The 576,716-nt window shown below is 43.8% G+C and overlaps 2 protein-coding genes and 1 long non-coding RNA gene across 10 annotated transcripts in view; 2 read left to right on the forward strand and 1 right to left on the reverse strand.

The window, feature by feature from the left end:
• Positions 1-28,899: 28,899 nt before the first annotated feature.
• On the reverse strand, positions 28,900-377,915 carry RBM26 (RNA binding motif protein 26). Of its 7 annotated transcripts, none has more exons than XM_029603050.1 (24): positions 377,375-377,915; positions 334,396-334,514; positions 300,702-300,838; positions 286,152-286,240; positions 285,250-285,473; positions 275,352-275,612; positions 239,578-239,817; positions 234,627-234,764; positions 232,065-232,205; positions 230,736-230,852; positions 207,378-207,489; positions 181,595-181,754; positions 168,832-168,996; positions 157,456-157,584; positions 156,864-157,019; positions 151,374-151,445; positions 124,393-124,521; positions 95,387-95,461; positions 90,812-90,979; positions 89,828-89,932; positions 74,491-74,700; positions 49,442-49,528; positions 45,578-45,691; positions 28,900-29,742 (listed from the first exon to the last, which is right to left on the reverse strand). In XM_029603050.1, exons 1-24 carry the CDS (start codon positions 377,431-377,433, stop codon positions 29,653-29,655), a joined length of 3,297 nt encoding a protein of 1,098 aa, XP_029458910.1. In that variant the 5' UTR covers positions 377,434-377,915; the 3' UTR covers positions 28,900-29,652. The 7 variants fall into 7 exon arrangements, 6 of the variants coding, with proteins under 6 accessions (XP_029458910.1, XP_029458911.1, XP_029458912.1 ...); XR_003856971.1 differs by lacking the exon at positions 28,900-29,742 and adding an exon at positions 50,506-50,996 and having other exon boundaries at positions 45,640-45,691; XM_029603051.1 differs by lacking the exon at positions 230,736-230,852.
• A 177-nt stretch (positions 377,916-378,092) lies between these two features.
• Positions 378,093-425,519, forward strand: LOC115092292. Of its 2 annotated transcripts, none has more exons than XR_003856972.1 (3): positions 378,093-378,190; positions 411,468-411,501; positions 422,248-425,519. It is a non-coding gene; the product is annotated as an uncharacterized LOC115092292 (long non-coding RNA). The 2 variants fall into 2 exon arrangements; XR_003856973.1 differs by lacking the exon at positions 378,093-378,190 and adding an exon at positions 378,336-378,439.
• Positions 425,520-508,385: 82,866 nt separating this feature from the next.
• The window catches only part of NDFIP2 (Nedd4 family interacting protein 2), a 254,226-nt gene continuing 185,895 nt past the window's right edge, over positions 508,386-576,716 (forward strand). Inside the window, exons 1-2 of the mRNA XM_029603057.1 lie at positions 508,386-508,835; positions 576,070-576,238. Coding sequence (XP_029458917.1) covers positions 508,800-508,835; positions 576,070-576,238 — 205 coding nt within the window. The 5' untranslated portion in view covers positions 508,386-508,799. The remainder of the gene's footprint in view (positions 508,836-576,069; positions 576,239-576,716) is intronic.

Below are 576,716 nucleotides of genomic sequence, written 5' to 3' on the forward strand. Positions count from 1 at the left end.
TTAGTCATTACCCCTGAAGTGAATGACAAAGTTTTGGAAGTGCTGACCTGGCCAACAGCTGACAAAGATTTCACTACTCTCAGCGATCGATAGGTGATTTTAATACACGTCAATGTCCTAACTCTAAAAATTCTTTGTCAGCATTAAATGCCAATAGCATATCTTTGATTACAGAATGATCACTATCCAATTTGTTTGGAGGAGAATAAACCAAATACATGCCCCAATATTAAATCACCTATCAATCGCTGAGAGTAGTGAAATCTTTACGTACAATGGAGGCATTGGGGTGGGAACAACTAATTCATGTCCACCCACAAGATCATGAAAAAGATATATCTATTTTTCATAGTTTCCAAGTCAAGTGTGATAGAGTTCCTTGTCTGATCACTTCTTTATTAATGCTAGTTCCATGATAGAAAATGTTCTTACAAAAGCTAAGGAGGAAATAATAGGAATGTTAAAATGATTTCAGGTAGATGAAGAATCCTTACGAGAGGTATGGTTGCCTAATTTAAATGAGACCAGACCAAAAGACGTAGATGAAGCTAAATTTTGCTGGCAGTATACTTTAAAATTAGCTTCCGAGCACGTAGCACCAATGAAAAGTAAAAAAGTAAATTGAAATTCTCAGGCCCAGTGAGTCTTCTCCGAGCTAGTCCCACTTACACCAATACTGAGGCAGCTTGAGTGTTGGTGGAGAAAAACACATTCTGACAATAAGGAATTATTTTCCTTAAAACTGGACAAGTATAGATCAAATGTTGATAAACAGAAACAACTACATCTAGCGAATAGAATTCAGGATGCTCAAAATAAACCAAGAGAACTATTTTATGTAGTACGGACATTGGCTGAGCAAAATCACAGATTGAAGAATAGATTACAAGACCACATAAGTCTTGATATGATAGGACAATTTTTTTTATTGACAAAATGACAGCTCGCTCTTCTGCCAATTTAAATATTCTTGACTTGATAGCAGAATATGACCCTCCCATTTGAGAATGTTTCAGTGAGGTAACCACTGATGAAATAATTGAAGTCATAGGGAATACCTAAAACTAACTTTTATCCATTAAACATCATTGAAATGTCTTAGGAACAATATTGTTGAGATTACTTACCTGATAATCTCCTTTTCCTTACTGTAGACAGATGGACTCAGAACGAATGGGTATAGTATCCACGTGCTAGCAGTTGGAGACGGAACTGACGTCAGCACGGGGTATATATACCCCCACAGGAAGCGTAGCAACTTAGTAATCTTCCTTGCAAAAGCTATTATGGATGTGTGTACTGACGCTCAGTGAAAAGTGAAAACAGGATTCCCCTGACCGATTGATAGTAGCTGGAGACCGCCAGCATTCCCAACCGGAAGGCGTTGACAGCTGGTAGAGTGTACGCTCTTATGTAAACAATGACATGGCTTACCTTGAATCGGTGAAACCCATGTACACAGGCAGCTGGGCGGGATGCTGAATCCATCTGTCTACACTAAGGAAAAGGAGATTATCAGGTAAGTAATCTCAACATTTCCTGGCGTGTAGCCAGATGGACTCAGAACGAATGGGATGTACAAAAGCTTTACTCCCAGCCTGGGCGGGAGGCTGCCTGAGGACCATGTAGGACAGCCCTCGCAAATGCTGAGTCCTCCCTAGCCTGGACATCCAGACGGTAGAACCTGGAGAAGGAATGGAGGGAGGACCATGTCGCCGCTTTACATATTTCTGCAGGCGACAGCATCCTGGATTCCGCCCAGGATGCCGCTTGTGCTCTGGTAGAATGAGCCTTAACTTGTAGAGGCGGAGACTTCCCAGCCTCCACGTAAGCTGCTCTGATAACTTCTTTAATCCAGCGGGCGATGGTGGGCCGCGAGGCCGCTTCACCTTGCTTCTTCCCGCTGTGCAGGACGAACAGATGGTCTGTCTTTCGTAGTTCTTGTGTCACTTCCAGATATCTGGGCAGCAATCTGCCAATGTCTAGATGGCGTAATAAACGCCCTTCTTCAGATTTCTTCAAACCCGCCATGGTAGGCAAGGATATGGTTTGGTTAAGATGAAACTGTGAAACCACTTTTGGTAGAAAGGAGGGAACAGTGCGAAGATGGATAGCCTCCGGAGTGATTCTGAGAAATGGATCACGGCAGGACAGTGCTTGTAGCTCTGAGATGCGGCGTGCTGAACATACAGCCAGCAAGAACACCAGCTTTAAGGTTAGAGACCGGAGAGACAGGCCCCGAAGGGGTCTGAAGGTGGATCCCGCGAGGAAATCCAAAACAAGGTTAAGGTTCCATAAGGGCACTGGCTAGTTCAGTGGCGGACGAATATGCTTGACTCCTTGCAGGAAGCGAGAAACATCTGGGTGCTTGGCAATGGTCTTGCCATCCCTCCTGGGACCATAGCAAGATAGCGCAGCCACCTGAACCTTGATGGAGCTGAGGGAGAGACCCTTCTGAAGTCCATCTTGCAGGAAATCCAACACAATAGGGATTGTGGTCGCATGTGGATTGGTGCCATGAGTGTCGAACCATGCTTCAAATATTCTCCAGATCCTTACGTAGCTGAGGGATGTGGAAAACTTGCGAGTTCGGAGGAGTGTATCTATCACGGGCTCCGAGTAACCTCTTTTCTTCAGTCTAGCCCTCTCAATGGCCAGACCGTAAGAGAGAATTGAGCTGGATCCTCGTGGAGGATGGGACCTTGATGTAGAAGATCCCGGAGAGGGGGCAGGGGAAGAGGCTCCCCTGCCAGAAGTCTTCTCATGTCCGCGTACCAGGGTCTTCTTGGCCAGTCTGGTGCCACTAGAAGAACTAGGCCCCGGTGTTTCTGAATCTTGTGGATGATGGCGCCCAGCAGAGGCCACGGAGGAAAGGCGTATAGCAGAGTCCCTGGAGGCCACGGCTGAACCAGGGCATCGATTCCGTGGGAGAACGGATCGCGCTTGCGGCTGAAGTATCTGGGTACTTCAGCATTGGACTTGTCCGCCAGTAAATCCATGTCCGGGATCCCCCAGTGATCCACAATTATCTGGAAGGCTGTGGGTGTCAGCTGCCACTCTCCCGGATTTAGACGTTCTCTGCTGAGGAGGTCTGCCGTGGTGTTGTCCTTCCCGGCAATGTGGACGGCGGAGATGTCCTGAAGATTCGTCTCTGCCCAAACCATCAGTGGGGTGATCTCCAGAGATCGCTTGTCGGCTTCTGGTTCCGCCCTGACGGTTGATGTATGCCACCGTGGTGGCGTTGTCGGACATCACTCTGACTGCTCTGTTCTTCAGCTTGTGAGCAAATCGAAGGCATGCCAATAGGACTGCCCGAGCCTCTAGACGGTTGATGTTCCACGCTGACTCTTCTCCGCACCACCGCCCTTGTGCGGTGAGTCCTTCGCAGTGTGCTCCCCAGCCACTCAGGCTGGCATCTGTGGTGAGCAGGGTCCATGGGGGGGAGGACATCCTCGACCCCTTGCTCATGTGGCTGGACTGCAGCCACCAACGTAACTGTGTCCAGACTCTGGCAGGCAGAGGTAGGTGCGTGGAATAGTTCCGTAGACGAGGGCTCCAGCGAGAGAGCAGGGAGTGTTGTAGAGGTCGCATATGGGCCCTTGCCCAGGGTACCACTTCCAGGGTGGATGCCATGAGACCAAGAACCTGAGGATAATCCCAAGCTATGGGCCGACTGGCTCCCATCAAGTACTGGATACGTGTCTGAAGTTTCAAACTTCTCTTGGTAGTGAGACTGACTGTGTCTGCCTGCGTGTCGAACTGTACTCCCAGGTATTCCAGTGACTGGGAAGGCTGTAGGCAACTCTTGCTGAGGTTGATTACCCAGCCCAAGCTTTCAGAAGGGCATTCACCCTGTCGGTCGTCCGATAACTCTCCTCTCGTGATTTCGCCCTGATCAGCCAATCGTCTAAGTAGGGATGGACCAGAATTCCTTCCCGCCTGAGGGCCGCTGCTACCACGACAACCACCTTGGTGAAGGTCCGCGGTGACGTGGCCAATCCGAAGGGCAGAGCCCGGAATTGGAAGTGGCGACGCAGAACCTTGAAGCGTAGGTAGCGCTGATGATCCGGATGGATCGGGATATGCAGGTAGGCTTCCGACAAGTCTAATGCAGGTAGGCTTCCGACAAGTCTAATGCAGTCTTGACGTAGCGCAGAGTTTCCATGCAAAACCTCGGGACCCGTAAGTATCGATTGACGGACTTGAGGTCCAGTACGGGCCGAAAGGTGCCACCTTTCTTGGGTACCATGAAATAAATGGAATAGTGTCCAGAATTCACTTCCCAGGCAGGTACTGGGATGATGGCTTTCAAGGACAGGAGCCTCGCCAAGGTAGCTTCCAACGCTGTCTTCTTGTGCATGGCACATAATGATTCCACAAACTTGCCCGGAGGGAGATGATGAAAGTCCAGATAATATCCCTCTCGGATAATGGCGAGGACCCACTGGTCCGACGTGATCTCGACCCATCTGGGGTAGAAGAGGGTTAACCTGCCCCCTATGGCTCCGTCCCCCAGATGAATCGGCGGATTCTCATTGGGAGGCGCGGCCGGGACCTGAGCCCGGGCCTGCTCCCCTCTTGCGCTGCTTGGTCTGAAAGGACTGATTCCTGGCCTGAGGACATGGTGCCTGGTAGCGACTCCTGTAAGGAACAAAGCGCTGTGACCTCCTGCCCCTGGAGGGCCTTGGAAAGGCGCGCTGGCCCCTTCTGAACCGATCTTCCGGCAGTCTAGGCACTGGAGAGGCACCCCATGTACTGGCCAGTTTATCCAGGTCGCTGCCAAATAGGAAAGAGCCCTTAAAGGGCAATCTGGTGAGACGTGTCTTTGAAGGCGCATCAGCCGACCATCTCCGGATCCAGAGCTGCCTCCTGGCGGCTACGGAGGAAGAGATCCCCTTAGCTGTTGTCCTGACCAGGTCTGATGCAGCATCCGTGAGGAAGGAAAGAGCTGACTCCATGTCCGCTGCTGGAGCGTTGTTCCTAACCTGTGACAAACAGGCACGTGTCACCACTGTGCAGCAGGTCGCAATCCGCAAAGATAGAGCTGCCACCTCAAAGATCTGCTTCAGAATGGCGTCTCGTCGCCGGTCATGAGGCTCCTTGAGGGCCGTCCCCCCGTCGACTGGGATGGTAGTGCGCTTGACCACAGCGCTAATCAAGGCGTCCACCTGGGGGCACGCCAACAGGTCCTGTATAGCCGGTGCCAATGGGTACATTCCCGTCACGGCCCAGCCCCCATTGAAGGAAGCCTATGGTGCTGCCCATTCTAAATCTATCAGTTGTTGTGCTGCCTGCAAGAATGGAAAATGGCGGGCTGTAGGACCAAGACCTTCCAGCAGGGGGTTCTGCGCAGAGAGTACCGTAGCGCTGGGACCTGTAATATCCAACTCCGCCAGACACTGAGACACCAGTGTCGGAGAGATCCTCCTTGGGGAAGAACCGCCTCATGGTTCTATATGGCTCAATCCCTGGGGGAAGTTCCCCCTCGTCCGGGAGGTCGGACTCATCTGGTGAAACCTCCTCGTCTGACTGATCTGGACTGTCCAGCGGCGGGAGGACCCGCTCACGATAAGGGCGTGAGGGTCCAGGAGCAGGAGCCGCCACCGCAGCGGCAGCCGCAGCAGCCGCCGCAGTCGCAGCCACCGCAGAAACCGCAGGAACAGCAGGAACAGCAGGAACCGCAGGGCCTGGACGAGAAGCCGTTTGCATCTGTACAAAGGCATGAATCTCCTTAAAGAGATCCACCCAGGAAATGGAAGCAGCCTCTAATCGCCGGGGTACAAGATCCCCCGGGATTCCCGAGTGGTCGAGACTGCCCGCTAAATCCGGGGTAACCCCTGGGGAACTGTCGGCAAATCGTGGCTGAGACGGGTCCTGGCCCGAGGGTCCCACGGCCTCTTCACATTGGGCACATAGGGAGTCTGGCTCTTCACTGTGTGTGGCCCGAAGCTGGCATGCAGAGCAGAGGTCGAGGGCTTTAATGCCGGAGGCAGGCGGCGCACCCGCTGAAGACGCAGAGGCGTTTTGATCCATAGTATGCGCTGAATGAAAAACGGCCACAATATACACTTAATACAATAGGTGCTTAATACTATGCGGCAGTAATAGGCGCTCAATACACAGGCGCTCAATAATATGCGACAGCAATATATGCGTAGTAGCACAGGCGCTCAATAATACGCGGCAGCAATCTACGCTTAATAGAACAGGCGCTCAATACAATGCGGCAGCAATAGGCGCTCAATACAACAAGCGCCCAATAATATGCGGCAGCAATATACGCTTAATAGAACAGGCGCTCAATAATATGCGACAGCAATATACGCTGGATAGAACAGGCGCTCAATATTATGCGGCAGCAATAGGCGCTCAATATAACAGGCGCTCCTTAATATGCTGCTTAAGAACGCTAAAAGATATATCATACGCTCTCAGCAAAAGGTGATCATGAATACACGGTCAATGGCACTCAATAAGCTCTTAGCAATATGCAAGTAGCAATAATGGCATTCAGTATGCTCTCAGCAAGTAGGCGGTTTAGCAACACACGCTCAATAGTTAGGCCATATGCACCCAGTGATATGCAGCATTCAGTATGCTCTCCACCGTTAGGCGGTCAACAGCACTCAATGGCATTCAATATGCGTGAAGTAATATACAGGCAGCAACATGATCTTAATAGCATTCAATAAGCTCTCAGCAATATGTGGGTGGCAATACCTCACAGGAAGAAGGCAATATACGCACAAGGAGGAATAAACCTGCGCCCATTACCGGCGCCCTACCTGAACGAGGCCCACAAAATGGCGCCCTCCTTGGCGTGCCACGCCGCCGATCCTCTGTTCCTTCGGAGACCCGAAACATGAGATGTACGCCTCACCTGAACCTTGGCGCTTCTCGGCTGGAACCCAGGCGGTCTCCGGCTGCGGGGAGAGCGGGGAAACACCTTCACCATCGCGATTGAGGATATGCACCCGCTACCTCGTCCACGCCGGGACCGAGGTGCCTCGTATGCCTCACCCGAACCTCGCCCGGGGGCTATGTCCCTGCCGTGCTTCAGCCGGACCGAGGACTTAACCTCCGGGGGGGATCATGGAAATCACCCCGGGCAACTCTACTGGGGGAGTGACCTTCGGGTATCACCGCAGGAGTGCGGGGCTCGATATTTTTGTAGAAAGTAGAATCTAGAATTATAAGAAAAGAGAAAAATTAAAGTAGTCTTGGAAAGCACGCTCAACTAGCGTGCAGGCACTCCAAACTGCTTTGGAGACGGAAATTACTGAGTTGCTACGCTTCCTGTGGGGATATATATACCCCTGTGCTGACGTCAGATCCGTCTCCAACTGCTAGCACGCGGATACTATCCCATTCGTTCTGAGTCCATCTGGCTACACGCCAGGAAAGTACAGGTTTCTACCTTTCCTGGCCTCGGCGCTTATCGGTCATGTGCCGGGCGGTCTCCAGCTGCGGGGGGAGAGTGGAATACCTTCACCGCTGCGCTCGAATCTGCACCCGCTGCCTTTCAGCCATCCTGGGGGCTAAGTCCACGCTGGGATCGGCCGGCGGACAAAGGCTCGCCTCTGAGGGACATCGAAAATCACCTCAGGAAAGTCTCGACTGGGGGAGGGACCGTTAGGTCTCACCGCAGGAGAAGCGGGGCTCTCTTCTTAAAGGTAAATTTTCTTTCTTCTTTCTTGTAAATGTTACACTATTCTCGTTTGGGATAGTGTCCGCATCTGCTATGGAGACGGAGAAATACTGAAGAGCTAAGCATGCTGTACGGGTATATGTAGGCTGACGTCAACTTTGAAATCTGACTCTGTCTCCCATCTGCTATCAGGAAAGCACAATACCCATTAGTCCTGAGTCCATCTGGCTACATGCTAGGAAAACAAAATTATAAAAAGAGAAAAATGTCTCACACTCCCTTCCTCTTGCCAATATACCCCCTATTAGGAAAACAGAACATACCAAGCTGCTATAGATCCCTATACAGAAACTACATGCTAGCTAGCAGAATATCCCACCTCAGTCATACATGCAGAACCCTCAACAAGTGCAAAATAAAGTGACCATAAATTATAAATAGCAGCACACAGACAGAAACTGATTTGGAAATTTCAACAAGCCAAACTCTGTAGGCAGTGTAACAATGAGAAAACAAACATTACCATGCCTTATAAAAATTCAAACAAAATTAATAAATATAAAAAAAATGAGTAATATTAAAAAAAATGCAAATAAAAAGAATATTTCAAAATAGTTGACTAATAGAGCATCCAATAATTAAAAATTCATACATAAAATTTTTACAATTTCCTAAACACTAATAAAATATTTCAAAACAGCAGACATATCAAACATTGCCCAATAATTAAAACTTAAAAGGATTAAAAACTCCCTGCTCTCCATACCTGGGAATTTTTTGTTTCCAGTGACCTTGAGATTGTCATAAATTAGTTGGGGTGGGAGAGGGAGCACAACATTTCTCCTTGCTCTCTCTCCCACATGCAATCACACAACACATGCTCTCTCACATACAATCACACACAACATACACATGCTTTCTCTCTCCCACATGCAGTCACATACACACCCCGGATCTCACCCACCCACACCCAGTCATCCATCCACTCTCCCCACATACACAGACTCACACTCACAGGGCCTAAAAGCCTCTTCTTCAGTTGCGAGCGAGATGGGGCCCACTGGGTCTTCCCTCTCTCTCTGGTGACTGTGAGATGGGTTACATAGCAGTCTTTTGGGCCTCTCAATCTTTAGTTGCCAGGTCTGCTGGCAGCAACCAGGTCCTTCCTCACTCTTCTGCCACCATGGGATGGACTCCACAGCAGCCTGCCAGGCCTCTCAGTCTTCAGCTGCCAGTGGGATGAGGTCTGTCAATGGCTGCCAAGTGCTCTCTCTCTCTGGCTCCATGGTAGCTAATGGATTGTGGGGTAGGCGGCAGCAGGGGTTGTGTTTAACTAAATGTCATCTCCTGCTGCTCTGCAGTGGTCTTATGGTAAGAGCTGCAAGACTGACCCCGTGGCAGCAAATGACGTTTGGTTAAATACGACTCCTGCTGCCAGCGTAAGGAGTGTGTGTATGTGTGTGTGACGGGGGCCGCATGGGAGATGATGGGGGTGGTATTGCCACCTTGTACCGATGGCTATGTGGCTTGGGGCTGCCTGCTTTTATCAGTAGCAGCGGGGCTGGAGTGTCTGCTAAGCTACTATTAAGTGCTGTGTCACTAAAAACGGTCTCACATGCCATTTCATAGGTTGCCAACCCCTTCCCTAAATATACTCAATCAGGATCTACTGAAAAGCACTTTCAAATACTATAACATACAGTGGCTAGTCTGTTACTGGATGAAAACTGGTCCGTTCATACTATGCCTTTGTTATCCAAGTTACATTGGCTGCCAATTGAACAATGAATTGTGTTTAAATACTTTAGACAATGTTTAAAGTATATCTTACCTTGGTTAAGTCATGTCACCCTTCAAGGCCTCAGATACAAACCCCCTCTGGGGATAGGGAAATACCTACAAGAACCTGAATATAGTCTGCTTTGAAGTGCCTGAAAAGTAGAATATAAATCAAATAAATATTGTACTGGGATTACTAAGAATCTAGATAATTTTCTTGGAAGATTATGTTTCACCAAAGCAATTGTGTTCTTCACCACAGGCACTATTGGTTGTGCCAAGGTTCAATCAAGCCAAGCTTTCACTCGCTCAGCATAGGGCATTCAATTATTATGCACCTTGGTTATGAACTCTATTCCATTAGATCTATGAACTGAATTTCCTATCTTTAAAAAAAACCCAATCATGGCGTTTTGTAGAAACTTTTGTTTGGTGAGCAATTTAGTTGGGGAGGAAAATTGCAGTTAGGAGAAATTTCTTACCTGATAATTTTCTTTCCATGAATCCTGCTAAACCAGTCCAGTCTGAACAGGTGGGTTATGTCTCCCTACCAGCAGGAGGAGGAGGCAGACATCACCACCACTATGTATAAATGGTGCAGTATAGAGAAACTCCAGCATACCTTCGATAAAGTACTTAAAAAACAAACAAACTGCATTAAACATTCGCAAAGTACACATCTCAAACATGCTGGGAGAGATCACCCCAAAACCTCGTCTTTTTAAACCAAATACTCTGGAATGGCGGATAGGCAAAGCAAAAAGAACACATGTTCTGACCAGTATGCTGTATAATACATACCTACATACAGAAGTGGCAGTATCCACCACTACAGAGGAAAAATAGAAAAAGAGGCCCAAATTTCTCAGTAAGGTCCTGGACTGGTGTAGCATGATTCATGGAAAGAAAATTAGTAGGTAGGAACATTTCTCCTTCCATTTCACCCTGCTACACCAGTCCAGTCCAAACAGGTGGAAAGTACCAAAATCCCATTATTATGGGTAGGAAGAAGTAAGGTCCGCTTTAAGAGCATCAGCTCCAAAGATTGCATTCCCCTTGGCGAGTACATCCAGATGGTAATGCTTAACAAAAGAATGCAAGGAGGGCCAGATAGCCACCCTACAACTGTCTTCAGGCATGATTGCAACAGTCAATGGGCAAAAAGAAGAGTGTGTGTCCTTGCAGAGTGGACGTGGATAAGCTCTGGAGCCTGTCGATACTTAAGCAAATATGCCGAAGAAATCGTGAACTTGACCCAACAAGCTAGAGTATCCTTAGAGGCCGCTTTTCCCTTAAGAGGACTGCCAGATAAGAGAAAACTGCCTGTCAGACCTATGGAATGAAGAAGTCACTTCTAAGTACTGAATGAGAACCTGGCAAACATCCAAGAACTTCAGTAACCAGTTAACACCCTAACAGTCTTCTTTAGTAAAAGCAGTCAGGGTGACTTGACTGATCTAAATGAAATGCTGAGACCACCTTCGGCAAAAAGGAAGTGACAGGCTGAAAAGAGACAATCAGAAGCGATCAGCAAAAAAGGGATCCCTGCAAGATAAAGCTTGGATCTGTGAGACATGATGCACAAAACTATTTGCCACCAAAAATACCATCTTTAAAGAGAAATCCTGTAATGAAGCCTGTTTAGCAGTTCAAAAGGCATAGAGATCACAGCCTTCAAGACCAAGATAAAATCTCACTGAGGAACTAAGACCTAAAATTCAGCCACAGTCTCTTAACTTCTTAATGCTGTTGAAAAGGAGAAAGTCGTAACCTGAACTTTCAAGGAAATTCAGGGCTACTTCCTTCTCCAACCTTACCTGGAAAAAGGACAAAATGCAAAGAATATCAGTGAGCAAGGGAGAAACTGAGCAACTCCTACAAAAAACCATAAAAAATGTACCAAATCCAGAAGCAGGCCAAAGAAGTGGAAGCCTTCCTGGCCTTCAGCAAAGTGGAAATCACTGAAGGAACACAGTCTTTCTTCCTTAAATGTGACCTTTCAAGAGCCAGGCCATAAAACAGAACACAGCTGGATCTTCCATGACTACAGATCTTTCTATCTGAAAGCCCCGAGCATCTGGCAGACCCAGAGAAAGGACGAGCCAAAGTTTCATTAAATGTACACACCAAGGTCATTGAGGCCAATCTGGAGATACAAGGATTACTCAATCGCCTATCGTCTCGCTTCTTCACAGAATCTGGCTGACTAGAGGCCAAAGAGGTAAGACATACAGAAATCCCTCCCTTGGCCAACGTTAACCAGAGCAAAAGCCTTCAGCACCAGACTCCCTGTGATGACTGAAGAACCAAGGAACCCTGGCATTCTTGTGAGTGGCCATCAGATCTATGAGAGAACCATGCGATGAAACACATCCTGTCTAAACTCCCATTCACCAAGATCCTGAAGATTCCCGCTCAGGAAGTCTGCCTGTACATTTTTCTGACTGCAAAATGAGCTGCTGATAGAAATGCCAGATGCATCTCAGCTCAGGGAAAGAGAAGATTCATTTCCTCTGAGACTCCATGACTTCTGCCCCCTTGCCTGCTCACATTTCTTACTGTGGTCATTGTCAGATAAATCTGACTGCTTTCTCCGAATCAAAAGAAAAACATATCAAACAGCCAACCTGACTGCCTGGTTTCTAGCTGGTTGATGGATCAGGACACTCCCAGAGGAGATCAGAGACCCGGAGCCAACTGATCCAGACAGTGAAGCCCACGCATCTGGACAGACTCATCTTTGTCATTACTAGGACCTAAGTGGGGGATATCTAGGTTGATCCCCACCCCCCCCCAACAACAGGTGTCAAGGGTCCATCCACCACTAGAGGCTCTCCCTTATTCACTCTGGCAGAGGGAGTAACACAATCGTAATCCTGGGATTGAGGAGACCAACACAACAGGAGAGCAAACTGCCGAGGTCTCATATAGGCTCTTGACCAAGAGTCTAGATCCAGAGCAGCTGCCATAGAACCCAGCAGCTGAAGATAATTCCAGGCCCTCGGGCTTACCAAACCACTGAAATTCCATAACTGACAAAGGAATATGTACATTTGAGCAGCTAAACCAGGGTATAGAGAGACAAAAAGAAAACTATCAATTTTTTTTTATTCCAAGATGAAAAAGAAGCAGCCTAATATGGTTGACACTCAGGAAATAACAAAAAGACTTTCTATAATAAGAACCTGTAAGCATAAGAGAGCTGCAACCTGCACCTTCAAGAAATAAGAGCCAAATTCACATTCAAACTAATGAAGCAGAAACGGTTAGCCTCTAAAAGAGTAATCATCACTGTGTGAGAAAAAACCCTCTCTCCTCCAGATTCGCCTTTTCAAGGGCCAAGCCATAAAACAAAATCAACCATCATGAGCCTTCTGTATTTCAAATGCTGGAAAGTCGCCTACCAAAAATTCTGCGGCCAAGGAGGAACTACAGGAATTACCAGACTTAATTGTTTCAATAATCTGCCTATCAAGGCCAAGAAGAAAATGCATACAGGAACATTTTTGTCAGATAGCTCTGGATCAGAGCATTGCTTCAGGAAGTGACATAGCCTCTCAACCAGCTGAAAAATTGCTGCATTTTCACAATCAGGAATCAGGGCTATTTTCAGAACTCCCCATATATTTTCAACTTGATTGAAAGCTACCTGCAACAGGGATCCTGAGGACTATTTGATTCTCTTCCCTGTCCAGTCTGCTTAAACCTTCAGTGGAGACCTGAAATTTCAGGAGAATCAATCTAAACATTTTTGCTGTCCATCAAAAGACAATCTTGAGACCTCGGACTGCCATTGTACCCGAACTAAGTGCTCCAGATAGGGTACTCCCTTGTGGTAACTTGGGTGATAGCAGCTTAGGAAAAAGGCAGGAAACAAAAGGGGGGGAGGGGGGAGCTGTTTCCTTACATGCACTTATTTACAGTGAAAGCTACAACAGAAAGCAAATGCAGTTCACCTTGCGGTTCTGATAGCCCTCAACATCAAACATAACATGTTTTCTCATAGGATGGCTTCCTCTCTGCTCCTTGGGGCCTCTCTAATCCTTCTGGGCCTGACTCCTTATAGTGTGGGGAGAAGAGCCTCCCTTCACCCAAAACCCCTTGTGGGGCTGAACCTTAAGGAGGACTGGGCTAGAAAGATGTGGCTGGTCTCTTAAGGTGGTTTGAGGGAGTTTCCTGTGCATTGCTCAACATCTCTATACTATCAGACTGGTATGTGCTGAAATAATCAGGCTGGAGATCCAAGCTTATCCTGAAGGACTCCGAAGGGGTTAATAAACATGTGGATAATGGTGAATCGGTGAATGCAGTGTATTTGAATATTTAAAAGGCATTTGACAAAGTGTCCCATGAGAGACTCCTAAGAAAATTAAAAGTCACAGAATAGGAGGTAATGCCCTATTGTTGACTGCAAACTGGTTAAAAGACAGGAAGCAGAGAGAAGGATTAAATGGTCAGTTTTCACAGTGGAGAAGGGTAAACCGTGGAGTGCCTCAGGATTTGTATTGCAATTGGTACATTTTAATATATTTATAAATGATCCTGAAAGAGGAATAAGTAGTGAAGTAATCAAATCTGGAGGCAATACAACATTATTCCAAGTTGTTAAATCACAAGCGGATTGTGAAAAATTGCAGAAGGATCTTGCGAGACTGGAAGAATAGCATTTAAATGACAGATGAAATTTAATATGGACAAGTACAAAGTGATACCCACATTGTAGATACAACATGTTAGGTTCCATATTAGGAGAGTTTCCATCTAGGAAAAGGACTTGAGCACCATAATAGACAATACTTTGAAATCCTCGGTTCAGTATGTGGTGACGGTAAAAAAAAAGCAAACAATGTTAGGAATTATTAGAAAAGGAACAGAGAATAGAACGGCATATGTCACAATGTCTCTGTATCACTCCATGGTGAGGCTACACTTAGAATACTGTGTGCAGTTCTGGTAACCACATTTAAAAAAAAAGATATAGTTGCATTGGAAAAAGTACAGAGAAGGGCAACCAAAATGATAAAAGGGATGAAATGGCTCCCCTACAAGGAAAGGCTACAGAGCTTGGACTGCTCAGCATGGAGAAGAGACAACTGAGGGGGGATATGAGAGAGCTTTATAAAATCATGAGTGGAATGGAACAAGTAAAATGTAAATCAGGTATGTATTATTTCAAAATGCATAATGACTAGGGTGCACTCCATGAAGTTGACAAGTGGCACATTCAAAACAAATCAGAGAAAATTCTTTCACACTCAGTGCACAATTAAGCTCTGAATTCATTACCGGAAGATGTGGTTAAGGCAGTTAGCATAGCTGGCTTTAAAAAAAGGTTTGGAAAAGTTCCTGGAAAAATCAATAAACTGCTATTAAACTAAATAAACTTAAATAGCCACCACTTAACACTGTGCGATAGCAGCAGTGAATCTATTTACTATTTGGGATCTTGCAGGTATTTGTGACCTGGACTGGCCACTATTATAAACAGGGTACTGGTCTTGATGGACCCTCGGTCTGATCCAGTATGGCAAATTCTTATGTTATGAAACCTATAGCCCTAAAAAAAAACCACACCCTGAGACTGAAGAGCAAAGACTTGAAGCAGCCCCATGAGCTTTCCTGCCCAGGATACTAGGTCTCCTGCAATTGCCATTGAGCAAAGACTTTGACAAGGAATCTGTGGCCTAATTTCAAAGCTAATTGTGTCTCCAAGCCACAACAGCTGAAGCCACAGACCTGGAGGAAGTGCAGAGGTGGTCATAGAGTGCATGTGTCAGGAAAGCTGCCACAGACTCCATTCATGCTGCGTTCTTACTTCCTGGGAGCTGACGTATCCAACATAAAAGAGCTCAAATCACAAAGCCATGACAAATAGAAATCTGTACTTCCAGCACTGAAAAAGTGAATAGGTGGTTCAAAGGAAGTTCAATTTCCCTGGCCTGCTGATCTCTGAGGGAAGTACTACTCTCCATTGGAATAGTAGCATGCTTTGTCACAGCAGTGACAAACACATCTACCCTGGGAAATTGAACTGCATCTGAAGGAAGGGAATACAATTTTAGGAGACTCTTCACCTCCTTGGGCCCACTCTCTAGGAGCCTCCACTCCATCAGAATGGAGGCTCCCAGAGCTTCCACTACATCAGAATGGAGGGAGAAAGCATTGGGAGGATTTGCGGACTCCCTAGATGATAGGATCCCAAACCGGAGCCATCTTAACCTTGGAGTCTGCTATCCTGAGGCAAGACACTATCTGATCAACCAGGGCAGAAATCTCCTCCCAACAAAATAAACTGATAACAGAGCCAACCTCTGAGGGCACCTTCTCTTCTTCCATGGATGCGCAGCTGATTGAGACCAGAACCTCCTCAGGTTCCTCAACCAAACCTGGTAGAAGACAACCCACTGTCCCTCTAGGACATCTTTTATTTGTATTTTCTATACCGGCATTCACGGAGTTCGTATCATGTCGTATCATGTCGACATCTTAAGATGTCGACATCTTAAGAGGGACTAGCCCCTCAGGAGAGACCTATAGGCCCAGAGGCAGAAGTGTTTTTTCCCCTCAAGCTTCTCTATGGCACAGAATGCTAGTTGAAGGAAATTAAGAAAAATCACCAAATTCCCCAGCTTTCTCCAGGGAAATCGAGGTCTGAGGATCCTCCACAGGTTCCAAGTTTGGAGGCCCACCAAAATCCTGTGCTGATTCAAACCATGGCTGCTGCATATTTAAAACACTGTGGAAGCCTGACACAAAATGGCAGATGCTCTTGCCAAAACCACCACCCCCGAATATTCAGCCAGAGCTAGTGTGTGAATACTCCAGGAGAAGCGGAGGAGGGATAGCAACAGAAGGGTCAGTGGATGCAGGAGAGCATTCCTCAGGAACTTCACTATCCCACAAGGATGTGGAGTACACAGTCCCCTTTGCTGATGCAGCCCCTCCTGTAACTTCATGTCCCGCAGTGGTGGCTGCATTCTGATCTGGCCATGCCATCCCGAATGGCCACACCCTGGCATGGCTTCGATGAAGACCAAATGTTCATTTTTTTGTTTTGTTTTAAGAAGATTTAGTGCTGTGTAAATCGTTGTGGGATGATAAGGTAGTATAAGTAATCAAGTTTAAATAAATAAAATAAATTATTTTTTTGAATCAGGGCTAACAAAGGGTGTGACAACTTATGCAATCAAGACTTTTATTCTTAATTACTTTTGGAATATTTCTATAATTGTTCTTTCACAATTAAAGTGTAGTGTATATTGTGTAGATCAGTGAAAAATACTCCTACTTTAATGCATTTTGATTTGTATTTGTTAGCAGAATAAGAAAAATGTAAAAGGGTGTGAAGACTTTTACAAGGCACTGCATTTATACATTTATAGATTTGACAGTTGTGCTTTTGATGCTCATAAAAATAAAATAAACTTCTGTTACATCTTTTAAATTAAAAGAAACCAATTTGCCAAGAAAAAAATATTAACAGCCAAGGAAATAGAACATTCTGAAGTAGAAAAATGATTACCTATGATTTTTCATATGTGCAACAAAATGTAGTTACTTATACTTCTCTCTACAGTTGGTAATACTTCTCTTGTAACTTTTTGAAAACCACTCTTCTATGAAACTCTGGAAAATCCAACTATCAGACAGCTGAGAATAAAAACAAAAATTAAAATATCAACTTTGCAATAGAAGCTCCAATATCTTGAATTTATTTTTCCCCTAAGTGCTTTGAAAGGATTACATACTACCAAATGGCAAGCACAATAAAAAAAAAGAAAAAGTTCAGCTGCTTTCTTGGAAAGAATGAACCATTAACCCAATTGCTTAGGGAAAAAAGTCTCTCTTGCTGATTTGAATTATATTCTTTCATGCAAGAGTATTTTAGCTAGAATTTTTTCAACTAGTTGAAAAATCTGCTGATAGTTATGTATGGTGTTACTAAGTATTATGTACCTTTTTTTTTTGAATAGTCAATTTGACAAAATGTTACTGGAAAGTCAGCTGTTCTATAGGAGCCGGTATTCAGTCAGCAGAGAGCCGGATAAGTAGGACTAATCCAGCTCTCTGCTGACTGAATATTGGTCAGTGGCCGCTGAATATCCGGTTATATTTCGCGGCTACTAATAGAAGAAACTGGTCAATTTGTGGGCAGGCAATGGGCAGATCGGGGCAGTGCTCCATAGTCGGATATTCAGCCTTAGATGGATAATTTATCCGCCTAAGTTAGACCTGCTCAAAAGCAGGCCTAAACTTAGACAGCAGTTTTTATTCAGCAGCATAGCTGTCTGTTGAATATTCCATCTAAGTTAGCTGCAGATACATGAATAAAGTGAGGCATCTAGTATAGAAATCATGGAGTGTGCAAAATATCACAATTGTGCACTATATGCTTTCTATAGGGAGTGTTATGCTTCTCTCTTCCTCCTCCAAGAAACCAGATTTCACTTTGCAGAGCAAAACTACAACCGGGTTAGTAAATCTGCTTTATTAATGCCATATAAAATTGTAAGTTTGAACAAGCGCCTTCATTTTACCAGTAAATTACTCTGCAACAGTTTTGGTCCCTTCAAACTTTAAAAAGAAAAATTGAAATTTAAAATAGCTGGTCTGTACTAGCTCGAGAACCTCGTGGTGCAATGGCTGCTGTTAATCACTACTGTAAATCCACCTGGCTTGCTATGCCAACTTGTAGCTTTCTGCAATCAGAGAGCTAGAAGACATTGAAAATGAGACATACTGAGTACAAATCATGAGGGTCTACAGCCCAAATCTTAGAAAAATCTTTTTTGGCATATATTGGCCTGCTTATATTTTACAAGAAAAAATTTTACCTGTTAATTTTCTTTCTAGGAGTCCTGCTACACAAGTCCAGTTCCGACAGGTGAATTAAGTCCCTCTACCAGCAGATGAAAGCAGAGCACACTGATTTCTCCAATCACATCATGCTACATCATGGTGCAGAACAGGAAAAATCCATTATCACTATAACAGGGGTGGACAACTCAAGTCCTCAAGAGTCACAAACAGGCCTGGTTTTGAGAATATCCACAATGAATATGCATAAGAGAGATGTGCATGCATTGCCTCCATTGTATGTAAATCTCTCATGCATATTCAATTTGAATGTCCTAAAAACTTGGCCTGTTTGTGGCTTTCATGGACCAGAATTGGCCACCCTGCTCTACAACAAAGGAAGGAATCAACTACAATACAGAAGAGAACATTAATAAATAAAATTCTCAAGTAAGCATACAAGAATTCTTCTTGACTTCGTCTGCCTGTCTCAGAATACTAAAAACAAGGGATCAAACAGGGAAAAAACTGTATATCATACCAAAACTGCGTATAAGAGCTTCAGAAAGATATACAAATACAGAGTCTTGAGTTGCACACTCCACACGGTCCCAAAGAGACCCAACTTCCCAGGAGTATTCAGAAATGGTGCAGCAGGACTCCTGGAAAGAAAATTAACAGGTTAAATTTCTTCTTCCATTTCGTGCTGCTACACTAGTCCAGTCCCGATAGATAGGCAGTACAAAAGCCCCACTATTTTGAGAGGAAGGAAGTTAGGCCCGTCTTGAGAACACTAGTCCCATAGGCAGCGTCCCGATTAGCAGAGATGTCTAATCAATACTATCTAGTAAAAGAATGCAAAGAGGAGCAAACATCCGCCTTATAGATATGCTCTAGTGCAAAATGCTACCACTTTTGTCCATCAAATGAGCCCAAATTAACTTGGTAGCCCTATGCCCCTTAAGCAAGCATGCAAAGGAAATGGTGTCCTGAATCTACTGAGGAATCATGCTCTTGGATGCTGCTTCTCATGCTCTTGGATGCTGCTTCCCCCTTATGTGGCCTTCCCAAACAGTACAAACAATTGATTAGTCCTTCTTAATGAGACTGAAACCTCAAGGTGCTGGGGAAGAAATGGCACATGACCAAAAACTGCAAAGACCCATTTTTGCCTTGACACTCTGACTTCAAAAAAGCCAGAAGGATAACATGCTGATTCAGATGAAATGGAGACAAAACCTTTTGCAAGAAGGAGGGCACATTGAATGGAAGGACAAAAAATTGAAGCCAACAACCAGAAAAGGATCCCTTCAAGACAAGATTGGTTCTCAGAAATTTTCTGCACTGAGCAAACAGCCACCAAGCAAACTGTCTTGAGAGAAGATCTGCTTCAGTGGTTTAAAGGGGGAGGTGGGGGTAAATGAGAGCCTTAAGGACCACATTGAGATCCTACTAAGGAACCAAAGGCTGAAACAGACTCCTCTCAAAACATGAACATTCTTGACTCCTCTCAAAACACGAACATTCGGATGAGCCACTATCAATACTCCACAAATCTTTCCCCTTTTAACAAGATAGAGCCTCAATCTGAACTTTGAGGGAACCCTGAGCTGACCATTTGTTCAGTCCTTGATGGAGGAAAGCCAAAATGCTAGGGACATCGAGCGCCAGGGTGATAACAGCTGGTCCCTATAGAACTCTTCAAGGATGCACCAGACCATGATGTAAGCTAAAGAAGTAGAACTCTTCCGAGCCCTCAAAAGAGCAGAGATCACTGGGGTAGATTTTCAAAAAACGCGAATAGGCGTACTTTTGCTGGCGCATCAGGCGCCAGCAAAAGTACGCTGGATTTTAGTAGATACGCGCGGGGCCGCGCGTATCCACTAAAATCCTGGATCGGCGCGCGCAAGGCTATGAATTCTGTATAGCCGGCGCGCGCCGAGCCGCGCTGCCTACCCCCGTTCCCTCCAAGGCCGCTCCGAAATCGGAGCGGCCTTGGAGGGAATCCTCTAACGCCCTCCCCTCATCTTTCCCTCCCTTCCTCTATCTAACCCACCCGCCCGGCCCTGTCTACACCCCCCCTTACCTTTCTCCGGGGATTTACGCCTCCCGGAGGGAGAAGTAAATCCCCGCGCGCCAGCGGGCCTCCTGCGCGCCGGGCCGCGACCTGGGGGCGGGTACGGAGGGCGCGGCCACGCCCCCGGACCGCCCCGGGCCGTAGTCACGCCCCTGTACCCGCCCCCAAAACGCTGCCGACACGCCCCCGAAACGCAACGACGACCGGGCCCACCCCCGACACGCCCCCCTCGGAGAACCCCGGGACTTACGCGAGTCCCGGGGCTCTGCGCGCGCAGGTAGGCCTATGTAAAATAGGCTCACCGGCGAGCAGGGCTCTGAAAATCCGCCCCACTGAGAGCGAATAGCTGCTTTTCCTCAAGCATGCTCTTTTCAAGAGCCAAGCCATAAAAGAGAGAGGTCGTTCATGACAATTGGGCCTTGAACCAACAAGCCTCTGGAACCCAGGAGATGAAGAGGAAGATTACTCTGCAGGCTCATCAGATCCATATGCCAAGGCCTTTTCGGCCAATTTGGAGCTACTAGAATCACCTGACTGCACTCTGCCTCTATTTGGTGTAGAATCCTGAACATCAAAGATCAGGGAGAAAACACATATAGAAGTGCCCCTTGCAGCTATGGATGCACTAAGGCATCTATTCCCTGGGAACCAAACTCCCTGCAACGAATGAAAAACAGAGAAACCTTGACATTCTTGCAAGTTGTCATCAGATCTATGTGATGCACTCTCCATTCTGGCATGATAAGCTGAAAAACCTCCTGACTGAGCTCCCATTCTCCAGGACTGAGGCAATTTCTGCTTAGGAAGTCTACCTGCATATTGTCCTGCCCAGCAATGAATGCCACTGATAAGAGCTGCAGATGTTCCTCTGCCCAGGAAAAAAGATGATTTGTCTCTTCTGACACCTCCAGACTCCTGGTGCTGCCCGGTCTGTTCACATATGCCACTGCTGTTGTGCTGTCGGAAAGGACCCCGACTGCCTTCTCTCAAATCAATAGCAGAAAATGCAACAGGGCTAACTGAATGACCCAAATTTCCAACTGGTTGATGGACCAGGTCAATTCCACGAGAGACCAGACACTCTGCATCAGCTGTCTAAGCAATGAGCCCCACCCCCAACCAGTCATGCTTGCATTAACTGTGACCAGCACCTATGTTGGCATGGACAGACTGACACCCCATAACAGATTCTGAAGCACTATTTACCACCGGAAGCCCTGATTCATCATGACTGGAAAAGAAAGATGAAGGTCATAACCATAGGACTGGGGTGACCAATGAGATAGAAGAGACCACTGAAGAGATCTCAAATAAGCCCTGGTCCAAGGCATTAGATCTAGGTTGCTGCCATAGAGCCCAAGGAGCTGTAGATAGTTCCAAACCCTTGGTGCTGGAAAATCCAGAAAACCATGATTTTGGAGAATCAGCTTATTTACTTTCTCCAATATCAGGACGAATCAGTCCTCCTTGGTATCGAAGCAAACCCCCAGATACTTAAATGAAAGAGGGAACCAGACTGCTCTTTGCAAAATTAATCACGTAGTCTATTTTCTAAAACTTGGACCACTCTATCAGATGCCTAAATATCTTCTTGATAAGACTTGGCCCTGATCAGCTAATCTTCCAGGTAAGGATGAACCCTGATCCCTTGTCCCTGCAGTGATGCTGCCACCACCATCAACACGACCTTGGTGAACACTTGCGGTGCCCATGGCTAGTCTGAAAGGAAATGCCTGGAACTGAAAATGCTCCAGAAGGATACAAAAGTGCAGATACTTTTGGTCTTCCTGAGAGATGGGAATATGGAAGCAAGCCTCTGATAGATTCAGAGAAGCTAGAAACTTGCCCTAACCACTAAAAGCACAGAATAAAGTGTCTCCCATCCAAACATGAGAAACCCGAAGGTTGGAATTTACCCTTTTCATATCCAAAATGGGTCCGAATGAACTATCTTTTTGGGGGACTACAAAATAGACGGGAGTAAAGCCTTCGCCCCTTTTCCAGGGGCGGAACTGGCACCACTGCCTTCAATAGTTAGTCATGTCAGAGTCTCCAGCACTGCCCTCTGTACAGGGAAGAGATAAAGGGAGAGATGATAGAAGCATTGGAAATAGGGGATAGAAATTCCAAGGAATAGCCAAGATGGATAAATTCCAGCACCCACTGATCTATGGTGATATGCATCCACTCCTAGTAAAAGGAGATGTAGTGTATTTGGATTTTCAGAAGGCGTTTGACAGACTCCCTCATGAGAGGCTTCTAAGAAAACTAAAAAGTCATGGGATAGGAGGCAATGTCTTTTCGTGGATTACAAACTGGTTAAAAGACAGTTTGGACAGTTTTCTCAGTAGAAAAGGGCAAACAGTGGAGGGCCTCAGGGATCTGTACTTGGACCGGTGCTTTTCAATATATTTATAAATGATCTGGAAAGCAATATGACAAGTGAGGTTATCAGATTTGCAGATGATACAAAATTATTCAGAGCAGTTAAATCACAAGCGGGTTGTGATACATTGCAGGAGGACCTTGCAAGACTGGAAGATTGGGCATCCAAATGGCAGATGAAATTTAATGTGGACAAAGGCAAGGTATTGCATATAGGGAAAAATAACCCTTGATGTAGTTCCAAGATGTTAGGTTCCATATTAGGTGCTACCACCCAGGAAAAAGATCTAGGCAACATAGTGGATAATACATTGAAATCGGCTCAGTGTGCTGCAGCAGTTAAAAAAGCAAACAGAATGTTAGGAATTATAAGGAAGGGAATGGTTAACAAAACGGAAAATGTCATAATGCCTTGAGTACTGTGTACAGTTCTGGTCACCATATCTAAAAAAAGATATAGCTGCACTGGAGAAGGTACAGAGAAGGGCGACCAAAATTATTTATAAGTTTTATAGACCGTCATTCGGAATATACCATCATCATGGTTTACATAAATAAATTATTTTAAAAGTTTAATGAAATAAAAAAAAAATACAATCTTAATCAATAAAACAGTTATCACAAAATAAAACAAAATACAATAGAAATAAAATCAATACAATAAATCAAAATCAATCATAGTAAAAGACAAACAGTAAAATCAAATAAATCTAAAACTTGATTTTGCCGTATCTGGCCTGCATCGATATTCTATCTAATCATCGAGTTTCTCCCTCAAAGCCTTGCAAAATAACCAAGTTTTACCTCCTTCTTAAAAGATTTCAAATTTTGCTGGAGTCTTAACTTTTCAGGTAGTGTATTCCAGATTTTTGGTCCGGCTAGGGAGATTGCTCTATCTATGACATGTGAGAGACGGGCTGATTGTACTAGAAGAATTGATAACAGCCCTATATTACTAGATCTTAGTTGTCTTTGTTGTACATGTAGTCTGATGGCTGCATTAAACCATTCTATTGGTTCTCCATAGATTATTTTGTGTATAATACATAACACTTTATACTCAATCCAGTAGATGATTGGTAGCCAATGTAAGGAAAACAGTACGGGGATGATATCGTATTTCTTTGTATTAGTTAAAATCCTGGCTGCTGCATTTTGGAGGACTTGTAGTGGATGGATAGTTGATTGTGGGAGGCATAACAGTAAAGCATTTCAGAGTCAGTATTTGAAAAAAGTAGAGCTTGAAGTACAGTTCTAAAGTTATTTTGATCCAGTAATGGTTTTAGTCTTTTTAGTGTGTAATTTCTAATAGCCTTCTTTTAACTTATTAAATGTGTGCTTTTTTAAATTAAGTTCGGAGTCTATGGTGACTCCTAGGTCTCATGTATTGTTTCCGATTTTGAGGTTGATGTGATTATCTATGAGAGTTATGGTCGGTAACTTGTCAATGCAAGTTTTTCTATCCAAATAGATGATTTCAGTTTTTCCTATATTCAGTATCAGTTTCATATTTGTCAATAGTTTTTAAATTAAAGATACATAACTATCAGTTTAATAGTTTCTTCAATAGTGGAATTTATAGGAATTAAAATTTGGATATCTGCGTATACATAATGTAGAAGTCCTAGACCACTTAAGAAATGGCAAATTGGGGTCATGTACACATTAAACAAGGTGGCAGATAGGGAGGATCCTTGAAGGACTCCGTATTCAATTCTTTTTTTATCTGAAAGTGTATTTGTTATTTTAACTTGGAAATATCTGTTGTTAATGTCAAGGAGAACCATTTGATTGTTGAATCAGCCAATCCTATTTCAGATAATCTTTCTATAAGTATTTCGTGATTCACTGTGTCAAAAGCTGCCGTGAGGTCTAACAATATGAGAAAGTATTTTTGTCCGCTATCGAAACCCCTAAGAGTTGTATCATTAAGTGCAAGAAATAACGTTTTGGTGCTGTGGTGCTTTCTGAAGCCGAATTGTGATGGGAATAAAATATTTATTGGATTTGAGATGCTTGGTTAGTTGTTTTTGTACTACTTTTTCTAATATTTTTGCTAAGAACGATACATTTGAAATTGTGTGGTAATTGTTTAGAATAGACTTAATTACGGCACTTTTAAGTATTTGAGGGTAGTGACCTTCTTGCAACGAATGATTATTTGAGCTATGGGCTTAGAAATCAAATGAGCAGTTGTTTTTAGTGCCGAAACGGGGATTTTATCAAGGGGATGCATTGCAGGATTAAAGTTTTTGATCAGATTTTCTTTTTCAAAGGATGAAGCCTCATTAAAGCTGGACCATTTTGCATATTCGCTGATGCCCATAGTAATCCTGTCTGATGTGTTATGTAGTCCCGTAAATTATCTATTTTTTGTTTAAAGAAATCGGCGATTTCTATACATTTTGATTCTGGTGGAGAATCACTGTCATCAGACGGATTTCTGATGAGATTCTGAACTGTTGTAAATAGCATCCTAGGATTGTGCAAATAATTTTTCATTTTATTATTAAAGAACTTTTTTTTTGTCTCATTAATGGTTTTCTTATATTGGGCCAGTAAATTTCTATATGCTGCCAAATTCGGGATTGTTGGATTTTTCTTCCAGGTTTTTTCCTTTTTTCACAGAGTTTTCTTTTGTTAATTTCGTTTCTTTATTGTACCATTGTTTATGTTCCTTTCTTTTAATATTTTTAGATAGCAATTTCAAGGGAGTTAGTTTGTCAGCTGTAGTATTAGAAAAGTGCAGCCATGATGCAGTGACATTTTCACAATTCAATTGATTGAAGTTACTTAGATTTTGTTCTATTTCCACTGAGAGATCCTTAATATTTATCAGGGGATGATAAGAGAAAAATTTGTGATGATTGGTTGTAGTTGATGAACTTGTTTTTGTTGAAAATGAAGATTGAATTAAATAATGATCCGACCAGGGTACTTTAGTATATTTCATTGAGAGCGGGTACTCTGTTTTGAAATTAATAAACATTAAATCAAGGGAATGGCCTGCTTTATGTGTGGGACCTGAAGTGATTAATTCAAACCCTAAGGCGGACAGTGATTCTAAATGATAAAGGGGATGGAACAGCTCCCCTATGAGGAAAGGCTGAAGAGGTTAGGACTGTTCAAGCTTGGAGAAGAGACAGCTTAGAGGGGATATGATAGAGGTCTTTAAAATCATGAGAGGTAGATGTGAATCGGTTATTTACACTTTTGGATAATAGAAGGACTAGGGGGCACGCCATGAAGTTTGCAAGTAGCACATTTAAGATTAATCGGAGAAAATTCTTTTTCACTCAGCGCACAATTAAGCTTTGGAATTTGTTGCCAGAGGATGTGGTTAGTGCAGTTAGTATAGCTGGGTTTAAAAAAGATTTGGATAAGTTCTTGGAGAAGAAGTCCATTAACTGTTATTAATCAAGTTGACTTAGAGAATGGCCTCTGGCCATAAAACCACCACAAATCAAAATCTGAACAGCCAAAGACGCAGAAGTAAATGTGTTTCAAAGGACTCTCGATTTTCCTATCTTGAGGATGTTTCACTGAAGTACTACCCTCAGCAGGGACAGTGGTATGCCAAGTGACAGCTGTGACTAAAGCATCCATTTGTGGAATCTGAAACAAATGCGTGACTCTGGAAGAAGAGGATACAGCTTCAGAAGGGCCTTATCCCCCTTAAGACCTGACTCAGGAGTTTTACACTCCGTCAACACCATCTCCTCTACCTCCAAGTGCAAAGGGAAGGACTTGGTGGACTTGTGCACTCCCTTAATAATAGGATCCCATACAGGTTCCTCCAGAACAGAGAATTTCTCTATCCTGAGGCAGGAGATTATTTGATCGATCAAGGCCACAATCTCCTCCTCATGAAAAATCCAAATGACTGAGTCATCCTCTGTATCACAGACAACCTTGCCTTCCTCTAGACTTAAAGATACTGCTTATGGAATCAATAGGATGCTCCAGGTCTAATCCACATTCAGCCCAGGCAGGGACTGGAGCCACACTATGTCTTGACAGACTCCAATGCTAAGGCAGGCTTTTCCTCAGTCCTTTGAATAGTGCAAAAGGCCTGGTGTAAAACCTAAAATATTTAGGAGAGAACTCTGCAGTCCCACTACTCTGACCTAGAATGGACAAAAGAGATGAGGAATGTGCTGGGATCAAAGCCAAAGGAGACTCTCCCTCCATTACAGAGACCCCTGCTGGAGCTGAGAATAGGAAATGGCTGTGGGTGCTTGGTTGAAGATGGCTGAGGCTCTCACCCAAACTGTGGCCTCAGCCACATTAGACCATGGCAGCCCCGATGCATCCTCAGTCAAAGAAAGCTGCTTCAAGCACAGGGAAGGGGTGGGGGAGACTTGGTGATTTCCCCCTCAGGCGATGCAGACTAAACTCAATGACCTCATGGCTAACATGAAGTCCCTGCAGCCACTGGCCCTTCCTGTGCTTGTCCATGCTGCCAACAAAAAACCCTCCCTGGCTTACTCACAAAGAAAACAGAGGCCCTAGAGCCCCCCTCTGACAACAGTTACCAACTCTGCAGGCAGTCAGCAAAGAAATCCTCTCCCAGCAGGCCCAATGCTTCTAAGAGAGTCCGGTTTTTTTTTTTGTTTAACGTTCAGCTCCTAAGCTCTAAGAAGCAGGGTAGAAGGATAAAGAGAAGAAACAGGTGGGGGAGGGGGCAGGAGGAACAGAAGAGGGGGAGAAAACAGGAGGATTCTTCAAGGAGCCAAAGCAATAAAAGAAAAACTGAAGAATGTTCTCTCCCCTTTATGCCTGTTTTCACCCAAGGAGGAGCAAACCCCCCCCCCCCCCCCAAGTTTCCTCTGGGACTGGGAACCCCTGTTTCCTGGGATCGCAATGACTGGCACACAAGCAACCTTGCCTGGAACAGCATTTAAAAATAAACAAACAAAAAACAAGTCCTGCTTCATCACCAGTTCATCCTACCATCTGCTGGAACAGAGTATACTGGAATTTTTATGTGCTGCACCATAGTAGTATGTCACTGGAGAAAGTGTGCTCTGCCTCCATCTGCTGGTAGGATGACACAACCCAACTGTTGGAACAGGACTGGTGTAGCAGAACAAACTGGAAGTAAAATTTTAACGCAGCTAAACTCAGTGCAGAATAAAGGCATGGCACATTCTAATACAATAAAAACATGAAAGTAGGTAATGTGAAGTACCACTCTAAGGATGGTTAATTCCCTGCTCAATACAAAAACAGGAAAGTGTAAGGTTCTGAACTACAAATCCAAAAACAAATTGCTTTACACTAAAAAAATTTTTTACGCTATCATACATTAATACAAAGTTCACAGGATATAACTATAAGGAGGAAAAAGACCTCAGAACCTCAGTGCAAGTTCTATCCAGAACATATACACATGTTCCAGGTAAACCAATCATTGGTCTTAAAAAAACCTACCTTTTTCCTCCTTATAGTTATATCCTGTGAACTTTGTATTAATGTATGATGGCATAAAAAAAAAATTTTTTTTTTTAGTATAAAGCAATTTGGTTTTGGATTTGTAATTCCCTGCTCAAACAACAAATGTTCTATATGAGAACCAACAGACAAAATAAAAAGCAACATTTACTCATTTTTCCTTGCTTTTTTCAAGCTATAAAATCAATAGAAATTCATACAGCAGCCTCAAAATATATTTCTATCTTGTAACATATAACCAGTTCACAAGGCATGCCAGTGTAATATTATTCCTTTCAAGTAAACAACTGTCAATAGGATATATGCTTAGGTCAAGGTCAGTGTTGGTTATCCCCATGAATTTCCATACAATAACTCAAGAATGCTCACCAACCCACATCCCTTCGACCCAAAAAAATGTTTATAACACTAATTCAGCATATTATACTTACCAGCTTTTGTTTTATTGAGGTATTGCATAATTAATTCACCTTTTTAACAGGAGCAGTCTTCATGGCCCGTTTTCCTCTACAGAGCCAAAGGGCAAGAAGATAAAAGTACTTCTTATCAAAGATTGAGATATTTAAAATATCAAACATATGTACAAGAAATGCAAGAAAATTAATAGCTTTAAAATGTTAAACAGTTAGAAAATGGTTCTCAATAGCAATTCTAAATACTAAAAGAATATTCTAAATATAAGGATTGGTAATAGTATAAAAACAATTATTTCAAAATATTTGTCAGAACAGTGATATAGCTCTTTTTGTGAACATGGGGAGGGGTGGCCATCTGGAATGGTCATTGTATATATTTTTTTTTCTTTTTTGTTTTGCTCTTTATAAAGAAACATTTCTTTTTTTTTTTTGGTTATTGGGTTTTTTCATGTTTTTTTTCTTTTAGACCATTCCGTTTCTTTATTTTTTTTTTAACATCTTAAAGTCATAAGGACTTATATGTAAAGCAGTCATACATTGTTTCATTAAAACCTATATGTAAAATACATACACAAATTGAACAAAAGGCTAATACATAGTAAAGCCTAAGCATACTACTATGCAGTATAATGTATATACAGAACTTTGTATTGAAACCTGTTTAGGACTATATTATCTATGTATGTCTGGAAACATTCAGAAAGATTTCAATTGCAAACTCTCATTCCATATTATGGAACAAAACAAAACTCCAGGCTGTGTTAGAACTCTGGTCACTTTCATGTGATCAGGTCATTAAATTACAAAGGAAACAAAGAATTCTTTTAACGCTCCATAGAAGTATATAATAAAATCATTGCAAATATGTCTATCATGATGCATTTAGCAATCATTTACTGAAACATAACTCATACAATCTTTCCAAGTACAGCAAAAGAAGGCTTTCCACAGTCTTTAGTCCATTTCTGAAATCCAATCTTCAATCACATTTTCTCCAAATTATTCTTAGTACAATATATGCAAAAGTACATTGGGTAATACTAATGCAAGACTGGTGGAGTTCTAGCATTTGCAGATCTCTGATCATTCAAAAGAAGTCATCTTCGCCAAGAGCGTGACTCGTTATCCTCTTCCTCTTCATCGTCATCTTGCAGTAATGAATCATCCACAATGGATTCTTCCTGAAACTTATACAAAAAAAGTGTTACTTTAATTTTTCCATCAATTAGATTGAAGGCAAATTATAAATCACTATATTATGTAATACAGTTTGACATATAACTGCTACAGGAGTGAAAAATATAGCACTGAAAATATTAGAAGTTTGTAAGTGTAAAATATTCACAAGCCAGAACCAAGATAGAAAGATGCTCAGCTATGACAATTCAGAATTCTTGCTTCAGAATCTTTTAAAACTTTTATCGAACATTCCACCATAACCACACCAAGTGCTTATCATGACATTCTATAACTGGGATTCGTAATGTTATCTTGAAGCAAAAGCATAGGTTCCAAGATAGGAGGCGAGAGGAAGAGGTTTGATCCTTAAAATAAAAAATTTGGAAAGTCTAACAACTTTGAGTTAAGGTATGACCTCCTTCTAGTGCTAGGTAACCTAATTACATATTGTAAAACTACTGTGCAATGTGTCACGAGATCTAATTTTAGCAAAAAAAAAAAAAAAAGAGTGAAATTAACTCAAAGTTTAACGCTATACAACACTAGACATGGGTAACCACTCATGCTTTTGATAAGAATAACCTAGTTGAATGTTTTATTAAAACCCCTCAAGCAGTTTAACATCAGTATATGCATGAAAATTATATTTAATGGGGCCAAGATGGTAGTGATCTTAGAGGACATGGTTTTTGGAGCTCTGCTTCTGCTTACCTATTTCTTCGGTCTCATAATGTTGCATACTAAACGGAAGGGCAAACTTAAGGAGCCATCCCCAGTGGAACCTAGCAGAAGATTACTGGGTTCCTTGCTCCTGCATTTATTTATTTATTTATGTATTTGAGTTTTTTCTATACCGGCATTCGCAATGGAATCGCATCATGCCGGTTTACAAATAACAAGGTGTGCCAAAAGGAAAAATAACAACAACATTAACAGGTGCTAAAAGAAAAAGTAGCAGTTACAATAAAACAGGGACGTAATACAACTTGGAACGGTGAAGAGGTGATAGTAATTTAACAGAGAAAAAGAAAAAATGCCAAAAAATGCCAAACCTGGCAAAGTTTTTGATTACCCTGTTGGGTGGTCAGAGTTGATTAAGGTGAATTAAGGTTCAGTTGGAGTCTGGAAAGGCTTTCATCAAATGTCTGAGTGTGAGGTCCATAATGGCAAATGTTTCATCAAATGTCTGAGTGTGAGGTCCATAATTCATCAAATGTTTGAGTGTGAGGTCCATAATGGCAAGCACTGGAGAGCAGGTAGAGGCACAGGGAGATGAGACATCTTTGAGCCCTGGAATGCTGATAGCCCTTTCTGTCACATTATTTAGTCCTGGTGAGAGAAGCCTTGCCTCTGAAGGACACACAGGGAGTCAGATGCTGCTGAGAGATCATGGAGGCTCAATTCAGGCTGGTAATGGATTGGAAGGCATATTTGTCCCTGGCTTCGACACCTATGCATGGCGGGAAAGTTGTTGGTGTCAGAAGTATGCAGTTGGACTCCAGCGATAAAGGAATGGTGACGATTATCCATCAAGACAATTTAGATAAACCTGTAATTATTACCTTAGACTCTGTTTGGACTGCCTTGGTATATCTGGAAAAATCTCTCTTCTTTAATAACTATGACTTCTGATATATATCAGTGGATCAAGGTTACTGAGGTATCTATAGCCTCCCAAAAAGAAATGAAGTTCTTGATGAGCGGGCTACTGAAATTCAGAATACACAATCGAGTTTTCTTCAAAGGGGCCTGGAGAATCTAGAGAACTCTATTAGATATTTAAATCTTTGAGTCCTGAACTTTCCTATTGTGGATTTTGTGTCACCTCTGGATCAATTTAACAACTATATTATGGAAATATTGAAGAATCCCTCTGAGGCAATACCCTCTATTGGCTAAAGTCTATTTTTTTCCTATTAATAAGAAAGGGAGATCAGTTGGCTCAACTTTAAAAATGTGACCAAGGCTTACAGTCTAGTCCTGATATAATTTTTTTTTCTTTGGAACAGTCAGGGAAAGCAGAAATGATTAATAGAGGCATGCTCTTGGTCTCTTATTTTTCCACAAGACCAGTAGGCACTGAATCCACACTTAACATACAATTATGGAAGTTGTGGAACCTAGATTTGTGAGAAAAATAAATTATATTGTATTATGAACAGAAAATAAGGATTTATCCCGATACTACCAGGATGACTCAAACCCATAGTAAAAAGTAGAGATGTGAATCGGAACCAGAATCGGTTCGGATTTCAGTTCCGATACACATCTCTAGTAAAAAGTGTCTTTCTATGCAAAAAAGAAGCTTTGGCCCTTGGTGCACAGTTTATAGTTTGTCATCCCTGCAAGTGCATTTTGAAAATACATGGTACTAGGTATGTTTTTTTTTGAGCCATCTCAATTGAGATTTTTTCTGGACCATCAAAAAGCTGGTAATGATTAGTGCTGGCTCAGTTAGGCTGTGGTATTAGAATGTGTATGATGCAGGTCTTCTGAATTTTCTTTTCTTAGTTCCATGCTTGGAGCTTCATCACTGAATCCCCTTCTCCCCTTTTTTCTTTATATATGTGAGGTTCACTGGGTCTCTTTTTTTTCCCCCTTATGTTATGGATTTTCTCTGCTTGCTTTGTTGCAAATTTTGGTATCATTTGCTAAAGCAAACCTTTCCCGATAGTCCTTTAGCAAATGATACCAAAATTTGCAGCAAGGTAGACACCCAAGAAGGTGTGGAAAAAATAAGGATGGTTCAAATGAAGATTGAGGAATGGTCTAGAATCTGGCAATTAAGAAACTACAGACCGGTTAGCCTGACTTCAGTGCCAGGAAAAATAGTGGAAAGTGTTCTAAACATCAAAATCACAGAACATATAGAAAGACATGGTTTAATGGAACAAAGTCAGCATGGCTTTACCCAGGGCAAGTCTTGCCTCACAAATCTGCTTCACTTTTTTGAAGGAGTTAATAAACATGTGGATAAAGGTGAACCGGTAGATATAGTATACTTGGATTTTCAGAAGGCGTTTGACAAAGTTCCTCATGAGAGGCTTCTAGGAAAAGTAAAAAGTCATGGGATAGGTGGCGATGTCCTTTCGTGGATTGCAAACTGGCTAAAAGACAGGAAACAGAGAGTAGGATTAAATGGGCAATTTTCTCAGTGGAAGGGAGTGGACAGTGGAGTGCCTCAGGGATCTGTATTGGGACCCTTACTGTTCAATATATTTATAAATGATCTGGAAAGAAATACGACGAGTGAGATAATCAAATTTGCAGATGACACAAAATTGTGCAGAGTAGTTAAATCACAAGCAGATTGTGATAAATTGCAGGAAGACCTTGTGAGACTGGAAAATTGGGCATCCAAATGGCAGATGAAATTTAATGTGGAAAAGTGCAAGGTGATGCATATAGGGAAAAATAACCCATGCTATAATTACACGATGTTGGGTTCCATATTAGGTGCTACAACCCAAGAAAGAGATCTAGGTGTCATAGTGGATAACACATTGAAATCGTCGGTTCAGTGTGCTGCGGCAGTCAAAAAAGCAAACAGAATGTTGGGAATTATTAGAAAAGGAATGATGAATAAAACGGAAAATGTCATAATGCCTCTGTATCGCTCCATGGTGAGACCGCACCTTGAATACTGTGTACAATTCTGGTCGCCGCATCTCAAAAAAGATATAATTGCGATGGAGAAGGTACAGAGAAGGGCTACCAAAATGATAAGGGGAATGGAACAACTCCCCTATGAGGAAAGACTAAAGAGATTAGGACTTTTCAGCTTGGAGAAGAGACGACTGAGGGGGGATATGATAGAGGTGTTTAAAATCATGAGAGGTCTAGAACGGGTAGATGTGAATCGGTTATTTACTCTTTCAGATAGTAGAAGGACTAGGGGACACTCCATGAAGTTAGCATGGGGCACATTTAAAACTAATCGGAGAAAGTTCTTTTTTACTCAACGCACAATTAAACTCTGGAATTTGTTGCCAGAGAATGTGGTTCGTGCAGGTAGTATAGCTGTGTTTAAAAAAGGATTGGATAAGTTCTTGGAGGAGAAGTCCATTACCTGCTATTAGGTTCACTTAGAGAATAGCCACTGCCATTAGCAATGGTTACATGGAATAGACTTAGTTTTTGGGTACTTGCCAGGTTCTTATGGCCTGGATTGGCCACTGTTGGAAACAGGATGCTGGGCTTGATGGACCCTTGGTCTGACCCAGTATGGCATTTTCTTATGTTCTTATGTTCTTATGTCATGCATTTGGATTGTAAAGCAAAATTGCTTACCTTGTAATAGGTGTTATCCCAGGACAGCAGGATGTAATCCTTACATATGGGTGACGTCACTGAATGGAGCCCAGGCGGGAAAGCTTTCTGTCAAAGTTTCTAGAAACTTTTGACTGGCCCTGTGAGGCCACTGAGCATGCCCAGCATGCTATGATATTCTCTGCCACAGGTGTCTCTCTTCAGTCTGTTATACAGCATAAAGCGTTAGCAAAAATAAAATAATAATAAAGGTATGAGGCCCAACTCTGACTGAGAGGTCTAGCAGTGTGGGAAACCATACTTGTCGAGGCCAATGTGGGGCTATGAGTATCATGGTCCCCTTGTCTTGTTGTAGCTTCACTAGAGTTTTGGTTATGAGCGGTACTGGAGGATACGCTTATAGTAGTCCGGAGTTCCAAGGGCGAGCAAAGGCGTCCTTGGCTGGCTGATTGTTCTGTTTGTGTAGAGAACAGAACTTGTCCACTTTGTGATTCAGATGTGACGCAAAGAGGTCTATTGTTGGTTGACCCCAACGTTGCTACTGCAGGATCCAGGGACCATTCGTGTGGTTGGAATTGACGACTGAGTCGATCCGCCACTATATTGTGTATGCCTGCCAGATAAGTGGCTCGTAGGAACATGGAGTGATTCAGGGCCCAGCCCCAAATCTGTGCTGCTTCTTGACATAAGAACATAAGAAGGAGATATGAGCCCGTACCTCCCTGTTTGTTGATGTACCACATGGCTACTGTGTTGTCTGTTTGGATGAAAACAGTCTTGTGTGAAAGGCAGTCCTGGAACGCATGCAGTGCATAACGTATCACTCGAAGCTCCAGAAAATTGATTTGAAATGTTGCTTCGAGTTTTGTCCAAGTCCCTTGAGTGTGGAGATTGTCTACATGAGTTCCCCATCCTAAGGTGGATGCATCTGTAGTTAAAGTAATCTCTGGGACTGGTTGTTGGAAAGGTAGGCCTTTGCACAGGTTGTCCGTGTTGGTCCACCAAAGTAGAGATGATCTTAGTTGGTTGGTCACTTGAATTGGATAGTGGAATGGCTGAATGGCTTGGATCCATTGTGACCTTAAAGTCCATTGGATAACTCGCATGGCTAGCCTTGCCAAAGGAGTAACATGAACTGTGGAGGCCATGTGACCTAGCAGTATCAGAAACTGCTAGGTCTGCTGATGAGCTGTGGTTTGTGTCCGTAAGGAAATGGACCTTGCTAGTAGAATGAGGGCCTCTGCCCGTTCTATAGGTAGAACGGCCTTTGCTAGATTTGTGTTCAACTCTGCTCCTATGAATTGAAGTAGATGAGTTGGAGTGAGATGGGATTTTTGATAATTGATGAGAAACCTCATGGAGTGAAGTAGAGCAATTGTCCGGTTGAGAGAAGTAATTGCTCCTTTTTGAGATGGACTCTTTATGAGCCAGTCGTCTAGATATGGAAAAACATGGTCACCTTCCTTGTGCAAGTGTCCTGCTATTACTGCTAGACATTTGGTGAAGACTCTGGGAGCAGACGCCAGTCCAAATGGTAGAACTCTGTATTGGAAATGTTGATGGCCTACTGTGAAGCGCAGGTATTTGCGATGAGGAGGGTAAATTGGAATGTGAGCATAAGCATCTTGAAGATCCAGAGAACAAAGCCAATCCCTTGCTTGAAGAAGTGGAAGCATGGTGCCTAGAGAAACCATTCTTAATTTTTCTCTCTTTAGAAATTTGTTGAGATTTCTGAGGTCTAGGATAGGACGTAGGCCTCCGGTTTTCTTTGGAATGAGGAAATATCTGGAGTAGAATCCTCTGCCCTTCTGTGTCCGGGGCACTGGTTGAATGGCCTTGGATCTCAGAAGGGTGGATAATTCTGTTTGTAATTGTTGAAGTTGAGAGTTTTGTTGTTGGCAGGATGTTGGTGGAAACTCTGGAGGAATGGACGTGAAATTTAGTTTGTAACCTCGGGCGACTATGGAAAGAACCCATTGATCTGAGGTTATGGTTTGCCAATTTGTGTGAAAAAGGGATATTCTGCCTCCCACTGGAAGATTTGGCTTGGGATTGCAAGGTTGAATCTGTTCTCTGGTGTAGTCCTCAAAAGCCTGTTGCAGGCCCTGTCTGTGCAGGAGGTTGTGGACGGGCAGGTCTGGACTGTCTGGCTTGAGATCGCTGTGTTGGCCTGGTAGATCTACCCCTAGTTGTTGGTTGGTAGTACCTGCGTGGCCTGTAGTAAGAACGTCTCACATCTCTACGTGGAGGACGACGAGAAGGTTGATTAGCAGGTTCTTGAGGGGTTTGAGACAGTTGTTTGAGTGTCTCAGTGTGATCTTTGAGTTGTTGTACAGCCTCTTGAATTTTATCTCCGAAGAGATTGTCACCAAGACAGGGAAAGTCAACAAGCTTATCTTGTACCTCAAGCCTGAGGTCAGATGCCTTGAGCCAGGCCCACCGGCAAGCAGTTATTCCTGCTGCTGCTGCTGTTCTTGAAGCAGTTTCGAAGTTATCATAAACTGCTCTCCCTTCGTGTTTTCCTGCCTCAAAGACCTTTTGATATGATTGCTTGAGCAGGCTCTTGGAATTGAGTGGGTAAGGAAGTGATGAATTGTTCCATCTCTTTCCAGAGATTTCTCTGTTGTTGAGTGATATAGAGTTGATATGCAGAGATTTTTGTGCTCAGCATGGAACTCTGGTAGATCTTCTTACCCATTGTGTCCAGGAACCGGTGCTCCCTGCCTGGTGGGATGGAGGAATGTGGGCGCACACGTTTAGATTTCTTCTGCGCTGATTCCACAACGACAGACTGATGGGGCAATTGTTGTTTGTGGTACCCTGGGGTTGGTTGAACTATGTAGGTGGTTTCTGCTCTTTTGTTTACTGCAGGTATAGAAGCTGGGTGCTCCCAGATTCTCTTCTGAAGATCCAGTAAGACTTCATGTACAGGTACGGCTAGTACCTGTTTGGGTGTATCCACAAACTGTAATACTTCAAGAGTTTGTGCTCTTGTGTCCTCCTCAGCGGTCAACTTAAATGGAATGGAATCAGACATAGTTTGTATAAAGGATGAGAAGGAAAGATCTTCTGGGGGTGACTTCTTTCTTCGGTCAGGAGAAGAAGGATTGGACATGAACTCTGAGGAAAATTGAGAGGGTTCATCATCCCAGGAGTCTTCTGAATCTTCTCTGTAAGTTGTTTGAGTTGCTGATGCTGGTGGGACATGAAGCCCTGAAGGTCCAGGTTGTGGATCATCGATGAAAATATCAGTAGATGTTGTTCTTGGTGTGATAGGTAGTAAGTTGTCGATGACATTCTGGTACCTTTGTAGGAGGCGACGGTAAAATGCCTCATCCTGTACTTCTAGTGGTTGATCAGGTGGTGGCAGGGATGCTGTCGTTGGGATCATCGATGGAATTTGAGATAACATCGATGTAGATTGTGTTTGTAGCCTCGGTGTGGTGGTTATGAAACCCGTCGAGGATCTTGGAAGGAAAGATATTGTTGTCATCGGTGTTATCACCGGCATCGATGTTGAAGGAAAAAACATCGGCATCGATACTGATGGTGGAGGTATCGGCATCGATGTCAGAGTCATCGGCGTCGATGCTGGGGGTATCGGCATCGACCCGGAGGTCGGCATCGACAGGCCTGTCGGAACTTGTTGCTCCTGTAGAGCTTGTAAAACAGCTTGTCTAATAAGTGTAGACAATTCTGGCTGTGGTATGAGTGAAGACACCGATGGTGTATGCGGTGGCGGTGCTGCGATGTCCATCGATGACGTCGTAGGTATCGGTGACGGCGAAGGCCCAACCAACGGCGTGTCTTGATTTTTAGGCCGCTTCGGCATCGACTCGTCCTGGGACACCGATGCGGACGATGATCGATGTCGATGGCGATGTTTGGTTTTAGAACGCTCTGCCGACTTTGTGGAGATCACAGACGATGGCGAGGACGGACGATCACCGGACCCATCCGGACGCGGTTTTTTGAGTAAAACCCTTTTTGTTGCTCCAGCCGGAGACGACCTCGGTGCTTTTGAGGGAGAAGGGATTAGCTGAAGAGAAAATAGGTGTTCCATCTTCTCTTGCCTGGCTTTTCGTCCCTTGACAGTCATCTCTGCACATTTGGTGCATGTATTGACATCGTGTTGTTCCCCGAGGCACAGTACACATTCCAAATGCGGATCGGTGATAGACATATTTCGGTTGCAGACCGGGCATTTTTTGAAACCGGTCGCCATTTTCTATTGACAGCCGTTGATGAACAAGCGTGTGTGTGTGTGTGTGAGAAAAATTTTCGTCCGAAAATTTTTTAAAATACAGTACTCACCAGCCGGCGAGGTAGAGATTTTCCTGTGACAGAGAATATTTTAATAAGTGACTTTTCAGTCGAGAGATTCCCAAACGGTAGGGCTATCGGTCCGCGGTGCGAACGGCAGTGCGGAAAAGTGAAGACCGAAGAGAGACACCTGTGGCAGAGAATATCATAGCATGCTGGGCATGCTCAGTGGCCTCACAGGGCCAGTCAAAAGTTTATAGAAACTTTGACAGAAAGCTTTCCCGCCTGGGCTCCGTTCAGTGACATCACCCATATGTGAGGACTAGCATCCTGCTTGTCCTGGGATAAAGGAATGACATCCCATTCTTTGACTAAGGTGGAGTTCTAGCCTGTTGAGGAGAGTGATCTGATGAGAGGTATAGAAATTTCTCCTGACCAGAGGCAGAAACTCCAGAACCAAAAAGAATCCCTCAAGATTCTTCTGACTCAGACTGAAATTATAAATAGAGCAGATGTCTAGGGAGGCACAGACCTAATAGACCTTCAGAATGTGTTTAAGTAGGCTGAGTTAGCCTTAGAACCAATCTATGCTGGGCAATTATTTATTAATTGCCTGGTGCCAGGCTCTAGATGACGTGTAAAATTTATAAACATAATATTTAAAACAAACACCAAAACAGGCATACAAAAGCTTCAAAACAAGCTAAATCATTTAACAGAAATAGACATCAAAAGAAAAGTAGTAATAAGACTGCTTTTCTCCTAGAAACTGTTGGTTATGACTCAGTGCACATAGCAATGAAGCTGAGTCACAGCATCAATATCATTGCTTAATCACTTATAACATGAGATATAGAAACATGATGGTAGCACTGTCTCTTAAAAAGCAAATGTTGCTTACCTGTAACAGGTGTTCTCACAGGACAGCAGGATGTTAGTCCTCACATATGGGTGGACATCAGAGGATGGAGCCCAATGACGGAACACTTTTGTCAAAGTTTCCAGAACTTTGACTGGCCCCTACTGGGCATGCCCAGCATGGCACTAACCCTGCAGCCAGCAGGAATCCCCCTTCAGTCTTGTTAAAAAGCTACAGGTAGTGCCAAAAATAAAATAAGAAAACGTTACGAACCCAACACCACGGAGCGGCGGGCGGGTTTCGTGAGGACTAACATCCTGCTGTCCTGTGAGAACACCTGTTACAGGTAAGCTACATTTGCTTTCTCATAGGACAAGCAAGATGGTAGTCCGCACATATGGGTGAGTACCGAGCTGAGGATGTCCGACCATGCACCAAATGTACCCAAAGACATGCCACAGGCACAACAACTGGGGTGGAATTTGGTAGAGGGCATCCTGAACCTCACCGGGCAGGCGGAAGGGTGTTGGTACGTCACATTGTAAATAGGTTGCGCAAGACAGACTGGCCGAAGATGGAATCTAGTCTTCCGGCTTTGTCCAAGCAATAGTGGGCTGTAAAGGTATGGAGAGAACTCCAGGTGGCAGCCTTGCAAATGTCAGGAAGTGGCACCGATCAGAGGTGTGCTACTGAAGTTGCCATGGCTTTCACAGAGTGTGCCTTAACACGGTCTTGAAGTGGAATGCCTGCTTGCTGATAGCAAAAGGATATGCAGTCCGCTAACCAGGAGGAGAGAGTCTACTTACCCACAGGCTGCCCCAATTTGATGGAATGGAAAGAGACAAACAATTGAGTGCTTTTCCTGTGGGCAGCTGTACGGTCTAGGTAGAACGCTAGAGCCCGTTTACAGTCAAGGGTATGCAGAGCCTGCTCTCCTGGATTGGAATGGGGCCTGGGAAAAAAGGTAGGTAGTATGATGGATTGATTTAGATGAAAATCCGAAACTACCTTAGGTAAGAATTTAGGGTGAGTGCGGAGTACTGCCCGGTCCTGCATAAGTTTAGTGTAAGGCGGATAGTTAACTAGAGCCTGTAATTCACCAACTCTGCGAGCCGAAGTGATTGCCAGAAGGAAAATCACTTTCCATATGAGATAGTGAAGATCACAGGAGTGAAGAAGCTCGAATGGTGGTTTCATAAGCCGACCCAAAACCAGGTTGAGGTCCCAAGAAGGGGCCGGAGGACGCAGAGGAGGGCTTGAGGTGAAGCAAGCCTTTCAGAAAACGTGCTACAAGGGGATGTACTGATATAGGAACATCCCCAATCCCTTTAGGGAAGGCGGCTACCGCACTGACATGCATTCTGATGGAAGGAGTTTTTAGACCTGACTCTGACAAGTGCCAGAGATAGTCCAGAAACTTCGGGATTGGACAGGTAAAGGGGTCAAGGGAGCTGAGAAGAGCACCATGACGTAAACCTGTTCCATTTTGAAGAGTAAGATTTTCTCGTGGAAGGCTTCCGTGAAGCCATCAGGACACGGGAAACTGGTTCAGAAAGGTTAAGTGGCTGAAGGATTAACCTTTCAACATCCATGCCGTCAGGGACAAGGCTTGAAGATTGGGGCCACCCTGTCATTTTGAGTGATCAGAAGCGGGTCCTTTCCTAAAGGAATGTGCCTGTGGATGGAGAGATCCTGAAATATTGGAAACCACACTTGGCGTGGCCAGTGAGGTGTTATCAGGATTATGGTTCCCTTGTTCTGACGTAACTTCACGAGAGTCTTCGAGAGAAGAGGAATTGGAGGGAATGCATAGAGCAGACCGGTTGTCCATGAGAGGGAGAATGCGTCTCTTGGCTGAGAGTGTTTGCTACGAGTGAGAGAGCAGAAGTTCTCTACTTTGCGGTTTTGAGGAGACGCAAAGAGGTCTATTTGAGGATAACCCCATTGTTGGAAGATGGAGTTCGCTACCGAGGGGTTGAGACACCACTCGTGCGGTTGAAAGGTGCAACTCAGCTTGTCTGCCAACACATTGTCCACTCCCGGCAAATAGGTGGCTCTGAGATACATCGAGTGGGAGAGGGCTTCCACCCATATCTGTGCAGCTTCCTGACACAGAAGGTAGGAGCCCGGCCCTCCCTGCTTGTTGATGTACCACATGGCCACATGGTTGTCCGTCTGGATCAGGATAACTTGATTGGAGAGGCGAACCTGAAAGACCCTGTGAGCATATCTGATTGCTCGAAGCTCCAGGAAATTTATTTGGTGTTTGCTTCCTCTGGAGACCAAGATCCTTGTGTCTGCAGCTCTGCTACGTGGGCTCCCCATCTGAGGTTGGAAGCATCGGTGGTGAGAGTTATTTGAGGGTCTGGAGCCTGAAAGGGCAAGCCTTGGAGGAGATTGATCTGATTTGTCCACCAGGCAAGAGACTGATGGAGTGAGTCGGTTACATGGACAATGGTCGACAGGGGCTGAATGCTTTGAGTCCATTGTGACCTTAGAGTCCACTGCATGAGTCTAATGGCCAAGTGGACCATTGGTGTGACCTGGACTGAGGACGCCATGTGTCCCAGGAGGATGAGAAAGTGGCGTGCAGTCGTGGAGTGCTGAGACTGCAGCTGGCGTGCGAGAGACACGAGAGTGAGAGCTCACTGTTGAGGGAGAAAGGCCTTTGCCTGCAAGATGTCCTAGTCTGCCCCAATGAACGATAAGGTTTGAGATGGGACTATGTAGGATTTGTCATAGCTGACAAGAAATCCCAGTAAATTAGAGTGTGCAAGGTAAGGTGCAGGAATGACAGGGCAGCTTGCTGAGTGGGAGCCCTGATTAACCAATCGTCTAGATAGGGGTAGATGTGGACACCTTGGGTTCTGAGGAAGGCTGCAACCACTACGAGACATTTTGTGAAGACTTGTGGTGCAAACTCGAGGCCGAAGGGAAGCATTCGGTATTGGTAGTGCTTGGGGCCTACTAGGAACCTGAGGTATTTGCGATGAGATGGGGTTATCGTAATATGAGTGTATGCGTCCTGGGGGTCGAGAGAGCAGAGCCAGTCTCCTCTTTGCAGAAGAGGAAGAAGCGAGCCCAAGGTTACCATCTTGAACTTCTCTCGCTGGAGGTACTTGTTGAGAGCACGTAGGTCCAGAATTGGACGGACGCCTCCCGATTTTTTTGGGGATTAGAAAGTAGCGGGAATAGAACCCTAGTCCGTGCTGAGAGCACGGTACTGGTTCTATTGCCTTAGACTGGAGGAGGAGGGAGATCTCCTGTTCCAGAAGGATGGAGTGGATCAGAAGTTCTCCACATCGGTAGAGGTGGGAAGTCCGGTGGAATGGAGAGGAAGTTCAGATGATAACCCTGAGTGATGACTGCCAGACTCACTGGTCTGAGGTGATTGAGTGCCACCTGATGTTGAAATGGCATAATCGACCTCCCACAGGTATGTGAGGCAAGGGAAGCTGGCTGCTGCTCTCTATGCAGAAGTCAAAAACCGGAGGCAGGACCTGGTTGAGGAGCTGCTTGCGGTTTTTGTTTTCATATCTGATGAAACTGAGCTTTTTGAAATGGTCTCGTAGAACGAGCTCTAGCTGGTGGCGGATAGGATTTCTTCGGGCGGAAGAATGACTTCTTGGAGTCCTTACGGAAGGACTGTTTCGAGGAGTACTCAGAAGGCATCAAAGAGAGCTGTCTTAGGGTCTCATGAGGGTCCTTGAGTTCCGCCACCGTCCGTTGAATCTGTTCGCCAAACAGATTATCTCCTACAAGGGCAGCTTGGATAACCTGTCTTGTACCTCAGGGTGAAGGTCAGAAGACTTGAGCCAGGCCCACCTTTTTGCTGAAATAGCAGCAGCAGATACCCTAGTGGCAGTGTCAAAGATATCATAAGATGATCTGACCTCATGCTTGACTGCCTCAAACCCCTTGTTTACTAGGGTTTGGAGCTGATCTTGAAATTGCTGAGGCAGGGAATCTGTCAAGTCTTGTATCGGCTTAAATATGACCCTATTATATTGGGTCATATAGAGCTGATAAGCGGCAATTTGAGAGATGAGCATTGATCCCTGGAAGACACAGCGACCAATGGCATCTAGAAACTTCTGTTCCTTGCCAGGGGGAAAAGAAGTATGAGGTTTTGATCTCCTTGCTCTTTTCTGTGCAGATTCTACCACTACAGATTGGTGATCCAATTGAGGTTTCTGAAAACCCGGAGCTGACTGCACCAAATAGGTAGTGTCAGCTTTACTGTGGACTGGAGCAATGGAGCTAGGGTGTTCTTGGTTCTTTTTGAGGAGATCCAGAAGAACCTGGTGGATAGGGATGGAGGTTATTTCCTTGGGAGCATCCAGGAATTGTAGCAACTCCATCATTTGATGTCTATCGTCCTGTTCAGTCTGTAATTAGAAGGGAACCAATTCAGACATCTCCTTCACAAAATTTATAAAGGAAAGTTCCTCTGGAGGAGAACGCTTTCTACTTTCAGAGGGTGAAGGTGGTGAAGGCAAATCATCCGTGTCTGGTGAGGAATCATCAGTCCAGGTATCATAGGTATCAGCATCCGCCCCTCTAGGAAGGATGGTGGGATACCTGAAGGTCCTGGTCTAGGCTCCGAAGGAATCAAAGGAATAATTGGAGGTAGCGATGAAGGCATCGAAGGCACTGGCGCAGGCATTGAGGGCATCGATGGATGACTCGGTGGCGCCGATGGGCATATCGGCACCGATGGACGTATCGGCATCGATGGCTGAGGCAGAACTCCCGATGGAGGGATGCGGAACGGTGTTTCTCCTCCCGATAACAGAGTAAGCGGGGAGGGCACCAGAGCCATCGGTGACAACGCGGCAATGAGCGCTTCCATCCTGGAGAGCAGCGGTGCCAACGCTGCCGGAATCGGTCGGTGGTCAGTTCCACAATCGGTACCGGTGTCGGTGCCAGAGGAACCTGGAGTCGTTGCATCGCCTTGTCGATGGCCTCCGGAACCATCCGGTCCAGTTCTTCTTGGAGACTTGGAGCAAGCAGCCCCGGCTCCGGGACAGAAGAAGGTGGCAGAGGCATAGCCGGAGGGACCACCATTAAAGGCGGCGTTGCGGCTCCTGATACCGTCGGGTGAGGGTTGCCTCGGTGACCTGTTCGCCGAAAAGGTCGGTGCCTTTTCTGGATGGGGTTTCTTTGACGGCGGCTCGGACGATGGCGAGGTCAACGATTTCGCTCCCTCGATGGTCCGAGACTTTCGATGGCAATGTTTCTCTCTACGATCCCCTCGGTCCTGAGGGGGAGTAGAGGGTGTCGAAGGCCGAGATGTAGTCGATGCCGGCCGGTCACCGGCCGGTGGACGATACTGGCGCGAAGTTGACGGTACCGGTTCTGACAACATCAATGCAATGGACGGAGTCGGGGTTTGAGCACGGAAGAGAAGTTCCATCTTCTCCATTCTGGCCTTGCGACCTTTTGGTGTCATTAGGGCACATTTGGTGCAGGTCAGGACATCGTGCTCATATCCGAGTCACATTACACAGACTTTGTGGGGGTCTGTGATGGACATGGTGCGATTACAGTCTGGGCACCGACGGAACCCAGACGCCATGGCCATGAAAAAATCGAGCTGCAGTACGGTCGACGGCCAGTAGGCCGTGAGGGCCAAACTCGACGGTAATAGACGGAAAACGGGTAAAAAACTTATCGGAGTATCGTGGCTTGGAAAAGTTAAAGGAGGGACCCCTGTGGGGTATATTTATTTCTAGTAATTACGTGAGGAAAATTCCTGTCAGGAATCTCTGCAGAGCTCCTTAACCGCGTGGCTACTGCTGTGCAGAAAAAAGAAGACGAAAGGGGGACCCCTGCTGGCTGCAGGGTTAGTGCCATGCTGGGCATGCCCAGTAGGGGCCAGTTAAAGTTCTGGAAACTTTGACAAAAGTGTTCCGTGATTGGGCTCCATCCTCTGATGTCACCCATATGTGAGGACTACCATCCTGCTTGTCTTGTGAGAAAGAATGTTACTTTTGTCTTTCAGTGGAAATCTTATGACACTGTAGAGAGAAAATGACTTGCAAAGGAAGCAGTAACACCATACAAGTCAATAGCATTTTGGTTTTTCTACTTATATTTCACAGGGTATAAGTGGAAAATAACATTTAAATATAAATTATAAGATTATTTTCATAAAAACATTTTTCTATAAATATTGAAACAAATTTGAGATCGTAAATATTCACCACTCATGATTTTGTCTTTCTTGCAATCTTTATTACTGGACTAATCACTTCTGGCAGGTTCTATAGAGCTGTATATTGTACTGGTTTTTGAAATATACAATGAAGTATTCTTAAAACCAAAAAAGTTTTCTTAAAACCAAAACATGTATTGAAACTTGCTATTATCAGACAAACGATATACATGAAAAAGCTATATACTTATTCTGGATGATGCTCTTTAATGCTGATTTTAATAAATCCACTTACTTCCTCTTCATCTTGATCAACTTCTTCCATTTCAACAGTTGATATATTAGTTGCTGGTTTATTCCATGCTAACTTGAGATCCTGACCTTTGAACCGAGCTCCATGAATGGCAGCCTGTAAAAGTTGCATATCAAAATTAGAGAACTTATTTTTAATGGAAATACTCAAAAGAAAAAAAAAATAATTTTTATCTGTGCTTCCATCAAGTAGTAGTTTGAGGGAATGGATACATATCCAGTGGATGTAGAGGCTTATTCATTTAATGGATTCCAGTTTTGTATTTTTGGATATGTATATGCTCTGTCCTCAAATTATTTTTGACCATGAAAGGTATGGAGTAAAGTGTGTTGCGTGGAAATACACTCATTTAATTGCATACAAGTCTGACAGTTTGACACAAAAAAATGCGAAAAATGTTTAAGGAGGTATAGATTTTCAGTAGCTACTGTTTATGAATGTATTCATACAGATAAAGAAAAATATAAAAGGCAATTTTTAAAACTGGCAGATGAAAATTTTACCAACTACAATTTTAACTCATTTCTAGTCAAGGTTGATAGGTAAAACTTTTTACACTAATAGTTCAAGTGTTCAAAACTAAATCTGAAAATCCAAAATGCTTAACTTTAAAGATGGAGAAGAATGGACCCCCAAAATGTATTATTCCAACTACAGAGTAGTTATTGTAAAGTTATAAAATCAGATTGTCAACTGTTTATAAGTAAAGAGTACTTAAAAAAAAAAAAAAAAAAAAAAAAAAAGACAGCATGGAATTACCGTATTTTTCGCTCCATAAGACGCACTTTTTTCCCCCCAACAGTGGGGGAAAATGTCTGTGCGTCTTATGGAGCAAATATAAAAAAAATAAAAATAAAAAAATAACTACAACCCCCCACCTTCCTGACCCCCCCCCCAAGACTTGCCAAAAGTCCCTGGGGGTCCAGCGAGGGTCCCGGAGCGATCTCCTGCTCTTGGGCTGTCAGCTGCCTATTACCCCCCATTGTGTTTATAAACATGCAAACATATAAGTAACCTTTGAAATATATTTAGTAGCTGATTTATAATTCTCTGGTAACAAATGGCAAACAAGCCATTTCTTAGAAAATAATGCTTAAATGTACCAAAATCTTAATTACAGTGGTAGACACTATCATATTAAAAGTGTTTAGGAACAGGAATGACTCCTTTGACATTGTGGGAGACATACTATTCTAGTTACTGTATCATTACTCAATTTCTTCAGTTATGTTTGTCAAACACCCAAAGAAAGAAAACATGTTTCACTACCATACTTTAAGCTTACCAACTGCAAACCCCCCCCACTCAATACATACATACACATTATCAAATGAAAAGATTCAACTATACATAAAACAAAAATAAAACTCTGTGATTATAACTTGGGTGTTTGGGAAAATGATTCACTTCTTCTAAAATCTTCTGTAACTGAATGCAGTACTATGAACTTATGGGATATTCATGCTTCTCCAAGTATCAGATGCATAAAGTGCCTGCTTTGGAAATAGTATGCTCAAATTAAAGTAACATGAACTAGCATAAATCAGTGTTAGCAATATACCGAAATAACCATCACAGTCACAAAAGATTTATAGTACAATCTTAAAGTACAGCATAATGTGAAATGTAGAAACAATTACATGTTCAATGACATCTGAACATGAATTGTGTGATATTGAAGTCCCCAGGTATAAATTTTAAATCTGTACATATAAATTTATGATAAATTTAAGAGATTCCATGCTCATTAAAATGCAGCTCAGGAGTTTTTAGTGCATGGTCTCTTCACGCTACCCAACAAGAATTTTTAAACTATATATATATGTATATCCATATATATCTATATGTGACATTTAGGTTCAGAAATCATTTGTAATCTTTAAAAAAATATATATATTACTGCTTCAAAAAAAATCTAACATTTTACAACAAGGGAATCCTCTTCCTTACAGGATAACAATGCATAAAGCTGTAAAAATGTTTATTTCACCTGGAAAAATAGAAAATTAGATCCATTTCTTCCAAACAAATTAGAAGCTCACATGACAATATATATGCTTTCACATGTTGATGTTTATTTTAATTGGATTACTTAAAATTAATGCATAGATTTGTATCAATTTAATATTGACTTTTTTTCATGATTATCAGATATGTATTCCCAAACAGTGGCTCGTGTCCCCAAATGGGTCACAGAACCTTAGATGGGAGTCACAAGTGCCTCAAATGGCAGTGCGTTTCATATACCAACAGCATCAGTATTAGTAGGAAAATTAGCATAGGACCTGTGAGCCAGCATGCATTCGCAGGCTCTGCAGGGGCCCTGCCCTCACATAACTTTCTGTGGTAAAAGGAAGCTCTGAATAAGTTTAGATCAGGGTCGGTGCAGGGCCTGTGAGCTTGCTGACTTTTATTTCTAATGCTGTTGTTGCCTGCAGATCACCTTCAAGCTCACTACCAGCCATGAGGGGAAGGGAGAGGAGTATGCATTGGTCAGTGAAGATTACCATTGCTCCTCTTCCACAACTGAACCTATGCAAGAGAAAAACGTTACTCCTGTCATCGGATTGACCTCTCTTCCCACAAGTTGTCATCCACTGCTGGCCCAAGACCCTAAAAAAAATGCTGTTGCTGACCTTGGCCAGGGGAATATTTTGAGTAGGGGCTCTTTTAAGAGTGAGAACAAATGCAGGAGGGGTTTTCAGAAGGGAGATCAGCTGGAGAGGATTTGGCTACAAGGGTGGGAAGAGAATTTGCTCTGGAGGGTGAGAATGGGTGATGACTAATGATTGACTGGAGAGTAAGAGGATCTGGATCAGTTGGGTAGATGTGAGAAAAGGATTAGAAGAGAAGAGGTGAGAGGGGGGAATGAGAGGATGAAGTGACAGGCAGGAGATGATAGAAGATCAGTTAGGGGTTATAAAAAGGGCTTAGAAGTGAGGGGAATAAACTGAGGGGATGCAGAATGGCTGAGGGGACAGAGAGGGTATAGGCTGGGGAGGTGAGAATAGCTAGTAGAGAGATGATCAACTAGAGGGATAGAGATTGATAGATGGGGTCTGCTGGAGGGAAGGAGGTTAAGAGGGGGGGGTCTTCTGGAAGGGATGGAGATTGAGAGAAAGGAATGTCTGGAAAGGGTGGAGGTTGATAGAGAGGATTAGCTAGTATGTAAGGAGGGCAATGATGTAATGATTGTGGGAGGAGGACTGCTATCTTGCTAGTTTGCTTTGTCGCCTGGGGTCATTTCAAGAGAATGGCCTCTGCTATTACTGGCATCAGTAGCATGGGATCTTCTTAGTGTTTGGGTACTTGCCAGGTTCTTGTGGCCTGGTTTGGCCTCTATTGGAAATAGGATGCTGGGCTTGATGGACCCTTGGCCTAACCCAGCATGGCAATTTCTTATGTTCTTATGATCATATTGGCTAAAACTTTGGGAAGCTCTGCACTAGGTTGTGTGTGTAATGAATCTGCTTCCATTATCAATCACAAGTTATAGGAATGTATTCAATAGCAGTAAACATGTGTACAGAAAAGCTGCATCAAGACAAATTAGGAATTTTGTTTTTAACTTAACTTTCTTTAAATAAAAAGAAAGAAAGAAAGAAAAGACTGGGCAAAAGAAAGTTTCTTTTAAAAAGGGGCACAGATTACAAAAATGAGAACATAAGCCAGGAATATTTTTTTCTTTTGTAGTTCACTTACCACTACATTCTAGCACTGCTTAACCTAAATGAGGTGCATTGATATGAAAACTAAATATTTGAACATGATGTGTATCCTTAACTTTAGAAATTAATAACAAGAATGAATTAAAAAATACTTTATCCATATTAAATACAAACTTACAGCTTCAGCTTGTGCTCTGGTCTTGAACGTAATTACTGCATGAAGAGAAGAATCATCAATCTGGCAATCTTCAATTTCACCAAATTGCTTTCATTATGAAAAGGAAAAAATATATATTACTGATGAACACAGTTCTTCACCATAACACGACTGTGCTAAACTGAAGGGTAAAGATAAATTACACTAGCATAATAACCAAATGCCAAACTGATCGATCTTAACTGACTGCAGTTCTAACACTCCCCCTCCTCTGTCTTAAACACATGCAAAGGAATGTGCAAATGCCTTCCAGCATATGTAAGCAGATATCAATACCGTTAGAGTTCAAGACTCCAATTAATGTGATTATTAATCTTTTACTGTCCAACAACTGTAACAAGCTTTGAATTGTGCTACATTAAAACAGTTATTCCATGTATAAGAAACTACATTTTCTGCACAGAACACTTATTGAACTAGTTTTGGTTTCCTGGGCATTAAAAAAAAAAAATACTGCATACTGTCTGATAGAAGCAGCAAAGTATGTAATGCTGAAAGACCTTATAGATCTAAAACAGTACTACTAGCTAGTTTCATCAAAATATCAACTTTTCTATTTCTTGGTTCTATTCTTTCCACTATTTACATTAATTTGGATTCTAAATTGCTGTGTATCCAAAACTATTATAGACTTTATACTTAATATAATTTATAATGAAAGCCCTTTATTATGCCATTTTACCTTAAGAAATCTGTGCTTCAGAAGCCACGTTTCAGCTGTTATATTAAGAAATTAAGGTAGGAACAGGAGCATCTACTTAGAGACCCTGAGAGTCAATTTTGAATGCTAACTCCGATTACACCATCTATCAAGTAAACCAATAAATAAATATGCCTGAAGACAAATGCCATTGCCCAAGGTAATCATGAAAGTGGTTCCTTTTTAGGGCCAACACTGCCTGTCATATCTGTCAATAGTAAGGCACTTACTTTCGTCAAATATCAACTACCCAGCAAAATGGGAACCAAAAATGTGGGTCTTCAAGAGTTACATAATGGTCCAACCATCAAACAACCATGTATACCTGGGATAAAATTACGTAGTGACTGGAAGACCTCATGAAAAAGACAAGCAGTGCAATCTTTGTAAAATCAGAGCTTCCCACTGAAACAAATGATTAAAAACAATGACATTCTGCATGTAAAAAATAGAGAAATTTCAATAATTTCAGTCTATAAACCACCCAATAAGAAATTTAAATTCACAGAACATATAAATAAACCTCAAATTGTCATTGATGACTAGCAGCCACAGTAACAACTGGGGATACAAAACTAACAGTGTAGAAGGAAATTGGAAGAAGCAAATCAGTTGAGCCTAATTCATGACCCAAGCTCTTAATACTGGAAACAATGATATAACCTTGACCTCTATTAGAAACACTGAGGCATTAAAAGCCACAAGATACTCATGGACCAATTCCGCATTCCATCTGTGCTCTACAGCAATCAAAACTTATCCAGTTGAAGATGCTTCAACTTCAAGAGCACTAACTGGCCGAATTTTGCAGCACACCTGAATAGAACAATGAGAGACAAGAAATCTAATTAAGAAAACTGTAAACAGATTGTTAAATTGGTAATACACACTGTTAGATGACAAATCCCATGAGGCTGCAGAACAATCTATATACCAGATCTCATGCCCATGTGACCACCATACATGACAATTTATCTGAATGTATGAAATCAATCCATTTGCAGAAAGTACCATTGCAATATTAGTGCATGCAAGTCATGGCAAAAACTTAACACACATATATGACCCATTATAGCAAAAAAACCCAAAAGCTGATTACTTGTAACAAGTGTTCTCCAAGGTTAGTAGGATTTAGGTCCTCACATGTGGGTGATGTCACCTCAGGGAGCCTGAGCTGGTAAAGTTTGCTTTATACCTCAGGGGTGGCCAATTCCGGTCTCCAAGAGCCACAAACAGACCTGGTCTTCAGGATATCTACAATGAATATGCATGAGAGATACATGCATTCAATGGAGGCAAGTGCATGCAAATTTCTCACATGCATATTCATGATGGATATCCTGAAAACCAGGCCTGTTTCTGGCTCTTGAAGACCAGAACTGGCCATCCCTGTCATAGCTAATAGAAGCTTTGGTATGCTTTATTAAACATGTGCATGCCTTCCCACATCACAGACATTGAGTGGGGCCCCCTTCAGTACTTAATATAGCTCAAAGCATATAAGAACCCACTCAAAAGGAGATGGGTGCGTTTTGTGAAGACTTACATCCTGCTTTTCTTGGAGAAGACTCATTACAGGGAAAAAAAAAAGTTCACATTCTCAAAAAAAAAAAAAAAAAGAAGTTCTCACATGTGAGCAACCCCTAGCTACAGACTGCCCTTAATGAAAAAAGGAGAAACAAATGCAACCATAAAACATTGCCAATGGGTAAAACTATATTTGTTGGCAAATATAGTCCCTACTCCCTCCAAAAGATCTCACAGCCCACCAAGAGTCCTCATAACATCTCAAACAACATACTTCAACACTAACATTCAGCTAAGTTAAAGACAATGTTAAGAAATTTATCAAAGTTTGTTAATCAATGTTTATAATGTTACAACTGTTAAATCAATACATAGTTGTGTTATTAACGTTACAATGTAAAGATAATATGACCGCCGTCACATTATCACAAAAGTTATCATGTAAACCGATGTGATACCTATGTTTAATGTTGGTATACAAAAACAAATAAATAAATAAATAAAATAAAAATAAAAATATAGCTTTCTATTTATTTTTCTCTAAGAGGCAGTCTGGAAACATTAATAACAGGGCCTAGCAGAGATGGATTTGGATTCTAAATCTCAAATATACTCAGCAGGACAAACTGCCAAAATCACTGCCAAGCTAGGAGTCTTAATTTAACCACTAAATAGATATAAATATGTGCAGCTCTGCAAATCTCTTCAATGGAGACTGATTTCAGGTTGGCCAATACCGTTGCCATGGTCATGAGCCTTGACATGGCCATCCAGAATCAGACCTGCTTGGGCATAACAGAAAGAAGCAAAGTTGCTTACCTGTCCACATGTACCATGACAGCTGGCTTCTCCCCAGCACTGACTAAAATCCTATCTAGGTGATGAATGAGGTCCTCCACCTTCACACCAGGTAGGCATCTCACCAGATGATCCTCACGCCCACAAACCAACCAGCTATTTACACTCCTAATATTCGAATAACCAACTAAAATGGCCAAACTAACCCTTCCCTCCTGGGTGGTAGCCCTGAGAGACACATCATTGGTGCAAGAGGACAATGTATCACCTGGAGAGCAGGTCCTTGCTACAAGATTTGTTTCTTGCTGCACCAGATTGATCTCTGAGGAGGAAGATCTCCTGGTCAAACGCAGCACCGGGGTTGCCAGACTGGAATTGGGACTTGGCTACTATGTCCCTGAAGGTCTCATCTATATACTACCTGTCTGCTTCAGTTCCTCCAGGTCTGCCACTCTAGCCTCCAGAGATCGGACTTGTTCTCTGAGAGACAGGAGCTCTTTGCACTGAGTGCACACATACAACCTCTTAACGTCTGGTAAAAAATCATACATTTGACATTCGAAGCAAATGACTGGAAGGAACCCCTCTTGTTGCTGGACTGCCTGCCTTCATCTTAATTTTGTTCAGTTCCTAGTTAAGTCTAGGTTGTTAGAGGAGCAGGAATGTGTACAATTACAGTCCTTTAAATATATTTGTGTATTTACTATTTATCTGGTAATGAGCTAAAAGGGGATGATTAAACTCTTGATAAGGCCTGTGACAATCTTGAGTTTAAGTTAAACGGCTGATTTATTTGTTTATTTTTGTTTGTTTATTGAGCCAAGATAAAAAACAAACAAAAATAACGGTCTAATACATAGCAATGCTAACCAATGTCATGACAAAAAAATATCCCAAGAATTAACAATTAGGCGCAATTCATTTTGCAGTAGTAACATGTACCCCATCACTCATACACTACTGACATACCTCATTCACACCACCACCCAGCCTGGAAGCAAGAGGGAGAAGCCCATCTCAAAGACAAGTTAAAAAAAAAAAAAAAAAGCAACAAATAGGCTACATGTTCAGTTTCTGCGAGGCTTTGTCATAAAATGAAAAATAACCTCTCCGGACTACAAAGGCTTTTTTGGGAAGGGAATCTTTCTGTCGTATTTTCTCAACTTGTGCCATGCCCTGTTTCAGATTTCCAATGCTTGAACTCTGGGACATCACTAGATTTCCAGCATAACAGCACCGCCTTCTTTTCAAGTAGCAAGGCTGTTGTTAGAAACCGGATACCCCCTTGTGGAAGCCGCATATTCCGGTCGGGGATGTGCAGATATTGTAGTTTCCCGACCAAGGAACCCCAGCCCCCAAAATATCATCTAAGAAATCAGTTACCTCATCCCAGAAGCTGTGAAATTTGAAACAGCCAATAAACATATGGCATAGAGTGCCAGCGTGGGAGTTACATTTGAGACAAGAATCAGAAGCCCAGAGCCGCATCTTAACCCCCAAAACCCTTGTGACATATACCCTGTGTATCAATTTAAACGGGATTGCTCGCATATCCGCAGCTAGGAGATATTTATGAATCAGTGTAAAAGCCATGGTCATACTGTCCACCTCAAGAGTCTCCCCCAGATTTGCACTCCACTGCGCCACCAAACGCGCCAAGTGGGAAGAGGGCAAGTGAGCTTTAAAGTGGGAGGCCCATATAGCGATTTTATTAAATTTGGGAGTAGTATCTAGAAAACTATCTTCCTCATCCATAAGAGTCAACTGAGACAACTCTCCAGCACACAAACTGACCCCATTATGGCGGGCCGGTAAAAGGCAGATTTTTTTTTTTTTTATTGAAACCATCTTCTGCCTATAAATCAAAGGATGAGCTAGGGATGGGTGGGAGAGGGAAGGAAGGGAGGAAAACACAAAAATACACAAATTCCTGTCTTTTACCCGCTTCTGACTAGCTATTTAATACACATACACAAACTCCTGGTTTTGGTAAGAAAGGTAATGGTGGTGGGGGCTGCTTGAGAACAGTGATCATAACATTCAAATCTGAATGAACGACTGGAAGGGGGACAATAAGTAAATCCACAGCTCTAGCACTAAACTTTCAAGAGAGAAACTTTGATAAAATGAGAAAAACTGAAAAGGTGCAGCTACAAAGGTTAAGAGTGTTCAACAGGCATGGACATGGTTAGAAAATACCATCTTAGAAGCGCAGTCCATATGCATTCCACGCATTAAGAAAGGTAGAAGGAAGGCCAAATGATTGCTGGTATGGTTATAAGGTGAAGTGAAAAAGCTTATTTTAGCCAAAAGATCTGCCTTCAAAAATTAGAAGGATCCATCTGAAGAAAATAGGAAAAAGCATAAGATTTGGCAAGTTAAATGTAAAACACTGATAAGACAGGCTAAAACAGAATTTGAAAAGAAGTTGGCCATGGAGGCAAAAACTCATAATAAAATCTTTTTAAAATATATCTTGACGCAGGAAGCCTGCGAGGGAGTCGGTTGGACTGTTAGATGATCGAGGGGTTAAAGGGGCATTTAGGGAAGATAAGATCATTGCAGAAAGACTAAATTAATTCTTTCCTTTGGAGTTTATTGATGAGGATGTTGGGGAGATACCCGACCTAAAGATTATTTTCAAGGGTGATGATTCAGATGAACTGAACTAACTCACGGTGAAACTGGAAGATGTAGTAGACCAGGCTGACAAACTAGAGAGTAGCAAATCACCTGAACCAGATGGTATGCTGAAAGAACTCAAAAATGAAACTTCAGACCTATTACAATTAATTTGTAACCTACCATTAAAATCAACCGTTTACCTGAAGACTGGAAGGTGGCTAATGTAACCTCGATATATAAAAAGGGTTCTAGAGGTGATCTGGGAAACTACAGACCGGTGAACCTGACTTTGGTGCCAGGAAAATTCGAGGAAACTGTTATAAAGTCACAGTACATTTCAATAGACATGATTTAATGGGACTCAGCTAGCATGGATTTATCCAAGGGAAGTCTTGCCTCACAAATCTGCTACATTTTTTTGAAGGGGTAAATAAGCATGTGGATAATGCTGAACCAGTAAATGTGGTATATTTGGATTTTCAGAAGACGTTCGACAAAGTCCCTCATGAGAGACTTCTAAGAAAACTAAAAAGTCATGGGATAGGAGGAGATACCCCTTTTGTGAATTGCAACCTGGTTAAAAGACAGATAGGATTAAATGGTCTGTTTTCACAGTAGAAAAAGGTAAACCGTGGTATGCCTCAAGGATTTGTATTTGGACCACTGCTTTTTAATATATTTATAAATTTTCTGGAAAGAGATACGACGAGTGAAGTGGTCAAATCTGTAGATGATACAAAATTATTCAGAGTAGTTAAATCATAAGCAGATTGTGATAAATTGCAGAAGAACTTTGCGAGACTGGAAGATTGGGCGTCCATACAGCAGATGAAATATATTGTGGACAAATGCAAGGTGATGCATATAGGAAAAAATAACCCACGCTGTAGCTACACGATGTTAGTTTCCATTTTAGGAGTTATCACCCAGGAAAAAAATCTGGGCATCATAGTTGATATTACATTGAAATCATCGGCTCTAATGTGGCAGTCAAAAAAACAAGCAGAATATTAGGAATTATTAGGAAGGGAATGGCAGATAAAACGGAAGATGTCATAATGCCTCTATATCGCTCAATAGTTAGATCACACCTTGAATACTGTGTGCAATTCTGGTCGCTGCATCTCAAAAAAGATATAGTTGCACTGGAAAAAGTACAGAGAAGGGCAACAGAATGAATAAAGGACATGGAATGACCTCCTCATGAGGGAAGGTTAAAGATGTTATGGCTGTTTAGCTTGGAGATGAGGGGGTGTATGATAGAGGTCTAACAAAATCATGTAGAGACTTGAATGGGTAAATATGAAATGGTTATTTACTCTTTTAGATAATACAAGACTAGGGGCACTCCATTAAGTTACCAAGTAGCACATTTAAAACAGACTGGAGAAATTATTTTTCATTCATCGCACAATTAACCTCTGGAATTCGTTGCCAAAGGATATGGTTAAGGCAACTAGTGTAGCTAGGTTTAAAAAAGGTTTGGATAAATTCCTGGAGAAGTCCATAAATTGCTATTAATGGGGAATAACCACTGCTTGCTGCCGGCATTAGTAGCATGGGGATCTATTTAATGTCTGGGTTCTTGCCAGGTACCTGTAATTTGGATTGGCCACTGTTGGGGTCAGGATGCTGGGCTTGATGGATCCTTGGTCTAACCTAGTATGGCATGCCTTATGTTCTTACGTTGATTGATTACAATATCATACAAATGAAATCAAGTTAAAAATATAGGCAACAAAAAAATTATAAAAAAACTAATATAAAATGCTATCACTATAAATTGAGTTCTGAAAAGGAGGTTGAATTACAATAAAACAGCAGAACCCTATCGAGCCTAAAATAACAAAGATTTAGTCAATGTAAACTGGCCTAAACTATACAAAATACAGAAATTAAGAATGGGAAAATCTTACTAATTTGGGTAGGACTTCTGAAAAAGGAAGGATTTTAAAGATTGCCTAAATTTAAGATAATCCTTCAAGCTGGATAGTTAAGATTTCTTCAGGCTGGAAGCCAAGTAAGAGAAGCTAATTTCACTTGGGGCCTCTAGCATTATCTCCCGAGGTGATCGCAAAATAAGGTTTTTGTTGAGCTAATCAAAGAAACTGACCTAGATGATGAGGAACAATAAGACTGGCAAGATATATAGAAGTACTCCATCGCAGAGCCTTAAAAGCTAGGTATTGTATCTTAAACTGTATCTGAAGCACAACTGGAAGCCAATGTAGTTCTTGCAGAATGAGGTGACATGATGGCATTTCTGTTTACCAAAAATGAGTTTAGCTGCTGTGTTTGAACCAAATTAAGCCTTGTTTAGTGTAATATAAGGTCATTAAGTAGGGCACTGCAGCAATTGAGGCGTCTAAGAATAAACAAATGTGTCAGGGTTTTAAGACTGAGATCAAGAAATGACCTAAGCTGATGAAGGAACCATAGAAAAAATATGAGGTTAGTACAGCATTAGAGATTTGTGCTGAAAAATTGAGTGAAAAGTCAAAACATATCCCTAATGTGGTGATTGTTTCTTTCATTTGAATGGGATTTCCTACTATAGAGGGGGAAGGGAGATGATTTTGAATATTTTACCTGGTGAACCACATAGATTTAGATTTTAAAGGATTTAATTTTAGCATTTATGATTTTAACCAGGTGGCTACTTCAGTTAAATGATCATTGAACTTTGCTATGGGTTCTGTAATAGGGGTGTTCAAGCAGCTATTATTTGGATGTCGTCTGCATAAAAGAAACTAGAACAGGGGTGGCCAACGCCAGTCCTCAAAAGCCACAACCAGGCCAGATTTTTAGGATATCCTCAATGAATATGCATGAGAAAGAATTATATACCAAGGAGGCAGTACATGCAAATATCTCATACATATTCATTGTGGATATCCTGAAAACCAGGCCTATTTGTGGCTTTTGAGAACCAGAGCTGGCCATCCATGAACTAGAAAATCCAAGGCTTTGTATGAGGGTTGAAAGAGGAGCTAAATAGAAGTTTAAAAGAATCAGACAACACTGAGCCCTGTGGAACATCATACTTAAGGCAGCTCTTTTGAGAAGTTGAATTCCAGTTGACTTGATCTCTTATTCTCTAAGAAAAACTTTAGCCAGTCAAGTAGCAGATTAGATATGCCAGTTGCAAACAATTTATTCAGTAAAAGCTGATGATCCACTATGTCAAATGCAGCACTCATGTCTAAACTGACTAAGAGTACTGCAAAATCTTTGGCAAGATGTAAAGCAATTTCTGAGGCAAGAGCTTGGTGCTAAAACCTTTCCTGCAGCCTGATTGCTTTGGGTGTAACACTAATATCTTTTCCAGAAAACACACTAGCTGGACTTATACTGCCTTTTCTATAATTTTTGATAAGACAGGCAAATTAGAAATTGGATAGTCAACAGGTATATCGAGATCTAAATATGATTTCTTTAAAACAAAGTGAACTCTTGCTCTCTTGAGGATATCAGGTAGTGAACCAATCTCAAGACTCTGTTTACAATAACCACCAGCAAAGTCTGGATATTTTATGAATTTGAAAGGTTGTGGGTCCTGGCTAGAAGAAGGGACATTCATTTGTCTTAAAATAAGTTGAAGACTGGCTGATGTGATTTTATTAAACGATGAAAGCAGCACAAAAATCAGTTATAACCAATGGGTAGCATCATCCAACAGTACTGACATGGACCCAGCTCTCAGACCTCGGAAGTATTTTGGAGCATGCATGAAAGTTCAAGTACATGGTCACTGCTTTGCAAGACCCTATGTTTCTTCCAGAGATTAAGCTGAATAATCAACTTTCCAATGAAGCAAAGTAATATTTATATGGCTGCTTTATCCTTCTGTCTACAGAAAACCCCCTTTTGCTTTCTCCATGGATAATGGAGAAATTACTTACCTGATAATTTCGTTTCCCTCAGTGTAAACAGATGGACTCAGGACCAATGGGTATAGTGTACTCCTGATAGCAGTTGGAGACGGATCAGATTTCAATCTGATGTCAGCCCTAGTACATATACCCCTGCAGGAAGTGCAGCTCTTCAGTATTCTCCTCGAAAAGCCTTGTGGATGTATGTATGACTGACTAATTTGAATAACTTGATTAACTTTATAACTTGGAAAACTTGATTCATGTTATAACTTGGAAAACTTGATTAATTTGAACTGGTTGAATTGGCTATAGCTGGAGACTGCCAGTGCCCTCAAACGAGAAACGTCGACACCCAGTAGGGTGGGTGTCCTAGATGAAGGAAAGCATGGCTTACCCGTGAATCACTCACTCCTGGGGATGTCCCCCGAGATTTCCATGAGTAACGTCAGCCGTGGGTGGGATGTTGAGTCCATCTGTCTACACTAAGGAAAACGAAATTATCAGGTAAGTAATTTCTCCATTTCCTAGCATGTAGCAGATGGACTCAGGATCAATGGGATGTATAAAAGCTACTCCCGAACCGGGTGGGAGGCTGCCCGTGACCCACTTAGTACTGCCCTTGCAAATGCTGTGTCCTCCCGAGCCTGAAGATCCAGGCAGTAAAACCTGGAGAAGGTGTGGATGGAGGACCATGTCGCCGCCCTGCAGATCTCAGCAGGTGACAGCATCTTGTTTTCCGCCCAGGACACTGCCTGGGTTCTAGTAGAATGGGCCTTGACTTGTAAAGGCGGCGGTTTGCTTGCTTCTATGTAGGCTGCCTTGATGACTTCTTTGATCTAGCGGGCTATGGTTGCTCGCGAGGCCACTTCCCCTTGCTTCTTCCTGCTGTGAAGGACAAATAGATGGTCCATCTTTCGTATGGATTCCGACCTTTCCAGGTATCAGACTAGGAGTCTGCTGACGTCTTCCGTATCTTTATGTTCATCTGGCGATGGTAGCGAGATGGTTTGGTTGAGAGGGAAGTGAGACACCACTTTGGGGAGGAACGACGGAACTGTGCATAACTGGATGGTTCCCGGGGTGAGTCTGAGGAACGGCTCCCGGCAGGACAGTGCTTGTAGCTCGGATATACGACGGGCTGAACAGACTGCCAGCAGGAAGGCTGTCTTCAATGTTAATAGTCGGAGAGACAGGCCACGGAGAGGTCTGAAGGAGGTTCCTGCTAGGAAATCTAGGATCAGGTTGAGGTTCCAAAGAGGCACCGGCCACTTTAGGGATGGTCGGATGTGCTTGACTCCTTTCAGGAAGTGGGAAACATCCGGGTGAGAGGCTATGCTGCCGCTCTCGCTCTTGTTTCCGTAGCATGACAATGTGGCCACCTGTACCTTGATGGAGTTGAGGGAAAGTCCCTTCTGTAGGCCGTTCTGTAGGAACTCCAAAATCGCAGGAATTTTGACTGAGTGTGGTAGGATGTCGTGGTCCTCGCACCAGGCTTCGAATACTCTCCAAATCCTTATGTATGTTAGGGATGTGGAGAACTTGCGTGCTCAGAGTATGGTGTCAATTACTGCCCCCGAGTATCTTCTCCTCCTCAGCCAAGTCCTCTCAATGGCCAGACCGCAAGTGAGAATCGAGCTGGATCCTCGTGGAGGATCGGTCCCCTGTTGGAGAAGGTCTCTGTGTGGAGGTAGCAGCAGGGGGTTCTCTGCCAGCAGTCTTTGCATTCTGCGTACCACGGTCTTCTTGGCCAGTCCGGGGCCACTAGAAGTACTGGTCCCCTGTTGTGTTCTATCTTGTGGATGATCGCGCCCAATAGGGGCCACAGCGGGAAGGCATATAACAGAGTCTCCTGTGGCCACGTCTGTACCAGCGTATCGATTCCCTGTGACTGGGGTTCCCGCCTGCGGCTGAAGAAACTGGGTACTTGGGCGTTGGACTGGTTTGCCAGGAGGTCCATGGTTGGTGTTCCCCAACGGTTTACTATCAATTGGAATGCTGAGGTTGACGATTTTCATTCTCCTGGATCTAGACTTTCTCTGCTGAGGTAGTCCGCCGCAACATTGTCTTTCCCGGCAATGTGGACGGCCGAGATCTCTTGAAGATTCACTTCAGCCCATGACATTAGGAGGTCTATTTCCAGAGATACCTGTTGGCTTCTGGTTCCTCCCTGACGAATGATGTAGGCCACTGTTGTGGCGTTGTCCGACATTACTCTGACCGCTTTGCCTCGGAGTCTGTGACCGAACCTTAGGCAGGCTAGTCTGACTGCCCGGGCTTCTAGGCAATTGATGTTCCATCCCGACTCTTCTTTGTTCCATTGCCCTTGGGCGGTTAAGCTCCTGGCAGTGTGCTCCCCATCCTCGTAGGCTGGCATCCGTAGTGAGTAGGATCCAGGTTGGGGAGGATAGTCTCGTTCCCTGGTTCAGACTGGCTTCTTGTAGCCACCATCGTAGTTGGGCCCAAACTCTGTTCGGGAGCTGAAGCCATACAGTGTAGTTCTGGGACAGTGGATTCCATCGTGATAGTAGTGAGCGTTGTAGGGGTCTCTTGTGAGCTCGTGCTCATGGACTATTTCCAGTGTGGATGCCATGAGGCTGAGAACTTGTAGGTAATCCCATGCTGTGGGGCAAAGTTCACTCAACAGGATTCGTAACTGGGTCATCAGGTTTGATCTCCTTGTCAGTGTCATGATGACCTTGTCTTGTTTGGTGTCGAACCAGACTCCCAAGTATTCTAGAGATTGGGAAGGCTGCAGGCAGCTCTTGTTTGTGTTGACCACCCACCCGAGGCTCTCCAGTAGAGTTTTGACTCTGTTGGTTGCCTAGTGGCTTTCCTCTGGGGATTTCGCTCTGATCAGCCAATCGTCTAGATAAGGGTACACTCAGATTCCTTCCTTCCTCAGTGTTGCTGCCACCACCACTATGATCTTGGTGAATGTCCAGGGTGCAGTGGCTAACCCAAAAGGTAGTGCCCAGAACTGGTAGTGACGGTCTAGGATCGAGAAGCATAGAAAACGCTGATGCTCTTGATGGTTTGGATTGTGTAGGTAGGCTTCCGACAGATCCAGAGAGGTAAGAAACTCTTCCGGTTGTATCGCCCTTATTACCGAGCGTAGGGTTTCCATGAGGAAGCGAGGAATCTTCAGGTGACGGCTGAGGTCCAGGATAGGTCTGAACGTTCCTTCCTTCTTGGGAACGATAAAATAGATGGAATAATGGCCAGTATTTATTTGTTGTGGAGGCACTAGTGTTATAGCCTCTAAGGCTAGTAATCTGGTCAGTGTAGCTTTCACTGCCGTCCTCTTGGAGGGGCCGTGGTAGGGAGATTCCACAAACTTGTCCGGAGGGAAGTGGTGGAAATCCAGGTAATATCCCTCTCGAATGATGGATAGAACCCACTTGTCCAAAGTTATCTCGACCCATCTTTGGTAGAGAAGAGGGCCAGTCTGCCCCCTATGGCTTCTTCCTTTGGATGGGTTGGCTGATTTTCATTGTGGGGTGTGGCTGGGGCCTGGGCCTGAGCTGGCTCCCCTTTTATTGTGCTTGTTCCAAAAGGACTGGCTCCAGCCTGCAGGGCGGGCCGCTTGATATGAGCTTCTATATAGGTTGAAGCGCTGTGATCCTCTGCCCCTGGAGGTCCGGGGAAAGGATCGCTGGTTTCTCTTATTCCTGTCCTCCGGTAGCCTCGGCAGTGGGGACTCGCCCCATTTGTTGGCTAGTTTCTCTAGTTCGCTTCCGAACAGGAATGTTCCCTTGAAAGGCATCCTTGTGAGTCTCGTTTTGGAGGATGCGTCAGCTGACCAGTTTCGGAGCCAGATCTGTCTTCTGGCTGCCACAGTGGATGAGACTCCTCTAGTTGCTGTGGGTACCAGATCCGAAGTGGCGTCCGCGAGGAATGGTACAGCTGGTTCCAGGGCTTCCCCAGGAGTGTTGTTCCTGGTCTGTGCTAAGCAGGCGCGTATCACCACGGCACAGCAGGCCACGTTCTGTAAAGACATAGCGGAGACGACAAAGGACTGTTTGAGGATAGATTCCACACGTCTGTCTTGAGCATCCTTGAGTGCTGCTCCTCCCTCCACCGGGATAGTAGTGCGCTTCGAGACCGCACAGACCATGGCATCCACTTTGGAACATGCCAGGAGATCTTTGGCGGCTGGGTCCAGAGGATACATGGCTGCCAGAGCCCGGCCCCCCTTTTAACGTGGTTTCTGGGGCATCCCATTCCAGGTCATTAGTTGCTGGATGGCTTGTAATAGTGGGAAATGGCGGGAGGTCTGGCGGAGTCCCTCCAAGAGTGGGTTCGTCTTAGGTTCCCCCGAGGCACTTGTGCCTGGGATGGCAAGCTCTTTTAAGCTGTGTGTGACCAGGTCTGGAAGCTCATCCTTGGTGAAGAAGCGTCTCATGGTTCGATGGGGTTCTGTCCCTGAAGGGAGTTCCCCTTCCTCCAGGGGTTCTGACTCCTCATCTGAGATGGCCGTGTCCCCCAAGGTGGGGCTTCAGGACGGTGGGATCACTTCCCTGGGCATAGATGGTCCCGGCATGTTGAGGTCCTCTGGTGGAGCCTGAAGCCGCATTATAGGAGGTCCCGGTTGCATGTGGACGAAGGTATGCAGACCTTTCCACCCAGGAAATAGATGCTGGGTCTAGACTGGGGGGCGCTGTGTCCCTGGGGAGCCCCGTTTGAGGGGAGGTCCCGCTGTGTAATGCTAGGTCCGGTGTACTGCTTGAGAGGCTGGGGTCCAATGTGGCACTGGTCTCGGCTGGCGCCCTATGCGTCTCCTCGAGCTTCGGAGACCGGAGACTTTTAAATAGATTTCTACCTTACCTTGTCTTGGCGCTTCCCGGTTTCGTTCCAGGCGGTCTCCGGCTGCGGGGGGGGGGGAGGGAAAATACCTTCATCGCCGCGCTTGAGGTTGCACCCGCTGCCTCTCAGTCTCACCCGATGTCGGGGGCTAGGTCCCCGCCGAGGGTCGGCCGCTGGACCTAGGCTTACCTCCGAGGGATCGCGAAAATCACCTCGGAAAATTTCGACTGGGGGAGGGACCCAATGTGTGTCACCGCAGGAGAGCGGGGCTCTTCTGTAGAGGTAAGATTTTCTTCTTAATTTGGTTTTCTTTGGTAAGATTACTCTAACGCTGTGCTAGCATGCATAGAGTCCCTAACTGCTATGCTTTCCTTCATCTAGGACACCCACCCTACTGGGTGTCGACGTTTCTCGTTTGAGGGCACTGGCGGTCTCCAGCTATAGCCAATTCAACCAGTTCAAATTAATCAAGTTTTCCAAGTTATAACATGAATCAAGTTTTCCAAGTTATAAAGTTAATCAAGTTATTCAAATTAGTCAGTCATACATACATCCACAAGGCTTTTCGAGGAGAATACTGAAGAGCTGCACTTCCTGCAGAGGTATATGTACTAGGGTTGACATCAGATTGAAATCTGATCCGTCTCCAACTGCTATCAGGAGTACACTATACCCACTGGGCCTGAGTCCATCTGCTACACACTAGGAAAGCAGTATTAAATTAGTCATATCCAGTGTGAGTTGCAAGCTGGTCCTCACCCAGTGAGAGTAAACAACTGGTGAGCAGGCTGCACAGAACTGCTTGGCCGGGATATTAGAGCTGAAATGTCTCTTCATGAAATACTATTCAAACAGGAATGGGACATGAAGGTGTGACTAGAAGACCAAATAGCAACTTCAATAGAAGCAGTCCTCAATGAACCACTAAGGGTGCCATGGTTTGATATGATAAGCCTTGACGGAGTCTGTAATCTGTAATTTAGCCAGAATATAGTATTATTCTATATAGTCTGCTAGGCAATTAGAAAGAATTCTTTTGGCTACTGCCCTTCCCAAACTGTTGGGATCAAAGGACATGAACAATTGAGAAAATGGATGGCCATGTTGAGTCCGCTACAAGTCATATGCTAGGACTCACTCACAGTCCAAGGAGTGAAGAGTGCATTCTCCTTTGTGTGCATGCAGTTTTAGAAAGAATTAGAAAAGGTACAGAGAAGGGTGATCAAAATGATAAAGGGGGATGAAACAATTCTCCTATTAGGAAAGGCTAAAGTGGTTAGGACACTTCAGTTTGGAGAAAAGATGGCTGAGGAGAGATATGACAGAGATCTATAAAATAATGAGTGGAGTGGAATTAGTAAATGTGAATTGGTTGTTTACTGATAGTAACATAGTATTGATGGTAGAAAAAGAGCAAATGGTTCCATCAAGTTGCCCAGCAAATTTCTTATGGAAGTAACTGCTGCTCCCTGCAGGTTACCCCCATGTTTCAGTTAAGGGTAGTAACTGCCACTCCATGCAGGTTACTTACCACAAGCCTTACACTCTTTCAAAAAATATAAAGACTAGGGGACACACAATGAATCCCACAGAGGATTCAAAAACCCAGGAAAAAATGGTTTATAATGGGTTCTGGCAGAACAAGACATTGACAAACACACACCCAATTTCCCTAACTATGCAGCAGCCTTTCCATCAACACCCACTCCCGCAGATATGTCAGACATCCGGGATTCAGAAGCCCAGTAATAATTGGATAAATATGGGCTCTGGCAGAATAAGGCCCATGATGAAGAGACACCCACACTCCCCAATGTTGCCCCTATATAATGCCTTTTCTGCATTGGAAAATGAAGAAATCTCAGCAATAGAATTTGAAGTGATGCCCAAAAGAGAAGACACCCAGTTTACCCAGAAGTCCTTCAATGGAATCAAATGTCATAAAAGAAAGTTTCTTCTGCTGGGAGACTCGATCAGAGGAATCAATTTGGGAGCACATTTTGATGGCAACAACAGTTAAATACCTTCCAGGATCCTCAGCAAGTAGAAATGCAAACTAGATAGTCAAAGCCATTGTAGAAGAAAGTAGGAATTTTCATGTCAATGTTATCATCTATCTGGGGACCAACAACCTTGATAGAAATGGTATCCATTAAGTACAGAAAGATTTCCAAAATCTAGGGAAGTAGATAAGACACATGGCAAAGACTACTACCTTTTCAGAATTATTACCTGTTCAAGGAAAGGGAAAAGAAAGGCTATGCAGTATAGATAATTTAAATCCCTGGCTGAAAACTTGGTGTACAGAAAGTGGTTTTGGATACATGGGAGGCTAGGACTGTGCATGGAACAGTAAAAGGGTATATCGTAAGGATGCTCTACATTTGTCTGTAGCAGAAAGAAGGATGCTAAGTGAGAAATTCATATCATATATTATCAGACATTTAAACTAGAGAATCAGGGTGGCAGGAAGTGGTCAATGAAATTGGCATGTCAACCCCCCCCCCCCACCACCAAATAATACAGGAAGTGGGAGCAGAAAATAAAATCAATCAGATAAAAAAAAGGCAGTAAAGGTGACTAGGACGTACAGCAAATTAAGAGAGAAAAATTGGAAAGCTATGACCACAAATGCTCGTAGTTTGGGCAATAAAATCCCAGACCTGTAGGCTCTAATGGTGGAGGCAGACTTAGACATTGTTCCTGTTATGAAGACATGATTCTCATGATTGGGATACAGCCATTCCAGGCTATAACTTTTTAAGGAAGGACAGAAAGGCCAGAAAAGGGGGAGGAGTAGCTCTTTATGTCAAAAACAATAACCAAGCAACTTGTCACAACTGAGGGTCCAGCCAGAACTGGGGGACTCCCATGGGAGCAGTCCAGGACTTCAGGGTAAGACAAGGGAGCTCTTCTGCCTGTACTAGCTACCTCCCCTGCAGGTTGAACTCTTGAGTTCTGGTGGCCAGCAGGACTTAGGCTGAAGCTGGAATTGAGGTGCAGACTGTGCAGGACCGGAGACAAACAAGACTGGGGTCTAAGGCAAGGGCTGGATACAAGGACAGGGCTAGACCAGACAAAGTGGATGAAGAGAGGACTAGACAGAACAGAGAATGACTAACACAGATGCCCAATAGCAGCAGGCTAGGTAAAGTACCTGAAAAGGATACAAGGCAAAGCTAGAGCAGAGGCAGGCAGCAAGATGGCAGGGCTGGAATCACCCCAAGGCAGGCTGTCATGATAGACTGGGGTTCCTCCTGGAGCAGCACAGCTGGCTGGAGATGCTCCAGGAGCGGCTCGCCTGGTGTGGCTGAGGGTCCTCCTCCCGGAGCGGCACGGCCAGACTGGACCCCTCCTGGTGCAGCATGGCTGGACTGTAACTCTCCTTGGGTGGCATAGCTGACTTGGACTCTTCCAAGGGTGGCTTGACTGTTGTGGCTGGCTGGGGCTCCTACTGTTGTGGTATGGCTGGATTGGACCCCACCTAGGGCAGCTTGGCTGACTTGAGCTCTTCCCAGAGCGACATGGCCAGACTAGACCCCTCCCAGGGCGGCATGTCTAACTTAGATCCTTCGTGGGGCGGCATGGTTGCAGCTGGTATGGTAGCACTCACATCCTAGACTGGATTGTTCAGAGCAGGATTTGGAACAAAATTAAAGACTGGAACATGGTTAGAGTTCTCTTCAGAGAGTAAAGGCAGACTCTGGGTACTGAATACCAGATCCTTCTCAGGCAAAGGGATCTTTGCAGAAAAGTGAGGCTGAAAATATGATATGGAGAGTATCACTGGATTCTGTTTAAAGATGAAATCTGTTTTAAAATTAAGCTCTGGGCAGATAATTATTTTGGCTGACTGAGACACTGCTATAAGATTAGAACTGGAAGCAACCTGCATTAATGGAGTAATCTTTAAAGCATCATTCACATAGACTTAGTTAGAGCAAGATTACCCAGCCTAATGGTGGGAAGTGTACAGGCTGCTTTCTGTGGGGCTAGAGTTCTAGTTAATTAGCTTGATTAGCTTCAGTTGAAGTTTCAGGTTGCAGGGCATGGCTTTTAGTATTTGTCAACAGAGTGGAAAACCCAGAGGCAGATGAGCTGGATCTTACCAATTCCTCTTGCTCAGATTCTGGTTTTAAAGGTAAATTGACCTTAGCTGGAGATGAAATAAAGATGGGTGTAGCTATTAACCTGGTAGAATCAAGGTGTTAGAAGAAGCAGAAACACAAGGATCTTTCATTGAAACAGATACTTCTGGAACTGACAAGGATCTTTCATTGAAACAGGTACCTCTGGGACTGAATGGTAATACTTTCCTTTTTTAAGCTGTCATGTTTTTCTTCCACCGATTTCTGCAAAGAGATAGTGCCTTCAGAAAAGGTAAGCGCAAGTGTCTTAGAGGCAGAGTGAAACTACTTTTTCTTTGTACTGGTACTATGGATTAACTTTAGTGCAACATAGAAGGTCTTATGAAAATGTTTAATTGAAACCAAGATGGAATCAGGTCTCAGCTGCAGGACTTCCTTTTTGCTTCTACTGAGAACAGGAATACCAGTTATTTAATATAGAATATATCTTTTTAACTTGACTGCAGGGTTTCTCTCTCTCTCTGTATTCTCTTGAAATATATTTTCTTCAGAAGGAATTAAGACAGGTAAGTTTAACAATTGATCATGATTTTCTTTTTTCAATGTCTGGTGCTGCAGATTAACTACAGGTTGATCCAGGGATCTCTGTGAGTGCATGTTAAGTGAAACCAATGTGGAAAAAGGCTTTTCTTGCAAGGCAACAAAAACAGGAGTCCTCATACATAGAAGGTACCTTTACTCCTTGATTGTCGCATTTCTCTTTCATTGCTTTCGGAGGAGGGAGGTTATCTTTGAGGAACATGGAGTGATTATAAAGCAGATTCAACAGAATCTTGTCTAAACACAGACTTAACTGGCTTGGTTTTAGCTTCTCATCATGGAGAAAGGAGACATCAGAAGTTAACACAGATAGCAGCTTAGCTTGAAAGTTACAAGGACCTATCTTTCAGAAGTCAGTTGTGCCATGACTGGATCATGTGCTTTAAAGTTGGTTTAGTAGTAGCACAGTGAAAACAGGTTACTTCAAAGCAGCTGTTTTCTACATGGCATTTTTCACATCTCCAAAAGGTGGTTGTAGGATTAAGAAGACTGCAGTGACAACATACCCATTCAAATGGTAGACTCATGCTTTGGTAACCTCGGCATTCCCTGTAACAAGGGAAGTAAGGCAGTGCTCTAGAGGTTGAACTTTTGCAGCAATAGGTATTTGGTTAGAAATTAGTTTAGATACCATACAATAAAGACAATACTCTAGAGACATGGAATTCACACATTTGCACCCCCTGCATTCCCATAATTCAGGATTGGGAAATTTACACATGACATGATGTGAAACCTGAGGGGCAATGACTTTGACATTATGAGCACAGCCAGTACAGAGCTTAGGGCTCAAAAGGATTAAAAGAATTTTCACTGGAGTTACCAGGCAGGCAAGGAGTCCTGGGCCCACTCCTATAAGGTTGGTTTGGCCTTGTCATTCTTGTCACAACCAAGGGTTCAGCCAGAGCTGGGGGACCCCCATGGAAGCAGTCCAGGACTTCAGGGCAAGACAGAGCGGATCTTCTGACTGTACCAGCAGCCACCCCACAAGTTGAGCCCTAGGGATCTGGTGGCCGGCAGGACTTAGGCTGTGCAAGGCTGGAGACTGAAACAAACCTAGGGGGTCTGAGGCAAGGGCTGAATACCAGGACAGGACTAGAACAGACAAGAAGGACGAAGACAAGACTAGACAGAACAGAACTTGGAACACAGATGCCCAAAGGCAGCAGGGCTAGGTACAGGCTTGAAAAGGCCACAAAGCAGGGCCAAGCAGAAGAAATGAGAGGCCACAAGGCAAGACTAGAGCAGAAGGCTGAGAGGCCACAGAGTAATATACGGAAGAAAGGGGCCAAGTCGGGATCCAAGTAGACTCAATGATAAAGGCACTGGACTTTGCAAGAGGCAGGGTTAAGTAGGCCCTGCTGAGTCATGGAACCATGGAGAGACTGACTAGAGCAAGATCAGATGTAGCTCCAAGGGGACCTCTGGTGGCAGGGAGACTGCATCCTAACAAAACTGAACTGCAAAGGACATGGGGAAGAGAACCAGCATTATCTGCCATCCTAAACAAAAAAGATGGTGCATCCATTTTTTACTGGTGTGGTCTGCAGGCCTCTGACTCAAATGCAACAACTGAAGAGAGATCTGGTCTAAAACATCCAAAAGGTGGGAAAGAAAGGAGAAGTAGCGCTCGTTGGAGATTTTAATGTACCGGATGTAGACTGGAGAATCCCTTCTGCAGAATCTATGAGAAGCAGAGAGATTGTGGATGCTCTTCAAGGGACTCTGCTCAAACAAATGGTAATGGAACCCACAAAGGAGGGTGTGATACTTGTCTTGACGCTCACTAATGAGGATAATGTCTCTAATGTCAGAGGGGTGCCCACCTAGTACCAGTTATCATCAAACGCTATGGTTTGATATCACAAATACAGAGAAGTACATGAAGACCATAGTTTTGCAGTAAGATTGATAGACTCCATATTTTAAATGCATGAATTGTAATATTAATGCACTTTTAGAGATTTCCTGACACCAGAAGGGAAAAAAAGAGAAAAATAGCATACTATACTACAAAAAGTACTCTGTAAACATTTATAAAATGACAGCCTTTTATATGACAGCAGGCTGGGTATAAATGGAGATAATTTTTAACATAAGAAATTCCATACTGGGTCAGACTAAGGGTCCATCAAGCCTGGTATTCTGTTTCCAACAGTGGCCAATCCAAGTCACAAGTACCTGGCAATTACCCAAATATTAGATAGATCACAAGCTACTACTGATTATTATTTACCGTAATAGTAGTTTATGGATTTTTCCTCTAGGAACTTATCCAAACCTTTTTTAAAACCAATTAACACTAACAGCTGAAACCTCATCCTCTGGCAATGAATTCCATAGTTTAACTATGCACTGAGTGAAAAAGAATTTTCTTCGATTTGTTTTAAATAAGCTTCATGAAGTTTTAAATAACTTCATGGAGTGCCCCCTGGTCCTTCTATTATCGGAAAGTACCGTATTTTTCGCTCCATAAAACGCACCTGACCATAAGATGCACCTAGGATTCAGAGGGGGAAAATTAAAAAAAAAAATGTTGTGCTAAACCAGCTCTGTCCCTGGGCATCTGTGCATCTTATGGAGCAAATTAGGGGAGTGCATATTTTTTTTCTCCCTATTTTGTTTTCGGGTCTGGAGAGGGCCATTTCGGTCCATTCCCCAGATCAGAAAACTTTTATCTTTCTCTTTCTGTAGGAAACCGCCCCCTCCCCCTGCAAAAAAAACCCCCATCCCAACCCTTTAAATTAATTAACAACCCTCACCCAAGACCTGCCAAACGTCCCTGGTGATCCAGCGGGGGTCCAAGAAAATGGAGTTGCTGAATCCAGCACTACGTGTCCAAACCACGACACTGCCACAAATAGAAATCTGGACTGCCAGAGTCAAAGAAAAAAAGTTTGAGGAAGCTTAGTCTTCCTATTTTGAGGATCTTTAAGGGAGGTGCTGCCCTCCATTAGGATAATAGTAAGTCTAGTAACAGCAGTAACCCAAGGCATCCACCCAAGTCTGAAACAGCTGCTGGACCGCATTGGAAAGCAGGTACAATTTGAGAAGACCCTTAACCCCTTTAAGATCACTTTTAGAGGTCTCCCATTCAGCTAGAACCATGTTCTCTACTTCAAAATTTAAGGAGAAATCTTTTGTGTGCTTATGGATCTCTTAATGATAGGATCCCAAACAGGTGCCTCCTCAACCTTCTCATCCGCTATCCAGAGACAGGCAGCCACTTGATTGATGAGCGTAGAAATCTTTTCCCTTTAAAAAAATCCTTATCACAGACTCATCCTCCATATCTGCAGGCAGCTCAGCTTCCTCCAGGGAAGCCCCGCTTATGGAATCAGGCCCAGCCTGAAAATCCTCAGGAACCTCAACCCAATCCAAAATGGAGAGATGCACTGCCCCATAGGACATTTAAAGGGAACAGGAGGCACAGTGAGGGGGAAAAATATTTCTGAGAGGATCCACGCTCCCCTTCAGGCTTCTGAATGCAATGGAAAGCTTGAAGGAGGAAATAAAACAATTCAGGGGAATCTCTTCAGAATGCAGTGCTTGATTCCCAGGAGTTCGATAGAGAGAGGTTTCTATGGGTATCAGAACCGGGGACCCAGCAGAACCCAAACTACACCAAGAAGAACGAGGAAGAGATACTGAGGGACACGCGGGAGAAGAATCAACGTGGCTACCATTCCTGCCTGAAACCTTCTCTAACATGGGAGTCACTTCAAAAATAGCCCCTGAAATTGTCCCTGCTGAAACTGACACAGTAGCTCCCAAATCATCATCAGCAGCAGTCTCCCCTAGCACTTCTCTGGTGCAACTGGAAGCTACAAAGTCCCTGCCGTGGCAGCAGCATAGTGACGTTGGCAGGCCCCACAACGGCCACCTCTGAATGCTCCATGCAACCCTCCTGCCAAAAGAACCTCACAGCTGACTACTTCCCTTAACCCTTGCAGGCACTTACAGACAGATGAGTCAGTCTGTTGCTCCCCTGCCCTGGAAGCAGGCCTTCTGCAGGAAGGACTGTGTAGATGGCTGCTCTTTTTTCTTAAGCGACCACTGAGCAGCACAGAGGGAAGAGGGGTGGGGGCAGAGAGAAGGATCATCTCAAGTTAGGAAGAAGAAAAAAAGATCACAATGCCTTTTTTCTTCAAAGAGAAAAATAACCCCCCCTACAGGGATATACCAAGTCCTCTCTGGGATTGGGAACCCCAAATAGGAGCGCTCGCACTGCTGGTATAACCAGTGGCCTGGCCTAATGCCTGTGTCAAAGCTTTTCCAGATTCTGTTGCACCACCAGCAAGTCTACTGGAGACAGAGAATACTGAATCTTTCTGTGGTGGTGATATCACAAGAAAAGACAGTATTGTTCTGCCTCCATCTGTGGCAAAGGGAAATATCCCACCTGTAGCAGGATTAAATGGAAAGGCTGATTTGTATCAACAAGCTCCTGGTAGTATATGTTGATATTTACTGTATTTTATTATTTTATGTTATAACACTGTTTTAAGTTTTTGTACTCTGCCTAGAACAGTTTTACTACTATAAGCAGAATAAACCTCCGTAATTAAAATAAACAAATGCAGAGAGGTGCGCTAGCTTAACTCATGTTTTCTTAGTGCTGGAAATTTTATTGTTGAAATGGAGAATAGTTTCCAGCACAAGTGTTAGTCTATGGGCAGGAGCAAGAATTCTGGCGCTAGGACCAGTAGTTGATATTTTATGTGTAAAAGACATGATTTGTGCATAAAAAGCATGATCTATGCACACAAAAAAATGATTTCTGTCTGCATAAATTATATTTTATGCCCAGAAAACATGGTTTGTGCACATAAACCACGTTTCCTGCTCATAAAGGGGTGAATTTTAAAAGCATTGCTAATGTTAAAATGATTATATACGCGACTATGTGGGTCATGCATGAGCAACGCAGATTTTAAAAGCCACTAAGTTAAGCGTGTACATGTGCAGGTTTGAGCTTAAAAAAAGTGAGTGGAAAAGGAGAGGGGCATGGGGCTAACAGTTACATGCATAAATCCCTATTTTAAAACTGGAGGTCACAGCTTGTGGTGGCTTGTTAGCCGCATATATTTACTGCTGCTCCTGATGGGGAGTAAGAAGGCAGAAGTCACGTTTTAGGCCTAATATGACAGGGTGAAGGGTCCGGGTCAACTGGGGAAGAACAGGACAAAGAACCAGAGGGGTCTGGATGACCTTGAGATTGACTGAGCAAACTGGTGCAATAATTGGAAAAACTGGGAATGATGTTTGCACAAGTTTGTTTTAAAATCCGCTTAACTAAGAACATTAAAGCTGACAAAGACCTAAGGAAGATATGCAAAATACATGTACGCTAATAACCGCTTAAAATCATACACGTTTGATTTAAAATTCCAGTGTATATCTATTCACGCCCACATGCGAGTGTATGGGCAGGCGCATGCTCATTTTACAATTAGCCTGAAAATATGATTATGCACATGAATCATGTTTATCTGTACACTAAGCCTTTCCTTTACATATATTTTCTGATGTATGCATTTTTTTTAAACTCCTGATGCATCAGTATACCTTTAGCTTACTGCATTGAGGAGTTAAAAAAAAACAAATCCAAAAACAAAAACCAAACATTAGGTTGTGTGTTCAGCTCACAAGTTTTAATGCTCAACTAATCACATGAGCCTCTAAACCCATTCATGTTCCCACTCACTTATTAGGTTTACAAGAAAGAATGTGTTTAAATGATCAGCAAGAAGTACTCATTCTCATATAACTGACAAATTTTTTGTCTTGTCTACTTGAATTGCTTTTCTCCTTTACTTTATCAGCATATTGTTATGCTGTTGAATTTGCAAAGCTGTATTTATTCTATGATGCATTGACCATAATAATAAAGTTAATATTAACTAAAGCAGTTATTTCATTAAGTATTGTCATAGCAATCCTTTAGGAATAAGTTTTCCAGTGTCACCAAAGGTATCACTGAATATCACTTACCGCAAAGTGAGGCAGAAGGTCTTCTCGGTCACTTTCCGTGAACGAAGAGATCTCTAATGCTCTAGGCCGGTGATCTACCACTGCATGAACAGGGACTCCGCGACCTCGACCACTTAAACCCCTTCCCCTGCTTCTACCACGCAGAACACCCCGTCCTCTAGCATGACTTCCTCTGCCTCGACTAGGAGAAAGAATGCCTCGTTTTGCAGCCTAAGACATGGAATGAAAAAAGAAATAAAGAAAGAACACAACGTTTAATGATTTCTTTAAGATGTCTTTCTCCTCACGCCCATCCATTCACAACCGAGGTTTTAGGATTTATTAAAATCGCATGTGAAATGAATTTATTAGTGTTCCAAACTTTTACATCATCTTTCCTTGCTCTCACAGCACTCGGTACACACAAAATCAATTTGAAGATTAATTTGTGGAAAATATTCAGGTTTTACGTATATAAAATATTCAGCATAGCTCAGAAAGTAATATTTTGAGCAAGTAAGAGAAACATCTATAGATGCTCCATTAGTGTCCTCCAATGTGCCCAAAAACTTTATCACAAACACCTATTCATCCAGATGTCTCCCTTTTGTTTATCTTGTCTTGAGCTATCAGACCCCAAACAAAACTGTCAAGTCTGGGCTGGAATGCGGCTATCATTATAAACAGCAGGATTGATTTTGAAACTTCTGACACTTTCCTGTTATGGAAAATATATAAATGCTAGCGAGGACAAATTCTATCCTATAAAATAAAAAACAAAAATAAAACAAGCTTCCCCCCCCCCCCTTTTCTTTTTTTTTTTTTGCAACACTGACTAAAGTGTTGGATTCATATTTAAAAACCAAAAAAAAACAAACAAAAAAACGTTCAGCAAGTTTGATTACCTGTAAACCAGATTCTCAGCAGACAGAAGGATAAACTGGCCACAACACGTAGGTGATATCATCCAATGGCACTGAATAGACCCAGCTCTCACAGGTCAGTAAAACATTTACTGGGCATGCATAACAGTCTTCATGCAGGTGCTGCCTTATAAGCCCCTCAGTCTCTTCCAGAGCTTAAGCTTTAGTAAGGCAGTTAACTCTCCAAGGAGGCAGGCAGGCTAATTCATTCTGCTATCTACAGAGAATCCTGTTTATGGGTAAGCAAACTTGTTTTCTCTGTTGACAAACAGGCACAAATTAGCCATAAAGTGTGGGGAGGAATTCCATGCTGAAAGCTGCAGTGTAGAGCAAGTACTTAAACAAGCAACCCAAACCCCCACTAGTGGTTGAAAAGGCTGCACAAAACTGCTTGTCCCAAGTTACTTGTTCCTTAGAGACATTTTGTCGAGATACTAGTGGGCCATGAAGGTGTGAGCTGACAATCAAGTAGCAGCTTTACAGATGTCTTACTGTAAGTAGCGAACCACAGAAGTAGCCACAGCTCTTACCTAATCAGCCCTGACATAATATGGAATCTGAAAGCCAGCCAGTACACAACAGTGTGCGATACAGACAGCTAGCTAATTAAAAAGAGATCTTTGGGCAACTACCTAATCCAGTCTACTGGGATCAAAAGATAGGTGCAGCTGATAAGCGTGATGAGGCTGAGACTTCTCAGCTAATACACCAGGCCTTTCTTGTAGTCCAAGGAATGAAGAACTCTTTCTCCTCTGGGTGCATGCAGTCTCAGAAAGAAAATAGGCAACACAATAGTTTGGTTGATGAGATACCACTTTCGGATGGAACTCAGAGTGAGTACTGAGAACCACTGCAAGAACAGTGAACACGAAACAAAAGCCTGTAATTTGCTTACTTTTGTGCTGAAGTAATGGCAACAAGGATCAATACTTTGCAGGTGAAAAACTTCAAGTCCATAGACTCGAGAGGACTGAAAGATGGTTTAATGAATCGAGTAAGGACCTTGCTGAGGTCTCCAGGCACTGGAGATTTGCTGAAGAGATGCCTGAAATGCCATAACCTTTCATGAACTTTGATATTAATGGGTGAATGGAGCTCCTTCCACCTGCTTATGACTCACTGCAGTGGAACTTAGATAAAACAAATCTCAATGAACTTTGAAGATGTACTAGGGCAAATTGACAAACTAAGGAGTAGCAGATCACCTGGACCAGATGTAGTCCTGGGAGAATTCTGCACTACTGCGGAGTGCAGAATCCCCCCCTGCGCAGAGTTGCCAAATTCTGTGCAGAAAATGGCAGAGGAGACCCTGGCATGCTGTGAACAGTGTGTGTGCCATTCACAGCAAAGATGAAGGCCCCGGTGTAAGTGAGTGTGTGTAGAGAGGTATGTATATGTGTGGGGGGGTGTGAGAGAGAGGAAGGGAGAGAAGGGAAGGGAGAGGGAGTAGGGGAGGGGGAGGTGAGAACAGGGGAGGGGTTGAGAGAGTAGGTGGAAGGGGTTAGAACAGAGGTGCAGGGGTGACAGAGTAGGGGGGGAGGGGTTGAGAGGAGATGGGGTGAGAGGGGGAGCAGGAGGAGGGGATGAGAGCAGGAGGTGAGCATGAGACTGCAAGAGAGAGCAGGGAGGGGGAGGGATTGTGAGTGACAGCAGGGGGGGGTGAGAGAGCAGGGGGTGCTTGAGTGTGGGTGCCAGAGAGAGGGAGCCTATATGAGGAGATTGTGAAGGAGTATGTACGTGTGAGATTGGGAGCTGGTGTGTATGAAAAAGGGATCATGTGTATGTGAGGGTGTTAGTCTGTGTGAAGGGGTGTGTGAGAGAGACACATAGGTAGCCTGTGTGAGGGTGTATGTGAGAGAGAGAAAGGGAGCTTGTGTAGGTGTATATGTAAGAGAGGGACCCTGAATGAGGGGATGTCTGTGCACGAGTGAGAGGGAGCATGTGTGCGAGAGAGAGGGGGACAGGGGGAGCCTGTGTGAGGGGCAGTGATGAGGACAGGGTCAAACTCTGGGAGTGGCGATAGAGTGGAAGTGGTTGAGCTTAGAGGTGGAGGGGAGACCTACTGGCAGGTGGGGGAGTTGGGGCCTGAGAGGGCAAAGTGGCCAAGAGAATAGGGAGAGCAAGTGGAAGGGACACTTTTACAGTGAATTTCTAGGGAAATTCTGCTCAAAATATTTAAAAATTCTGCATCTTTAACTAATAACTTTTTCTGTATTAATTTAATTTCTTTCAAAATTTTGCAAGCAAAAGTCATGAGGAATAGAATAATGTATTTAATACTGGTACCCCGCCACGCGTTGCAGTGGCAGAGTCAGGTTCTTTTCCCTCCCTTCCCCTTGCTCATTTACCTCAGTCACTCACCCCCCCCCCCCCCCCTTCCCTCCCCTGTCCCCACTCCAACTCTCTCCCCTCACACTCACCTCTCCCCTCATTCTCCCTCCCCTCACTGTCACCTCCCCCCGCCTACTGCCTACCCTTCAGATCAGAAAACCTTTGTCTTTCTATTTCTGTGGGCCGAATTCAAATTTATTTTATTTATTTATTTTTTAAAACTTTTTTTTACTCTTCGGGACCTCCGACTTAATATCGCCATGATATTAAGTCGGGGGGTGCACAGAAAAGCAGTTTTTTCTAATTTCTGAAAGTAAAATGTGCGGCTTGGCTGCACATTTTACTTTCTGTATCCCGCGCGCATACCTAATAGGGCCATCAACATGCATTTGCATGTTGAGGGCCCTATTAGGTGCCGCGGGTTGGACGCGCGTTTTCCTCCCCTTACTGAATAAGGGGTAAGGGAAAACGTGCGTCCAAGAGCAGGCTGACAGTGCGCTCCATCGGAGCGCACTGTACTGTATAGGCCTGACACTGAGCTGACTTCTTTCTCTTGCACTTGTATATAGAGAGAACTGGTCCTTGGTGATGGGATCATTTCTTGTCCTTTCCCCCTTTATTTTAAAATTTCAAAAAGACTGGCAGGTCCTTCAGTGCTTCCCTAGCTCTTCTGGCCATATGAATAGTCTCCTGTGTCTGCATTGCCTGTTCCATGGAGGTTGGCGTGCCACGTAAAATTTTGGTTAATATAGATGTGCGTTGCGCTTCAAAAGGTTGCAAAACACTGCACTAGTGGAATTGAAAAGCAAAGCAAGTAGGGGTGCAGCTCTTAGTAATGGGATTATTATTCTTGAGTTAATTCAAGAGAGATTCACAGTTAATTGTTAACTATTATGCCACAAAGCAGTCTTGCAAGAGCTTCATTTCTTTAACAAGTGCTAGAATCCAATGAATTTGGTTATTCATATTGTTCCATGGAAAGAACTGAGCTAAAAACCCTGAGATCCTGTATAATCTCCCTGTCCTTCACTGTCAGGTTGATGCAATATCAGTGTGTATTAAACAGGCATTCATGATTGAGCGCCCACTCCCTTAACACTCACAGATCCACCTCTCCCAGGCACCTGATTTAATAAAAGGAGGCACTAGGGGAAATTGTGTGCCCCTAGCGACTCCTCGGCAGTGGGCGCCCAGGAAAGGTGGCGGTCAGGTTAGGAGAATGGATGCTCAATTTTATGAGTGTATGTTTTCCTAACCTGTGGCATACTTTTTTTTTTTTTTTTTTAAATTCTATTTCAGTCAGAGGAAACGAAAAAAAGGGAAAAAAACAAACAATATTTTCTGCTTTTCTGTAATTTTTTCGGGCTCCTCAAGAATTAATGCCTGCTCTGGGCAGGCGTTAATTTTTGCAGGCTAAAATGTGCAAGTTGGGCACACATTTTTTTTTTTAAATCAGGGGGAATAGGTAATAGCCTCATCACTATGAATTTACATGTGATGAGTGCTATTACCTACGCACCCGATTGGATGCACGTTTTTGACGCGCTAATTGCCATTTTGCATTGGGGGTTATGGATGCGCGTCCAATCGTGTGTTAAGCTATGCGCTCTGGCCAGTTTTAGGCACAAATATGGTGCTATGTTATTAAACTGATATTATTTCCAGAAAATACAAGAGGTAAGAAAAGATATTTTTATCAGGGTATTCAGTTATTAAAGAAACAAGTCTTTCTTTCTGAGATCAGATAGACTCTTCTCTTTGCTCCTACCCTTGCAGACCAGAAAAATGCACTGTAAAACTGGTTTTCGCAGTGTCTCAAGAGAAGGTGATGGAAGATGATCATGGTGCAGGGCAGCTCATTGTAAACATAAAACAAATACTGTTAAGTGCCTTTCATTGTCAAATCAACACACTAGGCAGACACAAAATGGATGACAAACACATGCACATGTACAAAAACTGAACTTCTTTACCAGCTTGCTTTAGAATAAACAGTTTTAGATAATTCTGGAACAGTATTTTATTTTTACTCCAACTTCTTTCCCATTTATGCACTGGGACATGTATTATTTCTTTTTACTCTATTAATATTAGGCATATCAACAAACTAGAACGAAAATGATTTTGGTGGCAAAGCAGCAGCAATCACTCATTTAAAAAACAGTTTAGCATTTTAACAAAAATGGAAACGCACAAACCTTCATGGAAACTTTTACTGTAATTAGTGAGAAGCAGAGCACAGAGCAGATAGGACATAGCAATAAATCTACAGAAATGCAGCGGGGATCCTGATGGTCTCTGACTGCCTCTCTCCGGTTAGTTCAGCTATTGCTACCACATTTTGGCCATAAATAAACCTCCTCCTGGGGACCTCAAGACACATACTGGATGCAGTGTATATTTTGATTTTTCTTTATTTTTCATGCTTGTGTGATCACTTTAGCAAAATTATTTTTCAATAAATCTACTTCCTTTATGCTTAATTTGATGCCTCAATCACATCTCTACGACAATAGTAAATATCTACACAAACATAAGTTTCATATTAAAATATTCCTAGGAGTGTGGTAATTCTCTCATAACAGACTTTATTCAATAAAGATTCTTCTTCATAAGCACAGAATGGGAAAACATTCTCCTTGAACAGGGCCTAGAGTTTCTTAGTATATGACCACAGCACCACCTCTAGATAAATCAAGGAAATTCACAGCTTTCTATAATAGCTATTTTAACCACTATACTATCAAAAGGGCACACTATATAGAAACCCTCCCACACATCCATTGGTTTTTGGGTTTTTTTAAGTCCTTCCAAAGTATCATTGTTGAAATATACAAAACTAAAGGCAATATTTCCTCTTTAGAGCAAATGGGCAAACAAACATTTATTTTATGCAAATACTGTCTCCCAAATTCTCTGAACACCACCACATAATCCATTTGTTATGATGTTATTTGCTTTAACCTCTTTAGAGTCAAGATGTTTGCAATGCCATGCCAGCAGGAACTGTGTGATTTTTTATATTTAAAATCATTGGCTGGGCTCTGCAGCTCAAGCTGTAACATAGGAAATATTTGGATTTGGACCCCTGTCTACTGGAGCTAGCTGGGCCTGGGCACACCATAGAGGTAATGAATTCTGGACCAGGGAGGGAAGGAAAATGATCAATGCTATTGGCAGCCTCTACTGCAGAGCTTCCCAAACTGTGGGTCGGGGCCCCAAATGGAGTCACAAGTACCTCAAATGGCAGTACTCTTCAGGCACCAGTAGCAGCAGCATTAGTGGTGAAAAGTCAGCTTGGGGCCTGTGAGCCAGCACAAAGAAGGTTTAAGGCTGCTGTAGGGTCCATGAGCTCTCACTACCTCATAGGCCTCATGCTAATTTTCATTAGTATTGTTGCTGCCACTTGTAGATCACTGTCTGATTTGGAATCAGCCATAAGAGGAGGGGAGAGCTGTGAGCATGGACAGTTGAGATAGTCACTGCTCTGCTCTTCTCTTCTCACCCACCACTGAACCTATCCAAAAGAAAAATGTTGTCCCTGTCCTCAACCTGACCTCTGCTGGCCAGAGGGATGTTTGGAGAAAGTGTTATTTGAAGGGAGAGATGAGATATATGAAAGGTTTGAGGTGGGGCAGATTTGTGAAGGGTGGAAAAGGGGGATGTAAGAGAAGGTTGGGAGTGAGAGGGAATCAACTTTGGGAGATGTGAGAAAAGTGTTAGAGGGGATGAGTGAGGAGGAGATGAGGAATGAGATGAAAGAGAGGGAATGATAAGATCAGACGGGGGTTATAAGAGGGGCTTGGGGTAAGAGGCTCAGCTGGGAGTTGCAAAAAGAGCTGGAGGAGTTGGGTTAGGAGAGCAGCGGAAGTTGAGAGGGGACCAGCTGAAGTGCAGAGTAGGAGGGGAACTGCACCCCTGCTAATTTGTTTTTCTCATCCTCTGGGGTCATGTGAATTTTCAAGTGCTAAAATGAGGTCACGGCTAAAGGTTTGGGAAGCCCTGGTCTACTAGTGGCACTGAGAGTCTGTGGTTGGCAATTGGAGCATCGCCATATGGACATAACTATTTTGGAAATTGAGGGGGGAAGCAGAAACTGCTTAAGACAATCAGGGAGAAAAGATCATCTTTCATGTGTACCTAATTCCAGGGCTCGGCTAAACCCCAGACATCAAACACCATGGTGATCAAATATTTAGGACTGACGCATACAATACTAGGATCAGCAATGTCAGCAGCCTGAAGAAGTGGAGGTATTGTCATTAGCCTGCGCAGACCAATGGGAAAAGTTGCATTCCTTACGATATTTGCTTTGAATACTGTGACACATAGGTCAGCAGGTGTTTGAAAATTCAGAAGACCATTAGGCCACACATTATCTATGTGTATGCTGGGTCCCAAACTTAAGACGTGCCATGCAATGAGCATAAATAGCAATAAGGCATGCTACTCAAGTTTAAAATAAACATAAGAACATAAGAAGTGCCATGCTAGTTCGAGCCCAGCATCCTCTCTCCAACAGTAGACAATCTGGGTCACTTAGAAGTACACAGATCACCTCCTTGTTGCTCATTACCAGCTGAAGGTGGCTACAATTCCCATGCCTGCCTAGCTAATAAATGTTTATCAACCTACTCTCTAGAAACGTGACCAAACCATTTCTAAACCTAGCTATTAACTTTGACTACGTTCCAGCTTAAATGAATGCCGAATGAAAAAATCCTTTACCAAATGTATTTTATGGAGCGTCCCCAAATCCTAGTACTATCTAAAAGGATAAACAACAGTTCCCTATTTAGCTGTTCGATACCACTTGTTATTTCATAAACCTCTATCATATCCCCTCTGTTGTCTCTTCTCCAAGCTGAAAGGCTTTAAACCTGTTTAAACCATTCTAAGGGAACCGTTCCAACTCTTTTGTCATTTTTGTTGCCAGTCTCTGTACCTTGTCTAGTTCTATTATATCCTTTGTTATGATTTCAAACACAATTCCAAAATTAAAAGCAAAAAACCCTTCTTATCCAAAATACAGATTTACAATTATTTGAAATAAGATAACAGTGTCCTTCTATATCCTCTATAAGGGAAGCTGACATAAAGCAAGAAAAGAAAAATTCTTAAGAAAAATAGAGGCAAATGGCTGACACTATACTGTAGGAATAGAAATAAAAATCTAAACCTCCAAACTAACAGAAATTGAGCTTAGATTTGAAATTTGTCCCATTAAAATTAGGTAATGGATGCGAGAGTCTAGTGGTTAAGATGTAGATTGGATAATAGCTGTTTTGTATTGCCCCTAGGTGTAATTATGTAAGAACCCTACTCTTATAATTGACTTTACATCATCATTATTATGTAATAAGATATTAGTTATGGGGGATTTTAATATCCATAAAGACTGGTGTTTAAAATCATGAGAGGTCTAGAACGGGTAAATGTGAATTGGTTATTTACTCTTTCGGATAATAGAAAGACTAGGGGGCACTCCATGAAATTAGCTTGTGGCACATTTAAAACTAATCGTAGAAAGTTCTTTTTTCACTCAACGCACAATTAAACTCTGGAATTTTGTTGCCAGAGGATGTGGTTAGTGCAGTTAGTGTAGCTGTGTTTAAAAAAGGATTGGATAAGTTCTTGGAGGAGAAGTACATTACCTGCTATTAATTAAGTTGACTTAGAAAATAGCCACTGCTATTACTAGCAACAGTAACATGGGATAGACTTAGTTTTTGGGTACTTGCCAGGTTCTGATGGCCTGGATTGTCCACTGTTGGAAACAGAATGCTGGGCTTGATGGACCCTTGGTCTGACCCAGTATGGCATGTTCTTATGTAAACCCGTTTCTAGTTTTACTGATTTCCAGGAGAGCCTTCTTAGTCAATTTGGTACAATTGATTTTAACTATGACACATAAAAGTGGACATATTTTAGATCAGTTAATTCTGTCAAGTTGGTATCATGCTTTATTTATTTATTTAAGGGGTTTTTTTTTTGTACTGTTAACCCTTTGCACATCGTATGGGTTTACATAGAACTGTAAGATAAAGAACGTTTACATGGAACGGAGGGTAACATAAGATAAGGTAAAAACAAATGGTTAACATGAGTTTAAAACATTTGGAAGGAGTAATAAAACATTTAACACATTAAAACTAGGTATAACTAGAGTAGTTATTATTCCACAGGTATAAACAGAATAGAATGTTATCCCACAGTGGGATACAAATAATATTTACATGCGAGAAGAAATGAGGGCGAGACTAAGGGGAGTGGGGAAGGGGGGAGGGAGGAGGGTGGATATATACAGTGCATTAGGTGAACGTCTGTCTGAACAGCCATGTTTTTAATTTTTTTTTAAATTTCTGAGTACATGGTTCCATGTGGAGGTCAGGCGGCATTGAGTTCCAGTTTGTGGGGCCTGCTATCGATAGGGCTCGATCTTTTGTAGAGGAAAGGTGGGTGAGTTTAGGGGACGGTATGTGCAGAGATCCTTTATAGGCAGATCTGGTGGGCCTGTTGGATGAGTGGAAGTGGATTGAGTTGTTGAGCAATTGAAAGTCTTGGTTGAATAAGGTCTTATGTATGAGGGAGAGGGTTTTGTAGAGAATTCTGCAGGAAATGGGGAGCCAATGAAGGTCTCTTAGGATGGGTATAATGTGGTCGTTCTTACGTGTATTTGTGATTGATGATCTTGAGATACATTGATCACTGATTGATGATCTTGAGCTACAACCGGTATTATGGTTGGACCATTTAATTATATAATTTTCTTTTTGATTGTCTGATAATAGAAATCATGCTTTGTCTCTGGCATCCCAAATATTTAGGAAGCCTATTGATCCCAACAATTTAAGGAAGACTGGATCAAGGAATCCATTCCTTTTGAAAACGGTATAGTTACAATTGTTACAGATGCTGTTGTTCAGGCTTTAGTTAAGATTACTGATGTAGTCTCACCGTTACAAAGTAAAGTTGTCAAGAGTTCAAGGCCTTGAATTCCTTAACACTTTGAACATGCATCTACAGTTCACAGCACAGTATGATCAGCGATCCATTGCTTTTTTGGATATTTTGATCCAGCGAGATGGGGGAAATATTAGAACCACGTTATATAGGAAAGATACAGACCGCAACAATTATTTACACTATTCGAGTTACCATCCCATGAGATTAAAAAATGGCCTACCAATTTCCCAATTTCTGAGACTGTGGTGGATCTGTTCTACCGTAGAGGAATTTCGTGCACAATCATCTATTTTGTCTGTAAGATTTGCCCAGAGGGGCTATCCTAGATCTATTAACAAAAAAACGTTCAAAAGGGCTTTATATGCAAATAGACCTTTATTGTTACAATACCAACAACGCCCGTATTCTCAACATCTGACATGTACATTAAAATATTCTAGACAAATCAGTGCAGTAGTGAACATCGTCTGGTCCCATTGGCAAGTTTTAGCTCTCCATTCGGCATTCCAAACAGGCCCCAGATTTGCATTTTTTAGGGGCCAAAATATTTGAGACTTGGTAGTGAAATCCACCTTTGTTTCTACATGGAGGACCCCGGAAGGGGGGCCATCAGAAATGTGGTCATTGCGATATGTGCGCTCTTGCCCTCACGGGCGATCAGTGGCAGGTGCCGAATTCAGATGGGGTCATCAAATTGAACACGCTCACTACTTGCGATTCGGAATGTGTGATCTATGTCATTCAATGTCCATGTAAACTTCTATATGTAGGACGGACCAAGAGGGAGATCAGAACAAGATTGATAGAACACAGGAGCTGCATAAAAACTTCTAAACTTACAGCTCCGCTAGTGCAGCATTGTGTTCAATTACACTATACGTTTACAGATTTACAGTGGTTGATTTTAGAACAAGTACATGTTGGCCCACGGGGGGGAGACATCCAACTGCTCCTGAACAAGCGTGAACACTATTGGATCTACTCTTTGCATACAACAGATCCACTGGGATTAAATGAAAAGATCAATTGGTATTCTTTAATCTAAAAATGTGAAATAGTTTAGGTGGGAACATGTCAATAAGAGTCTGGGATAATTATTTGTGTGGTAAAGAGGACTTAATGGAAGACTTTTGAAGAGGGACCGTATGATACAGGACTTTCATTGCTTGCAGAAGAGGACCTGACGGAGGACTGCGGCAGTGTGTTTGACTTCATTGTATTGGATTGTCAATGCATATAGAAGAGGACTTGATGGAGGACGGCGCTAGTGTGGTCGAAATTATGAAAAGGAGTCCATCATGTTAGATCGTTGTATTCTATTCGCAGATTCTTTTAATAAATAGGGTTGGTTTCATAGAGGTACTGCATTGAAATCTGGGAAATATACCTAAGGGCTGTTAGTGAGTTTCTATATAGCCGGACTGGTGCGAAGTTGGCTACAATGAGTAGATAAATCAGACGTGATAGGAGACTTTTCATCAATGATGTCATTTCCGGTCGTAAGGAGTTTAAAGGAAGCTCTCTGGGGAACCGCCATGTTAGGAGTGAACGTGTCTCGAGATAGACCGCGTATAATTAAAAAGAATACAGAAGCCAGACATGTGAAGTGCTGAATCAAAGAGGATGGTCTTGGATGGTTGCTATGTCGATACAGAAGTGAATCCCCTGAGGCAGGACTTTGTCCGAAACACAATTGTGTTGGGATTGGAACTCCTAATGGATGAGTATTTAAGTTCTTCTTGTATCTGAATTTTTGAAATATAGCAAACTGTGAGCCAAAGTTGGTGTTAAAAATTTGGATTTTCAGCAGCACGTTGGGGACAAAAATTTTATTAAATGGACAAAAAATCTTTAAAAAATATATATAAAAGTTGTTGTAATTAAAAGCAAGGTGACCCTATACCGCACTAGAGTCTGTGGTTAATCACAAACCCTTAGAGTAAGGGGCCTACATATGCAATCTTGCGTTTGGCTATATGATTGTGCTAAATTGATATTGACCAGTTTAACCACTTTTCTAGAGAAATAAGTCACAGGTGCCTCAGCCTTGCTCTTGATCTTCCTGTTCTTTCTCTCCCCCCCCCCCCCCCCCCAAACTTAAAGAAACACACACACACACAGACCAGGAAAGGGGCCAGGAAAGGAAAAAAGACCAAAATACATCCCTGCTTCTGGAAGGAGGCTGAGCGTTCCAGGGACCAAGAAGAGGTGAAGGAACCAGGACCCCTGGCTTTCATGCGCCCCCCCCCCCCCCCCCCGACTACAAGGGCCAAGCCAGAACAGTGATCACCAAACCTCCGCTAGCCCTGTACATGTGTGAATGTTGATGCCGTGCCCTGGGCCTATAGCACAGGCCAGGGAAACTGAGTAACTTGAGTTTGAATTTGTCTAATGAAAGAGAGCGAGTTTCTGTATGTGAGGAATTTTGATGTGGCTTAAGCAAGTTATGACATGACAGACAAACTAAAGCCGTTCCTTCTCTGCTTCTCACTAATTGTAGGTGGAGCTACAACTCTTGTGGCTTGGCCTATATGGAAGCGGAGGCCTAGAAGGGAACTGTGGAACCCTCCCCAATACAGGAAAAGAGGAAGGGCACCTTTGCTCACTCTCTACATCTGGCAGCATGCATCCTTTGCAAAGTATTATCAAGGGCTGTATCAGACATAGTTCTCTTTTGAATGCACTGTCTAGGAAAGGCTGGGGCTTACACCAGGGGCTGGGGCGGGGAAGAACAGTTCTGAAGAGCTCTCCTTCACCTTCCCTCAACCAGAGCTCTGAGGAGGTAACTGTGCCTCACCTCCTGATATAAACAGGAGCTACTGTTATGGTCCTCTGTATTAAAAAAACAAAACATGTTTGTGCACCCCCTGAATTAGGGGGATACAATCCATCTTACTTTTTCTGTTACTTGAGTAGCCAAAAGGTTTTGCCCAATTTCCTGTGGAGGATGCTTATTTCTTCAAGTTGTACCTACATTTTTGAATCGGCAATTCAGTAAACTGCTCTTAACTGACCTACAAATTCTGCAAATTGTGTTACTACTGCCTCTGTTCATTTTATCACACAAAAAGGATATGACAGCAGATAATGGCTGTTAGGCCCATCAGCTTCTCATTTTTCTTAGACTTCTCTACAACAAAAAATATATTATCTAGCCTCATATCTTCTGCATTTAGATCTATGTCTGATGATTTTACATAATCATTCTTTTCACTTTCTTCACCTATTGTCTCTGCCCTTACTTTCACATTTTAATTCTGAGTTTTTCCTATCATTTTAATGCTTTTCCCCTACAAAGGGATTTACTGATCTAATATAGTGACAGAAAAAAAATCACAAAAGGGTCCAGTCCCTGCCCAGATGATGTCATCTTTGGCTATCGTTAAGACAAGGCTCATTGCAGGAGAAAGCTGACCCATGGAGTCCAGGAGGTGCAAACAGAGAAGGTGAGATGGGGAGTTTGTGCATCTGTACTCCCCTCCAGCCAGACTAAGTCCCCATTAGAGTTCTTCTGGGATGAGTGAGGACCTGCATTATTATAATGGGTTTGGAGACTTTCTCAGCCTTATGGGGCAAGGGGACTCAGGTCCGGGCTTTAAAGATGGGTTATAAATGAATAATAAATATGAATTGTTGATATTTGTGTGTATTTTTTTTATCATACTTTATATTAATTGTGTTAAGGAAGGCATCTTTTTAACTTCTTCTGGCTCCTTTGTGAAATGGAGGGGTTTGCTTAAGTTAGGAGAAGATATTTCCCTCTGCCACTATCTCCCTTCATGTCCCCCTATTGGTCACTGTAGCATTCAGCAGAAGGCAGGGACATTGTGACTTCTGTCATAGTCCCCTTCATTAGTAAATTTTGCCTCAGTTACTTAACAGAATTTAAAATTGTGACAGTTCATTAAAGGGCTTAATTAGAAGAGCCCTGTTCATAGATCACAGATGCAGGAACACACAGATGCAAGAGCCTAAGGGCAAACACATGCATTTGTAAGACCTCCTCTCAGAGTGCCAGCACTCAGAATGTATACATAGGTCTAAAGAATAGGGTTAATGAGATTATACAATAAAAGCCAGTCTAGGAACTCTGATAAGAATATTTATAGAGAGAAATAAAGCATCTTGTTAATAAAGCAAAGAATCTCAAACAAAAAAAATGTTATATTCCAAATCTAAACTAACCCTTAAAAACAAAAGGTCTTCACTCTGCCAAATTCCTAGACTCAATATATGGCCCAATATTTAGATATATTCTGCTGGTGGCATGATGAAAAAGATTCAGATCAGCTCAGGAACACTGGGATCTGTCCACCACCGATTTATTCGGATCCATTGCACACCTCTGAATTTTGCAATATGAACACTATGGGGCGGATTTTCAGAGCCCTGCTCGCGTAAATCCGCCCAAAACCGGGCGGATTTACGCGAGCAGGGCCCTGCGCGCCGGTGAGCCTATTTTACATAGGCTCACCAGCGCGCGCAGAACCCCGGGACTCGCGTAAGTCCCGGGGTTTTCGGAGTGGGCGTGTCGGGAGGCGTGTCGGGGGCGGGGCCGGAGCGCGCGGCGTTGCGGGGGCGTGTCGGCAGCGTTTTGGGGGCGGGTACGGGGGCGTGGCTACGCCCTCCGTACCCGCCCCCAGGTCGCGGCCCGGCGCAGGAGGCCCGCTGGCGCGCGGGGATTTACGCCTCCCTCTGGGAGGCGTAAATCCCCCGACAAAGGTAGGATGGGGGTTTAGACAGGGCCGGGCGGGTGGGTTAGGTAGGGGAAGGGAGGGGAAGGTGAGGGGAGGGCAAAGGAAAGTTCCCTTCTAGGCCGCTCCGATTTCGGAGCGGCCTAGGAGGGAACGGGGGTAGGCTGCGCGGCTCGGCGCGCGCAGGCTATACAAAATCGATAGCCTTGCGCGCGCCGATCCAGGATTTTAGCCGATACGCGCGACTACGCGCGTATCTACTAAAATCCAGCGTACTTTTGTTTGCACCTGGAGCTCAAACAAAAGTAGGCTGTTCGCGCTCGTCTGAAAATCTACCCCTATATTGATAGTCATTTGTTGAAGATAAAGATTTCAGCAATACTGAAACGGCTCTAAGGCACACCTACTATTTATCTACATAAATAGAGAGACAGTCCAACTTACTTCAAGCTGTAACTCTGTGTACTTTCGTCTTAGCTCAGCAACATCTTCACCAGCCTGAATCTTCTTATATAAATCCAACTCTGTGTCTAGCAACTCTTTCTGCATCTAAGACGTTGTCAAAGTAAATACAATTAGTTCATTTAAATAGCGGTCTTCAATTTTTAACAAATAAGAAATTTTCTAAATATTCCACATTTTTACAACCTCTTAGGACACGTGAGATGTCCAATCATGAATAAGATTAAGTAAAAACTGATGAAAAAGTGCTGCTCTGTAACGAATGGCTTTCAACCCCACATCCCCACTTCCTACTACCCGTACAGCAAGCTGAATAAGAAAGAGGTAAGAGCATCCATGAGCAAAAAGTCTTTACTAAAGGGTGTTAAGAGTTAAAAGTACCCAAGAATGGAAAACATTTGAAATCAGGATCATCATACATTTTGAAACAAACACAAGGAATTAATATGGGCACTGGCTTTCTCACCCATTATCAAATACAGGCCCTTTCAATTGCAAAGTTTAATTGTCATCATTTCTAGCATTCTCTCCTCCCACCTTTCCCTTACTGAATCCTAAGACTTACATGACTCTATACCAGGGGTTGCCAACTCTAGTCCTTGAGAGCCACAAGCAGGCAAGGTTTTCAGGATACCCACAATGAATATGCATGAGGTAGATTTGCATGCACAGCTTCCACTGAATGGAAATGTATCTCATGCATTTTCAAAGTGGATATCCTGAAAATCTGGCCTGTTTGTGGCTCTCAAGGACTAGAATTGGCTATCCCTGCTCAATACTATTTAAACCCAGTGTAACTGTGCCGTTTCTTCACTGACCTAATAAAGGGAGGATAACTCTCAAAAGGTCATCCCAGATGTATTAATTTAGCCCAATAAAAAAGGTATCACCTACAAACTTGCTTGTTGATCCTTAATTCCACTGGTTAAAACCAAATGAATTTAATATTGGAAATGAATGGTATACCTGAGCTTTAGTTTTCACGCTTTTAGGTAAAACACTTCCTGACGAAATTGCTTTCAATTCATCCTTTAGCTTAGTAATGCTGTTGGACAAAGTTTCCAAAGTCTTCATGATTTCTGCTTTGTCTTCAGATTTCATTGCCTTATTTTTCTCCAGCCTTGATATAAGGATCTACAAATGGTAAAAAAAATAATTAAAAAAAAATTACACAAATGAAATGTGTGCAAAATTATATATCCTGAATGGAAAATTTAAGAAAATATTAAATAAAGTTGCTTATCTATAACCAGGATTCTTCGGGGACAGCAGGAAATAGCCACACAAGTGGGGTAATGTCATCCGATGACGACAGCTCGGAGCAGCTTTCTCAGAGCTCAGGACGAGAAATCTTTCTTAGCATAGTTAAGAGTTCCCGTGCATCGGTCCTATGTGAGAGTCTCTTCAGTCTTTTCCTAGATAAGCCTTGACTCAACAGGAAGGAAGGTGGGATTGTGTGGCTTACACGTTCTGCTGTCCTCGCAGACCCTGTTACAGGTAAACCAATTCGCCATCTCCATAGACAAACAGGATAATATCAGCCACACAAGTGGGGACTCCCAAGCTGAGGGCTGCATGAAAGTGATGTCTTAGTGAACATATACAACCCAGAAAATATGGAAGGTGGGAGCGCTGAAACTGTTACTTGAACAAATTCTTTAGTATTGCCTGACCAAATGCACACTGCAAAGGCAGAGTAAAAACGACACACACATGTAGATAAATACAAAAAAAAAGAATGTGTGGCAACAAAATACAGTACTGTTCACTACATATCTCTAGGGTTATTTATTTCAAAGCGAACAAGGGAGAGCACTTATATTACAATGTACAATCGTTATCCAAGGAAGACCCAACACGGCTGTGTTTCATATCAAGGCTGCATCAGGGGGACCAATAGGTGTTCACATCAAGCTGGCCGTACATCACAAGTGTAAACATACTGAGCCACAGCCACCAAACGGACTGTCAAACTTTAGTTTCCAAAATCCATAGTGCAAATATAAGCCTTGAGGCTGAGATTAATAGCATAAAGCCTTCATACAGGAGAACCTCAGAGGAAGACAGAGTGAGCAGTAGAAAACTTTCACATTCAGGCTTCAGAAGCTCAATTACCAGTATCCGGCTGATGCGTCAGGGAAGGACATAAAGAGAATCCCACGCCGGACCTGCACACAACTTGTTATTCCAGTTGTAACTAATATTTTGAAAAGGCGGCAGATATACAGCACAAAGTCAGATGCTGTGTAGACAGCGTTACTTGTGGCCCTCCACAAACAGTCTAACTTCAGTTAGTCAGCCAGAGTGACTCACTGCTCTCTTGATTAACAAATGTTGGTACCTATTCAAACCAAATCACACTACCTCAACACCTTTCCAAGGTGAGTAACTGAACTGAACTGTTCAACCTTTTTACTTGGTGTACACTGCTCCTAGCTTATTTCTAGCTTCTGGCTACTTTTTGGGGGGGTTTTTTGTGGTTTTGTTTTTTTAAATACACTCAGTTCTGCTTACTAGCTGCCTTACAGACTTTTAAAAATAAACACACTACCTACTGCTTACTAGCTGCCTTATTGACTGACTATTTAAAAATATAAACAGTCTAACTTGTTTATTCACTGCCTTACTGACTATTAAAAGCACAAACACACTAAATAATATTCCCAAATAGTTAACTTTGCCCCAATACTTTAAAAAAAGACAATGTCCCTAGCAAAAACGTACTGATTCCTTTCAGTCACCAGCAAGGTGATCCTCTCCTCTCAGTGCTCCCACTGGAGCACTGAGAGGAGAGGATCATAGGTGGAACGCACCTCGTGTTTGCCTGCTTCCAGACCCAGTGAGGCAATGCCGGCAAATGCTTCCTGCTGCTGCTGGGGAAGGCCCTCCACAAAATCCTGGACTCTTTTCCAGAGGCTACGGTTATACTGCGTCAGGTAAAGTTAGTAAGCCGCAATGCGGGCGACCAGCATGGTGCACCTTGGAAGATCTTTCCTATGGCGTCGAGTTCCCTATGCTCACATCCCGGAGGAGTGGAGGCATGGGTGCGGGAACGCCGGGCCCATCTTTCAAGGCAGATTCCACTACCACCAACTGGTGGGGGAGCTGCTTCCTCTCGAATCCCAGGGCCTGTTGCACCAAGTAGGTGGCATCGGCCTTTTTGTTAACTGGGGAGTCGGAGATAGGATGTTCCCACATAAGGAGGAAAAGTTTCTTAAAAATATCGTGGATCAGAACTGCCAAGATCTCCTTAGGAGCGTCAAACTGGAGAACTTCCAGCATTTTGTGACATGCGTCCTCCTCCATGAGTTGCTGAAAGAGGATCGCCTCAGCCATGGTCCTGAGAGCTCCGCAAACGACAGGTCCTCTGGCTTCGGAGTACTCTGAGGACGAGTCTGTAGAGTCATCACTTCAAAGGTCATAGGGACCCTCTTCCTCACTTGGGCCTGGGAGCCAAGAGCTGCAAGGGGCATCAAGCCTGGGCTCCGACGGATCCCCTGGCATCACGGGGGTCATTGGCTGTGGTAAGCTGGAGGCGCCCGGCAGCAGCTCGGGGAACTGGGGGCGAGAACACCCAGTCCCGGAGGCCTCATCCTCCTCAGAGGACCCGAGGATCGGAATTGCTCCAGTGAAGGGCATCAGTGGCCGGTGGGGCATCGAAGGCCCCTCGGGCACCAGCTGCATTGGTAGAGTGCCAAGAAGGACATCTAGATGCTCTAGCAGGGGCGCCAACATTGATGGCGGAGGCTCAGGCATCGGTATGGGGGCCGATGGCACTGGCAGCTCGATGCTTTGCAGCACTTTGAGCATTGCCGATTGCACCCTGTGGTCCAGCTCCTCCTGGAAGTCCTGAGTGGTCAGGACTGATGGAGGGGGACGAGGCGTCGCCGGCTCATTCTCAGGTCCCCCTCGCTTCCAATGCTCAGCCTGGTCTTTCCCCGGCATTGAGGAGGTCGATGACCCCAAGGTCTGGGGGAAGGGAGAGACCACAGAAGATCTATCTCCTTCTCCCCGATCCTTGGGGGTGCTAGCTAGAGGGGTCGCGAGAGGGAGGGACAGACATGGCTCCCCGCAATCCTTGGGCATCGAAGAGACGGACGCAGGAGATTCTCCATTTTGTCAAGGTGCACACGACGCCCCTTGGGTGACATCTGATCACACAGATGGCACCCACGGACATCGTGCAAGGCCCCCAGGCAGAGGATGCAAACCTCATGCAGATTCGTGATGGACATGGTCCACGGGCACTGGGAGCACCAATGAAAACCAGTCGACACCATGAAAAAGGCCCGGCGTGCGGTCAATGGGCAACGGGGGAGGGGGTGGAGAGTCGGGAATTGACTGCAAGATTGAGGAAAAAGGCTGGAAAAGGACCTACCAAACCAGGAGGGCACCGACCGCGAAGGGGAATCCAACGAGGAATTGAAGGCAACTCGAAAAAAAAATCGAGGAAAAGAATTGAAAAGTTGGAGCTCCACGGACCGCGAGGCAACTGCACCGTGGAAAAGAAGAGACTGAAGGGGGATCTCGCGTGGATACACGGATAGTAGCAGGCAGAGAATGCTCAGTCTGCTGGCCAAAGTTTCTAAAAACTTTGACAAAAGTTTTCCATGCTGGACTCCATCGGATGATGACACCCACATGTGAGGATTACCATCCTGCTTGTCCTAAGAGAAAAACAAATACACAGACAACCCTCCATTTCTTGTTAGCTGCTTCCTACCAACAATCTTCTCATCCTCCTGTCTTTGCTTGTTCATTTTTACTTCCTCTATATCATGTCCTATTTCCACCTGCGCTTCCTGCCTCAATGCAATTTCTTGCATCATTTTTCATCTCTAGATTCATAAGATCAGTTTGTCATTTTTCATGTAGTCTGTATTAAGGAATGCTTCTATTTTTCCCTTAGTATGATCCTTTTGACGTTTATGAATATGGGTGGAAATACATTTAGAAAAAGTTTTCCATACTTTTTTTTTTTTTTTTATAGTTTTCCACACTTCTTGTTGTTACTATTTTGAGTAATGTTTGTAAGGGTTTTTTTTAATTATTTTGCTCTATTTAGGCACATATCCTGCAATAGGGCACAAGCACATGTTGTCAACTCAGTCCCTATATACATCCATACACATCTAACAACCAGACAAGGAAGGACAATCTGGCTTACATTCGGCACAACATCTGTCCAAGCCAGTTTAGTTACCAATTTTACTGAGATTGAAATCAGTTCTAAACATGTTCTGTTGTGTTACACATTTATTATCCCACTTGTTTAGTTTTTTTGTTTTTTTTTTTTATTTTTCTGAATTTTAGGAACCAGTTGTCAAATTTTAGGAGCCTGGCCAGGTGACCAGATCCCTGGGATTTTTTCAGCCATGTATGTAAAGAATACTGAGATTAAAGTTATTACCACATGAAGATAGAATGAGGCATCTTCAATATACTGATTTGTTTTCAGTATTTACAGATACCTAAATTTTTCCAGATGACAAAGATTTAGCCCTAGAAAAACTAAAACAGAAAATTTTGTTTTCATTTCACCTTTTGTGTTTCAATGTGCTTTTCTAAAATTTCCTGCTTCTTTTTTCTTACATCTTGCTGTAGTCTTAGAGCTTCCTGCAGAATAAAAAAAAATGTATGGTCACCACCATTGTTTATTTGATTATTTACTAAACAGACTAGAACTAATGAAGTAATACACTTGCTAGAAGTAAGCTAAGTGTCAAAACTTGACAAATACTGCCAAAATAGAAAACTGATGTCAAGAAGTGGAGGAATAGCCTAGCAGCAGGCTTTAAATCAGGGGAGCCAGGGTAAGTCACTTCACCCTCCACTGCCTCAGGTATAAACAGATTGTTCGCCCTCTGGGGATAGGGAAATACCTGAAGTACCTGAATGTAATTTGCTTTGAAGTGCCTGAAAGGCAGAATATAAAATAAATAAGAAGCTGGGTCAATGACAGCATGTGCATTAGTAATCAACTTGGTAATTATTTGTCCACTGTGAAATTTGTTAACAGCCAGGTTAATTTCCCATCACATAAATACAGAATGGCTATACTGTGTAACATGGCATAATACAAGAGAGAGTACCTCACCTGATTTTCACAACACCCACAGACAGAGCAATGTAATATTCATATAGAGCAAATGCAGTCTTACATATTAGCAGATATGAATAATTTTACATTTAAACATTTGTGCCAGACTAGTGCTTTTAGTAGGCACAGTAACATGAGTAAGAATTCACAATGTAACCTACTTAACCAATCAAATTGTACTTTCAGTTGTCATCCAAGAAATTTTCTTGAGATTACACCACACATCAGTGAAGTACTTGACTGACCACTGCAGTGCATTGTAGGACAAAATAATTAATAATATGATATATGAACAAACGGGCTTAACAGGCTGAGAAACAGTATGAGTTTAGAGATAATCAATACAACCAAACCTATTTATGCTATAAATAAATATATCTAGACATCTACATATATCAACATATCTCATAGTACATGTAACATAACATTGACTATTTATGAAAATGCCATAAGCCAAGTAATCAGTTTATTAATCAGGATTGATTATATACCAGTTTATGCATATCATACCAATAATGCATACATTTCTTTATTCGACCAGACAAAGCAAATAAGTATTTTGTTAGGAACCCAACATGGCAGCTAAATATTCCTTTAGTGTGGGTTTGATGAGTTTATATATTCAAATAAAACCAGAAGGTGGCTCATGACGTACAGTCATGGACAGGAACAATGCTAGGGAGGGGTCTTTGGATGTTATTAGCTAGTTGTTCATTAGTTTAAGTAACTGTTTGACAGTACATTTGTCCTTAGTTACTATCTTCAAATTGGTTGTTTTACACATAACACGAGAGGAATGAACCTCACTCTTAAGCCAGGTTGCGTTATATAGGTATACTATCGCCCCCCAACCAAAATGATGACACGGACAGTGAAATGCTAAGAGAAATTAGGGAAGCTAACCAAATTGGTAGTGCAGTATAAATGGGAGATTTCAATTACTTCCAAACAAACAAAGCAAAGGCTGCACTACAGAATAATCAAAAACACAAAGTGCAGAACATAGAACTTTTAGTCCTGATCACGAGTAAGTTCCAATAAGTTCATAAAGAAATAAATTCAAATAAATTTTTATTGCGGCAACTCCACTGCATCAGTTCAATAAAGCACACATTTTACAAGGTGCCCCAACACGGAACCGTGTTTCGCCAAAGGCTGCATCGGGGGGACCAACAGGAGTTCAGTCAAATCTGCAATGTTAGAATAGTTTAAAAATCAGGACAACAAATAATGGACTAATACCGATATATAATTAAAACAGTGAAATAGAACATACCTTGGTGCAGTATTCAAAAAGTAACAGGGAGTGCATTTACCCTTAGCATAACCAGGCATTTTAAAGGCAGAATTTAGGCGCCAAAAAACAGGTGATGAAATCACCATTCTCGTGGGAACCAATCATCGGTTCCCAGGATTAATGCGCGCCGAATGAGGAAACTGACAGACAAACCAATATAAAAGTGTATGTAATTATGAAAATAGATGCCACTCAATTTCCCGATTTAGTCCTTTTGGGGAAACGGTATCCAACGTAAAAATCCACTTTTGTTCTTGACGTCCCAAAAATTCTAAATAATTGCCACCCCGAGTCGGTTTCGAGACCACTTCGATCACGGTAAACCACAGGTCAGAAATCGTGTGCGAGGAACTTAACCAGTGTGCTACCAGGGGTTCTTGCTCTCGGGACGTTCGAATATTTGAACAATGTTCAAAAATACGAGTTTTAATTTTGCGTGAAGTTTTTCCAACATAAAGAAAAGGACACGGGCATTTGATGACATAAATAACACCCTGTGATGTACAATCAGAGTTAGATTTGAAATGGAAAGATTTTTGAGTGATTGGATGTTGGAATGATGAAAGAGTCTCTGTATGGGGACAAGCTATACAGTGGCCACAAGGTCGATGTGCACAATCTCCCAGAGGGGACGTGTCCACCATCTCCTGATGCGCATGCACCAGTTTATCCCTTAAATTATGCCCTCTCCGAAAGGTAAACCTCAAAGAACCCTGAAACATTTGATGTAGAGATAAGGACTGCCAGTGTGTGCGAACAATTTTGGTGACCTTCCGACTTAGAGGAGAAAAAGGGAGTATGCAATTATTGGATGGCTCTGATGAAGAAGACTGGGGTAAAAAAAGTAAATCTCGATTTACATACAAAGCCCGTTTGAATGCTTGCCGGATGACTGTAGTAGGATAACCTCTTGCCAAAAAACGAGCAGTCATAATTTGTGCTTGTTTCAGAAATTCTTCACGAGTGGAACAAAGACGCCTTAATCGTAAAAACTGCCCAGTAGGGATATTCTTACGGAGATTTCTTGGATGGCAACTATCAAAGGCTAATAGGGTGTTTCTATCTGTAGTTTTCCTAAAGATAGTGGTGTGGAAAGTGTTATCTTTAACAAAAACTAGAATGTCCAAAAAAGCAATCGATGATGGATCTATGACAAAATTAAACTGAAGATGTTGGTTAAGGGAGTTTAGCCAATCTAGAAACATTAAGAATTGAACGTCGGTGCCCTGCCAAATGATAAAAATGTCATCTATGAAACGGACCCATAATGCTAAGTGTGTGGACCAATGTGAAGGGTAAATATAAGTGTCCTCAAATTTAGACACATCAGGAGATGGTGGACACGTCCCCTCTGGGAGATTGTGCACATCGACCTTGTGGCCACTGTATAGCTTGTCCCCATACAGAGACTCTTTCATCATTCCAACATCCAATCACTCAAAAATCTTTCCATTTCAAATCTAACTCTGATTGTACATCACAGGGTGTTATTTATGTCATCAAATGCCCGTGTCCTTTTCTTTATGTTGGAAAAACTTCACGCAAAATTAAAACTCGTATTTTTGAACATTGTTCAAATATTCGAACGTCCCGAGAGCAAGAACCCCTGGTAGCACACTGGTTAAGTTCCTCGCACACGATTTCTGACCTGTGGTTTACCGTGATCGAAGTGGTCTCGAAACCGACTCGGGGTGGCAATTATTTAGAATTTTTGGGACGTCAAGAACAAAAGTGGATTTTTACGTTGGATACCGTTTCCCCAAAAGGACTAAATCGGGAAATTGAGTGGCATCTATTTTCATAATTACATACACTTTTATATTGGTTTGTCTGTCAGTTTCCTCATTCGGCGCGCATTAATCCTGGGAACCGATGATTGGTTCCCGCGAGAATGGTGATTTCATCACCTGTTTTTTGGCGCCTAAATTCTGCCTTTAAAATGCCTGGTTATGCTAAGGGTAAATGCACTCCCTGTTACTTTTTGAATACTGCACCAAGGTATGTTCTATTTCACTGTTTTAATTATATATCGGTATTAGTCCATTATTTGTTGTCCTGATTTTTAAACTATTCTAACATTGCAGATTTGACTGAACTCCTGTTGGTCCCCCCGATGCAGCCTTTGGCGAAACACGGTTCCGTGTTGGGGCACCTTGTAAAATGTGTGCTTTATTGAACTGATGCAGTGGAGTTGCCGCAATAAAAATTTATTTGAATTTATTTCTTTATGAACTTATTGGAACTTACTCGTGATCAGGACTAAAAGTTCTATGTTCTGCACTTTGTGTTTTTGAGATTTCAATTACTCCAATATTGACTGGGTAAATCTAACATCTGAACATGCTCTTAGATAAAAGTTCCTGGATGAAATAAATGACAGTTCCTGGATGGAATAAATGACAGTTCAGGAACCAACAAAAGAGGAAGTAATTTTAGATCTAATTCTCAGTGAAGCGCAGAATTTGGTGAGAGAGGTAACAGTGGTGGGGCCGCTTGGCAATAGTGATCATAATATGATTAAATTTGAATTAATGACTGGAAGGGGGACAGTAAGTAAATCCAGGGCTCTAGCACTAAACCTTCAAAAGGGAAACTTTGAGAAAATGAGAAAAATAGTTACAAAAAAAAAAAAGAAAAGTGCACCTACTACTCTTGGGGAAATTCTGTGCAAAAGAATTTTAAATTCTGCGCATAAAAATATTAATTCTGTGCACAAAAACTTAAAATTCTGCAGAGTTTTAATATGGGCATCCAGCACCTCATTCGTTCACAACCACTCTTATTCAAACAAATAATTCTCTTAACACAATATTTTGGACAAAAACAAGGCCGCAGCTTTAATAACAAGTGACCCGAGCCATATAGCACAATAACAATAACAACATGAATTTTAGCAATGCAAACCACCCTCCACCAACTATCCGCCACCTTCCGGTAGGATAGCTTGACCAACCTTCTCTGCTTGCTCGCAGGGCCCGTCACACACCGAGGATAAGACTCCCGCCACTCTCATGCAAGGAGCCACCCCCGGGTGGACCCCCGCTGCCGACCTGCAGGGGGTCGGGCCAATCAGCTCCCGCCACCTTCCGGCCAGGAGCCGAACCCCCAACAACAGCCCCCGGTTGTCAATCATCGCTTGTTTATTACTAAAATCCATTTTAACATAACCATAAATAGCTGTTCAGGCTCGGGCCAACCGCCGCCCCCCAGCTGCGACAACCGTAACCCCCTACCTTCCCCTCCAAAGCAATGACTACGAAAGGGAGGGCGGGAGGGTCAAACGACGTGCCTACCCCCTCGGCTCGATCGCGCCCCAGTGCCTCCCCCCTCGCCTCGGCCCCGAACTAACTACGATTCGAAAATTCCCCAGCCAATCCCTGACCACCACGATTCCCTCGGGCTCCCGTGTCCAATCCCGGACCTCCACGCGTCCCTCTGCGCACACCTACTCATTCCCCCTCCACCCCCCCTTCTTCTAGTCGTCCCTCGCTCCCTCACGCCCCTACGTAAACGCGCGCCAGATTACGTTCTCCCCCCCCCCCCCCCCTTCCTTCCCCGCATCCTGCATCACGAATGGGCCTGGGCCCACATTAATTCCGACCGTCCGGACACAAGGTCCGTCCGGTCTTCCAATATTGGTCAAAATAACACAATTTACATGACTGTCCTTAAGTAATTACATTTTAAATTAATACAGAAAAAAGTTATTACTTAAAGATGTAGAATTTTAAATATTTTGAGCAGAATTTCCCTATAAATTCACTGTAAGAGTGTCCCTTCCACTCTCTCTCCCTACTCCCCTGGCCACTTTACCCTCTCAGGCCCCAACTCCTCCACCTGCCAGTATCTCTCCCCTCCATCTCTAGGCTCAACCCTTTCCACTCTCTCCCCACTCCCAAAGTTTGACCCCATTCTCAGTCCTGTCCCTCCCTCTCTCACACACATGCTCCCTTTCTCTAGTACACATACACACTTCCCTCATATAGGCTCCCTCACTCTCTCGCACACACACATCCCCTCATACAGGGTTCCTCTCTCTTGCATGCTCACTCTCAAGCTCCCTTTCTTTCTCACGCATACACCCTCACACAGGCTTACCTATGTCTCTCGCTCTCACGCACTCCTTCACATAGGCTCTCTCACACATATACAATCCCTTCACACAGGCCAGCGCCCTCACATACACAGGATCCCTTTTTCATACATCACAATGAAAAATACCCTTCAACAGGATACCCCAATGAAGAAGACCCTACAACAGGATATTGTTAGGATATCCATACATCTGACTCTCACCCTCCTTAGCGTTTTCTGCTACTCCCTTAACCTCTGGCCACCTCCTTTGTAACTCATGACCCACCCCTCTCTCCCACCCTCTGTACGCCCTCCTTTGTATTTTCCCTCACCCTCCTCTTCTCTCCCACACCCTTCTACCTACGCTAGGCTGTTTCCTCACCGACCCACCTTTTTGAATATCTGAATTTCTCAGCTCAACACGGCTGTTTTACACTTTCTCAGGATAACCTTTAGTTTAAGGTTATTGTTTTTTGCTAGTATCATGTCCCCTACATCATAATTGCTCTCTTTAAGATATATTTATTATTAAAGTTGTCTAAGAAACCCTCTTTCATTCTCCGATATTATATACTTATATATCCCTTGTATATTGTTTCATAGAGCTTGTTACGTAGACCTTGTTACATAGACCTTTGTATATTGTTTCCTAGAGCTTTTAATTTCACATATACCTCTTGTATATTTGTTTTCCACTTTACTTTTACTGTTCGATGTAAGGGTTATGCCCACAAGTTATTAGTTGTATGTAAACCGATACGATGTGCAAACGGCTATCGGTATATAAGAAACTCCAAATAAATAAATAAATAAAATCCACACCAGCTCCCAATCTCTCTCACACATACATACTTCTTCACAATCTCCTCATATAAGCTCCCTCTCTCTGGCACCCACATTCAAACATCCCCCTTATCTCTTTCACACCCCCCCCCCTGCTTATCCTCCCTGGTCTCACTCACACTCCCCTGCTTTCTCCCACCCTCCTGCTCAGCCCCCTGCTCTTTCTCACTCCCTCCTTCCTCCAAATCTCTCCCCCTCCTCTCTCTCATATCCCCTCCCCACCCCACCCACTCCCCTTCCATACACACACCTCTCTACATACATTCATGCTCACCGAGGCACACGGAGGCCTTCATGTTTGCCATAAATAGTGCGCACGCTCCGTTTGCGGCATGCCAGGGCCTTCAGATTCACCACTATGGGACGCCAGGGACCTTCATCTTCAGTGCGACTGGCGCGCCGGGGGCCTTCATCTTCGCCACAGTGTGCTCCATTCATGGCATGCTGGGGTCTCTGCCATTTTCTGCGCAGAATTTGACAATTCTGTGCAGGGGGGGAATTCTGAGCAAATTCAGCGCTCCGCAATAGCGCAGAATTCCCCCAGGACTAACCAACAAAGGTTAAGAGTGTGCAACAGCTGTGAACATTGTTAAGAAAATACCATCTTAGAAGCGCAATCCAGATGATTTCCACGCATTAAGAAAAGTGGAAGGAAGGTCTAACTATTACCGGCATGGCTAAAGTGGGGTGAAAGACTATTTTATCCAAACGTTCTTCATTCAAAAATCAGAAGGATCCATCAGAAGAAAATAGGATAAGAACATAAGAAAATGTCATACTGGGTCAGACCAAGGGTCCATCAAGCCCAGCATCCTGTTTCCAACAGTGGCCAATCCAGGACCCAAGAACCTGGCAAGTACCCAAAAACTAAGTCTATTCCATGTTATCATTGCTAATGGCAGTGGCTATTCTCTAAGTGAACTTAACAGCAGGTAATGACTTCTCCTCCAAGAACGTATCCAATCCTTTTTTAAACACAGCTATACTAACTGCACTAACCACATCCTCTGGCAACAAAATTCCAGAGTTTAATTGTGCTTTGAGTAAAAAAGAACTTTCTCCGATTAGTTTTAAATGTGCCACATGCTAACTTCATGGAGTGCCCCCTAGTCTTTCTACTATCCGAAAGAGTAAATAACCGATTCACATCTACCCGTTCTAGACCTCTCATGATTTTAAACACCTCTATCATATCCCCCCTCAGTCGTCTCTTCTCCAAGCTGATAAAGCATAAGCATTGGTAAGTTAAATGTAAGACATTGATAAGACAGGCTAACAGAGAATCTGAAAAGAAGTTGGCTGTAGAGGCAAAAAGTCATAATAAAAACTTTTAAAAATATATCTGAAGCAGAAAGCTCTCGAGGGAGTCATTGGACTGTTAGATGATTGAGGGGTTAAAGGGGCAGTTAGGAAAGAAACACTAAACAAATTCTTTGCTTTGGTGTTTACTGAAGAGGATTTTGGGGAGATACTCGTTCCAGAGACGGTTCTCAAGGGTGACAATTCAGATGAACTGAACCAAATCATGGTGAACCTGGAAGATATGGTAGGCCAGATTGACAAACTGAAGAGTAGTAAATCACCTGAACCGGATGGTATAAATCCAAGGGTTCTTAAAGAAGAAAAATGAAATTTCAGACCTATTCAATTAATTTGTAGCCTATCATTAAAATCATCCATTGTATCTGAAGGCTGGATGGTGGCAAATGTAACCCTGATATTTAAAAGGGGCTCCAGGGGGTGATCCGGAAGACCAGAGACCGGTGAGCCTGAGCTTCAGTGCCGGGAAAAATCATGGAAACTGTTATAAACAATAAAATTACAAAACATTTAGATAGACATGGTTTAATGGTTTAAACTAGAACAAAGGGGAAAGCAGACAGTCGCTCAGCAGCGCACGGTTTGGAGGGAGGTATCTTCAAAAGATACTAATGAAGCATTAGAGTTACAGCATCCCACAGGTTCCAATAATAAGAAAAGTAGCCCAAGTGCCTATAATTAAAAACTCACCTGAGCTAAGATTCCAATTTATCCCTGTCAACTGAAAAGCTGAATGTAAATACAAACAAAAAACACTTTGAAATGTTTGTTTGCTAATGCCAGAAGTCTAAGAAGGAAGATGGGAGAATTAGAGTGTATAGCAGTGAAAGATGACGGACTTAATTGGCATCTCAGAGACAAGGTGGAAAGAGGATAACCAAAGGGATAGTGCTATACCAGGATACAAATTATATCACAATGACAGAGAGGAGCATCTTGGTGGCGGGGTGGCGCTTTATGTCCGGGATGGCATACAGTTCAACAGGATAAAGATCCTGCATGAGACTAAATGCACAATCAAATCTTTAGGGTAGAAATCTCCTGTGTGTTGGGGAAGAGTATTGTGATAGGAGTATACTACTGCCCATTTGGCCAAAATGATGAGATGGACAGTGAAATGCTAAGAGAAATTAGCGGAGCTAACCAAACTGGTAGTGCAGTAATAAAGTAGAGTTGCTTACCTGTAACAGGTGTTCTCCTACGACAGCAGATGGGCGACATCATCAGATGGAGCCCGGCATGGGAAACTTTGACTGGCACACTGAGCATGCTCAGCATGCCACTATCCACGTGGCTCGCGGGGTCCCTCTTCAGTCTCGTATCTTAACGAAAAAAGACGAGCGAAAAAAAAAACAATGGAGAACCCCCAAATCCGCAGGGTGTTCTAGGAGAACACCTGTTACAGGTAAGCAACTCTGCTTTCTCCTATGATAAGCAGGATTGTAGTCCTCACAGATGACTGAATACCAAGCTACTAGCTGCTTCCAGGTAAAACAGGACCAACAGCACTTAACCACCTGCCAATGAGCACAAAAGAAGTGCTGAGGAGGCAGCAAGAACCAGATACTGGGCCTTAGGTAGGGAAAGTTGGGTTCTTATGCTTGGAATAGATTACGAAGGACAGACTGGCTAAAGGTACTGTCATGTCGACAATCCTTTTCTAAACAGTAAAGGGTGGCAAACGTGTGTAGGGAGCTCCACGTCGCAGCCTTGCAGATTTCAGCAATAGGGACTGCACAAAAGTGTGCCACTGACACTGCCATGGCTCTGAGAGCACCCTGACACGGCTTCCGAGCAAAAGGCCCGCCTGCTTGTAGCAGAAGGATATACAGTTCGCAAACCAGTTGGTCAGGGTCTGCTTGCCCACCACGACGCCAAGCCTGTTTTTATCAAAAGGAGAAAAAGCTGCATAGACTGCCTGTGGGCTGACATGTGCTCAAGATAAAAGGCAAGAGCATGCTTGCAGTCCAGGCTGTGCACAGCCCATTCACCCTGGTGGGAATGGGGCCTCGGAAAGAAGGTGGGCAAAACTATGGACTGATTGAGAGGGAAATTAGGCAGGGTGAGTGCGTAGAACACCCTGTCATGAAAAAAAACTTCATTTAGAGCGGATGCCTCACTTACACCTGAAGCTCACTGACCCTGCGAGCAGAGGTGACCGCAACCATGAAAATTAATTTCTAGGCGAGATGTTTAACCTCACAGGAGTGCATAGGCTCGAAAGGAGACTGCATGAGCCATGCTAGTACCACGTTGAGGTCCCAGGACACAATAGGAGGACGCAGAGGGGGCTTTAGTTGTAACAGGCCCCACGTGAAGTGGCCCACCAAGGGCTGCACAGAAATGGGTGTGCCATTTATCCCCTGGTGATAAGCACTGATAGCACTCAGGTGAACTCTGATCGAGGTGGTCTGTAGCCCAGGCTCTGAGAGGGACCACAAATAGTCCAATAGTCACTAGTGGGGCATGAGAAAGGGTCTAGGCCTTTCACCTCACATCAGACGGAGAACCTCTTTCGCTTCAACCGGTAAGACTCCCTGGTGGAAAGCTTTCGGGAAGCCACCAGTACCTGCGATACTATATCACAGAGGTCGAGGGACTGCAAAAGAATACCCTTTCAACATTCAGGCAGTGAGGGCCAGCAACCAGAGGTTTGGGTGGCGCAATCTGCCCTGATCCTGCGTGATCAGGTTGGGGGAGGTGCCCAGATGTATGGGCTCCCGTATCAATAGGTCGTGCAGGACCGGGAACCAGACTTGTCACGGCCGGTATGGAGCAACCAGAATCATAGTACCCTTGTCCTGCTGGAGCTTCACAAGAGTCTTCCCCACCAGCGGGAGGGGAGGATATGCATACAGTAAGCCCTTGCCCCAAGGCTGGGCAAAGGCATCTGAGGCTGGTTCCCCATACTCCCTCTGTACAGGGAGCAGAAGTGGATCACTTTGTAATTCAGGGTGAAGGCAAAAAGATCCACGTCCGGAATGCCTCACAGGCGGAAGATTCTGTCCGCAACTGTCAGGTTGAGCAACCACTCATGGGGGTGGAATGTCCGACTCAGGCAATCCGCCACCACATTCTCCGTCCCTGCAAGGTAAACTGCTCGCAAGAGCTTGTCCTTGGACACGGCCCAGGCTCAAATCTGTACCGCCTCCTGGCTAAGCAGGAAGGAGTCTGTGCCTCTTCCTGCTTGTTTATGTACCACATCGAGACTTGGTTGTTGGTCTGGATGAAAACCACTTTGTGGGCCGGGTGATCCTGGTACACCGAGAGGGCGTACCTGATCGCTCGCAGTTCCAGGAAATATATTTGACAACTCTACTCCTGCTCTGACCACATGCCTTGAATGTGGACATTGCCCACATGTACTCCCCAGCCCAAGGTGGAGGCATCGATGGTCAGTAACACCTGGGGGTATGGCGCTTGGAAGGGGCCTCTCCAAGATGGCCAGTTCTTCCCACCAGGCGACAGAATCTTGAAGAAGCGAGGTGAGCTGTACTGGCACCGAGAGGTTCTGGGTGGCTTGGAGCCACTGAGAGCGTAGTGTCCACTGCACCATCCGCATGGCTAGTCAGGCTAGCGGAGTGACATGAACCGATGCTGCCATGTGACCCAGGCAAGCAGAGCAGTACCCAGGCAGTACCCAGGTACTGGAAATGACTGTGGCCCACTACAAAGTTGAGATACATCTTGTGAGGTGGGAATATTGTTATGTAAGCATAAGCATCCTTCAAATCGAAAGAGCAGAACCAATCTCCTTTCTGAAGTTGAGAAATCAGGGTACCCAAGGAGACCATTTTGAAGCATTCTCACCACAAGAACCTGTTTAAGGCTTTGAGGTCGAGAATGGGCCGAAGACTGCCTGTTTTCTTTGGTATCAGAAAATATCTCACGTAGAACCCCTGGCCCTGTTGAGAGCAGAGCACGGGTTCTACTGTTCCGGCCTTTAACAAGGCCGAGAGCTCTAACTCGAGAGTTTCCTGATGCCCCAACAGTTCCCACATTGGCGCTGGCAGAGAATCCCCCTGGACTGTCCTGAAATTCAGGCGATGGCCAAAACCTAGTGGTTGGTGGTAATAGGAGGCCAGCGGTCTGCAACAGACATAGCCGGCCTCCGACCAGTGGGGTAGGGAGTCTGTGGGTACCGCAAGTTGTCATCCACTCTCTTGCCGCCAGTCAAAAGCCCACAGCAGGACTGGACTGTGGGGCTGGCTGGGGCCTGGGAGCACACTGTTGGCGAGGCTGGCCTCCTATGACACCTAGATCTCTTTCCTGGGTTGTAACTCCTGAAAAGGACTGGAAGGCTCATCTGCATACTGCTCCCAGCATCCCCTGGAAGAGGAGTCCAGAGGTCACCGCAAGCGATCCAGTGATTGAATTCCACAGTCCCAGCTTCCAGAGGCCCCACACCCTTTGCAGTAGAAGAGGACCGGAATCTCAAACCCTTCAATTAACTGAGGGAAGATCAATTTAATGGTGGTTAAAGAGGATTGGTAAGTCTAGCTTTGGGAAATCTTTGGACTTATCAAAGTTTGGTGAAAGGTGAAATAGAGAGATACATTCTTTAGAATTTGTGTGTGTCTGAGGTAATAAGCATGCCAGATATAATTAATTCTAGTGTCTGTCTTTCCCACTCAACTCAATCCTTGATTTTTAGTCAAGAGACACTTTCTCATTAAAAGTCAATCAGGGTCTTATCTAAATCATACTATTGTACCAGCCCTTATTGAAAGTTTAATCATCCCCTTTGTAGGACCCTAGCTGATTGATTAGTAAATACTCCTGTAATTTTAAAGTACGCTAATTCCAACTCCCTTAGTATCCTAAACTTAACTAGGAACTCAATAAAACTAAGATGAAGGCAGCAGTCCAGCAGCAAGAGGGGGGCTTTCCAGTATTTTGCATTGAATTTCACATTATGATTTTCTACCCGCCGGTGACAGATTGTATGTGTGCACTCTGTGCAAAGAGCTCCTGGCTCTCAGGGAACGAGTCTAATCTCTGGAGGCTAGAGTAGCAGACTTGGAGGAGCTGAGGCAGACAGAGAGGTACATTGATGAGACCTTCAGAGACATAGCAGCCAAGTCCCACATCCAGTCTGGCAGCCCCAGTGCTGCTTGGATCAGAAAGGTCTCCCAGTAGGAGAACATCACCCTGGTGTAGCAGGAAGTGATTCTGTAGCAAGGGCTTGCTCTCCAGGTGATGTATTGTCCTCTCGCACTGAGGACAAGTCTCCCAGGGCTACTGCCCAGGAGGGAAGGGTTAGGCCGGCCATCATAGTTGGTGATTTAATTATTAGAAATGTAGATTACAGGGTGGCTGGTGGATGTGAGGACTGCCTGGTAACTTGCCTGCCTGGTGCGAAGGTGGCAGACCTCACGCGTCACCTAGATAGGATTATAGGCAGTGTTGGGGAGGAGCCGGCTGTCGTGGTACATGTGGGCAACAAAGACATAGGAAAATGTGGAAGAGAGGTTCTAGAAGCCAAATTTAGGATTTTAGGTAGAAAGCTGAAATCCAGAACCTCCAGGGTGGCATTCTCTAAAATGCTTCCTGTTACACGTACAGGTACCCAGAAGCAGGCAGAGCTCCAGAGTTTCAATGCGTGGATGAGACGATGGTGCAGGGAAGAGGGATTCAGTTTTGTAAGGAACTGGGGAAACTTTTGGGGAAGGGGGAAGACTTTTCCGAAAGAATGGGCTCCACCTTAACCAGAGTGGAACCAAGCTGCTGCCACTAACTTTCAAAAATGAGATACAGCAGCTTTTAAACTAGAATAAGGGGGAAAGCCGACAGTCACTCAGCAATGCATGGTTCGGAGAAATGTATCCTTGAAGGATACTAATGAAACAGGAGAGTTAGGGTATTCCAACAGAGAGGTTCCAATAAAAGCAAACGTAGTCCATGTGCCTATATGTAAAAAATCACCGAAGCTAATGATTTCCAAATTATCCCTAACAACTGAAAAGCAGGTTGGTAATACAAACAAAAAACACACTTTGAAATGTCTGTATGCCAATGCCAGAAGTCTAAGAAGTAAGATGGGAGAGTTAGAGTGTAAATCAGTAAATGATGGGATTGACATAATTGGCATCACAGAGACTTGGTGGAAGGAGGATAACCAATGGGACAGTGCTATATCAGGGTACAAATTATATCACAATGACAGAGTGGATCAACTTGGTGGGGGTGTGGCACTTTATGTCCGGGAGGGTATAGAGTCCAACAGGATCAAGATCATACAAGAGACTAAATGCTCAGTAGAATCTATATGGATAGAAATTCTCATGTGTGTTGGGTAAGAGTATAGTGACAGGAGTATACTACCATCCCCCTGGACAAAACGGTGGATGATGAAATGCTAAGAGGAATCAGGGAAGCTAACCAATTTGACAGTGCAATAATAATGGGAGATTTCAATTACTGTTTATAATAAATCACATTGTATCAATAAAGTTTTTTGCAATTTTTGTGTAGCATTATTATTGAAAGACAATCATTTTATCATACTTTTTATATGTATATATATTGGACCTTCATACTACCCACGGTTTGCAAGAATGTTATTTTTAATTTTTACCACTACGGGTCTTTTTAATCAGTGGTCCACTACGGATGAATTATTTATATTTCAATTTTAAGAATTTTTCTTTGGTTTTAAACTGTTTTTATAAAAATGTGGAGAAATGTACTTCCCTTAGCTGGCGCTATCGTGCTTCAGAGTCCAACGTCCGGAGTTTGAAATGCCAGTCCGAAGTGTCCATGTTTCGCGGGCTGCTGCTTCAGGGACTGCACAATAAAGTTCAGTATGCAAAAATTCTCCGGATACAAGCTTAACAGGAATGTCCTGATTTTTCTTCCACATAACTTGTACAGGAGGTCCAATTTATTTTTTTCGGAACCTGCCACCATTTTCTTTTTATCGGTGTTTCTTATGTGGAAGAAAAATCGGGACATTCCTGTTAAGCTTGTATCTGGAAAATTTTTGAGTACTGAACTGTATTGTGCAGTCCCTGAAGCAGCAGCCCGCGAAACCTGGACACGTCAGACTGGCATTTCAAACTCCAGACGTTGGACTCTGAAGCACGATAGCACCAGCTAAGGGAAGTACATTTCTCCACATTTTTTAAAAACAGTTTAAAACCAAAGAAAAATTCTTAAAATTGAAATATAAATAATTCATCCGTAGTGAACCAATGATTAAAAAGACCCGTAGTGGTAAAAATTACAAGTAACATACTTGCAAACTGCGGGTAGTATGAAGGTCCAATATATATATATATATACATATAAAAGTATGATAAAATGATTGTCTTTCAATAATAACACTACACCAAAATTGCAAAAAATGTTATTGATACAACGTGATTTATTATAAACTTATCTTGCTTCACTGTACATTGGACATCTTGATACAGGTACATTTAGATTTCAATTACCCCAATATTGATTGGGTAATTGTAACATCAGGACTTGCTAGAGACAAAGTTCCTGGATGTAATAAATGATTGCTTTATGGAGCAATTGGTTCAGGAACCAACAAGAAAGGGAGCTATTTTAGATTTAATTATTAGTAGAATGCAGGATTTGGTGAGAGAAGTAACGGTGGTGGGGCCCCTTGGCAATAGTGATCATAACATGATCAAATTTATACTTAATAACTGGAAGGGGGACAATAAGTAAATCTACAGCTCTAACACTAAACTTTCAAAAGGGAAACTTTGATAACATGAGGAAAATAGTTAGAAAAAAACTGAAAGGTGCAGCTGCAAAGGTTAAAAGTGTTCAACAGGCATGGATATTGTTTAAAAATACAATCCTAGAGGCGCAGTCCAGATGTATTCCATGCATTAAGAAAGCTGGAAGGAAGGCAAAACGATTACTGTCATGGTTAAAAGGTGAGGTGAGAGAGGCAATTATTTTTTTTTACACTTATTTTTATGCCATGCTATCTGCTACGCCATAAAAACTAAACTATATAAAGACTCATCAGTGTGATAAGAAAATTAAATGCAGGCAACAGAGGGTTAAGAATTTATTTGTGATGTGGCATTTCACAATATTTCCTGGAAACCCCAGAGGAACAAAAAATCTCTTCACATGATTATGTGTTTGGGTCCATCTGTTCATGTATTTCATTTTATCAAATTTAAAAAGATTACTAGTTACAGAGCAATTGTACAGCAGAGTTGCTTACCTCCAACATTCTCAAAAGACAGCAGGATGTCTGCCCTCACAAGTAGGTGACATCAATCAATGAAGCATAGGCAGTCAAAGTTCTGGGCTATTTAGCATGTGCAGGCTGACATGACAACACACATCCACATGGAGGCCCCTCAGTCTACACTTTTTTTTTTTTTTAGTTTATACTTGGAAAAGCCAACTCCAAGGGGAGATGGATGAGTTTTGTGAGGACTGACATCCTGCCGTCCTTGGGGAACACAGGGTAAGCAACTATGCTTCTTTGAGGACAAACAGGATGGTAGCCCCCACAAGTGGGGAACCACTAGCTACAAACTGCCTTGAATGAAAAAAGGGGAAACAAAACACGGCCAATGAGCACGATAACTGATTTTTTTGTTGGCAATAGGCCTTTTTTCTTCTATATTTTCCTAAAAGGGGCAGTCTGAAACAAAAAGCAAGCCCTAGGAGGGACTGAGTTGGGCTTTACATCTCAAAGAGATTCTGTAGGACAGACTGGCTGAACCTACTTTCTCATTAGGAGTCCCTGTCCAAAATAAGATGTTAATATGTGGAAGGAGCTCCATGTCACAGTTTTACAGATCTTCATAGAGACAGAGACCTTAGGCAGGCTATTGACACTGCCATACCTGACACCGTAATCCTTGACATGACCTCCCTATTAATACTACTACCTCCTCAATTCAGAACAAAATGCAATCTGCCAGCCAAGTGAACAAACTATGTACGGCAAACTATGTATGGCAATGGCAATCTCCAGTTTGTTGATATCTAAAGAAAGAAAAAGCTGGGTGGAATTTCTATGGACTTCAGACTGTCCCAAGTAGAAGGCCAAGGTTTTCATACAATCAAACTGTGCAGAAAAGTGGCCTGGGGAAAAAATTCTAGAAGGACAAATGACTGGGCAGGATGAAATTCCAACAAAACCTTAGGCAGAAGCTTAGCATGGATATGCAGAATCACCCTATCAAGATAAAATTTAGCATAAGATGGATAAGTTACTAGAGCCCGAGACTCACTGACCCTGCACACTGAAGTCACTGCCAACATATGACGCTTAAAGTACTTCTGGTTGCAGGAGCACAGTGGCTCAAAGGGAGCTTTCATCAGCTCAGTAATTACCATGTTGAGGTCCCAAGACCCAGCAGGAGGCCTGATGGGAGACTTCAAATGAAAAATGCCCCCATGAATCAGACAACCAAAGCCTGTACAGAGATAATCTACCATTTACATGTTGGTGATAGGCACCAGCTGCACTGAGATGAACTTTTATGGAGTTGGACTTGAAATCAGACTTAGACAAACAAATGTAAAAAATAAGTAGCTTTTGTGAGGAACAGGAAAAAAGGATCAAACTTCCTCGATTTGAATCCATAGGACTGTCTCATTGACTTCTTCTTTAAAGCTAACAGAACACAAGAGACATCTTCTGAAAGATCCTTCACAACATCCAGGCTCTAAGAGCCAGGGACCCGACAATGGGATGGTGAACCGCCCTCCATCCTGCATGAAGAAAGTTGGGGAATTGTTTAAAAAAAAAAAAAACCAACATCCTAGAAGCACAATCCAGGTGTATTCCACACATTAACAAAGGTGGAAGGAAGACAAACCGGTTAAAAGGTGGGATGGTTAAAAGGTGGGATGAAAGAGGCTATTTTAGCCAAATAATCTTCAGCCAGCTTCTCCCCAGCACTGTCTAAAATCCTGTCTACGTGATGCGTGATGTTCGCCACCTTCGCACTAGGTAGGCATGTTACCAGGCAATCCTTACGCCCACCAGCCACCCGGCTGTCTACATTCCTAATAACTGAATCACCAACTATGACAGCCGACCTAACCCTTTCCTCCTGGGCAGTAGCCCTGGTAGACACATTCTCGGTGCTTGGATATCTGTTTGCATTGGCACCAATGCATTCAATGCTTGGGCACATATGCTCCAAAACAACTTGTTAAAGGACCACCAAATTCTCCTATCCAATTCCTCCTCAAAGATTTCCAATTAAAACAAATATTAGGAGACAGGAGGGGAGGCCACATCTTCTTGGGAAGCCAGAGGTGTATTAATGGACCTGGACCCCTGGAGACTGCTGCACTTCCCAGAAATGCATCAAAGAAGAGCTTCAGGGAATTCACAAGCACAGCCAGAATGTCCCCATTTCCAGTCCTTGGTAAAGCCTCAACTGGAATATTGTGTTCAGTTCTGGAGATTGAAACTCAAAAGGGGCAGAGTCAGGATGGAGGCAGTCCAGAAAAGGGAGACAAAAATGATGGGGGGGGGGGGGGGGGGTATCCATCAAATGACTTACGAGGAGAGGCTGAAGGACCTAAATATGTATACCCTGGAAGAGAGGAGGTGCAGTGGAGATATGATACAGACTTTCAGATACCTAAAAGGTTTTAAGGATGCACATTTGACAAACTTCTCTGTTGGAAAAAAATCAGTAATGAAACTCCAGGGAGGATGACGCAAAACCAATGTCAGGAAATATTTCTTCGCAGATAGGTTGGTGGATGCCTGGAATGCCCTTCCAGAGGAGGTGGTGATGACAAAAATGGTAAAGGATTTCAAAGGGGCATGGGATAAACACATTGGAGCCCTAAAGACTAGAGGATGAAAGTGGAAAAAAAAAAGAATGCACGGGAATAACTTGCTGGTGTAACGGTTACTACTCTTAACCAACAAGCCTTCATACTGCTGATGCAACTCATTATTCCTCTCTGCTTTAACGGCAAGGGGAAAAGAGGAAAAGGGGAATTAGTGTCAGACACCAACCAATGACATGAATTTTACGGTCTGGGAAAACAAATAAGCATGAGGGTAACTTGCTGATGCAGCTGTTACTACCCTTAATCAATAAGCCATATACTTCAAAGGCAAGAGATAACGGGGAATTGGACCTTGACAGCAACCAACAAGGGCACCAGACACTGATGGTGCATTGACATCAGGATGATATCGAGGACTGGAAATGGAGAAATAACTTACCTGATAATTTCGTTTTCCTTAGTGTAGAAAAATGGACTCAGGACAAATGGATATTGTGCTCTTCTGCTTGCAGATGGCAGACGGAGTCAGATTTCAAAGCTGACGTCACTCTAGATATACCCCTGCAGTAACCTCAGCTCTTCAGTATTCTCTTCGAAAAGCCATTGTGGATATATCTTTGCTTAAATAACTTGATTAAACTTGAGTAAAACTTGAACTGGTTCAACTAATTTCCAAACTGGAGACCGCCAGTGCACTCAAACAGTTAACGGCGACACCGGACAAACTGTGGGTGTCTTGAACTAGGGGTAGGCCACGGCTTACCCGTATTTGCTTAGTCTCGAGGTTTGTTATCCGAGGTTCTCCTTTTTCGGGGCAGCCGTGGGCGGGATGCCGAGTCCATCTGTCTACACTAAGGAAAACGAAATTATCAGGTAAGTTAGTTCTCCATTTCCTAGCATGTAGCCAGATGGACTCAGGATCAATGGGATGTACAAAAGCTACTCCTGGATAGGGCAGGAGGCTGCCCGTGGCCCATGTAATACTGCCTTTGCGAAGGCTGCGTCTTCCCGGGCCTGAACATCCAAGCGGTAGAAATTGGAGAAGGTGTGTATGGAGGACCACGTCGCTGCCCGACAGATCTTGGTGGGCGACAGCAGCTTGGTTTCTGCCCAGGAGACTGCCGTTGCCCTCGTAGAATGAGCCTTAACCTGTAGAGGTAAGGGCTTTCCTGCCTCTATGTAGGCTGCCTTGATTACTTCTTTGAGCCAGCGGGCTATGGTCGCCTGCGAGGCCGCTTCTCCTTTATTCCCACTGTGAAGAACGAATAAGCGATCTGTTTTGTGCACCAGTTCCGATCTTTCCAGGTATCGCACCAGGAGTCTGCAGACATTCAGGTGGCGAAGAAGGGGTGAGTCTTCCGAGTTCTTTTGTTCATACGGAGCTGGTAGCTAGATGGTTTGGTTCAAGTGAAACTCGGAAACCACTTTCAGAAGGAAGAAGGGGACAGTGCGCAGTTGTATGGTTCCAGGCATGAACCTAAGGAATGGTTTCCCACAGGATAGTCCCTGTAGTTCAGAGATGTGACGAGCTGAACATATTGCCACCAGGAATGCCGTTTTCAATGTTAAGAGGCGTAGGGACAGACCGCGTGTTGGTCTGAAGGAAGCCCCAGCTAGGAAGTCTAATGCTAGATTGAGATTCCATAGAGGCACTGGCCACTTTAGGGGTGGTCGGAGTTGTTTAACCCCTTTCAGGAAGCGGGACAAGTCTGAATGGGTTGATAGCCGGATACCGTCCACTTCTGCTCTGAAGCAGACCAGTGCAGCTACTTGGACCTTGAGGGAGTTGAATGACGATCCCTTAATACCGTCCTGTAGGAACTCCAGAATCATGGGAATCTTGGCTGTCCGGAGGCGTAGGGACAGACCGCTTGTTGGTCTGAAGGAAGCCTCAGCTAGGAAGTCTAATGCTAGATTGAGATTCCATAGAGGCACAAGCCACTTTAGGGGTGGTCGGAGTTGTTTAACCCCTTTCAAGAAGCGGGACAATCACTGCAACACAGAGCTCAAAATACTGTGGAAGTGTTTGATTCCCAGTTAAAAGAGTTCCAATGTACTGTACAAAGTTTTACTGATGATTTGAAGCAGCAGAAACTCAAAAGGTTTTTAAGGAATGAGCAGAACTACAAAAAAGGCTCTATTTTTGGATGAATCCACAACAGTAAGAAAAGCTTTGATACGGGATCTGATGACTCATCGGGAGATGAGTTGATACAGCAGGAAGATAAGAAGAATTCTGGTAGGGACATGATCGAATAGGCTCCTTTTTTAAATGCTTGGCAGGATCGGAAGGTCAAGTTTCAGATGTCCAACTCAGAGAACCAGGGCGGACAGAACTATTAGAAACGTTTGACACGCTCATACACGAAAGGACAGATATGCAGGGATCAGCAGTGATTAACTTGTCACAGAAGGTCCTGAAAGATCATCATGTTAGTATTTTAATTAAAGGATTGTTCTTTGTCCCTACTCTCTATTTTGATCATTTTGAAGTTCATAAATCGTTTGAGAAATGCATCAGATCTTTGCATCTGAAACAATTTTTTGGCAATAGGGAAGCACTAGACCCTTTAGATGATTCGGTAATTTATACGTAGTCTAAGTGGTGCCCACCTGGTAGTAGTGACCCAACTATACAGACATTTTCAAAATTGGTATACAGGGATCTCAATAAAGTATGTCAAAAACCAGTGAGAGTTCCCAGTAATTTGTCGAGAGAAGAGCACCTTGCACTGAAGGATTTACAGAATGATACTAATATTGTAGTGAAGGCAGCTGACAAAGGTGGAGCTGTAGTTATACTGGATAAGCAGTTTTATAGGGAAGAAGCAATTAGACAGTTGTCAGGTAAAGCTCAGTTGCTTACCTGTAACAGGTATTCTCCTAGGACAGCAGGATGTTAGTCCTCACATGTGGGTGACATCATCTGATGGAGCCCGACATGGGAAACTTTGACTGGCAGACTGAGCATGCCCAGCCTGCTGCTTTCCGCCCATCCATGCAAGGTCCCCCTTCAGTCTCATAATATAACAAAATATACAAGTGAGAAAAAATTACACAACAAACCAAAGGTGAACCCAACATACTGGGGAGGCAGGCAGGATTCCTGAGGACTAACATCCTGCTGTCCTAGGAGAACACCTGTTACAGGTAAGCAACTGCGCTTTTTCTCCTAGGACAAGCAGGATGGTAGTCCTCACATGTGGGTGATTACAGAGCTCCAGACTGCCCCATTCGACCAGATAGACCCACAGTAGCCGAACAAAGTGCCACCAGGCACATCACAACTGCGGCGTTATGGGGAAAAACAGGGGGCGGCCTGGTCCCACAGAGAGCCCGATAAGAGATAGTTGGGTTCAGGACTAGAATAAGTTGCATAGGACAGACTGGCCAAAAGTGCTGTCCTGGCGACTATCCCTGTCAAGGCAGTAGTGAGCAGCGAACGTCTGGAGAATACTCCAGGTCGCAGCTCTACAAATTTCAGCGGGAGGGTTCGCACGCAGATGGGCCACTGACGCTGCCATAGCCTGCACAGAGTGAGCTTTCACCCTGCCAGCCAGCTGAAGGCCTGCCTGCTCGTAGCAGAAAGCGATGCAATCCGCTAGCCAGTTGGATAAAGTCTGCTTCTCCACCACTGCTCCCAGTCTATTGGAGTCAAATGACACGAAGAGCTGGGAGGACTGCCTATGGGCCGCTGTCCGATCTAGATAGAAAGCGAGCATTCGCTTGCAGACCAAGGTGAGAAGAGCATGTTCCCTCGGGTGGGAATGAGGCCGTGGGAAGAACATGGGAAGAATGATTTATTGGTTGATGTGGAAAGCAGTCACCACCTTAGGCAGAAGTTTTGGATGTATACGCAGTACCACATGATCATGGAATAATTTTGTGTAGGGAGCGTATGTGACCAGAGCCTGGATCTCACTGACCCTGCGAGCGGAAGTGATCGCCACCAGGAACATGACTTTCCAGGTGAGGAACTTCAGGTCACAGGACTTGAGAGACTTGAACGGATGCCAAATTAGTCTCACCAGGACCATGTTGAGATCCCACAGAGTTGCTGGCGGTCAAAGCGAGGGCTTTAGCTGAACAAGTCCCCGCATGAAGCATCCGACAAGAGGCTGGACCGAAGTGGGTGCACCGGCGACACCCTGGTGGTAGGCACTGAGGTTTACGCGGACCAAGCTGGTTTGAAGGCCAGACTCGGACAGATGCCAGAGATAATCGAGCAGGCGGGGGAGCGGACATGAGAATGGATCCAGTCTGAGGCCACCGCACCCATATGGAAAAACGCTTTTGCTTTGAACTATAGGATTTCCAGGTGGAAGATTTCCGGGACTCAATCAAGACCCTGGAGATACCATCCGTGAGCACCAAAGGCTGGAGGATCATGCACTCAGCATCCACGCCGTGAGGGCCAGGGCCCAGAGGTTCAGGTGGCACAGGGTGCTCTGATTCTGTGATATGAGGTTGGGAGCTGTCCCCAGAGAAACCGGTGCGCTCACTGACAGGTCAAGAGGGTGCCACCAGGATTATGGTCCCCCTGTCCTCTTGCAGTTTCGTCAAGTCCTTGAGAGGAGCAGGATAGGGGGGTACGCATACATGAGACCCTGTCCACAGTGAAGGGAAAAAACAAAAACAAGACCGATGCCTTATTCAAATAGAATGGAACATGCCTGACTCTGGCCAAAGTTTCACTTTATGGCTACATCAGGGGCTCTTCAAATTAGGTAACATCTAAAGTATATACTTTAGTGCAATATGTATTTCTCTGGGAGTATCCACTGATTTAATATGTCAGAATGACTTTTAAAACATATCTTGTTCAGTAGTCCTCAAGGAGTGTTGGAGTCCATGAGTGAGGATGTTGTATTATGCTCATTGCTATGGCACTTTTCAATGAGAAGAACTCTGTAGCCAAATCAAACGGTCTTTATATCCACAATTAAGAGCGCTGTATTGTGCTGCATGCGATGGTGCTTTTCAGCGACAGGACTTCTGTACCTTCAGATTTCCTTTAAAAATAAAAACCATCTCATTAAGCAGAATGGAGAAGGCATCGCAGGCCAGATGGCCTTTTCCCGGAATCAGGGAGCAGAATGTGCTCACCTTGTGATTGTGGGGAGAGGCGAACAAGTCCATGTCCAGCGTGCCCCAGCAACAGAACAAGTCGGCTGCCACCGCAGGGTTCAGGGACCACTCGTGTGGCTAGAAGGACCGGCTGAGGTGGTCCGCCAGTATGTTCAGGTGACCCGGCAGGTAGGTGGCCCATAGATACATCCCTCTGGAAAGGGCCCAATCCCAGACCTGCATCGCCTCCTGGCAGAGGAGAGAGTATGTTCCGCCCTGCTTGTTGATGAACCACATATCCACCTGGTTGTCCGTTCTGATAAGGACAATCCTGGAGGACAACCTGTCCTGGAAAGCCCACAAGGTGTACCGGATCACCCAAAGCTCCATGAAGTTTATCTGGCAGCGGGCTTCGGCTGCAACCCAGCGACCCTGGATATGCAGGCCGTCCGTGTGAGCCCCCCTCCCCCACTCCTGAGGTGAGGCATCGGTTGTGAGGGTCATCTGGGGTGGCACAGGCTGAAATGGGAGCCCAGTTTCCAAATTGGGAAGGGCTTCCCACCAGATCAGGGAGAGGCGGAGAAGGTCTGTGACTGTAACCGGCGCCTCCAGAACCTGGGATGCCTGCGGCCATTGGGATTGCAAGGTCCACTGATGGTTCCTCATGTGAAGGCAGGCCATGGGGGTCACATGGACTGAGGCCGCCATATGACCCAGCAGGCGGAGCAGTAGAAGGGTCGGCATCCTCTTTCTGTTGCGAATGAGGGCAGCCAGAGAGGAGGCTTGGGTAGGAAAGCCTTTGCTTGTGCCGTGTCCAACCTGGTGCCGATAAAGTCTAGCCGTGGAGATGGACAGAGATGCGACTTGGGCCAGGGCATTCAAGGCCCCGGAGTGGGAGTCACTTTGGATCAGCCAATCATCTAGGTATGGAAAGATATGGACCGAGCGATGCCTGAGGTAGGCAGCCACCACCACCAAACATTTGGTGAAGACGCATGGGGCTGCCAGCCCAAAGGGCAGCACTTTGTACTGAAAATGTGCCTTCCCAACAAAATTGATTTATTAAACACTGAATCTGCACTTTCTTCCTGGGACTCTATCACTGAAGATATTGCTAACAAAATCTGCCCGCTAGCTACAAAAACTATAAACCCAGCCCACAACAGCAAAAAAACCATGGTACTCTCCTGAATTTAAAAAAAACTGAAAAACAACCTAAGAAACAAAGAAAGACACTGGCAAAAACACCCTTCACACACACTACATGCCTCATACAATGCCTCCAATGCATACCTATAGGACCTCCATCCAAAAAACAAAATGGGACTTCTATGCCCTTAAAATTCATGACTTCCAGTAAAATGCAAAGCCCTCTTCTCCATTATATCTGACCTCACTAAAACCTACCCTACGTACATATCTGACACAGACTCCAAAAGCAAATGTAATGACCTTGCCCTTTTCTTTCCAAAACAAAATCTCTACCTTTACAGTAAACTTTCCCTCGGACACCTCTAATGCCAACTTCCTCCCTATAAACACAGCCGCCAGCCTTGACTCCTTCGAAACAACATATTTGTCCGAAATAGAAACCCTATTAAAGAAAATCAAACCCTCCTCTCACCCATCTGACACCATCCCTACCAAACTCCTACTATCCATTCCCAACATAATAGCGAAACCCATTTTTGAGATAATCAACTGTTCTCTCAAACAAGGTAGCATCCCCTCCACCCTAAAACAAGCAGTTGTCAAACCCATACTCAAGAAACCCAATCTCGACCCCACAGATCTCTCCAATTTTAAACCCATCTCAAACCTGCCTTTTCTAGCCAAAATTACAGAAAAAATAGTCACCTCCGTCTCTCCGAATACCTAGACAACCACAAAATATTATCCCCATCCCAATTTGGCTTCCATAAATTCCTCAGTACAGAAACACTCCTAATATTACTAACAGACACCATACTTAAAGGTATGGTCAATAGTTACTCCTACCTCCTGGCAATGCTCGACATATCATCTGCATTAGATACCATCAGCCACAAAATTCTTTTAAAACTCCTCTCTGACATTGGCATAACAGGAACAGCATTACTCTGGCTTAAATCCTACCTTGAAAACAGACACTTCAAGGTCAAGCTGGGTAACAACGAATCTGATCCTATTAACCTTACCCGTGGTGTTCCCCAAGGTTCCTCATTATCCTCTACCCTCTTCAACATCTACATGTTACCCCTCTGCAAACTCCTATCTAACCTAGGCATCACTCATTACATATATGCGGACGACGTCCAAATACTCATCCCTATTACTGACTCTCTACCTAAGGCCCTAAAGACCTGGGACAAATGCCTCACCACAATCAACCAACTCCTCACAAACATGAACCTAGCGGTTAACCCTGCCAAAATAGAACTCCTCATCATATCCCCCAACGCCCATACTTACTCCAACACTTCACCCCCCCCTCAAATCCTTTTCAATACACGCACGAAACCTAGGTGTTACCATCGACAACCAATTGAACTTAAAATCATTCATTAAATCCACCTTAAAAGAATGCTCTTTCAAACTACATGTATTAAAGAAACTAAGACCTCTCCTACATGTCACTGATTTTCAAACTGTTCTCCAGACCATCATTTTCTCCAAAATTGACTATTGTAACTCCCTCCTCCTAGGCCTCCCAGCCTCTACCTTCAAACCTCTACAATTGTTACAGAATGCTACAGCTAGAATTCTCACCAACACACGCAAGAAGGACCACATTACTCCCATTCTAAGAGATCTCCACTGGCTCCCTATTGCCTTAGGCTTTTGTATTGAATTCTCATCTCTTATACACAAGACACTAGCCAACGAAAGAATACAATGGCTACACGACTCACTCCGCTTCCATACTTCCATACATCCAACAGACCCACCAGATCCACCTATCAAGGAACCCTCCACACACCCTCCTCCAAACTCACACACCTCTCCTCTGCAAGGGATAGAGCATTCTCGATATCAGGTCCCTCAATTTGGAACGCAATGCCCCCCGACCTCTGCTTAGAACCATGCACACAGACATTAAAAAAAACATTTAAAACATGGCTCTTCAAACAGGCCTTCGACTAACACCCCTCTACTTATTCTCTCCTGTGAATCCATGTTAAATATCTTGACCATACTCTAGCACTACCTATCAACTTGTACATAGTTTTACTCATACATGTTAATTATAGACTCTCGCCATATTATAAACTTGTACTTAGTTTTTAAATATATTTCTGTTATCTCCATATGTTACCAATTGTTCAACGTAATTGTTATGCTATACTATATAAGCGCAATGTTCCTTGTAAACCGATACGATGTGGAAACGGCTATCGGCATATGAAAGCTATTAAATAAATAAATAAATAAATAAATAAATAATAAACGAACAAACAAACAAATAAATAAATGCCGTTGAGTTCCCTGTGTTCGCACCCCGGAGGGGCAGAAGCATGTGTCTGGGAACGTTTAGCCTTCTTGAGTGCGGACTCCACAACCGCCGACTGGTGGGGGAGGTGCCGCCGTTCAAAGCCCATGGCCTGTTGCACCAGATAGGTAGCATCAATGAACTGGAGGACCTCCAGCACCTTATGACGGGTATCCTCCTCTGACAGGTGCTGGAAGGGGATGGCCTCTGCCATCGCCCTTACGAAGCTGGCAAACGACAGGTCTTTGGGCGGAGACCGACGCCGTTCCTAATTTGTCTGCTGAGATATATTTTTCCTCATTGGTTGTTTTTTTTGGATTATATATACACGAGGTAGCTTGCCACAGTTTGGTTTGATATAAAAGAAGAGAACATAAAAAGAAGAGAACATTTATAAAATTAAACCAATAATTCTTATTATATTTTCTATAATTTGAGCCAGTCTCCCAAACTGCTCTCTAACCTACCCCTTGAAGCAATTACAATGACATTGCAAGAGTATTCAACTCCATGACAAACTCAACAGGTGAAGGAAGGACTACTAGAGAAAAAATAAGATTTCTCTAAGCAAGCAATAAGTCCCATACTGGAAAAAAGCCTTCACTTAAGGGTGTTAGTATTATGATTTCAAATTATACATCTTATGGAAGAACTCCAATCTAGCTGACCAATTGAGTAGACTTTGCTTAAGTGCTTCTTTAAATAGGTTGGTATGCACAACATTCTGAAAGAACATGAAAGCAACCAATACATTGCACATGGGAAAAATGGGCTTAAGTCAAAGACTTCAGCATGATTCCAGCTATTATTCATGAGGTAATCAGTTGCTAGATCTACTATGGTTACCCAATCAAAGGGAAAATCTCTAGGAATGAAAGGACAGTATTATAAAGAATCAAAACAGAAATAAGGAAGTAAAGAACAGTAGAATAATTCTTATGAGGTGTACTTTCTCCTCAAAACATTTATTTCTTAGCAAGTCTGTCTTAGCAGGCAATTATAATAAGATACTGTCACCTGTTGGCCAGTCGTGGAACTTCAATTGAAGTGATTTCTCCTCAATTTTCAGTGAGACCCATAAGTTTTCTAGGAAAATATTATCCTGGGTTCTAAATTTTATCCTATCCATCCTGAAAATTTGGATGCTGTAGTTTGAAACTTTTAGGATATAATATGTATATAAGAAAAGGTGTTTTATCCCAATTTTTGGCAAGATGCCTAAGTGTTCTGGGACAACATTACTCTAGTTTCTAGGTTTTAAACATCTGTCCTAAAAAGGTGGTTGCTGTAGGTTGAATATATGCACAAGCAATGTGAAAAGAAGCATTGGGGGGAGGGGGGGGACTGCACCCCAAAATAGAAAAAGTACAATTTAACATGCTTGTTTCTCAGACACAGAATGAGAAAAAAGTTTTAGTAAATCAGTCTAAAATTAGCTTTTAAAAATCATGAACCTTAACATTTCTAAAGAAATCTGTGGTTCAATCTTTACTAATAAAAAAACTTATTTTAAATTTTTCTATACTGCCTAGTCAGTAGAGTCAAGGCAGTTTACATCTACTTTATCAGTGGTGAAAGGCCTCTGGAATCAGTAGTTCAAAGTAATATCTAATAAAAGTTTAACAGTTTACCTGTTTTTTTTTCTGAGCATCAGTGTTATCCAACAGAGTGGCTGATAATATAGGTAAAGATTTCTGTAATGCCTTCAAAGCTGCAGGGTTGTACACGGTTTTTGTCAGTCCTGTAGAAGTGGATAACACCTATACAAGGGAAACCGGAAAGACAACTTATTTTTTTCAAAGAAAGAACTTAAAATTGGTAATAAGCTAACAATCTCAGATTTGTAGTGGTATTCCAGTTGTTACAAATTTCACATACATGTTTATTCATGGATGGCACCGAAGAGTGATAGCATCAAATTCAAAAACACAAGTTCAGCACAGCTGGAATTCTGCCTGCTTGTGTGTATGGTGGTAATTTAATACAGTATGCCACAACAGAATCACAAAAAGTTTTACAACCATGAAATGTAAGAAACACCCCTCTGCAGCAGATGTTATAGAAACAGAATAACTGCTTTTAAAGAGGTACCAGAGGAAAGAAAAACATTTTAAGAGTCGAGTTGTATTGAATTAATTTTCTAACATTGGATAAAGATTGAGTAGAAGTGTCACAACAAGACCCAAGAACTCACAGATCTAGTCATGAATAAGTGGTCAATGATGGATCCCCAGAATACAAAACATTCCCTTGCTAAAAACCATATCAAACATTTAAAAGGCCAATCATCCACTTCCTCCCTGGCAGTCAGATCCATAGTAGTGATTGTAGGTTGACAACATGGAAACACACAGGAACATGCTTCCAGTCTCTAGGTATTTGTGCACATCATGAAGGAAAAGCAACCAAGGGACAGGAAACACAAATTAACCATGCCCAGACCCTGCTGATTTACATTTTTTCAGTTTCTTGAAACACAGTAGGGTATTCCAAGAAACTAAAAAAGGATAGTCAGAGAGGTGCCTGGTGATATGGGAAATGGGAGAGCTGGGGAAAGACCTAAGGGAAAGGAGGGAAGAGAAGAAGAATACAGGGACAAAGAGAGATGAAGAGGATCCTGATGAAGGAGGAGGAGATGCAGTGTAACAGATGGACAAGAACCACAGTGGGTAGGGTAATTTTCTTCCAGGTCACTAACAATGAACCTTTTTGAACTTTAGCTATTTTTTTCTTTTTAATGGAGTGGAAGGTGGAAATTGTCCATTGCCCCAACCAGATAGCTTTATTTATTTATTCTTTTAAGGACGATCAGTAATGGTCAAAATTATTTTCTATCTATAACCAGACAAAAAAAACCAAACAAACCAGGATTATTTACTTCCTTCTTTTGCTTGAGCAGGACATAGGACAAGCTCTAGAGCAGGGATGAGCAAGCTAGGGGGCAGAGCCCCCCGGGGGGGGCGGGGGGGGGGGGGGGAGGTTGAACAATCCTGAAGGGCGCCCAATCAAGGAAGAAAGAAATGGCTACACTGTGGTCTCGTTCCCATGGAGGTACTGCAAGATCAGGAGGGAGAAAGCTGCCAGAACAGAGTGACATTAAAATCATGTCTCTTTCAATGGGCAAGGGAGAGGAGCTGCTTCTGTTGTGGCGGGAACTGGGAGAAGCAGCTTACAGCTTGCTCTGTGGCAGAACTGGACCTGAGAGCAGCCATTGTGTTGTTCCACAGCCCAGGAAGACCTACCTAGCCTCAGGACTCATCCCAGGAGAGGATCCTGCTGTTACCAGGTCCCTACCCAGAGAAAGATCACAATTGTTGCCCATTGGAGAAAAAGACGTGGTGATGTAGACAAGGGGAATGGGCAAAGAGGCTAGAGAATTAGGAAATGGAAGTGGAAGGGAGAGAGGGAGAAGATGGAGGACAGAGGAAGAAAAACAAAAAGTGAAAAAAAATAAAAAGTTAAGAAAACCTAAATATGAGAAAATAAAAAAGATGAGCAAACAGAAAAAAATTGGAACTAGTGAAAACAGTAATAAAGCAAAGAAAAAGTTGGGCAGCTCCTAAAAAATTTTGGCTCACTCAATTTTTTGAAACCTTTCTTGCTCTTAGCATTGAAATGTGTGGCATAGACTGTGTGTTTCTGATATGTTTTAGTCTGTCTCTGTGTATGATGTGGTATGTCTGGGTTATCTGTCTAGGTGTGGTATACATGCCTATGCCTATCTGTTTGTTGGGTTTCTGTCTCTCTGTGGAGTGACTGTATCCCTATCTCTGTCTGGGTATGGGGTAACTGACTGTGCACAGGGTTTCTGTATCTGTCTGTCTGTTTTGCTCTCTGCATGCCTGGTATGGGATGTCTGCCTCTTTATGCCCATGTTTATAGATGAGCTTACTCTTTTCAGCAACTTAAAGAGATACGAAATTAAGGCTTTCAGCCACTGGTTGGCACTGTGGCTGCCTGGTGAATATATCTTTCATGTATATATGTATGCGTGTATGCATATATACAGTACATTGCAACCCAGCTTGGGGGGCCCCAACCAATCACATGAATGGAAGGGGGGCCACAGCTCAAAAAGTCTGCTCACCCCTACTCTAGAGGATGGAACTGAAGAACTAGGGTAACCTATTGTAAATTTTGGTGAAACATTTCTGCACTGGGGTAAACTGCTTGGAGTGGCAATTACAACCAGTCAGTAGTGCATTCAGGGGATCCACCTGAGCATATCTTTACCTTTTATCTTTATTAGAATTTAATTGCTTAACACAGTGGTCTAAGCAATGTACAGACTAAAACACTCATAAATCATAATATAAAACAAAATCTTACAAAAAAAAATATATATATGAGTAAACATAAAATCTTAAAAATGTAAAACGAAAAACAAGAACAGTTCAAGTAATTCTAAAAGTTATGAGTAAGGTCTTCAGCAATGCTTTGAATGTTTTAAAACAGTAAACATATGGTTTAGCTATTTGACTATTTACATGACTTCAATGAAGTTTGATCAAGTTCACTTATGATGGCAGTAGGGCAAGGGCAGTCTAATCTTTTGCTTCTATGGCCAGGGCAGGCCCTCTGTGTACTGCAAGAAGGAATGAATAAATAAAGTGAGTGGGAGGTCTGGCCATCACCTGCTTTTATGGATTGGATAGGGCCACCCTACCCTTAGGGTAAACTGCACTGAGTAGCAGTCAGAGTCTTAAAGAACTTGCTGGGTAGACTGGATGGACAGTTTTGGGCTTTATCTGTAGATATCTATTAAATTATTATATTATTGAAAAGCAGGCTATCTAGATGTCTTAGTTATTAAACTGGATTTTGTAATTTAAATAAAAATAGAATGTTCAATATAAAGACTGCTATACATATGAAACCTGTTTATAAATTAATTGAATTTTAATAAACTGAGAAATGTGATGGAAGAAAACCACCATATAGCTTATGTTGTCTGCCCATCCAAACCAAATGCTCAGCTCTGCAATCCCTATCTCTCGCTTACAAATCTCCTATGCTTGTCTGAAGCCCTCATTAATTCAGATACTGTCTTTGTCTCCACCAACTCTCTCCACTGAAAGATTGTTTTATGTATCCACTACCCCCCTTCTGTACATAAATATTTCTTTACATTACTCCTGAGTCTTATCACCTTTCTTCCTCTTTTCATGACCCTTCAATCCAGGGCATCCTTTCAATGAAAGAGGACTGCCTTCTGTGCATTCATACTTTGGAGGTGTTTAAACATCTAACATATCTCACCTATCCTGCCTTTCCTAGGGTATACAAATTTAATCTTTAAGACTGTTCCTATATGCTTTATAACAAAGACCACTGACCATTTTAGACCATTTTAATAGTCACCTTCTAGAGTGATTCTATCCCATTCATATCATTTTGAAGGTATGGTCTCCAGAACTGTACACAGTATTTCAAATGAGGTCTCACCAAAGACCTCTACAGGGACAATATCACTTCCTTTTTTCTGCTGATTATTCCTCTCCCTATGTACCCAAGCATCTTTCTGACTTTTATGCATTCTCCATCTGTTTGGCCACCTTGAGATAATCAGATATGATCACCCCCAGATCCCGTTCTTGTTTCATGCTTAAAAGAATTTCATTGCCATACTGTACCACTCCTTTGGGTTTCTGCAAATAGAAAGATTATTGGGTATTTTTATTCAAATTATGGCATTAAACCTTCAGGTAAAATTAATATTGAACTCAAAAGAGATTTTGCACAAAAACTTGGGGCCAGATCAAAGGTCTTAGTTCTCAACTGGCTTTTAACCCTTCTAGGCTATATTCAAGTAGAGAGTAACAATCAGCTGTCAAACAGGAATTTATAGTTTTTGGCATAATGAGAACATTTAATGAAAAGGGTTTTGTTTTATTTTAACCAGCCAGGAGTATATGGTACTATTTATGACGCCACATAAAAGCATATGAAAATAACTTTAAAATTTGTTGAGTAGAACTTCTGCTCAGGCAGTGCCACAAGCCACGGCTGTAAATAGATTTTTAGTTCTACACTGCTTTGGATATGAATTCATAGACTCCATACCAAACAAATCCACTGACCAAACTACACAAAACAATCCCAAGATAGAAATTGAGACTCTGCTACTTAAATGATGTGAAATTAAAAATTGCAGTATGACTTTGTAAAAAAATAAATAATTGTCTATTAGATTTTTACTTTCTAATACACTGGGATGCCCTAGTGAACGGTGCATTTATTTAGAAAACAGTTTTGAGAATCTATTTTTACAAATTTTATATACTAACCTTTAGAATTTTAATTCAATCATCTTTTAGCACAACATTTTCACTTGTTTTAGCACAACTTTGAAACCTAAAAGCATTAGCATCAGTTATCAAGCCACTTAACTATGGTAATTTTTATAAACATTTCATAGCCCAATCACCTTTCTTAAATATTCATACAGTCACTCATCTGTCTACATTGCTGCATCTGATGCTTACAGCAAGAGCTCAGGAAATGGAAGGAATAGCTTGTTAAAGAATAGAAGTCTGCTCTGACAAGGGGTCCCCAAAATTAGTCCTTGAGGGTTTTGTGGATTGTCACAATGAGTGTGTTAGATCTATCTGTATACATTGCTTCCACTGTATGCAAAATAGATCTTGTGCATATTCATTGTAGAAATCCTGAAAACCTAACTGGGTTGCGGCCTTTGAAGAACAAGTTTGTAATCCCAGCTTTAAACTGAGGAATTTAATTTAAACTAAAACCTTGACAACTTGTGTAGACTAATAGCTTAGTAGCAGTGCTAAAGGTCTTCTGCTCCCAAGATCACCTGGGAAACTTCAAAAGCATGATAGTGCTGAAGAGCAATACCTAGTGGCTGGATTCAGGGCCCATGATTTCAGGATTCAGGAGGGAGCCCTACTGTATGGTCTCCAGCCTAGAACAATCACTTTAATAACTAGCTAAATACATTTGGGTGGGGCAAGTGGGGAAGAATATAAAATAGGGGAAAAATCCCTAGGTAGATGTTCATGAAGGCTTATGGCATCAGGATCCCAGCCCTAGTTGCAACTGAGCTGGAAGCCCAAAGGAGGAGTGAACTATAGGGCAATAAACAAAAACCCTGTCAATTGATATTGCTGCTCACAATTTTGAAACCTGGGCTAATTCAACTGTTTTTCTGTGTATTCTACAATGTGCTGAATAATGCAGGAAAGTACACATACATAATTGGTTTTGTAATAAGACATGTTCCACTGGCCTTTTCATTAAAATGGTAGATGACAACAGAAAAAGGCCATCTGGCCCATTCAGTTTGCCCAGATATTCTCTCAGTACTGCTAAGAACACTGTATGCCCCAACTCCAGTCACAGACTGCAAGATTTCTCCCTATGCAAGATAAACTTTCTGGTCTTCCTCCTTTGTACTCCATCATCCTGAATGGTAGAGTATTTAAGATCCACATTTAGGACTCTCCAACACACACTTCTCAGAGATATAAAAGGCAGCTTCTTCCAGGGCCATTTTGTCAGTGCTTTGTGGTGTTAGGAAAGCTCTGGACTATGAGGTTTTTAGATGTTGGAGTTGGTGGTTGTTTAATTGCAATTGCTAAGTGGTGTCTTTTGTGCGGTTTGTTTTTCCCTTGCTGTTTCTTTTTGTTATCTGTGATATTGAGTGAATCTTTAGAGTGTATTTGATATTTTGTTGGTCTGCACCATTTTGTCCACTTTTGTGTTTAGGTTCTTAAAGAGTGGAGAGCATATTCATGGCTGTGGAGGGAATAGAGGGGTTGTAATGGGGGTGGTGGTATAATTATGACATTAGGGATCCACAGTGTTTATCCCATGCCCCTTTGAATCCGTTGATTGTTTTCTTCTTCACCACCTCCTCTGGAAGAACATTTCAAGCATCTACCACCCTCTCCATGAAGAAATATTTCCTGATGATGGTTGTGAGTCGTCTCCCCAGAGTTTCATTTCATGATACCTAGTTCTACTGTTTCCTTTCCAATGGAAAACCTTCAAAGTTTGTGCATTATTAAAAACTTTCAGATATATACTATTCTTGCTGGTTATTTTTATTGTGTTCACCCCTTCTTTATTTTCCTACTCCAAGTTAAGGCTTCCTTGTTATAATGTAACTCCGTATCTCTTGTTGATTGGTTAATTTTATATTCTGCTTAGTTCATTGTAAACCGAGTTGATTTGATTTGTATCAAGAAAGTCGGTATATAAAAGCCTCAATATAAATAAATATACATACACATATATAAATATACACACTGGCTCCCTATCACCTCAAGAATACAATTTAAGACTCTTACTCTCATACACAAAGCCATCCACAATCCAAACATGCTCTGGTTCACAGACACGCTACATATCCGTCCCACCACGCGACCTACCAGAACGCCATATATAGCAACTATACACACGCCCTCTCCCAAACTCTTTCAACTCACAGCCACCAAACAACGCTCCCTATCATTAGCTGGACCTCCCCTTTGGAACACAATGCCTACCCAGCTACGCCTTGAGACTTGCCCTAAGAAATTCAGACAGAAACTTAAGACTTGGCTATTCACACACGCCTACGCATAATACCTACACCACTCCACTTCCCCACCCCACACCCTCGCCCTCCCTTCTCCTCCCTTTCTCCACCCCTCCTGGTCCCCTCCCTACATATTTGTATAGAATGCTCTGCTTATCCCTCACCCTGTTATATCCCCCCTCTCTTCCTCCTTCTCACCCCCTCTTCTCTTCTGTATATTTACCCCCCTCCTACCTCTTCAGCCCTTAGCCCCCTTCCCCGCTGCACATTGATTGTATATAATTTTGTTTTTATGCATCTAACCTTGTTCTGCATTTATTGCCTGTTCACCATTTCCTCTGTCTACCCTACCCCTTCCCCCTTCTTCCCTTTTCCTCCCCTTAGTTCTATTATCAGTTACACTGTAAAGCCTCGTTGGCTGATTTCTTGTTGTATGGAAACAGACGTGATGTTTTCTTAACGAATGTCGGTATATAAAAAACGTTAAATAAATATATACATTATACATATATTTATTTATTTACTTATTTTATATACCGACATTCAATCGAGATATCACATCGGTTTCCAGATAACTAAAAGAATAGGGCGAGATCAGCCCTATTTTACATTATAACATGGTAATAATTATAACAGTTATAACAGATATAACAGAAGTACATGGAACAATAGATTATAGTATATAACATATATACAAATATATAGTATATAACATATGTACATAAATGACTTGTTGATAAAAATAATTTGGGATTAATGATAGAAGGAAGGGTTGTGAGGAGGGAGGAAGGGAGTGAGGAGAGGGATGGGTGGGAGGGATGGGTGGGAGGAAGGGAGCATTTGTGGTCATAGCTTTCCATCAGCTCTTCCTAGTCACCTTTTCTGAACTGACTGATTTTGTAACACTCTCTTCCCACTTCCTATATTTCTTGGGTGTGACCTACCAATTTCACTGGCCACTTCCTGCCACCCTCTCTCTCTGGTTTAAATGTCTGATAACGTATGATCTGAATTTCTCACTTAGCATCCTCTTTCCAGCCATGGAAAAATATAGGCCATTCCTACCATATAACCTTTTACTGCTCCATACATAGCTCCAGCCTCCAATGTATCCAAAACTACTTTTATTACACCAGGTTTTGAGCCAAGAATTGAAATTAACTATATGGTATATATAGCCTTTCCTTTTCCATGAATGGGTAATTCTTCCGAAAAGGCAATAATCTCTGCCATGTGTCTAATCTTCTTCCCTAGATTTTGGATGTCATTCTGTACTTTAGGATACCATTTCTAGTGAGGTCACTGATCACCATAATTGATCTTCCATAATTACTTTGACTATCTGGTAGGTATTTCTAATGGTTGAGGATCCTGGAAGGCATTTAACTATTGTCCCCCATCAAAGTGAGTTCCCAAACTGGTTCCTCTGATGACAGTTTCCCAGCATAAGCTTTCTGACATTTGATCCTGTTGGAGAGTTTCTGGGTGTGTTGGGTGATTACATCATTCTTTTGCTCGGCTTCTTCATTTTTCATATATGGTGGAATGCTATGTACTTTTATCACCATGAAGCAGAATTACTGCTTTCAGTAATCACCACCAGAAAGCTTACAATATTATAACTGTTTAGTCAACACTTTCTAAACCCACTCCAGAGAGCTTACACGTATTGCAGGATAGTATGCACTTTTGGCAACATCCACCAGAGAGCTTACAGTTTAACTTTAGATAATGCTTTGACTTACATTTCTGACTTTCCCAGCAGCCAGCCTTCGCCACATTTCCCTTCTGTTCCAGCATCAACTGCACAAGGTTGGAATCATCTTGGCAGCATCTGGAAAACTTGGAGACAGCACTGAGGATCTCCATTTGCATGTTGCACACAACTTGCACATTTGGGGAGTGGAAATGCTTTCTGTTACAGTATACTATGCTCGTGCAATACCTCTGTCTAATGTGTAAACTGTATCAACATTCCAGAGGAAACTCGGCGATGTAGAATGCCAAAGAAATTTTTTATTTTTATTGTGTATACAACATTCTTGATACATACAATGTCTGCATCCGAGCTTTATATGGGACTCTTATGCATCTATGATTGATTAAAATCCAACCAATACATACATTTCTTAACCATTAAACATACACACATACTACATTCACACCATTCATTCATAAAATACTTAATACATATGTATTCATATAAATTTATACATACATTTCCTATTGTGTCTCCTATTCACCAAACAATGTTCACTAAAAAACCCACTGACATGATTTACAATACTCCGACGAGATTTCTCGTTTCGCCTGCTTTATCAGGCTTCCTCAGGGAAACTCAATAAATTAAACACTGAGGTGTTAATATATTAATGTTCATAATATTTAGCAATTTGCTTCTTGGATGCTGTAATCATTGGTTTTCAGTATATCATTAAATTATTGGTGTTCCTCCCGATGATGATCTATCACATATTGAAATCACATCTTCACGGGATTATATCATGCGCCTCTCAATGGTGTACATAAAATCCCCACACAACCTCGGACAAAATCGAATAAAAAATGTTTTCTTTTTTATACACCTACTATATATTACCAACGTCTGGCATAAGTCTCACAATTTTTTGTTCCAGTTTCTGAAATGCGCCTCAATAACGAAAATTTGTAGCAATATCGAGCATGTCATATTTAAATGCCTCTCCGTTTCAAGAGACTCATTGGTCTTAAACTCCAATCTTGAAAATTCTAGTTTGAGCTACATATCCAAATCCTTGCCACGTCCTTACCGGCTTCAATACCACTTCACAACCTTCCAAATAACAACCAATCGCTACAAATTTTCGTTATTGAGGCGCATTTCAGATACTGGAGCAAAAAATTGTGAGACATATGCCAGACGTTGGTAATATATAGTAGGTGTATAAAAAAGAAAACATTTTTTATTCGATTTTGTCCGAGATTGTGTGGGGATTTTATGTACACCATTGAGAGGCGCATGATATAATCCCATGAAGACGTGATTTCAATATGTGATAGATCATCATCGGGAGGAACACCAATAATTTAATGATATACTGAAAACCAATGATTTCAGCATCCAAGAAGCAAATTGCTAAATATTATGAACATTAATATATTAACACCACAGTGTTTAATTTATTGAGTTTCCCTGAGGAAGCCTGATAAAGCAGGAGAAACGAGAAATCTCGTTGGAGTATTGTAAATCATGTCAGTGGGTTTTTTAGTGAACATTGTTTGGTGAATAGGAGACAATAGGAAATGTATGTATAAATTTATATGAATACATATGTATTAAGTATTTTATGAATGAATGGTCTGAATGTAGTATGTGTGTATGTTTAATGGTTAAGAAATGTATGTATTGGTTGGATTTTAATCAATCATAGATGCATAAGAGTCCCATATAAAGCTTGGACGCAGACATTGTATGTATAGAGAATGTTGTATACACAATAAAAATAAAATATTTCTTTGGCATTCTACATTGCCGAGTTTCCTCTGGAATGTTGATACAGTTCTGTTATAGTATGACATTTCTCTACTGTGTGTGGTGGTGGTGGGGGGGGGGGGGGGGGGTTTGAGTGACATAGGTGTAATCCATTGCACCTACATTCGGCATGCCAGCTATATCGAAAAAAAGTGAGCTTCATATCCTACCATTCTGCAATCTCTATGGGTACCTGATATACTTCCTGACCCGTTTCATCATAGTACCTGGCTGACATGCCTTGAAAATGTGACTGGTTCAGCCCTGCCACTATAGCCACTGTATTCTAGAAAGAGCCAATGGCAAGAAAATGCAAGGTATTGAGAAACATGATCAAGCCCAGAACTGGCATGTCCATGATCGGTTAGAGAATCAATAACATCTTGTTTCTTCACAAAGAGAAAGGATTGCCATGGTGCTCATCTGTCTCCGGTAATACCAGCAGCGTTTTCCTCAATTGAAATATCCATTGCCTGCATGCCCTTCTGTGAATGACTTGAACCAGAACAGCCTGTTCCTCTCGGATTCTCCTTTCTTCTTCGGCAATGAAGCATCATCCCTCTCTCTCTCCTTTGTTCTAAAGCTTCTGACGCTCTAATTCTTCAGTTCACTCAAATCATCAAATGTACCAAATCATTAAAAAAAAAAAGTATGTAATCCATGTTTGCAACAAAGAAGCACCTACAAATAGCAACACAACAGACTAAAATGGCCACCAGAAATAATATTTAAGTTATTTAAGTTTTACTTGTGCCCCGACTCTGTCATTAAATTTCCCACGTCAAAAAATGCCTCCATGCTAATGTGGCTCTCTGTATTGCCCTGGAATAGCTAATATCTTCATTTACATGTGATCTGCATGCACTCATGATAAGCATATTGTGGGTTTTCTTTGTCACTAAAACCCATTTTATATGCCCGAGTAAGGTTAGCAACAAAAAACCTGCGTTGAAACTGGAGTAAAAAACCTGAAGTAGGTTCAGTGTAGCTTATTACATTGGCCTCAGTGCTTGCAAAGGTCACTTGTTTACTCTGAGAAGGTGCAAGTTGGTTCTGTGATAACAAATCACTGGTGTAACCCAGATAGGACTTTAAGAATTACTGGGATGGAGATGGCTGTAATGGCACAGGTGAGTAACAATGACATAAAAGTTACAGGATGGAAGCTCTAGAGGCTAAATTTAGGCTTTTAGATAGGATGTTGAAATACAGACCCACTAGGGCTGCATTCTTAGAAATGTTCCCTGTTTAATGTGCAGGACCCCAGGGGCAGACTGAGCTCCTGAGTCTCAAACCATAGATGAGATGATGGTGCAGGAAAGAGGGCTTTAGATTTGTTGGAAATTAAGGAACATTCTAGGAATGGGGGAGCCTGTTCTGACAGGATGAGCTCTATCTGAACAAGGGTGGAACTTGGCTGATGGCACTAATATTTAAAAGGAGATAGAGGAGGTTTTTTTTAAACAAGACCACTGGGGAAAGCTGACAGTCACTCATTATTTGGAGGGAAGTATCTTACAATGATACTGAAAAAACAGGGAAGTTAGACTATCCCAGTCAAGAGATTGTGGTGAAGTAACCCAGACAGATTTAAATAATTATACACAGATATGACTGAATCCAAAGTCACTGTATAATCTGCTAATAAGAATGTTCTGAATACAAATAAACACACACTTTATAAGGTCTGCATGCAATTACCATAAGTTTGAAAAATATAGGAGTGTTAGAATGTATGCCATTAAATGAGGATACAACTGTAACAGGCAACTGAGGACCCAGCACATCCAAAAAACATTTAAAAAAGCCTAAACACATTTTTATTCCACAAACTCTATTCTAACTATCTGACACCTGATCATCCCAGCACTCAACAGAACTCGCAAGCATAATCCTCCTCCTTCATGCTCTCCTGATGTACCCTCCTTTTCTACCCCTCCCTGCTCACTCCCGTGATCCGTTAAGTTCTTTGAAAATGTTCTCCGCAATATTCTGTTATTCAACGACTAAGAAAATATGTTGATTGTTCACAAAACCCTACTGTTCCCAACTACTATGTTAACTCCATTTGATTGTAAGATAATTGCAAATGTTGAATGATAATTGCAGATTTGAAAACCATTATGATGGCTCTACCGAATAACGGTATATAAAACCCTACAAATAAATAAATAAATAAATAAATAAATCTCAGAGATGTAGTGAAAGGAGGATAACCAATGGAACACTGATACCAGGGTATAAATTATATTTACACAACAGAGCAAATTAAATTGGTGGAAGTGTGGCACTGAATGTAAATGATGGCACAGAGTCAAGTAGAATAAAAGTCTTGTAAGAAACAAAATGCACTGTGGAATCTTTATGGATACAAATTGTGTGTGTGATAGGTAAGGGTATAGCAGTGGGTGTATATTACCATCCACTTGGCAAAATGAAGAAACAGACTGTGAAATGCTAGTATACTTTAAAAAGGCAAACAAAATTGGCATCAATAATGGAAGATTTCAATGACCCCACTATTGGTATCATGTCTCTCCTCAGTGTTACTTAGTGAAACTGCCAATTAGGTGTATTTCATAACACTATAACAACAAAAACCACCCAATATTCATTGGGAATTTTTCTTTTTTTTATATATATATTTAATCCAGACCTCATATATTGGTTAGAGGGGCTTAAAACTTAATAGCCCACAATAAAATTGATTAGGAATTTACCACATTATTGTTTGTATTGCGGTCTTTCCATTTCCATTTATAATCATAGGTCTCGATTATATTTTTTGAACTCAGTGAATCATACTTATTAAAACTACTCAAACAGTGAAGCACACTTATCTTGAAGTCGATTGATCAGAAACGCTTGTAAGAGTGATCATTACTCATAATGCCCGACACGGCTCGTGTTTCTTATACTGCTTCATCAGGGGCACAGGTTCAACGTAGACAATTTTTTAGACTGTCACTCTGTTACATGCTCTCAGCGTTTTTCCCAAAATGGATCCTCCTGATGAAGCAGTATAAGAAACACAAGCCGTGTTGGGCATTATGAGTAATGATCACTCTTACAAGCGTTTCTGATCACTCGACTTCAAGATTAAGTGTGCTTCACTGTTTGAGTAGTTTTAATAAGTATGATTCACTGAGTTCAAAAAATATAATCGAGACCTATGATTATAAATGGAAATGGAAAGAACGCAATACAAACAATAATGTGGTAAATTCCTAATCAATTTTATTGTGGGCTATTAAGTTTTAAGCCCCTCTAACCAATATATGAGGTCTGGATTAAATATATATATAAAAAAAAGAAAAATTCCCAATGAATATTGGGTGGCTTTTATTGTTATAATGTCTCTCCTCAGGACACACTAGAAAGGTAACATTTCTAGATAAATGTCTGCTTCCTAGAACCAATGAGAAGAGGGGCTACTTTAGATCTAGTTTTTTGTGGAACAAAGGACCTGATGTAAGGAGTTACTTTGATGAGACTTAGCAATAGCGATCACAATACAATCAAATTTGACAATCACTTGACGGAGGACTTTAAGTAAAACTACTGTGGCAATATATAACTTTAAAAATGGATGCTACGATAAAATGCGGAAAGAGGTTGGAAAGAAACTAAAAGGAGCCATTGCTAAAATTAAAAATTTGCATTAGATGTGGACACTATTTAAAAAAAAAGCTTCTTGAAAGATCAAATAAAATTTATTCTATGCATTAAAAAAGGTTGAAGGCCAAAGTACTGATAAGCATGATTAAAGGAAGAGATGAAAAAGATGGTTAAAGCCAAAAGGGATCTTTTAAAAAATGAAAAGCAGATCCTAATGAAGAAAATGGGCAAGAGCATAAATACTGGCAAGCTAGATGTAACAGTAGTGAGCGTGGCCAAGAAATAATTTGAGAAGAAACTTGTCAGAGATAAAAACAAATTTGTCTTTTTCAGTAAATTTATTTATTTATTATTTGTTTATTATTTATTTATTTAGCACTTTTCTATACCGACCTTCATGAAAAAAATTCACATCAAATCGATTTACATATAACAGGGGGATAACATTGATCAACCATTTAACAAGAAGCGAAAGTTACATATAACAAGGAGGTAGAATTTGGTGTGGCTAGGGTAGCCTGAGGTAAAGGACAGAATATCTGAATAAATGAAACAAAGGCATAAAATATAACGTTTAAGCTAGGCGAGGCACCTAGTCAGGAAGGTGGAGTCTTGTCTGGTCAGGTACTGAAGGTTTTGAGAGTTAAGGGAAGGCTTGGAGGAAAAGCCAGGTCTTAAGTTTTTTCTGAAAGGTTAGAGGGCAGGGTTCTAGCCTGAGGTCAGTGGGCATGTTATTCCAAATGGCCGGGCCCGCTGTAGAGAATGCTCGTTCTTTGGTGGAGGATAGACGTGTGGATTTTGTAGGGGGAACTTGCAGGGTGCCTTTATACGCTTCTCTGATGGGTCTTGAGGAGGAGTATGATTTGAGTGGGATCTGGAGGTCTAGTTGTTGCTGATTGAAGCAAAAAGCCTGAAAGGGAGTTAGTTAGGCCAATAGATGACAGATGAACAAAAGGCAAGCTTAGGGAACACAAGAATTAATTCTTTGTCTCGGTCTTCACTGAGAAGGATGTTGGGAACACAGCCACAACAAAACATTTATTGATAACAATGACTGAGTAACTAAAGCAAATATCTGTGATAATAGAAGATGTAATAGATCAATTAAATTCAAGACTACAAATCACCAGAATCAGTGGTATTAATCCCAGAGATCTGAAATATCTCAAACATGAAACTGCAGACCTATTAGTAATCATCTGTAACCAGTCATTTTAAAAAGCCAGTTTCTGTAGACACCAATTTTTAAAAAAGGTTCCAGGTGTGATACGGGAAACTGTAGACTGGTGAGCCTGACATAAGTGTCAGACAAAATGGTAGAAATTATTCTTAAAAAAAAAAAAAAAGAAGAAGAAGAAAACTACTGGCCATATAGACAGATATGGCTTAATGGGGAAGAGTCAACATGGTTTTAGTAAAGGAAAATCTTGCCATACAAGTTTTTTTCAAGGTATAAACAAACAAGTAAATAAAGGTAAGCCAGCTATTATAATGCATTTAGATTTTCAGAAAGCACCTGAAATAGTCCCCAATAAGAGAGAATCCTCAGAAAATTATAAAGTCATGGGAAGTGAGGCAATGTCCTATTGTGGCTTAACAACTGTTTAAAAGACAGGAAACAGGAAAACTAAATGGAGAAATTACTTACCTGATAATTTTGTTTTCCTTAGTGTAGACAGATGGACTCAGGACCAATGGGTATAGTGTACTCCTGATAGCAGTTGGGAAACGGAGTCAGATTTCAAGCTGATGTAAGCCTACATACACCAGTGCAGGAAGCTTAGCTCTTCAGTATTCTTCTCGAAAAGCAATTGTGGATATGTGTGTTTTAATAACTTGATTAACTTGGCTAACTTGATTAACTAGGACTGGTTCAACTGATTTCCAAATTGGAGACTGCCAGTGCACTCAACCGAAAAACGCCGACACCCGGCAACTATGGGTGTCTTGAACTAGGGATAATACCTGGCTTACCCGTGCTTGTCTTGTTCTCGGGGATTGCACCCGAGGTTTCCTGATTTTGGGGCAGCCATGAGCAGGATGCTGAGTCCATCTGTCTACACTAAGAAAAACAAAATTATCAGATAAGTAATTTCTCCATTTCCCAACGTGTAGCAGATGGACTCAGGACCAATGGGATGTACAAAAGCTACTCCCGAACCGGGTGGGAGGCTGCCCGTGGCCCACTTATTATTGCCCTTGCAAATGTGTCCTCCCGGGCTTGGACATCCAGGCAGTAGAACCTAGAGAAGGTATGTATGGAGGACCACGTCGCCGCCAGACAGATCTCGGCAGGTGACAGCATCTTGGTTTCTGCCCAGGACACTGCTTGGGCCCTTGTGGAATGGGCCTTGACTTGTAGAGGTGGAAGGCTTCCCTGCCTCTACGTAGGCCACCTTGATTACTTCTTTGATCCAGCGGGCTATGGGGGTCATTTATCAAAATGCGCTAAGGCGTTTTTGCATGTGTTAAGAGCTTATTGCATGCGAAAAGCCCTGTTAACGCACGCGATAAGCGATTAACGCATGCGAAAACGCCTTTAATGCATGCGATTGCACCATATCGTATGGTGTGATGCAAATTCAAAAAAGAGGAGGAGTTAATAGCAGGAGTGAGCTGGGTTTACCAGTTTGCAAAGTCCTATTGCATGGACTTAATGCCGATTTTAGCTACACCTTTTTCAGTAGCGTTACCCCGTGCGATAGCTTGCGTTACGGGATGTTAAGGTGTTAGCGCATTTCGTGATGTCTCCTGACAGGAGTGTTTTAGTAGGTGTGAAGTTCCCGGAGCACCAGACTAAGAGAGAGAGAGGGAGAGGGGGACTAGCCATAATGTCCTCTCCCTAGATAGGTATTTGTATCTCTATGGGAGGCCCACCTAGTAACTCGAGGTGAGGTTTAGGTATTAGTGTAGGGGGTTAGGGGCCACTTTGACATTCAACGTGAGACGTACGAACAGAACAGTGGTCTCTTGTGAAGATTTGATGACCTACGGAGAGAGGAAACTCAACCAAAGATGAGACTGGTGCAATGTTCTCTCCACCTAGCTTGATGGACTCTCTACCTGGGTAACATCAAGCTAGGTGGAGAGAACACTGCACAAATCTCATCTTTGGGTGAGTTTCCTCACTCCGAAGGTCATCAAATCTTCACAAGAGACCACTGTTCTGTTCGTACGTCTCACGTTGAATGTCAAAGTGGCCCCTAACCCCCTACACTAATACGTAAACCTCACCTCGAGTTACTAGGTGGGCCTCCCATAAGGATATAAATACCTATCTAGGGAGAGGACATTATGGCTAGTCTCTCTCTCATGGTCCCCCAGTGCTTGTATGCAGAAAATACAACAGGTCTGGCATGTATTGCAAAGTGTGAAAACATTATCGCAATTTGCACTAACTTAGTTCTTCGCATAGGTATTAGCGCAGATTGCGATAAACTGTCTATTTGCATAAAACACGTCCCTTTTGCTATTGCATGTGATACTTATCGCATTTTGATAAATCCAGGCCGATGGTTGCCCGCGAGGCCGCTTCCCCTTGTTTCTGCCCACTGTGAAGGACAAATAGGTGGTCAGTCTTTCGTACGGATTTCGATCTTTCCAGGTATCGGAATAGGAGTCTGCCGACGTTTAGGTGGTGAAGACGGAGTGAGTCTTCCGCGTCCTTATGTTCGTCTGGAGATGGTAGAGATATGGTTTGGTTTAGATGAAATTGAGAAACCACCTTCGGAAGAAAAGAGGTGGCCGTGCATAGTTGTATGGATCCCGGTGTGAACCTGAGGAACGGTTCTCTACAGGATAGGGCTTGAAGCTCGGAGATGCGACAGGCTGAACATATTGCCACTAGGAATGCAGTCTTCAAGGTCAGTAGCCGTAGTGACAGACCGCGAGTAGGTCTGAAGGAAGCTCCCACTAAGAAGTCTAGTACTAGATTGAGATTCCATAGGGGCACCGGCCACTTTAAGGGTGGTCGGATTTGTTTGACCCCTCTCAAGAAGTGGGAAACATCTGGATGGGTTGATAGACTGATGCCATCCACTTTGGCTCTGAAGCAGGCCAGCGCGGCCACCTGAACCTTGAGGGAGTTGAGACACAACCCCTTCTTCAAGCCGTTCTGCAGAAATTCCAGGATCATGGGGATTTTGTCCATCTGCGGAAGTATCTTGCAGTCCTCACACCAGGCTTCGAATAGTCTCCATATTAGTATGTAAGCTGGAGACGTGGAAAACTTGTGTGCTCGGAGCAAGGTGTCAATCACTGCCTTAGAGTATCCGCTCTTCTTCAGGCGAGTCCTCTCAATGGCCAGACCGTAAGAGAGAATAGAGTTGGGACTTCATGGAGGATCGGTCCTTGCCGGAGAAGGTCCCTGTGTGGAGGTAGGCACAGAGGGTTTCCCGCAAGAAGTCTTCGCATGTCTGCATAACATGGCCTTTTTGGCCAGTCAGGGGCCACTAGAAGTACAAGCCCCCTGTGGTGTTCTATCTTGCGGATGATCCCGCCCAGTAGTGGCCATGAAGGAAAGGCGTACAGCAGGACTTCCTGTGGCCAGGTCTAGACGAGGGCGTCGATTCCCCGGGATTGCGGTTCTTGTCTGCGGCTGAAGAAATTGGGAACTTGGGCATTGGACTGGGTTGCCAGGAGATCCATGGCTGAGGCTCCCCAGCAGTTTACTATCAACTGGAAGGCTGTGGTCAACAGCATCCATTCCCCTAGATCTAGGCTCTTCTGCTGAGGTAGTCCGCAGTGGCGTTGTCTTTTCCCGCGATGTGGGCAGCTGAAATCCCTTGCAAGTTTGCTTCCACCCACGCCATTAGGAGATCTATTTCCAGGGACACCTGTTGGCTTCTGGTTCCTCCCTGGCGGTTGATGTAGGCAAATGTTGTGATGTTGTCCGACATGACTCAGAGATTCGCCCCGGAGTCTGTGACTGAATTGCAGGCAGGCAAGTCTGACAGCTAGAACTTCCAGTCGGTTTATGTTCCATCTCGACTCTTCCTTGTCCCATTGCCCCTGGGCTGTCAGTTCCTGTCAGTGGGTGCCCCACCCTCGCAGGCTCAAATCCGTGGTGACCAAGATCCAGATCGGTGGGGATAGTCTTAATCCCTTGCTCAGATGGTCTTCCTTTAGCCACCACTGGAGCTGGGTCTGAACCTCTGCCGGTAGCTGGAGGCGAATGGAGTAGTTCTGGGACATCGGGTTCCATCGTGACAGTAGGGAACGATGCAGTGGACGCATGTGGGCCCTTGCCCATGGGACGATTTCTAGGGTTGATGTCATGAGACCGAGAACTTGGAGGTAGTCCCATAGCTTGGGGCGAGCATAGTTCAACAGTTTTCGCAATTGGTCCATCAGTTTCCTTCTCCTTGTAGGGGGAAAAACAACCCTGTCTTGTTTGGGGTCGAACCAGACTCCCAGGTACTCTAGCGATTGGGAGGGCTGCAGGCAGCTCTTGGCTGTGTTAATGACCCACCCGAGATTCTGCAATAGATTCTTGACTCTGGTGTTCGCCTGGTAAATTTCCTCTGGAGATTTTGCCCTGATCAGCCAATTGTCCAGATACGGATGTACAAGGATTCCTTCTTTCCTCAGTGTTGCCGCCACTACCACCATAATTTTGGTGCGCGTTCGAGGAGCAGTAGCTAGTCCGAAGGGAAGCAACTGGAACTGGTAATGGTGGTCCAGTATCGCGAAGCCTATCGTAGTGGACCAGGATGTGGAGATAGGCTTCAGATAGATCCAGTGAAGTCAGGAATTCTCCCAGTTGTACTGCCCTTATGACCGAGCAAAGGGGTTTCCATGTGGAACTGCAGTACCCTCAGGTAGTGATTGACGGTCTTGAGGTCCAGGATGGGCCGGAACGTTCCCTCCTTCTTGGGGATGATAAAATAAGATGGAATAATGACCAGTATTTTGTTGGTGCGTGGGAACCGAGGTTATCGCCTTTAGGCGCAGTAGTTTTGTCAGTGTGGTTTCCACTGCCGTCCTCTTGGAGAGGGACTGGCACGGTGGTCTCACAAATTTGTCTGGAGGGATGCTGTGGAAGTCCAGATAGTATCCCTCTCGAACGATATTTAGGACCCGTTTGTCCGACGTTATCTTGACCCATCTTTGGTAGAAGAGGGTAAGTCTGCCCCCTATGGCTTCTTCCTGTGGATGGGTCTGTTGATTCTCATTGAGGGGTGCGGCCAGGACCTGTACCTGAGCCAGCTCCCCTCTTTTTATGTCTGTTCCGAAAGGACTGGGACCTGCCTTTGGGGCGAGGTGCTTGGTATGTGTTTGTGTACGGTCTAAAATGCTGGGCTCCTCTGCCCTTGGTTCCCTCCCCCTGTCGAGAATTCCTGAGGTGATTTCCGAGATCTCTCAGAGGTAAGCCTCGGTCCGGTAGCCGGTTCTCGGCATGGACTTAGCCCCCCAGAGTGGCTAAGAGGTTTCTTTTGTTCCTGTCCTCCGGTAAGCGAGGTACTGGGGATTCGCATCATTTGTTGGCTAACTTCTCCAGTTCACTTCCGAATAGGAGGGATCCTTTAAAAGGCATTCTCGTTAGTTTTGTCTTGGAGGTCATGTCGGCTGACCAATTTCGGAGCCATAGTTGCCTTCTGGCTGCCATTATGGATGAGACACCGCTGGCTGAAGTGAGCAACAGGTCAGAGGTCGCATCCGTGAGGAAAGATATCGCCTGTTCTAATGATTCAGCGGAAGTGGTTGCGTCCCTGAAGAGGAGCAAGCAGGTATGTGTCACAACGGCACAGCAGGAAGCGATCTGTAGGGTCATTGCTGCGACATCAAATGACTGTTTAAGGATGGATTCCTGACGTCTGTCCTGGGCATCTTTGAGTGCAGCTCCTCCTTAGACTGGGATGGTAATGCGCTTTGCGATAGCGCAGACCATGGCGTCAACTTTTGGGAACTCTAGGAGTTCTTTGGCAGTGGGTTCCAGGGGGTATAGGACTTCTAGGGCCCGTCCTCCTTTAAAGCTGGCTTCCGGGGCACTCCATTCCAGGTCAATCAGTTGTTGTACGGCCTGCAGCATTGGGAAATAGCAAGAGGCCTGACGGAGACCAACCAAAACTGGGTTCGTCTTTGGCTCTGCTGTGGTACTTGCGCTAGGAATGGCCAGTGTCTTCAGACTCAGAGACATGAGATCTGGTAATTCATCTTTGGAAAAGAATCACATCATGGTTCGGTATGGTTCCATCCCTGGAGGGATTTCCCCTTCCTCCAGGGAGTCAGGTTCTTCCCCCGAGGTGTCTGTGTCCCCTAGGGGGGATGCTTTTGACAAGCTGGGGCACACCTCGGGGGGTCCGAGAGGGGCTTGGAAGGTCCTGTGCTTCTGGTGGAGACTGTTGCTGTGTCTCAGGCGGTACCGATTGCGCCTGGACAAAGGTTTGCAGCCCTTTGAAGAATTCCACCCAGGAAAAGGTCCCTGGGTCCATATTGAATCCGGTGGAGTTCCCAGAGGTGCCCATCTGAGGAGGGGCCGAGTCGGAGATACAGAGGTCCCGGGTACTGTCATTGGTGGAGCCAGATCCCTCTACTGGCTGAGGGGGGCCTAGCTTCAGTTCCCCCTGAGTCTCTTCGCACTGCAGGCATAGGGCAGAGGCTACGTCGGGTTGTGCAGCTCTCAGGTGGCAGGCTGAGCAAAGGGCTAGTCCCTTGCTTTCTTGGCTGGCGGTGCCATGATTTCTGGGCGTGGAGTGGCTCAAAACATCTGTGATTGTAGATGCGCGCGCCGGGAGACTTAGTGGTGCGCCAACAATGTGCGTGCAGGCCACTATTTGTGTGCTTACCGGGGATGCGCGCGCTGCTGTGCGAACAGGCCTATCTGTGCGCCTAGCACCATTGTGCATACCGTTATGCGCGTCGCTGTGCGCACGGCACAGATGCGCGCGCACACCGCTGTGTGCACAAGTCGTTTCTGCACCCAGCTCGCCACTGAGCTCATGGCTCAGTTGTACGGACAATACGGCGACCGGGGGGGGGGATGGCGCCGACAACCACACGGGCAAGATGGTGACACACCGCCCCCCCCCCCCCCCCGAGGGTCTCCACATGTGAGGACCCTCGCACCGGATCGGGGTCTAGCCCGACGGGGCTGCTCAACACGATTAAACAGACGCCGGAAGTACGATCTGTGCGGCTAACCGTGCCTCGCAGACCGGAGACTTTAAGAAAGTTTTCTACCTTACCTTGTCTCGGCGCTTCCCGGTCTCGTGCCGGGCGGTCTCTGGCTGCGGGGGGAGAGGGAAAATACCTTCACCGCCGAGCTCGGTATCGCACCCGCTGCCTCTCAACCACTTTGGCGGCTAAGTCCATGCCGAGAACCGGCTACCGGACCGAGGCTTACCTCTGAGGGATCTCAGAAATCACCTCAGGAATTCTCGACTGGGGGAGGAACCCTTAGGTATCACTGCAGGAGAGTGGGGCTCGTCTTGTAGAGGTAAGATTTCTTTCTTCTTTGGTTTGGATTTTCTAACACTGTGCAAGTGAGTGTAGTGTCCCTAACTGCTTAGGAGACTGAGAAATATTGAAGAGCTAAGCTTCCTGCATGGGTATATGTAGGCTGACGTCAGCTTGAAATCTGACTCTGTCTCCCAACTGCTATCAGGAGTACACTATACCCATTGGTCCTGAGTCCATCTGCTACACGCTAGGAAAAGGTCAGTTTTTCATATGTAGAAAGATTAGTCAAATACCACAGGGTATTTGACTAATGATGTTTAACATATTCATAAATTATCTGGAAAAGGCAATGAGTGAGGTGATAAAATTTGCAGATGACAAATTATTCAAAGTAGTAAAAATAGCAGCAGAATATAAGCAACTTTAGAAGGACCTTGTGAATAAAGGAGACAAAGGATCCCAAAGGCAGATGAAATCTGATATAGAAAAGTGCAAAATGATACACATGGGGAAAAATAACCCCAGGAAAAGGTCTGTGGATGAAATAGCTAATCTATGAAGAAGCTACACAGGAAAAGGCTCTTCCATTTGGAAAAGAGACAGCTGAAAGGGGACATAAAAGTTTATAAAATCATGAGTGGGGTAGAAAAGGAAAATAAAGTATGGTTATTTACCATTTCAAATAATAGTAAAACAAGGGGACACTCCATCAAACTAACCACCAATAAATTTAAAACAAATCTTAAGCACTTTTTCACAATCAAGCTGTAGAATCTGTTGCCAGAATACATGGTTAAAGTGATTGGAATAGTGGGGTTTAAAAGAGGTTTGGACAAGTTTCTGGAGGAAACGTCACCTTAATCAATGGAATTCAGTTGACCACCTACCTAGACATTAGAGACACTTTCTCCATTTGTAATTATTAAGTCCAGTATTAATTCATCCCATTGTGGATTCCATGACACTTTGTCTAAGGAGAGCCCCTCTACTCCTAACTGATTCCCAGATACGACGCTCCAATCTACATCTAGCAGATTAAAATCTTCCACCAGCAATGTTTCCTTCTTCATTCCAATCTGGTGCATCTTTGACTAGATCACAATCCAACTCTTCTGTCTGTGCTGGTAGATCTGTAGAGGTCACTCCAATGTGGATGAAAGTGCTATTATATCTTTCTAAGGCAACTCAAAGTGCCTCCTCCTTTCCAGCTTCCTTAATATTACTTGTATGTAAAGTGCTACTCCTCCCCCTTTTCTACCTAAAACATTACAGCTAATATTCTAGTTATGGCACTCACTGGACCATGTTTCTGTGATGGACACAATATGTAGATATATCTTAACCATTAGAGCTTGCAAGTCTGGAACTCTATTACTTAAGACTTACGAGCCTTCCAGGTATTCCTCCTTATCACATTCTCCTCTCTATTTATGCCTATCCATCTTGTTTCCTGTGTTCTTTACATGTAGTCCTATGAGACATATATTTGTGTTTTTCACCACAAACTTTGCTGGAGTGACAACTAGATTTATTTCTGTCCGCCATTCAGATCACCTAGTTAAATTCATCAATTATCAGAATTGTCAGTCAACATCCTGGTTCCCATCTCAGACAGATGCAAATTATCTCTAGAGTACAATCTTTTCTCCTTCCAAATAATGCTCCAGCACTCAACACATTCAGTATCCCCTTCTTTGCACTAGCTCTTCAAACATGTATTAAAAACTCTGGTGTGACATCACCTATCTTTTCTCTTACTATATGCAAGAATTTCTGAAAATGCTACTGTTCTTGCCTACAATCTAAGATTATCCCCTAATATATTTTAACCCCCCTCTTTCCTATATGACATAGCTGTTAGCCAGGTAATTTGTGCTTAAGTGTACAATGGCATCAATCTCCTTTTCCCTTCTTCTTCGCCAGTAATCCTATCAGGCCGATACAGTATAGTGCGCTCCAGCGGAGCACACTGTTAACCCACGATTGGACGCGCGTTTTCGACACTCTAGCTTTACCCCTTATTCAGTAAGGGGTAATAGCGCGTCAAAAACGCGCGTCCAACCCCCCGAACCTAATAGTGCCCGCAACATACAAATGCATGTTGATGGCCCTATTAGGTATTCCCGCGCGATTCAGAAAGCAAAATGTGCAGCCAAGCCTCACATTTTACTTTCAGAAATTAGCGCCTACCCAAAGGTAGGTGTTAATTTCTCCGGGTACCGGGAAAGTGCACAGAAAAGCAGTTTTTACTTTTCTGTGCACCCTCCGACTTAATATCATGGCGATATTAGGTCGGAGGTCCCAAAAGTTTAAAGGTTTTAAAAAAAAAAAAAATAAATTTGAAATCTGCCCGCAGCTTGAAAACTGGATGCTCAATTTTGCTGGCGTCCAGTTTCCGAACCCGTGGCTGTCAGCGGGTTTGAGAACCGAAGTTGGTAAAATTGAGCATCGGCTGTCAAACCCGCTGACAGCCGCCGCTCCTGTCCAAAAAGAGGGGCTAGGGACGCGCTAGTGTCCCTAGCCCCTCTTTTTGCCACGGGCCCTCATTTGAATACAGAATCACGCGCACAGGAGAGTGGCCTGTGCGCGCGCCGGGAGAGTGGGCATTTGCTCAGCCCATATGTGACTGCCATCCTGACTAGCTGAAGAACTAGGTAGGCATTTGATCTTTTTGCCCCTCTCCTAGCGTGCCCTGTCAAGTCCTCTGATGATCGCATCCCCCACCAGAAAGGCTGTTGTGGGACCTTCTGTCATTATGCTTAGGTTCACTTTTATGGTAATCTCCTTAGTTTTCAGTCCATCTCCGATACCTATATAGGAACATCTGCTATGCTAATGCCATGAAAATGCTTTTTCATATCATATGAAAGGGACATAATACATAAGTCTGGTCCTATCAGCATCCACAGAAATACTAATCCTTTGTGGGAATGGGGACAAACATGCTAGAGATAGGATACAAGAAGGGAGGACCCTTTCATTCTGGCCAGTTCTATCTTGGAATCTAGACAATCATGAGATAAAACTCAATCGCTGATGTGATATTTTCAGTTCTATCTTGGGCCAAGCAAACTGCATCCTTAGTCCAGAAATGAGGATACAAATTAGGGCAATTTTGAAGGGTCTTTTTCTTTATGCCTTGAAGCTAAGGATGCAGGTGATATAAAAGTATAGACAGGAATTTTAAAATATTAATCTAGATTTTAACAGTAATTACTATATGTGATTCTGGAACAATCACTTTTCTTACAGTAATCCTTGTCATATCTTATTAAGATAAGCTTAACAGCCTATTTTGAACTTAAAGGAAAACAATTCACAAAAAACTATACACCCTATATATGCAAAATCTATGAACACATTTAAGATAAACATAATTGTAAATATACAATAAAAGGAAAACACTGCTTCAGAATTACGTATATAGGAAGTCATATTTACAAAATTTATAATTTGTGAATAACGACATTAAGTGCAGAAAATGAATCTACTCAAATAAACATTTTCTGTCTTTTTGTCTGTAAAGCTCAAACAAGTACAGTACTATATTTCACCATCTTAGGCAAATCAAAAGATCTGCATAACACAGATATATAGTGACTACATATCTCCATCTTTGAAAGGGACAGGTTGAGCCAGTCCTGCTATTCTCCACATTGCATGAAGATGTAGTCCTGTTTAAGTATATATGTACTCTTTCCCATTATTTGAAATTATTTGAAATTATTATTACATATGTACAGTGTAATTCAATGTTATATATGTAAACCGTTGTGATTTACCTCTGGAACGACGGTATATAGAAAGCATAAATAAATAAATACTGCATGGACAGTCTTTTGATCAAGAAGGGATATTTTTGCCTAAAGCAGTATCTGCACATGATCAACTGCATTTTGCACTGACAAGAAGAAAATCAGAAGATAATCTGAAAGTGTGTTACTGTGGCTGAAGCTTAAGGAAACTTACTTAATGATGAAAGTACTCATGAAAAATGTCCACTATGAACTATTTGAAAAGTAATTTAAATACGGTGATGGACTGCAGTAATTGGTTTAATTTTAATGATTTAATTACTGAATATAATAAACATTGGAATAAAAAATAAAAATTGAAGATTTAGGGGCGGATTTTAAAAAGCATTTACATGCGTAAATCTGGGTTTTACGCATGTAAATGCACTTTACTCGAGTAAGTGGGCTTTTGAAAATTGCTACAATATATGCCATTGAATCGTCCATAGGATTTATTCGCATAAGTGCACTTTACGTGAGTAAATGGCTTTTGAAAATTGCTACAATAGTAGTTACATTTATGCGCGTAACTCCTTTGAAAATTACCCCTTAATGAATTGCAACTTGTTATTTTTGAGGGGAATGTAATCCCATAAATTTATATTTGGGAGTTCACCATTTGCACACGAGTTTGAGATGACCTAAGTAAATCAGTATACAATGTACAAATAAAGCAATCTAAACAAAATAATTCACTGGAGAAAAACAGTAAAAACAGGATAAATTTAAATTATTCAATATTCTTACTTTTTCAGTTGTTGCAGTAGCTGGTTTAGACACAAAACCCAATCTTTCCTTCACAGATAGTTTAGTTACATTCTAAAAATAAGTCACACAAAAAATAAATGTTTCTCCAAGAACATGCAGTACCATATGATGAATAAAACATTCAAGCAAACTTTTATACATGCATGTTCTGTACATAATTCACAAATAAAAACACAAATATATTTAGGTACACACATATTCACTCTGCTTCATGTAATACTTGTTACGTGCCCCATCCGCGGCCATCCTGCGTGCGGGGGCCTGCTCACCTTAATGGTTCCACAGCGGGTCCCAGGATGACCTCCCTCGCGGTAGTTGCCAGTCCTGCCAGGCCCCAGCATCCCGCAGCTGTGGTCGCCGGGCCTTCCACTGCAAGCCAGGCCTCACGCCGAGGCTCGGCGTCCTCAGCCATGTTAGCTATGCCCATACACGCGCGGACCGCCCGGACTCATGTAGGGCCAAGGGCGGGTCCTAGCTCCGCAGCGCCCTGATTGATCCCTCGATATAAGCAAGTTCCTGTCTTTGCTTCCTTGCCTTGGCAATCGGGTCGGTTTGTTCTAAGATTCCCTCTGCGCTTGTTCCTGTTCTTGCCTGTTCCTAGTCTCGTTCCAGGATCCTTCTGTTCCAGTTCTGTTCCTGACTTCTTCCTGCATCCTAGTTCCTGTGTCCTGCTTGTTCCTGTGTTCGTCTGCCTGTCTACCCAGGTAGTACCCCCGGACTGTCTTACTGGTACTGACCTCAGCTTGTTCCTGATCTGCCTGCCTGCCTGCCACCTGCCTCAAAGACTTCAGCTTGTTCCTGACCTACCTGCCTGCCGCCTGCCTCAAGACCTCAGCCTGCCTTTGACCTCGTCTGACTTCCGGTACCTGACCCCTGCTTTGCTGACCATTCCTTGGACTGACCCCTGGATCCTGACCCCTGCTTTGCTGACCATTCCTCGGACTGACCTCTGGATCTTGACCTTTGCCTGTCTGACCTCATCTCCAGATTCTGGCTCTGTTCCTGTCTCCGTGGGCACGCTGGACTTTCATTCTCTCAGGAGACCCTGCGAGGCCCACCTAAGTCCAAACGGCCCGGGTCCCTACAGGCTCCTCCCGGGGGGGACGGGGGGGGACGGGACCTCGGGCTTCCAGTGGTGAAGCTCTACACAGCCTCTGTCTCCTCCAGTGCTCCGCCCCCCCCCCCCCCCCCCCCCGAGGGCAGTTACCTCCTGTTCCCTTTCAGAAGGCGTTCCATCACTGTCCCAGGACAAGGGTCCACCCCCAAGCGCAACAATACTTAAATCACCAGATGAGATCCAGGTTATGAGAGTCACTGAAGCAAGCCAAACTAAGGAATCAATAACTTCAGTCTATAAAAAATGAAGACTATCCCCCTTATATCCAAATGCAAGCAAAAGCTAGGTCACCATATATTTCTTTCAAGTGGATAGTGTGCCTCCAGCCTATTTTTCATTTAATACAGTATTTATTTATTTATTTATTTATGTTTTTTATATACCGGTCTTCTTACATAATATGCAAATCAAATCGGTTTACAGAGAACTGTTGAAAAGCTTGCTTGAGGGCAATTACATATAACGAAGAACTTTTTGAACAAACAGATAAATAGAACTTTTTAAACAAACAGGTAAATAGAGAAATATATTAGACAAAAACACTGTGTTTTAAATGTCTAAATATCTTAGTGTTTTAAATAGAGCTTTTAAATAGCCTTTATCAAGAAGAAAAAAATAAATAAATAGCCAAAAAGACAATGTCTAATTCAAACATGGTATTAGGAATTATTCCTATTCCTAAATGTATAGATGTCTTGCTGGAAAAAGAAGTCATTGGAAAACTAACTTCCGCTTGAGTGCATCGAATGACCCATTGTGGGAATGAAAATGAAGAGGAGGGGAGGAGGGTGGAGCTGGAGTTATGCATTTTAGAGCGAGGCAGATACAAAAATAACAGGTTGAAAGCTGCTTGTTAGTGGTAAGGGAAATGCTTGACTGAATAGCCAAGTTTTCAGTTTTTTCTTGAATGACTGGTGGGAAGAGTCTTGTCTTAGTTCTGGTAGAAGTGAATTCCAAAGAGAAGGACTTGCGGTGGAAAAAGCTCTATTCCTTAGCGGAGTTTTGGCTTGAGGGATAACCAGGGTGTCTTGGTAGGCTTTTCTGATTGGTCTTGTTGATTTGATGGTGCGTAGTTGATGGGTAAGATCGATAGGAGCTATATTGTTTATGGATTTGTGAATGAGGGTCATGACTTTGTAGAAGACTCTAAATTTAATTGGAAGCCAGTGGAGATTGTAGAGAATGGGCGTGATTTGGTCTCTTTTATTAGAATTGGTCAAGACCCTAGCTGCTGAATTTAGAACCATCTGGAGGGGCTTGATTGTAGAGGCTGGTAGACCAAGTAGCAACGCGTTGCAGTAGTCCATTTTGGTGAGAATAATTGATTGTAGGACGAGGCGGAAGTCGTGGGCGTGTAGTAAGGGTTTTAACCTTTTCAGAACTTGTAATTTGAAATAGCATTCTTTGGTTGTATTGTTTACAAATCTTTTTAGGCTCAGTTGATTGTCAAGAAGAACGCCTAAGTCTCTTACATAGGATGTATTTTTGAGGCTGTTTAGAATGGGTGTAAGTGGATTGTGATCGGTGATGTCTTTTTGTGGTTGATCAATTATAATAGATGGGATCTCTCTGTGGATGAAGTTTTCTTCCTGGGAGATGATGAGGTATTCTGTTTTGTCCTTGTTGATGACTAAATTGAGTTTGGTGAGGAGTGCACTAATTTCTTGAAAGCATTGTTCCCAGAAGATTAGAGACAGTTGAAGGGATTTCCTAATAGGGATGAGGATTTGTATGTCATCCGCGTAAACCATGTGTTTGAGTTTCAGTTTGGAAAGGAGGAAGCAGAGAGGTAGAAGATAAATGTTGAAAAGGGTTGGGGAAAGAGATGAACCTTGTGGAACTCCCATGTTTGAGCTGATTGCCTGTGATTCTTTGTTGTTGATTTTTACCTTGAAAGATCTATTGTTGAGAAATGAACGGAACCAGTCTAGGGCGAAGCCTGAAATACCAATTGCAGTTAATCGGTCAAGTAAGATAGAATGGTTGACCGTATCGAAGGCTGCAGAAAGGTCTAGGAGAATGAGGAGATGAGGTTGTCTTTTTTCTGAGCTTAGGAGAACAGAGTCCATGAGGGAAATCAGCAGAGATTCTGTGTTTCGTGTTTTTCGAAATCCGTATTGCACTGGAGCCAGAATTTTGTGTTCTTCAAGGTAATCAGTAAGCTGTTTATTTACTATTTTTTCCAAGATCTTTGAGATAAAGGGAAGGTTAGCGATGGGACGGAAATTCGCTGGTTCCTCTGTAGACAGATTCGGTTTTTTTAGGAGAGGTTTCAATATAGCTTGTTTGAGGGAGTCGGGAACGTGACCTTGATTTAGTGAGCAGTTTATGATTTCTGCGATGGGTTTCGCTATGGAGTTTGGTATTGATATGAGAATGTTTGAAGGGATGGTATCAAGTGGGTGCGAAGAGGGTTTGAGTTTCTTAAGAATATTCATAACTTCAAGTGAAGAGGTATTCTCGAAGGAATTTAGTGATGAGGAGGTCTCGTAGGATTCTAATCTGGTGTTCTGTTGAGATGTTTTAATCTGAGATAGGGTGATGGTTGAGTTGGGCATTTGAAATTTTTTGGTAAGTTTGATGATTTTTTCATCGAAGAAAGATGCGAGTTTGTTGGCTTTGGAAAGAGCCTGGTCGTCAGGAAAAGATAGAGGAGGTGGTTTAGTGAGGGCGGAGACGTATGAAAAGAGAGCTTTGGAATCAAATATGAAGTGGTGTATTTTTTTGGCATAAAAGTCTTTCTTTGTTTTGAAGATGTGTTCCTGTACTTGTTGAATGTAGATTTGTAGATTGCTTGATTCTTGGTAGTGGGATTTCTGCGCCAGATATGTTCTTTGTTTCTAAGTTCTAGCTTGATAGCCTTTAGTTCGGGTGTAAACCAGGGTTTTCTGTTTTCTTGAGATTTGTGAATCACCTTGGTGGTTAGAGGGCATGTTTGGTCAGCGACTTTGTTGGTGATAGCATGCCAAGATGTGATGGCTGAATTCGCATTGGAGAGGTTGAGCTGTAGTAGTTCTTTATCAAGAGAGTTGGAGATGGTTTCTGTTGAGCATGGTTTCCTGAAGTTGATTTTGGATTTGTGGGGAGAGGGTGGTGGAAGTTCTGCTGTCTTAAGGACCGTTGTGATGATAAAGTGGTCTGACCAGGGTACGGGCGTGCAAATTGGAGGGGATGATGGAGCAATGCCTACGTTCACGAAGATTAGATCCAAAATGTGTCCAGCTTTATGGGTAGGGTTATCTATGATTTGTTTGAAACCCATTTGTTTAAGAGCAGAAAGGAAGATTTCACAGTTGGAGGAGCGTTTGTTCGAGTCAACATGTAGATTAAAGTCTCCCATAATTAAAGCAGTGGAGTCATAATTGATGTGTTTAGATATGAATTCTATAGTTGGGGATGGGTCGGCCTCTAATTTTCCTGGGGGTGCGTATATGAGGCATATTTGTAGTTGTTTGGATTTAAAGCAAGCCCCTTCCAGGTTTGAACTTGAAAGGGATTTTTGCAGAGTTATTTTTAGGTCTTTCTTTGCGGCTAAAAGCAGGCCGCCTCCTCTTTTCTTCGGTCTGGGGATCGAGAATATATCATAGTTTTGGGTAGGAAGTTGATTTAGAAGAACTGAGTCTGAGGGTTTTAACCAGGTCTCTGTAATGGCACAGATATCTGGTTTGGTCTCTGTGAGGTGGTCATTAAGGATATGGGATTTTTTTGAGAGGGACTGGGCATTGAAGAGGGTCAGTGAAAATAATGAAAGGCCTAGTAGTTGTGTGACTGGTGAGATAGTAATAGGGATAAGTCTCTTCTGCTGTAAGGGATGGATTTTTGGGGGGTTTACTTTGTATTTGGGGTGTTTACTGATGATGGGGATGGTATAGATGTGCATTTTCTGTGGGAAAAGCAATCTATCAAACTTGGAAAAAGAATAATGATAGACCCAAGGCTAAGTAGAGAGGGCAAGGGGTTCCAGTTGAGTAAATTCAAGGCTGCCCTCAGGGGCTGCACTAAGGGGCGCACAAAGGGGCCAGCCCCTTTGTTGCACTCCTTCGGCGCGCGGCGCCGGGCGGGTTAGTAAATTTAAAGTTCCCCCTGCTTGCCTGTGATTGGCTGGTTAGGAACGTTTCGTCTATTGGTTCTCGTTTGTAGGCCGGCTTTCGGGTGGAGGCGCGGCTGAGACGGCTGAGAAGGTCCGGCGATCGGCGGCAGCCCCGTTGTGGGAAGGCGTGTTGGTAAGTGGCCTTATCCCGACGGGACTGAGGCGCCGATTGCGCAGGCCAAACACCGCCGCGATCGAGGAGGTGAGGAGAGAAAGAAATGGCGCCGGGCGGGTTAGTAAATTTAAAGTTCCCCCTGCTTGCCTGTGATTGGCTGGTTAGGAACGTTTCGTCTATTGGTTCTCGCTTGTAGGCCGGCTTTCGGGTGGAGGCGCGGCTGAGACGGCTGAGAAGGTCCGGCGATCGGCGGCAGCCCCGTTGTGGGAAGGCGTGTTGGTAAGTGGCCTTACCCCGACGGGACTGAGGCGCCGATTGCGCAGGCCAAACACCACCGCGATCGAGGAGGTGAGGAGAGAAAGTAATTAAACCATTGGCTCGAGAGATGTCAGAGGATCAAATCTCTAACAGTTGAAAGGTTTGATAAATTAGCACAATTCAGTACCATAGAACTACTCAAAGATTTGCTGGACAGAGTTTTACTTTTTTTTATATCACTTCATATCTTAACTCTGCCAGCTAAGTTTTAACCTCATCCCCCCTAATAGTTTTATAGTAAAGCAACAGTATTTTAGGACTCTGAAGGTTAGGTCTACTTCATTTAAAAGGATAGTTCTATTTTATGATGTCAACGAATCTGTTATGACATTTGTTTCAAGCTTCCACTATCTAATGTATTTCTCATGACAATGAAACATTACACACACAGAAGTCCACTGTTATAAATGTATATAAATACCTGAGCAACTTCTGCACCAGCATTTTGAGCCTCCGCAGGTTCAACATTATTTGAAGGTACTGGCCCTAAACGCTCCTTCACAGACTGTTTCACCAAGGCTAAGGTGGGTTGCTGAATAGATTGTACAACCTTTAAAAAGTACAAAATACTGAATTTTTATCCAAAACACATTTAAAGGAAAACATACTGATTTCAGAAAATAATTTCTGTATTTAGTAATGAATTACATTTCTCCCTCCATCTTTAGAGACAAATTTTATATGCTTAATGCTCAAATTGTTCATCACTAATTTGTTCTTTTTGAATGCACTGTGAATATTTATTAAATTGTTTTTGGATCTGGGGAGAATAGCTAACAGCCTCATCAACATGCATTTGAATGTGATGAGCGCTATTAGTTACGCGGTGGGGTTCAGATGTGCTAATCCGAGCTTAAGGGGTTGTGGACATGCATCCAAAACGTGCATCCAACCATGGGTTAAACAGTGTGCTTGGCTGAGCGCACTGTATTCAATCGGCCCCTTAGTGCTGACATGTATGGAGCCTAGGCAGCGAAGACAGAGATCATGCAGATCAAGCTGGACATCCTGTGCCTACATGTAAAACAGAGTATGAAAGGGGTGGGAAGCGGTTTGTACCCAATCTAGAATTTTTCTTTGACACTGCTGTTTCAGGTAAAAGACCAAAAGAAAAAATTTTGGGGGGGGCAGCTCAAACGAGAATACTGAAGAAATAAAAATGCCAATAAGAAACAGCAAAAACACAAAAAATATGGCTGGAGCTGAGAGGGCAAAAATATATTTTTTTTTTCACTTCAACGGAAGAAAAAGGTCGGAGGAGGCTAGCACTGTGGCTGTGCATGCTCAGAAAGACTTTAGGTTTTTCTGAGCTCTGGAGATGGTGTATTCTATATCGGCAACATGCGATGACATCACCCATTTGTGTGGCTGAATTCATCCTGTTTATCCACAGAGAACAGATAAGCAAATTGGAGACATTTTCTTTTCACTCAACACAATTTGTTGCGAGACAACATGGCAAGGAATCTACCACAGCTAGGCTTAAATGGGGTTTGGCCAAGTTCCTAGAGAAAAAGTCCATAATTATTAGCCAGATATATTTGTGAAAGCCACCGCTAATCCCTGGGAGTTAGCAACAAGAAATGAATCTACACTTTGACCTGCTGTTTACTTCCTAGTTACCCAGATTGGCCATTGTCAAAAGATAATAAGTAGAGCTCGATGAACCTTTAGTTGGTTACTTACTTACTGTATTTGATATTCCACCTTTTATACTAAATCAAGGCAGCAGACAAAATATCATCACATTGATTTGACCCATCTCATGGTCTTCTGAGCATTCTTTTATAAAACTGAGCTACAAATCTGAACCACCGATACCAAATTCTGAAAATAGGGTATGAGTTACAATTTAAAAGGTTCTGCAGTGTGGACCTTAGATCCTATACAATAGACCATTGAAAGTTTTATGTGAAAGGGAGGTTCAAGCAAAATCCTGTTGCTCAATGATTAGAAAATTAAAGAAAATTAGTTTTTTTTTTGTTCAATATTTTTATTCAGATTTTCAGAGAATACAATCGCAGAGGTTACCAGAACATATAGCCATCAGTCATACCGAATAGTGATAGTAAGAATCTTTCTCAAAATCAGTGTAGGAAATGTATGAAAATATACTTTGGAAAGGAAAATTGGTTCTTACCTGCTAATTTTCATTCCTGTAATACATCAGATCAGTCCAGACAAGCGGGTTTTATTCATCCCTACCAGCAGATGGAGGTAGAGAACAAAACTTTGGGCACTGCCACATATACGAGAGTGCCACTTGAAGTCCCTCAGTATTAATCGATACCCAAGCCAAGATAAGAAAAATAAAGAGCGAACGAGGCTCCCAACATGGATACCCCTGACCAACTAGATTACCATACAGAAAACGCTAAACCTAGAAATTGAAGCCAAAAAATGGCAAATCTGCTTTGCAAATAAATACAGCAGTAGACCAAGCAGTCTTTCGGCAGAGATCCTCAGGGCGGGCCTCTGGACTGATCTGTGGTATTACAAGAACGAAAATTAGCAGGTAAGAACCAATTTTCCTTTCCTGAACATTCCCAGATCAGTCCAGACAAGCGGGATGTACCAAAGCCCTCTTACACTGCGCGGGAACCCGAAAGACCCGCTCGAAGAACACTCTCTCCAAAAGGGGGCCGCCTCCGGGGCCCGCACATCCAAACGGTAATACTTGGTAAAAGTTTGCAATGAAGACCACACCGCGGCTCTACAGACCTCTTGGGGAGACACCAGCTGACACTCAGCCCAGGAAGGCGCCCACTGGAACCGCTCTTCCTTTTGATACATAAACTGCAGAAATCGTCTCTTTCAACCAATGAGACAAAGAAGCCTTAGACGCCTTTTCGCCCTTTTTTGCTCCCCCGAACAGGACGAAAAAATGATCAGAACGATGAAAAGTGTTAGTAACGTTCACGTAACGTTATACCATCCGTCTCACATCCAAAAGGTGAAGTTCTCATCCCATCGAGGGTTCCCAAGCCCAATCCGGAAACCCAGGCAACTCCACTGATTGGTTTACATGAAAAACTGACACCACCTTATGAAGAAACGAAGGTACCGTACGCAAGCACACCGTATCGGATGATATCCGGAGAAACAGATCACGTCACGAAAGCACCTGCAATTCCGAAATCCTTCTAGCCGAATAGATAGCTACCAAAAAGACTGTCTTCAGAGTCAGGATCTTCAAAGATACCTGATTCAGAGGCTCGAACGGCTCCTCGCAAAGGACCCGTAGCACGAGATTAAGATTCCATTCCGGACAAATGCGATGCAGAGGTGGACGGAGATGTTTGATTCCTCGTAGAAAACGCACCACATCTGGATGGGATGCCAAGGCCTTCCCCTGGACTCTCCCTCTGAGACAACCCAAAGTGGAAACCTGGACCCGAAGGGAACTATGGGCTAATCCTTTGGATAAACCTACCTGCAAAAAAGACAAAATATGGGACACCGACACCTGAAGAGGGTCCAATCCCTGTTGTCCACACCAGGTCTCAAACACCTTACATACTCTGGAATAGGCTAAAGAGGTAGCAGGGCATCTAGCTTGGAGCAGCGTGGTAATTAATGGTTCCGAATACCCCCTCATGCGCAATTGCCTCCTCTCGAAAGCCAGACCGCGAGACAAAAGCGATCCTCCCGACCGGATATATAGGACTCTGACCCAGGAGATCCAGTAAATGGGTCAGGCCTAGCTGTCCGTCCACTGCCAGCCGCACCAGATCCGCGAACCACGGATGGAGAGGCCATTCCAGAGCCACCAGAATCACTGACCCCGTGTGGCCCTCTACACGCCTGAGTACCTTTGCTATCAGCAGCCTCGGAGGAAAGACGTACAAGAGGACTCCGGTCAGCCACGGACATTTGAGGGCATCGAGCTCCACCGCCCCGGAATTCCTCTGGCGGCGGTGGGTGTCTAATGATCTGAAGTCGGCGAAACAATGTGACAAGACGATAGCTAAAGCCAGAAGAATGCTGGGCTGCATAGAGAGAGGAATATCGAGTAAGAAAAGGGAAGTGATTATCCCCTTGTACTGGTCCTTGGTGAGGCCTCACCTGGAGTACTGTGTACAGTTCTGGAGACTGTATCTCCAAAGAGACAGAGACAAGATGGAGGCGGTCCAGAGAAGGGCGACCAAAAAGATGGAGGGTCTTCATTGAATGACTTTTGAGGAGACATTGAAGAATCTAAATATATACACCCTGGAGGAAAGGAGGAGCAGAGGTGATACGATACAGACTTTCAGATACTTGAAAGGTTTTAATGATCCAAAGACAACGACAAACCTTTTCCGCCTGAAAAAAAAATCAACAGAACCAGGGGTCACGATTTGAAGCTCCAGGGAAGAAGATTCAGAACCAATGTCAGGACATATTTCTTCTCGGAGAGGGTGGTGGATACCTGGAATGCCCTTCCAGAGGAAGTGGTGAAGACCAGAACTGTGAAGGACTTCAAAGGGGCGTGGGATAAACACTGTGGATCCATAAAGTCTAGAGGACGTGAATGAAGAGTGGGTGGCTCACGGGAATGACAGCTACTACCTGGAGATAATACCCTTATTCAATAATCACACACACAGTTAATGCGACTCCAACATTGCTCTAAGCTTCAACGGCAAGAGGAAATGTGGAAAAAAGGATTTGCATTCACAAAAAAGCGGGGAGTAGCTTGCTTGTTACGGCGGTTACTACCCCAGACCAAATAAGCCTGATACTTCACTTTCAATGCATATCCAGCATAGCTCTCTGCTTCAACGGCAGGGAGACCGATACTTCACGCATATCCAGCATGGCTCTCTGCTTCAACGGCAAGGGAGAAAGACCGATACTTCACGCATATCCAGCATGGCTCTCTGCTTCAACGGCTGGGGAGAAAGACCGATACTTCATGCATATCCAGCATAGCTCTCTGCTTCAACGGTAGGGGGAATGAAGAAACGTGGATCTATATACAGACAACAACCAACAAGCACTGAATAACATAATCTAGGTAACAAATAAGCATGGGTGTAGCTTGCTTATTGCGGCGGTTACTACCCCTAACTAATTAAGCTAGATATTTCACTTAGATGCAGTTCCAACACTGCTCTCTACATTAATGGTGGGGGTGGAAGGGAAATAGAACCAAAAGGTTAATAAGAACCAAGAGAAACAGATAAGTATGAGAAAAGAAAAGGTGCGAGCCTTGCTGGGCAGACTGGATGGGCCGTTTGGTCTTCTTCTGCCATCATTTCTATGATTCTATATTGATATTATACTGTATCTGAAAATGCAAAATTTAAAATTTAAAAAAAAAAAAAAAAAAAAAAAATTCCAGGACCTATCCTCGTTTTACCTCCAGGACTCACTGATCCGACGTGATATCAACCCATCTCTGATAAGAGATCTGTCCCCCTATTTCTTGTTCCTGAAGGTGGGTCAACAAACCTTCATTGGGAAAGCTTGGGAGGATCCACCGCCTGAGCCCACTCCTCTCTTGGGCTGTCAGGGACAAAAGGACCGAGACCTACCAAAAGGCCGAGTCTTCTGAAAGGCCGAGTCCTCTGAAAGGCCAACCCTCTGTAGCGACGAAAGCGCTTTGAACCCTGGCGACAACCTCTCATATCAGAAGGGTGCTGCAACTGCTTCTTATCCTCCAGCAACCAAAGAACTGTAGATTCGCCCCACTTATTGGCCAATTTCTTCAACTCGCTCCCAAACAAGAGCGAGCCTTTAAATGGCATTTTGGTAAGATTATTTATTTGTTTGTTTTTCAATACTGACATTTGATCAAGATATCACATCGGTTTACATGAAACTGATAGGGCAAATAAGACATGGGCTGGTTATTTTTACAGAATCACTTAGAAACTTAACATGGAGCTATTATTTTTACAAAGTACCATAGTAACTTAGTGTCTGGAGGACTTAGACAAGATAACTTGATTGAAATTAAACTTAAACATTATAACTTAATTTAGCTTAAACTTAGAATTAAAGAGATTAACAGAAAGGTGCGAATATAAATTGAGAGAAAATGAAGAAAATGCTGAGACATTTGTAAATTACTTATATTACATTTGTAATAACATCGAGAGTGAGAGACAGTCTGGATATAATGGCCGTAGGGGAGCCCTTTAATAGCAGAGCTTCGAGCTTAATGATATTGTTTCTGTCTGGGAATATTCATTTAGATTCGAGTGGTGGGTTGATGGAGATCCGGTGGTTGTGGTTGGGGGTTAGGTCTCTGGAGGAAAGGCTTTCTGGAAGAGCCATGTTTTCAGATGTTTTTTGAAGATTTGAGACGAGGGTTCGGTTCTGAGTTGTGGTGGTAGAGTGTTCCATAGGGTGGGTCCAGCTACTGATAGGGCGTGTTTCCTGACTGAGGATAAGTGTACTGCTTTCGGGGGGGACGGGGGGGGGAGGGACAGAGAGGAGCCCGGATTTGGTGGAACGGAGTCTCCTTTGTGGGGTGCAGAGGTGGAGGGATGAGTTTAGCCAGTCCATCTTGTCATTGTTCAGTTTTTTGTAGATAAGTGTTAGGGTTTTGTATTGAATTCTGTAGTTGATGTGTAGCCAGTGTAGGTCCTTGAGGATGGGTGAGATGTGGTTGGTTCTTTTGCTGTTTGTGAGGGATCTTGCAGCAGTGTTTTGGTGCAGCTGCATTGGTCTGAGTGTGGAAGCTGGGAGGCCGAGGAGGAGAGTGTTGCAGTAGTCGAGCTTAGAGAAGAGTAGAGATTGGAGGATGGTTCAATAATCTTGGGAAAGGAGGAGCGGTTTGAGTCGTTTTAGGATCTGTAGTTTGAAGAATCCGTCTTTTATCACAGTGTTTATGTGTTGTTTGAGGCTTAGTTCGTTGTCAAGTACTACGCCAAGGTTTTTTACTGAGGGGATGAGCTGGGTCTCCATGTGGGTTGGAGCGAAGTCTAGGGACAGAGGTGTGGTGTGGTTGTTTGTTAGGTATAAGATTTCAGTCTTGTTTTGGTTGAGAGAGAGAGAGAATTGTGAGAGTAGCCGAGTTATTTTAATTCATAGTTTGACCCAGATTTTTAGTGTGGTTTCAAGGGTTTTATTTAGGGAGAGAAGGATTTGTAGGTCATCCGCATAGACATAGTATGAGAGGTCTAATTCTGACAGGAACTTGCAGAGGGGAAGGAGATATATGTTGAAGAGGGTGGATGAAAGGGATGAGCCTTGCGGGATGCCGTGTGGGAGGGGTGTTTGGGAGGATTCTGTTGTATTTATTCTTGTTTTGAATGTTCTGTCTGTGAGATATGATTTGAACCATTTGAGTATGGTATCTCATAGCCCGATTTCTTTCAGTCTGTTTAATAGTGTCAAATGTGGAGGAGATGTCTAGGAGTATCAGTAGGTAAGACTGGCCACAGTCGGATCCTCGTAGGATTGTGTTGGAGAGGGTGAGAAGAAGTGTTTCCGTGCTGAATAGTTTTCTGAAGCCGTGTTGTGCTTGTAGTAGGATGTTGTGATTTTCTAGGTAGTCAGAGAGTTGGTTGTTAACAATTTTTTCTAAAATCTTGGCTATGAAAGGGAGGTTGGAAATGGGTCTGTAGTTTGCTGGATCAGATTTGTCAAGGTGGTGTTTTTTAAAGATGGGTTTGACTATTGCACATTCGAGTTTGTCGGGGAAAATGCCATGATCGAGAGATAGGTTGATTATGTCAGCGATGGGTATGGCGATGAGATTGGGGACAAGCTTCAGGAATTTGATGGAGATGGGTGGCAGTGTTTATCTTTTGGATGATGGTTTCAATTTCAGTGGATGCAACGGGTTCAAATTGTGTCCATGTAGTACTGGGTATGAATGGAGAATTTGGAGGTTCCATGCTGACGGGGGGGATTTTTGCAATAAGATTGGAGACTTTGTCCTTGAAGAAATGTGCTAGTTCTTTGCAGGCGACAGTTGGGATGTCGTTTGAAGTTGCGTTCTGATTTGGATTAGTTAGGTCTGTGACATAGGCAAATAGGGTCCTGGGGTTGAATTGACAGTCATGGATTTTCTTTGTGTAGAAATCACGCTTCGCTTTGTCGAGGTCAGCTGTGAAGATGTGGAGTATTGTTCTGTATTTGTCTTTTAGTTCTGGTGTTTGCATTCTTCTCCATTTTTTCGGCTTGTCTTAGTATTCGTTTTATGTTTTTTAATTCGGGGGTGTACCAGGGGGCCTTGTGTTTGGTGGATGTTTTAATTTCTTTTCTTAAGATTGGGCATTTGATCTTGGCTATTTCGGAGTTGATGGAGATCCATGAGTTTGTTGCGGAGTTGGCATTGTTCTTATTTAGGCTTTTTAACGTGTCTGGTAGCATTTCAATAAGGTCATCGCTGGAGCAAGGTTTGATGAAGTCAATGTACTTGTTGGGGGTGTCTGACCTCATGTGAGGGCATTGTAGTTGGAGTTTTGTTTGTATAAATTTGTGATCAGACCAGGGTATAGAGGTGGCTGTGGGAGAGCTGTTGGAAATTTTTTTGTTGATATTAGGTCCAGGGTATGACCAGAGTTTTGGGTAGGGGCGTTGATTATTTATTTAAATCCAATTGCAGACATGGTGTTGAGAAGGAGCTCGCAGGTCGGAGAGAGGGGTGTTGTGTCTAGGTGGAGACTGAAGTCTCCTAGGATGATTGTGGGTATGTCCATGTTAATGTTGGTGGATATGGCTTCAATTAGTGGAGATAGGTTGCGTGGAGTAGTCCTGGGGGGGGGGGGTGGCATAAAGGAGGAGGATTTGGAGGGTTTTGGATTTGAATAGGCTTGTTTCTAAGGGTGGGGGGGAATCGAGCAGTTGGGTTGAAAATTTGCATTTTTTTTTTAGTGCTAGGAAGAGCAGACCGCCGCCTTTTCTTTTCGGTCTGGGTATGGAATAGATGTTGTAGATTGCTTTGGGGAGTTGGTTCAGGAGTACTGCGTCAGTGTTTTTGAGCCAAGATTCAGTGATACAGAGAACATCTGGTCGATTGTCTAATAATAGGTTGTGGAGAATAGGAATTTTCTTGGTGATGGATTGGGCGCTGATTAAGAATAGGGTGAGGACAGTGAGGGCGGACCAATGGGTGTTGGAGTTAATGGGGATAGAGGTGAGTAGTCTTGAGTGGGATGTGCAGTGCCTGTGGGTCCTGTTGGGATTGTTGGTGTGAGGTAGTTTGGGAATGGGGTGTATCTCTGCCATGTTGGGGTTGTTTGTATGTGGAGGTGCCATGTCAGGTAAAGGGCACCCTGAGTAGGGGGTGAGGCGGGGGGGTCAGAATTGTGGAGGGCAAGGGAGTAGGTCTTGTGGGCAAGTGAGTTTGTATTGGTTCTTGGGAGGGGGGGGGAGGGGGAGAGGGAAAGTTGGTGGAAGGGCACAAAGGTGTGGCACAAAGGGGCGCACACTAAGGGGCAGGCCCCTTTGTCGCACTCCTTCGACACGCGACGCCAGGCGTCTGGTGTTAGCCCTTAAAGGGCTCGGGTCACGCTGCCGACGGTGGGCGGAGCTTACCGCTGTTCAGTGGTGGTCGTGCCGGGCCGGGCGAGCAGAGTCGCTAAGCCCTTCAAGGCTATGTCAACCGACCAATTCCGCAACCATAGTTGACGCCTGGCTGCCACCAATGAAAACACTCCTCCGGCCGAGGCACGGACCAAACCGCAGCCTGCATCAGCTAAAAAGGCAGCAACAGGTTCCATCAACGCTCTGGAATTCACTCTAGAATCATCAACTTCCCGAGAGAGGAGCAGAAAACATCATGCCACTAGGGCACAGCAAGAAGCTATTTGTAAAGTCAACACCACTGCTTCAAAGGCTTAAGGATAGCCTCAATCCTCCGATCATGCACATCCTTCAGGGCTGTTCCTCCCTCTGCTTAGAGACCGCACAGACCAGTGATTCCACTTTGGGAAAACGCAAACGCTCTCTCACTGCTGGAACCAGGGGGTACAGGCCTTCCAACGTCCAACCCCCTTTGAAAGTTGCCACTGGAAAGCCCCATTCAAGATCAATCAATTCCTGAATGGCGTCCAAAACAGGGAAAAAACAAGAGGCTTTATGCAAGGAAACCAAAATGAAATTCTTCTTTGATTCAGATATGGAATCCGCATGAGGAACACCCAACATCTTTAAGGTCTGAGAAATCAGGGCTGGCAGCTCATCCTATAAGGTTGCAGTCCCAGAGGAATTTCCCCATTTTCCATGGAATCAGGATCCGCCTCAACATCAGTGCCATCTGGGTTCCTGTCGGAATTACCCACAGTGACCCTAGGCATGCTTGGTGCTTAAACATAGGACCGGAAGAGGGAGGGACCACTGGCTGAGGGTCTACCCTGACAGGAGTAGCTGAAGGTGAGGACTGCGCCTTAAGAAAGGATTACAAATCCTGAAAAAACTTCACCCAAGAAAAGACAGCTGGATCCAGGCCAAACCCAGAAGGAACTGGAGCGGGGCCCACTGAACTGATATCTGCCTCAGAGGAACCAGTCAAGGAAGTTCCAAGATCCGGCATATCTCCAGACAGATCCTTAACCAGACCATCATCAGGCTGGGAGAATCCAGGCTTAGCAGAATCAGAGGAAGACAACTCTCCTTGATCCTCTAAACAGCGCTGAGACAGTAGAGGACCTGTCACGCTGAGATGCCCAAATATGACAGGCAACACAGAGAGAAAAGTTGCTCACCGGCACCATCAGAGCATAGGCAATGGAGAATGTGCATCTAGCCGGCTCGCGCTGAAAAAATTTCAAGCGCACAAAATTTGTGCACACATAAATTAGACGCCTCAAAAGTAAGCACTGCAAAAAGGCACACACACAAGCTATGCGCCAAAGCCTAAGCACACCACCAACACTTAAGTTGTGTGCGCAAAAGGTGCACCCAAAACTGAGCGCACTGCGCACACCAGCCTCCTGTAGAGGGCAGCAAAGCACACACAAACGCCACCACGACCTACCACGTGCCACGCAGGCAAAATGCCTAACTGGAGGGCCTAGCCCACCGGGGCCTCTCAACTCGCCAGGCTTCCCAGTTCCCCTAACCTCTACGGGAGCGGGAAAGAACGTAGGAACGGCACGCCGAGCATGAACACTGGAGGATGTCCTGTCTCTGTCTTTATGTTTTGTTTTTTTTAAATGTACCCAAGTTTAGCCTTACCCGCTGAGTACAGAGACGGTCTCTGGCTGCGGGGGGAGAGGGCATGTGCCACCATCGCTGCGCTCAGCCTACTGCACCTGCTGCCTTTAAGGTGTACAATCAGTTAAGTCCACACCGGGAAACTCAGCTACCGGATCAAGGTGCATATCTGAGGGACCACTGAAATCACCTTAGGAATTCTCAAATGGGGGAGGGAACATCTGGTTTCAGCACAGGAGAGCGGGGCTTTCCTTATTCAATTTTTAATTCTCCTTTCAAAATCTGAAGCAATCCCTATAGGGAGATGCACATCCACCATCTGCTGGAGATGGAAAATACTGGCAGGCTGGTGTCACTGCAGGAGTATATACACTGTGATGTCAGCTTGCTCCGTCTCCATCTGCTGGCAGGGGAGCATAACCCACTGGTCCTGATTCCATCTGTCTACACCCTAGGAAACAGGGAATAGATCTTCCCATTAAGATCTGTTGGGTCCATCTTCCAAGCAACCCAGACTGACCACTGTTGAAAACGAATGCTGGATTTGGACTATTGGTCTGATACAGTATAGCATTTTATATGTTAACTTTTTTCAAGTATTGCAAATGAATTATTTAAATGTATAGTATGCATCCTGTCTAAATGCCTAGTTTAAGAGATGGAAAATCTAAATATTTAGCAGATATTTAGTAAACATTACCTTTTGCGTTGTAGTTTGCATTGGTGGTGCAGTGCCTTCTCGATGCCAGTAGACTTTAATAAAGCGATTATTTAGTACTGCCTCTGTGCTTGAAATGGCTTTCTTTGCTTCCTCATGTGTTGCAAATTGGATAAGGGCCCCTTCTGGATCTCCATTATAGGCAACCTAAAATAAAATATACATGTAATAGCTTGCTAAAAATTTCATATATCAGAACTAAGCAAAATGTTGTACTTCGCTATCATAGCATGCTACAACTGAATGACAACTCTCTCTTCCATAGCAATGGTTAACACAAAAAACTTGTCAACATTAACTTTCTATGTGATAGGGATGACCAGGGATCTTAATAGATACTAGCAAAATACTTTTACTACTATCTTATAGACAAAATAAGGTGATTTAGGGATAGCCTCTCTTTTCTATGTTGCATCCCTTCCAAAACATAAAAAAATCTAGATAACCACAGGGAAAAAAATTAAGTAATTTTAGTCAATTACTTCCAGAACGTTATAACAACAAAAATACATTTTGCCTGCAATGCAAACTAATTTCATCTTATTGTGCCAAACAAAAAATATCATTTATTCTTTTATATACTTTCCTCCTGTTTAAAACAAACCTATGCAGAATCTCTGGGTATAAAAGGGTGGAATTTTAGATAATTTTTTTTACTAGGCGCACAAGATGGCGCCATTGCTAAGTCTGCTATACATCATTCAAAGAATTCCAACTGGATTTAAACAGGGAAGACAGTAAGAACAGCTATGGATGCACCACAGATTTAATATATGTTTACAATGCATAAAGCAAAAAGCATACTTGATTACAAGGAAAAAAAATCAAAAGAAATGCATTAATAAGGCAGAATAGAATGCAATTATTTGTTTCCATTTGAAATTCTACCTTGTCCTAGGAAAGGCACAAGGCAGATGAACCACAGATCCATTAAACATGATATCCTTTAAATCATGAGTGACAAATTATCCTAAGATGATGTATCAAAGTTCTCAAGACCACATAGATCTTATTTTAACATGTCACTATCTTCAAAGAATCCAATATTCTACGTGATCACTACTATCATTAACTCTGTCTTCCAAAATCATTTGGAAGTACCGGTATTAACTGACAATTAGGATAAATTCTCTTGTGATTCATTAAAGCAACAATACTCAAATATTTATTCCTTTTGAGGACCACAAAGAAACTTAAATAACTTGCTAATATATTTACCTACTTTTCTATATACATAGAAGTGTCAGATATATGTGGATTAGAGGGATTATACAAAATATAACAGTAGAATGTTTCTACCAACTACACAGAAAAGAGCCAGAAGCTCAACAGAATTCACAGTAGACTATACAAATTAGAAAAGGGTTTTTTTCTCCCCCCAAATACAAGTCTCCTTGGCAGCAGGTTCCCACCTAAATGCCCATCCTTTATTTGTTTCAAGACAAAGGGAACAGTGACTTCCAATCTGAAATTAAGTTGCAGGACAGCCTACTATCTTGAGTGTTTTCACTTAAATGAACAGATGAAGACAGGGTACATGTTGGTAATGAAAACAGATTGCTAAGGACACTTATTAATGAGGAAAATGATCTGGAGAAAGGAACGATGAGTGAGGTGACCAAATTTGCAGCTGACACAAAACTTTGAGATGTCAAAATGGCAGAGGATTGTGAAGAACCACAGAATGACCTTGTGAGACTAAGACTGGGCTTCTAAGTGGCAGATGTAATGTAACATGGACAAGTGCAAAGTAATGTATATAGGGAAATTAATCCCAAGTAGAAGTACACGATGCTGGGTTCAGTTGAGAGACTTGAAAGTGGGGTTGAGTTCTCTGCAGGTAATATTTATTTATTTATTTCTTTATTTCTTTATTTAAAGTTTTTATATACCGACATTCAAAGATATCACATCGGTTCACAGTGTAACACGAACAGACGCCTGGGGTAGCGTTTTTACATCGAACAGAATTCAGTTATAACACGGCAACAAGATAGTAATTGAGGGAAGGGGAAATATAAGGAAAGATTTGAGTATAGAATTGAACGTTATGAACAATATATACAAACATATACATTATGAGCTGGGGATTATAAGGGGATTATGAGGGGAGATTTGAATATAGAACTGAACGTTAAGAACAATATATACAAATATATACATTATGAGCAAATAAGATATATTGGGCAGTATTTGATATGAGATGGGGGGGGGGGGGGGGAGGAGAGGAGGGTGGAGCGTTGGAAAGGGCATGGAGGGCTTAGGTGTATGCTTTAGTGAAAAGCCAGGTCTTAAGCTTCCGTTTGAAGGTTTTTAGACATAAAGAATGAAAAGCCCATTCTTTATGTATATGAGACCTTGGAAAGAATATGGGTAGCGCAACTGCCTGGTTGATGAACAGATACCACTTTTGGAAGCAACTTATGGATGAGTGTGTAGAACAATTCTGTTACGAAAAAAATGGCAGGTATGGAATAAAAAAAACAATGGGGCAGATTTTCAAAGGGTTACGAGCTAACCCCGAAAACCTGCTACTGCGCGCGCCGAGCCTATTTTGCATAGGCTCGGTGGCGCGTGAAAGCCCAGGGACGCACGTATGTCCCGGGGCTTTGAGCTCCTGGGAATCCATCTCTGCGGTAGCTTAGAGGAAGACAGAGGGGCTCATGAGACAGTGGCTGAATGCTGGGTCCCACGTGCATGCTCAAAAAGACTTTTGAGCTCCAAGAGCTGGGTCCATCAGATGAGGTCACCCACTGTAGGGGCTAATTTATTCCTGCCTGTTAACAGAGAAACATAATTCTCCTATCCCTTTGGTGGGGGCCTTGTAGGAAGAGACCTGTAAGTTAGAGACATGTCCTCTATATGAAACCACTACAGAACACAGTAACTGATAGCAGAAGGCATGCAAACATAGGTATCTAAGATGAACACAAAGGTGAAAATCCACCATAAAAGTAAATTTGTGTATAGTGACAGAAAATACTAAGACAGAAAATACAAGACAAGCACATGTATCACCATTTTTAAATCTGAAATTTATAAGAAGGAATGCGGTAGACAAGTATAACAAATGCATTCCTTGCAATAGAAGTAATATAGGCTTCCATATTTAGCTTTGAATAGAGAATGATTCCATATTCTGAACAAGTGCCTTTAAGAGAAGACAAAGACCCAGGGCCAGTGCAAGGTGATTAGGCACCCTAGGCACTTCTGCCTTGCGACACCACCCTGCTCCCAGTCACAGCCCCGACCTCCTACTTCCAGTGGCACATGCTGCCGCTCCCCCAACCCCTGCGCCGCCCCCCAAATTTAAATAAAATAACCCCTCCACCTTCCTGATTCCCCCCACCCCCCAAGGACTCATTAAAAACCCCTGGTGGTCCAGTGGGGGGGCACGGGAGCAATCTGCCGCTCCTAGGCTGTCAGCTTCTACTAACCAAAATGGCACCAGTGGCCTTTAGCCATTATCATGTGACAGGGGCTACTGGTGCCATTGGACGGCAATGGCACGTTAGGGGCAATGGATGACCGGCAAGAGAACAGGAATGAAAAACTAGAATAAACCATATTAAGTTTATGTGTAACGTTTCTGCATGGGGGAAGGGGTAATATGCTTGGAGCAGAAGTTACTATACTTAACACAAAGCATGGGGGGGGGGAGGTGGAAGAACATGCACAGAGTGGCTGTACTGCCTTTAACAGAAGGTATGGGAGTAACTGAACAGAGTGGCAGTGACTATGATAAGCAACTAAGTGAGTAGACTTGATGGACCATTAGTCTTTGACTGCCGTCAATTACTATGTTAAGAAACCACACCCACTATTCCAAGACAGCTTCAGGAGTCATTTCCTCCATGAACTGTCTGCTCTCCTGCTTTTATTTCTCTTCATTAGCCTTTGATCTTACAGTCTGTTTGCTGTTCCTGCTCTGGCAATTTTTTCTTGGTCCCCACAGCCACATCTCCTGTCTGGTCTCCCAAGCAGAGGAAAGGGATACCAAAAACACTGCAGGAATAGAGTACTGACATCCCCAGGGCACTCACCCCTTTGGTGCTCCAAGATCTTTTCCCTTGTCTTCAGACAGTTCCAGTCTTAAAGGCTGCTGAGGATATTGTCTGTGGCCAGAATTTGTGGTGTCTTTTTAAGAACGGCCTCAGAGGCTATAGTGGCTGCCGGGCCCATGACACTGAGAACACAGTGCCTTTTAAGACTTTTTATGGGTTGTGTTCTTAATGATAGATAGAATCAACTTTTTGCAAGTGCCTGCAGCAAAACTATTCTAGCAGCAGGGAGCCAAGGTAATAGATCCCTCTGCTGATCAGCCTGACTGGCGAAAGGCAGCTGAAAGCCTTGAAGTACCAAATCACTGTAGTATTTATTTGAAATCTTGTATTCTGTAGCTTCCAATCAAATAGTTTTCAGTGCTGAGTACATATAAAACAATCATATTAAAACAAAATAAAAACATAAGACAAAAAAGTGAAATATGCAAAAATATATGAAAATGCTCTGACATGTTTTCTCAACCTGGTACTTTTTATAGTGGGAACCACATACAGCCTTTGACCTTCGGAACGTAGGGCATGGACAGAAGTGTACTACTTAATCAAGCCATGAGCAACACAAGAATCCACTAGCAACTTATGCATGATGGTTATTTTAAACCTGGCCCTGTATATTATTGGTAGCCAATGTAGTTCCTTTAGAACAAGCTGTATATGATCACTTTTGTTCAGGCCCATAAGCAGCCACACAGAGGCATATTGTATCAATTGGCAATTACTCAAGAGGGGGCAAGGAAACGTGGCAGCAAGTACAATGGAAGTATGCAAAACTTCCCACTGTGACTCTCATTGTAAACAAGGTTTATCAACCACAGCTCCACAGACTGGTAAACATGCTGCTGCAAACCAGCACCAGTCTGAGGACCAGTGATTCAGAAACACCGATTTAAGCTTTACTTGTTTACCTTCATCCACTGATTTACAATCTGAAGACAATCATTTAAAACTTTCACTGATTAAAATCAACATCCAAAAAGTAAGAAAAGCCTCATGTCACCCAAGAAAAGGCAGAATTGCAACCTTTACTTCCTAATAATCTTGTCCAATGGTTACAAATAGATGTTAAACAGTAGAGGAGACAGAACAGAACCTTGTAGAATGCCATATGATAGCAACCAAGTTTACAAACAGTTACCATCTATCCACAACCCGATAAATAGTAATAATAATAATAATATTTCAGAACAGCAGTTTAGTTTCTTTCTTGATTTCCTGCAAATCCAACAAGAGATCAATGAGGTTTACAATTAAACAAATGCATTTTACATGAATATAAAAGCAAAAAAACTAAAAATATTCACAAAATTTGCTTCAATTCCTCTAAAAAAGAATATATAACTTTCTGAACCTATAACTGTACTGTTTCCGGTGTACTGTTTCCGGTGGAGCGCACTGTTGACCCGCGATTGGACGCGCATTTTGGACGCGTTAGCTTTACCCCTTATTCAGTAAGGGGTAATAGCGTGTCCAAAACGCGTGTCCAACCCCCTCGAACCTAATAGCGCCCACAACATGCAAATGCATGTTGATGGCCCTATCAGGTATTCTCGCGCAATTCAGAAAGCAAAATGTGCAGCCAAGCCGCACATTTTGCTTTCAGAAATTACCGCCTACCTAATTTTCGGAAGTCCCGAAAGTTAAAAAAAAGTAAAAATAAATAAACAAATAAATAAATAAATTTGAAATAGGCCCGTGGCTCGAAAACCGGACACCCAATTTTGCCGGCGTCCGGTTTCCAAACCCGTGGCTGTCAGCGGGCTCGAGAACAGACGCCGGCAAAATTAAGCGTCGGCTGTCAAACCCGCTGACAGCCGCTGCTGTCCGAAAAGAGACACTAGGGATGTGCTAATGTCCCTAGCACCTCTTTTTACCGCCGGGCCTAATTTAAATAAATTTATTTACTGTATCGCGCGCTCTCCTGCGATTTTACTGTATCGGCCCGCAACAATTTTAAAAATGTTTCACTATTTAGGACCACCTAAGCCTGATTCTTGAAGCAATATTAATAAACTAGAGTGATCAAGAGTATCAAATGAAACCAACAAATATAGGAGAATAGTGTCACCATCTTTATCCATTTCCAGACAGAATCAACCACTAAAGAATCTAAAGTCTTCTATTTCCTGGGAGAAATCCTGACTGGAAAATGTTCAACAGGTCCTGGTCAACTAAAATTAGTCTGCATCTGATGGGCAACATTTCTTTCAATCAACTTGCACAAAAAAGTCAAACCTGATATGGGTCTATAATTCTTGTAACCAAGTGAAGATTTCTTCAGAATCTGCCAGATTACTGCTTTTTTTTTTTTTTACTGACTTCTCTGACAGGCATCAACTATCCCTGTAGCACAGCCCAATATAACTTCACAAGCTAATTTGATTAGCCAGAATAGGCAAGGGTCAGTGGGAAAAGTAAAGTGTTTGGTTCACACCAACGCACCATAGCAAGTTCTTGGAGGAGAAGTCCATTAACTGCTATTAATCAAGTTTACTTAGAGAATAGACACTGCTATTAATTGCATCAGTAGAATGGGATCTTCTTGGTGCTTGGGTAATTCCAGGATCTTGTGGCCTGGTTTGGCCTCTGTTGGAAACAGGATATTGGGCTTGATGGATCCTTGGTCTGACTCTGCATGGCAATTTCTTATATTCCCATGTTCTTATGGTCAGAGCCCCTGGGCAGGATGCCAGTGTGCACGGTCTGAACCCAGAACAGTTGGCCACCCTCTAATATTCAGATGCTGTAACTGATTTTAATGCTAGTTTACAGATTACTAATAGTACGTCTGCATTTTCATTTTTCAGTTCTTTCAGCACTCTGAGATGGATAGCATCTGGTCCAGGTAATTGCTACTCTTTAGTTTGTCTACTTGCTAGGCTCACTGAGATTTGCTTTAGTTCCTGTGAATCATTACCTTTAAATATCAGCAGGATTAAGTTTTTGAAATGGAGAAAGGGCAATAGAGGAATGCTCAGGGATTACTTCTGGGACTAGTCTTGTTTAACTTACTCATTAACGATCTGGAAAAAGGGACAAGGAGTGAAGTGATCAGATCTGTAGATGACAAAATTATTCTAAGTAGTTAAAACATAAGCAGCCTATGAAAAACTGCAGGATTATCTTGTGAAACTGGGGAACTGGGTATCTAAATGGTAGATGAAATTTAATGTAGACAACTATGAAGTGATGCACCTAGGGAAAAACATTAAGTATATGCACACAATGCTACATTTCATATTAAGAGTTACCACACAGGAAAAGGACCTTAAAGTCACTATAGACAATACACTGAAATCTTCAGCTTAGGATGCAGAAGCAGTCAGAAAGAAAGAAAAGAATGTTAGGAATTATTTGAAAAGGAATAAAAACACAACTGCGACAATCATGTCGTCTGTCTGGAGCTATGGTGTGACATCTTGAGTAATGCATGCAGTTATGGCTACCCCATCTCCAACAATATAAAGTAGAACTAGCAAAGGTACAGAGGATGACAAAAATGATAAAGTGTGGAACAGCTCTTCTATGAAGAAATGCTTAAATTAGGGCTCTTCAAGCTTGAAGACGAGAAGAAAGGGAATATGGTAAAGATGTATAAAATCATGAGTGAAATGGAAAAAGCTAATAAGCAATGGTTATTCAGCCTTTTAAACAGTATTAGAGCTGGGGGCAACTTCATAAAACTGGTGGCATATTTAAAACCACTACCACTCCCTTGAATTCTCTCCTTTTCGGGTCATTTCAATGTCAATTTTACTGGATACACCACCCAGCAGTTTTGGCTCTGCAACAAGCCATATAAGAGAAGGGGAAACCCAGCTGCTGCCATCACCCTGGAGCCTTGTGGTGTGGCTGGGAAGCAGAGTAGGGAGGATTGTGGCCTGCTGGATCACTGGTAAGAACTACTTAAGAAGCAGAGCTGTGGAAATGGAAGGAAATAGGAGGAGAAGGATAGAAGAAAAAAGATTGAGTGGGTTTGGGGAAGCAGAAGAGGATTATGGAGTGAGGATATATGAATGGCATGGAGGGAAGGACTGGAAAAAAAAAGGTATGCAGAAGGGGAATGAAGGCATAATTCTTATAATTTTTAAACTATTTTATAAGGAACCTGTGATACTTCTGAACCAAACATTTTGTCAGAACAGCAAAACATCTTGGGATTATGACATTTTGCTGCAATACTTTTCAGGACTAAATATGTATGTGATAGAAAGGCTCATTTGACTACAGACAGCCTTCTGCTTATGTCTTCAGTGAACAGAGTATTTGCAAAGCTAGTCAACAATCTAAAATTGCCTTTCTGTATGCATTCCAGTCTGCAGAAACTTAGGAACAAGTGTTGGATGAAACTTTAACATTCAAGACTGTTCGAAAGAAAAGCTGTGAATCAACATATATATATATAATTCAGTCTTTAAAAAGCCAAAACCAAGGCTTGCTTAAAAAAAAAAAGGCAGAAAAGGTAAAAAAGGAAGAAAAGGAAGAAAACTCTCACCACCTCCCTGCACTTTTGTGAGCATCTAAAAGGATCTGAAATCTGTGCTGAACAGAGACAAAATACCATATCTGACTCTTCTGAAAGCTGAACAGCTACCTAATTGTCCTGAAAGAGAACAAGCGTCTCTGAATACTAAGGAAGTGATAGGTGTAACATTTTGCCAGTCGTGGGATGTCCTGTGACAGGAAGCACTTATCCCCAAGATGCCATCTGCTCTCCTATGCGACATGGACCCTGCTAATGGACGCCACTCTTGGCCTGCCTTAGGCACGCATGAATCGGGCCTCATCTTAAAGGTCTGCGATGGAAAAGATGGAGCGGCACCTGCTGATGTCAGTGCCACCAGGAGATATAAGCCTGACTTGCATTCCTGCCAGTGCCTCAGCAACAGGTCGTCCTATGTTGCAGTATGTGTTGCTATTCGCTGTACCCCTGCCTTGCCGCCTTCCTTATCTTGCCTCATCACCTCTTTGCCTTGCTGTACCCTATTCCTGCCTTGCCTTGTCTGCCCTCCCTGGTATTGTCTGGTCTGTCCATCTCTTGCTTGCTTCCTGGTACTGACCTCTGCTCTGGACCTTGATCACTCTCCTGCCTGTCACCTGGTACTGATATCTGCTTCGAACCTTGACCATTCTCTTGCCTGCCACCTGCCCTTGACTTTGGCCTGCACTTGGACCCAGCTTCTTCACTGTCAGCCCTGACCACTGCTCTTGGGACTCTAGCCTAAGTCCTGCCGGCCCCTGGAACACAAAGGGGGAAAGGGGCTGGTAAAGGTGAAGCCCAGCTCAAGGCCCTATAGGGTGTGTCCATCAGCTGTCTGTGTGGGCCTGGGTAGGGTCACCTATCAGGCTGATTCAACCACACCACAGCCCAAGGGCTCACTAACTTTGACAATAGGGATTGTAGAGATGAGCTATGTGGATGGGTCAACTAAATATGCCATATGGTCTTTTTCTGCTATTATTTTTCTATGTAAGATGCTTCAGAACTCAATGTTTGCTGTCTTAAGGTTTGAGAACTATCCGAACTAAACTTGAAGATAGTTTAGCTTATAAAGCACAGACACTGGCTAATTCAACCTGCTGGTATACATTTAAAGCTTATGAGAACATACCAATAAGTATTTTGTTATACCCAACAAATGCCAAATCTGTATCTTTTTGGAAACTTTGATAAATGTGCTTAGTTGATTAAATAATACAAATATTTAACTCTAGAGAAACAACCCTTACATTAAAGAAAGGATCTGAGTAAACAGACATTTTCTCAAAAATATGTACATTTTGTTACAGATGTATAAAAAGCAAGAATATATTGGGGAAAAAAGAGGGGAGGGGGGGGGAAGTTATCTGCTATGACTAGCTAAAAACTTTCATCTTCATACTCAAACCACCTGTACTGCTAACACACTTCATACAACTGCATCTTAAGCTCCCATTTGCCTTAGCCAGCATCAGTGGCCATTACTCCATTGCTAGATCTATTGGAATTAAGGTCCATCCTGGCCTGAGTCTGCTCCTTTCTCCAGTTGCTCATTTAAAGTCACAGAATCCATTTTATTTCACTAGTTAAAGTCTCTCAAAAACCAATTCATGACCTATTTCTATTTTCCTTTCAGACCACTATTTGTGTCTGTCTTGTAAACTGGCATCTTGAAAGCAGAGAAAGACATGTTTCTATATTTCCCCTCATTATTTCATATTTTTCTTGAAGCTTTTACCATTGCTTTTCTGTTTTTCACTTGGTTGCAGCTCCATCACTGCTCTCTACATTAATGGTGGGGGTGGAAGGGAAATAGAACCAAAGAGCTAAGAGAAACAGATAAGTATGAGAAAAAAATGTGAAGCTTGCTGGGCAGACTGGATGGGCCGTTTGGTCTTCTTCTGCCGTCATTTCTATGTTTCTATGTTTCTATGTTTTTAATGTTTATCTTAAACTCAGTCTATACAAAACCAATATTTCCTTCTGTACTTCTAACTCTTGCCCGTTATTTTTCATTTAAAGCTCCCAACTATGAAAACCCTTTCACTTAGCCAGCAAGCCTCTCAGCCACTATTTTCTGATGTCACCATCTACATAAAAATGGTTGAATTAGCATTTTTCTCCATGTTACCATTTATCCAAAACATGTGTGAACTGTTCTATTTTACCATATTAATTAGCTGTCCAAAACCTAACTTTTTTACCAAATTATTAAAACCCCATCTTTATATCTATTTTAATCTACTTTTTTTCAGTAGCCTTTTCATTTATTTCATCAAATGTATTACTTACCAACCTATCACAACTTTATACATATTTACAACATACTCTGTTTCATAGTTTCATTCATTTTTAGTCATCCAGATTTGCAAATATTGTACCTGCTCCATGCTTACCATTGGTTTCCTCTCCATTACAAAGATCAGTTTAAATGCATGCTTTTCTGGGGTAGATTTTTCAAGATTCTGCAGCAAGGGTTAGAACATTCTGTGGCAGATTCTTCAAATGCTTGCAGCAATAATGTGACAATTTTGCATATTAAATGCATTTTTAATTGTATAAAATTGTTATTTTCTAACATTTGTGTCCAGTTAATTTATTTGGTTCTTTATTAAAGGAAAAGGGATCTTGCTGATTGAGGCTGGGGAGGAAAGAGGGCAAGGGATCTGGAATGCAGAGAGGTGATCTCAAAGAAAGAAAATGAAGGACATCTAAGGCTGGAGGAGTTGGGGAAGGAGGATGAGAGATTCAGGGAGGACAGGAAAAAGAAATGAGAAGGAAGCAGGATCAAGAATAAGAGGGAGAATTGGAGACAGGGAGGCAGGAAGAAAGAACTGAGGATGGAGAGGATGAGGAGATTGGGGATGGGGAGGAGGAAGGAGGAAAGATCAGGGATGGGGGTAAGGGTAAGAACAGCAGGAGGGAAGGGAGGTATTGAGAACCAGAGAGAGGAAAAGAAAGCATCCCTTCCCTGGCTCCAACCCTGCTTCTTCTCACATCTCAACCCCTGATCCCTATCCTCTCTCACTCTTCCCACCCATATTCTCTCCTTTCCTCTTTCCATCAACAGTTCTTTTATTGTCCCCATCACACCTGCCCATGCACAAACCTATCCATCCTTTCCCAGCATCTCTCACAAAACCCGATTCCTTAGTTCCCTTATCACACTATCTCCCTCCCCCAGCACCTACATCACACAGCCCCTTTCCTATAGCCCCTCCAACCTCTTTGTTACCTCATTACGTTTCATACAATCCCCCTCTGTTTTCTTTTATCCCCTACAGACTCTCCCATTTCACAGAAGCCCCCATTACAGTCCTATTCCCTTTCCCTTATTCCCCAAGCCTCTCCAATGTCAGAAACACCCCCCCCCCCCCCATTACCTCTCTCTTATCCCCCTCTCCCCATGGCCAATCTTTCCCCCACCCTGCCAGCGCTGATCAGGCTGCAAGGAGACACAGGAGAGCACAAACACATTGGGCCACGTCCTCATCATCCTCAGCCAGCTGGCCGAACTCCTGTGGGACACTGTTCAACCAACAGCTGATGATATCCTCCTCCTAACCATGTGATGAATGTATGGTGGTAGAAGGGCAGCAACCAAGAATCACAAAGTTATTTGGCAGCAGTGGCGGCAGCTGAAATGCCATGGTGGGACAGCAGCTCTTCATCTTCACTGGACTGGACCCAGCATTCCCTGTTGCCCATGGCAATTTCGTGGAGACAAACAAATTCTAAAGGATTAGTCCTTCCCACGGCATCGCTTATAGTATTACTATTCTCCATGGTCTTTTGCTATATTACCTTTAGCCTTTGATTACTTTATATCCATCCACTCATGCATTCAATACAATTCTCACTTCTCTGGGAATAATCCCATCTCTTTTCTTTTCACTTTATCAGTCTTGGTTATAGAACCATCCTTTACAAATATCTGTTTTGCTCTTTCCCACACTAATTTTAAAACTTCTCCACAATCATCTCTAACCTGCCATTCTTTCCTTGATCCCTGTTTTCCCACGTGTATCTAGTATTCCCAGCAAATGACATGTAGATTGATGTAATATTAATTCATTTTGCTTTATCACCATATATAATTGTAAACTAAAAGCACTTCACTAATCAATCAGCACATTTCATAACCTTAACTAAAACTGAATCAATACTTGTACAAGGTAACAGGAATCCATTATGCGATTCTTACCTGCAAATTCACCAATGTACCAAATCTGCTGAAGTGTTCATTAAGCTTGCTAATGTTATTTAGTTCTGGAGGGATTCTTCTCAATTCAAGCTTGGTATTCTCATTTCCAAATGGAACCTTCTTCTGGAAACCTGGACTATTCGTTCTGTTAAAATTCTGCCTGTACAATAAGACCACAATTTACAGCTATTTACAAGTTTTCTATATGCCATGTTTTGTTTTATTTTACAATTAGTTATATTTTATATTTAAAATATCTTACCTTAATTTTGCAACAAGAGAATTTTACAGTTTTAACCCAAAATGTATTTCTGCCTACCTACACTCATCTCAAATCCTAATTTAAGCAATAATGAAATTATACCATCTCATCCCATAATCTTAAAAAGGAATAATTCCACACTAATGACCTCAGGGTTTTGTTTTTTTTAATTTAATATGTAAAGTCGGTGCAGAAATATGGGATCAGCTAGAAAACAATTCCCTGGCTAGAAGTGTTATTATATTGGCTAAGCAAGATAGAAGGGTTTCTGTATGATGCCACAGCCCCAGTGCAGGTCAATTCCAATTGAGATGGAAACCCAAATGAACAGGTAGAAACTGTAAGGCTCAAAAAAAAAATTAATATTAAGGAGGAGTCATGTCAATTAATTTTGGTCTCTAGACAAAAAATATTTAGGTTTGCAAAATATCTACTATCATCAAATCAGATATTAAGAAGATATTTAGTTAAAAAAAAATAAATAAAAGATAATAATAATCCAAGGTTTATGACAGAAGAAAGTAAGAGTACACAGGAAGAGTAGCCATATCAGACACTCAATGCTATTCATTAATTCACAGGCATGCCCACAATCACTTATGAACCTTTAATTAACCTCCAGCTGGCCCTATTTATTCCTGCTCCAGGTTATTGTAAATCCAGAGTGTGGATTTCCTATGTGCATGATTGTTATGCTTTTAAAACTTTTATATTCCAAGAAAAATAGGAAAGCTAGTTGTAGCCATCCATTTTATTTGAGTCTACTAGATTCCACCTACAGAAACATGGTATTGTATTCTCTCTATTTTTAACCACAACTTAAAGATTCTGATGAAAAGGCTACTTTTAAAGGGCCGCTACTTTCCAGAAGATCACAGCATTCGCTATTTTAAAAACTTTATACAATACTCCAAAGCCTACATGAACTTAACAATATTCATATATAAGCATTTATAAACTTCTCCCGATTAAATAATCTACTCAAAGAGGTATAGAATTTATTTATTTATTTATTTAAAAGTTTTTATATACCACACAAAGGATAAATATATATCCGTCTAGGCGGTTTACAAAGTGGTCAGGCACATACATAATTTAAGAACAAAAACACAAACAATTTTAAAACAAAAGTTAAATACAATGCATGAAATCATGAAAATTATTACAGATGAAACGCTTGAGTAAATAAGTGTGTTTTCAGTAATGTTTTAAAATCTCTGCGGTTAGAAGTCAAACGGATACAGTCTGGTAAAGCATTCCATAATGTCGGGCCTGCAACTGAAAAGGCGCGTTTACGGATTAGTGACAAACTAACAGATTTCACAGTGGGAATTTCTAGTAAACATTTATCAAAGGAACGTAGCTGTCTGGAGGGTTTATAAATTCGTAACAGTGAGCATAACCAGATTGAATCATTATTATATATTAAGTTGTGTATAGTGGATAAGATTTTATATACTATGCGGTATGATACTGGAAGCCAATGTAATTGTTGCAAAATCGGAGAAATGTGTTCGTTTCGTCGGATATTGTATAACATACGAGCTGTTGCGTTTTGGGCTAGTTGAAGTGGGTGAATTGTAGATTGAGGTAGGCCAAGATATAAAGCATTGCAATAATCTAATGAAGATAAGACGAGTGTTTGGGTGATCATGCGAAAATCGTTTGGGAGAAGTAATGGTTTTAGTTGCTTTAGTATGTAAATTTTGAAAAAAGACTTTTTTACAATTTCAGATATATTGTTTGTCAATGATAGTTTGGAATCAAGAATTACCCCTAAGTTTTTTGCATGTGTTTTTATGGAAATGATTTGGTTGTCAAAGGTAAATGTTGGTGGGGGTTTGTGAATTGAATCTGGAATGGTGGATAGATAGATTAATTCAGTTTTGTTTGTATTTAGTTTTAACCTATTATGAGAGAGCCAAGTTTTGATTGTAGATAAATATAATTGCAGTAAGGAGAAAGTTTTAGAGCAAGAGTCAGTGAAGGGTATAATAAACTGAATATCATCAGCGTAAATTTTAAAGTTTAAGTTTAATCCGTCCAGCAGTTTGCATAAAGGTAACAGGTATAGGTTGAATAGAAGAGCTGATAAAGCTGAGCCTTGGGGTACTCCTGTAGAGGTGGAGTACCAGTCTGAAGACTGTTTATTTGTCATGGTTTTTTGTTGACGATTTGATATAAATGACATAAACCATTGCAAAGAGGGACCTGAAATGCCTATTTGAGTTAGATTGGTAATGAGAATGTCATGATTTATTGTATCAAATGCGGCGGAAATATCGATTAGTACAAGTAAGTAATTTGTATTAGCGTCAAATCCTCGAATTATGGTGTCAAAAGATGATATGAGTAAAGATTCGGTACTATGACCTTTTCTAAAACCGTGTTGATTAGTGTGTAAAATGTTGTTTTCTTCAATATAGTCAGATATTTGGTGTAGTACTACTGATTCAATGGAACTTAATTCCTTTTGAAATTCGTGCGCTGGAAGATGTTAAAAAATTTAAGATGGCATTTAAAAATTATTTGCTCACTCGTGCATTTAATATTGTATAATCACAATGTTACTGTTTACGATATGACTGTGAAATTATGGAGTGTTAACTGTCGAATGTCCCCATTCAATATACCTCAGATAGGTAATTTAGTGAATCTCTTGGGATATGTTGTTGATGTCAGTTTGAAATAATCAACGATGGTTTCCATGAAACCTATATTTATGAGTGTCATTTTTATGTTTTGTTTTTATTACTATGTATGTTCAGATTTTATTATGTATGTTTATTTTGTATATCGCCTAGGCCTTTTTGTGTTAGGCGATTAATAAATTTTGAAATTGAAATTGAAATAAAGCGATAGGGCGATAGTTGGTGACATCTGCAGGGTCATGGTTTTTCTTTTTTGGAATGGGTATGATAGCAGTTTGTTTTAAAGAATCTGGAAATATACCTTGTTGTAATGAAGCATTTACTATATTTGTAATGATGGGGGCGAGTGGGTTTTTTAATTCTTTAAGTAAGAAACCTGAACATGGATTAAAAGGACTATTTGAGGGTTTGGATTTAGTAAGTATTTTAATGATGGTATTATCAATTACTGGTGAAAATTCAGAGAAAGCACAAGCAAGTTGAGGGGTACTGTTTCTTGGAATTGGCAAAAGTTTAAATTCATATGATATGTCCTCAGTTTTTTTCTTGAAAAATGAAGCAATATTGTTGCAAAAGTCATCGGAAATATCTGATGGTAAGTTAGATTGTATCGTCGTTAGGTTCTTTACTATAGAGAAAAGAGTTTTTGGGTTGCCGTTTGCTTGTTTTATTTTGATGGAGTAAAAGGATTTTTTGGTCTGTATTATTTCTTTCTTATATTTTTGTAGAAATGCGTAATATTCTTGTTTACGTGCGGGTAGAATCACAGTAAAATGCATCACTTAAGAAATCATAAAAGAACACAGAGGTCAATATTCAGTAAGCTGGTGAGTGGCAAAGTTACGAATTAAGTACTGCATGATTTTTGAAAATTTAAATTCTTGGATTCTGTGAGTTTACATAAAACTTTATATATATCTCTCTGAAAGGGACTTTTTCTCCTTATGGTGGCAGTAAAAGCCTAAAATTTGGCACTGATGAATTTTGAGATCTCAGTGCTGGTTGTCTGAGGAATTTTCCCTTTCTTGCAGATTGCGCTCAGTTTGCTTGAGTACTTTGTATTTTATAAAAATCTGAAATCTTTGTACCGTTTTTTGGGGTTTTTTTGCATATATTTGAATAATTACAGCCATTAATCTAATCTCAATGAAGGACAGGACAGTGAAGTATCCAGAATTCAGCATCTTGCAGGATGCAAGGTAACATGGCTTTACTAGAAGAAGATCATGTTAAACAAATCTGATCAATGTCTTCAATTGGGTGACTAGAAAACTGGATCAAATGTATATTCTGAATGTGGTTATACTTATTTATTTAAAATTTACATACTACCAACAGCAAAGCCAGAGGCACTATACAAAAAAAATACATAATTTTCAACACAAATAAAAACAAAATAATTACTATCATAATTTATACACAGTCTGATTTCAAAGCCCAATCATTGCTCAATCAAAAGCTTGCCTAAAAAGATGAGTCTTTTAAGCCTCACTTTAAACGTTTTAGTACAGATCATTAGATGTAGTTCTTGAAGAAGTGAATTACAAAGATCTGGAGCCGCCACCAAAAAGGCCCACTCTTTTGGCTCTGTGAGTTGAGCCTGACGTACTGTCAAAATAGGTAACAGCAGTACTGTGAGAAACCGTAACACTTGAGATGGATTATAAATGTGCAACTTTTAAATGAAACGGAAGCCAATGAAAATCTGAGTATTGGAGAAAGCAGAGTTACTTACCTGTAACAGGTGTTCTCCAAGGACAGCAGGATGTTAGTCCTCACACATGGGTGACATCAGATGGAGCCCAGCCTGGAAAACATTTTGTCAGTTTCTAGAAACTTTGACTAGCACACTGAGTATGCCCAGAATGCTGCTAACCACATATCCACATGGTGTCTCTCTTCGGACTTATAACACACAGTTCACGAAAAATTAAAATAACAGACAGAGAGAAACCCAACTTCGTGGGGTGGCAGATGGGTTTCGTGAGGACTAGCATCCTGTTGTCCTTGGAGAACACCTGTTACAGGTAAGCAACTCTGCTTTCTCCAAGGACAAGCAGGATGGCAGTCCTCACACATGGGTGATTAAGTAGCTTAAGGCCGCTCCCACCATGTGCAGCAGAGAACAGGTGCCAACATGCACGACGACTAGTGCTGCAGTAATCAGAGGAGCAGGCCTGCACCCAAGTACTAGGCCCACGGAGTTTTCATGACTGGAAGAGATTATGGAGGATGAACTGTCCAAAACGACTGTCCTGCCGGCCATCCTTGTCTAGGCAATAATGTGAGACGAATATGTGGAGGGAACTCCAGGTCACCGCTCTGCAAATCTCGTAATGGGAACAGCACGCAAATGAGCCCACGAGACTGACATAGCCCATATGGAGTAAGCCTTGACGTGACAGTCAAGCTGTAAGCCCGCCTGTGCATAGCAGAAGGCAATGCAGTCCACAAGCCAATGGGATACGGTCTGCTTAGAGACAGCAACCCCTAATCTGTTTTTGTCGAAAGAGATAAAAAGTTGAGTGGAGAGGTGGTGAGGCCCCATCCCTGCCAAGTAAAAGGCCAGCGAACTATTGCAATCTAGTGTGTGCAGAGCCCACTCACCTTGGTGAGCATGAGGCCTTGGGGAAAAAAGAAGGCAAGACAATGGACTGGTTGAGCTGGAACTTTGAAATCACCTTCGGAAGGAACTTTGGGTACGTCCACAAGACCACTTTGTCATGACAGAATTTTGTATAAGGTGGGTATAACACCAGAGTTTGCAGTTCATTGACCCTGGAAGCTGATGTAACCATGACCAAGAAGATAACTTTCCAGGAAAGGTACTTCAGGTCGCAAGATCGCTATGGTTCAAACTGAGATTTCATGAGTTGCAACAGGACGATGTTGAGATCCCAGGAAACCGCTGGAGGGTGAGTGGGGGGGCTTTAGTTGTAATAAGCCCCTCATAATCCGCCCCACAAATGGATGAAAAGAGATCGTGATAACATCAGTACCCCTATGGTATGCTCCAAGGGCACTCAGGTGAACCCTCACCGATGTGTTCTGCAGGCCAGATTCGGAGAGGAACAACAGATAGTCTAAGATCACTGGTGGGGAGCAAGAAAAGGGGCCCAGACTGCATCCCTCGCACCAAGTTGAAAACCCTCTTCCACTTCAGATTGTAAGATTTTCTGGCAGAGAAATTTCTGAATTCCAGAATAACAAGCGATACCCCTTCCAAAACGCCAAGGGCCTGCACAGTCACCTGGTCAACATCCAAGCCGTGAGAGTCAGGGTTGGAGGTTGGGGTGACTAAGCCTGCCCCGGTCCTGGGTGAATAGGTCTGGAACCATCCCCAACTGGATCTGGGAGACACGAGGCCAGGTCCCATAGTGTTGGAAACCAGACCTGATGGGGCCAAAAGGGGGCGATGGGGGACATGGAACCCTGATTCTGCTGAAGCTTCTGGAGTGTTTTCAAGATGAGAAGAAGGGGAGGTTAAGCGTACAGGAGCCCTGTGCCCCAGTGAATCAATAAAGCATCTACCATCAATCCACTGCTCCTCCAGCCTAGGGAGCTCTCCAAGGAGGCAGAGGTCTATATCTGGGATCCCCCATGAGCAAAAGATCCGGTTCACTACCTCTTGACTAAGGGACAACTCGTGAGGTTGGAAGGCACAGCTCAAGGAGTTGTCCACCCCTGGGAGGTACACTGCCCTGAAATGGATGCTGTTGTCGATGGCCCATGACCAAATGTGGACTGCCTCCTGACGGAGTGTGAAGTACCCTGTTCCCCCCTCTGTTTGTTTAGATACTACATAACTACCTGATTGGCAGTCTGAACAAGAACCATCTTGTTCAGGAGCTGCTCTTGGAACACCTGTAGGGCATATCCAACTGCTCTCAACTCCAATAAGTTGATCTGGGACTGAAATTCCTGCGTGGACCAAAGCCCCTGGGTGTGGAGGCCCGCAACAAGCGCTCCCCACCCTGTCCGAGACGCATCTGTGGTGAGGGTAGCCTGGGATTGTGGGATCCAAAAGGAGATTCCCTGCTCCAGATTTGAGGGGGTCGCCCACCACTGGAGGGACTGTCATAACAGTGTGGTGTTTAGGACCAGAGCACACGTCTTGGGTAGCCTGACACCATTGAGAATGCAACGTCCACTGCGCTCTGCGCATGTGCAGTCGAGCAAAGGGAGTAACATGCACAGTCGCTGCCATGTGGTTCAGCAAGCGGAAAAACTGGTGTGCTGAGACATGGGAGCAATCGGAGACCACTCGAGCGAGAGCCGCGATGGTCTCCGCCCTGTCCCGAGGCAGAAAAGCCTTCGCATGGACAGTGTCCAGTTGAGCCCCAATGAAGTCCAGTTGCAAGGATGCTTGGAGATGGGATTTTGGATAGTTGATCAGAAATCCCAGAGTTTCCAAGATTTGGACCATGATATACAAGGCACTCTTGCCCATCTAGAGTTGCTCTTAATAAGCCAATCGTCGAGGTACGGAAAAACATGAATCACCTGCCTCCGAAGATAGGCTCAGACTACTGCCAGACACTTGGTGAAGACACAGGGTGCAGACACCAGGCCAAAGGGCAGAACGCAATACTGATAGTGATTCCCATCAACTAGAAATCGCAGGTTCTGCTGATCCACCTGAAAGATGGGGATATGGACGTACACGACTTTTAAATTGAGGGAGCAGAGCCAGTCTCCCGCTTTGAGAAGGGGAATCAAGGTGCCCAATGAGACTATTTTGACCTTTTCCTTTATAAAAAAAATGGTTTAAGGCCCACATGTCCAGAATGGGCCGGGGGCCACATGTTTCCTTGGGAATCAGAAAATACCTTGAGTAGAACCCCTCGCCCTGCTGACAGGGTGAAATGGGTTCAACAGTTCGAGCCAGTACGAAGGCAGAGAGCTCAACTCGAAGTATCTGTAAATCTCCTGTTGCTCTCCACCAGGGACACAGAGGTAAACGGGGTGGAACTCTCTGGAAATGCAGCCTGTAACCCTGATGCATGATAGACAGGACCCAGAGGTCCAATGTAATCAAGGTCCATCGATCTGCAAAAAACTGGAGCTGACCCCCGACCGGGGAGTCTGTGCCCTGCGGAGAGGACTGGCTCATGCTCCCTGGCCCCCAGTTAAAACCCTGTGGTGGGATTCTGTGGTGGAATTACAGTTGTCTGAGGCATTCGAGGTTGTCTTAGCCCCACTCTGGGAGGAAGTCGTTGAGGCCTAGACTGCAGTGCTAACGGGTAGTATTTGTGTGGCTGGTAAAAAGGCCTGTTCGAGTATTGCCAAGGGGGGCTTCCTAGGCAGTTGTGTGTCAGAAGTACTAGCTGACAATTGCTGAAGGGTCTCCTGATAGTCCTTCAGTTGTGCTACCACCTCCTTACTTCTGTCTTCAAACAGATTTCCCCCAGTACATGGCAAATCATCCAATCAGTTCTGGTCTTCAAGGCTTAGATTTGAGGCATGTAGCCACACCATCCGCCGAGCCCAGATACCCACCACAGCGGTTCTCATAGCTGTCTCAAAGACGTCATAAGCAGAGCGGACTTCGTGCTTATCGCACTTAAGGCCTTGAGGTACAATTTTATGGAAATCCTCCTAGAATTGTTGTGTTAGGCATTCACTAAACTCAAGGGTCTGTTTCTACAGGTTCTGGTAGTACTGACCCATATATAATTGGTAGCAAGCAATTTGGGTAGACACTGCACCCTGAAAAATCAGGTGTCTAAAGGCATCAAGGGCTCTATGCTCCCGCCCTGGGGGAGGGGGGGGAATTAGAGGCATGGGTGCGGATCCTCTTTGCCTTCTTCAAGGCTGATTCTACCACCACAGACTGATGAGGAAGCTGTCGGGTGCTCAAAACCAGTAGTAGGCTGGACCAGGTAAAAATTGCATCTGTCTTACGGTTCATTGGCAGCACAGAGATGGGTGCTCCCAAAGGCGGACCACCAGCTCTTTGTAGACGTCATGGACCGGCACCACCACTACCTCTTTCGGGGCATCCATGAATTGCAGAATCTCAAGCAACCTGTACCTAGTTGTCTTGCTCTGTTAAAAGCTGGAAAGACACAGATTCTGCCATGGCCTTTACAAATCCCCCGAAGGAGAGATCCTCCGGGGGAGATTTCCACCACTCCACCGCTGCAGAGGGCTCTGAAGGCAGATCTTCCGATTCCTCAGTGGAGGACATGGATGCCTCCCCTTCCCAGGGGTCATAAGGGGCCTCCCCCTTCACTGTGTCCCTCTAGGGATGCAGGGGGGTTGAACACCAGTTGCGCCAGAAGCGCAGGCCTCGTAGGCACTGAAGAAGGAACCAAGGGCATCGGTGGGCCTCAAGGCCGTAAAAGCACCGACAGGTCCAACGGTATCGGGGAAGGGGGGGGGGGGAGTCGGGGGCACTGAAGGCACCAATCCTGATGGCCCTGGAGAAACTGGGAGGTGGTGGAATGCCATGCATCCCCGAGATGCCACCGAATCCGATGGTCCTTCCTCCCCTGAGGAGTCACTCCCTGAGAAGGGGACTGGTAGCAGAGGCAGCGATGCTCCCTTCCGCCGCAAAGGGGCTTGGAGCATCGGTGCCAGCTGCACCAGTAGAAAACCAAGCAGCATATCGAGCCATTCCAATAAAGGCGCAAGCACCAATGGCAGTCCCAGTGGAACCGAAGGCTCGAAGCCCTGCAGGGGCCCGGCCGACCGCCAACCGCACGCGCCTCTCTAATGCCTCCTCAAAGGCAGCAGAGGACAAAATGGCTTCAGGAGGCGGCAGCGGAATGGGACATCCTCCAGAGCACTGGGGGGCACCAAGCCTTCCACCGGTGTTGGTAGAGACCACCTAGAGACTTCAGAAGGGTCGGAGGGAATCGCTTCCTCTGCCCAAGACAGCTTCGGAGAAGCTTGGAAGACTATGACCGATGTCAATGTTTCTTCGATCTTTCTTGATGGTCACCACGTTCTTTGCCCTGAACCAATCGCGAAGAACCCGACCGGGAACAAGACAATAAAGACCGCGGTCGGTCCCCAGCTCCTAACTTGGGGCTGAGGAACGGTTGTGGAGGTGACCCCAACAGGGTTGAGACCGGAACCTCCTACCCGAGTGGGGTAGAGATCCCAGAAGCAGATAACAGATCCGATCTTTTGTACTCGAAAAAAATTTCCATCTTATCAAGATGTGCCTGACGACCTTTAGGTGTCATCTGGGCACAGAGGTCACAACCGTGGACATCGTAGGACGCCCCCAGGCAGAGAACGCAGACCTCGCGGGGATCTGTGATGGACATAGTCCGGGGGCACTGGATGCACCAGAAAAAGCCGATCAACACCATCACAAAAAGTTCACGGTGTATGGTTGATGGCTGGCGGACACCGGTTAATGAAGCCGTCTGCAATAGACTGCGAAAGTTCGATGGACTTACTAGATCGTAGACAGAGGATCTGAAAAAAAATACGAGGGACCCTACACGATGCAGGAAGAGAAAAAAATGCAAAAATTGCAAAAACTGCAAAAAGAAGTGAGAGCTCCATGACCATGAGACAACAGCTTCGCGGAAAGGAAGAGACTGAAGGGGGACCCTGCATGGAAGCCTGGGGTTAGCGGCATGCTGGGCATGCTCAGTGTGCCAGTCAAAGTTTCTAGAAACTTTCACAAAAGTGTTCCAGGCCAGGCTCCAACTGATGATGTCACCCATGTGTGAGGACTACCATCCTGCTTATCCTTGTAGAAAAGTGAACCTTTATAGAGTGTCCAGTAATAAGTCTGGCCACAAAATTCAGTCGCATATCTAAGGCTCTCAGAGCTGAATCTGGAAGTCCAACGTTAACATATTAGAATAGTCTAATAATGGCAAAATTAAGACATTTACAGAGTGAAAATCCACAAATGACAATAGTAGGTTAAGGCTATATAACAGGTGCAGTTTAAAGAAAACTGATCAAATGACAGAAGTCAATGTCTTATACAGACAGAGCACCAAGAGATCAAGTGCTATGCCAGAGGTATTCCTGCCTACACAGTGAATGTTTTAACATCCTGAACCCAACATCCTTAACCCAAACAAAAACCAAGGCTCCTTCTTCAGTTGAAGTGAATCAAAAGGTTTTAAGAGCACGATCCTGTCAAAAGAAGCCAAAGCGATATCCCAAAGAAAAACTACAGAGTTGCCATTAGTTGGCACATATTCTTCCAATTCAGATAAAGATAAACTAAAATGATCAATGTCAAAATAGCCCTCTCTCAAATTATTAGATTTAACTAAAGATGATTTATCCAAAAAATACAGCATGGATACCTTAAAAAATGATCAGACCATGGCACATCTCTGATGTTAATACTGAAAGTCCAAGTATCCATTAACAAAGCATTAAAGATGAGATCTAATATGCGGCCAAGTTTGAGAGTCATCTGGGAGAGAATTTGTGCCTACCTAACGTGGCCATGCTCCCCAAGATATATTCAAAATTAGTGGACAGTGGCAGAGCATCAACATGCAAATTAAAGTTACCTACAATAAGCATGATATTTAAGTTGGTCTTAGATCACAATTTCTCAAAAAAGGAGAGCAATCAGCATTTAACAAAGTGGGAGGAGAATAGACCAAACAAATACTGAACTCATTTGAAGATAATACTTACATTTCATGACAAGAACGAACACCAAGATTGTCACTTGAAAACTGCCAACAAGCACTATAAACAATCGAAAACACTCCCAATCCCCCATAGCAGCAAGTATGGGGGATCAAAGCATAACCAGGACATAGTCAGTTCAGTGATGATATGTAGGAATCAAGCACCAATTTTCTTATTATTCATAAAAAAAAAATCAAGTGTTTTGGCCAACAGCAAGTCATGCAGGAAAGGGTTTTTTCTTCTAAATGATTGCCCATTAATTAACACAACTAGAATATAACATAAAAATAAGATTTGCATACTGGGTCAGACCAGAGGTCCATCAAGTCCAGTATCTTGTTTCCAACAGTGAACAATCCAGGTTACAAGCACCTGGCTTGATCCCAAAAGGTCAACAGATTTCATGCTGCTTATCCCAGGGATAAGCAGATTTCCCCAAGTCCACCTTAATAATAGTATACGGATTTTCTTTCAAGAACTTGTCTAAACCTTTTTTAAAGCCAGGCATACTAACATCTTTCATCACATCCTCTGGCAACAAATTCCAAAATGTAATTATGCATAGAGTACAAAAATATTTTCTATTTGTCTTAAATGTATCTCCTAGGCAATGGAAATCAGGCAGAGCACAGCTGTGGTGGAACAAGGCAGTGAACAGGTAGTGTCAGCCAATGGAAGGAGGCAGAGGTAGCTCTCAGACAGGCAACCCTCAGCAGAAGTTAAGAGTCACTTAAAACCTCTATTAGAACCAAAAGTCTTCAGGACTGTCCCTCAGTCTGTCCTAACGTTTGGCCTACTGCAATTCTCTTTTGATTGCTTTACCTGCCTATTCTACCCATCATTTACAAATACAAAATTCTGCAGCTCAGCTTTTCATCAGAATCTCCACTTGTGAGCATTTCACTCCAGTGTTACAGTCTCTTCACTGGCTCCCCATTACATATTGAACACAATATAAGCTGGCTGTCACCATTCACAACCTATTAAATAACTTTTCTTCACCTTGGATAGCAGCCAAATTAAAATTGTATACACCTTCATAAACTTTGAGATCGTCAGATCAAGGACTCTTAAATGTTCTATTCCCCAGACTTGTCCAGCTGGATGAAATCAGGAGGTGCGCTTTTTCATCAGCAGGCCCTATCCTCTGGAATTTGTTACTGGCCGAGATATGGCTATGGGAGATCCAAAATCTTTCAGGAAAGCACTGAAGACATTTCTCTTTCAAAACACTGGAAGGGCAGACATCAAATATTTAAATAAATAAATAAAATGTTATAATCTCTATTGCCAAGTGGCCCATGTGTTTCACTAAGGATATGTTTAAAATAGATCCCCCCCCCCCCCTCCCATTATACCAGCTTCTCCATTAAGCTGATATTTATTTCATTTAGAAATTTTACCTCCTTAGCATGTCCTGATATCTAACCTAGTCAGTACTGGGAAAATTGAAATCACCCATTATTACTGCGTTGCTATTTTTATTAGCTTCCATATTTTCTACTAGCATTTCATCATCCACTTGTTCATTCTAGCCAGGTGTATGGTAGTACACCACCACTGTTATTCTATTCCCCTTCTCACATGGAATTTCTTTCCATAAAGATTCTACAATGCATCCTGTTTCCTGCAGAACTTTTATCTTGATTGACAACACCCTCTTTAATATAGTGCCACCCCTCCACCAATTTGATCCTTCTATCATTTCAGTATTGTTTGTATCCTGGTATCGGTGGTCCATTAGTTAAATTTCTTCCACCAGGTCTCAGATGCCAAAAATAATATCTCTCTCTTCATTAAGTGTTTTTTTTTTGTTTTGGAAAATAGCCACTGCTATTACTAGAAACAGTAGCATGGAATAGACTTAGTTTTTGGGTACTTGCCAGGTTCTTATGGCCTGGATTGTCCCTGATTAGACATGACATTTATCCAATAAAGGATCTACAATGAGATTAAAATCTCCTCCCACAATTACAGTACCCTCTAACCTAGGGAGTAATTTCTGGATGATATGGCAGAAAAAAAGTGGTCATATTGATTAGGCGCATATAAGTTGCAGAAAACAACAGGAACCAGCTATGGAACTTTCCATTATTATATATCTCCCTTGGGGATCCGATATATTTGAGTGGCTTGAAGGGGAACTTTTTTTATGTACTAAAATCGCTACTCCAGCTGATCTGGAGGTGGCTGAGGCATAAAACAATTGCTCCACCCAGTCCCTTTGAAGCTTGGCATGTTCTTTATCGTCCAAATGTGTTTCCTGTAGGAAAGCTATGTCCACACCTTGCTTCTTCAGTGAGTGTAGAATTTTTTCACGCTTGTGGATTCCACATACATTCCAAGAGACTAATTTCAAAGCATTCTTACTCTGCATGATAAGCTACACTAATTAACCAATAGAAGATGTTGGATAACTTAATTGAGATGTGAACAGTCCCTGAGCTAGAGTAGTCACCTATGCCATTTAGAAGGTGCCTACAATAAACAGCGTCTTCTGCACATTAGATAACCCTCCCTCCCCCATCCCACCCGCCCCATTAACCAAATAAGTAGCCAGTCGGCTCGAGATCACTAACATGCCTTTACCTTCTAACCCCCTGCATCTACCTCCTCCCCCTCCCTCCCTCATGAATCTTTTGTGCTAGGAGATTTCTGCAATTAAGAAAAACAAGACCTGTATTTTGTCCACATGAAAAACATTCACAATTCTGAATCTAAAATCTGGTCTCTGTCACGGTATTGTGCAATGGATTATTTGGCTTTGAGGTCCTTCTAAATGTGTTCAACAACAGCAGGCGAGCTCCTGAAAGATTCATGCTGCTCCTATTTTATCCAAGCCGAAGGGCCTGTGTTCCAGGTACAGACCTCAGAGAATCTCTGTTTGGACCTGGTTCCTATCCTATACTGTTACACCCTTAGCTGCTGGCCAGGTTGTCAGTCTAGGATCCATCCTCTTCCTGACCCTGATCGATGTACGCCATATAGTTTGTAGGGTAGACTCCGATTCCAAGAGAGATATCTCTGTAACAGATCTCTGTGTTCGTGGATCCAGTAGACTTGCTAAGAGCAAATAAAGATGTAAAGATGTGTAGAAGCACAATAACTATGAGGTAAGAAGTTAAGCTTCCATGGTCGTGCCTGGTTGTTCCGCTTCCAAGCAGGAGAGCAAAGACGCTTCCCTCGGTCGTTGACTGACACCAGTGCGGTCCATTTGGCAGGTTAATCCGGAGTTTTGCTGGATATAACAGCATGAATTTCACTCCCAGCTTATGGAGCAGATTGCAGTAGAGGGAGAATTCTCTCTGTAGGGTCGAGAGTCACACAGAGTAATCTTGGAACACGAGAATGGCCTTGTGATAATGAAGCAGTTTCTTCCCTGCCCGAATCGCCCGCAAAACTTCCGTTTTTTTGTGTAAAATCTAGAAATTTAGCGATAACTCGGGATCTCTCTCTACCCTGCAGGGGCCCAGATGATGTACACTTTCCACTCTCAGTGGCCCACATGTCACTTCCAAGTTCAGAGATTCAGCTAGCCATGTTTCTAAAAAACTTAAAAGATTTGCATCTGAGAGCGACTCAGGCAGGCCAATAAATTGAAGATTGTTCCGGTTTCCAGGTCTTCCAGCCTGTCTTCTTGCTTGTTTAGAGTAGCTTGTAACTGCGACACCAGGGATTCTAGGGCTGCAACCACGTCTTCATGCGCTCCTACCCGTGTTTGACAGTCTCAAATCTTTTGTCAAAGGCAGCGACTATCATTCACCTCGGAGAGTTTCACTATTATTTTCTGGAACTCAGGCTCCAGGGCTCCCACCATCGCTGCCTTCAGCTCCATGATCATTGCTCCAGTGAGCGAAGTGGCCTCCGGAGCTTGACTCACCGCCGCCATCTTGTCATCCGCCGGACACACCTACTCTTTTTCTCTCTCTTTTTCCCGTCGCATGGTCTGGAGACATACCCGGGAATGCCTTCACGTGTAGCCTGGTGTTTCACTGGCAGTCGCTAGTTGAAAACCGGACCTTAGAGGCAGCAATGGAGCAGATGTGGTTATCGGTAGGGACAGAGCAGCAAAATCGCATCCTGCTCTGTTCAAGGTATCACGTGATCTCAGCAATTTTATTTTAATTAAAGCACCCCTGTGCTAATATATCAGTAATATGAGACCAGGATAAAACTGTACTGCCAGTCAAACACAAAAGTGCTAGCAATAAATTTAACAGACAAAGATCATACCCAACATATTGTGGGCTAAAGAATGAGGATCCTTACTGTCACGGTATGTAGAAAATAAAATCATTTGGAGTGTGATTCTTGCCTGCTTCTATCTGGGGTGCGATTTCCAACTATGAGCTGAGAATTGTGTGGCTAAGGAATATGTAAGCCAGGTACTTGCTGAACACAAACATCTATATTTATCTCAGTCAAGTACGTGGTTTTCTTGAGAAACCCTGCCTTCTTCAATGTCTTATTCCTAAATTAAATATGAAGGATTATGGAGTTCAGAGATTTACATGTGCAATTCTATCAATTGTCAAATTACATAATGAAACCTACCCTCTGCTTTTAAAATTTTCAAGAGCACAGAAATCTCATCTTCCCTGTCATACAAAGCTAAATATGAAACATCTGTATTCAGTTTAGCTAAAAGCATTACTGTATTTCATGTCTCCTGTTTAACATAAAACTACTGTAAGCAACATCATCAGAAGACCACCTACCATATGCTGTGCAACACTGAAAGTAAACAAGTAGTAATACTCGCATCAATTAAATATTAATTTCACGTCTGAAATTCATTAAGCTGCCTTCTTGCAAGCCTGAAAAGTCATGTTTGAAATAAGTCACAAAATGTTATGTATTGGAACTGATCCATTTTGGATAACCTTTCACAAACGTATCACAATAGAGTTCAAGCAGAAAAGTGTGTGTTCATGTGTAACCCTGTTTTAGTACAGGATATTGCAGAAGAGTTTCTGAAATACTGTTAACATTAAAGCAAACAAAGGCCTTCTGATGAAGTGAATAACTTGTCTGGTTCTATAGACTGGGACAGATTTTATAAATCTGCGCACACGCGTACTTTTGTTCGCGCACCAGGCGCGAACAAGGGTATGCGGGATTTCAATAGATACGCGCGTATCCATTAAAATCCGGGGTCGGCACGCACAAGGCTGCCCAAAATCGGCAGCCTGCGCACGCCGAGCCGCACAGCCTGCCTCCATTCCCTCCGAGGCCGCTCCGAAATTGGAGCGGCCTCGGAGGGAACTTTCTTTCCACCCCCCCCCCCCCCCCCCGCACCTTCCCTTCCCCTACCTAACCCACCCCCCCGGCCCTATCTAAACAACCCCCCCCCCCCCACCTTTGTCGGCAAAGTTACGCCTGCTGGAAGCAGGCGTAACTTTGCATGCGCCGGGCCGGCTGCCGCACTCCATGTTCCAGTCCAGGAGCTGGTCCGGAGGCCACGGCCATGCCCCCGGAACGCCCCCGGGCCGAAACCACGCCTGCGGCGCCGCCCCCGAAATGCCACGTCACTCGAGACACGCCCCTGAAACGCCGCGTCACTCGCGACACGCCCCCGACACGCCCCTCCATGCAAGCCCCGGGACTTGCGCGCGCAGGGGGGGTTTGGGGTAGGTTTTCAGGGGGTACACGCATACCCTTTTGAAAATCTACCCCACTCTGCTCCCAGAACTTCTGGCCTATCGGTGGCTCTACTATTTCACTGCATCTCCCCAGCCACCAGCCCCATCTTGACCAGAAGCCCCTTCTAGGGACCAAAGGTTATAGGAATATCACCCCAAGTTCACTTATGTCTCGGTCACATCCTAACAGGTATTGAAATTTGCCACAGAGGAAATTCAAATTGTATTTAGTGGATAGTAAGAGATTATCAAAACTGTTTCATAAAACACCAAAACAGTCTAGCTTTGTGGTTAAAATACCCCTATAAAAGATGTTTTCACTGCACCCACGTATTTCAAAAGCTAAACTATTGTACCTTGCTAAACAGGGTAGGAAGTTCACAAATTTATTCTGAAAATCTGATATACCACAGTGTAACTTGCTACAAAAAATATCCCAGACTTCATTTGAAGAATCAGACCTGTTTGGTTTTGCCAACATTTGTTACAAAGAGGGACTACTGCATCTGAACTTTACTACATTATAGAAGCAGTAATAATTAGAATTGTTCAATAAAGCCAGCAAAGGAACAAGATGAAAAGTAGCATCTTACCTTCAAATTTTGAGTGATTTTTAATCCACTTTGTGGTACTTCTAAAAATTATGCTGTTTTGTGAGCCTTTTGTCTAGAAGAGATACAGTGCTAATCAACTCTAACCCTAAAGGCTAGAGTTGGAAATTAAGAAAAGGATGCATGGGGGCTAACCACCATGGAGCAGCAGCTGGTACCTCTAACAGATGGCATGGGGATTACTACCTTAATTATCTTACATGATTTTGACGCAACTGCAGCATCACTCTCCACTTACAGCAGGGGGAGAAGGGAAATGGATTCAGACGACAATCAGCGTTGGGCCCTCACTTTTATGGTCTAGGGTACTGATACGCAGACATTATGAAAAAACTAAGGATTGTTTCTGTGGCCAAGTCCAAAAGCAAATCACATTCAAGCAGCAGCACCGTATGAATTATCAGAAAGGCTACTCACTCTGTAAAAATGTTGCTGGCAGTAATTTTGTTGTGGGTTTGACAATTGCTTGGTTTTAATTTTTAATACACTACCCTCAACATAAGGCATGGAGATAACTTGCATGGAGCGGCAGTTACCATAAGAAGCTTGATGGGCAGATTGGATGACAATTTGGTCTTTTTCTGCCATCATTACTATGTAACCTGCTCTTTCCTTCCCGTTTCTTCTGCCTTCTTCTTGTGACCATCCTGAGTGCTCACCCTCCTGCTCACTCTTCTGCTCTGCTTGTTCCCACCCATAGACACTTCCCTAATACCTTTCCTTCTGTCTTGTCCCTCCTGAGTCCATTTCCATGATCTTTCCCTCATATCCTTTGTCCATGGCCCCTTACTGAGTGCTGCACCAGCCTCCCATGGCCCATTCCCAAGTGCCTTCCCCTCTTCATTGGCTCCTTTCCTGAGTGTCATGCCTTCTGTCCTCTTCCTTTTGTAGCCTCCTTCCCTATTCCTCTCCCTCCTCCCTCTCCTCATGGCCTCATCCCAAGTATTTTTTATTTTTATTTTTTATTTTTTTAATTAAGATTACCCATTTTATTGAATAAGAAATTCACCTAAGGCAGGGTACAGAATATTTGAAAGGTAAGAAACAGTTTGAAGAAGGACTAAACTTGAAATTTTTATTTATTTTTGATTAGATTTTTAAATTCTGCTTTTTGGCACTTCAAAGCAGATTACATTCAGGTACTGTAAGTATTTCCCTACATTCATGGAAAATACTTATAGTACCAGTACTGTAAGTATTTCCCTATCCCCAGAGAGCTTACAATCTAAGTTTGTACCTGAGGCAATGGAGGGTAAAGTGACTTGCCCATGCTCACAAGGAGCGACAGTGGGACTTGAAACCCTGGTCTCCCTAGTTTGTAGTCCATTGCTCTAACTAGGCTACTCCTCCATGCCCCACTTAGTCAATAAGACTAAGAATACACCAATAGATCCCTGGAAATGGGAGTGGTGCCATGGGATTGGAGAAGAGCGGAGTTGGTCCCACTTCACAAGAGTAGTAGCAGAGAGGAGGGTGGAAACTACAGGCCGGTTAGTCTCACCTCAGTGATGGGAAAATTAATGGAGACTCTGCTGAAGGAAAGGATAGTGAACTATCTACAATCTGGTGGGTTGCTGGACCTGAGGCAGCATGGATTCACTAGGAGAAGGTCCTGTCAGACAATCTGACTGACTTTTTTGATTGGGAGACTAGAGAATTGGATCAAGGAAGAGCACTTGAGATCTACTTGGAGTTCAGCAAAGCTTTTGATATGGTCATGCATAGGTGGCGGCTTATGAATAAAATGAGAAGCCTGGGGGTTAGCACCAAGGTGGTGGCGAGGATTACAAACTGGTTGATTGATAGAAGACAGCATGTAATGCTAAATGGAACCTACTCTGAAGAGAGATTGGTGTTAAATGCCCCAGGAATCCGTGTTGGTAACAGTTCTGTTCAATATCTTTGTGAATGACATTGCAGAAGGGATAGTAGTTTATAGTTATAGTTTATTGCTTTTCTATACTGTTGCATCAGCAAAGCCTTCAGAACGGTGTACAATTAAATTAAAGGAAAATACAATCAACTCATAAAAAGAGAGCTAACAGCTAATAAAACTAAAAGATAAAGGATAGGAAATATAAATTAGCTGTTAAAAATACATAGTAAAAGTAATATTCAAAATATCAAGGTAAAGTTTGTCTATTTGCGGATGATACTAAGATCTGCAACAGAGTGGACATGCCTAAAGAAGCAGCAAGAATGACAAGAACATAAGAACATAAGAAATTGCCATGCTGGGACAGACCAAGGGTCCATCAAGCCCAGCATCCTGTTTCCAACAGAGGCCAAAAACCAGGCCACAAGAACCTGGCAATTTAAGAATTTAAGAAAGCTAGAAGAGTGGTTGAAGATCTGGCAGCTGGGATTCAATGCCATGATGTGCAAAGTCATGCATCTGGGGTGCGGTAATCCAAAAGAACTGTATGTGATGGGGGAAGAAAGACTGATGTGTATGGACCAAGAGAGGGATCATGGGGTAATAGTGTCTGGTGAACTGAAGATGGCAAAACAATGTGACAAGGTGATAACTAAAGCTAGAAGAATGCTGGGCTGTATAGAGAGAGGAATAATCAGTAAGAAAAAGGAGGTTAAAATGCCTTTGTACAGATCCTTGTGAGACCTCATCTGGAGTACTGTGTTCAGTTCTGGAGTCTGTATTTCAAGTATAGAAACATGATGGAGGCAGCCCAAAGAAGGGCAACCAAAATGGTGTGGGTTTTTTGGTTTATGTTGTTTTTTTTTTTTTAATCAGAAGACCTATGATGAGAGGCTGAAGGATCTGAATATGTATATCCTGGAAGCGAGGCGGTGCAGGGGGAGATAAGATACAGTCCTTCAGATACCTGAAAGGTTTTAATGATGCACGAACTTCGAACCTTTTCCACTGGAAAGAAAACAATAGAACTAGAGGGTCACGAAATGAAACTCATGGGGGGGACTCAGAACCAACGTCAAGAAATATTTCTTCACAGAAAATGTGGAGGATGCATGGAATGCCCTTCCGAAGGAGGTGATGAAGATGAAAACAGTGAAAGAATTCAAAGGGGCATGGGATAAACACTGTGGATCCCTAAAAACTACATGATGTAATTGAAGAAATGAGTGCATGGGGTAACTTGCTGGTGCTGTCAGAAAATATCTTAATATTTTGTGCTTTATTGATAATTACTTATATTTAGTGAAGTCAGTAATCAATTAGCCATAAAGAAACATGTTAGCATTTAATACCCATAAGCCTTTACTTTTAAAAGCCATGACATCAGTCATGGCTGTGCTGAAAAAGCTCCAGCACATAGCTTTCACCTTTCCCCTACTTAAAACCTCAAGATTTCACCTTTGTCCCACTTTCAGACTTTGAGAGTACAGTTGTTTACCACTTTCTCTTATCTCAAGTAAGAAAGCACCTGCATTTTATGACATTGAGCATCCTAACGCAGGTGTCATGATTGACCACCCTAAAAACAGATGGCCAGCCAATTAAGCGTGAATCTTGTGACAGAAGGGAGTGAAAAAGATTTTCTCTTAGAACTACAAAAGAAATCCAATTAAAAATCAAAAATGGGCGAAGCTATAAACAGAATAAGAATAAATCCTATATTTTACTGTTCTGATATGAAAAATTGATTGAACCATAGTCAAGGTCTTCTTCAAAGGCTAAAATATAGATGTGTTGATGGAAGTGTAACAGCGACCCTGGATCAAAGGGTCTTAAGTGTATAAAACAGTGGCAGTTTGAGGGAGAGGGAGAGGTGCTACTTAGACTTTCTTCGCACGTGATTGAGAGAGACACAGAGCGGGGTGCTTCAGATAATTGGTAAATATAATTTTTTATTCAAGTATATGAGAACCTTTAAATTGCTATTGTTTCTACATTGGCAGATGTATTAGAAATGTATTAATTTCTAAAAAGATGACATTAATAGACATTTATCTGATATTAATAATTTCAATTACTTTTTTAATGGCTCTTGCATTGATTGTAGGATATACTCTGGTAAAGTTAAGATTTGAACATAAAAGTGTTTCTTAGTCATTTAGAGATATTTATTCATGCCTTTCTTTATCTGAAATAAAATATTTTTACAAAAAACTGACTGGTTTATTTATGCATGATGTGCTGCAAGAATTAATGGTTAATAAAAAATTTCTGTGGTAGATTCGAACACACCTCTGAAAGTAAACTTTTTGTCTCAAGGCAGAAAGGGTAGGGAAATAGAAGTGGAAGTGGGATATTTTATCAAGGCAGGATTCCCTGGTTTTAAATTCTGCTAAGGGTAGAAGCCTCAATACTTCCATTCAAAATTTACCACAGTGCAGCGATTACTACCTTAAGCAGAAGACATGGAGATTACGTCCCTTAGCCAATAAGCCTTGATGCTTTTAATGCAACTGCAACATTGCTCCTCCCTTAGACAGCTAGAAGACTGAAACGAAGAATAGCGTTCAGGAGTGTAACTTGCTGGTACAGCTGTTACTATCTTTATCAGGTGCTCCCCGCTAAGATGGCGGGAGGGAAGAGAGGAACTGGATTCAGACAATGACCAAGGACCCCGACTTCTACAGTCTGGGATACAGATACACAGATATAAGGGATAAAGGACAGGACTGCTTCTACAGCAAATCCTAAAGGAAATGAAGAAAACATGATGCAACAGTTACTATCCTTTGCAGAAAGCATGGAGATTACTATCCTAAACCGATAAGCCTTGATGCTTTAAATTTATTTATTTATTTATTTATTTATTTAATAGCTCTTCTATACAGTTAAGTTAGATAACCATCACAACAGTTTATAGCAATGAAAAAAGTAAATGGTATAGATTACAATTAATCATGTGCCATCATAGTGCGGTAACAATTCACTTCAATAAACTATGTGTGTACATTAAGCTTGTCTGTAGGGAGCATATTAGGCGGAATGAATTTAACCTTAAAGTGCATTTGTAGGTTACAATTAACAATTTCTAGTTTGGTGCGTCCTAATCAATCAACTGTTTTTTTTCCTTCTCTTTATCTTTATAAAAAGCTTGTTTAAATAGCCAGGTTTTCAGATTGGATTTGAATATTTTGAAGTTTCTCTGCAGCCTTATTTCGAGTGGCATGGTGTTCCATAGCATGGGGCCAGCCAGTGATAGTGCTCTCTCCCTAACTTGCGTGAGGTGTGCTGTTTTGACAGAGGGGACAGTTAGTAGAGTCTTATTAGCAGATCTTAGGTTTCTTTGTGGGACATGTACGTGCAGAGCAGTCTTAAGCCAGTCAGCTTTTTCATCGTGGATTAGTTTATGTATTATGCATAAAGCCTTATATTGAATTCTTTGTTCAATTGGGAGCCAGTGTAAATCGGCGAGCGTTCCTGTAATGTGATCATTCTTTTATTTTGCCAGTCAAAATTCTAGCAGCTGAATTTTGTAATATTTGTAGTGGCCTAATTGTGGATTGTGGTAGTCCTAAAAGTAGGGAGTTGCAGTAGTCTGTACTTGCGAATATCATTGCCTGCAAAACTGTGTGGAAATTGTTTAGTGTTAGTAGAGGTTTAAGTCGTCTCAGGATCATTAGTTTCGCATATCCTTTCTTTATTTTCAATGAGATGTGTTGTTTCATGTTTAGCTCAGGGTCAATTATTACTCCTAGATTTCGTACTTTAGTGCTAGCTCAACGGTTTGGTTATTTTTAGTTGTGAGTGTTGGTTGGATGTGGTGTATGTTTTTACGGTCAAGGTGTAGGAATTCCGTTTTGTCGATGTTTATTACCAGTTCCATCTGATTTAAGAGCTGTTTAATTATCTCAAGATACATATTAGCAAGTTTCATTGTTTCTTCAATGGTGTTTACAATTGGTAGCAGTAGCTGTATATCGTCTGCGTATAAGTAGTGTATAATTCCAAGTCCTGCTAGTAGGTGACATACCGGGAGGAGATAAATGTTAAAGAGTGTTGCCGACAGGGCCGATCCCTGTGGGACACCAGTTAGCAGTGTGACTTTGTCTGAAAGTGTATTTTTAATTTGTACTTGGAAACATCTGTTTTTAAGGTATGACTCAAACCATTTTATTGTTTTATTAGCGAGACCTATTTCTTTCAGTCTATTGAGTAGTATTTTGTGATTTACTGTGTCGAATGCTGCGGAGAGATCTAATAGAACTAGAATGTAGTGTGTTCCAGTATCAAATCCTCTTAAGATATTATCTGATAAAGCTGATAGAGTTTCAGTGTAGTGTTTGCGAAACCCATGTTGCGCTGGGTAAAATATATTAGTACATTCAATATGGTTTGACAATTGTTGTTGTACTGTTTTTTCAATTAGTTTGGCTAGTAGGGGTAAGTTAGAGACTGGTCTATAGTTATTGAGAACTAGTGGGTCAAGGTTCTTCTTTTTAATTATTGGTTTGATAATGGCTCCTTTCAAGGTATCTGGCATTACTCCTTCATCAAGTGAGAGGTTGATGATTTTAGTTAGGGTTGGGGCTATTGTGTTGGTGAGTTTTTTTAGTTCAGTAATGGGAATGGTGTCAATTACGTGGGTGGCAGGGTTCATTTGATTTATCATTTTCTCGACTTCGTCTTGTGATACTTCTTCAAATTCTGACCAGTTACTAACATCTTTAGTGGGCATTTTAAATGCAACAAACATTGCTCCCCACTTCAACAGCAGGGGAAAAGGGGATCTGGATTCAGACAACCACCAAGAGGGCCATGACTTCTACAGTCTGGGGTACTGAAACACAGACATAAGGGAAAATGCACAGGACTGCTTCTATGGCAAAGTCCATAAGCATATCAAGCAACACTGTCTGAATTTTCAAGAAAGCTCATCATCCAGATGAAATATTTATGGGTATCCTAAGTTTTGGGGATAACTGCACTGAGCGACAGTTACTACCCTTAAGAGAAATAGGGGAGTAACCTGCACAGAGTGGCAGTTACTACGTTAAGCTTGCTGTGCAGACTGAAAGGCCAATTTGGTCCTTTTCTGCCATCAATTCTGTTTCTATGTTTATGTTGCTACTTCTCAGTAAAATCAACACAAGACTAATAAGATAAGAATACAAATAGCTCAGAATAATAGATTGCAGCAGAATTTTCAAAGTACTCAAATGCAAACATCTCAGTAAAACAACAGGTTGTAGCAGCACATTTAAGGCATCCCTACAAAGTGCCCAGCAGTTTAGAGCACTCCTTTCTACACTCCTTAAGGCCCTTTCCAATTGCTGTCACTCCTATGCTCTCCTTCTTGCCCTTTCCTCCCTGTGACCTTTCTCCACCTGAGTGCTAATCCCATTATGGTCCCGTCCCTTCCTTCCTTCCCTCCATGCCCTTCCCCACCCCTACCATTGCTATATTGCTCCCTCAATGCAACTTTTCCCCTTCACTATCAAGCCAACAGGGCAGCCATGGTACATGTAGCAGTGGCCAGAAATGCTCCTCGGAATCATCACCCTGCTTAGTGCTGCCTCTGGGGTGGAGCAGCAGCTGTTGAAGGAAATGATGGAAGCGCATTTCCCCTCCTCTTCTCAGCACAGCTTTAGATTCCTTGTAGTGGCAATCATCCACACTCATACTTGCCTCTTTTCTGTACCAGTTTGGTCTTCCTGAGATTGCAATCTTCCTTTCATCAGCATAGGATCATGCAGTGGGATTAGGCAGCAGGAGCCTTAGAGCAGAGCTCCTCAGAGGTTAGATCAGCCTGCTTTATTTCTCAGCAGTTACACTTTAATTGCTTCTCTTCTGGTAGACCCCCTGTAATGGTCTCATGGACCCTTAGGGATCCAAAGACCCCAGGTTGGGAACTAATGTTTCAGGAGGCAGGGGACAGTGTTTTTACTAAAACCAAAAACATAATATATACAATTTCACAATCAAAACTATCCCACACTTCAATATTTCTATCAGCAAAGATCGTTCAATTAAAAAAATCCAACAATGCATGTAAAGATATTTACTGTTAAGTGCAGAAAATAAATCCCCACAAAATTTTATTTTTATTATCCACTTACTTGTCAAACCAAGCCTTCTTTGGAGGTGCTCCAGTTTCCCCAGATCCAATTGTTCTTTTCCGTGACTCTGAATCCACTACTATCCTCACACTGTTATTATTAGTTGGTTTCTCTGTGCAAAACAAGATCATTTTAATAAAATATTTGTCTGCTTCTCAAACATTACAGGAGTGGGTGGGATGGTTCTTTTTGTCACAATATTGTTTGTATATGGATCTATATTAGTATGGTAAGCACTTTAAAAAAAAAAAAAAAAACACACCTCGCTCTCCTGCATATCAGTGACAAGTGGATTCTTCAGAGCAGAAAACAGTATACTGCCCTCTCCTGCCTCCAAGTCTCTCCTCCTCTTACCCAATCTGTCTCCACCACTACTGCTCTTTTTCTGATTGCTTTACATTTGCTGAAGCAAGAGTTGGACTCCTGGGCAAAGTGAACAAAATACCAGCCCTAGCTACCTTTAAAAACAGCAGCTTAAAGATTACAAGGAAAATATTTTTTAAACCTTTTTCTACCCCATATAATAAGATATATAAGTACACACACACACACCCTATATACACACACACACACACACATATATATATATATATATATATATACCGTATATATGTGTGTGTGTGTATATTATGTATATGGGGTTCCTTTGAAGCATTGTTACTTTGAAGCTCCAAGTCAGTGCTGCTTTTTAATCTAGACTGTCACTTTTTCTAGTGTATTGCTTATGTTTGTTAGACTTACAACGTTGGATTTACTTTGTTTGATCTTTTGCTAAGCTTAGCCACTTAGTGGTTTGTGTTCTTGAATTAGGGGTTTTAATTCAGACCTCAAAATGACATATATGAAACTTTGAAACATTTTGTCATAGAAATATTTTTTTGTGATTACTTCTGTCTTTATTGCATTGGAACAGTTTCTTCATGTATACTGGTCAGTAACCACATCTACTAGTTCACCTTAATCCACATGACATGTTTATTCAACTCTTGAAAAAAATGTAGGACATTTGTGAGGCAAGACTTCCCTTGGGTAAATCCATGTTGGCTGTGCCCCATCAAACCATATCTATCTAAATGTTCTGTGGTTTTATTCTTTATAAAAGCTTCCACGATTTTTCCCAGCACTGAAGTCAAACTCACCGAGCTATAGTTTCCCGGATCATCCCTGGAGCCCTTTTTAAATATCTGGATTAAATTGGCCACCTTCCAGTCTTCAGGTACAATAGATGATTTCAATGATAGGTTACAAATTAATTATACTAGGTCTGAAATTTAATTTTTGAGTTCTTTCATCCAGTCCATGTGATTTATTACTCTTCAGTTTGTCAATCTGGCCTACCATATCTTCCAGGTTCACCATGATTTTACTCAGTTCATCTGAATCATCACCCTTGAAAACCATCTCCGGAACAGGTATCTCCCCAAAATCCTCTTCAGTAAACACTGAAGCAAAGAATTTGTTAGTCTTTCCTCAATGGCCTTATCTTCCCTAAGTGCCCCTTTAACCCCTTGATCATCTAATGATCCAACCGACTCCCTCGCAGGCTTTCTGCTTCAGATATATTTTTTAAAGTTTTTATTATGAGTTTTTGCCTCTTTGGCAAACTTCTTTTCAAATTCTCTCTTCACCTGTCTTACATTTAACTTGCCAATGCTTATGCTTTATCCTATTTTCTTCTGATGGATCCTTCTTCCAATTTTTGAATGATGATCCTTTGGCTAAAATAGCCTCTTTCACCTCACTTTCTACCCATGCTGGCAAACGTTTGACCTTCATTCCACTTTTCTTAATGCATGGAATACATTGTTTTGTTTTGTTTTTTTTAACAATGTCCATAACTGTTGCACATTCTTAACCTTTGTAGTTGCACGTTTGAGGGGTTTTTTTTTTGTTTTTTTTTTTTTAACTATTTTTCTCATTTTATCAAAGTTTCCTTCTGAAACTTTAGTGCTAGAGCCATGGATTTACTTACTGTCCCTCTTCCAGTCATTAATTCAAATTTGATCAAATTATGATCACTATTGCCAAGTGGCCTCACCACAATTACCTCTCTCACCAAATGCTGCACTCCACTGAGAATTAGATCTAATATTGCTCCCTCTCTTGTTGGCTCCTGAACTAATTGCTCCATAAAACTGTCATTTATTCTATCCAGGAACTTTCTCTCTCTAGCATGTCAATCAATACTGGGGTAATTGAAATCTCTCATTATTACTGCACTACCAATTTGGTTATATTATCTAATTTCTCTTAGCATTGCACTGTCGGTCTCATCATTTTGGTCAGGTGGATGCTAGTATACTCCTATCGCTATACTATTCCCCAACACACATGGGATTTTTACCCATAAAGATTTAATTGTGAATTTAGTCTCTTCAAGGATCTTTATCCTATTGGACTCTACGCCATCCCGCACATAAAGCATCACCCCACCACCAAGATGCTCCTTTTCATCACTGCAATATAATTTGCATCCTGGTATAGCACTGTCCCATTGGTTGTCCTCCTTCCACCATGTCTCTGAGATGCCAATTAAGTCTATGTCATCATTCACTGCTATACATTCTAATTCTCGCATCTTACTTCTTAGACTTCTGGCATTAGCATACAAACATTTCAAAGTGTGCTTTTTCTTTCTATTAACATTCTGCTTTTCAGTTGACAGGGATAAATTGCAATCTTTCAGGTCAGGTGAGTCTTTAATTACAGGCACATGGACTACTTTTCTTATTACTGGAACCTGTTGGGATGCCCTAACTCTAATGCTTCTTTAGTATCTTGAGCTGAGCAACTGTCTGCTTTCCCTTTTGATTTAGCTGTGCTATCTCTTTTTTAAAGGTTAGTGCCAGCAACCTGGTTCTACCTTTGTTAAGGTGGAGCCCATCTCTTCAGAAAAAACTCCCCCTTCTCCAAAAGGTTCCCCAGCTCCTTACAAAACTGAATCACTCTTCCTCGCACCATTATCTCATCCACGCATTGAGACTCCGGAGTTCTGCCTGCTACTGGGGATCTGCGCATGGAACAGGGAACATTTCAGAGAATGCTATCTTGGAGGTCCTGGGTTTCAACTTTCTACTTAAGAGCCTATATTCCTGGATTTTGCCTGCCCTCTAACTATTTAATCCAAACACACAAACTCCTGGTTTTTGCCTGCTCTCTGACTAGCTATTTAATACAAAACACATAAACACACAAGAATATACCCCAACAGTTTACGTCTCCCCAAAACTTTTAAGTTCTAAAATTTCTCCAAGCAGTATTTACAGATTCTTTTCAGCCATGAGCAAGGTGATCCTCTCCTCTCAGTGCTCCCACTGTGGTATTGCCGGGCATTAACCTGACCACCTGACCCAGCAGCCAAGGTGCAAATTCCAAAAGAGCTAATAGAAATCCAATCAATTGATAGACTATTTGACTTCTCAGAACTCTACTGTCCTTACACCAGCTTGTCCCAAACAATGTGCTCTCCAGCCTATTAAATTGGCAGCTCTCACCACTTATCAAGGCTAGGATCTCTAGATCTGTCAGGTCTGAATTTCTGCAATTTAATCAATATTGCAAACAACCTGAATGATTCTGGTACCAGAAGCCTTATGGAATTGTTCCAATTCCACCTGGGGGGTATTTTTGGTGTTTTTATTTTATTTTATTTTTTTTTTAAGAGGTATCATGAGTGCCCTTGTCCAAGGTACCAGGCCAGTGTCCCTGCCATGGAACCTAGAATTTGAAGCTAAACCACAGAGTCAGATTCTCTGCAAAAAATAATGCAAGAACTTGATGACCCAACTTTCAGATTCTTTGCTGTGTTAGCTTTAGCTATGCATGGCCTAGAAACATACTCAACCTTACTCCCAGATAAACCAGAGTTTGGAATGGGTGCAGACTGCTTTGGAAGAAGTTGACTATACAACCCAATTCATGAAAAATTGAAGCATGCACTATGTGACCAGTCCACTTTCCTATAATAACTTTGTCCTTTCCATCAGTCGTCCATTTAGAGATGAACCAAAATCCCTTCCTAGTGCAAAGCCACTGCAACAACCATCATCTCTGAAAAGATCCTCTACCGACCATGCTCCCTTAAAGGAGCTTCAGAAGGCATCCCACTCCAGATCAAGCAAAACCTTCAGAATCCTATAAAAGGAGAGGATTTTTCAGATCTTTTAACACTGACCATGAGGGGGTCCTCAGTAAGTTGGAAGGGTCCCTTTCTATACCCACAGCAATAGTCAGAGCACGCACAAACAGAATTAAGAAGACAATTCTTCCATATGAAAAAGGAGGATGGCAGTACTATCCTCCCCTTCTGGAAGGAAGTCTCCTCCACTCCTGGAATTCCACTAAGCAGTCAAGAAATTCCTCAAACTGGAGAAACTCTTCCTCCTGGGCAGTTATTTAATCATTTATTTAATGTGTACCCATGAGAGATCAAAAAAATCAATTTGCCTACATATTAGGGTCATGTGCCTGGTAAGTGAAGGCCCAAGATGGCTTCACAGTAGCTGGGAGCATTGCAAATGCCCTCAAGCAGAACCCTGTGGTTTGTGCCTTGTTGGAGAGACTACAGGAAGACTTCACTAAAGCTGGGAGCGCCAGAGATGCCCCTGGGCCAAAACCCTGTAGCTTGTGCCCTGGTTGGAAAGGCCACACAGAATGACTTCACTGGAAATGACTCCGGACAGAATTCTGTCCCATAGATAAAAGGTGTAGTGGGTAGAGTCTGCCTGGTCAGAAGTTGGAATATTCTCTCTGAGCTACAAAGTAGCTTGCTGCCAACATTTAAATTACAGACAAAAAACAGGAAATCTGCCAGAACACAGGAGGAGAAGCAATAGAAAAAATGCAGACTGAAGTGAAGACAAAGTAATCACACCTGACCATAGTCTGTGGCAGCAGAAAAAGGAAGGCCTTCACTCTCCTCCAGACTCTCGCAGCAAAATGACTGCTGTTCCCATGACTGAAAGCAGGAACCAATCGAAGAAGAAAATAGTCACAACTGCAGCCTCTTTGGAAAAGCGTTACTCATTGTTGCTGAACTGTCCCCCGAGTTTTGCTACAAATAGGGAAAAGTTAAGTCCTCCTTCTGCTTACAGCTTCTTCAGGCCAGAATATGTGCAGAGAATTGTTTTCTTTCTGCACTCTCCCAGGGTTGCCAAGAACACTGCACTTATTTAAAAATATTTATATTCTGCCTATATCATCATGCTAGGTGGATTGCAATTAAAATAAAATGCAATCAAAATAAATCACAAAACTATATACATGGGAAAATATTAAAATAAACAGTAAAATCTTCAATATTACTTATCTAGAACCAGCTAAAAAGACTTCTTGAAAAAAGTCCCTTAATCTTTTTATGGAACACTTAAATCCTACTGGGTTCTCAACTCATCTGGTAATATAGTCAATAAAGACAGGAGTGGAGGAATAGCCTAATGGTTACAGCAGCAGGCAAGGACCCAGGAGACCAGCATTCAGGTCCCACTGTTGCTCCTTGTGATCTTGGGCAAGTCACATTAGCCTCCATTGCCTCAGGTACAAACTTAGATTGTAAGCCCTCTGGGGATAGAGAAATAACTACAGTACCTGAATGTAATCTGCTTTGAAGTGCTAAAAAAAAAAAAAAGTGTGAAAAGCAGAATATAAGAATCTAAATAAAAAATATATATATTAGATAAGGCTTGATTATGTGTTTCTTATAAATGAGCCAATCTAACACTAGGTATTTCAAATACTGTATTTTTCACTCCATACGACATACTTTTTTCCCCCCAAAAGTGGGGGGAAAATGTCTGTGCGTCTTATGGAGCGAATATAAAAAAAAAATTTAACTACAACCCCCCCACCCTCCTGACCCCCCCCCCCCAAGACTTGCCAAAAGTCCCTGGTGGTTCGGGGGGGGGGGGGGGGGCCGGTAGCAATCATCTGCTCTTGGGCCGTCGGCTGCCAGTAATCAAAATGGCGCAGACAGCCATTTGCCCTTTACTATGTGACAAGGGCTACCGGTGCCATTAGTCGGCCCCTGTCACATGGTAGGAGCTCTCTCTCGCTACTCCTCCTCCTGCATCTTCGAAAGATCGAGGGAATGGTGATCGGTCCCCCATACTATCACCAGTTTCCAGGATATCAGGCTTCCTTGGCGCTGGGGAAAGATCGGGCCGAGCACTGTGGAAGATCTCGCAAGCATCGACACCAGTTGCCGTCGACGTGCGGCTCCAGTTCCAGTGTGGGACTGGCGGCTGCCAAACTGCCACTGAAGTGAACCCGTGCTTTGGAGGCCCTATCCTCTGATGTACCCGGGAGTCCCAGGTATTCCCCACCGATATCAGTGCCGGGCACAGTGCCTCCTCGGAGAACCGAGGAAGAGCCAGTGATGCCTCGTCCCCCCTCCCTCAGTCCTGGCCTCACCGGATTTTCAGGAGCAGTTGGCCCACAGGATGAAGACCACGGTGCTCAGAGGTCTGCGGAGCATCAAGCCACCCCCACCACTGGACCCCATGCCACTGCCGGAGCCTCAGCCATATATTCTGGCGCCTCTGCTCGAGCGTCTAGGTGCCCTCCCGACGCAACCGGTGCCTGAGGGACATTCGGTTCCCCAGCAGCCACCGATGCCCCCCTCGAGAGCGATCCCTATCATTGTATCCTCCATGGAGGAAGATGCAGCCAGTGTTGCATTCCCGAGGCCTCTGTTCCTCAAGCATTTGCCTGGACCCTCTGGCCTCCCGTGGCCCTCGGTCCCCCATTACCAGGGGAACCGATGATTCACGCAGGGCCCTCTCTGTCTCCGAAGCCGTCGGGGCCCAGGGCTAGGATCCTCCATGAGTCTTGCCCATGCTGTGATGGCCTTAGTGAGGAAGAAGGCCCATATGACCCGTGGAGGGACGGTTCCTCTGAGTCTTCTTCTGAATTCTCAGACGACTCCTCTCCAAGCCTTCCCCACTGGAAGAAAGGCATGCCCCCCCCCCCCCCCCCTTACAGAGGATCTCTCCTTTGTTGGGTTCGTCAGGGGCATGGTCGAGGCTATTTCCTTCCAGCACCGGATCCCCCAGTAGGAGGTAGGCTGATCAACTTCATCCACCACTGGGGGGGCCATCACTTTGGACCAATGAGTCCTTACCATTGTCCGTCAGGGGTACCGGCTCAATTTCAGCCGGCTCCCAGACAACTCTCCCCCATGTCCGTCGTGATGTTCGACTGCCCAGCAGGTCATACTTCAGACAGAACTCTGCCCTTCTCACAGCAAGAGTGGTGGAGCCTGTTCCTCGCCCTCAGTGGGGCCGAGGGTTCTATTCGAGGTATTTCCTCATACTGAAGAGAAACTGAGGCTTGCACCCCATTCTCGACCTTAGGGCATTGAACAAATTTCTCTTAAAAGAAAAGTTCAAGATGGTTTCTTTGGGCCCTCTGACTGGCTGTGCTCCCTCGATCTCAAGGAAGCTTACACTCACATAGCAATCTTCCCCAGTCACAGAAAATATCTCCGTTTCATGATGGGGAAGACTCACTACCAGTACAAGGTGCTGCCTTTTGGGTTGGCCTCAGCCCCTCATGTGTTCACCAAATGCTTAGCGGTGGTGGTTGCGTACCTCAGGCATCGTACAGTGCACGTCTTCCCATACCTAGATGACTTGTTGATGAAGAGCGACTCCCGCACACAGCCAATGAGTGCTTTTAGCCCTGACAGTGCAGACTCTGCAATCCTTCGAGTTTGTGATCAACTACCCGAAGTCTCATCTCTGCCAGTCTCCTCAGCTGGTCTTTATAGGAGCCAGGCTGGACATGGCGCAGGCAAAAGTGTTTCTGCCCCGCGATCGGGCTCTTGCCCTCACCTCGTTGGCAACCTTCGTGCACAGCAGCTGGGGTGACTGCCCGCCTTCTGCTCCATTTGTTGGGCCACATGGCGGCTTCTGTCCATGTTACCCCTCTCTCCCACTCGTGCATGCAGAGGCAACAATGGATCTTGCGGTCACAGTAGCAATAGACCTTGAGACCTGTCTCTCAGTCACGGAACCTCTGAGGGCATCTCTGTCCTGATGGGAAAACCTCTCCAATTTGGAGCGGAAAATTCCTTTCCAGGCTGCCCCACCTCAAGTGGTCCTCACTACCGATGCCTCTTCTTAGGGCTGCAGAGCCCCTGTGGATGGCCTCCACTCGCAGGATCTCTGGACTGCTCACAAAACCCACTGTCAAATAAATGTTTTGGAGCTTCGGGTGATCTGTTATGCCCTCTGGGCGTTCAGGGACCGGTTGTGGCACAAGGAAGTCCTGATCCGGATGCACAACCAAGTTGCAATGTGGTATATCAACAGGGAGGCACGGGGTCATTCCTTCTCTGACACGAGGTGTGCAGGTGTGGTCCTGGGCTCTGTCACAGGGGATTTTGCTGCGAGCGACATACCTGCCTGGAACTCTGAATGTACTGGCAGACCGGCTGCATTGCTCTTTTCAGACACACAAGTGGCCCCTAAAGGAGGTGGCAGCCAGAATTTTTCATTAGTGGAGAACCCCAGATATGGATCTTTTCGCCTCCCTGTAAAACTGCAAGGTGAGCAGCTCTGCTCCCTTTCACCAGGGGGGGTGGACATCTGGCCTGCAATGCATTCTCCCTTCACTGGGGGAAGGGTCTGCTGTTCGCATATCCTCCTCTCCCGCTTCTCTTGAAGACCCTACTGAAGCTTCATCAGGACGGAGGGACAGTGGCGCCTTATTGGCCCCAACAGATCTGGTTCCCTCTCCTTTGGGATCTGTTGATCAGGGACCCCATTCGGCTGGGGACCGTGCCTGATCTGATAGCTCAGAACCAGGGTACCCTGCGCCAACCGAACCTTCAGGCGTTAGCCCTAACAGCTTGGATGTTGAGCACTTAGTTCTTCAGCCCCTGGACCTCTTGGACAATGTCTCCTGGGTACTGGTGGCTTCTAGAAAGCCTTCTACCAGGAAGACTTATAGTTTGAAATGGAGAAGATTCTCCACCTGGCGTGTGGGGCATGACTTGGATCCATTGACATGCCCCCTTCCCAAACTGCTGGACTACTTGTGGCACCTTTCAGAGTCTGGGCTTCAAACCAGCTCAGTCAGGGTCCATCTGGGTGGTACACCCATATCGGTGTAGTCTTTAGTGGGTCGCTTTATGAGGGATCTGCTCCAGTTGAAGCCTCCTCTTTGGCCTCCTGTTGCGTCTTAGGACCTCAACATTGTCCTGGCACGGCTCATGCGTCCTCCCTTTGAGCCGCTGCACTCCTGTGACCCGAAGTTCCTCATCTGGAAAGTTAGATTCCTAGTAGCGATTACTTCAGCTCGTAGAGTCAGTGAGCTTCAGGCCTTGGTTATTTACCCACCATACACAAAAGTTTTTCATGATCATGTGGTCTTGCATACCCACCCTAAGTTCCCACCTAAGGTGGTGAATGATTTCCACATTAATCAGTCGATTGTTTTACCCACAGGTTATGGTGAAAGTGGGGTATAATAATCCTGAGTAGAGAAGTCGGTTATGGTGAAATTCAATGGAAGATTAAGTAATTGATGTACTCAAAAAAGTATAAATATAAGATAAGTGGGCGCTGAGTAGTGGTGATATACACAAAAAAAGATAGTTCTGAGCTACCTTGGCTAGATCTGGCCAGACAGACTTGTGTACCCAGTATTCCAGCCCATCTGGAATACTGGGCACATTAGGATTGTGTTGATAAAAAACAGAGTAACACACCAGTTAGGTTTTCCCTGCTGAGGAAGTCTGCCGCGGTGTTGTCCCTTCTGGCAATGTGGACGGCGGAGATGTCCTGGAGATTCGCCTCTGCCCAAGCCATCAGCGGGGCTATCTCTAGGGACACCTGTTGGCTTCTGGTTCCTCCCTGTCGGTTGATGTATGCCACCGTGGTGGCATTGTCGGACATCACTCTGACTGCTCTGTTCCTCAGTCTGTGGGCAAATCGCAGGCATGCTAATCGGACTGCCCGTGCCTCTAGACGGTTGATGTTCCACCCCGACTCTTCTCTGTTCCATCGCCCTTGGGCGGTGAGCTCTTCGCAGTGTGCTCCCCATCCGCTCAGGCTGGCATCTGTGGTGAGCAGAGTCCACGTGGGGGAGGACATCTTCGACCCCCTGCTCGTGTGGTGGGACTGCAACCACTACCGTAGCTGGGTCCGCAGTCTGGCTGGTAGAGGTAGATGCACGGAGTAATTCCGGAAGCGTGGGCTCCATCGAGAAAGGAGGGAGCGTTGTAGTGGTCTCATATGGGCCCGCGCCCAGGGTACCACTTCCAGGGTGGATGCCATGAGACCGAGAACCTGCAGATAGTCCCAAGCTATGGGCCGGCTGCCTGCCATCAAAGACCGTAGACGCGTCTGGAGTTTTAACCTTCTCTTGGTAGTGAGGCTGACTTTGTCTGCCTGGGTGTCGAACTGGACTCCCAGGTATTCCAGTGATTGGGAAGGCTGTAGGCAGCTCTTGTTTAGGTTGACTACCCATCCCAGGCTTTCCAGCAGGGAGATCACTCTGTTGGTTGCCCGATGGCTCTCCTCTCAGGATTTCGCCCGGATCAGCCAATCGTCTAGGTAGGGATGGACAAGGATTCCTTCCCGTCTGAGCACCGCTGCCACCGCTACGATCACCTTGGTGAAGGTCCGCGGCGCCGTGGCTAACCCGAAGGGCAAAGCCCGGAATTGGAAGTGTCGTCCCAGAACCTTGAAGCATAGGTAGTGCTGATGATCCCGATGGATCGGATATGCAGGTAGGCTTCCGACAAGTCTAAGGCCGTGAGGAATTCTCCTGGCTGTACCGCGGTCTTGACTGAGCGCAGAGTTTCCATGCGAAACCTCGGGACCCTTAAGTATCGGTTGACTGACTTGAGGTCCAATAAGGGCCGGAAAGTGCCCTCTTTCTTGGGTACCATGAAATAAATGGAATAGTGCCCAGAATCCATTTCCCATGCAGGTACTGGGATTATGGCTTTCAAGGACAGGAGCCTCGCCAGGGTAGCTTCCAATGTTGCCTTCTTGTGGATTGGACACGGAGATTCCACAAACCTGTCCGGAGGGATATGATGGAAATCCAGATAATACCCCTCTCGGATGATGGCGAGGACCCACTGGTCCGACGTAATCTCGACCCATCTGGGGTAGAAGAGGGTTAACCTGCCCCCCTATGGCTTCGTCCCCCGGATGGATCGGCTGATTCTCATTGTGGGGTGCGGCCGGGACCCGTACCTGAGCCGGCTCCCCTCTTGTGCTGCTTGGTCCGAAAGGACTGGTTACTGGCCTGAGGACGAGGTGCCTGGTAGCGACTCCTATAGGGAGTGAAGCGTTGGGAGCTTCTACCTCTGGAGGGCCTCGGAAAGGTGCGCTGGTTCCTCTTGGACCTGTCTTCCGGCAGTCGAGGTACTGGAGAGGCACCCCATGTGCTGACCAGTTTATCTAGGTCGCTGCCGAACAGAAGAGACCCCTTGAACAGCATTCTAGTGAGACGTGTCTTAGAAGGAGCGTCGGCTGACCAGTTCCGTATCTAGAGCTGCCTCCTGGTTGCTACTGAGGATGAGACCCCCTTGGCTGTCGTACGGACTAGGTCGGAGGCAGCATCCGTAAGGAACGAGAGAGCTGACTCCATGTCTGCCGCCGGCGCATTGTTCCTGACCTGTGACAAACAGGAACGCGTTACCACTGTGCAGCAGGTGGCGATTCGCAGAGACAGAGCTGCCACCTCAAAGGATTGTTTCAGGATGGCGTCCAGGCGTCGGTCATGAGCCTCCTTGAGGGCCGCCCCCCCCTCCACTGGAATGGTAGTGCGCTTGACCACAGCGCTAACCAAGGCGTCTACCTTAGGGCACGCCAGCATATCCTTGCTTGCCGTGTCCAGGGGGTACATGCCGGACAGGGCACGACCCCCTTTGAATGAGGCCTCCGGCGCATTCCACTCCAAATCGATCAGCTGTTGCGCCGCTTGCAGGAAGGGGAAATGGCGGGCTGTGGGACGAAAACCCTCCAGCAGGGGGTTCTGCGTAGATGCCTCCATGGTGCTGGGGCCTGGAACAGCCAACTCCGTCAGGCACTGAGAGACCAGGTCGGAGAGATCCTCCTTGGGAAAGAACCGCCTCATAGTTCGATATGGCTCTATCCCCGAGGGAAGTTCCCCCTCCTCGGGGGGTTTGGACTCGTCCTCTGAGACATCAGGGTCCGCAGGAGCCGGACTGCCCGGAGACGGGTGCCTGCGGTAAGGGCGAGAGGGTCCGGGGACAGGGTCAGCCGGGGCAGCAGGGCCTGGACGGGAAGCTGACTGCATCTGTACAAAGGCGTGGATCCCCTTAAATAAATCCACCCAGGAAATGGAAGCGGTCTCTAGCCGTCGGGGTACCAGGTCCCCCGGGATTCCTGGCTGTTCGAGACTGCCCGCTAGATCTGGGGTGGGCCCTGGGGAACTGTCGGTAAACCTCGGTTGAGACTGGTCCTGGCCCGAGGCTCCCACGGCCTCCTCACATTGGGCACAAAGGGAGTCTGGCTCCTCGCTCTGCGTGGCTCTAAGCTGGCACGCTGAGCACAGGCCAAGGGCTTTCACGCCGGAAGCAGGAGGTGCCACCTCTGGAGACGCCGGGGCGTTTAGGTGTTCCATTGCGTCTTGCGAATGCAGGGCACCAGTGTTTATGCTGTCAACGATATGCGTTCAATAATAATATGAGCCCACTAATAACATGCGCTCAATAATATGCGCTCAGCAATATGCGCTCAATAATATGCGTACAGCAATATGCGCTAAATAATAAACAATATGCGCTCAATAATATGCGTTCAATAAACAATATGCGCTCAATAATATGCGTACAGCAATATGCGCTCAATAATAAACAATATGTGCTTAATAATATACGCTTAGCAATCTATATGCTGCGTTGTGCACCTAACAACAGGCGCCTATCCATGGGCACTCAATACCTGAACAAGGCAGACAAAATGGCAACCTCCACGGCATGCCGCATACAGGCAACGCCGCCGATCCTCGTACCTCGGAGACCAAAAGTAAAAGATGTACGCCTTACCTGATCCTCGGCGCTTCCCGGCTGTAACCGGGCAGTCTCCGGCTGTGGGGGGAGAGGGGAAATACCTTCACCGCCGCGCTTGAGGAAATGCACCCGCTGCCTCTAAGCCGCCGAACTCGTCTCGCTCGGGGCTAAGTCCACGCCGGGACCGAGGCGCCACTCAGCCAGGCCCGAGCCCTTCTCGCTCGGGGGCTAGATCCCTGCCGCGATTCGGCCACCGGACCGAGGCGTAGACCTCCGAGGGATCGCGGAAATCACCCCGGGAAACTCAACTGGGGGAGGGACCCGAAGGTATCACCGCAGGAGTGCGGGGCTCGTCTTCTGAGAAATTTGGAAAGTAGAAAGTAGAAAGTAGATTTGGAAAACACGCTCAGCGAGCGTGCAGGCGCTCCAAACTGCTTTGGAGACGGAAATTACTGAGCTGCTTCACTTCCTGTGGGGGTATATGTACTCGTGCTGACGTCAGATCCGCCTCCAACTGCTAGCACGAGCACACTATACCCACTTGTTCTGAGTCCATCTGGCTACATGCCAGGAAATATACTATTTTGAGAGCCTTGCTCCCTCATGCCTACCTGGCTTGCCCCTGATATACCACTTTGAGGCTTTTGCAGCTGTTATCCCTACTGCTCTTCCCCAGATGTATCATTTTGGGTGTCTTCTGCCACTATGTCTAGCTGCCATGCACCAGATATACCACTTTGGAGTCTTGCTGCCTCTCTGCCTAATTACCAAGCACCAGAAATACCACCATGATGGTCTTGCTGCTAACTATGTCTACCTGCCATGCCACTTATATACCACTTTAGGGGTCTTGCTGCCATGCCCCAGATGTATTACCTTGGGAGTCTTAGTGCTGCTCTTCCTAGCTGCTATGCCCTAGTTGTATCACCTTGGAGGTCATGCCGCCTCTCTTCTTGGCTGCCATACCCCGGATTCTATACCTTGTGGATTTTGATGCTTTCTTGTTTGCTGCTTGGATCCCAAGCTAGTTCTGCCACACTACTTCTTTATAATGAGGTATTTGGCCCCAAAATAAATTGAATAAAGAAAAAGAGAAAAATTCTCTTTTCTGATTCTAACACAGAGTAACAGTAAATGATGGCATAAAAAGACAAGTGGCCCATTCAGTCTGCCCAGGAAATTTATTTTTATTTTAGCCTTATCCTTCATCTCCATCATTTAGCCACTAGGATCCCCTGTGGTTATTCCAAGCCACTCTCCAATTTACAGAGAAAGATGATCCCAGAAGGAGAAATACATCACTAGAAGCTCAGTGAGAATCTGGAAGGGAACAAAATGTTACCAGAAAGCACAAAGGATGCTTACTCCTGTTCTGGCTGGGGAAAAAAGTGGAGGAATAAATGCATCTCAGAGATTTAAAAAAAAAAAAAAAAAAAAAAAAAAGCAAAGAAATTCAGCAGGAAATTCAGCTGAGAAATCTCAAGAGTATAAGCAAAGTGCCAGTAATTTCACACACAGGGCAAGAGCAAAGAAATTCTGTAAACTCTGAAAGCACAGCAAAGATTTAATACTGAAGACATTCAATATATACACACAGACTATAGCAAAACCCTCAGGGGCTGATGCAATATCATGCACGTAAATATGGGTGCCCAAACTGGGCGCCTGTTTTTTCAAAGTACGCAATGCAATATTCTGAGTTGCCACACTAGGGATAAATTGTGCATCCCTAGCACTTAAAAGTATCGGGTGACCAGAAGATGGGGCTGTGCTCGGGTTAGGAAAACAGACCCTCAATACGAGCGTCCCATTTTCTCCCACAGCAGATAAATTACCAGCATAATATATACACATACCATATTTTTTGCTCCATAAGACACACCTGACCATAAGACGCACCTAGGATTCAGAGGGGAAAAATTAAAAAAAAAAATAATAATAATAATGGTGTGCTAAACTGGCTCTGTTCCCAGATGTCTGTGCGTCATATGGAGCAAATTAGGGGAGTGCATAAAATTTTTTTTGTCCCCATTTCGTTTTCAGGTTTGGGGAGGGCCATTTCGGTCCACTCCCCAGATCAGAAAACCTTTATCGTTCTCTTTCTGTGGGAAAAAAAAACAAAACAAACCCCCCCCCCCCATCCCAACCCTTTAAATTTAATTAACTACAATCCCCCACCCCCCTGACCCCCCCCCCCCCCCCAACAAGACCTGCCAAAAGTCCCTGGTGGTCCAGCGGGGGTCCGGGAGCGATCTCCTGCACTTGGGCCATCGGCTGCCAGTAATCAAAATGGCACCGATGGCCCTTTGCCCTTACTATGTCACAGGGGCCGACCAATGGCACCGGTAGCCTCTGTGACGAAGTAAGGGCAAAGGGTCGTCGGCGCCATTTTGATTACTGGCAGCCGACGGCTTAAGTGCAGGAGATCGCTCCCGGACCCCCGCTGGACCACCAGGGACTTTTGGCGGGTCTTGGGGGGGGGGGGGGGGGGTCAGGAGGGTGGGGGGTTGTAGTTAGTTTTTGTTTTTTTATATTCGCTCCATAAGACGCACAGACATTTTCTCCCCACTTTTGGGAGGAAAAAGTGTGTCTTATGGAGCGAAAAATACGGTAATACACATGGCCTGGAGCATGTATTTTGTGTGCCCAAAAAAATGTCTTTTTTCATCAAGCCTTTAATTTTTAAAATAATTTTTAGTCATCACAAGGAGCAGATCTTAGTATTGCGATGATACTAAGTAGAAGGAACCACAGAAAAGAAATATTTTAGTTTTTTTAGTTGAGCCCTTGATGCATGGCAAGACTTTACACCAGCTCTGGGGATGGTATTAAATTTTACGAATTAAAAAGTGTGCGCTAGGTGCATGGTGATTTTTTGCATTGGGGGTAACAGCTAATAGCCTCATCTACATGGCACTTACATGTGATGAGGGCTATTAGCTACGCGTTTGTTTGGATGTTCATTTTGGATTGCTAATCCCCTTACTGCATCGGATGTTAATCTAGCATGTTCAAAACACACTTCCAACTGCGGCGGGTTAAACTCTGCACTAGATAGCGTGCACTTATTGCATCGGCCTATCAGTCAGAAGGAAAAAATTCAGGCACAATAGAAAACATGTACAGGAGAGAATGTGGGAAAAGTTTCATTACTAAGAGAGAAATAATGCAACACCAGAAAAACAGAGAGACACTATTCAGCTACAGAATATTGGAAAAGCTTTCTTGATAAAACAAGTTCATAAATTACCAGGAAAACCACAGTGATAAGAGTCCATTGCATGTTTTGATTGTGAAAAGTTTCAAATGGAAAGCAAATTTCACAAGAAACCAAAAATTCCACACACAGCTAGATCAATTTCAAGTAGGGAATGAAATCAAAGCCTATGTCACAAAAATGATACTGTTGACAGATCATTCTCTTGTAATAAATCTGACAAGTGCTTCAACAGGAAGACAGACATCGCCCATGCCACTCTGCCTTGCTGCTATACCCTTTTATCTTCCACATTAGAAGACATTTTTCCACTCAGCATTGCTGCCATACCCCAATTTTGCACCTTGAGGGTTTTGCTGTTACTCTGCCTTGGTGTCATACCCCAGACTCTACATCTTGGGGTGTTCTTTTTACTGTGGGTGCCACTTTGCATCTCTCATGGTATCTTGCTGTGCTAATACCAATCTTTGTGCTTTGTTCCCCCTTCTTGGTGACTTGGGATGCTGATGCCACTCTTGGTACCATTTTGCCTCTTGTGCTACCTTTGAAGGTTCATTCCATTGTTGTTGTTGCCTTCTTTTGAAGTGAGTGCTCTTACCACTCTGCTGCTTTTCTCCTCTCACTGCTGATACCCCTTTGCATTTTTACAGTGCTTTAGGCTATTCATGCCACTTCACCACACTCTAGGTGCCTTGGAATTCTTCTTTCCTTCTGATCATGTCTTCCAAGTTTCATTGTAACTGATGAAAAAAAAAAATTTGGAGCCCAAAATAGGATCAATCTTTCTTCCATTGACTTTAAAAGGAAATGAATGAAAGAAATAAAACAAATTATTGTTTTTTGTTTGAAACAAACCAAACAAATGGAGCTTATCTACAAAACAAATTATGAACCAAAACAAATTTAGCCCCTGCATCCCTATTAGACATGTTCAATTTGATGAGATTAAAGTCTAGGGAAAAAAAACAATGGAAAGACAATTGACTGATTAACTTGGAAATTCACCACCACTTTAGGAAGAAACTTGGAATGAGAGTGCAGCACAACTGTATAATGATGAAAGTTCGGATAAAGTGGATAATCCCATAAAACAGGCCCCACTAGGCCTGCAGCTCAGAAATTCTATGGACCAAAAATATGACTTTCCAGTACAGTTGCCTAAGATCAGAGTAGTTCAGAGACAAAATTATTGCTTTTATCAGTTGACTGAGATCACAACACACAGCTAAATGCTTGATGGAAGGCTTCAACTGAAGCAAGCTCTATGTGAATCTGACAACTAGAGACTGTATAGAGAGATAAGGTGGCCTGGCTTCAGTCTCTATGACAGAGCATAGGTTTTGAGTATCTGTTCTATCAGCACAAAATCTGCATGCTTGAGGCATCAAGAGAGAACCTCGAGAATCTCCATTACTGCTTTAAAGATAATATAAAAACCATTGATGCAGAAGAAACATCCTCTTAGGTAACCAAAGGCAACATAGTGATGCAGTGTCACAGACCACTGGAGAACACAGCAGCTTAGTCACCAGAAGTGAGGCTGAACTCACCTCTGGGATGGAGCCATATATAAGTGGATAAGGCAATGGCCTCAATATCATTGATCTCAGCCTTGAGCACAGGAAAAAGCAGAGTTGCTTACCTGTAACAGGAGTCTGAAGACAACCGGATCCATCCATTGGAATCCAGCCCAGAACTTTTATGTCAAAGTTTCTAGAACTTTGGCTGTGCCTCACTGGGCATGCCCAGCATTTAATTATACTATATGTCCATGCGGAAGTCCCTACAGTCTTGGTCCTTAGCATTATAATGAGAAGCTAACTTCAAGGAGAGATGGGTGGGTTATATTAGGACTGACATTCTGCTGTCCCGAAGAACACCTGTTAAAATTAAGCAACTCTGCTTTCTCTGAGGATGTGTGGGGAATCCCTAGCTATAGACTACCCAGAATTTAAAAAAGTAAGCAAGTGCCTACAAGCACAACAAACTATTTTTGCTGGCAATAAGCCTTTTTTCCATTTTATAAAACTTATCTATGAAGGGCCGCTTGGAACAAAACAACCAATCCTGGGAGGGAATGGAGTTGGGTTCTATACCTCAAGCAAAGTCCACAAGACAAATTGACCAAGTCTACTTTTGTGACCAATATCCTGTCCAAACAGTAGTGAGAAGTGAATATTATTGAGAACTCCACATTGCAGCCTTCTAGATCTCCTCCACAGTGACTCAGCAATGCTGCCATGGCCTACCACATTCAACCCTGACAGGCATAACAAAAAGAGATGCAATCTGCTAACCAATTGGATACATTGTGATATCAAAAGAAAAAAAAGCTGGGTAGACTTTCTATAGGCTTCAGACTCCTCTAGGTTGAATACCAAAGCTCTCTTTCAGTCCAAAATGTACAATGCTTGTTTCACCTTTGTGGACATGTGACCTGGGAAAAAATGTTGGAAAGATGATTGACTAGTTAAGATGGAATTCTGATACCAACTTAGGCAGGAACTTAGCTTGGGAACACAGAACCACCCTATTATGATGAAATTTGGTATAAGGTAGATAAATAACTAGTGTGTAGAGGTCACTGACCCTGTGGGCTGAAGTGACTACTACCAAAAATATGCAGTCATGAGGGGCCTGCTGGAAAGAGTGCTCCATTCTCAGATGCTTCCAGGAAAAAGGATGGCAGGTCTGGAGTGGCTGAGAAGAGCTGAAGTGTTGCACAATGTTTATGTATCTGTGCTACTGTTTCCTTAACCCTATCTTTGAAGAGATTCTCTTCAGTACATGGAACATCTGCAAGTCTTTCCTGGACTTCAGGTTGGAAGTCTGAGGTCTGCAAATCTGCAGGCACCAATTCTCACCACAGAGACTTTTGATGCCATTTTGAAAAAATCAAAGGTAGAGCATACTATGTGCTTTCCACATGACATTTCCTTTTCCACCAGTGATTGGAGCATGTCCTGTTGCTTTTGAGGAAGGTGCTCAACCATCCCTTGCACTTACTTCAGCAAGTCTCGCAAGCACTGGTCCATGAAGAATTGGTAGGAGGTTATGCAGGCATTTAGCATAGCCCCCTTAAACACTCTCCTCCCAAGAGTGTCAAAGCCTTCTGGATGAGATAAATCACATCTACCTTCTTGTTTACAGAATCCACAGAGAGGAGGTACTCCTACATTATCATCTGCACCAACTAAAGGATTTGTGAACTGGAACTGTAATGATTGCCTTAGAGGGCTCCATGAACTGAAGGATGTCCAGCATCTTATTTCTGGTTTCATCCTCCATCAACAAAGTAAAGGGAATGACATCTGCCATTAACCTTAAACCCAATGAAGGAGAGGTCTTCAGGAGGGGGCTTCCTTCTCTCTGTGGGAGGAGAAGGGTCAGTGAAGATCTGTCAATCCCTCTTCATCAGAGTTCAGATCTTGACTGGTGGTGAAGACCCCAACTGTGCCCGTCCAGCAGACAAGGCCTCAGAGAGGAATATACTACTCTGCTTGGGCCTAGAACCTGAGGAACTCTGGTGTATCAGGGTAGCTTCATCTCTTGAAAGACTGGAGATTACCATTGGGGTGGCCACCAACTATACAGATTTTCCTCTGGGAATCGGCATCAGAACTGATACAAGGCAGCCAGACAGGTGAAGGGACTCTAGTATCGACCCAACTTCAGCCCAAGCTAGTGCTGGTGGCCTTGAGGCCAATGCATTGAGGCCTTGCAGTGCCTTGTCCAAGGCCTGCTATATCTCTTTGTCCAGCTCCTCTCCTCAAAGATACCTGATGCCAATACTGACTGACAAGAAGGAAGGGTGGCCACATCTTCCTGGAATCCAAGACATGTATTGGTGGCTGACATTCGGATCCCTGAAGACTGGTGTGGCTCCTGGGCCTTTGATGAGGATAAGCTCTTTTCTCCACAAGACCGCTTTAGTGGGGGTTTCTGAGCCACCGCCGGATCGTCCCCACTCCCTGTATCGCATACCAGTGGAGATCAATATTGATGCCAGAATGAAAAAAGTGAAACTGAACACCTTCTTTGAGCAGGAATAAGCAGCAATTACTTGTCTCTAGGGATCTTCATTTTCAGTTTTTATTTTTCCAAAAACGTAAGAACAAAGATATTTACCTGGAAAAATGACAAGACTTTTTTCCCCTGATTTCTTCCATTTTTGCTCTTGTAATTCCAAGGAAAAATAAAATAAAAACTGAAAACAAAGGTCCCTACTGATGCCTGACAGCGAAGGAGTGTAATGCACTCTCAATGTCAATGCATTGCCATCGTCCGGTGCAGCTCCTGTATCCTTTAATGTTGGCACATACAATACATTGAAGAGCTTCTCCATCAGTTTTAGCTGGGACCATCATCCTTTTGAGGTCACTGTTATACACAGGCAACTTCTTCAGACAAGATGTGATGTCCCTGGCAGAGGAAACAATATAGCGAGTCATAATAGACATAATCCTGGCATATCAAGGGTATAGGTAGAAGCCACTGATCTGCTCGTGCATGACCAGCCAGAACCAAGGGAAGCAAAACTGAACTCGATGACCAAGAGGCAGTCAATGCCCACCGGGCTCAGATGGTGCATGGACCAGGTACAAAAACAGAATGGAAACTAAGAAAAAAAGACTAAAAAGCCTGCTCAAGGAACTACAAGGAGACGAAACAAGACCATGGGGCCCTATGACAAACTATCCTGTAAAATTTTCCCCAAAATAAAAATACAAGGGGCAGAAGAGGAACAGTGACCGTTGGACTCTGCATAAAAGGAGAGAATGATTGGGACTCCAACTGGACAGGTGGTATAGTGGCATGCTGGGCATGCCCAGTGAGGCACAAATTATAGAAACTTTGACATAAAAATTCCAGCCTGTGCACCATCAGATGTCATATACATATGAGTACTACCATCCTGCTTGTTCTCTGAAAATTGTTTCCATTCTGGTGCTTCCACATGACATTTAATGTCCTATTTCCTCAAGGTTGAACTCAATGTAGAAAACAGAAGGCAATTCCAGGCTTTGAGTGCCACAAGTCAATCAGGATTTTGAGATATACTGAATATGCATGAGATGCATATGTATGCATTGCTTCCACTATATGCAAATTCATCTCATGCAAATTCAGTGTGAATATACTGAAAACCCAACTGGCTGTAAAGCACTTGAGGACTAGAGTTGCTTACTCCGATGTAGCAAAATCCATCTCCCTTATTGAATGGGAGGATCAGGATGGTTCCCTTCTCCTGGACCTCCTCTGTGGTCTTGGTTCCAAGGATACTAACTGATCCCTCAATGATAAACCAGCAGCAGAGATGCAGTTCTAGGGTCCTTACTACTTGCCAAAAAATCTGTCTAGGAAGATATTAGAGTGTGAGGAGATTCAAACACAAGGCAAAAGATTATTTTGCCTGAAGAACATCACAAAACAGAGACAAAGATGGTCAAGTTCACAGATGAAAAAAAAAAAGACTGGGAGGTGGGGGGAAGCAGCAGCAGATGCAAAGCAAGTAATTCACATGCCTAATACAGCCTTCCAGGCTACTTCATAACTGTAGAAGGATCATGCCATTTTGGCACTGTCAGATGGCATTTACTTGTGTGATTAATTCTGTTTGGCATCAAGAGAATATTCCAGCTCTCCAGTGAAACTGCAACCAATGTAATCAGCAGGAACCCCTCTACACAAGAAAGAATAAATTTCTTCGTGGCTTCCCCGCCTGTTACTTGCAACAAAATACATGGCTTAGCAAAAAAATAAAAATAAAAAACCACTGCCATCTCACTTTTCTACCTAAGGCAGCTCTTCTCTCTCAGCAGAGGCCTATTCCAGCCCATTGAGCCCGGGCCCTGCAAACACGTACAGCAAAGCCTTTCTTGTCAGATATATAATCTAGGATTTGTTGAAGCAGTATGAAAAAAAAATGAAGGATCAAAATTTTCACTAAGGACATATCACACAACATATTCTAAGAAAAGCATAAAATGTTATATATTATTTTATCTTATCTGTTATTAGGAATTGTAATGTGTTATATTTTAGTTTTAGAATTTTAGCCCGACAGCTAATTTATTTATTTTTCCGTGCTTTATCTTTTTAATTATTTTAGCTGTCTCTTGATTTTATTGTATTATTGTATTTCCTTGTTAATTGCAAACCGTTGTGAAGGCCTTGCCGATGTGATGGTGTAGAAAAACAATAAAACCGTAAATGCCATTTGAGTCACCACCTTTCTCTTGGTTGACCTCACCCTCCTAAAGTAACATTTCAGTACACTTTCTTTATGGCTCACACCACTGCCTTGTCTAAGTTTTACTACATTGGATCTATCTCCTGTTTTCTGCTTATCAGTACCTCACAGTCCCATCAACTACTGTTCTCTTATATATTAGATCCCCAATGCATGATTACATATTTTTGCATTAGAATTTTAATTGTAGTCTCGTGACCACACTTCAAAATGTTACAACTAAATCTAAGAAAATATTTGCGATGGTGGTCTAAGTTTTCTTGTGTCCTGCCACCATCCTATGTCACCAGGGTAACATTTTCAGGAAAACATTTTCAGAGCCATGTAAAATAAAATTCTTCTCAGCTTTATTTATAGTTATCATTAATTTCACTTTATTTGTTATCCCCTCTAGCCTCTCTCATCCTCTTCCCTCCTTCCTCTGCAACCTTGGCTCCTCCAAGTTGGACCTTAGTCAACAGCAGCTATTTCTTTCAACTGACCTCAGTGTTACTTCTACATCCAGAAGCCAGCTTCTGCTACAGCAGTGCTTCTATACCCAGTTGCAACAGCTTATCTCCATGGCAGGCCATGGTGCTGCTCTCTACACCACTAGCACCTCTTCAGCTCTATTAATGGTAGGCATTGAATTTTCCATCATTTCCCAGCACTTGACACAGCATAAAAAAACATCACGGGGGCTCATGCAGTCGGCATGCTTCAGACCCTAAGATTCAAAATTAATAGCACGAGAGCTCTCTATGGAATACTATATTCAGAGAATTTAAGTCAATTTTGCAGTATTTCAAAAGAAAATTTTTCAAACATACTCAAGTCCAATATGTAGCATAAACATCTTGCAAGCCAAGAAAAATAAAGGGAGAACATGAAAAACCAAAAAAAAATTTAACACCGCACCTTCAAAAGGATATAAACCAGTTGGAGTCAAGTCAGTCCAAAGGGTGGCTATTAAAATGATCAATGCTCTTTGTTCTAAGGCATATGGGGATATCCAAAGATCTAAACATGTATACCCTAGAGGAAAGGCAAGATAGGGGAGAGATGATAGAGACATTTAAACATTTCAAAGATTTCCAGGCAAAGTAGGCAAATGTCTTTCAAAAGAAAGGAGGATCTAGAACAAAGGGTCATAGGCTGAGGGTGAAAGGGGATAGAGTCAGGAGTAATCTTAGGAAATATGTTTTTAACAGACAGGATAGTAGATACATGGAACGGCCTCCCAGTGGAGACAAAAACAATATATGAATTCAAGAAAGCATGGAATAAATACAGGGGATCTCTGAGGCAGTGAAAAATTGGACAGATGGGGAGACAAGACAGGCCATATGGACTATTTCTGATGTTATGTTTCTATGTTAAATTTCCCAAGAAGCTATGAAATTGCTCCTGTCAAAACAGACTTTTCTGTTTCATACTATAATGGTTTAATGTTATTTCTCCTAGCAATGATATATCATACAAGGATATTTATGTTAACAGAAATATCATGTGTTATCAGAACTGAGAAAGCATCACATGAAATGGAGAAATATTACGACTGCTGGGATTACATAACTATGATAAAGAGCACTGCGCTTCTGTTAGACGTCTCCCCTTTCTCAAGTCAATGCTCTGCTTCAGGGGGAAACCAGCATACCAAAAATGTGAGATATTTAAGGAAAAACACTAGTTACTAAATACCCAAAATACTGACACAGGCTTCAAAGCAAACACCACATGAAAAACAGGAAGAAAACCAAGCATTCGTCCTGGTTCAGGGAGCCCAAAGCCTGAACGAGTTTTTCCCGAAATTTCAGGAAAAATTCGTTTTTGGGTTTTATGCACACTAAACCGAAATTCGGGTCCCCCGAATTTAAAAGGCCCGAACCCCAGAAACACAAAATTTCCCGCGGCGGGCCGAAAACGAAGCCCGAATCAAAAGGTTCGGTCTTCACACATCTCTAATATATTCTATGTTGCTTTTGCCACCATTGAATCCTACAGAGCAGGGGCTTGTGTTGCTGAACATATCTAAATGAGGTAGTGTGGGGTCTGACATGTGGGTGGGCACTTTTGACTTGTGCTATTACTTCTTGATGAAAAAAGCAAACCAAATCAGCGCATGAATATAAGGTGCAAGAAAAATAATTTACATAGTCTGCATAAATCCCATCATGTTATATTTAGGCAGAGAAAAGGAAAAACAGGAAAATGATAACACCAAGCAAAAGTAATCTTACACAGTACCTCTTGGTGGTAAATCCATATCTCCTGATGTAAGTCCTATCAAGTTGGACCTCTGAGCATGAACTCTGTGCCTATATAAGGGCCTTGAAGTATTTGTTATACTTGGCGCTTCAGGATTATAGCCATCTGTGTCGTACGTTTCTAGCAGTAAAGAAATTAAAAATAAAAATATAAGCTGACTGGTTTGTGCATCTTCGAAAAACAAAACAATTAACAGAAAAATAAAAAGCATTCACTCGAACTCCTGTAGAGCTGGGAAATATATCAAAAAATTTTAATAAAACTGAGTAGAAAGGGTTATTTATTTATTTAACGGTTTACATTGGAACTGAAGGTGGAAATTACATCAAACAGGTACAAGGGATGGGACTACAGAAACAAAAGGGGAAGTAGCCGAAACTGGCAAGCAAGAGCAACATCCTATGTAAAACTAACAAGTAAAAAATGGAGCGTAACTTTATACATGGGTTCAGATCAAGTGCTGATGCAACAAAGGGTTGAAAGCAGGGGATCTAGTCTGGATAAGCCTGTTTGAAGAGCCAAGTTTTTAATTTATTTTTGAATTTGATGGAACAAGGCTCAAGTTGGAGGTTTGTGGGCAGTGAGTTCCATTCGGGTGGGACCAGCAATGGAGAGGGCTCGATCCCTCGTGGAGGTGAGGTGTGCCTCCTTGAGAGACGGCACGTGAAGTGTTCCTTAGAGAGTGTGAGGCAGAACGGCTCATCAAGCCAGTTGGAGTTGTGTCTGTAGATGGATTTGTGAATAATAGTAAGGGTTTTATAGAGGATGCGTAAAGGGATCGGGAGCCAATGAAGGTCTTTAAGAATGGGGGTGTTGTGGTCATATTTACGAGCATTTGTGATGGTTCTCGCTATCGCATTCTGGAGCATTTGAAGCGGTTTTATGGTGGAATAGGGGACACCTAGGAGAAGGCAGTTGCAGTAATCCATTTTCGGTGAGAGGGTGGCCTGAATGACGGTACGGAAATCATGGGTATGGAGTAGGGGTTTTAGTTTTTTCATAACATTGAGCTTAAAGAAACCTTCCTTGATGATTGTGTTGATGTATTTTTTTAGGTTCAATTGCTGGTCAATCAGGACACCGAGGTCTCGTACAAAGTGCTGAGCGGAGATGGAACTATATGCCGGGTCATTTGCAAGGGAAGGTTTGGGGAGTTGGTGTTGGGATATGAAGAGCAGTTCTGTTTTGGTGGTGTTTAAGGCGAGGTGGAGATTTGTGAAGGGTGTTGATGGATACAAGGCAATTCTCCCAGAGTTTTAGAGATTCGGAGATAGTCATGAATTGGTATAATGATCTGGACGTCACAGGCATATAGGTAGAATTTGAGGCCAAGGTCAGATAGGAGCTGGCAGAGAGGTGTGAGGTAAATACTGAATAGGGTGGATGAGAGTGAGGAACCTTGAGTAACTCCTTGGGAGAGGGCGTAATGAGTGGATTCAGCATTGCCATTAAATACACACAAATGTTAGTGGTATACTACCAAATGAAAATGTAAACATACATTTGGAGAAAATACTCAACCTCTAGGTAAGTACTTTTGCTGGATGTCGGATCACTATGGTAACAATTTACCAGCCTACTAGTAGTGAATCGCAAAATGAACACAATTATCTCTAAGGAATGATTTTATATCTTCCTCACTATTTATAAACTAACAATAAAATTCTCAACTTCAATCTTATGATAACTTCTGACAGCAGGGCTAAAGTAGTAATTTTTAATAGACATGAAATGTTTTGATGGCAAGGAGAACTGGATCACACTCTAAAATTAGGATGCAGCCATGATCCTGGGAATCACAGAATCTGACAATAACTAGTTTCCTCATCACATGCTTGTGTTTCTCCTCCTTACCCCATACCTAAATGTCCCCCTTGTCTTCACTATCTCCCTCCTTCCCTTCTAGTCATCTCCCCTTCATTATTTATCTGCCTCTAACATAAATGCATAGTCTCCTGTTGTAATCCTTCTTTCTCCACTGCTGCCTCTCCCTCTGCTCTATCCCACCGCTCTCTTCATCCCATCTCTCCACCGCTATCAAACACTTCCTCCAATCACTGACCTTCCTTATCCAGTCCCCTCTCCTTCACAGCTAGCCTCTTCTGACTTCCTTGATAACTGTTCCAGTTTCATTTCTCTAATCAATTCCCTTGCTCCCTTCTCCCCATTTATTTCCATGGGCCCCTTCTTCCTTTTTCGATCTAATCTTCTCCTTCCCTCCTTTTTCCTCATTTTCATTCCTTCTGCCATTAAATGCTCTTTATAAATATGCCTGCCTGTTGCTAAAATCACATAAATAGGACTCATCAACATATAAGCATATACTGGAGAAAATCTGCGGTCCAATAAATTTGCAAACACCTGTGGCTCTACCTTGAAAATGGTGATGTCAGGCCATGCTAAATTATATTCTAGAATAAAAGTATTCAAATTATTCCCATTTAATGAACAAAACTGTTAGCATACATTACATCAGAACTAGAAAATAAGCAGATACTATAAATTGATAGTTATTTCTGATCACAAACTAGAGTTCTGTACCTGGGGTAAAGAGAGGGGGTGGTCCAGGAGGAGGGTGATGAATGCCTGAAGTTACCACAGTGGGAACAGAGCTAGTTGCAGAATTTGGGGGAGCATCCATTCCAGAGGGCTGTAAAGGTGGAAGTGGAGGTGGTGGTCCTATGAAAAGCAAAAGATGAAAACATGGCAATTCAATTTTAAAAAGTTAGAGTAATATTTATTTATCAAAATACTGTCAAAATTGGTGAAACAGGAATTTCATTTATTCATGCTTTCTGGTGTTCTCAGGCTTTCAAATAAAAAATTCAGTATTTACAGACCATGTACCAGATTCACAATAGCTAACACTGGCACCTCTAACTACAGCATAACAGAAGATATCTGAACTAATGCAACAAAAATGAAACGGCAGCAATTCAAGAATGAACTTAGCAAGTATGGCAAATCTGGGTACTCTTTTTTGCATAATGAACTGCTCTTCCACAGCTGTAACAAAATAGCAGCAATTGTCATACATATTTTTGAACAACCCTGACAATAGTGCTTTAAGTGTGAACATTCTACAAAGATAGTGGTTTCATTTTAAAGCAAAAACAAGCAACTAATTCCCATCTTTACCATTTCTACTGATTTAAAACAATTTATTTTTCAGGATTTAACAACATTACAGTTGGGCTTTTAGTGGTTTTGGGTCCGAAAAATAGGCATTTCGATGCATATCTTTACAACCATTTGTTTTTAAATGTCAAAATAACTGGCAGGGCTAAAAATTTGTAGGGGTAATGGCCAGGAATGCAGTTCTGGCACTTCTGTTCAAGCTTAAGAGGCAGAGCAGTAGGGGTGTTCTCTTGCCCATCCCCTCCAGCCAGCCTGCAAGGAAGAGAAGAAGTGGGGGCGGAGGGGGGCTGGTTAGAGCACACAGAGAAAAGTGCTGCCACTCTGCTTCCTAATCCAGCCCTTCCCCTCATTTCCCCCTCCACCTCTCCTCCTGTACTGCAGGGAACAGAGGCAAAGGGATGATATTGAAGCACTCTCTGCAGAACAAAGAACTGTCAATTCAACCCTCTCCTTGATGAATGGCACTGCTGCTCACAACTTTCAAACTTGTGCTAATGCATGTCCATTACTGAGGGCTTAATTTCTGGCAAAACAACCCAGAACAGCGTTCTGCCATCTTTTTTCTGGGACTCGAGAAAGCAGAACAGAGCCAGCAGTGTAAAACAATTCTGATTCTCCTGCAGAAATGGACAGAGCCAGCAATTGCATGGATCATTTATGGCCCTCCAGCCCTTGGAGGAAGTAGGGCATAACAGAGCTGCTTACCACATGGTTTTGATTTTTGTGCAATTTCTCAGCACAATTTAGGAAGCTGTGAGGAAGAACAGCCAAATTCAAAAAGACACGAGGTGAATGCCTGTTAGCCCTATTCCTTCTGCCACTGTTGGGGTGCTTACTTCCTGCTCATCACACTGTCATCCCAAGCTCTGCCGCCTCTGTTGCTGGTACTAGGTGCTGACGTCAGATTGAAATCTGATCCGTCTCCAACTGCTAGCACGAGTACACTATACCCATTGGTCCTGAGTCCATCTGCTACACGCTAGGAAATGCATGTTGATTGCCCTATTAGGTATTCCCGCGTGATACAGTAAGTAAAATGTGCAGCCAAGCCGCACATTTTACTTTAAGAAATTAGCGCCTACCCAAAGGTAGGAGTTAATTTCTGCCAGCGCCGGGGAAGTGCACAGAAAAGCAGTTTTTACTGCTTTTCTGTGCACCCTCCAACTTAATATCATGGCAATAAAGTTGGAGGCCCCCAAAGTTAAAAAAAAGTTTAAAATTTAAAAAAAAAAAATTTGAAATGGGCCCGCGGCTCGAAAACCGGATGCTTAATTTTGCCGGCGTCCGGTTTCCGAACCCGTGGCTGTCAGCAGGTTCGAGAACAGACGCCGGCAAAATTGAGTGTCGGCTGTGAAACCCGCTGATAGCCGTCGCTCCTGTCCAAAAAAAGGTGCTAGGGACGCGCTAGTGTCCCTAGCACCTCTTTTTGCTGCGGGCCCTAATTTAAATAAATTAATTTAGTGAATCGCGCAACTTTTACTATATCGGCCCGATAGTAAATAAGCTCAGAACCCACAAGTCTTGTTATAAAGCATGGTTGTACGAGCAGCGTTTAACAACTCAGAATAACATTCTAGCGACTCCCTCTGGAAAATAATTCAGATTAGATAAAGAAGTATTTATTTTTATAATTTTAACTTTTTTAAACGTCATCAGTAGTTAGGATGCTTTTATTAATTTAATGTATTTTATTATTTTGTAATTTTATAGATAGAGTATTATCAGGATTCTTAATCATTTTATAGGGTTTATTCATATATTTATTTTTTAGGGATAAGTATTAAAGGCTTATCCCCAAATTTTGATGTAAACAGACGTGAAGTACATACAATGTTCGGAATATAAAAATGCCTAAACAAAATAAAGCAGAATTGATGGCTATAAATAAATTTACTTTGGAACCTAGACTTCTGTTTTCTTAAAGCAAAGCACAACCAAGATCTTTACCCGCAGCTTTGCCCCAATTTCCAAAGTGAAAGAAGATGCCTACTACCTGCACCTATTTACACCTGCTTATTTTTCCTATGAAAAAAAAGTATGCATGCAAGTATAAGCTCCTCTCCAACCCCATCCCTGAGAATGCCTCTTCTTAGTGCAGGTACAGTTATATCTGTAATGGCACTACATGCAAGAGTTTGCCACTCACACAGAGAGGGCAATTTTCCAAAAGCCCATTTCCACAACTTTATGCAGAAATGGCTTTGAAAACTACCCTCAGTGTTGTTAGTCTCCAGCCCCATATAACACACTGACTTTCAGAGCTGCAGTACTTCACAAAACAAACTACACAGTTTTTAAACATGGTGGGCATAGCACTAAATATCAAATATCAAGTTTCACAGCTTCCTGTCAGTGCTTTCACACACACTCTCCATAGACTTCTCATCAACCTCTTAAAACTCCATATAACAGAACCAATGACTAATTACAGACAGCTGAATAGCTCAGTGCTTACAACATAATATATCAACACATCAGAATGCTATTAAGGCCATCCTGTACCAAAAACCAATGTATATCCTCTCTGGACTTGGATACCACACATGAAGTCAGTATGGCAACTGTCTGCTCCAAGATGCTGTCCTCCATAAGGACACCAGAAAGCTATTCGGCACTTGGTGTGTGCAGCCAAACAAAATTTCAGATTGTTTTGATTCATTATTCTTGTTCCACTTTTCTTTTTTTGTTGTTGTTTTTAGTGTGCACTAATTACACTAAAAACAAAACTGAAAAAAATTAAAAAATTGCTGCACATCCCGACTGGACATGCTTAGAGTCATGTGAATGCTGCAGGAAGTCCATGATATCCAGCTGCATATCTTAGGTTAGGGCTTCCCAAACTAGGGGTCACAAAAACCTTCAATTAGGGTCACAAGGTCATCAAATGTCAGTACTCTTTAGGCACCACCAGCAGCTGCATTAGTAGAAGGCAGCAGAGAGGGGTCTGTGAGCCAGCAGTGCTTGCAGGCCTTGCAGGGGGTCCTGCCCTTGCAAGAGTTTCAGTGGGAACAGGAAGCTCGGCATGAGGAGGATTTGGGGCCACTGCAGGGCTCTGTGAGCTTGCACTGGCTTGCAGGCCTTGTGCTGACTTTCATTATTAATGTTGTTGCCACTTGCAGATCACTGTTGGGCTTGGGAACAGCCACGAGAGGAAGGGAGGGCTGAGTGTATATAGGCCGGTAAAGATTGCCATGGCTCTTCTCTCTGCTCACCACCACTGAACCTACCAAAGAGGAAAATGTCTGTCATCAGCCTGCCCTCTCTTCTCACCAGTTGTCATCCACCTTTGATTTGCAGCCCAGAGGAAAGTGTTGTCACTAGCCTTTACTCAGAAGGATGTTTAGAGAAGGGGCTGTTTGAAGAGAGAAATCAAATGGAGGAGGGGGCTTTGATCAGCTGGTGGGGGATTGGTGGGTGGGGGGTGAGATACAAGTAATTAAAGGTAATTGACTGGAGTATGTAAGAGGATCTTGGAAGTGAGAGGGGATCAGCTGGGAAGAAGTGAGAGAAGGGTTGAAGAGGTGAGGATGGGAGATGATAGTGGAAAGTGGATGAGAGGGAGGAGATAATAGAGGATTAGATGGAGGTTATAAGATGAGAATGAGAGAGGATCAGCTAGGGGGATGAGAAAAAAGCTGAAGTGGGGTGAGAAGAAGAGATGGGCTGAAGAGATGGGAAGAGTTGGATGGTGTAAAAGGAGGTGATCCTCTGGAGGGAATGGAAGTTGAGAGAAAGGATGAACTAGAAAGGATAAGGCTGAGAGAGAGGAAGAATCAGCTGGAGTGTGATAAGAGAGAGTGAAGTGATTGTTGGAGGGGATATGCATCTTTACTATTTAGTTTTGGTCACCCTCTAGAGTCATGTGAATTTTCAAGAGCTAAAATGGGATCACATTGGCTAAACATTTGGGAAGCCTTGCCTTAAGCTAACAGTAGTATCTAATTTCCAGATTATAATAGTCCGTTAAACTCCTTATAATTATTAACAAGAAGTAAAATAAGAGGATTTTGGTTTGTTGGGATAAAAACACAATACATAACCAAGCTGTGGAATCTGTTGCCAGAGGCCATGATCAAGGCAACTAGCAAAGTCGGGTTTAAGAGAGGTTTGGACATTGTCCTTGAGGAAAAGTCCATAAAATGTTATTAGGTAGACTACAGAAAGCTATTGCTATTTCTGGGAGTGAGTAACAAGAAATAGATCTACTTTTTGGGATATATCAGTCACTTGTGATCCAGACAATCCACTATTGGAGACAGGATGCTGGACTTGATCTAACTCTACATGGCACATATTCGTATGTACTCTTGTGAAATTTACATTAAAAGTAGAAATACAGAAGTCACTTACTTACCTGTCACAGGAGGAAGACTGGGTGGCAAAGGTCCTGGAGGTGGCACAGGTGGTCTAAGATTCACAGGTGGAGGCGTTAAAATGGGTGGAGGAGGAGGGAGCCCAGGAGGAGGTGGTCCTTCAACAACAGGGGGTTGTGCAGGGAAAGGAAGAATACCAGGAAGATTCACATCTTCTACAACTACAGGGTCACTGCCATGATCAAATGGACACATATCACCTCTCATACAGAATCCTTGCTCTGAAAAACAAAACAGTTAATTACTAGATATTTACTAAAATCAAAACAGATAGAACTTAAAGTGTCTAGTTTTCCAAGTTTAGAGCTAAATATACATTAAAATGAAAAAAGTTTCATTTGGGAAAGTGGATAAAGACAAGTGCAACCCAAGGAACTGACAGAGTGTATCTCTGTCCAGATAAATCACTTTATTTATTTAGATTTTTATATTCCACTTTTCACACGTTTTTCAGCACTTCAAAGTTGATTACATTCAGGTACTGTAGATATTTCCCTATCCCCAGAGGGCTTCCAATCTAAGGACTTTCTACCTGGGTAACATCAAGCTAGGTGTAGAGAACACTGCACAAATCTCATCTTTGGGTGAGTTTCCTCACTCCGAAGGTCATCAAATCTTCACAAGGGAGCACTGTTCTGTTCGTACGTCTCACTTTGAATGTCAAAGTGGCCCCTAACCCCTACATTAATACCTAAACCTCACCTCAAGTGACTAGGTGGGCCTCCTATAGACATATAAATACCTATCTAGTATGAGGGCATTATGGCTAGTCTCTCTCTCTCTCTCAGTGGTTGCAGGAGGGCCCCGATAGCTAGGCTGACTCTCCAGGAGCTTAAAAATGGTACACCCAGTGGTTGTATGCAGGAAATACAACAATTCTGGCACTTATCTCAAAGTGCGAAAAAGTTATCGCAATTTTCGCTACCTTAGCATTTCGCATAGGTATTAGCGCACTTTGCGATAAATGCCTATTACCATAAAACACGCCCCTTTTCCTATCGCATGTGATATTTAGTGCACTTTGATAAATCCAGGCCTAAGTTTGTTGCTGAGGCAATTACTTGCATAACAATGTAGGGGTAAGGACAAGTAAAGCCTCAATAGATGGCCTCAAGCATGGCATTATCTTTATCTCCCGCACCTCTTCTCCTGCTACATAAAACACAAAGAAAAAGAACACCTGATATTTAGAAAATCCTTATGGTTGCTCTTTGCATGTAAATGTTATGTAACAAAAAAAAAGACTGAAAAATATGTAATATAATGTCAATACAACAAAGAGCAATATTAAATACATCAACTTTTTCTGGAAAGGTTCCCCGACTCTGAAATTATATTCCAATAGAATTGGGACCACAGAGCAAAACTTGGCTTTTTATTCAATTTGCATGAAGCCTTCCCTATGCCTTTTATTTATATTTAAACTTTAAAGATATTGCTTAGTCAATCAGTAAAGCTATTAGGAAGGACATTAAGGCAGGACCTAGTTTGTGCTTTATGAAGTGGGTCTGTAAAGGTATCATTAACCATCTTACGATGCTAAACACTATTTCAGGAATATATAAATGCTAAATCTGTTTACCTAAAAGGCTTTAAGGGAAATTCCTACTGATCTTAGAAATGTATAAAATTGTGGACATGATCAACTAGTCCTTTGCATATGTACCTACTGGGCTATAATTTTTCATATTTTGGTTAGTTTAGTTGTGTTTTTATTTTTTGTTTTTATTTAATTTATGCATGCTGTGTTTTACTCAACTTTATTTATATCATCAGTATTGTAGACATTTATATTATCTACATTGATGAGGTAATTTTACCGGGAAAAGCAGGCTACAAGCTTTTAAACTAAACATTTCAGAAACTTACATACTAGTCTGTCCACTCATACAGCTAGTTGGAGGACTACAATGCCAGAAGCATAGTGTACATACAATAAATAAGAACAAGTCAAGCTGACACCCTATTGCTAAATTTACAGAAAAAAGCCTGTACATGATCATGACACATTATATAGTTGCTCTGCAATCTATGGATCATTCTTTAAACATAGCTGACAAACGTATTTTAAAAATCCTCAAAAGTTTTCACTGGTAGTTGTCAGTGGTAATATGTTGACACAATGGAATGAAACTACCTATTAAAAAAAATGTAATCCAAAGAGGCTATATATGTTATGTGAAGGGAGGCCTTGAGAGGCCTTCGCTATCTGTTATGTGCATGCAGGCTTTGGCTAGATGTAGCAAGAGATGCCATGAGCAGCTGCTGCATGAGAATAGGAGATGTGTGCCCTTGGACCTCGGTGAACCCAGAGAGGAGCTCCAGGGAAACACCGAGGCTGGTGAGACAGATCGTGTCTGGGTCGAAACCAAGCCCAGGCCCCTGCCGACCTGCATACCTCAGTGAGACCAACCACCCTTGGTTGATCTCTGAGTGGTCCTCCAATTACTCCAAGCCCTTTCGGACCTGCCACTGGGAACGGCAATGGCAGCAGGCCAGACAGGAGAAAAGGGTGGACGAAGGCTCTGGAACATGAAGACTCAGACGAGAAGCTTGAGCACGAAGACTCAGGATGAAGGTTCAGGAACAAAGTCAAGTACTGGATTGAGGCTACAATGCAGCGAGCCCTACACAGCCCACCTACACGGGCTGGTCACGGACCACAATTGAGAGCGAAACGGACTCCAGACGAATACGTGAAAGTAGAAGCTGGAACATGGCGAAGATTCCATAGAAGCCTGTATCAAGGCGCGCCCTACACAGCTGCCCATGGCTGGTCACGGACCACACTGGAATGGCACAGGTTCAGTCAGAGTCTTAGGCATGGACAGAGCAGCCACCAGAACATCCGAGGGCCGAGATGATTTCCAGGGTAAGGGACCAAGACGAGACTTGGCTTCGAGCATAGGGTAGGGGACCAAGACGAGACTTTGCTTTAGACAAGAAACATGGGACCAAGATGAGACTTGGCTTCAAGTGAAGATGACCCTCCAGAGACTAGTGCTGCGAACAAGAAGGCAGGCCCAATACACGAGTTGACACGCCAGAGAAGGTAGCAATGAGGAACCAAGGGTCCAGGAAGCAGAAGCAGAGACGAGGCATCAGGAAGGAACATCAGGAGGACCATGAAACATCAGGAAGACAAGGGATAATCAAGAAGAGACCAGGAACATGAAGAACAATGAGGAATCCCACGAAGAACAGGAAATACCAGCAGGAGTGAAGACGAGAAGTCCTTGAGACGAACTAACTGCTTGCCAAGGCAACTAAGGACTGGAAGCTGGGCCCTATATAGGGCTGAAGATCAGGAGACGCCCTAGGAGGAGTCCAAGTGGGGCCCATGGCATTTCCAGCCATGGCCCTTTAAATCAGTGAAGGAGGCACGGCCCGCGCCTTAGGAGACAGGAAGCAGGAAGTTATACAGAACCATGGCCAGCGGCCATGCTGCCGGAGCAGTGCAGGGAGAAGCCGGGCCTCTGCACAGGCTCCGATGTCAGCAGCCTGCAGTTCAAATAGATACTAGAAAGACTGTCTCCAGAGTCAGATCCTTCAGAGAAGCATGCTTGAGAGGTTGAATAACGAAATCACCAGAGCCTTGAGAACCAAATTAAGGTCACACTTGGGACTCACTGTTTGGGAGGGGGAGGGAGATGAAGGTGCATGAGAAGCAAGAGAGACCTCCTTGGACTCTACCTCTAACAGGAGTTCGCAGTCACTTGAACCTTCAAAGAATTTAATACTAGACCTTAGTCTAAATCCTGCTGCAAAAAGGCCAAAATGATAGAAATATCCACCTTCCACAGATACTGACCATTCCTTACAGCACAGTTCAAATAGACTCCAGACCCGAAAGTAAGCCAGCAAAGTGGAAGTCTTGCATGCCTTCAAAAGAGCTCAAATCAGAGGAGGAATAACTTTTCCTGCATAGGCGCTATCTCTCAAAACCCAGACCGTTATGAAAATGGAGACAGGCTCTCCATGAGAATCAGACCAACAGTCCCTTCAGTTACTGGGAACCAAAGGGATAGATCAATCTGTAACCTTATCAGATCCACATACAAAGGCCTTCTCAGCCAATCCAATGCTACTATAATGATTGAAACACTCATCTTCTCTATCTTTCCTAAAATCCCCCATATCTGAGGACATGGATGGAACACAAAGGAGCACTCCTTTTAGCCATGGGTGAACTACATACTGCTGGGGGAATTCTGGGCATAAAAATGTAAAGTTCTGCATACTTTATATTGATCAAAATAGCAATATACAACACAGTCTGAGTGATTAATTTAAAATGTTATACAGAAGAGTTATTACTCAAAGATGCAGACTTTTAAATATTTTTAGCAGAATTTCCCTAGAAGTGCACTATGTAAGAGTGCCCTTTCCGTCTCTCCCCCTATTCTTCTGGCTGTATCCCTTTCACTCTGCCCTGTCAGGCCCCCAACTCCTCCACCTTCCACTGTCTATCCCCACACCCCCTTCTAGGCTCAACCCCCCCCCCCCCCCCCCCCCAGTCACCCTCTGTCTCTCACACATACACCCCCTTCACACAGATTCCCTCTCTCTTACGCTTATCCCACACAAACAGGCGTCCTCCCTCTTGCACACACACACACCCCCTTTCTCACACCCCCCTCCTTGCACAGACTCCCTTTCTCACACCCCCCTCCTTGCACAGACTCCCTTTCTCACACCCCCCCTCCTTGCACAGACTCCCTTTCTCACACCTCCCTCCTTGCACAGACTCCCTTTCTCACACCTCCCTCTTGCACAGACTCCCTTTCTCACACACCCAAACAGGCTCTCTCACACACACCAGCTCCCAATCTCTCACTCATATAACACAATTTCTCCTCACATACACACTCCGTTACACAGGCTTCCTCTCTCTCACGCGCACACACCCTTACACACAAGCCCCCTCTCTCTCTCATACACAATTGCCCTTGCACAGAGGCTCCCCTTCTCACATACACACAATCTCTCATACAACAGCTTCCAATCTCTCACTCATACTGGCTCCCAATCTCTCTCACATACACATTGCCTCACATTCATGCACCCTCACAAAGGATCCCTCTACCCCACATGCCTTCACACAGGTCACCTTTCTCTCTCATACACATATCCGTGCATACAGGCTCTGTCTCCCTCACACATAAGCACCCTCACTCACACTCTTCTCTCTCTCCCATAGGCTCACATTCTTAGCTGTCCATTCTGGCCAGTCTCCATCTTCGGCCACAGGCAACATGGACTCGGACTGCAGCTCTCCCAAGCCACTCTGCTCTGTGTCTAGAAAATTCCAGGGAAAAATCTCCTGAAGACATTTTGGAAGCAAAAATAATCACTACAGATATTTCAAAAACCAGGATTAACACAGTGGAACCCACCAAAACTCCCTTGCAATCAGAGGAAAGAGAGGCAGAAATGCAGGATGCATCCAAAATAGTGGATATTCCCGCCAAAACAGCCAACTCAAAAGAAACAGAAGGCTGACATTCAATGTGCAAATCTACAACAGGACCTGCAAATGTCTCCGAGCAGCTGGCCTCAAACTGTTCCACCAAACCTTCTCAGTTCCCAGGCAAGCTGCATAAACAGAGCCAGACGAAGAGGCAGAGTGTAGGCTTCCACAGCTAAGGTCCAATATGAGACCAGGCCACAAACAGCAACTGTAGAGAATTAAATTGTCAGTGCTAAAAGGACCCTCCCAGATACCACCAATAGGCCTTCTATCCTCAAAGTTCCTTTGCTTATGTCACAGGATGTGTGCTCTTCTAGCTGTGGCATGATTAACGCAGTCTCACAGGCAAACTTGCTAGGCCTATGCAGACAGCTGGAGCATCCACTGATAAGCTTCACCTATACCAACCCCGTTCCCTGCAGGTTGAATCCTTGGGTTTGGGGGCCGGCAGGACTTAGGCAAGGATCCCAGGAACATTCGAGCAAAGTCGGAGACTGGCCAAGGTCAGGCATGGGACAGGAATCCAAAGGAAGAGGCAAGGCTGGGCCAGAGCCAAGGCAGGACGATGGCAACACACACACTGCTGACTATGCAAGAGGACCTGTTGCTGAGGCGCTGGCAGGGAGCAGGGCAGGGGTTTAAATCCCCCACCATGCCAATGTCATTGACTCCAGGAGCATTCTCGCTGCAGGACCCATGTAATATACACAGCGATGCGTGCCTAGGGCCAAAGGCACCGGAAGGGGCTCGGCATTATGGCAACATGCTTGTTCCAGAGATCTTCGTGACATCCATGGGTGTTTGCGGCCAGCCCAACATTAAAGATTCTCTCTTTTTTGAGGACACTTTTTTTTATTTTAAGGTAGGGGGGGGGAGGAAAGTAAGCTTAAAAAGATCCTTCCAAGGGCAATCAAGCCTACCCTCTCAGGTTCTACCAAAACCCCTCTGGGATCGGGAACATTCTAACAGGACTCACTATCCTGCAAAAACTGGAATCTGGCTCAAGTTTGACAAGTTTTTTAAAAAAAATAAAACTGCCTAAAGAACAAACTGGACAGAAAAACCCCACTTAAGAAGAAATCCTGAATCACCACCAGAACTTCTTACCGCCTGCTAGAGATACTGGCTTTGTCTGGTCTGCACCACATGTACATAGAGGTGATGTCATTGAAAGATTTCAGTCTTTGCCTCCATCTGCTGGTAGGGGAGATAAACCCATCTATCTGGATTGGTATAGCAATATGACAAGGAAGACAAATTCTGGAAATCTGCTTTGAATTCAAACAAAAACCCATTTGGTAATGAGAGTAGGAAGCCTTACATAAGTTTGCTCACAATGGCAATACCTGCAGCCCTGCTTCTGTTGTAGCAGTGGATAAGGTCTGAAGCATACTGTGGTAATCCATCAAAATTTAAACTCATTCTTTGACTTTATCTCTGAAGAAATTACCACCAGTATAAGCAACTTTTAATTTGAAACCTACAGAAAATGGCAGAATTTGCCTAGGAAAAACCTACAGGGGCCTCTGAAAAGAATGAATCAGTGTCCAATGATATTGGTAAACAGAAAAACTGAAAGGAGCTGCAAGGCCGCAGAAACATAGGAACTGCCACACGAGTAGTGAAGACATTGCAGCCTTTCCAGAAAGTTATTGCTATTCAGCACTAAGTACAATCATGTCACTCACTTGTATGACTGGGTGAACCCACATTAAGAGAATTTCTACTACCTCGTACAACAATCAGTAGCAAGTTTATCTACACTCAAGAAGAGCAGTAGACCAACAGCAATAAAAGTGATATGACTTCCTTCCCAAGATGATCTTCTTCTCCAGTCCAACCACTTCCCCAGCTAAAATGATTTAATAGAAATAAAACATAGGTTTGAAAGATTAAACACAAAACCTTTTTAGAAAACAGCATGTCACATTTCAGGAAGGTAAGCCCAAGGACCACTGTCGGATTGGTGTAGCCTAGTTTATGTGGACATGGACTAGGCCCAAACTTGCAGCCGCCTTCGTTTCTCAGACTACCATCAGGACGGCCACAGTCTAGGTGGTACCAAAACCAGACTAAGGTCTGGGCTAGCAGAATTCAAGCAGAGATGAAAATCAGGCTAAGATCAGGGCTGATAGAGTTCAGGCAGATACAAGATGAAAGGCTGGAGGTCAGGGTGTGTAGCAAGCGAAGCATCAAAGGGCCAGGCTGGATCAGCAACAAGAAGTCAGATCTAAGGGCAAGGAAAGGCAGAGCAAGCAGGAACCAGAACAGGTGAGGAATCAAGAGCACAGAAAGGTGGGTCAATGGCAAGAGCAAGCAAACAGGTAGGAAGAAGAGCAGGAACTGGAGAGGGGACCAGGAGCAACAACACAGTTTAAAAATACAATCCTAGAGACGCAGTCCATATGTATTCCACGCATTAAGAAAGGTGGAAAGAAGGCAAAACGATTACCACCATGGTTAAAAGGTGAGGTGAAAAAGGCTATTTTGGCCAAAAAAAATCCTTCAAAAACTGGAAGAAGGATCCATCTGAAGAAAATAGGATAAAACATAAGCATTGTCAAGTTAAGTGTAAAACATTGATAAGACAGGCAAATAGATAATTTGAAATGAAGTTGGCCACAGAGGCAAAAACACACAATAAAATCTGTTTTAAAAATATCCAAAGCAAGAAACCTGTGAGGGAATCGGTTGGACCATTAGATGATCGAGGGGCTAAAGGGGCTCTTAGGGAAGAAAAGGCCATTGCAGAAAAACTAAATGAATTCTTTGCTTCCGTGTTTACTAATGAGGATATTGGGGAGATGCCAGTTCTGGAGATGGTTTTCAGGGGTGTTGAGTCAGAGGAACTGAACCAAATCACTGTGAACCTGGAAGATGTAGTAGGCCAGTTTGACAAACTGAAGAGTAGCGAATCACCTGGACCGGATAGTATGCATCTTAGGGTAGTGAAGGAACTAAAAAATGAAATTTCTGATCTATTAGTTAAAATTTGTAACCTATCATTTATTTATTTATTTATTTTTAATTTTTATATACCGATGTTCCTGTAAATAATACATATCGCACCGGTTTACAAGGAACTGAATTAAAATTTTAAAATTATCATTAAAATCATTCATTGTACCTGAAGACTGGAGGGTGGCCAATATAACCCCAACATTTAAAAAGGGCTCCAGGAGTGACCTGAGTAACTATAGACCAGTGAGCCTGATTTCTGTGCAGGGAAAAATAGTGGAAACTATTCTCAAGGTCAAAATCTTAGAGCACATAGAAAGACATGGTTTAATGGAAAACAGTCAACATGAATTTACCTAACAAATCTGCTTCATTTCTTTGAGAGGGGTTAATAAACATGTGGATAAAGGTGAACCGGTAGATATAGTGTATTTGGATTTTCAGAAGCCTCATGAGAGGCTTCTAAGAAAACTAAAAAGTCATGGGATAGGAGGCGATGACTTTCGTGGATTACAAACTGGTTAAAAGACAGGAAACAGAGTAGGATTAAATGGTCAATTTTCTCAGTGGAAAAGGGTAAACAGTAGAGTGCCTCAGCTCAGGGGTCTGTACTTGGACCGGTGCTTTTCAATATAAATATATATATATATATATATATATAAATGATCAGGAAAGGAATACGACGAGTGAGGTTATCAAATTTGCAGATGATACAAAATTATTCTGAATAGTTAAATCACAAGCGAATTGTGATACATTACAGGAGGATCTTGCAAGACTGGAATATATAAAAAAAGAACTTCACTGGCGTAAAAATCCAACAGCTTCTAACCTCTCGACATTCAAGTCCACGATGCACCTATACAGAACATCCATCCTCCAAGCAAAAAGAGATTTCTACTCACAAAAAATACACCACTTCATCTTTGACCCCAGAGCGCTCTTCTCACTTATCTCATCCCTCACGAAACCGCCATCGACAGACATACCAGATGATAAAGCGGCAAGTAAAGCAGAAGAACTTGCAATTTACTTCAAGAATAAGATCCCAAACCTACTAATGCAGTCCAAGAACAACAACAATTTTACACCAGTCACACCACATATTACCTCCCCATCACAAAAGACATGCCTGAGAGAATTCGAAATGACTGCCTCTTTAGAGATAGAAAATATCCTAAAAAAAATCAAACCCTCCTCACATCCTCAGGATACCATTCCCATCAATCTCCTCATCTCATGCGCTAAAACCATATCCAAACCCATTGCACAAATCATCAACTGCTCCCTATCCCAAGGGCTAGTCCCAGACTCTCTCAAATGGCAATCATAAAGCCACTCCTGAAAAAAACCCAACCTCTCACCAGATATACCTTCCAACTTTCGCCCAATAGCTAATCTACCGTTCATCGCTAAAATCCTAGAACGAGTAGCAAATAAACAACTCACAGAATACCTAAATGATAACAACATTCTCTCTCCAGCCCAGTTTGGTTTCCGCCAATCTAGAAGCACAGAAACCCTCCTAATCTCCTTAACGGATTCCATATTACTGAATCTTGAAAAAAGATGTCCTTGTCTACTCATCTTACTAGACCTATCAGCAGCATTTGATACGGTCAATCATAACACATTAATAGATCGTCTGTCAGACATTGGAATTAGAGATACAGCTCTCAACTGGTTCAAATCGTTCCTTAAGAACAGACAATATAAAGTCAAGGTCAACAAGGAAGAATCTCAACCAATCACCTGCGACTTGGGAGTCCCTCAGGGATCATCACTCTCACCAACCTTATTCAATATATACCTCCTACCACTCTGCCAACTCCTGCTCAACCTCAAACTCATCCACTACTTATACGCAGACGATGTACAGATTCTAATCCCCATCACCGAATCACTCCAAAAAACTCTGGATTTCTGGAACACATGCCAACAAGCCATCAATAACTTACTCACAAGCCTAAATCTTATCCTCAATCAAAACAAAACAGAATACCTACTCATTTCTCAAGATGGAACCTACTCACTTCCCAGCACCAACTTATCCACCCAAATAACTTTTTCACCACAAGTCAGAAATCTAGGAGTTATACTTGATCACCAAATGAATTACAGAGCGCTCATCAATAACATAGTAAAGGACGGATTCTTCAAATTACAAGTCTTAAAAAGACTCAGACCACTACTCCATTTTCAAGATTTCCGATTGGTTCTACAAGCGATCATACTCACGAAAATAGATTACTGCAACTCTCTTCTAGTAGGCCTACCAGCAAACGCCTTAAAACCATTACAGATGTTGCAAAACGCTTCGGCAAGGATCCTAACCAAGACCAACAAAAGAGACCACATCTCACCCATTTTAAAAAGCCTACACTGGCTGCCCGTCAATTTCAGAATACTCTTCAAAGTGCTCTCATCAATACACAAAGCACTACACAACCTAGCCCCACTCATGCTCAAAACCCCTCTCCAACTCCACACCTCTACTAGACCAGTGAGACATGCCTACCGAAACAATCTCCAGATACCACCAATGAAATCAGCTTTAAGTAAAAGAGCATTCTCCACAGCTGGTCCGAAACTCTGGAATACGCTCCCGCCGGAACTCAAATCAGTGCAATGCCCCATTATTTTCAAAAAAAGGCTTAAAACTTGGCTCTTCCACCAAGCTTTTCCATAACATCAGACAGCGCAAGCTTCTCTGCCAAGGTCCCCCTTTAAATCATCTTCTATCAAACCATAAGAGAACTATATAAGAACATCAGCTATTGTCAACAACCTATAAGAGAACTACACAAGAACTAGACAAGTTCAATTCTAAAAACTCTTTGAACCCCTATTCAATACCCCATAGAACAACACAAAGAACTCCATAGATCATCACAAAGAATTCCCCAAAGAATTCTTCAACTTTAACTCCTTGGCAGCCCAAAAGTACAAAATGCAATTCCCAACCTCCTGACAGTCTTAAAAGCTATAATCAACCCCACACAGAAGTTATCTGCCTCTGCCTATATTAGGCTATGTATATTGTATTTCTTTGTTTAACCCCATATATTCATTTCCAAGTTATTCTTCCTGTTCTCTGTAAGACATTTGCTTGTCACTGTTATTGTTCAAAATGTAAACCGAATTGATCAATAATTCTGTTATTGGAAAGTCGGTATAGAAAAAACTTTAAATAAATAAATAAATAAAATAAATATTGGGCATCCAAATGGCAGATGAAATTTAATGTGGACAAGTGCAAGGTGTTGCATATAGGGAAAAATAACCCTTGCTGTAGTTACACGATGTTAGGATCCATATTAGGAGCTACCACCCAGGAAAAAAATCTAGACATCACAGTGGATAATACTTCAAAATCGTCGGCTCAGTGTGCTGCAGCAGTCAAAAAAGCAAACAGAATGTTAGGAATTATTAGGAAGGGAATGGTTAATAAAATGGAAAAATGTCATAATTCCTCTGTATGCTCCATGGTGAGACCGCACCTTGAATACCATATACAATTCTTGACGCCGCATTTCAAAAAAGATATAGTTGCAATGGAGAAGGTACAGAGAAGGGCAACCAAAATGATAAAGGGGATGGAACAGTTCCACTATGAGGAAAGACTGAAGAGGTTAGGGCTGTTCAGCTTGGAGAAGAGACGGCTGAGGGGGGATATGATAGAGGTCTTGAAGATCATGAGAGGTCTTGAACGAGTAGATGTAAATTGGTTATTTACACTTTCAAATAATAGAAGGACTAGGGGGTATTCCATGAAGTTAGCAAGCATCACATTTAAGACTAATCAGAGAAAATTATTTTTCACTCAGCGCACAAGCTCTGGAATTTGTTGGCAGAAGATGTGGTTAGTGCAGTTAGTGTAGCTGGGTTCAAAAAAGGTTTGGATAAGTTCTTGGAGGAGAAGTCTATTAACTGCTATAATCAAGTTTACTTATGGAATAGCCACTGCTATTAATTGCATCAGTAGCATGGGATTTTCTTAGTGTTTGGGTAATTGCCAGGTTCTTGTGGCCTGGTTTGGCCTCTGTTGGAAACAGGATGCTGGGCTTGATGGACCCTTGGTCTGACCCAGCATGGCAATTTCTTATGTTCTTAACACCTAGGCAGAGGGATCCCCGACGGACATGTTGCTGAAGTGCTGGCTAGGTGCACTGAACTTCTTTATATCTCAAGGCAGTGATGATATCATCAGCCAGCACCACAGTAAGTCCAAGATGCAAGGCCTATAAAAGTTCGGGTATTGCAGTCTGCCTCCTAATCAGAGCCACTAGATGCAGCATAACGCAAGGAGCTATGTCGGAAGAGCCTGGAGTCAGAGGGCACTGCTGGGGAGGTAAGGGGCATTGGAGAACAACTGAAGAGTACAGAACTCCAAGCATAAGATAAATCTGTATATGCTGGGTTCTCTTCATGCATATTCAATGTGGATACCCTAAAATCCTGATTGGCTGCGGTACCCATGTCAGTTCGAGAAAGCCCTTTCCTATAGAATGGGAACAGCAACAGTCTGTAGAACCCTGCTTCCAAAAGCTGCATCCATTGAAGCCTATTTATATATTCTGTGATGTTCATTTAAGTATGATATAAACCCTATGTGGCCACTTTACACCTTTCTCCTACTGAAGCATATGCTTTCTTCCTGCATAAGGAGAAGCTGCTCTAGTTGAGAGTGTTCTGATAAGATTAGAAGTTGTCTTATAAAAGCCAGTAACAGATCAACAAATTCAACTAGAAATAAACGTGGAAAGCACTTCTAATCTTTCCGTATATTGCAAATAATTGTTTAGACCTCCTGATCTTTTGCAGATCAGACCTCAAGGCCCTAGAAGAATGAAATTTCACCATTTTTTAGATAAGAGGGCTTCAAACATAGCAGAGTAAAAACAAGATTTTTACTAATGTAAAAAAAAAAAAAAAAAAAGGTAACTTTTGCAAATAAACTAAGAACCATGCTCAATACAATCTTGCCTAGAATAAAAGAATAAGAAATGAGTCATGAAGGGTATTATGCTTGCTCTCCAAGCTGAGAAAATATCAAACACACACACTAGAATGTAATAAAAAGTCAATAGCAAGGGCTCTTGTACATTTAAATTCTAAGACTACAGTGCACTATACACTTAAAAGTGATATTTGGATAGGATGCCCCATCGCAGGTCCAGAGTGAGTCCATCTGTTATTTGTCATCTCCTTCTTGTGCATTGTTTATGATGCATTGCTCTTTTTAATCATGGTATGTTTTGCTTTGTTTTTTAATTTTCTCTGTTCGTTTGCTTTTTAATCTTGCTTTTCTGGTTTTATCTCTGTCTTCAGTTTTATCTGTTATCTCTGGCACTGATCAATATGGAGATCTGGCCAATCAACCTCACACTTCCAATAAGGTTCATTACTCATGTCTTATATGCATGCCTTTAACATATTGGTTCCTCCACCCTTTACACTATCCCATTGTCTTACTATCAACTAAATCTTAGCTTGCTCAACTCTAAGTATACTTATATTAAATATATACTCTCTACCTTTAAATTCTGTATTTTATTTGCTACTGAAACATGGTTAAAAAATAATGGTGACCACCGTCTTATACAAGCTTCTTCACCTGGTCATACTTTTCTTTACAAATGTAGACTGGGGGGGGGGGGGGGGGGGCTTTGCAGTACTCTATTCCAAAAACTTATGATTCAAAGCGATTGAATTGGGGTCCTTGATCAATTCTCTTCTGTTTAAAACTCACTCCTCAACTAAATTATCTTTTCTTTAAATCACAGAACATATAGAAAGACATGGTTTAATGGAACAAAGTCAGCATGGCTTTACCCAAGGCAAGTCTTGCCTCACAAATCTGCTTCACTTTTTTGAAGGAGTTAATAAACATGTGGTTAAAGGTGAACCGGTAGATGTAGTGTACTTGGATTTTCAGAAGGCGTTTGACAAAGTTTCTCATGAGAGGCTTCTAGGAAAAGTTAAAAGTCATGGGATAGGTGGCGATGTCCTTTCGTGGATTACAAACTGGCTAAAAGACAGGAAACAGAGAGTAGGATTTTCTCAGTGGAAGGAAGTGGGCAGTGGAGTGCCTCAGGGATCTGTATTGGGACCCTTACTTTTCAATATATTTATAAATGATCTGGAAAGAAATACGAGTGAGGTAATCAAATTTGCAGATGATACAAAATTGTTCAGAGTACTTAAATCACAAGTAGATTGTGATAAATTGCAGGAAGACCTTGTGAGACTGGAAAATTGGGCATCGAAATGCATATAGGGAAAAATAACCCATGCTATAGTTACACAATGTTAGGTTCCATATTAGGTGCTACCACCCAAGAAAGAGATCTAGGCATCATAGTAGATAACACATTGAAATAGTCTGTTCAGTGTGCTGCAGCAGTCAAAAAAGCAAATAGAATGTTGGGAATTATTAGAAAGGGAATGGTGAATAAAATGAAAAATGTCAAAATGCCTCTGTATCGCTCCATGGTGAGACTGCACCTTGAATACTGTGTACAATTCTGGTCGCCGCATCTCAAAAAAGATATAATTGCGATGGAGAAGATACAGAGAAGGGCAACCAAAATGATAAGGGGAATGGAACAGCTCCCCTATGAGGAAAGACTAAAGAGGTTAGGACTTTTCAGCTTGGAGAAGAGACGGCTGAGGGGGGATATGATAGAGGTGTTTAAAATCATGAGAGGTCTACAACAGGTAGATGTTAATCGGTTATTTACTCTTTCAGATAATAGAAAGACTAGGGGGCCCTCCATGAAGTTAGCATGTGGCACATTTAAAACTAACCGGAGAAAGTTCTTTTTCACTCAACGCACAATTAAACTCTGGAATTTGTTGCCAGAAGATGTGGTTAGTGCAGTTAGTATAGCTGTGTTCACAACAGGATTGGAGAAGTTCTTGGAGGAGAAGTCCATTACCTGCTATTGAGTTGACTTAGAAAATAGCCACTGCTATTACTAGCAACAATAACATTGAATAGACAATTTTTGGGTACTTGCCAGGTTCTTACGGCCTAGATTGGCCACTGTTGGAAACAGGATGCTGGGCTTGATGGACCGGACCCTTGGTCTAACCCAATATGGAATGTTCTTATGTTCTTAACCTATAACTCCTGATCCAACCTTTTCCTCCATCTTAAAACAGTGGAACTTATTGCTGATATTTCTACACATCACCAAAACCTGACTATTCTGGGTGACTGATATCCATGCTGATAATCCCATGTGGACTAAGATACTTTTCTTGCCTTAACTTCTAACTTGATCAATGAGCCACAATTGTCCCACAAAAGAAACAGACTATTCTCTGGACCTCGGTTTTTTCTTCTAGGACATATTAGTGGGAGATCTAATTCTTTTCATCTACTTTTCTTGCACTGATCATTCTTTCATTTCATCTTAACCATTAACCACCTAGATTGTCTCAGGCTAAGAAAATTATTCATTCCAGGTCTCTTACACAGGCTGACAAATCTATTTTCTACTTTTCTTTGAACTTGCCTCTTTTCCTGATGACTGAGGTTTTATCTCCTGACCACCAGGTAAATTCCTGGAAATATATCTTAAATAATACTATGACATAGTAGTCCCCATAACTTAGCACATAATATACCATCACTCCCCCCAGTCCTGGTTTCATCCTGATCTGAGAACTTTAAAAAGCCAAGTTCATCATTTTGAACAAAGTTTGGTAAGTCCCAAAACGTTAGAAAATAAGAACAAAAGGGCAGCAGCAAATATTATCAATCCAAACTACTCTACTGCGAGTAAATATATTTTTCTGACAAGATCAAGTTAGCAGAGAATCATCCAGACAATTCAAAACTACTGGCAAAAGGGATGCTAGCAGGCCAAGCCAACAAAGGCAGCCTGATCCTTTGTCCTGCTTTCCGGGACTTTGTTTTAGTATCTCAATTTTTGGTCTGGTAACTTTTCACTGAACGGAGATTTCCCTTGCATTTAGTATTCACATAGATGCCATAGTGAAGTCCACTTGCTGCGGGGAATTGACTTCAGGCTGTAGGTCACTGGGAAGTAGACAGTGAGAAGTAGACATCGGGAAGTAGACAGGCATGGAGCACTGCAGCAGATGTAAATGCTGGCACCACTGAGTTCAGAGAGCTGAGTGGGTGGTTAAGGGCCTAGGTGGCACTTGTTCCCACTTGGGAAAGAGAGCTTTTGAAAGAGCATTATATGAATTACTGCCACTGCTACCTGGAAAAAGAAGTGCTGTAGAGGAGGTGCCGGATGCAAACTTGCAGGTTCTTCTGCGCGTCATATGTGTGCTGGTAAGGAGCAGCTCTGCAGACATGCAGCAGGAGTAAACGCTGAGCTGGAGTAAAGCTGCATGCAGATCGCACAAGCACAGTGGAGAGCAGCTTTGTTCAATGTTGTGAATGTTGCTAATCTGCATACCACTCTACTGGTTAAGGAAAGGCAGGAGCTTTGCTCCAAGATGAGAATGCTGTGGAGCTGTTGTGAGTAGAAATCTTTCACTTTTTGCAGCCTGAGGAAGCTTCTTGTTGGAGAACTGGCACATACTCCAGAAATGAGAAATTAGTTCTTACCTTAAAATCTAAGATAGTCAGATGAATCCAGAACAGTAGGTTATGCATCTCTACCAGAAAATGGAGTCAGAGCAAAGCTGACATCACAGTACATATACTCCTGCAGGCACTTGAGCTTGCCAGTATTCTCTTCAAAAGTCAACTGTGGTCAGACTAGCAAAAACTTGATCAATACAGATGACAGTTTCAGTACTCAGCCAACAGGAAACACTGAGCTCAGACAAAGAATATATCAGCACTAGTCTAGGGACTGCATTAACACTTAACAATAACCCTGGAACCCGGAGCCACGTAGGATGACCATAGCACAATCATTCAGCAGCCGAGGGTGGGAAGCTGGATTAATCTATCCTAAAGAAAAGGAAATTATCAGGTAAGTATAATTTCTCATTTCTTAGTTTCTAGTCAGATGAATCGAGAACCAATGGGATGTACCCAAGCTACTCCTGAATAGAACAGGAGGCTGCCCACGGTCCAGTCAAAACTGCACATGTAACTCCACTACTTTGTATATAATTACCCTTAAGTTATTATTTTTATTTTCTCCAAGTTCTATTTATCCTGTTCATTGTAAGACATTATTCTAAATACTGTCAATCTATTGTTGTAATGTAAACCGAAGTGATTAGTAACTTTGTTACCAGAACTTCGGTATATAAAACTGTTAAATAAATAAATTAAATAAATGTAAAGGCTGCGTCCTCTCGGGCCTGGTTATCCAGATAATAATAGATGGAAAAGGTGTGCAAGGACCACCATGTCACAGCTCGGCAAATGTCAATGAGAAATAACTTCCGCCCATAACACTGCCTGAGCCATAGTGGAATGAGCCCTAACCTGACTAGGAAATGGCTGTTCAACATCCCCATACACGGCCGTGACCACCTCCTTAATCCAGCATGCTACTGTAGCCCGCAAAGTCGGCTCGCCCTTTTTACAACCACCTTGGAGGACGAATAGGAGACGTGTCTTCAGGAAAGGTTTAGAAACCTCCAGATACCTCATGATATGTCTCTTGACAACCAAAGGAAACAACAAGCAATATCCCTCCGCATCTCTTTCTCTATCCAGAGACAGCAGGAAAATGGACTGATTCAAGTGAAAATCTGAGACTACTTTTGGAAAAAATGAAAGAACAGTATGCAGCTATATTGACCCTGGAATCACTCAGAGGAACGGCTCCCAGCAAGACAAGGCCTGCAGCTCAGAAATTTGACGCACAGAACAAATCGCCACAAGAAATACCGTTTTCAAGATCAGTAACCCCAAGGAAGGGTTATACATCAGTTTAAACATAGGGCCTACTAAGAAATCAAAAAAAGGATTAAGACACCACAAAGGCACTGGTAACTGCAAGGAAGGACTAAGATGTTTCACTCCTTTCAAGAAACGGGCCACATTTGGATAAGCTGACAAGGGAGTACCATTCACCTGACCCTTGAAAAAGGCAAGTGCTGCTATTTGTACCTTTATGGAATTAAGGGCCAATGCTTTATTAGGTCCATCCTGCAAAAATTCCAAAATGAGTGGAAACTTAACCGAACAGGGAGGAACACCTCGATCTTCACACCAAGACTCAAATACTTGCCAAACCTGCACATAGGCTAAGAAGGTGAAGAACTCTCACTTGTAGCTTGGTAGCAAACACTACAGTAGAATATCCATGCTTCAGAAAGCAAGCCCTCTCAAAGACCATACCATAAGACAAAATAGAGTCAGATCTTTGTGAAAAACAGGTTCCTGTCGCAACAGATTCCTGTGCACGGGAAACCTGAAAAGGGAGGGGGGGGTGGAGTCTACCAGAAACCTTTGCAGATCCACATATTATTGTCTCGTGGGCCAATATGGTGCCACCAGAAGCACCATCCCTCTGTGACCCTCGACACGCCAAACCATTCTGCCCAACATGGGCCACGGGGCAAAGGCATACAGCACCTTGTCCTCAGGTCATTCCTGCACGAGAGCATTGATACCCAAGGACTTCGGACCTCTCCTGTGACTAAAGAATCAAGAAACCTTCGCATTGCAAGCAGACGCCAGCAGGTCTAGAAACGGAAGGCCCCCAGCGATTCACTATCAGCTGAAACGCCTCATCTGACAATACCCATTTCTCCTGGGTCCAGACTCTCCCTGCTGAGAAAGTCTGCTCTCAACGCACAATAAGTTTTCACTCAACGCACAATAAAGCTCTGGAATTTGTTGCCAAAGGATGTGGTTAGTGCAGTTAGTGTAGCTGGGTTCAAAAAAGATTTGGATAAGTTCTTGGAGGAGAAGTCCATTAACGGCTATTAATCACATTTACCTAGGGAATAGCCACTGCTATTAATTGCATCAGTAGCATGGGATCTTCTTAGTGTTTGGGTACTTGCCAGGTTCTTGTGGCCTGGTTTGGCCTCTGTTGGAAACAGGATGCTGGGCTTGATGGACCCTTGGTCTGACCCAGCATGGTAATTTCTTATGTTCTTATGTCTTTTCCTGCAATGTGCGAGGCCGAGATCTCCTGAAGATGCACTTCTGGCCCATTCCATAAGTTGTTCTATCTACTGCAACACTTGCTAACTCTTGGTTCCTCCCTACCAACCGATTTAAGCCAGTGTCATTGCATTGTCAGACATTATCTAGACAGCTCAACCCTGCAACCTGCCACTGAACTGCATGCCAACTGGACTGCCCAGGCTTCCAGCTGATTGATGTTCTAGAGAGACTCTTCTAGACTCCAGCTTCCTGACAGTAAGCTCCCCAACCCTGGAAGTTCGCATCTGTCGTGAGTACAAACCAGTCTAGTGAATTTAGGAAGACTACCTTTCTTAAGATGATCCGCTTGTAATCATCACTGGAGTTGAGAGCAGACCTCCATCGGCAGATGCAGCCGAATCGAATAGTCCTGAGACTGTGGGCTCCAATGAGACAGCAGGGAATGCTGAAGAGAACGCATATGCACCATCGCCGATGGCACCACTTCCACGGTTGCCACCAAACTAAGTACCTGCAGATAGGACCACACTGTCAAGCAGATAGCAACTGATACAGACTTTCAGGTACTTGAAAAGTTTTAATGATCCAAAGTTAACGACAAACCTTTTCCGTTGGAAAAAAATCAGCAGAACCAGGGGTCATGATTTAAAACTCCAGGGAGGAAGATTCAGAACCAATGTCAGGAAGTATTTCTTCACAGTGAGGGTGCTGGATGCCTGGAATGCCCTTCCGGAGGAAGTGATGAAGCCCAGAACTGTGAAGGACTTCAAAGGGGTGTGGGATAAACACTGTGAATCCATAAAGTCTAGAGGATGTGAATGAAGTGTGGGTGGCTCGCGGGAATGATGGCTACTACCTGGAGATAATACCCTTATTCAATAAACATACACACGGTTAATACGACTCCAACATTGCTCTAAGCTTCAACGGCAAGAGGTAATGTGGAAAAAATGGATTTCCATTCACAAAAAAAAAAAAAAAAGCGGGGAGTAGCTTGCTTGTTACGGCGGTTACTACCCCAAACCAAATAAGCCTGACACTTCACTGCTCTCTACATTAATGGCGGGGGTGGAAGGGAAATAGAAACAAAAGGTTACTAAGGGCCAAGAGTAACAGATAAGTATGAGAAAAAAAAAAAGGTGTGTGTGAAAGATTGCTGGGCAGACTGGATGGGCCATTTGGTCTTCTTCTGCCATCTTTTCTATGTTAAGCCCCAATTACTGGCCAGTATCTTCAACTCACTCCCAAACAAGAACGAGCCTTTAAAGGTCAATTTTTTAAGGTTAGCCTTGGAGGTTGCATCAGCTGACCAATTTCTCAGCCATAACAAATGCCTGGACGCTATTATCAAACCACTCATCTGGCTAAGATTAGACCAAATCGCAGCCCTTATCTGCCAAATGACAGCTGCTGGCTCCATAACTGCCCTGGAATGCACTCCAGATTCATCAACCTCCTAAGAGAGAAGTAAACAAGAGGGAGCCACCAGGGAACAAGAAACTATCTGAAAGGTCATTGCCACTGTTTCAAATGCTTGCTTAAGTATGGCCTCAATCCTTATCGTGCACATCCTTCAAGGCTACTCCTCCCTCCACGAAGACAGCAGTCCACTTGGAGACAGTACAGCAAGCGCGTCCACTTTCGGAAAACACAAACGCTCTCTCACCACTGAATCCAGGGGATACAGGCCTTCCAAAACCCAACACCCTTTGAAATTCGACACCAGGACGCCCCACTCAAGTTCAATCAATTCTTGAAGAGCCTCCATAACAAGGAAAAAAACAAGAGGCTTTATGAAAAGAAAACAAAATGGGATTTTTCTTTGGCTCAGACATGGAATCTACCCCAGGAACCCCCAGCATCTTTAATGTCTGGGAAATCAGAGCCCGTAGCTCATCTCTATGAAAGAACCACAACATAGTCCTATACGGTTCCAGGCCCTGAGGAATTTCCCCATTCTCTAGAGAGTAAGGATCGGCCACATCATCCGTGCCATCCAGATTCCTACTGGAAGGACCTGCTGCCGATCTAGGTGTTCTTCAACGCTTAACAGTACTATCGAACAAGTGAGAGGTCACCACCTGCAACTCTGACCTGGCAGGATTGGACGGGGTTGACTGCACCTGAAGAAGGGATTGCAATCCTTGAAAAAATTCTACCCAAGAAAAGGCAAAAGATCCATGCCAAAACCAGAAGGCACCTATGCTGTGCCCACTGAGCTACCCCCCGCTAACAAGCCAGTTAACGGAGTTCTAAGGTCAGGCACCCCTCCTGACATGTTTTTACTCAGACAGTCATCAGGATGGGAAGAAGCAGGCTTAGCAAAACTAGAGGAAGATAATTCTCCCTGAGCCCTCAATTAGCACTGGCACAAGTTAGAGGGCACACTAGGCTAAGATGCCCGAATATGACAGGCAGTGCAGAGGAAAAGGCACTTAGGTTTCTTAGCTACAGGCGCAATCAGTCTGTCAGTGCACTTAACTGGCAACTGAAGGTGTGCGCCCTGCTGAATTCACGCTGTAAAATATAAGCGACCAAAGTTTAGGTATCCCAACGCTATGCATCACAAAGCTAGGCGTCCCTAACTTAAGCGCAAATGCAGCCCAAATTCTGCGCACAGGCAAGCGCGCCTTACACGGAAGCTGCTATCGCCTGGACGCACAAGCAAGCATATGACTAAACATCCAAAAACTGGACACACAACCTGGACGCACAGCCAGATGCACTTGCATGAACAGACAGTCCTGAAGAGGGCAGCCTAACACACATGAAAAGGCACGCAAAAACATCACCACAGCCTACCATGCGGCACACAGTAAAAAGTGAAAGACCGGGGCCTAGCCCAAATGGGCTGCTCAACCCGCCAGGCTGCCCACTTCCCTAAACTTCCCTTAGGGGCAGGAACAAACATCGAACCAGCACGGAGACCGGAGGAAGCCCTACAAAAAATGTTTTTTGAGGGTTTTAAGCCTTATCTGAGCTCAGCCTTTCCTGGCTAAGTACAGAGACAGTCTCCGGCTGCAGGGGGGAGGCATATACCATCACCACCATGCTTCAGCTTCCTGCACCCACTGCCTTTCAGCTGTTTTAACAGCTAAGTCCACGCTGGCTGAGAAAACCAGCTACCGGACCAAGCCACTCATCTGAGGGACCATGGAAATCACCTCAGGAATTCTCAACTGAGGGAGGGACCATTTAGTAATTCCGTAGGAGGGCAGAACAAATTAAATTTCCTTTTATTTTTCTTTCTAAAACTTGAAGCAATCCCCAATAGGGAGATGCATGTCCACCATCTGCTGGAGACAGAGAATACTGGTAGGCTGTCACTGCAGGAGTATATATACTGTGATGTCAGCTTTGCTCTGTCTCCATCTGCTGGTAAAGGTGCATAACCCATTGGTTCTGGATTCATCTGTCTAGATGCTAAAAAACTATTTTTTTTTTCTCTCTCTATGAAAAGTAAGATTGGAGCATATCTTTTTGCAAAGGTGCCTCTGATTTTTTCACCAATTTCTTATTTTTCACTTCTGTTTCTGCATCCTGTTTGGAATTTTTGGACTATAATGTTTTGAATGATGTATTCTCATCTCTGTTCAGTGATCTCTTCACTACAGATATTGATTCCGCTGATTTTTTATTGGCTTATTATGTATTTTCTTCTCTGGCTCCAACAAAGCAGAAGCCCTAATATGCTGTGACTCTTTTCGAAGTTTAACAGAGGAGCTAGTGACGGCTCAACTATAAGGACTCATCCTCCAAAAGGCTAATGGTTAAGGCAACTTTGGGATTTACGTCTACTCCTGATATCACAGTGGCAGAATCTGTTATCTCTCACCTGGTCATGGAAATTAAGTTGCTTAGTTCTGATGTGAATAATGCTATCAATGACCTTAAACTTGAAATTAAAGCCTGAAGAAGAGGGTAATTCAGAAAGCAGAGTTGCTTCCCTGTAATAGGTGTTCAGCTTGGAGAAGAGACAACTGAGGGGGGATATGATAGAGGTGTTTAAAATCAAGAGAGGTCTAGAACGGGTAGATGTGAATTGGTTATTTACTCTTTCGGTTAGTAGAAAGACTAGGGGGCACTCCATGAAGTTAGCATGGGGCACATTTAAAACTAATCGGAGAAAGTTATTTTTTACTCAACGCACAATTAAACTCTGGAATTTGTTACCAGAGGATGTGGTCAGTGCAGTTAGTATAGCTGTGTTTAAAAAAGGATTGGATAAGTTCTTGGAGGAGAAGTCCATTACCTGCTATTAAGTTCACTTAGAGAATAGCCACTGACATTAGCAATGGTAACATGGAATAGACTTAGTTTTTGAGTACTTGCCAGGTTCTTATGGCCTGGATTGGCCACTGTTGGAAACAGGATGCTGGGCTTGATGGACCCTTGGTCTGACCCAGTATGACATTTTCTTATGTTCTCACAGGACAGCAGGATGTTAGTCCTCACATATGGGTGACATCATCAGGATGGAGCCCAATCACGGAACACTTGTCAAAGTTTCCAGAACTTTGACTGGCACCTACTGGGCATGCCCAGCACAGCATCAACCCTGCAGCCAGCAGGGGTCCCCTTCAGTCTCGTCTTACAGTAAAAGTACATGCGAAAAATAAAATAATAAATCGTAAGCGAACCCAACTCCATGGGGTGGCGGGCGGGTTTTGTGAGGACTAACATCCTGCTGTCCTGTGAGAACACCTGTTACAGGTAAGCAACTCTGCTTTCTCACAGGACAAGCAGGATGGTAGTCCTCACATATGGGTGAGTACCGAGCTGAGGATGCCCGAGCAATGCACCAAATGTACCCAAAGACGTGCAACAGGCACAACAACCTGAACCCTAACGGGTTGGCGGAAGGATGTTGGAACCTCAGTTCGCAAATAAGTTGCGAAGTACAGACTGGCCGAAGATGGAATCTTGTCTGCCAGCCTTGTCTAATGTTTTGTTCTTTAAAGGATTAATCTATGACCACAATAATGGGCTGAGAAGGTATGGAAAGAGCTCCAGGTAGCAGCCTTACAGATGTCAGCAAGCAGCACCGAGCATAGGTGCGCTACTGATGTTGCCATGGCCCTGACAGAGTGTGCTTTAACACGGTCTTGTAGCGGAATGCCTGCCTGTTGGTAACAAAAGGAAATACAGACCGCTAACCAAGAGGAGAATCTGCTTACCCACAGGTTTGCCCAATTTGATGGGATCAAAAGAAACAAACAATTGGGTGACTTTCCTGTGGGCAGCTGTACGCTCTAGATAAAAAGTTAGAGCACGTTTACAGTCAAGGGTATGCAGAGCCCGTTCTCCTGGGTTTGAGTGGGGCCTGGGAAAGAAAGTGGGTAGTATAATGGATTGATTGATATGAAACTCTGATACCTTAGGCAAAAATTTAGGGTGAGTGCGGAGTACTACCTGTCATGCAGATGTTTGGTGTAAGGTGGGTAGGTGACTAAGGCCTGTAACTCACTAACTCTGCGAGCCGATGTGATTGCCAACAGAAAAATCACTTTCCAAGTGAGATAGTGGAGATCACAGGATTGGATAGGCTTAAACGGCGGTTTCATGAGCTTTCCCAAAACCATGTTGAGGTCCCAAGAAGGAGCCAGAGGGCGCAGTGGAGGTTTAAGGAGAAGCAATCTCTTCAAAAAGCGTGTGACAAGGGGTTGTACTGAAATGTGTACATCCCCCACACCTTTATGGAAGGCGGCTACCGCACTGACATGTACCCTGATAGAAGAAGTTTTGAGGCCTGACTCTGACAGATGCCACAGATAGTCCAGAAGTTTCAATGTGGGATAAGTGAAAGGATCGATGGACATGGAAGTACACCATCCCGTAAAACTGTTCCATTTATAATGATAAGACTGCCTCGTGGAAGGCTTTCGTGAAGCTACTAGGACACGGGAAACCGGCTCTGAAAGGTTAAGAGGTTGAAGTATTAACCTTTCAACATCCAGGCAGTCAGGGAGAGGGTCTGGAGGTTGGGATGATGAAGGCAGCCGTTGTTTTGAGTGATCAGAAGCGGGTCCTTCGTCAGAGGAATGTACCGGTGTATCAATAGGTCATGGAGAATTGGAAACCAGACCTGGCGTGGCCAATGAGGGGCTATGAGAATCATTAGACCCCTGTCCCCTTCGCAACTTCACGAGAGTCTTTGAAATGAGTGGAAGTGGAGGGTATGCATAAAGGAGACCGCTGGCCCACGAGAGGGAGAAAGCATCTCTGGGCTGGCGGTTTGGCTGCGAGTGAGAGAGCAGAAGCTCCCTACTTTGCGGTTGTGAATTGACACAAAGAGGTCTATGTGAGGGTAACCCCAACATTGGAATATTGAGTCCGCTACAGTGGGGTTGACTCAGCTTGTCCGCCAACACATTGTCCACTCCCGGCAAATAGGTGGCCCTGAGGTACATCGAATGGGAAAGGGCCTCCGCCCATATCTATGCAGCTTCCTGACACAGGAGGTAGGAGCCCGTTCCTCCTTGCTTGTTGATGTACCACATGCCACCTGGCTGTCAGTTTGAATCAGGATGACCTGGCTGGAGAGGTGATCCTGAAAAGACCTGAGAGCATATCTGATTGCACAAAGCTCCAGGAAATTTATATGGTGTTTGGCTTCCTCTGGAGACCAGATCCCCTGAATTTGCAGATTTCCAACATGTGCTTCCAGCCGAGGTTGGAGGGATCTGTTGTCAAGGTTATTTGAGGTTCTGGAATCTGAAATGGGAGGCCTTGTACCAGATTGGATTGGTTTGCCCACCAAGCTAGCGATAGATGGAGCTGTTTGATGATGCAGATTGTGGAGGACATTGGCTGAGAAGACTGAGTCCCCTGCGATCTTAGAGTCCACTGTATGACTCTCATGGCGAGGCAAGCCATGGGAGTGACATGCACTGTGGAGGCCATATGACCCAATAATATCAGGAAGTGACGTGCAATTGAATGTTGTCGAGACTGCAGTCGAAGGGCCAGAGAAGCGAGAGTGAGAGCTCGATCATGAGGTAGGAAAGCTTTCACTCTTAGAGTGTCCAAGTCGGCCCCTATGAACGATAGAGTTTGCGAAGGAACTAGTCTGGATTTTTGATAGTTTATGAGAAAACCCAGGGAGATCAGGGAATGTAAAGTGAGGCGAAGGGACGTCAGTGCGCCTTGCCAAGAGGGAGCCCTGATCAACCAATCGTCCAGATAGGGGTAGACGTGGACACTCTGACTTCTGAGATAGGCCGCTACCACCACAAGGCACTTGGTGAAGACGCGTAGGGCAGATGCTAGGCAGAAAGGTAACAAACAATATTGGAAGTGTTTTCGGCCTACCTGGAATCGAAGGAATCTGCGATGTGACGTAGTAATTGAAATGTGCATGTAGGTGTCCTGAAGATCTAGAGAGCAGAGCCAGTCCCCCCTTTGAAGAAGGGGAAGTAGAGAACCCAAGGTCACCATCTTGAACGTTTCTCTTTGTAGGTATTTGTTCAGAGTGCGAAGATCCAATATTGGCAGCTTGCCACCTGACTATTTTGGTATCAGGAAATACCTAGAATAGAACCCCTGCCCCTGTTCTGAGAGGGGCACTGGTTCTATTGCTCGGGACTGAAGGAGGAGGGAGACCTCCTGCTCCAAGAGTGGTGAATGGTCGGATGTTCCCGTCAGCCAAGGCGGGGAATCCGGTGGGAAAGAGAGGAAGTTGAGGTGGTAACCTTTGGACACCACTGCAAGTACCCACTGATCTGTGGTGACTGTGTGCCATAGGCTGGAGAAGTGGCACAACCGGCCGCCGACTGGAATGGTCGGAAGTGGAAGCTGGGTACTGCTCTCTAGAAACGAGTCAAAAACCTGCCGCTGGACCTGGTTGAGTGGCTGGCTGTGACTTCTGCCTTCTAGGCTGCATGGAAGGCCGACCCCTGGAAGCTGGGGGATAGCATCTCCTCTGCCGCTAGAATTGTCTCTTAGAATCCCTCTTAAAAGATCTTTTGGATGAAGAAGAGGGATCAGAAGGCATTAAGGAGAGCTGGCGCAGAGTCTCTTGGTGGTCCTTGAGCTGCGCCACTGCTTCTTGAATTTTTTCACCGAAAAGATTATTCCCCGCACAGGGCAAATCAGCCAATCTGTCTTGTACCTCTGGTCTGAAGATTTCAGCCAGGCCCATCTCCTTGTACTGATACCGGCTGTCGACACCCTGGAAGCGGTGTCAAAGATGTCATACACTGATCGTACTTCATGCTTGCCAGCATCTAAGCCCTTTTGTGCTAGGCCATGAAGTTGGTCCTGGAATTGTAGAGGTAAGGCTTCAGCAAAGTCTTGAATCTTCGTGAACAAGGCCCTATTATACTGGGTCATGTAGAGTTGGTAGGATGCAATGCGAGAGATGAGCATTGATCCATGGAATACCCGTCTTCCAAATGCATCCAGGAACTTCTGATCTTTCCCTGGTGGAATGGATGATTGAGGTTTGGAGCGTCTGGCTCTCTTCTGGGCTGACTCTACAACCACCGAGTGATGATCCATCTGAGTTCTTTGAATGCCAGGGGCTGACTGAACTAAGTAGGTGGCATCTGCTTTTCTGTTAACAGGTGCCACAGAACCAGGGTGCTCCCAGTTTCTCTTCAAAAGGATGTCATGAATAGGGATGGACATGATTTCCTTTGGAGAATCGAGAAATTGTAGAAGCTCTAGCATCTGGTGTCTAGAGTCCTCTTCTGTCTGAAGCTGGAATGGGACTGTTTCAGACATCTCCTTTACAAAATGAATAAAAGACAGGTCCTCTGGAGGAGAACGCTTCCTTTAATCAGGAAGGGAGGACTGGGAAGGTAGATCATCAGAATCCTGGGACAAATCGTCGGTCCAAGGATTATAAGGGTCATCACCAGCTCCCAAATGTTCTTCAGAAGGAAGTAACGGGGTTATTCCTGAAGGCCCTGGCCTGGGCATCGATGGTCCCGAGGGAGGAATCGAAGGCATCGATGAAGGCATCGAGGGCATTGAGGGAGGCACAGATGGAATCGGTGACATCGATGGATGTGTCAGTGGCAGCACTCCCGATGGTGGAATGAAGAGCGGTGTTTCTTCATCTTCCTCCGATGACAAGGGAATTGGTGAGGAAGGAGTAGGGGTACCTCTGATCCACCGGAAGGGCACAGATTATCTTGCCCATTCTAGCCAATAGCAGTGCCAGTGCCATGGGCATCGAATCGGTGACCGGAGGAGGAACCAGTACAGATGGAAGTTGGAAGCCCTGGAGTGCTTTGCCGATGGCCTCTTGGATCATCCGATCCAATTCCTCACGGAAACCTGGGGCATGAATACCCGGTTCCGGAGTGGGAGGAGGCACTGGCATAGCCAGAGGGTCCACCGGTGAAGGTGGAATCGCGGATCCCGGCACCTGTCCAGGTGGGAACGCCTCAGTGATCCAGAGACAGAAGAGGTCAAAGCCTTTTCTGTACGGGGCTTCTTTGTCGGAGGCTCAGACGTCGATTTCGAGGGTTTAGCGGTATCGATGGCCTGAGCTTTACGATGACGGTGTCGATGTTTTTCTCGATGTTCCCCCCGGTGTTTTTCCAGAGGAGGAACAAAGGGGGTCGAACCCGTGGAGTCGCCGAAGCCCGTCGGACAGCAGCGGATTTCCGGTATCGATGGAGTCAGGGTTTTTGGCCGAAAGAGAAGACCCATCTTATCGAGTCGAGCCTTGTGACCTTTTGATGTCATTTGAGCACATTTGGTGCAAGTAAGGACATCGTGGCCGGACCCTAAGCACATCACATAGACCGTGTGAGGGTCAGTGATGGACATTGTTCTAGTGCAGTCGGGGCATGGACGGAAACCAGACGCCATGGCTTTGACAAAATTTGATGGCCGCGAGGGAAAAATTCGACTGGAATCAACCGCAAACGGGCAAAAAACTTACCGTTCGACCACGGACCACATTTTTTAAAATTTTTCAAACAAAGTTTGAAAAGCTCCTTAACCCGATTGGCTACTGCTGTGCGGAAAAAAGAAGACTGAAGGGGGCCCCCTGCTGGCTGCAGGGTTGATGCTATGCTGGGCATGCCCAGTAGGTGCCAGTCAAAGTTCTGGAAACTTTGACAAAAGTGTTCCGTGATTGGGCTCCATCCTGATGATGTCACCCATATGTGAGGACTACCATCCTGCTTGTCCTGTGAGAATGAGAAATATATTGGAGAACAGATTGACTCAACAGCTTATTTTAACAAGTAAATGAAAGGTTTGGAAAAATTGATCGAGGTGGTAAAGGAGCACCAGAGGATTGCAACGTAAAGTCCTCAATGTTCCTGAGTTGTACAGAAATGAAGATACCACTAAATTGATTAATGGTATCATCCAGTCCTGCATACCAGGCTTTGAGGTTCATTCAATTAAGTTCACCAGATCACACAGGGCTGGTAATCCTCTATCTGGCTCCCAAGGTGGTATGTGCATGAACTACTCTGAGGATAAACAAGCTCTCATTAGCCTTGCCAGAAAAAGTGATGGACTGGAATATAAAAGAGCAGGGTTCAAAAATTTTAAAGACCTGTCCCAGGTTTAGATCCATTACAGTTGTCCTGAGACACAAAAGAATATGCTACCGATGGTTTTTTCCTTTTCTCTGCAATTTTCCTGGGATGGTAGTGATTATAAATTCACTGACCTGGAGACATGCATGAAGTTTTTGAAGCACTTAATGAAAGGTCAAAATTCAGAAGAGGCTCTTTTACTCCAACAAAAGCTGAATGGTTGGAGATGTCTCCTAGAAGGAGAAGTCATTAAGTACAGAGGAAAAAGCTACTGTTCTCTTTGGAGCACTCGACAGAGATATCAACTGACACCCAACTGAACATAAATATTGATAAGCTTCAGTTTCTTGTTTTTCTATTGCCCTGTTTCTGACTCTGGTGTTCTTTTTGCTCTCTCTTTACTCTAAACTGTTACTCTTTTTTTTTTTTTTTTTTGGAGGATGCGGATCCCTTAAGTATGATTGTGGCCGAGCGTTGAACTCAGTGAATTCTTCTCTCTGATGTACTTTTTCTGTCTCCTCTTATCTTTCTCCTCTTGTTTTTCTATGTAATGTGTGTTATTTTTGGAAGGGGAGGCAGACTTTTCTGAGATTTTTCATTTGATCTTATAGATTTTTTTCCAAGGAGCATAAGCAGATTCTCTTTTCTTCCTTTATTTATTTATTTGTTTATTTATTTATAAACTTTTATATACCGAAGTATTGGCACAGGCCTTCACTCCGGTTTACATTTTTAACATTACACATTAAATTCAGCGGAACAACAACAGCAGGTTTACAATTATAAATTAGATATACGAAAAATTCAGAGGATCAACTTAAACATGAATTAGCAAAAGAACTTGGGGATAATAATAAATTAAGGTGTGATATACTGAAAACTTAGCACGTAATAGAGTATGATAGAATCATCGCGGAGTGCGTTGATAGGAGGGGATAATAGGTTGGAAGATAATTTTAGGGGAGATGAAAAGAGTGGTTGGGTACGGTGTGGGGGTGGGGGGGATTAATGGATAGAGGGGGGAGGTGTGGGAGGTGTGGGAATGCAGGGGGTTGTCATTTTTTATGTTTTAGCCTATCCCGTCTTTATATGCTTGTTTGAAGAGCCAGGTTTTGAGCAGTTTTTTGAACAGTTTGGAATTGTTTTGAAGTCTGAGACTGGAAGGTAGAGTGTTCCAGAGGTGGGGTCCTGCTATCGAGAAGGCTCTTTTTCTGGTGGAGGTTAGTTTGGCTGTGGTGACTGGTGGGATTTCTAGTCGTGCTTTATTGGTCGATCTTGTGTTGTGTTAATTGTAGTGAATTTGTATTAGGGAGTTGAGGCAGTCATGGTCAGGATCTATTCCTTTGGCACAGCTCACTTCTCTCCTTGTTTACACTGTATCTTTTTCTGAGTAGGTATCTATTCCTAGGTTACCTCTTGGTGCAACAGTATACAAGTTTGGGAGGGTTGGTTATCCTTCCCATCCTTGGGTACCAGGCTGTTGGTTGGTTCCTCGTGCTGGTCTTGTAGCCTTGGATTCTAGGGTTTGATGGGTGTAGTTTCTTGTAGGTGGGTTTTCTCTGTTTTCTTCTTTGTTCACTGAACCATGGCCAGCTGCACAATCTGTTATGTTTATTTGCTGAGTAAATTTGTCCCACATGTGGTTACTATATATACTGTACCACTGTCTCATCTTTTTGAATTTTCATACTGTTCGTTGAATGTAAAGTAACATCTCCCCTACCAAAAGCGGTCTGCTTCTTAGGGAAGCTGCTAGGAAAAACTAATTTATTTTATTCAGGGCAGGTATTTTAAGAAAAACAGGAAGTTCTGACATAGGAGTAAATATATTTCATCTTCTTACTTTATTTCTGATATTGTTAAGAAAGGGGGAGTGGATATACTTTTTGCCAGATGCTTGCCCTTTATAGTAAGCAAAATGTGGAAGGACCAAAAGGAATATTAGCATTTTATTAAAGTTAAGGTGACATATTCTGTAACACTGGCCTTTGCTTACACCCCAAATATTGATCCATTTTATTTTATTACAGATTGCTCTGTTGAGCTTTTTGCTTTTTCAGAGGGGAAGTGTTTGTTGGGGATGGGGGAGGGAGACTTTAATTTGATTCTCTCTCCCTCATCCTGTTTCCAAGAATTTGTGATATAAGGCTCAGCTGTTTCAGTGGCTACTTGCCGAGTATGGCTTGAACAGACACCTGAAGATATTTGTATCCCAGTAAAGGGACTATTCTTTCTTCTCTGTCACTCATAACTCATACTCGTTGATAAGAGGGAATTGGGGTGCTATGCTCTGCAGAGGTGGGAGTATTAAATAGTCCAATCATGCGTCATTACTTTGCAATTCTTTTAGATATCATGGATCTCTTTTCGCACAGCTGGAAGTTGGATGACTGCTTGCTGAAAGATGAGCAAGCATACTCCTCTATCACGGAAGCCATCAAGGAATTCTTTGACCTTAATGAAATTGTGTGGTATCAGGAAATACTTTGTGGGAGGCAGCTTAAGGCCACTAACCAAAGGAAACTGATGGCTTTGATGTTACAAGAAAGGGTTCCTTTCGCATTTTAGCAGCTCCTGCTCAACTCAAGGAGCCAGACGAGGCTCTATGGGAAGAGGAACAGCTGCGGCTTTTTAAAGACTTACACAGTTCCTCCATCTTCCAGGCTCTGGATTTTAAGAGTCTGTGGTAACATCCAGCCGCAGTGGTAGCAGTCAGTGGTCAGGCCCAAGAAACAGGTAACATGTGAGGGCCATCAGTAATAGATATTAATTTACAACACATGTAGTACTTGATGCCACTGAGGGAAGCCTTCTTGGAGCCAGATATGTATATATATATTTTTAGGTAGCACTTAAAAGTACTGCTTTAGGGGCTGCTGATGCGAGACAACACAGTTTTAGTGAAAAAAAATTGACACAAATGAAGATACTGAAAGATATAATCAAAGAAAAAAAGAGAAGGGTACACACATCCACAATTTAGCCTGGATGAAAAAAAAAGACTGAGGACTCACAAGGCAACTCTTGCACATATTCAGCAGAGCAAAAGCTCTATCAGCTGAGACAGAAGTGTCCATTCAGCACCATCAGATGTCACTAGTGATTTGGCTAGTACAGCCCTGCTTGCTTACGGAGAATATCATCATTTACTAAGTGGCAATGGCCTAACTCTAAGAAACTATGTCTCAGGAAATGAAAAACGCAAAAGAGAAAATACATTAAATGTCTATAATGATAAAAATACAAGGAAGAAAATTGTTTGTATGATTTTAATAAAACAGAATATTAAATAACATTTTCTATAAATCAGTAGGCAAAAACATGCAACAAATGTGAAGGAAGCAGGGAAAAATAAAGCAGACATTCTGCATCCAGATACATAGAATATTGAAAAAAATGCACCCATAACTTTCAAAACCTCATAAAAGGGATTCAGATCATTTAAGTAAATTTACACAACACTGAAAACTTAATATTAAGGTATCTGGCATACAACACAGATGCAGAGAATATTATCACAGACATGTTAATATGCTCAGCATCATGTGATAAATTTAGTCCCTTGTATCATCTCACTGAACATTAGCCAATTGCAACAGAACGCCTTTCAAAGTGACTGACATCACAATCAAGCAGTTTACACCAGCTGTCAAATCTAAGTGTACTGGGAAACCTTGATTTAACCTTGACTTTAAGGCTTACTCATAAGTTTTTAAAACAGGTAATTTTATCATCTTTAAAATTTACCATTCTGTAGCACACAAATCAGAGTTGGACAAATATTTTAAAAATTCATGCACCAGCACAATTTTTAGGAACCAGAGCAAAAAAAAAATATAAAACTACAAAGTTCTACCTGTATCAGATACTCTCTGAAGACAGCAGTCCACTAGTCGCACATGTGGGGGCTGACCTCTTCAGACACCACCTTCACAAAACCCATTTCCAGAATTTTCCATGAAAACATCAGGATCCCACTCTGCATGCATTCATGCAAGTTCCTAGATTCCGCAATTGCATAGTGAACCTTATTTCTGAAATTAAGCTGATGAGCTCAACTCCAAAAAGGGAGAAGGGAAGGTTTCTTAGACTAGTGAACAGCTGCTGCAAAAGAACATCTGCTACAAGTAAGCAACTTCACTTTCTCTAAAAGTAAGCAGTTCACCATAGTCAAAAAGAGGAATACTTAGATAAATGTCATCTTCTAACAAAAACGAAGCAAACACGCAATAGCTCCCACCAACAAGGTGAAGCAATACTGTTTGGAGGGTTCAATTTTTTATTTTTTTATTTTTTTTAAATCCTAAAGAATGGACCCTGGGAGACAGGAGTTGACCTCTAACTCTGAGAGCTTAAAGAATAGTCTATCTAAACTTGTTGCGATGTTGAGAGCAAGTACCTGAACAAGAACAGGATGAAAATGTATGAATGACAAACAGGCATGCTACATGAGCACAAGGACAAAAACTGCTGTGTATGCACAGAAGGATCCCTAAGTTTATCCTAGAAAATTCTGGAAACGTGTTGCATGTTGCGCTAGCCAATGTTGCCATCCCCATGAGTGCAGCTACAATGTACTGCTTGCCTTCAGATTATTTTTCATTGTCGCATTCTGTTTGGGGGTGAAACATTTACTTTTTTTTTTTTTTTTATTTAGGCTTGGGATTTTTGTATAGTTTTCAGACTTTTCTGTGTTTTGTTCTTTTGGAGTTCTTATATTTTCAAAGTTTTTTGTCTTTTTTGCTCTTTTCATTTTTTTTATTTAAGGTCTATTTTAATTATTTTATTTTTTTCTCTCTCCTACTCTAAACTTCCTAGGATTGGTATCACTTCCAGTAAGAAGCAGCAGCTCTTCCTGTCAAGCCTGGAACAGTGGCAGATATTTTTTAGGTGTCTGGGAATTGTCCATGTTGCTTTGTATTTTTCTTTTTTTTTTTTTTTTTTTTTATTTACCTCTACCAGCATTTTCCTCTCCCCACATCCCCCCCCCCCCACTCACTCTGCAGCCCCTCCTTCTCATCTCCATTAACATTATCTTAACTTTAAGCAATCTAGCTGGTGTGCTGCTCCTCCCGGCTGAAGACAGGCTGTGCTTGCATGCCTTCCTCCCAGTGCAGGCTGGGACTCAGAGCATATGCTCTCAACATGGCCAGACTACAGAGCCACATCCTTAATGTGGCTCCCAGCAGGCACTAGCAAATTTTAGTCCCATTGCCCAAAATCTTTCTATCCCCAGTTAAGATAAAACAAGCCTGGAAGATTTTACTTTGTTTTAAAAGGATTATTCAAATATCAAGTTTTCCATGTTCTCCAGTTGAAAGTTCCCTTTCAATTTTGCATAAACACAACTATACAAATTTGGCAGCTTAATCTCTTACCTAGGCAATATGCATATAAAAGCAATTAAAATAACAATTTTTATGGACAAATATAACTGAAGAATCAATATACATAATTCACTTAGATACAGGTTTAGTGAGGTCTGTCTGAGATCACCTGGGGATATATATCCACGAGACTCCAGCACCTGTGTAATCTGGAAGCAGGCTTAAGTATTGGCCTCCAGTCATTAAGCTGAAAGACTGAAGCAAATCAGTGTAGCACAGGATAGCAGCCCTTGCATGTCAACAGATGGAGAGAGCAGCAGGATGGAAGACAACACCAATGGAAGCACCATAAAAACATCCATTCCTCCATAAATGCTAGGTGGGTGTCTGCTAGTATTAGTATCTACTGCTTTCAAGTTTCTCAACTTACCATCATAGTCTCTGCAGCGTTTCTTTGGTGGTGGTGGTCTTCCATATGTGCTATGGTCCACCTGGTCTTCATGGAAATCAGACCAGTTTTCAGTAGTACTGTTACCATGATGTGAAGGAGCAATAACTGTAATAGTGCTACTCAGTGTAGGTACAGGATAATGGGAAGAAGAAATGTTTGACAAAGAAGATGCTGCAGTGTAACTGTTTTCTAAAGGATCAGTTCTATCCAAATCATATTTTGGTTTTCCAGAATCCCTTTCTGCAAAATAAAAATAAATTTTAGACATACAGTATTTCAAACTAAACAGACTTGAGAGCCTCCTGAAAACTTTCTTATTTAGACAAGCGTTTATGTAGAAGTTTTATAGCAGGCTTTTTGATTACACTGGTCTACAGTCAAAATGTTTCTGAAATGAATGTAGTCAAACTTTACTAAATCTGGGTCACTGAGAACTAAAATGATGCTTAAAATTGTTGATTGGCTTTAGTTTTCAAGATATGGTACTGGGTCAGTATATATGACCTTTGACTTGGGAATTGAGAAGAAGAATAAGTGACTTAAGAAGGGAAAGGATCTCAAATTAAACTAGAAATGACTGTTGAATGAAGGAAGATTTTGTTACCACCCTTACTCAAGCTGGGTATGATGAAGAATTTTGTCAAGCCCATGAACAAAACTAAAGCAGCCTTCAACTACCTTGGTAGTACATTTCCAAGGTTAAATGAAGCTAAGAAAAAGGAAGGTATTTTTGTTGGCCCTCAAATTTGTGAACTTCTTTGAATGATGCATTTAAACGTGCATTTTGTGGCAAGGAGAACAGCGTGGAAAGCTTTCCAGTTGCCAAAACTTTTCTATGAAACAAGGCAGACAACTATAAGGAATTGGTGGAAAACCACCTCAAGGCATCCAAAAGCCTTGCCTACACCATGTCACTAAAGATACATTTTTTGCACTCTTTTCCACCAAACTGTGGAGCAGTTAGTGGTAAGCATGGCAAGTGATTTCACAAGGGCATTACAGCAATGGAAAAACAATATAAGGGCAAATGAAGGGCATAAATGCTTGCAGACTATTGCTGGACAGCAACAAGAGATGCTCCATTTAGTGAATACAAGAGACAAGCCAAGTAGCCACTGAATAAGGACTAAACTACATACATATTTATTTTATTTATTTTATTTAACACTTTTCTATACCGACCTTCATGGTTAAAAGACCATATCAGATCAGTTTACATCGAATTGGGGGACTGAACCAAAGACAATAGTTTAAACAGGAAAAACAAAGTTACATTCAACAAGGAGAGTAAACTTGGAGGCATAGACTGCTGGAAGAAAAAAGGCCTAGGAACGTAGTAAACAAGTATAAACGATTGGTGAGTCAGGGGAGGATCTTATTGGAAACACATAACAGTTTTTGGCCTTTTGTTTCATAGTACATTTTTTTCTCTAATCCTTCCGCTGATTTAATTTTTCAATTAGGGAGAAAGCAGCGTTGCTGAACTGTAACAGGTGTTCGAGGACAGCAGGATGTTAGTCCTCACACATGGGTGACATCAGATGGAGTCCCAACATGGAAAACTTATGTCAAGGTTGCTAGAACTTTGACTTGCCACACTGAACATGTCCAGCATGCCCTATACCATCCGTCCATGTGAGGTCACTCTTCAGTTTTATAACACAGAATTAGACATAAATCAAAAAAACAGGAAAAATCCAACTCCACACAGGTTTCTTGAGGACTAACATCCTGCTGTCCTCAGAGAGCACCTTGACAAGTAAGCAACTCTGCTTTCTCAGAGGACAAGCAGAATGGTACTCCTCATACATGGATGAATCCCTAGCTACAGGCTGTCCCCCCAACATAAAAGGGGACCAACAAACACCTAACCAGGTGCCAACAGGCACAACAACAATGGTGTTCTTGGTAACAAGTGGGGAAGACAGCCTGAACCAAAACAATGAGCCTTAGACAGGAGAGAGTTGGTTTTTACACCTCAAACACATTCTAAAGGACAGAGTGGTCAAACCGATTGCATCGGTCATCCCCATCCAAGCAATAGTGAGATGTGAATGTGTGGAAAGACACCATGTCACAGCTTTGCAGATCTCCTCCATGGGAACTGCTTGCCAGCGGGCCATTAACACTGCCATGGCTCTGACAGAATGAGCCTGACATGATACCCAAGATACAGTCTCGCCTGGGCATAACTAAAAGAGATGAAATCTGTTAGCCAATTTGATGGCATCTGTTCGGCAACAGCAATGCCCAACCTATTTCTATAAAAAGAAACAAAAAGATGGGTGGACTGTATATTAGCTTCTATCCGCTCTAGAAAGAAAGCTAAGGCTTGCTTGCAGTCTAAACTGTGCAGGGCTCGTTCATCATAGTGCAAATGGAAAGAATTTGGCAAGACTATGGACTGGTTAAGATGGAAATCAGTCACCACCTTAGGCAGGAACTTAGGATACCTACGCAAGACTACCCTGTCATGATAAAACAGTTTAAGGTGGATAATTTACTAAAGCCAGGAGCTTGCTGACTGCCACCAAAAATATGACCTTCCAGGTCAAAGGTGTGTAGCAGCTCAAAAGGAGCTCTCATCAGCTGAGCTAACACCAAGCTGAGGTTCCAAGATACAACGGGAGGTCTTGGGGGAAGCTTCAACTGAAGCAGGCCCCGCATGAAACATACAACTGTAGACTGTTCAGAGATAGGCGTACCATCTACACCGTGGTGGTATGCACTAACTGCACTAAGATGAACTCTGACGGAATTGGTTTTTAAGCCAGCTTCCGAAAGGTACAGAAGGTAATCAAGCAGTTTTTGTGTGGGGCAGGAGAACGGATCTAGGGTCTTCTACTCACACCACACATAAAACCTCCTCCACTAGGACTTTCTAGTAGAAGACTTTCTAGAAGCCACCAGGATGTGAGACAAATCTTCAGCAACATCAAGCGGCTGCATGATTAACCTCTCAAAATCCAGGCTGTGAGCGACAGGGCCTGGAGATTGGGATGCCACAGCCTGCCTCAATCTTGCATGATGAGATCTGGGGAAGTCCCCAGACTGATTGGTTTCTGGATGGACAACTCCCATAGGAGTGGAAACCAGACCTGTTTCGGCCAATAAGGGGCTATGGGGATCATAGTCCCTCTGGCCTTGCTCAGCTTCAGGAGCCTTTGCTATTAAAAGGGAATCGGAGGATATGCGTACAGAAGACCCTTGCCCCAATGAAGGGCCAGGGCATCCAAGGCTGCTTTGCTGTCTGACCTGGACAGGGAGCAGAACCAAGGTACCTTCCCTGTTGCAGGGGAATACAAACAGTTCTAAGTCCAAGCTCCCCCAGAGGCAGAATATCCAATTTGCCACCCCTACTCCAGGGACCACTCTTGGGGTCTGAAGGCTCGACAGCTTACTACGTTCTCCATCCTGGCCAGGTATATGGCCCTCAGCATCATCCCTTGAGACAGGGCCCACAACCAGATCTGGACCACTTCCTGACACAGGAGGTACAATCCCGTGCCTCCCTGCTTGTTGACAAACCACATGGCTACATGGTTGTCAGTCTGGATCAGGACAATTTTGATGAACAGCTGATTTCTGAACACCCGTAGAGTATACCTGATCGCCCGGAGCTCCAGGAAGTCAATTTGACAAATACGTTCCTGAGCAGACCACAGGCCCTGGGTGCCAAGCCCATCCACATGAGCTTCCCACCCCTGGGTGGTTGCATCCGTGGATAGCACAATTTGAGTAGGGAGACTCCGAAAGGAAATCCCCCATTCCAGATTGGAAAGTACCCGCCACCAAGACAAAGCGTCCCTAAGAGAAGGGTTGACTCAGATGCAATCCTGGAGGCTCCAATTGGCTTGGCGCCACTGTCACCTCATTGGGCTCTACATGCATGTGTAAGCGTGCCATGGGACTGACAGACAGTTGCGGCCATTTGGCCCAACAGCCTCAACATAGCCAGGCTGATACCTACTGGCTCTGTTGAACCTCTGCCGCAATTGTCACAAAGGCAACGGCCCTCTGGAGAGGCAGAAAGGCCTTCACCTGAGTCATGTCTAGCAGGGTTCCGATGAAGTACAATAGAGGTGACGGACTGAGATGGGACTTTGGGTAGCTGCGAACGAACCCTAGTGACTCAAACACCAGAACAGTAAAGCACATGGACCTGGCAGCTCACGCCTGAGACGCGCTCTTGACAAGCCAATTGTCCAGATATGGGAAAACATGCACTCCCAGTCTGTGGAGGTGCACCAACACCATGGTCAGAAGACCCGTGGGGCGGACACAAACCTGAACAGTAACACCTGGTACTGGAAGTGCTTTTTTCCTACCACATATCAGATACAACCTGTGAACTGAGAAAATCTCGATGTGGGTGTATGCATCCTTTAGGTCAAGGGAGCATAGCCACGCCCCTTTTTGCAAGAGGGGAAGAGGGGGAACAAAGTGCCCAGGGAAAGCATCTTGAACTTTTCTTTTTTAGAAACTTGTTCAAGGCCCTCAGGTCTAGGATGGGATAGAGTCCTCCTGCTTTCTTTGGAATCAGGAAGTACTTGGTGTAGAATCCCCACCCTCTGACTTGGTGGTATGGGTTCGACCACTCTGGCCGTTAAGAGGAAGGAGAGCTCCATTTGTATTGCCCTCCTGATGTGCTACAGGCCACCAATATGGGCTCGGATGGCAATTTGGCAGGACGCCCAACAGATTCAATTTGTACCCTTGACGGACAATGGACAGAACCCAGTGATCCGAGGTTACACTGGGCCACTGGTTCGCAAAAATCCGCAGCCTGTCCCTGACTGGAGGTTCCATCGTCCCGGGCACATAAGAACATAAGAAGTTGGTATACTGGATCAGACCAAGTGTCCATGAAGCCCAGCATCCTGTTCCAACGGTGACCAATCGAGGTTACAAGTACCTGGCAAATACCCAAAACATTAAATAAATCCCATGCTTCTAATACCAATAATAACAGTGGCTATTCCCTAAGTCAACTTGATTAATAGCAGTTAATGGACTTCTCCTAACCTTTCTTAAACCCAGCTACACTAACTGCCCTAACTACATCCTCTGGCAACAAATTCCAGAGCTTAATTGTGCATTGAGTAAATAACAGATTTACGTGGCGTGCCCCCTAGTCCTCCTATTATCTGAAAGAGTAAATAACAGCTTCACATTTACCCTAGACATCTCATGATTTTATAAACCTCTATCATATCCCACTCAGCTGTCTCTTCTCCAAGCTGAATGTAGCCCTAACCTCTTTAGCCTTTCCTCATAAGGGAGCCATTCCATCCCCTGGAACATTCTGGTCGCCCTTCTCTGTACCTTCTCTAGTGCAACTATATCTTTTTTGAGATGCAGCAACTAGAATTGTACACAGTACTCAAGGTGAGGTCTCACCATGGAGCAATACAGAGGCATTAAGACATCTTCCATTTTATTCACATTCCCTTCTTAATTCCTAACATTCTGTTTGCTTTTTTGACTGCCGCAGCACACTGAGCCGATGATTTCAATGATTTACCCACTATAATGCCAATTTGTTTTTTCCTGGGTGGTAGTTCCTAATATGGAACCTAACATCGTGTAACTACAGCAAAGGTTATTTTTCCCTTATGCAACACCTTGCACTTGTCCACATTAAATTTCGTCTGCCATTTGGATGCCCAATCTTCCCGTCTTGTAAAATCTGCTTGAGATTTAGCTACTCTGAATAATTTTGTATCATGTGCAAATTTGATTACCTCACTCGTCATATCCCTTTCCAGATCATTTATAAATATACTGAAAAGCACCAGTCCATGTACAGATCCCTGAGACACTCCACTGTTTATCCTCTTCCACTGAGAAAATTGACCATTTAATCCTACTGTGTTTCCTGTCTTTTAACCAGTTTGTAATCCATGAAAGGACATTATCTCCTATCCTATGACATTTTAGTTTGCTTAGAAGCCTCTCATGAGAGACTGTCAAATGCCTTCTAAAAATCCAAATACACTACATCTACCAGTTCACCTTTATCCACATTTATTAACCCCTTCAAAAAAAAAATGAAGCAGATTTGTGAGGCAAGACTTCTCTTGGTAAATCCATTAAACCAAGTCTTTCTACATGCTCTGTGATTTTGATCTTTGGAATAATTTCCACTATTTTTCCAGGCACTGAAGTTAGGCTCACCGATCTATAGATTCAAAGGTCACTCCGGAGCCCTTTTTAAATATTGGGGTTAAATTGGCCACCCTCCACGCTTCAGGTATAATGGATCTCTTCAAAGATAAGTTACAAATTTTAACTAATAGATCTGAAATTTCATTTTTGTGTTCCTTCAGAACCATCTGGTCCAAGCTATATGCTACTCTTTAGTTTGTCAATCTGGCCTATTACATCTTCCAGATTCACAGAGATTTGGTTCAGTTCATCTGACCCATTACCCTTGAAAACCATCTCTGGAACCAGTATCTCCCGATTATTAATAAACAAAAGCAAATAATTCATTTACTCTTTCTGCAATGACCTTATCTTCCCTAACAGACCCTTTAACCCCTCGGTCATCTAACGATCCAACTGATTCCCTCATAGGTTTCCTGCGACCCAGTCAAAACCCCATCCACGGGTTTGACTGAGGAGCCGGCTGGGGCTTAGGAACTCTCTGCAGCCTAGAATGGCCAAGGGAGCTCTGATGGTGCTGATGGGACTGAGGGGGCAGAGGATAGTACTTCCTTTGGTGAAAGAAAGGCTTCCTTGGCCGCGGCTTTCACAGCCTCCTGGAGGAAGAGGACTGTTCTGGATTACTGGAAGAGAGTTGCTGGAGGGTTTCATGATGGTCCCGGAGTTGGGACACAGTATCCCTTCACCTTACCTCCAAATATATTTTCCCCTGAAATGGCACATCAGCGAGTTGTTCCTGTACCTCTGGTCGGAGATCCAAGGCCTGCAGCCATGCCATTCTGCAGGTGCCAATTCCCACTGGAGAGACCCTAGATGCAGTCTAGAAAACATCATAGGTCACACGGACTTCGTGTTTCCCCGCACTCCAAACCCTTGTGCACCAGCAACATGAGGGTGTCTTGCTGCTGTTGAAGCAGCTGCTCAGCCAACTCCTGCACCTGCTTTCCGATATCCCATGAGTATTGTCTCATGTAAAGCTGTTAGGCAGCAATGCGGGCAATAAGCATGGCGCCTTGGAACAACATCCTCCTAAGAGCATCCATCACTCTGTTATCCTTCCCCGAAGGCACAAAGGAATAGGTTGAAGAGTGCTTGGCCCGCTTGAGGGCAGATTCAAGCACCACTGTCTGGTGAGGCAGCTGACATTTATCAAATCCTGCAATCTTCTTATTAACAAGAGGCTCTGCGAGGAGGTGTTCCCAAATCCTCAGCAACTCCTTAAGGATCTTGTGCACCGGGATCACCACAATCTCCTTAGGAAGCTCTACAAACTGAAGGATCTCAAACATTTTGTGCCTACTATCCTCCTCTGTCAAAAGCTGGAATGGGATGGCCTCTGCCATCACTCTCACAAACCCTGCAAAGGTTAAGTCCTCAGGCAGAGATTTCCTTCGCTCACCTGGAGAAGGGTCTGATAGGAGACCATCCAAGTCCTTGGAGGCGGACTCTGACTGATCATCCCCCCAGGGGTCATAGGGACCCTCATCCTCACTGTATACCACAGGGGATGGGGCCCTAGGCGCTCAGCCTATGACCAGAGGTACAAGCACCGATGGAACTGGATGGAGGACTAGAGACCTCGGCGTCTCTGCCAGCCTCGGCGGAGCTTCCTCCTCAGAGCAACTGGCGATGACCACCAGACTTGGTAGGGGGAGGCCTCTGTACCCCGCCGGGCACCAGTGCCGTCCCAGCAACTGACGCCAGCTAGGTCAGTAACGCACCAATGAGCGCTTTGGGGGCTTTGCAATAAGAGCCGGTGCATCACCGTGCATCGATGGGGACCAGTGCTGATGCTTCTTAGGCTTCCCTCAATGCTCAGCCCGGTCCTTCCCCAGTGCCGAGGTGAAGACAGTGAAGCTGGCATCCTCTGCCCAGAGATCTACAATGGTCGGTCTCCAGCACCCCTATCCACTGGCAATCTCAACTGAACCAAAGGTCCCCACCAATGTTGACAGCTTGGTGTCTATCTGTGTGGCTCTGATGTCCTTCAATGCCAATGCTGCCAATCCCAATGGCTCGGACTTCCTCAACCCAAAAAGCTGATCCATCTTGTCGAGTCAAAGCCAACGCTCCTTTGGGGTCATTTGGGCACACAAGTGGCATCCCTGGATATCATGCAATGCCCCCAGGCAGTCGATACATACTTCATGAGGATCAGTGATCGACATGGTCCTCGGGCACTGGGGGCATCAGCAAACACCAGACGTGCCCATAATGGGGGGGGGGAAGGAGAACAAAAAGAGCCAAAAATCAGAACGATGGCAGCAGGCATCGATAGCTGGCACAGAGGCACTGTCACCACAGGGGAATCGACCGCAAAAGAAACTTGCCCGAAACGTCAAAAACTCTGCCTAGGAACACTATGGGGAGGCACCAAAAGGGACCCAGTGACAGGCCAAAGAAAAAGGATTGCAAAAAATGAAGCTTTCCACAAAGTGAAAAGCCAGGTTTTTATAGCTCAATCAAACCATGAGGCTCGCAGGTCCACTGAAAAAAAGAGAGACTGAAGAGGTATCCTCATGGAAACGTGGTATAGGGCATGCTGGGCATGCTCAGTGTACCTATCAAAGTTACATAAACTTTGACAAGTTTTCCGCATCGGTCTCCATCTGTCGTCACCCATGTGTGATGTCTACCATCCCGTTTTTCCTCGGAATATGCAGCTAATAGTGAGTTTAAGTCACTTAGTGCTCCATCTCTTGACTTTGTAAGCCTGAGGGCAGTACAAGAATTCAGGCACTGCAGGATTCAAACTCCCTGAGAACCAAGCTGTACCAGGAAGGACATCTGCTCTGGGAATGGCAATAGCCATGCATCAGAAGACTGGTGAAAGCTGACTAGTGGGCTCCAAGGGTGGAGGGGATACAATCTGGGATGGAGTGAATGAACAGCTGGAGGATGCAGACAAAGTATAAAGGAAAAGAGTTGGGAGGAGGGAATGAGAGAGTGGGGGAAGGGTGAACCAGGCCAGAGGTGTGGGTGGTTATTAACTGGACAAGTGGGGAAGAGTAAGAGAGAAGACAAGCTGGGAAGCAGTTCACTGCCTTATGGTTAAGGAGTCTGGTTTTCATAGATTTTAATTTGGTAACCCATGGATCCTAAAAGAAGCGGCTGACATCTTTAGCGTCAACCTACAAATATTGGCAGCTGCAAGAAGTCTGCACTGCCTGCAGTATAGAGATCTCCTTGGACTCCTTAGATTGCTTAAATAAAATATTTGAAATCCAGAAGCTCTACTTATGCTGCATTATTTCAGTGCTGCATCTTCGAGGAGGGTCATTTTTTGTGCTGCATTTTAAGTTATTACTCTGTTATTATATTGTATTATTTTGACAAAATATGCAGAGTTTTTATATTTTTTTAGTCTAGAATTCCCCCAGGAGTAGAGAAACCAATAACATATTTTGTGACTCTGATCATGACCAATTCCAAATGCCTCAGCAGCCTACTCACCACTATTCAAGCTCCCAAGACTAACATTTTCAAACATATAATAGTATTTTCACTATTCAGGTGACCCTTCTGAGTACTTATTAACCACAGTTCTCTATGGACTAAATAAGTTTAAGGGCTCAATTAACCTATCACTTAAAAAAAATGTTATAAATGTGCTTTAAAAACAAAATTTCTTGTGAAAAAGACAGACAGAGCCATAAATAACCACATATTGGCTCCTGTCAGGTTAAGTTAACACAGCACTAATAATTACCTCTACTTCTTGTTCGGCTCCTACTTCTGCTTCTACTCCTATCTCTATCCCTATCCCTCAATCTCTCTTTGCTCCAACTTCGGCTCCGACTCCGACTCCTGCTGTAACTTCGACTCCGACCTCGCCTCCTGTTGTACCGGTCTCTATAAGAATCCCTCCTAGGTGGGTTTCGGTCATAATCTCGCTTCCGTGAACGATCATCTTTCTTTCTATCATCACGGCTCCTAAAAAAGCAAAAAATGTAATCACTGAAACATATTTAAAAGCACAATGTTGTCCATATTCCAATTACTTTTTACCAAGATTTCCTTTATAGCCAAAATGTCAAAAAAAAAAAAAGTCAAATCAGCACAAGTTTGAAACTTGTGAGGAGTATCGTCAGTCATTAAGCTTCAAAACTCAAATATTATCTTTACATCTTTCATATACATTCATAATTTAATCATTTAAAAAATGTCTTAAATGGAAAGCATCCATTTATCTCTCTCATGCAAGGATCTAAAATGGCTGAGCATTTAGAATGCAAACACTTAAGGGGTTTCTTTGAAAAAGTTAAATATCATTAGGGGAATGGGTTTGTAAAAAGAAATGACTAATGCGAGAGGGATGCAAGGGGCCAGAGAGAAACACTTTTTTTTAAACTTCGAATGCTGTTCTGGGGATTGGCAAGCCCCTCCTCCGGCAGCATGAGGTAAGCAGCACAGGGAGATGCTCAGTTTCCAAGGCTACTTCATCCCGTGCAATGTTTAGAAAGGAAACACACAGTAGTGGGGGATGAACAGCTGCCATGAGGTCCAAAAATACATGCTCATTCTGCTACCTTCTCCTTTTTTCCAAGTCCTTACTGTTAAGGTCTTAAAGGTGGGAAAAGCAACTTTAATCTAATCAAACTAGATCATTACCTGTTTTCTCTGTACCGAGAGCTAGATTGCTGAGGACTGTGATTCAGCCTTCTGGAAAACTTCTTCTCACGTTCCTCCTCCTTGGTTACCTTCAAAAAGAAGGGAAATTCAGCATTTAGAATTAGCAATAAAGTAGTATATATGAAACTATTCTGTAACAAACACAGAAATCACATCAAATTTAAACAAGCAAAACAGGCAGTACACATTCCTCTAATTTAGCCAATCTGATTCTACATCATATTCCTGCCTCCCCCTCCAAAAATGTTTAGGACCACCACCAACCAACTAAACATAAAACAGTTTAGAGCCTAACAGACTAGCAATTTAGGATGGAACTCCAGTCCTCTAAAACAATGTATAACCCAGGCCTGCCAGGGTTTACTATAACTTGGCCTAGAATAAATTCCAGAAGGTTTTGGGGTTGGTTTTTGGTTTTTTTTAATTTTGGGTCCCCCACCCTTATGGGATGGGCTTTAGGCTCACATATAATGAAGTGTGAGCATGGGCAAAAGGTCTTTGCCATCCCTCTAGTGGACTGACCAGATGTTGTGATGGTTGTCTACTTCACAGTGAACACTACCTAAGGAGTTTTGTGATGCTGAGAGTTGAAGAAGGAGGTTTTGAGATTTTTGTAGAATGATTACCTCTCACGACCAGTCAACAGTGGGCTGTAGCTGTAGCAGAATTTATCAGAACAAGTTAACAGTGGGCAATAGTGTCCAGAGCAGTGGTTCTCAACCTTTTTTCTGCCAGGACACACCTGACAGATGGTTCTCACATGCGTGACACATTGAACATGTGACCGTCACGGGGCTAAATGTAAACACTCTGTATTCCACAGGAACCCTCTCGACCCCCAACAATAGGTGCAGAGCAGAACTAGGACATTCCCCGTTCAATTTACCATACAAAAAAAGATATTTCTGGTGACATCTCAATAACAGCAACATAAACACTCTCTCCTATCAGGTGCAATAGCCCTCCTTATGAAAAAACAGTAATTTATCACCAATGCTAAGATCCGATCCGATGAATCGAACTTTATAGACGCTGGTCCACCAACCCCACTGTAAATATGTTTTGAATTGTACTTTATTTTAGCTAATCGTGTTTTGAATTGCAGTCCATTTGTTTCACTGTAAGTTCATTTTCAACCTGTTCCAATTTATCCGCCCCAGAGGCGACAGTTCAGTTCTCTGTAAACCGGTGAGATATGTATTCTATACAGGAACATCGGTATATAAAAACCTATAAATAAATAAATGCATATTCCATTGAGAAAACACAACAAATAATGTTGATACAAATGCCTACATGCTAGTAAAATACTTCACCTCGGTCACACACATAGAATCAACCTTCACCAAGTACTGAAATACCACAAATTACAAATATGGTAACAGAAACTGAAATGGAAACTCAAAAAAGCCACTCTGCATTCTGTGCAAAACAAAAATATAGCACCTATCAGACTTCCAGGATCTGAAATAATGTACACAAACTACAAACTAATGTGCACAAAGTTACACCTGCATTATGGAACTCAAACAGTAACAACCCTACCTAATGAAAAGGCAGCACTGCAAAAATTACACCAGGCCCTAAACACCAATACACCTCCTATAAGGAAAACAGAGCAAGCCAAGTTGCTATAAATCCCTACCAAGAAACTACAAGCTCGCAGAACACCCTTAGCTGGGTCACACACACACACAGAACACAGACAGACCCTCACCAAATACAGAATAAAGTGACCATAAAGCTAATGTTTTTGCGTGGTTTTACTGCATACAGAGTTTGGCTTCTTGCTGTTTCCAGTTCAGTTTTTGTCTCCACATTTCTATTTATACATTCCCTGAGAAATATAAAATAATTCTAAAACTAGAATATAATAAATGTTTCAAAACAACTGATAAATGGAACATCCAATCATTAAAAATTTTCAAAATTATTAAAAATTCTCCAAACACCAATAAAATATTTCTAACAGCAGACACATCACATAATACCTAATAATTAAAATGGCAGTCAATCAAGAAAGATAAACTTGAAAAGCCACCTTTACTTACCCTCTCCAGTAACTCTCCTACTCCTTTCCTTTGTAGGCCAATAACACATACCAGAAGCAGCAAGGGCTGCTGAAGCTCTGACCTCACACTCTTCTTCCTTAGGGCCCATGACTAATCCTATCTCACACACACACCAGTCACCTGCCTGACAAATCTCTCTCACACACACACACACACACACACACACCAGTCACCTGCCTGACAAATCTCTCTCACACACATACACCAGTCACCTGCCTGACCAATCTCTCTCTCACTCACACACACACACCCCCACCAGTCATCTGCCTGACCAATCTCTCTCTCACACACACACCAGTCACGTCCCTGACCAGTCTCACACACACACCAGTCACGTCCCTGACCAATCTCTCACACACACACCAGTCAAGTCCCTGACCAATCTCTTTCTCTCACACACACCACTGACTTCCCTGAGCAGTCTCTTGCTCTCACACATTTCTCTTACTTACACACACATTCTCTCATACACTTATACACATGCTGGCTCACTCTCTGTCTCATTCACCCCCACCCACAGCACACATAGTAGCTACAGCACAAGGGAGTCTGTATGCAGCTGTTAAAAGCAGAGTCCTGACAGGCTAGAAACGGCAGCAGGAGTGACCTCCCCAGCCCCACAGCGCTAAGAAGGCTGCACTCAGCTGTTTGCTTGTGCTGCGATCGATTGCGACACAAAGCAATCAGCTGAGAATATAATTCTATGCTTTTCTCCCCACCCCAGCCTTTTTTTTTTTTTGCAGTTTGATTATTATTAATTTTATATTTTCTTGCTAGTGTCGCGCTAGCAAGAGAAGGGGAGGGGGCAGCAGCGCCGTACTCCTGCAGGCCCTGGCAAAGTGGCCAGCCAGCATCAAATGCGATTTCTGCAGCAGCAGCATGCATGCATGCATGGCCTTTTCCTCTTCCCGCGTGCCCGGTAAGCATCGCTTCCTCTTCTGGGCCACAAGGGCGGGAAGTTGCCGGCTTCCACAAAACACTGCTGCCGTTCCCCTCGGGGCTTGAATGTGCTGATAGCCCGGGCAGGAACGGCAGCAGTGCTAGTCTCCCTGAGGTGAAAAGAGGGGGGGGGGGGGGGGGGAAGAGTAGCGGGTGTGCGACACACCGGTTGAGAACCGCTGGTCCAGACAACTGTTTTGCCTTAACATCATTTGGAAGGACAGTTCTTGAAAATTTTGGATGTTTTCTAGTCAAGAGAAGAGAGGTTTTCTGTTGATAAGCAGGCTAAATTAGCCATGCTATTTGGGTGATATCACAATGGTGCCCAGCGGACATCTGAATCTCCAAGTTAAAGTTTTTTCATCTGCTGCGCCTGCACGGCACTTCCCATGCAAAGCGCAAGCCCAGTCTCTTCACTTTTTTTTTTTTCCGCACTCAGGCACGGACATCTCTGATTCTCTCTCGTCTCTTCCCTGCATAATTTTCTATCTTTTACTTCTTAATTGCTTCTATGAGTCCTCAAACAGCACTTGTCAGTGCTATGTCTACTCTGAAGAAACCGGGGTTGAAATACTGTCAGTGCAGACACAATGTCCATCACTGACAACCATAATTATTGTTACATTTGCCTAGGTCCAGATCATGACCAGGTCAAAGACTGTGGCAGTATGTCTCCTAGAGCAAAGAGGCAAAGGGCGGCAAAGATTGCTGGACTCTGGGAACAAGAAGCTGCCTCCTTGTCAGAGAGTTATGTGCCCTCTCCGAGGCGCTCGGTTCATTCCTCCCCGGAACCAAAATCAAAGGTTCGAGAGGTGTCCAGACAAGCTTCGTCTGATGAACCGAAGGGTAAAGCACCAGACCCCTCAGGGTGCAGAGCATCGCTTCAGCACCTAAGAGACCCAGAACCGAAAAAGAACCGTTAGATGTGTCATCAGAACATCGACACCACCTTAAACATCAAGATGCGTCATATTCAAAGCACGCCAATTCGAACTGTTCGACGCCTAATACTCAGACGCATCGAAGCACGACCCTCCGATGCCCTCATCGGCGCACGATGCACTAAAGCATTTATCAGTACACAATGCAATGGCATGCCATTCGTTCCACGAAGCTCCGGCGCATTCATCAGCACACACTGCATTTACGCATCCATCGATGCATGGCGCTTCTTCATGACCTTCAAGTCAGGGACATAAAATTCCCAAGCTGAAACCATCCAAGTCAGGTTTTCAACACAAACTAGTCATTTTAAACCTGCTGTTCTCTTCTCAAAACAGACTGCTCAGAAGAGCAAATTCCTAAAGGAGACTAACAGATCACACAAATCTTCAATCCTCTTATCAGATCCCTTGCAGGATATCCTCTATCAACCTCCCTGGGAATCACCTCCTCCTATACATATTAGCTCCAGATCAGTGTCATCATTGGACATCCAGTCTGTAATATCTGGAAAGTAGTCCCATTCACACGAACACCACTCTTTTCCTCAGGAGGATCTCTTATCAAAAAGTGTAACCGACCAAGAACGGAAATCTGGAAAACATCCTGTGAAACGTCACAGGAATCATCATCAAAAGAAACCTGACGCACAGGCCGTTAGATCTAAAAAGGCCATAGACCAAATCTCCTCCATTATTAAAGATTTATGCCACATCCTCAAGATTCTCCTCCACATCTTGTCTCAAGAGGAAATGTAGATACACCATCTGGAGTTTCTTCCCCTGAGGAGCAAAAATCTCCAGCTCTGGAATACCATGCTCCTACAGTCCCTTGTTCTCCACAAGCTAGTGAACAATGGTCTCTACAGGAGGACTCTCCACAAGACCTTTCTCCCAACAGTTCATCGGGAATCCCCTCTGATCCCCCAGAACTACCTCCGGACCACTCATTTCCTCCGAAAGATCTCACCTATTCAAAGTTTGTGGAGAAAATGGGTATTCTTCTGGGAGAAGAGATCCACAAAATTCCTGACCCATGACAGGAGGTGTTCGGCTTACTAAAGATACTAGATGTACTGGCAGAGCCATCAGCTCTTCCATCGCATAAACTGCTAGATACAGTCTTATACAAAATGTGGGAAACCCCTCAATCAATTCTTCCAGTATCCAGAAATTTAGATTTAAAATTCAGACTTCAGAAGACAGCCACATATGGTGTTGTCCAGCTTCCTCACCAATCAATAGTAGTAGAATCCACCATGAAATGGGTCAAAAATTCCAGATTACTCATTTCTAGTCCTCCAATTAAAGAACATAAAATCCTAGACGACTATACAAAGAAAATCTTTCAGAGTGCAATGTTAACTTTAAGAATTCAACAGCACCAATTTTATATGGTTCAGTACCTCTACGAGACCTTAACTCCTAAAACCATTCTTACACTCTGAAGTAGATCAACCAATTATTTCTCATCCATTCTACGACTACAGGACGGCCTAAGACACCTCCTCAGAGCAGGGTATGAATCTTTCGAAATGTCTTCACAAACATCAGCTACCACTATAGCGGCTCAAACAGCATGGCTCTGCTCTAGCAGTTTCTGCAACTCGATCTGCCAGACGCTATTATCAGCAGTATAGAAAAGCATACTATAACTAGCGAAAGCCCTTCAAATACTTTCCACCTTATGGGCCGCAACATTATCAGTCTTTCCAGCAAGCTTATACCCAGACTCAACCAGCTCTGTCCAGAAACCGTACCAGAGAGAGAAAACAGCAAAAACTACACCAACCCTCAGTTCAAAAAGCCCTATCATCTTTTTAAAGAAGGCCGAGCCACAGCCTCTTCCAGTGGGAGGCAGAATAACATCCCTTGCCACACAATGGAATCACATAACCACAGACCAATGGGTCCTTCACATTGTTCATGGGAGTTATCAGCTGAATTTCCTTTCCCATCCTACCCTCAGACATCTTATAACCCGCTACAGGAATTCTTCATTCATCTCTACTGAATCAAGAAATACAATCTCTTCTTCATCAGAAGGCCATTCAAACTGGTACGCAGGAACCAGATAGATACGGGTTGCAACTCCCAATTCTTCCTTATTCCCAAATGCTCAGGGGGTTTCCGACCGATCCTGGATCTACACTCCCTCAACAAGTATCTTCGGAAAGAGAAACTCAAGATGACTGGAATATCGTCCCATATTTTCTTCAGACATGGGCACAGAGACCACAACCCTTAGACTGAGGAGCCTTGTCAATGTACTCTCCACTGCCTGCTTCTTCTCTGGAGAGTAGCAGGGGACTCCATGAACATGTCCCAAGGAACACTGCAAAACTCCATCGCATATCCTTCTTGCATCACTTCCAGGACCCACTGTGATTCCAACCCATCTCTGATAAGAGAGAGGCATCCCCCTATCTCCTGTTCTCGGGGGTGGGTCAGCAAACCTTCATTGGTAGGTGCCACTACCTGAGCCCGCACCCCTTCTGGATTGTCTGGGATGAAAGAACAGAGACCTGCCGAAAGGCTGAGTCCTCTGAAAGGTTGCTCCTCCATAGGGTCAAAAATGCCTGGATCCTCAAACACGACCTCTCATGTTAAAGGAGCGTTGCATCTGCTTTTTTTCCTCCAGCAAATGGGGAATCGAAAATTCGCCCCTTACTAGCCAGCTTCTCCAACTAACTCCCAAATAAAGCGAGCCTTTAAATTTTCTTTTATTTTTATTTAATAATTTTTATATACCAACTTTTCATGCAAGCATATCAAATCGGTTTACAGTAGTTAGCAATTAATCATTTAAAATTATTTGCATTTCCAAAGAAGAAAGAAGTAAATAAATTTAATATAATTAACATAGCAAACTAAATAGTATGCTGAATAATCAAAATTTAAACACTTAGAGAGGTAGTATAGTTAGGGTACAGATAGTATAATAAAAATAAAAATATGCATTACTTGGTATTAAATCAGAAGTGTAAGATAATTATGCTAACACCTCTTGGTAGGCTTGTTTAAAAATCCTAGTTTTAATCCCCTTTTTAAATAATTTGATGTCAGCTTCTAGTCGTAATTCCTGCGGGATGGAGTTCCATAGAAGGGGTCCAGCAATAGAGATAGATCTTTCTCTTACATTATTTAGGTGGGCAATTTTGGGGGAAGAAATTGGTAGCATCCCTGCTCTGGTTGATCTGGTGGTTCTTGAGGGGGTGTGGAAGTGAAGTGAAGAGGTTAGCCATTCAATTTTTTCATTGTAGAGGGTTTTGTGTATTAGTGATAAGATTTTATGCTGGGCCCTGTATTTGACCGGCAGCAAATGAAGTTCTTTTAATATTGGGGTGATATGTTCAGATCTTCTAGTACCTGTCAAGAGTCTAGCTGCAGAGTTCTGCAGAAGTTGCAATGGTCTTGTTATATTTGCGGGAAGGCCTAAGAATAGTGAGTTACAGTACTCTAATCTTGATAAGACAAGTGCCTGTAAAACAGTTCTAAAGTCTTTAGGGCAGAGCTTTCCAAACTTTTCATGTTGGTGACACACTTTTTAGACAAACATAATTTCATGACACAGTAATTCAGTCTACCAGCAAACCAGAAGTTAAAGGTTAAACGAACAAAATGTATTTCAACAATTTATGTATGTTTCCTTAAATATATACATAAATAAAATGTTTCACAACACAACCTATCTCATAATAAATATTTGCAGGCTTCCACTTCCTCCATGCTGATCTCGTACATTGTGAGATCGGCATAGAGAAAGTGCTACTCTTGCACATTCCCAAAGATTACATGTGCCAATCACTAAAAAGTAATTTTTTTTTTACCTTTGCTGTCTGATCTTAGTTTTCTAATCGGTTGGTCACATGCTTTTTTTTCCACCTTTCCTTTCTTGTTTTTTTGCCAATTCCTTTTACAGGGTCTTTTTTTCTATTTCTTTTCTCTCCATCTGTCTTCCCTCAAACAGACAATCAGGTTCTCATTCTCACACGCTATCTCACACACACAGGCTCTCACTCACATGCAATCTCACACATCCACAGCTCTCACTCTCACATGCCTCTCTCTCATACATACTGTCTCTTTCGTGCACATGCTGTCTCACTCTCACACACACAGGCTCTCTCACTCCTACATGCTCTCTTGCTCAAGCACAGGCTCTCACTGGCACATGCTGTCCCTCTGCACGGGTTGCCGAAGGATGGGCTCTTCAGAGGCCCTGATCTTCCCTGGCCGTGACATGGGATCTGCAGCGGCCCTGCTATCGGGTTTCCTCCTCTTCTCGGGCCGTCGCGACGTGGGATCCGCAACGGCCCATTAATGCTGCTCTTCTTCTGTACGCAGCAGATGCTCCTCCTCCTTCCTGCCCATGCGGCTCCGGCAACGTTTTTCTTCCAGGGCTGCACAGGCAGGAAGGAGGAGGAGTGAATGTGACCCTTTTCTTCGGGCCGTGGTGATGTAAGCTCCACCACTGCCCGCCGATCTTCCTGCTATAGTTCCCTGCTTCCGCCGGCCCTGTGGACCGGGCGACACACCTCCACACTACAGGCGACACACTAATGTGTCCCGACACACACTTTGGAAAGCTCTGCTTTAGGGAATAGGAGGGGTTTTAATCTTTTGAGTATGTTTAATTTGAAGTAACCATCGCTTATGATGGGCAATTTTGTGAGGTTAGCCTTGGAGGTCACATCAGCTGACCAATTTTTCTTTTTTTTGTGTTTAATCTTTTTTTATTTGCAAACTATAAGAACAGTACATCATACAAAATGTAATCAATAACATGTTGCAACCATTATACATCAACGATTAGAAGCGAAAATGAACATGGATAGTCTTCGTCGTCAAACTCTCCATCTCCCCCCCCCCTCCCCCCACACTGGTTGTCATAAACAGTAGCCTGTAAATTGAAGGTACGATATGAGCGATAAGTGGCACTACTAATGGATGGTTAGCCAAAATACCTCTAGAACTGGAAACTTTAGATGGTATTATTGTCATCTATCCATTTTTTTTATAAGGGCCCCATACTGCCTGGAAGGAGGGTATACGATTATGGTGAACAGCTGTAAGCCTATTCAGTTGGTATAACGAGAAAAGTCGGCGTTGTACTGCAGCCAGTGCTGGTATCGTGACTTGTTTCCAATGTAACGCCAACTCTGTCCTTGCAGCAATAAAGATTTGCAATATCAATTTCTGTGTATAAGAATTATATTCTGCCATAGGCGCACCCAGCAAAACCTGCCAGGGACGTGCGTTACATGTTATATCAAGGAGTTGTGAAATCCACTGATTCACCCCCGTCCAAAAACCTTGTATACGTGGATATGTCCACCAAATGTGAAGGTAGGTGCCCTGTGCCCCACAACCTCTCCAGCAGCAATCAGGTATAGTGGGGTAAAATCTATGCAGCGCATGTGGTGTATAGTGCCATCTAAATAGCATTTTATAACTATTTTCTTGTAACCCCGCTGAGATGGAGCACTTGCTAGCCATAGTGTATATAATATCCCAATCGCTGTCCCCCAGGCTCCCTGGAAAATCTAAGTCCCATAGTGCCCTATATTTGTGTACCACTAATGACTTACTATTAAACATAGCATAGATTTTTGATATGATTCCCTTAATGACCGAAGCGTGCTGGCATAAGGTCTCAAATTGGGTATTTTTGAGTCTCAAGGTACCCCTCCGCAAACCGGTTTGTATGAAGGATGAGACCCTAGCGTACAACAGGAAGTCTATGGTGCTCCCAGAATGTAAATCACTTAGTTGCTGTCTAGTGAGCATCTTACCCTGCTGGATTATATGGCCTAAGCGTAGAACCCCAATCTTCCGCCAATATCGAATGCCCACCGACCGTTCTGAACTAGGCACTACAGTATTGGTAAATAAATGGGTTAACAAGGAATGGTGTTCGTGTCCTACCAGCTCCGTTTTCCAGCGGGCTGACCAATTTTTCAACCATAACTGATGCCTTGCCGCTCTGGCTGAAGCGCGGACCAAGTCACAGCCCGCATCTGCCAAGAAGACAGCAGCTGGTTCCATAACTGCCCTGGAGCTTATCCCAGAGTCATCAACATTCTGAGAGAGAATCAAACAAGAGCGAGCCACCACGGAACAAGAAGCAATCCGCAAGGGCATTGCCAGTGTTTCAAATGCTTGTTTAAGGATATCATGAGCATCCTTCAAATGCTTGTTTAAGGATATCATGAGCATCCTTCAAGGCCACTCCTCCTTTCACAGGAATAGTGGTCAGCTTGGAGACTGCACACACAAGTGCATCTACCTGCGGAAAATGTTAAGCACTCTCTTGCCACTGGATCCAGAGGGTACAGGCCATCCAGAACACAACCCTCTTTGAAATTAGCCTATGGGGCACCCTACTCAAAATCAATCAATTCTTGAATAGCCTCCATCTTGGGGAAAAAACAAGAGGCTTTACACAAGGAAACCAAGATGGGATTTCTCTTCGGCTCAGACCTGGAATCTGACCCAGAACCCCCGAGCATCTCCCAGGTCTCGGAGAGCAGAGCTGGCAGTTCACCTCTATGAAAGAACCTTAGCATAGTTCTATATGTTTCTTATTTATTTATTTAAAAACTTTTCTATACCGTCATTACGTTAAGGACCATCATAACGGTTTACAATTAAGCACAAAAAATAATCTTAGAAACTATAATAAAATCTATCATTAACAGGTGCCAAGATTTTACGGTAACATAGCTCGTTTATAACTACTCATAATTGGAAGTTGTATCATAATATATCATGTCCATTCCAGAGGTAATTCCAGAGGTATGTCATCATCCTCAAGAGAGAGTCAGGATCAGCACCATGATCCATGCCATACGGATCGCTATCCTGAAGTCCCACTGCCGCTCTAGGAGTACTCTGGCGCTTAACAGAAGGTCCAGGCAAGGATCCTCCCTGTGCCTCTGCTCTGGATGCATTGAACAGGGTTGAAGACTGCACCTGAAGAAAGAATGCAGCTCCTGGAAAAAATTCTACTCATGAAAAAGTAGAAATATCCAAACTAAGAGACACCTGAGGCATACTCACTGAGCCACCATTCCCTGCTGAGAAACCAGTTAGGGGAGGTCCAAATTCAGGTGCTCCACCTGAATCTTCTTTACCCAAATCTACATCCGGCTGGGAAGAGCCAAGTTTAGTGAAATCAGAGGAAGATAAATTTCCCTGAGCCTCCAAAACAGCACTGCTCAAGTTAGCGGGCACTCCTTGCTGAGATGCCCTAATATGACAGGCAGTGCAAAGAGAAAAGGCGCTTAGGCTTCTTAGGTATACTTAGGCACTTAACTAGGCACCCCAAAGATAAGCACCCTAAAAAACATAAACGAGCAATACAACTTGTGTGCACAGGTAAGCGTGCGGCCATTTCTGTGCCACGTTAACTTGGGCCACAGACCAGAAGGTTCGACTGTGTCTCCAAAAACTGGGCAGACAACCTGGACGCATAGCTAGATGCACACACCAAACAGACAATCCCTAGAGGGCAGCCTGAAGTGGCACAAACAATGCTGTTGTGGTCTACCATGTAGCACGCAGCAAAAAACCCTCGGAACAGGGGCTAGCCTAAGGAGGCTGCTCAACCCGCCAGGCTGCCCACATCCCTCAATCTCTCACATAGCGGGACGAACGTCGAAATGTCATGCTGAGCACAGAGACCAGGGGGAAGGAGGAAGCCCTATGCAACAAAAGCCTCCTAAGTCTCTGTATATTACTTTTTGTTTTTTATTATTATTATTTTAAACTTACCGGAGCTGAGACTTACCTGGCTGAGTACAGAGATGGTCTCCAGCTGCAGGGGGAGAGGGCATGTGCAGTCACCGCCTCACTCAGCTTCCTGTACACCCGCTGCCTTTTAGCCGCTTAAGCAGCTAAGTCCACACCAGATGAAAACCAGCTACCAGAACAAGGCACTCATCTGAGGGACATGGAAATCACCTCAAGAATTCTCAAACTGGGGGAGGGACCATTTGGTATCACCACATGAGAGCAGGGCAAATTTACCTCCTTAATTCTCCTTTCTCAAAATGAAGCAATCCCCAGTAGGGAGATGTACATCCATCATTTACTGGAGACGGAGAATACTGGTAGGCTGTCACTACAGGGGTATATATATATTGTGATGTCAGTTTGCTCCGCCTCAATCTGCTGGAGAGGTGCATAACCCACTTGTTATGGATTCATCTGACTGGATGCTAAGAAAAGTGAGTTGGTAGATTGTGATAAGTTTGTGTGTCTCCACCCCTTCTCTCCCTTTGTTTTAAAATTTAGCAGAGACACTGGTGAGGTTTTCAGTGCTCCCATAGCTCTTATTTTGGCCATAACAAGTTCTCTTCATGTCTGCACTGCCTGCTCCACATAACCTGGTGTGCCACACATTTTTGTTAGTGGAGGTATCGCTTGGATTTGATAAGATTGAGAAACACCACTAATACATGCAATTTATTGGAAATGGATTACATTTAAAGAGCCACTAACAGACTTAGCAGAACAGGAAAAGCAGAAGAATAGCCAAAGCAGAATTCTTAGAGCCTATATCAGGAGTAGAAAAAATATATCCTTTGTATCAGCCAAGTAGTATGACAAAGACATCAATAAAACTTATGAATTGCCCAAAATCTGCCTAAAATGTTTTGAGGTTTTTTTGGGAGGGGAGAAAGTTAAAATTAAAAAACTACAAAACGGGACTACTGAAGTTCATACATCTGACAACTGCAGTGAAAAAAAGGAACCGAGGGGTGCAGTGGTGTCATGCTTCGGGATGACCCCACAAGCTACCTCTTACGCCTGACGCCTCCAGCCTCCGAAGTGCTCCAGCGTAGCACCAACTGCCACCGATAGGCTGCGCAGCAGAACACCCCCTTTGCAAGCCACTCACGACGATCTCGCTAGGTGCGCACGTGCTAAACACAATTGGACTTAAAGAGCTCACAGCGGGAATTAAGCCACAGCACCCTCAAATGACATCACAAACTTCAGCCATTAAAAGGGCCCTTTGGACTCCCAGACATCACCTCAGGCAACAGATCCCCTGTTGCTTCCTTGTCCTAGTGCATGTTGCTGTTTGTGCTTCTTTGCCTTGTCTGTGCCTTATTCCTTGCCTTGCTGTTCCTCAGTCCTTGCCTGTTGATCTCTGTCTTGTTTGTTCTGCCCGTTGCTCTTGTCCGCCTGGCTTAACTTTCTGGACCTCAATCTCAGCTTTGGACTCGACTCTGCTTTGTCTGCTACCTGCCCCAACCACTGGTCTTGTCTGCCACTACCCTTGACCTCTGGACCGCCTTCAGTCTCTGCTGGCTGCCGCCCGACTCAACCCCTCGCTCCCTCTTCTTGTTCAGCTGTCTGCTGCCTGCCCAGACCCACACTTCGCCTTGGATTCTTCCCCAGAATGCCTGAGGGACCCACTTAAGACCTGATGTTTGCCAGAACCCAAGAGAAGGCGGCTGGTATAGGCGAAGCTCCAGCCGTTCCCGCCTCCAGGCCTCTCCATCAGCTAACAGCGTGGGCCTGGTGTGCTTGCTCACTAGGCTGTGTCAGCCCCACCTCAGCACTAAAGGTTCACTTCCCTGTCAAATCTTACAAGTGGGGGCCACTGGACCATATCATGTGCATGCGCAGTAGGAGCCTTGAGGACTTTCCAAAAAGCTCTGGAAGAGATGCACATCTGGCACTGACTGCGGTCACATAACCGCATAAACTATGATGAATTATGTGCCTTCAAAGAAAATATATTAATTAAAAAAAAGGAGACTTAAGAATAAGAAAAGAACAAGCAACATAATATTTAGAACCTTTAAACAGCTTACAAGACAATCATTTTGTACTCCAACCTTATAATAATATAGGGTAGACTGTAAGTGCTAAGTAACTGTACATGTCAATATTTATAACACACTCAGGTATGGGATTTGAAAATTCCTCAATGACTCACTCATTAAGGAAGAAAGACACTTGCAAGTAATGTATTGTTTTCCCTCCCGCCCCCAATTTTCTTGCAGCCCTCTTATTCTCCTTCCCCCACCGCCTTTCCTGGTTTTCTGATGCAGTTCCTCTCACTATCCTTCCTTCCTTCTTCAGAGCAGTTCTTATCTACTTCTTCACCACCATATAAAGCTTCTACTCTTTTCCTTCCTCCCCTGTAGCTGTCGTTCTCTACTCCCTCCCTACCACTAACCCCCTGCAGTCCCCTCTTCCCACACTACTCTGTACAACCCTACAGCTGGACACTTTCTTCTGTGGACCCCAATCAGGAATGAAAACTGAGTCTTCTCCTGGCCCCGTTACATTTTGCTCAGCAGCAATGAAAAATCTACTCACCCAATGAGTGAATTTTCAAAGCCTGCAGATAATTACCTAATTGTTATTATACACCCAGTTTAGTTTTTTCTCTCGATCATTTACTCCATGTTAATTTAAAATGCCCTTATTTGCTTTTTGGTCAGAGTCTTGACCAAGTTCGAAGTAGCAAAGATGGCCTCTTGTGTGTCCCTGTAAAGCACTGTTTACATCCAGTATGCACTATACAATCCATCCTGTGATACTCAAAGTCATACCTCTTCCTTTTTTATCTCTTTCTCTTGTTGTTGAAGAAAGTCTATCTTTACACTTCCTGATGGCAGAACTTCTGGCTGAGGTAAATAGCTCTTTGTATTCACAGCATCAAACAGTTTGTCTACAAAAGTCTGCGTCTCTAAAAATAAAGGGAACAACATATGACTAAAATTGTAAGATTTTGAAAAGCATAACACACAGTATTTTCCATAGTCAATTGCCTCACTATTAACAAACAGTAGTTAGGAGTATAGGGTACATGCTGCTCAGGAAACCACTACAGATAACCAACACATACTCTTGGCCTCTTTTCATCTACTTCCTGTCAGCATGCAGATACTCCTGTAATTCTTCCAAAGCTATCTCAGGACTATAAAAGTTTCAGGAAAAGAAGAGATAATACATTCTCTCTTGATAACATTTCTCCTAAATGAAGGAAAAAAAAAAACCTCTTGCAGTAAGCTAAAGAAAGCATGCTTATATGTAAACAGATTTTTCTGTAGACAGCAGGATAACTTAGCCATTACGCATGGGTGACTCCATCTGATGGCACAGACAAGGACCCATCTCTTAAAGCTCAGTAAACCATTACTGAGCATGCAAGGGAGCTCCCAAGCACACAATTCTGTGGGAACCTGTCTTTTCTAGAGATTAAGCATCAGTGAGGTAGTCCACTTTCCAGAAGGGGTTGTGGGTATTAAGAATGGCTAATTCAGCCTGCTGATTTTGGAGAGACAGCAGGCTGAATTAGCCTATTTACAACCCACTTTCGACAAAGCAATTGAAATAGATAAAAGGTCCACCAAGAACAAAGGTCTGGTAATTGGGCGGGTTAGAAATTGCTGTAAATAAAATAAACAGAATTTAAAAAAAAAAAAAAACAGTAAGCAAACTTGCTTTCTCCATTGAAAAGCAAGCATGAATTAGCCATTATGCATGGAAAGTCCCAATCAGATGGTTGTACAGCAGATTCAAGTATTAGATCATAAGAACATAAGAAATTGCCATGCTGGGTCAGACAAAGGGTCCATCAAGCCCAGCATCCTGTTTCCAACAGAGGCCAAAACCAAGCCACAAGAACCTGGCAATTACCCAAACACTAAGAAGATCCCATGCAGTGGCTATTCTCTAAGTAAACTTGATTAATAGCCATTAATGGACTTCTTCTCCAAGAACTTATCCAAACCTTTTTTGAACCCAGCTACACTAACTGCATTAACAACATCCTCTGGCAACAAATTCCAGAGCTTTATTGTGCACTGAGTGAAAAAGAATTTTCTCCGATTAGACTTAAATGTGCTACTTGCTAACTTCATGGAATGCCCCCTAGTTCTTCTATTATTCAAAAGTGTAAATAACCGAGTCACATCTACTCGTTCAAGACCTCTCATGATCTTAAAGACCTCTAATCTTATTCCCCCTCAGCCGTCTCTTCTCCAAGCTGAACAGCCCTAACCTCTTCAGCCTTTCCTCATAGGAGAGCTGTTCCATCCCCTTTATCATTTTGGTTGCCCTTCTCTGTACCTTCTCCATCGCAACTATATCTTTTTTGAAATGCGGCGACCAGAATTGTACACAGTATTAAAGAAAGCCAAGTCCCACCAAAAGGCAAGTGGATTACTGGGAAAACAGGCTGCAACGAACTGCTTGTCCAAAGTTACCATCATTCAGGGATATGTCTAGATCAGTGGTTCTCAACCTTTTTCCCATCATGGCCCACCTGACAGACCATGCTCACATGTAACACACTGCTCATTACAATTCACAGCAGAAATAAAAAATAAAGGCCCGGTATGATTTTTATTGTTAAGAATGACACAAGTGAAAGATAAGTACTCTGACTGAACAGAAATTGCATAAATAAAGGAATCCTATACCAAAACAGCACCAATTTCCAGCACTCAAACAGTAACCACTGAAAATATTACACCAGGCCTTAAGACACCAATACACCTCCTATTAGGAAAACGGACCAAGTCAGGCTGCTCTAGAGCCCTACACAGAAACTATACGCCAGCAGAATACCTCACATCTCAGTCACATGTGCAGACCTTCACCTAACAAAGAATAAAGAGGCCATAAAGCATAACTAGAAACATGAACAAAAACTGAAATGGAAACCGCAACAAGCCAGAGACTCTCTATGCAGTGTAAAAAAGGAAAAAGAGAAACATCACCAGTCCTCATAAAACAAATGAAGAAATATAAAATCAATAGCAGAAAACCAAACTAACAAAAAAAAAAAAAAAAAAAAGGTTCTTTCAAAACAGCTTTCAAAACTCATACCAAAAATTTCTAGATACCAATAAAATATTTCAAAATAGCTGAAAATTAAGGATAAAAAAATGCTTTGCTCTGCATACCTAGGAACGTTTGATATACAGGTGCCCTTAGACTGTTTTGAATTAGCAGGAGGGATAGTTTGCTTGCAACTTTCTCCTCTCTCTCTCACACTGGCTTTCAACCACACACATATAACATATATGAAGAGAGGCCAAGAGTGTGTGTTATCCAGATCTACCCCAATTCTTCAACAGACTCTTATAGCTCTTCTAGTTATTCACTGCAAGTTTTTTCCCCAGTTACTTGATCCTAGTTTATTATCCTTGTTCTATGTAATCGCATTCTTATATGCTTGTTTAATGTTTTAATGTTTCAATGTAAACCGAAATGATATGTAACTCTGCTACATGAATTGCGGTATATAAAAATGTGAAATAAATAAATAAATAAATAAATACATAAATAAATAAATAAACAAACAAACATACAGATGCTCTCTCACTTACATAGGCTCTCAATCGCTCACATATGCACATGCTTTTTCTCTCTCATATATAGGCTCTTAATTGGAGAAATTACTTATCTGATAATTTCGTTTTCCTTAGTGTAGACAGATGGACTCAGGACCAATGGGTATACTGTACTCCTGAAAGCAGTTGAAGACTGATCAGATTTCAATCTGACGCCAGCCCTAGTATATATACCCCAGCAGGAAGTGCAGCTCTTCAGTATTCTCCTCGAAAAGCATTGTGGATATTTATTTATTTTTATTTATTTTTATTGTATATATGTGTGACTGACTAATTTAAATAACTTGATTAACTTCATAACTTAAATAATGTGATTAACTTTATACCTTGGTTAACTTGATTAATTTGAACTAGTTGAATTGGCTATAGCTGGAGACCACCAATGCCCGCGACCGAAAAGTGTCGACACCCGGCAACTATGGTGTCCTAGATGAAGGAAAGCATAGCTTACCCTTGAATCACTCGCTCCCGGGGATGTCCCCCGAGAATTCCATGAGTAACGGCCAGCCATGGGTGGGATGCTGAGTCCATCTGTCTACACTAAGGAAATGAAATTTATCAGGTAAGTAATTTCTCCATTTCCTATTCGAGGATGGACTCAGGACCAATGGGATGTATAAAAGCTACTCCCGAACCGGTGGGAGGCTGCCTGTGACCCACTTAGTACTGCCATTGCAAATGCTGTGTCCTCCTGAGCCTCAAACATCCAGGCGGTAAAACATGGAGAAGGCTGTGGATGGAGGACCATGTTGCTGCCCTGCAGATCTCGGGTGACAGCATCTTGGTTTCCGCCCAGGACACTGCCTGGGCTCTAGTAGAATGGGCCTTGACTTGTAAAGGCGGTGGCTTGCCTGCTTCCACGTAGGCCGCCTTGATGACTTCTTGGATTCCGGCGGCTATGGTTGCTCACGAGGCCACTTCCCCCTGTTTCTTCCCGCTGTGAAGGATGAATAGATGGTCAGACTTTCGTACGGATTCCGACCTTTCCAGGTATCGGACTAGGAGCCTGCCACCATTGAGATGTTCTTAGACTTCGAGCCTCTTCAGAATTCTTATGCTTCATCTGGTGATGTAGTGAGTAGTGAGATGGTTTGGTTGAGATGGAAATGAGACACCACTTTGGGAAGGAACGACGGAACTGTGCGTAACTGGATGGTTCCCGGGGTGAGTCTGAGGAATGGCTCCCGGCAGGACAGTGCTTGTAGCTCGGATATACGACGAGCTGAACAGACTGCCAGCAGGAAGGCTGTCTTCAATGTTAACAGTCGGAGAGACAGGCCGCGGAGAGGTCTGAAGGAGGTTCCTGCTAGGAAATCTAGGACCAGGTTGAGGTTCCAAAGAGGCACCGGCCACTTTAGGGGTGGTCGGATGTGCTTGACTCCTTTCAGGAAGCAGGAGACATCCGGGTGAGAGGCTATGCTGCTGCTCTCGCTCTTGGTTCCGTAGCCTGACAAGGCTGCCACTTCTACCTTGATGGAGTTGAGGGACAGTCCCTTCTGTAGTCCGTTCTGTAGGAATTCCAAAATCGCAGGAATTTTGACTGAGTGTGGTATGATGTTGTGGTCCTCACACCAGGATTCGAATAATCTCCAAATCCTTATGTATGTTAGGGATGTGGAGAACTTGCATGCTCGGAAGTAGGGTGGTCAATTACTGCCCCTGAGTATCCTTCTCCTCCTTAGGCGAGTCCTCTCAACTGGCCAGACCGTAAGAGAGAATCGGGCTGGATCCTCATGGAGGATCGGTCCCTGTTGGAGCAGGTCTCTGTGTGGAGGGTAGCGGCAGGGGGTTCCCTGCCAGCAGTCTTCGCATGTCTGCGTACCATGGTCTTCTTGGCCAGTCCGGGGCCACCTAGAAGTACTGGCCCCCTGTGGTGTTCTATCTTATAGATGATCGCGCCCAATAGGGGCCACGGCGGGAAGGCGTATAACAGAGTTTCCAGTAGCCAGGTCTGACCCAGGGCATCGATTCCCTGGGAAGGGGTTCTTGCCTGCGGATGAAGAAACTGGTACCTGGGCGTTGGACCGGCTTGCCAGGAGGTCCATGGTTGGTGTTCCCCAACAGTTTACTATCAATTGGAACTGCTGTGGTTGACAGTTTCCATTCTCCTGGATCTAGACTCTCTCTGCTGAGGTAGTTCGCTTGCGACATTGTTCCTTTCCCGTCAATGTGGACGGCTGAGATCTCTTGAGATTCACTTCCGCCATGACATTAGGGGGTCTATTTCCAGAGACCACCTGTTGGCTTCTGGTTTCCTCCCTGACAGTTGATGTAGGCCACTGTTGTGGCATGTCCGACATTACTCTGACTGCTTTGCCTCAGAATCTGTGACCGAACCTTAGGCAGGCTAGTCTGACTGCCCCAGGCTTCTAGGCGACATGATATTCCATCCCGACTCTTCCTTGTTCCATTGCCCTTGGGCGGTTAGCTCCTGGTAGTGTGCTCCCCATCCTCTTTGGCTGGCACCCGTGGTGAGTAGGATCCAGGTTGGGGAGGATAGTCTCGATCCCTGGATCAGATGGGCTTCTTGTAGCCACCATCGTAGTTGGGCCCGAACTCTATCCGGAGCTCAAGCCATACAGTGTAGTTCTGGGACAGTGGATTCCATCGTGATAGGAGTGAGCATTGTAGGGGTCTCACGTGAGCCCGTGCCCATGGGACTACTTCCAGTGTGGATGCCATGAGGCCGAGAACTTGTAGGTAATCCCATGCTGTGGGGCGAAGTTCGCTCAACAGAGTTCGTAACTGGGGTAATCAGTTTTGATCTCCTTGTCGGTGTCAGGATGACCTTGTCTTGTCTGGTGTCGAACTGGACTCCCGGTATTCTAGAGATTGGGAAGGCTGCAGGCAGCTCTTGTTTGTGTTGACCACCCACCCGAGGCTCTCCAGTAGAGATATGACTCTGTTGGTTGCCTGATGGCTTTCCTCTGGGGATTTTGCCCTGATCAGCCAATCGTCTAGATAAGGGTGCACGCGGATTACTTCCTTCCTCATTGCTGCTGCCGCCACCACCACTATGATCTTGGTGAACATCCGGGGTGCAGTGGCTAACCCGAAAGGTAGTGCCCGGAACTGGTAGTGACAGTCTGGGATCGAGAAATGTAGAAAACGCTGATGCTCTTAATAGATCCGAATATGTACGTAGGCTTCTGACAGATCCAGGGAGGAAAGGAACTCTCCCAGATGTATCGCCCTTATTGCCGAGCGTAGTGTTTCCATGCGGAAGCGGGGTATCTTCAGGTAACGGTTGACCGCCTTGAGGTCTAGGATAGGTCTGAACGTTCCTTCCTTCTTGGGAACGATAAAATAGATGGAATAATGGCCAGTATTTATTTGTTGTGGAGGCACCGGTGTATAGCCTCTAAGGCTAGTAATCTGGTCAGTGTAGCTTTCACTGCCATTCTCTTGGAAGGGTCGTGGCAAGGAGATTCCACAAACTTGTCCGGAGGGAGGTGGTGGAAATCCAGGTAATATCCCTTTCGAATGATGGATAGGACCCACTTGTCCGAAGTTATCTCGACCCATCTTTGGTAGAATAGGGCCAGTCTGCCCCCAATGGCTTCTCCCTGTGGATGGGTCAGCTGATGTTCATTGTGGAGTGCGGCTGGGGCCCAAGCTGGCTCCCCTTTATTGTGCTTGTTCCGAAAGGACTGGCTCCGGCCTGCGGGGCGGGCCGCTTGATATGAGCTTCTATATGGGTTGAAGCGCTGTGATCCTCTGCCTCTGGAGGTCCGGGGGAAGGATTGCTGGTTTCTCTTATTCCTGTCCTCCGGTAGCTGCAGCAGTGGGGACTCGCCCCACTTGTCAGCTAGTTTCTCTAGTTCGCTCCCGAACAGGAGTGTTCCCTTGAAAGGCATCCTTGTGAGTCTCGTTTTGGAGGATGCGTCGGCTGACCAGTTTCTGAGCCAGATTTGTCTTCTGGCTGCCACGGCGGATGAGACTCCTCTAGCTGCCGTGCGTACCAGATCCGAAGCTGCATCCGCGAGGAATGATACGGCTGGTTCCAGGGCTTCCCCAGGAGTGTTGTTCCTGGTCTGCACTAAGCGGGCGCGTGCCACCACGGCACAGCAGGCTGCGATCTGTAAAGACATAGCGGAGACGTCAAAGGACTGTTTGAGGATAGATTCCAGACATCTGTCTTGAGCATCCTTGAGTGCTGCTCCTCCCTCCACTGGGATAGTAGTGCGCTTCGAGACCGCGCAGACCATGGCATCCACTTTCGGACATGTCAGGATATCTTTGGCGGTGGAGTCCAGAGGGTACATGGCTGCCAGAGCCCGGCCCCCTATGAACGTGGATTCTGGGGCCTTCCCATTCCAGTAAATTAGTTGCTGGATGGTGCTTGTGCCTGGGATGGCAAGCTCTTTCAAGCTGGTGCGTGACCAGTCTGGAAGTTCGTCCTTGGTGAAGAAGCGTCTCATGGTTCGATGGGGTTCTGTCCCCGGAGGGAGTTCCCCTTACTCCAGGGGTTTGACTCCTCATCTGAGATATGTCTACTGTCCCTGAAGGTGGGGCTTCTGGGCGGTGGGATCACCTCCCTGGGCATAGAGGTCCTGGCAGGTTGGGACCTTCTGGTGGTGCCTGTGATCACATTGGTAGGAGGCCACGGTTGCATGTGGACGAAGGTATGCAGACCTTTGAAGAATTCCACCCAGGGAGATAGAAGCTGGGTCTAGACTAGGGGGTGCCGTTTTGTCCCTGGGGAGCCCTGTTTGAGGGGGGGTCCCGCTGTGTGATGCTAGGGTCCGGCATACTGCTTGAAGGGCTGGGGTCCGGTACCGGTTGGGGAGGGCCATGAGTTGGGTCCCCTAGGGCCTTTTCGCACTGTATACACAGGGTCGTGGCCTCCTCATGCTGTGCCGCTCTAATGTGGCATGCTGGGCAAAGGCCCTGAGCTTTGAGCTTATTTTCTGGTGAAGCTATGGTTTGTGAGCGTATAATACAGTTGTAACTCAAAATGAACAATTCAAAGACCTCGCTGTATTGATGGAATATTGGAGGAACATTCATGGCATCCGGGTGTAGACTGTGAATGTGGGCTTCAGTTTAATGAACGCTACGAAAACCAAATCGCAGAATCGGTTACAGATGGAGCATTTGGATATGATCATGCGTGTGAAGAACTATCAACTAGATGGCGGAAATGTAGATCTTGACAGAAGCTATAATGAATGGACAAATGTCAAAGACCACAGGGAAAAAATGTAAATATTATGGACTGTGAAGTTGTGAACTGAGTTATGAGGTGCAGTCGCCCAGTATATATGGTATAAAACAAATAAACTGTTACGCTTTTCTACTTGCTATACCTTAGTAGCCTCTTTACGAAATAGAAGATAAGGTTTGTCTGTTTGCGGATTACACTAAAATCTTCAACAGAGTGGATACGCCGGAAGGAGTGGAGAGAATGAGACGGGATTTACGGAAGCTGGAAGAGTGGTCGAAGATATGGCAGCTGAGATTCAATGCCAAGAAGTGCAGAGTCATGCATATGGGGAGTGGAAATCCGAAAGAACTGTATTCGATAGGGGGTGAAGGGCTGATGTGCACGGAGCAGGAAAGAGACCTTGGGGGTGATAGTGTCTACGATCTGAAGTCAGCAAAACAATGTGACAAGGCGATAGCTCAAGCCAGAAGAATGCTGGGCTGCATAGAGGGGAATATCAAGTAAGAAAAGGGAAGTGATTATCCCCTTGTACAGGTCCCTTGGTGAGGCCTCACCTGGAGTACTGTGCCCAGTTCTGGAGACCGTATCTCCGAAGGGACAGAGACAGGATGGAGGTGGTCCAGAGAAAGGCGACCAAAAAGGTGGAAGGTTTTCATCGAATGACTTATGAGGAGAGATTGAAGAATCTAAATATGTACCCCCATGGAGGAAAGGAGGAGCAGAGGTGATATGATACAGACTTTCATATACTTAAAAGGTTTTAATGATCCAAAGATAACGACAAACCTTTTCCGTTGGAAAAAAAAATCAGCAGAACCAGGGGTCATGATTTGAAGCTCCAGAGAGGAAGACTCAGAACCAATGTCAGGAAGTATTTCTTCATGGAGAGGGTGGTAGATGCCTGGAATGCCCTTCCGGAGGAAGTGGTGAAGACCAGAACTGTGAAGGACTTCAAAGGGGTGTGGGATAAACACTGTGGATCCATAAAGTCTAGAGGATGAGAATGAAGAGAGGGTGGCTCGCGGGAATGACAGCTACTACCTGGAGATAATACCCTTATTCAATAAACATACACACGGTTAATGCGACTCCAACATTGCTCTAAGCTTCAACGGCAAGAGGAAATGTGGAAAAAAGTATTTGTATTCACAAAAAAGCAGGGAATAGCTTGGTTATTACAGCAGTTACTACCCCAAACCAAATAAGCCCAATACTTCACTTTCAATGCATATCCAGCTTAGCTCTCTGCTTCAATGGCAGGGGGGAATGAAGAAAAGTGGATCTATATTCAGACAACAACCAACAAGGACTGAATTACATAGTCTGGGTAAACAAATAAGCATGGGTGTAGCTTGCTTGTTACGGCAGTTACTACCCCTAACTAATTAAGCTAGATATTTCACTTAGATGCAGTTCTAACACTGCTCTCTACATTAATGGTGGGGGTGGAAGGGAAATAGAACCAAAAGGTTACTAAGAGCCAAGAGTAACAGATAAGTATGAGAAAAAATACAAGTGTGAAAGCTTGCTGGGCAGTCTGGATGGGCCATTTGGTCTTCTTCCGCCATCATTTCTATGTATGTTTCTATGTTTAGTTAAGAAGTATATAAACATGTTAATATTTCACTTGGTCTTCACTTCTTTTTTTAACTACAGTAGGCTGAGTTGTAAATCTGGACGCACAACATTAAGTTACGTTTCGGAAAAGTTGCACACAACAAAACTTTTGCGCACATAGCATGTCAGAAATTAGAGGGAACATTGACTGTATACTTGTGGCTGCAGGCTCCAGCTGTGCTCTTACTAGGTATCTTCCCCCTCCAAGGGAAAAGGATCTGATCAGACCCAGGTGTTTCCAACACACCCCCCCCCCCACACACACACACACACAGGGAAGGCTAAGGAAAAACTAACGCTAAACCTACAACTTATCTTCCCTTTTTTTTTTTCTTTTAATCCCTTCAGACTGCAGGTTCTGCACCACCTTCCATCTGCTGGAGACAGAGAAATATTGACAGACTGCAGGTGGCACACTAGGTTAAGTGACAGTGTCAATAAAATTTTCTCTGTCTCCATCTACTGGAAGAGAGACAAAATCCAGGAGTCTGGACTGATCTGGGTACGTATAGGGAATAGCTATTACCCTGCAATACAAGGAGACATGCTAAAGGATAGATACCTTTGGGCGTATCATTTGACTGCAGGAATTTTTAACTCCTAGATCACAGCAGGAGTTAAACTTCTTGTGGTAGAATAGGCTAAGCGGGAAACCCCTTGGTCCCTCCTGCCCACTCACCCAAGTTAAAAAATTAAATGTAGTCACTAAGAGCACATTCCCTACCTCCCCTTCCCCTAAACAGTGGGCCGGACAGCAAGCTGAAAATAACTCCCTCCCCTTCCACCCAACACAGAAGTGCTAGGGCACTTAAGATGCTAGGCTTCCCCTCTCAACCACAGCTGGAGAAGTATATCTTAACTCCTCTAGCCAGGTTGCCAGTACAGCTCACAGCTAAACAAGTATTAATATTAATGTATTTATTTCACTGGCTGTTTCTGGGAGCTACCACAATGGCATCTACAGTAACTTGTTTTCTATTTTATAAAGTAGGGATGGATGTAATGGAGTATGGTCTTTTCCCATCAAATCCAGCTAGAAAACTGGCAGAAGTCTACACACTGTTCAATAAGAAACAGGGACAAAGCAAGTTTGGAGTCCTCCAGAACTGTTAAGGAATATAACAGAACAGTATCATTTTTCAATCTGCTTGTTAAGTAAAAAAACAAACAGTATGGTGTAAAAGATTCTCACTAACGTTATGTTTAGGGAAAGCAAGTTTGCTTACCATAAACCGCATTTTCAGTAGATACCAGGATGAATTAGCCATTACATATAGGTGACGTCATTTGGCAGGTCCGAACATGCTACTGAACATGTGCAGGAGTTCCATTGCGGGAATTGCCTCAGGAGCTCTCCTCGCGGGACCAGATGCCCTGGGATCAGACTGAATCTGTGTAAACATCACCTCCTTCCAAAGAGATGATAGTCGCAAGAGAGACTTGAGGAAGAGCATAGGGCAGCACTCCGTCCATAAGTATGTGGAGGTTTCACTACCATTGTAACGGAAACACTGGAAAGCTGGACTGTAGTGAAGAAAGTTTAGTCAGCTGATCCCATCAACAGCGGAGATCCCAGTGTAGATAACAGATATAAAGGTGGGTAAATGGGAACATGTGTAAAGGCCAAACTATATGATCTGACTCATAAGAATTGTTCTGTCTGTCGCACGCTGAAAGGACAATAGATTGAGCGTACATTATATCATCGCTCATGCACAATCTACTGTCAGAAACGCTCCCTCCTGCAGCAAAAACTATCCCTATTCCAATGGATTTCTGCTCTCAGCAGATAGATTTTACTTCTTGAAACTGAGCAGAAAAAGCCAAAATTGTGTAGAATAAAGACCATCTTGATTAGGGAAAGCAATGCTCATAAGAGCACTCACTGTGATTAACCATCCATCCAGTTAAAGGAAAAATCATGAATTCCCTCGTGACGCAGGTATGAAATTACCACTGTATGACATCTTGGAAAGATTCTCAGAGTTTCTAATAAGGCAAACCGGAGTATCTTGTACTGGTAATGGAAAGAATCTATCTTGAAACAAAGGTAGCGCCAACGGGAAAAATAGATGGGCATATCAACATACACCCTTCAGACTGAGTATGCGCATCCATTCCTGCTCTTGATTGAAAATGGAGAATCATGCCGAGGGAATCTATTTGGAATCCTCTTTAACAAGATATTTGTTCAAGTGTTTCAGAACCAGAATGGGCCTCAAGCTACCTGTTTTTGAGGAATGAGAAAATCATAGAGACTGGTTCTATTGTTCACTGGAGGAGCGGCTTTATAATGGCATCCCTCTCCGTAGATAACGAGGTAAGGAAATTTTCTACTAGACCTGCAATATGGTTGGGCAAATGACATGTCCTCCAACCTGGCATAGGCATTGTAACATCTCCTCTGAGGACAAGGATAGTTTCCTGTATCTCAATAGATTTCCATTTTGCTTTTTTGGGGGGTGGGGGGGGGGGCGGCAGAGGCAAATGACAGTATGACGCATACTGGAACTGAAGTCTCCAACCTGAAGCCCTCCACCATCAACTTAGAAGGAATAAGGACTTTGGTAATTAAAATTAGTAGACAAGATATGCTTCCCAGTGCCCCCATGCATCCAGCCTTGCCACTGCCTCACCCTCGATGGTGGGAAAAGTAATGGAGATGCTGCTGAAGGAAAGAATAGTGAATTATCTACAGTCAGAAGAATTGCTGGACCAGAGGCACCATGGATTCACCAGAGTAAAGTCCTGTCAAACAAATCTGACTGACTTTTTTGATTGGATGACTAAGGAATTGGATCGAGGAAGAGCACTTGATGTAATCTACTTGAATTTCAGCAAAGCATTTGATACGGTCCAACAATAGTAGGGGGCTTGTGAATAAAACGAGAAGCTTGAGAGTGAGCGCCAAGGTGGTGGCCTGGATTACAAACTGGTCAACGGACAGAAGTGCGATGGTAAATAGAACCTACTCTGAAGAGAGCGGTGTTAAGCAGAGTGCTGCAAGGATCAGTGTTGGGACCGGTCCTGTTCAATATTTTTGTGAGCGACATTGGGGAAGGGATATAAGATAGTATCATCCGCAAAAAAACAAACTAAGATCTGCAACAGAGTGGACAAGCCAGATGGAGTGGAGAGAATGAGACGCGATTTAAGGAAGCTTAAACAATGGTCAAAGATATGGCAGCTGCAATTCAATGCCAAGAATTACAGATTCATGCACCTGGGGTGTGGTAATCCAAAAGAGCTGTACGTCTTGGTGGGGTGAAGGAATGTTGTACACGGAGCAGGAAAGGGACCTTGGGGTGATAGTGTCTAGCGATCTGAAGAGGCGAAGCAATGTGACAAAAATGGGGGGGGGGTCCTCCATCAAATGACTTATGAGGAGAGGTTGAAGGACCTAAATATGTACACCCTGGAGGAGAGGAGGTGCAGGAGAGATATGATACAGACCTTCAGATACCTGAAAGGTTTTAATGACGCACAATTGACAAACCTTTTCCACTGGAAAGAAATCAGTGGAACTAGGAGTCACGTAATAAAACTCCAAGGATCACAACTCGGAACTAACATCAGGAAATATTTCTTCACGGACAGAGTAGTGGATGCCTGGAATGCCCTTCCTCCAGAGGTGGCGGAAACAAAAAACATAGAAAGATTTCAAACGGGCTTGGGATAAACATCGTGGATCCCTAAAGGCTAAAGGGTGGAAATGAAGAAAAGAGTGCATGGGGTAAATTGCTGGTGTAGTGGTTACTACCTTTAACCAATAAGCCTTCATACTGTTGAATCAACTCCAACTTTGCTCTCTGCTTGATCGGAAAGAGGTAACAGAGAATTGGACTCAGAAAGCAACCAACAAGGGCCCTGACTTTGACGGTTTGGAAAACTAAGTAAGAGGGTGACTTGTATGATGCAGCAGATGCTACCCTAAATTTGCTGGGCAGACTGGATGGACTGTTTGGTCCTTTTCTACCGTCATTTTCTCTGTTTCTATGTTTCCTTGCAGGCTTTGATTCAATGCAGGGTGATTTCTTTTCTAGACCTTATGGCTTTGATTTGGGCCAGTGGTGGAGTTCTTGAGAGCTCCTTATCAACTAATTTCCTGGAAAGTCAGAGGACACCACACTGCAGGAGAAGGAATTACTGTGGCTTCTGAGAGATTCATGCAGTTACTCTATGCCCTGGAGTGTTCAGAACATGGCTTACCAGTCGACAGGCATATCCAGAGTAAAGTAAGGATAATGTTGTGGTTCTCTGAAAATATGAATGCTTAAAGCCATTAGCTGTAGAGAAAAGGGTTTTGTTTTTTTTTATTAAAAGCTATAAATAATATACCTTATGGAGAGGCAGAGTGTCACGCAAGACATTAGCATAAACTCCTTCTCAAATAATTTTTACTGATAATACAGCATTATACAGAATTTCAGTTGTATATTTCCAACCTCTAAATTAGGTTACTTAATTGCCAAAATTTCTATGATTGGCCTTCTATTATAAACAAATAATCTGAATGGCTGTATGGTCCTTTGCTTTTATTCTCCAAGTTAATTAATCCTCATCTCGTATGGAAATGTTTTCTTGGAATCTACCAGCATTAGCAACCTTGTGCTTGTTCTAAGAATATTTTCTATAATCTTAATGGAATGTCAATTGGCCTCACCCTTGTTCTAGTACTAAATATGCTTCTATAATCTTAGATAGAATGTAAACTGAACTCGTCTCTGTTCTTAGATGGAATGTAAACTAACCTATCAGTTCAAAATGTTCTACAGCCTTGTATTTCAGCATCTCATCCCCCTTATGGAGTCTTTTGTCTAAGAAAAACAAGTGCAAGACTGAGACTGTATTAGTACTTACAAAACTGTGTATGATCAAAAATAAAAAACCCAGGAGTACAGGAATAATGACCTCATATGTGACATGTCAAAAAGTGTTTCACTAATACTAAGGGCCTATGAGCAACCAAAATCAATAACAGCTGGTGCGAGATTTCGCCTTACTATGTATGCAGATCAAGAACTCTCACTGTGGTTTTCTTCTTGCTGCCATACTGAGGTGGCAACATTTTTTTTTTTTTTTTGCAGCACTGACAAGTAGAGATGTCCATTCGGAAGTGCTCAAAAACACAAAAGAAATTTTTCCGAATTTCGGAAAAATTCGTATTTCATGAGCACTAACACGAAATTTGGGAACCACACACAAAAAAAAAAAAAAAAAACCCGAACTGGGGAAAAAATGAAAAAAAAAAAAAAAGATCAAACACATCTCTATTGACAAGTGCTGTTTCAGTGCTGCAACACAAAAAGAAAAAGTAGGAAAACTTAAGAAAATTATGACAAAAACAAAAACTGTAAAGGATTTTGAAAAGAATATATGGAGAGACTAAGTAAACATCCATAATGTGCTCTGACAAAAAATGACCAAGGAATCTCCCGCAGCAAATACCTCACATGCTCAGTAGAGCTAAAACATCTACTAGCTAGGAGTAATGAGTCCGATCGGTGCTGCCAGATGACATCACCCATGTGTAATGGTTAACTCAGCCTGTTTATGACTGGGAAAATTTTAATGATTTCATCTTGAGGAAAAAAAAAAAAAACATTTTAGACTACTTGTCTAATAGGACTTGAGCCACTAGATATTACATTTAATTTATGGCTCACTAGAATACAAAAAGCACCATTTTTATTTTATTTTCTCACTTTATCATCTTCCCATTTTTGCCTATGTTCAAGTATGGAGGCATTCAAATTCCTATGATAACTTCACAACTTACTAATGATAGCCTCACACAGCAACAAGCATAACTGGCGCTCTGTAATCATGTAAACTGTAACCTTCACAGAGTTGCTGCTGCCTATGCATCATCTGTTGTACCTCCAGAGCCTTCTTTATATAGCAAAATTGGGTTAGTATTTTTTTTCTTTAAAATTAGTCGAGGAAAATGTTATTTCAATATTTTATTGTAGATTTACATAGTTTGTTTCCTTGAATCAGTTTACAAGGAGATGATTTTGTAGAAAAGAAATAATATCCTCAAGTCTTCATTAAGACCCACCTTTGAAAAACCCAGACATATTTACCAGAAAACTAACATAAGGATGAGGATGTTTAGTTGCTAAAAGCAAAGAGAGCAGAAAACACAGCCAAACAACACGTAAGAACACCATTCCCATCTAATTCAACAAAGGTGTTTGGGGCTGCCAGAATATATTGAAAATAGCACCATTTGGGGATCTCCTATGCTCTTCTACCCAAGCTGAAGGAGTACAAAGGAGGAAGACAAAAAAAAAAATTCCTATAAAAGGAGAAATCTTGCAAGTGATCACACTCTGTGGCCAGCAACTGGGCCCTCCAGACCCACGTCGTCTAAGAAGACAGTGAAAGATGAAGACGAAATAAAGCAGCTGGCTGTCTAGGAAAAATCAAAGTACTTACTTGTAAGCAGCTGTTCTCTGTGGACCCCCTAACAAACAGGCACACAAAAGGATGACGTCATTCGACATCGCTGGGCCGGAACTCAAAAAGCTCTCTCTCAAAGTTCCGTATCTCCTGACTTTCAGATCCAACCATTGCAGGGTATCACCAACACCTTGCCACTTAATTTTCATACCGTAATTGCTTATTCACAATTCTAACAGTCATTATTCACCTTTATATAACCGTCTACTGCAGACCATATTCGCTACTAAAGTTCCTTGTAAAAAAAAGGTTAAATCTGTTAAACGCTATTGTTACATTCTATGTTATTTGTAATAATGTTCAATGGTTTATTGTTATTGTTCCATGTTCTATGTAAAAAAACCCAGGTCTAACTTCCCAGACCAGGGCAACCTCTTTCGTTACTTGTAAACCGGACTGATTTGTATTGCATACAGGAATTCCGGTATATAAAAATTTAAAATAAATAAATAAATAAATAAACTGAGCATGTGCAGCATTTCCAATGCCCAAGCTGCTGTTTGAGCACTTCATTCCCTTCCCTTAGTTAGTTTCAACAACTTCGGGAGGCATGAGGGATCGTGTGGCTGTTTGTTCTTCTGTCCATGGAGTACACCTACTACAGGTAAGTACCTTAATTTTCTCCTTGAACAAGCAGGAACAAAATCAGACACAAGTGGAGATTCCCTAGGTAAAGACTATGACTCTACCTCTAGATATTTTCAGTCTGTTGGAAGGGAATTGAAGCCCTTTACTTAAATACATTTTTTAAAACTGCCTGGCCAAATATACTGTCATTTCTTGGATCTTATTTTGGACAGTAATGCTTTGTGAATGTGTACGACGAAGACATGTAGCAGCTTTACAGATATAAAAACATAGAAACATAGAAATGACGGCAGAAGACGACCCAAATGGCCCATCCAGTCTGCCCAGCAAGTTTCGCACTTTTTTTTCTCTCATACTTATCTGTTACACTTGGCTCTTAGTAACCTTTTGGTTTTATTTCCCTTCCACCCCCACCGTTAATGTAGAGAGCAGTGTTGGAGCTGCATCTAAGTGAAATATCTAGCTTAATTAGTTAGGGGTAGTAACTGCCGCAATAAGCAAGCTACACCCATGCTTATTTGTTTACCCAGACTATGTAATTCAGTCCTTGTTGGTTGTCTGTATATAGATCCACTTTTCTTCATTCCCCTGCCGTTGAAGCAGAGAGTTATGCTGGATATGCATTGAAAGTGAAGTATCAGTCTTTCTCCCCTGCCGTTGAAGCAGAGAGCTATGCTGGATATGCGTGAAGTATCAGACTTTCTCCCCTGTCGTTGAAGCAGACAGCTGTGTTGGATATGCATTGAAAGTGAAGTATCAGGCTTATTTGGTTTGGGGTAGTAACTGCCGTAAAAAGCAAGCTACTCCCAGCTTTTTTGTAACTTTTTTTCCACATTCATTCACGTCCTCTAGACTTTATGGATCCACAGTGTTTATCCCACGCCCCTTTGAAGTCTTTCACACTTCTGGTCTTCACCACTTCCTCCGGAAGGGCATTCCAGGCATCCACCACCCTCTCCATGAAGAAATACTTCCTGACGTTGGTTCTGAGTCTTCCTCCCTGGAGCTTCAAATCGTGACCCCTGGTTCTGCTGATTTTTTTCCGACGGAAAAGGTTTGTTATCGTCTTTGGATCATTAAAACCTTTCAAGTATCTGAAAGTCTGTATCATATCACCTCTGCTCCTCCTTTCCTCCAGGGTGTACATATTTAGAATCTTCAATCTCTCCTCATAAGTCATTCGATGAAGACCTTCCACCTTTTTCGTTGCCCTTCTCTGGACCGCCTCCATCTTGTCTCTGTCTCTTCGGAGATATGGTCTCCAGAACTGAACACAGTACTCCAGGTGAGGCCTCACCAAGGACCTGTACAAGGGGATAATCACTTCCCTTTTCTTACTCGATATTCCTCTCTCTATACAGCCCAGCATTCTTCTGGCTTTAGCTATCGCCTTGTCACATTGTTTCACCGACTTCAGATCATTAGACACTATCACCCCAAGGTCTCTCTCCTGCTCCGTGCACATCAGCCCATCACCCCCCATTGAATACAGTTCATTCGGATTTCCACTCCCCATATGCATGACTCTGCACTTCTTGCCAATCAATTTCAGCTGCCATATCTTCGACCACTCTTCCAGCTTCCTTAAATCCCTTCTCATTCTCTCCACTCCTTCCAGCGTGTCTACTCTGTTGCAGATCTTAGTGTCATCCGCAAAAAGACAAACCTTACCTTCTATCCCGTCCGCAATGTCGCTCACAAAGATATTGAACAGCGGTACACCGCTTAAAACCGTTCTCTCTTCAGAGAGAGTTCCATTTACCATCTCACATTGTCTTCTGTCCGTCAACCAGTTTGCAATCCAGGCCACCACCTCGGCACTCACTCCTAAGCTTCTTATTTTATTCACCAGTCTCCTGTGCGGGACCGTATCAAAAGCTTTGCTGAAATCCAAGTAGATGACATCGAGTGCCCTTTCTTGATCCAATTCCTTGGTTACCCAGTCAAAAAAGTCAATCAGATTTGTCTGACAGGATCTTCCCCTGGTGAATCCATGCTGCCTCTGGTCCATCAATTCTCCCGACTGTAGATAGTTCACTATTCTCTCTTTCAAAAGTGACTCCATTACTTTTCCCACCACCGAAGTGAGGCTAACCGGTCTGTAGTTACCAGCCTCTTCTCTGTTCCCACTCTTGTGAAGCAGGACCACCACCGCTCTTCTCCAATCACTCGCCACCACTCCCGTTTCTAGGGATCTATTGAACAGGTCACACAGCGGACCCGCCAGCACATCTCTGAGCTCCCGCAGTATCCTGGGATGAACCTCATCAGGCCCCATGGCTTTTTCCACTTTCAGTTTCTCCAGCTCTTCCCATACATTTTCTACTGTAAATGGAGTTACATCTACTCCACTCCCCTCCAGTTTCTTGTTAACTAGGGATGGTCTTCTCCAGGGTCCTCCTTAGTGAACACAGAACAGAAGTATTTGTTTAATATTTCTGCCATTTCTTCATCTCTCTCCACACATTGATCCTTTCCACCTTTCAATTTCACTATACCACTTTGAACTTTTCTCTTTTCACTGATGTATCTGAAAAATGTTTTGTCACCTCTCTTTACCTCCTTGGCAATCCTCTCTTCCGCTTGAATTTTTGCCGTCTTGATTAATTTCTTCATCTCCCTCAGTTCTACCAGATATTCTTCTTTGTGCTCCTCCCTTTGGATCTTTTATATTTCTTGAACGCTGTTCTTTTAGCCTTTATTTTGTCAGCCACCTCCTTTGAGAACCAGATAGGTTTCATTTTTCTTTTGCTTTTCTTTACTTTTCTAACATATAGATTAGTTGCCTTGGTAATTGCTCCTTTTAGATTGGTCCTCTGTTGATCCACATCTCTCTCGTTCTCCCAGCCTTTTAGTTCTTCCTCCAGGTACTTCCCCATTTCCTCAAAGTCCGTGTTTTGAACTGCAAAACTCGGGTCTTTGTGTTTCTTTTCCGTATCCTTTTTGTGATATTAAACCATACCGTTTGATGATCACTGGTGCTCAGGTGGGCGCCCACCTGGACATCAGAGACATTATCTCCTTTAGTGAGCACTAAGTCGAGTATAGCTCCTTCTCTCGTGGGTTCCATAACCATTTGTTTGAACAAAGCTACTTGCAGGGCATCCACTATTTCTCTACTATTATTAGATTCTGCAGATGGGATTCTCCAGTCTACATCTGGCATATTAAAGTCTCCAATGATCACCACTTCTCCCTTCTTTCCCATCTTTTGGATGTCTTCAACCAGATCTCTGTCCAGCTCTTCTTTTTGGTTTGGAGGCCTGTAAACCACTCCAATAAAAATGGATGTCCCATCTTTTTTTAGGTTGGCCCATAGTGCTTCGTCATTGCCCCATCTTCCTTGCATCTCAGATGCTTGGATATTGTTTCTGACATAAAGAGCCACTCCTCCCCCTTTCCTATCCTCTCTCTTTCCTTAACAAGTTATAGCCTGGTATTGCCGTATCCCAGTCATGAGATTCCGTAAACCACATTTCCGTGACAGCAACAACATCCAAGTCCGCCTCCACCATTAGGGCTTGCAGATCTGGGATTTTATTGCCCAAACCACGAGCATTTGTGCTCATAGCTTTCCAGCTTTCTTCGTTCAGGTTACTGCTGTTCCTGGACTCCTTTTGTGACCTCTTTAGTTGAGTTTTGTTATCCACTTTTCCCTTTGCGTTTGTGCAAGGGAAAGGATTAGTGCCTCTGATGGCAGAGTCATCCATCACAGTGAGCTTTTTTCTTTGGTTTCTGACTGGAATTTCTGTATGCATTGGGTTTCTTCTCTCTTTTCAGATAACATTTCAATCTTTTTCTCGAGAACGTCTTCAGTATTTAATACAGAGAAGGCATTTTGTACTTGTTGCACTTGATAAGGTGTGTGTCTCCGGATCACAGGTCTAATTCTACCAGAGCCCACTGTAATACTGATTTTTAAGTTCCTCAATGCCCTGTGTGAGTGGGGGGGGGGGGGGGGGTAGAGTTGTGGGCTGCACAGCTGTCAATAATGGGTGTCTGTGGGTCGCAGGTCTTATCCTACCTGAGCCCACAGTAAATCTCTTTTTCCTTGACTTTTGGTTATTCAGTGGTAATGGGAAATTAATTCCTGAATAATGTACAGTGGCTGAGACTTTCTTTATTGAAGCTAATTCAGCTTTAACTTCAGCCAGCTCCTTTTCCAAGGTAGAGAACTCTGAACAAATGGGGCAAGCCGTAAGTTTCCATATGATTACCCTCAATATAAAGGCTCCACAACAGTTGCATTGGATAATCCTCATTTTGGTAATTTGTCTGATGGATAGCAATTAGGGAAATACTAATTTACCTTGTTGCCATTTATGAATTTAGGCAGGTTATATTAGAAACACAAACCTAAGGGTGGGTGGGTAGAAAGGTAGGGTGGGAGGGTGTCAAACTGTAAAACCTTGGTCAAAGATGTTAACTGGACACTATCTGCTATTGATTTTGAACAGACACTCCCGCAGAGTTGGCTAACTAATTTAAGCTTTCTCCTTATCTCTCCACAAGAGTTTGTGCTTCTGGCTGTCTCCTTCAAGTTCAAATCAGACTGGGGACTTGAATGCCCCCTTCAATACACTGAGCCTGCTGCCAACTGTGCCAGTGCCATCGTAGCTGCAGTTGCTCAATGTGCCACATCTTTCCTGAAAGAGCAATAATTCCTGCAAATGAGAAACAATGAGTGCTGCCTTGTGAAAGACATTTTGATAGTGTATTCAGAAACTTTAAATCCTTCTTTATGACCTTCGACCAACAGAAATAATCATGAAGATTTTCTGAAAGATTTATTCCTTTTGAGATAGCAAAGAAAGGCTCTTCTACAGTCTAGCATATAGTATGCAGACAAATATAATTTTTGTTTAAAATTTGGAAACAAAATAGACCGATTCAGGTGAAATCGAGATACTATCTTTGGTAAAAACTTTGGTTATGTTCTTAACACTACTCTGCAGATACAGATTTGAGAATAAGGCACAAAGTGCACGAATGCTTTTAGTTCACTGATTCTGTAAGCTAAAATTATTGCTAAAGAACAGGGAATTTTATGTTAGGCACTTTAATTCCACAGTTGAGAACAGTTCATATGAAGACCATTAACTAACTTTGTAAAACATTCAAATCCCATTGTTAAGGCGGTCGTCTGATGAGCGGCTTTAAATGAAAATCTTTTTATGAAAAAAAAGACACCAATGGGTTCTAAAAAAATGGGACATCCTTCACAGCAGTCATGGTATGCAACTGTGCTTAAATGTAACCTTTCAGAATTAGACTTCAAATTAGCATCTGACAAGTTCAGAAGATACTAGAGAATCATAGATGGGTTGCAAGAGAATGGATCATTACTATGTTCAACATACCAGTGGGAGAATCTTTTCCTTGTAAAATTGTAAACTGTAGGTTGGCGTGAAGTAGCATACCACTGTATTAAGACAGGTCTAATTACCTGCATGTGTACTGAGAAGGTTGTACTGCTAGCCTTTATAACCACATGATTCATATCTGACTAGGCCAAAATGGGGCTACAATGATCTCATGCCTTTCCTCAGTTTCAGAAACTTAAATGCAATTAGAGAATCTGAGGAACATGCATACATTAAAACCTTGATCCATGGATTTAAAAAGGCATTTGATGCAAACATCTGGTGTCTGTATTCTAGAACAGTGGTTCTCAATCAGTGTGTTGCGACACACCAATGTGTTGCGGCTCCCGGTGTCCCAAAGCCCCAGTTATACATCCCTTTACCTTTTTCCTGCTCCCGCAGGCCAATGGGAAACCTCCTCCCTTCTTCCTGCTCCTGCGGGCCAATCGGAAGCCTCCTCCCTTCTTCCTGCCCCCCCCCCCCGCCCCAATCAGAAGCCTCCCTTCCTGCCAGTGGGAGGAGGAAACCACTGATTTGTCGGTGGGGCAGGAAGAAGGGGGGCATCTCACACCCCGGGGGTGGGGTGGTTTGAGGGGGGCTGGGAGGAGTGACAGTGTCCAGGCCCGTGGCAGCGAAGAAGCCCGACCCTGTGACCGCCACATGGAAGTGCTGAAATTAAACATGGCGGTGAGCCACAAAGAAAAGAGGCCAGCCACACCAGGATTTCCCGCTTCCAAAGTGGCAGGGAGCCGCAATAGAATAGGGATTCCCCAAAGCCACGTGAGTTGCAAGCACGAAGAGGCCAGTTGCTCTGGGGATTCCCCCCCTGATGCAACAGTGAGCACGGCAAAGCCGCGATTAAAATAAAAGTGGCACTCAGCCATGCTGATTACAGATGGGGCATTTTGAGCTCCAGCGGCCGTAAAAGCAGGCAGATGGGAGGCCGCGGGAGCCTAGGGATATCCCGACAGCCAGAAGAAAGGCTTGAGTGCTGTGGCATATTTTTCTAAAATAAATATTGCTGCTTCAGTGCAGCTGAAAAGGCAGCGGCAGCCCTGGGAAATCTGCCACTGCGAAATTAAAGGGGAACACAGCATTGGGGCTCTAAGCAAAGTGTGTGTGAGAGACAGAGTCTGGGCAGGGAGGTGACTGGGGTGTGAGAGAGAGTGGGCAAGGAAGTGACTGGGGGGGTGTGTGTGTGTGTGTGTGTAAGAGAGAGAGAGAGAGACTGGGCAGGGAGGTGACTGGGATGTGTGTGTGAGAGAGAGAGAGAGAGACTGGACAGGGAGGTGACTGGGGTGTGTGTGTGAGGGAGAGAGAGAGACTGGGCAGGGAGGTGACTGGGGGGTGTGTGTGTGAGGGAGAGAGAGAGAGAGACTGGGCAGGGAGGTGACTTGTGTCTATGTGTGAGACAGAGATTGGTCATAGGGTTTAATGGGGGGGGTGGGTGTGAGTGACTTGTGGGTCCTAAAGAAGAGGGCCGTGAGGACAGAGCTTCAGCAGCTGCTGCTGCTGCTCCTGGAATGTGCATTCAAGGGAAAGGAGTAGGAGAGTTGCTGGAGAGGGTAAGTAAATGTGGCATTTTAAGTTTATTTTTCTTGACTGACTGCTATTTTAATTATTGAGTATTATGTGATGTGTCTGTTTTGAAATATTTTATTGATATTTGGGCAATTTTTAATAATTTTTATGAGTTTTAATTTTTTGACCTTTTTCTGTTCACCAGCTGTTTTGAAACATTTATTAATATAGTTTTACAATTATTTCTGTGTGGGGATCTATAGCAGCTTGGCTTGTTCTGTTTTCCTAATAGGTGGTGTATTAGTGTTTAGGACCTGATTTAATATTTGTAGTGTTGCCTTTCCATAGATAGGGTTGTTATATGTTCCATAATGCAGTTCAACTTTGTGCAGATTAGTTTCTGTGCATTATTGCAGATCCTGGGACTGTGTTAGGTGCTATATTTCTCTTTCCATTTCTCCAGGTTTGCACTGCATGCAGAGTGGCTTTTTTTTGTTTTCCATTCCAGTTTGTTTCCATATTTATACTTGAAGGTCAGTTCTGTGTGTGTCTGACCAAGGTGAGGTATTTTACTAGCATGTAGGCAATTGTATCAATCTTATTTGTTGTGTTTTCTCAATGGGATGTGCATTAGTGGTAAATGATTGCCTTTTCATAAGGAGGGCTATTGTGCCTGGTAGTCAAGGGAATTTGTTTTGCTTTTACTGAGATGTCATCAGAACCAGAATATCTTTTTTTGCATGGTGAGTTCTATGGGTAATGCCCTACTTCTGCTCTGCATCCATTGTTGGAGGTCAAGGGGGTTCCCGTGGATGCAGAGAGTATGTTTACATATAGCCCCGTGACGGTCACATGTTCAGTGTGTCACACATGTGACAACCATCTGTTAGGTGTGTCCCGGCCGGAAAAAGGTTGAGAACCACTGTTCTAGAATAATATAGAGAAAGTCTGATTCTGTGGAGAGGCAAAAAGGTCTATATCTGGAGTTCCCCACTAATTAAACAGTTAACTGATTGCACTATGTCAAGACAGACCATTTGTGTGGTTGGAAACGACTTAATGTATCTGCTAAACAGTGGTTCTCAACAGGTATGTCGGGACAGTGTTGTGTTGCGAAGTCCTGGGAGGTGTGTCATAGGGCCAGCAGATGGCTGCCTCCTTATCAGCCCAGGTGGGAGTTGGTTGACTTCTCTAACACTGGCACTGATGGGAGGCTACTCTCACTTCTTTCTCTTCTTTCTGGCCCAGTGGTAGGCTGTTTCCCCCTTCCCCTTCACCCAGATCAGAGCAAGACATTGCCAACTCCTGCTGCTCTGGGCTGGATGGAACACAAACTTTATCTTCCCTTGCTGAGTCTGGGAGTGATGCTGCTACTGATGCTGGAGATGCTGGGAAGATAGAATTGGAAGGGAGAGGGAGTGTGGGGGCTGCTGAACAGGAAGGGATGGGAAACGAGGGGGGAGGTGTCGAGGTAGCAGGGCAGGAAGGGGGTAGGGAGAATCAAGCAGGGGAGAGAGGGAGCACAGGGAAGTGGTTGGGAAATGCTGGGCAGGGATGTGAATATGAGCGGATAATTGAAAGGGAGTAATTGAGAAAAGTGAAGGATAATGGAAGCATGGAAGGGGAATGACAGGGTGCGAGAGCCATACGAAGTCAGTTTTGGGAATGTGCATTTCTTCTATCTTTGTACTTTGCTTAGTGTTGGAGAAATTACTTCCTGATAATTTTGTTTTCCTTAGTGTAGGACAGATGGACTCAGGACCAATGGGTATTGTGCTCTTCTGCTAGCAGATGGGAGACAGTCAGATTTCAAAGCTGATGCCACTCTAGATATACCCCTGCAGCAAACTTAGCTCTTCAGTATTCTCTTCGAAAAGCCATTGTGGATATATCTTTGCTTCAATAACTTGAGGAAACTTGAGTAAAACTTGAACTGGTTCAACTAATTTCCAAACTGAGACCGCCAGTGCACTCTAACACAGACACCGGACAGACTGTGGGTGTCTTGAACTAGAGGTAGGCCGTGGCTTACCCGTATTTGCTTAGTCTCAAGATTTGCTATCCAAGATTCTCCTTTTTCTGGGCAGCCGTGGTCAGGATGCTGAGTCCATCTGTTTACACAAAGGAAAATGAAATTATCAGGTAAGTCATTTCTCCATTTCCTAGCATGTAGCCAGATGGACTCAGGACCAATGGGATGTACAAAAGCTACTCCCGGACAGGGTGGGAAGCTGCCTGTGGCCCACTTAGTATTGCCCTTGCGAAGGTTGTGTCCTCCTGGGCCTGAACATACAGGCAGCAGAACCTGGAGAAGGAATGTATGGAGGACCACGTCGCCGCCCGACAGATATCAGCGGGCGACAGTAGCTTGGTTTCCGTCCAGGAAACTGCCTGGGCCCTCGTAGAATGAGCCTTATCCTGCCGAGGAAAGAGCTTTTCTGCCTCTATGAGGGCCACCTTGATTACTTCTTTGATCCAGTGGGCTATGGTCGCCCGTGAGGCCGCTTCCCCTTGTTCCTTCCCGCTGTGAAGAATGAACAGGTGGTCCCGTTTTGCACACAGGCTCCAATCTTTCCAGGTATTGGACTAGGAGTCTGCCATCATTTAGGTGGCAGAGAAAGGCGCGAGTCTTAAGAGTCCTTATGTTCATCTGGAGATGGTAGTGAAATGGTTTGGTTCATGCGAAACTGGGAAACCACTTTCGGCAAAAAGGAGGGGACCGTGCGCAGTTGTATGGTTCCAGGCGTGAACTTAAGGAACGGTTCCCAACAGGTTAGTGCCTGTAGTTCGGAGATGCGATGAGCTGAACATATTGCCACCAAGAATACAGTCTTCAATGTTAGGAGGCGTAGAGACAGACCGCGTATTGGTCTGAAGGGAGCCCCAGCTAGGAAGTCTAATTCTAGATTGAGATTCCATAGAGGTACCAGCCACTTTAGGGGTGGTCGGAGTTGATTAACTCCTTTCAGGAAACGGGATACATCTGGATGGGTTGACAGTCTGATACCATCCACTTTGGCTCTGAAGCAGGCCAGTGCGGCAACTTGGACCTTGAGCGAGTTGAGTGACAACCCCTTTTTCATGCCGTCCTGTAGGAACTCCAGAATCATGGGAATTTTGGCTGTCCACGGGAGGGTCCCACGGTCCTCATACCAGGCTTCGAATACTCTCCAGGTCCGTATGTAAGACAGGGATGTGGAGAACTTGCGTGCTCAGAGCAAAGTGTCAATCACGGCCTTTGAGTAACCGTGCTTCTTCAGGTGACTCCTCTCAAGGGCCAGACCGTAAGAGAGAATTGAGATGGATCTTTGTGAAGGATCGGGCCCTGCTGGAGAAGGTCCCTGTGTGGAGGTAGACACAGAGTGTTCCCCGCCAGGAGTCTCCGCATGTCTGTGTACCATGGTTGTCTTGGCCAGTCCGGGGCTACTAGTAAAACTAGTCCCTTGTGATGCTCTATCTTGCGGATGATCCTGCCCAGTAGTGGCCATGGGGAGAAGGTGTACAGTAGGTCTTCCTATGGCCAGGTCTGGACAAGATAGTTGATTCCTTGGGATTGTGGCTCTTGTCTGTGGCTGAAGAACCTGGGAACTTGGGCACTGAGACGGGTGGCCGGTAGATCCATGGCTGGGAGTCCCCAGCGATTTACTATTAGCTGGAAGGCTGTGGTCGACAGCATCCATTTCCCCGGGTCTAGGCTCTCTCTGCTGAGGTAGTCTGCTGAGACGTTGTTTTTCCCCACGATGTGGAAGGCCGAGATCCCTTGTAGGTTTATCTCTGCCCATGCCATGAGGGGGTCTATCTCCATAGAAACCTGCTGGCTCTTGCTTCCTCCCTGGCTGTTGATGTAAGCAACTGTTGTCACGTTATCAGACATTACTCTTAGTGACTCGCCACGAAGTCTGTGGCTGAACTGTAGGCACGCTAGTCTGACTGCTCGAGCTTCCAGGACGTTTATGTTCCATTCCGCCTCTTTCTCGTTCCATTGTCCCTGGGCTGTTAGTTCCTGACAGTGGGCTCCCCACCCTCGCAGGCTCGCATGCGTGGTGAGCAAGATCCAGTTCGGTGGGGATAGACTTACTCCTCTGCTTAGGTGGTCTTCCTGTAGCCACCACTGGAGCTGAGCCCGAACCTCTGCTGGTAGTTGGAGGTGAATTGAGTAGTTCTGAGACAGTGGGTTCCATCGTGACAGTAGAGAACGCTTGAGCAGTCGAATATGGGCCCTTGCCCACAGAATGACTTCCATGGTTGATGCCATGAGGCTGAGGACTTAAAGGTAGTCCCATACCTTGGGGCGTGCATTGGTCATCAATCTTTTCAATTGTTCCATCAGTTTCATTCTCGTTGGAGGGAGGAAGACCTTATTCTGTTTGGTGTCGAACCCCCCTCCAGGTACTCTAGTGACTGAGAGGTCTGTAGACAGCTCTTGCCCATGTTCACGACCCACCCGAGCTCCTGCAGTAGGCTCTTGATTCTGTTGGTCACCCGCCAACTCTCCTCTGAAGATTTTGCCCTGATCAGCCAATCGTCCAGCTAAGGATGTACCAGGATCCCTTCTTTCCTCAGTGTTGCCACCACGACCACCATAATTTTTGTGAAAGTCCTGGGGGCGGTTGCTAGGCCAAAGGGTAGTGCCCGGAACTGGTAATGGTGACCTAGTATCGCAAAGTGCAGGAAGCGCTGGGGATCCTGATGGACTGGGATGTGAAGATAGGCTTCGGTGAAGTACAGGGAGATTAGGAACTCTCCTGGTTGTACTGCCATTATAACAGAGTGCAGGGTTTCCATGCAGAAGTATGGTACCCGCAGATGATGATTGACGTTCTTGAGGTCCAAGATGGGCCGGAATGACCCTTCCTTCTTGGGAACGATAAAATAGATGGAATAGTGCCCTGTATTTTGTTGGGGTGTGGGCACTGGGGTTATTTCCTTCAGGCTGAGTAGTCTTGATAGTGAGGTTTCTACTGCCAGTCTCTTGGAGTGTGAGTGGCAGGGTGATCTCAAATTTGTCTGGATGGATGTTGCAGAATTCCAGAGAGTACCCTTCTCGAATGATGTTTAGGACCCATTTGTCCGACGTTATCTCACCATCTTTGGTAGAAGCGGGCAAGTCGACCCCCTATAACTTCTTCCTGTGGATGGGTCGGCCTCTTCTCATTGTGGGGTACGGCTGGAGCCTGCCCCCGGTCCTGCTCTCCTCTTGGTGTGTCTACTCTGAAAGGACTGGGACCTTCTGGAGGGGCGAGATGCCGGGAACTGTGCGTTCCTGTAGGGTCTAAAGCACTGCGATCCTCTGCCCTTGGTTCTTCTGGGGAGGAACGCTGAGGTCTTTTACTCCTATCTTCCGGTAGTCGGGGCACTGGAGATTCGCCCATTTGTTGGCTAACTTCTCCAGTTCGCTTCCGAACAAGAGAGATCCTTTAAAAGGCATTCTCGTGAGATTTTCTTTAGATGTCAAGTCCGCAGACCAATTCCGCAGCCATAGTTGTCTTCTGGCTGCTACTACAGAGGCAACGCCCCTGGCTTAGGTGCGCACTAGATCTGACCTTCCATCAGTGAGGAAGGACGCCGCAGGTTCCATCGTCTCTCCGGACGGATTTGTGGCTCTAGAGAGGAGCAAAAGGAACGTGCCACCAGTGCGCAGCAGGAAGCAATCTGCATTGTCATTGTTCACTTTGAGACTGTACAGACCATAGCATCCACTTTCAGGAAACGCAGGCATTCCTTGGCCGCAGGCTCCAGGGGATATAGGGCTTCCAAGGCCCGCCCCCCCTTTGAAGCTGACCTCCAGGGAATTCCATTCCAGGTCAATCAGTTCCTGGATGGCTTCCATCAGAGGAAAGTAGCATGAGTCCTTACGAAGGGACACCAAGATGGGGTTCTTCCTTGGTTCCGCCATAGGGTCAGTGCCGGAATACCCACTATCTTCAGAGTCTGGGAAACAAGGGCTGGTAATTCGCCCTTGTGGAAGAAGCGAAGCATGGTTCGGTATGGCTCCATCCATGGAGGGATTTCTCCTTCTTCCAGGGAATCACTCATCATCTGAAGTGTCTGGATCCCTATTAGGGAAGTTCTTGGTTAGGCGAGGCATGTCTCGAGGCATCCGAGCAGTGCTGGGAGGATCTTGTGCTTCCGGCAGGGGCTGAGCCTGGTGCGCAGCGGGGGCTGGTTGCGCCTGAACGAAGGTTTGCAGCCCTTTGAAAACTTCCACCCAGGAGAAGGTCCCTGGGTCCATGTTGATCCCAGGAGGAGTTGGAGTAGGGGCCCCAAAGGTGCCCTCCTGTGGGGAGGCCGTGTCGGAGATACATAGGTCCAGGGAGCAATCGTCAGTAGTTCCGGACTCCTCTGACAGTAGGGGTCCGGACTTTGGTTCCCCCTGGGCTTCTTCACAATGCTAGCATAGGCAGGACTCCAATTCAGGCTGCGCTGCTCTTATGTGGCAGACTATGCAAAGGGAGTGACCCTTGGCCTTCTTGGGCGGCGGTGCCATTGTTTGTGCACGTGGTAGCCCTCACAACATGGTAGTGCGTGCAGCTATGCTCACGGGTGCGCTCAGTTTTGCGCGCCGCTGCGTGCACAGCTCTGCATGTGTCTCTATGGATGTGCGCAAGTGAAGCGCATCGGCCACCTGGCCTGCCCCACGCGTTCTGCCGATCGAGGAGGGAATATGGCGCCGATGACCCCGATCGCAAGATGACGCCCTCCGAGGGTCTCCACGAGTGTGGACCCTTGCACCGGATCGGGGCCTAGCCCAAACGGGACTGCTCAACCCGATCAGTGTCCCTTTACACCTCGCCGGAAGAAACGTTCGGTACGGCTATCCAAGCTCTGGAAACCAGAGATCTAAATTTAAAGATTTCTACCTTACCTAGTCTCAGCACTTACCGGTCGCGTGCCAGGCGGTCTCCAGCTGTGCAGGGAGAAGGAAATACCTTCACTGCCGCGCTCTATTCTGCACCCGCTGGCTTTCAGCCAACCTGGGGGCTAAGTCCACGCCAGGAACCGGCTACCAGACCTAGGTTCACCTCTGAGAGATATCGGAAATCACCTCAGGAATTCTCGACTGGGGAGGGACCCTTAGGTTTCACCACAGGAGAGCGGGGCTCGATCTTCTTAAGGTAAATTTTCTCTCTTCTTTGTTCTAATTGCTAACACTATTCTAGTGTGTGGGATAGTATCCGCATCTGCTAGGAGACGGAGAAATACTGAAGAGCTAAGCTTGCTGCAGGGGTATATCTAGAGCAGTGGTTCTCAACCCTGTCCTGGGGACCCCCCCATCCAGTCGGGTTTTCAGGATATCCACAATGAATATGCATGAGAGAAAATTTGCATACACTGCCTCCATAACATGCAAATTTTCTCTCATGCATATTCATTGTGGATATCCTGAAAACCCAACTGGCTGGGGGGGGCCCCAGGACAGGGTTGAGAACCACTGATCTAGAGTGACGTCAGCTTTGAAATCTGACTCAGTCTCCCATCTGCTAGCAGAAGAGTACAATACTCATTGGTCCTGAGTCCATCTGGCTGCACGTTAGGAAAAGGAAGAAATGGATTTCTGTTTCTAGCTCTCCAGTTTTGCACTGCATGCCGAGAGGCTTTTTGAAGTTTCCATTCCAGTTTTTGTCTCCACGTTTGTAATTTGTGGTCTCTTATTCTGTATTCGGTGAAGGTCGGATCTGTGTGTGTGACTGAGGTGAGGTATTTTACTGGTAGGTAGGGATTTGTATCAGTCTTCTTTGTTGTATTTTCTCATTCTCAATAGGACATGCATTGATGCTGCACTGCTGCCTTTTCACAGGGTTATTGCTGTTTGAGTTCTTGGAATTAGTGTTGCTGTGGTATGGAAGGTTTGCAACATGTGCTGAATTTTTTTTTTTTTCAGGTTTTCTATTTTACAATGCGCCTGTTAGTAGGGGAGTTTGTGTTTCTGTTACTGAGATAGAATCAGAATATCTTTTTTATATAGCGAGTTGCATTAGAAATATCCTAGTTCTGCTCTGCATCCATTGTTTGGGGATGGGGGGGGGGGCAGGTTCCTGTGAATGCAGAGTATATGTTTACATTTAGCCCCATGATGGTCAAATGTTCAGTGTCACACCTGTAAGCATTATCTACCAGGTGTGTCCCAACAGAAAAAAGGTTGAGAACCACTGTGCTAAAACACTGTTCTTCCCTAAAAGAGATTGCAGAAAGTTGAATTTCCTTTAGGTGAACCCATTGCCATGTCTTGATTGCGTCATTGCACAAATGAAAAGAACTTGTTGCCTCCTTATGCAAAACACTGCTACTTGACTGTTTGAATTTGTAGGACCATTTGTAATTCCCAAGGTTCAAACACTTGCCGTTTTCTGTATACTGCCCTGAGTTCTACTAAGTTGATAGGATTCTGCATCAGTCAAAACCCCTTTTGTACAAACTGCATCTAGATAGGCTCCCCACCCCTGTGGTTATAATTTTTTGCACCTGAGGGAAATAGAAACTGAGAAAATTGAGATTCATCGGCCATCTCCACTATTTCATTGCCTTTGTGAATTGGCTGGTTACCTGGATTTTGTTTGGAAGTGGGCCACGGAGCCTCTCTCATGCAAGTGGAGTTATATGCACTGCTGAGGCCATGTGACAACATCCTCATGAACTCCTTGGCTGATGTACCAGATCTATGGGAACTAGATAAATTAATCGGTACACTGTCCTTTGATATATATACACTTTTCCTTTTTCAGTATCTGATGTGTTGGAGTCATACAAGACTAAGTTTATTATGAATCCAAGTTTCTATAATATTTGAATTGGAAATGTAACATCATTTTTTGGACATGATGGATTTGTTTGATATTAGCCAATCATCTAAATAGGGAAAATTATGTTTTTGCTTAGATGCGCTGCTAAACATCTGGCTAAGACCCTTGGGGCTGCCACTAACTGAATGGAGGTAGTCTGTGCTAATAATAAGGATTCTGAAGTGAAAGCTTAAGTATTTTCTGAGCATACTGTGGGGTGAAATGAGAATGTTATTCATCCTTCAAATCTATAGCTGTTAAACACACTCTCACTTGTGGTAAATGGTACCCACAAAATTCATCATGAATTTTTGTATCTTGAGATAAATATTTAGGTTCCTTAGATCCAGCGAAGGGCGCATCTCTCCCAATTTCTTTAGAATGCTAAAGAACTTGTAATAAAATCACTTCCCTTTCAGCAGTGATGGAACAAACTCTATAGCTTGATTTAATAATAGGGACTGAAGATCCTTTTTAAGACATCTAACTGTTCCTGAGAATGAGCTAAGAACGAGGTGGAACATCTAGAGGCAATCTGCTTCCTATATCTTGCTTACATTTTCCCATATTTTGTGACTTGTACCCCTCATTTTGTGGGCTTGTAGCGTCTCTGGGATTTGACTTAACATAAAAACATAAGAATTGCCATAGTGGGTCAGACCAAGGGTCCATCAAGCTCAATATCCTGTTTCCAACAATGACCAATCCAGGTCACAAGTACCTGGCAGGATTCCAAAGAGTAGAAAGACCCCCATGCTGCTATCAAGCAGTGGTAAGTAGTGGCTATTCCCAAACTATATCTGGTTAATAGTTTATGGACTTCTCCTACAGGAACTTGTCCAAACTTTATTTAACCCCAGCTACACTAACTGCCTTTACCACATTTGCCAGTAATGAATTCCAGAGCTTAATTGCGTATGGAGTAAAAAAAAAAAATGTTCTGATTTGTTTTGAATATGCTACTTATTAATTTATGGCGTGTCCTCTAGTCTTTGTATTTTTTGAAAAAGAGTAAATAACCGATTTACATTTACCTGTCCTAGTCCACTCATGTTTTTATAAACCTCTCATATCCCTCCTCAGCCATCTTTTCTTTTTCTTGTTTATATAATTTTTCCTCTTTTGAATATATTTCTTTCTCAGCTTCCCTTTCAGTCAAAAGGTTTTAACTTGTAATAAATTAGAGCCAAGTTTCCAACTCAAATACATACCATTTGCTGTCACAAAGAGGTACTGTGATTAGAATTTTGCTGTAGGTCTACAAACTAACAAGATTCGAGTGCCTGCACTTCTGATGTAAATACAAAACAGAGATGATATAGCTGAGTAGACAAAATTAAGTCTTAGAGTAGGATTTTCCCAACTATAACAGACTTTCTTACCCTTTTGGAGAAATACATCCAGTTGATCTATACACGATGCCTTCAGCTCTTTCTCACTTTTATCCTTCTTCACCAATGCAAGAACATAGTTTGCTAACGCTGATGGATCTGCATCACAGCTGTGAGAGAGACCACAGAACGTTTACTGTGTTATTTTGATCATGCAGTCAGAAATGTATGTATTTGTGACATTATTACTAGTGATGTCAATGATAGTGAAAGAGACATACTGAGCAAGCTTGGATCTAAGGTTTCCAGTTACTCACACAATCCACAATATCAGATATTTCTTTTAAAATATATTAGAGAAATTACTTACCCGATAATTTCATTTTCCTTAGTGCAGACAGATGGACTCAGCCCTTCAGTATTCTCTTCAAAAGCCACTGTGAACATACTATTGAAAAAAACTTGATTAAAAATACACTAAGGAAAACGAAATTATCAGGTAAGTAATTTCTCCATTTCCTAGCATGTAGCCAGAAGGACTCAGGACCAGTGGGATGTATAAAAGCTACTACAGATCGGGGCAGGAGGCTGCCCGAGATCCAGTTAACACCACACTTGCAAAAGCTGCATCCTCTCGGCCTGTACATCCAAGCAAAGGAACCTGGAGGTGTGCAAGGAGGACCACGTCGCCACTCGGCAGATATCAACGGGAGACAGCAGTCTAGCGCCCATGAGACCACCTGAGCTCTAGTGGAATGAGCTTTAACCTGAGAAGGTAATGGCTTTCCTGCCTCCACATAGGCTCCATGACCACCTCCTTAATCCAGCAAGATATGGTAGCCCGCAAAGCTGGTTTGCCCTGCTTCTTTCCACTGTGAAGAATAAACAGGCAGTCCATCTTTCAGACGGGCTCTGAAACTTCTAGATACCACACAAAAGGCCTACTGACATTCAAATGAGGGAGGCGGCGGTATTTTTCCGCGTCCTTGTGTTTATCTAGGGAGGACAACAAAATGGACTGATTCAAATGAAACTCAGAGACTACCTTGGGCAAGAAAAATGGAATACAAAGTTGTAATGCTCCTGAAGTTATCTGGAGGAACGGTTCCCGACATGTAGTTCAGAGATGCGATGTGCAAAGCATATAATCACTAGGAACACCGTTTTCAAGGTTAATAAATGCAAGGAAACTGTCCAGCGGCTAAAAGGAGGGCCCTGCCAAAAATTCCAATTCTAGATTAAGATTGCACAAGGGAACCAGCCTCCGTAGGGGTGGCAAGAGGTGCTTCACCCCTTTTAGAAAACAGGCCATGTCTGGATGGGCCAACAGGCGGGTTCCGTTTACCTCGCCCCTGAAACAGGAGAGAGCAGCTACCTGGACCTTCAAGGAGTTAAGGGTCAAACCAGGCCTCAAATACTCTCCAGACCTGCACATATGCTAAAGACGTAGAGAACTTCCACGTGCGGAGTAAGGTGGCAATTACCGCCGCAGAATATCCTTGCTTCATCAAGCAAGGCTTCTCAAGTGTCAGACTGTAAGGCAGAATAGAGTCGGATCCCCGTGAAGGACCGGTCCCTGCTGTAGCATGTCCCTGTATAGTGGGAGGCACAGGGGGTCTCCACCAGGAGTCTCCACATGTTCGCATACCACGGATACCGCCAATCTGAAGCTACTAGTAGTGGTGCTTGAATCTGCAAGTGACCATGCCCAGCAGGAGCCACAAAGGGAAGATGTATAGCAACCCTTCTTCCAGCCGGGTCGGAACACGAGCGTCGATCCACAGGGACCACTAATATCTTCTGCGACTGAACCTCGCCGCTGCCCCCCCCCCCCCCCCAACATGCTTAATTGCTACTCCCATAACCTTTATCCCATATCCTCCTACCAATTTCTCCTTAACACTCTCCACATGTTATCTCATTCATGTAATTATCCTACAGATTGTATATATTGTAAATAATCGTTAACATTCTATTTTATCATTCCTTTCATGTACCTGACTCCGCTACTCTAGCCCTTTTACCCCCAGTTCTAGCTCCCTTTCGTTACATGTAATTTCTAATTTCCTAAAGTTAATGGTTAGGTCTGTTCAATGTAAACCAATGTGATACCCCCATGAATGTCGGTATAGAAACGTTTTAAATAAATAAATAAAATAGGGGAACTTTCGCATTGTGAAATGCGGCTAGCAGGTCGATGAACAGCAGAGCACAGCGATCTAATATCAGCTGAAAGGATTTGGCCGACTACGCCCATTCATAGTTCCAGACTCTCCCTGCTTAGAAAGTCTGCTCTGACGTTGTCTTTTCCTGCAATGTGGGAGGCTGAAATCTGTAGGAGATCTATCTCCTGTGACACTTGCTGGCTCTTAGTTCCACTCTGGCAGTTGATGTAGGCTACAGTCATTGGTCATGGACCGCTCATCCCTGGAGTCTGTGGCTGAATTGTCATTTCACAACCACATAAGGAAACAAAATTTGCTATATTGCAAATACTCTGTTTATTAATACAAAAACCTTTATATGTAAACAATACACTTTAAAAATATCCCCCCCCCCCATTTTTTTTTTAAACAGACACACACATCCATACCATTCACTCAATGCACTTACTACTAAAACTCCAACAAATTAGGATCCCATTTGTTTCATCTATATTGGGCTTCCTCAGGGAATATTATCAACCACTTATACATCAAGAAGCACTTATAACATCTCTCCTAAATGTGTTCTCCAATTTTGATGTAAATTCCCATTCTTCTTAAATTTTATTTGCTTTGGTCCTCTAAATTTTCTTCCGATTTCTTCGTTAAATATTCACCAAGATGAATCCACTAGTCTCTTCCCTTATTCTTTATAGACCTCTGAAAATGCTGAACAAAAAATACCATCAACATATTTATATTTTATATCCCCAAAGCATTTCTAAATAAATTATATACCATACTACCCGCTTACCTCAGTATTTTACCACATGATCCATTCCCGTTTCACCAACCAGATACTTCACCGCCATTATTGCCACTTCTATTACCCCAGATGTTATACATGATGCGTTTTTAATCTACAAATAAAAGTATTTTTCCAATTCTTTAAACTTGAAGCTTTTTCTCTTCACTATTCCCAAAAAGTCTTCTACACTTTTAATTATTTCTAACAAACAACTCTTATCAAAAATAAAATAATCACCTACACGATTCCACTTCCTTACCCACGTTTCCTTTCACAAACATCCGACTCTCCTCTCAAATCAAATATCCACTATCTGAAAGTTAAACGTATACTAATTCCAGAAACCTAATACGTTTCCCATATATATGATGTTCAGAGTAAAGCGATTCATAATCCCTCATACCTTTTTCACCTGTGCAGTCTGAAACACTGCCTCCTTCTTGGAAATGCCGTGCCTGTGCACTTCTACTTCCCCTCTCTCTTTTAAACCGTCTTATATTCATTATACACACCCCTAATGCTACTGGACCAAGGCACACCTCTGAGGGATCTCAGAAATCGCCTTAGGAATTCTCAAAGTCCCTCTCCCAGTTGAGGTATCACCGCAGGACAGCGAAGCTCAATTTTTTCTCCAATTTAAATGTAGAATTTCTCCTTCCATAAAGTACAGCAATCCCATAAGGAGAGGTGCATCCACCATCTGCTGGAGACTGAGAAATACTGAAGGGTTGAGGTCACTGCAGGAGTGTATGTAGGGTGACGTCAGCTTTGAAATCTGACTCCGTCTCCATCTGCTGGCAGGGGAGCATAATCCATTGGTCCAAAGTCCATCTGGATCCATGCTAGAAAATATTTTACATCCCTTGAAAACTGTCAAAAACTCTGTATGTCTATCAATAATGGAGAAATAAAACAGGCAATATTATATAAAAGAATGGACATAAGGAGAATGTGGGATCAATTTCTCTCTCATTTTCTCCAAATTCAGCCAGTCTATACAAAACATGTCAAGAAGCCAAGGGCCTCTATGGTGGAATTTACCTCAAATAAAAAGGGAAAGAAAAATCTTGAAAGATATAACAAGTGACCATACGAGCAAGTTTGCTTACGGTAAACCGTGTTTTCCATAGATAGCAGATGAATTAGCCATGCTGTCTGGGACGTTCTCCCGTCCTGTAGGTGGCGGAGCTCTCAAAGTAAAGTTCTGAGTCTTGCTGTGGTGTGTATGTGCGTGCCTGCTTGGCACTTCCCCCTCCCCTCTGCAGAGTCTTTTCAGTCTGTGATAGAGCAATGTAGGTAGTAGCAAGACTGTCCAGGGAAGTAGGAGGGTCAGCATGGCTAATTCATCTGATATCTAAGGAAAACACTGTTTACAGTAAGCAAACTTGCTCTTTTCAGGTAGATAAGCAGGATGAATTAGCCATGCTGTCTGGGAGTCCCCAGCTAGAAACTTCAGCGGTACTTTTTATTAAATATTCAATGTCTTGTGCACTCAAGATGCAAAGAAATATTGCGGACAGTCCTTGGTGATATTTGTGATTCAGGAAATGCCCGTGTTCAGTATTTGCCTGCCCATGGAAGCACCCGTTGCTTCAAATTTGTCCAAACAGTAATAAATAGTGAAGGTATGGAGCGAGGACCAGGTCGCAGCTTTGCAAATGTCCAATATGGATACATCACGTAAGCGGGCTATGGAAGCCGCCATAGCTCGTACCTGGTGCGCTTTAGGAGAAGACGCTAAGGATTCTAAACATTTTTGGTAGCAAAATTAGATGCAGTTTGTAATCCAGGATGACAGAGTTCTTTTAAATCAGCACTCCTGGTGCATTTGGGTTAAAGGAGAGGAAGAGTTGTGATGCTCTAGTATCAGAAGCAGTGCATTTTTTTATAGTACACCAGCACCCGTTTACAGTCCAGTGAATGTAGCCTTCGCTGAGCCTCATTGGTATGAGGCCTTGGGTGATAAGTTGGCAGAGTTATTGCCTGATTTAGGTGGAAAGAAGAAACAACCTTGGGTAGGAAGTTCGGATGTGGTCGTAATGTAACCTTATTGTGGTAGAATATTAGGTACAGAGAGTAGTGGACCAGTGCTTGAAGTTCGCTAACTCGCCTTGCTACCAGAAAAAGTACTTTCCATGCCAGGTATCTGGGGTGGCAAGTATCCAGAGGCTCAAAGGGTGGCAACATAAGTTGTTCCAGTACAATATTTAAGTCCCACGGTATGGAGGGTTTACGCATTTGTGGGCGTAGACGCAAGATCCCCTTCATAAATTTGGAAATGAGAGGATGAGTAGATATTAGTGCGTTATTGTGTAGAGAATGATACGCTGCTATCGCACTCAGGTGTACTCTAGAGCAAAGCTGTAGCTAGCCTTCTTTGGTAAAATAGATGAAGATAAGCAAGTAGTTTGCCTGCAAGGAAGGGTCCATGTTTGTGCCCGAACACCAAGAGGTATAGGTTAACCATTTCCTTCTGTAATTTAACCTGGTGGAAGGTTTCCTGGAGGAGATTAAGGTATCTTCCAGGTGAGGTGAAAGGTTTAGGTTTTGAAATATGAGCTTTTCAATCTCCACACTGTGAGGTTTTAGAGAGGAGTGAAGTGGATGTAGTGAAGGGATCCCCCTTCTTGGGTTATGAGGCAAGGACTGTTTCCCAGCAGAATTGGCATGTCCACTGACAGACGAATGAGGTATGCGTACCATGGTTGCCTGGGCCATGCTGGAGCTACCAGAATGAGATCCGCATTGTCCGTGATGCATTTCTGCACCGTGCGAGAAATTAGAGGTATTGGAGGAAAAAGCATACAGTAGGCCCTCTGACCAGTCCATGAGAAACGCATCCTGTGTTAGCCTCTGGGCGCTTAGATATATCGAGCAGGGCTGTACCTTGCAGCTGCGTTCTGTAGCGAAAAGGTCGATTCGCGGCCAGCCCCAGGTTTGGAAGAGTTCCAGTGCTACTGTCTGATGAAGTTCCCATTCGTGGGGATGAAAAATTCTGCTGTATGTTTTGTTCCCTTTTGCATACTAAGTGAGGTAGAACAGGAAGAGTTTGGAAGTTTAGGCAATAACCTTCCTTTATTATCTTTAATACCCAGAGGTCGGATGTGATTGTGCTCCATGCAGGTAAAAAATGGATTAGTCTGCCCCCGACTGAGAATGGTAGCGGTGGTGTGGGATGTTCTAAAAACTTTGAGAAGGTTTATATGGGTTTTGATCTTGAGGAGTCCTTGGTGGCCTAGGAATCCTCTGACGCTGTTTAGATACCTGCGGTTGGGAAAGTCTGCGGGCGTGAATTTGAGTAATAGCTAGGCCTGGAAGGTGGGTAAGGCCTAAAAGGGCGAGGTTGGTACTGTGGCTTTCAGTAACCTGAATAGTAACCCCTAGAGAAAGAAAACTGTGATGGAGCAGACAGTGACTGGACCGCTAATTTTTGCTCTTTGCTCTGATGTCAGAAATCCACCCAGCTGAGAAAACTGCATATGTCAAATGTCATTGATTTCAGAAATCATCCCATCCTTTGTACAGAAGTCATCGTGCACTTTTCATCATATGGACCTTTATTTCATGTGATAACTGATTGTCAGCAAAAAATATGTTTATGATACACCTAGTCAATATTTTAGTTATGTACCCATTTAAAAATGCCACTATTTAGATTTTAAGTTAATACCACAGTCTGAATTGAGGCAGTCTTTAGTAGCCTTACAGTTCCAGTATTTTGTAGCATTATCCAGTCCTATACCTTAAATGAGTATATGCATTTACTTGATGATGTCAGTGAAATGATTATTTGATATGTTCTCTTTTACTTTTCTTTATGAAAGCTAATCTGATCACACTAACCAATCACCCTGTCCCACTGCTGGCCACTTCACAATGTGATATGTCTTGGTATAAACCACATATTCCCTTGAGGTAAATTCTGCTCTATTGCTGCTTCTGCACAAGTATTTTTCTGTACCCAATATACTGAATTTAGTGAGCCTCTTCTATTTTTCCCTATATACCTTTTTGAGCATTTCTTCCTGTAACACTACCTACTGGTTTCTTTACCTAGCGTTTAGTCACAAGCGCTCACAGATGTGCGCTGGTAGTGTGACACTTCTGTTCACCTAAGCCCATTTTCTGTCTATGACCAGAACATGTCTTATTTTTTGCAACACTTTTATAACTTGTCCCACAGGATATATGTACAACACAGTATGAGTCCTTATGCTGATTCTTGGTTTTCCTCTAGTTTCTTGGCTTCCTTCACTTTTCTGGTAACATGCCCTGCTTGCCATTGTAATGAATATTATCCTGGGTAGTTGTTTACAATAACAGTATTCCTTTCATAGACTTGCCCAGTATACCTAGTATTATATGAGAAACATAATATTTTCATACTAGTCTCTCTTTGTTCTCCTTATCTTTATCTGTTACACCACTATTGTGTAATTACTTGACTCTGAAAAATATGTGGTCTTGCTATTATAAATTAGGTCCTTTTTATAACGCAGGTATCCTTATAGCTCAATTATAGAGCTAATGGCTACCTAGTGAAAATTAGTTATGCTGTTATTTGTCAATTAGAGAGTGCGTATCTGCCTATGAGTCTCATTTACTTAGGGGGGATCTAGAGGGATAACAATACACACACAAGGTTAGTTGTTAGCTTACACATTTAGCCCATTTGCCATAATCACTTTCATGGTTCTGTCTTCACCTCTGGTACTTGGATGTGCCACTTTTGCCACTTACAAATGGCACTTACTCTTTTCTCTAGCATACAATGACAAATATTGAGAAACATTTCTAGCCATAGTTTATTTTCCAGCCCTGGTTACAAAGAACAAAGTGTCTGTAGATTTGGAATCCACATGCTAGTAAATGGGCTGTGCATTGTTGGGCATAGGCCAGTGAAACTCATGTAATATTAAATTTAAACATTTAAAGCAAAACAGATAATACAGCTGGGTGTACCCAGCTTCTATTTCCCCACAGATTCATGCAGCTGCTGCACTGTTCGTAATCCTGCTACCCTTTGTGCTCTAGTTTGTACACATTCCTTAACTGCTAATTAACAAGCTTGTTTAGTAATCTCTTGTGCTGCAAAGTCTGCAAATGTAAGAGAGATATTCCTCCTATTCCATTTTCTTAGCTGTGCTACAGTTTCTCGGAATTGGTCGCCGAATAAGTTGTCTGGTAAGCATGGGAAATTTGCCAATTTCTACTGGACATCTCTTATAGCGCTGGCTCTTAGCCATGCCATTCTCCTAGCTGCGATGGCATTTGCAGTGGATTTTGCAGATGTTTCGAATCCCTCATACACTGTCCGAATCAGATGCCTTAATCCCTCCTCCATATGATGGAATTTGTTGGGTAGGTGCTGATCAGGAGATTCCTCCTGTAGCTTAGGTTTTAAGGCTTGCAAGCACTCAAATAAATATTGCGTGATTGTAAACTGGTGGTGTATTTTGGCATTGAGAATGCCAGATTGATACGTTCGTTTACCAAAATAGTCCATGAATTTATAGTCACGACTAGGAGGAGTGTTAGAATGTAATTTGGTCTTCCAGGATTTCTGCATCGCTAGTTCTACGACTACCGATGCATGAGGCAATTGCACATGGGTATAGTATAAAGACTGATGCAACCTATACTTCAACTCTGATTTCCTGGAAGCTGAAGTGCTAGTAAGTGGTGTCTCCCAGGCTCTCTTCATCAATGTATCCAAAACCTCATGGGATGGAAGTGCTACTGGTTCTGCCGGAGGTTCAAACACTTTGAGCAATCCAAGAACATCCGCTCTTGGATCTGATAGTTTCCTTGTCTCGATATTGAGGGTTTGTCCCACCTTTTCTAGGAATTTAGAATAAGTGAGGTCCTCGGGAGGTGAGACTGGCTCTGGCTGGTCCTCTGGAGGGTCCGAAGGATACCCTGTTGAAGAACCAAGAGAAGATGTCAAAGGTGATTGTTCCCCCGGAGGAGGGGAGGGCGATGTTGGAGCCGGACCAGGGCTGGGGCTTTCTGGAGAAGACAGTGGAGTCTCCACTGATGGTTGTGGTCTAGGTTGACCTTGATCCGCCACTGTCGCCAAAAACTGCTAGAATCAACTAGCCTGACATTGCCTGAGATGCCATAGCTTCTTGTGGCTCTGCAGGCGGTGGTATATCACGTGGTGGAATTCATGGTGGCCTAACAGGTTCTTCAATGGCTGAAGAAGACATAAGAACATAAGAACATAAGAAATTGTCATGCTGGGACAGACCAAGGGTCCATCAAGCCCAGCATCCTGTTTCCAACAGAGGCCAAAAACCAGGCCACAAGAACCTGGCAATTACCCCAAACACTAAGAAGAACCCATGCTACTGATGCAATTAATAGCAGTGGCTATTCCCTAAGTATAATTGATTAATAGCCATTAATGGACTTCTCCTCCAAGAACTTATCCAAACCTTTTTTGAACCCAGCTACACTAACTACCTTCTCTGGCAACAAATTCCAGAGCTTTATTGTGCGTTGAGTGAAAAAGAATTTTCTCCGATTAGTCTTAAATGTGTTACTTGCTAACTTCATGGAATGCCCCCTAGTCCTTCTATTATTCGAAAGTGTAAATAACCGAGTCACATCTACTCGTTCAAGACCTCTCATGATCTTAAAGACCTCTATCATATCCCCCCTCAGCCGTCTCTTCTCCAAGCTGAACAGCCCTAACCTCTTCAGCCTTTCCTCATAGGGGAGCTGTTCCATCCCCTTTATCATTTTGGTTGCCCTTCTCTGTACCTTCTCCATCGCAACTATATCTTTTTTGAGATGCGGCGACCAGAATTGTACACAGTATTCAAGGTGCGGTCTCACCATGGAGCGATACAGAGGCATTATGACATTTTCCGTTCTGAGATTTACGGAACAGTGAACTATATATATGCCAGAATACACATACAATTATAGCAACTGCAAGATGAAAGATTCCTACCTAAAACCTGAACTTAAATAACAAACACTGCTGAACTAACTTTCGGTTTGGGGATTATTCTCAACAATGTGGAATTTGACAGCAGATAAAAATGGTAAGGCCAATCTAGACTGCCCATTTTCCTTCCTGCTGCAATGCCATAGACCTCAGTTGATCTTTTTCCCCCCACTTCCTTGAAAACTAGGGATCCTAGATGCTTACCCCATACTTTCGCGAATTCTGTTACTGTTCTTTTCTCTACCACCACCACTGGCAAGCTCTTCCATTCATCCATCACTACTTCTGTCAAAAAATATTTCCTAATGTTACTACTGAGTCTACTCCCTTTGAGATACACTTCATAACCCTTGCTCTAAAACTTCCTTTCCACTAAAAATTGTTTTCTGCTTATGCATTATTTATACCTTTCAGGAAGGGAGGGAAAAATTTACAGGAAATAAAGGCATTGGCCAAATTTCTTAAGCATGGGAAGGGGAGGTAATTTTACTGCACTTCCCCCCCCCCACTACAGTCCTGGCCCATCATCTTGCCTTGCAGCTATTCCACGTTCCAGCCCCATCCAGGGGGCACCACTACTGTTTACAGTGCTTGTTCCCTGCTCTGGTGGCAAGTGCCATATTTTAAATTTTAGTTGCCCATGCAACCTGGCACCTGGGTTTTTTCTAGCACTGTTTACATATATATGGATGTCTATTATATCCCCACCATACCTCTCTCTGGAGTATACACATTTAGGTCTTTGAGTCATTTCATACAGCTTTCAGGACACTATATTTTTCTGGTGTATTTTAGATTGATGTATTTTGATACATTTATTGTATTGTGTCTACTGTAACCACTGAGTTAAATTTGCTTAAGAAAGGAAGCATAGAAATCTAACAATGCTACATTTTAGTGGCCCTCCTCTGGAGTTCTTCTTGGTCTATATACGTTTGGAAAAAATATGCCATATGAGGTCTCATCAATGAATTGTATAGAGAGACTGTCACCATTTTTTCTACTAGTTATAGCTCTTCTAGGGCCAGGGCCAATTTTAGCACACTTAAAATTAGACCTAAAACCGTACTATATTCTCCATGGTCAGGGGCAGGGCTCCTCCCCAGAGCGCTATGGTGGCATCCCTTGAAAGCTAACACATCATCCCTGAAGGAATAGTGCCCTGTGCAACCACAGAGACAGCTCTAACAGGTTGTTAAAATCTTTCAAAACAATTTTTAAAAAAGGCTTTTCTGAAACATCAATTTCTACTTAGTCATGCTTTACATGAAGTCAGGCAGGGGTGCACAACTATGGTCTTTGAAGTCCTCAAAAAGGTCTGGTTCCAGGTAGTCCATCTATGCAAATTAACTAGGTTCTCACACCAAAAATTATGCAAGCAATCCTGATGAATACTCCTTGTCGATATCCTAAACACAGTTCTGTTTGACGCTCTCATGGACCAATGTTTGCAATTCTGTGACAAGATCATGGACAGGGTTGGAAAAAATACCAAGAATCAGGTTAACCAAGCACCTAAAATTAAGGTCTGATACATAAAATTCAAGATAGCAAAAAGTAAACAAAGGAAAAGCAGCAAAACAATATCTAAAAGCTAAAGAAAAACAAAATTAAATTTAAAAAGTCATGCTAAACAAGTAAAAGCAACAGCCAACAAAAGCAAAATGCAAGAAAAAAGGAAAGCCTTTTCCCTGGCTCCTAAAATTGTCTGGTACCTAAGCTTTCTAAAATATTTCTACTCCTAGAAATACAAGTCTGGAGTCCCAGTGAGGACCAGCACCAGCAGCACACTTTGGAATGAAAAGGGTGGCAGTGGCTTTAGTTGAACAATTTCAAGATTTGACAATTTGCTGAAGAATATAAAAACATTACAATAAGAAAGCAGCATTTCTTTGATTCTACACCATGGGCTGCCTAGAACCATTTTTAAACTACAGTTACTTCAGAAGACAGCTGCAAGGCTGTTAGTGGGAGCTAAAAAATAATTGCATCACCCTGATCCCAAGTGAGTATTACTGGCTGCTGACCTAGGCCAAAATCCAGTTTAAAGTTTTAAAATTGGCGTTAAATGTGTACACAGGGGCCCTTCAGCATACCTGGTTAGTGTACTAACCAAATATGAGCCTGAATGGGTACTTAGGTTGTCTCAGAAATCTTTTCTGAGCTGCCATCATTAACCAGGCTTAAACTGTCAATTACACATCATACAGCTTTCAGTTATTATGGCCCCCTTGACCTAAGAGGTGAAAAGGACTAAACATTTAGAAATTTGGCATAAGCATAGCTCTTCAATCTATTATTTTCAGGCAAGCAAGAGGCTAGAGAGGAATATAATGATAAATACTGAGATATATGAGAACATTTAGGCTGGGTTTTAGTGCTATTATACAGGCCGATACAGTAAAGTGCACTCCAACGGAGCGCACTGTTAGCCCGCGTTTCGCCACGTGTTTTCGATGCACTATTTTTACCCTTTATACAGTAAGGTGTAATAGCACGTCGAAAACGCGCGGCCAACCCCCCGAAACTAATAGCGCCCGCAACATGCAAATGCATGTTGCGGGCGCTATTAGTTATTCCCACGCGATACAGAAAGTAAAATGTGCAGCCAAGCTGCACATTTTAATTTCGGCCGGCACCGGGAAAGTGTACAGAAAGGCAGAGAAAACGGCTTTTCTGTACACACTCTAACTTAATATCATAGCAATATTAAGTCTGAGGCCCCAAAATTAAAAAAAAAAAAAATCAAAAATTAAAAAACAAAAAAATTAAAAATCTGCCCGCGGCCCCTGGGTTGGAAGTCGGACACTCAATTTAGCCGGCGTCCGTTTTCCGAACCCTTGGCTGTCAGCGGGTTCGAGAAGCGACGCCGGTAAAATTGCGCGTCAGCTGTCAAACCCGCTGACAGCCACCGCTTCTGTCAAAAAGGAGGCGCTAGGGACGCGCTAGTGTCCCTAGCGCCTCCTTTTACCGTGGGCCCTCATTTACATACATTTATTTACTGGATCGCGTATCCAGGAGAGTGGCCTGGGTGCGCGCCCGCTCTCCCACGAAGTTTTCTCTATCGGCCCATTAGTTAGATAAAAATACCTATATAGATAGCAGTTTATCAATTATTTATGTTGATTTAATCATGAATTATACCTTACTCTGACTTTAGACAAGTGAAGAGTAATTAAATGTTGATTATAAAGTTTGCTTGTTTTAACTACCCTGTAAACTATGGAAAACACCTTATGCTGACAAGTTATTTGCTTTTTTCATTTACGAATTTAACTTTCCATTGCCAGGAAAATTACATATACAAATTTCATGGCATCGGATCAGACATGTATGTCAGTTATATCTGAAGCAGCAGGAAAACATCCATTCCCATATCTCAGTGCATACAAGTATGTATTTTTCCTATGCTACAAAATTAACATATAAACTGACCAGCAACAGAAAGTTATATGTGCAAGTTGAAAAAGTACATGGAGAAATACCGATAAGGAAATACATATATAGCTGAATGCTAAAGATTAGGCACCCTACAATCCAGTGGGTTACAGGATTCGAGGCAAAACAGTTTTATAGAGTAAGAAATTTTTATTAGGACTATCATATGCTGAACGCAGGCACCTGACGTGTGAAGATCAGAGCAGTTATCACTGGTCCAGTTTTTGTTAAATTTCCAGCATATGATGGTCCCAATATTTTTAAATATTGTTGTTTTCTTATATAAGCATTTACCAGAGAAAGGTCATGTCTAACGAATCCCAATTGGGTGACCAGATAATTACATCAAGAATGGATAACTGATGTAGTTTAGTTGAATTTCAACAAAGCTTTCGATACTGTCCCTCAAAGGAATATCATAAATAAAATGAGCAGCCCGAGAGTAGGTTCCAAGGTGGTAGAATGGATTAGAAATAGGTTGCCAGACAACAGCAGATTCTCACTTGGAACTCACTCTAAAGAGAAAAGGGTTGGTTCTGCCACTTCTGTTCAATATCTTTGTGAATGATATTGAGAAAGGCTTAAAGGGAAAAGATATTAATGCACAAGAATCAGATATTTTCCAGTGGAAACAAAATTGTAGAACTAGGAGTCATGTTATGAAGCTTAGAGGAAATAAAAACAAGTTTGCTTACTGTAAACATTGTTTTCCGTAGATAGCAGGATGAATTAGCCATGTTGTCTGGGAGTGCCCCCTGGCGGCCAGAGGCAGAGGGCACTTAGAACATAGAGAGCTTTTCTCTTGTACGCCTCCATGGTGCCTTCCCGTGTGACTGTCTACATTGTCTCAGTTGGTTAGAAAGCACAGAAGCAGTGTGAGCAAGTAAGAAAGAAGGCAGGCAGAAGATGTAGACTGGCCAGGGAGTAGGGTGGGGACGCATGGCTAATTCATCTATGGAAAACACCGTTTACGGTAAGCAAACTTGCTTTTTTCCCCTCCGATAAGCAGGCTGAATTAGCCATGCTGTCTGGCAGTCCACAGCTAGGGAGACAAGTACAGTATAACTTCCGAGCAGGAATGCTTTATATGATTGGATATGTGTAGGATCATCTGTGCAGCATATCCCTGTTAATGGTGGACAGTCTTAAGAATCAGTGGCATGATGCAGAATCTCCTGCCTCATGGACGCATCACACTGGCATCTTGCTGGAAGCAGTAATGAGACGTGAAGGTTTGCAGCGATGACCACATAGCTGCTTTGCAAATGTCCTGAACTGGCACCTGTCGAAGGTGGGCAATTGAAGCAGCCATAGCTCTCAGCTGATGTGCTTTGACTCTTGACGTTAAATGCTCTGACCTGGTAGAATAGCAAAAGTGATGCACTGAGTCAACCAGTTTGCTAGCGTCCGTTTAGTCACTGGCAGTCCAGGAGCATTTGGGTAGAAGGAAAGAGTTGGGAATGTCTTTATGGTGTGTTAGTCCTTTGCTTATAGTAAGCTAATGATCTTTTGCAATCCAATGTGTGCAGTAGGGCTTCTCTTCTGAATACATGAGGCTTGGGGAAGAAAGTTGGCAATGTAATGGCTTGATTCAAATGAAAAACTGAAAATACCTTCAGGAGGAAGGATGGATGGGTCCATAGACTGACCATGTCAGGATAAAATTGGAGGTAAGGAGAGTAATGAACTAGTGCTTGAAAGCTCACTTACTCGTCTCGTACTGAAGTTATTGCTACTAGGAATAATACTTTCCATGTGAGAACATCAATGAAGATGTTTGCATCAGCTCAAAAGGTGGAAGATCACTGCCTCCAAAACTACGATTAAGTCCCAAGATACAGCTAGACATGAGGTCAGAGGCTCAAGGCACCCCTCATGAAATGAGATATGAGGGGGTATGTGGATATGGAGGCTACATGAACAAAAGGATGGTATGCCGCTATGCGTTGAGGTATACCCTTATAGGTGAAACCGCCAGCACAGCAATGTACAATAAGTGTAGGTATTTGAGTAAATGCTCTGGTGAGGACTGAAAGGGGTCGAGTGAGACAGACTGACACCAGTGGTGGTATCTGTACCATTTAATCTGAATAATTCTGGGGAAGACTGTGCGGTGTGCTGGGTGGGGGCATACAAACCCAACAGGGCCTCTTCCGATTACCACAGCCTGGCGACTTTTGTGGCTCTCTGCCGCTGGGCTCGAGGTGACATCCTGCCACAATCCTGGCAGGATGCCTAATCATGATCCGGCCCAACACATAAACAACAGTAATTATGTCCGTCTGTCACAGACATGATTTTGCCGCACTGATAAAATTTAAAACCCGAAATTTTGGGGGCCATGAGTGAAGATAGAAAATAAGCAAACTATATACTAGAGATGCGAGGAGAAGAACCTATGATCATTGCTGTGCGGGAAAGCGAAAAACTGAAGTGATGCAGGCAGTCTCGCGGGAAGGTACCACACAGGAGTACAGGAACAAAGTTCTATACATTCTAAGAGAAGTTCCCACCTCGGGCCGCCAGGGTGCACCCCTAGACAGCATGGCTTATTCAGTCAGCTTATCTGCAGGAAAAACTAAAACACATCAGCAGAAAATATTTTTCCACACAAAGTGTGCTGCATATCTGGAATGTCCTTCCGGAAAATGTGGGGAAGACAAGAACTAATAGAATTCAAAAGGGAGTGGGATAAACACAGATTCCCTAGTGGTTAGAGCAGCGGTTCTCAGCCAGTGTGTCACCAAGCACAAGCAGGTGTGTCGCCACACTTCCTGGTCCCCCACTGACCCAGTGAAATGGAACGCTTCCTCCGCCCGGGCGGAACGCAGCAGGAGAGCTGGAGTCAGAGGCACCAGCAGGATCTCGGTATGCAGCGGCCGCATGTGCGAGAAGAAGAGACCATGCTAGTGCGTGCAGCACTGTCCCGAAGAAGAGAGGCACGGCCTAAAGAAGAGCAGTGCGGTGCAAAAGAGAAGCAACATCAGCCCCCGCGGCGGATGGGAGTTCTTTCTCGGGGCCGCGAAGGCTGGGAGTGGAGGCAGCTGCTGATACTGCTGGAAGTAGAGGAGACTGCTGCTGTCGCTAGTTCGGTGGGGGGAGGGAGAGAGAGTGAGCAAGCATATGTATGAGATCACATGTGTGTGTGTATTTGTGTGACAGCATGTATGTGAGTGATTGAAAGCCTGTACGTGTAAGTATGTGATTGAAAACCTATTTGTGTGAAAGTGTGTGTGTGATAGCATGAATGTAAGTGTATAATTTAGAATCTGTATGTTTAAGTAAGAGAGATCATGTGTATGTATGATTAAGAGCCTGTGAGTATAAGTAAGTGAAAGATAGATGCCGGATGTCCTTTTAAAATGTTTATTATGGTGGAGATGTATTAAAATACCCAACTCTGGCCGAGTTTCGCCACTGTTCAAGTGGCTGCCTCAGGGGCTACAACTAACTGACATACAAAAATAAATACATACATATCAGTACTCACAACAAACAAATAAAAATGTAAATAAAATACATAACTCAAATTAATAAAAGACAAATATAAACACAGACATAAAATATTACGATTAAAATGATGACAAAAAATTGTGAAACAAGAGCATAAAAGTAATAAGAATCAGAAATAATGTATCTAAATAAGAGGGGGGTAAATGTGTGGAAACTATTTACGTAGGGATGTATTTTTCTCATGCACACTCATAAAAAAGGCTTTATTATAAAAATTAAAACATGAAAAAGTTTTATTATTTTTAATTACTAAGACCCATATCCCATCAAAGGCTCAATTAGACATATTTTTTAATGTTTGTTATCAAAAAAATATTTGTAAATACCTTTCTGTTCATGACTCAAACACTGCTTGTTCGTGTATCAGTCATATTTAATGCACACTAATGGTCAGTGAAGCATCTACAATAGGTGCCTGTCTGTAAAACAGCTTATGTGTATAGGCATATTTTTATAAATATGTATTGTTAAATTAAAAGTAACTGGGTATGACTCAAGATATATATAACCTATATAGATGTATTAAATGAAGACACAGTTTGCATATCCAAAACAGTCTAATCGGACTTTATATTGCAAAAATGGTTATCGTTGTTGTACGTCAATCTTGTTTGAGAATACAGTAAAACACGACCTTAAAGTATATTTTGAAAAAAACATTATTAGATTAATTATTTTCAAAATTAGAATTTATTCGTGAGTAGCTGTCAGTATGTAAATTCGGGAACGAAAAAATGATAGAAGAGACACCGCTTATAAAAAAATGATTCAAATATGACAACTTACAAAGGAACCAAGCCAACATAATAATTTCAAAAAGAATAGAATTAAGTGATGTAGAAAATACAGTTCTGAGCTTATCTTGGAATTGGGAAAAAAAAACTGTATTGTGAGCGGTACTGCAGTAACCAGCATTTTCAACAAAAAGCCGGAATTTTTTTTATTTGTCATGTGTCAGGACAAATCTCAATATTTCTAACATTATTATTCAAAGAACATTGCTTTAAATTTGATGGGACTTTTTAAAAAATTATTGCACAAGCCGCAAAAATGATAGAAGAGAAGCCGCTTATAAAACCAAAACTGATTCAAATATGAACACTTACAAAGGAACCAAGCCAACATATTAAATTCAAAAAAAATATAGTTAAATGATGTAAAAATACAATACTGAACTAATCTTGGAATTAGAAAAAATCACTGTATTGTGAGCGGTGTTGCAGTAACCGGCATTTTTTAAAAAAACGCCAAATTTTTTATTTTACGGCACAAGACAAAATGGTCTTTAAACTCTCGTACTTTACTACTAAACTTGACTTTAAAGAAACTAAGTAGAATGCATACACAAATATGTGCTATACTAGGTTTTTGGGTTTTTTTGGTAAAAACAGGTCATTTCTTACCATTTTCGCCAAGTCTGGATGTGCTGTCTCCAATCCTAAAAGCAAAATTTTTTTCTACTCTATCCTTGTTTTTAAAGGAAAAGAAACACACCAAACTGCATGTCATTCAAAATGAAGGGGGCGTGTCTAAAAATGTGATCGTGAGTATATATATTTTACAAAAAATTAAAAAAAAAAAAAACAAATGTGTGTATTCTCATGGGGCGGATTTTAAAAGGCCTGCGTGAGCCGGCGCACCTATTTTGCATAGGCTGCCGGCGCGCGTAATGCCCCAGGGCGGGCCCGGGGGCATGGTGCCGGCCTCCGGACCAGCCCCCGGGACCGGAGGACTGAGCAGGGCTGCCGGCCGGAGCGCGCAAAGTTAAGGGGGGGTTTAGATAGGGCTGGGGGGGTGGGTTAGGTAGGGGAAGGGAGGGGAAGGTGGGGGGAGGGCGAAGGAAAGTTCCCTCCGAGGCCGCTCCGAAATCGGAGCGGCCTCGGAGGGAACGGAGGCAGGCTGCGCGGCTCGGCGCGCACAGGCTGCCTCCGGAGCCTTGCGCGCGCCGATCCCGGATTTTATAGGCTACGCGCGTATCTTATAAAATCCAGCATACTTTTGTTCGTGCCTGCTGCGCGAACAAAAGTACGCACTCGCGTATCGTTTGAAGATCTACCTCTTAGTGAGAGTGGAGAAAAAACGCGCCAAAACACGTCAATCAAAAAAGGGGGCGTATCAATTCATGTATCAAATTAGAGGGAGACCTGTGTAATGGACATTAATGCTAACAAAAGACAAATAATAATTGTTTATATAAAAACTATTTGAAAGAACGGGAATGTGCATTGTACAACAATTGGTTCCTTTAAAATAAAAATATTGTTTCCCTTGAACTGTGCAAAAATAAAATACATATGTCTATAAACCACCACAACGTGAAGATCGTACAATATGTAAAAATGGAGCATGTCTGAATATTAAGTCTAAAAATAAAATACTCATATAAGGTATATATATATAATATATATATATATATATATATAATCCCTAATCTTTAATGATTATCTCAACGACGCCAAGCCAGATATCTGTGGAGTAACTGAAACATGGCTCAAGCCCTCAGATACAGCGTTAATAAACCAACTACCCACACATACCTATGACGTCTTCTCACTCCCGAGACTGAAAAAAAGAGGAGGTGGAATCCTTTTGGCTACCAAAAAAAGTCTGAACTTCTCCCAACATCCATTCAGCTCTAACTCAAAAAACTGGAAGTCGGCTTCTTCACCTCACAACATCTTCAAATCCTTCTTGTCTACGCCCCCCCAGGGTTCCTAGAATCCAATGTCTCCCCTATCCTTGAAATCTCCACCATGCTCATCAACCTGGATTCTCCAGCAATCATCTTAGGAGACTTCAATCTACATATTGACAACCCCTCACCATCCAACAGCTGTTTAACCCTCCTCACAGCCCTATCTGCCATGGGATTCCAACAAATAGTCAATGAACCCACACACAAAGCGGGTCACACCCTGGACTTGATTTTCTTCAACAAAGGGATTACGAACACGTACAACTTGAAGAACAAAAAGGTCCCTTGGTCAGACCACACTCTTATTTCCACCTCTTTTGCACTGGAAGAAACCAACACCCCTAACATCCCCTCACCTTCATTCCATTACAAAAAGCGATGTTCTCCAGAAGACCTCAACACCCAATTAGTCTCCCAGCTCCCCCTATTAGACTTATCCGACCCTAACGCTGCCATTCGTTCATGGAACAACATAACAGAAAACATAGCCAACAAGCTCTGTCCTTCAATTACAAAAAAATCTCACACCAATGCAGCCAACAGACAACCTTGGTTCACCAACGAACTCAGAAAACTTAAACAAACTTTAAGAAAAAAAGAAGCGACCTGGCGTAAAACCCCTTGCGACACCACCATCTCATCATACAAATCCACACTATACCAGTACAAATCCCTCACCTCAAAATCAAAAAAAGATTTTTACGCATCCAAGATTCACAACCTGGTCTTTGACGCTAAAGCCCTCTTCACCTATGTCTCCAGCCTCACTCAAACCATACCGCGAGAAATCCCCGGCAATATGGCTCAGTCCAAAGCCGAAGAACTCGCTCAGTTTTTCCAAAATAAAATTTCCAATCTCCTAACACAACTGCCTCCCGACACAGCAGCCCTCCAGACATATCAACAACCTGCACACAAAAATGCCAGCTTAAACACCTTTGAACCTGTAGCCTCCACTGAGATACAAGCCATCCTGAGAAAAATGAAACCTTCATCTCATCCTGCAGACCACATCCCCTCCAAATTACTTCTATCTATTCCAGACACAATAGCCTCATCTTTGACAAATATCATCAACTGCTCTCTAGCCCAAGGAATCTGCCCTGATGACCTCAAAATGGCCTCAATCTCACCGCTCTTAAAGAAACCTAACCTTGACCCGAAGGAACCCAACAACTTCCGCCCCATAGCTAACCTCCCATTCATCGCCAAGATCATGGAAAAACTAGTGAACTCTCAACTCTCAGATTTCATCGAAGACAACAATCTTCTCTTCACCCCACAACACGGCTTCAGAAAAAATCGAGGCACAGAATCCCTCCTCTCCTCGTTGACAGATTATATCTTAATGGGCCTTGACAAAGGAAACTCATTCCTATTGATCCTGTTAGACCTCTCAGCAGCGTTCGACACGGTCAACCACGCCATCCTCCTAAACCAACTCTCGTCTATAGGAATCAGCGGCACCGTCCTATCCTGGTTCAAAACGTTTCTCAATAACAGAGGTTACAAAGTTAAAATCCAAAACAAGGAATCCTCTAGATTTGACTCTGTCATAGGAGTCCCTCAAGGTTCTTCATTATCTCCGACCCTATTTAATATCTATCTTCTTCCTCTCTGCCAACTTCTCACCAACCTCAATCTAAAGTACTTCCTTTATGCAGACGATATCCAAATCATCATCCCCATCAAAGATACATACTCTGAAACTCTTGACTACTGGGAATCATGCCACCTGAAAATCAAACAACTACTAAACAACCTACACCTCATCTTAAACTCTTCTAAGACAGAAATCCTTCTCATTTCTCCGGAAACCAACATCTCCAACACTACTCTTCCCACCAACCTACCTACCACACAAGTTCAAGACTTAGGAGTGATAATAGACAACCGGCTAAACTTCAAGGCCCATATCAACAAAACAACCAAAGACTGCTTCTATAAACTCCAGGTTCTGAAGAGGATAAGACCTCTTTTCCATGCCCAAGACTTCAGAACGATCATCCAAGCAGTCATTTTTGCAAAATTAGACTACTGCAATTCCCTATTGCTAGGTCTGCCCTCTTCCTACTCCAAACCACTACAGATGATTCAAAACTCAGCAGCTCGATTACTAACAGGCGCAAGAAAGAGAGACCACATATCCCCCATTCTGAAAGAGTTACATTGGCTACCCGTCCACTTCCGTATCATGTACAAAGCCATTTGTGTCATCTTCAAAACTATTCATCAACGCATCTCCCTCGATCTACAAATCCCCCTCCAAGCATACAACTCGACAAGACCTACCAGAAATGTCTACCGAGGCGCCCTCAAAGTTCCCCCTGCGAAAATGACCAAACACATCACTCTAAGAGATCGTGCCACCTCCACTGCTGGCCCTTCTCTGTGGAATTCCATTCCCACAGATCTCAGACTGGAACCCTGCCTCTTAACTTTTAGGAAAGGACTTAAGACTTGGTTATTCAAGCAAGCTTTCCCAGACACAATCTAATATCACGTTATAGATACAAACCAAGGACTTCAAATATTCAGCCATTAATCATGCCATTTTTACATAGCATTTAATTTATTTGTATACCGTTTAACCGGTTATTCTTTCCTATCTCTTCCTTCTTATCCAAGTTCTGCTACCCTTGTTATTTGTAACTGCTCCTTCGATCACCACAGTTCTAGTTGTTGTATTTAATGCACTCCCGTTCCATGTAAACCAGCAAGATATGTGCTCATGATTGCCGGTATATAAAAACCTTAAATAAATAAAATAAATAAATAAATAAATAAATGTACTAAGCAAATGTGCATATTAGACCGAAGTAGACTAAGAGGAATAATATATTTAAAAATATGCTTCTATGTACATGGTTGAGTGCCTTTAGAATCAATAAAACTGGGTCTAAAATAATCAAGAGCAATAAAATATTTTTCAAAATGTGTGCTTATACATACAAAAAAAATGTTTTTAACGTATATAGCCATAAGTAATACATGATATAAATACCTAATAACAATTATAAGAAAACAGAATAATCAATATCAGCATTTAGACCATGCGGAGTTAAAGTGTTAAAATCATAAATATATTTTTGTTCTAACTGTAGTAATAGTCTATCAAGATTACCCCCTCTCCAACTAAGAGCAGGTTGTTGGATTACACAAAATTTGTAGTCATTAAACTTATGTTTGTATGCAACTGAGTGCTCTACCAATGGTTTTGATGTGATAGACCTATTAACGTTGCTTTTATGCTCAATGATCCATTTCTTAAATTCTCCACTTGTTTTGCCGATATAAATCTTGTTGCATGGGCAAATTGCTGCATAAATAACCCCTTTAGTATTGCAATTCATAAAAGTTTTAAATTTAAAAATTCTCTGTTGTCCAGGTATTCTGAGATGATCTGATCTAATGTTCACATTGCAGATAGAGCATCTACCACAAGGGTAAATGCCTGGGGGTCTTATGTCTCGAACTGGCTTACATGGCAGTGCTGACGGTGCAATCAAATCTTTTAGATTTTTTCCTCGTTTGTTAGCTACAAGTAATTCTTTGTCTTTAAAAGTGGATAGTACTTGTAATATTGGCCAGTATTTTATCAAGATGGATATAATGCAGTGTGACATCTGAGTATAAGTAATAGGACATAAGAAAAGATTCATAGGTTTTTTTCTCTTTTTTCTTCAGGAGATCTGATCTATCATGTTTGGATGCTCTTGTAAGTCCAGTTTCTATATGTTTAGCCGGATAATCTTTATCAATGAATCTGTTTCATTTCTTTGGCTCTCGTGCGAAAGATTAGTTCATCTGCGCACAATCTTCTTAACCTTAAAAACTGCGAGTATGGTAAATGTTTGAGCAGTGAGTTACGGCAACTTTTATAGTGTAATAACTTATTTGTATCAGTTGGCTTCCTGTATAAATCAGTGCTAAAAGAACTTCCTTTAAAACTGATTCAAATATCTAAAAATGCAATACTCGTGTTATTGAAACTCATAGTGAAACTTATATTGCTATTTAATGTATTAAGCCAATTGAAAAACCTTTCTAATGATGCTACGTCACCATCCCACAATAAAAAAACATCATCAATATACCATTTTCCATAATAAAATGTCTTTAAAATCGTTGTCCATTACAAAATCTCTGTCAAACTTTGCCACGTATAAATTAGCAACTGACGGGGCCATAGTTGACCCAATGGCTACCCCTAACACTAGATAGGTATTTATATCTCTATGGGAGGCCCACCTAGTAACTCGAGGTGATGTTTAGGTAGTAGTGTAGGGGTTTAGGGGCCACTTTGACATTCAAAGTGAGACATACGAACAGAACAGTGCTCTCCTGTGAAGATTTGATAACGTTCGGAGTGAGGAAACTCACCCAAAGATGAGATTTGTGCAATATTCTCCAGGTAGAGAGTCCATCACACTAGGTTGAGAGAACATTGCACAAATCTCAACTTTGAGTGAGTTTCCTCACTCCGAAGGTCATCAAATCTTCACAAGAGACCACTGTTCTGTTCGTACGTCTCACGTTGAATGTCAAAGTGGCCCCTAACACCTACACTAATACCTAAACCTCACCTCGAGTTACTAGGTGGGCCCCTTAACGCAACCTATCGCACGGCTTAACGCTACTAAAAAAGGTGTAGCTAAAATCGGCATTGAAGCCGTGCGATAGGGCTTCGCTAAACGGTAAACCCAGCCCACTCCCGCCCCTAACTCCTCCTCTTTTTCGGATTTGGATCGCACCATACATTATGGTGCTATCGCATGCGATAAAGGTGCTTATAGCATTTTGATAAATGACCCTATAAGTTTGTACCTGAGGCAATGGAGGGTAAAGTGACTTGCCCAAGGTCACAAGGAGCAACAGTGGGACTCGAACTCTGGTCTCCTGGTTCGTAGCCTACTGCTCTAACCACTAGGCTACTCCCCCACTCAGGGCTCCTGGATATCAAATGTTCTCAGGTATGCAGAGCAAAGCACTTTTTATCCTTATTTTTTCATTATTGGGTCTTTGTATCTGCTATTTGAAAATTTTTATTCATATCTAGAAATTTTTTATATGAGTTTTTCATTATTGGATATTCAATTCATCTGCTATTTTGAAATCTGTTCTTTTTTGTTAGTATGGTTTTACTACTATTGATTTTATATTTCTTGATTTGTTTTGAGGGCCGGTGAAGTTTCTCTTTTTCCTTTGTTACACTGCATACAGTTTCTCTGGCTTGTTGCAGTTTCCAGTTCAGTTTTTGTCTGCATGTTTCTAGTTATGCTTTATGGTCTCTTCATTCTTTGTTAGGTGAAGGTCTGCACATGTGACTGAGATGTGAGGTATTCTGCTGGCATGTAGTTTCTGGTGCAGCCTGGCTTGGTCTGTTTTCCTAATAGGAGGGGCCCAAAAAACAAGAAGGGAGTCGGTCAAACAAAGCAGTGAGGAATAAAAATGAAGAAATTACTGAAATATTGTTTTACAAATAAATATTGTTGAGGACATCGGCCATTCTTCGTTTTTATTCCTAATAGGAGGTGTATTGGTGTCTTAAGGCCTGGTGTAATATGTTCAGTGTTGCCTTTTCTTAGGTAAGGTGGTTATTGTTTTGATTTTTTTTAATTTCCGCCATGAATTGTAATGAGTAGTGTCACACATGTGAGCATAGTCTGTCAGGTGTGTCATGATGGGAAAAAGGTTGAGAGACAGCACTAGAGGATGGAAATGAAGAACCGGGTTAACCTATAGCATCTTTTGGTGAAACAGTTCTGCATGGAAATAACCTACACAAAGCAGCAGTTACAAAGTATCTATCTGGGCATACCTAACAGTTAACATATGGTTTAGCTATCTGGCTGTTAAAATTCACTCATGATGGCAAAGAGAACCACTGACAATTCTTGTCTCTTACACACACACACAAAAGTCTCATATACTCAGCCTCCCCTTGTCTCACACACACACTTGGAAATCTGCACTCAGTATAACAAAAGCCTTTGGAAATTGTGTATACTATTACACACTTTTCCCGTCTTTTTAAATATCATGCATGTTTTGTATCCAAAGTGAAAAATGATAAAAGTATATTAAAATCAGCAGCTCTAGACCCATTCTACTTTGTCTGATCAATTACGGTATATCCGATATTGGTATACTCACAGAGAAAATATCTGGAGTAATAGAGGATTCTCAACTCTTAATAGAAAAAGCTGCATACAAGATACCGCTGCTTTAAATAGTTAGAACACTGACCAGCTACCATTTGACACTATTTGTCACAATGGATGTAGAATCTCTAAAGAGCAACAATTCCCATGCAGATGACAATTATTTGGAAAAATGTAGCTTTAAAATCTGAACTAACTTCAATGGAAAGGAAGCAGCTGGAGGTTGTTTTTTTTTCTTTTAGTTGCAGTGAGTGATAAAATACTGGGAAAAAAATTCTGAGTTGATCATGAATATGCAGTGGAATACATTATCTCATGCATAAATATGAGATGGCTACTACTGATAAGAATGGTCATTTATGTTTCAAAATGTGAAGCCCATTGCAACAAGTTGTTTTGTGACTAATTTTGGAATAAATTGTATTATATGTAACAGTTTGCATTTGTTTCTTGCTGCTTAATGGTTAATTATAATTTTTAGAACAAAAAAAGAAAAGTTGTAATCCGCAGTTCTATACGTACGATTATCTTCACTTTTAAGAATGGCACAAATCCTATTCCATACAGAACACCTATAATGTTGCAAATTCAAAAAATAAACCATGAGAAAGTCCCAACTTAAAAATTATACGACCAACATTTGTGTTTCCCATTCTTTACCAGCTTGGCTGCTTTAACCATTGTCCAATTCCACGCATGCAGTATAAAAAAAAAATATATTGCATAATTAAGAAGGATCGAGAATCACTAAGATTTTTTCCAGACTTGAGACCATTGGGTTTCAGTTAATATTTCCATGTTATATTCCCATATTTTTTCAGCACCAGCACATCTTTTTAGCTACGGTAATTCACTTTCATTACCTTTTAAAAATGTGAAGCCTGATTGGAAGATATCAAAATACTAATACAGTGGTTCCCAATCTGGGGTCCACCAGAAGGGAAATAACCAAAGTACAACTGCTTTGAAATACAGCTTGCTGGCCTCACCTAAAGTAGATCTGCTCTAAGACTCCTGATGCCTAACCTTGCTGTTGCCAAGCAGACGACTGCAACCTCAAGAAGCTCACACAGGCATGGAGAAGAGGTGGGGAAGAGTGTGACTGATTGACACCTCAAGGTGTCCAATAACTCCTAAATCACCTTGCCGTTTGTTTATAACATTTATCTATTTTGTATACTACATTTAAATTGTATATTGTTTAACCATTTTCTATCCTCTTTTCTATTTTTCCTACTCCAAGTTTGGCCACCTTGTTAAATGTAACTGTACCTTCTGTCACCACAGTTCTAGTTCTTTGTTCTTAAGTTCTATGTATTTTATTGCACCCCCATTCTATGTAAACCAGCAAGATATGTTTTCATGATTGCCGGTATATAAAAACTCTAAATAAATAAAATAAATAAAAGGTCTCTGAAGCTGCACCAAGAAGAGGAGGGGAAACGTGCTGCCATCAGCACCTTCAACAGCCACTGCTAGAGGCAGCAGCAAGCAGGGTGATGACCCCAAGGAGTATTTCTTGCTACTGCTATATGTACTCTGGCTGTCCTGCTGGCATGACAGCAAAGGGAAAAACGCTGAACTGAGGGAATATGTTGAGGGGTCAGAGGGAAAGGGGCCATATAGTGTAATAAGTTCTAAGAAAGGGGTGGAGAATAGGTCACAGGGAGGCAAGAAGGGGGCAAGAGGGACAGCAAAGGAATGAAAACACTTGAAAAGGGCCTTAAGAGGGAAGAGGGAGTTGTATAAACTACTTGGCACCTTATGGGGTGCTTTAAACTTTCTACTGTAGGCTATTGTTTCACTGAGAAGTCTATATTTATCTGAGTGTCTTGAAAATGCTGCTACAACCTACTGTGCTGACGTCTGTATTCTTATCTAGTTAATTCTGTGATGATTTTACTAACGTGTTGTATTCTTAATCCCAATATTGATTTATTTCAAGTTTAATCCTGCAATACATTACCTAGTTTAGTCCTGTAGTTGATAGATATCAAGTTTAGTCCTTTCTGAAGTCTCCTTCACACTAGAACTGTTAAGTCTCCTTCAGTCCCTATGTTATCTTTCAAATACGTTATACCCCCTCCTTGGGTGAACTTAATCAAAAGGTTTGGTAATAAATTCAAATAATTAGTTAAAAGAGCACTTGATATGGGACCATAGAGAGAGATGGAAGGGGGAGAGGACCAAGGAAGGGGCTGCAAGGAAAAGAGGACAAGAGGTAAGGCACTTGGGAAAAGCACCTGGTCCTTTTCTGAGAGTGTAGCACTCAGAAATGATCCATGAGGAAGGGTGGGAAAGCATTCTGAGAAGGGAGAAGACCAGAGCAGGGGACATAGGAGAAAGAGGAAAGAAAGGAAGGCATTAAGGAAGAGACCATAGGTGAAGGAAGGCACCTGCGGAGGAATCACAGGAGAAACAGAACTGGAGAAGGGACCGCAAGAAGAGCACTCAGAAAGGTCCATAGGTGGAGAGAAGGCCTTCGGGAACAGACCATAGTGGAGGCAGGAAGTAGCACTCATGAAAGATCCATAAAGGGAGGGCAGGAGGAACAGCACAGTTTACATCAGAACCCATTCCTTATTTAATATTAGCTTCTGTCTGTGATAGAATATTACACCAATATATATAGATTTTCTATTCCCTCTTTCCAGATTAACCCACAGTGCCATCTCCTTATCTCACAAGCCCTGTAATTCCATCATTTTTTGAGAGAGAGAGAGACAGTCTTCCTCCCGTCTTTCCTATCTGAATAGACTGCAGACCAATATAAATATATCCCAGCTATAGTTTTCTGTGTATCAAATCTCCATGACAGCCACTATATCCCAGTCAGCATCTTCCTTGACTACCTCTAGATTTGGGATTTTATTTCCCATATGAGCATTAGTGTACACTGCTTTCATGTTACCCTTTTCCCATTTCTACACAAGCACCTGTTTTATTTATCAGGTTTTATATAGTCATTCGGCTTCATTATTAAGCCATCATAACGGTTTTACAAACATAGGCAGGTTACAAGTTTTACTTAACTTAGGGTTTTTTTCACTCATCCCTAGCAATCCTAGTTTAAAGCCTTTCTCAGCAGGTTTGCCAGTCTATGTTGGAAGCCGTTGCAACCCTTCAACGGGTGGACTCCCATCTAACTTAGCAGTCCTTGAAACATCATCCCATGGTCCAGGAAGCTGAAACGTTCCTGTCAACACTATCTATGCAGTCATTCTTCATCTCCTGAATGCGAGCTTCCCTGCCTGGGCCTTTATTCCTGACTGGGAGATGGAGGAAAATAACATCTGCGCTCTTACCTACTTTACTGTGTCTCCTAGAGAGTCATTTTGGATATGATCTGAGTGGTACCTAGCACCATCATTTGTGCCAACATGAATGAGTAGCATTGTACAGTAGTCAGTAGACTTGAGGATTCGGTGAGCTCTCTAACGTCTTGGATTTTAGCACCCGGCAGACAGCACACTTCACAGGATAATGTGTCTAGGTGGCAGATTGATGCTTCCAATGCCCTCAGAATCAAGTCGCTAACCACCACTACCCTCTGCTTCTTAGGTGCAGAATTGTTAGCCTCAAAGCTTGGAGTTTGCACATTTCGGTTCCTCTTCATCCTTGAATGGTTCCTCTTCCTTCACTTCCACGGCTGCATACTGATTCTTCAGTTAAAAGGAAATTGGAATCTGGATGTAGTGACTGGGTGTAGTGCGGGTTGTGCGCGTAGATGTGCTTCCTGCACGGGTATATATAGGCTGATGTCAGCTTGAAATCTGACTCCGTCTCCCATCTGCTATCAGGAGTACACTATAACCATTGATCCTGAGTCCATCTGCTCAGTCCAAATTGTTATTTATAAATCTATGAAGTGGGTAGTAATGTTGATCCCTTAGTAGACTTGGGGGCGGATTTTAAAACCCCTGCGCGTAAATCCTGTCGGATTTACGTGCGCTGGCGCGCCTATTTTGCATAGGCCGCCGGCGCGCGTAAAGCCCCGGGACGCGCGTAAGTCCCGGGGCTTTCGAAACGGGGAGGGAGGGGGCGTGTCCGGGGGCGTTCCCGAAACGACGCGGCGTTTCGGGGGCGTGCCACGGCGTTTCGGGGGCGGGCCCGGGGGCGTGGTTGAGGACTCCGGACCACGCCCCCGGGACTGGAGGACGAAGCAGGGCTGCCGGTGACAGGCGTAACTTTGCCGACAAAGGTAAGGGGGGGGGTTTAGATAGGGCCGGGGGGGTGGGTTAGGTAGGGGAAGGTGGGAGGAGGGCGAAGAAAAGTTCCCTCCGAGGCCGCTCTGAAATCGGAGCGGCCTCAGAGGGAACAGGCAGGCCGCGCTGGGCTCGGCGCCCGCAGGTTGCACAAATGTGCACCCCCTTCGCGCGCCGACCCCAGATTTTATAAGATACGCGCGGCTACGCGTGTATCTTATAAAATCTGGTGTACTTTTGTTCGCGCCAGTGGCGCGAACAAAAGTACCGGCGCGCGTATTGTTTTCAAATCCGCCCCTTGTTGCTTAGGGTATAAATGTAAACCAGAGCAATTAGAAATCACTACCACAAAGATCAAATATGATTTATCAATCAATCTCACAAAAAACTGACTTAATGTATTCTGTTTTCAACGAATGCACAATTATCTACATCACTTGTTATCTCTCCCCTTCTTCGTTAAAAAAAAAAAAGCACTCTTTAACTGACTAGTAATTTATCCTAATCTGTGATCTTAATCTTTTTACTTATGATCTCTAATATTTATTTCTCAATTTGGTTAGTTCCTTTCGTACTTATAGATTCAGTTATACACAATTATCCAAACTCCCCCTTTTAATTTATAAAATGTGTTTTTTCTAATCTGTTAAGTGTGTATTCAAGAATCTTGTTGCCTTAGCTACTAAAGACCAGAACTAAAAATGATTACCTGAAGGATTTACTATGGTATTACTAATGAAGCTCCCCCCTGAATTTACTTAAGTGTTCTGTTTTCACAAATAACTGAATTTATCTAAATTACTTCCTTATGTTTTTCTGACAACCAAGGTCAAGTTATTCTGTGTAATCCAACTCCCTAATCAGAGGGTTAGTCTATAAAGATAGAACGGAATGTAGGGGTGGATGGAAACTGAAGTTGGGGGGGTGGCAGGGGCCCTTTCCCTTTTACCCTCCTCCAAACCTAAGCAGTAATTCCTGAACAAAAAAAAAAAAGCAATGCAAATATCACTTTTTCAAAAAATGAATAAAAGCAATTAAGAAAAATATCCTCCTTCAAAATAAGATCTCAATAGTTGAAATCAAGCCCAAAAAAAAAACCAAAACTTAGCTCCGTTTGTAACTGAGCTCCTTCAAAAATGGTTGGGTTAACACAGGCTGCCGGAGACCACATACAGAGCTGACACGTGCGCGCAAAGGGGCTGGCCCCATACCCAAAGACTATCACTTTATATTCTAATGGCCCAAGGTTTTCCCTCTCAATGAGACTTTCTCCAACTCCTCAATTACCTCTATGATTAGCAGATTGGTTTCCCAGTTATTTGCAGCATGTTGTCAATATTGAGGATTTATTCATTAGAATTATTTATTCATGTCTGTGTCTGAGCTTGCATATTGCTTGACTGAAAATCAATTTTCTTTTGATTTACTCTTTGTTGCTACATTGCCTTCCTTTTGTGGACTTACATTTCTATTTTGAAGCTTATCTTGGGGGGAACAATCAGTCAAATATCTTTTTCTTACTTTAATTTCAGTTTTGAAAAACAATCCAGAGGTGACCTAAGTGACTACAAACTGGTAAGCCCCAACTCTGGGCAGGTAAAATGGTGGATCCTATTGTTAAGAAAAAAAAAACAAACTATTAGTTATATAGATAAAAATGGTTTAACAAGGAAGAACCAGCATGAATTTAGCAAAGGAAGGTCATGCCATAATAATATTAGAACTCTTTGAAGGTGTGAATAAGCCTGTGTATAAAGGTGAGTCAACAGATATACTGTATTTGGATTTTCAAAAGGCACTGAAGTTGATTCCATAAAAAACTAAAAAGCCACAGGATACAAGGCAATGTCTTACTGTGGATTGGTAATTGGTTAAAAGATGGGAGACAAAGAATAAGACTAAATAGTCAGTTTTCCCAAGGAGAAAGGTGCATAAAGTGGAGGCAAAAACCATAAAGATACTTGGGTGTTCAGGGAGAGAAACAGTCAACAGAAAACAAGGAGGTGGTATTTCCCTTTTACAAATCTTGAGTGGGAGCTTATTTGGAATGCTATGTACATTTCTAGAGACCACACCTTAGAAAGGATATAAACCAGACAGATTTGATCTAGAGAGGATGGCTACTAAAATGGTCAGTGGTCTTCATTTTAAAACATATGGGGGACAGACAAAGATCCAAAAGATTTATTTATTTATTTAATACTTTTCTATACCGACCTTCATGAATAGATTCATATCAAATCGGTTTACATAGAACAAGGGGGTTAACTGAATAAACTATTTAACAAAGAAGCAAAAGTTACATCAAACAAGGAAATATAAACTTGGGGGCTAGGGTAGCCAGAAGCAAAGGACAGTGGAACTAAATAAATGAGAAATGTAGAGACCGCCGAATTAGGCGTAGCATCTGGTCAGGAAGTAGAGACTGAATATATAGTATAACGACAGTTTTAGGGAGTTAGGGGAAGGCTTGACGGAAAAGCCAAGTCTTGAGTTTTTTTCGAAAGGTCAGAGGGCATGGTTTAAGTCTGAGGTCAGTGGGCATGTTATTCCATATGGCAGGACCCGCTGTAGAAAATGCTCTTTCTTTGGTAGTTGATAGACGCGTAGCTTTAGTTGGTGGGACTTGAAGGGTTCCTTTATACGCTTCTCTGATGGGTCTAGAGGAGGAGTAAAGTTTGAGTGGGATTTGCAGATCAAGTTGAAGCTGCTTGTGGATGGTTTTGTGTATTGTGGTGAGGGACTTGTGCAAGATTCTGTATTTTATTGGCAGCCAGTGTAGGTTCGAGGATAGGAGTGATGTGTGCTCCCCGGTTGGTGTTGGTTAAGATTCTCGCCGCTGCGTTCTGGAGCATCTGTAGAGGTTTGGTAGATGAGGTGGGGAGTCCAAGGAGGAGAGTGTTGCAGTAGTCTGTCTTGGAGAAGAGGGTTGATTGGAGGACAGTCCTAAAATCCTGGAAATGGAGGAGGGGTTTGAGCCTTTTCAGAACTTGTAGTTTATAAAAGCAATCCTTAGTTGTGTTGTTCAAAACATCAAAACATGCATACCACAGAAGAAAGGCAGGATAAAGGATATATGAGAGAGATATTTAAATACATCAGACGTATCAATTCACAGAAGGCGGGCCTCTGTCAATGGAAAAAAAGAGGATCTGGAATGAGGGATCATGAGGTGAGGGTCATAGGGTGTAAACAAGAATAAGCTAAGCTAAGAGAGTGGTACTTGCATGGAAGTGGAGGTGGTGGAGACAAGGACAGTATATAGATAAGCACATGAGATCTCTGAGGAAGTGGCAGGGATGACAGAGATGGGCAGTTTTGTGGATGGGCAGACAAGATAGGCCATATGGATTTTTTCTGCCATCATGTTACTACATAAACTAAAAATGAGCAAACTAAGGAACATAAAATAGAAAAACAGCAACAATAAAAGAGCAAAAAAAAAAAGAAGAAAGGATTATTATCCCTGGCTCCTACAAATTTCTATTATCTATGTTTTCAGACAGTATCATTCAATATCATAAATAGGATATAGAGAAGTCACACAAAGACATGAGTTTTGAATTTCACAATTACAAACTTTGCCAAAATAGGGACATACCTGTAGGAAGAACTGGAAGACTGGGAGAAAATGGGGGAAATGGAATAGTGGACCAAATTTAAAAAAGCTATTACAAATACAACAAATTTGTGTGGTAGACAAGTACACAAATGTACAAAGAAAAAAACAGATTTGGTTGTCAAAGGAATTGGCTGAACAAGTTATGGCAAAAAGAAAAGCTTTCAAGAAGTATAAAGTATCCCAAAAGAATGAACGAGGAAGAAAATGTGTTAAAACTGAGGGACACCAAGAAATAATCAGGAAAGTAAAAGGTCAAGTGGAAGAGAATTGCCAAAGAGGTAAAGTGAGGTGACAAAATATTTTTCAGATATATCAGAGAAAGAAGGCAGACCCGAAGTGGTATAGTGAAATTTAAAGGTGACGAGTATGACTGTCTGGAGATGAAGAAATGGCAGAAATATTAAACAAATACTTCAGTTCAATGTTCACTAAAGATAACCCTGAAAGAGGACCATTGCTGGTTGACAAGCCCGTAGATGGGGATGCGCTAGACAAAAATGCGTTTACAGAAAAGAAAATATGGGAAGAGCTAGGTAAACTGAAAGTGGACAAGACCACCTGGCCAGATGAGGTACTTCTCAGGTTACTGAGAGAGCTCAGAAATGTGCTGGCGGGTCCACTGAAAATGTAAGTGATGCCGCGGGATTGGAAGAGTGGTGGTGGTACAGCTTTACAAAAATGGTAGCAGAGAAGAGGCTGGAAACTACAGGCTGGTTAGCCTCACCTCAATGTGGGAAAGAATAGTAAAGTACCTACAATAAGGAGAGTTGCTGGACCCGAGGCAGCATGGATTCACCAGAGGAAGTCCTAACAGACAAATCTAATTTTTTTTTTTGATCATATGACTAGAGAATTGGATCGAGGAAAAGTGCTCGATGTGATCTACTTGAATTTCAGCAAAACATTTGATACAGTCCCGCTTAGGAGGCTTGTGAGTAAAATGAGAGGCTTTGGAGAGAGGATCAAGGTGGTGGCGTGGGCTACAAACTGGTTGACTGATAGAAGACAGAGTGTAATGGTAAATGGAACCTACTCTGAAGAGAGAGCAGCGTTAAGTGGAGAGCCACAAGGATCAGTGTTGGGACCAGATTTGTTCAATATCTTTGTGAGCGACATTGTGGGAGCCATAGAAGTTAAAGTTTGTCTATTTGCAAATGATGCCAAGATCTGCCGAGGGGATACACCTGAAGGAACAGAGAATGAAAAGTGATTTAAAAAAGCTTTTAGAGTGGTCAAAGATGTGGCAGCTGGGATTCAATGCAAAAAGGTGCAGTCATGAATCTTGGATGCTGTAATCCAAGAGCTGTATATGAAAGGGAGTGCAAGACCAAGAGAGAGATCTTGAATTAATTGCGTCTGGCAATCTGAAGTTGCAAAGCAATGTGATAAGGCTATAGCTAAGCCAGAAGAATGCTAGGCTGCATAGAAAGAGGAATAACTAGTAAGAAAAAGGTGATAATGCTCTTGTACAGGGTCATTGGTGAGGCCTCACATGGAGTTGTGTTCAGTTCTGGAAACTACCGTATTTTTCGCTCCATAAGACGCACCTAGGATTCAGAGGGGGAAAATTAAAAAAAAAAAAAAAATTGTGCTAAACCGGCTCTGCGTCTGGGCGTTTTATGGAGCAAATTAGGGGAGTGCATAGCTCTTTTTTTTCTCCCTATTTTGTTTTCGGGTCTGGGGAGGGCCATTTCGGTCCACTCCCCAGATCAGAAAACTTTTCTTTCTCTGGGAACCCCTCCCCCCCCCCATCCCAACCCTTTAAATTAACAACCCCCACCCCCCTGACCCCCCAAGACCTGCCGACTTAATTTACTGCAAACCCCCACCCTCCTGACTCCCCCAAGACCTGCCAAATGTCCCTGGTGGTCCAGCGGGGGTCCAGGAGCGGTCCGGGAACGATCTCCTGGGCGTGGGCCGTCGGCTGCCAGTAAACAAAATGGCGCCGACGGCCCTATGCCCTCACTATGTCACTGAGACCGACCAATAGCAGCGGTCGGTCTCAGTGACATAGTGAGGGCATAGGGCCGTCGGCTGCCAGTAAACAAAATGGCGCCGACGGCCCTATGCCCTCACTATGTCACTGAGACCGACCAATAGCAGCGGTCGGTCTCAGTGACATACTGAGGGCATAGGGCCGTCGGCGCCATTTTGTTTACTGGCAGCCGACGGCCCACGCCCAGGAGATCATTCCCGGACCCCCGTTGGACCACCAGGGACGTTTGGCAGGTCTTGGGGGGGTCAGGAGGGTGGGGGGTTGCAGGAAATTAATTTGTCAGGTCTTGGGGGGGGGGGGGCAGGAGGGTGGGGTGTTGTAGGAAATTAAGTCGGCAGGTCTTGGGGGAGTCGGGGGGGGGGGGTTTGTTAGATTTTTGTTTGGGTTTTTTTTTATATTCGCTCCATAAGACGCACATACATTTTCCCCCCACCTTTGGGGGAAAAAAAGTGCGTCTTATGGAGCGAAAAATACGGTATATCTCAAAAAGGATAGAGACAGGATGGAGTTGTTCCAAAGAAGGGCAACCAAAATGGTGTGGGGTCAATATGGGAAGACTTATGAGGAGAAGCTGAAGGATGTAAATATACATACCCTGGAAGAGAGGAGGTGCAGGGGAGACATGATACTGACCGTCATGTTTTAATGATGTAACTTTAAAACTTTTCCATTGGAAACAAATCAGTAGAACTAGAGGCCATGAAATGAAACTCCAGTGGGGGGCAACTCAGAACTGACAGGAAATATTTCTTCACAGAGAAGATGGTAAGAACATAAGAAATTGCCATGCTGGGTCTGACCAAGGTTCCATCAAGCCCAGCATCCTGTTTCCAACAGAGGCCAAACCAGGCCACAAGAACCTGGCAATTATCCAAACACTAAGAAGATCCCAGGCTACCAATGCAATTAATAGCAGTGGCTATTCCCCAAGTAAACTTGATTAATAGCTGTTAATGGACTTCTCCTCCAAGAACTTATCCAAACCTTTTTTGAACCCAGCTACACTAACTGCACTAACCACATCCTCTGGCAACAAATTCCAGAGCTTTATTGTGCGTTGAGTGAAAAAGAATTTTCTCTGATTAGTCTTAAATGTGCTACTTGCTAACTTCATGGAATGCCCCCTAGTCCTTCTATTATTCGAAAGTGTAAATAACCGAGTGAAGACAAAAACAGCCAAAGAATTCAAGGGGGCATGTGATAACACTGTGAATCCCTAAAGGCTAGAGGGGAAGGGGAATTGGAGTTAGAAGACAACCAACATGAGCCCTGACTTAAGGTCTGGGGTAATGATATGCAGACATAAGGGAAAAAAAGCACAGGACTGCTTCTACAGGCAAGTCCATAAGCAAACCATGTAAAGCAGCACTGTCTGAATTTTGAAAAAAGCTCATCACCCACTAAAAATGTTGCCAGCAGAAATTTTTTTTATGGGTGATCATAAGGCTTGGGGATAACTACTCAGAACAGCAGTTACTACCCTTAAGAGAAACATGGGAATAACCTGCACAGCATGGTATGACATTACCTAAGAAGCTTGCTGGGCAGACTGGATGGGCCACTTGGTCCTTTTCTGCCATCATTACTATGTTACTATGCAAAACTACATCCACCCCTGCCTGAAACCAAGCAAATACTGATTTTAAAAATAAAACATTTTCCTGAAAAAAAAACCTGTTACTACACCACTTTCAAACAATATGCACCAGATCAAAAAGGGATTATGGGTTAAAAAAAACAACTCTTTGCAGCAGAAGAACTGTAATAGATATCTAAAACCCTCATTTTACCCAATATAAAAAAAAATATATAAAATGGTATTTACATAGTTCAGTTCACTTCAGGAGGGTGTGGTAAAAAAAAGGCCATAGTGCCAGCAGCAGAGAATAACCCTGCATATGTATTTTTCTAGGTGGAGAAGTGGAATTGTGGCTGCAATAACAGCAGACTGAGAACCTGGGAGGCCAGGGTTCAAATTCTGCTAATGCTATTTGTGACTCGGCAGGACATTTCACTCTCTATTACCTCATTTTGCACAAACTTAGGGGCTGATGTACTATAGTGCGCTCAGCCGAGCGCACTGTATAACCCACAGTCTGATGTGGGTTAAATAGGCGCTAATCCACTCCCTAATGCAATAAGGGGATTAGTGCCTATTTAACGCGCATCCCACGCAGAGTGAATGGGATAGCGCTCATCATATGCAAATGCATGTGAAGGAGGCTATTACTCATTCACTCCGAATGCAAAAAAAAAAAGTGTGCATCTCAGACGCACATTTATCGCTCAGCTATTAACCTGCCTGGAGCAGGCGTTAAAAGCTGGGGGCCAGATTTTAAAAGGCCCCTGCGCGCGCCAGTGGCGTAGCCAGAATTGATTTTTTGGGTGGGCACAAGGTTAACATGGGCATGCAGGTCTACTAGTTGTTTTTTTTACTGATAAATAATGCCAAATTATGCAGCATAGCATTCACATCTACGCCTAAGTATGAGGTTTACTTAATGATACAAACATAATTCACGGTGATTTGTGGTACTTTAGCCTTCTTATTAATACGATTTTATACACGGCTCCTACCTGTCCATAAATTTTGAGAGAGCAGTTGTGTTGCTTATATTTAAATTGCTAACATCTCAAAATATAGATATATATTTTTACCTTTGTTGTCTGATCTTTGTATTTTTCTAATCAGTTGGTCCTGGTCTCTTTTTCCCATTTTTTCCCTTATAGCTCATTTCCTAATTCCTTTTCAGTGTCTTTCTTCTATTACTGTCTTCTTCCCTTCCACACACACACACATACACGCTTTCTCTCACAGACTCCCTCTCACACACTCAAGCTGTCACTCTCATATGCTCTCCCCCCCCCCCCCAAGCTCACATTCTCTGCAGACACACATACAAGTTCTCACTTTCTCACCCCTCCCCAGGCTTATATTCTTATGCACACACAGACGGACATCCAGGCACCCATTCTCACCCACACACATAAACCCAGACTCCCATTCTCACCCACAAACCCATGCTCCCAGTCTCACCCACACATATTCAAGCTCCCATTCTCATCCATACATATACACATTTAAGGTCCTATTCTCACCCACACATACACACATTCAAGCACCCATTCTTATCCACATATTCAAGCTTCCATTCTCACCCACCCACACAAACCCAGGCTCTCATTCTCACCCATATATACACACATTCAAGCTCCCATTCTCACCCACCCACAAACCCAGGCTCCCATTCTCACCCATATATACACACATTCAAGCTCCCATTCTCACCCACCCACAAACCCAGGCTCCCATTCTCAACCACACATACACACATTCGAGCTCCCATTCACCCACATATTCAAGCTTCCATTCTCACCCACATACACACCCAGGCTCCAGTTTTCACCCACACACACTCCCATTCTCATCCACACATACACATTCAAGCACGTGCACAGCTTCCGCTTTCTCCCCCAGAGCAGGAAGATCAGCTGCCTCTCCTGCTGCCACCGGACTCCTGCTATCTTCGGGCTTCGGGCCGTACAGCCCGCCGAACTTCCTGTCGGGGGGGGGGGGAGCGGAAGCGCAGCGCACAACGTCCGCTTCCTCCCCCCCAAGCAGGAAGATCGGCGGGCTGTACGGCCCGACGCCCGAAGATAGCAGGAGGCCGGTGGCAGCAGGAGAGGCAGCTGATCTTCCTGCTTTGGGGGAGAAAGCGGAAGCTGTGCGCGGCGCTTCCGCTTCCCCACCCCCAAACAGGAAGTTCGGCGGGCTGTACGGCCCGAAGATAGCAGGAGAACGGGGGGCAGCAGGAGAGGCAGCTGATCTTCCTGCATTGGGGGGAGGAAGCGGAAGCTGCGCGCACGGCGCTTCCACCCCCCCCTCCCCCGAACAGGAAGACCGGTTGGCCATACGGCCGCAGCAGCGCTTCCCCATGTGTGCCGTGATGGCGCGCGAGGCGTGGGTTCTCTTGTTCGCTGTCGCGGGGATGGGATCCCGCGACAGCCTTGCAGTTCCGGTGCCAGTTGGGAGGGCCTGGGTCTAAGTTGGGTGGGCACCTGCCCACCCAGGCCCACCCGTGGCTATGCCACTGGCGCGCGCCAAGTCTATTTTGCATAGGCTCGGCGGCACGCGCAAGTCACAGGGCTTTGCAAAAGGGGCGTGTCAGGTGGGCGGCGTGAATTTCAGGGCGGGAGGCGTGTCGGGGGCGTGACACACCCCCGATTTCGGAGCGGCCTCGGAGGGATCAGGCAGCGCGTGCTGGGCTCGGCGTGCGCAGGTTGCACAAATGTGCACCCCCTTGTGCGCGCCGACCCCGGATTTTATAAGATTTGCACGTATCTTATAAAATCCAGCGTAATTTTGTTCGCGCGTGGTGCGCGAAAAAAAGTATGCGCACGCTGTTTTTGAAAATGTACCCCTGAGTGTATTGAAAAGTACAGAAAAGCAGAAAAAAAACTGCTTTTCTGTACTTCTTTTAAAAGTTTAAAAAAAAAAACAAAACTCAGCTGGCTGCATTAAGAAGACCAACACCAATATGCTCAGTGTTGGTTTTCATAACCGGCCAGCTGCGTTATGAACACCGATGCCGATAAACGCGGCGCCGGTTTCCATAACTGGCAGACTGCAGTTATGAAAACCAATGCAGAGTTTATCAGCGTTGGTGTTCATAACGCAGCTGGCCGGTTATGAAAACCAACACTGAGCATATTGGTGTTGGTCTTCTTAATGCAGCCAGCTGAGTTTTGTTTTTTTTTTTTAAACTTTTAAAAGAAGTACAGAAAAGCAGTTTTTTTCTGCTTTTCTGTACTTCTTTTCAATACCCTCAGGCAGGCGTTAATAGCTGAGCGACTCACACTTTTTTTTGCAATCGGAGTGAATGAGTAATAGCCTCATTCACATGCATTTGCATGTGATGAGCGCTATCCCATTCAGTCCGCATGGGATGCGGATTAAATAGGCACTAATCCCCTTATTGCTTTAACATAGAAACATAGAAATTACGGCAGAAGAAGATCAATCGGCCCATCTAGTCTGCCCAGCAAGCTTCACACTTCTTTCCTTTCATACTTATCTGTTTCTCTTGGCTCTTAGCAACCCTTGGTTCTATTTCCCTTTCACCCCCACCATTAATGCAGAGAGCAGTGATGGAGTTGCATCCAAGTGAAATATGAAATATCAAGCCTGATTAGTTAGTGGTAGTAACCGCCGCAACAAGCAAGCTACACCCATACTTATTTGTTTAACCAGACTATATTATTCAGCCCTTATTGGTTGTTTTTCTTCTCCCCTGCCGTTGAAGCAGAGAGCTATGCTGGATATGCGTGAAGTATTAGTTTTTCTTCTCCCTTGCCGTTGAAGCAGAGAGCTATGCTGCATATACAATGAAAGTGAAGTATGCATTGAAAGCCACATTAACTATCAACAAATATTGAATAAGCCTAATTATTGGTAATACCTATAGCCTATGAACTCTCTGTTAATTTTATATACTCTTGCCCACCCATGTTTTTTTGTTTTTTTTTAATTTAATTTGGAGATGGTAGCCCTCCATCCTTCCGCTCCGTGAAGGTGGAACACCAACCACTGGCATCCCGCTCCGTGAATGCCTCTGTGGCTACTGCCGCTCCGTGCAGTGTTTTGCTGCCTCCTCTTTATACACATCCTCTAGACCTGATGGATCCACAATGTTTATCCCACGCCCCTTTGACGTCCTTCACAGTTTTGGACTTCACCACTTCCTCCGGAAGGGCATTCCAGGCATCCACCACTCTCTCTGTGAAGTTTCGGGGGCTGCTGTCAGCGGGTTTGACAGCCGCCGCTGGTAGCCACTGGTTCGGAAAACGGACACTGGCAAAATTGAGCCTCCATCTTCCAACCCGTGGGTAGATTTTAATTTTTATTTTTTTTTTTACTTTTGGGGCCTCCGACTTAATATCGATTTGATATTAAGTGGGAGGGTGTACAAAAAAACAAATGTTTCTGCTTTTCTGTACACTTCCCCTGTGCCGACCGAAATTAATGACTGGCTGTCAGGCCGATACAGTACAGTGCTCCAACTTAATATCATAGCGATATTAAACCGGAGGCCCCAAAAGTAAAAAAAAAAAAAAATTAAAAATTAAAAAATTTGGCCCTCAGGTCAGAAGACGGACTTATGCCAGTGTCCTTTTTCCGAACCCATGGCTATCAGCTGGTTCGACAACAGATGCGGGCAAAATTGAGTGTCAGCTGTCAAACCCGCTGACAGCCGCCACTCCTGTCAAAAAGGAGGCGCTAGGGACGCGTTAGTGTCCCTAGCGCCTCCTTTTACCGCGGGCTCTAATTTGCATAGGCCACCCTCCTGAATCGCGCGCCCAGGAGAGTGGCCTGTGCGCGTACCAGGAAAGCCTCGGATAGTAAATTTAGTAACTCCCCCCCCCCCCCCCCCCCCCCCGAACTGCAGGGAGGAAGAATAGCCTAGTGGTTAGAGCAGTGGACTATGAACCAGGAGACCAGGGTTCGAGTCCAGCTGTAGCTCCTTGTGACCTCGGGCAAGTCACTTTACCCTCCATTGCCTCAGATACAAAAACTTAGATTGTAAGCCCTCTGGGGATAGAGAAATACCTACAGTACCTGAATGTAAACCAGTGTGATATCTCAATTGAGATCGAATGTCGGTATATAAAAATAATAAATAAATAAGTAAATCCTCTGAGGACAGTGAAATACCCTCCATACCTGAATATAACTTGCTTTGAGCTACCAATGAAAACGTGTGAGATAAATCAAAATAATAAATAAGGCAAGGTACAAGACAGTGTAGGGGTCGTGCATATATGCTGCTGGGCAGATCAAGTGATTAAAAGTACAAGTAGTGCAATTATGTTTAATTCTTCATTATTCTTACTATCACAACAGAACAAACTGCAAGTTAAGGAAAGACTCACCAACTTCTGCATTACTTTTCAAAGATTCCAAACCCAATATCAACTAAAAGACTGCGGGAAGACAGTTTAGACTTTACTTACACAGGCAATTTTATATTATAATTTTTACAATCAGGCCTAGTTGTAAGGAAAAGAAAAAAGGGAGCGAGTTGAGGGGCTAGTACAAAGCGTAGCATTTTTTCCCAGCACTGCTGCCTTATCGAACTTCTGAGTGTTAACACATTACTAGCATGAACCCCAGGAAATTAAACCCAACACAATGATCATCCGAAAAACTGAAACGGATTCAACAAAACAAACAAACAAAAACAAAAAAAAGACGGCAGTAGTGCGATCCAAACCACGACTAATAAAATAACGACAATGATTTTTTTCAAACCTCTCACGTTGTCGGTCGGATAAGCTGGGGAACGTTTTGGCCCCGACGGTTGTGTGGGACGGCAAGATCCAGTAACCGGGAGCAATCCTCAACCTGCCCGGAGCCAACACCGGCGGGGCCAGAACATACGCATCGGAAGCCGCATGACCGACTCTCACCCCCGCCCCCTCCTCTTACTTACATAGGCTCCAGGGTTTTAGAAAGCCAGTTCTTGAGCGCCTCGAAGTTTTCGATCATCATTCTGAAGTTACTGCTGCCGCCACGGCTCCGGCCACTATCGAGTCTGCAGTCAGACGGTGAGGAAGGAGGAGAGAGAGAGCGCTGCTCCCGACTCCCGGTGCCGCCGCCGCCGCCTCCTCCCCCTCGGCCTCGGCGCGCTGCGAGAGGAGAGGGGCCAGGCGGTGACGGCGGCACCAGTAGTAGCAGAGGCGGTTCGGGCGGACGGTGGTAGCGGCGGCGGCGACGGCTCCCCCCGCGCGGGGAGTCTCCCGGTAGGTTCAGGGTTGCGCGGGTGCTGCGCTCAGCGCCTGGGAAAGAAGACACCGGCGGTGCAGCCGGATATAGAGGTCTGGAAAGAGGAGGCGGCCCGAGAGGGTGAGAAGGAGAGAAAAACCGTACAGACCAGGAACGCTGCCTCGCCGTACTCAAATAGTGTTCGTTTGGAGGGGATTTTTTTTTTTCCACCAACTCCCCCCCTGAACCGCAGTATACACCACGGTAAGATGGCGACCACTAACTCTCGAGAGGTTCAGTCTCAAAACTCGCGAGAGCTTGAAAAACTGTAGGGGATTGGACGAAAGAAGTGACGCGTTGACGTAACTTGCGCAGACGCTTAGTGGTCAGGTTTTTAGGACCTGCTACGTCCCGTCTTGCGGAAGTTGAGCAAGACTGGTGTATAGGGTGATTTCTAGCATAAACTCTGTGTGTATTGTTACTCGCTTGTCCTATTCTCTGTTTCCTAATCTGCGTTTTATAGATCGGGTGACACGATAATGTGGTATGGGCATTTTTCTACTATTGTTAGTGACTTTTCTTTTAAGTTTTGTGCTTAGCCAGAGTCTGCAATAGGCAACCAATCAAAGTGATAGGGAACAGTAGAGGCGGAGCATAAAATTCGTCTGCTGCGAAATGTGGGACGCAGGTGCTCTGATCTATCATCAGAACTATTGTCTCTACTGTTCTGAACCTGCTAAATCTTCCTTATCCACAGTTTCCACCAGAGAGAGACACTCTGAGAAAACGGCAGGTAGATGGAAAATAACCTTTTTTTTTGTTCCACCTGATCAAGTCTAGGGTTTAGGTTGTAGTGGGGTATGCCAAAGATAGATTAGTATTGTGAGCTAAGGGGAAAGAGAGGAGGTTGCGGCGCATGTTGAATATCGTGGGAAAGATAGAGGGGGATCAGAGTGGGGAATCCTGGTGCCTCATAGAGAATAAGGGTCGGCGCGCGCAGGAGCGGTTACGCGCGTAAATCCTTTTAAAATCCGCCCGAGTGTTTCGGTACTTGCCAGGTTCTTATGGTCTGGATTGGCCACTGTTGGAAACAGGATGCTGGGCTTGATGGACCCCTGGTCTGACCCAGTATAGCATGTTCTTATGAGATCAGGTTGGGAAGCATATATAAGAACAAGGGGCAGGAGTGAACAGGAAGGGGAGTGTGGGGTGAAAAGGAGATGGCGAGACAGACTGGATCATAGGTAGTAAATAGTGGGTGAAGGTGGAATTGTTTATACTAGAATACGTATTTACATAATCTATGTAAGAATCCATGCTCATCAGTTTGGAGAGAAGCAAAGGGAGGGGTTTTTCAAGTTGCCCACCCTCTATGTGCAGGGTTAAAGATACTGGTCCAGGTTAGGACAGGGTTTGCACATACTTTTGTATTTCCAAAAAATGCATATATATTTTTATTTATTTTTTTGTAAAAATAACCATATTTCCTGGACATACCCAGATCAGTCCAGACCAGTGGGTTATGCACTCCCACCAGCAGATGGAGGCAGAGAAAAAAACTTTGAGGCATGGCTATATAACACCAGTGCCACTTGCAGCTCCTCAGTGTTTCCCTGTCTCCAGCAGCTGATTGTCATGTATCCTGAAGCTGTGGACTGAGTGTTAGCAGGGCTCCCCGAGGTGTGAGGTTGCGATCGTGGGCCATCCCTTGGGTCGAGCAGGGTGAACGGGGGTTGGATACCCCTGCCTGTAGAGCCCGTTGATTCCTGGGAGGTTTGATAGCCAGGGGACTGGCTCCCTCAAATACCCCGAAGTCCCCTTCCAGCTCCACCTAATGGGAAGTACCCCTGTGGGGATTTTTTTGTTAATTTTTTTTTTACTTTGAAAGAATTAGGATTCTTGCCTTCAGTGTTGTTCACTGCAGAGGTTTTCCTCTGAGGCTGGCCATTTTCAGGCAGTGCTCGGCTGGGAGGGGAGGAGCATCTTGGTGCCCGGAGCCTCCCCGGGTCGGGGAAGCAGCTCCAGGGCTCTGTGCCTTCTGTTCTGCGGGGGGGGGGTCATCTGCCAAGTGTCAGAAGCCCAAAAAGCCCAAGCGCATGGCTGGGGGCAATTTGGGTGTGAAAGGTAAGCCCCCGGGTGCGGTGGAGACCCAGGGAAAGAGATCCCAGGAAGACCCTCCCACACTTTCCCCAGCAGGGGTAGAACCGGGCCAGGGAGACCCGAAGGACACATCTTCGGATTCCAGCAGCAATGATGTGGGGCCCAGAGGTTTTCCCCCAGAATTTGTGCTGTTATGCATGAAGCCTTTCTAGCCAGGAAGGCTGCTAAGCGGAGGTCACAGGACAACTCTGGTGGCTCAGCCCCGAGTAGTCCATCTGTTTAAGCAGGAGGAATTGCATCCCCTTATTCCCCAGGTGCTAGAGGAACTGGGGCTCAAACTGTCACAAGAGGTCAACCCGGTGCTGGATGGGCTGCGGGGACCCCCCTCGGCTTTCCCAATTCCCAAGAAGATTCAGAAGCTCATCAGCAGGGAATGGGATGCCCCAGAGGCCAGCCTCAAGGTAGGACCAACAAAGCAGGAGGGTAGGCTATCTAAGAAAGTCATGAAGGCAGCAAAGTATTCTTAAAGAACCCTTTTTAAGAATACGTCTCCAATAAAAATAATTCTAATCTGACATCTTTTGGCGTCTAAACCTACTTTGCAGCCTCAAGGTAGGGCGTGCCATGGCCAGGCTGTACCCGCTGTCGGAAGAACATTTGGAGCTCTTACGGACTCCCAAGGTGGACGTAGCGGTCTCTGCCCAGGTACACTGCACCCCAGCCTCTGAGGCTGGGGTGCAGTGTACCTGGGCAGAGCGGCACAGGGTGTGTGGTTGGAGTCAGAACGAGCTTGGTCCATCAACCGCCTAGAAACCAGGGCAGTGCACAGGGCATTGGAAGCATTTCTGGATCTAGTGCAGGGTCGGAGGGTTCGAGTGTTTTCAGACAAAGCCACCACAGTGGAGTACCTCAACTGCCAGGATGGTACAGAGAACCCTGCCATAGCCCGAGAAGCTCATCTCCTCTTTGCCTGGGCCGAACGCCATCTGGAGGGCATTGCTGCCTCACACGTGGCAGGCATGGACAACGTCCTCAGCAGGCAACAGCTGGATCCAGGAGAGTGGGAGCTGTCCAGCGAGGCGTGGAATCTCCTTTGTGCCAGATGGGGGACTCCCCAGTTGGACCTCATGGCGACCCGACTCAACGCGAAGACGATGCGTTTTTTCAGTTGACGGAAGGAGATGGGGTCGGTAGTTCTCGACACCCTGGTGTCCAAATGGCCGACCGGGATTCTGCTGTACGCCTTTCATCCGTGGCCTCTCATCGGTCGAATCCTCAGACAAGTGGAACAGCACCGAGGTCAGGTAGTGCTGGTGGCTCCGGAGTGGCCACGTCACCCTTGGTTTGCAGGTCTGGTACGACTAGCCACGGACGGGCCCTTACAGCTGGCGCATTTACTGGACCTGTTGTGTCAGGGTCCCATCTTCTTAGGTCGGGAGATCGCTTCTCTCTTGCGGCTTGGCTTTTGAGAGGCAGCTTCTGCAACTGAGGGGGTATTCAGAGCCTGTGATTGCCACGCTGCTGCAGGCCAGGCGCTCTTCCACTTCCATGGCGTACGTACGAGTGTGGACGGTGTTAGTCCTTGTGTGCGCAACAGGGGATCGAGCCGAGGTCGGCGCCCATCCCTCACATTCTGGCTTTTCTACAGCAGGATCTCTCCAAGGGCCTGGCATACAAGTCCCTACGGGTTCAGGTTCCCGCTCTGGGATGTTTTGGGGACGAATAGACAGCAGATCCCTGGTCTGCCATCCCGATGTGGTTCGCTTCCTCAAAGGGGTCAAGCATTTGAAGCCACCTGTTCGGAAACTATGCCCAGAGTGGAACTTGAACCTCGTCCTACGGGCCTTATGTGTACCGCCCTTTGAGCCAGTGGGTCAGGCTTCTCTCAAGGACCTGACCATGAGGATGGTCTTCTTTGTGGCTATTTGTTCGGCGCGACGCATTTTTGAATTTCAGGCTGTGTCCTGCAGGGATCCGTTTTTGTGGATTCCGGCAGACAGATTGTCCTTGCGCATGGTGCGGTCCTTTCTGCCTAAGGTAGTGTTCGCATTTCATGTTAATCAGTCGGTAGAGCTCCCTGGCTTCCCAGACTGGTCCCGCGATTCGACAATGGATAGAGACCTGCATTTGTTCGATGTGCGTCGGATTCTATTACGCTATTTGAAGATCACCAATCCCTTCCGGAAATCAGATCATTTATTTGTTCTGTTTGGTGATCCTAGGTGAGGGGACAAGGCGTCCAAGGCCACTCTGTCTAGGTGGCTGAAGGAGACCATTGCTTCAGCATACATTTGCAGCGGCCGCTCTGTCCCGGACGGCTTGATAGCGCAGTCGACGTGGGCACAAGCGGCCTCTTGGGCGGAGTGCCAGCTGGTTTCGCCACAGGAGATATGTAGAGGCACGGTTTGGCCCTCTCTGCATACTTTCTCCAAGCATTACTGCTTGGATGTTAAAGCATCGGAGGACTCCAATTTTGGGAAATGGGTGCTTCGAGCGGGTCTTTCGGGATCCTCCCCCCCCCCCCCCCCCCCCAGAGTAGTGTGGCTTTGGTACATCCCACTGGTCTGGACTGATCTGGGTATGTCCAGGAATGGAAAATTGGTTCTTACCTGCTAATTTTCGTTCCTGTAATACCACAGATCAGTCCAGAGGCCCACCCAGACGTGACTGCCGAAAGATTGGCTGACCCTTGTTCATTACCGGAGCGCTGCCATACTCCGGGATTTCAAAGGATCATTATCTGTGTTCTGTAATAAGTCACAACTTCTTGTCTTAATGAATAATCTTTATTGGTAAAATGCAAGAAATGAATATATAATTAGTCTTTCTTAGAAGCATGGTGCATCTAACAGTGAAGTACTACCTAGCCTGTTCTGCTCTCTCGCTCTTCTGCTTCCCTAATACAAGATACATTATATTCATGTATGGCTAACTGTTTTTTCAGGTTTTTTTCCTCTTTTGTTTTGGGATAGCTCCCTTATTTGGAATGGAGAATTACTCAACCTTTACCTAAACTAATGATGTCAAAAAATACTGTTATCTGGTATACTGGAAACAGCTCTCTACACAAACTGCTTCTGTGTCTCATGCAAGGCCTGTTCATAAAAACAAAACACATTCCTTTCTCTTGTACAAAACTGTTCCATTAATTTCATTATTTGATTATTTAATCCAGGTTATTATCATTCCCCTCTTGAAGAATTAGCACTACTAATTATTCATACCACATGGCACAAATCTAGCATTATCTATCCTAGTGGCGGGCTAACCAAGTCTTATACAAAGAAATAATGAGATTGTGTTTCCTTATGGGAGTAAACATAGCATTGTTTTAAATTTGCATTACCCTCTTTTGGGCTGTTAAACATGGCTCTCATATTCTCTTACGTTGCTGGTACATTTCCCTCACGCGTCTCTCAGACATCACACATTCTCTGCCCGCTCAGCAACTTTTTGACTTTCTTGGCACCTTTCTCATCTTATTCTGCATCAGGCCTTCTTCTTCCAGTTACTTCTTAACATGAAGTAGCTTTCTCCTGAAGCAGCCATTAATTATTTCCCTCTTAATGATTGGGGCAATCATCACACTCAGGGCCATGCCACTGTCTTAGGTTGTCAGAGGGCATACTCTGATCTTACCCGTCCTTATCAACATGAAGAGAAGCATAGAGGTTCTGTGTCATGCGTGACCTCTGAAAGTTGACTGTATTCAAAGTAATAGGGGACATTTTAGGCCCAAAAACAATAAACAGGTAGGCAAATACATTCACACTGCTATCACACCAGAGCAAACCACAAGAAACCCTTACCAATTCCCTCTAAAGATGTGAGCCAGTTTTCCAATTTTTCCCACCAAGTAGACCAAATCCATTACTAATTCAAAATTATCATCAATGGAAACACAACCTTGTCCTTTTACAATAACAAATACTTTGCATTGGGATACATATGGCTGTGATAATTCATTATTAGTTTTGTTAAAAGCATATTCAAATTCATAAACCATTGTACCATAAATTGGAAAAGGAATTCATGTAACTAATAGAATGATCCCTATAATGGATAATAGGGAGGTTTTGTTAGGATTTAAGGAAATCTAATGAGTGTTGCAATTATGTCTGCAGAATAAACATTTATTATTACAGCCAAATTCAGATAATGTGTGTGTAGGATAAAACACTTGATCTGAAGTGCTCTGTATGCTTTGGGTCCACATATAAAATAGTCTTTGTAAGGCTACTAAATCTGGGCAAGTCCCTGCACAGGAAAGTGAAGAAAGTCAGTAAAATAAAACAAGAAAAGGTAGAAAGAATTATATACCCCTCTTGATCCCTCTTGAACCCTATATGTGATCAGACTAACTTTAAAATGCTGCAAACACTAATAAAAGCTGCATTAATTCAGACTGATCAGGAATTTGGAAATCTAAATAATGGCATCTGCAAATAGATACCTATCAGTTCATAAAACAAGGAAAACAGTATCTAGGTAAAGCATAGGACAAAACAAACAAAGGCATGGGAGACAGAAACATAGCAGTAAGCATCTCGCAAATGACTGCTTAATCTAGAGAACCAGGAAAAGAGTGTCCCACCGGCACTCTTAATCCTCTCTCAAAATACTCTGAACTGTTTAAAATAGTGCATAAGCCACCTTGTGCTGCAAGCATATAATCTAAGCCATGTTGGTTATACATAGAAACAATAGTAAGTCAACAGTTTGTTGCAAAGCTTTCACTACAATCACTACTGATTGCATTCTTCTAATAGCCATTCCTAATTCAGCAGCTACTGCGGGTTGAGCAAAAGGTAACCATGAAGTATAACTAAGTGCATCTAATAAAGCAGGGGTCGGGAACCCATGGCTCGCGAGCCAGATATGGCTCTTTTGAGGGCTGCATCTGGCTCGCAGACAAGTGTCGCCATACTTCGCGGTTCCCCGCTGACCCAGCTGCTCCCCGGTCCTCCGCCACCCGGGCTTAAAATGCTGTCAGCCCGGGCGGAACGCGGCAGGACAGCTGGAGTCAGCGGCACCGGCGTGCTCTCTTCTCCTCCCCCCCCCCCCCCCCCCCCCGCGGCCCGGAAGAGGAAGTGGAGAGCATCGGGTGCCTGCGCGGGAAGAAGAGACCACCGCGCAGCACCCGATGCTCTCCACTTCCTCTTCCGGGCCGCGGGGGGGAGGAGAAGAGAGCACGCCGACTGGAGTCATCCGGGTGCCTGCGCGGGAGTCATTGGGTGTCAGCCGGGTGCCAGCGCTGGCGTCATCGGGTGCCTGCGCGGGTCTTCCCGCGCAGGCACCCGATGCTCTCCACTTCCTCTTCCGGCCCGCGGGAAGAAGAGAGCACGCCGGTGCTCTCTTCTTCCCGCGGCCCGGAAGAGGAAGTGGAGAGCATCGGGTGCCTGCGCGGGAAGACCCGCGCAGGCACGCTAGTGTCCAGGAAGAAGACTGCAGCGCGGCTCGGAGGAAAATGAAAATCTTCAACCGCGGCCGATGGGACTCTGCCTTCGCCTCCGCGAGGGCTGAAAATGAAGGAGGTTAGCGTTGGGAGGTAGCTGCTGCTGCCGCGAGTTCCCGGGGGGGGGGGGGGGGAAGGGGGAGAGAGAGAGTGAATGAGCGAGCAAGCATGTGTGTTTGAGATCCTGTGTGTGTGAGTGAGAGATTGCATGTATGTGAATGATTGAGAGCCTGTATATGTGAAAGAGAGTATGTCTGTGATTGAGATCCTGCCTGTGAGAGAGAGAGCATGAATGTAAGTTTACCATTGGGAACCTGTATGTGTAAGTTTGTAATTGAAAACCTGTTTGTTTGAAAGAGTATGTGTGTATGATTGAGATCCTTTGTGTGTGAGAGAGATCATGTGTATGTATGATTAAGAGCCTGTGTGTATAAGTAAGAGAGAGATCATGTGTGTCTGTGTCTGATTGACAGCTGGTTTAGGTGATGGAGCATGTGAGTATGTGATTGAGAGCCTGTGTTTAAATGAGAGAGAGAGACCATGTGTGTCTGTGTGATTGAGAGCTGATTTAGGTGAGGGAGCATGTGAGTATGTGATTGAGAGCCTGTGTTTAAATGAGAGAGAGAGACCATGTGTGTCTGTGTGTGATTGAGAGCTGATTTAGGTGAGGGAGCATGTGAGTATGTGATTGAGAGCCTGTGTGTAAATGAGAGAAAGAGAGGACATGTTTGTAAGCATGTGAATGAGAGTCTGTGTGTGAGAGAAAAAGACAGCATGTATTTATGTGATTGAAAGCCTGTGTGTGTGTAAGCGTGAAAAGATAGACAGCATGTGTGTAAATGTGTAATTAAGAGCCTATATAAGTGAGAGAGAAAAAACATTTGTATATGTGAGTGACTGAGAGCATGTGTGTATGGGTGTGTCATTGAGAGCCAGTGTGAGAGAGAGCGCTGGTATGTGACTGAGAGAGGAGAAAGTTCCAAGCAAACCACCCCACCTCCTGCTAATTCAGAACAATCTCAGGACACCTGGATATCAAACGTTCCCAGGTATGCAGAGCAAAAAAATTTTTGTATCCTTATTATTTTTCATTACTGGATCTTTGTGTCTGCTATTTTGAAATATTTTGTTGGTATCTGGAAATGTTTTATATGAGTTTTTAATTATTGGATATTCCACTCATCAGCTGTTTCGAAATATGTTCTTTTTGTTAGTACAGTTTTACTGCTGATGATTTTATATTTCTTGATTTGTTTTATAAGGATGTGTGATGTTTCTTTTTTCCTTTGTTACACTGCATACAGAGACTCTGGCTTGTTGCAGTTTCCAATTCAGTTTTTGTCTGCATGCTTCTTGTTATGCGTTTTGGTCTCTTTATTCTATGTTAGGTGAGGGACAGCACGTGATTCAGGTGAGGTTTTCTGCTGGCGTGTAGTTTCTGTGTAGGACTCTATAGCAGCCTGACTTGGTCCGTTTTCCTAATAGGAGATGTATTGGTGTCTTAAGGCCTGGTGTAATATTTTCAGAGACTTATTGTACTTTAAAAGTGTGATCTTACATAAAATGCACACATTTACTTGTATTTAGTTTTAAACATATTGTATGGCTCTCATGGAATTACATTTTAAAATATGTGGCGTTTATGGCTCTCTCAGCCAAAAAGGTTCCTGACCCCTGTAATAAAGGATAATACTGATTGCAATCTTTGAGCAAAGGGTCATAAAAGCAAGGGAAACAATCATCTAGAGCAAAACAAAGATAAAATCAGGCAAAAAGCGGCTTCAGTTCATATAATGAAGGGTGCAAGATGTCTTCTGTGGCAAAGGCATGGAAAGGATGGGATGATTTCTGAAAATCAATGGCGTATTCAGTTCTCTCAGTATGGTGAATTTCTTTGACATCTAAGCATAGCCTCTTAATTCTTTAAGTGAGATGTGTGTGTTTATGGATCAAAAACTTAATATAAGAGCAAATAAATTGAAATTAATAGTTAACATGCAATAGTCAGGACCACAAACAACTTAAGTGTCCAGACATTTATATAAAAACATATATTTCACTGAACTGACACATTCATTCATTCATTCACAAGACAGACAACACTTAACACATATTTGAGCTCAAAAATTAAATCAAAAAGTGTTTGGGAAATATTTGGATTGATCCAGAATAAAACAAAATTCAGATTTAAAAACTGTTTTAAAAATTAAAAAGAAACTGGGAAAAATTTCATCTTCAAGCGTTTCATCTGTTATTTACCTGGAAAAATATAAAGTCTGGCATACAACAAAATTAAAGTAATGATTACAGTGAAATAAACATTCTAATATCATTAATTCAGCAAATAGCAGTCATGAAGTTATTTTTTTGTCTATTGTTATACCCCTGGGAGGCGCTACCACTAGTCATGGTGTAGATTAGTACTTAGCTTTAGTTTTTAAACAGCAAATCATTGTTAGTGCGTATTTGTCGTTTTGACATAAAAGCAATTTGATAGAATCAATTTGGATTTGCAACAAAAAGGCTTAGGGGGGTGTTTTAGGTGTAAAACATTCTTGCTAGATCAAAGCTATTATTATTCTTAATATCTTTAAATTCACAAATCTGTTTCTAAACTTAAAGGATTAATTCATTAAAATGGAGTTTTCTTCTTTTGAGAAACGCTGTTCTGCACTCCTACACTAGCCACCCCCCCCCCTCACCCCCCTTCTCTCCGCTGCTATTCGTCTCTGTTGTTAACCCTTAATTGCCTTGTCCTTTCAAGTTTTAAACTAACACTAGTAAGTGCTTCTTCAGCAATCAAATTGTATTTTATATATGTTCCCCTAAAATCTACAGTGTTTAGTTTTGGTTCAGTAAACTGTGTTAGAACATTAAACTAGTACAGTTAAACATGTTATAATAACTCCAGAAAACTGGGCATTCTTTTTAATTCTGAAACACTCATAGCCTTTTAAAATCTTATGTCTTACAATAGCTTAGCAGGAGGCAGGAATGCAGATAGCTAAAGGCGAAAAGCAGAAAGAAAGGAATTTTATCTCATCTCAGAACTCTGTATGTCTCATACTTCTTAATTTCCAACACAGTTAACTCTATACAGGCAAACGAGCTAGTATCACTTCTGAATAAGCTTTCTTTAAGTTTGCTGGACAAGTGGCCAAAGAAAATCTTTTAATTTCTCTTTGCTCTCATAAGAGGGGGGGGGGGAAACTCTGGGAAGAAAAAAACTGCCTGATACTTAGTAATACTTCCTATCCCCTTCCTTTAATCCTTACCCACTCCGATCCCTTTTAACCGTTCATTTTCGAATATAATATGTATCCTGCTGTATCCTTACTTCGCATATGTTAAGATACTAACTACCGTTTGACTCTTGTAAACCATTGTGATGGCTTCACCGAACGAAGGTATATAAAACTCAACAAATAAATAAATAAATAATGCTTGTAACTTTCAATTCACAAACTAATGCTGTAAATGTAGAATGCTTTGGAAAAAACAAATTACCAATTTTAAGCAACTATGTAACAGTCAGTAATGAAACAAAAATTCAGCAAAAATTAAATGAAAATACCTGCAAAAAAATATACTCAGATAGCGAGTGCTCGGTCTTCGCTTACCTCAATCTCATCACGTAATATTCATTACCTGAAGCGTATCTCTCTCAGAGAAATGTGACCTGGTTAGGAATAGAAGTTTGACATAACACACACAATGGGAATCATGACACATTTGTGTAAGGGCAGCAGAGCAAAGCAGTGTTCTACTACTGCAAAGAAAGCAATGGCAGGGGCAATAAGATGTGACGGAACATTGCCAGGCACCCCCCTTTTCCTAAACCTGGTATTGTGTGATACTGGGGTATTATGTGCCACTGGGGCATCTACCCCATCTGCTGTTGTCTCACAACACTTTTCATTCTGTCCCTCAATTGTTCTTAAACACTTGTCTAAAGGTTTTAAAGAGGCTGGGTCATTGTGCTGATAGCCAGAGGCTAAAATAGGAGTATATCCAGCTGCTGCCGTTACATGAAAGCTAGTGACTTGTCTTTGTGTCTGTACAGCGGGAAATACAATAGTGTAGGATGGAGGGGGAAAGAGAGGGAGAGCATCGGGAGGTACAGTGGGAGCTAGGGAAGCTAAAGTCTCCTGCTGAGCGTTTGGAGACTGGCATACATTGTCAGAATTCCCAATCTGCTTTTCTTCTACCTGTGTAAGCGTTTCTGCCTGTGCCGGAACTGAAACCAAATCTCTATCTATTACAAGGTTTGGCTGCCCCTTATTACCTCTCGCCCCTTCCTTCGACGGTCGCTCCATCTTCAGATTGACTCTTTCCAGTCTCAGCTCTTCCTCCTTGTTCAGGCTGCAGTGGTTCACCAGGGCTTCCGGCAGTTCCAGAACGTGGATGATTTTAAACTGCAACTCGGAGACTCTGACGGCCTGCCCCTGCGAGTCGCCTCCAATCTTCAGCAGATCCCTGCCGATCACGGAGGAGATGTCATAGACATCTTCCATTGTCAGCTGGAAGGGATCCTTATTCAGAGCCAGCTCGATATCCTCCATGGCGAGTAATCACGTCTCGGGTCACCAATTATGTTCATTACTAGAGTGCTGGCATACTCCGGGATTTCAAAGGATCATTATCTGTGTTCTTCAAGCACACAGAGAGTTCAATAACAGAGCCTATGCTCTGGGGCAGAAGGCCTGCCTTTCAGTAATAAGTCACAGCTTCTTGTCTTAATGAATAATCTTTATTAGTAAAATGCAAAAAATGAATATATAATTAGTCTTTCTTAGAAGCATAGTGCATCTAACAGTGAAGTACTACCTAGCCTGTTCTGCTCTCTCGCCCTTCTCCTTCCCTAATACAAGAAACATTATGTACATGTATGGCTGACAGCGTTTTTTCGGGTTTTTTCCTCTTTTGTTTTAGGATAGCTCCCTTATTTGGAATGGAGAATTACTCAACCCTATACCTAAACTAATGATGTCAAAAATACTGTTATCTGGTATACTAGGCCTTGAGCTGGAAACAGCTCTCTACACAAACTGCTTCTGTCTCTCATGCAAGTCCTGTTCATAAAAACAAAACACATTCCTTTCTCTTGTACAAAACTGTTCCATTAATTTCATTATTTGATTATTTAATCCAGGTTATTATCAACCTCCTGTTTTTTGATGTTCGCCTTGTTCGGGGTGAATAGATATTTAAGGTTCTTTAAAGTTAGTTTCAGTGGTGTGGTTTTTTTTTGCTTGGGGATTAACCAATACTGAGGAGCTGCAAGTGGCACTGGTGTTATATAGCCGTGCCTCGAAGTTTTTTTTTTCTCTGCCTCCATCTGCTGGTGGGAGTGCAGTGGTCTGGACTGATCTGAGGAATTACAGGAATGAAAATAAGCAGGTAAGAACCAATTTTCCTGTATTAGCAGACTTTATAACTGACTTAAATTATCTCCTATGAAGGTCATTTACAAATTGCTGTGTGGAGAGCCGCAACAGCCTGCAGTGAGTAGCCAATCAGTATGGTAGGAACTGCAGAGGCAGAGCATAAAATACACTAACCACATCCTCTGGCAACAAATTCCAGAGCTTTATTGTGCATTGAGTGAAAAAGAATTTTTCTCCGATTAGTCTTAAATGTGCTTCTTGCTAACTTCATGGAATGCCTCCTAGTCCTTCTATTTTAGAAAGTGTAAATAACCTGAGTCACATCTACTCGTTCAAGACCTCTCGTGATCTTAAAGACCTCTATCATATCCCCCCTCAGCCGTCTCTTCTCCAAGCTGAACAGCCCTAACCTCTTCAGCCTTTCCTCATAGGGGAGCTGTTCCATCCCCTTTATCATTTTGGTTGCCCTTCTCTGTACCTTCTCCATTGTAACTATATCTTTTTTGAGATGTGGCGACCAGAATTGTACACAGTATTCAAGGTGCGGTCTCACCATGGAGCGATATAGAGGCATTATGACATTTTCTGTTTTATTAACCATTCCCTTCCTAACATTCTGTTTGCTTTTTTGACTGCTGCAGCACACTAAGCCGATGATTTTAAAGTGTTATCCACTATGATGCCTAGATCTTTTTCCTGGGTGGTAGCTCCCAATATGGAACCTAACATCGTGTAACTACAGCAAGGGTTATTTTTCCCTATATGCATCACCTTGCACTTGTCCACATTAAATTTCATCTGCCATTTGGATGCCCAATCTTCCAGTCTTGCAAGGTCCTCCTGTAATGTATCACAATCCGCTTGTGATTTAACTACTCTGAGTAATTTTGTATCGTCCGCAAATTTGATAACCTCACTCGTCGTATTCCTTTCCAGATCATTGAGAATATATATATATATATATATATATATATGCACAGATAGTACTAGAGATGTGTTTTCATTTGAAACAAAATAAACAATATCAGTGATATAGTCTATATTTCATGTCATTTTTTAAATAAAAACTGAAATTTTGTTTTTAGTTTGCAATATTCACAGAAATGAAAGAACCCACCACAAAACAGAATTCGGATGAGAACCTACCACTAACTAAACATTTCTTGGTCTGCACACCTGTACAAAGTGCCTGAAAATTTGGGCTACAGTCTTCAGTGTGGACTTTGAAAATGTACAGGGCATCCCAGTACACATACATTTAGGATTTTACATCTGCGTAAAATCCTGCAGAGGCCTCTGGCCACGCCCTGTCCCTGGACCGCCCATTTTTTCAAGCCGCAGAACTTACACGCGTCATGGGGCTTTACATGCACTGCCGGGCCTTTAAAATCTGCCCCCAACTTTTTTTGCTTTTTTCACCATAGTTTCAACAAGACTACTGTTAGATGCAATCTACTTATGCATCGGGTACTATACGATATACATAACATTGCTAATGAATTGTCATTCAAAAAAAAACACAAGAACGTAATCGTCTAGTACAGAAATTTTAGCATAATCCAGAACATTTTAAGGAATCACTGATTCTAACTAAAGAATATGCCTGCTTGGAAGAAACAGAAGGGAAAGGGACTAGGTTGGAGGTTTTCCGGCACAGAAGACAAAGAAGAGGAAATTAGGGAAGGGAGGACTGCAAAAAGAGGGTGGAGAGGGGAGGGGAGGGGGACATTTAGGTAGGATAATTTTCAAAAGGAAAATTTGTACATACTTTCTCTTTGAAAATTTGGTGTAAACTCCACAGGTAATTACGTTTTAGTCTATGCAGACAGTTGGAATAATTAACCCCAAAGCATTTATACAGTTTGTGCTGATAGGACTTAATTTTCAAAGTGACCTATGTACATAAAACTGTGTTTTATGCACATAAATAAACTGAGTATAAAAAAAAACATGTGAAACCCGAAGAGTGGTTTCTGAAGGGTGGAGGCTGCACGTGCTTGTTATAAAATCGAGCGTACGTTTGTGCGCGCCGAGTAGTAGCACGCACAAAATATAGGCTGCGCGCATACGTTTTAAAATCTGCCCCTTGGGGGTTTTTTTGGCAGTACCTCCACCCTTAGTGCAAGCCATCAATCAGCCAGCTGACCTTTAAATATGGCACATTTGTAGAGTGTCTTTTTTTTTTTTCATATGGCAATTGTGTGCAGTGAGTCCAAGCATGCTGGCAGTTTGCAGGAGCTGTTTCTGATTTGCAAATAGTCCTGCTGTGCTCACTTGTTTTTTGGTTTCATTTTAATTACATCTAAATAGTGATTTTTTAGACTTTAGAATTTAAAAGATTTTACTTTATGGATGATAAAAGTAATAGTGCACAGTTGTGATGTTTTTTAAATCACAGCACTCTAAATACAATTAGGGTTTCTGTAAGCTGAAGACAGCACAAAATGTTTCTTCAATTTCTTCAAATATTTATATTCTGTTAATAGTTACTCCGTTATGCTTGGCAGATCACAACTTTAATATAAAATACAGTCCTTAAAACCTGCATAACAAACTGTTACATAAAAAATACAATTCATTGAAAATCCTACATTCAGTCGTCTTACTAGCTTTCTAATAAAAGAAAGCTTCCAAAAACAATAAACAGATAGTGGAAGCCTTGCACTTGGCCTATTTTTCAGACAGTGTTTGTAGATATTACCTTAAAGTGGATTACAAAGCAACTGTAAAGGGAGATGATCCATGTGAAAAAACAGCTGTTATGTATGGTCGTCCCTTTCATTATTAATCGCATCTCTACTTAATTAAAAATGCTTTGTAATTTTAAAGTTTAAATGGAATATGTACAGTTAAGCTGATGAATTGTTTACTTTCTCCTCCATTTAAGCAATATAGGTCTACACAGTTCACATTTTGATTATACTCCCTTCTCTTCTTGTTTTCCACTTGCCTCTTTCCCTGTTTTCCAACTTCTCTCCCTCTGTTCTCTTCTCCCTTTTTCCTTTTATCCCCACCCCCATTTTTTACTAACTATTACCATTTCATTTACAATATTCTTCTAATATATTATTCATAAAAATGTGTTGATTTTTTAACCTTATTTCTTCTTTTTATTAAATTTTATTATCACAGTTTAGCCTGCCATACAGCCTCACCCGTGCCCTGATCCTGTCTGCTATGACACCTCCAATGAGCTCTGTTCCTAGCTACCCGAGCCATCTGCTCACTGATCACCTGACTCAGCCTGTGGTGCAGCCTCTTCTCCAAAAGGGGTCCTCAGTGAGCTTCACCTCCAACCTTGCCAAGCTCCGCCTTGCTGCTCACACCACACCCAAGTTCCAGCCCCATTTAACCTTGCCTTACTAGAACCTAGATGCCTCTTCATGGAGTTACCCTTGGCTCTCTGACCTGGCTGCTCGTAGCTTGCGCCATGCCTTGTGGCTTCTGGGCCTTCTTGTATCTGGCTCCTTGTCTTGCAGCCTATCTAGGCTTCACCTTGCCTTGTTGCCTTCAGGCCTTCTGTCTCCTTGTATCTTGCTCTGTGGCTCATTCGGACCTCTCCTCACCTAGTGGCTTTTGGGTTTTATGCTTAGCAGCCTCCAGGCCTTCAGTATTGCTGCCTTCAGGCTTCAGTGTTTATTATACTGTATTGTCTTGTCTCGTCCTTGTCCAGTCCTGTTTTGGTCTGTCTTGTCTGGTCTTGCCCTGCTCAGTCCAGTTCCCAGTATCTATTCCCTGCCTTGCCTTGCCCCAGTCTATCCAGTTCCAGTCTCTTCTCCGTATCCTGAACAAGCCTGTGTCCATATCCAGTTCCTACACAATATCTTCTCCAAGTCTGTGTCTGTATCCAGTCCTAGTCCCTGCTTAGAATCCTGTACAATCTTGTCCAGCCTGTTCCAGTATCCAATCCTTAGCTGCCTGCCTGTTCCATACCCAGACCTCTGCTTTCAGTCTCTGCACACAATATCCAGCATGTGTATGATCTCAAGTTCCAGCTTGTGCCTGCTCTATCTTGTCCAACCTTTCCAGCCTGTCCCACCTCATCCAGCTAAACCCTACTGGCACCAAGAACCCAAGGGCTCAACATGTGGGGCAGGCTAGGCAGAAGACCAGCCTTCGTCCAGCTGTACAGTCCTGTACCACATCTATGATGGTATATCCTAACCCCAGCTGGGCACCCCATGACATATATGAGAAGTATCTTATTTCAAAGCAGCACACAGTTACCCAAGGGGTAGGGCTAATTTGACGACTGTTGGGACAGTGAAGCACTATTACTTACCGTTTGTACTGTGAGGCCAATGTAAGGCATGTATGAACATTTATATATTTTATTTATCTTAATTCATTTTTATTATTTTCCCGTCGATAGCAGGGCTGACTTAGCCGTGCTGTCTGGGAAGCGTCGCGACCCGAGGTAGGCGGAGTGTCCTCAGCTAGTAACAGAGCTTTGACTCTGTGCGGCTGCGCGGTGGTGTTCCCGCGCGGTTCCCTCTTCTCCTCGGTTTCTTTTTTTTTCTGGGAGCCGATCGCACGCGGGGTTTTTTTCTCCTCACACGATTTTTTCCTCACGGAAGATTTTTCATCGTTTTTTCTTCTCAATATTTCATCGAATTGAATGCCAGATGGCTCCCAAGCCGTCGGGATTCAGATATTGCCAAAGTGGCAAAATTATGTCCTTAACGGATGGACATACTGCTACCTGTGCCTAGGCCCGGAACACAACCAATCTTGTAGAGACTGCTGCCACATGTCTCCCCGGGCCCAGCGGCACAGGGCAGCGAAGATAGAGCGCCTACGGACCGGCTCCTATGCTCCACCGACCTCCGTCCACTCATCGCCGGGACCGGCGATGTTGGGTAAGGCCCACACAAAAAGGGCTTCATCAGTAGACCCCTCTGCAGTGCACCGTAATCTCCCATCAGGATCCCATAAGCCGAACCTACCCTTAAAACAAGTCGGGGCTCCGACATTGGAGGGTGCATCACACGGAAAAGGAGATGCGTCGAAGGGTATCAGGCTTTCTAAGCCTAAAGAAACCCTCCATTCAGCTTCAAAGCAACGGACGCATGATGCTTCCATGACTCAACCCGCTTCTACGTGCACGGCGCTGTATGATGCAGGTATGAAGCAAGGAGCATGTAAACTGCTGGGCACACATTCAAAGCACGACACATCAAAAAGGGGAGACTATGGTCAGGAAGAAGTCCAAGGTCAAGTGCCAGAGGGTCGTCTCTTACCAGTCCAAGGTCACACACCGAGGGATCACCACTTGCCAGTCCGAAGTCACACACCAGAGAATCACCGCTTGCCAATCCAAAGTCAATACCAGGAATCACCGCTAGCCGATCCGAAGTCAGGAACACCAAGACGAAACAGGAACAAGGAATCAAGATACTGGAACTCACCGAAGCAAGCAGACCTGACCAACATAGGATGTTGCCAAGTCAAGGAATGGTCAGAGGAAGTCTCCTTTTATACTTCCTCTGGCCCTGTGGATAGGAATCAGCTGAGAGCACTTGAAGGGATGAGGTCCCTTTAAATCTGGTGAGGAGGCGCAGCCTCGTGCCTAAGATGGCAGTGGCCATCTTTGATCCCAGACTGCGGAGGAAAGCAGCAGCTGCCGCGAGGGAAGAGCAGGGATGGCTCCAGACCCGACGGCTAACCCGGAGGCCCGCGCCGACACGCAGGGGCACCAGGCCTGGACGCCGGGTAATCTGCCCCGATGCTGCCGCCGGCGGTCCGGTCACGAGGACGAGGTAGGGGTCCGTGCCCGAGGACTGCCGCAGGCGCGGGACACAACAGTACCTCCCTCTTTAGGGTGCCTTCCCGGAGGCCTGGGTTTAGACGGATGGTCTCTGTGAAATTGCTCCAGCAAGCACCGGTCCAGGATGTTTGCCAATGGCTCCCAGGTGTTTTCCTCGGGGCCGAACCCCTCCCACGCTAGCAGGTACTCCCATTTTTTCCCATGCTTTCTTATGTCCAAGACCTCGCGGACTTGATATGTGAAGTCATCCTCGGAGGCAATAGGTTGGGGAGTCGGAGGCGTGCTGGAGGGCCATGACAACACCAAGGGCTTCAGGAGGGACACATGGAATGTGTTTGTATCTTGAGGGAAGGCGGCAGACGAAGCTGATACGAAACGGCACCAACCTGACGAATGATAGGAAAAAGTCCAATAAAACGTGGGGCCAGTTGCACTGATGGCAGTTTCAGGCGGATGTACTGAGTACTTAGCCATACCTTTTGGCCTGGCCTGAACGGGAGGATAAGGCCTTCTTCGCTGGTCTGTGTACTTTTTAGCGGCTTGACTGGCTTGGACCAGTGCACGTCGTGTGGAGGTCCACAGGCGGTGTAACTCATCTGCCGAGAGTTGAGCTACCGGGGACGTCACTAAGATGGGAACTGGCAGCGGCGGGTGTGGCTGCTTCCCATACCCTACCTGAAACGGCGAGGATCCGGTAGCCATGGAGAGGTGAGAATTAAGCGCGACCTCTACCCAGGGCAGCAGGCTGGCCCAATCATCCTGTTTCTCGTTGACGTAGAGTCGGAGAAATTGTTTCAACGTCTGGTTTGTCCTCTCCGCAAAACCATTAGACTGGGGATGGTACGCCAACGTATAGTCTAAGCTAACATCAAACTTTTGGCAAAGGGCCCTCCAAAACTTGGCAGTAAATTGAGGCCCTCTATCGGACAGGATGCTTCTAGGTAGGTCATGCAGCCGAAAGATATGCTGAACGAACAGCTGGGCCAGCTGGGGAGCAGACAGCAACCCTGGGAGTGGCACAAAGTGTACCATTTTACTAAACCGGTCAACGACCACCCATATGACTGTGTTGCCACTAGATAGTGGCAGGTCGACCACAAAGTCGGTTGCCACGTAAGTCCAAGGTTCTGCAGGCGCTGGTAAGGGCTGGAGTAAGCCCGGGGTCGAACCAGGGATCCTCTTGTGGTGAGCACATGACTGGCAGAACTCCACGTATGCCCGGACATCCTTATTGACTTTAGGCCACCAATAATATCGGTGCAGGCTTTGTAAGGTCCGGGATTGTCCAGGATGCCCAGAACAGCGGGAGTCGTGAGCCCAGGCCAGCACCTGTTTCTGCAAGTGCGGCAGAACCAGGGTTTTCCCGGGAGGGTTGGTCGTGGTAGTAGACAGGAGGATGTGGGATGGCTCAACGATGGACCGCGGTTCCTCAGTACCTTCTGTAGACTCAAAGACACGTGATAAAGCGTCCGCCTTGATATTCTTCCCGGCAGGTCTGTAACGAAGGACTAAGTTGAACCTGGTGAAGAATAGGACCCAGCAACCAAACAAAGAGCAAAAAAATCGCGACCCTGTCGAAACTAACAAAAAAACACAAAAGGTATCGCCACACTTATTAACTTATCACACCGTCTATGTCAGAATTAGAATAATCATTTAAAGTAATAATTTAATGGAAACAGGACTGCATCAGCAAGCCTTTGTCAACGTGCACAATATACTTATTGAGCCGTCCGGTCTTCTCGATCATTTGCAGCCTGTTTTTTTTGTTTTTTTTTGGAGTGTTCTAAAGCCCGCAGTGATTTCTTCTCATTGGGGCAGTGCAGAATTCAGAGCCAAAGTATTCCGAAGCCCACAGTGAATGTCTCTCATTGGGGCAATGCAGGATTCAAAAACAATGTCTCTAGCAACAAATTTTCAATACGCTGAAGTTGAAGTATTTATGTCCCAGTTTTTTACACCCTACCTAAAATCCATAAAAACATCACCAACCCTCCGGGACGTCCGATAGTTTCCAGCAGAGGTTCTCTCCTAGAACCCCTTTCACAATTTGTAGATTTTTTTCTTGCCCCCTGTGTATCTGCATTGAAATCATATATACGCGACTCGCAACATCTGATACAATTCCTTGAAGAATATCGTGATGATCAAGTAGACCTTTCATCTATGTTTTTGGTCACTTTAGATGTGGAAGCGTTATACACAAACATTCCCCAGGAACAAGCTATTGAAATTGCCACCTCATTTTTTGAAGTGAGACCACGACCTCACCGGATTCTCTCATCCTTTTTGGAAGCGCTCACAAGGTTAGCTCTAACAAAAAATTTCTTTGCATGGGAGGGCAAATATTATCAACAGATTTGTGGCACCGCTATGGGTGCCACGATGGCCCCAGATATAGCCAATCTATACATGGGACATTTTGAGGATAACTGGATTTATACGAACAATCCTTTCAGTCAATATATACCTGTCTGGAGAAGATACATTGACGATATCATTTTATTTTGGACTGGATCCATAGAAGTTTTTCAGGAATTTACCACTTGGCTTAATACTTGCAATCAACATCTGAGATTTGTGGCTTCAATACACCAAACCAATATTGATTTTTTGGACATTCATATCTCCAAAACTAGCACAGGTTTTGAGACAACCCTGTTTCGGAAATCAGTTGCAAGCAATACCCTGTTGCATTTTTCTAGTGCCCATCCCAGACCACTAAAAGAGAGCTTACCCACTAGCCAATTTTTTAGGCTTAGGCCTTTATGTACTACTCTGTCCGAGTATCAATATCAAGCGAAAGATCTGTGGTCCAGATTCCTTCAAAGAGGTTATCCATCCAAATGTATAAAAAAGGCTTATTTACGAGCCAAATACACTCACCGTGAATGGTTATTTTTACCACGATGTGAAGATTCCGATAACTTTCTCACATGTATTTTACCCTTCTCTTCAATGTCAGCGAAAATCAAGTCAATTATCTCCCACAACTGGAACATTTTACAATTACATTCTGAATTTCAAAATTTTCCCAGATTCGCGTATACTCGAGGAGCCAATTTGAAAGATCAGTTGGTACATTCAGATTCTACAGTTCGTGATTTATCTTATCAATCTGGCTCACATTCAAAATGTGGCTCCTGTACTGTTTATCCAGTGATGATTGAAACTTCTGTTTTACATTTTTCAACATTAAATATTAACATTTATCTACATCACAATACCACTTGTGCATCTTCAGGAGTTATATATATTATACAGTGTCCCTGTCGATTATGCTACATTGGCAAAACAAAGAGAATTTTGAAAACTAGACTAATTGAACATCGATCATGTATCAACATGCGCAGAATTACTGCTCCCTTGGTCACTCATTGTATTGATTTTACACACACCTTTGAAGATCTAAGGGTCTGTGTATTGGAACAGCTGATACCCTCCTGGCGAGGCGGAGATTTTGACAAGAAACTGCTTCAAGCTGAACAAAAATGGATTCACCGATTAAATACTGTCCACCCCCAGGGTCTTAACAATGCATTGGAGTTGAATGTCTTTTTATGATGGGTTCTCGCTACTATACTTCAGTTCTGACGACCGAATACGTCTTTGATGACGTCATGACGTCCGCAAAAGAGCGGGCTATTTAATTAGTCAGGCTAGTTGGATGCTGTCTCTAGCTCGGCGTTTGCTGGAAAGGATGACTTGAGACTTCGGTCCTGTTTCTAAGAGGTGATCGCACCGTTGTCAGTTAAGTACTAGCTTTTATCAAGTGACAAACGCTGACCTTTTGTTATGGTATCTATCGTTTGTTTAGAAATCAGACTCCTGAAGAAGCAGCCGGCAGGCTGCGAAACACGGCCGCTGTTGAGTCAGCATCCCAGACACCTTTCTATAAGAATGCATCGGTATGATGTTTTGTGAATGAATGGAATTCAATCGAGTGTCTGAGATTTGAACGTGTTATGTCTTCCTACATAAATACTTCAACTTCAGCGTATTGAAAATTTGTTGCTAGAGACATTGTTTTTGAATCCTGCATTGCCCCAATGAGAGACATTCACTGTGGGCTTCGGAATACTTTGGCTCTGAATTCTGCACTGCCCCAATGAGAAGAAATCACTGCGGGCTTTAGAACACTCCAAAAAAAAAAAAAAAACAGGCTGCAAATGATCGAGAAGACCGGACGGCTCAATAAGTATATTGTGCACGTTGACAAAGGCTTGCTGATGCAGTCCTGTTTCCATTAAATTATTACTTTAAATGATTATTCTAATTCTGACATAGACGGTGTGATAAGTTAATAAGTGTGGCGATACCTTTTGTGTGTTTTTGAAGAATAGGACCCAACATGCCTGCCGTGGATTGCGTCATTGCGCCTGCTGCAAGTACTCTAAGTTTTTATGGTCTGTATAGACCGTAAACTGATGTTGTGCCCCCTCTAGCCATGGACGCCACTCTTCTAAGGCTACCTTTATAGCCAAGAGTTCCTCATCACCTATGGCATAGTTCCGTTCTGCCGGGGAGAACTGGCGTGAGAGGAAGGCACATGGACGTAGCTTATGACTTTCAGAGGCTTGGCTCAGAACAGCGCCTATGCCTTCTGAGGACACGTCCACTTCGATGACAAACGGCCGCTGCGGATCCGGATGCCGAAGGCACGGCTGTAACAGAAACGCCTCCTTGAGGTGACGGAAGGCAGCCTCTGCTCCAGGAGGCCACTTCTTGGGGTCCGCGCCTTTCCAGGTCAGGGCTGTCATCGGGGCAACGATGGACACATAATGCGGGATAAAAGATCGATAGTAGTTTGCGAAACCCAGAAACCTCTGGAGTGCCTTTAGTCCTGACAGCTGTGGCCATTCCCGAATGGCTTTCAGCTTCTGGGGATCCATATAAAAACCTTCTCTGGACACTATGTACCCCAGAAAGGGAAGAGACCCCTGCTCAAAAAGGCACTTTTCAAGCTTCGCATATAATTTGTGCTCTCTGAGGCACTGTAACACTTGGATGATGTGCTGGCGGTGAGTGGTTAGGGTATCTGAAAATATCAGTATATCGTCCAAGTAAACGACCACGCCTGATACAGGAGGTCACGGAGTATCTCATTCATGGTGTTCTGGAACACCGTGGGGGCATTACAAAGCCCGAACGGCATTACTAAATACTCATAGTGGCCGTCCCGGGTATTGAAGGCAGTCTTCCACTCATCACCCTCCTTAATACGGATCAAGTTGTAAGCTCCTCGGAGATCCAACTTGGAGAAGATCTGTGCTCCTTGCAACCGGTCGAAGAGCTCGGAGATGAGGGGCAAAGGATAACGGTCCTTGACTGTTATAGCATTCAGGCTCCTGTAGTCAATGCAAGGGCGCAGACTTCCGTCCTTCTTTGCGACAAAGAAGAACCCAGCCCCTGCGGGGGACTTTGATTTCCGGATGAATCCTCTCTCCAGGTTTTCCTCGATATATTCTTTCATGGCCTGCGTCTCGGCCGGACAGAGGGCATAGGTATGCCCTCGAGGAGGCTCCATCCCTGGGAGAAGATTGATGGCACAATCGAAGGATCGATGCGGTGGAAGTATTTTGGCCTTTTGTTTCGAGAACACATCCGCGTATGAGGCATATGGAGCTGGCAGGCCTGGAAGACTGGTGGAAGCTACGGGGCAGGATACTGGAGCCACAGATTGGAGGCAATTGCCATGGCAATTTGGCCCCCAACGAGCCAGCTGCAAAGTCTTCCAATTGAACTGGGGCTCATGCTCCTGGAGCCAGGGAAGACCTAGGACCTCGAGGCACTGGTTCAGGCTCTCCACAGCAGAGATAAGGGCGTCCAGGGTCTTTTGCTGCTCCATCATGCGCTGGGCCATTCCCAGAATGGCCTGGCGGTGGATGCCTCCGCTGGGTCTATGGACTTGGCAATCTGTTATGCTCAGGCTTGTGAACCCTTGGGCCGACGGGAGGATGGTATACCTTTGGAGAAGATCCGTATTTTCTCCCGTCGGGAGGCGAGGCAGGAACAGAAGATGTGACCAGCTAACCCTCGGCACTGTGGAGGCAGACGAAGAGTCATGACGTCGAGGAACGGAAGTGTGTCTTCGCCACTGGAAGTCCACGGTCCCCCCAGGAGGAGCACGTAGGGGACCCGTACCACTGGGACTTAGGTGGACCTTTGAGAGCTCAAGGAAATGGACATTCGATGCAAGGGCTGACTGGAGCTTCACCCCTGGAAGCCTGTGTTCCCCCCGGGAGGAGCCCGTAGGGACCTGGGCCGCTGGGACTTAGGTGGGCCCTTGGAGACGATGGTCAGGAAGAAGTCCAAGGTCAAGTGCCAGAGGGTTGTCGCTTACCAGTCTGAGGTCACACACCAGACCGAGTGATTGAGGGATCACCGCTTGCCAATCCGGTCAATACCAGGAATCACCGCTAGCCGATCCGAAGTCAGGAACCAGGAACACCAAGACGAAACAGGAACAAGAATCAAGACACTGGTACTCACCAAACAAGCAGACCTGACCAACGTAGGACATTGCCAAGTCAAGGAATGGTCAGAGGAAGTCTCCTTTTATACTTCCTGTGGATAGGAATCAGCTGAGAGCACTTGAAGGGACGAGGTCCCTTTAAATCTGGTGAGGAGGCGTGGCCTCGTGCCTAAGATGGCGGTGGCCATCTTGGATCCCGGACCGCAGTGGAAACCAGCAGCTGCCGCAAGGGAGGAGCAGGGATGGCTCCAGACCCGGCAGCTAGCCCGGAGGCCCGCGCCGACGTGTGGGGGCACCAGGCCCGGATGCCGGGTAATCTGCCCTGACACTGCCGCCGGCGGCCCGGTCATGAGGACGAGGTAGGGGGCTGTGCCCGCGGACGGCTGCGTGCACGGGTCACAACACGGCATGCTGTGTGTTTTCATGCTGTCAGCTGTTTGCAGACCCAGCACAGTTCGAGAGCCAGAAATCAATTGTCTGTAAAAGACAAAAGGATAGAGGGTCTGAGCAGAAGCTGCACTGTTTACTTTCAATTTGGCTGCACAGCAGCCCTGTGAACTGGAGCCTGCATGCAGGAGGTTAGATCCAGCAGCTGGTTCAGGAAAATCCCCTGTTCCAGAGAGTAAGTACAGGCCACATATTGCAAGGGAAGGAAGAGGGCTGATGTCACATCCTTTCCTGGGATTAAAAATAAAGTGCATTAAAAGTAATTAAAAACAGAAAACTACCTAAAGGAGGCACAGGGACCCTTAAAGTGTTGTTTGTAATTTGGGTGGAAGCAAATGTTAAAGTTTAACTTTATTGCAAATTGTGACTCCAATCCTCTGAATGGCAATGGAGGCTTTAGGATGGTCCCAATTTGTTTCAAAAGCTACTCAAAGTGTGACACATTCTAGACCTAATATTAGCCAATACCAGGAATTGTCTAATCAATATTTCCCACCCTGTATTACCCTGGTCCAATCACCAATTAATAAAGGTGGAAATAACCTTCCTCAACCCAACTCATAAAAGTATAGATAATAACCAAATTTTTACCTTCAAGAAAAAGATAGATAGGGAGGTACTGCAGCATCAATGGAAAATAAGCTCCTTGAATTAAATCAAGATAATGCCTCTTCAGCATTTGATTCCTGGAAACGGATTGTCAATGACATAACTGAAAACCTAAGTCCTGTCCAGATTAAAACAATTAATAAAGAAAGGATTATCTCTAAACATAAGAAGCCCTGGTACAATGATGATTTAAGATGCAGGAAACAGACCCTTAGAAAATGTGAAAAATAATGGTGGAAACACCTGTCTTCTAAAGCCCTAGGAAAATATAGATCTCTCCTAACAAAATACCATGCACAAATTAATGAAGCAAAAAAAGATTACTATGCTAAACAGATTCATTGGGTATTATTTAATTCTAAATTGCTCTTTGATGTTGTTAAACATCTAATTAAGGACTTGTCATCCAGACTGAATTGCTTGCTTGTGTACTTCACATCAATGGGCATTTATTACTATCGGGCCGATACAGTACAGTGCGCTCTAGTGAAACGCACTGTTAGCCCGGGGTTGGCTGCGTGTTTTTGATGCGCTAGCTAAGGGGTAATAGCATGTCGAAAACGTGCGGCCAACCCCCCCCCCCCCCCCCGAAACTAATAGCACCCGCAACATGCAAATGCATGTTGATGGCCCTATTAGTTATTCCCACGCGATCCAGAAAGCAAAATGTGCAGCGAAGCCGCACATTTTACTTTCAAAAATTAACGCCTGCCGGTGCCAGGAAAGTGTACAGAAAAGCAGAAAAAACTGCTTTTCTGTACACCCTCCGACTTAATATCATAGTGATATTAAGTCGGAGACCCCAAAATTTAAAAAAAATTTAAAAATTTTAAAAAACAATTTTAATCTGCCCGTGGGTCGGAAGATGGACTCTCAATTATGCCGGCGTCCATTTTCCGAACCCGTGGCTGTCAGTGGGTTTGAGAACAGACGCCGGCAAAATTGAACGTCGGCTGTCAAACCCGCTGACAGCCGCCACTCCTGTCAAAAAGGAGGTGCTAGGGATGCGCTAGTGTCCCTAGCGCCTCTCTTTACCGCGGGCCCTCATTTAAATACTGGATCGCGCGCCCAGAAGAGTGGCCTGGGCGCGCGTTGGGAGAGCGGGCGCTTGCCTCGGAGCGCCGGCTCTCCTGCCGATTTTACTGTATTGTCCTGTATATTGGGTATAAGTAGTTCTTTCATATATTGTATAAGATATAAAGTAATTATAAAAAAGGAGACATGCAACTAAGAATGAGTGGGTAGATAGGCAACCACTCGAGAGTGGAATTCTAGTAGGTGTATAAGAACTGGAAAAAGTGCATTCTTTGCAGAATTGAGCTAGTATGAGAGTTCTCTAGAGATGATGTTGTAGAGGAGCTTTCAAGACTACCTAAGTCTTTTCTTCAGGGGTTGCAGGAGAGAAGATGACCTAGTGCAGAGATGAGCAAACTTGGGAGGTATGAACTAATCTAAAGAGGCGCACACTGGCCCGCCTAATCAGGGAAGAAAAAATGGCTACGCTGTCAAGGCTCGATGTCATACAGATATTGCAAGCTCAAGAAGGAGGGAGCTGCAAGAGTGTAGTAACGTTATTGCAAGTTTTCCACAGCTTAGCCATTCATCTTTCGGTGAGCTGTAAAGAGGAGAAGCTAGTTGTGGTGGACCCAGGCGGGGAGATGCTTACTCTGCTGCAGAACTAGAAATGGGAGGAGAAACTGAGATGTTTCACCACTCGGGAAGACCTGCCACACTCAGCCTGGGAAAGAGTTCCTGTTACTGATGGATCCCTATCCAGGGAGAAGAATTGCAGCTGTTGCCTGCCGGGGGGAAAAGAAATAGTGAGGTAGGGGAGGGAAATGGTCAAAGAGGCCTGAGAGAATGAGGAGGTGGGAAAACGAGAATAGAGACAAAGTATAGAAAAGTTAAATAAGAAAATCAAAACTTGAAAAAATAAAAAAGATGAGCAAACTAAGAAAAATATGAAAATAAGGAGAAAAATAGGAAAAATTAATGAAAGCAGTAAAAAAAAAAAAAAGTTGGCTGGAGTGGGACAGAGTTCTTCTCTGCTCCTAAAAAGCTTTTGAAACATTTTCCAGCCCTTACCTGTGTGGCCTCCCTGTCTGGCTGTGGTGTATCTCTCTCTGGGAATGGGTCTGTCTGGGTATGGAGTTGTTGGGATTATCCCTCTGGATAAACATTCCCAAACCCAAAATACTTATTATAAATCACAACTCATTGGGACACAATAAGAATTATCGGGTTAATTTTCAAACGCCAGCGCATGTAAAAACCGGGAGATACATATGTGGCTGGGCCGTGCACGCAGCACGGGGGATTTTAAAGGCCCGCAGCCACTCACATATGTCCCAGTACGTGAAGAAAAACCGGCAAAGCAAAATGAGGCGGGAGCGGGGCGTGGGCGGGCTGGGACAGTGTCATTAGGCAGCTGGCCAGCCCACGCAAGTTACTGCTGCTCCAGAGAGCAGGTAAGTACGGAAAAAAAAACAAACTAGTTAGAGGGGTTTTAGGGGTCAGCAAGGATAGAGGAAAAGTAGCTAGAGGGGTTGGGAAGTTCCCTCCCAGCCCGCTCCTTTATTGCCCCCTTGCATGCGAGAGCTGGCACTTGCGTGCACACGCACACACCAATATAAAATCAGGCACGCCAATGCATGTGGGTAGCAGATTTTATAATATGTGCACATCGACGTGAGACTAGAAAAGAGAAAAACAAAATAATTAATATCCTGAAGTGATTGGATATCATCTAAGTTTCTGTTTGAACTTGGAGTCTCTATGGCTTGAAAGTCTACGATGGCCAGATGGAAGTCTCCTAACACAGATTCCAGTGTTTGGCAGGGTCTTTCCCTCTTTCTCTCTCCTCGTACTCTGGTTCTCCACTCAGGAAGTGTTGTAATCTTCTCAGTTGCAATTCAGATGCTGGTGCAAATCAAGTCCCAGCGGCAAAAGTCAGTCTCCTCATTGATAATATATATAGTAAATGACAGCAGATAAAGACCCAAATGGTCCATCCAATCTGCCCAGCAAGTTGTTTAGGGTAGTAACTGCTCCTCCATGCAGGTTCCCTCCCCCTTGCCGAAATGTTACACCAAAAGTTAAACACAGTAGAGGTGTGAATCGTGTGATCGATCGTCTTAACGATCGATTTTGGCTGGCGGGGGAGGGAAATCTTATCGTCGGGTTTTTTTGTTTTAAAAAATCGTTAAAAATCGTAAATCGGGGGAGGGCGGGAAAACCGGCACACCAAAAAAACCCTAAAACCCACCCCGAACCTTTAAAAGAAATCCCCCACCCTCCCGAACCCCCCAAAATGTTTTAAATTACCTGGGGTCCATTGGGGGTTCCCGACGCGATCTCCCTCTCTCTCTCTGGCCACGGCTGCGTTGAGAAATGGCGCCGGTGGCCCTTTGCCCTTATCATGTGACAGGGCAAAGGTAGCGCCGGCGCCATTTTGAAGATTGGCAATACGGCCCGCATGCAGGAGGTTGCTCCCGGACCCCCGCTGGACTTTTGGCAAGTCTTGTGGGGGTCAGGAGGCCCCCCCCAAGCTGGCCAAAAATCCCTGGGGGTCCAGGGGCGATCTCCAGCAGGCGTGACATCGGGAGCCAGGAAACAAAATGGCGCCGGCGCTACCTTTGCCCTGTCACATGATGAGGGCAAAGGGCCACCGGCGCCATTTCTCAACGCAGCCGTGGCCAGAGAGAGGGAGATCACGTCGGGACCCCCCCCCCCCCCACCCCCCACTGGACCCCAGGTAATTTTTTTTTTTTAATTTTATTTTTATTGAGATTTCAAAATTTCAAAAAGATATTACACATCTCGCAAATTGAATATGCAACAAAGCAAACATAACCATCATAATACATTTTTGCAATCCGTTTAACTTTCTGTAGAATTACAATTAAGTAACAAAGAGAAAAGAATTAGGAAGATAGCAATTTTAGAGCAGAATATTACAATGCAATAACATCAATTGTGCTACCTTCCCCCCCTTACTTCTTCCCTCAGCTTTCTCTATGAAAATCTAGGGGTAGGATTCCAGATAAGACCGAAGTTGATCAGGCTGATTAAATATATACCTTGAATCCTGAAAGGTTATAATACAGCGACATGGGAATCTAAGCGTAAATTTTGCACCCCGTTGTATAACTTTCTCCCTCAGAATTAAAAATTCCCTTCTCCTCAGCTGTGTATCCCGAGCTATATCGGGGAATATACTAACACACTGCCCATGAAACTTTGGTCTTTGGTATTTAAAATAAAATCTCAAAACCGAATCTCTCTCAGAAATAAAAGCAAACTGAACAATCAACACAGCTCTAGTTTTAATATCCAATTCTGACGACTTCTCCAAGAAGTCAGAAAGATTTATAACATTCTCTTTAGGTGTATCTTGCCCTTGTTGAATAACATTTCCAGATTTCTGAGTTTGAGAAATATAATAAATCCTAGATATAACAGGGATAGCATTTTCTGTATATTTTAAGACATTGATTAAATAATTCCTTAGGGGAAATTAGATGGGTTTTAGGAAAATTCAATACTCTTAAATTAGCTTTTCTCATTTGATTCTCCAATTGTTCTATTTTGTCTGAATATAACCTCTCAGATTTAATTAAATTCAATTGAACCTTTTCAATATCATCCACTCTTTTTCCCACAACATTAACAGTAGCTTCCACTTTTTCTACTTTCAATTGCAAGATCTTATTATTGTTCAAGGCATCCTGAACTGTTGTTGCCAAGCTATTTATTGATTTATGCATTGAAATTATCATGGTTCCTATTTCTTCCAAGGTAAACTTCTTTGGTGTAATTGGAGAATTATCAATAAAAGGCCTTGCCTGGTTTCCTTGCATCCCCTTTTCCATGTGAGCATTACTGGGATGAGCTTGAGATAAGGTCAAGATACCAGGGTGTTCTCCAGAACTCTGAAGTTCAGAGTTCAACGGGGGGAGAGCTTCCAAGTCTACCCCCCTCTGAGCACCTACTGGCATAGAGATCATCTCCAGCTTAGGATCCTCAAACATAAGTTTTCCCCTGACCATCCCAGTAGGGGGCTCTGGTGTTGCTGGGGCACCGGGGCTTAAAGATGTCTCATAAGTCTGGAGAATTTGGCCCCGCTCGTGTCCTATATCTCCTGCGACTTCGCCACCTGGTGTCATTACGGGGGCTCTTGCAAAACAGTCCTGTATAGATGGCTGATTAATGTCCAAAGTTGGAGTTGAGGAAATCTCTCTCATTTTAGCTTTCCTCTTGGTATGTGGCATTTACCAAGAGGATAGCAGCCACACAAATAGAGGAAAAATTTAAAAGTACCTTAAGTTGTTCGACTTCTTGCAGGTAGCACAGAGAATTCAAGTTCTTCCTAATTCCTTGGCCGCCGCAATCAAAAAGGAAAAGTTCCAACTCAAACTTCAAAGGTTTAGCCTAGTCCAGCCTCTACCAGCCTTTGCCTGGCTTCGCCTGGCAAATGCTGCGCCGTAGGGACGTCGATTTTGCGGGCGTCTGGCGCAGCTCCTCCCTCCGACGTCGGGTCCGGCGGGAAACAGCAATTCAAAGAAATTCAGCCGGCTAGGCGGCCAAGAACAGGTAATGGCAGCAGCGATACTGCGCCATAGGGACGCCGATTTTGAGGGCGTCTGGCGCAGCTCCTCCCTCCATCGGGTCCGGCGGGAAACAGCAATTCAAAGAAATTCAACCGGCTAGGCAGCCAAGAACAGGTAATGGCAGCAGCCGGACCCCAGGTAATTTAAAACATTTTGGGGGGGTTCGGGAGGGTGGGGGATTTCTTTTAAAGGTTCGGGGTGGGTTTTAGGGTTTTTTTGGTGTGCCGGTTTTCTCGCGCCCTATTTAACAATACAATACAAATGCCCCTGACGATAAATCGGGGGCATTTGTATTGTATCTGCACTCTAAAGATTTTGGACGATTTTAAAATTATCTGACGATAATTTTAATCGTTCAAAAACGATTCACATCCCTAAAACACAGGTTACCCCATTTCTTCATTTCTATCCTCTAACCACTGGTGTATTCCTTTGTGTTCAACCCACGCCTTTTTGAATTCCATTGCTATTCTTGTCTTCACCATCTCCTCTCCTCCTTGAGGTATTTCTTTGTCCACATCAGTGTGGGTTTGCCATCTGACATAATATGTGACATCAGACATGTTACTGACAGCTAGTCCAGATGGGACCAGGAATTGCTTTGCTCCTGAGGGCAGTTTTCCAGGCAAAACCCTCACAAAGTTTGTCATCTGCTTCTGAAAATGTCACCTCTGCACAAGTGGCTCGTTTCAGTGTTTTGTAAATGTTGCTGTTTCTTGTTGTCTGACAAGTACTTCTTGCTGATTTTCTGGAGGTGTATGTTGGTATGACTTGACATTTCCATGGTTTAATCTTATCTGTCTCAACTAAATATCACCCTATTCTGCATTTTACTCCCACCCACTCACTACATCCTGCTTGTTGCAAGGTCTCATTTCCCATATATGTGTTAAACTGTGCTTAGTGTCCTTGCATGAAAATCACATGCAAATGAGAGCTTTATGCCTTACCCCCCCCCCCCCCAATGTACAGTAGTGTGCTGACTTAACTCACATTTTCTCAGCACTAAGCATACAGCACACACACACACACACACCCCTTTAGTTCCTGGCACCTGTACGTTTTGGAAAAAGATGTTTCTCCTCTCAGGGACCCACCACCATCTCCTCCTTTTTTTTTTTTTTAGTTTAGCGATTCTCTCCTCCTGTCGTCCTCCCTTCTCCCCTCCTGGTCAAACATCGGGCAGGCCAGACCATGGATCACTGAAGCTTTCTTTTTCCCTTTCCCCCTCTGCTCTTAAAGGAACAGTGCTCAGGTTTAAAATGTTGTTCAGCCTGTACTGAACGCACATTTTCCAGTCCTTGCCCTTTTTTTAAACTCCCGATGTGTTAGCTTGCTGCATTGGAGGTTAAAAAAATGAATCTGTGCAGTAGGGAACTGTATGCTGAATTTCAAAACACAGTTGTCTAACCCCCCCCCACCAACACCACCACCACCTCTCCAGGGTATATTCGTAGTGACCCTTCCACGGCGGTGGCAGAGGCAGCATTGGCACAGCAAAGGGGTTTCAGGTGGTATCAGAGGAGTCACCAATTTTAATTGCCCAGAGGGGGAAAGGATAGAAAAGGAATTCTCCTTCTTACCGGGTCTCCCAATATTAGGAATAGGGGTCCGGAACCCACCCATCAACTCTCCCAGGGGAAGAGAGAGAAGGCAGAACCCAAATAGAAAAAAAAACTTGAATGTAAGCAGATACAAATTTTACAAAGTCTGAGCTATGACTCAGGTTTATTATCACAAGTTTAAACAGTAAGAAACAAGTAATGAAAATATTATACTGTAAGTTTTCCACAGTAAACACAACTTGGTTTTTTTCAGTTCCTAGATAACAAGTATTTTAAGTGAAGAAAACCTTAAAACAATCAGATAAGTATGGTTTGAGTATTAACTGCTATACTTTCCATATCAAGAATTTAGTAATTAATGCTACAATGAAGAAAGTGAATCTTTGTGTCCCAATTCTGTCTTGCAGGTGCAGCAGGACAAAATCAACACTCCAATTGCAGGTAAGTAGGTAACAAGTGTTTTGTGTGTTTCTTTTCTGTGTTGTTGGACTCTGTATGTCTATTTAACCCTTTATTTTTCTTTCTTTGTCTCTTTCCAGTGAACTCTTCAGTCCCTGTGAATGTTGAGGCTTTTGTACTGTGTGATCTTCACTTATGTCTCTGGCACAGTTACTTAGGACAGCTGCTGCAGTATTTCTGTACTCTCTTTCTTTGTGGTGTTGGAAAAGTTTCAGCCTAGCTAGACCAGTGGTTCCCAACCCTGTCCTGGGGACCCCCCAGCCACTTGGGTTTTCAGGATATCCACAATGAATATGCATGAGAGAAAATTTGCATGTTATGGAGGCAGTGCAAGCAAATTTTCTCTCATGCATATTCATTGTGGATATCCTGAAAACCTGACTGGCTGGGTGGTCCCCAGGACAGGGTTGAGAAGCACTGAGCTAGACTTTGTGGCAAATATACACTTACCTGACTTTCTTTAGTATGAATCTTCATACCCTTTGCCACTGCTAAGGAGTGTAGCTTGCTGAAACATTGCTCGTGTGCGTGGCTTGAGCGCCAGAGGGTCCCAGATGTAGTTCCTCGACTAAGATCCTCGTGCTGTATTGGGTACATTGTCTTTGGAGCAGTCTGAACCCTATCTATACTCTTTAAATAACAAAATAGCATGTTTCTTTAGTATACTAACCGCATTTATCTTCCGGAGTGAACTAGGAGTACTCCCTCAGTGTTTATTTGTGGCAACTAACAGGAACTGGGCTAGCTGATTGTGGAAAACAAAAAATAATTAAATATCCTTATTCTAGCTAGCACAGAGTAATTAAATTCATATGCTCGCTCATGTATGGTAAGAATTATTTTCACACTTTCTTTCACTCTCCTCTCATACTATTATGCATTGCACTGAGTAAAGGTTCAGGTGCTCATCAATAGGTTGTCACAACCAGTAGCTGTATATTTATTTATGTAATCTGAGAAGATGCCACCAAGTATTTTCATATTGGGGATGTTATAAGAATTGAAGCACTATTATCTGTACTTCTGTGTACTCTGCCTATATTCTCAACCTAGTGCACAGTGATGACACACAGTGTCAAGACTGTTTCCACTTAAGACAAATAACAAAATGGTTCCTCTCACTTTAGTAGCAGATCTGCTGTTTATTTATTTAATTTAACATTTTTCTATACCAACCTTCAAGGTTAAATACCATATCAGGTCGGTTTACATCGAACAGGGGTAGATCAGTGTAACATAACATAACAAAGGAACAACTTTTTATAATTAGTGGAGGTAAAGCAGAAAAGTAAGAAAGTTACATAATAACAAGGACCATGAACTAGGAAGCTGAATTCAGCTGGAAAAAGAGAAACCTTAAGAATGTATTAAATTAAAATACTAGGAGACTAGTAACTGATGAGAATATTGAAGGGGCGAATTTCCAAATTCAATGCTGAGTAGTTGTAGTTGTCTAGTGAAAGTTTGAAGGATCAGGGAAGGCTTGTAAGAAGAGCCAAGTTTTGAGTTTTTTTTTAAATGTTGGTTTATCACCCCTTTCTTTTCTTTTTGCTTTCTCAATGGGTTCTGTTATAAGCTTTGATATAAGCAAGCTTACAATTTCATATATCCAGTCTGTTTCTCACTACAGTAAAACTAAAACTTCTCCTGAAACAGACTCTGGTGCTCCTAGATCAATTCAATTGGAGAGATCATACTTCTTTAGAAGATATATTATAAGAGCTGTAGCCCTCTCCTTGTTAGAGAAAGCCAAGATCACTTATTATTATATATTTCTTCAAAGCAAGCCATAACAGTGGCTTATACAGCCATATGGTAGGTATATTGATTGGAAAATCACTCACTTTATCCACACTACATTTGCCAAATTTCCAGTCAACTCTTATAATGCTATGGCTGATGAAAAATTCACTGCAATACAGCCAGATTAATATTAATAATTAAACTGCCTACTCTGAAACTTACCTGGAATTTACCTTATTTTTAAAAAGAATATCATGCTAACACAGTCATACATGCTTCAAACAACCATACTGGAGATGTGTGCCTTCCTCTCTGTTCTCCATTGTTGTGTATTTCTGGGATTTCAGAGCAGTCTCTGAAGAGAACTGGCAGGTATCTTGTGTTCTCTCACTTAGTCAAACCCAGACTAACTGAAATCTCTAATCGACACACCTAAGAAGATCAGTACTTCTGTGCTGACCTCAGCAAAAAAAAAAAAGTTCTAAGAGGCATTTAGGACCAATTTTAATATACTTTTGACCTATGGACAACCCCCATCTTTGTATGAAGTTGTAGAAAAGAACATTTGGGAATTCTGAGACCTAGTTTAAGGCTGAGATGGAATCTTAATTTATTTATCAGTGAGAAACTTATAAATATCAGACCACTAGCCCCTTCACATAATTTTCCCTCCAACACTGGCTCACAATATGGTGTCACCAGCTCATTTGTATAGACAGACACTTTCCTCAGGATTCCAGTGACAAAATGGAGTTTGATCTTTTTTCTCTTTTACTGAGAAAATTTGTTTGAGAATCCAAATTTTCTCTTCCAAATAATTTGGAAAAGATTTTGAAGTGATTCACAGCATTTTCCAGTGTTTCAAGTTTCCTCATTACTGTAAAATCTACTTCCTATAACACAATAATATATTTAAACTTTCATTAAAATAAAATATGTAGAGGATCCTCTTTCTGCTCATCTCCAGAGCAAAGCCTCTGAAACATCACAAAACCCCTCCAAAAACACAGGATGTTTTTATTTAGGCATCTCTGTTCTAGCCAATATGGATCTTCAGATCCACCTTAGGCACTCTGGGATAGCGGTGAGTTCCTGTTCTAACTGGGGTATTTTTGACATGTTCGGAGACCCTAGACCACCTTTGGCTGCCAGGAAAAGCCTCTCCCGCTTGGCCCCAATGCTTATTTTGTCACAATTTTAACTTTAAAAAGAGCTCTGGGACCTCTTCCCCTCAAAATTGATTTGGAAAATTCAATTGAGGCTTTAAATGCAAAGTGGGAGCTCAGGCAGGCTTTCCCCACCTGTAATCTGCCTTTCTTTAAATTCTTTCATGAAGTGGAGTTAGCTTGTCTAACTCCACGCTGGTAACAGAAGTAAAGTGAGCGGTAGGGGTTAAAAGAGGAGATGGAAAGGTCGAAGACGGGATAATAGGGGGGAAGGGTGAAGTTAGCCTATAGAAGCAGAGTATTTTGAATGGAGAGACAGTGATTGGTGGAAAGGGGAGGATATAAAGGGAAAACGGTTTCGCGCCTCAGTCTGAGAGGAACGGCTGAGGCAGCGGGCAGAGGCTTTCCCTCCCTCCCACCCGATAGAGGGCAGCATTCTAAGGTTGTTCGTTTGTATAAGAAAAGTTGTCGCAGTAGCGGTAAACCCGAGCCCATAATGTTTTGAATTTATGTAATGGTTAACAGTTGGAAGAAAAGGGGGAATCTCGTGTGGTGCGGGGGGGCTGCTACACGAGATTGACAATGAGCAGGAGGGGGGCCGATGCTCAGAGGATTGTATCAATTAAGCTCTACCACTGGAAGAGGTGGGGGGCAGGATTGAAATATGTAAAAGGGGGTTCCCTGTACGTACCAGGATCATTCCAGACGGTGGGTTATGTCCCCCGTCCAGCAGATGGAGTCAGAACAAAAAATTCCCAGGGGAGGTCCCTTATAGCCACGCCTCCCCTGGCTCAATCCTCAGTATAGTTCTGACTCCAGCAGATGTTGAGCAGGGGACACTGCGGTCCCCAGCATCAAACCTTAGGGTTTTCTACTTTCCTAATTTATTTTATTTTGCTGTGAGGGATCAAGTTGCTTGCTACTAAATTTATTTTAACTATTTAGTTTAGAAAAAGCAATTCCTTTTTGTTCCTCAGAGAACAATTTTTTTTCTTGCTGACAGGCTGTGTTTCTGTCTTATTTTTCTTTCTTTCCTACCTCTTCCCTTTTTTATCACAGGGTTGGAGGTAAGTGTTTAATTTTTGTTTTAGGGCGTCGTTTAGGGGAAAGAAAGAACTACTACGGGGCTTTTAGGTCCGAGGGAGCACATCGGTGGTGCCGATCCCTCCCCTTTTGCCCGAAGCCGCTTGTACCCGCCCCACCCTTGAGGTGGACGGCAGTCCGAAGTTTTTTCTTCCCGACCCGCGGCCCCGCGACGTAATATTCCCCGGGGCCGCCTGCCGTCGAGAGGTCACATTCCTCGACGGTTTTCTCGGGTCGGTGGGTGGGTAACCGGGCCGGACCTTCAGTCTCTCTGTACAGTTTGACTGATTTTTTGCGCGCGCGCTGCCCCTCCTCCCTCCTGTCAGGTTTCAGTTTCTTACTACGGTAAGCAATTTTACCTGCTCCGACTGAAAATTTTTCTGTCAGTATGTCTTCAGAAGGGGAAGACAGCCCTCCTGCGAGGGAGGTCGAGCGTCTTCAGGACCGTGGGGAACAAAAAAGACACGCTCCGTTTCCGTCGTCCGCGGCAACGGCGGCCATTTTGTCCTCAGCTACAAACGACGGTTTCTCTGAGGAGAATACAGACGCTCAATTTTCCACTACCCTGCCTATCTCTGCTGCCGGAATTCAGCCTGTGTCTCGGCCTGGGACATCTTCTCATGATTTTTTCTCTCCTGAGTTTGTAGTTCTAATGCACAGAGCATTTGTATGCAGCAGAGACAGCTTTCTGGGGGGAGGGGGTCCTCCTCCAGCTAAGCTGCCTTGTACGATACCTTCCCTGGGAAGTCTCTTTCCCCAAGGTGACGCCTCTCCTCCGAAGGGACGCCCAGGAATTTCTGGGGGTTCCCTGCCCACTCCAGCAGCTCCGCAGCCAGTAGGGGGTGGCGATCCCTCTCTGGATCCACTCTCTGATGATCCTTCCCTGGTGGCTCATGTCGAGGGAGATGATCCCAGGGTTCTCAGAATTTTTCAAGCTGGAGAGCTAGAGGAACTTATACCACACATCCTACAGGAGATGGATATTGACCCTCCTCCGGACCCAGTGGCTCCAGATCCTAATATTAAAAAGGGGGATCCTCTTTTAGCAGGTCTTCGTCCACTAGCAAAGGCTTTTCCTACACATCATTCTATCCTACAGCTAATTTCCAGGGAATGGGACACTCCTGAGGCTAACCTTAGGGTTGGTAGAGCTATGGACAAATTATATCCTTTGCCAGCGGATTTTTTGGAACTTCTTAAGGTCCCTGCTGTGGATTCGGCTGTTTCTGCTGTGACTAAACACACCACCATTCCTGTCACTGGCGGAACAGCATTGAAAGATATTCAGGATAGGAAATTGGAAGTCTTCCTGAAGAGAGTTTTCGAGGTTTCAGCTCTGGGTATGCGAGCTGCTATATGTAGTTCGTTAGCACAGCGGGCAGGACTCCGATGGGTGCAACAGCTGCTTACTTCACAGGCTCTTCCAGATTCTGAGGCTCAACAGGCTGAAAGATTGGAGGCGGTGGTAGCTTATGGGGCTGATGCTCTCTATGACCTTATCAGGGTTCAAGCTAGAGCCATGGTTGCAGCGGTGTCGGCACGCCGCCTCCTTTGGTTAAGGAATTGGTCCGCGGATGCTTCATCCAAGACGCGTCTTGGGTCTCTTCCCTTTAAGGGCAAGTACCTGTTTGGTGAGGACCTGGATCAGATTATTAAATCCCTTAATGAGAATACAGTTCACAAGTTACCAGAGGATCGGCCACGCTCGTACAGGACTTTTAATACTAACAAAGGCCGATATCGTAATCAACGCAGAGGGCGTCCCGCCAGACAACAACCACCTCGACCTCCTTCATCTCGTTCACACACTTGGAATCGGTCCTTTCGAGGCCGTCGACCCGGTAAGGATGGTCAAGGTGCGGGCACCTCGGCTAAATCGTCTCTGATGATGCCAGGCGGACCCACGAGTCGATTCCCCGGCTGGGGGGTCGACTTGCGCTCTTCTACAAGGCGTGGGTCCAAATAACTTCAGACCAATGGGTTCTAAGTATTCTAAGACATGGCTACGCGTTAGATTTTGTACGCGCTCCACCAAACAGATTCCTGTTCTCACCTTGCGGGTCTCTTCTCAAGCGCCAGGCAGTTCGACAGACCTTAAATCGTCTACTTGCCTTGGGGGCTGTTGTGCCGGTGCCGGTCTCCGAACTGGGACGGGGTCACTATTCCATTTATTTCATAGTGCCCAAGAAGGAAGGTACGTTTCGTCCAATCTTGGATCTCAAAACAGTCAACAACTCCCTCCGCGTCCCTCGATTTCGCATGGAGACGCTGCGTTCGGTCTTGGCGGCTGTACATCCGGGAGAATTCTTGGCCTCCTTGGATCTGACGGAGGCATACCTACATATTCCGATTCTTCCTTTCCATCAACGTTATCTTCCCTTCAAGATTTTAGATCAGCACTTTCAGTTCCGGGCTTTACCTTTTGGCCTAGCCACGGCACCTCGAGTTTTCACAAAGATAATGCTCGTAGTTGCAGCGGCGCTCAGGAGGGAAGGAATTCTGGTACACCCTTACCTGGACGATTGGCTCATCAGGGCGAAATCACAGTCACAGGGAATTCAGGTGGTCGACAGGGTAATTCAGCTCCTCCAGACCCTGGGGTGGATAGTCAATTTTACAAAAAGCAAGCTTCAACCTTCTCAGACTTTGAACTTTCTGGGTGCCCACTTCGACACAAGAGCTGCCATGGTGTTCCTCACCCAAGAGAGGGCGCAGGCTCTGCGAGAGCAGATCATCAGGTTCTTGGCTCTCGAGTTCCCGAGGGCGTGGGACTATCTTCAGGTGCTAGGAACCATGGCCTCCACCATCGACCTAGTGCCATGGGCGTTTGCTCATCTACGACCATTTCAGAGGGCATTGCTTTCCCGTTGGAAGCCAGTGTCCCGGGAATACCAGGTGATCCTTCCAATTCCAGACTTTGCAAGACGCAGTCTTGTGTGGTGGATGGACCCCTTGAATCTAGCTCAAGGTGTTTCCCTGCATTCTCCAGACTGGATCATAGTGACCACAGATGCCAGTCTCTCGGGCTGGGGTGCGGTCTGTCAGGACAGTGCGATACAGGGAAAGTGGTCGAAGGAACAATCGTCTTGGCCCATAAACCGTTTAGAGGCCAGAGCAGCTCGTCTTGCCCTACGGGGTTTCCTACACCTTCTACGTCTCAGAGCGGTTCGAGTCCTATCGGACAACGCTACCACGGTGGCGTACATCAACCGTCAGGGAGGCACAAGGAGTCGGTTGGTGTCATTAGAGATCGACCAACTAATGGATTGGGCGGAGCGTCATCTTCTCCGTCTAGCAGCCTCTCATATAGCAGGCGTCGAAAACGTACAGGCGGATTTTCTCAGCCGACAGCACCTGGATCCGGGAGAATGGGAACTCTCGGAGGAAGCGATGGCTCTGATCATCGAACGCTGGGGAGTTCCTCGCCTGGACCTCATGGCAACGGCCAGGAATGCAAAGGCAGCTCGCTTCTTCAGCCGAAGAAGGGAGCACGGTGCAGAAGGAGTCGATGCACTGGTACTTCCTTGGCCTCGACAGTCCCTTCTGTATGTCTTTCCACCGTGGCCTCTGGTGGGAAAGGTCATTCGAAGAATAGAAGCTCATCAGGGTCCAGTGATACTCGTGGCACCGGAATGGCCTCGACGCCCGTGGTTCGCGGATCTCCTCCAGTTGGCGATGGAGAATCCTCTTCGACTGGGGCACCTCCCGCGGTTACTACGCCAGGGTCCAATATTTTTTCCAGAGGCAGATCGCTTCTGTCTTGCGGCCTGGCTTTTGAGAGGCGCAAGTTAAGACGTTGCGGTTATCCTGAACCAGTTATTTCCACTATGTTACGGGCACGAAAGACTTCCACGTCGGTTACCTATGTCCGGGTATGGAAAGTCTTTGAAGAATGGTGTGTCTCCAAGCACATTCAGGCTCCACAGGCTTCAGTGGTACAGATTCTTTCCTTCTTGCAGGCGGGATTGGATCTCGGGCTAGCCTATAATTCTCTCCGGGTTCAGGTGGCGGCTTTGGGGGCTTTTCTTCAGGGGACAGACGGCAGTCTTCTGTCTTCTCATCCGGATATTCTGCGCTTCCTCAGAGGGGTCAAGCACTTGAAGCCTCCAATCCGATCACCTTGTCCTTCGTGGAACTTGAACCTGGTGCTTCGAGCTCTTTGCTCCTCTCCCTTTGAACCTTTGCGTTCGGCTACCCTTAAGGATGTCACTCTTAAGACAGTTTTCCTGGTGGCAATTAGTTCTTCACGACGAATTTCGGAGTTGCAGGCTCTCTCCTGCCGAGAGCCATATCTTCGTTTTTCGCCTGATGGGGTTTCCTTGCGTACTGTTCCTTCCTTCTTGCCTAAGGTGGTCTCCAGTTTCCATCTCAATCAGTCGGTGGATCTTCCTTCCTTTTCTTCCTCAGAATCGGCTGATCTTCGCAAGTTGGATGTAAAGCGAGTCCTATTGCACTATCTGGAGATAACCAATGAGTTCCGGCTCTCAGATCATTTATTTGTTCTTTGGTCGGGACCTCGGAAGGGATGTATGGCTTCGAAGCAGTCCGTTGCTCGCTGGTTAAAGGGAGCGATCATAGCGGCATATCTTGGAGTAGGTAAGTCTCCACCGTTGGTGATTTAAGGCTCACTCTCTACGAGGCCAAGCGACCTCCTGGGCTGAGAGTTCTTCTGTACCAATTCAGGAAATCTGTAGAGCGGCCACTTGGAAGTCAATTCACACTTTTACCAGACATTATCGTCTGGACGTCCGAGCTTCCTCTCTCGGACAACTGGGAGACAGGGTTCTTCGGGCAGGGCTGTCCGCGGCCCACCCATGATGGGAAAGCTTTGGTACATCCCACCGTCTGGAATGATCCTGGTACGTACAGGGAAAAGAAAATTATTCCTTACCTGCTAATTTTCGTTCCTGTAGTACCATGGATCATTCCAGACACCCTCCCTTATTTTGGGGGTTTCGTGTTATTGGGGTCATCCCTGCTTACCTGTCTCTAGTTTCAGTCTTTTTCTGTACTTCTGGTACTTCAGACTGTTTTTTCATCACAATACTGTTTGCAAGTTTTACAGTTTTCGGTTTTTTAGTTACAAACTAGTTTCCAATTATTAGTGTTGATTATACCCGGGTTCAATCCCCGGCCTTTCCACCATTACTGAACATACTGCTGGTATGGAAAAATACCAGCAGGCCCCAGAACACAAACCTGGGACCTTGAAGGCCAGATGCCAAAGAAGAAAGCTATAAAACTGTTTTTGCAGGAATTCACAGACACCAGAGACTCAACAGGATGGAGCAGGAGATATCGCAGAGAGTACGCAGCAAATAGTCTGTGGGAAAGAATGCAGGGGGGAGAGAGAGATAAGGGGAGACAAACAACAGCTGAAGACAGCGAAAAAAATGTAGTGGTGTGAAGCATGCAAGCAGAAATCAGATAATTAGCTGACTTTGTATTTTTAACCTATATAAGAAAAGCTGGTATGTAATAGGGCTGGCACGGATTCTGTATCCGTTGCAGAGCCCAGCGCTGAGCTCTTTTATTATGTAAGTATACATTATTTTTGCTTCCTGTGTACTTTTTGCTTCCTGGGTATTTATCTGTTTTGTGTATGCATAGTATATGATTTATAATAAAGATTATTAATTACCAGTAGTATCAGGGTTGTTCTTTTAAACAATTTTACCTCTGCGGTGGGATTTTAAACATTAGCCAGTTGGCTTTTTGTTTGGTTCACTTGATCCCTCTGTTTGTATTATCTCTTCTCTATTGGCTTTGATAGTCTGTTACTGAGGATTGAGCCAGGGGAGGCGTGGCTATAAGGGACCTCCCCTGGGAATTTTTTGTTCTGACTCCATCTGCTGGATGGGGGACATAACCCACCGTCTGGAATGATCCATGGTACTACAGGAACGAAAATTAGCAGGTAAGGAATAATTTTCTTTTATGTATTGTATGAATTGGTTGAGGGCTCGGGTAAGGTTAATAAACTGTGGCCTTTATTGTTCCAAACAAAAGATTCCTGTCATTTGTGAAGGGGAAACGGGGAGAAAGGGAGAAAGGGGATGGGGGGGAGAAGGACATCAAGCGAATCTGATATCTTCCAGTTAATCACTCAGTTCCATTTTTATAAACTTTTAAAAGTTGTTCTGACCTCTGTAAAACCAGGAAGTACCTCCTCCAGGTCACATCCGGGTTGATGACTCACATGTCAATTCTCCTGCAACTTTATTGCACAAACATTACAGTCATCAGATTCTCAGCAGCACAGAGAGGGAAACAGGAGCTCTTACAGCTGCTTGCACATCTTTCCCATGCAGCAACATACACAGTGAGAACTGGAAAAAAACTTGCTACATCCTAGCAATGATTTCTTAGAGCCCAGGTTCCAGGTCAGGAAAAAAAAAATCTTTATCCCCCCCTTATTTTTATGTCTTAACCTCTGGTTACAGTTGTAATGCATGGGTAATGCATTGGCCTGCTATTTAGTTCCATGTTACTTGCATAATAAAATAATGTGCAGTTGGTTCTGACTGAGCACATTTCAGTCTTTCCACCGGAGGTCATTAGAGATCCAGTTGTTGAAGTTTCTGAGAACCTCTGATTTCAGGTACCTGAATTTAAAAACACCCATTTTAAGTGCCAGGACAGGGATTTTTAGGGTAAAACCAGCAAATATATTAATCGCATTTATAAAATACCAAGAACTTTTCTGAAACATTTGATTTACATTTCTGTCTTCCAGATTGTCCAATAAAGAGAGAGAATTGGCCCACAGAAGGAAACCTACTAGACCCCTTCCATCTTACTGTATTCACTGGGCTCTACATCAATTTCATTTTCATGGGGATTTGGGGCTTGATTCAAATTATTTTTTTTACTGGAAATAGGCAAATAGTTTCAAATGGAGGTTTGCCAAACATCAACTATCAGAAAGTTAAACATCTGAGTAAATTAAAAGAATGCTCCTCAGCAAATATTTTTCTGCAAGAAATTTGTCTGAGTTCCAACTCTGAGTAATAGGAGCCCCAACTGAACTTAGAATTTGGAATCGTACTGTGAATAAGTGGCACAGTGTTTATCCTCTTGTACTGGTTTTGGAGAATGCCACAAAAAAAAATTGATGTTTTAGTCTCCACAAAACTTAGAACAACTTTCAAACTGCTGAGAAGAAAGCCTGTGGGGCGCTTCTTACCCACAGATTTTAAAGTCAGTTTTCAATGCAGAACTTTCCCTTTGATAACTGGATTGTAAAAAGTGCATACAGTCTGTACCTGCTATCTTTCTGGTACTTTTTACATGCGTGTGTGTATGTACGTAACTGTGTGCCCCCATACATGTAAGTACTGTGCCTTCAGGGACATCACCTCTCTCTGCATGGAAAAGTGTGTGTGTACTGGTATTATATGGGGTAATTTTCAAAAGGATTTACACGTATAAATGTAACTACTATTGAAGCAATTTTCTAAAGCCATTTACCTGCGTAAAGTGTACTTGTGTGGGTAAATCCTCTGGACAATTCACTGGCTGGCCCCCAACTTTTACAGTCTGGGGTACTTGATACGCTGACATTGGGGATAAAGCTTCTATGGCCAAGTCCAAAAGCAAAAAACGTTAAAGCAGTAGTGTCAGAATTATCAGGAAGGCTGCTCATCACATAATAATGTTGCAGTAATTTTGTTATGGGTTTGACAGTTGCTTGGTCTTGCTTATAAGTATACTCCAGTGAATTTTAAATGCCCTATGCACGCCAAAGCCAGGAGATACGCGCATGTATTGCTTAACTCACACTGCGTGGATTTTAAGTGGCAGCTGAGTACGTGAGTAAACATTTTTTTTTCATAAAGGGGCATGGGCAGAGCATAGGCATTCCAGGGTCACTATCCATGTAACTTTACTTCTGCTATAGACGATGTGTAAGTCATGAGATAAAAACTATGCTAGACTGCAGAGTTTTAAAGTTTGGAGCTAATAGGGTAAAAGGGAGGCAAGTTAGCTAGGAGGTTTAGCAAGTCCTCTCCTTTACTGGGTTGAACTGAGAAAGAACTTGAGAAACAGTTAATTGCGTCAGCGTGTGTATCTACTAAAATCTCTCCCACTTATGCATTTGAGGCAGCATTTGTGCTCACATGTACGTGTGTATAGCCGATTTTATAACAGGCACACATATATATGCACATATATTATAAAATCACTGTATCCATGTGCACAAGCTGGAAAACATGTGCACATGTAGTCCCATGGGCAGATCTTAAAATTCACCTTTATGGGGGTAAGGTGCATGGAATGGCAGTTACTACTCTTGGCAGATACTTGGGGGTAACCTGCACAGGGCAGCAGTTGCTACCATGGGAAGCTTGCTGGGCAGACTGGATGGACCATTTGGAATTCTTCTGCCCTCAGTAATATGTTATGTTACTATGTTATTTATTGTAGCAATTTTCAAAAGCCCACTTACATAAGTAAAGTGCATTTAATCATTTAAAACCCAATTTTAAGCATGTAAATGATTTTTAAAATCCAGGCCCTAGTGTGTACTTTTGCATGCTATTAGCTCTTCAATTTCTGATTCATGGAACCTTGGACATTTTTCTTCCTCAGAATCATTTGTTGAAAATACTGCCTCCATTGCCTGACAAGCAGTAATCATAGAGATTGAGGAGTGTACTGCTGGTTTTAGCTGTTGCATTTCTGTTGCTCCTGTCCATGCCTCTGCCCTGCTAATGCCAGCCTTGAATGACTCTTCTGCCTTTTCCCTCTGCTCCAAAACAAGAGTGAGAGGAAGAAGCAATAGTGTTTTGTTCGGTATTCTTGACTGATTTTTGCCTTGTTTTTGTGTTTTGTCAGCTCCAAGTTGTTTTATGTTTCTTAATCTTGTTTGTGTTTAGATGCCACTTTTTTAAATCCTGGCCCTGCACCAGTCCTGCTCTGCTTCTGTGGGCATCTTTAAGTTCCCTGGTGTATATATCTCCATGTGTTCTTGCTATCTATGTACTGCCAGTAACCAACATCAGAGGACTCAGTCTGAGGAGAAGGAGACCAGTACATGCAGACGTTAACCTGTTCCTGTCTTGCTCCACCCTTCCTTGTCTTGGTGCATCCCTGCTTCTGCTCTGGGGTCAGAACACCAGCAGTATGCTGTCAAATCTGGAAGGCCAATAGGTTGACTGATTCTCTTAGCATTCCTGCCACTATGCACAATCACACATTAAGTGCTGGAGCCAGCAGGAAAAGGAGGCAATTAGCCCAGGCCTGACAACCACTCTCTTCAATATCCTGGCTGATTTGCCCCAGGGCTCAGGCCCTGCATCCCCTGGGTCAACCCTGGCTATAAAAACTACAGCCTGGTCACTTTCATCCTCTGTGGCTCTGTTCAAGATACTTCTTGGCCTAGCAGGTCTTTCCTCACCCATATTACATCCCTTTTCAAACAAATTTGATTATTATAGCCTAGCTGAAAATGTATTTTATAAGATCCTTCTTTTGAAAGATTCCAGACCTTGTTATGATTTATACTTTCAAATTACATATTTTATCTACACCACATAATTCATACAGAATTCTACAAAGTTCCTTAATAATTCTCATTTGCCCTGTTTGACTTAAATAGATTGTAAACTCTATATAGAAGGGACTGTTTTATATTGTACATCATTGCATGTGTATATCTAGTAGCACTATAGAAATAAGTAGTAGTAGTCTATCCACTTTTACCTGTTAACACCCCATCCCACATTAAATAAATGTGATAACATGGAGCCTGATTTTACTAAGCATTTTTGCCATTCTGGGTCTATGGGGGGGAAAAAGCTTTGTGAATCAGGTTAATAAGGTCAGATGTAGTCAAGTATTTTTCCCCTATTTTGTTTCCATGGGAAAATTGCTTAGTACAATGATCTGGTTGGTAGTACAATAGGATAAATGCAATGCAAATTATTCATTTTTACAACCTAATTTAAAATGTGCAAAATGAGCCAAGAAAAATGTTTTCAAACAATAAAATAGTTTCCAACCTTTGCTCTCTCTCTGGCTTCATTTTCTGGCTCAGCATTTCTCTTGTCTCATTCCCTGGTCATGTCTTTATTTTTAAATGTCTCTCTTTGTGTCCTTTTTGCTATTTCAGATTTCTTTCTCTCATTCTCTTTGTCTCTTTTTCCTTCAGCAGTGTATTTTTCATTACTGTTCTCGGTTATTTACACTTTGAATAATAGAAGGACTAGGGGGCATTCCATGAAGTTAGCAAGTAACACATTTAAGACTAATCGGAGAAAATTCTTTTTCACTCAACGCACAATAAAGCTCTGGAATTTGTTGCCAGAGATGCAGCTGGGTTCAAAAAAGGTTTGGATAAGTTCTTGGAGGAGAAGTCCATTAATGGCTATTAATCAATTATACTTAGGGAATAGCCACTGCTATTAATTGCATCAGTAGCATGGGTTCTTCTTAGTGTTTGGGTAATTGCCAGGTTCTTGTGGCCTGGTTTTTGGCCTCTGTTGGAAACAAGATGCTGGGCTTGATGGACCCTTGGTCTGTCCCAGCATGACAATTTCTTATGTTCTTATGTACTCCTCCAATTTCTGCTGTGCTCTCTTGTCTCCATCTTCATCCTGTATACTGTCTTGAATCTCTTCTTCTCTGCTCTCTCCTCTTGTCCATCTTCCTTAGTACACTTTCCCCAATCCTCTTCTTTCCCCTCCCCTTGTGCTCTTTTCCTACACCATTTATGTCTGTTTTCTCTTCTCTACGCCTTCCTCTTACACTTTCTGTACCCAATTTGTGCTTTTTTCTCTTATATCTATTTCCTGCATTCTCAGTTCCCTGTTCTCTCTCCCCCTCCTCATTCCTCCTGAGGAATTGCTGTTCTATGGCTGCACCTTTATTATGGGCATTGCCATCTCTTCCACTTCTTATAACACTCTGTCTCTTTTCATCCCTTCTTCTTGCATTATCTCCTCTCCTTCCTTCTACACTTGCTCCTGCCCCCTTTGGACTTATGGACCCCTTGGATATGGTACTGTTATTTTTATTTTTTCATGAGAGGAAAAGGGAGGTCCTAGCCCTGCATTTAATTTTTTTTCTTTCTTTTTTAATTTGTTTTATTTCATTTTAAATAAATGAAATGAAACAACCAGAAAACTAAACAAAATTAACACAAATTTAAGTGTACTCTCCTAACAAAAATACCTCTTCTAGAACTTCAGTCTAGTTCATAACTCATAAGAACATAAGATATGCCATACCAGGTCAGGCCAAAGGTCCATCAAGCCCAGTAGTACCTATCAAGTACCCAAACATTTAAATAAATCTCAAGCTACTCGGCAACAAGCAGTGGCAGTTCCCTATTGATTAATAGCAGTTTATGGACTTCTCCTCCAGGAACTTATCCAAACTTTTTTTAATTCCAGCTACACTAACTGCCTTAACCACATTCTCTGGCAATGAATTCCAGAGCTTAATTGCTCATTGAGTGAAAAATAAATTTCTACAATTGTTAGGATTCTGTGATGTCAGAAGGGGTGTGAACCCTGGGCTGAAGTGAGAGGTGGTACCGCCCACGGGGAGAAGCCCCGTGAGCCTCACTGTTGGGAGGCTAGGTCGCAGCAGAGGACGGCACAGAATGAATAGAGTCTTTATTAAACAGATAGAAGCACTACCTGTGGAGCAGGGGGTGCCAGGGAGAGAGAGTCCACACAGTCCCTGAAACACAGGGTCAATGAGATACGTAGTACCCTGAGGGAATACCTCCGAAGCGCTGGTAGTAGTCCATGAAGCAAGTATACCGGAGAGGTCTCCTGTAGAGATGGTAGTGGCCCGCGAAGCGGGGTACACCAAAGAGACCTTGAAGGAGATGGTAGTGGCCCGTGGGGCAGGGTACACCAATGATGTACTCGATAGAGATGGTAAAACCTGCAGAGTAGGAAATGTAGATGAAGCCCTCATAAGAGATGACAGCGGTCCGTAGAGAGAGGAGCACAGTTGAGGCCCTAGGTGGAGGTGATAATGGCCCGCAGTGCGAGGTATACCGGTGAGGGTCCTCGGTCGGTCTGGTAGCGGTCCGCAAGGCGAGGTGCGCCTGTGAGGTCCTCAATAGCGTGGTAAAGATCAGGCACTTCTGATGGAGCTCTCTGTAGTGATGGCAATGGCCCGCAGCGCGGGTTACACCCGATAGGCACTTGGCAGGTAGAAAGTGATCCGCAGGTCGGAGTACTCACAAGGAGCGAGTTGGTTCCAGGAAGCCCCGGGGAACAGAGAAGACTGAGTTCCAGGCGTCAGGCCCCCGGGTAGCGGGTACCTGAGATGTCTACATTGGAACTGGATTGCAGGGTCTTCAGCAAGTGAGGCGGAAATAGCAAGGATGTCACTCTGCCAAATCGTCTTTGGAGAGGGCCAGCAGGTATAAATATCCACAGATCCTGACGTCATCAGGAAGGGACGCCCCAGAGGGTCCTGCCATGACGTGGATAAGACCGGCCTGTGTGCGCGCGCGCGCCTAGAGAGATCAGATGGCAAGATGGCGGTCAGCGGCGTCCGTGCCAACCCGGGAGGCCTAGAAGCAATAGGCAGGTCGTAGGTAGCTAGCAGATGCTGCCAATCTACCCCATGGAGTTAGGGAGGTGAAGAAAGAGGTGAGCAGAATTGGTCGCAGATGTCTGCAACTGGCAGGCATAACACAATTTGTTTTAAATGAGCTACTTGGTAACTTAATGGAGTACCCCCTAGTCCTTGTATTATCCAAAAGGGTAAATAATCATTTCACATTTACCCATTAAAATCCTTTCATGAATTTGTAGACCTCTATCATATCTGCCCCCTCCCCCAGGCTGAACAGCCCTAACTTCTTTAATCTTTCCTAATAGGGGAGCTGTTCCATGCCCTTTATCATTTTGGTTGCCCTTCTCTGTACTTTCTCCAGTGCAACTAAATCTTTTTTGAGATGTGGCAACCAGAATTGCACACAGTATTCAAGGGGCAATCTAACCATTAAGCGACACAGAGGCATTATGACATTCTCTGTTTTATTTGCCATTCCCTTCCTAATAATTCTTAACATTCTGTTTTCTTTTTTGACCACCACAGCACACTGAGCCAGCAATTTCAATGAAATACGAACTGTTGATGTCCAGATCTTTTTCCTGGATGGTAACTCCTAATATGGAACCTAACATCATGTAACTACAGCATGGGTTATTTTTCCCTATATGCAACACCTTGCACTTGTCCACATTATATTTCATCTGCCATATGGACTTCCAATCTTGCAAGGTCCTCTTGCAAGTTATCTCAATCCACATGTGATTTAACTATTCTGAATAATTTTGAGTCATCTGCAAATTTGATCACCTCACTCGTCACACCCCTTTCCAGATCATTTATAAATATATTAAAAAGCACCGGTCCAGGTACAGATCCCTGAGGCACTCCACAGTTAATCTATTTCCACTCTGAAAACTGACCATTTAATAGACACAGATGTAAGTTCTTGGGGGTCCCTTGACATTCCCTGCCTGCAAGACTTCCCCAAAAAAAGTTATTTAGTTTGTTTTATCTACACACTTTTCCAAATTATTTTATTTTTCATTTGGTTTTTCAGATGTTGCTGGCATTTGCTTGTATATCTCCCTGTTTGAGTTAACATACCAGCTCACTTTTAATGACAAATTTTACATTTTAGTGTTGAAACCACTGCGTGGACTTTCTTCTGACATTTTCGGCACACTCCATTAATTCTTATTTGGATCTGTGAGCTAAGATTGCGTAATTCCTTTGCAAGATTATACCCAACCATGTGTATTTATAGGTATCATCCCCACAACACTATCCTTTACTCCTGTGCATAATGTCTATTTTTAATTCAGCTACATATTACATGACCTCCTGTTGAAGTGCTAGTTTCACGGTTGTGGCACAGTGGACTTTAAAATAAACAACATGCTACTGATATTAATTTGCATTCGACGCTATGCGACTCTCTGTGACATTAAGCTCAGCATCTTCTTCCCTGCCAAAGTAAAACTGTTGGGTGACTTCAGCTTTGCCCTCTTTATTAATCATTCTTCCAATTCTGTTACATAAAGTGTTTGAATAGAAAGGCTGAGCAGTAAATCTGGGCGGAAAATAATCAGAAACAAGTGATAGCATGGCTCTTTTTCCGAAACAAGCGATATGCGTGGCTTTGCATTGTACAGTCATGTGGCTATACTCTCCACAATGGCTTCCTGCAGAAATGAGGTGGCCAGTGAACAAATGTGTAAGACCAGCTACAGTCTATTTGATATGTAACACTTTCAAAGATGGATACAGTAAGCCTACCAAGAATAGGCAAGGAGAAATTTCATAAATTCTCCAAATAATGTATTATATTAGAGAATCAATGTATGTCTCTGGATGTTCAGTCTCTCATTATATGTTTTTAAATTATGCCTCTTCTGCCCCCCACCCTCTCCTCCCCAACCAAGTAGTTGGATCTGCCCTTTGTACCAAGGATTTCTCAACCCTGATCCTATTTCTATGTGTAACCCCCCTAAAATTCATTTTCGCTCTTTTTTTTTTTTTTTTTTTGTTGGGGTGGGGGGCTGTTTCTGGGATTTGTTTCAATTTATGATTATTTCAGTTTGTTTCATTTGCCAAACAAAAGAAACAACCTAAATGGAGCTTCCCCAGGCCCTTCTGACCTCTTCCTGATCCACTCCCCCCATGAAAAACTGCTGGGGCCCCCATTCAACTTCCATAAGAGTCCTATTTTGTGAAAAGGGCAGAGGGGATGCCCACTCACCTTTTGTCTTACTGGCATCTCTTGAAAATGGTGATAACTGGCCCTAAGACTGCTGCCATAGTGACTTAAAAAATGGCACCTGTCACAGGGCTAGCCAGCACCATTTTTAAAGGGATGCTGTGGGGAGAGACGGCACATGGGAATCCCTCTTTCCCCTTTAATGATATAGGACTTCCACAGAAGAGGTAAGTGTCTGTGGGGAGATGCCTGGCCACTGCAGAATTTGGGGGGGGGGGGGTGTCAGAGCGAGGCTTTAGCTGTTCTTGGCTCAGCCAGCCCAGCTGGGATAGGCCCAAGCCTCAGCTGATTGGCAGAGGAATTGGTGGGAGAGGGGGCGCTTTGGGAAGCCCTGGAGAAGGCCCTGGGGAGGACTGGACTAGCAACAGAGGGTTGTTATTTTTTAACAAAGTGTATTCAAAACTAAATAAATGGAAAATTTTGTTCTGGTTTGAAAATAAAATGAAATAGAAATAGGAAATATTGACATTTCCTATTTTGTTTGAAAAGAATGCACAATCCTAATAGGTATCAACAATGTCCCTACTTTAACGTGTGGGATCAGAGGAGAAAGTTAGGTTGGAGGAGGCAATAACTTGTGTAGTTTTGCATTCTTAAAACAATACATGTTGTTTTTCAGTGAAAAGTTATCTGCTGAAAAAGCAGGTGTAAAATCTCTGTCAATACTTTTCCCTAGATAGTTTTCAAAGGGTGCCCATACTCTGGACTTTAAAATTGTGCATGCAGTTGCGAGAATATGATTTAAAATACACCAATCAAACGTGTATTCTCCTAATTTTAAGCGGTTACTCGAGCAAAATTATTTCCTATATCTTCCTTAGGACTTTGCTTTAATGCGCACAGGTAAGCAGATTTTAAAACATGCTCGCATGAAGGACATTCTCACTCTTAACAATTAGGCCACTAGATTGCCCAGACTCTTGAGATCATCCAGACCTCTCTGCTTCTTCAGCCTGCACACCCCACAGTTGACCCAAACCTCTCACCCAGACAGTTTAGGACTAAACAGAGATTTATGCAGACTTACACCTTGCCAAGAGCAGAAGTAAACATGAGTGGCTATCAACCCGCCCCGCACTGCGGCCGTCGGATTTAAAACACGGATTTACATGCATAAATTTTGGCCCCACCCTGGAATGCCCCTGATCCCCCTCCCCCCAGCTCTGCCCCTTTTTTCTTCACTCGTGCACGTGCATATACGCATATAATTTGTGGCTTTTTAAATACGTGATACGTGTGGCCCATATACTCGCGAGTATTTTAACACAAGCAGTGCTTTTAAAATTCACTGCTTAGATTGCATTTTCTTTGCAACAAGTAGCTCCTTTTATCTATTGTACATCTGTCTTCTATGAACTATTTTTATATACTTGTGTTGTCTAATCTACATTTATCTTCTTCAAAGTTGCAGACATTATGGGCATACCAGAAAAATAAAATACTAATGCATGCTGCACATTGTGTCCAAATTGTTTCACTTTTGTAGAAGACTTGTTTGTGTTGTTCGTGAATCTTATTGTGCCAATTGCATTTAGTTTGCAAAAATGAAATGAATGGCTGTGTATAAGCTTTCCAGCTCTTTACTGCATCTACGTCTATAATAGTGCGTGAAGGAGGGGATAGTCAGCTGGGGGCGAGTGTTGAGTACTCAGATTGCAGCCTACCAGTTGTATGTTGTACAGTATTTGCACAAGTGTGTGCAGAAGATGAAGGCTTTGATGGAAGCAACAGACCCTAGGCAGGCAGAACTTCTGCAAGCTGTGGAGGATGTGGAAAAATGTGGGAAGCATCTTATCTTCTCCATCTTTGAGGCCTTTTATATTTCAGCCAGGGCTTCAGCAGTCTCTGTAGAAGCCAGGAGACTTACATGGTTACATGTTTTCGGGCACCAAGAGAATGTTCACTACCACCTGGCTGATGTGCCCTCTATGGGGAAGAACATATTTGGGAGCAAGATGCAGGACACGTTGGCTCTGATTAATGAACATCAGTCCACTCTGCAGTCACTGTATACAGTAGCAGGAGACCAAGCCATTCTTGCTAGATGTCAATATTTCTCCTACAAATGTCCTTTTATCCCAGAGGTGGCCTTTCCATTCTTTTCAATATACTGAGCTCCTCCCTCAATACCACAGCAGCTACCTGCTAGAGGATGGCAGAGAGAGAGGCAGCAGCTGAAAGCCCAGCAGAAGTCTCATCTAAACCCGGGACCAGTTTTTTATGTCCCTGAGACCAAGGTGGGGGATGTCCTCCTCTGGTGGGGGAAAGGATCAAGTCCATCCAGAGTGGATTTACATCATCAAGGACGTCCTGAGAATTGTGATGATGGCTACTGCTTGCACTTCTCTCAGCCTCCTGTGACTCAACAGAAGTAAGTCTTCAGTTTCAACCCTTAAACTATAGTTGGAAATAACCTCTCTTCTTCATCAGGCCATTGAACTTGTTCCAAATCAGGAATGTAGCTAGGGATTCTATTCCCAGTACTTCTTAATCCCCAATAACTCAGGGTGGCTGAGGTCCATCCTGGATTTATGGAAACTGAACAGATTGTTGGTGCAAGATAAATTCCCTCCAGTTCTGCCTTTCATTCAGCCAAGGGATTGGATGTACACTCTGGATCTGAAAGATCTGATAATATTCATAAAGTGTCTTGCAGCTGTGGCTATACAGTTCCACTCACAAGGAGTCTGTGTATTAACATACCTGGGCAATTGCAAATAATTTGTTCAGCATTGGGCAAAACCGATGATTGACCTGTTCACCTCAGAGGATAACTGGAAGGTCAAGAAGTTCTGCTCCATGCTTCTGAGCAAGTGCAGATTAGCTCCCAATGCTTTTGTGATAGACTAGAGTGTTGGTCTACTGTACATGAACCCTTCATTCCCTCTCATTGCCAGGACAGTCGAGAAGTCCTGTCAGTTCAACTGGCGATTCCTTTGGGGATTTCTCCAACTCTTATCACCCAGGAGGGCGGCAAGCTTTGCTATTCAATCCTGCCATCCCTGGCCTTTAACCATATATATTGATTGTGCAGTAGTCTCCTTCTTACTCCTGCTTAGGGAAGTAAGGAGGATGTGCTGATTTCAGCCAAGAAAACTTCAACCAGGAAATCTTATAGTTTTAAGTGGAAAAGTTCTCGGCTTTGTATGGGACCAGTCAGCTGGATCCCTTTTCCTGTGGCCCTTTGGTTAACGTTCATCGCCATTGTGGCATATGATCAGCAGGTGGAAGGCGCCTCAATCTTTTTCCACTCTTTAGTATCAAAATTCATGAAAGGCCGGTGGCATTTCATGCCTCTGGTCAATAAACCCTTAATGTTTTGGGACCTCACTGTAGTCCTAGCTCAACTCATGAAATCTTCCTTTGAAACTCTTGAGTCAATAGACTTGAAGTTTTATAACTGGATAATATTGTTTCTTGTAACTGTCATTTCAGCATGAAAGTAAACAAATTCCCATTTCATATTCCCCATACATGCAGTTTTTTCACAACAGGATTGTTCTGCAGAATTCCTTCTGAAAGTGGTGTCTGCATGTCACATTAACCATGAAACTGTGCTGCAAACATTCTTTCCAAGAATACTGTCATGGAGTGTGAAGACTTAAACTGTGGTGGGATTGGTACTGCTTGGCTAGCAAACTAGCTGAGCCCCCACCAACAGTGGGCAGATTCACTCAGGCTGGGCCAAAGTTTGGGCTTCACCTGTTCTAACCTCTTCCCCGCAGGTTGAGCCCTTGGGTTCGGAGGATGGCAGGACTTAGGCGAGAGTCTCAAGGACAGCTATGAGGCAGAGTCTGAATCCAAGCCAGGATCAGGGCAGGTAGAGATCAAGCAATGACACTGTCCAGGCAACGGTCAGGGCAGGCAGAAATCAGGTAACGTCAGTAGCCACAGTAGCCAAGCAATGGTCAGGGCAGTTAGAGAAAAGGCAACATCAGTATTCAGGCAATGTGAAATGGTAGTGCGCTCTTGTGCTGTGGAATGGTTGACACAACCTAGTAGTTGAACTTTCTAGGCACACGCCAGCAGCTGGTGGACACACCCTATGCTGAAACAGCTGGGGCTTCACCTATACCAGCCCCTTTCCAGGAAGGTTGAGCCCTTGGGTTCCAGGGGCCAGCAGGACTTAGGCAAGTGTCCCCATGGGTGGTCAGGAAGAGAATGTCCAAAGGCAAGCTGAGGTCAGGGCAGACAGCAATCAGGGAGTTACCAAGTTCAGGCTGCGGATCAGAGCAGGTGGCAAGCAAGATGTAGTTGGGGTACAAGGCAGAGATCAATACCAAGCTGCAGGTAAGAGAGCAGTCTGGGTCCATGGCAGAGGTTAGGACCAGAATAGAGTTAGGCAGGAAATAGTGATGAGTCAGGCTGAGCAAGGCAGATGGGACAAAGCAAGCTGGATAGGGCAGGCTAGAACAAAGCTTCTGGACATGGCAACACACACTTCAAAGCTGCAAGAAGACGGGGGGGCGCTCTTGCGTGGCAACCAAGATGGCCGCCTAGGTTAAAAGCTCCGCTCGAGTTCTTTCAAATTGTTTGGGAATAACATTGAAATCCACTTTTTTCTGATGTGACTTTAAATTGCCGGATTGTGTAAGCATCCCAGTTCCTGATGGCGACTACCAAGACTGGAAAAATCAAAGCAGCGTTTGTGGCGGCGTCCGGGACCAAACAGATAAAGGCTGATCCGCCGACAAAGGTAATGGCGTCTGCAGACATGGTACTTTCAGAACTGCGGCAATTAAAAGATCTTATAACTATAAATATAGAGGCCACAACGGCAATTCGTGGGGACTTATAGGCTATGAAAGATAAAATGGAGTCTTACCAATCTCGATTTAATGATGTGGAGACTCAGGTCTCTTTGCTGTTGCTGTCTGCTGCCCCGATTCCAAATCTCACTAAAGAAATGGAACGCTTACACCAATCTATTGAAGATCTCTCAAATCGAAATAGACGAAATAATCTTCGAGTCTTGGGAATCCCTGAAGGAGCTGAAGGAAACACGATTGGAAATTTCCTTACTCAACTGGTTAAAACCAGCCTCCACGTGAAATTTGACCAGCCATTAGAAATAGAACGGGCGCATAGGGTTCCGGCTCGGCCTCTACACAACTCAAAATACCTGAGACCGATCATTTTTAAACTATTAAGATACCCGCAAGTATTACAAATACATGCTGCTGTAAGATCCCAGGCACCTATCAAATACTAGGCGGGCAATATTTTTTTGTGCCTGACTTAGCCAAAAACTCGGCAGATAAACGTAAGGCCCTTTTGGCATTGAGACCGCGCTTTCAAGCTCTAGGGGCCAAATACGGCCTACTTTACCCGGCACAAATGTGGGTAAGACATCACAATCAAACCAAACTTTTTCAAAACCCTCAAGACTTGGTTGATTATATACAGTCTTTTGAGCATCCACAGGAAATGGTCACCTGAATTTTTCTTTTTCTTTTTTTTTTTTTTAGCATGCCGGTATCATTTTTGAGCGACTTGATTCTGTTGGCACTTCACTTATGTTCAAGTCATTTGTAACATATATCATAACTAACTTGTTGGCTGTAATAAGTGCCTGATTAAGCTATGTGAATTTCTGTTGTTTCCGCTTAATTATATATCCTTGTTGAGCTGTGGACTCGGGGGGCCAGTCGGACCGCCTGGAGACCCATCACTGCAATCCCCTTTTATCAAAGGGGCTTAAGTGCTCTGCACTTCAGTTGCTTGTTTCTCGTGGACCTGCAATGGTTCCACTTTTCTGGTTTTTCTTCCTCTGTCTATTTCTTTCTCTGTCTATTTTCTCCTCTCTCTTTCCCTTATTCTTTCTCTCTCCTGTTGCCCATCAGTAATGCGGTTTGCGCCCTGGACCAAAGTCACTCGACATATCTCTACACCTCATGGATACCAAAATTACATCTTTTACAGTGGTTTCATTAAATGTAAAAGGCTTCTCACATCCTATCAAATGGAAAAAGATTCTTACCTACTTAGGATCTCTACAAACGGACACTGCGTTATTACAGGAGACTCATTTGACATTTCATGAATCTCTCAAATTAAAACAGCAATGGGTCGGACAGGTCTCAGCCCAGCGGTTCACAAGAAAAGGGGCATGGCTATCCTCATCCATAAAAACTTGGATGCAACTATCCTCCACCAATCTACAGATCCCGAAGGAAGATGGAATCTAATACAAATCTCCCTTAATCAGGACATATATACAATTCTCAATCTATACGCTCCTAATACTGATGATCCATTATTTTTTTAAACTACATTTGCCCACTTATTAACCATAGACTCATGATCTACTATCATTGGTGGTGACTTCAACCAGCTTTTGGACCCTTTTATCGACAGGAAGTCAACGGCTCGCCTCCATATTTCCAAATCTAGTACAACACTTAAACATCTTCTAATGGAGTTTGGATTATCTGATCCTTGGCACCTCATGAATCCACATGAAAGAGAATTCACATTCTACTCCTCTCCATACTCGTCCTACTCTAGGATTGACTATTTTCTTATCTCAAAAGGATTGTTGCCGAGATTCTTTCTACCTCAATTGCTCCTATATTGGTCTCTGATCATGCAGCTATAATACTTAAATGTCAATTACAGTCTCCCATTGTTGATCGCCTATGGAGGTTTAATTCCTCGTTAGTCTCAGACCCCGACTTTATTAAATTTCTACAAGAAAAGATTAAGGACTACTTTATTTTTAATGCACATTCAGAAGTATTGCTTGCTACACTATGGGACACTTTTAAAGCCACTATTCGCGGAGATATTATCAGCTTCTCCTCACACCGTCGGAAGCTGCAAAAGGCAGATATAGAAACTCTCCAAACAAAAGTAGCTACACTCGAAGCTCAACATATACAGAACCCAACTAAAGCTTCTTTGGATGCAGTATTGAAAGCCAAATTTCAATATAATCAGATGTTCAGTGTGAATGTTCTTCTTCATTCTTTTCATGCCAACTCTTCCTATTATGCTGAAAACAACAAATGTGGACATTTATTGGCTACTTATTTAAAGAAACATGAGGAAAAAAAGAGGATCACTGTCATCAAGTCCCCCTCCAATTAATCTTTGTCTCAAGATGATGCCATATTAAAAGCGTTCAGCAATTTCTATGCCAAGCTTTACCAAACAGAAACGATTGCCACAGTGGATGATATCCATTCTTTCTTCTCTACGATCTCACATCCTATTCTCATGGACCAACAACGTACTGATCTTGAACGTCCCATCTCCTTCCAAGAAATTGCTTCTGCGATCAACGCTCTACCCACAGGCAAGGCTCCCGGACCTGATGGGTTCACTATTGACTTTTATCGTGCCTTTCAAAAAGACTTATTACCCCACTTGAATAAATATTATTCTGCTGCGCTGTTACAACCATCTCTTTTTTCATCTTTCACTGTGGCGTGTGTTGTGGTGCTTCCAAAGCCAGGTAGAGAGACCACTGAAGTAGGTAATTATAGACCAATATCCTTATTGAACACTGACTATAAGATCTTCACAAAAATTCTAGCCACCAGATTAGCTGTGGTACTGCCTTCCTTGATTCATCCCGATCAATTGGGATTCATCAAAAATCGACTTATAGCTAATAATACTAGATTATTTCTCCATGTTCATAATGCTGTTCTCTCCTCCCCTACCCCAGCAGTTGCAGTCTCTCTGGATGCAGAGAGAGCTTTTGACCGCGTAGAGTGGTCATTTCTTCTTTCCACTATGCGACACTTTGGTTTTGGCCCAATATTTCTCTCTATGGTGCAGCTCCTATACCATTCCCCATCAGCCTTCTTATACATAAATAATTACGTATCCCCAACTTTTTCCCTCCATCGTGGCACCTGTCAAGGTTGTCCTCTCTCGCCCTACTTTTCAACCTGGCTTTGGAATCCCTACTCATTGCCATTCGGCACAATCCCAATATTGAAGGTGTTCAGATTGGACAAGAGATGTATAAATTGTCTGCATATGCCGATGATGTACTACTGTTTATGGTAAACCCTGATATCACACTTCTTCATCTACTGTTACAGATTGACAAATATTCCTTTCTTTCTGATTATAAAATAAATTGGCATAAAACTGAGTTGTTACCCATGAATACTTTAGGGGCAATGGTAGATCTTTCAAGCTCCTTGATCCGAAAAGTTCCTCAATGTCTTAAGTATTTGGGCATTAATTTTTTTCAAGATCCACACTTCACAGTTTTCAATGCGGAATCTAGGATTTTGCAATCTGCACGAGATTTAACTCTCAGTTGGTCAACACTTCATCTTACTTGGTGGGGTCGTCTAGATTCCATCCAAATGGTAGTTGCTGTTATGAATTCGCCGCCCGCGGGGTTCCCCCCCCCCCCCCGCGAGCCAGCTGACTCACCGCTGTTTTCTTCACCGAGGCGGCAGGACGCCGCCCTCGCCTTGCCCACGCGGCCCGGAGGCCGCCCACCGCCATCCCTGGCTCTGCGGTCAGAGCCGCGGCCTCCCACGGGGCAGGGAGTGCCCCCAATGTCATCCGGATCTTTGCGGCGTTTAGGCCGCAGCCTCGGGCTCGATTAGCGGCAGGAGCCGCCCCCGAGGTCTCCCGCAGCGGCTGGAGCCGCTGCCGACGCTGGAGCCTGCGTTCAGGCTCTCCCCTGCCCTCCCTGCAGCGTCTGACGCTGCCGACGTGAAGACGCTGTGCAGGCCGCTGTCCAGGGTCCTGCACAGCCCTGCTCCTGCTCCTCCTTAGGCGTGCGGCCGCGTCTCTTCACATTATTTAAAGGGCCAGACACAGGAAGTGTCTGGGCCCCACCTAATGACTGTTTCCTGGTTCCAGCCCTATAAAGGGGCTGCTCCGTCAGTTCTCCGTGGCCTTGCAACGTGTTCCAGTCTTCGCGCTGGAGGCTCCGGCCTGCCAGAGACTTTGTAAGATGATCTTCTTGTGGAGCTCCGCACCTTGATGTCTTGTTCCATGTTCCATGTTGTGCCTGAGGTCCATGTCCTGGTTTCTTTGCCTTCGTCCTGGTGTTCCTGCCTTCCTGATGTTCCTGCCTTCACTCCGCCTCGTCCTCGCTCTGGAGCCTTCTGGTACCGGTAGGCCGGGAGTTCCCGAGATGTAGTTCCTGGGTGGACTAGGCTGCCGGTGGACGGTTGTCCTGTGCTCCTGAGCCGTGAAGCCTGATGTGTCTTCCTGTGCTGTCCCGCTCCCGTCGTGGTCCGTGACCGGCCTTGGAGCTGTGTAGGGCGCGTAACGGACAGGGTGGTCCGCGACTCAGTCCCGCGGGTGGCCTGAGTAGGGCGCCCTGAGAGACAGTGCCAATGTCCATGCCTTGTGTCTTGCCTTGATGCCAAGTGTCTTCGTCTGCCTTATCCAGCCATGTGTCTTGCCTCGGATGCCGTTCGCATCATCCCAGCCATGAATCCTCGTCTTGGATGCCGTCTGCATCATCCTCGTCAAGTGTCTCGTCTGCGATGCCGTCCGCATCGATTCTGGTGTCTTGTATCCACAGCCCTGATGTCACGTCTTCTGCCAAGTGTCTTCGTGCCATGTGATGCTGTTGCCTCAACTCTAGTGTCTTCGTGCCAAGGCCCGTCTGCCCTCAACCTCAGGCCAGGCCTGCTGCTCCATGCTGCTCGCAGCAGGTCCGAAAGGGCCCGGAATGGTCGGAGGACCATTCACCTTCCAACATCCTCGGATGTTTGGCCATGGGAGCTTGCCGGCCTGGCAGAGGGTAGAGTATCCAGCCACACGGAGCCACCGTCAACCCTTGGTTCGGCCCTGGATGGCCGGGGTCGGGCTGAGGCCCATGGACACACTAAAACCACCGGTACATAACAGTTGCTCCCAAAATTACATACGTGCTTTCAATGATAAAAATCTTTGTCAAAAAGAATGGGTATCAACACCTTGATAGGATCCTTTCATCCTTTTTATGGAAGGCAAAGACTCCGCGAATTGCTCTCACTAAATTAAAATTACCCAAAGATAAAAGGGGGGTGAATTTCCCAAACGTTTATGCTTACCACCATGCATTCATTCTCCAACAGGTTTTTCAGCACTTTCGTGAAACTGATCATCTTTGGAATTCACCCCGCTGGTTGCCCCTGGAACACTCACTTCTTTCTCCTATTCCTCTCCCATGTTTTCCTGGCATGAAATTGCTATCTCGTCATGCTTCCAATCCCATCCTTAAAACTCTTCACAGAGCTTTCTCTTATTTTGATATCTTCCACTCTAAAAATATGTGTTCCTGGGCCAACTCTAACCTAGCCCCTATATGGCACAACAATATATTAACCGTAGATGGCCACTCATTGCACTGGCCTATATGGCAAGAGAGAGGTTTTTGGCTAATTACCTTGCTATTTGAGGATTCTAAGTTAATGCAATTTTCCACATTACAAAGGATTTACGGGATCCCTAACACTCAGTTTTATGCCTGGTTACAATTAAGAAGCATTTTTCAGGATATTCCTAATCCGCATTCATCTTTTACCCAAACCCCTTTCCTCGTGCAAATATATCGTGACCATGGGGTAAAAGGTCATCTAGCATCTCATCTTTATACATTTCTAGCAGATGCCCCCTCGAGCACCATCCATACTCGACTATACCCAGCTTGGTCACAAGATATTCCTGTACCTCTGAAAAGATTTGGAAACATCTATGGCTTACTTCCACGCGCATTTCACTATCTTCCAGTCTTACTCAATCATCCTTCTTTCTTATGCATAGAGCTTTGTGGACCCCATGGAGACTGCATAGAGCTGGCCTTCTTCAGTCTGATCAATGTTGGTCTTGCTCTACACCTAAAGCGACTTTAGAACATATTCTCCTGTCCCTATATACACACATTTTGGAGTCAAGTTTGGCAGACAATCTCTCTCATTCTGCAGCTTAAACAGCCCCTCACATATCCCTTAATTTTTCTTAAAGGTGCAAATCCTTTACTAAACATATCGCTTCCACACAGAAAATTACTTGACTTTTTGTTTACGGTCGCTTTCCATAACATCATCTCTAACTGGAAGCGTAGTGACTTGCTTTCTTATCATCTTTGGTGGAATACTGTGTGTCTATATTGCAAGTATGAAAAAGCCATGGCTATTAAATGCAACCGATTAACATCTTGGAGTAGGGTGTGGAAGTCTTTAGATGATTATACCTTAACTAACCATTAATATTACCAATGGTCTAAGGCAGGGGTCAGGAACCTTTTTAGCTGAGAGAGCCATAAACGCCAAATATTTTAAAATGTAATTCCGTGAGAGCCATACAATATGTTTAAAACTAAATACAAGTAAATGTGTGCATTTTATGTAAGATCACACTTTTAAAGTACCATAAGTCTCTGAAAATATTACACCAGGCCTTAAGACACCAATACATCTCCTATTAGGAAAACGGACCAAGTCAGGCTGCTATAGAGTCCTACACAGAAACTACACGCCAGCAGAAAACCTCACCTGAATCACGTGCTGTCCCTCACCTAACATAGAATAAAGAGACCAAAACGCAGAACAAGAAGCATGCAGAAAAAACTGAATTGGAAACTGCAACAAGCCAGAGTCTCTGTATGCAGTGTAACAAAGGAAAAAAGAAACATCACCCATCCTTATAAAACAAATCAAGAAATATAAAATCATCAGCAGTAAAACTGTACTAACAAAAAGAACATATTTCGAAACAGCTGATGGGTGGAATATCCAACAATTAAAAACTCATATAAAACATTTCCAGATACCAACAAAATATTTCAAAATAGCAGACACAAAGACCCAGTAATGAAAAATAATAAGGATACAAAAATTTTTTTTGCTCTGCATACCTGGGAACGTTTGATATCCAGGTGTCCTGAGATTGTTCTGAATTAGCAGGAGGCGGGGTGGTTTGCTTGGAACTTTCTCCTCTCTCAGTCACATACCAGCGCTCTCACACTGGCTCTCAATGACACACCTATACACACATGCTCTCAGTACTCACATATACACATGTTTTTTCTCTCTCACTTATATAGGCTCTTAATTATGCATTTACACACATGCTGTCTATCTTTTCACGCTTACACACAGACACACAGGCTTTCAATCACATAAATACATGCTGTCTTTTTCTCTCACACACAGACTCTCATTTACATGCTTACAAACATGTCCTCTCTTTCTCTCATTTACACACAGGCTCTCAATTACATACTCACATGCTCCCTCACCTAAATCAGCTCTCAATCATACATAGACATACATGGTCTCTCTCTCTCATTTAAACACAGGCTCTCAATCACATACTCACATGCTCCATCACCTAAACCAGCTCTCAATCACACACAGACACACATGATCTCTCTCTTACTTATACACACAGGCTCTTAATCATACATACACATGATTTCTCTCACACACAAAGGATCTCAATCATACACACATACTCTTTCACACAAACAGGTTTTCAATCACAAACTTACACATACAGGTTCCCAATGGTAAACTTACATTCATGCTCTCTCTCTCTCACAGGCAGGCTCTCAATCACAGACATACTCTCTTTCACATATACAGGCTCTCAATCATTCACATACATGCAATCTCTCTCTCACCCACACACACCCACTCACTCACACAGGCCCCCCCCCCCCCCCCGCGGCCCGGAAGAGGAAGTGGAGCGTATTGGGTGCCTGCGCGGCAAGAAGAGGCCACGCTAGTGCGCTCGGCATCGGCCCGAAGAAAAGAAGACTGCAGCGCGGCTCGGAGGAAAAAGAAGAGCTTCAACCGCAGCCGATGGGACTCTGCCTCCGCGAGGGCTGAAAATGAAGAGGTTAGCGTTGGGAGGAGGCTGCTGCTGCGAGTTCCCGGGGTGGGGGAGAGAGAGAGTGAATGAGCGAGCAAGCATGTGTTTGCTCGCTCATTCACTCTCTCTCTCTCCCCCACCCCCACCCCGGGAACTCGCGGCAGCAGCCTCCTCCCAACGCTAACCTCTTCATTTTCAGCCCTCGCGGAGGCGGAGTCCCATCGGCCGCGGTTGAAGCTCTTCTTTTTCCTCCGAGCCGCGCTGCAGTCTTCTTTTCTTCGGGCCGATGCCGAGCGCACTAGCGTGGCCTCTTCTTGCCGCGCAGGCACCCGATTCGCTCCACTTCCTCTTCCGGGCCGCGGGGGGGGGGGGGGGGCAGGAGAAAGAGAGCACGCCGGTGCCGCTGACTCCAGCTGTCCTGCCGCGTTCCACCCGGGCTGACAGCATTTTAAGCCCGGGCGGAGGAGGACCAGGCAGCAGCTGGGTCAGCGGGAAAGTGTGGCGAAACTGGTCTGCGAGCCAGATGCAGCCCTCAAAAGAGCCATATCTGGCTCGCGAGCCATGGGTTCCCGACCCCTGGTCTAAGGCATATTCCGTACAACAGATCATTTTGACCATATTTCCTTTCCTTTACCTATTACTAACCTATCTAATTTCTTAATTTTCCTGCTCTTACTTGTCTTTTCTATCTTCTTCCCTATCACTCTTTCCCTCTTCTCGTTTGTTTGCTTATATGTCAGTTCCTCTCCTACTTGCGCTCGACAAAAACCCCTACCCAGCCGCCCCTGGGGGCTCCTTCAACCGTTATCCATTACAACTGAGCCTTAGACCCATCTGTCCACTGACTTCATAGCAAAATAGGCGCGCCGGCGAGCAAGGGCCCTGCGCGCGTAAATCCAGAAGGATTTAAGCACGCAGGGCTTTTAAAATCCGCCCCATAGTGCACTGTTTTATAAAAAGTTAATGTTTTAGGTAATCATCTTATGCAAGGACAAGATAAAAAGCAAAAACCATTTGTATATTTCATTTCCTTCACATTCTGTGTACACCTGTACAAATATAAATTGACATTGGATCTTTACATATACAGGCTTTGCATCTTATCCTTAATGCAGAATCATGATTACAACTAAGAACACAGAAGCAGGAAGTGGCACCCCTATAACAGTAAATCAGCCAGAGTTTAGATTGATTTCAGGTTACCTGTACTAAGAAACTTACCTCTACTCTGGATAAGTGATTTCTTACCCAGTTAAACTCCCTAACGCAGCTTCCTGCACAAAAAAATTTTTTTATATTTTTTTTTTTTTCAGCAGCCCATAAGCAGACTGCAGGTAATGTTTTGTCTCAAGGCTTTCTCTCTGCCTCTGGGGCCGATGCAATAAAGGCGAGTAGAAAGCAGGCTAAGGGTCGCTTGCGCATCCTTGCTAACGCGAACCCAAACGTTTTTCGTGACTGCTGTACGCTGGTCACAAAAACCAACGCCAATAAACCCGGCGTCTGTTTTCGTGACTGCCATAGGGCAGTAAGTGAAACTGACGCCGATAAACCCGGCGTTGGTTTTAGTTGCTAAAAACTAATGCCGAGTTTATCGGCATCGGTTTCCCTTACTGCCCTATGGTGGTCACGAAAACAGACGCTGGATTTAGCGGCATCGGTTTTCGTGACCGGCGTATGGCAGTCACAAAAACAGACGCCGATAAACCCGGCGTTTGTTTTCATGACGTTTACTGAAAACCAATGCCAAGTTTATCAGCGTCTGTTTTCGTGGCTGTCCGCCGCTAAGGAAAACCAACACCAATAAACTCGGCTTTGGTTTTTAGCAGTCACGAAAACCAACACATCGGCCCCAGATTAAAAAGCATCAGTCTAACATTAGGGAGAGAGAAAGCCTTTATGATGCAAGAGAGAGCTTCAGTCTGATGTTGGAGGACAGTGAATTTAGTCTTTGATTAGGTGTCAGGGACAGATGGCAAACCGGTTTCTGCAGTTGTTGCAAGAGTGCTGGAAAATGCCACAAATTTGTAGCGATGTTCCAAGCACAACATGCTGGCTCCAAGTTATGTGAGGAGTTTATCTGGGTCAGGAGAGATGCAGGGCTGTTAATCTTCCTGACAGCTGCTTTGCTTGTGTGAGAGAGAAAGGACTCCCTTGTGTTTGTGCAGTGGCTGTCCACTGGTAACAAAAACAGACACCATTAAACTTGGCATCAGTTTCTGTGATGGGCCCGATCGTCAATTTTTTTAAATTATTTCTTTTTATTCTTTTTTCGATGCACACCTGACTGCTCCTGGCAGTTGTTAATAGATGACAGTTAAATGTGTGTCAGAGACGCACATTTTTCTTTTTGCATCGGGAGTGAATGCCTAATATTCTCAGTCACATGCATTTGCATGTGAAGAGCACTATTGCATTCACTCCACATTAGACACGTGTTAAATAGGCGCTAATCCCCTTATTGCATTAGGGGATTGATTAGCGCCTATTTTACTGGCTTTTTTTTCTCTGTTGTCTGAGAACTGGGTGCCCGAGGGTCTGACTCCCCCTGTTAGTCAGGGTGAGAATCTGTTTGCTTCCTAGGACTGTTTTTCAGTACATTTTTCTCACAAATCCCTCTCTCATTCATAATTCTCCAGTGTAGGACTTTTCCAGTCATAGTTCTGTATGATTTAAAGTGATATTTCACTGCAAGGTACCAACAGTAGTCCAGGGAGCTGTGACATGCAAATTCCTTACCTGAATCTCTGACTGATCTATTCAATGGTCATTTAAGCAACCTTTTCAATCTCATTCTGTGTTTCCTGGGCTGATAGCTCATGTTACATAGCTGTATTGTCCTCTTTGTTTCTCTGCTGCAATTGACTTAAATGGTAGCATGCTCTTTAACTCTCTCTCCCTTGGGAGGGAGGTTTCAAAGATAAATATAACACATTAAATCAAAATTCATAACAGAATTAAAAATAAATCAGTCCTAATGACAATCTAGCCTTTAAAATAAATAAGCAGATCAAATGTAGCCAAGATCCACTCAAAATTACAATACAATTGAATGATCCCAAAAAATTAGAACAAATGTGTCCCTTAAATGCAGCACCCGAGGCATAGTATTTCATAACTGGGGAACTGCACAAGAAAATGACTGGTCCCTAGTCTGATACAAGCTAGCAGAATTAATAGAATGTTTAATGTTTAAAATATTTATATCTTGCATTATCTACAATTTTAAGCAGGTTACAGAAAAATGTTCATAAAATACCGAAAAACTGCAAATTAACATTAGACAAAACATTACATCAGTTAAAATCCATAAAAGTCAAAATTAATAATTAAGCAAAAAACCAAAAAATGCCTGTATATCTATTTTTAAAAAAGCCTCCTCAAACAAATTGTCTAGTCAGTTTTGAATGCCTTAAAACTTACTTCAACCCAGAGGGACTCTGGCAGGCTCCAGCAACCAAAAACATTTATTACCTTAAGTCTGCTAATTTTATCTGACTAAGTGTGAGCCAATACCTGATCCTGCTTTGGGGAATCAATTATGCCATTGCCATAGCATTGGCTAACAAGATCTTGACTACCTGATCCTGAAGAATAGAAGCAAAGTAAAAGGAGTGTATTTACCTACTGCTCTGGTTTCCAATTGATTGATTGATGGATCACTTGGCTTCTTCCGGATTCCAAGTGCCTTGAGCCACTATATAGTGAGTATCCCAGCTCCAGAGACTGGCACCCAAAGCCATCATTACCCAAACAGGAGATTCAAAATTCAAAATCCACCCCTACTGTCAGGTTCTTATATACTAGCTACCAAAGCAGAACTCTCTCTGGCTTACATCATCAGAGGGAGTCTCATGAAAACACCTGGGTCAGAGGAGACCACTTCAAAAGCAAGTACCTCTGCAAGGGTTTATGTGCGCACTTGTCTAAAGAACTAAATCCAAGGCAGCCGCCATGAAACCCAATACCTGAAGATAAATCCATGCCATGGATCACTGAATCCTCAATAAAACTATGCCCTTTGTTCTGCAACTTCCAGATCTTTGTCTGTCAACTTCATCCATCCTTCCCTGTTGTTGAACCGAAACCCCAAGTACTCCAAGGATCAAGAGGGAAGCAAGATGCTTTTGTCGAAACTGGAAACCCAGCCCAGAGCCTGCTGATTCACTTTGCTGGGTCAGCTTCTTTCAGATTCACCAACCATCAAGACACAGATGTACTAAAATACTTTCTCCATGCAGGGCCACCATCACAACCATTACCATTACTACCTTAGAAAAAGATCTTGGAGCCACAGTCAACTCAAAAGGGAAAGCCTGACATTGAAGGTGCCCCATCCCCATCACTGCAAGGCAAAAATATTTAAGAACATAAGAACATAAGAAAATGCCATACTGGGTCAGACCAAGGGTCCATCAAGCCCAGCATCCTGTTTCCAACAGTGGCCAATCCAGGCCATAAGAACCTGGCAAGTACCCAAAAACTAAGTCTATTCCATGTAACCATTGCTAATGGCAGTGGCTATTCTCTAAGTGAACTTAATAGCAGGTAATGGACTTCTCCTCCAAGAACTTATCCAATCCTTTTTTAAACACAGCTATACTAACTGCACGAACCATTCTTTTAATCGGGATATGCAGATATGATTCCATCAGATCTGATACATAGAAACATAGAAATGATGGCAGAAAAAGACCAAACGGCCCATCCAGACTGCCCAGCAAGCTTCGCACTTTTTTTTTCTCATACTTATCTGTTACTCTTGGCTCTTAGTAACCTTTTGGTTCTATTTCCCTTCCACCTGCACCATTAATGTAGAGAGCAGTGTTGGAGCTGGCTGCATCTAAGTGAAATATCTAGCTTATTTAGTTAGGGGTAGTAACCGCCGCAATAAGCAAGCTATACCCATGCTTATTTGTTTACCCAGACTATGTAATTCAGTCCTTGTTGGTTGTTGTCTGTATATAGATCCACTTTTCTTCATTGAAGCAGAGAGTTATGCTGGATATGCATTGAATGTGAAGTATCAGAATTTCTCCCTTTCTCCCAATAACTCAATGCACTTTAAATATGTACAGAGGGATATATACCGTGAAACTCGATTACACAAATATTATCACCTCTTAATGTTTTTTTTGAATTTTTCATTATCTATATTTGTCTTCTTTATCACCCGCGTGACTGTATAACTATCCTCTTGTTTTACATTATTTTCAAATTGCGTTTAACCAGAAAAACATTTTTAAGGACAGAGAAGGAAGGTTTCATACAGATTTATATGTCACTACATCCAGTAGTGTTTTCAATGTAATCATTAACCAACCTCCTCCTACCTAGTATTTTTGTACCTATAATCTAGCATGTGTATACTCCTTTTTGTTAGAACATTTTTTAGTTTTGTTTTTTTATGTGCAAAAATCTTTAAAAATCTTAATTACCAGTCTATGTCAACACAACACTTTTTTTGGGTTGCAATATTTGTTTTTAACACGAACCGTTAATCACTATGAAAACGCTGCTATACTTGATTAATTTCTATGATGTAGTAACCAACTTAAACTGAATAAAACGTTTTCCCGACTTATCTGAGGTTCAAAATTTCCCAACAAGGCCTTGTTTCAGATCCGTAGATCTTTCTTCAGGGGATTTTCATCTGCTTTCAACTCATCGGAATCATTCGGCATTTCGTGATACTCTATATCTAAATCGCTATCTGATGACATTAAGAACTCTCTTTCACACGCTGTTACGATAATGGGCTTCAGAGTCTCTTTCCTGAAGTGGAATACCTGCTTCAGGTACCCCTATTCTTTGGTACCACAAAGTAAACTGAATACCAAACCTGTCCCCGTTGAGTCTATGAGACTAGAACCACCACCCCTATATTAGTCCGGGGGGAATTCTGAGCTACTGCGGAGCTCAGAATTTGAGCAGAATTCCCTCTCTGTGCAGAAATTCCAGTTTCTGCACAGAATTTGGAGCAGACCTCACTGTACCACAAGCGGACCCCATCCTGCTTGCCACAAAGAGCAAGGAGGTCTCAGCATGCCACATGGTGATGAAGAGGAAGGAGTCCTGGCATGCCATGTGGCAGCGAAGAGAAAGGAGGCCCCGGCGTGCTGCATCTCAGTGAAGTGGAAGGAGGCCCTGGTGTGTTGCGTGGCAGCAAAGAGGAAGGAGGCCCCAGTGTGATGTGTCAAGGTGAAGAGAAAGGAGGCCCCAGTGTGCTGCGGCACAGTGAAGATGGAGTGCAAGTCCCAGCATGCCACGAGCGAAGCAGGCCCCAATGAGTCTGTGTGTAGTGGTTGTGTGAGAGACTGAGAGGCTGTGTGTAGAGTTATGTGTTTAAGACTGCAAGCTGGTGTGTGTGTATGGGAGAGCGTGATAATGGTGTGTATGTGTGTGCGCCAGAGAGAGGGAGTCTTTGTGTGGAGACTGTGAAGGAATGTGTATGTGTGTGAGACATTGGGAGCTGGTGTGCATGAAAAAGGGAGTGTGTGTTATGTGAGGGAGCTTGTTGTGAAATAAGGAGCCTGTGTGAAGGGATGTGTGTGTGTGAGAAAGAGGGAGCCAATGTGCAGGGGTGTGTGAGAGAAAGAGATAGGTAGCTTGTGTGAGGGTGTATGCATGAGAGAGAAAGCGAGCCTAGGTGAGGGTGTGTGAGTGAGAGAGAGGGAGCCTGTATGAGAAGGTATATATGTGCACGAGAAAGAGGGAACCCTGTGAGTGTGAGATAGAGGGATAGAGGGAGCCTGTCTGAGAGGCAGTACCGAGAGAAGGGTCAAACTCTGGGAAGGAGTTGAGATAGTGGAGGGTGAAGGGGTTTGGGGGCCTGAGAAGGCAAAGTGAAAGGACTCTGGCCAGGGGAGCAGGGAGAGAGGAAGGAGAGAAGGAAGGGACATTCTTACAATGTACTTCTAGGGAAATTCTGCTCAAAATATTTAAAACTCTAAGAACATAAGAACATAAGAAAATGCCATACTGGGTCAGACCAAGGGTCCATCAAGCCCAGCATCCTGTTTCCAACAGTGGCCAATCCAGGCCATAAGAACCTGGCAAGTACCCAAAAACTAAGTCTATTCCATGTAACCATTGCTAATGGCAGTGGCTATTCTCTAAGTGAACTTAATAGCAGGTAATGGACTTCTCCTCCAAGAACTTATCCAATCCTTTTTTAAACACAGCTATACTAACTGCACGAACCACATTCTCTGGCAACAAATTCCAGAGTTTAATTGTGCGTTGAGTAAAAAAGAACTTTCTCCGATTAGTTTTAAATGTGCCCCATGCTAACTTCATGGAGTGTCCCCTAGTCCTTCTACTATCCGAAAGAGTAAATAACCGATTCACATCTACCCGTTCTAGACCTCTCATGATTTTAAACACCTCTATCATATCCCCCCTCAGTCGTCTCTTCTCCAAGCTGAAAAGTCCTAACCTCTTTAGTCTTTCCTCATAGGGGAGTTGTTCCATTCCCCTTATCATTTTGGTAGCCCTTCTCTGTACCTTCTCCATCGCAATTATATCTTTTTTGAGATGCGGCGACCAGAATTGTACACAGTATTCAAGGTGCGGTCTCACCATGGAGCGATACAGAGGCATTATGACATTTTCCGTTTTATTCATCATTCCTTTTCTAATAATTCCCAACATTCTGTTTGCTTTTTTGACTGCCGCAGCACACTGAACCGACGATTTCAATGTGTTATCCACTATGACACCTAGATCTCTTTCTTGGGTTGTAGCACCTAATATGGAACCCAACATCGTGTAATTATAGCATGGGTTATTTTTCCCTATATGCATCACCTTGCACTTATCCACATTAAATTTCATCTGCCATTTGGATGCCCAATTTTCCAGTCTCACAAGGTCTTCCTGCAATTTATCACAATCTGCTTGTGATTTAACTACTCTGAACAATTTTGTGTCATCTGCAAATTTGATTATCTCACTCGTCGTATTTCTTTCCAGATCATTTATAAATATATTGAACAGTAAGGGTCCCAATACAGATCCCTGAGGCACTCCACTGTCCACTCCCTTCCACTGAGAAAATTGCCCATTTAATCCTACTCTCTGTTTCCTGTCTTTTAGCCAGTTTGCAATCCACGAAAGGACATCGCCACCTATCCCATGACTTTTTACTTTTCCTAGAAGCCTCTCATGAGGAACTTTGTCAAACGCCTTCTGAAAATCCAAGTATACTATATCTATCGGTTCACCTTTATCCACATGTTTATTAACTCCTTCAAAAAAGTGAAGCAGATTTGTGAGGCAAGACTTGCCCTGGGTAAAGCCATGCTGACTTTGTTCCATTAAACCATGTCTTTCTATATGTTCTGTGATTTTGATGTTTAGAACACTTTCCACTATTTTTCCTGGCACTGAAGTCAGGCTAACCGGTCTGTAGTTTCCCGGATCGCCCCTGGAGCCCTTTTTAAATATTGGGGTTACATTTGCTATCCTCCAGTCTTCAGGTACAATGGATGATTTTAATGATAAGTTACACATTTTTACTAATAGGTCTGAAATTTCATTTTTTAGTTCCTTCAGAACTCTGGGGTGTATACCATCCGGTCCAGGTGATTTACTACTCTTCAGTTTGTCAATCAGGCCTACCACATCTTCTAGGTTCACCGTGATTTGATTCAGTCCATCTGAATCATTACCCATGAAAACCTTCTCCATTACGGGTACCTCCCCAACATCCTCTTCAGTAAACACCGAAGCAAAGAAATCATTTAATCTTTCCGCGATGGCCTTATCTTCTCTAAGTGCCCCTTTAACCCCTCGATCATCTAACGGTCCAACTGACTCCCTCACAGGCTTTCTGCTTCGGATATATTTAAAAAAGTTTTTACTGTGAGTTTTTGCCTCTACAGCCAACTTCTTTTCAAATTCTCTCTTAGCCTGTCTTATCAATGTCTTACATTTAACTTGCCAATGTTTATGCTTTATCCTATTTCTTCTGTTGGATCCTTCTTCCAATTTTTGAATGAAGATCTTTTGGCTAAAATAGCTTCTTTCACCTCCCCTTTTAACCATGCTGGTAATCGTTTTGCCTTCTTTCCACCTTTCTTAATGTGTGGAATACATCTGGACTGTGCTTCTAGAATGGTATTTTTTAACAATGACCACGCCTCTTGGACATTTTTTACTTTTGTAGCTGCTCCTTTCAGTTTTTTTCTAACAATTTTTCTCATTTTATCAAAGTTTCCCTTTTGAAAGTTTAGCACGAGAGCCTTGGATTTGCACACTGTTCCTTTTCCAGTCATTAAATCAAATTTGATCATATTATGATCACTATTGCCAAGTGGCCCCACCACCGTTACCTCTCTCACCAAGTCCTGTGCTCCACTGAGAATTAGATCTAAAATTGCTCCCTCTACATCTTTAACTAATATATTTTTCTGTATTATATTTTAAATGAATTACTTAAAGATTGCCATGTATATTGTGCTATTTTAACCAATATAAAGTATGCAGAATTTTGCAGAATTTTCAATTTTTGTGTGCAGAATTTTTAATTTATTTGTGCAGAATTCCCCCAGGACTACTATATGCAGCACCCACAAAATAATTGTATGCAAAGCTTCCTCTTATGAACAGATTGACAAGAGGAAACAAAGGGCCGGATTTTCAAAAGGCCCGGCGGTGCACATAAAGCCCCGGGATACGTCCCGGGGCTTTATGTGCAAGCGTTCGTCCCGGGGCTTGCAAAAAGGGGCAGGGTCAGTGGCTTCTGGCACAGTGGCCATTTTGCTGCTGTGTCAGAGATTGCATGCCGGCAATCGGCTGGCAGGCGCAAAAGGTAAAACAAAAATTTGGGGGGGGGTTAGAGTAGGGCTGGGGGGGGGGGAAGGTTAGGTGAAGGGTTAGGAAGGACAAATTAGGGGGAAGGGAAGTTCCCTCACAGGCTGCTCAGATTTTGGAGCAGCCTGGGAGGGAATGGGGGAAGGCTGTGCGGCTCGGCGCGCAAGGTGCACAATTGTGTACCCCCTGGCGCACGCCTCCCCTGGATTTTATAACTTGTACGTGCCTGCGCACACAAGTTATAAAATCGGGTGTACATTGCGTGCGCCGGGTAGCACTCGCACATGTACGCCCGCGCGCAACCTTTTAAAATCTACACCAAGAAGAGGTCACATGATGTGGTAAGCTGGGAGGACGTGTTTCTTCCTGGCTCCAGGCCCGCCTCACCAATCTCGATTCATCTTAATGCGCCACTGCTTAAATTTAAATGTGTGACTTCATAAGGGACAGGGCTTATGTCCACTGTCCGTTTTTGGAGCAAGAGACCACTCCCGATGATGACTAAGAACAGCAAAAAAGACAAAGAAAAATCGAGGGCTCCAGACCTAAAGATGGCGGCCACAGCAGACAGTGAGTCTCCCTCCCCCCCACTGCCGCTTACGCTTGCTGATATTAAGGACGCGATCCGAGAGGCATTAGATGAAAAATGGACCTTACTTACGGCACAGCTGGGGGAGGTTCGCAATACCGTAGCAGCCCTACCTCCGAGATTAGAAACAGCTGAAGCGCGGATTTCAGAGCTGGAAGATGCTGCGGCCGTCAATACTACCAAGATGGCCACTCGCGATAAAACTTTACAGGCCCTGCAGGCTAAAGTTGATGAATTAGAAAATCGGGCGCATCGTGACAATCTAAGGTTCCTAGGATTCTCGGAGAGTATAGAGGATCGTTCACTGTGTTCTCTTCTGGAAACCTGGCTCCCAGACGTGTTAGCATTGCCTCATTTGCAAGGGAAGCTGGTGGTGGAGAGAGCGCACCAGTTGGGGGTGAAGACAGCGTCCTCGGGACGACCAAGGCTCGTCATTGCTAAAATTTTGAATTCAGCTCATAAGGCAGAGATTTGGCGGGCCTCCAGGTCGAAATCGGAGCTGCTGTATCAGTCTCACCCTATTCATGTATTCCAGGACTTTTCGGCCTCAATGTCTGAAGCACGACAAGGTGTCTCCTCTATCTGCTCTTCCCTGCATAATCGGGACATGAAATTTGCACTGATGTTTCCAACCCGCTTGTGGATTTGGTAGAAAGACAGGGTCCATAATTTTGAATCCACAGAGTTAGCCAAGGTTTTTTTGGACTCTCTTGCCACCTGAAATGATACGGTTCGGATCGCCGATAGTTTTGTCATGGCCCAGTTTTTGGTGGTTTGCAGCGGGCGCCGAAGCCTCAACTTCCCCTTCTGCCACATAAGGCTGCGTGGGAAGAACTATCCCTTTGGTTTTGCGCCCTGGGCCTTGGCATAGATTGTTGTTTTTTGGCGTCCTGGGCCCAAGACTCAATAACCAGTTTGGTTTCTTTTTTCGTATGGGGCCTTATCCATTGTTCTGCTCAGCACATTACTTCATTTTGTTCAGGCAAGTGTAGCTGGTTTTCGTGGCGATGGACTCTCTGCATCTGTTGCGCATGGTGAACGATGGACATTTGATGTGGGTATGTACATGTTTTGGAGAACTGTCGGCATGTTGGCCTATATCTCGTGTGAACACTCAGGACTCTAAGCTACCGCACTGCTCTTGGCTCTGGGGACAGACTTTGGAATTACAGCTGTGGTATTGTTACGTATGCGGCCTCGAAAGGCCTTGCATTCTGTTACGTAGTGAGTGTTTCGTGTGCCCTTGGGCCTCAGCTCGACCCCAGACAGATCCAGGACCGAACCGAGGGTTGGCGACGTGTCCCAGCATGGCAGAACATGGTCTTACCCTCTGCCAGGCCTGCAAGCTCCCAGAGCCAACAACAGATGATGTTGGTAGGGGAACGGTCCTCCGACTGTTCCGAGCCCTTTCGGACCTGCCGCTTGAATCGGCATGGAGCAGCAGGCCGGCCTGAGGATGAGGTCAGATGGAGGCCTTGACACGAAGACATAAGACCAAGGTTGATGCGACGGCATCACAGATGAGGGTTAAAGCAAAGACATGACACCAGGGCTGATGCAACAGCATCAGAGACGAGGAACTTGGCGAAGTCCAGATGAGACGAGAAGCTGGGAAGGAAGACACTGGCACTGTCTCTCAGGGCACCCTACACAGCCCACCTACACGGGCGGTCCCAATGGGCTGGTCGGGGACCACCCTGTCCCACTGCGCGCCCTACACAGCCCGAGGAGACTGGTCACGGACCACGAGGAGAGTGGGACAAGCGCAGGAAAGGAATCCAGCTGGCAGAGACTTCAGTGACCGGAACAGGAACCAGACGGAATGGATTTACCCTCACGGAGGTCACCTGGAGGACTAGGAGAGCTGGAACATCACAGGAACAGACATCAGGGAGATCAGACACCAGGATACCTGGACGGGGACCTCAGGCAATGAAGACATGGTTCTAGACACAGGCGAGACGAGGAGCTCCACGAAGAAGACAAAGGCCAGTCGGAACACTGGACAGCAGGAGCTTCCAGAGATGAAGTAACTCCGAGGCAAGGCAAGGCTGACTGGAAGTTGAAGTCCTTTTATAGGGCTGCAGACCGGCGACTCCCTGGGAGGAGTTTGGATGGCCCACACCTAGCTGGCCCTATAACTAAGGAGGAGTGCTGCGGGCCGGCCCCTAGGGAGAAGGGCATGGCTCAAACCAGGAAGTCCATGCAGACACAAGCAAGCCTCAGGCAGGCCCCAAGAACACTGAGGCTTCCCAGGCCCTGGAGCAAATCCTGGATAGTTCATAGGCGAGACCCCGGTTTCGAAGTGGCCTCCAGGAAGAGGTAAAGAGCCTTCCGTAGCACCGCTACAGGAGGGTTCATAACAGGTATCCCCTGTAGGATTGTTTCTAAGGGTTTTTTCTTTTTACTTTTCTTTTGGAACTTTAATGGCTATGCCACCGTGCCTTAGGTGTAGCAGGACCTGCATGGGACATCTTGGCTGGACAGATCTGTGCACTTAGAATTGCTTTTAGGTGGACTTCATGGTTATTGAACTATAGGGGAGGGAATATTTGTATTCTTGCTAGATTGGTGTTAATCTGGGGGGTTGGGTTAGTTTTCCAGGTTTAGAGGCTTATGCGATTTCTTTCCTTGCTTGATGTGGGGGTGGGGTGGGGGTGGTGGTGGTCCTAGGCACAGCTAAACGTGACCTTCGTACTTCCTCTATGGAAGTTTTCCAGGTCTGGATGTTGGGGAGTCAAGGGGGGGGGGGGAAGTCAAGGTGACTTAGGGAGGTGGGGGGGGGGGGAACGAGGTGGAGAGAAGAGTGGGAGGGGGGATGGGGTGGGACAGAGAGGTGGGTGGGGGTGGTTGACTATCAGTTTTTGTGGGTGAGTGAAAGTGTCATATTGCTGTTTTCATTCCTACATTCACAGCTCTCTTGGAGAGGGGGAGCGTTGGGGGGAGCCTCAGCTGGGAGGGCTCCCGCCGGGCAATCCATAATGACCAAGCTGTTACTCCTTGTATCTCAAGATTTGGATATGAGTAATAACACACGCTTTGTTTCTTGGAATGTTTGTGGGATATAGTCGCCTGTTAAGCGCTCTAAAGTGCTTTCTTTGTTAAAGAAAAAAATCGACGCTGGTGGCATACTTGCAGGAGACGCACCTCTCCGCGGCCGAGCACGCTAAATTGCACCGTGACTGGGTGGGGGAAGTCCGGTTTGCCCCAGCCTCCTCAAAGTCAGCGGGAGTAGCAATTCCGATACATAAGCGGCTTCCTTTAAAAATTAGCAAAGAAATTGTAGATCCACAGGGCCGCTATCTCATTTTGGTTACTGAATTATATGGCCAGACTGTTGTGTTATGCAATGTATATGCCCTTAATACATATAGCCCCAGTTTTTTCAGGGGACTTTATTCTCATTTGATCCAATACTTAGCAGACATACTAGTTATAGGGGGAGATTTTAACACCGTCAGAGACGCGACTTTAGATGCTTCTCAATCCCACAGAAGGGAGCAGGGCATGGGACGGGGCCCACAGCTTTTGGAAAACATGTTGCATGTGCTAGATACGTGGCGAATTCTTCACCCAATAGAGCGGGACTTCACTCATGTCTCTCGAGCCCACGCGTCCTTTTCGCGGCTAGACTACTTTCTTGTAAGCAGTCACGCGTTTCCGCTCGTACAGGACGCGGGAATTGATAATATTGTAATATCTGATCATGCCCCCATTTGGGTAGATTTTCAGTTCTCTGGTAGCCAACACACGACTAAGCTTTGGTGTTATCCATACTTTTTGGCTAATAATACGAAATTCCGGGACTACTTGCACGCTAAATGGGCTGATTATGTGGCATTTAACCAAGCTCATGTCTCCCAGCCTGCCCTGTTTTGGTACACGGCGAAAGCAGTGCTCAGGGGTGATATTATATCTTATGTTTCCCATCGTCGGAAGGATCTTAATTAACGTATCCTGACGCTGCGTAAGGCTCGGAATCGGTTGGCTGCTGCTGAAACTGAGCAGGCTCGTGCTACCTATCGATCTCTGCAGGCGGCTCTAAATTCCCTTATACATCAGCGGGCGAAGAAACGCTTCACATACTATCAATTTCACCTTTACCAATACAGTAATAAAACTGGGCAAATGATGTCCAATTTGATTCGGTCAGCCCGGACAAATAGGTTCATCACGGCACTGCGAACCTCTCCCACTACGGTAGCCAGGGACACCCCTTCTATCTTAAAGGGATTCCGGGACTTCTATTCCATTTTATATACCTCAGAGGGCGGGAGAAAGGAGGCCTGTGCAAAGTTTTGCTCCCAGTTACCTCTTCCGTGTTTATCTAGGGACCAAAAGGAGATGCTTAATTGGCCCATCACAGAGAAAGAAGTCTGGTTATTCGCCGTGCCTGAAATTTCAAAGCCCCAGGACCAGATGGTTACACCGCGGAGTTCTTTAAACTTCTGGTCGATCAGATTAGTGGGTCCTTTGGCTGCGGGGTTCTCGGAATTGATAACTCACGGTTCCTTTCCGGCCCAGGATAACTTGGCCCTAATCACTCTCATCCCAAAGGTGGGCAAGGATCCCCTTTTACCTGAGTCCTATCGCTCCATATTGCTGTTAAACTTGGATCATAAATTACTGGCGAACATATTGACTGATAGACTGGCTATCATTCTACCCTCTCTTGTTGGTGACCATCTAGTTGGTTTTGTCCACCAGCGCTATGCCCTTGCTAACATCAGGCGCGTTTTGACCACCATGACTATATGCCGGCAAATGGACACACCCTTTTTAGCCATCAGTTTTGACACCGAAAAGGTTTTTGATAGGGTGGAATGGCGCTATCTATTCCATATTTTGCAATTAATGGGGTTCGATGGTTTTTTCTTTCAGGCATTGCGGTTATTGTATAACAATCCCCGAGCAGCCATCCTTGCGAATGGCGCGCAATCTGAACCCCTTTGGGTAGTGAGGGGCACCAGGCAGGGATGCCCGTTGTTGCCCCTACTGTTTATTTTGCAATTAGAACCCCTATTGCTAGCTATACAACAGCGCTGTGAGATCCGAGGAGTTTGCTTGGGTTCTTGCATTTTTAAAAGTGTAGCATTTGCTGAGGACCTGTTAGTTTTTATTATGGAACCTCAGACTTCTTTGCCCCCATTATTGTGCTTGATATAGGCCTTTGGTGTCTTTTCCGGGCTCAGATTAAATGAGTCTAAATCCTGTGTTGGCCTACCCACCTACCTGGCAGGATTCCTTTCCGTTACAATGGGCTACAGATCACCTTTGTTATTTAGGGGTTTATATCCTGGCGGACCCAAATCAAATATACCAGGCCAATATCCCCAGGCAGTTGCAGTTAACAATCAACAGATTGGCTAATTGGAGTAACCTACCTCTTTCTTTAAGTAGCCGAGTAAATTTATTCAAAATGACCATCTTGCCAAATTGGCTTTACCTCCTCCAAAATTTACCAGTTTTAGTAAAGAAGGATGACCTCAACAGGCTAGATGGGGCCCTTCGGCGGTTTGTTTGGAGAGGAGGGAAATCCTGCATTCCTCTTTCTTGGTTAAAGGTGAGATGGGGCAAGGGTGGTTTGGGGGTGCCTGATCTGGCTGCATATAATTTGGCATGCAATTTCAGGATTATTGGGGATTGGCTAACGGGCAAACTGGTATACACCTCACTATACGTGGATGATGCCTTGATAGCTCCTGTGACTCCTGCCTATGTCGTGCAGTCCAGTCCGGCTCATCTCTCATCCTTTCTTAAACACACTGTCCTAGTGCGCCCGCTTCGACAGACGTGGAAAAGGTTGGCCAAGCTACCGAAGATCCCCACTGTATGCACTTATTTTCTCCCAGTGATGGGAAATGTGGAATTTACCCTGGGATCCCAGTCATCTAGTTTTTGGGTTTGGGAAGCTAGGGGTATTACTCTCCTGGAGCACTTGTTAACGGAAAATGGGATGCTTCTTTCTTTCAAAGAATTCCAGGCGATCTATGGCTTGGGGGTCACACACACCTTCCCTTATTTGCAGATTGGGCATTATATACAGGCGATCCCCGCAGAAAACAAGAGCCCCTCAGATGTTTCGTTTTGAGAAGGCTATGGCCCTGTCCTTGTCGGCTTACTATAAGCGCATACGACAGCGTTCCAAGGTGGACATGTGTTTGATATTAGAATCCCGCTGGAACAAAGATGGAGACTTTGTTGTTACTCAGTCCATTCTGAGGGTGTGTTTTAGGCGTATAGCCAGGATCTCAATCAATATGTATTATCGAGAATTGCAGTTTAAATTTTTAAGTCGGGCTTATGTGTCGCCTCAAGTGGCATTTCATTTAACCATAGCCACTTCGGCGGGATGTACACTCTGTGGACATGTCACAGGTACTCTGTCCCATGTTTTTTGGACCTGTGCTCCCATACAGCGATTTTGTCGCCGTGTGGCAGATTACATGGCTGACCTGCTAGATGTAGTTTTCCCAGTTACTCATTTATGGATGTTATTTGGATGCATATCCCCGATTCGGATTCGAGATCCTGGCTCACGCATGCTTTTATACAAAGCTTGTCTTGTGGGGAAAAAGGTGATCCTATCCGTTTGGTGGGCTTCAGAAGCATGGCATCCCGGGAGTCCCTGTGAGGTAGGTGGAGGTTTCTCACTGTCTGGCAAGCCTACCTTCAATCACTCCCGCATCGTGCTCGTAGCCTTGTAGTGAATGATTAATTATCATACTCTGTATTATGTGATGTATCTGGCTGGATTACTTTGATATGTAAGACTGTAGCTCACCTAATTAATTCTTGTGGGATGGGGGGGGGGGGGCCGGCGGACATCTTGGTGACTGTAACCTGTTGGTGGTTAGTTCTGGGCCTCCCTAGTGTATTCTCTGTTGTGGTCAAAATTCAATAAAAATGTTTAAACATAAAATCTACCCCAAAGTGTCTCAAAATAGGATGGGAAAACTATAGATCGTAGCCATCCCTCCTAAGACCCACAGATATGAAATAATGTGGACCTGCTTCCAGTAAAAGGCTGACAGCCACCCACTTAGCTGTTGGCCTCCCACATCTTCATTGAAAGGTTCGAGGACTTCTGGACCGCCCCAAAACTCCAGCCTTACTGCCTTTCTTGGTGTTCCGAAAGGACTGAAACCTACCAAAGGGTCAAGACCGCTGGCCACAGATGGTCATGACCTCCTCTTAGACTTGTCTTTGGGCAATCTGGGGACTTTGGATTCTCCCCCTTGCTTTCATCAGTTTTTTTTCTAAATTTTCTCCAAAAAGATGATTTCTAAAATCAATGTTTGGTCCACCTTGCCTTGGCAATTGAAAACGCTAACCAATTACGTTGCCACAGCAAACAGGCAGCTACAGTGGAAGCCATACTGCTAGCCAAAGCCCAGACCAATTCATATGAAGCATCCACCAAAAAAGTCACTTCTGGTTCCATCTGATTTACATTCTCCAGGATCGTCCTCCCACATTCTAAGGAACTTTCCTGTATGTGATGAAACAAATCTTGCCCTAGCAGCAAAACTGCTGCACACAACAACCTACAGCACCAAACTGGCAGCTTTAAAAGTCCACAAGCACAGCTTCTATGTTCCCTTCTTGAGCATCCTCGAGGGCAGAGCCCTCTTCCAAAGGAATAGTTGTTCTCCTAGTGATAACACAAATGAGGGCATCCACTTAAGGAAATTTCAGCTTTTCCCTTTCCTGAGCCAGAAGGGGATACAGCTTCTCCAAAGTCTTACCCCCTTTAAAATTTAACTCTGATGCATTCTATTACATAGAGATCAAATCCTTATACATGCCAGGGAAATGCTTTGAATGGTTTTCTAAATTCGACATTATAGGGTCTTGAGTTAACCACAGACTCTTGTCCTCTTTATTTGTTTTATTTTGTTGTTATGTACACCATTCTTAGGAATTGTGAAACTATGGGAGAAAGTAGTTCTTTATGAAACAACCAAACCTTAGCTGAATTATCCTCTTACCTAGGGGAATATTCCTCCTCCTCCGATTCTTCCTCACTACTACTTTCCCTTAAAACCTTAAGGTCCACAAGTGATAAATCTGAAAGTACAGGATCTTCTCCCCTCCCACTCCTCCTCTACTTTTTTTTTTTTTAATTGTTTTGCCCTGGATTCCCAGGAGGAATTCCTGGGGAGAGTGTCCCGCAGGAGAGAAACCTGAAACTACACTATGCCCTACAGAAAAGAGCCTGATGCAAATATTTCACAAACTCTGTGGGAACAAAGGCCAGGAAGAGGAAAATCACATCTTCAACTGAACAAATGGGAGCTGATCCTCTTGTAACTCCACCTAGAGAAGCCCAGACCAGAACACTGCAACGTCCAAACCCAGCTGGAAGCAGCAGAGATGGCACCTGCTCTTAGCTATTCCTTTCTCGCAGTTCCTATATGGCTACTGTTCCCACCACAGCAGCAAGCACACCAGTGGGAATAGATAGCAGATGATCCTGCTTGCTGTCTTTTCTCCCTCTCCTCTCCACAAGATTTGCAGAGGCTTCCTTCCCCCTCCCACTACCTGACGGTGTGACCACATACACTGCAAACTACTGAGCACTTCCCGTGCTCCTGAACAGATGCCATCACTTCCTCTACTGCCTCAACCCACAGTCCCTCAGACAGCAAACCATGCTTCAGCCTTCTGCTTTTGTTTTAAATAGCTTTAACAAACAAGAACCAGGCACAGTTACAGGGCTCAGGAGAAGGGAGAAAAAATAGAGAGGGAAGCCTTGTTCAGGTTTGTTGTTTTTTTTTTAAGGGGAGGAAAGACCATGGGAGAGGAGAGAAAAAGCATGGGGAGGGAAGGGGGAATTCTAGCATCTTAGCTGGGAAAAACCCTTTTACAACCACTGGAATCTCCCTGGAGAACTGGTATGTGTGCGCGGTATGTGTGCATTTGATAAGTTATAGTTTTGCCTATTGATATATTTAATCTAGCAAGTTTTTTTAAATGTATGAATTTAATTATATTGTCATATAATTTGCCATTTATTCATTACATGGATAGCTGGTTAAGAGTTTTTAGCACTATCTAATTTTTTCAATAATTGTTCATTATTCTAAAAACGTTTTGATGTAGATAACAATGGGCTTTGTAGTTGGTACATTAGTGCTGGTTTACCTTAGGGCATAATAGACGTGTGTATCTATCATTCTATTTATGGGCCTCATTTTCCAAGGAGTTACCGTGGGAGATAAATTCGCAAACAGTCGCAGTGTTAGCGCGGCTCCTAGCTACAACCCTTTCATTCGCGTTACATTGTGCGCTAGAGGCCAGTAAAGGTTTATCACAGTAGAGAGAGAGAGAGAGAGAGAGAGAGAGAGAGAGAGAGAGAGAGAGAGAGAGAGAGAGAGAGAGTTGCTATTATGTCTACTCCCTAGACAACTATTTGTATCCCTATGAGAGGCCCACCTAGTAACTCGAGGTGGGGATTAGGTATGAGTGTAGGGGGTTGGAGGCCGCTTTCACATTCAACATGAGACGTACGAACAGAACAGTGGTCTCCTGTGAAGATTTGATGGGCTTCGGAGTAAGGAAACTCACTCCAAGAGGAGATTTGGGCAATGTTCTCTCAATCTAGCTTGATGGACACTCTACCTGGGCAACAACAAGCTAGGTGGAGTGAACATTGTCCAAATCTCCTCTTGGAGTGAGTTTCCTTACTCCGAAGCCCATCAAATCTTCACAGGAGACCACTGTTCTGTTCGTACGTCTCATGTTGAATGTGAAAGCGGCCCCCAACCCCCTACACTCATACCTAATCCCCACCTCGAGTTACTAGGTGGGCCTCTCATAGGGATACAAATAGTTGTCTAGGGAGTAGACATAATAGCAAGTCTCTCTCTCTCTCTCTCTCTCTCTCTCTCTCTCCCCCCCGTCATATTATTCCACAAATTTATCTGTAAACCAATGTGATATGCCATATCGAATGTCGGTATATAAAAAATAAATATATAGCACAAAAGAAAACCTATCACAAAAATGTTTTAACTAGTAGGTGTCTAATATACATACACCCCCAAAAAACAAACTAATGGCTCCCTCAATAAATATGCAATTAACATTAAACTATTGTTCCAATGATTACAAAACAAATTTTATTGACTACATTAAATTTCATAAAACCTGTCTGTTGCCCTCTTTTCTATGTGGAAAATACTCTAATTTTATTAGTGTTTTATATGAAACATCTCACAGAGCACCCACTCACACACACATACCATCCTAAAAACAATATCACAACTTGTCCCAATGTCTCTTGGTTTTTTTTTTTAAACATATAAAAATACTTCACAGCCTAATTTATTTTTTTTGGCTCCCTGCCTGAATCAAATAGTCTATTTCTGCTAACACTGTAGTGGCCTCTTGTTTTATAAAGCTAAAAAGTTCCAGATTGGGAGTAACAGACATAATGCCAAAAAGGGGCATTACATTGGATCTCTGTTATGAGACATCAAAAACAAATTACTTGGGCAGAATTACATTCCTCCACATTAAACAAGTACTGTAGGATGAGAAGAATCCCTAGAGGACTACTTGTCAATAAGGAACCATTCATACATTTATCTAATGAGCAATTTATACATAAGTGGAATGTGATACTCAATAAATGCTTCTATGTTCTAATGCTTCTTATAATTACCACCACTAATGAGGAAGTATAGAAAAATAAAGGAGAATTTACAGGTCCAGTTGGACACACTGAAGGTCAAACTGGAATGTGACAACTTTTCTGAAAAATGTACACAACTTCAAAGGGAATTAGATGATTATTGAAGGAATTTGAAATTGCTTAAAATTAAGAAATTCAAACAGGATGAACTAGACTATCCCCATGGATATATTTACCCATGTATGAGTGGTAATAGGCATTCTAAGCCAGAAAGATTTTTTTGACACGTCATCTAGTGATTCTTCTGATGAAGTCATTTCAACAGATAAAAATGTAGGCAATAATAAAAATGTCAGATTTAATATTCCTGCAGTTGTCCAGCATGGCAGAGAAGACAGTCAGCCTTTTTTAGGACCACAACTGCAGACAAGAACTACTCAGGCAAGAGACAATTGTACAATGTGGAGAGCCCCCCATGAGTCGACCTAGCCAAATGGACAACAAGATCTCAATAGTAGCAGTAAATAATATTTTTAATTTATCTAGTAGACATCTGATTGATATTGAGACTGCATTATTAGGTAGGGGACTTTTTTTTTTGTCCCTACTAATCATCATGATGCATTCACAATTAGAATTTATCTTTATAACTTTATACGTAAATTAAAGATTACCCATTTTTTTGCAAATAGTCCACAAGTAGATAGGAAGATACCTTTGACTAGTAAATCAAATTGGGTTCCAGGCCCAGTAGACCCTTCGATAACTGCTTTTGACGCAATTGTGATAAAGATATATCTGCTATGGAACAATTTAAACCAGCAAAAAAGGAGAAGATAGCATGTGATTCTTTACAAAGAGATCCTACAATCATAATTCGCCTCACTGATAAGGGGAGAGGGATAGTGATGTTAGATAAGATAAAATATGAAAGAGAAGCCCTCTGTCAATTTAGTGAGGTCCAATTTTACAAGCTTTTGACCCATGATTCCACAAAGGAATTATTTTGGGAGATCAGGGATACTCTCGGACATGGCAAAGCACAGGGTCTTATATCACCAAAAGTGTATGAGTTCCTGTTGGAAAAACATTCTATTATGCCAAAATTGTATCTTGTGACTAAAATACATACAACTTTAGAAGATCCACCAGGTAGACCGTTTGTATAGGGCAGTGGTCCCTAACCCTGAAAAACTGACTGGCTGGTGGGCCCCCAGGACAGGGTTGGGGACCACTAGTATAGGGCATAGGGTCATTGTTAGAACCATTATCTAAATATGTTGATTTTTATATCAGCCCTTTGGTTTCTCAGAAGAACATCATATGTCAGAGATTCGACCCATTTTCTTCCAGTTTTACAGACCCTAGCTCCACAGTTTGATGAGAGATGCTTATTGGCTACTGCTATTACTTCATTGTATATTAATGCTCCCCAGGAGTCAGCATTGGGAGGGGGAGGGGGGTCCTTAATAGTCTTAAAATCTGCAGGTTTTTTGAAATCAGATCGAGAATTCATTTGTGAATTAGCACACCCAGTTCTTTACTTTCCAGGACAAACTATATCACAAGATAAAGGGCACAGCCGTGGGGGCCACTCTGCCCCCCTCAGTTGTGTGTTTGTATGTGTTAGCATTTGAAAAATCATGTGTACCCTTCTCCATTTTGGCGTTACATAAAAATTTGGGTATGCTTTATTGATGATAGTTTTTTCTTCTGGTCAGGGTCCTAAGCTATGCTTGATGAATTCACAGTATGGTTAAATTCTAGGGACACCAATCTAAGGTTTACATTTCAGTTTGAAATTAGGAAAGTATCCCTCTTAGATCTAGTTATCTATAAACAGGGGGGAACTTTTAACACTACCATTCACAATAAAACTACAGACAGGAACTCATTGTTGTCCTTTTCTAGTCACCATCCCCATAGGCTTCAGGAAAATATGCCAACAGGACAATTTCTGCAACTGTTACGACTGTCGCTGCTCGATGTCTCCACTCCGCCCTCCTTACCTCTTTGGCGACTCTTCCCGCGGTTGATGGACGTCTGGCTGCCGCGGCGTCTGCCTGCCGTCCTCTCCGGCATCCCTGGTCCGGCTTGGGCGCTGCATCCCGCCATGTTGTTCAGCTCCCATAGGGCACGTGCGCCGCATGGCCCTGCTCCTTATTGCTTCTTTGGCGCGAACCTCAGGGGCATCCCCCTGTGATGACATCACGCATCCCGGATACAAAAGCCTACTCTGTTTGCTAGCTATTTGAGTTAGCAAGGGATTCTTTACGGATGGGATTTGCTCTCCATACCTAGCTACTCTGCCTCTCCTTAATTGAACTTACTCTATCGGGGTACCCGCTCCTTGGGGGCCTCTCTCTTTTCTTTCAGGTCGCTGTCTGGAACTGGTTCTCGCTCCTCAAGGGCCCATGTTCCCAGACTCGCCGCCTGAGCTCACTTCTGCTTGAAAGAACCCGCTGCCTACACCATCAGTGAGTTACCATCTATATTCTCTCAGAGCTGTTCCCTGGAACCAGGTACTCGCTCCTCGACGGCCTGCCTCTATTCCAGCTTCTGTGTTACCTTCCGGGAGAAACTGCTGTGTGAGTAATCTACCAACGAGGCTCTATTCCAGAACCTTGTGTATGCTCCACTGTACTCACTATCTCATTTTCTCTCCACTACAGCACAGCTATTGAGGGATCGCTGTTCCAGTGTCCTGAGGGACTACAAGCCCAGCTGGGCTTCATCTCTACTCACTACTGCCACCTCTGGTGGCTTCTCAACTCTGTTTAATAAAAGATAATTCTGTGTTTTGTGTCCTAAAGCTGAGCCTGACCTGTGGCCCCTCATGGGACTTCCCACCGTGGGCGTGGTCATCTGCCACAGTATCCAAGGGTCCACCCAAAACCTTACAAACAATAACAGCAACTGCATCACTTATGTTCTAGTGTAGAAGAATTTAAGCATCAGGCCCTCCACATGCAGGCATGGTTTACACAGAGGGGATATCCCCGGAGAGTTATAAAGAGATCTTTCAAGACAGCCTTGTTTGCTAACAGAGATTTGTTGTTAAGAAGGCTCCTATTGATCACTTGATATGCATCATCCCATATTCCAGCAGAAGAGAAAAGATCTAACACATCATTTTGAAACACTGGAATGTTTTGACAGTGCATGATACAATTTGTGAGCCATCTATATTTGCAAAAACTCGGGGGCTGTAATCATAGGGATCATTTGTGAATACTTCCAGCCATGAAACAACATTGCACACTGAGACATGAGGACAGTATAAATGTGGTAAATGTGTGGTGTGCCCTAATGTAAAGCAGATACAGTATTTCCAGCATCCTAGACTTCCCATTAAACACACTCTTTAGGGAGACTATGTGATCTGATGTGCGAGTAGGTCGCACATCTAACTCGCTCTTGGTTTCCCCTTCGATAACCGCAGGTTTATTTCCAATTTTTTCAGAAGATTTGGACCGCGATCAGCTCTATCCGTGGCTTCCCAACTACACATAGACGAGCTCTGGCACGGGAGCGGTGATACAGCCATTAAACTGCAAAAAAAGAAGAAAGTGATGGGCAAGTGTTATGAATCCTGCTGCCCGTGGGTCCCCCCGCGAGCAGGCTCACTCACCATGCTGCTTCTCTTCAGCCGACGCGGCAGGACGCCGTTGGCCTTCCCACGCAGCCGGAGCCGCAGACTTTGCGTTTCCCTGCAGCCCGGAGGCCATCTGTGCTGCTCCTCTTCGCCGCGGCTGGAGCCGCGGACTCCCTGCCATCCCCTGCACGGCCGGGACTGCCACCGACATCAGCTGATCTTCGCGGCACGGAGGCTGCAAGCCCCGGGTTTGAGTAGTGGCTGGAGCCGCTGCCATCATCGGGCCTGCTCCTCAGGCCCAGCCCTGCGTCTGTGCGTGGAGTCGTCTGTGCAGGCCACTGTCCGTGGTCCTGCACAACTCTTCCTGCTTCCTTAGGCGCCAGCGCGCGCCTCTCTGCAAGATTTAAAGGGCCAGGCACAGGAAGTGTGCTGGCCCCACCTAGGGAGTGGACTTCCTGTACCAGCCCTATAAAAGGGCTGCTCCGTCATTCAATCTTCGCATTGTATCGGAGTTGCTTCACTCTGGAGGCTCCTGCCTGCCAGAGCTCCATCAGGTCTTCTTTGTCTTCTCCATGGAGTTCTTGTTGTTTCGTCTCGTCATGCCAAGTCATGTTCGTGCCTGAGGTCCCCGTCCAGGTGTCCTGGTGTCTTGTCTTGGTCTTCTGCTTCCTGATGTCCCAGGTTCCTTGATGTTCTGCCCTTTGCTGTTTCATCAACGCTCCTGAGCCTTTTGGTCCTGTAGGCCGGGGGTCCCTCGGATGATGTCTTGCCCGAGCGTGGACTAGCCTACAGGTGGACTGGTGTCCTGTGCTCCTGAGCCGTCATGTCCTGCCAGCCATCGGTGGAGCTTTGGACGACAACGGTTCCGTCGTTGGAGTTCTGCTTCAACTGGATCCTTCCCTGCGCTTGTCCCGCTCCCAGCGTGGTCCGTGACCAGCCTCCTCGGGCTGTGTAGGGTGCGCAGTGGGACAGGGTGGTCCGCGACTCAGTCCCGCGGGTGGGCTGAGTAGGGCGCCCTGAGAGACAGTGCCAATGTCCTTCCGCCCAGCTTCTCGTCTCATCTGGACTTCGTTAGTTCCTCGTCTCGTCCTGGATACCGTTGCATCACTCTTGGTATCACGTCTTGTTCCTGATGTCGTCACATCGATCCTGGTCCGTGATGCCGTTGCATCAGCTTTGGTGTCAAGTCTTCGTCTGCGATGCTGGTGCATCGATCCTGGTGTCATGTCTTCGTCCGCGATGCTGGTGCATCGATCCTGGTGTCATGTCTTCGTCTGCGATGCCGTTGCATCGAGTCTGCTGTCATGTCTTCGTGTCAAGGCCCATCTGTCCTCGACCTCAGGCCAGGCCTGCTGCTCCATGCTGTTCCATGCAGCAGGTCTGAAAGGGCTCGGAATGGTCGGAGGACCATTCATATTCCAACATCATCATGTTGTTGGCCATGGGAGCTTGCCAGCCTGGCAGAGGGTAAGACCGTCAGCCATGGTGGAACACGCCGTCAACCCTCAGTCCGGTCCTGGATCCGTCTGGGTCGGGCTGACGCCCAAGGGCACACAAAACACCCGCTATTTATTTATTTATTTAAAAACTTTTCTATACCGTCGCTAAGTTAAGTACCATCGCAACGGTTTACAAATAGGCACAAATAGGTATGTATAGGTATGTATCGTACATTCTAACAAGTGCCAACTAAAAACGGTTACAATATCGTTAATAAAGTTAAATTTTTGGGTAGTGATGGATTAGTCTGGGAAAGTTTATTGATGTACTTTATTTCGGTCTATTTCTCTACCGCATTGTGTATTTATAATATTGTGATGCCATTTATTCTTAGCTGCGTTTTTCTGCATTTTTCGTACTCTCTCTCCCTCTCTACCCCACTGTCTCTTTTGGAAAGGCTTGCTTAAAGAGCCATGTCTTTAAGGTTTTCTTAAAGGATTTGAAATCACTCTGTAATCTGAGTTCAGTGGGCATTGTGTTCCATAGAAAGGGCCCAGCCAGTGATAAGGCCCTTTCTCTTACTTGGGTTAGTTTTGCTGATTTTACTGTAGGGATTGTTAGTAGTGCTTTGTTAGCCGAACGAAGGTTCCTTTGTGGGACATGGACTCTTAGAGCTGTATTTAGCCAGTCTGCTATGTAACAGCAAGATGGCGGATTCCAACATGACTGATGGCCTGCCGAGCCTGAGTCAGCGAGGAGGCTCCAGTAACAGCACCTTAGTGAAGGAGGTCACACGGGTGATGGTTGTGGCTCTGGAAATGCGCTTTCAAGCCATATCCTAGGAAATAACTGCTGGCAATGAAACTTTAAATGAAATAAAAAAACAAGTTGAAGATACTCAGACCAGAATTGATAGTCTGGAAACTGACAGACAGGCTTTCAGTAGAAACAGAGGGCCCTGGAACAACAGGTACAGGTTCTGGAAGCTAAAGTGGAAGACCTAGAAAATAGGTCATGGAGGAACAATCTCTGCTTTGTGGGCTTTTTGGAAGCTATTTCAGACCGTGACATTCATTTCTTGCTGGAAGTGTTACGAACGTGGACCCTTGGCCCGAGGTGGTGTTGGCGCTACCTGGAAGGGAGGCCTCCACAGGTCCCCCACCATCTGGAGGTGAGACCGGACGGGAAGCAGAGGCCAGCAGGAGCTTTGCCACTACCAGCCCTCGTTCCTTGCATGTTGAGCCCTTGGGTACCGAGGCCGGCTGGTCTTAGGTGGGCCTCTGCAGGGACGATCCCGTGGGACATGGCCAGATGAGGCAGATGATCACGAGGGACTGAAGGTCCGAAGCAGGCAGAAGAAGATGTGGTTAGGTCTGGTCCAGAGGTCCGAGGCAGGTGGCAAAAGATGTGGTCAGGTCCGGTCCAGAGGTCAGAGGCAGGCAGCAGAAGACGTGGTCAGGTCTAGTCTAGAGATTAGAGGCAGGCGGCAGAAGACGTGGTCAAGAAGCAAGCTGGGTCAAGAGCCAAGTTCCATCCGAGGGAAGAGGGGTTCAAAACAGGAACTGGAAGGCAGTAACGCAGGATTAGCCAAATGAGCACACTGGAGAAGACAGCGAGGAGACCTTTTGCCAAGCCGCCTGCTGGGAGCCCGATGAAACCTTAGATAGGCTGGAAGTGGATACGTCATTGGGGAGGGCCGGCAGCAATTTCCCGCCACCGGCTCTTTAAAATCTGAAAGGAGGTGCGTGCGCGCATGTAGGAGGAGCCCGCAGGGGAGCAACAGTCAGCAGAGTCCCGGCCATCGGAGAGGAAGGAGAGACTCCAGTGGCCCCAGGGAGGAATGGTTGATGTCGGCAGTGGCACCCCAAGGCTGCCAGTGAGTCTGGCTGTGGAGCAGCCAAAGGTGAGTGACGCCGACTGCAGAGCCCCGTGGCAATACCTGTGAGGGAGGACCCCACAGGTCCCCACCATTGGGAGGCGAGGCCAGACGGGAAGCAGAGTCCAGCAGGAGCTTCGCCACTATCAGCCCTCGTTCCCTGCAGATTGAGCCCTTGGGAAACGGGGCCGGCTGGTCTTAGGTGGGCCTCTGAGCGGACGATCCCGTGGAGCATGGCCAGATGAGGCGGATGGTCACAAAGGACCGAAGGTCCAAAGCAGGCGGCAGAAGACATGGTCAGGTCCGGTCCAGAGTGTTGCGTCCGTCGGTCTTCGACGGCTTCGCCCTGCCTACCTCTCTCTACTTTCGGCTCCTCCCGCTCACTTTGGACTGATGGCTGCTGCGGCATTTCCTGGCTATAAAGATGGCATTCGAAGAATAGCGCCCTTGGCTCAAAGGAGCGCAACATCAAGTCACTGTCTTTACAGACCATAAGAATCTGGAGCACAGCACCTAAATCATAGACAAGCGAGATGGTCTCTGTTTTTCAACAGATTCAACTTTGTGCTAAAATACCGCCCTGGAGATAAGAATATCAGAGCTGATGCCCTCTCTCGATCATTCCTCTCAGAGGACATTCCAGAAGAACCACAACACATCATTGACCCAGAAAGGGTTATTTTGGCAGCTACTTAGTACCTGCAGGAAAAACCATCGTATCCAAGCACCTCAGAAAGAAGTTGTTACAATGGCTCATGACTCTAAACTGGCAGGACACCCTGGCCAACGCAGAACTCTGTCTAAGCTACAAAACATTTATTGGTGGCCCACCATGAAGGAAGACACATTCTCCTACGTTGCTTCCTGCACAAATTGTGCAAGGCAGAAGATGCACCCAGTCATCCTTGGAGCCTACTCCAACCCTTGCCAGTACCAACCAGACGAACCATGGACACACATTGCCACAGACTTTGTGGTAGACTTACCACTTTCAGGAGGAAACAACACGATTTGGGTAACTGTAGATCGGTTCTCAAAGATGGCTCACTTTGTGGCTCTTCCTGGCTTACCCACCGCCATGGAGCTTGCCAAGCTCTTCATCATGCACATCTTCCACCTACATGGCATGCCTAAGCACATAGTCTCCGATCGAGGAGCCCAATTCACAGCTAAGTTCTGGAAGGTACTATACAAGAAGTTTCATATTTCTCTCGACTTCACCTCAGCATACCATCCACAACCTAACGGGCAAACAGAGAGAATGCACAGGACACTCAAGCAGTTCATTCGTGCCTACGTGAACACTCGCCATTTCCATTATCAGTGTCATCTCCGGCAGCTCAATCTACTGCCAAAGATATTCAACCACTTTGGACTCAGACAAAAGAGATGCTTCTTAAAGCAGGACTTTGAGCTAAAAAGGATACGATGCTCACCACTGCAAAGCTCCAGATTTCCAGTCTGGTGACTGTTATAAATCTGATGCCGGATGGGCAGAGCAATCAGATAGGAGTTAGGAATATTAGGTTACACTCCTGCAGAGGGGAGGAGTTAGTAATCTGTTACGCTTTGCTCCTGTAGAAAGAGGAGTTAGCAATCTGTATGAGCTGGCTCCTGTGGAAGGAGGAGTTAGCCATCTGATATTCTCAACTCTGTAGAGGGAGTAGATAACAATCTGTAAAGGTATAGACTGCGGAGGTAGCAATCTAATATGAATCTGTAGCTGAAGACTCCTGATGGGAAAGGAGTAGCAATCTTTATCAGCGGAGTGTTTGGAGATGACACTCGACTGTAGAGGAATGTAGATAGGTGGGTCCTTGAGCCAATGGCAGATGACAGCACCCCCAGGAGGATATCCTGAGAGGGACCACCGGCTAGGCTTGGATATGGAGACAGACACAGATAGTTCTTTTATTAGATGGGTTAGTAGAACCACCAGAGGTGGCAGTAGTGAGCTAATATGCCTGGCAGGGCTGAAGTCCCTCAGAGACTGGTACAACGATCCCAGAGTTGCTGAGCTGTAGAGAAACTATAGATAGTGAGTAGACAGGATATGTAGCGTTCATAACCAGAATTGGATGACAACTCACATAAGGTCTTAATGAAGCTCAGTAGCTGGAAAGGGTTAGGCCCTCGAGGAGCGAGTACCTGGTTCCAGGGAAAGTTCTGAGAGTGCGATGATAACTCACAATTGTCTGTATCTGCGATAGCTTCCAGGCAGTAGAGATTCTTCAGAGTATTCAGGAACATAGGTCCTCGAGGAGCGAGTACCGGTTCCTATCTGCAATCTGAAATAAAGAAAAGAGAGCGAGGCCCCCAAGGAGTGGGTACCCCTGGTAAGTCCGAGTAGGCAGAGTAGCTTGGGAGAACAGCCGAAGCAATCCCCTTGCTAACTCAATCTGTTAGCAAATTCTGAGACCTTTTGTATTGGAAGCTGGTGAATTCATCTCAGGGGACGCCCCCGAGGTTCGCGCCTTTGCTGGTACATCAAAGGGAGTGCGCGTGCGCACGCGTCCTACGTCATCAGGAACATGGCGGATCCACAGAGTCGTGCCGGTCTGGGAACGTCGGAGAGAAGTGGCAAGAAGATGCTGCGGCAGCTAGCCATCCATCAGGCCTGGAGGGAGTCGCCACAGAGGTAAAGAGGGCGGAGTGAGGGCATCGAGCAGCGACGGACGTAACAGTACTCCCCTTCAAAGGGCAATCTCCTCTTCAGGTACCAGGCTTTGTTTTCAAAGGATGCGAGAGGTGAAACTGATGAAGCATCTCTTTATCCAAGATATTGGTCTGAGGCTCCCAAGTGATCAAATCGGGGCCAAAGCCTTCCCAAATTAGAAGGTATTCAAAGTCTTGCCTCTGTTGCGAATATCTAGAATCTCTTTGATCTTGATTTCTATTTCGTCTTCTGCAAAGGTGATAGATGGATCTTGAGATTTGGAAGAATCTTTCAGAGTGTTATTGATGGTAGCAGCAGCAATGGGTAGAGCTGCTGTGGACGTCACTGAGGAATTCAGTGGAAGTGGTGATGTTGAAGAATGTCCAAAATCCACTTCTAAAGATGACTCTCCAGTAGATGTTGCTGGATGAGAGATGGTAGCATCACCAGCGGAAACGGACTGGCTTGTTGCTAAGGATATCTTCTTCGGATCTATTATGTGCTAAGGTTCATCAGGCACATCTTCTGACTGAAAGGAGGGTGACAGCGCGTCTGCTCTAATGTTTTGATCTCCTGGTCGGTACTTAAGCACAAAATCAAAACAGTTGAAGAATAAAGACCATCTGGCCTGTTTGTAATTCAAATGTTGTGCATGGTGGAGATACTCAAGGTTTTTGTGATCCGTGAAGATGGTTATTTGATGTTGAGCGCCTTCGAGCCATGGCCACCGTTCCTCAAATGCAAGCTTTATAGCTAGGAGCTCCTTGTCACCGATTCCGTAGTTCTTCTCGGCTGGAGAAAATCTTTGTGAGAAGAATGAACAGGGTCATAAGGACTTTGAGTCTCCCGCTTGGCTCAACACAGCCCCTAACCCCACATCTGAAGCATCAACTTCAACAATAAAGTGTTACGGGGGAGCGCTGGGAGAGCGGTCCCCCTTAGAGAGAGTGTGTCCTTGGGCCCCTGGCACGATCCCGTGCCAAGGGTAGGTGTAGCGTGGGTGGCGAGAGACAGCCTGACCCCCAGCCGGACCTGTATGCCTCTGGAACCAACTGTGAAGTGTTGGTGATGGACAGTCCTCCGACCGTTCCCGGTCCTTTCGGACCTGCCGCTGGGATAGCAAGAGGCAGCAGGTCGGACTCAGGGCGTGGACAGACGGAGGTTCAAAAGCAATAGACAAAGACTTGGGAACCACAGACTGTAGACGTAGACTCTAAAGCAAGGTACTGTAGACGTAGACTCTGAAACAAGTAGGGACTTGGAAGGTTGAGACATTGGCACTGTCCCTCAGGGCACCCTACACAGCCAGTACCACTGGTCTGGTCACGGACCACCCTGTCCCACATCCGCGGAAGCGGAACCAGCGCAGGAAAGGAAAAGCGCTGAACAAGCAGTCCAGGGTAAGGTACTGCATACCGGCAGTCTGAAGCAGGTTACTGCACACCTGCAGTCTGAAGCAGGAGGCTGCACATCGGCAGTCTGAAGCAAGATTAAAACATCAGGATCAGGAACAAACATCAAGGAACATCAGGACGTGCAAGACACCGGGCACCAAGCTGAAACAAACAACGAAAGCCTGACAGAGCGCTGGAAGAGGAGACATCCAGAAGTGTGTAGCTCCAATGCAAGGCAAAGCATGAGTGCTGGAGCAAAGCTTTTATAGCCTGGGAGCAGGCAACTCCCTGGGAGGAGGCCAGATGGTCCATCCCTCGTAGGCTCTATAAGAGTGGAGAGGAGCCGCAGGCCCGCCCCTTAGGAGAAGGGCGTGGCCCACACCAGAGCATCCAGGCTGCAGTGGAACAGGCCTTGAGTAGGCCCCAAACAACACCGAAGGCCTCCCAGGCCGTGGTGCAGGATCTGGACAATTGCTCAGGCGAGGCCCTGGCTTCAGAGTGACCTCCAGAAAAAGGTGAGATGCCTCCTGTGGTGCAGCTACAGGAGGAATTGTAACATAAAGGGTCTATTGGGGTCTGGATGCCGCAAGCACAATTCAGTGGAGAAGGCAGTCTTCAATTTCTCGAACGAGGAAATGGCTTCCGTTGACCATTTGAAGCGTTGGCATCCTTATGGGTCATCACAGTCAAGGGTACAGTCAAAGAAGAATAGTTCTTAATAAAACTGCGATAATAATTGGTGAACCCCTGGAATCTCCTCAAGGCCTGTAGGCTGGTGGGTTGAGACCAATTCTGGATACTTTCAATTTTGTAAGGGTCTATTTGAAAACCTTCCTTAGACACAATGTAGCCTAGAAAAGGCACACTTCGAGACTTTGGCATACAGCCAATGTTCGCGGAGACAGTGGAGCTCTTGCTTGACATCTGTAATGTGGGTCTCCACATCCTGGGAGAAGATTAGTATGTCATCCAGGTAGACTACCACGTTCTTGTATAGCAGGTCCCGCAAGTTGTCATTCATCATATTTTGGAATGTAGCGGGTGCATTGCACAACCCGAACGGCAACACAAGATACTCGAAATGGCCGTCTCGCGTATTGAAGGCCATTTTCCATTCATCACCACTTCGAATGCGGATGAGGTTGTAGGCCCCCTTAAGGTCAAGCTTTGAAAATATCTTGGCCCCTTGCAGCCTATCAAACAGCTCCGAGATTAACTGCAAGGGGTAACGGTCCTTGATAGTGATTTAATTTAGACCTCGATAGTTGATACACAGACGTAGGGTACCGTCCTTCTTCCCCACAAAGAAAAAGCCTGCGCTGGCTTGTGACTTTGATGGTCGAATAAACCCTTTCTGGAGATTTTCTTCAATGTATTCAGACATTGCTTTATTGTCCAAAGCTGAGAGAGGGTACACCCAACCCTTCGGTGACTCCGAATTGGGCTTCAGTCTTATGGCACAGTCATAAGACCTGTGTGGAGGAAGAACATCAGCCGCTTCTTTGGAGAATATATCCCTGAAGGATGCGTATTCAGGCGGCAGTCCTGGCATCGCTGGAGTCGTAGACATGCAAATGATAGATGAGACCTCGTTGAGGCATTTCCCACGACATTCTGGGCCCCATCGTGAGAGCTCCAGGGATGCCCAGTCAAATTGGGGTTGGTGCACTTGCAGCCATGTTAACCCCAGGACGATAGGGTGCATGGCCTTTTCTAGTACAAAGAAGGAGAGTATTTCTGTATGGAGTGCTCCGGTGCGAAGCGTAACTGGTACCGTCTCGCAAGTCACGTTGCCCAGCAAGGGCTCCCCATGAATGGAAGACAACAGTAGTGGATCTTTTAACCTGATGAGAGGGATCCTCAAGTATTCTGCTAGATGTCTAGTAATGAAGTTGCCTCCTGCCCCTGAGTCCACCAGGGCAGGAGTCTGAACCGTGACTGGTCCATAGGTCAGGGAGACTGGGAGAGAGAGTGGAGGAGAGGATGCAGTAAGGCCCAAGAACAGTCCTCCCGCCGAACTGGAGTTCATCCGTTTCCCGGACAAAATGGAGCATGCAGAGACATCATGGTCGGGCTGACACACTACATGCACAGGTCGCGTTTCTTCCGAGATCTTCTCTCCTTTGAGGTCAAATGACCATGATCAAGTTGCATTGGTTCCTCTTGATCAACAGCAGGAATCGCTGGACCCATCCGAGGTGCAGGGGTACTGGCCTGATTCAACCCAGTTAACACCTTATGCCGGAGTTCCTTCACCTTGTCTCGGAGCCGACAATCCGAGTAGCTAAGGCTATCAATTCTTCCAGCGAGTCAGGTGTCTGGCGAGCAGCCAGCTTGTCTTTCAAGCGGGTATCCAGGCCTCTGCAGAAGAGAGACTTAATACACCTGGGGTCCCAGTGAAGTTCCGCTGCAAGAATCTTAAATTCTATGGTGAATTCAGCCAATGATCTGTTGCCTTGCTTCAAGTCCACTAAAGCAAACCCGGCAGCAGACATAAGAGCAGGGTCATCAAAAACGGATTTAAACAAGTCCATAAATCCTACTATATCCTGTAAAATAGGGTCCTTGCGTTCCCACAAGGTAGATGCCCACGACAAGGCTTTCCCATCCAAGTATGACAGGATGTAGGTGGTCTTAGAGAGGTCCGTGGGAAACAATGAAGGCTGTAAGGTGAAATGCATGCTGCACTGGTTCAAAAAGCCCCGCGTCTTCTGGAGTTCTCCGGAGAAGCGAATAGGAGCAGCCAGTAGAACAGCAGTCTTTTATAGTTACGTCCTGTAACTGGCCTTCTTGGGTAGAAGCTGTGCCTTGTATCTTCTGTGTGTGAAGCTGATGGAATGCTGCCGTAAGTTTCTCCAAGGTTTCTTGCTGTTCTGAGATGCGTTGAGCCAGGCCCGGTATAGCCTACAAAGAGAGGTGTGCTGGGTCCATGGGTTACTGACATCTCATACCTTAAGTTGGATTCCCAGGAGTACTGCTTCTCCAATTTAAAACCGGATCCACTGGAGTTAGCAATCTGTTATAAATCTGATGCCGGATGGGCGGAGCAATCAGATAGGAGTTAGCAATGTTAGGTTATACTCCTGCAGAGGGGAGGAGTTAGTAATCTGTTACGCTTTGCTCCTGTAGAAGGAGAAGTTGGCAATCTGTATGAGCTGGCTCCTGTGGAAGGAGGAGTTAGCCATCTGATATACTCAGCTCTGTCGAGGGAGTAGATAACAATCTGTAAAGGTATAGACTGCGGAGGTAACAATCTAATATGAATCTGTAGCTGAAGACTCCTGATGGGAAAGGAGTAGCAATCTGTTGTCAGTGGAGTGCTTGGAGATGACACTCGACTGTAGAGGAATGTAGATAGGAGGGTCCTTGGGCCAATGGCAGATGACAGCGCCCCCAGGAGGATATCCTGAGAGGGACCACCAGCTAGGCTTGGATATGGAGACAGACATAGATAGTTCTTTTATTAGACAGGTTAGTAGATCCACCAGAGGTGGCAGTAGTGAGCTAATATGTCCGGCAGGGCTGAAGTCCCTCTGAGACTGGAACAACGATCCCAGGGTTGCTGAGCTGTAGAGAAACTATAAATAGTGAGTAGACAGGGTATGCAGCATTCATAGACAGAACTAGATGACAACTCATATAAGGTCTTAATGAAGCTCAGTAGGTGGAAAGGGTTAGGCCCTCGAGGAGCGACTACCTGGTTCCAGGGAAAGCTCTGAGAGCGCAATGATAACTCACAATTGTCTGTATCTGCGATAGCTTCTAGGCAGTAGAGATTCTTCAGAATGTTCAGGAACATAGGCCCTCGAGGAGTGAGTACCGGTTCCTATCTGCAATCTGAAATAAAGAAAAGAGAGCGAGGCCCCCGAGGAGCGAGTACCCCTGGTAAGTCCGAGGAGGCAGAGTAGCTTGGGAGAATAGCCGAAGCAATCCCCTTGCTAACTCGATCTGTTAGCAAATTCTGAGACCTTTTGTATTGGAAGCGGATGACGTCATCTCGAGGGACGCCCCTGAGGTTCGTGCCCTTGCTGGTACATCAATGGGAGCACGCGCCCTATGTCATCAGGAACATGGCAGATCCACAGCGTCGTGCCAGTCCGGGAACACTGGAGAGAAACGGCAAGAAGACGCCGCGGCAGCTAGCCATCCATCAGGCCCGGAGGGAGTCGCCACAGAGGTAGAGAGGGCGGAGTGAGGGCATCGAGCAGTGACAGACGCAACAGTGACAAAGTCTGGCTATCCACTAAGCACTTAAGACATCGAATACAAAGTAGATGCTAGTCTCGATGTGAGAAAAAGAGGCAGAGTATGGGAATACATCCTATCATGGGAGGGTTATGGACCTGAAGAAGACTCTTGGACTCCTTTGGTTAATATACTGGATAAAGAGATGCTACAGGACTTCCATAAATTGCATCCTCAGAAACCAAGACCTGGTAGGAAACAGCGTGGACGCCCTTTGAAGGGGGGTACTGTTGCATCCGTTGGTGCTAGACGGCTTCGCCCCATTTGCCTCACCTTGTTCACAGCTCCTCCCGCTTACTTAGGAAAGATGGCTACCACCCCGCATCTGCAAGCCGTCCTCTCCAGCATACCCGGAACAACTATGGTGCAGCCTCTCGCCATGCTCCTCCCAGGTACCTATTACGGTGCGCACATGTCACCCACGTCTTTATTCCAACCTTGGCGTGAACCTCGGGGGCATTCCCCCTTGCTGACATCACATATATAACCTATTCTAATTTGCTAGTTCGTTGAGTTAGCAAGGACTCCAATCCGTTCCTGTCTACGCTACTCTGCTGCTTCCGTGCTGCTGCTGGAAGCTCTCTCTCTGCCCTTCGGGGTAACTGCTAACTTGGGTACCCGTTCCTCGGGGGCCCTCTGCTTTATTTCAGATGCCTTACAGGGAACAGGTACTCGCTCCTCGAAGGCCTGCTCTCCCTGCCTCGGTGCCTGCATTATCTTCTACAATCTGGTGGAATCGCATACCTACAGCAAACACCTAGGGGTAGATTTTCAAACAAGGCGCGTTGGCGTACTTTTGTTGGCGCTCCAGGCGCCAACAAAAGTACGCGGGATTTTAGTAGATATGTGCGGAGCCGCGCGTATCTGCTAAAAACCTGGATCGGCGCGCGCAAGGCTATTGATTTTGTATAGCCGGTGCGCGCCGAGCCGCGCAGCCTACCCCCGTTCCCTCCAAGGCCGCTCCGAAATCGGAGCGGCCTTGGAGGGAATCCTCTAACGCCCTCCCCTCACCTTCCCCTCCCTTCCTCTACCTAACCCACCCGCCCAGCCCTGTCTACACCCCCCCCTTACCTTTCTCCGGGGATTTACGCCTCCCGGAGGGAGAAGTAAATCCCCGCGCGCCAGCGGGCCTGTTGCGCGCCGGGACGCGACCTGGGGGCGGGTACGGAGGGCGTGGCCACGCCCCCGGACCGCCCCAGGCCGTAGCCACGCCCCCGTACCCGCCCCCAAAACGCTGCCGACACGCCCCCTAAACGCCGCGACGACCGGGCCCGCCCCCCTCGGAGAACCCCGGGACTTTCGCGAGTCCCGGGGCTCTGCGCGCGCCGGTAGGCCTATGTAAAATAGGCTCACCGGCGCGCAGGGCCCTGCTCGCCTAAATCCCCCTGGTTTTGGGCGGATTTAGGCGAGCAGGGCTCTGAAAATCTGCCCCCTAGTGAGTACTCTAACTCTCAGTCTGTCTCATCCACAGTACTACCTTGCTGGGAAACCTGCTTCGGAACCTCCCTATACCAATGGAGTGAGAAGGGCTCCCTCTGCTGAGGTCCCTGAGACGGCTGCTACTTTCAGACTGCCTCACTACTGCCACCTCTGGTGGTACTCTTCAAGCTGCACAATAAAGAACTAACTGTGTTTGTGCATTCTGAGTCTAGCCTAGTACTGTGGCTCCTCATGGGGCTCCTCCCCATGGGCGTGGTCATCTGCCACAGTATCCAAGGATCCACCCAAACACCGCTTAACCATAACACCCTTGACGTCACGGGTGCGCTTAGGAATCAATGCCTGGGATCTTTCCCATTAAGATGGGTGGATAGGGAAATGAAATATTTAGGTATTAAATCCCAACGGATATACGTAATATATATAATTTACGCAGACGACATACAATTTATAGTTCCATTTGCTGATTCCTGGTCAAAAACATTTTCTCTACTACACCTCTATTTATCAACAATAAAAACATGGCTATCACATAACAGACTAAAGTTAAACACTGCTAAAACAGAATTGATTTATGTATCTACAGTTCCTGACTCACATTATCAACCACTCCAATCTTTCATATTAGAAAATCAACCTATTCCTATCAAATCGTATGCAAAAATTTAAGAATGATCATTGATTCCCGATTATCATTACCCAAAAACATCTCTGAAGTAGTGAAAAAATCTTTTTTCAAAATACACAAGCTGAAGAAAATTAAACCCCTATTACTTCCAAAAGATTTCCGTTCTGTTACTCAAGCTTTAATATTGTCTACATTGGATTACTGTAATGCATTATATTTTGGTTTGCCTCATATTTCACTACAACCGCTGCAACTTGTGCAGAATGCAACAGCCCGAATGCTATGTAATGCTACGCGCAGAGATCATATTACACATATACTGTATCATTTACATTGGCTATCAATATCATTCCGTATTTCATACAAAATTCTGTCCACGATCCATAATTTAATACTTAATCCTAATTCGATATGGCTATGCTCAATGCTGAGACTATACAAACCCAATAGACAGCTTAGATCTATGGACAAATGCATGCTGGAAATCCCAACAATAAAATCTGCAAGTTTGGCATTGACCAGAAAAAGAGATTTTTCTGTTGCAGGACCTATTCTATGGAACTCAATCCCTGAATACATCCGATTAACAGTAAGCCGTAATGAGTTTAAAAAAGCACTAAAAACGTACTTATTCACCTGTGCCTATAATATATCTGAGTGAATCTTCTAATACCTGTTTTATATTCTTTGACATTTATTATTAACTGTTGCAAGGTAATTATATTGTATGAATTTGCTGTATGTTATGACATTATGTTGTTACGTTATGATATTATGATTGTTTTAATTTTGTAAACCGCTAAGATGGATAGACTACTACCCTATAGTGCGGTTTATAAAAACTTTTAAATAAATAAATAAATAAATAAATAAATAATTGTGACATTTTACCCCTGTTGGCAAAAACTAAAAAAGGCTGGATATGTGGCAGAATCTACCCCTTTCGCTGGGAGGCAGGATACAGTTGTTTAAAATGACGGAACTGGCTCGGTAGTTATATGTTCTCCAAATGCTACCAATTTGGCTCAAAAAGAAGCATGTAAAGGAAATAGAAAAGAGACTGAGCAATTTTCTATGGAGAGGGAAACAGGCTCATTTAGCATTACAAACAATGCAGCTTCCATGGGAGGAGGGGGGTATGGAATGCCTAATATAGAAAATTATAATCTAGCAAATCTCCTTAGACATATCTAGGATTGGCTGTGTGGAACGGAGATTTTCTCCCCCTCCAGATTTTTGCAAACCTGTTATGGACCCCTCAAAATTCAAAATTTGCTACGTTTTAGGAGGTGCATTACCAAAAGCGATACAACACAACCCTATTATTAAATATTGTTGCATGTGCCAGCTGCGGCAGACCTGCAGCTCGGCCCTGTTACCCTCAGCCGCCTAATCCAGGGTCTGGTTCCACGTCCCTCGCGGCAGTAGGCCGCTGGCTCTCCCCTCAGGCTGACCCTGGTGCCCCTAGTACTACGACGAACTACTGTGCTCCACGACGGGTCTCTCTGCATGGCCCGCGGAGAGATGCCGCCATCCAGCGCTGCGCCCCTCCCTAGGCACGCACGCGTGCACCTCTGTGTCTTTTGAAGGGCCCGTGGTGGGAACTTGGCCGTGGCCCCGGATGATGATGTCGCTGAAGCTCCAATACTTAAGGCCGGGCTCAGCTCCTGGTAGTCATCTTTGCAACAGGTCTCCACACTGGTCATGTACTTCATTGCCTCCTGGTGATTCTCCTGTGTTCCTGGCTCTTGTTCCTGTTCTCCTTCATTCCTGCATTTCTGATTCCTCGTCCTTCCTCGGATTGACTTCTCGGACCCGACCTCTGCTTTGCCTGACCACGCCATTGATCTTCTCATGGACCCGACCTCTGCTTTGCCTGACTACATCATTGATCTTCTCCTGGTCCTGACCACTGTCCTGGATTGCCACCTGCCCTGATTTCAGCCTGTTCTATGACGCTCCTCTAGTCTTGGTCCTGAACATGGCCTCTCAGGCTTTGGCCTGTTCTTGCTCGGGCGCCCCTGTCATATTTTGGTTTCCTTTGGCACCCGGGTCTCCGGGACTCTGCCTCGTCCAGCACAGACTTCTCAGTTCTACAGTTGCTACCTCTGGGCTGACTACATCATTCACTCCTTGACGACTGCATATGGAGGCCCACCTAACTCCAGCTGGCCCCGATACCTAAAGGCTCAACCCATGGGGAACGAGGGCTGGTATTGGTGAAGCTTCAGCTGGCCTCTGTCCATCAGCCCACTCCACCTGCGACGGTTGTGCCAACCCCACCTCGCCCAAGGGTCCACCTCCTGCACAACAATTGTAGAATCCCCGATTTCTTCCTGGGCTAGAAAACCCAGTATTCAGAGTCTGGTGGATAAAGGGTTAGAATATCTCCACCAATTTATTCATAGGGACATAGGAGCGATTCATACGTTCGAGACTCTAAGACAAGAATATGATCTCACCCATAAGGAGTTCTATGCATATCTTCAGACACACCATTTCATTGAGCATGATCTTCTCTCCAAGTACAGTTAGCTTAATTCTCAAAAGTCCATGAAATTATTTTCTCTCCCCAAGGGACAAAAAGGTTCATGTGTGTCGTTGAGTAAGGCTATTAAAGGAATAAATAATGTTGGGCATCTGCAGGCTTTGGCAGATAAGTGGAACAAGGAATTAGATACCCCTGTTACATGTAACATACTGAAAACAGGGTTTCTTGGGTCTTAAGAAAATGTCAGAGAATGTATTAATGCGGGAGACACAATTCAAATTCCTTAGTCGCATGTTTGTTTCCAAGATGTGGGCATATAGAATCAAATTAACTGAGAGTGACCTTTGTATAAAATGTGGTACAGCACTAGGAACCTTTTTTCATAGTTTCCGGAGCTGTAGTTTTATTCGAGGGTTCAGGCAAAAAGTTTTGAATTGTCTTAGTGCAATGATCCAAATTCCTATCATAGAATACCCACAATTATGCCTGGTCAATATGGACAATTTAAAGCTACAGTGAGCCAATGTAAGTTTTTACAAAAAGCTTTTCTGCTAGCAAAAAAATTGATCTTGGACTTTTGGCTTAAGGAGCACATTCCTAACATCACACTTTGGAAGCTAAAGCTGCATCAAATGGCAGTATTCAAACAGCTATCTTCCAGGAGGGTGTCTCCTACCAAATATAAAGAGCTCCTGGATATATATATAGGTCTTTTCAGGAGGAAATCAACATTGAAGATCACTGAGATGGAAACTCCTTATCTAGGCAAGGACTTATCTTGGGGAAGGGGAACAGAGGGAGGGGCAGGAAGGGGAATTAGGGATGACTTCTGTGTTATCTATGTTTCTAATTACAGTTGCTGTACTTTATGAAAAGTTGGAAAAGTTGGAAAACTAAAATAAAGACATTAAACAAAAACAAAAAAATGGGAGATGGCCCATTGTTCTACATGTCACTCCACCTGCAGATAAATCTTTAAGTTTTATTTTTAATAGTGAAACAAAACACTGTAATGAAATAACAAATGTGCAAAAGACGTGATTTAAAAATAAGTGAACTTTTTGTTTCATCAACAGACTGTATTAAATTTTGAGCTTCACAATTTCAGAAGAGTACAATCTTCACCTGTGTCAGAAACCGGATACAAACATAGCACATAGATGTTGCATGCAATTAAAGGTCATACTGTAAAAAAAACCAACAACATACTCTTCAGGGGCACTATACATGTGACACCACAAAAGTTGTCTATGCAGTGCCATGTCTGTGTTTAAAACTAAACATAAGACATACTAAGAGATCTATTAAGATATGCATTATACAACTTAAGAATTGTATTAGAACATGAAAAGTGGATGCTTCTTAGGTTTCCTATTGGATCCAGAATGGGCACATTATTGATCAGCTCCGGGTTTTTTTTTATAATTCATCATTTGCCATGACTAGGGGAGGGGATACTACATTAAGCTTGCCATGTAAGGAGCAAGCATATATTTTCAGATGGCACACTATTAGCCCCACGGGATTGAATCAGGCTATTGAACAGGAATCCTTCTATTAAAGTGACAATAAAGTTGTATCATTCAATTCCTGCTTAATATAAATGAAGGTATTTCCTGTTGGCATTTCCAGAGGAATTTTTGCACCATTAAGGAGTAGATCTCTGTCTTGAGCAATTATTCATTGGATTAGGTAACATTGGGGGTATTTAAATGGAATAAAAATTGTTTTTACATGAATTGCAGGCAGAGTAGGCTGACTAAATGTGTGTAAACATATTTAAACACTTCTACCATTTTAATGTTTGCAAGTAGCAGTGGAGTTAATATAGTAAACCCATTAGTAACAGTGAGTGTTTGTTTCAGTTGCTCTGTTGAGTGTATATTATAAATAAGAAAGAAAAATATTTGGGTATTTTTTACACTTAGGTAAGCATTTAATGATCATGAGCTGAAATATATTTTTTTATTAATTTATAGTGGCATGGCTCACTCTATTAGCTGCTTGAATAAGACTCGAGATGAGATGCTATAGAAAACCAAACCCAGTTTGGGTGAATCTTTGACAAGAGTATTCTTTTAATAAATAGAGAGTTTTAGAATAGAGAGTCTGCTTGGGTGAAGCTCTGCTAGGATTATTATCTTGTGAAGATCACTGCAACAGCCTTGGTTCCTCCTGAGGAAACCCATAACAGGACAAAAAAAAGCTTTTGTAGAGGTTATTTGTTCATCAATCACCTTTGGAACTGTTGGTACCTATTTCTGAACTGATCTTCAAGATATGCAGTCTCATAAAAACATATAGAAACATAGAAATGACAGCAGAAGAAGACCAAGTGGCCCATCCAGTCTGCCCAGCAAGCTTCGCACTTTTTTTTCTTCTCATACTTATCTGTTTCTCTTGGCTCTTAGTAACCTTTTGGTTCTATTTCCCTTCCACCCCCACCATTAATGTAGAGAACAGTGTTGGAACTGCATCTAAGTGACATATCTAGCTGTTAGGGGTAGTAACATAGAACATTAGTGCAGAACATGGGCTTGTGGCAAAATGAGTCTTAGAAACATATGTGCCTAGTATAAAGTATAATAAAGCACCATGTTTAGGCTGTGAAGAAATTTTGTATATAAAAAAAAAAAGTTATTGGGACATGTAGTGATATTGTTTTTAGGATGGTATGTGTGTGTGTGAATGGGTGTTGTGTCATGTAGTTATTTGCCCAAGGTCATGGGAACAGTAATGGCAGATATGGAATTTGAACCCCAGCTTCTCTGGTTTTTAGCCTGCTGTTCTAACTACTTCAGCTCTTATTCACTCCAATGAGAATCAATTTGGTGTCCTGTAACCAAGTTAGTGGGGGGGGGGGGGGGGGGGCAGGAAAAGGGAACAGGAGATGAGAAAGTAGGGGTATGATGGTGGTGAGGAGGAAGCAGTCAACATTCACTCTGCTTGGTGTCTATAGTGACTTTAGCATAGATCCTAACAAGACTTTTGTTTTGATTACAAAACTGTTGCATAATTTGGCAACATTGTTAACTAATGTTGCCAGAATACCTGGGAGAAACTGGCTTTGTTTACATAATAGCCAGTGTTTGGATAAGGACAAGTGTGGGGTACATCTTAGGTCTGAAGTCCAGTTCAATCTGGACTGTGTATGAATGTGACTGTGTAGACAAACATATATCAGGAAGAATGTGTTATATTTTGCCACTGGAATCATACATCAAAAATAATCAAAGATAACCAGTGTGCTTCTAGCGCACACTGAAATACTGCAAAAGAAACTGATTCTTACAGCATTTCTGTATACCTCCATATATTCAGCATGATTCTCCCCCTTCCACCCCCTGCCATTGTTAAGCACCTCTTATTTGTAAAGGTGTGGGAGCAGAAAAGCAGTGCTAAAAGCAGGTAATGAAGTGAGAAAAGAACAAAAACTGATATCAAGAGAAACTAGTGGGAAGTAAAATAGTAAATGAAAAATTGCAAAGAATTTCTTAAAGAAGAGATGAGAGAGAAATGAGAGAGAGCAAGAGGGGTATGTGTGTGTGTGTATAGATGCTATGGAAGCCAGTATTGCACAATATGCCCAGCTGTACCCTGCATCAAGACAGTATCCTATTTCTAATGCAGCGTGACTTTAGGCTTCCAGCTCAATTAGAACTGCCTCTAAGACACCCAGGAGTTTTACTAGCCTATTTTTACTCGTTTCCCCAAACCCCATCTAGCCTTGTCACTGCATCAACAGCCCTTGTCCAGCAGCCCTGTAGCTCCCTCAAGAAGTGCCTGGTATGCATATACCATGTGTCCCTGTAGTGACTTCCACCACCCCAGAGCTGTGAATAGTGCCTGCATGGCATCTCAGTTGGCCTGAGATTTGGGAATCAAATTTCACATGGCAGTGTATAGCACTGCCAATAAGCCACCAGCCCAGCCAATTAATGTGGTTTAACAATTGTTTTCTTTATTTATCCGCTAGTGGCATGCTTCTGCTTTCCCAGCAATGTGTGCAATTCCAACACTTGAGAGATAATAAAGTTAGTCTTTGTACTACCATCTAAAATAGCAAAACATACCTGTAAGGAAAGTGATGGTAGCACTGCTGCAGTAAGATAATGGGGTTGAATACCGAAGGGATCCACTAAAAATATTTTAATGTGCACACTAAAATCAACCAAAGCGGCTTAGTCAATAAAATAATGAGATTCAGTGTGTGTACATGTTACAAGGTCTGTTCTAACGAGAGAATGGGTCTTTTATGGATGTGTGCTCTGCATCATGAGATCACCTGTACTAACAGGGCCAGTTAGCATGGTGGGATCTCTCCTTTGACACCAAAACTAATGGGATTCCAAGCTCTGGATCCCTCCTTCTGACATTCCCCTCAAAGACTTCTTTCTTATATCAATCCAAAGTTGATTTTGATATAATTGCTGGATGGAGTGATGAAATTCTTCTACAAAGGCATCTTTATACAAAGGTTCTTGAACCTGCACAAGTGGCCAACCATACATCAGCTACAAAGATCCAGATGTGTTTTGGAAATTTGTAAATCTAGTGTCCCACAGTTGTCAGAAAGGACATTAATTTCAATTCATAGAAGCCTTGATGACTGGCACTACTGCTGACAAGTTTAAAACTTGTGTTAATTCAACCCAATTTTGTGTCTGTTACCATGTGTCCAATGTAGGTGCACATCATTTTTCTGTGTAATTAACAGCATGATAAACTACTGATGCTGAGGACATTTTCAGCATACATAAGCTCATATACTCTGAACAGTTTTATTCCAATACATGTACCATCATACCTGATCAGGTGTGCATGTAAAAGTCACCACTACCTGATGCTCAGAACCTAGGTTCTGTTCTCAAAACCTCGCAGAAAAAAAGACACCAGCAGTAGCTCTAAAATGTTCAGGAGCTCCTGTCTGAGAATATGTACAGTATAATTATGCATGTCTCCCCTTCCTAGTTAAAAGTATGAGCTCTGGAGTGTGGGAATTAAGCATGTAGGTCAAAGATGACCAGGTCCTGCTTTGTGCAGCTTACATATTACACACACTTCCTCTTCCTTGGAATCATTCTAGCCCCTATCCTATCTCCAGGATGAGTGAGACAGGGAGAATGGGCACCGAGCACTGGGTGTGACTCGTTCTGAGTCCTGGGAACAGCAGCAGCAGTGGAATAGCTCTGGTAGCCACGTGCAGCAGCTAGGTTAACTAACTGAGCTGGCTGCCTGCACCACACTAACATCTCCCTTCTGCACTATATGGGGAACTGGTCCATTGTGACAGGTTCATGCATCTCTACCACCTCTCTTTTTGTTTTAAAATCTGAAAGAGAAACTGAAAGGGCTCTCATTGCTTCCCTAGCTCTTCTTTTGGCTATGTAAGTCCTCTCCATGTCCACATTGCCTGCTGTGCAAAGGCTGGTATACCACTGAACATTTTTGTTCATGTAAGTGTGCCTTGGATTGAAAAGGCTGACAAACACTGGTCTGAAAGACAAGGGCATTCTCAAGAAATTAAGAAAGGATGGTTGCATTGTATTTTAATTCAAAACAAAAGTGACATTTCACAGTTAAATGTTTGTAACTTATGAGACCCATATTCAGCCACTGTGTGGCTGTGCTAGTTAGTTGGTTATACATAACCGCCTAACAGGGTATATTTGGTGATGCGGCAAGCCACTGAATATAATCGGCTATCTTAAAGTAGGCCGACTTTAGGACAGCCCTATGGCATGACCAGAATTAGCCGTAGAAGGTAACCGTTTAACTGAATATCAGCTAACTCCGCTCCTCCCCAGAACACCTCTTCCTGCCTACCCCTGGACTGCCCCCATCTTATACAGCTGAATATAGCCAAGTAAGCCATTTAGATAATAGCTATAATGTTATCCATCTAAATGGATTTTGAATATGGACCTCTAAATGTCTACTTGATAAAAGGTTGATTTTTTTACTTGGTAAATTTTGTATTTGTATATAGTTTAAGTATTGTTTAAAAACAATGTGAAAGGTTTTCAATAAAAAATTGATTTTTTTTGCATAGTGAGAGACGTGAATCTTTATGCAAAATGATACAGATTTGTCACATAATTGCCTCAGAATTAAAAAAAAATAAAAATTAGCCATATAATTTTCTGTTGTCATAGACTTAAAATATCTGCCATAGGAAACCAGGGACTGTGGTTATAATAAACGCACACGTTTGATTAATGTGGGTTATCATAAGTGTTCAATCTTGCCTTTTTATTTGGTAAGATTTGCTCATTAGGATATGCCATTATATGTTTCATTTTCTTTAGATAGTCCATATTTGGTGGTTTAGTGGCTTTTTTCTTTACTCCTCCTCAGTAATCCATGCACCCAGTTATGTGATTATGACACCCTGTTGGACAGTTCTTGCCTCCTGCTAGCAAAAGGCTTTGGTGGGCCCTTTGGCCTTTCTGGTCAGTTCTCCCAGCTAAATGGCCCATATTTCCTGCTGTTGGCCATCTTGTTCCTGTTTGGACACAGTTATATGCAAGGCTGAGGGGCTGCACTTTGCCAATTCTTGGCCTGCCTGGTCCTGTGTTTTTGTGTATCCAATGTTCCTGTCTGGTCCTAGATTGTTTCATATATCCATTATTTCTCTTTGGTCCTAGTTAGCTTTGTGCATCCAGTCATCAGCAGTCCTACACTCAGTCTTATGTTTCATCCTAGACTCAGTCCTGTGTTTCGTGTTCCTGTTTGTGCCTAGATTGCTTTGTGTATCCAGTGTTCCTGTTTACTCCTACATTGCTTCAAGTATTTATTTATTTAAAATTGTTTATATACTACCTATAATGGAGCATCCTTTCTAGACTCCTGTGTTCCTGTTTGGTCCTAGTTTGCTTTGTGTATCCAGTCCTCCTGCATTAGTCCTACACTGTTTCTGTGGGCACCTTTGTGTCTCCAGGATTTCCTGCAGCGATCCTGCCCTGCTTCTGTAGGCAGCCTCATGTCTCCAGGTTTGAATTCTACATTGGTTTAGTATGTACCTTGTATTTCATGTTGTTCCAGTTCAAGTCCTGACAGCTGCAGGCACCTGAAGGCTCTACCCAAGGGGGCAGGTGGCTGTTGCAGGCAGAAGATTCCTGTCTCTGCTCTAGTTAGAACCCACCAGTCTTGTCTTGTCTGGCAAAGTGATCCTTTGTCCCTACAGTTGTGTGCAAATGCTTAGGCATCCCTGGTCAAATTGTATTTTTCAATGAATCTCTAAGTGAAAAGAAGCACAAACAACATGGTACAAAGTTAAGCATGACATCTTTCTGCAATTTTTAAAGCAAAATTACTATTTGTTGATTTTAACAAATTGAAAATTATATAAAGAAGTTTAACTTTGTACCATGTAGAGGTGGTGTCTGCTTCTGTTCACTTACAGATTAACTGAAACATACAATTTGACTAGTGGTGCCTAAACTTTTCCACACAACTGTATAAGTGAGTACAACAGGGTGGGTGCAAAGTAAATTGCAGAGGTAAATTAGAGATATTGGAATATCTCTATCAAGGGTTCAGCTTTGGTTAAAAAGTTTGGAATAAACCATCTAAGGTATCCTTCAAATCCAATCTAAAATCTCAACTTTTTGAGGCTGATTTTAGCCCTAACCACTTCTCTACAATAAATATACTTCTCATAGACTTGTGTAACGTGTTTATTTGTCTTAACTAGATTTTAAGCTCCATGGAGCAAGAACAGTCTCTGATGTCCATCTGTACAATGTTGTGTATGTCTGGTAGCACTTTAAAAATGATGATTAGTAGTAGTACTAATAGCAGTATTCTTCTAGCCCAAGGTAGACCTTTACCTGTTTTGTTTATTAAATGGGTATCTGGATTACAGCTTCCATTTCTGCATTGGGGTTGTACTTTTCCCTTCCCTCAAAATATGTCTTAGATACTGGATCTTCCAGAAACCTATTATATACTTTTTTGGGTTTACAATGAAGTTTACACCTCATAGGTTTTCAGGATTGCTTTAAATTTCTCTAGATGGGACTTCTAGTCTGTGCTGGAAAAAAAAATCATCTAAGTAAACTGATGTACATTCTTCGTGTAGGTGGAGCATTGGTCAATTAACTGCTGAATATGACTAATGCCTCATAAAGCCCAAAAGAGAGAAATTAAAATTGGAAGAGGACATCAGGCATAATGAAGAAATGTGACTTGCCCAAAATCACAAGCAGTGTCAGGGAGAGAGGTGGGATTTGAATATTGATTTCCCTGGTTCCTACCCAATTTCTCTAACCACTGGATCAATTTTTCTCCTGAAAGAAAGCAAATCTGGTTGCAGATCTGAACAGTTTTATGGATGGGCAGACAAGATAGGCCATATGGTATTTTTCTACAATCATGTTTTTGGAACACTTTTTAGATCATGAAGAGAAGGAATGGCAATAGGCAATCCCAGTCTTGACCACTGGCTTCTATGGAGTCAGGTACAGGTTGGCCTTGAACCATGGGTTCTCAGGCACCATGTTTCCAGAAGCTGTGGGTCCTTCTGGGTATTTTTGCTCAGTTTGGTTGTTTCAGTGTATCCTTACAGGCTGATGCAATAAGACACGTGCAAAAATGGGTGCCTGTTTTCCTAATGTGCGTGCATCCACATCCCTGTGAGAGAATGAAATTGAAGCGGCATACAATAAGTGAGCGCAAGGAAGAAATGTTGTGTCCCGCGGCCATGGCGTCCCACGACCACGGGCCCCCTACCTGAGTCACGGCATTCTCTCGCCGCGGGAGCCCCGCGGGAGGGCTCCGATTCGGGCCACCGTGCCCATGCGGCCTCCGGACCTGCTCGCTGCAGGGGAAGCCGTCCTGCTTCCCCCTTCGCAGCGTCTGACGGCATCTCCCCTCCGCTCCAAGAACATGGTCCCCAGTTCGAGTGAAAGAGTTTACAGCTGACCCGCTGGGGCCCGAGCTGTCATGGTAAATGCCTCCAACCTGTAATCCCAGTCTCCTACTCTGTGGCCTCCACCAGTCTTCCAGGTCTGCCAGAGCCTTATGCTTCATATGTGGATGTGTTTTCGAAGCAAAAGGCCGAGATTCTGCCTCCTCAACAATCCTTCGATTGCACTATCAATCTACTTCCTGGCACTGAGCCTCCTCGTGGGCGCATCTTTGCCCTCTCGCCTGCGGAAACATAGGCCATGAATGAATATATCCAGGAAAACCTGGAGAGGGGCTTCATCCAGAAGTCTAGGTTCCCCGCAGGGGCTGGATTCTTCTTCGTCGGGAAGAAGGGTGGAACACTGCGCCCCTGCATAGACTACCGGGGCTTGAATGCTATAACGGTAAAGGATCGCTACCCCTTGTCTCTCATCTCTGAGCTCTTTGACCGCCTGCAAGGGGCAAGAATCTTTTCCAAATTGGATCTTCGAGGGGCTTACAACCTCATTCAAATTAAGGAGGGTGATGAGTGGAAGATGGCCTTCAATACCCGGGACGGCCACTATGAGTATTTGGTGATACCATTCGGGCTTTGCAATGCCACCGCAGTTTTCCAGAACACCATGAATGAAATATTCCGCAACCTTCTGTACCAATGTGTGGTAATATATTTGGACGACATCCTGATTTTCTCCGATTCCTTGACCGCCCACCTCCGGCACGTCATCCAAGTCTTGCAACGTCTCAGGGAACATAAGCTGTATGCGAAGCTTGAAAAGTGCCTGTTTGAGCAGGAGTCTCTTCCCTTCTTGGGATACATAGTCTCCAGTCAGGGATTCCGTATGGATCCACAGAAGCTAAGTGCCATTTGGGAATGGCCACAGCCGTCCGGGCTCAAGGCACTCCAAAGGTTCCTGGGTTTCGCAAACTATTACCGCTCTTTTATTCCCCACTATGCATCCATTGTGGCACCGATGACAACCCTGACACGTAAGGGAGTGGACCCCAAGAAGTGGCCTCCAGCAGCGGAGGCCGCCATCCATCGCCTCAAGGAGGCGTTCATGCTGCAACCTTGCCTTCGACATCCCGATCCGCAACGCCCGTTCTTTGTCGAAGTGGATGCATCTTCTGAAGGAGTAGGGGCCATCCTGAGTCAGGCCTCCGAGGGCCACAAGCTACGTCCGTGTGCCTTCCTCTCCCGCCAGTTCATGCCAGTGGAGCGGAACTACGCCATTGGCGACAAGGAGCTCTTGGCCATCACAGTGGCCTTAGAAGAGTGGCGTCCATGGCTGGAGGGGGCACAGCACCAGTTCACAGTCTTCACAGAGCACAAAAACTTAGAGTACTTGCACCGGGCACAATGGCTCAATCCTCGACAAGCTCGGTGGGCCCTGTTCTTCACCCGGTTTAACTTCATTCTTCGATACAGACCGGCAGAAAAGAATACTAGGGCTGACGCCTTATCTCGTGTATTTGATTCCACGGAGGGTACTGAGGAACCACAGTACATCATTGAGCCATCTCGGATCCACCTGGCAGCTACCACTACCATTCCGCCTGGAAAAACCCTAGTTCCACCGCACTTGCGGAGACAAGTGCTGGCATGGGCCCACGATTCCCGCTGTTCCAGCCACCCTGGGCAATCCCGCACGTTGCAGCACCTGCGCCGGTACTACTGGTGGCCCAAGGTGAATAAGGATGTCTGGGCATACGTGGAGTCCTGCCAGACCTGTGCTCGCCACAAGAGGATCTCTGGTTCAACCCCAGGTTTACTTCAACTGTTGCCTGCCCCTGCGGAACCGTGGACCCAGGTGGCAACAGACTTTGTGGTGGATCTGCCACCCTCCAATGGCAATACAGTAATATGGGTAGTTGTCGACCGTTTTAGCAAGATGGCGCATTTCGTGCCATTGCCAGGGTTGCCGTCCGCACCACAGCTAGCTCAGCTATTCGTCCAGCACATCTTCCGGCTTCACGGCCTGCCTAAAGGCATCCTGTCCGATCGAGGGCCTCAATTTACTGCTAAATTCTGGAAGTCCCTTTGCCAGAAGTTCGACGTCACCCTAGATTACACGTCCACTTATCATCCACAATCCAACGGCCTTGCAGAGAGGACGAACCAGACCCCTAAAGCAATTTCTCCGTCTGTATGTTAATGAAAAACAAGACGACTGGGCCAGCCTGCTACCCTGGGCCGAATTTGCACTGAATTCCCATATCTCAGCCGCCACGGGGTCCTCCCCATTTCAGATAGTGTATGGGAAGCAGCCACGCCCGCCCCTGCCTGTTCCCATCACGGTTGCTCAGCTCTCCGCCGATGAGTTGCATCGCCTGTGGATTTCCATGCAACGCGCCCTGATCAGGGCTGGTCAGGTAGCTAAGAGATATGCAGACCAGCACAGAAGGCCGTACCCGCCTCTCAAGCCGGGCCAAAAGGTTTGGTTGAGCACGCAGTTCATCCGGTTGAAGCTGCCCTCATCGCGACTGGCCCCGCGGTTCATTGGACCGTTTCCCATTGTCCGGCAAGTAGGTGCTGTCTCGTATCAACTTCGTCTCCCTCCATCCCTCAAGATTCACAACACATTCCACGTCTCCCTACTGAAGCCTCTGGTTTTGTCTTGGCCTTCCAGCATGCTTCCGACCCCGCAACCTGTGGCCTCTGAAGATGACCTCACCTATCAAGTCCGAGAGGTTCTAGATGTAAGGAAACACAGGAAGAAATGGGAATACCTGATAGCGTGGGAAGGCTTCGGTCCCGAGGAGAACTCCTGGGAACCACTGGCTAATATCCTGGACCGGAATTTGCTGGAGCAGTTCCACAAGGACCATCCAGCTAAACCCAGGCCTCCGGGGAGACGCCCTACCTGGGCCCCCTACCTGAGTCACGGCGTTCTCTCGCTGCGGGAGCCCCGGGGGAGGGCTCTGATTCGGGCCACCGCGCCCACACGGCCTCCGGACCTGCTTGCTGCAGGGGAAGCCGTCCTGCTTCCCCCTTCGCAGCGTCTGACGGCGTCTCCCCTCCACGGGGGAGATTCAAGATGGCCGCCGCCATCCTTAGGCGCTGGGCCGCGCCCCCTCCAGTGATTTAAAGGGACCTAATCCCTTTAAATGGCTTCACCTGTCTTCCATCAGGCAGAGCAGAGGAAGTATATAAGGCAGCTTCCTCTGCTCATCCAGCGACTTGGCAACGTCCCCTAGTGCTGTCTAGCCTGCTTGCTTCGGTGAGTCTTCAAGCTTTGGATCTCGTTCCTGTTCCATCTTGACGTTCCTGGTCCCTGACTTCAGATTGGCTTACGGTGACTCTCTGGTTCCTGACTCCGGATTGGCAAGCGGTGATTCTCTGGTACATGACTTCGGACTGGTGAGCGTCGACCCTCTGGCACTTGATCTAGGACTCCTTCAAGACCACCGCCTCCAAGGGCCTACCTAAGTCCCAGCGGCCCGGGTCCCTACGGGCTCCTCCTGGGGGGACCGCGGGCTTCCAGGGCGAAGCTCCAGTTGGCCTTTGCACCGTTACCCTGACCTCCCTAGGTCAACCTAAGTCCCAGTGGTCGGGTCCCTACGGGCTCCTCCCGGGGGGACCGCAGACCACCAGTGGTGAAGACACAGCGCCTCATCTCGTCTCTTCATCGCCTCTGTGTTCGCCTCAGTCTCCAGTGCCAAGGGTCAGCTGGTCCTGCCTCCTGATCTGCCTCGCCACCCTACAAGAGAGCCTACAGACCCTCCGAAAGGTATACCATCCTCTTGTCGGCCAAGGGTCCACAAGCCTGAGCATAACAAGAAATGTGCATTTCTGGCATTTAAAAATCTATTGTATTGGGCGCATGGATATCTAAATTGTACATTCCTAGCAAAAGTGCATCACTTACATGAAGTTACAGAAATCACCAAAAGTAAAGTAAACGAATACTTCAGCTCTGTGTTCACTAAAGAAGACCCTGGAGAAGGACCATCTCTACACAACAAAAAACTGGTGGGAAGTAGAATAGATGAAAATCCTTTTACAGTAGAAAATGTGTGGGAAGAGCTAAAGAACCTGAAAGTGGACAAAGCCATGGGGCCTGATGGGATTCATCCAAGGATATTGAGGGAGCTCAGAGATGTTCTGGCGGCTCCACTGTGTGACCTGTTCAATAGATCCCTAGAAACGGGAGTGGTGCCGAGTGATTGGAGAAGAGCGGTGGTGGTCCCGCTTCACAAGAGTGGGAACAGGGAGGAGGCTGGCAACTACAGACCAGTCAGCCTCACTTCGGTGGTGGGAAAAGTAATGGAGTCACTGCTGAAAGAGAGAATAGTGAACTATCTACAGTCCGGAGAATTGATGGACCAGAGGCAACATGGATTCACCAGGGGAATATCCTGTCAGACAAATCTGATTGACTTTTTTGACTGGGTAACCAAGGAATTGGATCGAGGAAGAGCGCTCGATATCATATACTTGGATTTCAGCAAAGCTTTTGACACGGTTCCGCACAGGAGACTGGTGAATAAAACGAGAGGCTTGGGAGTGAGTGCCGAGGTGGTGACCTGGATTGCAAATTGGTTGACGGACAGAAGACAATGTGTGATGGTAAATGGAACCTTCTCTGAAGAGAGAGTGGTTTTAAGTGGTGTACCGCAAGGATCGGTGTTGGGACCGGTCCTGTTCAATATCTTTGTGAGCGACATTGCGGACGGGATAGAAGGCAAGGTTTGTCTTTTCGCGGATGACACTAAGATCTGCAACAGAGTGGACACGCCGGAAGGAGTGGAGAGAATGAGACGGGATCTAAGGAAACTGGAGGAGTGGTCGAAGATATGGCAGCTGAGATTCAATGCCAAGAAGTGCAAAGTCATGCATATGGGGAGTGGAAACCCGAATGAACTGTATTCGATGGGGGGGGGGAAAGGCTGATGTGCACGGAGCAGGAGAGGGACCTTGGGGTGATAGTGTTAAATGATATGAAGTCTGTGAAACAATGCGACAAGGCTATAGCAAAAGCCAGAAGAATGCTGGGCTGCATAGAGAGAGGAATATCGAGTAAGAAAAGGGAAGTGATTATTCCCTTGTACAGGTCCTTGGTGAGGCCTCACCTGGAGTACTGTGTTCAGTTCTGGAGACCGTATCTACAAAAAGACAAAGACAAGATGGAAGCGGTACAGAGAAGGGCGACCAGGAAGGTGGAGGATCTTCATCGGATGACATACGAGGAGAGATTGAAGAATCTAAATATGTACACCCTGGAGGAAAGGAGGAGCAGAGGCGATATGATACAGACTTTCAGATACTTGAAAGGTTTTAATGATCCAAAGACAACGACAAACCTTTTCCGTAGGAAAAAAATCAGCAGAACCAGGGGTCACGATTTGAAGCTCCAGGGAGGAAGATTCAGAACCAATGTTAGGAAGTATTTCTTCACGGAGAGGGTGGTGGATGCCTGGAATGCCCTTCCGGAGGATGTGGTGAAGACCAGAACTGTGAAGGACTTCAAAGGGGCGTGGGATAAACACTGTGGATCCATAAAGTCAAGAGGCCGCCAATGAAGAGTGGGTGACTCGCCAGAATGATGGCTAATGCCTGGAGACAATACCCTTATTCAATAAACGTACACATGCTTACTGTGACTCCAACATCATTCTAGCTTCAACAGCAAGAGGAAATGTGGAATAAAGGATCTGCACTCACAAAGGGGGGAGTAGCTGGCTTGTTACGGCGGTTACTACCCCAAACCAAATAAGCCTGTTACTTCAATTTCTATGCAAATACAGCATAGTTCTCTGCTTCAACGGCAGGGGAGAAGAAAAAACTGATACTACACACATCCAGCACAGCTCTCTGCTTCAACGGCAGGGGAGAAGAAAAAAGGGTTCGCACTCACAAAGCGGGGAGTAGCTGGCTTGTTACGGCGGTTACTACCCCAAACCAAATGTGCCTGATACTTCACTTTTGATGCATATCCAGCATGGCTCTCTGCTTCAACAGCATGGGAGAAGAATAAACTGATACTTCAAGCATATCCAGCATAGCTCCCTGCTTCAACAGCAGGGGAGAAGAAAAACAACCAATAAGGGCTGTATAACATAGTCTGGGTAAAACAAATAAGCATGGGTGTAGCTTGCTTATTGCGGCGGTTACTACCCCTACTACCCCTAACTTATCAGCTGGATATTCACTTGGATGCAGCTCCATCACTGCTTTCTACATTAATGGTGGGGGTGGAAGGGAAATAGAACCAAGAGCTAAGAGAAACAGATAAGTATGAGAGAAAAAAGTGTGTGAAGCTTGCTGGGCAGACTGGATGGGCCATTTGGTCTTCTTCTGCCGTCATTTCTATGTTTCTATAAAGGAATCACCTACATTTTTTAAGGTGCCCTTTAGTTAATTGTCATGTTCCATTCTACTAATCCCAATAATCATCTTTTAATTTTTTGTTCTAACCCCAAACAACTAAATCTTATACTAATCTTTCTAAACAACCCTATCCTACAAAGGACGCATTTATTGCAACACAGAGGTTCACATTTTTTATGTTTCTCATGAGCCTTTCACTGCGAGTAAACTTTACTCCACCTCCAGAACTGGAGTTAATTTTCTGGCATAAAAAAATGTGCCTAGGGTTCCCAGTCTTTGGGCACGCTTTCCTGCTTTTGGTGGTATTGGCTGTCTTCATTTGCAGGCAATTAAATGTGATAGACGCTATCGGATATGCTTTGGTTAGGATGCGTTATGGATGCGCTAATCTCCTTACTGCACTGGACGCTATGATTGTGCACCTGAAATACCCATCCAACTGCAAGTAAACCTGTACGCTGGCTGGGCATACTTTATTGCATCGGCTTGTCAGTGTTTTACTGAGTTCCAACTGGCCCAGCCTTTATTGGCCAGGGTATTTCTCCCCCATCTTGGGCTGTGTTCCCTGCTTCTTCATTGATTGGTGATTGGTTATTCTATAGTTGCTCTGTTGTGCTGCCTATCTCCTAATTTCCTGGAACCCAGCATCAGACATTTCTTTGTCATGTGATTTGTGTCTTGTTTCTTGAAGTTTGTGATCCTTCTTGGACTCTGTGATTACTGACCTTGCTTGCTTTGGTTTTTTTTTTTTGCATTGGACTGTTCTCCATTTATTTATTTGGAACTTTTATATACCGACATTCATGTGCAAAATTACATATCACATCGGTTTACAGCGCAACGTGAACAGCATAAAAGAATGCATTACATCAAACAAGGGATACACGTAACTGGGATCAACATTGAAATAAATGCCATGCTCTTCCTGCGAGCAAGAGGCTCTGTACCATAAAGGTACAGTGAACAGCATAAAAGAATGCATTACATCGAACAAGGGATACACGAAACTGGGATCAACATTGAAATAAATGCCATGCTCTTCTTGCGAGCAAGAGCACTGTACCATAAAGGTATAGTGAAGAATAAACTAATCTTGTTAAGTTCCTTATCTGGTTCCTAGTCTGTCTGTGGCAGGTGTATGCCAGGCATTCTTCTCCATGATGGCTGTATATATTTCAGCTGAGTCCCTCACATATGGTTGGGTGGAGAATCTGCTTAGGGTTTTATTAAAGCATTCCACCAGGATATTAGTTTGGGGGTGATATACTGATATCCTCATGGGTTGAATGCTGAACCTTTCATAAGCCTACTAGAAGTCCTTTGATCTGTTAGGACCTCCTGTGGTAAGCTGATATAGGGAAATCTCTCTCTTGGGGCCTTTACTGTACTGCTTGACATCATCATGCACAGGGGAAGGGCTTCTGGATGATGGGTGGCATAGTCCAGGAGGAGCAAGATGTACTGGTGGCCTGGGCTGAACTTTTCTAGAGGCCCCAAAATATTCATGGTAACCCAGTGGTCGCTGAAGGCAATCTGCTACCTGAGGTGAAGGACGAGATGGCACCCCCCCCCCCGCCCCCTCTCTCTGGCCCCACACAAAAGCACCCTCACAGATGCTCTCTCACACCCCGCCAGGCTCTCAATCTCACTCACACACACACATCAATACATTATTTTATGAATCCTCTTTCCAAAAATGCATAAAACTACAATAAAACAGCAATAATCATAAAAAGAGTTGCAACATGTGCAGAACAGAAGTAGTACATGCAAAAAAAAAAAAATTCAAATTCTGGTATCATCTCAATAACAGCAAAACACATTCCCTTCAATGCCAAACACTTTGTGAAGTAACACTAACCCTGCAAATAAATACATAAATAAAACTTTACCATACTATAACAGCAGTAATTCTCAGGACTCAATCACCAGCAACCTTAGCTATGAAAAGGCAGCAAGGCAAACATTACACCAGGCCCTAGAACACTAATACACTACCTAATGGGCAAATAGAACAAACCAGACTGCTACAAATCCCTATAGAGAAACTAAATGCTAGCCAAAATACTGCATCTCTGTCATACATGCGCAAGACAGACTGACCCTTATCTAAGACAGAATAAGGGACTACAAATTAGAAACAAACATGCAAACAAAACTGAAATGAAAAGCCTGAGAAACCAGACTCTGAGCACTGGAATATTGAAGAAAAAGCAAAAAAACCCAATATCTAAGAAATGCACATTCCAAAAGATGGTATATTCCAATCACTGAAAAGCAAAATAGTTTTTTTTACCTTTGCTGTCTGATCTTATTTTTCTAATCAGCTAGTCTCAGTCTCTTTTTCCCCCTTGTCTGTCTTTTCTTTTTTCAGGGTCTCTTATTTTGTCTTCTTTCCTTCCTCCTTCATACACACAGACTCTCACATGTTCACTTTCACATGTTCTCTCTCACACACACACACATGCTTTCTCTTAAACAGGATCCCATTCTTCCATGCTCTCTCATATGCACACAGGTTCCCACTCCTACACACACATGCCCACACATAGGCTCTCTCTGACATGCTCACTTTCACACAGGCTCCCACTCCTAAACACACACACGCAGGCTCTCATTCTCTTACACACAGGCTCCCATTCCCACAAACACAACACACAGGCTCTCACTCTGACATGCAGGCTAACACTCTCACACAAACACACAGGCTCCCATTCTCACATGCTTTCTCTCACATGCAGGCTCCCACTCCCATATCATAAGTTCTCACTCCTACTTGCTCTCTCTCTCGCACACACCCCGTCAGGTCTCTCATTCACATCCCCCAGAAGCAGGCTCCCATTCACACACCCCCAGCTCCACAGGCAGGCTACCATTCATATTCACACACACCCCCCTCCACAGGCAGGCTACCATCCACATACACACTCGCACCCAGGCAGGCTACCATTCACATTCACACACACCCCATCCACAGGCAGGCTACCATTCACATACATACACACCCCACCCCCAGGCAGGCTACCATTCACATACACACACAAACATAGGCTCAGGTAGCAAGGGGGTCCATGGCCCACCCACTTTGGGATCAGGCCCACCCAATCAGCATTGCCCGCTGGCCTAAGAAGACAGGACCTGTCACAGGGCTGCAGTGGACACACAAGACAAGAGGGGGAAAAGGTCACGATGCTGCCGAGAAGAGGAGGTGGCCTGCGACACTGGCAGTCAAGGAAAAAATAAACCCTCACCAGAAGGCACCCATCTTTCTGTTCCTCATGTGTCTGCCCGTGGTATTCAAAACTTGCATGGCTAGCACTCTATGCTGATCTCGCGATGCACGATGAGGATTTTTTTTCTTTGACCACCAGCATCACAGGCTTCCTCTTCTTCTCGGTAGCATCACGGACCTTTTCCTCCTCTTGCCAGGCGTGTCCGCTGCGGCCCTGTGACAGGGCCTCTCTTCATGGGCCGCCGGGCAAAGCTGATTGGGTAGGCCTGATCCCAAAGTGGGTGGGTCACAGCCCATCCATGGCTATGCCACTGCTTCAGTCGCCGCCGGCCTCTTGCTGTTCTTCTTCAGCTACCTCCGGCCTGAGCTCCTGTGGTGGCCCCAGCCTCTCACCGTTCTTCTTCAGCAGCTACTGGTCTGAGCTCAGGCGGCGGCCCCAGCTTCTTGCTATTCTTCTTCAACCACTACTGGCCTGAGCTGAGGCAACCGTGGCAGGGTGAGGTGGACGCCACAGCTGCATTCTGAAAGGGGCATTTTTGCCGCCTCACCCTGCCTCATTATAGAGCCGCCCCTGTGGTAACTCTTTTTATTAGGGTCTGAATCTTGAACAATCATATGAGGGGAGCTGATTGACACTTGTAAGAGGAAGTCATCTGACATTCTGGGCATGACTGGCAAAGGTTCTCCACTTTCTGATAAATGCTAGGCCATTAAAAATAGGCCAGTTTCCTGTCTTTCATTTTTGCTGGTCCTAAACATCGCTATAGACTAGATTCATTACTTGGGCTTAGAATGATTGGGTACCCAACAATCTTTCATGTTGCTCTTCCTTGAGCTCCTCTTTGGTAATGATTTAATACATCATCTTTCAAAAGAAATTAGTGTTGATCTAGACTCTGCTTCTCTCTCTATGGAGTGTCCTAACCTGTGGATGTTTGCCCAAGCTGCTTTAAGGAATGCATCCTCCCTACAGGCACTTCTAAAGGTCCAAAACTAAACCCTGCAATTACTTTCCCAAAATATTCTCCTTCCTGAGACTTGGATATCTGAAGTACTGCAGTGTTGGGTGCTTTAGTGATGTCTTCAGTGAGGGCAGTGACTACCTGCAGGTACTTATGCTTTCTGCTCTTTGCATTGTTAGATCTGAGACTTGTACATAAGGACTCCCATCAGGCTGTAGGAATCTTTATAACTGTGGGAAATCCCTTTTGAGAACAGATGGGTGTAGTAGCCCTGGGTAGGATGCTGGCTTTGATTTGACCACTTCTGGTGGGAGTCCTGCTTTTTGACATGGACATATAACAGAGTGACTTCCAACGTATAATTAATCTCTTCCCACTTTGATAAATCCCTCTGGATTAGGGTCTTCAAGCTTCTTGAGTCGGTCATGATTGCAACAGTTCTATGGAGCTATTCAAAGGGGATCAGAAGAGCTGCTGTTGCCATCAGTTCTGCTGTGATGAAATTATACTGATAAACTAATAAAGTTAGTATCTGTGGATGCCCAGTGGGAGGCAGATTACAGCTTCAGACAAGGTGTCAATCTCCTCTACAATTAAAGCACTAGATGGCCTCGTTCCTTCAGGACTTCCACACTCTTAGCCTGGGATTCCTGGAGGTTGAGGGGCACTATTGTAGGCTCTGGCGATCCACGAAGCAAGAATGTCCTCATACCCACCCAGGAATTCCCCCAATAGGGCGATGGGACTCTTGGCCCTTTTGGAAGGTTTCTGCAAGTTCCAGAGAACCTTCCATATCTGCCTTTGTCTGCTGTTGCAACCACTGTTGCATCAAGATTTCTACTTCTTGAATAAATTGCTCATGGAGGATGTTCATGGCTACTGATATTCGGACCAATGCAATACCGTGCATTCAGGCTATCGTACAGATTAAATCGTGACTGGTTGTGCATTTTGGATGCGTGCCCATAACCCTTGATGCAATAAGGGGATCGGCGCATCCAAAATGCACATCCAAACCAGCGAGTGGCTAATAGCGCTCATCACATGTAAATGCCATGTTGATGAGGCTATTAACTAGTATCCCCGATGTAAAAAATAACTGTGCGCCTGACATGCACATTTTAATCTTCAAAAATGAATGCTAGCCCCGAAGCTGGCGTTGTTTTGAGGAGCCCCAAAAGTTGAACAGAAAGCAGAAAATATTGCTTTTCTTTGGTTCCGTCGCGATATTAAGTCAGAGGAAATGCAGAAAGCAGCAACATAGAAAGTAAAAAAAAAAAAAAATCTTGTTGGCGATCAGGTTCAGAAAATGGATGCTCAATTTTATGAGCGTCTTTTTTCCTAATCCATGCACAGCCATAGGTTAGGAAAACGGATGCTCGAAAATTGAGCGTCTGTTTTCCTAAACCTGCGCACAGCCACTTCTCCTGATGCTGAGGAGGTGCTAGGGATGCACAATTTCCCCTAGTGCCTCCTTTTTAAATGCTACCAATCCACACACAGTGGGGGGTAATCCCAATAATAATCGCACTACAAAACCCACACTCATTAACCTTTTAAGCAAGTTTTGAAGCTTTAAATCATTATGTTTTGAAAACAGTAAAAAGGAAAATATTCATGGTATATTTACATTTAAAAGGTTAATGAGTGTGGGTTTTGTAGTGCGATTATCCTTTTTAAATGCAGCAGCTCATTAGCATACTGCATCGCACGCCCTGGAGAGGTGGATGGGCGCGCATTTGTTATGTGCGGCCTTGCATTCTGTTATACTCTGGTGGTTTAGTGTGTCCTTGGGCCTCAGCCCGACCCAGACCTACAAGGCCGAGCCAAGGGTTGACGGTGGCTCCGCATGGCCGACAGTCTTACCCTCTGCCAGGCTGGCAAGCTCCCAAGGCCAACATCCGAGGATGTTGGAAGTTGAATGGTCCTCCGACCATTCCGAGCCCTTTCAGATCTGCTGCGAGCAGCATGGAGCAGCAGGCCTGGCCTGAGGTTGAGGGCAGACGGACCTTGACACAAAGACAAGACTATGAAGATTGATGCAATGGCATCACATGGCACGAAGACTTCGGTTGATGCGGCGGCATCACATGGCACGAAGACTTGGGTTGATGCGACGGCACCACATGGCACGAAGACTTGGGTTGAAGACATGACACCAGGACTATGAAGACGTGACACCAGGATCGATGCAATGGCATCGCAGACGAAGACTTGACACCAAGGCTGATGCGAAGACATCACGGACCAGTGGTCGATGCAACGACGTCAGAAACATGACGCTGAAGTGCAGACATAACGAGGAACTTGGAATCCAGACGAGACGAGAAGCAGGGAAGGCGGACATTGGCACTGTCTCTCAGGGCACCCTACTCAGGCCACCCGCGGTACCGAGTCGCAGACTACCCTGTCCCACTGCGCGCCCTACACAGCCCTTGCAGACTGGTCACGGACCACGAGGAGAACGGGACAGCGCAGGAAAGATCCAGGACATGACGGCTCGAGAGCACAGGACAACAGTCCACCTGCAGGCCACTCCAACCCAGGAAAGACGTCGTCCGTGGGAGTCCGGCCCACAGGACCAGAAGGCTCAGGAGCACCAGATGAAAACACAGGAACGAACATTCAGGAAGGCAGGAACACCAGGACGTAGAAGATCATCACAAGACACCAGGGACACCTGGACGAGGACCTCAGGCACGAAGACTTGACATGATACAAACGGACGAGACGAGGAGCTCCACGAAGACTAGAAGACCTTACAAAGGCTCTGGAAGGCAGGAGCCTCCAGAGTGAAGTCACCACGATGCAAGGCAAAGAACGGATTCACGGAGCAGCCCTTTATAGGGCTGGTACAGGAAACAGTCACAGAGGTGGGGCCAGGACACTTCCTGTGTCTGGCCCTTTAAATTCAGTGGAGAGGCGCGGCCGCGCGGAAGCTGTGCAGGACCGCGGACAGCGGCCTGCACCGACGCAGAAGACAGAAGAGGCAGGGCTGGCCCTGGGCGCAGGCTCCGACGTCGGCGGCGGCAACAGCCGCTGCAGGAGGCCCCGGGGGCAGCTCCAGCCTCTACTCCAGCCCGGGGCTTTTGCGGCCTCCAGCCGCGAAGATGGAATCAGCATTGGGGTGGTCCCAGCCCCGTGGAGGGCAGGAAGGTCTGCGGCTCCGGCCGCGGAGCAAAAGAACAAGCAGGGCGGCCTCCAGGCCGCGAAGGAGACAAGCAGAGCGCAGCTTCAGCCGCGTGGGAGGCCCGACGGCGGCGACTTGCCGTGTCAGGAGAAGATACAGCATGGTTAAGTGAGCTTGCTCACGGGGGAACCCGCGAGCAGTGTTCATAACAGCATTAGGACAGTGGGCGCACAATCACGAGCACCCGTTTTTGCTTGCCCATATTGCATCGGTCTGTTTGTTCTCTGGTCAGTGATGCAAAAAATCCCCGCTTGCCCAACACGCCCTTGTTAACGCCACAAATTTAACAGCAGCTCAGGAGCTGGCATTAAAGCCTTACAGAATGTTATTGGGCTTAATGAAAATACAAACAATTATGGTTTTTGCGGTTCCTCCTACTTAATATTGTGACCATACTAAGTAAGAGGAACCGCAGAAAGCAGCGCCATGCTCAATTTAAAATGCTTGCCTGAAAAAAAAAATTATCAGGCCGATACAGTACAGTGTGCTCCGGTGGAGCGCACTGTTAACCCATGTTTGGACGCACTAGCTTTACCCCTTATTCAGTAAGGGGTAATAGCGTGTCGAAAACGCGCGTCCAACCCCCCCGAAACTAATAGCGCCCGCAACATGCAAATGCCTGTTGATGGCCCTATTAGTTATTCCCACGTGATTCAGTAAGTAAAATGTGCAGCCAAGCCGCACATTTTACTTTCAGAAATTAGCGCCTACCCAAAGGAACCATTTGGTAGCAGCTTTCCCACCGGGAAAGAGTGCAGAAAAGCAGTAAAAACTGCTTTTCTGTACACCCTCTGACTTAATATCATGGCGATATTAAGTCGGAGGTCCCAAAAGTAAAAAATAATTAACAATAATTTAAAAAAATGTTAAAATCAGCCCGCAGCTCGAAAACCGGACGCTCAATTTTGATGGCGTCGTTTCCGAACCCGTGGCTGTCAGCGGGTTTGAGAATAGACACTGGCAAAATTAAGCGTCGGCTGTCAAACTCGCTGACAGCCGCTGCTCTTTTTACCGCGGGCCCTTATTTGAATACTAAATCGCGCGCACAGAAGAGTGGCCTGTGCGCACGCCCGCGACTTTTACTGTATCGGCCTGTATGTGCGCGCTATATACATGCAAAATATACAAGCTCCAGGCCATGTATAAGTAGCTGCCACCGGATAAAACAGACGCTAGTAAATTGAGTGTCAGTTTTGGTAATCAGCACGCAGCCACCTCTCCTGGGTTCACGATGCTATAGACATGCTAGGGACGCACAATTTATCCCTAGCGCGCCTGTTTTAGCGAGGCAAACAATTTACATATTGTATTAGGCGCCAAAGAGAGGAATACCAGCGAGTTAAAAAAAAAAATAAAAAAAAACAGGTGGTCTGGACGTGCGCACTTTAATGCATCGGCTTGTGTCGAAAGGAAAAATATTTAGTAAATGAAGCAATATGGAGTGTTCTGAAAACCTACCCTTTTGGCAGCCCTGAATTTTTGAATACTTTGAGCTCTGCTGAGAATTTGTTTTCCAAGGAAAATATTTGGAAAGCGTAATGTTAGTCACTAAAAGTTCCCGACAGATGCCGAGGCAGCCGGAAACCGTTGTTTATTCATAGAGTCTTCTCCCCCCCATGGCGTTAAATGATCCAAACGCTCAAGCAAAAACTTCAAGGGATGTCTTGGGCTGTGACATACGTCAACAGTGAGCCGCGTAGGGACCAGTAATACTGACCGGCAGAGCGCATGCTCAGCCCCGCGCGGCTAAACCAGGACAACTTTACACAGTTGCGGAGGTGGGGGGAGAGGTAAACTCGCGAGCTACAATTGCGGGGGTGGGGTGGGGAGGGGGGGAAAGAGAGGGAGATGCGCGAGCTGAGCTGAGATTGGCTGCTGTTGCCGTAGAACATCTCCGTGGCGCGCGTTCTCTCCGTCACCCGGCTCGTGGAGAGGCAGCTGTCGGCGACTAACGTTGCCCGCTCAGCCTGCTGGGAACCGAGTGTGCGGAGAAAAGGAGGAGGGAATTAGCTGCTGAGGGCGGAGTTTGCGTGGCCACCGCCTCCAGGGAGTCGCAGCGGCAGTGAGAGGAGCAGGCGACACAGAATATCCGGCAGTCGCGTTCGTCTTCCTGCTGTCTCGCAGGGGAGAGGGAGCCGGGACCTCGGGAGAGACTGCGGGGGGGACAGTGTCAGGGGGGAGCGGCTATAGTAGAAGCGTGATTCCCGGCGGGATCAGCTGAAGCCGCGTCTCCTCGGCCTTGCCAGTACTGTCTGTTTTTTCTCGGGGGCTGGAGCCTTCCTCTGCGTTATGGATCTCCACCAGGCAGTCAGCCGCTACCAAATGGTAAGAGCCTCGCTGCAGCGGTATTCTCGGTCCATGCAAGCGGCAGTAGAGTTCTGTGGATTCCCGCAGATATATTCCGTAGCTTGCCTTGGGATTCATACCTATCGTCGCTACCTACCAAAACGTACATTTGAATTCAGAGTTTGCAGTTGGTTTTCTTAGGATTTTGCTGAGTGGGCGTACATTTTAAAGCTAATATATAAAGCGTTGAAGAGCTATAGACTGCACTCGTATGTGGGAAGCATTGTTTAGTAATGCGGTTGTGTGGCGAGCATTCAGGGAGGGGGCTGTCGGGTTTGTGTGTTTTTAGTGCGGGGGTCGGTCGGGCTGAGGGGCTTTCTTGTGTCTGAGAGAAACGGGGCAGACTTTTATATCTAACGTAAAGGCTGTGGGGTGTCTGTTCCTTTCTGAGCGTGTTGAGCACCTCATGTATCCCTGGCTTCCCTTGACTGAAGCTCTTTTTGACAAGAGCTGAGAGAAAAGGTATTCGAGGAGGATTTCCTCTTCTTAGTAGGGAAGTTGGATTGGTTTCGTATAGTAAGGATGCTATGTTCTGCCAGTAGGGATTCCAAATGGATGTTTTGCACATACAATGACAGGAATAGACCTCCTGTAAAGTCAGGGTACGCTGAGCAAGATCTCAGTTTCTCACAGTTCCTGCTAGAGCTTTTCTTAATACTTGTGCCAAAAGGAAGCTACCATTTAGGATGTCTGGGTTTTCCATGTGCCATGATGTGTCTTCCTTTTATGCTTTGGAAACTTAACAGCTCTGGGTTACTGGTGTACTAAATTTGTTTGTTTCCAGGCTGCATTCACCGTTATGTCCTTTCACAGTTTGCTTTGAGCCTGAGATTGTAATGTGTGTGGCAGTGGCCAAGAAAGCAGATAGAATGCTTGAAATTATTAGGACAGAAATGGAGAATAAAACTAAAACAGATAATCTCATAATACATCTGTATCGCTGAAGTTATGACCACACCTTGAGTATTGTGTGCAGTTTTGATCACTGCATCTCAAAAAAAGATATAGCAGCATTAGAAAAAATACAGAGAAGAGTGACCAAAACGATAAAAGGAATGGAAGGATTCCCCTATGAGGGTTAGGGCGCTTCATTTTCTAGAAGAGATGGCTGAGGGGGAAGAACATGCCATACTGGGTCAGTTCAAGGGTCCATCAGGCCCAGCATCCTGTTTCCAGGAATGGAGTGGAATGGGTAAACCTAAATCGGTTGTTTACTTTTTCAAAAGTACAAGGGTTAGGGGGATATTCAATGAAGTAAACCCTAATTACTTGCTTCCATACACCCTAATTATTACCATCATGAAGGAAATCAAAGTCTTCCATCATAAGAACATAAGATTTGCCATACTGAGTCAGACCAAAAGTCCATCAAGCCCAGTATCTTACTTCCAATAGTGGCCAATCCAGGTCACAAGTACCTGGCAGGATCCTAAAATGTCAATAGATTCCATGCTTTTTATCCCAAGGATAAGCAGTGGATTTCCCCAAGTCCACCTTAATAACGGTTTATGGCCTTTTCTTCCAGAACTTAGTCCAAACGTTTTTTTAAACCCAGCCCACGAAAAGCTTTCAACGCATCCTCCGGCAACAAGTTATGAGTTTAATTATGCATTGAATAATAAATAAATATTCTCTTCCATTTGTCTTAAATATATCACCTAGTTACTTCATTGAATATCACCTAGATATGGAAGCAAGTAAGAAAATACTATAGATGTATTAGTATAACTGGACACAGAATTGGTTGAGTTCTACTAGTGATAACAGACTTAAGATAGGAAGGAGCATGGTTTTCAGTTCTGCCTGTCTCCTGTGGTGCTCAGTATTTCTGTTGAGGAAGGGGCACTAGAATATCTGATATATCAAATTGACAAACTAAAGAGTCCCAAATCATTGGAACTGAATAGTATTTACCCCAGAAGTGTGAAATAATTCAAACATGAAATTACAAACTTGTTGCTAGTAAACTGTGATCTGTCTCTTAAAATGGCCAGATGTAACAGAGCTGTTGTCTTAAGAGCTGATAATTTCTTTGCATATTTCTTTTTTTATTGTTCTTAACTCATTAGCTCATGGGGAAATGCAAAGGAAAGGCTTGTACTTTTGCCTCCTTTTGTTGGCTCTATTGATATATTTTTGTCAGACTTGCAGTGGTGGTTCATCTGGAGAGCCCTTGAGAGGTGTCACTGGGCTTTTCGGTAGAGGAAGGTATACTACCCACATCCCTTGATGCACAAGCATATTATCTCACTCCACAGCTGGGACTTGAGAACAAGAAAGATGGAGAATGACATCTGTCTTGATGCAGCTTGATGACATCATGAGCTGGGCTGATTTGGTCCCTGAGAGTCATCAAGCTGAACTTTAAGTGGTGACTACAAGTCCTGGAAGTGAAGTGGGGACAGTTGCAGAGTGTTTGGAGGTGCTGCCTGTTGGACATGGAGTGGGAGGAGAATTTAAGAAGATCTGATTTGCTTTGGGAAGGGAGACTGTTCAACTAACAACCTCTCCTGTGGGACACCAGTATCACTAGTATCAACAAGCTTCATCCAGGTTTGTTTTAACTAAGTGTAAAGTAATCATGGAAGGAATTTGGGTGACTGTTGTGACTTTGTCATCACAAATGGGGCAACCTTTTGTCCCAACAGTAAAATCTTTCTTCAAAAATTGTGAAATGATGTAAGTAGAAGCTGGACATTGTGGAAGCCAAATTGAATGCTTTGCAGGAATCTGGGGGCTCCCTCACTAAGGGACATATTTCTTCTAAAAATAAAGTTGAAATGTTAGAATGTTGTTGGAGGAATATTTGGCTTATACATTTTTCTAGAAAATATTTAGTGTCACCTTTTGGATCTGCTAAAGTATTTAGTGGAGGTACTTGGGTGTCAAGGCATTTTCTGGCATCTTATCTCAACAGCACCACCTTTTTATATAAAGAAAACTGAAGAAATTGGTTTAAAAGATTCTTTACCCAAACTTCCTTTGACATATTGGATTTGATGGCTTGTTTTTGGAAAAGTCAGTGGATGAAGACGTTTGGTGTGGTTCTAGACTCTAAGATTTGCCTTTTGTTTCTCTCTTAATATGGAAATCACAGTTCAAAAAGAAAAGCCCAAGTTTTTCAAGTTTTTGCACAAAGAAAACAAAAATCTAATATCTCCTTTCCAGAACTCTACCAGGGGAGAAATCAATTTCCCTTTTTTTAATATGGAGATATAAACATTTCCCCAATGTGGCAAGGGCAACCCAGACCAAAAGGAAAAGATATCTATTGATGAGACCCAGAGTTCTACAGATATGGGAGTATTGTAGTTAAACTTTCTATGTAAACATGTAATTAAATACAGAAATATAAGTATATTTTCTATTACAAGCTGTCTCATTTGCTAAATGTTTGTGACAGACAGTTTTGAAGATCTTTCTCCATTCTTTATCCTCCTTCTCCAAGAAACTGGCTAACATAAGTCAATGGAATTGTAATCCTAAATTTCCTCAGTATTCGGGCAGGTCACTCCCCACGATTGGGTTATGTACCTCTGCCAGCAGATAGAAATGTAGCAAAAACTGACGTCACAGCCATTAGTCCCGCCCCCAACATCAGCCCACCAGTATTCTCTGTCTCCAGCAGATGGTAAAGAAGAAAAGAAAGAAGTTTGAAATGAGATATCGGAAAGGTGAGACGTCTATATAGCTCCATCTGCCTCCTGAGGTAATACCGTGCAGTCCCTTCCAAAGAGTGCCTTCAGTCCGGTAGCCTTAGTGGTGTGGACCTAAATTTTCATTAGCGGTTGCAGGCCGAGAGAGGCTCAGTGGAGAAGGCTTTTGCTCTCTCCCCGCAAAGCCAGGATCTGTTCTGCTCTCAGCCAGGAAGGGCTGAACTCAGGTAAAAGTTGTTGGTTTTTGTTTTTTTTTTTGGTTTTGTTTTTAAGTTAAAAGGAAAAAAACAGCAAAAAAAAAAGCAGGCGACAGGGTCTGTTTCCTCTGTGTTTAGTTGTCCCGCTCAAGTCTCTGGGGAGTTATGTGAGGTAGTGCAGGCATGGTGGTTGAGTAACCGTTTGGCTAGGCCCCACTTCCAGGCTTCTCCCTTTTTGGCGTGTGGTAGGCCACAAGGTAATTTTGTGTGTTTTTTGCGGTGGGCTGTTGGCATGTGCCTGTGCAGCCATTTGTGTCTCTGTTTGGGTGTTCTTCCTTCTAGATGAACATCTTGTGCGTCCAGCTTGGGTGTTTTCCTTAGTGTCTGTACTGGGCACCTAGTTTGGGCATCTAGTTGGACAAGTGGCCTAGGTGCGTGTGCTTGGACACACTTTTTTTTTTTGTGGGTCCATTTTGAGCGCGGCATATACACATGGGTACGCTAGGCGCAGCCTTTACCAGTCTGCACACTTGCAACCATGGTGTTCGCAGCGAAGAAGCCTAAACGCTTAGCTGTTTGGATTGCATGCCACATAAGTCATTCAGCCGGAGCTTTCTTTAAGCCTGTGTCAGTGCTGCCTGGATACTCAGACTTACCTCCTTCTGATTTTGCTGGCGAGGGTCCATCTTCTGAGTCTGAGGGGAATGGGATTAAGGGTAAAACAGTGGTGTCCCTTCCCTTGATCGATCTATGGGTCGATTCTTCAGGGGACACTAGCTCTCAGGATATCAGGTTTGAGCCTCTGGGGCCTGGACTGGACCTGTCCTCCTTTTTCCTGGGTGGAATTCTTCCACGGATTGTAGACGTTTCTACAGGGCCAGTCTTTTGAATTGGCAGTACCTCCTAAGGCAGGTCCATGCGCTCCGAACTCCTTCATCTGTCTCCATGGTCAAGCACCGTGGTACAGTGTGGTCTGACGAGGCTTGAATGTAAGTGGATCAGGATGATACCAATGATGGTGGTGGCTCTCCTGCTGAAGAATGGGATATTCCCCTAGATTTGGAGCCATATAGAACTCTTCTCAGTTTCTTTCATAGAGATGAGTTGCAGAGCTTTATCCCTGACCTTGAAGTTCCCTGAAGTGGCATGGATTGACTCCTTGGAGATGCAGGAGAAGTATCCCATTTTGGTCACCCTTTCCCCTCCTGGATGCAATCTAGGAGTTGATTGATCTGGAATGGAGTGCACCAGAGGCATCCTTTAAAGGAGGACACATCTTTTCAGATTTATACTCCGTGAATCCGCAGGCTAGAGAGCAGTTGCATTTCACTAAGGTGGATGCCTTGCTGTGTTCTATCATGAAACATACCACCATCTCAGTAGAGGGAGATGCATCACTGAAGGATGGTCAAGATTACCACTTGGCTGTGAGGGTTAGGGAGGATGCCGCGTTTGCATGGGTGGTATTGATTGGCTCGCTGGCAGCCTTCCTCCCTTTACGAGATTAGCTTTGGTGCATCCCAGGCATGGTGATTGACCTGCCCGAATGCTGAGGAAGGAGAAATTACTACCTACCTGATAATTTCCTTTCCTCTAGTAAGGAAAGGTCAATCCTGTTTAAATTTGTGGTTAGTCTGTCTTCGGGTGAGCTATGCAGAGTATAATTCCTGCTGTTTGTTGAAAACTGGTAAGTGGCTTCTCTAGCCCTTACTTTACAAAATATGTTCCTTCTTTTGGCTGAGCTCAGAGTTCCGGTTGCTTGGGAAGCCTGAATGGTTGATTGTTAATAATGTTCAAGTATATTCAGTTTTGTCCACAATTTTGGCGTTTCCAGAAAATACTGATGGGCTGATGTTAAAACCTTTTACTTCATCAAGATAATTTTCGCACAGTTCTCCAAACCTTAGTTTTTTTTCTGGCATTGATTACAGTAATGCCCTATTACTCGGCATCCCGACTGGTACTCTTAGACCTCTATAACTCTTACAAAATGCAACTGCCAGATTGTTAACTGATGTGAGAAAATTTGACTACTTAACATCTATATTAAGTCCATTACACTGGCTCCCTATTAAATCAAGAATTCAGAATACCGTGTTTACTACATAAATACCTGAACAATGATAAAACAGAATGGCTGAATGCCATTATTTATATTTATACCTCTCAAAGAAATCTAAGATTCTCTAATAAAGGCCTCCTTGAAATACCGTCAGTACGTACAGCTCACCTCAGTGAGGTCAGAGATAGGGCCATATTGACTGCTGGACCGAAGCTCTGGAACTCAATTCCTACAGCGCTGAGAACTCAGATGTCCTGGCATTTAGAAAACAATTTAAAAACTTGGTTATTCAAGAAGGTGTGTTAAAGTTATATCTGGTTATCAAAGGAGAAAAACAACCCCCCCCCCCCCCCCCCCCATATATTTGGGAGGATAATATGAAGGCACTTAATTTAAACAAAATCAGAAAAAAAAATAACTACCGTATATTCTTTTATGTTCTGTTTTACAATCTTATTCTAAAAGTATAAATATATTTTATGGCTCCTTTTTAATTTTTGTTCATTTTATACATTTGTAAACAGTCATGATTGTTTTCAGAAATACAGTATATAAAAGTTTTAAATTAATAAAAGTAAATATGACCATGATGTCAGCTTTTCTCTCTCTATCTGCTGACAGAAGTGCATAATCCACTCATGGGGATTGACCTGTCCTTACTAAAGGAAAGGAAATTATCAGGTAAATAGTAATTTCTATCTTTCTTTCTGCCTTTCTTTCTTTCTCCCAGCAAGGAATGTAAATATGAAACTAAAAAAACCAGCCACAGTACCTGAAGACTGAAGGGGTAGCCAATGTAATGCCAATTTTCTTTTTTTTTTTTCTAAAAGGATTCCAGGAGTGATTTGAGAAACTATAAACCAGTGAGTGTGACCAAATTGGGTCAAAAGCTATTCTTAAAAGCAAACTTGCTGGCCATATAAATAAATCTGGCTTAATGGGGAAGAATCAACAAGATGTTTGTAAAGCGAAATCTTGACTCACCATTACATTTTTACCTTACTATTAGATTCTGTTAAAGGTGGAAACAAACATACACACAAAGGTATCCAGCTGGTAGTATTTTTGGTTTTTCAGAAGGTGTTTGACAATCTCCACTGAAAGACTCTTCCGGAAATTACAAAGTCATGGGTTAGGAAGCAGTGTCCTATTGTGGACTGGTAGCTGGTTAAAAGTCAGGCAATGGAGAAGGACTAAATAGCTTTCTAAACGTCAAAAGATCAATAGAAGAGCACCCCAGGAACCTGTACTGGGATTTCTTCTATTTAACGTATTTATAAATGATTTAGAAAAGGGAACAACGTGATAGGTGGTTAGATTTGCATTATTAAAAGTTGTTAAAACTGCTGCAGATTGTGAGACTAAGATACTGGGTATCTAAATGGAAAATTAAATTAATGTGGCAAATGCTAAGTGATGCACTTAAGGAAAATTATCCTAATTAAGTTACAAAATTCTGGGTTACATATTAATAGGAAAAGGATCTCAGAGTCCTTGTAGACAATTTGTTGACTGCTACCACTCAGTGTGCAGTAGTGGTCACAAAAGCAGATAAGAATAATATATTTGATATTCCTTTTCAAAATTTCTTTGTGCAAGTCTGGTCTCTCTATCTCATAAAATACATAGTGGAACTAGAAAAGGTATAAAGAAGGGTAAGAAAAATGATAAAGGGTAAGGAATGGCTCTTATGAGGTAAGGATAAACAGGTTGGGGCTTTTAGGTTGGAAAAGAGACATCTGAGAAGGGATGTAAAAAAGTATAAAATTATGAATGGGGGGTGCAACAGGTAAATAGGAAATGGCTTATTACCCTTTCAAATAATACTAAAATAAGGGGACATGCCATGAAACTAACAACCAGTGCTATTTTAAACAAATTGTAGAAAGTAATGCACAAATGCTCGTAGTTTGGGCAATAAAATCCCAGATCTGTAAACCCTAATGGTGGAGGCGGACTTGGATATTGTTGCTGTCACGGAGACGTGGGTCACGGAATCTCATGATTGGGATACGGCAATACCGGGCTATAACTTATTAAGAGAGGACAGGAAAGGGGGAGGAGTGACTCTTTATATCAGAAACAATATCCAAGCATCTGAGCTGCAAGGAAGATGGGGCAAAGAAGAAGCACTATGGGCTGACCTAAAAAAAGATGATGGGGCATCCGTTTTTATTTGTGGTTTACAGGCCTCCAAATCAAATGGAAGAGCTTGACAAAGATCTGGTTGAAGACATCCAAAAGAAGGGAGAAGTGGTGATTGTTGGAGATTTTAATCTGCCGGATGTAGACTGGAGAATCTCTTTTGCAGAATCTAGCAGTGGTAGAGACATAGTGGATGCCCTGCAAGGGGCTCTATTCAAACAAATGGTAATGGAACCCATGAGGGAGGGAGCTCTACTCTATTTAGTTCTCACTATTGGAGCTAATGTCTCTAATGTCCAGGTAGGTGCCCACCTCAGCACCAGTGATCATCATATGGTATGGTTTCATATCACAAATAGGATACGGAAAAGAAACACGAAGACCCGAGTTTTGCAGTTCAAAAACATGGACTTTGAGGAAATGGGGAAGTACCTGGAGGAAGAACTAGAAGGCTGGGAGAACAAGAGAGATGTGGAACAACAGTGGACCAAACTAAAAGGAGTAATTACCAAGGCAACTAATCTATATGTTAGGTTTTATTTTTCTCTTGCTTTGCTTTTCTTTACTTTTCTATCTGGTTCTCAAAGGTGGTGGCTGACAAAATAAAAGCTAAAAGAACAGCGTTCAAGAAATATAAAAAATCCCAAAGAGAGGAGCACAAGGAAGAATATCTGGTGGAACTGAGGTAGATGCGGAAAGCAATCAAGAAAGCGAAAATTCAAGCGGAAGAAAGGATTGCCAAAGAGGTAAAGCGAGGTGACAAAACATTTTTCAGATACATCAGTGAAAGGAGAAAAGTCCAAAGTGGTATACTGAAATTGAAAGGTGAAAAGGATCAATGGGTGGAGACAGATGAAGAAATGGAAGAAATATTAAACGAATACTTCAGTTTGGGATTCACTAAAGAAGACCTCTGAGAAGGACAGACACTAGTTAAAACAAGAAACTGGAGGGAAGTGGAATGGATGAAACTCCGTTTACGGAAGAGAATGTATGGGAAGAGCTAGGAAAGTGAAGGTGGACAAAGCCATGGGGCCTGATGAGGTTCATCCCAGGATACTGAGGGAGCTCAGAGATGTACTGGCGGCTCCGCTGTGTGACCTGTTCAGTAGTTCCCTGGAAATGGGAGTGGTGCCGAGTGATTGGAGAAGAGCAACGGTGGTCCCGCTTCACAAGAGCGGGAGCAGAGAGGAGGCTGGAAACTACAGGCCGGTTAGCCTCACTTCGGTGGTGGGAAAAGTATTGGAGTCGCTGCTGAAGGAAAGAATAGTGAACTATCTACAAGCAGCAGAATTGATGGACCAGAGGCAGCATGGTTTCACCATGGTCTGACAGGGAAGGTCCTGTCAGACAAATCTGATCAACTTTTTTGATTGGGTGACTAAGGAATTGGATCGAGGAAGAGCCCTCGATGTCATCTACTTGGATTTTAGCAACGCTTTTGATACGGTCCCACACAGGAAGCTTGTGAATAAAACAAGAAGCTTGGGTGTGAGTGCCAAGGTGGTGGCCTGGATAGCAAACTGGTTGAAGGACAGAAGACAGTGTGTTATGGTAAATGGAACTTACTCTAAAGAGAGCGGTAATGGGCAGAGTGCTGCAAGGGTCGGTGTTGGGACCGGACCTGTCCAATATCTTTGTGAGCGACATCGCGGACAGGATAGAACGTAAGGTTTGTCTATTTGCGGATGGTACTAAGATCTGCAACAGAGTGGACATGCCAGAAGGAGTGGAGAGAAAGGAAGCTCAAAGACTGGTCGAAGTTAAGGCAGCTGAGATTCAATGCCAAGAAGTGCAGAGTCATGCATATGGGCTGTGGAAATCTGAAAGAATTGTATTCGATGGGGGGTGAAGGGCTGATGTGCATGGAGCAGGAGAGAGACCTGGGGGTGATAGTGTCTAACAATCTGAAGTTGGCGAAACAGTGTGACAGTGTGACAAGGTGATAGCTAAAGCCAGAAGAATGCTGGGCTGCATAGTGAGAGGCATTTTGAGTAAGAAAAGGGAAGTAACTATTCCATTGTACAGGTCCTTGGTGAGCCCTCACCTGGAGTACTGTGCTCAGTTCTGGAGATCGTATCTCCGAAGGGACAGAGACAGGATGGAGGCTGTCCAGAGAAGGGCGACCAAAAAGGTGGATGGTCTTCATCGAATGACTTATGAGCAGAAACTGAAGAATCTAAATATGTATACCCTGGAGGAAAGGAGGAGCAGGGGTGATATGATACAGATGTTCAGATACTTGAAAGGTTTTAATGATCCAAAGTCAACGACAAACCTTTTCTGTTGGAAAAAAATCAGCAGAACCAGGGGTCACGATTTAAAACGCCAGGGAGGAAGACTCAGAACAAATGTCAGGAAGTGTTTCTTCACGGAGAGGGTAGTGGATGCCTGGAATGCCCTTCCGGAGGAAGTGGTGAAGACCAAAACTGTGAAGGATTTCAAAGGGGCTTGGGATAAACACTGTGAATCCATAAAGCCTGGAGAATGGGAATGAATAGAAGAGATATGGGGGTGGCTTGCGGGAATGACTGCTACCACCTGGTGATTAATACCCTTATTCAATAAACATTCACATGGTTAATGAGACTCCAACGGCAAGAGGAAATGTGGAAAAGAGGATTTGCATTCAGGCAACAACCAACAAGGTAGCACAGTCTGGGTAAACAAATAAGTGTAGGAGTAGCTTGCTTATTGTGACGGTTTCTACCTCTAACAAATTAAGACTGATACTTCACTTTGAATGCATATCCAGTGCAACTCACTGCTTCAATGGCAGGGGGAATGAAGAAATAGGATTTACATCCAGCCAACATGTAACAAGGCATTGATCTGAGCAGTATGAGTATACAGACATCTGGGTAACTTGCTCGATATGACGGTTACTGCCCTCAACAATTAAGCCTTATACTTCATTTTGATACAGCTCCAACACTGCTCTCTGCATCAATGGTGGGGGTGGAAGGAATTTAGAATCAAAAAGTTACCAATAAGGGCCCTGAACTCAGCAGTCGGAGTAACAGATAAGTATGAGAAAATAAGTATGAAAGCTTGCTGGGCAGACTGGATGGGCCTATTGGTTGTCTTCTGCCATCATTTCTATGTTTCTATGTAATTTTTCACTTGGTGAACAATCAAGCTGTGGAATCTGTTTCCAGAGGATATGGTCAAGGTGACTGGCATAGTGAGGTTTAAAAAAAGGTTTGGATAAGTTCTTGGAGGAAAAGTCCATAACGCATTAATAAGATAGACTTGGGAAAGCCTTCTCTTATTCCTAGGAGTGAGCCGAAGGACCTTATGAAATTAGGAGAGTGAACAACTATATAGCAGATGAAATTTAACGTAGGAAAGTGCAAAGTGATATAAGAACATGCCATACTGGGTCAGACCAAGGGTCCATCAAGCCCAGCATCCTGTTTCCAATAGTGGCCAGTCCAGGCCATAAGAACCTGGTAAATACCCCAAAACTAAGTCTATCCCATGTTACCATTGCTAGTAATAGCAGTGGCTATTTATAAGTCAGCTTAATAGCAGGTAATGGGCTTCTCCTCCAAGAACTTATCCAATCCTTTTTTTAAACCCAGCTACACTAACTGCACTAACCACATCCCCTGGCAACAAATTCCAGATTTTAATTGTGCGTTGAGTGAAAAAGAACTTTCTCTGATTAGTTTTAAATGTGCCATATGCTAACTTCATGGCGTGCCCCTAGTCTTTCTATTACCCAAAAGAGTAAATAACCGATTCACATTTACCTGTTCTAGACCTCTCATGATTTTAAACACCTCTATCATATCCCCCATCAGCCGTCTCTTCTCCAAGCTGAAAAGTCCTAACCTCTTTAGTCTTTCCTCATAGGGGAGCTGTTCCTTTCCCCTTATCATTTTGGTTGCCCTTCTCTGTACCTTCTCCATCGCAACTATATCGTTTTTGAGATGCGGCGACCAGAATTGTACACAATATTCAAGGTGCAGTCTCACCATGGAGCGATACAGAGGCATTATGACAGTTTTAGTTTTATTCACCATTCCCTTTCTAATAATTCCCAACATTCTGTTTGCTTTTTTGACTGCCGCAGCACATTGAACCAATGAATTCAATGTGTTATCAACTATGACGCCTAGCTCTATTTCATGTGTAGTATGTTCCATATTAGGAACTACTATATTAGAAGCCAATACAAGTTTTTTTTCCCTCAGTATTCTAACGCAGTAATGACACATTTATAGGAACTCATAATATTATGACCTTCATAATAGGCATCATCGTTATTGCTTTCGCGTATGCTAACTCTGCCTTATATTTAATCATTTGGTCATTTCAGTCCCGATTTTGACTGGATGTACTTTTGCATTTTTTTAGAAATTTTCACTTGCACTTAAAAATATTAATATCTCTTCTTAAAATATAATTGATGTGCTTCAAATTTGTACTTATCTTAAACAAACATTCATTATTCTTCGCTGATGTTCATTGTTATCTTGCTTTAATCCACAAGAAACTGATGACCCAACACTGGACCGTGTTTCGGACTGCTGTGAAAAATCTTCAGTCCTTTGTCAAGGGTAGTTTAATCTGCGTTTAAACACACCATATCCACATCAAAATTACTACTTTCAATTTAATACATCATACTGATCTATTCGGACTTATAGTTATTCTACTAGCTAACACAGTACCTTTGTGAACTCGCATTTTCTGGATGTTTTATTCTTATTGAACTCAATCACAATGGCGTCCCGGCGTTTTTTTCTTGTTTGATATCCGGAACCCAACCGGAACCTTCCTTTTTTTTTTTTTTTTTGTAATACAATTTTTATTGAGTGATCCTCAGACACAATATGAAACTTTGCCGATAACAGACAAGCAAACATAATACAGCAAACGATATTGATGACACAAATCACAGAACCATGAGGAAACACTCCTCAATTTTCCCCCTTCCAGATATCTATAACTGTGTCTAAGACATCTCTAGAGCCACCCTAGAGAATACTCATGTCGCCAACAAACTAGGAGAGGCTGCACTCTGATACCTCCCCCAGTCTGACATATTGAACAACTATAGCGGGCTAGCTCTGCTTAAACAAGAAGGAACAGGAGTCCAGTATGCTTATCCCCAAACCCTCACCCTCTCCAAACCCCCCCTTCCCCTACCCAAGGCCTGGCTGACAAACCAGTTGAGACATCCATGTATACTAGAGTCCAATCATAACATTGAAGGCATGGGTCTATCACTAACCCAAAAAAAGAAGAACAAACAAACATCAGGCATTGAGGATCAAGCTGCGAGCCCGATGTGGCAAAGTCTGCACATATACCTCCCAGGTCTCCAAGAAAAGTCTTCGGTGCGTTGGCGACAACTTAGAAGTAAAACTGTCCATATACATCATTCGATGAAAATGATTACGCCAAGTCCAATACGATGGTGCAGATATCTCCAACCAATTAAGTAGAATAACTTTTTTCCCCACCAGCCAGGCCTTTTTAATCAGAGTTCTCAATCCCGCTTTTCTTATAACCGACTGGGGAATGCAATCAAAAAGAATCAGCTGCGGGGTAACTTGAAAACGTATTTTCAGGAGGCGTTGTAAGTAATTTACAATTTTCTGCCAGAACTGTTGAACAAGGGGACAAGCCCAGAATGCGTGAGACAAAGTGCCAATTGCAAGGTGACAACGAGGGCATGTCGAATCTGTTATGAGCCGCGCTCTCCATGCAACCTGTGGAGAGACAAAGACCCTCCGCAGAAACTTGTATTGCATTTCCCGGTAATACATATTTTCACTGGACCTTTTTAAATTCCCCATACATGCAGAGAAGATGGCCACTGTAACCGTGAATACTCCATCTTTGGTCCAACGCTCTACTGAAGTCTCATAGGTACGCTGTGACATACCTCGTTGAAGAGCCCTATAATATGTCGAGAGAGATAATGGCCGCTCCCTTCCCAACTGAAAAAAGGATTCTAACGCCGCTAAATGTGTGGAAGTCTGAGTACCAATCTGCAATGATAATATGTAATGTCGGATTTGTAGATACCCAAAGAACTGGACCCGGGTCAAACCATATATACGTTGTACTGTGGGGAACGGCATTAGTATCCCTTCCGGGTTCACCAAGTGCCCCAAATGAGTGATACCCTTCGAGGCCCATCCCCGCAGACTAACATCTTGGGATCCTGGTAAAAACTCTGGGTTGCCCTGAACTGGGAGAAGGTAAGGGTTACATCGAGGCAGTCCCAACTTCTTTGTAAGGTATTGCCAGGATTTTCGAAACGGGACAACCAGTGGATTCCGAGAGATTGCAGACGGTAGCTCCTTCCCCGGCCCCATCAGTACATAGGTCAACGCGAAGGGGGCCACCAATGTGGATTCAGCCACCAAGTCAATACAAAAGGGGATTCCCAATATCCATTCCCTAACAATCCGGAGGTTGGCCGCCACACAATAAGACTGAAGGTCGGGAACTCCCATTCCCCCTGCTCCCCAACGCAATATAAGCCAGGACAATGGTATGCGCGCCTTTTTCCCCTGCCAAAGAAATGCCCGCATCATCTGTTGAAGGGCGGCCAAATCGTTACGTTTTAGAATAAGAGGTAGGTTCTGCAACACATAGAACCATTTAGGTAGTATGATCATCTTAAACAAATTAACTCGCCCCCCTACGGAAAGAGGGAGGCTTTTCCAAAGTTTGAGCTTATCTCTCGTGGGTCTCAGTAATTTTTGGATGTTTAAGTCGTATAACTTAAGTAAATCTAAGGCTATATCAATCCCCAAATATTTTATTACACCGTTCGCCCAGTGCAGTGGGAAAGGGCCCTCCCACTGCTCCTGTATAGACATCGGGAATCCCATGGCCTCTGATTTCTCCCAATTAATGCGAAAACCCGAAATACCACCATAGTCCCTAACCACCTCCAAAAGGGCCGGCAAGGAGTCTCTTGGATTAGTAAGGAATACTAAGAGATCGTCCGCAAACGCGGCATATTTGAAAATCTCCTTTTTCCCCGGCGCCTGAAATAACACCCCCTCGGATCGCTCGGAACGTTTGAATAGCCAGTAATAGAGGCTCCAGGGTCAAGAGAAAAAGGAGAGGGGATAAGGGACAGCCCTGTCGGGTACCCCGAAAGACCTGGAATTCAGGGGAAAATTGACCATTCACTATTAACGAGGCAACCGGGCCCGAGTATAGGAGTTGCAAGGCTTGATAGAAAAAACCTCCAAATCCCATGTCTCTCAATAGGGCAAACATAAACCCCCATTCCACCCGGTCGAAAGCCTTCTCTGCATCTAGACTAGCAATGAGGAAGGGAATATTGTGTCTGGTGCAGAGATCCATAGCAATTGTTAGCTTCCGGATATTAGTCAAGGCATAGCGTTTTTTCACAAAGCCTACTTGGCCCGGTTGAATCTGTGGCAAAACGGCACTCAATCTATCTGCCATAATTTTCGCCAACAGTTTATGGTCCACATCTAATAAAGAGATAGGGCGATAGGAAGCAGGGTGCAGGGTATCCTTCCCCGGCTTGGGAATTAGAGTGATGTGGGCCCTATTCCCATGCACCGGAAAACTTCCCTTCGAGATTAGTGCTGTAAAAACTAATGGCAACAAGGGGGAGAGGGGCTCTGAAAGACACCTATAAAAGTCTGCACTATATCCATCCGGCCCTGGGGCCTTAAACCTTGGGGAACTCCGAATAACCTGTCGAACCTCATCCTCCGTAATGGGTCGGTTAAGCCCCTCTTGCTGAGCCTGGGTCAGGATAGGGAGGTTTAACGCGGCACTAAATGAGTCCTATTGACTTGAGTCCCAGCCCTCAGCCCGATACAATGCCGCATAATAATCCCGAAAAACTTTTAGGATTTTAGGGGTTTCATGAACTATGTGGCCTTGTGGCGTACGAAGAGCCGTGATATGCCGGGACCCTCTATTAGACTTAACTAAGTTGGCCAGAAGCTTCCCAGATTTGTTACCATATCTATAGAGCCTATGTTGGTGATATAGAATGCTGTGTTTAGCCCTCTGGTGTAGCAGCGAGTTCAAAGCTGATTGAATGGTTCTATAATCACTCTTGGTTACCGATGTGCAAGAACAATTTAGTGCCCCTTTAGCCTGTTGCAATTTCTTTGTCAGGGTCAATAATTGATTATTTAGCACTTTTTTCCGATGTGATATATACGAGATAATATCTCCCCTAAGGACAGCTTTAGCAGTGTTCCAGAACAGTACTGGATCACTGCTATGTTGGGCATTTAGGGTTGCAAAATCTGTCCATCGTTCCAATAAAAAGGTTTGAAACGCTGTGTCCTCTGCCAGATAATAAGGGAAGCGCCAGCCCCTACAGTCACTCACTTGAGGGAGCACTGCCAGATCCACCCAAATTGGGGCATGATCTGAGACAATAATGTCTCCAATTCCTACTCCTGAAATTTTGGAGAAGGAATGTGTGCTGACTAACCAATAGTCGATACGGGATTGTGTGGAATGAGCTCTGGAGACATGTGTAAAGTCCCGCTCAAAAGGGTTTAGAGCTCGCCATGCATCAACCAGGTGCAAACTCTGTTCAAGGAGCTGTATCCCCCGACCCTTGACCCCTGTCCGCCGCAGAGTGGCAGAGCTATCTAATTCGGGGTCCCGTAAAGAATTTTAATCTCCCCCCACTACCAGGAATTTGTCCATATATGAAAGTAACATTTTATGTATATTCTGAAAGAAAGGCATTTGCTGAGAATTCGGGGCATACAGGTTGCACAACACCACAGGCATCTGATTAATTGTTACTTCTAAAATAAGAAAGCGACCCTGAGGATCTTTATGTTCAGAAAGAACTTGTAGCGGGAGATTTTTGCGCACCAGGATAGCTACCCCCGCTGACCTCGTGGTGGCGGAGGCATAATACACCGAACCCACCCAAGACTGACATAATTTCAGGTGCTCCACATCTGTAAGATGGGTTTCCTGCAAGAATGCTATGTCCGCAGCCTGTCTCCTCAAGGCCTGTAATACCTTCGACCGGTTGACAGGTGTATTAATACCACATACATTCCAGGATATCAATTTGAGATTACGCATAGCCATTTACCCCATATCACGCCATAGAAAAGTAATTTAACAATGAGAATTTCCCAACTCCAAGGGAATGATGACCACCCCAGCTCTGGCCATCTCCCTGTGAATGTGATTTCCCCACGCCACATGCCACCAAAATGTTTGAAATCTGTATCATGCCAGCACCTTGTATCTTTCCCTGACCCTCCTCCCCGCTCCATTCCTCCCCCCCACCCCCCCTTCCCCTAACTAGACTCCCCAGAAGTCTCATCTCCACTAATTCCCCACCTAAGAGATCCTGTTAAGACACTCGGGCTCCTCTGCCCCCTCCCCCCTTTCTTCACCCCCCATCCAGCTTGCAGCAACATAACAAGGGATGGGACTCCATAGAAATAACATAAAAGTTGAACAAATAACAGCTTTTGTTCCCCCCTATAAACAATTTCACAATACAATATTGAAACACCTATAGTATACCAATATCCCATTGCAGCACAAAGTGGAGATCTGTTCACACCGCTCCAGCATGTGCCAGAAACTTGGAAAAAGAGAGAAAAAAAAACAGTGAACAGACTTAACTGTCAAATATTAAGTAACCAAAGGGTGCAGGTCCCCCTGCCCCCATAAGCAATAGATTAGGCAATGCATGCCATGCCGGTAGAAACTTCTCAGCTTAAGTAGCTGGCTGCCTGTCCTGTACATTTATCCAGTATCCGACCCAGGGCTGCGTCCGCCCGGTCTTTCTCCAGCCCCACGATCCAGGGTTCCAATGTAAGCTTTTAAGTCAGCGACCTCACTAAACCATCTGGGTCCTCCAGGTGTACTTACACGGACCTTCGCTGGGTATACTACCACAGCTCTCTGACCCAGATTAAACAACTGTGTACACAATGGGGAGAAAGCCCTGCGCTGTGCAGATAGGGCCCCTGAAAAGTCTTGGAAGTTCAGAATCTTCTTTCCCTCATACAACAACGCTTTCCCCCGACGGCTGGCCTGCAGGATCGCTACTTTGTGAGCATAATTTAAAAGTTTTATTATTACTACTCGTGGTTTTTCTTGCTGAGCCCTTTTCTGCCCCAACCGGTGAGCTCTTTCTATTCTCAGGGGACCGTGCTCAGTGCCCAGAGACAGTTCGCGAATCAACCAGTTTTCTATTTTTTGGGGCAAATCTCGATCCGCAATTTCCTCTGGGAGGCCTACCAGACGTAGATTGGACCTCCTGGACCTGTTTTCAAGGTCTTCAATACGCGCTGTGTGTCGGGTGATCTCCGCACGTAGCTCCGCTACCTCTGACCGCATGGCCTGGGCGCCATCTTCGCCGTCCGAAACCCGTTGCTCTAGGGCTGAGAATCGCGCTTCATAGCCAGCAAGCACTGCGGTCACATCGCCGAGTTGGGACGAAAGTTTTTTAAACTCTGGCTCCAGTGCCTCTACTACCGCGGTGCGAAGATCTGCCCAGCTCGCTGGTGCCGGTAGGTCTGCCATGCTGTGTTCCTCCTCAGAGGCCGAGTCAGTAGGCCTGACTTTTTCTTTTGCCGAATCCTTGTCCCTGCGTGCCGTGCGGGTCGACATCTGGCTACAGTTCCGCTCACCAATAATAGCCGCTGGGATATTGAGAGACTTCCACGCAAAAATGAACAGCAATTAGGGCCGGATGGGGTTAGATTAGAAATCAGGGAGCCCGAGAGGGTCGGCTACATCCGCTCCCTCTCACGTGTCACGTGATCTCCCTGGAACCTTCTTAAATTCAACTCCATACTTGCGTTCCGCCTATTATGCTAATGTCGTCACCGACGTCATACTGCCATTTGGTGAAATTAAATCAAAGGGTACCACTCAATAGATGCATTTAAACCTTTCGGAGTAACTGTATCAAGTCTGAATATCCACTGTATTGCATCGGCACCAGTGTCAGCAGTGGATCTGTGTGTGTAGAGCATTCACCTCTCTTCATTGTGCTTCTGGTCACTTTTTTGGGCCCTGCGGGGTGAAGAAGTATTGTCACTGCCGGGCCCAGCAAGGGAAGATAAAGTTGGTGTCATGCTGGGTCCAGAAGCATAGGAGTTGGTGATATCTTGGTAAAGAAGGAGGGAACATCCTCCCCCCCCCCCCCCCCCCTGGGTCAGGAAGAGGACAGGAGAGCAGTCTCCTGTTGTGCCTATTGAAGAAATTGGTCAACTTCTCCCACCTGGGCTAATGCAGCCTTCTGCTGGCTCTGCAACATACCAATGTGTGTTGACACAACTATTGAGAAGTGCTGCCTTAGAAGGTGTGACGGGGCAGATTTTAGTTATATATGCTGAGTTGTTGTTTTAAAAACGCTACTTTGTAAGTGTCAGACTTGGCATGCTAGCAAGAAGGGAAGTACAAGCTGTTCTTCCTCACAAGCAAAACAGGTGAGGTAAGCAAGGTAAGCCTTGAAGGAATAAAAATAAACTAAATTGTACAAGATCATACAGGACAAAACAAGCAAAAGAGAGAACTGCCAAAGTAGTGGGAAAATATGCATATGAAAGGAAATAGAGAGGGAAGCAGAACATTGATTTTAGAGAGGTAATGTACAAATACCTAGTTTTGTTTAAAAAAACCAATCAAACCTGGAGCTCTCATGACAGATGCAGACTTGGGTATAGGTGCAGTCACTGACCCCTGATGTAATGGAAACTAGAATTGGGATATGACCATCCTGGGCTATAATCTTTTCAGAAGAGAAAGAGTAGAGAAAAGGTTGGGGGTGGGGAGGGGTGAGAGGGAGGAATAGCTTTTTATGGTCCCAATGTAATAAAGTGTGCTCAGTATCACAACTTTACTTCCGATTTTAGTAAGGAGTTTAGTCCCCAAGACTAAACTTGTGGACTAGAGCTGCTCCATGCAAATCCCATTACTCCCCAGTGTAGAGATGTACATAAGCTTAACTCATGTTCTCTTAACACTGTAAACTTATCTCCTCGCTAGAGGTACATTTTTTAGGGCTAGTAACATAGTAATGACAGCAGATAAAGACCAAATAGTCCATCTAGTCTGCCCAGCAAGTGGCCCAATGTAATAACTATCGCGCCGTGCAGGTTACCCTAATACATTCTATTAAATATAGTAACTACTGCGCTGTGCAGGTTACCCCATGTTTTTTGTTACGGGTAGTAGCTGCGGTTCTGTTACTCCCATGCAGAAGTTTTACACCTAAAACTAACATAGGTTACCCCTTTTCATCATTAACAACCTCAATCCTTTAGGGTCTGCACTGTTTATCCCATGCCCTTTTAAACTAGCTAGAACAGAATAAATAATTAAAAATCATTTTATTTTAATCACCTAGACTACAACAAAAACACTTAGCATAAAATAGTGATGGAGTTAAGAATTCATTTCTTAGCTCATAGGGTTTTTGCCCTACTGATCTTGTGTGATAGATGTCTTGTGAGCCTCTCAGTCTTTTTTTATATGAGCAACAGTACAGACATTTACCCTATCATTTTTTCCCTTTAAGTGATCTCTTGATATCTTCAGTTTTCTAACTTTTTTTTCCTATTCACCTCACACTGTCAGCAGCCCCCCCAAACAGCATTTTTCAATTCTATTTAAAAAAAACATTCTTCACAGAAAATATTTGGCACTAGAAGCCCACCATCGATGGTTTCAGGGATTGTGTGTATTGTAAGAAGATGGCCATCTCTGATGGCCACATCATTCGTTACCAGCGCCTAGGACTTGAACATGACCAGTCTAACTACTGTCACTGCGACCAGATGTCTCCATGCTTTCAGAAGTCTAGAACCTGGAAGAGGGAGGAAATGCATACATTTCTGAAGAGTCACAGCCATTCCTCCTCCCAGAGCAGAGCTTCTTCTAGTTCCCTGGATGGTGAATTGAGCAGGATCTCCTCGTGTAGACCTCCCCCCTCATTGGAACAGTCCTGGGGCTCCTCCACCTTCTTGACATTGAGTAAGCAGCAATAGCACCATTCACAAGCATTGCCAAGTCCTCTGCCTTCATCTTGGGGGTTTGGGGTCAAGTGAAAAGAAAAAAATCATTCCTTGGAACTGTCAGCACCATCAGCGCTGAAGAAGCACCAGGCCTCTGCACAGGTGATGTGGTCTGCTCATAAAGCACCAATGAAATTGATTCACCATTCACTGATACATTGAGCCTTGGCGTTGTTGATGCTAACTCCCTCAACATCTCAGAGGCAGATCTGCGCTGTTGATGCACCAGGCTTCGTGGTAACCGATGCAACTATTTCTCAGATCACGAGTCCTTTCAATTCACTCAGGGAGAATGGGAGGTTTAATTTAAAATCTTTTCTAAACCGTCGTTAAGCTAGTTGCCGTCACAATGGTTCACAATAAGGTACATAATTTCAAACTTAGATGTGTTGATTTATATTAACTAAACAGGTGCCATCAAATACTGTAACATAGTTTCATATTAAATATTACTTAGTGGCTGTGATAAGTCATGTCTACTTTAAGTATATTGGCTATAAGATAAATTAACACTCAAGTCTGGTCTTCTGTTGCAATCTAATAGAGGTAAAGTAAAATAAAATACACACACACCATTCAAGTAAGCTGATGTGTATGTGTGGGAGTTCTTCGGACCGCATCATACAATTCCCTGGATTCTACTCTTCATTCCCTTTGTGGTATGCTTGCTTAAATAGCCATGTTTTTAAACCTTTTTTTGAATGCTTTGATGTCTCTTTGTGTTCTGATTTCTAAAGGCATTGTGTTCCATATTATAGGTCCTGCCAGGGATAGGGTCCTATCCCTAACTTGAGTTAGTCTGGCTGTTTTTACTGAGGGAATAGTTAGTAGGGCTTTGTTTGCTGATCTCAAGTTTCTATTAGGGACATGTACGTGAAGGGCTGTGTTCAGCCATTCTGCCTTTTCGTCGTGTATTAATTTATGTATGGTGCATAGAGTCTTGTATTGAATTCTTTGTTCAATGGGTAGCCAGTGTAGTTCAATTAGGGTTTTGGTGATATGGTCTCTCTTACTCTTACCAGTTAAAATTCTTGCAGCTGTGTTTTGTAATACCTGTAGTGGTCTTATCGTGGTGTGGGGTAATCCTAGTAGAAGGGCATTACAGTAATCAGTGCTTGAAAAAATTAATGCTTGTAGTACTGATTGGAAGTCATTTGGTGTTAGTAGTGGTTTAAGTCTTCTGAGAGTCATAAGTTTGGCGTAACCTTCTCTTACTTTTAGAGATATATGTTGTTTCATACTTAGTTCCGTATCGATAATCACTCCAAGGTTTCGTACTTTCTCTGCTAGTTGTATTTTTTGGTTGTTGTTGATTGTGATTGGGCTTGAATGATTGTGAAGGGAGATACAAGTACTTCTCTTTTTCTATTTCAAGGGAGTTTTCCCCTTCAAGGCTACTTGAGCAAAATCTTAGTCTGTCTGTCTATTTATTTATTTATTTATTTATTTATTTATTTTAACAGTTTTCTATACCGACATTAAAATACACATCATATCGGTTTACATTATAACAGCAGGTAGAAAGTACATCGAACGGGGAGATGGGGATGGAGAACCAGCAGGAACAAGAGTTAGAGGGGCTCTAACAGGGAGCCCGAGGCAATAGTTAAAATAGAAAAGGGGGAGAGGGGAGGAAGTGGGAGCTATTTACATAGGGAGAGTTGGATGGGCAAAAAGTTAGGGGGCTAAAATACAAGGATGGGGTGGAAGGAGGGGGGGCAGATATTTACAGGGACGGAGGGTGAGGGTGGTTTGTAGCAAAGCTAGTCCGGAAAGGCTTGGTGGAAAAGCCAGGTTTTTAGCATTTTGTGGAATTTATTTGGGCATGACTCCAGGCGGAGGTTTGATGGCAGTGCATTCCATTGGGTTGGGCCTGCAATTGAGAGGGCACGGTCTCTTGTTGAAGTTAGTCTGGCACTCTTAAGGGGTGGGACTTGAAGGGTAAGTTTGTGGTTTGCTCTAGTGGGGCGGGTGGATTGTGTGAGACGGAACGGTTCATTGAGCCAGTTGGAGTTATCTTTGTATATAGCTTTATGTATGATGGTGAGTGATTTGAAGAGTATGCGTGATGGGATGGGAAGCCAATGCAGGTCTTTAGGATAAAGGTTTATGTGGTCTGTTTTTCTAGCGTTGCTAATTATCCTTGCGGTAGCATTTTGGAGGATCTGTAAGGGTTTAATGGTAGAGTAGAGGAGACCAAGGTATAGCGAGTTGCAGTAGTCTAACTTGGATGACATAGTGGCTTGGATGACGGTTTTGAGGTCATGCGTGTGGAGCAGTGGCTTGAGCTTTTTTATGATGTTGAGTTTATAAAAGCCACCTTTTAAGTACAGAGCTAATGTGTTTTTTTAGGTTCAATAATGGGTCGATTAGGACGCCAAGGTTCCGAACTGCGGGTTTTGATGAGAGAGAGGGCCATATGGTCATTGGTGGGAATGGATTTGAGGGTCTGGTGGTTGTGGATAAGTATGAGCTCAGTTTTGGAAGAATTGAGGGCAAGTTGTAGGGATGTGAGGAGGGAGTTAATGGAGGTGAGGCAGTCCTCCCAGTAGCTTATAGTGGCAGCCAAAGATTCACGTAGTGGGATGATAATCTGAACATCATCCGCATAGATGTAAAATTTGAGGCCGAGTTCAGTGAGGTGATGACAGAGGGGGAGGAGGTAGATGTTGAAGAGGGTAGTCTAGTGATATCAGCCCTCATGTGCTAGATGGTGCCATTAATTTCTAACCAATTCCTAGGACAAATATTGCAAAGTCCAGAGAGCTTTCATACAGACTCCATCTTGGTTTCTGAAGAGTATGTGCTACCCCCAATGCTTGGCCAGAGGGCACAGTAGCCCTTGAACCAAGTGGAAGAGTTGAAAGACTTTTTCTTCCCTGGTGACTAAGGACAAAGAAGGTCCTCTTTTACTTCTCTCCAGAGTATCAGATTTACTTCCTTCAGGAAGTCCTTTTTTTGCCATGACCCAAGAGGTACTCCATCACAACCCCTGCGAGGAGGTTCATGTATTTGCTACACTCACAGTGGAGTCTAGCTAGTTGGAGGATATTGACCAGGAGTATTTACTTCTGAGGTGACCAATAACTCTTCCTCAGTTGCCTATATCATCGTTGGATCAGTGCCCCTTCACCTCTCAGATCAGAGGAAGGCTTGACAAAAATCCTCTCTGAACCCCTACCTGAGCCTCTGGAACACTTGTCTCTACCCGAAGAACTCTCCTTTCAGATTTCTGAATAACATAGAAATGACTGCAGAAGAAGACCAAGCGGCCCATCCAGTCTTCCCAGCATGCTTTCGCACTCTTTTTTTTTTTTTCTCTCACATACTTATCTGTTTCTCTTGGCTCTTAGTAACCTTTTTTATTTTATTTCCCTTCTACCCCTGCTATTAATGTAGAGAGCAGTGTTGGAACTGCATCTAAGTGAAATAGCTTGGGTAAGTTGGGTAAGGTGCTGGAAGTTAATATTTGGAAGGACAAAGACCCTTGCGCAGAAGTCAACGGCCTACTCCAGATTCTAGACACTTCGGTGGAGCCGGAAGCCATTCCGATACACTCTATCCTAGAAGAATTAGACAAAAATGTGGAAGAATCCTATTTCTTGAGCCAGGATATTAGATCTGAAGTATGGAGTTCAGAAAACTCTGGGTGTTGGAATGATACAGCTACTAAAAACTAAAAGGCAGGCTAAAAGACTATATCTCCAAGCAATTCAAATTATCTGTGAACCATCTGGGTAAACTTTTAGAACTTGTAGAGAAACTCTCCAAATCAGAATTCCAAAATTACTACCAGTACAGGGACCATACAACAGACTTGGCAAAATTCTTCATGGATAAAATCCAAGCTATACACTCTTTTGATGCTTCTCCCTCTACCCCACCTAAGATAATTTCCCTATTATCATACTTGGCAGGATCACCTCAACTTCTTCCAGACAGTATCCCACGATTTGGCTCCAGACTCATCACTCCCTAAAAAGTGTAGAAGATCCTTCAAAGAATTAGTCCATGAGTTCTTTAGAACCAGTACCCCCACCCCCTATGATTTGCAGCCTTAAACAGGACCTAGCTCCCATGGCTCTCCACCATTATTAATGCCACCTTATTTCAAGGTTCCCTACAAAACTCACTTAGAAACTTATCATACCTATCATAAAGAAACCGGCTTTGATTCAAATATTATTTGATTAATATTGTCCAGTCTCTAGCCTCCCCTTTTCATACAGATTTTTAGAGAGTGGTTTACTTTTAACTCCTTGACTTCCTTGAAGAGGGCAATATCTTGCCCCTTTATCAACATGGCTTCAGGAAAGGCCATGGAACCAAATCTATTCTACTGTCCATTATCAACATTAATTATCTAAATGCATACTAAGGGGGGTGCCTCCATTCTAATCTTATTAGACCTTTCTGCCACCTTTGACACTATCACCTGATTCAGCACCTCTGAAAAATTGGCATTGAAGCTATAATCTGTCTTGTGGGCCAACAAACAAACCATACACTCTTAAGGGTCTTATTTGTGCTATGCCACAGGACTTTGTTCTCTCCCCAGTCCTCTTCAGTATTTACATTTGTCCTATCTGCGACCTTGTTTAGTCCTTCAGTACTGAATGCAACCTATTTGTGGATGACATCCAGCTTTGCATCAAAATAGGATCTGACCAAACTACTTCCATTATCTTAACTTTCTCACTACACTAGCCAAAAGGCTCAGTAACCACAAACCCAAACTATAAACCAAATTAGAACTCTTCTGGATAATCTGCCAAAGTCATCCCTTGCTATCTCTAATTTCCCTATCAGGAATCTCCCTTCATCCCAAGCAACCATTAAAAGTTTGGGGTTTTTAGCTGTTAATCACTCAAAATCTGCACTGAGTTACCACTGTCCTTTCACCTTGAAAAGTGTGTACTACCTCATGTTCAAGAAAAAATGAAAGGAATGTCTTTTCAGCCAGGCCTTCCCCTAGACTGTTTGACAGTGAAGAAGAAATATCCGCTATACCTGGACTTTGATTTATTGACGTTGCATACAACCCTTCAACTGTTATTGTTAATGTACCTGTTTATTCTAATTGATTATAATCTGCTTTGAGGCCATTTTTGGAAAAAGATGAACTTTCCAAAATGTTTGGAAATAGAATTTAAATGTTAGTACTAAAGAAAATTTGCTATGCTTAATGTCAGTTTAAAGATTATCTTGACTTGCATCTTTCAGACTTGTAAAGGAAGTCATTTTGCATCTTGACAAGTATGACTCATGGCAGAATATGTGTATACATGGTTCTGAGAAACCGTGTTACATTTGCATAACCTTATAGGAATTCACAGAAATTGTAGGCTGTTTCATCTTATGTTAGCAGTGCCCTCTGATAATTTTTACCACATTTTTATAATGAATTCCTCCCCTATAGATGTTAAAATTTTTTATTTGCTACTCTGGCATCATTGTTAGCATAAATCTAATAGACCTATTGGTAAATGTAATTAAATTATGTATTAAGGAGATAATGTGTTTTGCTGCTTTTATGACACTACTTTGCAATTTAAACCTGTTTTGGCGGAAGTCTTGTAGTTATAATTTACCAATAAAAACATTTTTAGTTAATATATTTATAAAATTCTTTAAATTGGGATTTGTTCTTTGCAGTAGGGTTGGCCTCCTTCGTTTGAATCAATTTTGAACGAAGAAACTGCTTTTTTTTCTATCTTGTTAGACTGATAAAACTCATGTCCCCACTTAGAAACTTTTGTATACTGCTGTCTTGTGTTTTGATATATTTTGAATTTGTTCCAGGGCTAGAAAATTCTTGGATTCCTAAAAATTGGCAGCTGGTGCTTGCCACCTTCAGTGGCCCTGGGCCCAGGAGGAGCTGCCACTGCTGTGATGGGCTCAGGCCCAAAGAGCTGTTGAGATGGTCTCTCAGGCTTGGGGCTGGGCCTTGCCAGTACAGAAGAGAAGCAGGAGGGAGGAGGGAGACTCCCCCCTCAAACAAATCAGAATAAAAAGAACAAAACAAAAAAGCAAGATAGCAAAAATTAGAACACCTGCCTCAAATAAAACCCAACAAACATATAGTGACATATATCCAATTATGAATCTTTATTCGTGAAAAATTTTTCATAAAACACATCCCAAAATTGTCTCCATAATACCCCGAACACTAAACATTTAAAAATCTCATCACACCCATACACTCACATTCACTCTTTATATCACTCATACAATCTATTATAAAAAACACTTCAAAAATTTAAATTACACATAAATGTAAACTTTTTCACATAGCTTCATCAATTCTGAATACAAGCTGTTTGCAAGCAGGAAGAGTTCTATTGCATAAGGAATTTTGTCTCCATTATAGAAAACGCTAGTCATTTCAATCCTTAATCTTCTCCTTTCAATCCATCTTCATCTTTTCTCAACATGTTTCGCCTTCCCTCAGGCTTCTTCAGGAGAGTTTTTTTTAAGGAGTCTCCTACTGCTCATATATCCTCAACATCTATTGAAGGGGTTTTATCATCTAAAACATTTCACAAATTTAATTAATACCTTCAAATACCATTTTCATTTTAACTTTTAAATTATCTTACACAAGCTATTTTACCTGAACGCCCCAAAATAATTAGTGTGTGATATATAAATAGATTGCCAGGTTTGTTGTATCAAATAAAACCCAAGCAAAAATGAATAAAGGAATCCAAAGTGTATATAAAACGATGAAAAATATTCTCCTAGGACAAGCAGGATGGTAGTCCTCACACGTGGGTGACATCAGATGGAGCCTGGCATGGAAAACCTCTATCAAAGTTTCTAGAACTTTGACTGGCACACTAAGCATGCCCAGCATGCCACTATTTGCGTGGCCACGCGGGGTCCCCCTTCAGTCTATTTCTTTCCATGGTGCAGTTGCCTCATGTTGGTGGGGTTCTGCTCTGTTTTTTGCTGCCTTCACGAGGGGTCCCTCTTCCCTGGTTCCCCTCTTCTTTGCAGTCTGTTCTGGGGGGTTTTTGGCGTCCGTGTCCGCCCTGCACCGTCCGCTTGTCGGCTAAAGGCATGGCCGCCTCCGGTTTCCATCGATGCCCCTAGTGCCCGCGGACCATGCCTTTGACTGATCTGCATGGTCTGTATTCTTTGCCTGGGGCATCGTATGATGTCCAGGGTTGCCGATTTTGCGACCAGATGACCCCCAAAAGTCGTCGGGTGTGTTTAGATAAAATGGAAAAGCTTTTTGACCCCAAGACGTTGGGGCCTTCCATGCAGGCATCAGGCATGTCAATGCTACAGAGGTGTTTAAAATCATGAGAGGTCTAGAACGGGTAGATGTGAATCGGTTATTTACTCTTTCAGATAGTAGAAGGACTAGGGGACACTCCATGAAGTTAGCATGGGGCACATTTAAAACTAATCGGAGAAAGTTCTTTTTTACTCAACGCACAATTAAACTCTGGAATTTGTTGCCAGAGAATGTGGTTCGTGCAGGTAGTATAGCTGTGTTTAAAAAAGGATTGGATAAGTTCTTGGAGGAGAAGTCCATTACCTGCTATTAGGTTCACTTAGAGAATAGCCACTGCCATTAGCAATGGTTACATGGAATAGACTTAGTTTTTGGGTACTTGCCAGGTTCTTATGGCCTGGATTGGCCACTGTTGGAAACAGGATGCTGGGCTTGATGGACCCTTGGTCTGACCCAGTATGGCATTTTCTTATGTTCTTATGTTCTTATGTCAAAGGGAACCCATGGACACAGAACCATCGGTGGCCACCTGTACTCGGGCTCCCCCTCTGGAGAGGGGAGCTGGAGGTTGACCACTGTCGGTGTCCTCCTGATCCAGGACGTCTGATTCTTTTCCCGCCTTGGTGCCGTGGAAAGACCGGGTCTGAGCATCAGGGGAGATAAAGGAAACACAGTCACCGGTCACCATCGACGCATGGCTCTGGTTCTGTGAAGGCATCGGCTGTGTTACCCTGGAAGCTGCCCTGCAGAGACCAGGCTTCACCCTTGGTCGAACCCGGGAGTGTGAGGCGCTCCCCACCGATCCCCCTCATTTCGAGGATTATCTAGTGGTGCCTGCTCTTCCTCCACCTGCCCTGTTGAGGAGGAGCTGGATCGTAGGCTTCAATTGGCAGGGGCATCGAACCGCAGGCCCCTGCCGGAGTCCACTCCCTCGATCATAGCACTGCTGCTGGAGCGTCTCAATGTATTGCTGGGCATCCTCCTTATACAGCCGGTACTTGGGGGTTCCTCAGTCATGGGCTCTGTCGTAGCCTCCCCCCCCTCAGAGGCTATACCTATCGCCGGTTCTTCTGAGGAGGAAGGCTTGGCGCTTCCAGGGCAATCAGGGCCTCTGGCACCTAGACTGCTGCTTCCGGCTCCGGCACAAGGCCCTCCGGGGGGCCTCTGTGCCATCAGTGTTTCTGAGGCCGACCACAGGCAGGTAGCACAGGTTCCCCGCTGTCCTCTCCTGGGGATCTCAGTGAGGAGGAAGCTCCATACGACCCGTGGGGGGATGATACTTCTGAGTACTCCTTTTATATCTCTGAGGATGTCATCTCTGAACCGTCACCCCCGGAGGAATGGCGCCGGTCTCCTCCAGAGCACTTGACCTTTGCTGGTTTCGTCCGCACCACGGCAGTCTATTCCAGCTTCTCAAGGAAGAAGATGCTAGACACCACATGCTAGAGGTGCTCCAGTTTGTGGACGCACTGAAAGAGGTGGTTTGCATGAGATCTTCAAGGAGTTGCTCCTGCGCATTTGGGAACATCCTGTTTCTGTATCTCCAGTAAATAGGAAGGCTGATGCCATTTACCTTATTCAGAAGTCCCTCGAGTTTGAGTGGCGCCAGCTCCCCCACCAGTCGGTGGTAGTGGAATCTGCTCTCAAAAGGGTGAAGCGGTCCCAGACCCATGATTCCGCGCCTCCAAATCAGGAACATAGGGAATGGGATGCACTGGGGAAAAAGGTGTTCCAGAGGGCGATGTTAATGGCCCATATCGCCTCCTACCAGTTGTATCGTGCGGCCCAACATTCCCAGAACCTCTGGAAAAAAGTTTAAAAATTGGTGGAAGGCCTCCCTCAACAGCAGGATGCATGCCTAGTGCTCATCCAGCATGGCTTTGAGTATGGTAAGCATGAGGTGCGTTCCATGTACAACGTTTTTGAGACATTAGCTCGCGTGGCTACAGCAAGCATCGGAGCCCACAGAATGGCCTGGCTTAGAGCCTCAGATCTCTGGCCGGAGGTCCAGGAGAAACTTGTTGACTTCCCCTGTATAGGGGATAACCTGTTTGGGGATAAGTTCCGGGATGCTGTGGTTCAGCTAAGGGATCATCATGAGACCCTCCAGCATCTTTCAGCTAGCACCTTGGACATCCCCTCCTCGGCCAGAAATTTGGTGCAAGTGGCACATAGAACCTTTTACCGTCAGAGAAAATATTATCCTCCGGTTTCCCGTGGATGTTCTCAGTGGGTGTCCTCTAAGGGCTGCTGCAAGCAGCCGCAGATTCCTAGACCCCAGCCAGTGCCTCAGCTGAGCCCTGCTACGGGTTTTGACTGGCGGAGAGGGAGCATAAGTCCAGTCACCATGCCCTCTGCACCGGATCCGCCAGTAGGAGGCTGCCTGCGCCTCTTTCTGGATCATTGGTTAGCGACCATGTCGGATGGGTGGGTCCTTTCCATCGTGCCCCTTGGGTATCGTCTAAACTTCTTGAGTGCACCTGGGAATGACCCCCCCCCCCATGCCCCTCTTAGGGTCAGTCTCCCCATCAGGAAATACTGTTGTCAGAGCTCTCCGCCCTCATTCAGGCCAAGGCGGTTGAGCCAGTTCCTCTGCTGCAGCAGAGACTGGGGTTTTACTCCTGATATTTCCTGATCCCCAAGAGGACTGGGGGATTTCGTCCCATCCCAGACCAACAGGCTCTAAATCATTTTCTCAAATGAGAGAAGTTCATGATGGTCTCCCTCGGCACTCTGATTCCTCTCTTGCAGAGGGGGGACTGGCTTTGCTCCTTCGATCTCAAGCACTCATACGCGTACATCGAGATCTCCCACAGTCACCGGAGGTATCTCTGCTTCCTGGTGGGCACCAGACATTTTCAATACAAGGTGCTGCAGTTTGGCCTCGCGTCTTCACCAAATGCCTAGCACCGTTGGCAGTGCAGGTGTTCCCTTTCTTGGACGACTGGTTTATCAAGAGTAATTCCAAGAGGGGAACGCTACAGTTTCTATGCTTAACCGTTCAGGTGTTGGAGTCTCTTGGGTTTGTCATCAACTACCTGAAGTCCCATCTAACTCAGTTGCTGTGCCTGGGTTTTATCAGCACCTGCCTGGACATGGCGGAGGGCAAGGCCTATTTCCCTTGCAACTGAGCGCTCACTCTTACTGCCTTGGTGAGCTTGGTGCACCGGAGCCGGCAGGTCTTTGCCCGTCTTATGCTCTACCTTCTGGGTCACAGGGCGGCCACGGTCCATGTCACACCCTTTGCCTGCCTACACATGCGCAGGGCGCAGTGGACCCTGCGGTCACAGTGGCCGCAAGCCTCTCAGGACCTCAATGTCTGTATCTGTGTCACTCTGCCGCTCCAGATTTCCTTATCCTGGTGGGAAGACCTAGCCAATCTGGAACAGGAGGTTCTTTTTCAATCTCCCTCCTTCCAGGTTGTCCTCACCACAGATGCATCTACACTGGGATGAGGTGCCCATGTGGAAAGGCTCCGCACCCAGGGCCTGTGGTCTGCTCAGGAAGCTCAGTGCAATATCAACTTCCTGGAGATCCGAGCGATTTGTTACAGCCTGTGGGCATTCCAGGACTGCTTGGTGACCAAATTGATCCTCATCCAGACCAACAATCAGGTAGCGATGTGGTACATCAACAAACAGGGCGGCATGGGTTCGTTCCTCCTATGCCAGGAGGTGGTTCAGATTTGGTCCTGGGCCCGCTCTTAGAAAATATTGTTTCGAGCTGTCTACCTGGCAGATATGGAGAATGTAGTGGCAGACCGCCTCAATCGGGCTTTTCGGCCCCACGAGTGGTCCCTGGACCCAGCGGTAACGACCATGATCTTCTGTCTTTATGGGAATCCCAGACATGGATTGTTTGCCTCCCTCTGCAACAACAAGGTGGAGTCCTTCTACTCCCTCTACAGGGAGGACGGCAAACCAGCCTCAGACACTTTTTCCCGCCATTGGGGCAAGGGGCTTCTGTACATGTATCCTCCACTCCCACTGGTGATGAAGACGCTCCAGCAGGACGAGAGAATCATGCCTCATAATCTCCTATTGGCTGCGGCAGGCTTGGTTTCTGCTCCTGCAGGACCTCTCAGTCCAGAACCCAATCAGTCTGGGCATCTCCCCGACCCTAGTCACACAAGATCAGCACAGGATGCGTCATCCAAACATCAGGGCGTTGTGTCTGATGGTCTGAATGTTGAAAGGCTAGTCTTGCAGATCCTGGCATTGTCTGACAACATATCCTGTGTTCTGGTTGCCTCCAGGAAGCCTTTGACTAGAAAGTCGTACAGCGTGAAGTGGAGGAGGTTTGCTGTCTGTGAGTAACATGGGTTGGATCCATTTACCTGCTCCACCCTGAAGCTCTTGGTTTAAAGACCAACTCTGTCAGAGTGCATCTCAATGCTATTGGGGCATATCATCATGGGGTGAATGGTACACCCGTTTCAGGGCAACCCTTGGTTGGGTGTTTTATGCATGGTCTACTTCAGTTGAAGCCTCCTCTGCACCCTCCGCCTATATCCTGGGACCTTAATGTGGTCTTGGCCTGCCTTATGAAGGATCCCTTTGAACCTATGTGCTCGTGTGACCTGAAATATCTGACCTGGAAGGTCATATTCTTGGTTGCGGTCACCTCAGCATGTCGGGTCAGCGACCTTCAAGCATTGGTGACATACCCACCACATACAAAGTTCTTCCATGATAGGGTGTTTCTCCATACTCATCTTAAATTCTTGCCTAAGGTTGTATTGGACTTCCAACTAAACCAGTCTATCATCATCCTTACCTTCTTTCCGAGACCTCATTCGTACCCAGGCAAATGGGCCTTGCATACCTTGGATTGTAAGAGGGCCTTAGCGTTCTACCTTGAGAGGACAGCAGGCCATAGGCAGTCCACACATCTCTTCATCTCGTTTGATAAGAACAGAATGGGAGTGGCTTTGGCCAAGCACACCCTGTCTACCTGGCTAGCAGACTGCATCTTGTTCTGCTATGTGCAAGCAGCATTGCAGCTTGAGGGCCATGTTAAGACTCACTCTGTCCGGGCCATGGCAACTTCGGTGGCTAACTTGCGTGAAGTTCCCATGGCAGAGAGATGCAGAGCTGCAACATGGCGTTCTTTCCATATGTTCACAGCTCACTATTGCTTGGACAGAGACAGCCGCCAGGGTAGTAGCTTCGACCAGTCTGTCCTCCGTAACCTTTTTTGGATCTAAACACAACTCGTCTGACTAGGGCCTTGTTTTTCGGGTTCAGGCAGTCTTTCTGGGCATGCTCAGTGTGCCAGTTAAAGTTCTAGAAACTTTGACAGAAGTTTTTCATGCTGGGCTCCATCTGATATCACCCATGTGTGAGGACTAACATCCCGCTGTCCTAGGAGAACACCTGTTACAAAATAAACACCTCCAAAATTTCTAGCTATTTTTTCATCCCTGATTTTATACATGGGTAAGGTATTGTAACCACATTTTAAAGCCTTGAAACTACTTACTGAACCTGGATGTAATCCACTTTGAATTGGCTGAAAGGTGAAATATTTATAAATAAAATAAACCAAAGTAAAATGCAAACTGGGTTATTACAACTTGAAAATACTGTGGAAAGCCTAGAAAAATGGAAGGCAAAACTAATGTGCAACAGATGACACCGGGACATTAAGATTTCTTTTAATCACCTAATATGCCTTTTATAAATTTAGGTTTTACCAAATAGTGTATATATTTTATTAGATAGTGAGTCTATTTTTCGGCAGTGAGGAGATGCCCCCCAAAACAGTAGCTAGCCAATCTTTTCTGCTGTTTTAATCTCACTATATTTCTTTTTTTTTTTTCTTGCTGTACACCATTTTCCTTCTAATTCACTATTTCACTGCCATTTTTTTCTCTCTACATTTCCATATTCTTTCTTTTTCTTCCTTATTTAATCCGGCCTCCCACCTTTGCTTTCACTCATACTTGTCTTTTCTCTTATTTCACCTTGTTTACTATTCCACTGTCATTAACTGTCAAGTTTTTCACACTTCTTCCCCCATCTGTTAAGTTTATCTTATACTTTTTTCCTTCTTTTTTTACCTTCTTGACCCTTTCTTTTCACTTTCTGTGCCTCTAACACTTCTTTGCTGGCCTGTCATATTCTGAACTTGGTGGTTGTAGACTAAAGGAAAAGATGCCTTCTCCTGTCAGTGTGGTAATAGGCTGTAATTATCAGTATGAACTTCAGATGTGGTAAAGGGTTCGCCACCCTGGTAGACTGTAAAACTTTCCATACAAGTGTGGCCGTGGCTTGCTAGGAGTTTCCATTATTCTGATGTTGGGTTACTGAAGGAGGCTGATACTGGTCTTTAAATACAATTTTTTGTGGCAATTTGAAGTACATGTTAATCATAAAGCCACATTTACACTTTTTAAATTCTTTACAAATAATCATAGCAGCAAAGTATCTTTGATTTGAAGATGCACAAAGTACATAGCTCTCTGTTATGCAGCAGGTGGGAAGGATTCTTCCACTCTGCCATGTGCTTTTTTTCTTTGGTGGGAGGAATAAAAGAAATGAAGGATTGTTTCATCACTGGCAAAGCAACCCAGTAAGAATTCTCTCTTTGCTGTGGTTGCTTTTCAGAAAGAATTCCTTATATCAACACGTGAATGTTGTTACTGCTTTCTGGGTGCATTCTGGGATGTCTGGTTAGATTAACTACTAAATGCTTGCATCTGAAGCTTGTGACATATTTGTCATAGTTTTTATCTTAATAGCAAAATTTACAAGAAACATTTGTATAGCCCCTCTTGGTCATCAGCAGGGGTCACACAGGGTCCTGAGGCACTGGCCACTCAAAGTCCCACAGCCCTGTGGGTTGGATTCTTCCAGCTGAGGACAGGAGTGGGGATATATGTCCAAGGTCCAGGGGTTATTCCACCCTTCTCTCTCTCTCCCCTGAATATTGCATTCTCCTATGCATAAGAGGATATGAGTCCTAAAAAAAAAAAGTGGGACACTTGGGTTGGGTATTCCTGCAGATTTTCACTAATAAATATTTGGCAATATACACACATTCTTGAGAATAGCCAGTTATCTCAGTTCTCCAAACTTATTTTTATCTCTGGAAGTGTTCCTTAGTATTAGGGCATCGGAATATCTTACCCTCCAAGGCATGGAAAACTGAGGATCCCTTATGGGCAGGGGTATCAGAGATGTGGGTGGAAGTTCTTTCCCCAAAATACTTGAGGTCCAAAAGGTGTATCCCACACTTCACAAATTGAATTCTTCTCCCAGGGTAAAGACTGTGTGTGGTGGGTTCCAGATGAACAGTTCTTACTCACAGTTCTACTCTTCAGATGGTAAACTCAGTGGGGAAAACTCCTTTCTTCCTCATTTCTGGGCAGGAAGGATGGCAGTATCCCCCCCACCCCAAAAAAGCAAAAAACAAAAAAAAAAAAAAACCCCACCAACAAATCTTCACAGAAAGGCATATTAGAAACTTCTGCAGTAAGTCATTACTGATCCATCCACAGATTGTGAGAGAGAGAGCAGCAGAGTCTTCTCTACTCCTGTTCTTCCAGGATAAGGGACTCCCCAAAGTCCCATACACCGAGCCAGGGACCAGGGATTTCACAGGCAAAGCTTCCAAAAAAGCAAATCCAAAAATCTATTGCTTAAAACCTGGTTATGTTACCAGCATGGTAACTTTCCCCTTCCTATTCAGTGCAGAACCCAAGCTGTGAGGCCTACCATTGTACGCTGTGCATCTTATGTATTGAACACCCCAATGCATAAGGAGAGCAGAGTACTTGTGATAGAATGCTTTATCTGGAAAATTAAGTACAATGTTTTTTGTTCAAGAATAAGAAAAGAAAGAGGCGAAGAATACAGGAAGAAATTGTGGTTCAAAAATTCAAGAAAACTAGTTTATCACAAGACGACCATATGATTTTATTGATGGATCTCCATTAGAAATATCTTGTGGATGATTCAAGAGTATTATGGTCTTTCTGCTATTTATGTGAAATATATTTTAAATGATATATTGAAGATTGTGTAATATTTAGGGAAAAATTTTTCAAGGTTTTCTATTATCAGGTCTTTTCCTGCACTTTGACTTTTTGATTTATGTCTGATTTTCTTTCAGATTGGTAAGAGTTTGACTTCGCTAAACTAACAGGGTATCTATTTAGAAAAATCTTAAATCCTGTTTTAAAAGATTTTTATCACATTTTTCATCTTTGTTTCTTTACATTCATGTCCATCATTTACTCAGGATTATAATTCTAATTTTAAAGACCAATACTCTATTAGCTGGTTTGGATTGCTACTTTCTGCAGAAGGGTGTAAACATGGTATTGTGCTTTATTGGAGAGAGAGAGAGCACATAGGACTCTATCAAGTATTAACATCCTAGAATGTGCAGGTGGCTGCTATAAGTTTTAATACAGTATTGAGCTTTTAGGAAGAATCATGCTCAGTGTGTGTTTATCCATCCAAAACTGTAGGAATGCAGCAGTTGCAGAAATCATTACTTGATTATGTTGCATGCTCTTATAAACAGGTAGTGCTTCCTTTGAGAGAGAGCTCTATTTTGACATAAGGAGATAAACATTATTTTGCATATTTAGATGTAATGTATTCAGGGATGAGGTGACTATACTTCCAAGAACTACCATAGGGATGCACAACCTTTTTATGACATAAGGGTCCTTTTGGAAGAACACTAAAATATTGAGAGACCATGAAAATTTGCTGTTCTTTTACCTTATCATCCTTCCTAGCCCCTGTCTCAGTTGCTCTCACTCCTGTCGTCCACTCAGAGGCCATATCACACCCTGGTTCCCTCCCTTCCTCCAAAGGTTTCTTTGTGTCCAGGTTTCGGAAGCCCAAAATAAAGCAAGGAGCTGCTCTTTTTCTGTGCCTGGGCTCTGGCCACATCTCCAGTAACTTGTACCGTCCCAAAATTCTCTGTCAACAAACAATGAGTGGGTGGTGTCATCTGATGGCACTGACATAAACCTAGCTCTCAGAGCTCAGTAAAAGTAACATACATAGTAATGATAGTAGAAAAGAACCAAATGGTCCATCCAATCTGCCCAGCAAGCTTCTTATGGTAATATCTACTACGCCGTGTAGGTCACCTCCAGGTATCTCTTAAGTGAGGTCCGTGCAGTTACTACCCTTATCATAAGGACTGGAGGTAATATTTACAATCAAAAACCAAGCAACTGCCAAAACCATAAAAACATTACTGCTAGCAACATTTTTACAGGTTGAGGAGCCTTCCTGAAACTTCCAGCAATGCTGACTGACTTTACTTTTGGACTTGACTGTAGAAGCAGTCCTATGCTTTTTCCCTTATGTCTGCATATCCGTACCCCAAGACCATAAAAGTCAGAAGCCCGTGTTGGTTGTCTGTCTTGAGCGTGTGCAGGAGTTCCCAAGCATGCATGCTGCCTCGTGAGCTCCATGCATCCGAGCAACTACAGATCAGGTTTTAATGCTTATGTGCTTGATTGGAGTATCAGTCTGCTCTATGCACACCCACCAAGTTCTTTCATTGCCAGGACTGTCCTAAACAACCTTCAGGACAACATGACAATAATCCTAATTCTGTTGGCCTGGCCAAGACAGGTGTGGTATCCATTTCTCATTTGTCAATTCAGTCTCTGATTCATTGGCGGTATCACAGACTTATCTGAATCTGCTGTCCCTGGTTCTCACAGCATGGATTTTGAATGCACAGTAGTCTCCTCCTGAATCATTTCTAAGGAGATGGAGAACATGCTAATTTCAGCCAAGAATCCTTCAACCAGAAAATCCTATGAGTTCAAGTAAAAAGATTCTCAATGTGGTGTGGGACCAGCTAGCTGGTTCCCTTCTTCTGTGGCCGAGGGACTTATTCAATCACCTATTATTTCTCTTGTCTTCTTGCCTCAGCATCTGTCAGAGTTCATCTCAATGCCACTGTGGCATATCTTAGCAAGTGGATGGAGCTCAGATTTCTCTCCACCCTTTAATTTCTGAGTTCATGACAGGTCTCTGGCATTCTAAGCCTCCACTTCTCCACTATCTTGGAACCTGAACATGGTAAGCAAATTACAGGCTTTGGTTTCATATTCACCATACTTGCAGTTTCTTTCACAACAGAATGGTTCTGCAAACTCACCTAAATGTTTCCTTAAAGTAGTCCCTGCTTTCCACATCAACCAAGCTATCGTGCTGCCAACATTCTTTCCAAGACTGCATGCGCATAAAGGAGGACAAGCTCTTTATTCCCTGGTCTGTAAAAGAGCCCTGGCTTTGTTACCTAAAGAAGATTCAACCTCCCTGTCATACTTCTTATTTGTTCATGTCCTTTGATCCCCAGTAGACAGACTGGGGAGGGTAATTACCAAATGAACTATAATTGGCTAGCAGACTGTATTGCACATTGCTGTGTTCTGGCTGATTACAGACACTATCGAGCCTCATCAGTTGTGAGCCATGGTGACTTCAGTGGCTCATCTTAGGGCCACTTCCATTAAAGACATATACAAAAAGAAGTTGGCTGTAGAGGCAAAAACTCACAGTAAAAACTTTTTAAAATATATCCGAAGCAGAAAGCATGTGAGGGAGTCAGTTGGACCGTTAGATGATCGAGGGGTTAAAGAGGCACTTAGAGAAGATAAGGCCATCGCGGAAAGATTAAATGATTTCTTTGCTTCGGTGTTTACTGATGAGGATGTTGGGGAGGTACCCGTAATGGAGAAGGTTTTCATGGGTAATGATTCAGATGGACTGAATCAAATCATGGTGAACCTAGAAGATGTGGTAGGCCTGATTGACAAACTGAAGAGTAGTAAATCACCTGGACCGGATGGTATACACCCCAGAGTTCTGAAGGAACTAAAAAATGAAATTTCAGACCTATTAGTAAAAATTTGTAACTTATCATTAAAATCATCCATTGTACCTGAAGACTGGAGGATAGCAAATGTAACCCCAATATTTAAAAAGGACTCCAGGGGCGATCCGGGAAACTACAGACCGGTTAGCCTGACTTCCGTGCCAGGAAAAATAGTGGAAAGTGTTCTAAACATCAAAATCACAGAACATATAGAAAGACATGGTTTAATGGAACAAAGTCAGCATGGCTTTACCGAAGGCAAGTCTTGCCTCACAAATCTGCTTCACTTTTTTGAAGGAGTTAATAAACATGTGGATAAAGGTGAACCGGTAGATATAGTATACTTGGATTTTCAGAAGGCGTTTGACAAAGTTCCTCATGAGAGGCTTCTAGGAAAAGTAAAAAGTCATGGGATAGGTGGTGATGTCCTTTTGTGGATTGCAAACTGGCTAAAAGACAGGAAACAGAGAGTAGGATTAAATGGGCAATTTTCTCAGTGGAAGGGAGTGGACAGTGGAGTGCCTCAGGGATCTGTATTGGGATCCTTACTTTTCAATATTTATAAATGATCTGGAAAGAAATACGACGAGTGAGATAATCAAATTTGCAGATGACTCAAAATTGTTCAGAGTAGTTAAATCACAAGCAGATTGTGATAAATTGCAGGAAGACCTTGTGAGACTGGAAAATTGGGCATCCAAATGGCAGATGAAATTTAATGTGGATAAATGCTATAATTACACAATGTTGGGTTCCATATTAGGTGCTACAACCCAAGAAAGAGATCTAGGTGTCATAGTGGATAACACATTGAAATCGTCGGTACAGTGTGCTGCGGCAGTCAAAAAAGCGAACAGAATGTTGGGAATTATTAGAAAGGGAATGGTGAATAAAACGGAAAATGTCATAATGCTTCTGTATCGCTCCATGGTGAGACCGCACCTTGAATACTGTGTACAATTCTGGTCGCCGCATCTCAAAAAAGATATAATTGCGATGGAGAAGGTACAGAGAAGGGCTACCAAAATGATAAGGGGAATGGAACAACTCCCCTATGAGGAAAGACTAAAGAGGTTAGGACTTTTCAGCTTAGAGAAGAGACGACTGAGGGGGGATATGATAGAGGTGTTTTTAAAATCACGAGAGGTCTAGAACGGGTAGATGTGAATCGGTTATTTACTCTTTCGGATAGTAGAAAGACTAGGGGGCACTCCATGAAGTTAGCATGGGGCACATTTAAAACTAATCGGAGAAAGTTCTTTTTTACTCAACGCACAATTAAACTCTGGAATTTGTTGCCAGAGGATGTGGTTAGTGCAGTTAGTATAGCTGTGTTTTAAAAAAGGATTGGATACGTTCTTGGAGGAGAAGTCCATTACCTGCTATTAAATTCACTTAGAGAATAGCCACTGCCATTAGCAGTGGTAACATGGAATAGACTTAGTTTTTGGGTACTTGCCAGGTTCTTATGGCCTGGTTTGGCCACTGTTGGAAACAGGATGCTGGGCTTGATGGACCCTTGGTCTGACCCAGTATGGCATTTTCTTATGTTCTTATGTTGTTAAAACTTCTACTTGATTGTCTGTTCACATTTTTTGCTACACTGTCTAGACAGCATGTCCCAGTGAGACAATACTGCACGGCCTGTTCACCTAATAGTCTACTTTCCACTGTGGACCCTGGGTTGTCTTTTAGGTACTTGTTCGGCTATGCAACTCTGTTTGGGACTCTCCATTCTTTGAACAGAGAAAACAAGTTTCATGCCTGTTTGTGAACAGAGAAAACAAGTTTGCTAACCTGTCAATAGAGTTCTCTGTAGACAGCAGGATGAATCAGCTATAATTATTACCCACCCACTTCCCTGGAGAGTCAACTCTCTCACTCAATTTTAAACTTAGGAAGAGCTGAGGGGGGCTCATGATGCAGTGTGCATGTGGGAACTCTTGTGCATGATCAGTAAAACAGTTTTTTTAATTGTGCGTTGAGAGCTGAGTCCATATCAGTGCTATCAGATGATGTCAACCACATGTTATGGCTGATTGATCCTGCTGTCTATAGAGAACCATGTTTACAGGTAAGCAAACTTGCTCTCACAGCTCCTTGACTTCTTCCAGCTAGGCTTTTGCTGTAAGCAGATGAGCCAATAAGTCAAACTCATTAGAGAGTTGGATGGAGGACCTGGCCAAGTAGCACTTGGAATGGCCCAAAACCCAGCCCTTCAGGGGTTGAGATGGACAGGCAGAAGGATCTGCACAATGTAAATACTTAGCAGTATCACCTGCTTCTAATTCTTGTGCTTCTCTTCCCTTTCCTTAACCCCAGCCCCACTGTGTTTTTGTTTTCTAAATGTGAAGCAATTGGGTGGGGCTTTGGTGGAGCAGTTAAGGATCTCTAGCACATGCTTTCATTGAGGAGGGGATGGGGAATATGGGATTCCACTTCAGTGATGGGCCTGCACAAAGGTTTTCTGTAACTCTATGCAGATTATACATTTGCTGCCTAGCTCCACTGCCACCTGCTACCCCTTTTTCTCTCACACCTGCTCAGCCACTTTTTTTTTGTAAAAACTGCATTGCTGTTTTTTCTTTTGTATTTTCTTTCTAAAAATGTTTTGATTTGGGTCTACAGATCTTTGCAAAGTAATGTAAGCCAGAAGAAAAAAAATTATTTTACTGTGCCGTGTGACTTTGGCCGTAGTGAAGACATCTTTGTGTGTTTTCCTTGTCAAATATGAAAATGTGCAGTATGCGTTCTTCATACTCTTTCAGTTACAATTTGTTCTAAATTCTAAAAGAACTTATTTTGAGGAAGGTGAGAAGATACCCACACTGGAAACATTCTTTGATAATGATTATTCAGTAGAACTGAAACAAATCGCTATGAAAATGGAAGCTGTAGTAGAGCAAATTGACAAATTCAAGAATAACAAATCACTAGAATCAGATTGTATTCACTCCAGAATTTTGAAAAAATTCAAATATGAAATTGCAGACTTATTACTAGTAATCTGTAGCCTATCATTAAAAACACATTGTCTGCCCTTCAGTCTAACACCAATTTTTTAAAAGGACTTAGGGATGATCCAGGAAAATATAGACCAGTGAGTCTGATATTGATGCTGAGCAAAATGGTAGAATCTATTCTTAAAAACAAAATTATTGGCCATATGGATAAACATGGCCTAATGGGGGAAAAGGCAACATGGATTTAACAACCAGAAGTCTTACCCTAATAATCTAGATTTTTTTTTAAATAAACTGATCAAGATGAGCCGGTTAGTATAGTATATCTTGATTTTTAGAAGACAAAGTCCTTCATAAGAGACTTATCAGGAAATTATAAAGTCATAAGATAGGAGGTAATGTCGTGTTGTGAATCAGTAAATGGTTAAAAGCCTAGAAACTAAGTACAATTAAATGGTCAATTTTGAAAGGTAAATAAAGTGCCCCATGAATCAATACTGGGACCAGTGTTTAACATATGCATAAATGATCTGGAAAAGGGAGCAAAATGCATGGTGATCATGTTTGTAGATGATGCAATATTATTCAAAGTTAAAATATGAATGGATGGTGAGAATTTGTAGAATGAACTTGCAAGACTGGTTATCTAAATGGCAGATGGAATTGAATGTGGATTAGTGTAAACTGATGGACATAAGATTTTTTTTCCACTTGTTATAGATATGATGCTAGGTTTCATGTTAGGAAATATCCTATAAGAAAAGGATCTTGGAGTCATTGTGGGCAATACGTTGAAATCCTCTGCTCAATGTGCTGAAGTCTTCAAAAAAGCAAATGGGATGATAGGAATGATTAGGAAAGGAATGGAAAATAAAACAGAGAATATCATAATGCCTCTGTATTAATCCATGGTGCGACTGCACCTTGAGTATTATATGCAATTCTGGTCATCCTATTTCAAAGAAGATAGTGTGGAGACAGAGTACAGAGAAGAGCAGCAAACCAGCTCATAAGGGAGCTGGTTAAACAAATTGACATTCCTTGTGATCTTGAGCAAGTAATGCCACCCTCTATTGCCTTGGGTACAAAGTTAAATTGTAAACTGTCTACTCCTGGGGGAATTCTGCGCTCAAAAACTTAAAATTCTGCATACTTTATATTGGTCAAAATAACACAATTTACATGACAATCTTTAAGTAATGTCACAATTAAAGGACCAAAACGCCTCTATTCCTTCCTTAAATTCAACAAACATTAATGAGATTCTTTTATGAACTAAATTAATGACCTCATATAGGCATTTTAAACGGAGCCTTCATGTGAATGAGTGTGCTAAATAGCAGGTAGTATATCTCGCACTACCACTCAATATATAATCATTGGTCATTGAAAAACATTTTTTTCATTTTTTTTGTGTGCCTGTTCACCTTAATAAAAGTCCATAAATCCTTCAATGATTCAGTGGATATTTTCATATATTCATAGTATCGTTTACTTAACTTATTCAAGTGATGTAAAGTGAAGAAACTATTCGACTCTGTGCCATGAGGATGAACGCGCCCGACACGGTCCGTGTTTCGGTTTTCACCTTCTTCATAGGGCCATCTACAAAACACATCTATAAATCAGTAACTTAGAATATCATAATATCAAGATATTTTACCTTATTCACAGCAGTACTAACGATATTTATTGTTCAGTGATGATTTCCGTGCTCTGGTAGTTAGTCTCTTCAACCGAAGGGAAGAAATGACAGGACGCCATTTTTAAAGAATGAGTAGCCAATGAGTGCTTGCCACGTCAGAAAATCAAAACCGCGCGTATCAGCTGTGGATTTGAAATTGAATTAAAGTAAAGAATACCAGTCAATCCCGGCATTTAATCCCTCAGGAACTATGCATCCTAACTTATAAATCCACCGTTGTTCATGTAAATTCAAAAGAAATTGTGGATCACCCCCCCTGCTTGTCATCAATATTTTATCAATCACTCTCCACTTCAGGTCCGCAAATACATGGTTGAATTCAACGCAATGTGCTACAATAGGAGCCTGTAATTTTTTTGTAGCTAGGCAACTCCGATGTTCAATTAGTCTAGTTCGTATAGCTCTCATTCAGGGTGATCCAGTACCGAGCGGTAGGAAGAGCTGCGTTAGTGCCTATGGCACCCGCGGTTACCGCCCGCACAGTGCAGCTCACCTACCGCTCGATCCTGAAGCCTAATTATATGTAAATGTAAGCCGCGTCCAAAAAGCCTTAGGCCCGCGCAACCCAGGATACTGGATAGAGCGCCTATACAGGATCCTGGGTGCGCGGGGCTAAGGCTTCACGCCACGCTGGTATCTGTCATTTCAAATGGAAATGACAGATACCAGAAGTCGGGACTGCCAGTCCCCCTCCCCTCCTCCCGAAGCAGGGCGCGAAAAGCAGCCTTGCTCCGGGAGGAGGGGGAGAAGAGACACTGACAGCGGCGAAGCTTTCCCCCAGCCCGAACCCGACCCGGACCCCCAACCCCCAACCGAACCCGGCCTGACCGCTGTCAGTCTGTTCTCCCTCCTCCCGGAGCAAGGCTGCTTTTCGCGCCCTGCTCCGGGAGAGGGGAGAAGATGACAGCGGCGAAACTGAGCGGCAAAGCCCGAACCCGACCCGGCGAAGCCCGAACCCGACCGGACCCCCAACCCCAAACCCGGACCCAACAAGCGACGAAACTGAGCGGTGAAACTAAAAAAAAAAAAAGAAAAGCAATTTTTTTTTTTTTTTTTTTTTTTCAAAATTGACAATTTTGGTTTTTTTCCAAAAGCGACTTACTTTTGGGATCTGTCAAGATCCCAAAAGTAAGTCGCTTTTGGACGCCAGCAAAACTTACTTTTTGCAGCCATCATCAGTAACACGACCTGGCTCCGTAGCTCCTCCCGACAAGATGGCCGCCTGCACGGGGAAAGCGCACAATTGGCCGCTGAAGACGTGGCGTCACAACCCGTGACGCCAAACGTCGTGACGTCACGTCTTCAGCGGCCAATTGTGCGCTTTCCCCGTGCAGGCGGCCATCTTGTCGGGAGGAGCTACGGAGCCAGGTCGTGTTACTGATGATGGCTGCAAAAAGTAAGTTTTGCTGGCGTCCAAAAGCGACTTACTTTTGGGATCTTGACAGATCCCAAAAGTAAGTCGCTTTTGGAAAAAACCCAAAATTGTCAATATTGAAAAAAAAAAAAAATTGCGCTTCTTTTTTTTTTTTTAGTTTCACCGCTCAGTTTCGTCGCTGTCCGGGTTGGGGGTCCGGGTTGGGTTTGGGCTTCGCCGGGTCGGGTTCGGGCTTTGCCGCTCAGTTTCGCCGCTTGTCTCTTCTCCCCCCGCCCTCCGGGAGGGGGGAGAAAATACAAGCGGCGAAACAACTTACTTGCACGGGGAAAGCGGTCTCCGTGGCAGCCCCAGTCCTCTCCCCTGCTCCCGAAGCCAAAAAAAAAAGCGAAAAAACTTTGCAGCCCCCTCCGGACATCGGAGGGGGGCTGCAACTTTTTTTTCGCTTTTTTTTTTTTGCTTCGGGAGCAGGGGAGAGGACTGGGGCTGCCACGGAGACCAGCACCCACGATCGCGGCCGGGGCAGGTGAGCGGGGGCTGGGGGAAAGCTTGCCACCTACCCTTACCCATGCCTCTACCGCCTGGGTCAGGGTAGGCGGTAAGTTTGCAGGTTAAACGCGCGACAAAACGGCAGGGAAAGGTAGCGTTAGTCGGGGCGCGGGTTACGGGATGCTAGGGGAATAGCTAATTGGCTCGTTTGCATGCAATATGCATGCCGCGGGCGGAAGGGGTTACCCGGGGAATTTAGGACGCGGTAGGAGTAGGTTAAAGGGGGTTCGGGATCGCAGGAAGGGCTAACGCGGCCGGAACGTGAGTTAAAAGTGGCTTAGGAGCAGGGTAAACGTGGCCGCACTTTACATGATAGGCCTGTTTGTTCTGCCCACGTAATATTTATTGCATGGGCAGACAATCAAATAGACTACGTGAGTTGATGTGCAATCAGTATTCATTTTAGCGTTATAAATATTACCCTTATTATCCGTCCATGTTGGTCCACTGATAGTTTGTGCACATAAAGAACAATTGTTACAAGGAGTGTGTTCACCAATATGTGGGACAGATTGGGCAGTTTCAGAACGTAAAAAAGAATGCGTCAGCAGATCGCTCAAATTTTTACCCCGACTGTATGTAATCATAGGCAACTCCTTGAAAACAGAATGAAATTGTAATATGTACCAGTGTTTTCGAATAATGGCCGCAATCGAAGTATCCTTTATTGAGTATCTTAATGTACATACAAATATCGGATCGTGAGTGGTGTCATCTCTCTCCAAAGGTAGCCATATGTGTTGAGCATTGTAACCTCTTTTAAAAGCTGATCGAATTGTCTTAGATGGATAACCCCTGTTAAGCAGTCGCGTTGCTAATGCTTGTGCTTGTATGTTATACTCCTCTATACTACAACATATGCGACGTAATCTCAAAAATTGTCCAATTGGTAAATTATTTTTTAAGTGATATGGATGAAAACTAGAAAAATGAAGTAAAACATTTTTGTCTGTAGGTTTTTTAAACAGTGTGGTAACAAATTGATTATCCGTTTTTTGTATGGAAATATCCAAAAAATCAATCTTGGACTTGCTGTACTGCATTGTAAAATAAAGATTCGGGTCCAAAGAATTTATCCACGTTAAAAAAAACTTGAAAGTCCTGACTCCTCTCCATGCCACAAAAAAAAATGTCGTCTATATATCGACACCAATTAGTGATGTTGGTAAACATGGCCGTATGATATAATAACATCTCCTCGAAGTTTTCCATATATAGATTCGCCAAACTGGGGGCCATAGTGGCCCCCATGGCGGTGCCGTGAATTTGCTGATAGTAACACTCATCAAAAATGAAATAGTTTTTTTGCAATGCAATAGTGGCAATGGTCAACAAAAAAGTAGTAGGTACTCGATGGGGGTGGCTTCTGGAATCTAATACTTGTTGCAAAATTGCTAATGCCTGATCTTGCGGGATACTTGTATATAATGCCCTGATATCTAAGGTGACCATAATAGTATCAGAAGAGGGACGAATAGAAATTAATTTATTCAACATGGCTTTGGTATCTCTAATAAATGACTTTATTTTCAAAACTTGTGGTTGCAAGAATTTATCAATAAAGATAGATAACGGTTCCAATAAAGATCCGATGGTGCTCACAATGTGGTCTACCTGGAGGGTGGGCTAAATCTTTATGAATCTTTGGAATCATATAGATGGTGGGTGCTCGATACGTGGAATTAATCAAAATTTTTTTTTCTTTAGTTGACAAAAACCCAATAATGAAAGCTTCTTCAACAATTTCAGTGATTTCTTCATGTAAAGCTGGACCAGGATCCTGTGTTAAAACTCTGTAATTATCTGGCATGGTGATATGTTCCATCACAGTGTTGATATAGGTGTTTCTGTCCTGCAGGACTATGGCGCCCTCTTTATCCGCGGGTTTAATAATTATGGAGGTATTTTCCTTCAAAGATAACAAAGACTGATGCTGCAATTTAGTCAAATTGTATCATGGTATCTTTTACTGATTCCAACTGTTGTAAATCCTGTAATACCAAGTCCATAAATGTTTTGACATGAGGATCAATGGGGCCAGGGGGAATCCATGTTGATTTTGGGAACACGAAGAATCCAAAGAGGGAGGTGATGTAGAAAAAAATAAAGCAATCTGTATCTTGCGAAAAAGTTTGTACATGTCACGTCTGGATTGAAACGAATCATACTTGTAATATGGAATAAATGACAAACCTTTTTCCAGTATAGATAATTCCGTAGGTGTGAGATGATGAGATGATAAATTTACTACTATTGAGGTCTGGCGCTCTGAGACCGAGTCTGAGGTCGGTGTTCTATGTCCGGCCATGCCGAACCCCGATGTCGAAAAAAACGGCGTCCCTGCCACCGGTTTGAAGATCTAAAATTATTGTAACGGGACTGTTCTGATGATTGATTATTTACTCTATTAGAAGTAGTAGACGAATAGTCCTCATCGGAACCAGACGATGTATCTTCTGAAGTGGCAAAGCCGACCCGTCTTGGTTTGGCATATTGGCGACGTTGCCGTGGATATATTGCACCAGATGTGTAATCTTTTTCATCACGGTTGAATTTTGAGATTTTACTCTGGCGTAATTCAATCCGGAATTTCTCAATAGCGCGGTTGTGTTCGTGTAATTTTTTATCATATTCTTCTAATGTCTCAATCGATTGCAAAGCTGTTTTAATTTCTTCGCAAGTGATTTTTGCTGTTTCAGCCAGTTTGCCAGTGGTCTCCACAATGAGTAACATAATGTCCAGGGAGCACTTGTTAAGAATTGCAATCCACTTATTGACGAAAATCTCATCTTCCGGATACAAAGATGGTTCCAAATTAATTCGTAAACCTCTTGGGATTCGTTCCGTTTTTATATATTGTAAAAGAGTAGAAACGTGTAGGTCTGAACGAATCAGATGCATGTTTGTGTCTTTTAAGGAATTCCAAGTGTTATTATCCGACACTTCAGGTTCATCCAATAATAAGGCGCCCTGAAGGGCTTGCGCCACTTGCTGATCTGTATAACTGAACACGTTAGACCACATTGTGATGAGTAAGAGAAGAATAAACGCAAGATTACAGCTAGCAAAAAAATTCTCTATTTTTCTTTCGAGGATTTAGTCAATGAAGCATTGTCACAATTAAAGTACCAAAACGCCTCTCTTCCTTCCATAAATTCAACAAACATTAATGAGATTCTTTTATGAACTAAATTAATGACCTCATATAGGCATTTTAAACGGAGCCTTCATGTGAATGAGTGTGCTAAATAGCAGGTAGTATATCTCGCACTACCACTCAATATATAATCATTGGTCATTGAAAAACATTTTTTTCATTTTTTTGTGTGCCTGTTCACCTTAATAAAAGTCCATAAATCCTTCAATGATTCAGTGGATATTTTCATATATTCATAGTATCGTTTACTTAACTTATTCAAGTGATGTAAAGTGAAGAAACTATTCGACTCTGTGCCATGAGGATGAACGCGCCCGACACTGTCCGTGTTTCGGTTTTCACCTTCTTCATAGGGCCATCTACATAACACATCTATAAATCAGTAACTTAGAATATCATAATATCAAGATATTTTACCTTATTCACAGCAGTACTAACGATATTTATTGCTTCATTGACTAAATCCTCGAAAGAAAAATAGAGAATTTTTTTGCTAGCTGTAATCTTTAAGTAATTACATTTTAAATTAATACAGAAAAAGGTTATTATTTAAAGATGCAGAATTTTAAACATTTTGAGAAGAATTTCCCTTGAAACTCACTGCAAGAGTGTCCCTTCCACTCTCTCTCCCTACTTCCCTGGCCACTTTGCACTCTCAAGCCCCAACTCCTCCACCTGCCAGTATCTCTCCCCTCCTCCTCTAGGCTCAACCCCTTCCACTCTATTGCCAGTCCCAGAGTTTGATCCTGTTCTCAGTACTGCCCCTCACACAGGCTCCCTCTGACCCTCCCTCTCTCACACACAGGCTCCTTCTATCTAGTTCACATATATACACCCTCACTCTCTTGCGCATACACATCCCCTCATAGAGTCCCTCACGCTTGCAAACATACATCCCTTTATACAGGGTTCCTCTTTCTTGCATACACACCCACAAAAGCTCCCTTTCTTTCTTATGCATACAATTTCAGAGGCTCTCACACGTACACAATCCCTTCACACCCCCTGCTCACCCCACTGCTTTCTCTCACCCCTCCCCTCCCCCCCTCACACACCCTCCCAATCGAACTTAGAACACAACAAAATCTAAAAACCTTCAAAAAAGAACTAAAAACCTGGATGTTCACCAAAGCCTACCAAAATACCCAATGACTCTCAGATACTACTCCACACCTACTGGCCCTATGCAAACATTTGGAACCAATGCAAGCACATAATACATAAAGAACTGAAACCGCATAGTTTGAAATACGATCTACGTTTATAAAGCCTACAATATTTATGTTGACAATCACATGAATCTTTGGAAACTCTGTTAAACATCGAAACTTTGTAAACTGTTGTGATGGTGAAACCGAGCGACGGTATATAAAATTCGATAAATAAATCTCTCTACAAACACTCTCACCGGGGCCTTCATCTTTGCCAAGAGCGGAACATGTCCCGTGGCACACCAGGGCCTTCATCTTCGCCGCGAACACTGTGTGCTCTGTTCGTGGTACACCAGGCCTTTATCTTCGTTGCGAACTGCACGTGCTCCGTTTGCGGCATGCCAGGGTCTCTGCCATTTTCTGCGCAGAATTTGCCAATTCTGTACAAGTTCTGAGCTCTGCAGAGGCGCAGAATACCCCCAGGACTAACACTCTCTAGTGATGGGGGGAAATACCTACTGTACCTGAATGTAACTCAGCTTGAGCTAAATATACAGTAACCTCAAAATAAAAGATTAGGGCTCTTTAGCTTAGAAAAGAAGTTACTCTGAGGGAATAATGATGGAGGTGTATAAAATCATGAGTTGGGTGGAACAGGTAAATAGGGCAGCTTACTTTTTCAAATAGTACTGGGGGACATTCCATGAAACTAACAACTGGTAGATTTAAAACAAATTGTAGAAAGTACTTTTTTCTCAATGCATGATCAAGTTATGAGATTTGTTGTTGGAAGGTGTGGTCAAGACATCTAACATAGCTGGGTTGAAAAGGGGTTTGGACAAGTTTCTGGAGGAAAAGTTCATAAATCATTATTAACTTACAGATATGTGAAAGCCACCGCTTATCCCTGGAAGTCAGCATCAAGAAATGGATCTAATCTTTTTGGGATTTGCTGAGTACTTGTGAAATGGCTTGGCCATTGTCTGAGGCAAGATACTAGGCTTGATAGACCTTTTTAGTCTGACTCAGCATGACAGCAAGTAACAAGCATGAATGAATCATTGAGTCGTCCATTACTGTATATAGTAGATGTCTCCTGAAATGTAGACCTGCTGTTTTTCTTCTTTTTCTGAAGAAATAACCTTGCTTTTGGGTTTTTCCTGTTGGTTCTCCCTATTTATTTATTTATTTAAAGTCTCTTATATACCGATAGCCGTTTGCACATCGCATCGGTTCACAAAGAACAAAAAAAACTTTTGGGCAGCGCCCTTACATATAACTGATAACCGGGGGAGTAGGCAATGCAAATTAATAGATCAATAAATAGAGAGAACTATAAATATAATGTACAATAACAACTATATACAAAGCATCAGTAGTCATAAAAGCAAAAGGCATAAATTGTTGGTCATAAGGCATTCCTTAGTCGTAGAGCATACTTAATCATAGGTCACTGAAACATTTAGGGGGTGATTTATGAATTGGGCGGTATCAAGGGGTAGGCTTGCTGGAAAAGCCAGGTTTTCAATTTGTTTTTGAATTTGGGAGTGTGGGACTCCATGCGTATGTCATGGGGCAAGGAGTTCCATATAGTGGGGCCGGCGAGAGAGAAGGCTCTGCTTATGGTGGAGGATAGTTTAAGATTTGATGGGTTGGGTGCGTAAGGTTCCTTGCAGGGCGGGTGGGTCTGTTGGAGGTACGTGGGAGGGGGGGGGGGTTGATCCAATTGAGGTTGGAGTTTAACAGACTTTTGTGGATGAGGGAGAGTACTTTATAAAGTATTCTTGAGCGTATTGGGAGCCAGTGTATATTTAATTGTGATCTAAGTAAGAATTGTACACACTAATTCTGTTTTCTATCTCCTTATTCTGTTTGGTTATTATGTGCACATCCTAAACATGCTTATTTGAAGTTATTTGACAATATAATTTATATATATATAAAAAAAAAGCAGCTCAAAACTGCATGGCTGTACCAGATAGCGCATCAATTAGTCTTCGAGCATGGAAGCTGAGACACCTTTCGCGTTTGATACCATTGGTGGATCCTTTTACTGCCCAAATGGGATGCTTACAAGAGCAGGCTAAAGGGGCTGCTGTTGGGAGTATGAGCATGGGTCTACTAACAATAGTGTTGCTACTTCTGTCATTGCCTGTTGGGTCAGGGCATGCCTAGCATAGTAAAGCAGTTGTTAGGCAAAGTTGCTGAGCCAAGTGGAGGGAAGGCAAGAAGGAAGGGGGTGTTAACAGGAGCCTGTTATGTGATGGTAAGGGAAAGTTTGGTAGCAGTGAACCTGTGGTAAGGCCACGAAGAACAGTTTTTGAGCTGCAGGCTATGTATCTGTGCCCTTGTTTATCTGTTATCTCAGCACAGGCAGAGAATAAGTAATTGCTCTTTGGTAGCATTGCAAATGCCACCAGTATTACAAATGGTTAACTGTGTAGTTTGGATTTATAGTTGCTGTATACAGTATATGTAATCCCAAAATGGGAGGGATTTATTTTTTCTTTCACACTTATTATACATTCATTACTAAGCATCCCTGAGCGAGCTACAGTATTTATAAACAACATTAGAATTGAAAGATAACAAAATACAAATTTTCAAGAAAAGGGTTTCTTTAATTACCAAACTTTTGCATCTATTCAAATTTTAAAATAATCCTGACACATCCTCAGATCTAGGGATAGGCCATGCCATAATTTAGGGCCTATAAATCTAAAAGCTATCTTGCATGTGGACACTCAGTGGGCCTCCTTTAGAGAAGGAACAACCAGCAAACAATGCTGGTTTAATTGAAAGTAGGGTAATAACTGCTATTTTGAAATGTCTAGCTCTTAGGTCAATAAGAAATTGACTTGCATTGGTCATTTATGAAGGAAGCCTGGCTTGTCTTCTGTTTCAAGAAAGGATGTATGCCATTTTTAGACAGATTAGCATACATAGGAGTTAAATAATTTATTAGATGGGAATTGAAAGATGGAAATTTTCAGCATAGGCAAAAATCGAAGTAACCTTGTAAGGCTGTTCTTACCAGGTAACCTTCTGTTCATGTAATTTTTCTCACTGAAAAGGCCAGACCTTTGTGGGGTATTTATGAAGGAGATAGAAGCAGATTAACTAAATTATAAGATGTGCTAATGCTGTATCTGTTGTCTGATATTATTTTTGTTTTATGGAATACAATTTTTTTTTTTTTAATTTTATCTTTACTGTGATTTTCACATATTTAAAGTAAGACAATACTTACAACGGAAAAGAGATACAGCCATTAGTAATTATATACATTTCCATGTTCAACAATCACTATATTTGGCTTAATCTTACTAAAGAAATTGAGGAGATGAATTTTTAGGAGTAATTATACAGGTACTTCTAACATCTACTAATGAAATCAGCTGACACCAATAGTGACTGATATATATATATCTAGATCCCACTTAGTGCACACTAGGGGAAATTACAGAAATTACCCTAGCATTTACAAATGACTTGAGTTGCTCTGGATATAAAAATACAAAACATTCCTCCTTTCGTTTCACAATGCACTTGCTGGGATATCTTAAAACAAAGGAAAACCCCAAACTCTTAACCTGTGCCCTTAACATCAAAAATTCCCATCTCCTTTGCTGCGTATCACGCGCAAGGTCCGGGTAAATTCTCACCCCAGCTCCATAAAATGGAGTTGAGATGTTCTTAAAGAAATTTTTCATAACAATTCCCATATCTTGCACATTTGCAAAGGTAACTAGAAGAGTTGCTCTATCACACAATTCTACAGAGGAATCCTCCAGATATCCAGTTAAATTTTCCATAATCTCAACCTGATTTTGAGTTTGAGATTTTAATTTCTGTGGGGGCTTTAAGAAAATATGTTTTATGATACAAGGTAACACTTGTTCATTTAACTTTAAACTTTCAAGGAAATATATTTTAAGAGTCATATCTATCATTTAACCCACAATTCTTGGAAAATTTGTAAATCTAAGGTTAAGATGTTTGGAATAGTTTTCAAGGTACTCAATTCTACGTGAAGCTGATGTAACATCTTTAACTATCTTTAATTGAATACTAGAATTATTTTCTATAACAGTTTCAATCTTATTTAATCTAGATTGTTTTTTCAGATTTATCTTCTATCTTTTCCACTTTATTATCCAAAATTCCAACATTTACATTTGTCTCCATTAGAGCTTTACTTAAGCCAGCTACTAAGTCCCATAATGAGTCCAGAGTCACGTTTGCTGGCTTGTTTGGTATCACATACTGGGTTGTTATACCCACTTTATCTGCCAGTCTTTCTTCCACCATCACCCGCTTTCCCTTTCTTTCTCCCGCTCCCTGTTCAGGGGTCGATGTTGATATGCCTACCATAGTACCAGCCCCTACTCCTCCCACGGTACCTTCGGGAGATTCTGGTAGACTGGGAAGCTCTCGCCCGGGTTCCACACCGACCGGTATAACTGAAGCCCCTTCGGCTATCTGCTCACCGGCCAACGCGGGGGAGTCAGTGGGGGACAACATTATTAGGCACCGAGGATCAGGAGGAGACAGTCACATCCCCAGACGGAGAAGGAGCTCCTACATCTAACGCCGTAGCGGGGCAAGTCTCCTCTATTGCAGTCACAGAGACAGGAGTATAAGCTGTTATCAAACGTTGACTAACAGTTGGGGGGGGGGGGGGTCGGAGGGGTGGGTCCGAACTCTCCCCTTTCTTTTCGGAGGCATAATTCAGGCAAATATAATTGTCACACGTTTTACTCACTGACTTGCAGCTTGCTATCTCCTCCTGATGGACTGTGTTTGTTTCTGGAATCCTTCCCCTCCACTCCTCCGTCCTACTCCGGACTAAGCCGGACCAAGCCGGCGCGCCGGTGTCGACGGAGCGCCGCTCTGTGGCCGATTTTATGGGCCCTCGTCCCCTTCCTATGACGTCAGGGGGCTCGGAGGTGGAGCTCTGGGTCCGCGGGAAGTAACAGCATTCAAACTGAACAGCGACACTGCTAAGATGAATTCTCTGCTCACCAGGTTGGTATCCCTTGTCCAGCACAGCCGCCTGGAATACAATTTTAACAAACTTAACAAACCAGCCTAATCACCTACTACCACTGGAGAAATCTAATAGTGATATTGGCAACTAGAGGAGCCTCTTCTATTATCAGATCCAGCTACTCACCTTATTTATATGAAGGGTTAAACAAATGGACTTATAGAAGAGAACTCATTTTCTCTAAATTCAACACAGTTTCTTGTTCAGACAGGTAAGTTAATTGCTAATCCCCTTCCAGTCCTGCCCAGGCTGAACAATAGCTTTTAGACTCAAATGGACATGAGAGAGGGAGAGCGGGAAGCTGCTGGTGATGTGCGGCCGACCCGCCTGCCCCCCACCTGCCCACTACCGCCCATTAATCCCGCGGCAGTGATGTTGGAGGCTGCGAGTGGTAGTGAGCGGCACACAGGCTCGGGCCTTCTGTCAGCCCTGGGAGCCGGAGGGCAGAGCACGGCTGCACTAAACTGCCCCTCCCCCACCGGAACGAGAGAGGGAGAGCAGGAAGCCGCTGTTGATGCAAGGCTGACCCGTCCACCCTCCCATCCTGCCCACCACCAACCATTAATCCTGCGGTGGCGACGCTGGAGGCGCTCGCGCTGGTAGCATATGCACAAAGGAGCACAACATGCCTCGTTTGCACCTCTGATCTACACAACCATTGACACCAGGGAAAGCTGTGAGTACACTCTTTCCTCTATCTCTCCACACTTCCCTATCCCTGTAATTACAGGCCAAGGTCGCTACCATGGAGGCACCATCTGACGACAGCTCTATGCTCCAGAAGCCAGAAATCTCACCAACATTAAATTAACCAGCATGCATCCCATCCTTGCTACTATTACCACACTTTTTCTTTATACTCATTAATGCATGATCTATTACAAAAAAATCCGCCCTCATCTATGACATTCTTGTCTCCAGAACACATGACTGTCTATGTATCACTGAAACCTGATTGAAAGATTACGACATCTCAATACTTAACCAGTGCTACCCACCTATCTTCTCATATTTTCATAGACCTAGAATAGGAAGCAGAGGAGGGGGTCTGGCTATATTCTTTAAATGCCACCTGAAATTTACCGTGTTAGATGCCTCCACCCCTGCCCCATTTGAGTTATGTCTAAATCCAAATCCTTGATGCCTGTCCCCCCTCCCCCCTCCATGATTTTGCAATACCTTGCCTCCTTTTTATTGTCTATACGTTCCACATTGAACCCGCTCTGAATAGTGCCTTTAAATAAATAAATAAAGTTGAAAAAATATTTTCTTTGAAGTGAGGAGATCAATAAGTTGCACGTGGGCTTGTGACTTTTTTGCTTGCACTGAATGGCAGATGCCCAGAACTTTCCAGTGTTTATTTTTTGTCTGCTGTTGACATTGTCTGCCCAGCAAGATATTTAGGTTGTAACTGCTACTCTGTGCAGCAATTAATAAAGTGCATAAAGTTAAGGAGGCTTCATCCAAGATGTAAAAGCAGGCAATGGCCAGACCTCCCCTCACAATTCTATTCATTGCTTTTGGCTGCCCCAGCCATAGAAGCAGAAGAGTGTACTTCCACTGCCCTACCACCAAGAATGAACTTGAAAAAAAACTTTATTGAAGTAAAAAAAAAAAAAAAGCCATATAATAAAACTATATGTTTACTGTAAGGTTTGCCCAGATGGATCCCTTGAATGCCTCTTGGCTGGTTGTACTTGTCACTCTGTGCAGGTTATCCCAAATCCTAGATGTTTCTTCAAAGTTACCATAGATTAGCTCAGTTTTTTTCATTTCCATCCTCTAGCTTAGGGATGTCCACCTCTGGTCCTCAAGAGCCACATATAGGTCTAGTTTTGAGGTTATCCACAATGAAAATGCATAACATAAATTTATATGCACTCCCTCCATCGAATTGAAATGTATCTCATGCATATTCATTATGGATATCTTGAAAACTAGGTCGGTCTGTGGCTCTTGAGGATCTAGGTTGGCCACGCCTGCTCTAGCCACTAGGGAACGTTTGTTTCACTACCTTTTGAATTCTGTTTCTGTACTTGTCCTCACCACCTCTTACAGGAGGGCATTCTAGGCATCTGCCACCCTTTTCATGAAAACATTTCTCCTGACATTGCTCCTATCAACCTCCCCCCCCCCCCCCCCCCCCCACATGATCCCCTGGTTCTACAGCTTCATTTCTACTGTAAAAGTTTTGATTCTCGTGACGAAGCCTACTGCTTAGAGCAACCTTGCTGCGAACCAGGGAAGCGAGGGTTCAAATACCACTGCCACTCCTTGTGACCTTGGGCAATTCACTTCACCCTCCTTTTCCTCAGGTACAAATTTAGATTGTAAGCCCTCTGGAACTAGGGAAATACCTACGGCACCTGAAAAGCAGAATATAAATCAATAATAGTTCTTTTCAGGTATTTAAAAGTTTCTATCATATCCTCTTCTCTAGGGTATAATTACTTAGATCAATTAGTTTCCTCTCATGTGGCATCTGGTATAGACCCTGCACCATTTTGGTTGTCTTTCTCTGGATGGTTTCTAACCTATCTCTTTTTCCTTTTTGAGATGCAACCTCCAGAACTGAACACAGTATTCTAGGTGAGGCTTCTCCAATTACTACTACAGGGGTATTATGGCTTTCCCCGTTCCCTCCAAGGCCGCTCCTTAAGCAAGAACTAGGGTGTGCATGCGCAAGGCCACATTATCATGAAAAAACAAGATGGGAGAGTTAGAGTGTATAAAATCATTGAATCAAACAGGATAAAAGTTCTGCAGGAAACAAAATGCAATGCTGAATTTTTATGTAAAGAAATTCAAAGTGAAAAGGGGAATAAAAGAGTAGTGGGATGTATTATCATCCACCTGGCCAGAATGGACAGACAATGAAATCCTAAAAGAAATTAGGGAAGCTAACAGAATCAGCAGCACAGTAAAAATGAGTAATTTCAATTACCCCAGTACTGACTGGGTCAATGTCACATCAGGACATGACAGAGAGGTAAGTTCCTAAATGAAATAAATGACTGCTTCATGGAGCAGCTAGTACAAGAACCAACAAAAGGTGAAACTACTTTATATCTAATGGAACACAGGATTTGGTGCAAGAGTTAACAGTGTTGGAGCTACTTGGCAATAATGATCACAACATAATCAAATTTGACTTAACTGGAGAGAGGACACTAAAGAAATCAACTGCAACAGCATTTAACTTTCAAAAGGGCAATGCTCATTGTTTAAATGGAGAGAACTTTCCAGTCCTTTTTGGAAAAGGTGAAAGCCTTTCAGTAATTATTCATGATTGTAATGGTAAAGCAGTCATTTATGTTTTCAATTTTTTTATTCCTCACAGTAGGGAGAGCTTGCTGACATCACTACTGTTCTGTTGCTGTCCCTTGATGGATGCTTCCTTAAACATCAGGAAACCCTTTTCAAGGCCAACAAACTTACTATATATTTGGATTTAAACTTTCTTGTCTTGCAAGGTTAGTTTACTTGGTTGGGTATTGAATTTTAAGTATGGGAGTTCCCCTTATAAGGCCCTCTTGCAACTAATGGTTTTTATTTCGAACCTTTACATGGATTCTTTTGAGAGTGAAGCAATCATTTTAAATTTGCTGGTAGCATTTACATCAGTTGTATTGCTAGATAAACCTGCATTCCTTTTTCCTTGGTTCTTATTGCTGTACATGTAGATATTTATTCAATGGGTAGCAAACATGAATTCCATATGTCAAGTGATGGGAAAAGCTGGGCAATGAGTATGGCCTTGGTTTCCTATAATACTAGTGTAAGGATCCATCAATCATGATGGATTGAAAAAGCATTAATGTTTATACAGTCACTCCTCCTCCCCAACCCTCACCATTAAGAAAGCCCCCTTTCTTGAAGACAAGCAGAATGTTGGAGTTCTCAAGGTGGGTGATGTTATTGTATAGCATGTCTGTTGGCCGCATGACTTTACAGTTTCTAGATCTTTTTAAGATCTCTTCTCATTGTGTGCAGGATTGTTCTGGATCACAGCCATTGTACAAGGGCTATCCTCTGTTTCACTTTTTCCATGGAACTTGTCAGTCATGTTCCTACATGAATTTTTTCTTGCAGCGTTTCTTTATTTTGATTAATACTTTCGAGCCCTCTGGTTCAACATTTTTCTTCTTCCTTAGCTTCCCTAGTTCATTTTTTTAATCAATTTTTCAAGTTTGATGCTGATACCGGTGTATCAAGGTGGCATTGGTCAGGCCATTTTTTCTTACTAAAAAAATCAAATTGTTGGATTTAACATTGTCTATTTTTCATCTGATGACCTCCAAACAGAAGATCAGCAGCTTCATGAAGTACCCAAGTGCACCTGCACTTTATCATAGATTCCTATGATAGGCATGTACTGTACCTAGGGAAAGACCATAACATGTCTGGATGATCCACATATAGGAAGATGACTCCCAGAGATCATCAGACTTGGTTACAATGCATGGAAAAGCTCTTTGGGTTACTTAAGTATGAATCTTCTTGGAGTTATTGACATTGAAGGACCGAAGAGCTGCATTGGATGCTGGTGGTGCATCGACATTGAAGAAGCATTGGTCTTCATTGACACTGAATACTGAGAGGTCAAGAAGACAGTGTTCTCTTACACCTCCCACCAAATGAAAGCAAAGTATTCTGCTTCATTGCTATCTGCAGTGAGGGATACCAATGCAGAGTTTAGAGCAAAGGGGGAAAAAGCACAGACATCACTCATGGTTGATGCAATGTGATGAGAGCAGAGAGATACTGGTAGCAAGTATACATTTTTCCAAGCATCCCTATAGAGAAGGCCATTCACTTTGAGTACTGAGTTCAATTCTGGTTGCCGCATCTCAAAAAAGAATTAGTTGCACTGGAAAAGGTTCAGAGAAGGGCGACCAAAATGATAAAGGGGATGGAATGGCTCCCTTATGAGGAAACGCTAAAGAGGTTAGGGCTGTTCTGCTTGGAAAAGAGACAGCTGAGAGGGGATATTCTAGAGGTCTGTAAAGCCATGAGAGGATTAGAATGGATAAATGTGAATTGGTTCTTTACTCTTTCATATAATACAAGGACTGCCCAAGGACTAGGGGGCACTCCATGAAGTAAGCAAGTAGCACATTTAAAACAAAGCAGAGAAAATTCTTTTTCACTCAATGCACAATTAAGCTCTGAAATTCATTGCCAGAGGAGAAGTCCATAAACTGCTATTAACCAAATTGACTTAGGGAATAGCCAGTGCTTATTACTGGCATTAGTAGCATGGGATTTATTTATTGTTGTTTATTGTTTGGGTATTTGCTAGGTATCCTGGATTGGCCACTGTTAAAAAAGGATGCTGGGCTTGATAGACTCTGTCTGACCCTATATTGCAATTTCTTATGTTTGTTTTTTTTTTCTTAAAATTATCTGGGAAAATGTGACAGTCTCCAAGGGCCCACATTACAATGCCTGGTACTCCTCAGATAACCCAGGAAGATGTGACAACTTCTCTTGTTTTTCATCCTGGGTTGACACTAGCAATTTTTGAGGAGGATCTGAAAAAGAAAATCCAGGAGGCCTTGGAATGTCAGCTGGCTTGATTCAATGCATCAACAGCATCAGCATTGATATAGACTGAGGTTCATTTTGTACTGGGAACTCTCGGTGTACCGGCGGTAGTGATATTGATGCCAGTAGCTTTAGTGACATTGATAGCGAATCTATCTTCTCCATTCATCTCTAATTGATGAACGCTCCTTTTGAGTCTTTGAATTCTTATGAGTTGAAATGCCTGGCTTGGAATGTCATATTTTTGGAGGTAGTCAACTTGACTCACAGAGTGAGCCTCATGTCCTAGTGAATTATCTACCTGGAACAAAGTGTAATAGGGTGTCTCTGCACCCGAAGTACTTGCCTAATGTAGTGTGGGAATTCTGCTGTAACCAATCAGTAGTCCTTCCAGTATTTTTTCCCAAGCCACATGTCCACAAAGGTAAGACCTTTACATAGTTTGGACTACAAAAGAGCTTTACCTTTCTGTCTGGAACTGAGTTAAGTCATTAAAATCTACCCAACTGCAGAAGTTGCAGAACATCTGTGTATTTCCAGTTGTACCAGTGAGTGACGTCAGAAGTCAACACAACCCATCTTGGGCCTAAGGTGCTACCACCCCATGCCTCTAGAGCAGCCAGCCAGGTACTGGGAAGTTGAAGTACATCTGCGGTCTACTTCAGATTCCTTGGTGGAACTGAGAGGACCTACTGGAACTTCCATCAGCTGGCCAGTAGGTGCATGCTATAGCATTACTTTGTCATATATTTTTCCTCTTTGCCCTTCCCCTCCTATGGCTCTACTACATCTACCCTTCCTGGTGCTAATCCTCACCATTCCCTAGAGCAAACTGCTACTAACATTGCCTACTATCCTCATGCTCTACATTTTTCATCTCACCAGCTATTCTGTCCAGTCCACTGTTTTTGAGTTTTAAAGTTTTCTTCCTTTCATCCAGCCATCTCCATTGTCCCTGAAAACATCTCAGCCTCATCACTGTCGTCATACTTCTACCTCTTATCTCCATATTCTACTGCTCCTCCTTCTCAGCTAGAGATATCAAGCTCATTCCTGTCCCACCAAGGCAACTTTCAACCCATCTGTGCACATCAGTGTGTTACCTCCAATCATATTTCTGCTCCCTCTCTCATCAAACCCTTTCTCATCTTCTCTGTGGAATACTGCACTGTATTTCCACCAAGCTTGCCCAAATCCATGACCTCTTTATCTCTCATACTTTTCAATTTTTGGCCTTGACTTGCCCCCGAGGGCTCTGTCATTTGCTGCTCTCTGTCATGGAGGTTCTTCTCTCCTATACACCTTGCCGTGGTGGTGGTGTTGGACTGCTGCTTCACCTTTCCTGTAAGTTTCAACCTCTTTTCCACTTCAATCCCATTTATTTTCTTCGTTTGAGATCCACTCAATCTGCCTGTATACCTAACTGCCTCTCCAAATAGCTGTCTTTTAATTTCCTTCCTCCTTTCTCATAACCTTTGATTCCTGGCTTTAATTTTTCCTTGAACCATCTTCCCCTTCCCTTATTCTTGGATACGTTAACCTCCATCCTGATAATGCTTCTAACTTTCATGCCTTAAAACTCCTTGCCTTAACCTCTTTATTTGAACTCCAACTCTACTCTACCACCTCTTCTCACCAGCATGGCCACTACATTGACTTAGTCCTATTTTCCAACTCCATCTCCATTCTTATCTTCTCAGACCATCATATGATAACTTTAATTTCTTACAGCCTCGTCCATTCATCATTAACACAATCAGGTGTTTCCAGGCTATTGACCTTTGTATCCTTTCTACTACAGTCTCATTTCTCCTCTCCTCCTCCACTACATTGTCTGAGTCAGTTGCTTTAGGCAGTTTCTTCTTAAAGCACTATATGTTCCTCTTTTTTAAATTTTTTAGACACTACTGCTCCTCCTCTTACCCCAGCCTTGGCTCATCCCCATAATTCGCATCCTCTGTTCTTGTGCCTGCAGACCATCTCTAGCTAAAATCTAGTGCCTTTGACTTCCTTCTAGTCTGCCAAGTAAGATTAGTTTGTCCATCTGACATTGTATTGTTCCAACTCTGGCCATCTTTGCCAAACTCATTTCCTTCCTCAAACTGCCTTTGCCTCCTATCCCCCTTCACTTTGCCTAGAATATGGCTATTTCCAAGGTGGAATGGTCACAAAATTAATCTCAAGTTCTCAACCAGGTCTACTCTAATTCCCCCTCCTCCACTTAATTCCTCTCCTCTTCTTCTAGCCCCTACCATCTCTCCTCCTTTTCTGAAATCACAGTGGAGGAAACTGCTCATCTTCTCTTCTCCTCCAAACTCACCACTTGTTCCTCTGACCCTATTCCCATCTAGCTCCTCAGCTCCTTCCTTTGCAGTCCTCCCTTAGTCTCATCAGTTTTCACTGCAACTGTCCCTGCTGTCTATACTTGACCCTATCTGCATTGCTAACAATTCTTCCAGCTTCCTTCTCCCTTTCACATCCAGACTACGCAAACATTCTGTTTACCTCCTCTACTTGACTTTGATTCATCTCAAGCCATTCTCGATCCACTCCAGTCAAGTTTTCACACTGTACATTCCACAGAGACTGCCCTCGCCAAAGTTTTCAATGACCTGTTTATGGTTAAAACCAAAGGCTTTTATTTGTTTATCCTCCTTAATTTCTTTGTTTATTTGTCTGTTGCTTTTGACACTGATCACCACTTACTCCTTAATACTCTGCTCTCACTTGGATTTCAGGACTCTGTCAGTCTTTGTTTTTCTTATTCTCCCATCACACTTTTAATGGGTCCTTTAATGGATCCTCCTCTACCTCCATCTCACTGTCAATTGATGTGCCTTCAGAGCCCTGTCCTAAGTCCTCTTCTCTCTGGTTTACTAATTCCATTGGTGCACTGATCTCCTCCCATGGCTTTCAATATCATCTTTATGCTGATGATGCAAAGATTTACCTCTCTACACCAGAAATTTCATTAGAAATCCAATCCCAAATCTCAGCCTGCGTATTTGACTCTGCTGCCTGGATGTCACATTGCTACCTTAAACTCAACATGACCAAGACTGAACTCCTTTCTTTTTTTTTTTTTTTTTAATCTTTCTTTATTTAACAAACTTCAGGCATCATACATTAGTTATATAAATCATTCATATTTTCTCATCTGAACAACAACAATAACAAGACAAAACATGCTTGCAATGTAAGTTGTCATAGTGGCACATACATCATGAAAAAAAAAAATGGTGACTCCCTTTCCCCTCAAATTCAGTTCCCCTTTCCCCTGTTCTCTATTTCTGTGGATAACTTCGTCGTTATCTCAATCCCCTCAGCTTGTAACCTTGGGTTAATATTCAACTCCCTTCTCTACAGCTATCCAATATACTGCTGAAATGTTTCTTTTTTTACACCGCCTTCAAAATATATCCCTTCCTTTATAAACACACTACCCAGATCCCTTATCCACTGTCTCATCGCCTCCTGCTTAGACTACTGCCACCTGCTTCTAATATATGTTTATAATATTTTGAACCACTCCAAACAAAAAGGAAAGGTACTTATAAAAATGTATAGATTGTTTAGGAAAAAAGGACTATCATAATGAGTGCTACCGTTAACAGTACTTTCATTGCTATATATATGAATTATTTTGATACTTGATCATACACTTACATGAAAATTTAATATATATTTTTAATGATCCCCCCTCAATTGATCCAGTTTTTGATTGGTAAAACAATACCTTCATTGCTTTGTTTAATCGTGCAAATAAAAATGTTTTTAAATACTTTCTCAAAATCACTTATCTTTTCATTAATGCGCGTTTGTGCATATCCTCTATTAGTGATATAGCAGTTCCTCCATTAACAATTGATACAAATTGGTTCAAATGGCATTCGAGGAACTAACTCGTTACCCTCTGCTATGGGTAACATGACTTTAATGGAGCTCCGATAGCCGAGCAGGCATTATTTCTATCCACTGCTGCATGATAAATTGACCCCTGACAAAGATAAATTTTGAAGCTTCTCAATGTTGGATGTTTTGTGACAAAGCATTTTATCTGCAATTAGTTTTTGTGTATTTAAACATTACCAGTCTGGAGTTGGAAGTTACGTGTTAGCTCTTTACTTGGCTTTGCCTTACTCCAATAAGAGATTTTATTTGCATATATAAAAATATTATTTCAAAAAATTGACTGGGTCCTGCCAGACTGATTATAAACATTGTGGCACACCTTGTTTTAAGACATGAGACACCGAGTTTGATGGTGCAGTCTACGTGCCTTTTTATATGAAGTCTTCCTGAGCAGAGCATGAGTGTGAAATTGTGGGCATTTTATATACGTTGAGTACATATGTTGAGTAGTTCTGTGGAAGTAGTAATGGTTATTTCTTTTGACCTAAATAGACCTGCAATTGCCATAGTGAAACACACACTGTCTAATTGGATAACAGATTGCATTTATTTCTGTTATACCAAGGTAGACTTGACTATGGAAGGGCATGTCGATGTTTATAATGTCGAAGACATGGTGGCATCGGTGGTCTACCTAAGATCTACCTCCATGGAAGAGGATCTGCATGGCTGTGACATGGAGTTAAATCCACACAGTCACATCTCATTACTGTTGGGATGGGAAGTCTAGATGTGGCAGAAGGTTTGGTTAGTCTGTCCTGAAGGGTTTATTGGAGGTTTAGAATACAACTCCTCATTCGTTTTATTTCCAGGTTGTCATCTTTAAAAAGAAAATGTTAAACTTTTCAAAATGGTCTGTTGGTACCAAAACATTTTTGTGCCCATTGCCACTGTTCATATCTATATTTTCCCACTTTTTGATTCAAGGTAACCTTGTAGCTAGGGATGGCCAACCTGTGAGGACCCTAATATCCTGCTTGTCCTCTGAGAAAGCATAAGTTACTTACCTGTAGCAGGTGTTCCCTGAATTCAGCAGGGTATAAGTCCTCACAGAACTTACCTGCCTGCCCTAGGAGTTGGCTTCTCATATTAGGTAAATTAAAAACCTGAGACACGATGGCTGTTCTGGGACAGTCCTACACATGCTCAGAAAAACTCTTAAAATCTAGAAGCACTCAAGGCCTGCTGCCGACCACGCTTTGTTTGACATCACCCGTCTTTGAGGATTTATATTATACTGTCTTCAGAGAGACCCTGCTGCTTTCTCAATCATGGATAGAAAGTACTTTTCTCAGCAGGTAAACATGCACATGTTGGAGTACACACACATTTTAACCTGCACAAAGGCCAGATAGTGTTCCAAAGCTCGTTTAATGCCAGTTTTGCGTTCCCTGAGAAAATAATTTTTATTGTATTTCAACTTCAGTTAATTTCAAGGCACAATGTTTGGTGGAATGCCTAAGGAAACTAAATTATTAAATGTCCAAAAAAGCAGCTTAAATGTGCTTTTTGGAGCATAACTGACAGAGTGAACAACATGGAACTGTAATAAGATTCACAAAAGCTGTATACCTATGAAAAAGCTTAGATACTGAAAGAAACATTGCCCTATTCTGTTTTCCATATAAAACACTGAAGTTTCCTGTGAGAGCCATAGTCTATAATTTCTTATTCTGGAGTGGATGCAATACTGGCTTAACATGCGATTGGACGTGCGTCCATAACCCCTGATGCAATACTGCATAATTTTTAGTGCTCATTACATGTAAATTCCACATAGATGAAGCTATTAGCTAATACTCGCGATGCAAAAAATTTCCTGCACAGCCAATGCACCTATTGCAATATGCCAAATTTTACGCCAGCCCGGGGCTGGTGTAAAGGTATGCCATGCTTGGGGTTCATTGATAAAAACAAAAAATCCTGCTTTCTATGATTCCTCCTATTAGTATCATCATGATACTAAGTAGGAGGAACCACAGAAAGCAGATTCCAGTTAAAAAAAAAAAATAAATAAAATAAAAAAAAAAATTCTGGGTGCCCAATATAAATATAAGATGCACAGTCCAAGCCGTGTATCTTGTGTGTATATATTGTGTTGGTAGCGGGAGAAAATGGATTCTCGTATTGAGCATTTGTTTTCCTAACCAGCACTGACAGCCACCTCTCCGGCTTGCCCGATGCTGAGGAGACACTAGGGATACACAGTTTTCCCTAGCGCCTCCTTTTTAGAGCACCCCCTCATTTAAATATTACATTGTGTACCCAGGAGAGGTGGCTGGGTGTGCATTAGGAAATTGGGCAGTCAACATTGAGCGCCTGTTTTCTACGCACAAATATTTCTTCTGCCCCGTAATTTGAGTACCTTGCTAATTTATTAATTTTATTTTGTTTGTATAGCATTGTGATCATTGTTGATGCTCTGAGGCAGGTGGTAATAATGAACATTCAGATAGGAAAAAGACTGTAAGCCATTAGTTTTATTTCTGCAGGGGTATTAAATGTTTGAATATTTAATGTAATTTCTGAGTGAATCTCTGTGGCAGTTACTGTGGAGGTTTGTGTTATGATCTGATCATTTAAATGTTGATAACTTTTGCTTTTTTATAGCTTCATAATGAAGATGATGCACCAGAATTGTCCACTATTGAGCAGCCTTCAACTTCTGCACATATGCAAACTACACCAGCAAATACATCTCAAGCGGTCACATCTTCTGAAGCAGATTTCTCACCTCCACCATATAGTAGTATTGCTATGGAAATAGCTGCAGATGCAGGTATTTGATTTGAACTGTACAGTATGACGACAGATTGCATGGTTTTCTCTTCCTGCTTCAATACTGCAGACCTAGCTATAAAACTAGCTATATCTCTTTTTCTATTCTGTAAAGGATCTTGTGCGCTTGTCCCATGCTTTCTTAAATTCAAATAATATTTTTGCCTGTGGAATCCAAAACTTCTCCAGGGAGCTTTAATTCTTTGAAGACCAACAGGATATCCATTCCACTCAGATGAATGATGACATTAATAGAACCCCAGAGAAGAGCTTTCCAGAGCTTTCTACATGCTTCACTGAACATATGCGGGTTGTCCCCATGTTTGTGTCATGCAGGGCTCCCCTCTTCACTTCCTGTTTCACTTTGTCCACAGTGCCTAAAGGACATTTTTATTAGTTGTAGCAGCATGTTTTTTTTTCTTTTTTTAAGGTAGTTTTTCATCTTACCTCATCCAGTCCAGCTTTTTCCTGCAATCCTG

The sequence above is a fragment of the Rhinatrema bivittatum genome, chromosome 5, assembly GCF_901001135.1.
Source record: "Rhinatrema bivittatum chromosome 5, aRhiBiv1.1, whole genome shotgun sequence".
Classification (NCBI taxonomy): Eukaryota; Metazoa; Chordata; class Amphibia; order Gymnophiona; family Rhinatrematidae; genus Rhinatrema; species Rhinatrema bivittatum.

Coding starts and splice junctions, on each gene's coding strand:
- RBM26 (XM_029603050.1), bottom strand. CDS start 377,433: ATGATGATCGAAAACTTCGAGGCGCTCAAGAACTGGCTTTCTAAAACC. Junction 232,206..234,626: donor ACCCCCTCTCTTTACCCCAG/GTACAGAACTCT, acceptor CTTTACTGCTAG/AAACGTACGACACAGATGGC. Junction 151,446..156,863: donor TCCTAACCAGCCAATCACAG/GCAAGCAGGGGG, acceptor ACTTATTTTTAG/AATGTAACTAAACTATCTGT.